This window comes from Schistocerca serialis, chromosome 6 (genome assembly GCF_023864345.2).
Source record: "Schistocerca serialis cubense isolate TAMUIC-IGC-003099 chromosome 6, iqSchSeri2.2, whole genome shotgun sequence".
Lineage (NCBI taxonomy): Eukaryota > Metazoa > Arthropoda > Insecta > Orthoptera > Acrididae > Schistocerca > Schistocerca serialis.
The window spans coordinates 101,049,575-101,570,429 of NC_064643.1; the positions used below are offsets into that span (position 1 = coordinate 101,049,575).

Consider the following 520,855-nt stretch of genomic DNA (forward strand, 5'->3'; position numbering starts at 1 on the left):
CACATGAATGGCCACCACCAAATTGCGGCCAAGAGACAGCTGGACCAAGTAGCTGCTACACACCCCATGCCATCAGGATTCTTCATGCCAACACCTACTTTTCTGAGTTTTTGCAGATGAGAACTCTCCCTGCAACATGTCCTTCATTTCTGTAATCCCCTGCCCTCAAATTTCACTAGTCCCTGTGCTTTCCTGTGCACATTACGTCGCTGCAGGACCCCACAGGCAGCAACACAGCACCTACTCTGCTATTGCTCCCGCTCCCAACCTCACACCTCTTCTGCACCACTCCCTCCCTCCCCCCCCCCCCCCCCCTCTCTCTGTGTGTGTGTGTGTGTGTGTGTGTGTGTGTGTGTGTGTGTGAGAGAGAGAGAGAGAGAGAGAGAGAGAGAGAGTTGTGCTTGCATGAAAATGTGTGTTTTTCCCTCCTGATGAAGGGCTGTCCGACGCTAAAATCTAATGTTCTACTAATAAATGTACCATGCTGTTCACAGCCTTCTTTATGTGATGAATAGCAATATATCCTACTTATTCAAATTATAATAACATGTTATTGTGTATTCATAGCATCCACAGATAATACAGCAATAAAGTATTTTATGCCAGTCACAGAGTATTTAAATAATGGACTCACTGCCACAGAATAGATGTGAGCACCACAGGGTTTTACTAGTCCAACTTGCTGGGCATTGATTTGGAATGTGTGTTTCCAGGACTTCTTAATACTTTCCTCATACTACACAACTACTTTGTTTTTGTGTATTAAAATTGTTTGTCAAGTAGTTTTTATATTAGTTGAAAATACTATTATTCTCGTTAGAAAGTACTGGAAATAGGCTTCACATACTGTTGTGATATCTTTGAAAGTGCGATTTGCAAATTTTGAGACAGTTTCAAAGCACATCAGGCTGAATTAAGTCTTCAGGAAAGTATCATTATAGCCTCTTCTATGTAAGTGATTAATGCTCATCCCCCTAAAGTTGTTTTACTGGTACTCTTCCAATGTGTCCTACATCCAATACTACTTACTTCAGATCTTCATTTTTAACAGTGTTTGATTGCATTAAAGAAGATGAGAGAGAGGTATATTATTGGTTTTTGTATGGATTTTAACTGTTTTAAGCACAATAGTCTCTAATTATTTTAATAATGGTACTGACAATTTTGGCTTTGAGTGCCCCTATGTCAAGCCATAACACTGCATAATTCTGATTAATTTTTAAACACTGTAGTGCTTTATTTTATTTGCATTGAAATCTGGTTAAGTTTAACTGTGTCAGTTAATGTTTGGAACTTGGATGGTAATAGTCTAGAAGGTCTTTTCTCCAGTGCTTGCTATGAAACTATTGTTTTTATTTGCTTAATTTAAATGTCATTTGTGTATCTAAATACTAAGTTTAATTGGACAGATCAAAAATCTCTCAGCAAGTGGTGGCAGAACACACACACAAAAGAAGATTACAATTAGGCAAGCTTTCGATGCCAGTGGCTCCTTCTTCAGGTAGAAGAGTTGAAAGGGAAGGAAGAGGGGTGAAAGAAAAGGACTGGTGAGGTCTAGGAAAAGGGGTAGATTTCAGGAAAATCACTCTGAACAGTGGGTCAGGGAATACTCCCCAGACAGGATGAGCAGCAAAGACTGATTGTTGGGGGCTCATTCGTACTTCTTTTATACCAATTAGGTTCTCACTTCAGCTTATATATCCCTGCTGTTGAAACATGTGATGTGATGTTAACCAGTTCTGCACGTACAGTTGGATGTTGTTGTCCAAGGTTAATGCCCCTCAGAGCCTTTTTAAGGGGACCAAAAATGGCATAATGACAGGGAGAGAGGTCTGCACTGTATGGAGGGTGGCTGTGAACCTCCCATTTGGATTTCTGCAGGAGTGCAGCAACTGTGTTGGCCGTATGAGGCTTTGCACTGTCATGGAGTGGAATGACCCCACGGGTGAGATTGCCTGGTCATTTTGGTTTGATGGCTTGAGGTTGCCTGGTCATTTTGGTTTGATGGCTTGGAAAAAGATGGTCAAGGTTTGCGAGTAATGCCGGGCATTCACTGCTGTCGCGTGTTGCAGGAAGTGAACCAAAAGGGGGCCATCTTGGTCAAACAAGAGAGTCAGAATAACCTTTCCTGCACTCGTGTGGATGGCCTTGGCTTTTTTGGTGGTGGTGACCCTGGGTGCTTCCACTGGAGACTTTGTTGTTTTGATCCTGGTTTGAAGTGAAAACACCATGACTCACCTCCAACCCCCACTCGTACCAGGAACACATTCCCTTTCCGAGCATAGTGCTGCAGGTGAGCAAGACAGTGGGCCATTCGACATGCTTCCTGGTGTAGTTGAAGACTGTGGGGCACCCATTGGGCACACACTTTGCATGTGTGCAGTCATTCCTTCATGATGGTGTGAACACTTCTGATGCTCAATCCAACCACGGCGGCTATGGCTTTCACTGTCACTCAGTGGTCCTGAGTAAGGAGTGCATCCATCAACTCGACGATATCATCGGTTATGCAGTGTGGTGCTCCAGACCGTGTGTCATTGGCTCACGACACCCATCCTTCCCTGAAGCGCTTGTGCCATGCCTTGACCTTTGCAAGTGGCCTACAGTGTTCGCCATACACTTGTGACATTTGTCGATGAATGACCATTCCTCCTACTCCTTCTGCTGTCAGAAAACAAACAACACCTCTTTGCTCTTCTGTTGACACCTCCATGTCACTGTTTGCAGTGCAACTGGCAGCATTGGATAATTGATGCATGCTGCTGCAAGCTCTGTATAGTCACGTGACATGCATGCGTGCCCTCTAGTGATGGGCTGTGAACTTCCATGCTCTGGTCAGAACCACACCTCGTTACACACACCACGATATTACCCTCCTGTCACCGGTTTGCACATTCCAGACTTCGGCTCATTTCTTTTTGAATGCCCCTTATATTTGTGTATCTTGATCTGCCACCACATTATTCTGCTACCAGTACTGATGACAACCAAGGCAATGGCTCTTGTGGTAGGAACATCAGCAAGCTACTTTATCTTCATGGTGGCCTACAGAAAATCCTGTGGGGTCTTATTGCAGCTGACATACGAGGGGGGACCAAAAAGAAACCAGACTCCAAGGGCACTGCCACTCGTAGACATAGTGCAGGGTTCTCACGCTAGATGGTGTTAGTAGAGACTTTCATGAAACAGCTGTGCAGATGGCGTCAGTGTAGAGCTGAATGTGCAAGTGTGATATTGTGTTTCTCTGACTGTTGGCGGGTTACCTCTGCGAAGTCGTCATAGCAACTTTAAAAGAACAAAGAGTGTGTGTGAAATTTTGTTTCCTGCTTAAAAAACTGCAACAGAGACACACCAAATGCTTCAGGAAGCTTTCAAGGAGGATGCTATGAGCCGCACACAGGTTTTCGAGTGGTTTGGGCGCTTTAAATGTGGTGAGATGTGTGTTGAAGACCAAGCTCATTCTGGACGCCCTTCAACATCGCAAAGTGAGGAGAACATTGAAAAGGTCCACCAAAAGATCAACAAGGATCATCACCAAACGATCGACCAAATTGCAGCAGAGACAGGAATCAGTTGGAGCTCGTGCCAGCAGAATTTGAGTGATGATTTGCACATGGGACGTGTTGCTGCTAAATTTGTTCCACACCTTCTCACACAGGAGCAAAAAACCATCCACATGAAAGTGTGTCAGGACTTGAAAACAGAGACTGCACGTCATCCAAACTTCTTGAACAAAGTCATTACAGGGGATGAGAGTTGGTGTTACGGGTATGACCCAGAAACGAAGCAAGCGTCAAGCCAGTGGAGGACTCCCAACTCTCCCAGACCAAAAAAAAGCAAGGCAAGTGAGGTCAAATGTGAAGACGATGATCATTGTCTTTTTTGATGTTCGTGGAATTGTGCATCAGGAATTCGTATCCCTGGCCAGACTGTTAACCAGCACTTTTACTTGGATGTTTTAAGGCATCTGCGAGAGGATGTGAGGAGGAACTGCGCGGAACTTTGGTGATCAGGGGACTGGTTTCTGCATCACGACAATGCTCCAGCACACACGGCCTTACGAGTGACCTACTATTTGGCATCTCAGAGGTGGTCTGTTGTTCCCCACACTCCATATTCGCCAGACCTAGCCCCGTGCGACTTTTTCCTATTTCCACGAATGAAAAAAACGCTAAAAGTGGAGCATTATGACGATGTGGACGTGGTAAAAACAGCTTCGCAAAGGGCACTGGACAATATCAAACTTGAAGAGTTCCAAACATGCTTCCAACAGTGGGAAAAGAGACTTACAAGTGCATTGCATGTAATGGAGAGTATTTTGAAGGTGACTGCAGTAATTTTTTAATTTTATGAAAAGGTTCATCAATAAATCTTTATGACAACAATCCGGTTTCTTTTGGGTCCCCCCTCGTAGGTGCATTGTTGTCCCTTTGTGAGAAAGTATTTCTCTTGGAGGATTTCAGTGCAAAGCATACGCAGTAGAATGGCAGGATCACCAACAATACGCGTAGCACATGAGTGCTGTAGTTGTGAGCACACACGACCCCACCTGTTTCCCCTCCGAGACTATCCACACATACCGGACATTGTGATAGTCAAGATCATCGCTCAACAGATTACAATGAATATTAGGAAAACCCTCTCACAGTGGTCGATACATATGGGGGGCGCACAGGGGGGAGTGCCCCTCCTTGTGGGGCCACCCCTGCCAGTCAGCCTGCATGCTATTCGTTCATTTCTTTCGTCAGTCGACTCGACTGAATCAAGTTGTCGAGTAGTTGTACTTTCCTATGCAGCACGCATGTCTGCATCACCGTATTTTATATGTTTCTGTCTGGTACATAGATAGCTAACGAGAAATGTCACAGCCATTCTAGTGATCTCGATATGTTATTCTGTCTGGCATTTGTTTGAGAAAAGTATAAATAAAACTTTCTTAAGCTTTGCATGTGACTTGATTATTTTTTTATTGTGGTAAAACTAAAGGTAGCTCAAGATGTCTTTGGCACCACCTTCCTGAGGTTTTTCTGTATCCGCCACTTCCCTTTCATCACACCATATGCCCACCATCTTTAGTATCACCACTGAAGCCATCCTGCAGACCAGGTGTTGGTTGCACACAAAGACAGTAGACTGGGAGGGAGGCCTACAGGGGGATATTTCTAATATCCATTATGACTGTGCCCTGTGTTTCCACCACTTCACCACTAGTGCCCTGGCTGCAGACATCATATCAATACCTCCCACCTCTATCAAGCAGCCAGTTTTCCATACAAGACCACTCCACGTACCTCCCCATCCCCCACCCCTTAATAGTCTGGCTGCCACCACAGAAAAGAACTTGGCATTCCATCAGTGGCAGATCTCCATGCAGTCCAGTCCACCACCAAGTGCCGCCTGAAAAGAGAGCGAAAGGAAATAAAGGGCACAGTAGAGGCACACAAGAATACGGAAAGGTTTGACAGTCACCTCATTATGGCATTATGGACACAAGATGGGACAGCATGCTGTACAATCAAGGGCCTGCTCCATAGATTGCAGCAATTCCCCCCCCCCCCCCCCCTTTTATGGTAGGCACAGATGTCATAGAACAGATATGAAGCCAAATGCACTCACAGATGCCTTCACCTGAAACATCCTTTCCCATCAGCTGAAGATCCTGGTGATGAAATTGAGCCAGTCACCCGCTCAGCTCTACTACCTAAACATTCAGAAAGCTGGTGGTCGGGCTCTACTGAGAAATCACAGGTTGAAGGAACTTCACCTGCACATCTGCTGATCATCTGGTAGATGCTTTCAACAACATCCTGCTCACTTTGAGTTTCCTGCAGTCTCAGAAGCACACGAAAGTAAGCACCATTCCAAAGTCCAGCAAACATCTGCGTGTAAGCGTAGGCTTCCGCGGCCGTTGTCTTCTTCAATAAAATTCTTCAGGGTATCAGACCGCATCGTCATAATTTAAAATGCGCCAACGTTTCGGCCAGTGTTGCAGCTAGCCTTCATCAGGGCCTTACGTTAACTGCTAAATGAACACACTTGGTTCCTTAAATAGCTGCACGAGAAAACCGTGTCGTTACTTGATTGGCTGTAAAAGGAGGAGGAGGAGGGGTGAAAGGTATGCTTTATTGGTGTTTCCTTTATTATCTGTCATTGGCTGAAATAGCTGTTTTCTATTGGTCTTTATATTGATCCACCCCATTGGAGGAGACGGACGAATAGTGAACAGGTGATGGCTGTGACGTCACACTATTTCCATGCTGTCCAGAAGCCGGCTGCGGCGTGCCATTGCTTTGTGTGCTCGCGACCACTACTGCGGCTCTCCGCGTGTCTGCATGGGCCGCCACGGCTCTGCCGCCGCTCCGTAGCCCTGCTATTGCAGGCAGCCAAAACCTCGGAAGCTTGTACCCGTCCTCTCTATTCATGTTGGCAGGTCTTTTGGCTATTTCTATCGCCTCTCTAATCTTTCTTTTGAAAGTGAGAGGCTGTTTCGCCAGGACGCGGGCTTCTTGAAAAAATATTGGTTTCCCGCACTCGTCTCGGTGTTCCGCCACTGCTGACTTAGTGTGTTGTTTCAGGCGGATATATCTTTCATGTTCCGAGAGCCTTGTGCTAATCGGACGTCCCGTCTCACCTATGTAGACTAATCCACACGCACAACCAATTTCATACATGCCAGCTGTGCGTAGTTTGTCAACTGCATCCTTGGTAGAACCGAGCATGTCTGATATTTTGTTTCTGCTTCGGAAAATCGGTTTGATGTCGGCTTTTCGTAGAATTTTGCCAATACGTTCGGTGACCCCTTGTACATATGGTAACACAGCAATGCTCTGTGCCTCCTTCTCCTCTTCCCTATTAGTCTTCTCCCTTGTCGACATGGTGCTGTCTATCACCTGCTTCCCATACCCATTAGTTCCGAAGATGGACCTGAGGCGTTCAAGTTCTGTCTTCAGATGTTCTTCGTCGCTTATCCTGTACGCTCTCTTCGTTAGCGTGTGCAGGGCGGACTTCTTCTGCGTGGGGCGATGGTGGGAGGAGGCGTGAAGGTACCAGTCCGTATTGGTAGGTTTCCTCTACACTTTGTGGCCAAGTTTACCATCAGGTTTTCGATAAACTTCCACGTCGAGAAAAGGCAGCACCCCATTCTTCTCTGTTTCCATTGTAAACTGAATTTTCCTATGCTGTTGGTTAAGGTGCTTGTGGAAGTTCTGCAACTCCTCTTCTCCGTGGGGCCAGATGACGAAAGTATCATCGACATAACGAAGCCAACAATTTGGACGTAATGTTGCGGACTGGACGGCTGTTTCCTCAAATGCCTCCATGAAAATTTCTGCTGCGATAGGCGATAGGGGTGAGCCCATAGCTAAACCATCAGTTTGTTCATAAAATTGACCTCTCCACTTGAAATAGGTGGTCATCAGACAGTGGCGCACAAGCTCACATATATCAGGTGCCACGCGTTCTTCTAGGATGTTCACAGTATCTGACACTGGGACATTCGTGAATAGGGATTTGACGTTGAAACTAACCATCAGATCTTGGTCCGTAACACGCATTTCCTTTAGGAGAGACACGAAGTGAGTGGAATCCTTAATGTAGGACTCGGTTTGATGCACTAGGTGTCGGAGCCTAGGTGCCAGTTCTTTCGCTAGGTAGTAGGTCGGCGAATTTATACTGTTTACTATGGGCCTTAAGGGGAAGTCGGTTTTGTGTACCTTCGGTACACCATATATCCTAGGTGCCTGTGTCACTTGCGGGATGAATCTTCTGGCCTTGTCGAAGTTGATTCTAGAGTGCTTGAGCAGTGCCTGCGTCATTTTGATTACCTTGGCCGTCGGATCTCCCTGAAGTTTCTTGTAGATAGGTTCTGCGAGAATATATTCCTTTCTTTTGTTGTAATCAGTTGTGTCCAAGACTACAGTGGTGTTGCCCTTATCTGCCTGTACCACTACTAAGTGGGGGTTGTCCCTGAGTTCCTTGATGGCATGGTATTCCTCAGCGTTGATGTTTTGCTTCGGTGGCTTTGCTTTATTCAGAAATCTGACCGTTTCCTGCCGGATCTTCTCCGCCTCGGCCTGTGGCAGATGACGTACCGAAGCCTCTACGGATTCTATATCTTCTTTTGGAACTCGCTTAGGTGCGACTGCGAAATTCATCCCCTTGGCCAGAATTGCTGTGGTTGCTTCGCTCAAGGTGTGGCTGGAGAGGTTGACCACTGTCCGTCGCCTGTCCAGCGTCAATGTTTCGTCCGTGGCTTTCTGTTGTAGTTTGTCGTTCTTTCTCATCTGGCGGTTAGTAATACTATTGCTGGTCCTTGATGCTTGCTGAAAGGTTAACCTGTCGACTTTATCCCAGTCTTCCATCTGAAGTTTTCCGAGACATATGCGGATGTGGCAGATCCTTTCCCGTAGCAATGCTTTACTGGCTTTAACACAGATATTCCTCGCCTTGTTTGTTTTTATGTGAGACGTCAACCGCAAAGAATACGGCACAACACTCGTGTCTCTGCATCTCTTCAAAAAAGCAAGGTCATTCAGCAGTTTACATCTTTTTAAACGCAGTGCTTCTAACTTCTTGATGTTTCCGTGGATTTACTGCCCATACAGGTTGGTTAAATGTAAGCGTAGGCTTCCGCGGCCGTTGTCTTCTTCAATAAAATTCTTCAGGGTATCAGACCGCATCGTCATAATTTAAAATGCGCCAACGTTTCGGCCAGCGTTACAGCTAGCCTTCATCAGGGCCTTACGTTAACTGCTAAATGAACACACTTGGTTCCTTAAATAGCTGCATGAGAAAACCGTGTCGTTACTTGATTGGCTGTAAAAGGAGGAGGAGGAGGGGTGAAAGGTATGCTTTATTGGTGTTTCCTTTATTATCTGTCATTGGCTGAAATAGCTGTTTTCTATTGGTCTTTATATTGATCCACCCCATTGGAGGAGACGGACGAATAGCGAACAGGTGATGGCTGTGACGTCACACTGTTTCCATGCTGTCCAGAAGCCGGCTGTGGCGTGCCATTGCTTTGTGTGCTCGCGACCACTACTGCGGCTCTCCGCGTGTCTGCATGGGCCGCCACGGCTCTGCCGCCGCTCCGTAGCCCTGCTATTGCAGGCAGCCAAAACCTCGGAAGCTTGTACCCGTCCTCTCTATTCATGTTGGCAGGTCTTTTGGCTATTTCTATCGCCTCTCTAATCTTTCTTTTGAAAGTGAGAGGCTGTTTCGCCAGGACGCGGGCTTCTTGAAAAAATATTGGTTTCCCGCACTCGTCTCGGTGTTCCGCCACTGCTGACTTAGTGTGTTGTTTCAGGCGGATATATCTTTCATGTTCCGAGAGCCTTGTGCTAATCGGACGTCCCGTCTCACCTATGTAGACTAATCCACACGCACAACCAATTTCATACATGCCAGCTGTGCGTAGTTTGTCAACTGCATCCTTGGTAGAACCGAGCATGTCTGATATTTTGTTTCTGCTTCGGAAAATCGGTTTGATGTCGGCTTTTCGTAGAATTTTGCCAATACGTTCGGTGACCCCTTGTACATATGGTAACACAGCAATGCTCTGTGCCTCCTTCTCCTCTTCCCTATTAGTCTTCTCCCTTGTCGACATGGTGCTGTCTATCACCTGCTTCCCATACCCATTAGTTCCGAAGATGGACCTGAGGCGTTCAAGTTCTGTCTTCAGATGTTCTTCGTCGCTTATCCTGTACGCTCTCTTCGTTAGCGTGTGCAGGGCGGACTTCTTCTGCGTGGGGCGATGGTGGGAGGAGGCGTGAAGGTACCAGTCCGTATTGGTAGGTTTCCTCTACACTTTGTGGCCAAGTTTACCATCAGGTTTTCGATAAACTTCCACGTCGAGAAAAGGCAGCACCCCATTCTTCTCTGTTTCCATTGTAAACTGAATTTTCCTATGCTGTTGGTTAAGGTGCTTGTGGAAGTTCTGCAACTCCTCTTCTCCGTGGGGCCAGATGACGAAAGTATCATCGACATAGCGAAGCCAACAATTTGGACGTAATGTTGCGGACTGGACGGCTGTTTCCTCAAATGCCTCCATGAAAATTTCTGCTGCGATAGGCGATAGGGGTGAGCCCATAGCTAAACCATCAGTTTGTTCATAAAATTGACCTCTCCACTTGAAATAGGTGGTCATCAGACAGTGGCGCACAAGCTCACATATATCAGGTGCCACGCGTTCTTCTAGGATGTTCACAGTATCTGACACTGGGACATTCGTGAATAGGGATTTGACGTTGAAACTAACCATCAGATCTTGGTCCGTAACACGCATTTCCTTTAGGAGAGACACGAAGTGAGTGGAATCCTTAATGTAGGACTCGGTTTGATGCACTAGGTGTCGGAGCCTAGGTGCCAGTTCTTTCGCTAGGTAGTAGGTCGGCGAATTTATACTGTTTACTATGGGCCTTAAGGGGAAGTCGGTTTTGTGTACCTTCGGTACACCATATATCCTAGGTGCCTGTGTCACTTGCGGGATGAATCTTCTGGCCTTGTCGAAGTTGATTCTAGAGTGCTTGAGCAGTGCCTGCGTCATTTTGATTACCTTGGCCGTCGGATCTCCCTGAAGTTTCTTGTAGATAGGTTCTGCGAGAATATATTCCTTTCTTTTGTTGTAATCAGTTGTGTCCAAGACTACAGTGGTGTTGCCCTTATCTGCCTGTACCACTACTAAGTGGGGGTTGTCCCTGAGTTCCTTGATGGCATGGTATTCCTCAGCGTTGATGTTTTGCTTCGGTGGCTTTGCTTTATTCAGAAATCTGACCGTTTCCTGCCGGATCTTCTCCGCCTCGGCCTGTGGCAGATGACGTACCGAAGCCTCTACGGATTCTATATCTTCTTTTGGAACTCGCTTAGGTGCGACTGCGAAATTCATCCCCTTGGCCAGAATTGCTGTGGTTGCTTCGCTCAAGGTGTGGCTGGAGAGGTTGACCACTGTCCGTCGCCTGTCCAGCGTCAATGTTTCGTCCGTGGCTTTCTGTTGTAGTTTGTCGTTCTTTCTCATCTGGCGGTTAGTAATACTATTGCTGGTCCTTGATGCTTGCTGAAAGGTTAACCTGTCGACTTTATCCCAGTCTTCCATCTGAAGTTTTCCGAGACATATGCGGATGTGGCAGATCCTTTCCCGTAGCAATGCTTTACTGGCTTTAACACAGATATTCCTCGCCTTGTTTGTTTTTATGTGAGACGTCAACCGCAAAGAATTCGGCACAACACTCGTGTCTCTGCATCTCTTCAAAAAAGCAAGGTCATTCAGCAGTTTACATCTTTTTAAACGCAGTGCTTCTAACTTCTTGATGTTTCCGTGGATTTACTGCCCATACAGGTTGGTTAAATGTAAGCGTAGGCTTCCGCGGCCGTTGTCTTCTTCAATAAAATTCTTCAGGGTATCAGACCGCATCGTCATAATTTAAAATGCGCCAACGTTTCGGCCAGCGTTGCAGCTAGCCTTCATCAGGGCCTTACGTTAACTGCTAAATGAACACACTTGGTTCCTTAAATAGCTGCACGAGAAAACCGTGTCGTTACTTGATTGGCTGTAAAAGGAGGAGGAGGAGGGGTGAAAGGTATGCTTTATTGGTGTTTCCTTTATTATCTGTCATTGGCTGAAATAGCTGTTTTCTATTGGTCTTTATTTTGATCCACCCCATTGGAGGAGACGGACGAATAGCGAACAGGTGATGGCTGTGACGTCACACTGTTTCCATGCTGTCCAGAAGCCGGCTGCGGCGTGCCATTGCTTTGTGTGCTCGCGACCACTACTGCGGCTCTCCGCGTGTCTGCATGGGCCGCCACGGCTCTGCCGCCGCTCCGTAGCCCTACTATTGCAGGCAGCCAAGACCTCGGAAGCTTGTACCCGTCCTCTCTATTCATGTTGGCGGGTCTTTTGGCTATTTCTATCGCCTCTCTAATCTTTCTCTTGAAAGTGAGAGGCTGTTTCGCCAGGACGCGGGCTTCTTGAAAAAATATTGGTTTCCCGCACTCGTCTCGGTGTTCCGCCACTGCTGACTTAGTGTGTTGTTTCAGGCGAATATATCTTTCATGTTCCGAGATCCTTGTGCTAATCGGACGTCCCGTCTCACCTATGTAGACTAATCCACACGCACAACCAATTTCATACACACCAGCTGTGTGTAGTTTGTCAACTGCATCCTTGGTAGAACCGAGCATGTCTGATATTTTGTTTCTGCTTTGGAAAATCGGTTTGATGTCGGCTTTTCGTACAATTTTGCCAATACGTTCGGTGACCCCTTGTACATATGGTAACACAGCAATGCTCTGTGCCTCCTTCTCCTCTTCCCTTTTAGTCTTCTCCCTTGTCGACATGGTGCTGTCTATCATCTGCTTCCCATAGCCATTAGTTCCGAAGATGGACCTGAGGCGTTCAGGTTCTGTCTTCAGATGTTCTTCGTCGCTTATCCTGTACGCTCTCTTCGTTAGCATGTGCAGGGCGGACTTCTTCTGCATGGGGTGATGGTGGGAGGAGGCGTATTGGTAGGTTTCCTGTACACTTTGTGGCCAAGTTTACCATCAGGTTTTCGATAAACTTCCACGTCGAGAAAAGGCAGCACCCCATTCTTCTCTGTTTCCATTGTAAACTGAATTTTCCTATGCTGTTGGTTAAGGTGCTTGTGGAAGTTCTGTAACTCCTCTTCTCCGTGGGACCAGATGACGAAAGTATCATCAACATAGCGAAGCCAACAATTTGGACGTAATGGTGCGGACTGGAGGGCTGTTTCCTCAAATGCCTCCATGTGTACAGGAAACCTACCAATACGGACAGGCACCTTCACGCCTCCTCCCACCATCACCCCACGCAGAAGAAGTCCGCCCTGTACACGCTAACGAAGAGAGCATACAGGATAAGCGACGAAGAACATCTGAAGACAGAACTTGAACGCCTCAGGTCCATCTCCGGAACTAATGGCTATGGGAAGCAGATGATAGACAGCACCATGTCGACAAGGGAGAAGACTAATAGGGAAGAGGAGAAGGAGGCACAGAGCATTGCTGTGTTACCATATGTACAAGGGGTCACCGAACGTATTGGCAAAATTCTACGAAAAGCCGACATCAAACCGATTTTCCGAAGCAGTAACAAAATATCAGACATGCTCGGTTCTACCAAGGATGCAATTGACAAACTACACACAGCTGGCGTGTATGAAATTGGTTGTGCGTGTGGATTAGTCTACATAGGTGAGACGGGACGTCCAATTAGCACAAGGCTCTCGGAACATGAAAGATATATCCGCCTGAAACAACACACTAAGTCAGCACTAGTGGAACACCGAGACGAGTGCGGGAAACCAATATTTTTTCAAGAAGCACGCGTCCTGGCGAAACAGCCTCTCACTTTCAAGAGAAAGATTAGAGAGGCGATAGAAATAGCCAAAAGACCCGCCAACATGAATAGAGAGGACGGGTACAAGCTTCCGAGGTCTTGGCTGCCTGCAATAGCAGGGCTACGGAGCGGCGGCAGAGCCGTGGCGGCCCATGCAGACACGCGGAGAGCCGCAGTAGTGGTCGCGAGCACACAAAGCAATGGCACGCAGCAGTTGGCTTCTGGACAGCATGGAAACAGTGTGACGTCACAGCCATCACCTGTTCGCTATTCGTCCGTCTCCTCTAATGGGGTGGATCAATATAAAGACCAATAGAAAACAGCTATTTCAGCCAATGACCGATAATAAAGGAAACACCAATAAAGCATACCTTTCACCCCTCCTCCTCCTCCTTTTACAGCCAATCAAGTAACGACACGGTTTTCTCGTGCAGCTATTTAAGGAACCAAGTGTGTTCATTTAGCAGTTAACATAAGGCCCTGATGAAGGCTAGCTGCAACGCTGGCCGAAACGTTGGCGCATTTTAAATTATGACGATGCGGTCTGATACCCTGAAGAATTTTATTGAAGAAGACAACGGCCGCGGAAGCCTACGCTTACATTTAACCAACCTGTATGGGCAGTAAATCCACGGAAACATCAAGAAGTTAGAAGCACTGCGTTTAAAAAGATGTAAACTGCTGAATGACCTTGCTTTTTTGAAGAGATGCAGAGACACGAGTGTTGTGCCGTATTCTTTGCGGTTGACGTCTCACATAAAAACAAACAAGGCGAGGAATATCTGTGTTAAAGCCAGTAAAGCATTGCTACAGGAAAGGATCTGCCACATCCGCATACGTCTCGGAAAACTTCAGATGGAAGACTGGGATAAAGTCGACAGGTTAACCTTTCAGCAAGCATCAAGGACCAGCAATAGTACTACTAACTGCCAGATGAGAAAGTACGACAAACTACAACAGAAAGCCATGGACGAAACATTGACGCTGGACAGGCGACGGACAGTGGTCAACCTCTCCAGCCACACCTTGAGCGAAGCAACCACAGCAATTCTGGCCAAGGGGATGAATTTCGCAGTATCATAGAATCCGTAGAGGCTTCGGTACGTCATCTGCCACAGGCTGAGGCGGAGAAGATCCGGCAGGAAACGGTCAGAGTTCTGAATAAAGCAAAGCCACCGAAGCAAAACATCAACACTGAGGAATAGCATGCCATCAAGGAACTCAGGGACAACCCCCACTTAGTAGTGGTACAGGCAGATAAGGGCAACGCCACTGTAGTCTTGGACACAACTGATTACAACAAAAGAAAGGAAGATATTCTCGCAGAACCTATCTACAAGAAACTTCAGGGAGATCCGACGGCCAAGGTAATCAAAATGACGCAGGCACTGCTCAAGCACTCTAGAATCAACTTCGACAAGGCCAGAAGATTCATCCCGCAAGTGACACAGGCACCTAGGATATATGGTGTACCGAAGGTACACAAAACCGACTTCCCCTTAAGGCCCATAGTAAACAGTATAAATTCGCCGACCTACTACCTAGCGAAAGAACTGGCACCTAGGCTCCGACACCTAGTGCATCAAACCGAGTCCTACGTTAAGGATTCCACTCACTTCGTGTCTCTCCTAAAGGAAATGCGTGTTACGGACCAAGATCTGATGGTTAGTTTCAACGTCAAATCCCTATTCACGAATGTCCCAGTGTCAGATACTGTGAACATCCTAGAAGAACGCGTGGCACCTGATATATGTGAGCTTGTGCGCCACTGTCTGATGACCACCTATTTCAAGTGGAGAGGTCAATTTTATGAACAAACTGATGGTGTAGCTATGGGCTCACCCCTATCGCCTATCGCAGCAGAAATTTTCATGGAGGCATTTGAGGAAACAGCCGTCCAGTCCGCAACATTACGTCCAAATTGTTGGCTTCGTTATGTCGATGATACTTTCGTCATCTGGCCCCACGGAGAAGAGGAGTTGCAGAACTTCCACAAGCACCTTAACCAACAGCATAGGAAAATTCAGTTTACAATGGAAACAGAGAAGAATGGGGTGCTGCCTTTTCTCGACGTGGAAGTTTATCGAAAACCTGATGGTAAACTTGGCCACAAAGTGTACAGGAAACCTACCAATACGGACAGATACCTTCACGCCTCCTCCCACCATCACCCCACGCAGAAGAAGTCCGCCCTGCACACGTAACGAAGAGAGCGTACAGGATAAACAACGAAGAACATCTGAAGACAGAACTTGAACGCCTCAGGTCCATCCTCGGAACTAATGGGTATGGGAAGCAGATGATAGACAGCACAATGTCGACAAGGGAGAAGACTAATAGGGAAGAGGAGAAGGAGGCACAGAGCATTGCTGTGTTACCATATGTACAAGGGGACACCGAACGTATTGGCAAAATTCTACGAAAAGCCGACATCAAACCGATTTTCCGAAGCAGAAACAAAATATCAGACATGCTCGGTTCTACCAAGGATGCAGTTGACAAACTACCCACAGCTGGCATGTATGAAATTGGTTGTGCGTGTGGATTAGTCTACATAGGTGAGACGGGACGTCCGATTAGCACAAGGCTCTCGGAACATGAAAGATATATCCGCCTGAAACAACACACTAAGTCAGCAGTAGCGGAACACCGAGACGAGTGCGGGAAACCAATATTTTTTCAAGAAGCACGCGTCCTGGCGAAACAGCCTCTCACTTTCAAGAGAAAGATTAGAGAGGCGATAGAAATAGCCAAAAGACCCGCCAACATGAATAGAGAGGACGGGTACAAGCTTCCGAGGTCTTGGCTGCCTGCAATAGCAGGGCTACGGAGCGGCGGCAGAGCCGTGGCGGCCCATGCAGACACGCGGAGAGCCGCAGTAGTGGTCGCGAGCACACAAAGCAATGGCACGCCACAGCCGGCTTCTGGACAGCATGGAAACAGTGTGACGTCACAGCCATCACCTGTTCGCTATTCGTCCGTCTCCTCCAATGGGGTGGATCAATATAAAGACCAATAGAAAACAGCTATTTCAGCCAATGACAGATAATAAAGGAAACACCAATAAAGCATACCTTTCACCCCTCCTCCTCCTCCTTTTACAGCCAATCAAGTAACGACACGGTTTTCTCATGCAGCTATTTAAGGAACCAAGTGTGTTCATTTAGCAGTTAACGTAAGGCCCTGATGAAGGCTAGCTGTAACGCTGGCCAAAACGTTGGCGCATTTTAAATTATGACGATGCGGTCTGATACCCTGAAGAATTTTACTGAAGGAAACATCTGCGTGTTCCATCGAGCTACTGGCCAATTATCCTACCTCCTGCCATCTCCAAAAAAGTGTCCAAGACAGTCTACCTGCAGCACCTTATGTATCATATGAAGACAAGAGAACTTTTCTCAGACAAGCAATTTGGTTTTTGCAAGAAGTATGTGACTACCCACCAACTTCTTTGCCTGGTAGAGGGGGTCTTGGAACTGCTTGAATGATGGGAGCTCCATGAAGCAGTGTTCTAGACACCTCCCACACATTCAATTCCATATAGCATGACAGGCTACTATACAAGCTCTTTATGCTGGGGACCCCCATATTCCATCTATGCCTCATCAAGACATACGTGGAGGGAAGGACCTTCCGTGAGCAAGCACCCATCGCATTCTCAAGGCAGGAGTGCAGGAGTGTGGTTTCTATTTCGTGTCTTCTGAGGACTCCCTGTGTGTAGATCACTCTGTATTCAGATGATACAGCACTAGACAGATGCAGCAGAAGCCCTGAACATCTACAGTCACACCCCACTTTTCAGTCAATGATCTTGCTACAAGGACAGTGAAATGCAGGCTGCCAAGTCCCGGACATGTGCAGGTGTACCCAGCCAGTAGCACTAATGTTTGGGGTGAACCAGTGTCATGGAGCAGCACTTCAAAATATCTTTGCACGATGCTGGACCGCCACCTCTCCTGGAGGCACCACATTGGAGATGTTAGGCGGAAGACGTTGGGCAGAATTATGCCTTGTACCCACTGCTCAGTCCAATGATGACACTTCCACTGAAGATAATCATGACCTTATACAAGTTGCAGGTCTCGTCTTTGTTTGATTATACATTAGTTGTGTAGGGAATTGCTGCAGTCACACACATCCCTAGGCTGCAGCATGTTCAGAACCGAGTGTTCCAGCTTGGCCAGCATCTACCATGGGACTTCAGAACTGCTCCCCTCCACCAGCTCTCTCACATTACGCATGTGCAGGATCACTTCTCTCATGCCACAGACACCTACTAGGACAAGGCTGAGAGGTTGATGTCTAGAAAAATCGGGGTTCTGAGGACTTATGTGCACTGGCTGCAAACTGTGAGGTGGCCTGACCACCTTCGAAACCAGTATCAAGAGTGATGTGTATTGACTCATTAAACAGCTTGTTTGCTTTTTAAGTTGCAATACATCTACATCCTGCTCATATGTTTCCAATATTAACATTTACCTGCCATGCTGTCTCCCTTTTTCTAAATTGTAGTATTCTTATTATTGAGGTGTAATCTTCTCAGTACATTATTCTTTTTACACTGTATTTATGTGTTGCTCCCTTGCTAAGCTTTAATTTCCCAAATATGCCATTCCTTGTGTTGCTTGAGGCTTTCCCAACGGACGTGTTGTATATATGGTTCTCGGGCAAGATGTCGGATTACTGCTGTCATCATCCTTCGCAATGAAATGGTGTACTTAGGACATTGGTTCACAGAGCACGAGCCATATCAGACTCAGACACCTTATCCAATGAGCTACTCCATCTGCGTACCACTCTCCAACAAAATGGATACTCCGAACAGGAGATTTGCCGTGCCTTACACCTGAAGCGGGTTACCCAACGTGAGGAACTGGAAGAAGGCGAAGAACAAAGGGGAATGGTCATCTTGCCATACATTGGCAGTGTCTCTTCAAAAATAGGAAGTTAAATGCATCTTTCGTCCACCGGAAAAACTCAGAGATCTCTTGGGCTCATCTAAGGACAGCCTTGGCCTAAAAAGACCCAGTGTTTACGAGATTCCTTGTAGCTGCGGCGTGTCGTACATCGGACAAACTTGTCGCACTGTAGAAGAGAGACGTACTGAACACCGATGCTACACTTGTCTGGAGCAACCAGAAAAATGTGCGGTGGCCGAGCATTGTCTCAGTACAGGCCATTCTATGAATTATCAACATACCAAAATTCTCGCATCGACGAGTTCGTACTGGGACAGTGTTATTAAGGAAGCAGTGCAAATACGTAGTTTGACGAATCTTGTAGACAGAGACACGGGCTTTCAACTCAGTACAGCTTGGGATCCAGCAGTGGACATATTGAAGTCGCATCGAGCAGAGAGGAGTACTATTGGTCATACGACAGATGAAGATTCGCCAGCAACATAAATATTCTGTTGACAATGGGAGGATAATCACGAGCCTTCGCGGACGTGCATTTTTGCTTGCGGCTTCCAACAGAGGTCGCTGGGGCGGCCGGTGGCAGCACAGAGCAGGAGCGGCAGCCTCCATGCTTGCGGCTTCTGACAGAGGTTGCTGGGACGGCCGATGGCAGCGCAGAGCAGTGGCGGCAGCCTCCGTGCGTGTGCCAAAGTCTTTGGTTCTTCATCCTGTAGGTGGTGTTGCTGTCCTTCCAGCTATCAGTTGATATCGTTGCTATTGGCCATCAAATTTGGCGCCTCCACGCATGTGCACTTCCTGCCTATGACTGGCATAAATAGGGGGCTCTGGTCCTGCCTTAGCAGCGTGTTCATTTCACCTGAAGATGCCGACCAGTTGCGCTGATGAAATATTGTGGAGTTTTCACTATGACATCCGACGTCTCGCCCGAGAACCATATATTCCTTGTCTTTACTTTTACTTTTATTAATGATTCCATCCTCAAATGTTTTATTTCTAACTCTTTTCATGTACTTCTGTTTTAATTTCTCAAATGTGTTGTTTCTTGTCCACTACAAATAAGAACTGTCACTTGTGGCGTACTGTCCCACTCTAAGATGACTCATCTAAATTTCTACATGTTTTTCTATGCATTTCTGATGTATGTCTTTGATTTTAAAAATTGTAGCAGCCCAGTTGACAGTCAAAAACCCAGTTAACAGTCAAAAAGTGTAGTCTAAACCTATTAATGAAGCCTTGCTGGAGGCAAGGCCCAAAAGGCTGATCTCCATCAAACAGTCCTGGAGAGAACCAAAGAAGAGACTGCTTCAGCAACATCACTTCGCTTAGCCCAGAACTGAAAAGTCAAAGTAAGGTTATGAGATACCATCTGTGATACAAAAATCGAAATATTTTATCAGAATTAAGAAATCAGTAACGATAAAATTTATTAATGGGCAGATAAAAATTCCTAAAGAATGTTCTTCACAAAGTTTATTTGGTAAACTGTTGATAAATCAAAAATTAGAAAAAGGCATGCAAACCTTTCAGAATCAACATAATTTGCTAGCAAAAATATACTCATACAAATATATCAGACAATATTTATAAGCCAGTACATAGAGCCTGTACTTTTCTCCTACATTAGAGCTGACTTTTCCATTGCAAAGAAAAAATGTAGTTATTTAATGAAAACTGTCATTATTACGCTCTTATTTATGCAAGGTCCATTTCTATCTTTGTCAAAGTATTGTAAAACTGAAATAATTTTTTGCATTCAGATATCTGGTCTTTGTGAAAAAGCACTCACCAAAAGTATCCAAGTCCTCAAGGGACCTTTACAGTTTGTCATGAAAACAAAGAAAACAACTAAATAAAGGACTAAGATGACACAAAATCCACCTCTATGACAAGAACAAGAGTGGTGAGAATAGTCAACTTGCAATGTCAGCAAACAATGCCTACGTCCCTCACCTACATCAATGTCAAACTTTTCTTGCTGGGAATAGCTGACATAACATTCTATTCTGTTGACAGCTTTTGTAAATGCCACACAATTTAAAATGTCTTGGCAATGTTTTGACATTTCGTTCTGTCAAGTGAGAATCCCCCCCCCCATGAACCATGGACCTTGCCGTTGGTGGGGAGGCTTGCGTGCCTCAGCGATACAGATGGCCGTACCGTAGGTGCAACCACAACGGAGGGGTATCTGTTGAGAGGCCAGACAAACATGTGGTTCCTGAAGAGGGGCAGCAGCCTTTTCAGTAGTTGCAGGGGCAACAGTCTGGATGATTGACTGATCTGGCCTTGTAACATTAACCAAAACGCCCTTGCTGTGCTGGTACTGCGAACGGCTGAAAGCAATGGGAAACTACAGCCGTAATTTTTCCCGAGGACATGCAGCTTTACTGTATGACTAAATGATGATGGCGTCCTCTTGGGTAAAATATTCCGGAGGTAAAATAGTCCCCCATTCGGATCTCCGGGCGGGGACTACTCAAGAGGACGTCGTTATCAGGAGAAAGAAAACTGGCATTCTACGGATCGGAGCGTGGAATGTCAGATCCCTTAATCGGGCAGGTAGTTTAGAAAATTTAAAAAGGGAAATGGTAAGGTTAAAGTTAGATATAGTGGGAATTAGTGAAGTTCGGTGGCAGGAGGAACAATACTTTTGGTCAGGTGATTACAGGGTTATAAATACAAAATCAAATAGGGGTAGTGCAGGAGGAGGTTTAATAATGAATAAAAAAAATAGGAGTGTGGGTTAGCTACTACAAACAGCATAGTGAACGCATTATTGTGGCCAAGATAGACACAAAGCCCATGCCTACTACAGTAGTACAAGTTTATACGCCAACTAGCTCTGCAGATGATGAAGAAATTGATGAAATGTATGACGAGATAAAAGAAATTATTCAGGTAGTGAAGGGAGACGAAAATTTAATAGTCATGGGTGACTGGAATTCGTCAGTATCAGTAGGAAAAGGGAGAGAAGGAAACATAGTAGGTGAATATGGATTGGGGGGAAGAAATGAAAGATCAGTAGGAAAAGGGAGAGAAGGAAACATAGTAGGTGAATATGGATTGGGGGGAAGAAATGAAAGAGGAAGCCGCCTTGTAGAATTTTGCACAGAGCATAACTTAATCATAGCTAACACTTGGTTCAAGAATCATGAAAGAAGGTTGTATACCTGGAAGAATCCTGGAGATACTAAAAGGTATCAGATAGATTACATAATGGTAAGACAGAGATTTAGGAACCAGGTTTTAAATTGTAAGACATTTCCAGGGGCAGATGTGGATTCTGACCACAATCTATTGGTTATGAACTGCAGATTAAAACTGAAGAAACTGCAAAAAGGCGGGAATTTAAGGAGATGGGACTGGGATAAACTGAAAGAACCAGAGGTGGTACAGAGTTTCAGGGAGAGCATAAGGGAACAATTGACAGGAATGGGCGAAAGAAATACAGTAGAAGAAGAATGGGTAGCTCTGAGGGATGAAGTAGTGAAGGCAGCAGAGGAACAAGTAGGTAAAAAGACGAGGGCTAATAGAAATCCTTGGGTAACAGAAGAAATATTGAATTTAATTGATGAAAGGAGAAAATATAAAAATGCAGTAAATGAAGCAGGCAAAAAGGAATACAAACGTCTCAAAAATGAGATCGACAGGAAGTGCAAAATGGCTAAGCAGGGATGGCTAGAGGACAAATGTAAGGATGTAGAGGCTTGTCTCACTAGGGGTAAGATAGATAGTGCCTACAGGAAAATTAAAGAGACCTTTGGAGAGAAGAGAACCACTTGTATGAATATCAAAAGCTCAGATGGAAACCCAGTTCTAAGCAAAGAAGGGAAGGCAGAAAGGTGGAAGGACTATATAGAGGGTTTATACAAGGGCGATGTACTTGAGGACAATATTATGGAAATGGAAGAGGTTGTAGATGAAGATGAAATGGGAGATAAAATACTGCGTGAAGAGTTTGACAGAGCACTGAAAGACCTGAGTCGAAACAAGGCCCCGGGAGTAGACAACATTCCATTAGAACTACTGATGGCCTTGGGAGAGCCAGTCATGACAAAACTCTACCATCTGGTGAGCAAGATGTATGAGACAGGCGAAATACCCACAGACTTCAAGAAGAATATAATAATTCCAATCCCAAAGAAAGCAGGTGTTGACAGATGTGAAAATTACCGAACTATCAGTATAATAAGTCACAGCTGCAAAATACTAACATGAATTCTTTACAGACGAATGGAAAAACTGGTAGAAGCGGACCTCGGGGAGGATCAGTTTGGATTCCGTAGAAATGTTGGAACACGTGAGGCAATACTAACCTTACGACTTATCTTAGAAGAAAGATTAAGAAAAGGCAAACCTACGTTTCTAGCATTTGTAGACTTAGAGAAAGCTTTTGACAACGTTAACTGGAATACTCTCTTTCAAATTCTGAAGGTGGCAGGGGTAAAATACAGGGAGCGAAAGGCCATTTACAATTTGTACAGAAACCAGATGGCAGTTATAAGAGTCTAGTGGCATGAAAGGGAAGCAGTGGTTGGGAAAGGAGTGAGACAGGGTTGTAGCCTCTCCCCGATGTTATTCAATCTGTATATTGAGCAAGCAGTAAAGGAAACAAAAGAAAAATTCGGAGTAGGTATTAAAATCCATGGAGAAGAAATAAAAACTTTGAGGTTCGCCGATGACATTGTAATTCTGTTGGAGACAGCAAAGGACTTGGAAGAGCAGTTGAACGGAATGGACAGTGTCTTGAAAGGAGGATATAAGATGAACATCAACAAAAGCAAAACGAGGATAATGGAATGTAGTCAAATTAAATCGGGTGATGCTGAGGGGATTAGATTAGGAAATGAGACACTTAAAGTAGTAAAGGAGTTTTGCTATTTAGGGAGTAAAATAACTGATGATGGTCGAAGTAGAGAGGATATAAAATGTAGACTGGCAATGGCAAGGAAATCGTTTCTGAAGAAGAGAAATTTGTTAACATCGAGTATAGATTTAAGTGTCAGGAAGTCGTTTCTGAAAGTATTTGTATGGAGTGTAGCCATGTATGGAAGTGAAACATGGACGATAACCAGTTTGGACAAGAAGAGAATAGAAGCTTTCGAAATGTGGTGCTACAGAAGAATGCTGAAGATAAGGTGGGTAGATCACGTAACTAATGAGGAGGTATTGAATAGGATTGGGGAGAAGAGCAGTTTGTGGCACAACTTGACTAGAAGAAGGGATCGGTTGGTAGGACATGTTTTGAGGCATCAAGGGATCACAAATTTAGCATTGGAGGGCAGCGTGGAGGGTAAAAATCGTAGAGGGAGACCAAGAGATGAATACACTAAGCAGATTCAGAAGGATGTAGGTTGCAGTAGGTACTGGGAGATGAAGAAGCTTGCACAGGATAGAGTAGCATGGAGAGCTGCATCAGACCAGTCTCAGGACTGAAGACCACAACAACAACAACAAGTGAGAATCAAACTTAACAACCCTCATATACAGATTAATATATCAAGACCACTGCTGTCAAACAAACAAAAGCAAAATGAAACGAGTTCCATCTAGTAGCAGTTGCTGAAGGTCTTCCAGTGGTCAGAAAACTGTGGGAGGCGAGCAAACTTTTTTTTCCTTCCCCTCCCCTTGAAGGCCATACAGCCAAGGAGGTGAGCAATTTAAATGGTTTTAACTTCTTTGGTCACACCAGATGACATGGCAGTGAGCCAGCATGGTGCACTATAGGCATGTTGGTTGTTACATTGGTGGTGGAGGTAAGCATGTGCAAGTTTTCAGTATATGTAGAAACATGGTTTCAGAGTGTTGGATCTAAATACCATCACATTGCACAGAGCAAGAGGTGAATGTGGAGTGAATTTCTAAACTCCATCAGTGCTGTACATAGTGGCAGAGTATCAACAGCATTTCTGAACAGGTTGGAAGGGTGCACTATGGTGCAGCTTAGACATATGTGAATTAGCTTCAGTAGAAACGTTTGCTCAGTATAACAAATCACGTAGAAAATGTAAATAACTTTTAGAAACAGTACCCTTTTTTAATATGATAAGATTATCATCAACCATGAACATGATGAAACTGAAGATTCGTGTTCTCTAAGATGTGAAAAATTCGGGTCAAGTAAAGGTATTTTGACTTGCAACATGGAAATGATACTAGTCAGCATATTCTGAAAATTTTGCAGTGTGACCTCCAGTTTCTGAAAGATAAAAGTAAATTGATTGACGGGTTAACAACTATTTGTGAAGAATTATGTTGGACAATGATTATGATGATAACCCTGTAATTCCAAGTACAACAATGGAGCATTTTATTAATCACAAAATTATATCAGGAGGTAACAACGAAATCTTCCAACATCAGTGGCACAACTAATTTATATGATCCTGAGGAGACTAGGCTGAGACCAACAGCATCTTGAGGCAGAGGGAAAATATGGAGATTGGCCAAGTGGCCTTTCGCATTCACTCTGTGAGTGGACAGGTGACCATTCCTTCAGCAGGGCCTGAGCAAGCACAAGAATAGAGGGATTTATTAGTTATCGGGAGTGCCAATGTTAGGTGCATTATGGAGCACCTTAGGGAAATAGCATTCAGGGCTGGAAAGAAAGCCATTGTGCACTCGGATGTCTGCCAAGGGGCCTCATCCTAGATGCGGAGGCAGCCTTGCCTGCGGCAATTGAGTGCGCAGGGTGCAGTCGTCTGTAAGTTGTGGCTCACATCGGCAGCAACGGTTCCTGTTGCATGGGTTCTGAGGCAATCCTCAGTTCGAATAGGCGGCTGATAGAGATGGTTAAGACTGCTGGCTTTGTGCATAGGGTGCAAGCAGAGCTCACAGTTTGCAGCATTGTTCTCAGAGTTGATCAGGGTCCTTTGGTTTGGAGTTGAGTGAAGGGTCTCAACGAATGGCGTTATCAACTCTGTGACGGTCTTGGCTGCAGATTTCTAGTCCTGCATTATTGTGTGGGGATTCGTAGGACTCCCCTGGATAGGTCAGGGGTGCATTACACAAAGGATGTAGCTACTCAGGTAGCAGAGTACTTGTGGAGTGCACATGAGGATTCTTTAGGCTAGGCAGTAGTTTGAGGTGTTCTGATGAATCAATATGCAGCTAGGGAAGACAAACAGCATTAAGAATAAAGACACTTCAACTGTCATAATTTTACCTGTAGACTGTTGAAGTATTCATAATAAAGTTCCTGATTTAACTGCCCTGCAGGAAAGTTCTTGCGTTCAAATTATTCTTGGGACCGAAAGCTGGCTGAAACCCAAAGCGGAAAGCTCTGAGATATTTAGCGAGTAGTGGGATGTATATCGGAAAGACAGATGAGATGCCATAGTAGGGGGAGTGTTCATTGCAGTTGACAAGAATATTGTCTCTATTGAGGTCTAAGTTGAGTGTGGCAGTGAAGTTATCTGGTCACGTATAATAGGTGTAGGTGAAATCAAGTTAACTGTTAGATGTTTTTACCAGCCACCTGATTCTGCTGTGATAGTTCTAAAGTCACTCAAAGAAAGTCTACAGTCAATAGTGTGTAAATAACCAGATCATGCAGTACTATTTGGAGGTGACTTTAACCTACTGAGTATAGACTGAGATGTCTATGGATTCATTGTGGGAAGTACAGACAGACAGTCATGCAACATACTTTTCAATACGTTTCCCGAAAACTGTCTTGAGCAGCTAGCTTGGCAACCCATACACAATGTAGTGAAGGGTCTCAACCAATGGCGTTATCAATTCTGTGATGGTCTTGGCTGCAGATTTCTAGTCCTGCATTATTGTGTGGGGATTCTTAGGACTCCCCTGGATAGGCCGGACGATATTGACAATTTCAGTATAGAAATGGAGGTTAGCGATCATGATGTCATTATAGCAACTATGACTACGAAAGTTAATAAATCAGCCAAGAAGGCTAGGAGAGTGTTTCTGCTAGATAGAGCAGATAACAGTTATTAGTATCTCACTTAGACTGTGAATTGGTATCACTTAGTTCCAGTAAGATGGCTGTTGAGGAATATGGGTAAAGTTTACGCAGATTGTAAATTGTGATCTGGAAAGTAAGAGGATAAAGGATGGAAAAGACTCACCATAGTTTAATAATTAAATTGGGAGGATGCTGAGGAAGCAAGGGCTGTTGCACTCTTGGTTCAAAAGGGAATGCATAAATGATGACAAGCAAAGGTTAGTAGAGACATGTGCGTCTGTGAAAAGATTTATGTGTGAAGCAAACAACAACAACACCTTAGCAAAAGTTCTGGCAGAGATCCAAAATAAAATAAAACAAAATAGATCTTATGTAAAATCACTAACCAGGTCTAAGGCTTCCATTCAGTCCCTATTTGACCAGTCAGGTGTGGCAATTGAAGATAGCAAAATGAAAGTCAGAGTTTTAAATTTCATGTTCAAGAAATTGTTCACATAGGAGAATTGTACAAACGTACTGTCATTTGGCCATTGGACAGAGTTCCTTATGGAGAACATAGTAATAAGCATCCTTGGCATGGAGAAAAAACTTAAAGATTTGAAAACAAATAAATCACCAGGTCCAGATGGAATCCCAGTTTGATGGTACAAAGAGTACCCTACGGCATTGGCCCCCTACCTAACTTGCATTTATTGTGAATCTCTCACCCAGCACAAAGTCCCAAGCATCTGGAAAAAAGGATAGGTGACACCATTATATAAGAAGCATAAAAGAACGGACCTGCAAAATTACAGACCAATATCCCTAACTTCTGTTTGCTGCAGAATGCTTGAACATATTCTCAGTTTGTATATAACAAATTTTCTTGAGACTGAGAAGCTTATGGGCTTATGGCCATGAATCAGCTTGGTTTTAGAAAGCATTATACATGCGAAATCAGTGTGCCCTTTTCTCACATGATATACTGAAAACTATGGGTGAAGGGCAACAGGCAGATTCATGTCTAGATTTCTGGAAAGCATTTGACACAGTACCCCATTGCAGGCTGTTAACGAAGGTACGAGCATATTGAATAAGTTCACAGATATGTGAGTGGCTGGAAGAATTCTTGAATAATAGAACTCAGTATGTTGTCCTCAATGGCAAGTGCTCATCAGACACAAGGGTAACGTCAGGAGTGCCCACGGAAGTGTGATAAGATCACTGTTGTTCTCTATATACAAAAATGATTTGGTGGGCAGGATGGGCACCAATCTGCAGTTGTTTGCTCATGATGCCATGGTGTATGGTAAGGTGTCGAAGTTGAGTGACTGTAGGAAGATACAAGACAATTTACACAAAATTTGCAGTTGGTGTAATGAATGGTATCTAGCCCTAAATGTGGAAAAATTTAAGTTAATGCAGATGAGTGGGAAGATCATACCTGTAATATTCAGATACAGTATTACTAGTGTCCTGCTTGACACAGTCAACTCATTTAAATATCTGTGTGTAAAGTTGCAAAGTGATACGAGATGGAACGAGCATATGAGAACTGTGGTAGGGCAGGCAGTTTATTGGGGGAATTTTAGGAAAGAGCGGTTCACCTTTAAAGGAGTAAACTGTGCAACCTATTCTCTCGAGTGTTTGGGATTCATACTAGGTCAAATTGAAGGAAGACATTGAAGCAATTCAGATGTGGACTGCTAGATTTGTTACCAGTACATTCAAACAACATATAAGTATTACAGAGATGCTTTGGGAACTCAAATGTGAATCCCTGGAGGAAAGGCAACATTCTTTTTGAGAAAATTTAGAGAATTGGCATGTGAAGCTGACTGCCATACGATTCTACTGCCGCCAACATACGTTGCACGTAAGGGCCACGAAGGAAAGATACGAGAAATTAGGGCTCATACGGAGGAATATAGACAGTCGTTTTTGCCTTGCTCTATTTGCGAGTGGAACAGGAAAGGAAACAACTAGTAGTGGTACAGGGTACTATTTCAGAAACTTCAAGGAAGAACTAAATGGCACAACATAAAGCATACACACGATGTAGTTGCTATAACAAGACACATGTATTTTATTTTATGACACCAACCAAAGACATAGATATAGTGCGCAGCAGAGAGATTAATATAAACTTAACACATTCCAATTAATGATCTTCAATATTTAAGCCGGACATGTGGCAATGGTTTGGTGAGAATATCTGCAGCTTGCTGGTTGCCTGCTGCATGCTCAATGGCTAGCTGGCCTTCTTGAATCTTCTCACGAATGTAGTGCATGCAAACATCAATATGCTTTGACCTCTTGTGAAATTCAGGAATTTTTTCTAGTTTAATAGCACTTGCATTATCAACAAGAAGAAAAGGAACACTCTCCAGTGGCGAAATTCCTTCATAGAGGTTAGATACCCATATTCCTTCTCTTGCCCCTTCACTGGCAGCCACATGTTCTGACTCCGTTGTTGACAGTGATATGCAACGTTGCTGCCTACTAGCCCAGGTAACTGCTCCTCCACAAAATCTTGCAACCACTCCACTAACTGAGTGTCATGTTGCTGGATTGCTGGCACATTCAGCATCAGTATATATCTCCAGTCTTCTGTTTGCATGACTAGCATCATATTTTATACCCAATGACACTGAACCTTTTATATACTTTAGGATTCCTTTTACCACAGACCAGTGATTTTCTCGAGGATTCTTTAAAAATTTTGACACATAGCTCACTGCAATTGCTGTATGGGGCCTTGTACCAACAGCTAAATACACAAGACAGCCACTGCTTCTCGATATGGAGCATTAGTTTGTTTATCACTGGTTAACTCATCTGACTGCAGATACTGCTCAACTGGAGTTGACATAGGATTTGCCTCTGTCATATTAAAGCGTCGAAGAATATCTTTAGCATAACTTTCTTGATTAATCTCTATTGATCCATTATCATGACATACTATATTAATATTTAAGAAATATCCTACTGGCTCAACAGTAATTTTAAACTCATCTTGAATTTCCTTTAGGAAAACTTCAATATCCTAAGTCGTACTTGCAGATATTAATCCATCATCAACATACAGAACTACCATCAACTTGTCATTGCAGTCTTCTCGATAGAACAAACATGGATCTGCCTTACTTTCCACAAGCCCAAGATTTATTAGAAAGTCCTCAAACAATTGGTTCCAGCACCTTGGAGATTGTTTTAGTCCATATAAACTTTTATGAAGTTTGCATACCTGATCAGTTTCGTCACTAAATCCCTCGGGCTGCTCCATATATATCTCTTGTTTTAAGAAGCCATTAAAAAAGCAGATTTTACATCGAATTGTGCCAAGTGAAGTTGCTCACTAGCAGAAACAATCAAAATTGCTCTAATTGTATCGTATCTAGCAACAGGACTAAATGTTTCGTTATAGTCAATACCTATTTGTTGACAAAATTCACAAACCACTAGTCTTGCTTTATAGGGATCAATTTTACCACCAGCCATACACTTAACTCTATAAACCCAATGGTTTGAATGGGCTCAAGTCTGGTGGCAGAGGTTCCAAAGCCCGCGCAGCATTTTCTTTCAATGAAGTCATTTCTTCCTCCATTGCTCTTCTCCAGTGTTCATGGTCTACAGAATTAATAGCCTCTGTATAATGCTTTGGCTCATTTATTTCAGCCAGCATAATTTCAATAAGTCACTCTGGTTTCTTCTGTTGTTGCCTATTCCTCAATTCTCTTTCACTAGAACTTTCTTTTGTAGGTTCCTTAAACACACTTGCATCTTCATGATTCTTCAATTCTTCATTGCCTGTTTCACTTGGGAGTAACACCATTTTCCTACCAGTTTTCCCATGTTCAAAAACAACATCCTTACTCCGAATAATCCATTTTTCTGATTCAATCCACACTCGAAAGCCATCAATGCCATCAGAATAACCAACAAAGATTCCTGGTTTTCCTTTTGGATCCCATTTCTTTCGCTTTTCCTTTGGAATATGAACAAAACATTTCACCCAAAAAAATATGAAGTTTATTTAGCTGTATCGTCTTTCCACTGAATACCTCATAAGGTGTTTTGCTACCCACACGACTTGTACCAGTTCTGTTTAACACATTAACAGCCGTGTGTACTGCTCCTGCCCACAAAAACCTAGGCAGGCCCTAAGCTAGCAACATGGTTCAAGCTAGTTCCACAACTGTCCTGTAAGTGCACTCAGCACATCCATTCTGCCCTGCAGTATAAGGATTTGTGATGATGAGTTGTATGCCATTTTGCTCTGGAGTATAAGGATTTGTGATGACGAGTTGTATGCCATTTAATTTCGTCTAATCTTTAACTTCAGTATTATCAAAGTCCCATCCACTATCACATTGAAATGCTTTTGGTAGTTGACCACAAAAATTCTTCACAATGCTCACCATTTCTGCAATCTTCTCTGCTGTCTCAGACTTCTGCTTGAGAAAATATATCATGCGTAATCTTGAAAAGTCACAAGTGAAGCAAAGAAAATATTCTGCTCCTCCCAGCGATTTACACTCCATAGGTCCACACAGATCAGCAGAAATCACTTCTCCAGGTTGTGTGGCATGCTGCTCTGGTAAGTGAAAACTGCTGCGATGCTGCTTCCCCTTAACACATGCCTCACAAAATTCTTCACCGAAGTCTTCAACTTCAACACCACACTGCTTCAAGAATTGTTGGACATGACGTTTCTTTTGATGACTCAAGTGTTCATGCCAAATTTACAGAGTGTCCTTTGATGCAACATTTACCTCAGGATCACAAGGCTGAATTTGTTTTGCCACTCAACTCAACATCCTGAATAAGTTGCCGCTACGTATGCCACACGTTTTTATGCCATTGTTTCGGAACTCACACTTGTCTTTCGATGAATAAAAGTCTAATCCCGTGTCCATAGCAGATGATGATGCAGAAAAGAGATTTCTTCACCCTTCTGGGGTATACGAAACATTATCCATATGGCACAACTTCTATTTTCCATCGACAAAAGCTTCAAATTAAACAGTCCCTTTTCCTAGTGAGTTCATAGTCGAATCATTGCCCATGCATATCTGCAGTGTGTTGCGAACTTAGTAAATGATGCATACCACTCAATTTTCTTAGCCATGTGATTCATTGCTCCACAATCAGCGATCCACAAATCCTTGTCCAATTCTGCACTTATTACTTCACCAATGAAAGCCTGGTCAGGCAAATCACTTATATTTTGGTTGTGGACAGTTTTTCGTTTGTGTTTCACATTTGGACATTTTTTTTAATACGGCCAAATCCACCATAACCAAAACATTTCAGCTTCTTTTTGTTTGTACACTTTTCATATTTGTTTGACAAAGTAACATTCATCATGGTGCCGTCTGCATTTTTAATGTTTGCTTTGGTAGCGAAAAGTGCAACTACCTCTTCTCGTTTCTCCCTCCAACAAGCACGACTGTCATCAGAAGTTAACATGTCCATTAAATGTTTTTTTTGTTTTTTTGTTTTTTTTGTTTTTTTTGTTTTTTTTGTCTTCAGATCTTGCCCACCATGACTGTCGCAGACTTTCATAACTGTCAGGCAGTGTGTCAAGTAGTCGCACCATTAACAATGATTCATCAGGTTTCACATTGAGTTGCTGCATTCGGAGAACCATTTTTTCAAAACAAGAAAGATGTGTCACTATGTCATCGGCTGAACTCATGTAAAAATTGAAAAATTCTGACTGAACAGAATGTGCAGTTTGGTTTGTTTTCTGTTCAAACATGGCACGTAGCTTGCCCCACATATCTTGTGCACTCTCACATGCAACTAACAACACCATTACTTTTGCTTCTACAGTTCTAACAATAATCTGACTCGCTGCATGATCAGCTTTCTCCCATGTTTTTTGCACAGAATTAAACACATCTATTTATGCCGATGTTGCATCCTCTGGCAAAGCCACCAGTTTTTCTACGTCGCCAATATACGCTTCATATGCGCTGTCTGACGCACATAATAAATTTCTTACTGCAAACTTCCAAGTAGTCCAATTTTCAGCTCCACACAGCTTATCTATACCATGAAAATCCATTGCAGTCCCGTAAAACAATTCAGATTTTCAACCTCAAAACAGGGTGCATACGACCCGGGACAACTGGTAGATCCGGGAAAAACCCGGGAATTTTTTCATCCAGGAGAAAACCGAGAAAAACTTGGGATTTTTTTAGAATTCTGGGAACTTTTCATTGGTATAGTTTTCAGTTAATTTTTGTAATTTTGACTGGTAAGAACCGATACTCTAACAAAGGATATTACTGTATCCCGCTATTGCAAAATCATACTGCAGCATGAAAACATGAATGAGAGAAAAAAACGAAAATAAAACTGAAATTGCAAATGAAATGCGCCATATAAAATAACACAGTGCATGTACAAGCGTCTGCCAACAGCAAAATGTGTCAAAGGCTTTAGGAAGACTATGCAATGCTTCATAACAACAAATTGCCTCCAATGACCGTGACGTCACAACTGTTTACATTGGATTCATTTAAGCAGTTACGAGGGGGCTCGTGCATACAAGCAGTTGAGTCACATATGAGTAATACCTTCTCCCACTTCTGGCTACAGAAATGTGGCTGTTGGCTGTGAAAGCAGCAGTAGCTGCAACCAGCAACATGGGGTACCAGGAAAAATTTTACTGGCGCGCCCCAGCTGCCAGATTCACGCATGCGCAGCAGGCCCGGATTTTGTGTGTGTGTGTGTGTGTGTGGGGGGGGGGGGGGGGGGGGTTGAGGAAAAAAAGACCTTGTTTCACAAAGCACCTAGCATCCAGCGCACGTCAGTCTATCGATTATTCATATGATTTTGAAACGCATCCCTGCTGGTTTTTGGACATTTTTGAACACATTCTAAGTTGATTTCTGAATGAATTATGAGTTGATTTTTGGATGCATGCATATTGTATGTGATGTCCCTGCCAAGGGAATCCTCGTCGCATCTAGAAATGAACTTTGCAGAATGGGACGGGGCTATACGAGCTGAGCGAAATAATGCCAAACCGGTGAATGCCAACTGCTGCTTGTTTATTTTATTTTTTTTTATTTAACCTGATCAGATTAGGGCAATCAGGCCCTCTCTTACATCAGACCAGTCTACCACACATGCAACATTTCACACATCAGAATTACTACATGACAATAGTTTAAATAAGAAAATTAGATTACTCTAGTGACAATATGAACAAAAAGTAGTGACTAAGACCCAATAAAGTAAATGCTGGAAGTATTTTTACAACATGTGCTATACATACAAATTATGATAAAAGCAATAAAAATAACAGTAAAAAAAATCAATAATAATGATAAACATGAGAAAAATTGGCAATAGTAATGAAGATTTGTGCAGATGTACATTAATATCTTGGTGTGTAAAGTAGATGTTTACTAGTATAGCGAGTTTTTGGCGAAGAGAGATTTAAGGAGGGGGAAAGAGGGAAGTAATGAGGTTAAGTGCATTCATGTACAGAGGAAGGCATTACTGTTGCTTAAGTAGATACGTCATTAACTTTTTTTTGAAGCCGGACATGTTTTTAAGTTCTCTAACATAACAAGGGAGGTTATTCCAGAGTCGGGTTCCCGCTACTGTAAAGGACTTGGAAAAGGTGACTGAGCGATGCAGTGGAACAGAGAAGATTTTATTATGATGGGAACGTGTGTTTCTGTCATGTTGTTCCGACATAAGCATTAAGGACGAGGAGAGATATGAGGGACAGTGTACATTTGTAAGGCAGTAGATGAGACAGAGTGTATGGAAATCTCTGCGTTTGTCTGCACGCAGCCAGGACAATTTGGCATATGCTGGTGGAATGTGATCAAAAAGTTGAACGTCACAGATATATCGGATGCAGGCATTCATCACCAGTTCCAGACGTTGCGAATTTTCCTGAGAGAGGCCTTGTAGGATAATATCGCTGTAGTCAATGATTGGGAGTATAAGCGTTTGTACTAATTTCTTTTTCAGATTGAAAGGGAAGAGTCTTTTATATTTTTGTAGGACATGCAGGGATGCTGATGCTTTTTTGCACACTTTAGTTATGTGCTCTGTCCAATTTAGATTTTCATCTATTATTACTCCCAAGCTCTTTGCTGAGAGAGAGAAGTTAATATTTGTTCCATTTAGGATAAGATATGTTACGGATTCCCGATGTTTTGGGCTTATGAGCTTAGAGTGACCAACAAGTACCGCTTGGGTTTTAGATGGGTTTAGTTTTAGTCTTATGTCCTGTGCCCATTTTGATAGTGCATCGAGGTCAGTATTGAAATTTTCAATAGCTTTCTTAAGATTGCTTGGTTTCGCACTTAGATACAACTGAAGGTCATCAGCATACATATGATATTTGCAATAGGTCAGAACCGATGACACATCATTGACATACAGAGAGAAGAGTATAGAACCTAATACTGAGCCTTGCGGAATGCCTGACACTACCTGCCGCCATTGTGATTTTATATTCCCGGACAGGATGCGTTGCTGAGGAGACGTCATGTATGAGTGAAACCATTGCGTTGCACTTGGTGAGAAATTTAGACCGCTAAGTTTGGCTAGTAAGATGTGGTTGATTCAGTTTGCAAATGTTCAGCGTTGTTATAATTACTAGTGAAATCCATAGATTCAGACTACCAGAATGGAAATAAATGACTAACAGGTAAGAAAGAATACATATTATCTTCTCGGTGTATCCAAGAAAGTGAAATACTGACAGAAAGTTTTTGGCCAGATTGCTACACTAGACAGGGCCAGTTGTAGTCCCCGGCTAGCAGCCGCTTAAGTTCCATTGTGGGAGTAGCGCAGAAAACGCATTGTACGAACACGTAATAACGTCTAAATGGAGAATAATCGCTGGATAACTAAACTGGTGATTGTGGCTGGGTTAGTAAAGTTAACTGGAGATTGAGTTTTGACAGTGATAGGAATAGTTACAGAATAATTGATGACAAGATTGTTTGTTAGAACGAGGAAGGAGAAGAAATGGGAAGATCACACAAAATATGGAAGAATATGACGATTCCAAATTTATACAAAAATTTTGTTCTACTACTTTTCGATCTCGTGCATGAGAAACTGGAGCGTATGAATGAAATGTGAAACTATTTCCTAACATAAAGCTTTTTGATTGTAGTGGACCAAATAGGTATTTCGTATTGGTACTTCGTGAATTATATTGTCGTACTATAAAAATGATACTTCCTAGCAGATTAAAACTGTGTGCCCGACCGAGACTCGAACTCGGGACCTTTGCCTTTCGCGGGCAGGTGCTCTACCAACTGAGCTATCGAAGCACGACTCACACCCAGTACTCACAGCTTTACTTCTGCCAGTATCTTGTCTCCTACCTTCCAAACTTTACAGAAGCTCTCCTGGGAACCTTGCAGAACTAGGAGACGAAAAGGTAGGAGACGAGATACTGGCAGAAGTAAAGCTGTGAGTACTGGGCGTGAGTCGTGCTTCGGTAGCTCAGTTGGTAGAGCACTTGCCCGTGAAAGGCAAAGGTCCCAAGTTCGAGTCTCGGTCGGGCACACAGTTTTAATCTGCCAGGAAGTTTCATATCAGTGCACACTCCGCTGCAGAGTGAAAATCTCATTCTGGAAACATCCCCCAGGCTGTGGCTAAGCCATGTCTCCGCAATATCCTTTCTTTCAGGAGTGCTAGTTCTGCAAGGTTCGCAGGAGAGCTTCTGTAAAGTTTGGAAGGTAGGAGACGAGATACTGGCAGAAGTAAAGCTGTGAGTACTGGGCGTGAGTTGTGCTTCGGTAGCTCAGTTGGTAGAGCACTTGCCCGCGAAAGGCAAAGGTCCCGAGTTCGAGTCTTGGTCGGGCACACAGTTTTAATCTGCCAGGAAGTTTCATATCAGCGCAAAACACTCCGCTGCAGAGTGAAAATCTCATTCTATAAAAATGATCATTATTGCCAAAACAGTCTCGCTTATTTGGCGTGTGTTACAATTGCTGCGATATTGGAAAGGCCTGTTTTGTTTTATCCAGCACCCAGTGACAAAATAGACGTAATCAGATTGAGAAACCACACTAGTCTCGGGTGCTATTTGTATTAACAGCTTTTTCAGTATTAGACGATGACATTTCGATTTTTCATGTAGCAAAATGTTTGACGAACTTTGATGAGGTAATAATTATTTCGCAGAAAGGAAAGCACACCATGTAAAGCTGCAGCAAGATTAGAGAGAAAAATCGCTAGGACCTAAGGATTGAAGAAATGTGTACTGTCTTGCCAGTCTCTTGTCTTTACTGGTTTTTGGTACCCTATATTTAATTTTATGTCACACAAAAGAGCAAGTTATTAGCTAATAGGCAGCAAAGTGTCCAGATTTTCTGAAGAGTTCTTGTTCTCCCTGTTACAAATAATCTTAAACAATTAACTTTTCCTGTTGGAGGAATTTGAATTTATACTTTCGTAATATGAAAATATGCAGCGTACATGTTGCTGCATATCAAAGATCTTTCGAAAACGTGTTTTTTCCCCCCCTCAGTTTCGTTTTCTAAAGTGCTGAGAAATTATATGTTGCTGTATTAAACCATATTCATTCAAAGGACTGATAAGTTTTACAGTTCCGACGGAAAGTATACTGTCACTTAACACGGAAAAACTATGTTTTCACCCAGGAGAAAATGTATTTTTTACTGGGAGATCCAGGAAAAATCCGGGAATTTTTTTTTCCTTGTCCCCGTACTCACGCTGCAAAAATTCCACAAGAGAAACGTGCAGCAATTGTTCATGTATATACAATACAAACCTATATACAAAACGAACCATGCATAGCGCACAACACATGCTAACGCATTTCTGGCATCACGAAATGTAAAAATGCAATACCCAATTCCTTTCTTGAATCATGTACTGGGCCCATAACCTATTGCAGAAACTTCAAGAAAGAACTAAAGGGCACAACATAAAGCATACACACGTCATAGTTGCTATAACAAGACACATGTATTTTATTTTATTACACCAACCAAAGGCACAGATATAGAACACAGCAGAGATATTAATATAAACATTTCACTTCAACAGGTACCTTTCACCACACACCATATGGAGGCTTGCAGATTATCTATGTAGCTGTAGACATCTGTGGAACTTTATCCAAGAGGGGACAAGATTCGAAAATTGCCACTGTTGATATAACTGATTCGGTGAATTTGAGAATGTGTTGTGCCCTAAGAACTTAATTTGAGTGGAAGTACAAAAAGCTTTTGTATCTCAAATATTTGACAGCACCCACTCATATGTTTCTGAAGATCAGATTACTTTCATACCCAGAAGGTTAGCATATTTCAATTAGTGTATGTGAATTACATGTTTAATAATGTTATTAAATCTGAGTTATGAAATAAATATAAAAAATGTTTGTAAATTATATTTTTATTCATTCATCAGTAATGTTAAGCTGATACTGAAAATTGAATATCTGACACAGAAAATGCAACCCAATCCATTGGACATCAGAAAAATTAACCAGCAAAAGTTATCTTTGTTTGATATTCCTCTAAGTAGAAAGGGAAGAGAAAAAACACACATTCTTATTCAACTTTTTTTTACTTACAAAAAAAAAACTGCATCAGCTCATGCTACTGGATTTATTTTGTTTCTTCATGTCTTATTTTTGTAATGGTGATAATCACAAGAATAACTTAACAACACATGTATTGAAAGCTACAGTTTTGTGGGTTGTTTGGCTAAAACGTAACCCTGGGTTAGCATTCAACATGGTGTATGTGGGAAATGTTCAACATCAGTCCTCAAATTGACTGGCAGAACCAACTCTAAATAAGCTGGAATCAAACCAATGTAATTCCATCTCCTCAGTTTGACGCATTGTTGTGCATTCATGTCAAATGGACTGCATAGTTGGTAACAGGATGCTTGCATGTTGCACTAGGTTGAAAAGATTGGGGAATATATTTCAGCAATGTTCTCTAGTGGTCTGCATTTGCTATGACTGAAAAACGGCTCTGAAAACCACCACCACCACACCAAAAAAACACTGCAATTTACTATGAACATTCTGACAGCAAAACAAACCCAAGTTATGCAGTGTTTGCTAAAACCAACAGTGTTTACCATTGCACTCAGCAATGCTTAATCTATGGTTTAGTAGCATAACAGACCATCATATCTGGAAAAGGATGAATTCTATAATGAATAAGGAGTTTGTGACTCAGGTTCCAGGAGGGGTGACTCCGCACCCCCTCCCCCATCCCCCTTGCAAACACCTGTGGCTGACCGAGTGAGGTGATGCAGTGGGTAGCACACTGGACTCGCATTCGAGAGAATGACAGTTCAATCCCATATCTGGCCATCCTGATTTAGGTTTTCCGTGGTTTTCCTAAATCACTCCAGGCAAATGCCAGGATCGTACCTTTGAAAGGGCATGGCCGACTTCCTTCCCCATCTTTCCCTAACCTGATGAGACCAATGACCTCACTGTTTGGTCTCTTCCCCCCAAACAACCCGGCCCAAGCCCACACCTGTGACTGAGACATTACATCCCAGATGAGAGGAATTCAGAATCTTCTCACCAACTTAAAACCTGAAATCAAAAATTTCTTTGGCACGATCGACAATTAACTCTCTTCTAAAGGCAGGAAAGCTCTGAAAACAAGGAGAACACTTACAGAACAACAAATTAAAATTTCAGCCATGAAGGACACAAGATGATATGAATGCATGGTGTCTGCTATTTCGAACATGGCTGAAAGTACATACACCGTGCATTCATATAATTGATACACCTAGCCAGGGTGATGGATCCCCTTTCTTCAGTGCAGATGCACCAACAACTCTGACCTCCTGTGGGAATCTCAGAGTAGCAAGCAGTGAGTAAAATGGACAGGGACTGGAAAGGTGGCACTCAGTGGGAATGTGGGTCATCCATGAGGTGTGCTGAGCTAGTGTGCGGAGTTGTGATAACACTGTGTCCCAGATGGTGCTGTGGTTAATGCACCTGCCTCATAAGTAGGAGACCCGAGGTTTGAATCCCAGTCCGCTGGATCCCCATAACATCCTGCCACAGCTGACAGCAGTGATCCCTTTTTGTTTACAGAAATAAGATTTCCAGATGAGAACACCATGGGTTTTGGAAATTTCAGATTCTTTGTAAAGAAAACCAGACAAAGGAATCATAAAAAGAACACCCCATCTGAGTGTTACTTTCGCATTTTCACGAGACGTTTGTAGTTAACATAACAAGGCAAAGTCTGTGAACAACAGATAATTGACAATATTCTTAAAATATGCTAATAAAATGTACATGGTAATTAGTGCATATGCTGAACAACCAAGAAAATAAAACAATCCCAGAAAAAGTAAATAAGTAATGGGGAATGGTTGAAAATATTATTTCCAAAATTCCACAGAATCATGAAATCTCTAATGGGCAAATCCAGTAAGCAGTATTAGCAAATGAACTTGACAAAATGCAAACCTATAATTGGGAACAACTCAGACAAGTTTATGAAAACTGCCCAAAAGCAAATTCCATTACAAAAACAAAAACTCCCTTTGTGGAATGAGGATTTTGAACAGGCAGTAGAATTTTGACATAAAGCATTCAACAGATGGAATAATGCCAAATCAAAAAAATGCACATGACATGTTTCTGGTAACTAGAAAAGAAGGTTCAAAATTAAACAATGGAAACACCAGATAAAGCATTAGGGCACAGTCTTCATCAGTAAAACACACACACACACACACACACACACACACACACCATTCACATGCACAAGCAAGCACATCTCGTGCACACATGACTGCCAACTCCAGCATCTCAGGCTGGAATGCAACATTATGAAGGATGCAAGCAGCAATATGGAGGAGGCAGGGAAGGGGAAGGGATAGTAGTGTATAGGTGGGGAGAGAGACAAACACTGTCTGGTAGAGTGTGCAGGGATGAGACTACCAACAAGCTCTGTGTCAGGAAGTTGTGGGGCAGGGAAGTGGAGAAAAAAAGGAGCGAAAAGAAAGAGGAACAGGGAAAGACGAGCAGATGCATTGGTAGAGGGCTGCAAAAAAAACAAGATGGGAGATGAGAATGTAGAGGAGATGATAGGGCAGAGGGGGTGGGAACTGTTGGGTGGAAGGTGTGGGGACAGTACATAACCGTAGGTTGAGGCCAGGATAATTACAGGAACAGAGAATGTGCTGTAAGGATAATTCTCTTCTGTGGAGTTTAGAAAAACTGATGGTGGAGGAAAGGATCTAGATGGTTTGATTAGTAAGAAGCCATTGAAATCAAGTGCATTGCCCCAGGGTGGTCTACTTTGCTCTTGACCACAGTTTGGCATCCTGTTTCTCAAATGCTACCTAAACGATAGAATCCCCCTGAATGGCCTAACTATAAAGTTTCCTTTCTCTGGATCCCACCCCTCCTTTCACAATTATCTACGCCTTTTCAGATTCCACCAATCCCTAGCCCTCACAAAACTGGTACTTCAAAACATATCTCCATGGCACAGGCATCCCAGAACTGCCTCTGCTCCCTTTGCAAGATGCTACTTCTGTGTGATCCCTACACCATACATCACACCTCTGAAGTTGAATTCCCTTGTTCTCCAGCATCTGGAAGAGCCTTCTAGACACCACCTTCATTAGCTATCCAACCTGCTGATATTCTACTGTGGCCTTGGAGCGCCACTATCCAACCCCTATTGTACCCACAGTGTTCCTCCTCGTCCACCCCTCATAGTAGCTAAACCCCGCCTAGCTAACATTTTCAGCTTGCCACATCTCTCAAAACTCACTACCAACACTCTACCAAATCCAAAGGCAGAACATTCCCATAACACTGTTGTTAACCTTTCCACCAAAATCCACAGCTCCACAGAAGTTTCAGTCCTATCCAAAGGCCTGATCTTTAACTGTATACCCAGATTTAACGACGCTGAACTTGGCAGAGACTTACTCTCCTCCTATTGATCTCTACAAAAGAAGCACTCCTTTGCCATGACTGATGACCTAAGCAGTTTGGTCCCATAATATGCCGCCAATCCCCCAACCTAAACCATCCTGATTCCAGCATTGAACCTTGCCTCATGCAGTTCATACTGCCATCCAACCCTGATCCTTCTTCCCTCCCACCTAAACACCCACTGGTCACCTTCCTTACCTCCAACTTGGCCTCACTGTCCTTCCCCAGGTCTCTTCCTCAGAACACCAACCTTTCAGTACAAGTAAAAACAGTCATACACAACCTCAAAACAAATCCTGACCTAATCATCCTACCTGCAGACAAAGGTTCCACCACTGTTCTTATGAATCGCAGTGACTACCTAGCGGAAGGCCTCCACCTGTTATCTGATTCCTCCACCTATCAACTCTGTCAGAGAGATCCTATCCCAGAATTTCAACACAAACTTCCAACCCCTGCTTAAAGCCTTAAGCCCTTCCCACATCTACTCTGAATCCATTTCCCTCCTCACCCCTCTGACACTTCACACACCCACCTTCTACATGCTCTAGAAAATCCACAAACCCAACAATACTGGAAACTCCATTATGGCTGGTTATTGTGTCCCCACAGAAAGAATTTTGGCCTTCATTGACTAACACCTCCAGCCAATTGCCTGTAATTTAGTCTTCCATGCCAAAGGCACCAATCACTTCCTTCACCAGGTCTCCACCATCCCCACCCCTTTACTTCCTGCATCCCTGCTTGTCACTGTTGACGCCACCTCCCTATATACCAGCACCCTCATGCCCATGGTCTTACTGCTATTAAACACATCCTTTCCCAATTTCCTTCAGACTCCAAACTTCCTACCTCATTCCTCAAACACCTTAAAAACTTCATCCTAACCCACAACTACTTCTCATTTGAAGCAAAGATATATAAACAAATTCACGGCACAGTCATGGGTGTTCTCCTATGCCAACCTTTTTATGGGCCATCTACAGGAGACCTTCCTAGCCTCTAAGACACCAAACCCCTAGTCTGGTTCAGGTTCATTGATGATAACTTCATGATCTGGAATCACAATCAAGACACCCTATCTTCATTCCTTCACACCCTCAACACCTTCTCTTCCATCTGCTTCACATGGTCCTCGTCAACACAGTGTGAAACCTTCCTAGATGTTGACTCTTCCTCTCTGATGGCTTCACCTGCACGTCTGTCAACATTAAACACAACAAACACCAATAGTACCTGCACTTTGACAACTATCATCCCTTTCACACCAAAAAATTCCTCCCATATAGCCTGGCCACCTGAGAATGACATATCTGCAGTGCAAAAACTCCCTTGCTCAGTATGATGAGGGTCTCACCAAGGGATTCACAAACAGGCACTATCCCCCAGACAGTTCGCAAACAGATTTCCTGTGCCATTTACCCTCACACCCGCAATCCTCCCGCCACCCTCAAGAACCAGCCACAGAGGAGTGTCCCCTTCTTCACACAGTACCACCCCATCCCAACACCTCCCACCCCCACCACTTAGCCACGTGCTTCACCAGGGCTTTGATTACCTATCATCATGGCATGAAATAAGCAACATCCTACTCAACATACTTCCATCCCCTCCCAACTTCTTACTAACTGAGCCATCTGGATCCTTCCCTCCACCACCAGCTTTTGTGAACTGTGCAGATGGGAGTTATCCTTACAACATATTCTCCACTCCAGTAATCCCGACCCCAACCAATGGTATCATAATGTCCCCACAACCTCCACTCAACAGTTTCCATGTTCTCTGTCCTGTCATCTCCTCCCCAATCTCATCTTCCACCCAGTTTATTTGCAGCCCTTTGCCAATAAATCCGCCCATCTTTGCCCACCCCTCTCCCTTTTTGCTAACCTCCTGATGCAGTGCCTATTGGCAGTCTAGTCCCTGCACACTCCACCAGACAGCATTCGTCTCTCTCCCCGCCCATACACTATTATCCCTTTCCCTTCCCCACACCCTCCCAATTGCTGATTGCATCCCACATGATGTTGCATTCTGGCCCAAGATGCTGGAGGTGTGCTTGCTTGTGTGTGTGTATGAAAATGGTGTGTGTCTCTCTTTTACTGATGAAGGCTGTGGCCAAAAACTTGGTTTAATTGTCTTTTAATTGTGCCTGTCTGCTACCTGACGTGCCTTCTTTACAGTAAAGTTCAAAATTAATTAATAAAATGACAGTGTGAGAATAGTCAGCTCTATGGAATTGAATACATTTACGAGACCCAAAATCTCTTGCTTTGAGAAGGCAAATGGCCAACTGTCACAAACAACCAAGAAAACTGCAGAGAACCTTACAAATATTATAAAAAGAACTAAACTGCCTAGAGCCCAAAGAAAAATTTCTGGCAGAAATTCCCCTAAAAACAAATGTAGATGCACAAGAAACAAATGAAGATGAAATTGTTAGGGAAATTAAAAGGCTAAAAAATAACAAAGTATTTGTGAAGATCGAGTTGTTGCAGAATTCTTTAAATCAGCTGGGCCAAAATTCTTGAAGGAAATTATGTTGATCATGCAAAACATTAGGCGAACTGAGAAAAGTCTAGATGGTAGGAAAACTGCATTGATATATCCACTTCATAAGAAGGGAGACAGAATTAATGTTATTAATTATTCACTGTATAGCAGTGGTGCTGAGTCGCAGATAGGCACAACAAAAATACTGCCACAAAATAAGCTTTCAGCCAACAAAGCCTTTGTCAAAAACAGACAAACAGACACAGACACACACTCACACACACACACACACACACACACACACACACACACACATGCCCAGTCTCTGACAACTGAAGCCAGACTACGAGCAGCAGCACGACTGGAGCAACTGAATTGCATTCTCCGCCAGACTTTCAATTACCTCTCATTGTGCCCTGAAATGAGAAATGTCCTGCTCACTATCCTTCCCTACCCCCCTCTCCCACCCTCCTCTCCCCACCCCACAGTGGTATTCCGCTGTCCACTGAACCTACACTATATCATCGTCCATCCCTACACAACCCCTGTTCCTAACACCTTGCCTCATAGCTCATATCACTGTAATAGACCTAGATGCAAGACCTGTCCCATACATCCTCCCAGCATCACCTATTCCAGTCCGGTCATAAACATCACCTACCCCATCAAAGGCAGGGCTACCTGTAAAACCATTCATGTGATCTACAAGCTAAGCTACAATGACTGTGCTGCATTCTACATGGGCATGACAGGCAACAAGCTCTCTGTTCACATGAATGGCCACTGACAAACTGTGGCCATGAAACAACTGGGCCACCCTGTTGTTGAGCATGCTGCCCAACACGACATTCTTCATTTCAGTGACTACTTCACAGCCTGTGCCATATGTATCCTTCCCAGCAACACCAATTTTCTCAGTTGCGCAGGTGGGAACTCTCCCTGCAATATATCCTTCATTACTATAACCCTCCTGGCCTTAACTTTCATTAGTCATTGTCCTCACCCATCTACCCCTTTCCCTGTTCCCATTCCAGCACTATGCAACCCTCTATTCCACTAACACACCGAGTCTTTTTATTTCTCTCCTTTTCCGCTGTCCCCCTCCTCTCCCCCACCCACTGCCTAGCCTTCCGACACCGCCTAGCTGCCATATCCTCCCTCCACCTCATCCGTGCATGCTCCCCACCAGCACTTTGCTGTCCCCCAGCCCTACCTTGCTATCCCTCCCCCTCCCTACCTCACCTTCCTCCTTACCCCCATCCAGCTGCCTCTCCCATCATGCACTTCTGTTACTACTGTTCATAGTCTGGTTTCAGCTGCCAGAGACCATGGTTGTGTGTGTGTGTGTGTGTGTGTGTGTGTGTGTGTGTGTGAAAGCTTATTTTCTGACAGTCGTTTTGTTTTGCCTATCTGCAACTCAGCATCTCCGCTAATGGTGAGTAGCAACTATCCTTTTCATAATATTGTTACAGCCCACCCTAGATTTTCCATTGTTTGATTTTAGTTATTAATTATTGACAGTTTTCCCTTCTCCATGTCCTTACAAAACTGTGTCTCAAGCACAATGGCAAACTGAATGCAAAATTGGTGATTAATGAGTTAATTTCAAGTCAAATCGGTCTTCTACAGACAGGCTGTATGTTTGGCCACATTGTCTTAAAAACATGAGAAGACATGTCTCAAAAAAAGGGACCTATGCCTGTTCTTCGTTGCTAAGAATCAGCTAGCAACCAGTATTCCCAGCATATTCTTAGATGGCAACGTTCATACTGGTCCTACTGTTATTGCAGAACACTTTGAGACCCATATTATTCATCATATGCATCTGATAACTACTCCCACACTTTCAATCTGCACGAAAGGGCACTGGAAGGTAACACCCCTTTCCCTCACTACACAACAACGGGAACCAAATAAACCTAATTTCAGTGAATGTGAACTACTCAGCCACTCTAGTCCTTGCCCACAACACAATATCAGGACTCAATAGAACCCACAATCAAATGCTGCAGCATTTATCTGTGTATTAATCACAGTCTCTAATCATATCTGGTATGAAACAAGTCCCAGTCTCAAAACTGGGTGGAGGACAATGTGTGATTGACATCTATAGACCCATCAGCAACACAAGTTTTCTGTGTAACTTCCTTGAAGAATGGTGACGCTGTGGTTGTGTTGGTCTCTTGACACAAGAGGTCTTTTGTGGAACTATCAGTGCGGAATCTGAGAAAGCCAGAGCTATACTGACCACTTAATTCATCTGGAGTCTGATATTTGAATGGCTTTTGTCCATCACCATCACCTGTCTTCTATGACTTCAGAAATGCCTATGTCACTTCATGGCATTATTGCATTGTGTGTGAGAGGTGTCAGAGGTACCCTCCTGATTTTTATCTAGAATTCTTTATCACACCTGTTGTTTTGCTTCTTTTTGGTGCATCATATCTAGTGCCCTCCAAAACAGAAGCACAGAGTTCCACTGAAGTTCATGCTCTTTTATTTATTTATTTTTACATTGACCTGTTCATCAACATTAAAATAAAGTGCCAGTTGAAACTCAACACTTGCTGCAGCCTCAGACCCAGCCCTTGGTCACTCCACTTTACATATCTACAAAGTCTTCATCCTATTTCATCCGGTATATGGAAGTCTAGCTTATGGATCAACATTACAGTTACTGGACACAGAGAACCATTCCAGGATCTGACTTGAAATTGGCACCTTTCTCATGATCCCTGTTGTTGGCAGATGTTGACATTCCTCCTTTATAGGACACTATTGAATCATGCAATAGATGTTCACAACTATCCTTACCATCTGAACTTATCTTCCTTCATTTGAACCACAGTATCCTCCTTTCTAGTGGGAGATCCTTGCCCCAAAGGCGACTGAGGACTGGTGTCCCAGTAACAGGTTGCATAGAGCCTCTTCACTATGACCTCCTCCTTCCCCTGTTGAACAATCTTTCCATATGATGGTTTTCGCAACCGCTAAATGGGTGCATAGAAATGTTCATTGAAAACTTAGGAGAGCTCTTACATACAATCCTAAGCAAGAACTGTGCACTTTTACTACTAGGTGACCTAAACATAAACACATTGCAAGACACCAATGACACTAGGGAGCTCCTAAACACAATGAAAACATATGGCTTATACAATGCAATAGCTACTCCGACACATATAATTGCAAATTCCTGTACTCAAATAGATCACATCTTCACAAATTTAAGGGACTTTCAGTACAAAAGTGAAGTTACAGAAACAGCCCTGTCAGACCATGATGCAATAAAAATATGTCTAAATCATATCATCACACATGAAAACACACAAAAAATATGGGAAAAAAGAAGCTTAAATGAACAAAATTTAACTGCCCTTAGGATAAAACTTGAAAAAGAAGGATGGGAAATACTGGAAAAAGACTGTCCATCAGTGGATCATAAAATGACTCATTTTATTGACACACTTTCCTACCATCTCAATATTACGTGCCCTGTAATAAAAACTGAAGCCAAAACCACAAATAAAAACAAAAATGGATAGCAAAAGGCATTTTGGTCTCTAGGAACAAGATAAAAATGATGCACAGAATATGTAAAACTAGCATCTATGAAACCTTTAAAAAGTACTACAGAAAATATAAAAGAATGTATGCTAAAGTACTGCAAGCAGCCAAACGACTAGAAGCAAAAAAGTACATAAATAGTGCTGGTAAAAAAAGCAAGGCTTGTTAGTCTCTTATAAATACAAATCGCAAACCCTCCAACTCACAGGAACACAGCAAAATACAGTTCATGATCAGCAAAAACACTATGCCTGGACAGAATACACTCATAAATCTCTTCAGTGACTATTTTGTCACAGTAGGCCAAAAACTAAAAGAAAAAACAAATAATAAAAAACAAAATAACACCAGGAAAACATTTATTAATGCCCAGGGAAAAACAATGGCACTTTTCCCAGTGGCAGAAGAAGAAACACTAAAGATAATAAAAAACCTAAAACAAACAAAGTCATGTGGAATTGATGGACTATTAAGTATAGAAATTAAACACTGTATGCAGGAACTCAAGAAACCTCTTACACAACTAATCAATTCATCATTTTTGGAAGAAACTTTTCCAAAGTGCTTAAAGACAGCACTGATAAAACCAATACATAAAAAGGGGAATGAATACAATCCAGAAAATTATAGGCCTATAGCTCTTTTACCAGTCATATCAAAAATATTTGAACAAGCTTATGCACAGAGACTCGATGCGTTTCTGATGAAATATGAAATAATCAACAAGAATCAGTTTAACTTCCAGAAAGATAAATGCACCATAGATGCAGTAATAGATCTCATCGAAAATGTCATAACAAACTTGGACTCTAAAAATAAATGTGTAGGAGTATTTATGGATCTAACAAAGGCATTTGACTGTTTATCAGTCATATCAAAAATACCTGAACAAGCTTATGCACAGAGACTCGATGTGTTTCTGATGAAATATGAAATAATCAACAAGAACCAGTTTTGCTTCTGGAAAAATAAATGCACCCTAGATGCAGTTATAGGTCTCATCAGAAATATCATAACAAACTTGAATTCTAAAAATAAATGTGTAGGAGTATTTATGGATCAAACAAAGGCATCTGACTGTGTAGACCACAAAACTTTTGTAGAAATATTAGGAGTATATGGCATAAGAGGAAATGCAGGAGACTGTATTCTCTCATACCTGACAAACAGGAGCCAATATACTGAAATTACAAAAACTACTGGTGAAAAAATAAGATCAAAGCAAGAATTTTACACTTCCCTGTGCCACAAGGCTCCATTCTTGGCCAAATACTCTTCATTCTATACACAAATCACATCCCAAAAATGCTTAGGTATGGTAGTATAGTTACCTATGCAGATGACACAACTCTTCTGTACACAGATAAAGACACAGAAAAGCTGGAAATAAAAGCCAATGTACAAGTAAATAATGCCATCCAAAGATTTACTGAATTAAACCTGCACAACAATATTACTAAAACACTTTGTGTGAACTTCAGACTTCGAAACTTTTTCAGTGAAGTTATCAATGTACGCATAGATGAGTGCATAGCAGAGAACACCAAATATACAAAATTCTTTGGGATAATTATCGATGGAAATGTAAACTGGGATAAGCATGTAGAATATATAAGGGGGAAACGTAGTGCTAACCCATATGTGCTATACAAACTCAGCTACCTAAAAGATACAGGCATTATGAAAACAATATACTATGCATTAATTCATATGACATTAAGTTACGGCATAATTTTGTGGTGAGGTACCTCAAAAACAAATGTTAGTAACGTATTTACATTGCAAAAAAGATCCATAAGAATGAGAGCCAACCTTAAATGGAAAGATTCGTGTAAGGCACCATTTAAAGCTCTTTGCGGTGTGGGGGAGTAGCCATGTATGTGAAAAATGGCATCCCATTTGAGTCAATTGATGTTTCAAAGTACTGCACTGAAAAGGTGTTTGAATGTTGTGCAGGTGTGGTTAAATTTAATGGAACTAAACTTCTAACTGTTGTTATTTATAGATCCCCAGACTCCGATTTCACAACATTTTTGTTAAAGCTAGAGGAGGTTCTTGGTTCACTTTATAGGAAATACAAAAAGTTAGTTATATGTGGTGACTTCAATATTAATTGTATAAGTGATTGTGCAAGGAAGAGGATGCTGGTAGACCTCTTTAATTCATATAATCTTATGCAAACCGTATTCTTTCCGACGAGAGTGCAAGGGAACAGTAGAACAACCATAGACAACATTTTTGTTCATTCCTCTTTACTAGAAGGGCATACTGTTAGCAAAAAGGTGAATGGCCTTTCAGATCATGATGCACAAATTTTAACTTTAAAAGATTTTTGTGCTGCAACACGTGTTAAATATAGTCATCAGCTGTTCAGGAAACCTGATCCAGTTGCTGTAGAAACCTTTGTAAACCTTATAAAGGGACAAGAGTGGCAAGATGTTTATAGCGCTGATACAGTAGACGATAAATATAATGCTTTTCTCAAGACTTTTCTCATGCTCTTTGAAAGTTGCTTTCCGTTAGAATGTTTTAAACAGGGTACTAGCACAAACAGGCAGCCTGGGTGGCTGACTAGAGGGATAAGAATATCTTGTAGAACAAAGTGGCAATTATATCAAAACATTAGAAACAGTCAAAATCTAAATGCAGCAGCACATTACAAACAGTATTGTAAGGTGCTTAAAAATGTCATTAGGAAGGCAAAAAGTATGTGGTATGCAGATAGAATAGCTAAGTCTCAGGATAAAATTAAAACCATCTGGTCAGTCGTAAAGGAAGTTGCTGGTCTGCAGAGACAGGTCGAGGATATAGAATCAGTGCATAGTGGGAATGTCCATGTTACTGATAAGTCGCATATATGTACAGTATTTAATAATCACTTTCTGAATATAGCAGGTGAACTAAATAGAAACCTAGTCCCAACAGGGAATCATATAGTGCTCTTAGAAAAAAGTGTTCCGAGACTGTTACCTGAAATACTCCTCCATGATACTGATAAGAGGGAGGAGATTGAGTTAATAATTAAATCACTAAAGACCAAGAACTCTCATGGATATGACGGGGTATCTAGCAGAATACTGAAGTATTGTTCTATGTATGTTAGCCCAGTTCTCAGCCATATCTGTCACTTTTCCTTTAGGAGTGATCGGTTTCCTGACCGATTAAAATACTCGATAGTGAAGCCACTTTATAAAAAGGGAGACATTGATAATGCTGACAATTTTAGACCTATTTCTATGCCATCGGTGTTTGCTAAAGTTATCGAGAAGGTTGTATATACAAGGTTAATGCAGCATTTAAACTCACATATTTTGCTGTCAAATGTTCAGTTTGGTTTTAGAAATGGTTTAACAACTGAAAATGCTATATTCTCTTTTCTCTGTGAGGTTTTGGACGGATTAAATAAAAGGTTGCGAACGCTAGGTGTTTTCTTGGATTTAACGAAGGCTTTTGACTGTGTTGACCACAAAATATTACTGCAGAAGTTGGACCATTATGGAGTAAGGGGAGTAGCTTACAATTGGTTCGCCTCTTACTTTAAGAACAGAAAGCAGAGGGTAATTCTCCGCAATATTGAGAGTGGTAGTGATGTTCAGTCCCAATGGGGCACTGTTAAGTGGGGCGTTCCCCAAGGGTCGGTGCTGGGGCCACTGCTGTTTCTTATTTATATAAATGATATGCCTTCTAGTATTACAGGTGATTCAAAAACATTTCTGTTTGCTGATGACACCAGCTTGATAGTGAAGGATCTTGTGTGTAATATTGAAACAGTAACAAATAATGTACTTCATGAAATAAGTTCGTGGCTTGTGGAAAATAATTTGATGCTAAATCACAGTAAGACTCAGTTTTTACAGTTTCTAACTCACAATTCAACAAGAACCGATATTTTGATCAGACAGAATAGGCATATTATAAGCGAGACGGAACAGTTCAAGTTCCTAGGCGTTGGGACAGATAGTAAGCTGTTGTGGAAAGCCCATGTCCAAGATCTTGTTCAGAAGCTAAATGCTGCTTTATTTACCATTAAAACAGTATCTGAAATAAGTGACACTTCAACACGGAAAGAAGTCTACTTCGCATATTTTCATACGCTTATGTCGTATGGTATTATTTTTTGTGGTAATTCTTCTGATTCAAAAAGGGTATTTTTGGCTCAAAAACGGGCTGTTCGAGCTATATGTGGCGTAAGTTCGAGAACGTCTTGTCGACCCCTATTCAAAAATCTGGGAATTCTGACATTGCCCTCACAGTATATATTTTCTTTAATGTCGTTTGTTGTTAGCAATATTAGCCTATTCCCAAGAGTTAGCAGCTTTCACTCAGTTAATACTAGGCAGAAATCAAATCTGCATGTAGAATGCACTTCCTTGACTCTTGTGCAGAAAGGAGTGCAGTATTCTGCTGCATCCATTTTCAATAAGCTACCACAAGAACTCAAAAATCTTAGCAGTAGCCCAAACTCTTTTAAGTCTAAACTGAAGAGTTTCCTCATGGCTCACTCCTTCTATTCTGTCGAGGAGCTCCTGGAAGAGCTAAAAAATTAAGCAAATTCCAGTGTTACATTGTTGATTTTCTTCATTTAAACGTACGACTTGTCACCTGAATATGTTTTTTATATTTCATTTTATCTGTTTCTAATATCGTGTTGTAATTTCATGTATTGACTTGTTCCATGACCATGGAGACTTCTCCTTAATTTGGTCCCACGGAACAATAAATAAATATGAATATAATAGAGGGAAACATTCCACGTGGGACAAATATATCTAAAAACACAGATGATGTGACTTACCGAACGAAAGTGCTGGCAGGTCGATAGACACACAAACAAACACAAACATACACACGAAATTCAAGCTTTCGCAACAAACTGTTGCCTCATCAGGAAAGAGGGAAGGAGAGGGAAAGACGAAAGGATGTGGGTTTGAAGGGAGAGGGTAAGGAGTCATTCCAATCCCGGGAGCGGAAAGACTTACCTTAGGGGGAAAAAAGGACAGGTATACACTCGCACACACACACACATATCCATCCGCACATACACAGACACATGCGAATGGACAGTTTGTTGCTGGTCATTCCCACATAGAATGCGTCACAGTGTAGGCAGGTCAGTTGGTAAATCACGTGGGTGCTTTCACACGTGACTCTGCCTTTGATCGTGTACACCTTCCAGGTTACAGGACTGGAGTAGGTGGTGGTGGGAGGGTGCATGGGACAGGTTTTACACCGGTGGCAGTTACAAGGGTAGGCAGTGTTTGCTGGTAATGAGGATCACCCTGTGGCTAAACGTGCCTTGGTGCACGGCCGGCACATCTTGGCACAGTGTTACACCGTCCGGGTTATCTGGATACTTCCCACTAACACCAACCTAGCCGAGCTCCGGAGATGGGAACTTGCCCTTCAATATATCCTCTCTTCCCGTTATCCACCAGGCCTCAATCTCCACTAATTTCAAGTTGCCACCACTCATACCTCACCTGTCATTCAACATCATCTTTGCCTCTGCACTTCCGCCTCAACTGACATCTCTGCCCAAACTCTTTGCCTTTGAATATGTCTGCTTGTGCCTGTATATGTGTGGATGGGTATGTGTGTGTGTGTGTGTGTGTGTGTGTGTGTGTGTGTGTGTGTGTGTGGCGAGTGTATACCCGTCCTTTTTTCCCCCTAAGGTAAGTCTTTCCGCTCCCGGGATTGGAATGACTCATTACCCTCTCCCTTAAAACCCACATCCTTTCGTATTTCCCTCTCCTTCCCTCTTTCCTGACGAAGCAACTGTTGGTTGCAAAAGCTTGAATTTTGTGTGTATGTGAGAGGGAAAGATGAAAGGATGTGGGTTTTAAGGGAGAGCGTAAGGAGTCATTCCAATCCCGGGAGCGGAAAGACTTACCTTAGGGGGAAAAAAGGACAGGTAAGTTTTTCCGCTCCTGGGATTGGAATGACTCCTTACCCTCTCCCTTAAAACCCACATCCTTTCATCTTTCCCTCTCCTTCCCCCTTTCCTGATGAAGCAACCTTGGGTTGCGAAAGCTTGAAATTTGTGTGTGTGTTTGTGTGTTTTTTATCAACATACCAACACTTTCGTTATACGAGGGCTATCCACAAAGTACATTACGTTTTTGAATTAAAAATAAATAAAGTATTGGAAATTTTTTAAATTATATACAGATGAAAGCCACACTTAAGTACTACTTTTCTACATAGTTGCCATTTAAATTAAGGCACTTATCGTAGCGATGGACGAGCTTGGAAATTCCTTCGTCGTAAAATTCGTCCGCCTGCGCCTTCAACCACGTGGTTACCTCTTCTTGAAGCTGTGTGTCATCATCAAAACACTGCATAGCCAGCCACTTCTTCATTGCTGGGAATAAGTGGAAGTCGCTCGGTGCCAGGTCGGGACTGTACGGCGGATGAGGAAACAACTCCCACTTAAAAGATTCGAGAACTTCACGAGTGGCCTTTGCCATGTGGGCCCGGGCATTGTCGTGAATCAGCAAGCTCTTTGAGCCCAACTTTCCCCTGCGCTTGTTTTGTATTGCTCTTCTGAGGTTGTGCAGAGTTTGGCAATACCTTTGAGAGTTTATTGTAGTGCCTCTTTCCAGGAAATCCACAAAAATCACACCTTGTCTGTCCCAAAAGAAGAGGTAACCAAGTGGTTGAAGGCCCAGGCGGCCGAATTTTATGATGAAGGAAGTTCCAAGCTTGTCCATCACTACGATAAGTGCCTTAATTTAAATAGCAACTATGTAGAAAAGAAGTATTTAAGTGTGGCTTTCATCTGTATATAATTTTTAAAAAAAATTCCAATACTTTATTTATTTTTAATTCCAAAACGTAATGTACTTTGTGGATAGCCCTCGTATATAAAATAGAAAGAAACATTCCACATGGGAAAAATATATTAAAAACAAAGATTCCATGACTAACCAAACGGGAAAGCGCTGGTAGATAGACACAATAAAGAAACACGCAAACACACACACAAAATTTCAAGCTTTAACAACCAACAGTTGCTTCGTCGGGAAAGAGGGAAGGGGAGGGAAAGACGAAAGGATGTGGGTTTTAAGGTAGAGGGTAAGGAGTCATTCCAATCCCGGGAGTGGAAAGACTTACCTTAGGGGGAAAAAAGGACAGGTATACACTCGCACACACACACATATCCATCCACACATATACAGACACAAGCAGACATATTTAAAGGCCAAAAACATGTCTGCTTGTGTCTGTATGTGTGTGGATGGATATGTGTGTGTGCGAGTGTATACCTGTCCTTTTTTTCCCCTAATGTAAGTCTTTCCGCTCCCGGGATGTGTGTGTGTGTGTGTGTGTGTGTGTGTGTGTAGGGGGTGGGGGATGGTCCTTATCCTACACAATTCAGATGCTGCTTTTATCTTATAGTTCAAAAAGCATTTGTTTAACTTTACACAGACTACTACCAGTAGTGTATTTACTGGCAGTCAATACCTACGCAATACAGGTTATCAGAATTACATGGTAATTACATTCTTGAGTCCAAGTATTCAGGTAAATTGTAGGAGTGGCTTATAACAGGGAAATTCTGGTCAGACAGAAACTGAAATTGAGAGCACCAAAGCAAAAGCTGAAATGCTTAACTCCATTTTCAAATGTTACTTTACAAAGGAAAAACCAGGAGAACTGGCTCGATTTAATCCTTGTACCACTGAAAAGATGAATGAAATAAGTAAATTAGTGTCAGTGGTGTTGAGAAACAGCTAAAATCATTAAAACTAGCAAAACTCTAGGGCCCAATGGAATTCCTACCAGATTCTATGCTGAATTTGTGGCTGAGTCTGCTTCTCTTCTAACTATAATCTGACATATAGATCCCTCAAACAAAAAACTGTGCCCAGTTATTGGAAAAAGCAAGGGTCACACCTATCTACAAGTAGGGTAGTAGAGGTGACCCACCATTCAATATTCTTGACACTGGTTTGTTGTAGAATCTTAGAACAAATTCTGACCTCAAACATAATGATGTATTTTGTGCAGAATGACCTCCTCAACACCAACCAGCATAGATTTCAAAATCAATGATCATGTGAAACCCAACTTGCACTTTTCTCACATGACATACTGAATGCTGTGGATCAAGGCAGCGAGGCAGATACAGTACATCTTCATTTCCGAAAAGTATTTGATTAGGTACCACATCTAAGTTTATTATCAAAAGTACTGTCTTATGGGGTGTTAAGTGAAATTTGTGACTGAGCTGAGGACGTTTTGGTAGGGAGGATGCAGCATGTTATCTTGGATGGAGAGTCATTATCAGATGTGGAAGTAACTCCAGGTGTGCCCCACAGAAGTGTGTTGGGATCCTTGCTGTTCTTGTTTTATATTAATGACCTTGCAGCCAACATTAATAGTAATCTCAGACTTCTTGCAGATGATGCAGTTATCTATGATGAAGCACTGTATAAGTATTCAGACAGATCTTGATAGGATTTCAAAGTGGTTCAAAGTTTGGCAACTTGCTTTAAATGTTCAGAAATGTAAAACTGTTCACTTAACAAAATGAAAAAACTTAGAATCCTATGACTATAATGTTAATGAGCCACAGCTGGAATCAATGAACTCATATAAGTGCCTGGGTGTAACACATTGTAGGGATATGAAATGGAATGATCAACTAGGCTCAGTTGTGGGTAAAGCAGGTGGTAGACTTCAATTTATTGGTAGAATAATGGGGAAGTGCAATCAGTCTACAAAGGAGATTGCCTGCAAATCACTTGCTTGACCGGTTCCAGAATATTGTTCAAGGGTATGGGACTCATACCAAATAGGACTAACAGGGGATATTGAATGTATACAGAGAAGGGCAGCATGAATGGTCACAGGTTTGTTTGATCCATGGGAAAGTATCACAAAGATACTGAAGGAACTGAACTGGAAGACTTGAAGATAAACATAAACTATCCCGAGAAAGTCTATTAACAAAGTTTCAAGAACATGCTTTAAATGATAACTCTAGGAATATACTACAACCCCCTACGTATCGCTCACATAGGGATCGTGAGGATAAGATCAGAAAAATTACTGCATGCAAAGAGGCATTCAAACAGTCATTCTTCCTGTGTTCCATACATGAATGGAACGGGAAGATACCCTAATAACTGGTGCAATGGGATGCACCTCCTGCCATGCACCTCACGGTGATTTGCAGAATATAGCTGTAGATGTAGATGTAAAAGTGCAATTACCATGTTGGTGGCTTTTGTGTTGTTTGATGTCAGTAACTATTTGTTCGGTGAATTTGTTCGGTCAGTAACTATTTGTTCGGTGTTGGGGAGTGAACATGACAAATCATCAGTTAGATGATTAGACAAGATAGCAGAATAAATGAGAAAATAGCATTCGGTAAACATAGTCCTAATGTGGAATGTATGAAACAATGTGATGGCATAATGACACATATAGTTCAAAATGTTGTCATGTAAAACACAATTGTTGTTGTTGTTGTTGTGGTCTTCAGTCCTGAGACTGGTTTGATGCAGCTCTCCATGCTACTCTATCCTGTGCAAGCTTCTTCATCTCCCAGTACCTACTGCAACCTACATCCTTCTGAATCTGCTTAGTGTATTGATCTCTTGGTCTCCCTCTACGATTTTTACCCTCCACGCTGCCCTCCAATGCTAAATTTGAGATCCCTTGATGCCTCAGAACATGTCTTACCAACCGATCCCTTCTTCTAGTCAAGTTGTGCCACAAACTTCTCTTCTCCCCAATCCTATTCAATACCTCCTCATTAGTTACGTGATCTACCCACCTTATCTTCAGCATTCTTCTGTAGCACCACATTTCGAAAGCTTCTATTCTCTTCTTGTCCAAACTGGTTATTGTCCATGTTTCACTTCCATACATGGCTACACTCCATACAAATACTTTCAGAAACGACTTCCTGACACTTAAATCTATACTCGATGTTAACAAATTTCTCTTCTTCAGAAACGATTTCCTTGCCATTGCCAGTCTACATTTTATATCCTCTCTACTTCGACCATCATCAGTTATTTTACTCCCTAAATAGCAAAACTCCTTTACTACTTTAAGTGTCTCATTTCCTAATCTAATCCCCTCAGCATCACCCGATCACAATATTCTATAAAATTCAAAATCTACTCTTAGGTTCCTCCATTACCACAATCTGAGAAACAAGGAAATTCAAAAATACCCAACAAAGTTTTTTGAAACAATTATCAGGCTACACTACAGATCAGATTTCCTCTAGTCACATTTGTTGGCTCCACCAATTCATAGCCAAACCGCCAAATTGTAAAATTCAAACTGACCCATATCTTGGGCTATGCTACAGATCAGTCCATCATCACAACTAGTTTTCTTCCAGTCACATTTGTTGGCATTTTACCCTAAACTAGACACTGGGCTACGCTGCTGATTAGTCTGCTACCACAGCCAGTTTTCCCCCAATACCATTCATTGGCTTTGCCAATTCACAACCAAATTAGAACATTGGAATACGAAACAATATGCCTAGAAAACCTATCATATTCTGAGAAACATGCGAGAAATTCATATGAAACCCAGACACCAACTTTATAATCCACAATAGCCAGATCAATAATGGTCAATTTCATACTATCCATGCCAAAAACAAAACCAACAAACTCGTATCTTCTACCAAAACCAGCAATTGGCTACAATCAATGAAAACTATCTGTCAACAGCAGCACACAGTGAAAGAACTGATGACACCTTAAATGCACTGTAACCTTAATAGCATATTCTTTTACTGTGTATGTAAATAATTAGGGATTTTCAATTTTCTGGCTTATGTTCAATGGCAATACATTACAAACTTTTATTCCAGAACATAAAATACTATTCTGGAAACTAGAGAGGGAGGCATTGTCTATCAGAAAATCATTTCTATTCCTAATATTGTGGTTGTCAGTTCCTAAATTTATCCTGGGTTCATTCCTATTATTAACCATAAACAGCACTAGAGAATATATGTATTGGCATGTAAGTGTGAGAATTCCCAGGTCCCTGAAGAGGCTTCTGTGAGACATTCAGTTATCAACCTTATACAGTGTTTTTATTGCACATTTCTGCAGAATAAATATTTTTTCACCTTGGCTGCAATGCCCCCGAATAATATACCGCAAGACAGAACTGAGTGAAATTGTGATAGCAATTTTGTCTGAGTTCAACAATGTGAGAGAGATTTCTCAGAGCACAGCAGGCAGATTTTTTTTTTAATAGCATCATATGAGCATCTACGTACCATATAGGCCTAGCGGTGATGCTGAGTTGCAGACACGCAAAAAAAAAAAAAAAAAAATAGGCCCATCAACAAGTAAGCTTTCGGCCTTAGCAGCCAGAGACTGTGGTCATGTAGGCCTATATGTGTCTTTTTTTTTCTATTTCTGATGAAGAGCTTTTTGGCTCAAAGCTTACCTGCTGACAGTCTTTTTGTTGTGCTTATCTGCGACTCAGGACTCAGCATCTCCACTATATGGTGAGGAGTAACAACCATCCTTTTCATAACATTGACATTATTCAGTCCTTGATTTTCCATTATTTGATGTATCTGTAAGATTAAGGATTAAGCTGTTGGCTGTGAACCAGTTGTAAGCTCGTTCCACCATACCTCGGCTGTGTCTAATATGTTTGTGTTTAGGACCCTTTAATGATGTATTTGTGCTGTCAGCAAACATTGCAGTTTTTGAAGAGGCCTCCAATGTTCAAGATAAAGCATTCACATAGACTAAGAAGAGGATAGAGGACAAGCACTGAACATTAGACCATGCCACATTTAAAGTTTCCTCACTCAGAATTTAATTTTAATCTTGTTACATGATTTGCTAATGTGACCTTTTTTTATTGTTAATATATGACTCCATCCAAGTAAGGGTTGGACCTTTAATGCCATACCATTTGTTTCCCAAGCAGACTTTTATACTCCACACAATCGAAGAGCCTTGCCAAGATTGTAGTAAACGCCAACAGAGAAAGTTTTAATGTTAAGTTCTACTAGAACTGTGTTTGTTAGGTTGTATAGTGCATTCTTGGTAGAGAAGTCTTTATAAAAGCAAAATGAACTGTAGTTAAATGGTTACTCTCAGAAACAGGGTTCAGTATTCTGTTGTGTGAGCTACTTTGTCAAAATTTCTTAAAAACACGGAAAGAAGGGAGTTTGGTCTATAAACAGAGGTCTGTTGCCCCTCTCTGCTTCTGCATATTGGTGTTAACTAGTGCACGATTTAGTCTTGCAGGAAATACACCTTGATTTGTCAAATGGTTATAAAACTAACACAAGGGTAGCGTTACCACGTCACCACAAGATTTCAGTACTTCCGTTGAGGCACCATTATCGCCAGAACAGCTGCTACTTTTCAGTGATGATTTCTCTAACAGATTAGTTAACACAGCCAATGTCTGGAAGAGGAGTATGGACTGCCTGTCTAATTAAGTTTATCTGATCCTTTTGGTGTACAGTTTTTTGTTCCCATGTATTCTGCTAGTGTTTGGAAATATTCACGAAATTTAGTTGCCAATGATTAGAATTTCAAAGGATCTATTTCATAATGGAATTACGAAATGTGATTAAATGGGTTGCATATGGCTGGAATTCGCAGAATATGATGTGTGGTTAAATGGGTTGCATATGGCTGTTTAACAAAAGCACTTTTTAATAAAGTATTCAAAATGAGTTTGTGACATCTGCACAGCTTGATTCAGTCTATGTCCTTGAAGGTTCTCCATCATTGTAAGATCTACAGAACTCAATAAATAAATTAATTAATGACAAACACAAAATGTTTCGAGTACGGAACGCTACTTGTTGATACTTACAATAACTTTTAAATTTCTGTGCGCAACATACCAATTGCCTTGATCTGGGTTATCTTTTGCAGATGTCAACTGAACATTCCTGCTACAATTCCTGCATGTTTTACGACACTTTTCTTATTTTGTATTTACTATAGTTCTTCCGTATGTCCCTTAATTAGTATTTTTACTTCTATCTTTTTGTGATCCAGTTCATTAATAACCATGTTTCTTGATATTTAAATATTTAGTTACTGTGTCCTCACAGTTTTGTTCGGATTATACGCTGCGTTTATTTGGGTAAATTTGGACTTACATGCTACATTGCACTGAGGTGATTTGCTAACATACTATACATCTGCAACGAAAAACAAAATTTAAAACTTCGCAATGGTACATAAACAACAAATTAAATAATTTTACAGAATTTATGTCATTTAAATGAATAGTAATACAATTAGTAAAGTGATTACAGTAATTGTCGAACAAAATTAAAGCATAAATTCTTTATGTTTTAATTAATTGTTAATTTATTTAGACCGTCCTTTACACGATTCATTACTTTGGGTCACCTCAGACTTGCGCATCGAATTTACTATAGCTACGAAATAATGGGAAGGGTTTGCGTTACATTAGGAGTGATCTGACTGTTACTGAAATAGTATTATTTTCCCCTTGAGTAGCTGTTACGACCATTTGGCTACTACACTACAGTCAATTTCTTATATATATCAGACCTATTTGTGACTGGTACACCACTGACAAACCTTAATAGAGTAAAAGATTTCTCTGAATGAGCTGCAAACGTCACTAAAGGTTATAGTGATTTGATTTCACTTAAACTGCACTAAAATATTATTGTTATGTTCTTTTTTCTTCACATACTCCGATGTAAATATTACACAATGCAATACGAAAGTTCCGAGGACGCCATAATTATAATATAGCGCTCCGCATATCGTATTTGTCGGCCATTGAAAGAACACGATATCGGACATTCGTATAATTGACAGGTTGTCAGCAGACGTTACCAATAATAGGCGGAAGAACTTTTTCTGTAGCAGTGGTCGGCAACAATAATTTATTGTTACTGTTGCGAAATACCAGAATGAATAACAAGCGCTCGTTTATTTGTATAAGTGCGCTCTTGGCTCGTGAGTTTTGTCGGAATTGCTTGTTAAATGAATAAAATGTTCGGTTCGATTTGCGAAAGACAGTTGAAAGAATATGTAAATTAGCCTCTTGTCAGTACGTCTGTTAGTGTTTAATGGAACATGACATAAGTGGAGTTATTTAAAAATACCGCTTCTTTATGATTCAGGCGGACTCTATCAGTAGCGCTTGCATCGCCGCTGGATTTAACGGATCGAATTCGTACACAAGTCAAGTTTCAAAGAGTAAGAAAACGCTGTATATAGCTACGAAAGCCTGGCGAGGCTTGTAAATGCCCGGTTACCGTGCTAGATAGATTATTTGCACTCATGAAGGCGATATCACCGTCTTGAAGAAAACCGTGTATGAAGGGTGTTGTTGGGCCGCACTCACTGCGCTGAGTTATTAATGAAAATGACGGAATATAAGTTGGTTGTTGTGGGAGGTAAGTTTTTGTAAGTGTTCATTAGTCAGTTAAGTATATTTGGTGTGCAGTTATGAAGAACATACAACGTATGTCCAAATTATCGAAAGAAATGTGCAAAAGTGCTGATCTTCTAATTTGTTAATCAGCAGTGTTTCGTTTCTGAAGTCAGATGTTGCTGTTAGGCCGATACTTTGTGTCATACATATGATTGATGTGACAAATTTAATTAATACTCGTGATTAAGAGTATCATACTTTCTCCAAAAAAGCCCAATAATTTCATTAATTTTTGAGATACCTTTGTTTATGAAACTATTTTCTCAACAGACTGTATCAGTAATGTAAGTAAGAAATCTAGGTAATTATAAGTAGATATAAGTCAAATGTCACCAAGGTACATTTAGTACCTTGGTTAGCCGTTGGATTACACACAAGAGGTATTCTGCTATATGAAAGCTTTTTAGAATCATTAAATGGATCTGTGGTGCAGCAGTGTGTGTTTAATTTCCTAGACATAATTAAACAATGAATGGTTTCATGATCTCTATGTGGAGCACTGAATACATTGTGTGTCTAAAAGACATGTTACAGCACATAATTCGTATTTTGAGGTAGGGCTATACACATAGCAGCAAATAATTTTTTTTAGGGTACGGAAATAAAAGTTGTTGCTTCTTCAAACAAAGATACCATCTTTGCAAGCATTTTCTAAAGGACAATAGGCCTATAAGACTTTACTTCCTGTTTAGAGTTTACAGCAGTAAAAAAATTCTTGCCTAAGCTGTAATAAGTTTTTTTTGCTAATTGTATTAAATTTGTGTTATTTATGTGTGTTTTCACATTTAAATCGTTTAAAAATTATAGCTGTCATAAATTCTGTACTGTATTGGAGAAGGAACCAGAAACTGTATTGGAGAAGGAACAAGAAGCCTTTTATTGTTTTTTTTTTTTTTTTATTATTATTTTATTATTATTATTTTTTTTTATATAGTGACTGTGTTGGTGGGATATATAGGCCTAATTGTCATTTTAATCTCTTACTACTTGTGCTGCAGGGAGATGGTATCTGTCTGGCAGGAGTCTTCCTTTTTTCTTCCTTTAAATTTTCATTTTTAGATAATGTACATTTGAAACATTTATAGTTGAACATTTTCAGTTCCTCATTTATAGACCAACTACAGTGATCAAAATACCGCCCCATCTTCACCTGTATGACATACCTCTAAGGCCACTTTTCAGCTTGTAGTTTATTTAATGGATAATGGTATTTCAAAAAAGACTTCATTCTGTATCAGATTTATAATATAGTGTATAATAATTATCCTCTCCGTGTTAACAGCATTACATTGTAGCAGAATAAACAAGGTAAATGAGTTACACGTATTTCCATACTTCTGATAGCCTCTAATTTCTCTTTCCACACTGATATAGTCGATTAGCTCCAGTTCTCCTCTCTGCATGCTGGGACATTCCATGCCAGATGGTGTAGAGTTTCCTGCTGGACTAAGATGTGTTTAGATGCAGCTGAGTGAAGTTTTATGCTCACCAATTCAGTGATTGCAGCTTCCATCTGTTTATCCCTGAGTGTTCTGTGACTTTAAGGCAGAATATCTCTGGCAATATTCTCTTGAAAGAAACAAAACTAGGCCACCTAATATAGCATTTTGTGCTTACCTAAGTGAAATAATAAAGTTTTTTTTTATATTGGTAATTTGAAGCGAATTTGGACCAAAAAAATAGAGCTTGAAAGTTTAGCTTTTTATGTCAGTGGAAGTAATTGTGGCATAAAACCTGAAACTTCCCATATAATAACCTACCAATGCGAGGTGTTAGAGTTTACAATGTCATTCTGCTACTGCTTTCAAATAGTTTACAAACTGTGGGCAGAGTTCTCATTTTTTTTGTAAAAAAGCCAAAAATGGGTATTTCTAGCCCATTTTTACAAACCATAGTATCCTGCAAACACTTTTAAGCCATTATCATTAGATAAGCTGTGTTCTAAACGACCTAAAAACTAGACTTTGTTTTGCAATGTAAGCATAAAAGGCTCCATAAACAATCTGAAAATATGTTCATATTCCTCAAGTACTCATATTAAATCTGACCTATTTTATTATGTTCTATAATTGTTTAGTTGTCTTTGGGTCAGGTATTACTGTAAGTCCTGATGACTAGGAAGCAAAAGCGAGCCAGAAGAACTCGAAAATCTTCAAAAAGGGTGTCTTTTATGACGACTTGCCATGACATAATTCAGCCTGTTTTTCTGCTATAATAACTACAGAATCAAGCTTGTTATAAACTTCAAAATCATACCAAGGCACTGGACGTTGCAACACCAAAACTGTTGCGTAAAAACTGTGGCGCACAAGATGATTTTGAGTCTTTTTTTTTTTTTTTTTTTTTTTTTTTTGTATAATGTTATTGATTCCTGTTTAAAGTGTACAGTATTTTGTGTTCACATAGTTTGCAGTTTATGTGGAACATTAGTGTAATGATGGAAAAACTGTGTAAATGTGTAGCTCTGATCCACGCTGGTACAATAACTGTTGGTTTCTTTTAAAGTGAGAAAAGCAACATCCCTGTCACCATGCGGGCAATGCCTGAAGCTGTGCAATAGCAGCCATGGATGGGTTTCCTTACTACAGGATCTCTGTCTGTTAACAGTTTGTTCCCGCAGGGTCTCAAGCGTTGATGATGCATTCCTTTAAGATTCCCAGGCCAAAGCTAGAAGAGGTTTCTTCTAGGATCTTACACTTATGTTTACGCCAAGCTATTATAATTCTTTAGAGGTTTCATTAGTTTGCTGTTGAATATCTCAAGTGCCAGCCAGCCACTGTCCTTGAATGAGCTGGAATATCTGCAATACTATTCTATTCTGGAACCCAGCACTGTAATGTCCAATGTCCATACCCGTATGTAGACATCTCTTCTTTTGATGCTTGATTTTTTTACAGTTAATTGTTTGCTGATGAAAGAAAATTTAATACTATTAATACTTCCTCCAGTGCAGATGCAAAACTGATAGATAGGCGCAAGAATCTGTCTGTTAATGGGCCCTTATAAGCTTACTCTTGCTGCTAATAACTTCGGTGTACCTAAAAGCCCATCACATGGTGACTTCTCACATCTTGTAGAAAAAAAAAAAAAAAAAAAAAAAAAATTCAAGGTTTGTTACTTACATGTTCCATGGATCATTTTGCACACTGGATTGTGATGTGGAAAAAGTCACTACATTCATATCACAAATTAATTTGTACATACAGCTATGTTCCGAACATTCCTGAGGTGCGTGCGTGCGTCTGTCCGTCCCGTCTCCAGCATTCCAAATTCTCTTTTATGATAGCACAAGCAGAGAAAATTCCTGACATTTGTGCATTGGTTGCTGGAGCCATCACTGAAATAACAGGTGTGGGAAATCTGGGCAAAATTTATTTCATCAACTCCATGATAAAAACATGAACAATAATTGTACCATGTCAGACAGTCATTGAGAGCGCAAAAACTTGTAGAATCCACCTTCTGATTTTGTGGAAAATAGATGACACATGGATAAATTTGTGCTCAACTATTTTCCCCGTGGAAATGTTGCATTGTATTCTGAACAATGAGTGATTAATTTTCTGCAAAATCCATTAGGACAATAATCTCATCTTCCTTCAGATTAAATTTAAGGGCTTTAAGATGCAAACTTTGATGTTTGGCAGTGTAATGATGGCATAACAAGACTCCAAATTTTTGTTACTTCTTTTTAAGGAAATTTATCCATTGCCATACACTTTGTGTACATAGTGTTTCAATTGGTATGGATTCATCGCTTGTATACAGAACGTGCCATGTGAAAAACACTAGCGAATGAAGATGCTGCAGCTTCTGGTGCGGGACACTTTTCACAGTGATGTTGCGTGCATTAACTGTTAATAAGGCCGGTATTACACTATCAAATTTCTTTGTCAAAGATTTGATCAAAGATGTCATCAAATATTCTGTCAAATATATTTGACAAAGATCTTTGACGTGGCGCTAGAAGGGGTATTACACTGTTATCAAATTTTTCGTCAAAGTTCAAGATGGCTGACAACAACTTGTTATTAACCGCAGCAGTTGCACGTACCGCAATTGCATCGTGTGCACATGCGGAAAAGAAGTGAGGGAAAAAAGGAACCATACATACAAGGTAGACAGTCTTAAATTCCTGGGATTACAACTTGATAACAAATTCAGTTGGGAGGAGCACACCACAGAATTGCAGAAACGCCTTAACAAATCTGTATTTGCAATTCGAGTGTTAGCAGACATAGGCAACATAAAAATGAAAAAACTTGCATACTTTGCCTACTTTCATTCCACAAAGTCATATGGTATAATATTTTGGGGTAAATCATAAAGTCAAACAAAAGTTTTCAGAGTCCAAAAGCGTGTAATACGTATTATTTGTGGAGTAAATTCACGGATGTCCTGCAGAAACCTCTTCAAAGAACTGGGTATACTAACTACTGCCTCTCAGTATATTTACTCCTTAATGAAATGTGTCCTAAATAATATATCTCTTTTTTCAACAAAGAACTCAGTTCATACATACAATACCAGGAACAAAAATGATCTGCACAAGGACTTCAAAGCACTTACTTTAGTTCAAAAAAGGGTCCACTACTCAGGAACACTCATGTTAAATACACTCCTGGAAATGGAAAAAAGAACACATTGACACCGGTGTGTCAGACCCACCATACTTGCTCCGGACACTGCGAGAGGGCTGTACAAGCAATGATCACACACACGGCACAGCGGACACACCAGGAACCGCGGTGTTGGCCGTCGAATGGCGCTAGCTGCGCAGCATTTGTGCACCGCCGCCGTCAGTGTCAGCCAGTTTGCCGTGGCATACGGAGCTCCATCGCAGTCTTTAATACTGGTAGCATGCCACGACAGCGTGGACGTGAACCGTATGTGCAGTTGACGGACTTTGAGCGAGGGCGTATAGTGGGCATGCGGGAGGCCGGGTGGACGTACCGCCGAATTGCTCAACACGTGGGGCGTGAGGTCTCCACAGTACATCGATGTTGTCGCCAGTGGTCGGCGGAAGGTGCACGTGCCCGTCGACGTGGGACCGGACCGCAGCGACGCACGGATGCACGCCAAGACCGTAGGATCCTACGCAGTGCCGTAGGGGACCGCACCGCCACTTCCCAGCAAATTAGGGACACTGTTGCTCCTGGGGTATCGGCGAGACCATTCGGAACCGTCTCCATGAAACTGGGCTATGGTCCCGCACACCGTTAGGCCGCCTTCCGCTCACGCCCCAACATCGTGCAGCCCGCCTCCAGTGGTGTCGCGACAGGCGTGAATGGAGGGACGAATGGAGACGTGTCGTCTTCAGCGATGAGAGTCGCTTCTGCCTTGGTGCCAATGATGGTCGTATGCGTGTTTGGTGCCGTGCAGGTGAGCGCCACAATCAGGACTGGATACGACCGAGGCACACAGGGCCAACACCCGGCATCGTGGTGTGGGGAGCGATCTCCTACACTGGCCGTACACCACTGGTGATCGTCGAGGGGACACTGAATAGTGCACGGTACATCCAAACTGTCATTGAACCCATCGTTCTACCATTCCTAGACCGGCAAGGGAACTTGCTGTTCCAACAGGACAATGCACGTCCGCATGTATCCCGTGCCACCCATCGTGCTCTAGAAGGTGTAAGTCAACTACCCTGGCCAGCAAGATCTCCGGATCTGTCCCCCATTGAGCATGTTTGGGACTGGATGAAGCGTCGTCTCACGCGGTCTGCACGTCCAGCACGAACGCTGGTCCAACTGAGGCGCCAGGTGGAAATGGCATGGCAAGCCGTTCCACAGGACTACATCCAGCATCTCTACGATCGTCTCCATGGGAGAATAGCAGCCTGCATTGCTGCGAAAGGTGGATATACACTGTACTAGTGCCGACATTGTGCATGCTCTGTTGCCTGTGTCTATGTGCCTGTGGTTCTGTCAGTGTGATCATGTGATGTATCTGACCCCAGGAATGTGTCAATAAAGTTTCCCCTTCCTGGGACAATGAATTCACGGTGTTCTTATTTCAATTTCCAGGAGTGTAATTTGCCAGCAGACATAAAAATTTTAGTTACAAATAAAGATCAGTTAAAAAGAAACCTGAAAGACTTACTAGTGGCCAACTCCTTCCACTTCATTGACGAAATTTTTAATAGAAACAAATGATGTATTTATTCATACTATTAGTATTGTTATTTCAGCTTTAAAAAATTGACATGTTCCACATCCACAAGGATCTCCTGAGCACGGATCTATGGAACGAAAAAATAATCTAATCTGGTTGAAGCCGTGGGTTTTACGACGACAGGATAAAAGCATTCAACAAAACTTGTTAGGTGGGCTTACAGTGGAAGACATCAAGTTGTACATCAATTACTTAAGAATGGATGAGCATACATTTCTGTTTGTGCTCTGTGAGGTGTATCCTCATATCACAAAGCACAATATTCACTTAAGAACTGCTACATCTTCAGAAGACAGGCTCACTGTAACACTCAGATTCCTTGTTACAGAAGAGGGTTATGTTAGGTTAGGTCAGGTCAGGTCTCCAATCTTCTTAATCTATTTTTGTATTCAGGGTGCCTCACGTTGTAAAGCGCCTCATCAGCTTCATACATCTCTATTAATTTTGTAGTTGTCGGCACACACCAATTGTATTTACCGGCAATGTTTATAAGAACACCACAGACGACAGAATGCAGCGATGCTAGCGCTCCATGTGGTAACATGTCACATTGCAGTGAACAGAAGACAGGCGATTTATTTGATCAAATCTACAGCGAGGCCGTAGATTTGATCAAATATTGGACGACATCTGACAAAGTCCCTATTACACCATCAAATATCTCTGACAAAGATATTGGTCAAAGATCTTGGACAAAGAAATTTGATAGTGTAATACCGGCCTAAGTGAATATGATTGCTCATGTGCTGGCATCTGATAGAGGAACTGTACCTGTGTCAAGTTAATGTATATGGGGTACAATGCTACCATCGTCACGAGGGACTTCTTTATCACAGTAAGGCTATAAATAGCAGAATAAAACTGAACATTTACTGTTGTGTCAGAGCAACTTCAGGACCCAAAACAGTGCTTCATACTATTCCAAGAATCAAGAATTTTTATTAGTTGTTGGTAATTTTGGAATTAAACTTAACCTTATTATTGGTACATAATCAAACCTCATATTATAAGAAACATCTTAAAAATTAATTTCAGTGTTGTACATTGACCACATTAAAGCTGTATAATACGTTTTCTGAGTGCCATTTGTACAACCGTATTTTAATGGTTTTTACTAGTAACGTGGACTGAGCAGAGCGTGGAACTTGTTACAGAGTTTAGTGGGTCAGTTTCATGAGGCTTTTCTGTTCTGGATAATCTGTGCCTTGGTATAGTCAAATGAGCCTTATCTACAGTGTTAGGTTGGTGAGATTCCTACTTACAAGAAGTCTGAGTACAGAATAGCAAAACATTGATATAGGCCTATGTGGACTCATAATTGTAGGATAGACTAATGTGGAGATCTGTCTTAAACTAGTCTTTCAACTGAAGACAACCACAAGAGTCTGGCAAAAGATGACCAATGTTACATTTATGACCAGTTGTACAAGTTATGAACAGTACATTTTGTTCCTATATTTTAAAAACGAAGAGAATACAAGTGGCCACACAAATGTGGGAATGTGGGACTTGAAAGTAATGTAATCATTGAATGCTCTAATGAATAAGAAGCGTCCAAAAACAAACTCTTTCATCATTCCGTAGCCAAATTTAAAATGCAGCATTTCCTTGTAACACCTAAAATGGGTTTCCGGAAACATCTTCTCATTTTGCTTTAACTGTTTCTTCTCCTTCCTTCATCAGACAAATAGTTGACAATGCACTAGCTGAGTACAAGTTATTCTTATCTACACGATAAAGAGCATTGAAGTAGCAACTGAGCTATACCTAGAACATAAACAGCGTATTGCAAAATCTGTCTTTAATCAGTAGTAAAGTCCTATGGGTGTAACTGCTGCTAGCTCTGCATCACTCTGGAAACTAGAAAAACTCTTTTCTCTCTCTCTCTCTCTCTCTCTCTCTGTGTGTGTGTGTGTGTGTGTGTGTGTGTGTGTGTGTGTGTGTGTGTGTGTGTGTGTGTGTGTGTGTTTCTCTGTACTTAAGGGTTGGGGCCAGTACATAAGAAGGGAAATGCTGCTGAAGTAACCATAAAATTTGTGTGAAGTCAGATTTAAAGTTGACCAAACCTGCTCTCTGCCAGGCCAACATTCTGAGCCAGTGTCCATGATGAAACCCTGGATTTTCTTTTTACAGTGCTCTTGTAACAGACATATTTCATGTAGCAATCAATGCCCGCATCACGTAGCAAACAGCACTAGGCATCATTGAACAGCATTGCACACTACCTAGAAGATAGCCACACAACGTGCCATCCGAGTCATCGTGGTGGCAGGTCTGCAGGGCAACGATTTCAGTGTATTGTGACATCAAGGTAAAAGAGCTGTCAGGTTGAAGTTTTGCGACCTTTATTTGCAAATGCTGTATTCAATGTAGTTGCAGATTAAAGGGATGACAGTGCATTGCTTTTGGCTGTGAAATGCCTGTTTAATAGATGTTGCATAGAGGGCAGCACCTGTCCACACTGCGGAGACTGGTTCACCCTGTGTCAGTTTGTCATCAAGCAAGGACTCTCTTGTGTTTGTTACTGTGTGGAATGGACAGGAAAGAGAGTGCTGTTCACGGGAAGAAAGGACAGACATGCACTGTGCTTACAGCGCGGCGGATGGTAATGCTCACACTGCCCAACGTTTGGACATTCGGTGGTTTCCGAATCAAGTACCAGATCCACTCACATTTAGTGGGCCCTATGGGAGAAAGGTTCACTTGAGGTACATTTTCCACTGGAGCATTCTTGTAAGGCTGACTTCGAAACACAATGTATTCATTTTGTGTTACAGGTACGAAGGCCTGACGGATGCGGTCATCAATGCACAGCGTGTACACCAGGGCTTGAAGGAGTGGCTTTAGCACTGCTGAAAAATGCACCGTCAACAAGCTCACGGCATGTTGTATGGGAAATGGGTGTAAGCCATTCCATGATTTGGTGTGTGTGGCATGAAGATGATTTGCAACCCTACTGCCTTCAGAAGGTTCACATCCTTGATACTAATGATTTTCCCCATCAAATTGAATTCTGCCAGTGGTTTTTCTAAAGGTGTAATTGAACCAGACTTTCCGAACCATGTATGTTTCACAGGCAAGGCATCCTTTACACAAGAAAGTATGTGGAGCAGCCATAATTGACACATTTGAACATAGAAAAATCTGCACGCTGCCTTTGATCATGGTCACAAAGATCACTTCGATGTCAACGTTTGGGTCGGCTTGGTAGGCGATAATCAGGTTGGTCCATACATGTTTCCCTGGCGACTGAACACAGACAGATACTTCACCTTTTTATGAGAAACTCTGCCAGAATTGATGGAACATGTTCTACTATGTGTGACAGTGAATGTGGTACCAACATGATGGTGCACCTGCGCACATGCAGTGTGAATGATTTTGGATGAAACCTTTGGTGAGAAGTGGAGGGCCAGTGGCATTATGTGTAAATTCCCCCGACTTGACGCCCATTGATTTTTTTTTTTTTTTTTTTTTTTTTTTTTTTTTCCGGGGCACCTGAAATAGGTTGTCTATGAAACACCCATTGAGACTGATGAAGAGGTGATAGTACACATTATGGCAGCCTCCTATGCAATTTCCACTTTGCCAGGAGTGTTTGAAAGAGTGCGACAGTCACTCCAGCATCATTGTACCACAGCTTGCATTCAACCAGGAGGGCATGATTTCGAGCACTTCTTGTAACTGTTTTCAAATAAAGGTTATAAAACATTACACTGACTTCTCATTTACCTTGCTGCCACACGTACATTGAAAACATTGCCCTGTAGACTTGCTACTGTGACGGCTCGAGTAGCATGTTGTGTGCCTATACTATTGGCATTGCTGTTAAACGATGCCTAGCACCGTACACTAAAGGGTGCGAATATAGGTTGCAATGTGAAATATGCTTATTACGACCTACTCTACCAGCCCTCTTGTTTTCTGCATTCATTTCAGATACACCCTGTATATATTTGCTACTAGCGTACTCTGTTACACGCAGATGGGAGTGAGTATTTCAGACAACTTTAGGTGTGTGTGTGTGTGTGTGTGTGTGTGTGTGTGTGTGTGTGTGTGTGTGTCCGCCCGCCCGCGCACACACACACACACACACACACACACACACACAGCAAAAGAACTTTGGCTATGTTGGCATAATGCACAATGTTTGAAAAGGATGCTTTTGCATGCTTCTTATTTTCAGTAGTTAATTTGTTGTAGTCTAATAGGAAGGCCTGTGGGTCTGCAACTTTATTGTCTTTGTGTTTTTCTTGTTGTCATCATTGAGAGATGATCTTATTAGTCAATGAGAGAATAAGACCTGGATATGAAAGATAACAATAAAACAAACAGTTAGTTAAAAACACAAAAAAGCCATACCTGGAACTGGTGTGTTCTGTTAATGGAAATAAACCAGAACTGTATGTTTCCTGTCCTCTCCTATAGTGGTGCTTGGTTTGTGTCACGTGAAATTCTTTGCTCTAAGAGTTTAGTTTTCATGCTTTTACTGTATGAAGTTTTGTTGCTAGGTAACATCTTTTTAGATATTAAAGAGAGAAGATCACTATTCCTAAAAGTATTGTGTTCTTGCTATAAAAATATACCACAACTTTTCCATTTACTAGGAAATTCATGAGACTACAAGTTTTGTGGAATGGCAGACCTAACGCTTCGGTTGAGTGACGACAGTAGTCGTACAAATATTCGCAAGTTGTCAAGTGAAGTTCAGTGGAAAAAATGGATACAGCAGATTTAGCTTTGTTTAAAGGAACCTTCCTTTTATTTGATTACAGATGGTACATTTCAGTGTTCATCATTAGCGGAAGGAGATTAACCGTCCAACGCATTTCAGCACTGGCAGTGGGACAATGCTCGGGCAGTTCATATCATTGAAATGGCACTTGATGAGGAACCTGCTATTCATGTGTGAAAGAAGACTGATGCAAAAGAAATTTGGGACACCTTTACGTCAGTATATTATGCGGCTGTACACATTGTTTGTTTCTTTGAAATGTCAAAAAAATGACATCACATGTATAACAAAACACACATCACTACTTGTGAACATACCATGACTTATGCTGTGAACTGAACGAAATAAATCCAAATGCAGCTTTGCCCTTTCGCTGCTTCACCATCGTATTTTCGAAACATTAAGACCTGAATATCAGCTTTACAGGTTGACTTTGTATCATGTTCCTTAATCTGAGCAGACGACAAAGCTTCTTGTAGAGGATCTGCGTTTGATTGAGAATTCGCTAGCTACCCAGGCAGCTGGTGCTTTCCATGCCAAACCAAAATTGGATGAACAACGTCAAAAACAGAAGAAATTTGCAAGGGAGCGGAATAAGTCAAAGAAGAAAGGAAGTGTGTCTATTGTAAGAAAGCTGGACATAATATTGCAAACCGCTGAAAGTGCATATCTGCAGAAGAAGTAAAAGCAACAGCTAACAACAACAATAATTAGAGTTCCATTTTAAAAGTGAGCAGCAAACCAAATACATTTATAGCCATTCGCTTGTTTCATGTTACTTTTGGTAGTGAATATTTTTGAATTCTGGACGCTGGCATGACCCGTCATATTTCATAAAGCATTTCGCCAAGTTTGAAAAATTTCCTCTTCCACAATGTGTACATACAGCTGGCAACAAAGTTATTTTTGCACATGGGACTGGCAATATTTATATTGAAATAATGATAAACAAAAGGTGGACACCTGCTTTGCTTAAAAATGTCTGGTATGTACCTGATGTCAGACACCAACTTTTCTCTGTGCATCAAGCTGCACAACGAGGATATAATGTGACTTACGACAACAAAGATATTATCATTCAGCGACATAGTGAAATAGTCGCAACAGGAAGCCTAGTTGGTTCAGTATATATTTTGACCATACGAGTTTGTCCTCTGGATTCACAAGTAATGATTAACTTAGTAACTTGAGAAGAATAACTAAAAATGTTGGTATGAGAGACTCGATCATCAAGATAAATGTCATATATATCATTTAAGTGCCCTGATACCACATCGTTTTGTGATGGATGTGTTCTTGGCAAATTCAACTTCAAATCATTTAGCCATCACAGAGATTGTCAATAAAATGTCAGTGAGTTGTTCAATACAGATGTTAATGGACCAATATGTGTTGACTAGAAAGTCTTTTCATTACTATGTGATTTTAAAAGATGATTGATTATTCTTGTTTTGTTCAGACATATTTCATGCAAAATAAATCTTAAGTGACTGACAATTTGAAAACATTTTTGAAGCTGTGTGATGCTATTGGTCATAAGGTAAAAGTGTTTTCGTCAGTTTCGTCTTACATGTCCTGACACTCATGAGCAAAGTGGCGTTATTGAACAAACAGTTCGACATATAGTTGAATTAGCTTGCTCAGTTGACATCTAGAAAGTTACCCAAGTCGTTTTTGGCTTATGCATATGTTACAGCTGTTTCTCTACTCAGTCATACTGGGAAGTCAAATGTTGAAGTTAAAACACCTTTTGAATTGTGGATTGACAAAATGTTACAGTTTCAGCTATTTATGCATTTTTGTATCAAAATGCTGTGTTTATTTGCCAAAGAAATTTTGTTTGAAGTTTGATGACAAAGGTATATCTGGCTAATGTGAAAGACAAAGATGGGTACAAAGTGTGAAATCACACGATGTTTATTTTCAACCAGAAAAACTACGTATAACTGGAAATTCAATTGAGCTGGAATTTAATTGCATACCTGAAGAAATAGGAGAGAAAAGTGAATCTACTGTTGATCAGATTGAGACTAGTGATCAAGAATATTGGAATGAGTTACTAACTTGATGCCCAGTTCATTAAATTGAGTGATTACAAATCAGGATATCAGCCTCAAGAAGCAAATTCATTGGTTTGCCTGAGAAAAGCAGTCCATGAAGACCGTGCACCAACAAACTTCAATGACGCTATGGAAAGTAGTAATTCCAGTTAATGGTTTAATGCAATGAAAGAAGAAATGAAGGCATTTGAAGAAAATGGTACATGGGACATGTTAGAACTGCTTAAAGGAGAACTTGTTATCGATAATTGATGGGTACTTACTATGGAATATAGACCTGATGGATCGATTGATCGATACTGTGCTTGCTTGGTTGTGCACGGTATCTCTCAACATGCCAGACTTGATTATGATGAAACTTTTAGTCCAGTTGCTCGTTATGATGCTATTCGTGGTGTAATAAAGATTGCAGCAGAAGAAAATTTGAAACTTGGTCAATTCGATGTGAGAACTAGATTTTTGTATGGTTACTTGGATACAGAAATATACATGACTCAACCAGAAGGTTTCAATGACATGTCAGGTATGGAGTCAAGCAATCACTTTGTTGCTGGAATAATAAGTTTCATTCATTCATGAAAAAAATTGCTGTATTAGATCTATAGCAGATCCTTGCCTTTACATTCAAGAAATCAAAATAGAGACATTGCTGATTGCTATTTATGTTGATGATGGACCTATGAGGAACAGCTCCAAGCACAGTGAATTCCTTTTTAGATATGTTAAAGTCAGAGTTCAAAAAAACAGTGGGATCTTTACAGTCATTTTTAGACATGCAAATAGAGTAATGAGTATCTGCCTTGTTTATTTCACAGTCAGCATACACAGAGAAGATTCTAGATTGTTTTAGCATGGCTGATTTGAAACCATTGAAGACTCCCTGTGATAATGAACAATTATACATTGAATATAGCAACACTGTCGATAGCAACATTCCTTACTAAACCCAGTGCTTCTGATCGGAACACTGTTAAATGCATTTTCAGATATCTTCGTGGTACATCAGACTTGGGTCTCTTCTGTACTTCATCTGGTGGTAAACTTTGTGCCTGTGCTGATGCTGACTTTGCTGGGAACACTAAAACAAGATGATCTACAAATGGTTTTGTTTCAATGATCAGTGACACAGCTGTATCGTAGACATTTCAACTGCAGAAATCAGTTACACTGTCCACCACTGAAGCGGAGTTCATTGATGCAAGTGAAGGAGCCACGGAATTAGTATGGCTTAACAGACTTCTGTTGGAGATCAGCGAAAAAAGACACACCCCTATCATTCATTCACAATACAAGTATCATTAAAGTCTTTAAAATCAAAAATTTTTAGAGCAACATGTACCTAGATAGGACTTCATAACTAAAGTGTTTTGACATCTCATTTATTAATTAAAAGTTCTGTGCACCACAGTTTGATTTAGTGGCAAGTTTTAAAGCAGTTAAATCGGAACTGTGTGTTTCCTGTCCTCTCCTGCAGTTAGTTTTGTGTCGTGTGAAATTCTTTACTCTTAAGAATTTCTTTAGCATGCTTTTACTCTATGAAATTTTGTTGTTATGTATCATCTTTTCAACTATTAAAGAGAGAAGACCACTGTTCCTAAAAGTGTTGTGTTCTTGCTATAAAATATATCCTAAGTTCACCACAAAGTGCTCCTCTCCCCCTCCCTTCTCCCATTCTGGAGAAGATTGTTCACATCTTCATCATTGAGTAAATGCTAATGCATTCTGTGTTCCTTAGGCCATATCTCTCTCTCTCTCTCTCTCTCTCTCTCTCTCTCTCTCTCTCTCTCTCTCTCTGTGTGTGCGTGTGTGTGTGTGTGTGTGTGTGTGTGTGTGTGTGTGTGTGTTGGGCCCAGTCTTCTAAAAAGAAATACAGTAACTTTTGATTAATGAAACTAGGACAGATTTAATGATATTTAATTTATTAATTATGAATAAATGGTTGTCTTTTGATTGTTAATGGTTACCACTATTTAGGACAGATAATTTCTTTTTAAAATAGGCAGAACAAAGAAATAAAGAACAGCTAATGCATGTAGTAACAACAGTTCACCTAGCTTCATTCTCAAAATATGGCTAACCTCCTTGGGTCAAGTAACGTTAATGGGGACTGATATTCTTCAAATTCTCAGTTTTGTTTTGTTGGATGTAATCACTAACCAAAATGCAGATAAACACTCTGAAGCTGTGAGGACAGATACCTGTCAGAGTGCTTCAGTGAAGTATTGGATCAGTCAAACAAATGTATGACAAAAAAGTAGTGAATTAAAATACATGCATGTGATCTCTTGGCCAAGAAGTGAAACTGGGAGGAGGTTGGTGACGGCAGTTTAGAAATGGGCAGTGAAATAGAGTATACACACCAGCAAGGTAGTTTAACATATGGGACCACTGTGAATTTGAAGTATGATGCATAAATGACAATTATAGTCATATGAAGTCTTCACTGCAAGGCAAATACTAAGGAAATTGTTAGTAGTAGTAGTAGTAGTAGTAATTAGGTCATTCCCTGTAACATAAATCTTCTGAACAAGGAAACTATAGTCCAGTCATGACAAACAAATAAATGCTTAAGCCAATTGTAGCTGGTCTCAGAATAAAGTTGCTGTAAAAAATTTAATCTTTATCAGGGGGTGCTACGTGACAGAGGATGGCACCATTATCTACATAAAAATGTGGAAATAAAAAATATCCTGGGACACTAAGGAGATTCTTAGTTATTGGAAAACCACATTGATTCGCTCTCTGCACAAAATGTGTGCTAAAACAAGTTGGCAAATACTGTCACATCCTTCCAGATGCTTCCATATTACTCTCCAGATCAGTTCAGACTGGGTTTGTGGAACAATTGAATTACCAAGTTGGTGACTACCAAATAAGATTTAGGAAAAGAATATCTTGTATAGGTGGGATTAAGAATACCATCACAAAAAGTTTTATGAACCCCATGGATTCGAAAAGAAGCCTATGATTTTGTTTACAGGGAGAAATGTTGCTAAAAAAAATATGACGAAGTAAGGAGAAAGGGTGTCAAAAAACAGAGATAATCAAATCAAAATATGCACATGCAAAAGATAAAATTCATAAGAGTAGTTTTTTGAATAATTAGAAATTACAAGTGGGATCATACTGAGTAATTGATTGTTACTATTTTAGTTCTGTTCAAGTGAATATTGGAGCATGTAATCTGTGAATTGAAAACAAACTTAGCAGGAACGGATTGCTTGCCAAGTGTATGTTAGAGGGGCAAAGAATGGCCATGAGATTGTTTGGCGCTCATCGTTGTTTTGACTCTGCAGTAGAAAATTATAAACAGAAGAAGGTCTATGCCATATTTCATTAAAGAAATTCTTGATTATCAGCAGAATGATGCCAGCCCATATAAGGTTTTGGTAGTATTGAGAGAGATGATTACTGTAAATATCTTGGATACTTTGCTGTTGAAAACTAATGAAAGAGAAGTCAATTTCATTAAACAAGACAGCAGTTGGTCTTTGTACTGCATAAAACCCTTACATGAAGAATGTTAGTGTGTGGGAAGTTACACTACAGTACAGGTAATAAAAGAAAATCTGTAAAGAAGAGCAAAAGAATATGATCTGAAAACGAACAACTGATGAAATTAATCTGAAAATGAATGATTAACTGAGACAAGAGTAACAAAACAGGGTTTTCAAAATTCTGGATGGCAGGTGTAAGTTTCTTTCAGATGGCTTCAACAAGTTAGAACAAACTTTGGTGAGATTGTGTTACAATGAAGGCACATTTCAAACCGGTGTGTGCATGGGGCAAAGGGATAGAAGTGCTGGAATTGTGGGTAGCAAATGAGTGAACAACATATTAGTGATTTCTGTTTTGATTTCACATATTACTTCAGTGTTCTTTAACTCCATGTGTCACTTGTTTTTCATTTTAAAAATGTTATGGCTGCTGTAGATGGGGTAAACTTGCTGTTTTGCCTGTGGGCCACTCTCAAATTTTCCAAGGAAAAATATGCACGTAGTACATGGAAATACTTATTCTGTAGTGACAAGACAACCAGAACCTTTAACAGTGAATGAGCACACACAACTCATACTGTTGTATCGCACTAGCCAAGCAAAGTGGCACAATAATAAGACACTGGGCTCTCATTTAGAAGGATGGCAGTTCAACTCCTCAGCAATCCAGATTTAGTGTTTTCCCTTAGTCATTCATGGCCAATACTGGGATGGTTCTTTTCAAAAGCACGTGGCCAATTTCCTTCCCCAATCTGATCTTTGTCCCAGCCTCTAATGACCTTGTTGTCAATAAGGCATCAGAACGTAATCTTCTTTTTTCTTTTATTATGAAGGATTTTCTCTAGTGGTTTTCTTTTGAAACGCATGGTTCATTTGTATATTTCTTTGTAGTACTACTTGTGCTTGGTGTATGATTTTCTCCTCCAATATATCAATATATGCCTAACTTTACAAGTAAAAACAAAGAAAGTATTTATTTCAGGGAGAGGGGGGGGAGGAGAGAGAGAGAGAGAGAGAGAGAGAGAGAGAGAGAGAGAGAGAGAGAGAGAGAGCGAGCGGTGTGTGTGTGTGTGTGTGTGTGTGTGTGTGTGTGTGAGGGGGGAGGCGAGCGAGCGGTGTGTGTGTGTGTGTGTGTGTGTGTGTGTGTGTGTGTGTGTGTGAGGGGGGAGGCGCTCAGTTACACATCCATTTAGTCATATAATTTTTGAATGTATAAAATTATCTGTGTTGAAGCTGTACCACATTTTAATAACTCAAATTGTCACACAACTTAAATGCTGAAAACTTTATACACAAGCATGTTGCTGCAGAAAACTTCAGGGCCAAATTCTAAATCTAAAATAGATCTCTTCCATTCACAGCTGCCAAAATAAAGTGCTCCAGCAACAGATAGGTCCTCATAGAAATATAACAAATAGGGAGAGGTTTAATGGATTAACTGTTAGCTGTATTCTTCCCTTCTTTTGCCTTATTTTTATTTAATTACTGTTATTAGAGTCATTACACCTAACACTTCACTTTTACTGCTTTGGAAACTGTTATCTCCTTCTATAACTGGATGGATAAAAAATACCAAGCGGCGGCAGCAGCAGAAAATGCATACAGAAGTTAAGAACATGTACAAGCCAGTGGCTCCTTCTGGCAAAAGAACTGAAAGGGAAGGAAGAGGGATGAAGGGAAAGGACTGGTGAGGCTTAGGAAATGGTGAATGTTACAGAAAAGTTGCCCACAACCCCAGGTCAGGAGAGAGTTGCTGAGTAGATTAGGAAGAGAGATGTGGATCTGACCGCTGCTTGGCGAGTAGATAAAACTAACCAATTATATTTTCAAAAATTATTTTTGTTGACATTTTCTTCTGGTTCATTAATACATGATTAAATTTTTTGTACCTTGTATTTGTCTTCCTATTCCATTCTTAGGACGAATGCTGTGTATATACTTTTGTGTGGCTGCTGTTAATGTCTATCTTTTTATCCTGGTCCTAGTGGGAGTGTATGTAAGGGACTATGTAACTGCTTGAATCCTCACTGACAAACATTTTTTATAATTCGAATTGGTTGACTTATACACATCTTAATTAATGAAGGGAAGTTGCGGATACATTCTTTATTTAATTCCACTTAAATAAAGAATACATTAACAACTGGAGCAGGCTTTTATTGAGTATACAATTGTGCAACAATACTCTAAAACATGGAAAAACTAATAATTCCGTTTGATGTCTACCAGACATCAGCTTTTTGGTGCCACAGAATGTCTGACTTGTGAAAAGTTATACTGTCGTCATTTGAATATGCTCATAGTACACAAGCATTAGGCCATGGGTGTAGGGGAGGCACTTCTTTTTATTTTACATGGGAAGGGTAACATCTACCAAAAGAATGGCAGTATTGGTGGTTCGCGGGCATGGTATGTTGCCATCAGAATGATGATCAGTCACCAGAAAATAACAAATTGAGCTCAGAAAAATCAAATAGTTTGTTTTCCTAAAGGTTCAGCTATCACATTATGCAAGACTTGTAACTCCAAGTGTCAAAGTAGAATTAAGTGTTGGAGAAGAAAATAGGTATTAGTGTGTGGCGACTTCCTCAGTAGGTTTCAGTTTAATTTGTTACAAGTAAAGTGACTCTGAGAAAGTCTCTGCTAAGAGTTTGAAAGCTCTTGACCCTTGCTTTTCGTGAAACAACTTTTCATACAGATTCATAATTTCTGTGTAAATGGATTTATGGTTTCTATTTACACATTGAGTGGGAATGGTTTAAATGCTTGAAATTTTTTTTTATTATAGGCATTGAAATAATAATAGGTCAGCTCTTAGGATATGTGTTAAGTTTATTTATCATCACAGTGGTGATCCTTGCAACTGCTAAAGGCGTCTACCGCAGTGAGAGGCAAGCATCCTAATCATAGGTGTATTTATGTCGCATCCAAGTTTGACTGACAGCCTCAGAAGGTGATGACAACTTAAGTCAGAAAATTGTTGTGAATCATGCCTGTATCCATCCTCAGTATAGATCTCACACTTTAAAAAATAAATTTTTCTTCAACACTTAATTCTCCTATGACACTAGAGATTATGAATCTTGTAGTTTTGAAACTGAGAAAGCACACACATTCAGAAGTGTAACAACGTTGTGTAATAAGTGTTATTTAGTTACTGAGGAAGGCTGAGACTAGAATGAAACTTCCAACTACTTTTTTTAAAACTTTGGGCCACTCCATTTCAAGTGACGTAAAGATCCCTGCTCTACCCTCTCCAATTCTCATGAAATTTTTGCAGGGTTTTCATATAGGTCTTACATGAAGCCGTGCCAAATTACAGCTTGATAAGGAGTATGGTGGGACCACTAGCTGTGCCTTTGTAAAGGCCAGTTTTTCAATGTCTGAGAGGTGCAAATCATGAAGTTTACTTTACTGTTGCTCATGATCTAAGGTGGCTTCCAGGTTGAAATCTGGTGATTCTGCTTAACTTTTAGCTACAGTAGCCTAGTTGCCAAAGAAGTACTCAGTGTACACCAGATTTATCACAGTTTGCAGTCAAAGTAGCCCATAAATCCTACCACGAGAAACCAATGGATCGTGTTTTGACAGATTATGTCTTATGATAGAATGACTTTCTAATGTTCTTTTTTCCACTTATTTACAGCCATCCCGCATGTCATAAGGCAATACAAGTGGTGTCTTGGTTACTCATATAGTTATGAGGTTATCCAAAGTAAAGTCAATTCGAAAAGTTTACTCATCAGTTTTCTCTAACACTCAGAAGACTGTATCTCAGAGTGGTAATTTCGGATTTGATTTTTCTTTGCATCATTCAAAAGAGCTCATTGTTTTACAAGGAATAGTTTTTCATTTTTGAGACTATCCTGCTCAAATGTAATAAAGACTTTCAAAAACATTCTTTGGCTGCTATTATGAGTGAAGAATATGTGGACTGTTTGAATATGGATATCTGAAAATGATGTACATACATACTGGCGATAACAGACCCTGAAGATCATATGCCGACCTTGCAATGTTCCTCCATAGGTGGCAGTCTTGTGCACTTTGGACCCAGTTCTCATGGACATCCAACTGCTGAAGGTCCTTCTACAATTCATCCTCACATAGCTGTGGTCTTCCAATTGGACGAGTTCCATCTGGTTTTCCCATAAGCACAACTTCAGACTGGCACATTTCTGGTCTCCTGGAAATGTGCCCTGCCAGGCATATTCTCTGTACTTTCATTTTCTCCACGATGTTCGGCTGTTTCATTAGGTCGTACTGTTCCTGATTCTTTCTACTTCTCCATGTATTCTCTTTGCCGATTGGTCCAAAGATCATTCTCATGATTTTCCATTCTCCATATTAATCATCAGTCCAATCTTACTGGCATTCTTTGCCAAATCATGTAAGGTTTCTGCCATTTCTTCCTCTGACTCTCACCTGCATATCCCAGTAGCTGTGTTATTTAATTTAGCTTCACCCTTTTACCTTTTCTTTTCTTTTCCCAAATTACTTTCTCCAGGATCACAGTAAAAAGCAATGGTAAAATGACATCACATTGTCTTACACTAGTTCTTAAGTTGAGTTTCTTGGGTAGCTCACAGTGGTATTTCATCTTGTGGTTTTGTCTCTGCTGTGATGTAAAATCTATCAAAGCTGTTATTAGGTATCTTCATTTTTCTTGAAATAAAAATTAATTTGCTCAGCCTCCGACTTTTGGAAATGTTTATCTGATCAATTAGATTGTTTCTCTGCTATTTTGAAATTTACCACAACATGCTGCAGCATCTGCTTTTGCATATACATGAGTATTCTGCAATTTGCAATTAAGTTCCTCGTAGAAGGTTCATCAAATAACCTTCAAGCTATTTTTCTACTGTTCCACTCTTGAACAGCGCATGGGAAAAAGAGTACTCAAATATTTTCGTATGGACTTTGTTTTCTCTTGGTTTATTATTATTATTATCATTATCATTATAATTATCATTATCATTATTGTTTCTCCCTATGTAGGTGGGTGCCAATAAAATATTTTCTTATGTTGAAGAGAAGGTTGGTGATTGAAATTTTTTGAGAATAGCCTCCTGCAATGGAAAAACACATTTGCTTTCAAGGTTTGCTACTCCAGTTTGTGTATCATGTCCTTGGCTTTCTCTTCCCTATTTTGCAATAATACAAAATGATATGCCCTTCTGTGGACTTTTCCCATTGTCCTCTGTCAGTCTTATAAGATGTGTATCTCACATCACTTAGAAATTTCCACATGAAATTGGATAAGTATGGTGTAAGCAGTTTCTTTAGTGGACCTGTTGCACCTTCTAAGTGTTCTGCCAATAAATTGCAGTCTTGTGGACATTCCAGTTAAGTTATTCATAATTGTAATCCCTAAGTATTTAGTTGGCCTTTAGAAATTTAGTGAATTCCTTTTAGTACTCCTGTGGATGACTTCAGACTTTTCATTATTTAGAGTCAATTGCCACTTTTCGCATGATGCAGATATATTATCTAAATAATTTTCCAATTGATTTGGGTTGTCTGATGACTTCACAGCTTCATCTGCAAACAGTCTAAGAGGGCTGCTCAGATTGTCTCCTATGTTGTTTGTGTAGATCAGGAACAGCAGAGGGCCTAGAACACGTCCATGGGGTCTACTTCTGTTTTACTTGATGACTTTTTGTCAATTACTACAAACTGTGACTTGTCTGACAGGAAACCACCATCTATAAACACGAAATATTTTTCATATTTATTCATATCCTTTTAATATGAAAAAGCTGCCCTTTGCAGAAGCATGTGTGATGGCCGTACCATTACTATTTATATACCTGTGATTTGGCATGGCTTCTTGTAAGGCCCAGACATACATCCCGTAAAAAATTTCTTCATAATGAGATTTTCATTCTGCAGCGGAATGTGCGCTGATGTGAAACTTCCTGGCAGATTAAAACTGTGGACTGGACCGAGACTCGAACTCGGGACCTTTGCCTTTTGCGGGCAAGTGCTCTACCAACTGAGCTACCCAAGCATGACTTACGCCCCGTCCTCACAGCCTTACTTCTGCCAGTACCTCGTCTCCTATCTTCCAAACTTTACAGAAGCTCGCCTGCGGACCTTGCAGAACTAGCACTCCTGAAAGAAAGGATATTGCGGAGACATGGCTTAGCCTCAGCCTGGGGGATGTTTCCAGAATGAGATTTTCACTCTGCAGGGGAGTGTGCGCTGATGTGAAACTTCCTGGCAGATTAAAACTGTGCCGGACCGAGACTCGAACTCGGGACCTTTGCCTTTCGCGGGCAAGTGCCCAACTGAGCTACCCAAGCACGACTCACGCCCCGTCCCCACAGCCTTACTTCTTCCAGGTAGGAGACAAGGTACTGGCAGAAGTAAGGCTGTGAGGACGGGGCGTGAGTCGTGCTTGGGTAGCTCAGTTGGTAGAGCACTTGCCCGCGAAAGGCAAAGGTCCTGAGTTCGAGTCTCGGTCCGGCACACAGTTTTAATCTGACAGGAAGTTTCAATTTCTTCATAATTGAAGATGGTTGAGATGCGGCCTTGTCTGATTTAGGCCAGTTGACATGGAATGATCCTTATGTAAAAATGACTAGCATTTAAATTTAATATTGCCACAATGTTGAGGAACACAGTTTCAAATTTTGTAGCTACATTATATTAAAATTACTAATGGTCTAATACCGATCTTTTTTTCGGCAGCTGGAGGTGTTGGGAAGAGTGCCTTGACAATTCAACTTATCCAGAATCAGTAAGTACACTTTATAAGGAAGATGAGATTAGTGTATGTCCCTCCTCCTCCCCCTACCCCCCTCCCTCCCACTCACTATCTATCTATCTATCTATCTATCTATCCCCCTCCCCCACTCTTCCAGGTGGTAAAACTTCATGCTTATGATGATACTCAGTATTGGTATTGGGAAACATTGGAAATGTGAGTTGCAAAAGGTTTAAACTTTCTGTGTATACTTATGAAGGTTGCCCATAAAGTAAGGTCTCCAATGAGCTCCCATTGGGGCGGAGTGATATAGCTCAAATCTGAAAACAGCGGCATTTACCTTGCTTCCCAAACCGCTATTCTCGCCAGTCCCATCTCTCTGTGATGCTCCTTCTTGGTGTAGCAACCGTTACGCATGGGAGGAAAAATTGCCTCTCCCACCAAGTGTGAATTGCATTCTGTGATTAGATTTCTGTGGTTTAAGAGGTAAACCCCTACTGTAATCCATCGCCAGTTGATCAACGTGTATGGACGTCAAAAATATGCATAAGTGGTGTAGGGAGTTCGCAGATGGCCACACAAACATGCACAACGAGGCCGGCTGTGGGCATCCATCAGTTTCAGACGAGGCAGGGACGAAAGTTTTGCTTGTGGATTGGCGTGTGACTGTGTGAGAGATTGTCGAACTGATAAGGGTGTCTCTAAGATTACTGTGGACAAGATTTTGATGGACATTTTGAAGTATCACAAGGTGTATGCCAGGTGGTGCCGCGGATGCTCACTGAACACAAAAAGAAGTGCATCGATAGTGCCTGCAAGTTTCTGTGCCATTGCAGCACAGGGGGTGAAGAATTTCTGGATTCAGTTGTACAGAGGATGACACTTGGGTCCACTATTTCACACCAGAGACTAAGGAACAATCGGAACAATAGCGGCATTCTGGTTCTCCAAATGTCAAGAAGTTCAAACAAACGCCGTCAGTGGCAAAGGTGATGGCTTTGGTATTCTGGCATAGGAAAGACGCTGGTCAACTATCTGGAAAGAGATCTGCGAGACACTAACAAAGCTATGCCGGGCTGTAAAGAGCAAAAGTCGTCTGACAGAGGGAGTTCTTTTGCCCCATGACAATGCCCGCCCTCACGCCGCCAGCACCACGACAGGGCTCATCACCAAATTCAGGTGGGAAATCAATGACCATCCTCCATATAGCCCTGAATTGGCTCCCAGTGACTATTTGATCCTGAACTGAAGGCAACCGTCCACTCCTTCCGGCATGATTTGGCAGGGAGTAGTACAACGCGGATATGAAAAAGCTTCTGGAGCGTCTCCAAAAATGCATCAGTTGTGACAGGAATTATGTTGAAAAATAGTTAAAGGTCCAAGCTTTGAGAATCTGTATTTGGTTTTGCAATAAAATGATGTTTACTATGTGAAAAAGCATTGGAGACCTTAATTTATGGACGACCCTCATAAAGTGATATGTGATATGCATAACACCATGAAGTGCACACCATTTTGTTCAGAACATTCACTTCTGTAGTTAAAGCCCAAAAACGATAGCCTAAAACTAATTCTAGTAAGAGAAAATGGCTACCAAACTTTTAAATCACAATTGAATAAAATATGGTTTTCAAGGCTTAAAATTGCAATGGAGGAAAAAAACACCACAGCTAATTTTCTTAACACTATTAAATATGATACACAACATAACACTGACAGTGTACACGTTCAAAATAAATCTCCTTCATTTTTTTTAAAAAAATTTAAGAACATGATTTTTTAACTTTGGGGCTTATTATCTTTTGTGAGGATAAGTAAAAAAATTTTTTTCGCATATCTTCCATCTATGTGTTAGTTGTTGTTGTTGCTGTTGTTGTTGTTGTTGTGGTGGTCTTCAGTCCTGAGACTGGTTTGATGCAGCTCTCCATGCTACTCTATCCTGTGCAAGCTTCTTCATCTCCCAGTACCTACTGCAACCTACATCCTTCTGAATCTGCTTGGTGTATTCATCTCTTGGTCTCCCTCTACAATTTGTACCCTCCACGTTGCCCTCCAATACTAAATTTGTGATCCCTTGATGCCTCAGAACATGTCCTACCAACCGATCCCTCCTCCTAGTCGGGTTGTGCCACAAGCTTCTCTTCTCCCCAATCCTCTTCAACACCTCCTCATTAGTTATGTGATCTACCCATCTAATCTTCAGCATTCTTCTGTAGCACCACATTTCGAAAGCTTCTATTCTCTTCTTGTCCAAAGTGGTTATCGTCCATGTTTCACTTCCATACATGGCTACACTCCATACAAATACTTTCAGAAACGACTTCCTGACACTTAAATCTATACTCGATGTTAACAAATATCTCTTCTTCAGAAATGATTTCCTTGCGATTGCCAGTCTACATTTTATATCCTCTCTACTTCGACCATCATCAGTTATTTTACTCCCTAAATAGCAAAACTCCTTTACTACTTTAAGTGTCTCATTTCCTAATCTTATTCCCTCAGGATCACCCGATTTAATTTGACTACATTCCATTATCCTCGTTTTGCTTTTGTTGTTGTTCATCTTATATCCTCCTTTCAAGACACTGTCCATTCCGTTCAACTGCTCTTCCAAGTCCTTTGCTGTCTCTGACAGAATTACAATGTCATCGGCGAACCTCAAAGTTTTTACTTCTTCTCCATGAATTTTAATACCTACTCCGAATTTTTCTTTTGTTTCCTTTACTGCTTGCTCAATATACAGATTGAATAACATCGGGGAGAGGCTACAACCCTGTCTCACTCCTTTCCCAACCACTGCTTCCCTTTCATGCCACTAGACTCTTAAAACTGCCATCTGGTTTCTGTACAAATTGTAAATAGCCTTTCGCTCCCTGTATTTTACCCCTGCCACCTTCAGAATTTGAAAGAGAGTATCCCAGTTAACATTGTCAAAAGCTTTCTCTAAGTCTACAAATGCTAGAAACGTAGGTTTGCCTTTTCTTAATCGTTCTTCTAAGATAAGTCGTAAGGTTAATATTGCCTCACGTGTTCCAACATTTCTACGGAATCCAAACTGATCTTCCCCGAGGTCCGCTTCTACCAGTTTTTCCATTCGTCTGTAAAGAATACGCATTAGTATTTTGCAGCTGTGACTTATTAAACTGATAGTTCGGTAATTTTCACATCTGTCAACACCTGCTTTCTTTGGGATTGGAATTATTATATTCTTCTTGAAGTCTGAGGGTATTTCGCCTGTCTCATACATCTTGCTCACCAGATGGTAGAGTTTTGTCATGACTGGCTCTCCCAGGGCCATCAGTAGTTCTAATGGAATGTTATCTACTCCCGGGTCCTTGTTTCGACTCAGGTCTTTCAGTGCTCTGTCAAACTCTTCAAGTATCTTATCTCCCATTTCGTCTTCATCTACATCCTCTTCCATTTCCATAATATTGTCCTCAAGTACATCGCCCTTGTATAAACCCTCTATATACTCCTTCCACCCTTCTGCCTTCCCTTCTTTGCTTAGAACTGGGTTGCCATCTGAGCTCTTGATATTCATACATGTGGTTCTCTTCTCTCCAAAGGTCTCTTTAATTTTCCTGTAGGCAGTATCTATTTTACCCCTAGTGAGACAAGCCTCTACATCCTTACATTTGTCCTCTAGCCATCCCTGCTTAGCCATTTTGCACTTCCTGTCGATCTCATTTTTGAGACGTTTGTGTTCCTTTTTGCCTGCTTCATTTACTGCATTTTTGTATTTTCTCCTTTCATCAATTAAATTCAGTATCTCTTCTGTTACCCAAGGATTTCTATTAGCCCTCGTCTTTTTACCTACTTGATTGTCTGCTGCCTTCACTACTTCATGCCTCAAAGCTACCCATTCTTCTTCTACTGTATTTCCTTCCCCCCATTCCTGTCAATTGTTCCCTTATGCTCTCCCTGAAACTCTCTACAACCTCTGGTTCTTTCAGTTTATCCGGGTCCCATCTCCTTAAATTCCCACCTTTTTGCAGTTTCTTCAGTTGTAATCTACAGTTCATAACCAATAGATTGTGGTCAGAGTCTACATCTGCCCCTGGAAAGTCTTACAATTTAAAACCTGGTTCCTAAAGCTCTGTCTTACCATTGTATAATCTATCTGAAACCTGTCAGTATCTCCAGGCTTCTTCCATGTATACAACCTTCTTTTATGATTCTTGAACCAAGTGTTAGCTATGATTAAGTTATGCTCTGTGCAAAATTCTACCAGGCGGCTTCCTCTTTCATTTCTTACCCCCAATCCATATTCACCTACTACATTTCCTTCTCTCCCTTTTCCTACTACCGAATTCCAGTCACCCTTCACTATCTGAATAATTTCTTTTATCTCATCATACATTTCTTCAATTTCTTCGTCATCTGCAGAGCTAGTTGGCATATAAACGTGTACTACTGTAGTAGGCGTGGGCTTCATGTCTATCTTGGCCACACTAATGCGTTCACTATGCCGTTTGTAGTAGCTTACCCGCATTCCTATTTTTTCATTTATTATTAAACCCTTCTCCTGCATTACCCCTATTTGACTTTGTATTTATAACCCTGTATTCGCCTGACCAAAAGTCTTGTTCCTCCTGCCACCGAACTTCACTAATTTCCACTATATCTAACTTTAACCTACCCATTTCCCTTTTTAAATTTTCTAACCTACCTGCCCGATTAAGGGATCTGACGTTCCACGCTCCGATCCGTAGAACGCCAGTTTTCTTTCTCCTGATAACAGCGTCCTCTTGAGTAGTCCCCGCCCGGAGATCCAAATGGGGGACTATTTTACCTCCGGAATATTTTACCCAAGAGGACGCCATCATCATTAACCATACAGTAGAGCTGCATGCCCTCGGGGAAAAATTACGGCTGTAGTTTCCCCTTGCTTTCAACAGTTCGCAATACCAGCACAGCAAGGCCGTTTTGGTTAGTGTTACAAGGTCAGATCAGTGAATCATACAGACTGTTGCCCCCTGCAACTACTGAAAAGGTTGCTGCCCCTCTTCAGGAACCACATGTTTGTCTGGCCTCTCAGCAGATACCCCTCCGTTGTGGTTGCACCTACGGTACAGCTATCTGTATCGCTGAGGCACGCAAGCCTCCCCACCAATGGCAAGGTCCATGGTTCATGGGGGGGATGTGTATTAGTAAACTACACTAAACATTTCACTATTGTTGTTTGATGCTAAACCATGTTATAATTTTTGGAAAGTTACATTAATAATGGGAATCTGACCATAAAGCAACCTTGAGCACATTACATTACATTAATACTGTTTGTCACTGTAGTTAAGTTATAGCAATTATAGCCATACTTTCACAAGTCTGCCTAAAGTAGGGAGTTAATTTAATATAGTCATTAATGACAATATATTGTCTTTTTCAGTTTAAAAATTTCTATGCTGTACCTTTTTATTTTATAAGTTTTAATTGCCATTTAGGAGCAAACTTATCTCCTATGAGAGTTTTCCTGAGATATAATGTGATCTTCCTTTTGTTGTGGTAATTTTAAGAACCATTATTTTTCTTAAAATATCTGAAATAGGAATTCAAACTGTGCCACTAGCCGACTTCTTAAAAGATATGCAATGTTCTGTTGAATGGTAAAAGTACACTTGAACATTATGTTCCAAGTTTATTTGTTTTGCCTGAGCTAACCACCACTGTCCATCATAAATATATGCAACTGTGTAATTAGCTTCTAAAGTTAAGGGAACAATTTTCATTATGCAGTGATCCTCATAGTTTTCAGTTTTAGAAGTGTCTTATTGTGTTTTCTCCAACAGTGTGAAATTTGTGGGAATTTCTTGTGCCTTTCATCTTCCAACAGTTTTCAAATTTGGTTTTAATTTTCGCAGTGAGAGTAAAAAGTTCTCTTTTTCTGACAAGGAAATGTCAGTATTCAGCATTTGATCTGATGTTATTCTTTGTAAACTGGCCTTTCTTACTTCACTCTTGGTTGTGCCGGTCACTCCATCACATGCATTGCAAGAAGCAAAGAAGTACCATTTGGCCTGTAATTGAAAATTTGCGTTGTGGTTACAGACATTAGTAAAATTTTTCCTATTGTTATATTGGCTAGCACTTTCATCTGAAAAGTAAATTACCTTCTCAACTTTAGGGAAGTTTTCTTTAATATACCTGTAATTTCCATTGGGACTGAAAGGCTTGTACTAATGTTGTGTTGTGCTGTAGATAGTTACTTAACATACAGATTGAGAGACGGGTGAATTTGCAATCCTCATTCTTAAAATATAATACAAATGGATGAACAGTTGCCTGGTCATTGGCCCAATGATGTGAATTGCAGTTTGTACAATATATGTAAAATTTTCTGCAAAGTCAGCCAAGATTAGAAGTTCAGATCCAGAAAGTCTCTTTCTTTTCTCTAAAGAACTGTCCTCGAATTTTTTAAACAAAGTAATGACTTTTTAGATTTCCTAACTTTTCAACAAGTGATTCAAAATATTCTTCTTGACTTTTTGTAAGTGTGACCATTTCAGCACTGTCTATAGTGGCCCATTACTTATCTCTACACTGTCTGGAAGTTCCTCAGTTGAATTGTTTAACATTTCAAGTAGGGGTTCTTTTCCAGGATGACTTTTACATAAGCCCATCAAACAGTCATAGTTGTTAATGTCGCACACCAGCAAATCAAGTAATTCTTTATAGTTAACATTGAGTTTCGCGATCATCAACTGTGATGTTCTGATGATCTAATCAAAATGCAGCATCGAGGGCGTAGTTCACAAAATTTGGATCTATGTATTTGACATTTGGCATAAAATGTTCTAAAAGCCAAGTAAAGTTCATTTAAATTGCAAAGTACTAAGTACTTCTGTTACACTACTTTGTTTCCATCAATGACCACTACGGCCTACTGTTTTTCACCTGCACACTTACTTCTGTTTTCATCACTTTCAAAGAACTGTTTAACTTTCTCTACAGTATTTTCACTAACACCTACCCCTTTCTATTTCCCTGATGTGAACTAAATACCTTGTTCTTTCATTAAATTTCGAGTAAGTCTGATCAGGCAAACAGATCTGTTGTACAGCTTCATCCTCAGGAATGTAGCCATGATCCTGACTGTCACTATGTCATGACTTTTGCTTTTGCATTCAAAACACAGAATTTTGCCCCCCCCCCCCCCCCCCCCTATCTGGAGCTCAGCATTTGTTTATTGGGTACAGGCTTGGCAACCACAGGTTCCTGAGTTCAGGACTGGGAAGTACCTTACCTTAAACTCCAGGCATGCTTCAGCGACCACTGTGCGATGCGGCAATGGAATGTGGGTTTCGGAGAATGGGGCCTTTGGCTCCACTGCCTGGACTGCAAGAAATGTACACACCTCTATAAAAACAATCCTCAACCTCAAAGTGTGCTACATGGCTGTTGAGATAAAACAGTGTCTGGGGGTGCAACCTCTGGGGCATCTGCCACCTGAGGCATGCAGGGCTCTGCCTGGGTCGATGTTTGTTTCACTAGTGTCTCTTAGGATCCCTATGGAACGGCCTCATCAAACTACTACTCCAGGCGTGACGTGTGTACCAACAGGTAGTACCTACACCAATTCATCAAAGAAAGCTCAGTTGGTCAGCCCTACTGAGAAGAAGTGGCAGAATCATAGTAACAGGGCATTAGTGTGCCACAACACTTTCATTGTAATCAAGAGAGCAGGAGAAACCTTTGAGAAGATCTCCCATTTCTATATTCAGAAGGCATTGAAGAGTATCGCTGGGTCCCTAAAAAGTGTCAAACAACTTCATAATGGAACACTTCTAGTTGAAACTGCTAATTTGCACCAGGTATCTAAGCTTCTGGGGTGTAAGGCCGTAGGTGACTACCCAGTCAAGGCTGGGTTGCGTAACACCCTTTAACTTTTGTAAAGGTGTGGTTACCTGCTCCGATATAATGGAGATGGACCCTGTTACATGAAGAATGGAAAAATGTTGGCATCACGGAAGTGCAGAACTATATGAGGAGAGTCAATGGCATATTGGAAAAATATGCAACATTTATTTGAACATTTAACTCTCTAGAATTACCTGAACGCATCCTTGCAGGCTATGTCCAGTGTTCACCCATTTGTTTCTAACCCGTTTGTTGCTTCAAATGTCAAAGATTTGGCCATACCACTATGGGATGTAATGAGAGAGGTACATGTGGAAATTGTGGAGGCTCAGCTCATGAATCGGGCAGTTCTTGTACACTTCCTCCGCAATGTATAACTTGCGCTGGTGACCACACAGTATGGAGCAGAAAGTGTGAGGTTTACAATGAGGAAAGGAAAATTCAGGATTTGAAAGTCTCGAGGTGCATACCCTATGGTGAAGCTAAAAAATGCTTTCACAGCTATGCAACCTCCAGTTTTTGCTACTTTTTTTGCATTGGCCCTTAAGAAACTCTTCACCAAGTGTGATGCCTCCACACAAATTCAGACCATGCCTCCACACAAATTCAGACCACAGACCTTCACAAAATACACTCCTGGAAATGGAAAAAAGAACACATTGACACCGGTGTGTCAGACCCACCATACTTGCTCCGGACACTGCGAGAGGGTTGTACAAGCAATGATCACACTCACGGCACAGCGGACACACCAGGAACCGCGGTGTTGGCCGTCGAATGGCGCTAGCTGCGCAGCATTTGTGCACCGCCGCCGTCAGTGTCAGCCAGTTTGACGTGACATACGGAGCTCCATCGCAGTCTTTAACACTGGTAGCATGCCGCGACAGCGTGGACGTGAACCGTATGTGCAGTTGACGGACTTTGAGCGAGGGCGTATAGTGGGCATGCGGGAGGCGGGGTGGACGTACCGCCGAATTGCTCAACACGTGGGGCGTGAGGTCTCCACAGTACATCGATGTTGTCGCCAGTGGTCGGCGGAAGGTGCACGTGCCCGTCGACCTGGGACCGGACCGTAGCGACGCACGGATGCACGCCAAGACCGTAGGATCCTAAGCAGTGCCGTAGGGGACCGCACCGCCACTTCCCAGCAAATTAGGGACACTGTTGCTCCTGGGGTATCGGCGAGGACCATTCGCCACCGTCTCCATGAAGCTGGGCTACGGTCCCGCACACCGTTAGGCCGTCTTCTGCTCACGCCCCAACATCGTGCAGCCCGCCTCCAGTGGTGTCGCGACAGGCGTGAATGGAGGGACGAATGAAGACGTGTCGTCTTCAGCGATGAGAGTCGCTTCTGCCTTGGTGCCAATGATGCTCGTATGCGTGTTTGGCGCCGTGCAGGTGAGCGCCACAATCAGAACTGCATACGACCGAGGCACACAGGGCCAACACCCGGCATCATGGTGTGGGGAGCGATCTCCTACACTGGCCGTACACCACTGGTGATCGTCGAGGGGACACTGAATAGTGCACGGTACATCCAAACCGTCATCGAACCCATCGTTCTACCATTCCTAGACCGGCAAAGTAACTTGCTGTTCCAACAGGACAATGCACGTCCGCATGTATCCCGTGCCACCCAACGTGCTCTAGAAGGTGTAAGTCAACTACCCTGGCCAGCAAGATCTCCGGATCTGTCCCCCATTGAGCATGTTTGGGACTGGATGAAGCGTCGTCTCACGCGGTCTGCACGTCCAGCACGAACGCTGGTCCAACTGAGGCGCCAGGTGGAAATGGCATGGCAAGCCGTTCCACAGGACTACATCCAGCATCTCTACGATCGTCTCCATGGGAGAATAGCAGCCTGCATTGCTGCGAAAGGTGGATATACACTGTACTAGTGCTGACATTGTGCATGCTCTGTTGCCTGTGTCTATGTGCCTGTGGTTCTGTCAGTGTGGTCATGTGATGTATCTGACCCCAGGAATGTGTCAATAAAGTTTCGCCTTCCTGGGACAATGAATTCACGGTGTTCTTATTTCAATTTCCAGGAGTGTAGTTCCAGCAAAGAGATTTCCCAGGAATTAATTTCTCAGTGCAATTACTGATTCTCATCAAAGACAAGTGTTCAAGTTTTATATCTCTCAAATCTGTAGTGATTTTTTTTTTCTTGTGGTTTTTTGTGTGTTTGTTTTCCATGGTACTCACAGATTGAAGAGACTCCATAACTCACTCTTAAGTTAAAAAGTTGCTGTACACTATCATCAAACTCATTCAAATGTTTAAAGTCTTTAAAAATCAAACTGTAACAAGATTTATGGCACACTTCATTAACAGATTTTCCAGTAGAACATTGTAAATCCATTTTAAGAATAGGCTGCAGAATAATGTCTGTTATAGAACTAGATTATCTTAGTCATCACACCGGAGAATATTGTGTTTCACTGCATACATCTACACTGTAAGAACCTTCAACACTGACTCTGGTAATGGTTGAGATGAGGGGGTTTCCACAGTCAGAGGAATGGTCCTGTCCTGGTAAGTACTAAGCTGGTGAAACTTGAAGTCCTTTTTTGTCCCTGTAATAGTTTGAGAAATTTCAGTTTTAAGTTTTAAATTATTCTTTATCTTTAGTTTAAAAAAAAATTATTATAAAAATCAAAACCGTATAAAACAAGCTGGCCATATGAAGTGAAAAATAAAATGAGTGAAATATGCATGATAGCTAATTTCTTAAGCTGCAAATATAGCAAAAGTACAAAAAAATTATAACTTCGTTCAATGCCAAATAACATTGAAATTTTTGCTGTAGTTTACTAACACACGTTTGCAAGACGTGAAGAAAAAAAAAGTTTTTTTTATTTTAAATTATTTTAATTTTTTTTAAAAGGATGGAGGAGATTTATTTTGATTTGTTCTCTGTGTTATGCTTTGTATCATATCTAATAGTGTTAAGAAAATTAAGTGTGTTGTTTTATTCCTTCATTGAACTTTTACACCTCGGAAACTGTATTTTATTCAATTTTGATTTAAAAGTTTGGTAGCCATTTTCTCTTGCTAGGGTTAGTTTTAGACTATTAGTTTTTGGACTCGAATTATAGAAGAGAATGTTCTGGACAAAATGGTGTGTGTCTCATTCTGGGAGCTTTACCCAGTCTGAAGATATTTTATTTATTGCAGATGTCTGCAATAAATGTCTGTAAAGCCTCAAATATGCCCCCGCAGCTCAACATAAACTGCAATCTCTCTAAAACAGCTCAAGATAAACAAATTAAAAACCTGTTTTGAGCTAGTTATTTACCATATATTAACATGTAAAAAAATCATAGAAATCAAAAATGGTCAACCATCCTGTAATATTTTTTTTAGGATCATGTCATGTGGACTGACCTGTATTTGTTTTCCTATGGCTTCTCCACACTTTACAGTCAGCATTTATAAGCATGACCAAAGCTAGAGCATGAAACTGATCAATTAAGTCATTACATTCTCACAAAAAAATAAAGGGATTGATATTGTTGATGCATCACCCGCATTCTTGATTGACTTGCCAATCAAAGTTAGGCACCTTTGTGACATAAGTCAGGAAAGTAGCAAGGTACATATTTAGCTTCTTCCGTGGGTTTTTTTATGATTTAATTCTCCAGTTAGTAGTAGTAGTAGTAGTAGTAGTAGTAGTGCATATAAGGCATGTGTGCGTATGCTGTGTGCAGATGCAGGAGGAGGTGGCCACAGTTGGCGAACATCTGAAGACTGTGTTGGCTGCAATTGGCCATCTGCAGACAGCTGCCTCATGGTGTAGCAGCGGTAGAGAATCTGGCATGTCCCATATAACATGTCAGGTGTGGCTTATTTCGCCCACAGGTCCTGTTACCGAGGCATACCTGAATCAGTGATTCGCGCTCACTGCAGAGTGATTGGTGGGCTGTACGATGTTCTGCTGGTTACTTACTACGATATCTAGTGGCAAAGGAAAGCCTGATCAGCAGCTAAAACTTCCTGTTATATAAGTTTGCTCATCTTATTATTTCAGGACACTCACCAACTTCTTCTGATCAAACTTCTTTTCTCTAAGTGCTGCAGTTACTGCTGGAAGTTGAGAGTATAGATCCAAAATCAGCTCTTAAAATAAATACGTGGCTTGTTGTTAACAGTGTCTTTTATATTGTATTCTTATTTACAATAACTGTTCGTTACAAAGTTGTTGCATTATGTGGAACATCAAAAAAACATTGATTAGGACTAAGGCCAAATACATTGTGTTTTTATCTAAGTCTGAGGGTATTTCACCTGTCTCACACATTAGATGGAATAGTTTTATCATGGCTGGCTTTTCCAAGGCTGTCAGTAGTTCTGACAGAATGTTGTCTACTCCAGGTGCATTGTTTCAACTTAGCTCTCTCAGTGTTCTGTCAAATGCTTCTTGCAGTATCTTATCTCCCATATTGTCTTCTACGTCCTCTTCCCTTTTTGTAGTACACTAGACTGTCGCTAATCCAGCCCTCTGTAGTCCGGCCTCTCAGTAATCCGGCACACATCCAAAAACACATGCACAGTGAATTATCGTGCGCAACAATGCTTAGTTAAACAATGCTTTATATACTGTATTTGAAATTGTAGTTTTCTTCCCAGTTTGGAATTGTGTCTTCTAAAAGAAAACGCGTTAGTGTAGACCTCGAGCAGAAACTGGAAATTTTAGGCAAGTTAAATTGAGGTTCTTCACAGAAAGCCATTGCTGCTGAGTTCAGTGTTGGACGAGCTGCTATTTATGACATCAGAAAGAAAGAAGTATGATGATATTCAACAGTGCTCAACACAAATGGATAGAGAAATGGGATAATGGAAAGTTCTGCGAAAGAGTGAGAAAGAAGAACTGGGTGTAGCTGTTTATAGAAGGTTCATACAAAACACACAGGTGCGCGCGCGCGCGCGCACGCGCGCGCGCGCGCACACACACACACACACACACACACACACACACACACACACACACACACACTGGTCATACCGGACTCGAGAGTCCTTTACCGCAGCAACGTATTTTCGCCATCTGTCCCTGTCTTGGGCTATTTCCTTCCTTTCACCTTCAATACCTAGGTTCCTCAAATCAACCTTCACATTGTCCTCCCATCTATGCCTCGGTCTTCCAACAGGATGTTTTCCCCCTAAGTGCCCTACCAGTACTCCGCGTGCTGCCCTGCCCTCATCCATTTGAGCTACGTGACCCGCCCATCACAGCCCACATGATTTAATAATACTGATTATGCCAGGGCTTAAATACAACACCACAGTAAAGGAATTCCAGTTAGTGGCCCAATTATAAAGGAAAAGGCAGTTGCATTTAATAAACAGCTTGGCAGTAGTAACTTGTTTGCAGTGATCGAAGGTTGGCTATCAAACTGGAAAAAACGACATGGCATTTGGCAGCTGACAGTCACCGGGGAAAGTCGCTCAGCTAATGATAAGGATGCTGACGAGTTTGTAAGCAAGATAGAGAAGATAATAGAGGAAGAAAATTTAACTGCTGATGCCTTGTATAATGCTGATGAAGCAGGACTCTTTTACAATATGCTTTCTTCAAAAACATTAGCTCCCAAGAACGAGAAGGAAGCTCATGGTTACAAGCAACAGAAACAGCGTGTAACATTAATGGTGTGTTATAATGCAAATGGGAGTTATAAACTACCTTTTTTGGTGATTGGAAAATCCCAACATCCACGTTGTTTTCAGTACACTGACATAAATACTACTCTACCAGTGCAATATTGCACTCAGAAGAAAGTGTGTATGGATAGACAAATGTTTTCTTGGTGGTTCCATGAAACGTTTGTATCAGCAGTGAGAAAATTCTAAATTAGAAAAAGCTCCCACTGAAAGCTATCTTTATAATTGACAATGCTCCCAGTCATCCTTCAGGTGTTTCTCTAAAGTCCTATGGTATACAAGAACTCTTTCTCCCACCCAGTGTGACAGCCCTAATTCAGCCCATTGACCAGGGAATTTTAGAATCAATTAAACGTCATTATCGACATTCACTTCTCGTCTCCTTGCTGAACGAAAGTGAAAATGATTATCGGGACTATGCTGGAGGCTTGGAAAGCAATTAACATACGTGATGTTGTTTTCCAGCCGAAGCATGGGATAAAGTGGAGAGCACCACTATAATGAAGAAATGGAGAAAATTGTGGCCATCCATTGATTGCCGAGTTGGATCCAGTAGTGAGTGACAGCGAAGAGCCAGTTGATTCGGAATTATCAATTACTTTGTATACTGACATGTTCCACAACCTTCCAGGAGGAGAAGAAATTGATGATGATGTTACTAAGTGGCTGAATGAGGAAAACTGTGATATGGACCAAACTTCAGCAGATGAAGAAATAATCAAAAGCGTGCAAGAAAGTGATGAAGAAGAGGACGCAGGAGGAGAGAGCATGAAGATTTCTCACACTGCTGGTGCTGAAGCTGCCAAGGTCTTCCTGGCATACATTATGCAACAACCAGATACTTGCAGTTCCAATGTAATGCTTGTAAAGCAGTTTCATGATAAAGGATGCCACCGTTACATATCATCATTGGGACAGTTAAAAATTTGGGACATGTTTCATAGAGAGTGATACAATTGTATAATTATGTGCTGTATATTGTATACTCAAGGACAAAGTTTTCTTTGAAAATTAATGTATTTTTGGATTTAATAAAGTATATCCACTGTGTTTCAAAATTGTATCCTTCGGTTTAATAAAGTACAGTACACTATATCCCCTATGTTTTCAAAATAAATAAATGAATAAAATAAATTTCAGACACTCAATCATCCCACACTTCCCTGAATCCAGCACCCATATGCGCTAGCAATGGCCCGATTAGCGAGAGTCTAGTATTGAAACTTAATGTGTCATCTTTGCAAATAGCAATCTATAATTTTCTTGTATTGCTGACTCTTTTTTTGTTTGTTTTATAAATACACTGTTTGTTTACTTCTTCTTAAAATAAGATACATTATTTGTCTCTAAAAATGCTGGCAAACCTACTCATTGTTCATGTATAACCGAAAAGACTCATGTATAACCGAAAAGACTAAAGAAGTGTATAAATGAAATTAGTCAAACATTGAGACTGAGTGAAAACACCTGTCACTTTGTTATCTCACATTAAGCAAAACTATACAAACCCGGAGACTGAGTTAAAACATTCATGTAACTGACATGGCCACAGATACCAGTTTTGGTTGACTGAACAAAAAAGTGATAGATACGCCAATCAGTTGTTAAAACCATTCAGTTGTCCAATCACTATCTCCAGGTGGAGGGTCAATATTAGGACTGTCCGTCTGATCTTGCTCCTTCACCATGTGAATGAAGAAGTGGCTGCTCGTTAAGTAGATTCCAAGCGGGCATACAAGGGAAGAGGTTTAATGGTTATTGGGAGCTCCAAAATTGGGTATGTTATGAAGCCCTTAGGGAAATAGCGTCCAGTGCTGGAAAGTAGTCCACTCTTCTCTCAGTATGCCTGCTGGGGCTTCATCCAAGATGTGTGGGAGGTGCTGCCTACAGCTGTCAAGGGTGCAAGGGGCAATCATCTGCAAGCTATTACACATTCCACTTGGGTTCTGAGATGATACTCAGTTTGTACGGGCACCTAGTGGAAGTGGTGGAGCAAGCCTCATTCATGAGGTGAAAGCAGAGTTCACAATTTGCCATATAAATTCCCAGAACTTATGAGGGTCCTTTGGTGTGGGGCCGAGTTGAGGGTCTCAACCAGAGGCTTCATCGATTTTGTGACAGTCCTGATCGCAGATTTCTGGATCTGGGTTATGTAGAATTTCTGGATGCCCCTTGGTAGGTCAGGAGTGCACTACACATGAGAAATAGCTACTCAGGTAGCAAAGTGCTTGTGGAGAGGGCATTGTGGTTTCTTAGGCTAGGATATAGTTTGAGATCCTCTGAACGCTCTCCAGATGATACACAGAGGGCAAGATCGAATCGTGTACGAAGTAAAGACACTCAGTCTGACAAAATTGGTACAGTAAATTAGCAAAGCATTTGTCACATGGTTCCAGAGTTTACTGCTCTCTGGAAAGATCTCATGCTCAAATCATTCTCAGTGCTGAGAGCTGGATGAAACCCAATATAGAAAGCTCCAAAATATTTAACACGGCATGGAACATATCTCAAGGAGACAGGTTAGATGCCATAGGAGTAAGAGCGTTCATTGCAGTTGACAAAAATATTGTCTATTGAGGCTGAAATTGAGCCTGTGAAGTCACATGGGCACGAGTAACTGGCCTCTGTCAACCTAGGGTTAATCATTGTATGTTTTTTTACCACCTACCCGATAGTTTACTGTATGAGAGCTGCATCAAACCAGTCTTAGGACTGAAGACCACAACAACAACACCCGATAGTTGCAGAAAGCAGTCTATGCTTAGTAGCTCAGAAATATTCCAATTTTCCGTGTTAGTTGGAGGCAACTTCAACTACTGAGTATTAGACAGAGAAGTCTATTGCAGGGGTAAGGAAAGACAGCCTTCTGAAAACTTGACCAACTAGTTTGACAGTCCACATGCAGTGGAAATATTTTAGACGTTGTAGCTACAATCAGGTCTGCCCTTATTAGCAGTGTCAGCTCAGTACGGAGAAAGGGGTTAGTGGTCAAGATGTCACCATAATGATGGTGCCTAATAAAGTTAATAAAACCATCCAGAAGACTAGGGGCATGTTTATGCTGGAAGGAGCAGATAAGCTGTTGATCGCATCCTATTGAGATATTAAATGGACACCATTTAGTTCCAATATAATGGATGTAGAAAAATGATGGGGAAAGTTTAAACTGAGTGTAATTTGCATTCCGTAGAGGTATGTGCCAACTATGTAGATTAATATGCAAAATATTAATTCTTTTTTCCTTTCTCATTTTCAGTTTTGTGGATGAATATGATCCTACAATAGGTAAGAACAGATTACAAATATTAATTCTTACATTTTTGTAATTATGTAGTTACTGTATGTAATTTACTTTCACGCATACCTTGTCTAACACTGTGTCCATGTAGCATTGATAGTAGTAAGATTTGTTTTTACACTTTCATTCAGACGTTGATTGGAAAATATAAGTAAATTTTTATTGGAAATTAACTCTCTATACTGTACAGTGCCATGAATTGAATTTGGGGGGTGGGGGGGGGGGGGCAATTGTATTGTTGGTGACAATTACTTACATACCATTTCTTGGCTGCTATGATGCAGGATATTGTCAGATGTTCAGAACTAACTACAGTAGTTGATCCCACGATGTTTTTTTGAAATTTAACAGAGCTTTTAACTCAGTTGCTTTGTATTTGAAATAAAACTATTGCAGTCTGTTCTTTCAGGTAAAACTTTAGAGCCCTTTATTCTTGGTTGGGTGAATTAATTCTTATGTTGAAAGAAACCAAGGGCATGTCACACGCCTCCCCCCCCCTCCCCCCCCCCTCCCCAGTATCATCACTCCCAGTAAAATGCAATGGTATGAAATGTACCTTTGGATTGACAACAGCATTTTAGTGAGCTTGTAGTCAAAGTGTTGTAACATAATATGTACTTCACATCTGCAGTGTGTTATCATTATATATTTTTCTGAATAATAAGTTCTTGACTGTGAAATTGATGCGGGCAAGAAATGGACTTTCTAGCGGAGATGCACTGCCTCCCAACAGTCAGGTTTTTATTTTATTTTGATTCATGAGGTTGTGCATCATTGTCTAGAATTATGTTCATACAGGACTATCACGCCAGCAATTAGTTGTTGTCTTTAATGGTTGTATGTAATGTTGTAATAGTTTTGGTCTCGGTGTAACAGCTAATCATAGCTTTTGGCAAGTGACACTCCTAAATATTGACACCTCAACAAAGTGTAGAAACTATCGAATCATTTTACTGTAGAAGATAAAAACTTCAGATTTTTTGCTCATAAATTGAGGTAGATTTCACTGAAGTTGTAGCGTGAAATTATGGGCCAAGAGATGCTGTGCATTAAACGTGCAACATTTTATTACTCCAGCGTAAATGGTATGTCGACATACGTTTTTATGTGCTTCTGCCAGTAGCAACAAAACCCATCCTCATATAAAGGGTGATTATAATTAAAGTTAAACTTTCAAAATGCTGTAGAAATAACACCCCTGGTCAGAATGATGTCAAATTGCAACAGAACATTATCAGAGAAGGGGGAAAACGTATGGCAGAAGGAAAAGGTAGTGTGAAAATTGATCAATAGATGGCTCTGTATGTATCAAATATGTAAATGAAAACACCTGTCATGTGCACGACCCATTGAAGTTGGTATAAACACGCCGGTACACGGCTTTTGCTCCTTTCGCATCTCTGATTTTCGCCATGGGTCTGGACAAAATGATTCAGAAATTCTAAAAGACGGGTTCCTTTTGTGTGCAATCTGGTAGAGGGAAGACATGAATTGATTTGATGGCAGTGGAAGCAGTGGCCATAGCAGTGCAGGAGGAGACGAGTGGTGGTGTGCAAACATACAGTGCACAGAGAATTGTCGAACATTGGATATACCTGTGAACACGGTGTAAAATCCTAAGAAACATCCTTCTTTACAATCCATTCAAAATTAACCATGTGCACGAGGTGCTTCCTGTTGACCTGCCGGCAAGAGAGACCTTTGCTTTAGAATTTCTTGCTCACATGAAAGTGGACAATGATTGGGCGTGGAAGATTTTGTGGACAGGCGAAGCCCATTTCCATCTGACAGGATATGTCAATACACACAATTGTCAAGTATGGGCATCAGAAAATCCACACCCAAATCAAGCAGTACCACTTCATCCTGAAAAGGTCACTGTGTGTTGTGGGTTTACAGTATTATTTATCATAGGGCCATATTTTTTCGAAGAGACAGGTGCTTTTGGTCCTGCTCCCTATACCATCACTGGTAAGCTCCCTACACCGTCGCTGGTAAGCGCTACGAGTGTCTTTTGCACAACCACGTCATTTCAGCTCTCTTAACAGTGTGGATGGGATGATTTTTATGCAAGATGGCACCAATCCAGTTAAGCAGCTGCTGAAGCGCCATTTCGGAAATGCTAGAATTATCAGCTGCCATTTCCCTACAGCAAAGCCGTCCTGATCACCTGAGCTTAATCCATGTCACTTCTGGCTGTGGGGCTATCTGAAAGATGTGTTCAGTGTTCTGATTGCATTGAAGGCACGCATTGCGCAACACATTCTGAACGTGACACTGGAAACACTTCGATCAGTTGTGGAACATGCTGTTTCTCAATTTCAAGTTGTTGCAGGAAACCATGGACAGCATATTGTTGCAGGAAACCGTGGACAGCATATTGAACATCTTTTGTGCCACTCACGCGGAAATTAATAATCCGATTTGATTTTGATTCATGCTTTCTATGCGGTTTTTGGCCTCAGAACAATAAAAAACCGAAATTTCCCTTCCGATGTGATATGACCTTGCTGTGGTGGACGGTCTTACGTAACTAACAGTATCGTACCTGTACACGTGCACACTGAGTAGTACGGTTTGTTTAATGTCAAACGTACTCCTTATGCATTGTTGTATGATTCATTTATCGTTAGTAGTCGACCGTTATTAAATTGTGATGCTTACAGCACTATCTGTTGCTACATTTTGTAACTATTTATTTTTCTTCTGCCACATGTTTTCCCGTTCTCTGATAATATTCTGTTGCAATTTGACGTCATTCTGACCAGTGGCATTATTTCTACAGCAGTTGGAAAGTTTAGTTTTAATTATAATCACCCTGTATATATTGTGTGAAAACTTGAAGAGTGTGAGGTGATTTCATTGCCAGGAATGTGTGCATGTAAGGCGGGTGGGGGGGAACTCTTTGCATATGAGAAGCTTACAAATACAGAGGTACAGGGTTCATTCCTTCAGTGGTATTAGGGTTTTAATGAAGACACTTATTGCTTCATTCAGCTCTTGCAATGATTTATATATGTGCCATAAGTCAGGTTGCACCATGGTTCAGAGTCGACATGAAACTGTAGCTTCCTCTCTTAACAGAGTTGGTAAGTTGATCCAAACGTCTCTGGAAGGCGAGGGCATACAATCTTCTATAGGCTCATATGTAATATATTCCTTTGGTAATCAAACCATCATTCAGGCTGAGGACAACTTTATTTTAATCTTTGGTGTATTTGGTATTTCAGTAATCATTGACAGTCATCTCTCATCAGATCTTCAACAACAGCACGATGTGAGGTAATGCACTGGTTAATCCGGAGTGGGGTTCAAATCCTCATCCGGGCATTGGATTTAGGTATGTTTTGATGTCCTTAAAGCCTCTGAAAAGTCTGCAGTCAGTTTCCTGCCCTGTTTGTCTGACCTGAGCTTTACTATGTTTTGTAGTGACATAGGCATTGACCTGAACAGTAATTTTTCTTTCTATTAAACAACAGCCTAACTTTCGTCAGTTCTCGGTGTACTTTACAAATTCTGTCTGTAAATGGTTTTAAACTTGTATAAGGGTTTAAAGAAATTAAGAAAATTCCAAGTACCCCCAACTTGAAATAAAATTGTAATGACAGATCATTCTGTGGATAGAAGCGAAAAGACTGTTCTATAATTATTCCTCATTTGAATATAGCAGCAAGCCCCCTTTTTTTTTTTCTCGTGGAGTACATATCAACTGCAGTAGTGTAATTTGTTCTTGGTGCTATACTGATGTCGTTTCACACTTAGGTGTCTTCAACAAAAATTTTCTCAATAATTGGAGTGTATGTTGCACTCCTCATCCTACGTGACAATCAACTGCGTTACATTTATTTTTCATTATTATGCTCTATATACATTAGGAATTTCTGAGTCAATAGGTGAGTCATGGTTCTTCAGCATTCATAGATTGTAGGTTTTACATGTAGCTGTTGTTATGAAATTGTCTGTTTGGCTGGTCAGATTACAACATTGCTCAGTGTTATTGAACATTGTCATAGGAATCTCATTTCCAGAGTGGAAATATATTTGCTCTACTTCTTGTGCAATATTTTAATCTGTAGTGTGTTTATTCGTAGAAATTCCTTTTTCCTTTCTTGTAGTGCTAAAGTCCAGGATGGAATAACAACACCATTATGAAATGATAGGCTGCTACTCACCAAACAGAAGAGACAGTGAACCGCATATAAGCACAGTGAAAAGACAGCTATACATTTAAATTTTTGGCCAAAATGCCTTCTTCCAAAATGGAAAATACATGTGCACACATGCACCCTCCCTGATGCCCCCCCCCCCCCCCCACCCACCCATACACACGCGCACCACTGTGCACGCATGTCCCCCCCTGCCTGTCACTCCCTCCCCCCCACCACCACCTCCACACACACACACACACACACACACACACACACACACACACACACACACCGCTGTCTCCACCCACTGTGATTGGACTGAGGATGCAACTGTGTCTGGACAGGAGTAGCAGTCTGGCATGGCTGGTGGGGTAAGGAGGCGGCATGGGGCTGGGAGGGGGATGGATAACATGGTAGTGGTGGAAGAAGATGTAATGCTGCTTTTGGGAGAGTGCAGGGAATTGGTTAGGGACATGGCAGGGCAGCTAGATGCAGTCAGGAGGTTCGGGGGAGGGGGAGGAGAGGAGCAGGAAAGATTGTGAGTGTGTTGGTGGAATAGAAGGGGACAGTAAGTGGAGGACAGAATTAGTGAAGGTTTGAGGCCGGGGGGGGGGGGGGGGGGGGTTACAGGGATGTAGGATATATTGCAGGGAGAGTTCCCACAGGAACAATTCAGGAAAGCTGGTGTTGGTGGGAAGGATCCAGATGGCGCAGGCTCTCAAGTAATTATCCTTTTGGGCATGCTCAGCATCTGGGTGGTTCAGGTGTCTGTTGGCTACAAAAGTTTAAAGACATCTTTGCAGGAAAATGAGTCTAATGTGACAGATGTCAGTTCTAAATTTAATGTATTCATAAACGGGTTTTGACCAATCTTTAATGGTTGCTATTTAAAGGAAACTGTAAAATATGGCACTAATAAGACTTCAGAACAGCCTTGGAATACAAAGGGCATCAAAACATCAAGTATAAGGAGAAGGAAATTGATTTTAATGGCTAGGATAAATGTGAGGACTTCATTGTTAAAATAAACAGACTAATAATAAATGATAACTGTTGGGTAGAGTAGTAATCGCTTCATTGGAGTAGCTTATGAGATTGGCAATGGGCAGTTACATATAAAGCAATGGAAGAAGTGATGGCACATATGTACAGGTATATCACCATTCCTCCATGCTCTGCCAAATGCTGTCATTAATTCCTTGAAAAGAAAACACTCAGGTACTTGATAATATCTCAAGTAAAGTATTAAAGTCATGTTCATGCGTATTTGATGTATTCAGTCACATATACAATATATCACTCTCACAGGGGATTTCCAGACTAGCTGTGAAATATGCTATTGTCAGACACTTTAACAAGAAAGTCAGTAAGATAGATATTGGCTATTACCAGCCAGTCCCACTATTTACTATCTTTTTGGAGGTGTAAGTACCATAAAACACCTCTTTTAAAATATGGTATATAATCTCAGTTTCTTTTCAAGTTGAGTTCTCTTCGGAATATGCTATCTTTCAATTCATGAATCACATTTTACAAAATTTAAATGACAAAATATTGCCAAGTGGTATTTTCTGAGTTATCAGATGCATTTGATTGTACATTTGGACAGTATTCTGCTAGATAAACTAAAATCAAAGACCTTGTTGATATCTGGTTTCCATAGAATCTGATTAAAAGGTTGCAGCATGTCACATTCGGAAACTCAGGTAAGGTACACAATGAAACAGTATCACCAGAGTGGGGAATAATCACTAAAGATGTGCCACAGGGATCTGTATTGGGTCTGCTTTTGCTTTGTTGTAATAAAAGATCTAGTATCATGTATCCAAGAAAAAATAATTTTCTTTGCTTACAATGCCATTGTTGTAAACAAGCGAAATATAGGAATTTCAACACCTGAAAACAAAGAATAATATATTCTTGTAAATTAATAACTGGTTCTATGAAAGTGGGCTGCTACTGAACTATGATAAAACTCATTAGATGCAATTTTTTACTACACAAGGCGTGACTACAACATAAAACATAATGCACAAAGATAAATCAATAAGTGAAACAAAATATTCCAGTTTTTTATGTGTATTGATAAAAACCTGAACTTGAGTAATAGGCAACAGATCATCTTAAATGTCTCAAGTTCTGTAACTTTTGAATAATGAATGACATGAATGACATCATCAGTGTTTGGAGACTAAAAGTCAAAAACTTGACTTACTTTTGCTATTTTCATGTGAGGCATTCATCCACAAAAATCTTTGACCTCGTAACAGTTATGTAAAAATTTAATACATAACTTATTTCAAACACAGAATGAAATCACATGTGCTTGACAACTCCTTCTCTATAGAAGAATTTCTGAATGTGTAGTAAGCAGCAGCAGCAGCAGCAGGTGGTGGTGGTGGTGGTGGTGGTGGTGGTGGTGTTTTTGAGTGTTCGGAGTAATCCTTCCTTGAGCTAGAGTAAAATACACGCAGAAAACACTTGATGCCTTCATGATGTGGACTCAAGACTAAGATATCCTATCCTCATTCCTTCACAATCTCAACACCCTCTCTCCCATCCACATTATCTGGTCCTCCACAACATGCCACCTTCCTGGATGTAGACCTCCACCTCTCAAATTCTCCATCAATACCTGTGCCCATATTAAATCCACTAACCCACAGCAGGAGCTGCAGTTTGAGAGCTGCCATCCCATCTACACAAAAAATCCCTCCCATACAGCCTAGCCACCTTTTGACGACATACCTGCACCTTTAGATGACATACTTGCAGTAACATGAACTTCGTTGCTCAGTTTGCTGAAGGTTGCACGAAGGCCTTCACGGACAGGCATTACCCCCAAACCTAGTCCATGAACAGGTTTCCCATGTTCTATCCTCAAACACCTCCAATCATCTCATTGACCCCAAGAATCAGCTACAAAGGAGCACCCCCCTTGTCACCCAGTATCATTATGGACTGGAATAACTGAATTATATCCTTTTCAGGGGTTTGACTGTGTCTCATTGTGTCCTCAAATGAGGGACATACTACCCCAGATTCTTCCCACCCCTCCTGAAGTAGTGTTCCATCGCTCACTTAACGTATACAACATCCTAGTCCATCCGTAGGCTACTCCCATATCCTTGCAGTAGACCAATGTGCAAGACCTGTCCAGTCCACCCACCTAGCACTTCCTACTCCAGTCCTATCACAGGTTTATCCTACCCCATCAAAGGGCAGGCCACCTGTGACACCAGCCATGTCATACACCAACTCTGCTGCAAACACTGCACAGCTTTTTATCACCACCAAACTGTTCCCAAGAACAAAGTGAACCATCCAGTGGCACAACATGCAGCTGAGGATAACAAACTCTGTTTAAACGGCTGCTCCACAATGCTGGCCATCTGGATCTTTCCCTCCACCACCAACTTCTCTGAACTGTGCAGACTGTAAATATCCTTGCAACACATACTTCGCTTCTGTAATCGACCTGGCCTCAGTTTTCAACAACTCACTGTCCCCACACACTCCACCCTCCCAATACTGACTCCCATGTCACCTTCAGCATGCGCCACCAAACCCCCCCCCCCCCCCCCCCCAAAAGCCCCAACAACTGTGCGTCACATGCGTAGCCCATGTACCTGCCACACTTCCCTTCCACATTCCCAGCCGGCAAACTGGCTTTATTCCTGAAGTATTATTGTCATAAGACAGGATCATTCCACATCACAGCCAGAGGTCACAGTTATGATTAGTGGAACATCCAACTAACTTCATTCAGGTTTTTATGTCTGTGTTTTGTGAAATGAAACAAATGTTAATGAGGACAGAAAGTCAGAAGTAAGTGCACTGTAAATTAAAATGTGCTAAATATGTGTGATTGCAAGGAGAGGAAAAGAAATGGAAAACAGTATGCATCAAGGATATGTGATCTTAGGTAATTTGTTTGCAATTTACAACTAGCATGACACTGGTTTAATAGGAAAATTGAACAAATTATTCAGAGTGGTTTAAGTTGGTCGTTAGAGAATAATTTGGAACCAGATATGAAGAGGGGGAAAAGAGTATGGATACATTAAACTCTTGAAGGTAAAATTCGTATATTGTGTTACTACATGCAGTTAATTATTAATGACAACAGTTGATAATTTCACTGTTAGGAAGTGGGGAGAAGACTACTGAAAATAAAATTTAAAGACCTGTGCAAAAGTAGGGGAGCACCAGTGTTAAGAGCACATAGTAGTAGCAAAGAACAAACCCAGGAAGCATGATAATGGATTGTGATTTTCAGAAACTGACAGAATAACTTGTGCAATTTCCTGTTACCTTTACAGTTTAGTGAGTCACAAATACACTTCTGGAAATTGAAATAAGAACACCGTGAATTCATTGTCCCAGGAAGGGGAAACTTTATTGACACATTCCTGGGGTCAGATACATCACATGATCACACTGACAGAACCACAGGCACATAGACACAGGCAACAGAGCATGCACAATGTCGGCACTAGTACAGTGTATATCCAACTTTCGCAGCAATGCAGGCTGCTATTCTCCCATGGAGACGATCGTAGAGATGCTGGATGTAGTCCTGTGGAACGGCTTGCCATGCCATTTCCACCTGGCGCCTCAGTTGGACCGGCGTTCGTGCTGGACGTGCAGACCGCGTCAGACGACGCTTCATCCAGTCCCAAACATGCTCAATGGGGGACAGATCCGGAGATCTTGCTGGCCAGGGTAGTTGACTTACACCTTCTAGAGCACGTTGGGTGGCACGGGATACATGCGGACGTGCATTGTCCTGTTGGAACAGCAAGTTCCCTTGCCGGTCTAGGAATGGTAGAACGATGGGTCCGATGACGGTTTGGATGTACCGTGCACTATTCAGTGTCCCCTCGACGATCACCGGTGGTGTACGGCCAGTGTAGGAGATCGCTCCCCACGCCATGATGCCGGGTGTTGGCCCTGTGTGCCTCGGTCGTATGCAGTCCTGATTGTGGCGCTCACCTGCACGGCGCCAAACACGCATACGACCATCATTGGCACCAAGGCAGAAGCGACTCTCATCGCTGAAGACGACACGTCTCCATTCGTCCCTCCATTCACGCCTATCGCGACACCACTGGAGGCGGGCTGCACGATGTTGGGGCGTGAGCGGAAGACGGCCTAACGGTGTGCGGGACCGTAGCCCAGCTTCATGGAGACGGTTGCGAATGGTCCTCGCCGATACCCCAGGAGCAACAGTGTCCCTAATTTGCTGGGAAGTGGCGATGCGGTCCCCTACGGCACTGCGTAGGATCCTACGGTCTTGGCGTGCATCCGTGCGTCGCTGCGGTTCGGTCCCAGGTCGACGGGCACGTGCACCTTCCGCCGACCACTGGCGACAACATCGATGTACTGTGGAGACCTCACGCCCCACGTGTTGAGCAATTCGGCGGTACGTCCACCCGGCCTCCCGCATGCCCACTATACGCCCTCGCTCAAAGTCCGTCAACTGCACATACGGTTCACGTCCACGCTGTCGCGGCATGCTACCAGTGTTAAAGACTGCGATGGAGCTCCGTATGCCACGGCAAACTGGCTGACACTGACGGCGGCGGTGCACAAATGCTGCGCAGCTAGCGCCATTCGACGGCCAACACCGCGGTTCCTGGTGTGTCCGGTGTGCCGTGCGTGTGATCATTGCTTGTACAGCCCTCTCGCAGTGTCCGGAGCAAGTATGGTGGGTCTGACACACCGGTGTCAATGTGTTCTTTTTTCCATTTCCAGGAGTGTATGTAACTAGAATACTATTCTCTGTTCTGATAGTCACTAAACATACCTCTCTATAATTTGAATAACCGAAATTTGATCTTCATTGAAGTAACTTTCGGCCAAATAATAAACTAAGTAACATAATATATATTTGATGACACTTTCATGGTTAGTTTATTCTATATTACTACATACAAATTATTTACAAAGTCACTGACCCTATTTACAGTAACTTTTAAGTTAACTGTTCTGCTTTACAGAGGATTCGTACAGAAAACAAGTTGTAATTGATGGTGAAACATGTCTCTTGGATATTTTGGACACAGCTGGTCAAGAAGAATACAGGTTAGTAAGAGGTTGTTGAAATTGAGCAGCATTTTTGTATTATTTTCATTGTTGCAGCATAGTTCTAAATGACGCATTATGTTAAAAATTCCATTTTCAGCGCAATGCGAGATCAGTACATGAGAACAGGAGAAGGCTTCTTACTGGTATTTGCTGTAAATAATGCCAAGTCTTTCGAAGATATCAGTATGTACAGGGAACAGATAAAGAGGGTGAAAGATGCTGAGGAGGTACCAATGGTTTGTAAGTAATGCTGTGAACGATGATATATATATATATACACATTGTAGTTACAAAATTATTCAAATTCTGATAACTATTAGAAATTTTCTTTTGTATTATGCTTTACAGTAGTTGGAAATAAATGTGATCTCCCAACTCGGGCTGTTGATATAAGCCAAGCACAGGAGGTTGCCCGGCAGTATATGATACCATTTGTTGAAACCTCAGCCAAAACGCGACTTGGTGTTGACGACGCCTTTTATACTCTTGTCAGAGAAATCCGGAAGGATGTGAGTATCACTTTGGGATCTTTCCTTATATTTGTGCGAGTGGCTCAGTGAAATACCAGACAAGAAATAAGAAATGATTTTAGGCTAGTAGTGTGTAGTTTAGATGATGTATACGTCTATGCAAACTTCGAAAAGAGAATTTGAAATAGAATGCATTGGACATGTGTGAACTATCTGGAAAGGCAATGAAATTCCCGAGTACATAACACACTGGTAAGTAAAATTCAAATCAACTATCGGTCATGTCAATCGACGAGTGGGAGGCGGGAGAGAGAGATTTGGAGAGATTCTGAATAAGTTGAACAGGTAGTGTAAATAAACATCCTAAGTAATGTGAGTGAAGTTCTGTATTTTACCATCACTCACAAACCCTAAAATGAGGCATATAAAAATAGGACATATGTCTGTAATGTGTTTGACAAACATGCTGCTTCTACAGTCTGATTAAAGACCTAGGGCTGTTCCTATATTATAGAATAATGTAGACTTTGTGAATACTATTGTCAAAACAGCTTGTAACCCTCATGCTGTGGACAAAATAGAGAAACAGAGCTATCGAGACGACAAGTGGTCACCAACATACATACATGTTTGCAGTGGCATTTGTGTGATTAGGGTAGATATTGTGGTGTGATAGCGGTTGAATCTCTGACTTTTGGCTCTGTATAGTAGTACATTCCTGGCCATTATAATTGCAGTACTTCGAAGGGGGCATAGAGCAGACATCAGATTGGCATGAAATGTACTACATGTTTCAATGTGCAAATGATTAGCATTTCAATGCAACTACACAAAATAGGTAGGACTAATATCATCTGCAATGTGTATACAGGGTGCTACAAAAAGGTACGGCCAAACTTTCAGGAAACATTCCTCACACACAAATAAAGAAACAATGTTATGTGGACATGTGTCCGGAAACGCTTAGTTTCCATGTTAGAGCTCATTTTAGTTTCGTCAGTATGTACTGTACTTCCTCGATTCACCGCCAGTTGGCCCAATTGAAGGAAGGTAATGTTGACTTCGGTGCTTGTGTTGACATGCGACTCATTGCTCTACAGTACTAGCATCAAGCACATCAGTACGTAGCATCAACAGGTTAGTGTTCATCACAAACATGGTTTTGCAGTCAGTGCAATGTTTACAAATGCGGAGTTGGCAGATGCCCATTTGATGTATGGATTAGCACGGGGCAATAGCCTTGGCGCGGTACGTTTGTATCCGTGGCGCAGTACACTTGTATCGAGACAGATTTCCAGAACGAAGGTGTCCCGACAGGAAGACATTCGAAGCAATTGATCAGCGTCTTAGGAAGCACGGAACATTGCAGCCTATGACTCGCGACTGGGGAAGACCTAGAATGACGAGGACATCTGCAATGGACGAGGCAATTCTTCGTGCAGTTGACGATAACCGTAATGTCAGCATCAAAGAAGTTGCTGCTGTACAAGGTAATGTTGACCACGTCACTGTATGGAGTGTGCTATGGGAGACCCAGTTGTTTCCGTACCATGCAGGCACTATCAGCAGCTGATTGGCTTCCACGGGTACACTTCTGCGAATGGTTCATCCAACAATGTATCAATCCTCATTTCAGTGCAAATGTTCTCTTTACGGATGAGGCTTCATTCCAACGTGGTCAAATTGTAAATTTTCACAATCGACATGTGTGGGCTGACGAGAATCCGCTCGCAATTGTGCAATCACATCGTCAACACAGAGTTTCTGTGAACGTTTGGGCAGGCATTGTTGGTGATGTCTTGATTGGGCCCCATGTTCTTCCACCTACGCTCAATGGAGCACGTTGTTATGATTTCATACGGGATACTCTACCTGTGCTGCTAGAACATGTGCCTTTACAAGTACGACACAAGTGTGGTTCATGCACGATGGAGCTCCTGCACATTTCAGTCGAAGTGTTCGTACGCTTCTCAACAACAGATTCAGTGACCGATGGATTGGTAGAGGCATCCACACTTTCCTGACCTCAACCCTCTTGACTTTCATTTATGGGGGCATTTGAAAGCTCTTGTCTACGCAACCCCGGTACCAAATGTAGAGACTCTTAGTGCTCGTATTGTGGACGGCTGTGATACAGTACGCCATTCTTCAGGGCTGCATCAGCGCATCAGGGATTCCATGCGACGGAGGGTGGATGCATGTATCCTCGCTAACGGAGGACATTTTGAACATTTCCTGTAACAAAGTGTTTGAAGTCACGCTGGTACGTTCTGATGCTGTGTGTTTCCATTCCATGATTAATGTGATTTGAAGAGAAGTAATAAAATGAGCTATAACATGGAAAGTAAGCGTTTCCGGACACACGTCCACAACATATTTTCTTTCTGTGTGTGTGAGGAATGTTTCCTGAAAGTTTGGCCGTACCTTTTTGTAACACCCTGTATAAGAGAAATGTCGACCAGCCTTTGGTGGGATTCAGCTGCAACTGGATGGTGACCTATCAAGACAGTGGTTTATAATTTCACAATATTGTTGCTTGTGTTAGTCAAAATCTCAAGACTAATTTGAACATGGAATTTACGAGTTCAGGAGCACCATATCCAGCGCCATGAAGCATCTCTCTGCCCCTATGTAACTAGTGTCTAAGAGGACAGATATGTGGCTCACTTGGACGTACAAGATTGTACAGCCAGAACACATATCTTGAGTCATGAAATGGGCTTGTTAGCAGCAAGACAAGTGTCCATACAGATAGTGCAATTATGTCTGGAGCACTATGGACTATCAACGAAGTGACAGTTGTTGTGGCTTCCCTAGATGCAGCAGCAGAGAGGTGCACTGACTGTGGTGCACAAAACACTGGATCCTGCAGTGGCACCTACCATGTTATCTTTTCAGACGTATCATTGTGCAACACACAGCATCATGATGGACATATGGATGTGTGGAGGCTCCAAGTAGAACAATCATTGTCAACTGCATTTGTCATTGTCATACTTGCCCATTACCAGGTGGTGATTTGGACAACAAGCATCAAATTTTTGATATGGCCAATGCCTGTGCTATATCTTAAGTCGCTGTTATGTTCTTTTGCCAACAAAATAACACAAGACCTCATGTTTCCTTGCCATCCAGACCTACCTTGTTCCACTGCTACATGGGGTATCACATTCCCCATATCATTTACTCATAAAAAACCTGCATCATCATCGGTTGCTGAAAGAGACTGGCATGCCACAACTCAGGCAGACTTGAATCAGCATGGAATAATGTACCCATAACTTCTTGTGGTGAATTTTGTTTTCTGGACATCAGGACACAAATACAGACCATGAAAGCATATACTGTATGTACCCGTAACTGCCATCCTAAGATCGGTTAAAACTCAATGTCCAGCTGGGTTAGAGCAATTTTGTCATTAGAGGGTGCAGATCTGTGTAGTAAATTTTGCACCTTACCCCCAAATCACTTACCAGATAAACTGAGTTTATTCATACTGTACTGTATATATTTGCTGTACTTCCTGGTGTAGCAATTTGAATGACCAGAAGTATATCTCGTGGACTTTGGTAATATTTATGAATCACTATCTAGAATGAAACAGAAAACTACACAGTTTCCTAAAAAATAAAGAAGGAAAGATTTTACGACTGTGTCAAGACTACAGAGAGAACCTCAGCAGCTACTGCCCAAAATATTCACATCGCTGAAAAAAGTGGTGAGCATAGAGTAGAACTCCAATTATCCAGTGACTCAGACCAGAACTGATCTGGGTAATGAAATATCCAGATAGTTTGATAAATCGTTAAAGCAGGTCATTTCTTTCTTTTTTAAAGCTAAATTTGTGGATACATACTAAGATAATATTAATTTTAATGTTTTCAAAGCAATGTTGTTTAGATTTTGTACAATACTGCACTTACATACAGTTTCAGTTCTTGAACAAATCGTTCAGATTCAGTTGTTTTGCTGTCTTCAATCGTTTTCATGTAGCCAAATCTCACATCTGCTTGATGGTGAGCAGCAGCAGTATGTATGGTAACACTAAGGCTGCTGCACCATGCGTGTTAGCACAGTGTCAAGATATGCAAATGCCTCACCAGCTGACGATCCTGTGTCTGGTTACACTTGAATGATTTCATTGTCGCTGAGAATTTGGAATCCAGGGTTTGAAGAATCACAAGCAAGCCACTTGAATTTCTTCTGCTCTGCAGTCAGAATGTCAAGGAATTTTCAAAATGATCTCTCTTATGTCTCAAGTGATATTTCATCCTATGCTGTATTTATTTCTCCCCCTTTTCACACTTGTTGTTTCCATCTTTGTCTTTCTGTACCTCATCTTTGGTTGGAAACCCTTTCAATTTATATCAAGCTCTTTCTGATGTGGTTGTCTTCACCAAATTCCATTCTTCCCCCACCATGTAGGAGCAGCCTTTTAAATTCAATATCTGCTGATTAGCCGCAATGCCTTCTTCATTTCTATTTTTATCAAAAGCTTCCTCAATACCTGTCTTCTGTAATGTTGTTACATAATTTCAATAACAGATTGGTCCATTTTCTGCAGCAAACCAGTTACATTTGGCAGCAGGAAGTGTTTTGAAACATCCAACTTCTCTGTCAAGAAGGCTTTTGGTGGGTGGGTGCATTGCCCAGGATTAAATTTACCTTAATGCCTTCTTTCCCTATAATCTTTTGGTATTTTTTTACTTTTAGGTGTGAAAATTCAATTGTACCACTTGTAAAACTAAGTAGCAATCGTTTTCTCATAGAATTTCCACAGTTCACCATGGTAACATCTTTGCTAACCTTATGGCCAGGAGCACTTGTTCCCCCTTCAGAAGCTTTAGTTGGTTCAGGCCAAACCTTCCAAATAAAGCCTGTCCCATCTGTGCTGTATAAAAATTCAGTGTCCTAGGATTATGCTTCAATTTTCAACAAAATTTTCTGCTGCTTTTGGATCTGCTGCTTATTTTAAACCACTTAAGTCAAATTTGCAAATAACATGCCTTGCCTTGAAATTCTGTAGCAAGCCATTACTGGCTTTAAATGAAGACAAACTGTAAATTTTTCTCGGCAAAAAGTTTTGATTTTTCACAAACAGTTGACCCTGAAAGAGGGTTCCCTAATGTTCACTGCTGAAAAAACAGCTAGAATACTACCTCTTTAAGCTCTTTGTTTTCTGCTGCTTTCATTGCTTTTCTTGATGAACTCGCATCTTCATTTTTAAGGACAGACAAAGTTCAAAACAAAGGACTTTCTTAATGCCTGAAATAATTGTTGTTCTCTCGGCTAACTGTTTACCACTCATACCTTTGTCCAGTAGTTCAAGGATTTTTATTTTGTCTGCAAAAAATAATTCACATTACCTTTTGGAATACATATGCCACATAGTAAATTAAAACACAAGCACAGAAGCAATGTTAACCTTAAGGTCATGACACAGTTTGATGTAGACTGCACTGAATGGCGGGGACCAGAAACTCAGCAATGTGGATATTGTGTTAATTGTTTATGGGAAGATTTCATGTTTTATTATATTCGCTGTGGATTGATATTAGAGTGATAAAGCAATTTACAGTATACTATAGTAACTATTGAACACCACCAACCATTTTAGCCATACACTACAAATTTCATTTTCCTCAAAGCGATCTGTATAATTGCAGTCTGCATAATTGGAGTTCTTATGTAATTCTGCACTGTTACGTGCGATACCCAACTCGCCACTAACATGTTAAAAACTGGACAAGATGCAGCAGGTGTCTTGCCTGGATATTCCCAGTGTTTAAGCCAGCAAGACTTACTATGCACCTGTTCATTGCACTTACAAATTCTCCTTTTCACTGACACCTTATATGAATATTAATTTATCCATAGAGAACATCTTTGGAATGACTTATCAGAAAGTCTTGTGCATTTCACTCTTAACAGATTGCCTAAAGTATAAATCAGGTACTTTTCTGTATTGTGTACTTTTGATGCAGTTGATGGATAACATCAGTGTAGAAGCCACAAATGATAACGATTGGACACATCTCGCGTTATTAATTTTTTAAAATGTTGTCTGGTTACTTTTACCTGTCACAATGGTCCTCTCTTGCAACCATTTCAAATTTTCATAGTCTCCCAAATATAATCTATTAACTTCATGATGGATGTCTAGCAAATCACAGAAATTAAATTGCAATTTTTTCCTTGCCCAGTTTGACTGCAAAGCTACCTTTTCCAATTTCCAGTTACTTTCTTGAGGAAAATTGAGCACTTCTCATCTCTTGGCTTTACCTTCAAGCTTTGTGCTTAAGTTACCTTTCATACTTGTGTTCACAAAAATGAATGTTTTAAATATGTGACTTTCGTTGTGTGTTATGCTTCATCTTCCACTGTTGTTTGCAAATTTCCAGAAATCAGCATCACTTAATAGCATAGGTGCTAGAAACCAGTTACGTATTACACACCGTGAGAGCGTAAAATAAATAAAATGTACAAAATTTGGTAGAATTTGCTGTTATATTACAGGAAAAAAAGTGTGATATTTTTAGGAGAATTTCTCACTGCCATCTGATGCTAGGCGTAGGCCCAGACTAATCGTGGTGAAGTAAATCATTCATTCAAAAAGTCTGAATGGTTGCAGTTTTATTTGTCAGTTACATATATATCCTGAAAAGAAAAACAAAGAGGTGGTTTTGTCAAGCCATTGTGAATAAAATAATGTAAACAGGTTGAAATTTTAAGAAACAATTCTCAGAACACATTGGCTGCTTCATCCTGTAAAAAACACTAAAGCAGCAATACATAACGAAAACAAACTTTTAATGCACAAGAGTATTATTTCAAGCATGCAACTAGAACATCATTAGTTCTTCCAATATTTCAATCTGATGGCTTCAAGCTATTATGGTGACTGAGGAATTCTGATCATAACACAATGATACAGGTGACACAATAGTGAAAAAGTTGCCGGCAATAAATGCATCCTAACCAGGGGGGAGGGCGGGACAGGTCCCAAACTGTGTAAGAGGAGGTAGATGACCCTTCCAAGTTCCTAGAGTATCTAACCTGAGTGGGCTGGAGGAAAAAAAAAAAGAAAACCGTGTCTAAAGATTTACTGTAGAGTAGAAGGGTACAGTCAAGAAGTTACAAGAATAATATAAGAATGCTGTCACTTGTTGCTCCATTTCAGGGAAATTAACACAATAGCTTTGTGCAAAATTCTAGGAAACATCATTAAAACCATATGTTGCAAACAACAATTCAGTTGGTGTATTCGTGGAGTGCCAAGCAGATATCTGATTGTATGTATGATGAGACATTCACCAATGAGGAAGGTGAAGTAATGGTAACATGTGGTATGAAGATCATTCCACTCAAATCTACAACTCTTGCTCAACAGCGTGATGTGTATTTCTATTGTCAAGTCAGTAATCTAATTAAAAGACTACAAAGTGCTCCTGTAACAGTAACAGTAAGAATTTTCAAGAGAAGATCCAATTAAAGTACATTTGACCATGCATCAGCAATTCAATGCTCTTAATGTATGTTGTGAACAACATTTACATTTCAAATTTTTCTTTGATAATTTATCACCCTAAAAATGTAATGTAACTTCTAATCTATACTACTATGTAAAGACAAGTTGTAGTTAAACATTGTTACCAGAGACCTCAAGAAGCACTTGACTCATTTACTTCAAATTTTTACTCAGTACTCTAATAATAGTCGGACACAGAGTACACCCATTTTAGATGCACACTGGGATACCTCCTTTTGCCCAGCATAGTGCAGTAACTCGACACCACGGCATGAACTCAGCAAGTCGTCGGAAGTCCCCTGCAGAAATATTGAGCCATTCATAATTGTGAAAGTGTTGATGGTGCAAGATTTTGTGCAACATACTGACCTCTTCATTATGTTCAGTGGGATTCATATTGGGCGATCTGGGTGGCCAAACCGTTTGCTCTAATTGTCTCGAGTGTTCTTCAAATCAATCGTGAACAATTGTAGCCCGGGACTCATCTTACCAGGCCATGGTTTCCAGTCATCTAGGATCCAACTGATACAGTCATTAGCCCAGGGACCCTATTCTGTATCTTTCAGCCAATCGGATCGATAGGTGAGCGCACCGAGCGACGTTTTCGAAGCAGAGCCCCCACATTATTCTGTAAGCATTTTGGAAGCAGTGCTGTACGTTTCTAGCATACCAAGACGATGTTGTCAGTTCTCCTTATTCCAACCAATCAAAAGCAGTCTGCCGCAGATCAGCATGAATCTGAAGTTGTAGCAGCCGACACAGGCATGCTATTCTTTGCAGTACCAAAACGTTTGTTTAGAGTATGTAATACTGTTCAAATTTCACTGGCCATTTGTTTCCAAGCATGCTTAATAACAATAGGATCTTTGGACTATATTCTGGAAACTGTCCTAAATGATTTTACATTCCGGAATGGTGTGTCGTACCACATTGTACAAATACATCTACACTGGTGTCCAAAATTAAAGCAACAAACTGTCATTTCCCCATCCCATGTCTAATTCACAATATAATCATATAGATTGTCAACCAGTTGTGTGTACGATCTTGTTCTGCATGGAAGATGACATTCCGGTCAATGGGCAACCTGCCAACGATGATGTTAGGGTACCTGTAAAATGAAGTGGGTAGTCCCACACCCACGATTGCTGTGTACACCATCACAGACTGTAGTATTGCCCAGAGAAGATGCCTGTCAGGCTTTCTGCGGTGGAGGGCCACAGAAAGAATGGAAGCTTGACAGTGGCAAACTGATGTGGTCCAGTAGCTTAGTGTGATTCATTCTGTTGTTTCTTGGATGTGGCGACAGTTTATAGAGACCGAAACTGTGTACGAAAGTCCAGGGGAGGGCCATCATTTGGCTATAAGGGCACGACAGTATCGCCTTAGTACTGCATGATGACTGGTACGCGAGTTCGCAGCATTCGATGGATGTGTTGTATAGAGGCAAGTGGAGTGCAGAAGGCTTCGGCAGATATCTGCTGTCTGTGTACTTCCGACACATCTTAACTGAAGGGAATGTCTATAGTGGAGTTATCAACATGCCACTTGTATGGTCAAACAGTGGGCTAGTATTGTTTTAACAGATGAGTCCCAATTTAGTCTGAAGAGTGATTATCAAATGATTTGCATCAAATGGTGTGGGCAGGGATTATGTTTACCACTTGAACCCCTATTCATGAAATTGTACGGGTGAATCGGCAAGGTTTAACTGCTGCAGGTATTGTGACTAGATCTTGGGACCTCATTCACGGTTTTTGCGCGATGCTGTGGACCCAGACTTCACATTGATGGATGATAATGCTCGATCAGAGCATGGGTGGTTGATGTTTGCTTGGAAATGAAAGATACTGCACGCTCGCTCTCCTGATTTGAATCCTGTAGAGCATGCTTGGGATGCACTGGAGAGATGGCTTCCATCAAGTCAGCATCCACGAGCAGCTCTGCAGGAAGAATTGGTGTTATTGCCTTGACATGCGACTGATGACATCATACACAGCACGCCCTATTGTGGTCAGGCTTGTATTACTGCCAGAGGGGGGCACACTCGATACTGAACACATTAACGAGTTGTCGGAATGTGTGTACAAAACCATCAAACTGGAAAAAAATGAAGAACATTTTTGTCTAACATTATGCATGCTGCATTTGTTTAAGTTTTGAATATTTTGCATTGTTTCTACTTTACTATCACCTGATTATACTGTTTTGTGGTAAAATAAAAGCAACCTTGCAGGATTTCTGTTTGTTGCTTTAATTTTGGACACCAGTGTATGAAAACACTGAAAAAAAATACTCATTTTTTTTTCTGTTGTCCATCATTCATTACTGTTTAAAAATTCATGGAGGTACGTTCTGTCTGTGCAAGTAGTTGAAGGCAGTTTGTTTATTACCATACGCATTTCACTTCTTTTATTTGTGAAGATGCTTCACCAATATATAAAGCGAATGTGTATGGCCTTCAATTAGTTGCATTGAAGGAATACAGCTCCATGAACCCGAAAAATTGTTTATGAGTGTGTCAAAGAATAAGAAGGTGCACAGAATATGGTTGTAATTTTGCTCCTAAAATCCAAACAATGAAGTATACTGCTTCCCTGTATGATTTCATATATGGTGGTATAGTGCAAAAATATTATGGTGGGGGTCTTTTGTATCTGTCAACTCCTGTTAAGGATTCAATCACAGATAAATACTTGTGGCAAGAAAGAGTGTAAAAATGATTGCTTCTAGTTTCATTTGCAGTAATTTATGTAGCTACACACTTTTACACACACACACACACACACTTCTGTTTGAAGGCAAGTCATAGTTTCAAAAATCTCAATTCTTTGTTGACTTACTTCAGATTTTGTGCACAATACTCTGAATGTTTATTAGACAGACTTAGGCTACAACTTTTCATAGACAGTTATGTACAAGTTTGTGTGTGTGTTTTATGGTCAGGAGATCACAAGCACAAGATTTTCTGACCACCAATATTTGCCAGTTCATCTAGTGTTACCGAGGATGCATGTGTAGTCTTCTGCTTTACACCCATCACAGATGACAGCCGCTCATGATCATCATGGTAGACCAGAAGACTTTCTGTAGGCAATTCCAAAGTGGATGGATTACATAAATGTTCTAGATGTTTGTTTATAAAATTTTATACTGTAAAATTGTGATCTACACTATGTATCTTTGTGTGTCAAAAATCCATACGATAAATAAATAAACAAATACCTCCTTTTTCCAGTGAGGTTTGTTTTCAAATTTATGTATTTATGCCCATACAGTCTGTGCATGGGAGACCCGCCAGAGTAGCCGAGAGCGCTAATGCGTTGCTTCATGTTGGGTAGGCGTGCCAGCCCTGGATCGAATCCACCTGGCAGATTAACGATGGGGCCGGTATGTCGTCCAGCCTAGATGTGGTTTTCCACATCCTGCTATGTGAATACCAGGCTGGTCCCCATGTTCTGCCTCAGTTACACAGCTCACAGAAATTTGAAAATGTTTGCACTATTTCATGGCTTACACTATACACCGACAGCTACTTACACTACTTACGTCCCGGGGCGGCGGCAGGAAGGGCATCTGGCCACCCTCTACAACTAACACTGCCGAATCCATAACACAGCTGACCCCGCTTTGAAGTGGGACAAAGGCCCAAAGAAAGAAAGTAAGCAAGTCTGTGCATGGGAATACTCAGTTTCTCATATACTAATCCCATGCACGTAGTGCTGTATTGCTTCCAATCTTGCCATTCTCTCCTTAAAACTGCCTGCATTGCTGTCAATTTGTTGCATACGACTACTTCACTTGTCCTCATCACTATTTCTTCATGCAGAATAGTCCAATGTTCAGTACGGAATGTAACATGGTTACAGAGGGACAAGAAGCTCTTACAATTGTTTCAGTAAATACTACTTCAGTCTTATTCGTTTAGCAGTCTGTTTAAATATTGTTAGAATCCAGTGCAGCCTTCTAAGATGGACCGTTCTCTTTATCTTTCTTACCTGGATGTAAATTTTAGGACACTGACTGTACTCATTTTAGTTACAAATTGAGAAAGATGAACCACCAAAACAATTGCATAGGCATTTTAGTACTCAGCATTTCAATATTAGTGAGATCTGCTTCCTAACAGTTACTAAATGAGGTAGCACAGTGGTAAGATACAGGACTCTTACTTGGGAGGACTGCAGTTCCAGTTCTTGTTCAACCATCCTGATCTAGGTTTTCCATTACTTCCCTAAATGCCATGGTGGTTTCTTTGAATGAGCACAGTCTAATTCCTTTCACAAAGCAAGCTTGTGCTCCATCTCTAATGAATCCGTCATCAGTGAGACATTAAGCCCTAATTTTCTTTGCAAACAGTGGTTGCATTTCTATTTCTGACCTTAAATCACGATATTGAAGCAAAGAATTTATGTTCAGATCATTGTGTGTTTAAAGGTAATTTTCAAATTTCTAGTTCATTAATCCTGTTTCAAATGCTGTATAATGTATTACAATCGGTAATTTTCAAATTTCTAGTTCATTAATCCTGTTTCAAATGCTGTATAATGTATTACAATCAAGGAATCTCTCACTGTTCAAAAACTGAGGAGGAGAGCTCTCATGTCTACCAGAACTCGTCTTTATCTTACTCAGACATTCCATAGATAATTCCATGTGGATTCTTCTTTATTGACAACTATGACTGTGCATGGTTTGACTGCCCACTACTTTGTTTTCCAGGAAGGATGTGTGGAAAAAATAATTCACCAAATTTGTTTATCCCAAGATATACGTCATTATGAACTGCAACTGTACCCACATTTTCTTTTGATTCTTTAAGGAAGAGTCACATATAACCGTGGTAAAGAGTGTTGGGGGAAAGAAATCCCAGTAAAAATTTAAAAAAGTGTATGTAGAATCAGTAATACACAAATTTAGCCCAACATAAAGAGTTTACTATCTTTAATAAACAAGTACGTTTATCTTTCATAACTATACATATTTGAAGTCACATGGAAATGGAAGAAATAGTAAATTATATTTAACTTCAGCTGTTACTTTTACCCTATGTTGATGTGTAAGCCATAATTAAACTTTCTGGCAACTTGACACTGTCAGGACCAAGACACTAACCTGAATCCTTGCATCCAGTGGGGAATGTTATACCAGTTCAGAATTCAGAGCCCACACACAGACTGTTGCATGGCTTCGGTTCATCAATCTCTCTAACCTACTTTTCTAACTGTGCAGTCATTCTGCTATGTACCCTGTTGTATTTATCATCCTGGGAAAAACTGCAGCTCCAAGACGATTCGGTACACGAACCTTCACTTTACTGTAATCACATTTCTTGGCAGGTTAACACTGTGTGAAGACCTGGGACTCAAGACCAAATTTGTGCTTGTTGTGTGAAATGCGTTACAATTTGTAGAATATTTCCTATGACACACAGATCTAGGTTTGAGCCCTGCACCAGCTTAAAGTTTTAAGCTGTCATAATGTAAATGATCATGATTTTCATATAATATTCATCATCAAGTTCTAATGTTTGACTGACAGCTCCATATAGCCACATGCAAAAGCTGAATACTCACTCTGTGGAATATAGGAAACATACAGCAATCCAGGACTGAAAAACACTCTTTACAAAAATAGATGCTGATATTGTTAATTTGTTACAAGATCCTCACACCACTACAATCAAAATGTACAGTATGGTTTAAGTTGTAAATATAATTTAAAATTGTGTATGCACAAAGATTTTCATAGTGTTTCTCTTCTTGTTGCAGAAAGAGCATAGAGGGAAAGACAAAAGAAAAAGAGTGCGAATAAGTTACAGGAGGAGACAATGTTGTTTACTATAATGTACCATACAAAATGTGAGAATAGATTTCTCAATCAGTGTTGAATGAGTGGTTCACAAATAGCACCATAGTACAAGAAGTTGACAGCAATTCAATTTGAATTATAAGGTGCATGGAAAGAGTGGACGATACCTGCAGTTCAATTCCACATTCCATTTTGGTACATATGTAACAACAGAGAGTGCCAGTGGAAAACAAACAGTATTCTTCCTTGCAAGTATCGCACAAAAGATTTTATTTTTATTTAGTGTTGCAAGTTTGGAGGCTATATGTACGTGAAATACTTCGTTGAACAGTGGCACATTGAGTGTTTTCACTCAGTATTTGTAATAATGTTGAAAGTAAGTTTGTTATTTTTTAAATAAATTTTATCTATTAAAATGAAAAAATTAGAAGAGGTTTTTCATATATCAAAGAACTTAACTCGCATGATTGTGCTTCAGGAACTTAATTCACACATGTACAGTCCCGAGTGCTGACAAAACAGTATTCCTTGAAGCATTTATTTCATACAGGTTTATTATAGTAATGTCTCTCTAACTTGATCAGATCTAAGACTAAAGCATTTCATCACTGAATATAAAAAAGCTGCTGTATTTAAATTTTCTGTCTCAGACACCAAAGTAGTAAGATTCCTTATAAGCAGTCTTGTCACTGAATTTATATTAAACATTTAGGCTAATGCTCAAATTCAGTATTTAGACACAATTCAGTGTCTTTAAAGTTCTCTATTTTTAGGGGTAAGTTACCCACTTGAAATTGCCTGTGTCATTTGAGCAAAAAGTGTGGCATCTTGTAAGCCATGATCTGTTTAAATATTTAAATAATTTGCAATATTTTTCACATATCTTTATCATAAATCTCTTCATGTATGCCTTACGTGTATCGTAAATTTTATGGAATATCTTTTGATGGTTTTTGAAATGAGTATGAAAGTGTATGTACATTATAAAGTGTTGTTGATAAAATTTCTGCAGAAGTACCTCAAAATGAAATAAAGTTTTTATTTTACTGATACTTAATTTACTCATTCAACAATGGAATGTTATCCAATACCAATGTTCGTTACATTCATTTCAGATAACAAGAACAGTATGACTTCAACTCAACAGCTAAACAAGTTTGATGCAAAGAAAAATTTGCTTAGTACTATCAAATGAAAGTTAATTTAACAATAATTATTTACACATTGCATACTGTAATTTTCCACATATTATTCTGCTGAAAATAGGATAATCAAATCCCAGTGTGCCGTAAGCCACATTTGATTTTTTTATAAATCACGAAACAAAATTAAAGAATGACATGCACAACTTTTCATTAAAACTGGTAAAAATCAACTGCTTATTACTGTACGTTTTACACTCTACTTGCCAGTCTACTTGAGTGTAACAAGAGTTTATGTAGGAATTTTTCCTGTAAAAAAAAAATGAGTTTACTCAGAAGCCGGTAATTAATCATGTCAGGTATTTATGACAAATAACAAAAGGACAGCATAAACCACTTATTGAATAGTAAAAATATACTGTTGAAGAATGGCTTGACAGCAGCAAATGCACAACCAGTGGCATAGACAAAACATCTGAAATATGGCAAATTATACACATAAATCAACAAATAATTTGCTAAATCACATGAAGAGATCAATAGTGTTTTCGCCCCCATACTTGAACTTATGTTTACTTACAAACATGTATTTCATTTGTGCTAATTCCCTGAACCACTCACTAACCCTTACACAAACATGAATGACATACACACGCAGACACAAATGTAGTCTGGCCCTTTGTTATAATTCCTCATGTGCGTGTGCATGATGTTCACTGAGCTGGCAAATCGATGGTGTTACAAATTCAAATACGTATTCACATCTGTTAGGTTCACTGACAGACCTGATGGAATTTTCTGTGCCACATATTAATTTCACCTGAAAAATCACAAAATAATAATATTCAGAATGGTATAGCCTGCTTAATTAAGTTTTTGCTTATGGCATCTAAATGTCTCCTTATATTACCATCTTATTTTATTGTACAAAGAAACAAGTAGTCACAATATTATTTAACACTAACAAAGAGGCAAATGCTGAGCATGAGTGCAAACTGCTTAATAATTGGAAATTGACACTGGCTATTTCAAAGGAACCACAGTTGCACCATAATTTAGGGAAACCGCAAAAAATTAAATATTAATGGCCACATGGGAAACCATACCTTTCAATACATATGACTCAAAACTACGTGTTTGTTATTTCATGATTGAGGTGTAAGTACAAGATACAGCAACTTACACTTCATGGTGATGCACAACTTAGTGAAAGTAGCAGTTATTTTCAGCTTAAAAATAATAATAATAATAATAATAATAATCATATGCAAATGTCACGTGCCTAGGACCTCCTGTCGGGTAGACCTTTCGCAGGGTGCAAGTCTTTCAATTTGACGCCACTTCGGCGACTTGCGTGTTGATGGGGATGAAATGATGATGAATAGGACAACACAACACCCAGTTCCTGACTGGAGAAAATCTCTGACCAAACCGGGAATCGAACCCGGACCCTTAGGATAGACATTATGTTGTGCTGACGACTCGGCTAGCTTGGTGAGGTTTCTAAAATGACTGATAGCTGTATAGGTTGTACAGAGCTACTCACAATAGTTCAATGCATGGTTTTACTGGTTGTACGTGCAATAAATACTATGCAAAATGCACTAAATACCCTTCAGGCTTTCCTCATCCACTGCAGATGTTGAATTTAAGTGACCTGCTATGGCCAGTATTTATTGTAGTTATCATTGGCTAGGATTACCTTAATTCTATGCATTGCATCAATATGAAAGTCACATCTTAAAGCACGCAAATACAAATAAATTAGACAGCACATCAGAAGACCTGGGTAGCCATACAAACACAGGTAGTTGGTGATGGCTATTGTCTAAGAAACACCCAACACTAAGGTTCTCAATTTAGGAGGAGGAGGGGAGGGGGACTTTCTCAAAACAAAAGAAAATATTTTTTTTAACTGAAATTGACTGCTTCGACAGCTAGGTGTAAACAAGCTTCCCGTTAAAGAAAGCGAGCATTCTTTTAGACTCAGGACCATGACAGCGCTGTGTTGAATCCCACTCGAACTGCACAAAGCATAGGCAATTCCACGTCTTTTTTTCTTATATTGTTACTGTTATTTTTCTAAATGCACAAAATATTTGTTGATCATCGCATTTATGCCAGAGCCTGTGTCTTCTCATTTTTTTTTCCTCTCTCCATATTTTAATTTAATATTGCAGTCGGCAGCAATAATCTTCAGTGTTTACGTGTTGCACATATATTTATAGAATCTTTAAGGGTTACTCAAAGTTTAGAGTTGGCAGCTTGCTGTGGGTGCCAGACTGACCCAAGGTGACATAGTCATGACAAAATTGGGTTGACATTCAGGAGGAGGGGGGTTAAACATCACAGTCCTGCCATCTTAATTTAGGTTTCCCTTGTTTTACCTAAATACAAGGGTAAATGCTGCAACACTTAAAAACCACTTCTCCCATTTGAGCTTGAACTCTTCCATCTTTAATGCTCCTTGTTGCCACAGAATGCAAACACCAATCTTCCTCCTGCTGTGATTGCTGACAGCACACAAACATCAAACCACACCGTGTTTCATGACAACACGATGAATAGACTCATATGAAAATATCATATAGAAAAATGTAAGGTTAAAAAAATATACATTACTGTAGAGTGTGAGAATTTATTGGGGCTTCAGAGTGCAAAGGTCACAAGTACCCAAATCATGGCCTAAATAAAATAAACTGTTTTGTGATTCTTGAAGTTAGTTGACACATATGAGCCTAAAAGGCATTAGTAGTTGAATAAAACCAGAATTAATACTGACAGCAGCTCTAGAACATTAGTCAAAAATTTAAAAAAATATAGTGAAAAGATAAAATGAACAATTTGTTAAGAGCCCATTAGGTAAGACTTCCTAGAACAACCAGTGCCTGTGGATCAAAACTTCAATCTTCACCATTCTGCTACTACAAGTAAAGCATAGAAAGCATTTTACAGTCAGTGTTGTGTCTGCTAAAACCTCGGATTGCTTAGAAGACAAATGCGGTTCATTAGTTACAGCAAAATGGTGCAGGGTCATCACTACACAGATGACGGTTGGAAAGGCAGTGCCCTATACAAAGTCCACTAAGATTATCTTCTCATGGCAAGATGCATGAGAGGAAGAATCACAAGTCAAAGGGAGGGGTTTATTCTCCCTGAGCTTGTTTCTACAGGCAGATGACCAATGCTTGTGCCAGAAAGATAGGGTGCTCCTACATACAGCTACACCCTCACCATTCTATGGTACAGAACTGTTAAAAGACCTGGGTAAAAGAGTTATAGCCTTGGTGGCAGCATTACTTGACCCATTCCTGGACATGTCTAGGAAGAATGACACGTTGGTGTTGACATCAGTGAACGAGTGAACGCATTCCTGGATTCCTTGTATAGTCTGCCGGTAAACTGAAGAGAGAGCGAGCGAGTCCCCACTCTGCCAACCCAGCTACATCACATGGCACTTCTACAGGCTGTTTCACAACGTAGTACCGACCCTGCCGCGGCGCGCACTTCAAATCTGTGGTGAAGCCATGTACAGATACGTCTCGGCTGTGGTTTTTTTTTTTTTTTTTTTTTTTTTTTTTTTTTTTTTTTTTTTTTTTTTTTTAGACAAATGTATGAAGACCATAGGGAATACAAAAAACTATAGCGTCTTCCTAAACACAACATTATAGAGTAAATAATATAAGATAAGAATGGAAGTCAGGATTATACTACAAACATAAAACCAAATGCCTGTTCATGTGAATGTATGTTCCTCTATTGTTATTTGTAAAACGAACCCCATATAATGCAATCAGTCTCTAGAATTTAAGGCCTGCTCTTATTATGTGTTTCTCCAAAAAGGTATAAGTTTTATTTGAAGTACTGCATTGAAACTTAACAATTCTTGCAACACAAAGTGTGTTTAAATAGTAAGCAGAAATTTATAATTTTGTGTGTTGTATTAGTCCGATCTGCACTACTTTTTTGTCACTGTCTACATAAATAAGCCTCAAAAGTATGTGTTCAATGTTATGCATATTGGGTATTTACTCTGTTGTCAGCTGTCAGAAAGGTTACATGTGTTTTGCTAGCGTCAGCGATTATTTGTTTGTATAAAAATAAATTAGAAAATCCGTATTAAATTTTGTTATAAGAATGGAATAAAATGTATGAAATTTTTAGAAATGGTAAATATTGCTTTTGGTGAGCCTGTTATGAGTAAACCAAGGGCAGACAAGTGGTATAAACATTTCAAAGCAGGCCTTAAAGGACAGCGGTTTTACAAGCATGGATGAGATTAAAAATGCACAGTTAAGACCCATAAACAATCCCGAAGAAACAGTTCCTAAAGTGTTTTGGGAACAAGAAAAAGCACTGGCATAAGTTTATAGTATGTAATGGGGAATATTTTGAAGAGGATAACATTGCTGTAGATTAACAAATAAAGTTATTACCAAAAAATAAAAATTAATATGTGAACGCACTTCACATGTCAAGCTTTTTGCTTAGAAGTCCAGAATCGGTGTACATGTTTCGAAGGAAATTTCAGCAGTGTTTAGAATAGCATTGCGGACATGTTTTAAGCAATATGTCTTAGAATCATGTGAATAGTGACCGAGATAGAGATTTAGTGTTCCACAAGCATCAAAGGTTATACGTGATTTTGAAACTGTCTATAACGATGGGTTTCCTCCCAAAATTATTAGTTTTCCTTTGTGGCGATTCCAGTAAACCATGCGGCTTTTTTTTCCATTCCTTACTTATGAGTCCTATTAGGTGAGGCGGACATTTGCATAAATTGCAGCCCTTTGATTGGGATTGGTAATATTAGCCCACAGTTAATTTTGGGTCGCCTCTTTAATCCAGACCGTAATAACATTAGAGACGATCAAACACTTGTTACTCCCCAAATACCTCCTCTTCTTCATATTCTGCACATTTTCTTGCAATGCTAGGCGATTATCCAGTACATCAGTAAGTATACAAAGTTAACTGACTGACACTGGCAACTAAGATCCCACGAACAGAAACGACGTATATCACTGCATGCTGATGTACACTGCTAGACAGATAACAGGCAAACAGATTTTGGGTGCCCCTGTAGGCCGGTGGCAGCATTCTTCCGGGAAAGGCCACTTCCCCCACCAAAAGCGCTGCTCGCTCTTGAGCTTACAGACAGACTATACTAAAGGGCGGCATGTGTACGACATGTAAAGGCTCTACAGAGCACCTTGGGAATCTGAGCATATGACAAGAGATTCCTGATCGGCAGATGTACAAGGCATCCTAATAAAGGGCAAAAAGCTCTGCAATGAAAATCAAGCATTAGTAAAAAGACAATATATAAAAACGTTCAAATGGTTCAAATGGCTCTGAGCACTATGGGACTCAACTGCTGAGGTCATTAGTCCCCTAGAACTTAGAACTAGTTAAACCTAACTAACCTAAGGACATCGCAAACATCCATGCCCGAGGCAGGATTCGAACCTGCGACTGTAGCGGTCTTGCGGTTCCAGACTGCAGCGCCTTTAACCGCACGACCACTTCGGCCGGCTTATAAAAACGTCTTTGCCGACAAAGAGGGCACTTTTATTTTTTTTTTTCCAAGGTCATCCTTAGAACCATCAGTGTACATGAAGGTCCCCAAGCTCCATGCGTGAAGCTCTAATTAATTCACTGAAATAAATTTCGATGGCATAAGCATGAATAGCATTAAGCCATATAGTGATATGAAACATTCTGGCAGATCAAAAATGTAAGCTGGACCGGAATTCGTACATAAGACCTCTGCCTTTCGTAGGCAAGTGCTCTACAAACTGATCCACCCAAGCTTGATTCTTAACCCATTCTCACAACTTTACTTATTCCAGCAGCTCATCTCCTACCTTCCAAACTATTTCATTATGGAAATATATTGACAGTTTGTTATTAAATCAGGATACGGATTAAGTCTCTCCGATGCCTTTGCTTTTCTTACTGTATAGCTTGACTTGTTCCAGAAGGTTTTCCTTCTTGACGCGCTCTATGGAACACAATCAACAATAATGGAAATTCCTGGATGGAACAATATGTAAAATATGGGAAAGGCAACCACTCATCTATAGCAGACTGATGATGTCAGCAGTCCCTTGTTCCTGGTAAAATAATTACACAAGGGAAAGAAGAAAAGAAAGGAGACTTACAGCACAATGATATGAGAAAGGAAGAACCAGAAGAACGACAGGACAACCAACGCTACTCTGGACAAAACAGGAAAAGAAAACTACAGAGAGAAGCAAGAAACAGGTAGAAGGGGTAAGAAAAAAGAGAGCAGATGGCTATATATCGTGATCTTGAGCACATCCGTAGCTGGCCAACCAAGAGAATAAAAAGGAAAAGCCAGCTATTCTGTGACACATTAAAACATCCACCCTAAAAGCATTAGAGTGGAGAACACAAAGGCACAAAGGACATGCGCAAAAATTTACATAGAATGATAAAACCCATGGTCACATATAAAATGTAAAACTAAATTAGCCAATGAGGCATCGTCAGTTAAAATTAACGGCAACGAGTCCGGTAACTGAAGAGTCCATCGCAGGGCAGACAAAGGACAGCTCACCACTGTCAGCCGGGCACCGGACCGACACTGAGTTGGGTCATCAAGGTGCAGGAGGTAGCCATGTGTCACTTAAGCATGGCCAATGCGCAGCCGGCAGAGAACCACAGAGTCCCTGCGAGAGGCCCACATGGAGGACTGCCACCATTCATAGTCTCCTTAATGGAACGCAGTTTGTTGTGCGTGCTGAGGTTATGCCATTTCGTCTTCCAAAGAAGCAAAACTTTGCGGCGTAGTACTGAACGCAGGTCAGTTGCAGAGAAGCCGATCTCCATAAGCGGTTTCCGCGTAGCCTGTTTGGCCAGCCTGTTGGCAAGTTTGTTGCCTGGGATTCCAACATGACCTGGGATCCAGACAAACACAACAGAACGACCGGACCATTCCAGGGCATAGATGGACTCCTGGATGGTCGCTACCAAAGGATGATGGCGGTAGCACTGGTCAATAGCTTATAGGCTGCTCAAGGGGTCAGTACACAGAAGAAACGACTCCCCAGGGCATGAATGGATGTGCTCACGAGTACGAGATATAGCCACCAGTTCGGCAGTGAAAACACTGCAGCCACTGGGCAAGGAATGCTGTTCAATACGTCCTCCATGGACATATGCGAAGCCGACGCGACCATCAGCCATCGAGCAGCCAGTGTAAACTACTTTGTGGCTTTGGTACATATCAAGTATCAAGAGGAAGTAGCAGCCGAGAGCCGCGGGGTTAACTGAGTGCTTAGGGCCATGTGAAAGGTCCAGGCGAAGCTGTGGCCTAGGTGTACACCATGGAGGTGTACGTGATTGGACCTTAAGTATAGGCGGTAAAGGCAAGGACTCCAGTTCAGAAAGAAGTGATCGGACATTAGCTGCAATTGGAAGCCCTGACCTGGGCCACCAATGCAGGAGATAAACTGTCGTCGGTGGGAAAAGGAGACGGTGATTCAGATGTGGAGGAGAACTACTAACGTATGCAACATAACTGGCCAGCAGTTGTGCACGCCTAACCTGCAATGGAGGGACTCGCCTCCACCAGGACGCTGGTCACTGGACTCGTCCTAAAAGCTCCTGTCGCTAGGCGAACACCACAGTGGTGCCCTGATTTGAGTAAAAGCAACGCTGAGGGCACCACCGAACCATAAACCACACTCCCATAGTCAAGGCGGGATTGAACAAGGCCTCTGTAGAGTTGCAGCAGTGTAGAGCGATCTGGACCCCAGTTGGTGTTGCTCAGGCAGCGGAGGGCATTGAGGTGCTGCCAGCACTTCTGCATAAGCTGACTAAGGTGAGGAAGCCAAGTCAATCGGACGTTGAAAACCAGTCCTAAGAATCGATATGTCTCCACTACAATGAGTGGATCATCATTAAGGTAAAGTTCTGGTTCCGGATGAACGGTAGGACACCGACAGAAGAGCCTAACACAAGACATTGCAGCCGAAAACTGGAAACCATGGGCTAGAGCCCAGGACTGTGCCTTGTGGATGGCTCCTTGTAGGCACCACCCATGGGCGTACCCAGCGAGGGGCAGAAGATATTCGCAGTTTTTCACTATTTTACTATTTTATTTAGAAATGGGGTTTTACAGGATTTACTGTGGCATGTAGTGAACGAGAGGACTTTCCCTTCCAGCCGCCGTTTGAGAATGCGAAAGGCTGGGGGTAATTCTCCAATGTAGAGGCTCCAATATAGTGCTCAGCAATCGCATTTGCCTGGGTAGATAACATGACATTTATGTTAACACCGGGAACATCTGTTGGGGTGTGGCACCCGAAAACACGTTTGATCTTTTTCCAGACTTGGAAAGGTGAGATATAGCACCCAATGGTCAAGACATATCTCTCCCAACACTCCTGCTTCTGTCGTTTGATAAGTTGGTGAACGCGGGCATGGAGCCGTTTAAAGGCTATGAGGTGCTCCAGGGAAGGGTGCCGCTTATGCTGCTGTAGAGCTCACCGACGCTCCTTAACTGCTCCAGTGACTTCCGGCGACCACCAAGGGACTGCCTTACGCCGGGGCACCCTAAAGAGTGAGGGATCGTGTTTTCTGCCACAGAAGCGATTGCCATAGTCACCTTCTCACCCGTCACATCGATGTTACTGTGTGGGGGAGATGCAACGGTGACAGCAGAGGTTAAAGTTCCCCGCCTGCCTTGTTTAAAGCCCATCTAGGCAGGCAGGCATCGATGGACTTGACGCCGGGACAGTGACAGGAAGATGGGGAAATGGTCACTACCACACATGACGTCATGTGCTCTCCAGTGGATAGATGGAAGAAGTCATGGCCTGCAAATTGATAAATCAATGGCCGAGTAACCACTATGAGCCACACTGAAATGTGTGGCAGCCCAGTATTTAAGAGGCAGAGGTCGAACTGAGACAGTAAAGTTTCGACATCTCTGCCTTGGCCAGTACGCTCGGTGCCACCCCACAAGGTGTTATGGGCGTTAAAATCTCCTGAAAGGAGGAAACGCTTAGGGAGCTGGTCAATCAGTGCAGTTAATATATTCAGGGATACTGCACCACCTGGAGGAAGATACACATTGCAGACAGTTATTTCCTGTGGCATCCTTATTCTGACAGCCACAGCTTCAAGAGGGGTTTGAAGGGGGCTCAGGTTCACTACAGACCGAGTTTAGGACATAAACGCAGTCTCCGCCTGACACCCCACTCATATTATAGTCACTACGGTTCCTGTAGTATCCCTTATAGCCACAGAGGGCAGGGATCTGCATTGCCAGGAACCAGGTTTCCTGGAGGTCAATGCAGAAAGCAGGTGTAAAGTTTAACAGTTGCCATAGCTCAATCAGGCGGTGGAAAAAAAAAAGAAAGAAAATCGCTTCAATTCCACTGGAGGATGACATCATCGTGAGACTGCGAAGGCATGGAACATTCAATGAGGCAGCTTATGCTTCAGGGTCACCTGCTGCCACCTTCTTTTTGCCTGAGCAGTCTATATCCATTGTGTCTGAGCAACCGGCGAGATCTAGATCCTCAGCGAACGGCAGAATCTCCACCTCATCCACAGACACAGAGCTTGTAGGCAGTGGTGGTGAAGGTGCCACCGCAATTCCCTTTGTATTGGAGATCTTCTTTTTGGATTTCTCTCGCTGCTCCTTGGGTTTCCCTGGCTGGGAGGACTTCACTGATCCATGCGATTGCTGTCTTTCTCTGTGTATTCCAATGATGGATTCTTCTCAGGTTATCAGATGAGTGGTGGAGTTGTCTTGTCGCAACATTTCGATGTGTACAAAACTCATCGAAACTTTGCAACAAGACGATGTCATCACTCGGCTGAGTACCCGAGAAGAATTCGTCATTCACTGATTCAGTCTCTGGGACTGAGGATGAGTGGAGCCCTACAACCAGCTGCTTTTGGGCTCTTCAAACTTAATGCTTCTCCGGCTGAGAAGTGGGGACTGATATCCCCGATGGTTGAGGGGGTGTTGCTCCTGGAAGTAGGTGGTGCGGGAACAACAGTGGGGAAGTGCTGCCCCACCGTCAAGGGAGCAGGTGTAGTCTTCTGGTTCTGAGAGGCAATAGGAATGCGAGGAACTGATGAGGCGACAACTGTTCTCGTAGCAGCAACGTAAGAGGAGGTCATAGCCACAGGATGTAGTCGCTCAAATTTTCTCTTAGCCTCAGTGTATGTCAGTTGGTCCAGGGTCTTATATTCCATTATTTTCCTCTCTTTCTGTAATATTCTGCACTCTGGCGAGCAAGGTGAATGATGCTATCCACTTTGACACAGATGGGGTGCGGGGCATATGGAGTACTGGGATGTGATGACGTCCACGATCTCGACATGTGGTGCTGGAAGTACAGCGGAAAGATATATGGCCTAACTTCCAGCACTTAAAGCACTGCATTGGGGAAGGGATATATGGCTTGACGTCACAGTGGTTGTCCATCACCTTGACCTTCTTGGGCAATGTGTCACCCTCGAAGGCGAAGATGAAGGCACCCGGTGACAACCTAATTATCCCTCAGACCCCGATGGACGCACCAGATGAAATGAACACTCGCCGCTCTGAATTGGCGTGCAGCTCATCGTCAAACTGCAGAAGAAGGTCCATGTGGGATATAATACCCTGGGACCATATTTAAGCTCTTATGGGGCGTGACTGATTATTGGTGACTGATTATTAAAAGTGGTTGCCTTGGCTGGTGGAGTTGGGGAGGGGGTGAGAAATGGTGCAATGAGGGAGGAGCAGAAAGGAGGCAGGTCTTTTGGCAGATGACTCGGTGGTTGCACAACAGTATAAACGGAGTACAGAGGGTAGAGTATAAAGGAGGTACAGAAAGGGTGACAGGAGTCTCCTCTCCCTTATGCTCTATCCTCCGTACTCCTTCCATCTTGCTGGTCACTGAGTCATGTCAAAAGACCTGTCTCTTTCACAATACCCCTTCCTTGCATCCTTCCCTATCCTCTCCCCACCTCCATCAGACTAGGCAATTGCTTTCAATAATCATTCATCAACAATCAGTGTCACCGTGGCTACGGGAGGGTGCGTTTGGGTGTGAACATTGTGCTTGAGAAAGTAAGAGTGAAAACGTAAGTGCATTGTACATAAGAGGTGGGAGAGGGTGGGGGGTAATGAAAAATAGACGGGTAAAACAATGAAAGATGTAGAAAACTAAAATGGAGTGAGGCAAAGAGTAGCTACTGTGAAGAAATGCTGAGACAGAAGAAATTAATGTAAATTAAGGCCAGGTGGGTGGCGAGAAACAAGGACATGATGTAATGCTAGTTCTCACCTGCAGAGTTTTGAGAAACTCATGTCTGGGGGAAGAATCCAGATGGCACATGTGGTGAAACAGGTACCGAGGTCACAATTGTCATGTTGTAGAGCATGCTCTGCAACAGGATATTGTGAGTTGCCAGTGTACACCCTTTGCTTTTGCCCATACATTCTAATTGACAATTTGGTGGTAATAATACCGATGTAGAAGGCCGAACAGTGTTTATGTATTGGCTAGTATATGACGTGTGTCATTTCGCATGTGGCTCTCCCTTTGATAGTATATGTTTTGCCAATTATAGAGCTACTATCGGTGGTCATAGCAGCGTGCATAGGGGAAGTCTTGCAGCGAGGATGGTCACAGGGGTATGAGCCATACGGTAGGGAGATGGGTGCAAAAGGAACATAGGCTCTGACAAGAATATTATGGAGATTGGGAGGGCGACCGAAAGCTATTCTAGATGTGGTGAGGAAAATTTCAGACAGAATGGATCTCATTTCAGGGCAGGGCATGATTTTAGGAAGTCATAGCCCTGTTGAAGTAGCTGATTAACATATAACCAGGATAATAGTGAGTCACCAATGGCATGCTCTGAAGTTGTTTTCTGGAGGGATCAGCAGCACAAGGATTGGATGTGATGGCCCAGTAAATCTGTTTTTAACTAGGCTGGTGGGTAATTATGTGCAGTGAAGGCTAAGGTGGAAACACTAGTGTATTGCTGTAGAGACTCTGCATCTGAACAAATGTGTTTACCTCAGATGCCAAGCCTGTATGGGAGGAAACATTTGACATGGAAAGGACGGCAACTGTCAAAATGTAAGTACTGTTGTTTGTTAGATTTAATTTGGACAGAAGAGAGTAGCTGGCCTTCTGTGGTTACAAGATCGACATCAAGGAAAGTGGCATAGGATTCGAAATAGCACCATGTGAAATTTATTTGGGATAAGGTATTCAGAGATTCCAGGTATTTTACCAGGTCAGCCCCACCATGAGTCCACATGGTAAAAATGACATCAGTGTATGTAAACCAAACCAGGGAAGACTTATGGATCCCAGGAAAGTGCCCTCTAAGTGACTCATGGAAAGGTTTCCAGAGGAAGGAGCCATCCTGGTTCCCATGGTTGTACCTTTCATCTACCAGACCCTACGCTCCTTCTGCACCCATCTCCCTACCCTGTGGCTTGTACCCCTGTGACCATCCCTCCTACAAGACTTATCCTATGTGCCCTCCTACTATCACCCATAGCATCCTTGTAACTGGCAAACATGTACTATCAAAGAGAGAGCCACATGTGAAATGACACACGTCATATACCAGCTGTTACGTAAACACTGTTTGGCCTTCTAGATTGGCATGACTACCACCAAATTATCAATTAAGATGAATGGGCATGGGCTGAGGGGGTATACTGACAACTCGCAATATCCTGTTTTTTTTTTTTTGTGGTTTTAGGGCGCACAACTTCAATGGCCATTAGCGCCCTGACTACTCTAAGAATGCACCGCGAGGCACAAGTTGACCACAACAACTAAAAGGGAAAACACGATAAAAGACAGACTGACAGGCATAGGATTAAAAAACAGCATCATCAAATGTCCTTAGCGAGGTGTGTCAAATTGATAAAACGAAGAACACGAGCAGCTGCTCGTGGGTCATCCGCTAAAATGGCATCGAAAGTATTTGGCAGGTTAAGATCGAGGCGCAGTGTGTTAAGATCTGGACAGGACATTAAAATGTGTCTAACCGTCAGCAAGCGCCCACATGGGCAGAACGGCGCCGGCGCAGCCGTCAGCAGATGGCGATGGCTGAACCGGCAGTGTCCAATTCTTAACCGGGCTAAAACGACCTCCTCCCGCCGAGAAGGGCGTGAGGAGGACGTCCAAGCCACGGGAAGAGGTTTTAAGGCCCGAAGCTTGTTGTCGGTAAGTGCAGCCCAATCGGCATGCCACAGAGATAAGATGCGCCGACAAATCACCCTGCTAAAATCGGACGAAGGGACGCAACAAGAAGCTGTTCGAGGCTGGAGGACCACAGCCTTGGCCGCGGCATCTGCAGCTTCGTTCCCAGGGATACCGACATGGCCCGGAACCCACATAAAGCTAACTGGAGAACCGACGTCCACCAGCTGCTGAAGAGAGCGTTGGATTCGGTGTACGAAAGGGTGAACCGGGTACGGATCACTGAGGCTCTGGATGGCGCTCAGGGAATCTGAGCAGATGACATAAGCAGAATGTCGGTGGCGGCAGATGTAAAGAACAGCCTGGTAGAGGGCAAAGAGCTCAGCTGTGAAGACCGAACAATGGCCATGGAGACGGTATTTGAAACTTTGTGCCCCGACAATAAAGGAACACCCGACCCCGTCATTGGTCTTAGAGCCATCTGTATAAATGAAAGTCATGTCGATGAACTTCGAACGAAGTTCCAAAAAACGGGAGTGGTAGACCGAACCGGGGGTGACCTCTTTTGGGAGCGAGCTGAGGTCAAGGTGAACGCGGACCTGAGCCTGGAGCCAAGGTGGCGTGCGGCTCTCGCCCACTCGAAAGGTTGCAGGGAGGGAAAAAGGAAGGTGTTGAAGGAGGCGACGAAAGCGAACGCCAGGGGGTAGCAGGGCAGAGACATACAACCCGTATTGACGGTCAAGAGAGTCGTCAAAAAAGGAACGATAAGACGGATGGTCGGGCATTGACAGTAGCCGACAGGCATACCGACAAAGCAGTATATCGCGCCGGTAGGTGAGTGGCAATTCGCCAGCGTCAGCATGAAGACTCTCTACGGGACTGGTATAAAATGCTCCGATCGCAAGTCGTAAACCCCGATGTTGTATGGAGTTGAGGCGGCGTAAGATGGATGGCCGTGCAGAGGAGTATACGAAGCTCCCATAATCCAGCTTGGAGCGGACGATCGACCGATATAGACGAAGTAGGACGGTTCGATCCGCTCCCCACGACAGACCACTGAGAACACGGAGGACATTTAAAGAACGGGTACAACGGGCGGCCAAATATGACACATGTGGAGACCAGCTAAGTTTCCTGTCAAATGTAAGGCCTAAAAATTTGGTTGTCTCCACGATTGGGAGAGCAACGGGACCGAGTCTTAAGGACGGTGGGAGAAACTCTTTGTATCGCCAGAAGTTAATACAGACCGTCTTCTCGGCAGAAAAACGGAAGCCATTGGCGACACTCCAGGAGTAAAGACGGTCAAGAGAACGCTGAAGACAGCGCTCCAGGACACGTATACACTGCGCGCTGCAATAGATGGTAAAATCGTCCACGAAAAGGGAGCCTGATACATCAGCTGGGAGGCAATCCATTATTGGATTGATCGCGATGGCGAAGAGAGCGACGCTCAAAACTGAGCCCTGTGGCACCCCATTCTCCTGGCGAAAGGTGTCGGACAGGACAGAACCCACACGTACCCTGAACTGTCGATCCATTAAAAAGGAACGAATAAAAAGAGGTAGGCGACCGCGAAGGCCCCATGTATGCATGGTGCGGAGGATGCCCGCCTTCCAACAGGTGTCGTAAGCCTTCTCCAAATCAAAGAAGACAGCCGCGGTCGGGCGCTTCCGCAAGAAGTTATTCATAATGAAGGTCGACAAGGTAACCAGATGGGCAACAGCAGAGCGGCGCCTACGAAATCCACATTGTACATTGGTAAGTAGGCGTCGAGACTCGAGCAGCCAAACCAATCGAGAGTTAACCATTCGCTCCATCACTTTACAGACACAGCTGGTAAGCGAGATAGGTCGATAACTGGAAGGCAAGTGCTTGTCCTTCCCCGGCTTAGGAATCGGGACAACAATAGACTCGCGCCAGCATGCGGGAACATGTCCCTCAATCCAGATGCGATTGTATGTACGAAGAAGAAAACCTTTACCCGCAGGAGAAAGGTTCTTCAGCATCTGAATATGAATAGAATCTGGCCCTGGAGCAGAGGACCGTGATCGGCCAAGTGCGTTTTCGAGTTCCCGCATGGTGAATGGGGCATTATAACTTTCACAATTCGAGGAGCGGAAGTTAGGTGGCCTAGCCTCCTCTGCCTGTTTGCGGGGGAGGAAGGCAGGGTGGTAATGAGCGGAGCTCGAAACCTCTGCGAAAAAGCGGCCGAAGGCATTGGAGACAGCCTCAGGGGCCACAAGGACGTCATTCGCGACCTTCAAGCCAGAAACTGGTGAGTGGACCTTAGTGCCAGATAGCCGGCGCAGGCTACCCCAGACAACAGAAGAAGTAAAACTGTTGAAGGTGCTTGTGAAAGCAGCCCAGCTGGCTTTCTTGCTTTCTTTGATAATACGACGACACTGAGCACGTAATCGTTTATAATTGATACAATTCGCCACTGTAGGGTGGCGTTTAAAAGTGCGTAAAGCACGTCGACGAGCACATAAAGCGTCTCTACATGCTGCGGTCCACCAGGGGACCGGTACGCGACGTGGAGAAGAAGGAGGGTGAGGGATGGAATATTCAGCAGCAGCGAGAATGACTTCCGTGAGGTGTGCGACCTGACGATCGCAGCTTGTAAAGGTTTGATCCTGAAAGGTCGCCCTGGAAGAGAAGAGCCCCCAGTCTGCCTTGGAGATGGTCCAATTAGAGAAGCACGGAGAGGGGGTATGCTGCAGGAGATGGATAACACACGGGAAGTGGTCGCTCGAATATGTATCAGAAAGTGCATACCACTCAAACCGGCGTGCAAGTTGGGGAGTACATATAGAGAGGTCTAAATGGGAATAGGTGTGAGATGTGTCCGAAAGAAAAGTAGGGGCGCCAGTATTGAGGCAGACAAGATCGAGCTGGTTGAAAAGGTCTGCTAACAAGGAGCCCCTCGGGCAGGATGCTGGAGAGCCCCAAAGGGGATGGTGGGCATTGAAGTCTCCAGTTAACAAAAATGGTGCAGGTAGCTGAGCAATAAGTTGCATCACGTCTGCCCTGGTAACGGCAGATGACGATGGAGTGTAAACGGTACAAAAGGAAAACGTAAAAGTGGGGAGAGTAATGCGGATGGCAACTGCCTGCAGGCCGGTGTGCAACGTGATGGGATCGTAGTAAATATCATCCCGGACCAGCAACATAACCCCTCCATGAGCTGGGATACCTACCACAGGGGGTAGGTCAAAACGCACAGAGGTGTAGTGTGCCAAGGCAATTTGATCGCATGGGCGTAGCTTCGTTTCCTGGAGGGCTACGACAAGCGGACGGTGCAAGTGGAGCAGCAACTTCAAGTCCTCTCGGTTGGAGCGAATGCTGCGAATATTCCAGTGAATAAGTGCCATCGTAAGAAAAGAAAGATGAGAGAAGTGGTCACCTCGAAGGCCGCTTAGGGCCTGGCTTCGAGCGAGCACTGCCGCCGCTATCAGTAGGCGGACAGTCATCGTCCATTGGGTCTATAGGGTCATCGGCCATCTCGGGAGGATGGCCGGGAGGGGGAGCTTCCTCCGCCAGTGAACGGCCAGATGTACGGCGACCAGCGGTGCGGCCAGGCGAAACGGATGACGGCCTGGGGCGGCAGCCGCTGGGTGGCGCAAGAGAAGAAATGCGCCGTGGCGGGGAAGGAGAACTGTGCTTCCTATGCACCTTTTTGGAAGGACGTGTAGTGGAAGTACCGGTCGAAGGCTGGGAGGTCGAGCTACGGAGGAAGTCTGCACGGGATGGTTCCTTCTTGAAGGCCCGTGCATCTGACTTCGGTGTCTTCGTCTTAGCAGAAGCTGAAGAAGGTGCTCGTGTCTGTGGGGTGATGGGAGGAAGAGGAGACGTCGACCGCGCGATCTTAGCACTGGCCGAACGGACGACCGTGGTGCTGAAGGTCAGATTGCATGTCTGGGTTGCTACCTCCCGGGTAGTCCGAGGAGAGGCGAGGACAGTACTGTATTTCCCCGCTGGGAGCAGCGTGGGCTTCCTACTAGCCAATAGCTCGCGAGCAGCCGAGGTGGACACTTTCTCTTTGACCCGAATTTCCTGGATACAGCGTTCTTCCTTATAGACAGGACAGTCGCGGGAGGATGCGGCATGGTCACCCTGACAGTTCATACAACGAGGAGACGGAGGTGGACAGTCACCCTCATGGGCATCCCTGCCACAGGTGACACATTTAGCCGCATTGGAACAAGACTGTCGAGTGTGATTGAAACGCTGACACTGGTAGCAGCGCGTAGGTGTCAGGATATAGGGGCGAACAGAAATAACCTCGTAGCCCGCCTTGATGCGCGATGGCAGCTTAACACTATCGAAGGTCAAGAAAATGGTCCGGGTCGGTACAAGGTCATTGTTGACCTTTTTCATGACCCTATGGACAGCCGTCACGCCCTGCTCAGCGAGGAATGATTGAAGCTCCTCGTCAGTCAATCCGTCGAGGGAGCCAGTATAGACCACACCACGAGACGAATTCAAAGTTCGGTGGGCCTCCACCCGGACAGGGAACGTGTACAGGAGGGTGGCCCGAAGCAGTTTTTGTGCCTGAAAGGCATTCTCAGTTTCTAGTAATAAGGTGCCGTTACGCAACCTGGTACAGGATTTGACAGATCCGGCTATGGCATCTACGCCCTTCTGAATAACGAAAGGGTTGACAGAGGAAAAATCCTTTCCGCCCTCAGTTCGAGAAACTACGAGGAACTGTGGGGCAGGCGGTAGTACTTTTGTCACTGTTGGCTGGTCACGTTTCCGTTTTTGGGTCGAAGTCGAAAGAGATGGAGTAGAATCCATTGCGGAGGAATCCCCCATGATTGCCAGCGTCTCCGATGGCGCGCTCCTTCCTTGTGGGGACCCTCTCAGAGGGCACTCCCGCCTTAGGTGAATGTTTACACCTCAGGTCACACCTCCCGAGAAACAGACGGAGGGACCAATCGGCATGGTCAGAAGGTATCAGCTCAGGCAATCACCCCTCCCCGGGCCTGGCCTTTACCAGGGGGTACGCGCGTGCCTTACATGTCTACCCAGGGCGGGGACTTACGCGTTACCCCGTCACCGGCTACGCGTGCGAACGCGTGGGTCGGCCTTCAGGCACGCACAGGGAGGAAGGAAGAAGAGGAAAAAGAAGAGAGAGAGGGAGAGGGAGAAAGAGGACAGACTGTCTCAAACGCCGAGGCGGAGACCAGAGAAGGCAAGGAGAAGAAGGCAATGAGAAAGCAAGGGGAAGAAGGCAATGAGAAGGCAAGGAGAAAAAGGCAATGAGAAGGCAAGGAGAAAAAGGCAATGAGAAGGCAAGGAGAAGGCAAGGGAAAGAGTAAGGAAGACAGTGAGGTGGAGAAGAGCAAAGAAAGGAACCAACAAAAGGAAGGAAGAAACGAGAAGTGAAAAAACCAAAAGGACCACGATGATAGGTCGTGGAACCGTCCGTCTCCGGACGCAGGCGCGAACTACCCCCGTGAGGGGGATGGACTCCTTTTAGTCGCCTCTTACGACAGGCAGGAATACCGCGGGCCTATTCTAATCCCCGGACCCGCAGGGGGGGCAATATCCTGTTGCAGGGCATACTCTACAACATGACAATTGCGACCTTGTGTCTGTTACACCACACGTGCCATGTGGATTCTTCCCCCAGACACCAGTTTCTCAGAACTCCGCAGGTGGGAACTAGCACTACAACATGCCCTTGGTTCTCGTCACCCACCTGGCCTTAATTTACGTTAATTTCTTCCGTCTCAGAATTTCTTCACAGTAACTACTCTTTGCCACGCACTGTTTTAGTTTCCTACATCTTTCATTGTCTTACCCGTCTATTTTTCATCGCCACCTCCCACCTCTGCTATGTACAATGATCTTAGCTTTTCACTCTTATTAACTCATGCATGATGTTTAAGCATGGATCACTGTCTGCATATTACCCTGTCTTCCACCTTTAAGCTTTAAGGTTTTCAAATTTCATCCAATGCAGTCACCAACTATCAGTCTTTCCTTCTCATCCTGTGTGGTAAGTCTCCTTTGACCCACAGTTCTGGATGACTTTCCAGAAATCTGCCCCTTTTCCTTCACCCCTTTTCCTTCCCCTTCAACCCATCTGCTTGAAGAAGGAGCCACTGGCTCTGAAAGCTTTCCAATTATAACTGTCTCTTATGTGTGTGTTCTGCCACTGCTTGGTGAGTAGATTTTTTATCTATCCAATTAAATTATTTTGACATAACACTGAGATTGTGTTCGCTCCTTTGGAGGAAGGCCGTACAATATTGGAGTGAAGTGCGGAAGGTCAAAGTAGTCTTGAGATTGTGTTTTCATCTCTTGCAGACATATAACAGCTGAGGATTGCGACTGTTGTAACCACTGCAATTCTGCACTATGCAATGTGATATCAGATATATTCCACTGAAGGACATCCATATTTAAGAATGAGAGATGGCAGTTGCATAGGTGCTGATAACCTTAGCAGCTTTCAAGCTTCTGGTTTCATATGCATATGTACTACAGGGTTCAGATGCAGGAAGATTCTGCTCTGCTATTTCTTTAAAGGTAGAGGTTTCCTCACTGAACTGATCAGCTCTCTAAGGTCGGTTGATGAATCATGCCAATGAAGTGGGCTTTGGCTGAGTGATGTTACACAGTGTTGCCGTTGAGGAGAATCTCTGAGTCCACGAAGGGGGAAATGCAATTTTCTTTGTCTTCTTAGTTCCTCTGCATTTTTCATGTGTTGCTCCTGACCAGAGGTAAGAAGAAAATCATCTTGGGAATATTCCCTCTCAAATTTACAATCTTCTGTATGGGTCACAAGAGACAATTGCCAGATGATGGTGTGGAAGACTTTCAAATGTCAAGTATTTTCCAAGCAACTGGAAGAAACCTTTCCCTTGCCCAGATCTCCCGTACAACCTGTCCATCAAGGTACTGATTTCATAGGAAGAAGCAACATGGATTCTTCCGCAGCTAATGCAGGGTGGGGAAGAGAGTGTGCACTCTCCATCTACAACTACATCTACTGTCATGGCATAAAATCAGCATTGGCACGCCAGTTAGGAATGATAGGGAAGAGAAGGCTACAAGAAGAAGTCAGCCAATCACACGCTGATTGACCTCCCTTTCATGACAACAATGTGAAGGAGCAGTGGCTCCTAGGTGAGCGCCGCTCCCGACATGGTGGCCCACTTCGATAGCAGCATCAACATTAGCTACTCTGTTAAGAATCTCTATGAAGCACAGACTTGTATTTGTCTATTCTGAAGAAGACTGTTTATTTTGTATGTTACCCTTGCTTGTGATTGAATTGTCTTATTGTAATAAAATGCATTAATACGAGTTATTTTATTGTCTAGTGAACTGAGTATGCAGGCATCCTAGTCACAACATGTCCGTGAGGTGCATGGCAGAGGGTATGTCCCATTGTGCCAGTTATTTCAGTTTCACCACCTTCCATTGACTTAGGGAGACTGGAAGAATGAGTGTTTGATTGCCTCTGTGCCTGCTGTAATTATTCTCATCTTATCCTCCTGATCCTTATGTGAGCGATATGGAGGGAGTTGTAGTATATTCCTATAATCATTGTTCAAAGGCGGTTCTTAAAACTTTGTTAGTAGTAGACTTTCTCAGGATAGTTTATGTCTATCTTAAAGAGTGTGCGCCTCTTCAGTATCTCTGTGACACTCTCCCATGGATCAAACATACCTATGGCCATTCATGCTGCCCTTTCCTGTATACGTTCAATATCCCTGTTAGTCCTAAATGATATGGGTCCTATACACTTGGGCAATATTCTAGAACCATTCACATGAGTTATCTGTAAGCAAGCTCCTTTGTAGACTGATTGCACTTCCTCAGTATTCTGTCAATAAACCAAAGTCCAACACCCGCTTTACCCACGAGTGAGCCTATGTGATCACTCCATTTCACATCCCTACAAAGTGTTACACATCTGTGCGAGTTGGCCGATTCCAATTTAACACTAGAAGCAAGTTGCCAGTCTCTGCACCACTTTCAAATTTTATCAAGATCTGACTGACTGTGCACCTCTGCCACAATTTACACATTTGGCTGCATTTCCACAGGACATGTGAGTGTGACTTAAATGTAGACACTGGTAGCAACACATTGGTTTTGGTACATAGGGTCTTATGTTGATGACCTCATAACTTGCCTTCATATTTGACGGGAGCTCCACTCAATTGAATGTAAGGAATAGGGTGCGGATAGCCTCTAATTCACTGTCTTTTCTGTTCATAACTCAATGGACTCCTCCCATGCTTGACACTACTAAGTAGTAAGGTGCAGAACACAACATTTTTGGGATGAATGTTCACAATTTGTTTTTATGGAATGGGCATACAAAGATAAACAACTCACTTACTCAAAGGTACTAGTAAGAAAGAGATCTTCATATTTTTATTTTTGAAACTGGAGCAACTAATTCAAACAGCATCTCAACCATCTTCACTGAATGAGACATTCCTGTTCTCCCACTAATGTAAATCTCTTGGCTGTCTTGGGGATTAAAAAGGTATCTTTTGTGCTGAGTAGCAAGCTGACTAAAAAGTCATGTAAAATAGGAAAGGGAGAGAGGAAAAATGGGGTCATCAGAAACAGAGCACAAGCCTCGAATTAGCCAAGGGTGAGGGGGAAAGTCAGTCATTTCCTTTTAACCATCCTGGCATTTCTCTGTAGACAAACCATAGAAAGCCTCAATCTGGATGGTCAGACAAGGATTTGAAATGCCTTCTTCTCAATTACAAGTGTAGCATCCGAAGCAAGGCTCCACCCCACTTGGTCACATGAAATATTTTGTGGCTTTAATAGTGTGATCCAACTACAGCCACTAGTGTATTATTAACAGCAGATACATTTAAAGGGCTTCTAAACCATGTTGCATATTGTTATTACCTTGTTAAAAATGCCTGTGTGTTTCCATCAAACAAACTATCCAGATTAAGAAAGATTAAATTCAAATTCATCATGAAAATTTTCATGCAAAACCACATCACTTTGGAACATAACATACCAAAATAACAAATACCATCTATAGTTATTTTTGCAACATTAAAATAAAATGTAAGTAGGTACATCCAGAATTAATTTTTTTTTTTTGACAATGCAATGTGTAAGGTATCTATGTGCATACCAGAGCAGATCGTTGAGGTCCATTCCAACATGATTGTCCTCGGTCATATAACATGCTTTTATATTTATTTTCTTCTGGACCTGACCACTGATTCCATTGTCCCAATCTTGTTTCAGAACCTCCAGATTTTGAACGCTGAGTAGCCTAAAAAAGATAAATAGGAGTAAAAGTTAACAATAAATTGAACACTTCAATGAATATTAGAGCTACATATGGAGCTTTCTTCTTTGAGGAAAATTGTAAGTATCCGCACACAACATTACAGATCCGGAGAATTCCCACCATTTATTGAGAATTTCCACCATTTATTGAGAATTCAAACCATTTATTAGAATCTGGTACAAAATAATGAAGACACCTTAAGGAAAAGAAAATCTTTTGATAACAAATGAAATACAGCAATTAACTGACGAAAGGAGAAAATATAAAAATGCAGCAAATTAACAAAGCAAAAATACAATAAAAACACCTAAAAATGAGGTGTAAAATGGGAAGCAGGAATGGCTATCAGAGAAATGCACTGCTGTAGAGACATGTACAATTATGTGGAAGATAGCTGCTCTCTTTCAAATTCTAAAGGTGGCAGGAGTAAAATACAGGGAGCGAAAGGCTATTTACAATTTGTACAGAAACCAGGTGGCAGTTATAAGAGTCGAGGGGCATGAAATGGAAGCAGTGGTTGGGAAGGGAGTGAGACAGGGTTGTAGCCTGTCCCCGATGTTATTCAATCTGTATATTGAGCAAGCAGTAAAGGAAACAAAAGAAAAATTTGGAGTAGGTATTAAAATCCAGGGAGAAGAAATAAAAACTTTGAGGTTCGCCGATGAGATTGTAATTCTGTCAGAGACAGCAAAGGACTTGGAAGAGCAGTTGAACGGAATGGACAGTGACTTGAAAGGAGGGTATAAGATGAACATCAACAAAAGCAAAACGAGGATAAGGGAATGTAGGCGAATTAAGTCGGGTGATGCTGAGGCAATTAGATTAGGAAATGAGACACTTAAAGTAGTAAAGGGGTTTTGCTATTTGGGGAGCAAAATAACTGATGATGGTCGACGTAGAGAGGATATAAAATATAGACTGACAATGGCAAGGAAAGCGTTTCTGAAGAAGAGAAATTTGTTAACATCGAGTATAGATTTAGGTGTCAGGAAGTCGTTCTTGAAAGTATTTGTATGGAGTGTAGCCATGTATGGAAGTGAAACATGGACAATAAATAGTTTGGACAAGAAGAGAATAGAAGCTTTTGAAATGTGGTGCTACAGAAGAATGTTGAAGATTAGGTGGGTAGGTCATGTAACTAATGAGGAGGTATTGAATAGGATTGGGGAGCAGAGAAGTTTGTGGCACAATTTGACTAGAAGAAGGAATCGGTTGGTAGGACATGTCCTGAGGCATCAAGGGACCACCAATTTAGTATTGGAGGGAAGCGTGGAGGGTACAAATCGTAGAGGGAGACCAAGAGATGAATACACTAAGCAGATTCAGAAGGATGTAGGTTGCAGTAGGTACTGGGAGATGAAGAAGCTTGCACAGGATAGATTAGCATGGAGAGCTGCATCAAACCAGTCTCAGGACTGAAGACCGCAACAACAACAGCTGCCACTTACACAAAAAATAAATACACTTCTGGAGACACGAAACCAGTTTTATGAATATTAAGTGCTCAGATGACAAACCAGTTGTAAGCAACAAATGGAAAGCTGAATGTTGGAAGGAATATACAGAAGGGCTCTACACAGGAAACAAAGCTGAAGACAATATATGGTAATGAAAGAGGAAGTAGATGAGGAAAAGGTAGGAAGAGATATGATGCTACGAGAAGAATCTGACACACCGCTGAAAGGCCTCAGTAGAAACAAGGTGTATTGTGGCAGGACCAACAATGACAAAACTATTCCACCTAGTATGAAAGATCAGGTATTAATATTACTGACCCTTCAGTTTACTAAGTCATGGTTGCAAAATAACTAACTGGAATTAATTATACAGGAATTGAAAGACTGGTAAAATCTGACCTCAGGTAAGATAAATGGCCAAAAAAATATGTCAATAGAGAACCTACAATTCATTTTAGAAGATAGGCTGAAGAAAGGCAAACCTATGTTTATAGCATTTGTTGATTTGGAGACAGTTTGTGACAGTGTTGACTGGAATAAACTCTTTGGAATTCTTAAGGTAGTAGGAATGAAATACACCAAGTGAGAGATTACAGAAACCATACTTCAATCAGGAAAGTCGAGGGACATGAAAGGAAGGCAATAGTTGAGAACAGTGTGAGACAGAGTTGTAGCCTATCCCCATGTTATTTAATGCTTACATTGAGTAAGCAGTAAAAGAGAAATTTGAAAAGGAAATTACAGATCTAGAAGAAGAAATAAAAACTGAGGTTTGCCAATGGCATTCTAATTCTGTGGCATGTGACAAAGGACTTGGAAGCTATATGAACGGGATGGATAGTGTCTTGAAAAGACATTATAATAAATACGAAAATAAACTATGAATGTAAGGGAGTGTAATTTAATTAAATCAGGCAATTCTGAAGTAATCAGAGTAAGGAGACATTTTGAAGACCACAGTGCTTTACTATGCCTAGTCCTGTTGGAGGTGCTATGGCCTTGTCTTCCTCCAGCCTGTGACATGATGACTGTTATTATAACCATCTAATTTTGTTTATAATATCCTCTGTCAGATTCCTGATGGTGCACCAGTCTCAAGCACAAGTGAATAACGAACGACACTGATCAACATTTTTGATACAAAGAATGTGAATGTTGAAACTTCCTTGCAGATTAAATCTTTGTGCCAGATCTGGATTCAAACCCAGGGCCTTTGCCTTTTGTGGGCAAGTGCTCTATCAAATGAGCTACCCAAGCACAACTCATAACCATCCTCACAGCTAAACTTCCACCATAACTCACTGCCTGTCTCTGGTGAAGGTCCAGGTTTTAGTTCCAGTCTGCCAGGAAGTTTCATATCACTGCACACACCACTGTAGAGTGAAACTTCATTCTGGAAATGTAAGTGCTGTTCTTTGTTAAGTTACTGGTGGTGAATTTGAACATGAACTCATTTTTTGTCTTATAGGGCTACTTTTTTTCTTTTTTGCAGCATGCTACCCTCCATCCATGGAAAACCTTGAAAATGCTGTGGGTTAACTAAAACACTCTACAGATTCAAAATATGTACATGCACTTATCACACGAGCCTCAGTCAAAAATCTATTTCCAGATAATGAGGGTGGTTTTGTCAGCAATCCCAACAAGCATGCTCAAACTCACATACTTATGTTGCATTTGTTGCCATTTGCATCTCACATTTGAGAATTCTGGCAACTGTCAGAGTGAGTGCTTGCTGTTCTACATCTGAGAAGGTTTGTGTTAATCAGGAAGGAGAAGGGCCTCAAACCTGTGTAAATAACGCAATTTTTTTTGTTATATATGTGTAGAATTAACTCCAAAATTGCAAACATGGAAACTTATCGTCCTGTAAAGACATGCTAATAACTTTATTTTGGGTGTAAACTTGGTGACTAGAAGAAAAATTGGACCCCCCCCCCCCCCCCCCTCCAAACTACATACGTCACTCATCATGTATTTTATTCCTGACAAGCTAGTTCAAATAATCAACAATGGACTTATTTTTGTCTGACAAATATTGTATTGAATCACCTTGAAAACTAGGAAAAACTGTGCACTATCATAATTTGCCATCCATGATATGGTCTGCATGCCACAGTGAAGAACTGCCGACACCAGTGCCTTCTGAGAATGTGACAAGGAGTCGAGGCAGATACAGTGGCAAACATTGTGTGTTTTGCAGATGATACAACATTGCGCAATACACACCATGACAACAGAACTGCATCAGGCAACATAGGAAAAACTAGAACTAGTAATGGATTGGTTTTCTTCTAATGAACTCCTGTGTAATCCTGATAAAACACAAGAACTAATTCTGGGTTTAACTACAGCTGTTGAAAGCAAATAAATAAAATTGTTAGGATTCCACATTGATCCAAAATTAAACTGGGAGGAACACATTAGCCATATCTGCAAGAGAATAGCAAGAGTGTGTTATCTCATCTGGAGACTGACAGTTGTAGTCACTGATGAGTATCTAAAGGTGGTATATTTTGGCCTCTTTCAGTCACACATTTCCAACGGCATATTGTTATGGGGACATTCTTGCTTTGTCAGTGAAATTCTGAAAATTCAAAAAAAAAGTAATCAGAATAATGAGCAAAGTTAAGCCCAAGGAACACTGCCGCCCCCTCTTTATCAAGCACATGATATTAACTGTTGTGAATCTGTACATCTACACCGCACTGCTTTATGTCAAAACCAACTTAAATGAGTTCGAGAGCAGAGAGAACATACATCCCCACAACACCAGAGGCAAAATGGACTTCGACATACCAAGACACAGACTCACAAAGACTGCAAACTCACACAAAATAATGAGTTTAAAACTCTTCAATAAACTTCCAGCATCTGCTTGGTCACTGACCAGTAATATTTTCAAACGTAAGGTTTATGACTGGTTACTCAAACACCCATTTTATAAGGTAAAAGAATATTTTGAAATAATTATTGACATTAATATAATGGAAGGAAACATTCCACGTGGGAAAAATTATGTCTGCTTGTGTCTGTATGTGTGGATGGATATGTGCGTGTGTGCGAGTGTATACCTGTCCTTTTTTCCCCCTAAGGTAAGTCTTTCCGCTCCCGGGATTGGAATGACTCCTTACCCTCTCCTTTAAAACTCACTTCCTTTCGTCTTCCCCTCTCCTTCCCTCTTTCCTGATGAGGCAACAGTTTGTTGCGAAAGCTTGAATTTTGTGTGTATGTTTGTGTTTGTTTGTGTGTCTATCGACCTGCCAGCGCTTTTGTTCGGTAAGTCACCTCATCTTTGTTTTTATATATAATTATTGACATTAGTATACAAGAATATTCCAAAAAGAAAAGGAGTTAAATTGTAAAAACTTTACTGTAAAGTTATTGTTAATTGTATATTTAATGTTCAGACACCTATTCAGCTGTAAGTGGTCAATGGTGAATAAACTGAATACTGAATACAGGAGGCAGTGAAGGAGATACGTAAGCCAACCCATCATTTCAAGGACACTGTGGATCAGATGAACCACCCTTTTTGTCTCAAGGGGATCTCAACACATTTGTTCATTATTTGAATTGTCAAGGCAGCAGGCTCAGCTACCAGCTTTGCATCTGAAAGGACAGAATCTTATTTATCATGACCATGTCATGCAGTCTTTCCTGAATATTTCTCCAAGGAAGGTGAAATGTTTTCTTGTAATGATATTGAGTATATTATGGAAGCTTTTGGCCATGATCTGAGAGTAAATGAGTGGCATCTGGTTCACAGATTCCAACAAATTTCCTTCTGTTCAGGCTGTTTGTGCAATTAATCTGAAAAACACATATGAGAACTTCAAACTGCTACTCACACTTGTCCCATATGGAAAATAGAAATGGTGTATATGTGGAAATTTCAATTCTTCTAAGCATGCAACTTAGGTATACACAGCACAACTGGTGTCTATCCAAGTGAGACAGCAGAGATGGGAAAAATCTCTGTTATGGAGAAAAAAATGGCTTGCTTTAAACAAGCCACTGCCTGGACACAAGACAATGGAGAACACTCCTGATGTTGAAAAATTTATGAAACCAATGGACAAAACTTATGTAGACTCATGTTCTTAATGAGAGAATTTTCCACAGATCAGTGAAGTAATGATAGAAGAAGGAAATTTTGTAGACGCACGAATTAGGGGTTAATGTCGGATTAATAATTCCTTGATTTGTTGAAAGAATGGCATTGCTGTCTTTCAGAAGCGCAAGAAGTTTTTAGGCAACCATAACACATAGAACTAATGTGATATTGTACAAGAACTACTGAAATCGTACTGTCTTATGGTATGCAACATGTCACATAAACTACATCACTTGATGATTAGTCTGAGTTTATCCTTGATAACCTTGGAGCATTAAGAGAGAAACATGGAGAACAGTTCCACCAGGACATTTCTTTAACAGAAAATCATTATCAAGGCAAATGGAGTACTGCAGTGTTGTAAGATTACTGCTGGTCCTTACGAAGTAATGTTTCTGTGACCAAGTACTGCTGAAAATATGGGAAAAAGTAGTTACTCATTTCTTTGCTTTGTTTGTATACTGACAGATTTTGTTTGCTGTTTGAAATTGGAAGTCTTGTTGGAAGAGTTTGTCATTTTGCAATATAAATCTAATACATAAGCTACCAAAGTAATTACAAAAACCATTATTACATGAAACCTGGGGGCTGCAGAGAAAGTCTGAAATTAAATCTGGATTCATCGTCTAATCATCTCCTAGAAACAATGTTTATTAATGCTGTAATGAGGAAAAGATGTTTTTTGCTGACCAGCAAAAATATTGTTTATCAAGCATATGAAGCAGTGAAGTGTCTTACATCCACAATGTTCATATTCTACTGCTACTTTAGTGACACAGCAATGAAATCTTGCTATGTGATGAACGTTAAAAGTAATTTATAAATATGTTCCACACAATACTGATTCAGTACAAATCATATTAAAAAAGAATTATAAAATGTAAAATAATAAACTTACATGATCAAATGGACACAGTTTATAAACATATTCAGAATCTGTAAATTCAAAACATTCTCCATCCAATGGAGCGAACTCATCCTCTTCACCATAATCTTTCTCCATGGATTCTTGCAACTGCTTTATTTCACGCTGCACATCCCTTAGGTTACGATCGGCTTCTTCAAACTCTGACCGAGCCCTTGTAGCTTCTACGAACACACACGAAGAAACAACCAACCACTTTAACAACAGCAGTAACAGTTCCAATTATTACATTACATCTACCTGAATAAGAGGGAGAAAATCTCATACTTACAGCACAACTGTTTGCAAATTTAAGAATGTGGACAAACAACACTTACTATACTGATAGCAGAAACAATGGTAACTCCAAGAGACATGTGCTTCATCCCTCAATGGATGCCAAATATTTCTCCAAATAACCAAACAATGGGAAATCCATTATGAAAAGGATAGTTGCTACTCACCATATAGCAAAGATGCTGAGTTGCAGTGAGACACAACAAAAAGACTGTCACACAATAAGCTTTCTGCCAACTAGGCCTTTGTCAAAAATGGATTATATATACACACACACGAGCGTGCGCGAATACAACTCGCACACACGAGCACAGTCTCCGGCAGCTGATGCGAGACTACGAACAGCAATGCATGATGGGATAGGCAACCGGGTGGGGGTAAGGAAGAGGCTGGGATGGTGAGGGCTGGCAGGATAAGAGTGGGGGACAGTAAAGTGCTGCTGCAGGAGCATGCAGGGACGAGGTGGAGAGAGGGTGGGGCAGCTAGGTGCAGTCGGGAGGTTAGACGGAGGGGGTAAGGGGAAGGGGATAAGTGGGAGGGGGGGGGGGGGGAGGTTAGTGGAACAGGAGAGAAGTAGAAAGACTGGAAGCATTGGTGGAATAGAGGGCTGTGTAGTGCTTGAATGTGAACAGGGAAGGAGCTAGACAGGTACGGACAATGACTAACGTAGGTTGAGCCAGAAGGGTTACAGGAATGTAGGATATATTGCAGGGAGAGTTGTAAGGGCAACGACTAATGAAGGTTGAGGCCAGGAGGGTTACAGGATGTAGGACATATTGCAAAACTCTACCTGCAACACATCCTATGGATATTTTGACGGGAGAGTTCTGCAATATATCCTACGTTCCCATGAACCTCCTGGCCTCAACCTTCATTTGTCATTGTCCTCACCCATCTAGTTCCTTCCCTGTTCCCATTCCAGCACTACGCAGCCCTCTGTTCCACCAACACTTCCAGTCTCTCTCCTTCTTCGCTACCCCCGACCCCCACTCCATCTAACATCCCGACTACACCTATTTGCTCCACCCTCTCTCCACCTCGTCCCTGCATGCTCCTGCAGCAGCACTTTACCGTCCCCCACTCTTATCCTGCTACCCCTCACCGCCCCAGCCTCTTCCTAACCCCCACCCGGTTGCCTATCCAATCATGCACTACTGTTTGTAGTCTGGCTTCAGCTGCCAGAGACTATGGTTTTGTGTGTGTGTGTGTGTGTGTGTGTGTGTGTGTGTGTGTGTGTAAAAAAGAATGTGGCTCTGCCAGTAAATACACAACAGGTATCACACTATGTCCCCCTCACCTTGTTGGGAGGGTTATTGTGACAACCACTTTGAAGGTGAACAATGACTACACATACATACCATCAGTTCCAGTAGACAATAATTTAAATTTTACAGTTTTGAACAAACTTTACCCAATAACTCTCCAACTTGTTACATAAAATCTTATTTATATTTCTTCAACCTCTCAGTCCACATTTAAGTTGTGCGCTGTTGGTTGCTTATTGCACTGGTAGAATTACAGCATTGTCTGTTTACAAGGGCATGCTGAAAAATAATGTCTCCAAACTTAATGGCTCCAAAACGAAATTATTAACATTCTACATCTTTATCCTTTACGTCTACATATTTGCAGCCTTCTGCCACTAGAGGGCTGCAAATTGTAGTGTGTAACAAGGCAGTGTGTATGTAACTATGTCGGTGCATGAGAAGCAGTGAGGTGTAATTGAGTTACAAATGCGAACAGTTTGTTCACACATGGAGCACCCTCTCCTTCAGCACAATTCCACACCACATATGGTGCTACAACAATTTGACAAATTGGGTTCACTGGCTTCGATCATCCTCCATAAAGTTCCGACTTAGCACAATGCGATTTTCACTTGTTCCCAAAACTTACAGAATACTTTCAAGAACTTCACTTTGATAGTGATGATGTGGTGCAAGCAGGGTGAGGCTGTCGTTCTGTCTGAAAAGTCAAACATTCTATACTGACAGTTTCAACAAACTTGTCTCTTGTTGGGAGAAATTTGTTTGTCACCAGGGTGATGGCTCAAATGGCTCTGAGCACCATGGGACTTAACATCTATGGTCATCAGTCCCCTAGAACTTAGAACTACTTAAACCTAACTAACCTAAGGACATCACACAACACCCAGTCATCACGAGGCAGAGAAAATCCCTGACTCCGCCGGGAATCGAACCCGGGAACCCGGGCGCAGGAAGCGAGAACCAGGGTGACTACAATGATAAATAAATATGGAGACATCAAGAATAAAGATGTAGAATGTCAAACAGTAGAACATCCTGGCTGGAATATCTACAATTATGAAAAGGATAGATCGCTACTCACCGTAAAGATGACACTGACACACTGAGTTGCAGACAGGCACAGAGGAAACACTGTTACACACTGTGCTTTTGGCCAAAGCCTTCTTCAGAAAAGAAAGAAGAACATTCACACAAGCAAGCATACTTCATGTACACATGACCACTACCTCCAGCTGCTCTGGCTGGACTGCAACTGTTGTTCTGAATGAAAGAACCAGTCCTAAGGGGCAGTGAAAGGGGGAGGCATAGGGTACGGGTGAAGGGAGACAAGTGGAGTGTGGACTGAACAGAAGGCAGCAGAACAAGGCTGTCAGACGCAGTGTTGGGCGGCTCTGTGGTGAGTGGGGCACATGAAACAGAAAAGAAGAGGAGCAGAGAATGGAAAAAGATCAGTGTGTACATACGCAGAGAACAGTGTACAATCAGTGTGAGGGGACATGAACCGGGAGGAGGTAATAAGACGAAAGGGGCAGAAACTGTTGATGGAGGGTGTAGGGGCCGTGGGTTATCGTAGGTTGAGGCCAGGATATTTTCAGGAGTGGAGAATGTATTGTACGGACAAAGCCCATCTGCGCAGTTCAGAAAAGCTGGTGGAAGAGTGAAGGATCCAGTTGCTCCAGGTAATGAAGCACACATTGAAGTCAAGCATGTTATATTCAGCTGCATGTTGTGCCACAGGATGGTCCACTTTGCTCTTGGCCACAGTTTGAATGTGGCCATTCACCCTGGTGGACAAGTGGTTTGTAGGCATACTAATACAAAAAGCCGTGCAATTACTGCAGCAGAGCTGGTATATGACATGACTGGTTTTACACGGGGCCTGTTCTCTGATGGGGCAGCATAAGCCTGTGATAGTTCTGGAATAGGAAGTACTAGAGGTGTGGATGGGCAGGTCTTGCACCTAGATCTTCCATAAGGATATGATCCCTCTGCACTAGGTGCTGGGATTGTGAGTGACATAGGGATGGGCAAGAATGCTGTGGAGGTTGGATGGACGATCACTTTAAACCTTCTTCACTTGGGACGAGGCAGCTAATGTTGATGTGGATGGGGACACGACATCCAACCTCATAAAAGGCTGGGCTGTTGGCACACAGGAAGTGCTGGTTAACATGATTGTGCTCTCCAGCAACTGTTGTCAGCTTTATTTGGCCTACATAGATTTCAAGATCGAGATATATTTCTTAATTTCATCTGAATGAAAGAGGAGATATTTTTGAAGCTGCACAGCATCAATGAAAAAGATTTTTACTGCCAAGATACAAACATGAGACAGGCGATAAACTCAGAGATGAGTACACATATGCTACAAAAAATTTCATAATAGCAAAAACTTCCAGTGTGTAACATACATTTATCTTCAGACATAAACTGGCAGCCAAGTTAAGATTTTTAGGCACTGGGGAAACATTCCAGTCCTTGGCCTTTGCAACAAGAATTGCCAAAAATTAATTATTTATAATAAATAACATTGATTATTGAGATGGAATGTAACATTCTTAGCGTGAACTCACTTAAGATGAACTCTTGGTTAATAAAAAAATAAATAAATAGAAAATTTAAACTGGCCCCAGCAGCAATACGTTAGTTCTTATTAGAAGTTATATCTGTTAATACAAATTTCAGTTAAGGTAGATTATAAACTCTTTTTCAGTCCCTAGCATAATTGAATTTCATTCCAACACAAACTTCTGCTGTTACACTATTTTAAAGTGTTATTATTTTCCGAAATGAATGCAAGAACTGTAACTACAAAGCTAACTACCCACTGTTGACTCATTTCTGACGTATTGTAGGTCTGCAGCCATGAGTATAACCTCAACAATCAGCACGTACGATTCATTTAAGTAAATTCAATAATGTGTGCATTGACATTTACAAATATATTCGATGCCAGGTGTTCTTTTAGTCATAGCCACACTGAGTTAGCATACTGAATAAAAATCTACAAACAGTAGCACGGGAAACACGGCATGAGGAAACAGGCAACTCTAAATGTACAGGTAAAGCCTAATATTCTTGCTGAAGTGGCCCATGGTACAAAGAAAACAGCAATTACAGAGCAGTTTGGAATTCCAAAATAATTAAGAATTCTGCACCAGGTCCCAGAAACAAATCTAAAATGACTTTGATACATTACTGCTAGAATGGTTCAATCATACTCATGCATTTAACATAGCTTTAAGTGACCCTATGAAGCAAATGAGATTGCCAAAAAAAAAAAAGGGAATTCAAGAGTTCAGTTGGTCTGCTGGTTGGCGGTATTAGTTCCAAAAGAGACTTTCAATTTCATCTGTACACATTCTGGTGAAACAAATGAATTTGATGAAGACAGTGCAAACAGCTGGTTACATAAATCAAACTGAGTGAGTGAAAAAGTATGCCTCGTACGATGTGTTCAATATGGATGAAACTGGACTTTTCTACAGGCTTTTTCCAAATCACACCATGAGGATAAAAGGTAATGGTGTCATTGTGGAGCATGAAGCAAACGTGTAACTGTTGCTCTTGTATGTAATGCAGTCAGCAGTGAAGAGTTACATACCTGAGTTATCGGTAAATCCGAGAAACTGGATTGTTTTATAACCATAAATATGGACACTTTACTTCTCATCTACTCTCGCCATTACAAAGCTTGGATTAACGGCACATCATTTCACAAGTGGCTTCTTCATTTCAACAGTTGATTGGTTATTCCAAAACAGACACATTCTTCATAAATGGGACAGATGTACTGCCCACAACATACTGGATCTGCACATAACCAACAAAAAGGTTCAGTTTTTTCCACCAAACATGACAAGGCATCATGGACCAAGGCATCATTTCTCTCATGAAGGGAGCTTATCACAAGCGATTGTATGAACTGCAATTCGTGCAGCTGAAAACAGTACTGCAACCCCAAATTGGAATCTGCTTGGTGCAACAAAAGCCATCGCAGCAGCCTAGAACTACATGTCACCACATCATATGCAGAAGTGCATTAATAGAGGCTAGAGAAATAGCAACATTGAAGATGTCCACGAGTTAGACGATGCCAGTTCACCTGATGAATGGACAGTTCTGCAAAACACTGCAAATCCTGGGATTAGTTTAGAGGAATTCTCTAGTGCAGACAAAGGCATTGGCATATGTGCTTCTGTGCAATCCGATGTGCCAAAAGCTGTGGCTAGGGTCATAAGAAGAAAGTGAGGTGGGAGAGAATACAGAAGCCATTCCATCTGCTATCAGGAGATGTTTACACCCTTGGACAGTTTAGAATGATTTGCTTCAACATCAGATGTCACTGCTGGGTTTACAGAAACTACTGTAACAACTAGTTGTGAAATTAAAAGATATTTTCATTCCCATGAACATCAGCGAATCAGGTTTGAATTTTTTCCAAGAAAATAGTGTAATCTGTGAGTACTTGTACTTTTACAGTCACTTTATAGTGTTACAGGTGTACAGTAATGTATACATATTAAAATCTGTGTTCACTTACTATAAGTTCTTGATTTTTTGGTCCCTTTGGATTCATGTTAATGAGATTATACTGTAGTACTTGTATTAAATGAATAAGAATGACCCGGAATCTTACAGAAAATGTAATGTTAAAAAAACTTAAAAGGGACGGATGCGAACCTGCTACCTTCTTCGTCACAACTCACGAGCCCAAGACACTATGAACTGTGATACAGCTTCGACACAGCAACCTAGCTTCCGTATATGGCATACACCGCCTAAAGACTGTATCTACATATGTCATTATTTGATATTAAATATGCAAACTGTATTTTGATCTAAATAAACGTTGTGTTGTAGCACTGAAATGGTATACTTCCATAGCACACAAGTTATAACACTAGAAACATCAACTATACCTATCAAGACTTTACCTACCGATACGTTGTTTCCTATCTTTAATTGTAATAAACCATAGCTAAAATGATGCATTTTAGAGAGATCAATTTTCTGATGCTCTGAAACATTTTAGATTCATACCACATACTCTACGAGGGAGAAAACCCACCAAGTATGTTGTTTAATGCCATACAATATGGTGGCTGCTATGTTCTGCGTGCAACGTACAATAATGTCGCATCTCATTGATTACATTCCTCTCCACGAGGCAAAAATCTTGGGTGGTGGTAGGAGGATTGAAGGTGTGTGATGTGAGGGACAGGAAATCTGTCTGTGGACTAGGTCGGGGGACAGTGCCTGTCTGTGAAGGCCTTTGTGAGATCCTGAGCATGAGACTTCTTGTCACTGCAGATATGCTGTACCCGGGTGATGAGGCTGTATGGGAGGGAGTTTATGATATGGAAGGGATGGCAGGTGCCAAAATGCAGGTACTGTTGGTGCTTGATGTGTTTAATGTGGACAGAGGTGTGGATGGTAGGTGGTCAACGTCCAGGAAGGAAGTACACTGGCTTGAGGAGGACCAGGTGAAGCAATTGGGAGAGAAGGTGTTGAGATTGTGAAGGAATGAAGATAGTCCAGGTCATGGTGATACCATCAATGAATCTGTAGGGATGTTTCTCTACCTAACTTACAAGTTTCACTATGAAATAGTGAAACAAGGTACGGCAGGTGCAGCACAAAGTACAATGTCCACAATCAGTTAAGAAATACTTTTATTTAACAACTACACTATGACAAAAAAACATGAAATAGTTTGAAAATTTACAGATGCTGAAGAAATTTTTTCACCGATGAGGTAGCACTTGACAAAGGAATGGCAAGGTAGGAAGAGTGGACAATGAGCAAAGTCACAACCTTGTCCCTACATATCACCAGTATGACACAGATATTTTCGGAATTAGTTTTATCTGGCAGAAGACATGATGCAAAACACATATTTACATGCTCCGCTACATAGCAGGCATAAGATGGCATGGTGTAGGTGTGTCATTGAACACCACAGTAAGAGTCCCAGTAAAAAATACATCACCACGTGGAATGACCATTGCAGCATGTGCACAGAGCAGAAGCTAATGTTAATGCTGTGTTGAGAAGGCGATGATAGGGTGTGAGGCTAAATGGGTGGAAGCCAAGGAACAGAGCTATTGTCATGTACCAGTACTCTGTGACTGTAGTAAATCTGTTGCCTTAGCAAGCTAAGGACTTTTGGACTTGCTAATACAGATGGCCGAGGGGGCGAGGGTGTGTTGGAAGCCTGGTGGCTCCTTTTGACAGCTGAAAGTGCAAGCACCGGGCATTGTGAGTGTGAACCACTGGTGCCTCTTGTGAGAACAGATTGTGTAGCTCCTGGGTGTGGTACTGGAAATGCTTTAAATAATGCTGTTGAGGAAGTGCATGGGGCGAGATACCCAGCTGTTGACAGTGGCTGAGGCGAAATAGCTGCATTGGACATAGGCTGCAGGAGAGCTAATGGGGCAGGGGCATGAGCATCCTGCACACTGGGGATGCTGCTGCCTGTGTTGTTGACGGATGGTGGATCAAGAGTAGTGTTGGCATAGAATGGTGGGTTTCCCATCGTGTCCTAAGCTGAAGTGAGGCATGTCAGCATCTCAGAGGCTTCGTGGCGGGATTACTTGGCTCAGTGTCGGCAGTGGTGGCACTGTCAGAGGTGCTGGTACTGCCATGAATCTATGGCGTTTTTATGAGGATGGTAATCTGGCTGGGTTGTATGGGATTGAGAAGAGTGTAGGTGGGCTTCAAACCATCAATCAAAATGCTGATACCGATGGGGTGGAAATATAAGGCAGATGTCTCCGAGTCCTGCTTCAGGACCACCATGGTGCTGGTGAGAGGTTGGCCACATGCAAGTTATGCAGTCCTGCAAGCTGGTGATGAACTCAGAGATCACGTCGTGAAATCGCCCGGCGTGGTGAGTGGGTGACCATAAACAAGTTCAGCAGCCAAAATACCAAGATCGCCCATGCAAGTGACGTGGAGGCCGAGACGTACCAGTGACATGGCTGTGGTCCAACTGTTAAGGCAGAGGAGGGTGGCCTTCAAGGTACAGTGGATCCATTACACCACGCCACTGGCAGCTCCCTGGTAGCTTGATGTCAACTGCAGCTCAGTCCTGCAGAGATCTGTCAGCTCGCGAAGAAGGGCAGATGTAAATAAGTGCCATGATATGTAGTGACGTGGCACCAGCAGCCAAAATAGGAATCCACGTGGAGATGAAGGCGGTGGCTACTGTGATGTCAGTGATGTTGGGTATTAGGATTGCAACCAGTCCACTATGGTGAGGAGGTAGTGACACCCATCAGAGGAAAGTAGAGAGCAGACACCCATCAGAGGAAAGTAGAGAGCAGACAATGTCCTCATGAATATCAGTGAACTGTTGCCTGGCGACAGGTGTGCTGACAGAGGAGACAGGGGTCAGTTCCTCTGAATACCTGGCCACATGAAATGTTGCATCACCAGAGCAGCGGACATGTGCACAGGGTGCACTGAGCCAGTGGAAATGTTGCACCGGATACTGCTGTCTGAGCCAGGAGCCAACGTGCTTTAAAGATGGAGTGTGGAAGTGATGTACACGCAGACACGGGCGAGTTTCAGGTGATGCTGCTGGATGGTGCTAAATGCCTCATAGTCCAGGGACAAGGCAACAACACAGGTGCGGCTGAGGTAATCGGCGACAGCGTTGCCCATTCTTGCGATGTGATAGACGGCAGTAGTAAATTCAGAAATTAATGACATCTGCCAGAAGTGATATAGGGAGAACTGCTCAATGTCTTTTGCAAGGTCACATGCTATAAGCTTGTGGTTGGCGAAGACAGTGAAGTGACGGGCCTCCACCAACGCTAGAACGTATTTGATACCCTGTAGATGAAGAGGAGCCCTGTATCATGTGTGCTTCAGTGCCACTGAGTGGCGTTAGCTGGAAAAGAAAGCGAGCACCTGCCAGATGTTGCCAACATGCTGCTGCAGCACAGCACTGAAGGCCATTTGGCTGGGATCGACCACAATGGCAAACAGGGCACTGGGGCGTGGGTGGGTGAGAAAGGTAGCACCCCCAAGTCGCACTTGGCAGCAGAGACCCTGTCTTGTATTTACACCATCCACAGCACCGGTTTGTTACCCTCCGTTTTGGTGCCACGAAGGGCAGCAGAGAGCATCTCTTGCATAGCAGCAGCAGTCCTCAGATGGCACGAGTGGGCAGCAGAGATTGCATGGCCCAGGAATATCACCTCACTGGCACTGAGAATGCACTCTGCTGAGTTGTTGTTGTAGTTGTTGTTGTTGTTGGCGTTCTAGAGACACTCAAACATACTGCAGAGGTTCTTGCGGTGTTTGTGGGCATTGTGGAAAGAATTAGCATGCCATCCAAGTAGGTGAAACAGCATGGCAAGCCTTGCAAGGTGCCGTCCCAGAAACACTGCCATCATTACACAGCATTACAGAGGCCATAGGTCATGAATGCGCTCTCGTAGAGCGCAAATAGTGTGATGACGGCAGTCTTCTGGATATCCTTTGGTGTGACCAGAATCTAGGTGAAAGGTTTGGCATGGCTGATCATGCTAAAAATTGTAGATCCAACCAGCACATTGCTGTAGCTGCGTAGGAGTGGCACTGGATACCAGTCAGGGATGGTACGGGTGTTTTAACTTCCGGTAATCGACGTTTGGGCACCAGGAGCCATCTTTCTTCTTGGCATGTTGAAGGACAGACGCCCACGGGGTCTGTGAAGGATGCAGCATGCCGGCAGCAAGCAGCCCTTCAAACTTGGCCTTGGCAATCTTGAGTTTGTGCGGTCATAGGGGCCATGGCTGGTAGAAGACAGATGGTTGATGGGTGGTGTTGATGTAGTGGACAGTTGAATGGCGGACCTTCTGAGGTGTGCTGGATGGATGTGTGAGAATAGAAAACTGCGCCAAGGCAGTGCATTGGCCGGAATATGCCATCTCCTTCACGTAGAAGAAAACAGGGAAATGAGTGGTGCAACTCTTTGATCTCCCGATAGTGCTGTCAATGAGGCACCAGCTGGCAATGTCAGGAGCAGGCAGTAGTAACTGATGAAGTCGGAAGACACAAATCGCAGAACTGGTGTCAATGAGGAATGGCATGGCAGAGCTAACATCATAGACGAACAGGCACTGGGAGAGCAAGCAACAGCCAGATGCACCTAATCCACTCGGCTGTTGGGATTTGTGTGCTAAGAACAGTGCTCCCTGCAATTTGCAGCGTACAGGCCAAAGCGCACGTGGTACCAGAAGAGGCTGGCTGGATCATGGGAGGGATTGGCGGGTGGCTAGAGCTGGTCCGGTGGTAGCTGTTGTTGGGCCACTGGCTGGGGCTGCGCAGATTCAGTGGTCAGAACTGAGGTGGTCCAGTGTTTTCTGTAGTGCTGCCATGTCAGCAATGAGTCAGATGAGGATGTAATACACTCCCTGGCTACTGTCTACTATGATGTGGGCTGGTTGGGTGGGGAGTGGCTAGTGATGTCATTCGTGGTTCATTGAGTGGCAAGGGGGAGCTCATGGCAGGGTGGCTAGCAGAATGACGACCAGCTGACTGCACCAGGTAGAGGTAGGGCTGGCAAGTGGCAGTTGCACAAAAGGAAGCCAGCATCTTGTTCACCCTATAAGTGAGGCCAGCGGTGCTGGTGGAGAGAGATCAGTGTGCGACAGCACAGATTCCTGTATTGGGGCTGGGACATGAGCCAGTCAGATGTTGTGTAAGAAATTGTCAGAAATTATACGTGGCTATGTCAAGCTTTGGAGATCGTTCAGGAATCGTGAGGGTTGCCAGTCTCAACACTACTCAAAGGAAAGGAAGACTCTGACATGCTACATTTCTGACAATTTGAGTTGCGTCACAAAATGGCAGCGGAGAATCTTCTAACAGTCTGTGGCCAGGGGCCATCTGATGACATCGTGGACCTCCATTGCATATGTCAGCTCCAGCTGGCTGACCACAACAGCAAATCCGACAGCATCCTGGTGATGCCGCAGCCAGCGAAGATGGTATCCACTGAAGAAAACCACATGTGTGGGTTCCGCAGCAGGTGAGCTGCTATATGGCCATGTGGAATAGTGCTGGCATGTGAGGGATTGTGCATCAGTTTGTTGACACTGGGAGGGATGGTTGCAGCGATGGTAGAAGCAGGGGCCAGGGCGGGCATCGGTATGGAGTCTGGCGGTGGGCTGACAGTCGATGGGGGCACTGTGAGTTGTGCGTGTAGGATAATGTGCAGCATTCCAGCTCTGCAAGGAGCATGGTCAGCTTGCCGATGATGTGTTTGGTTGACACAGCAGCCATGTTCAGTGAGATGTCTGTTGAGCTGGTGTGGAAGCCATGGTCACTAGGTTGCACAAGAGATGATGAAACTTACACATGAAAAACAGCTCGTGATTAGAAGCACTCTATTGTTAGTAACATGGAAACAAAAGTTGCTGATGGGTTGTGCATGTGTGCAGGAGTCTAAACAATTGCTAACGGGATGAGGTGGTCAACAACATGATGTAACAGAAAATTAGGTCAACTGAGGTTATTGTCGGGTCACCAGTGTAGCAACGTTTCTCTACTTAACTTACGAGTTTGATTATGAAAGAGAGAAACAGAGCATGGTAGGCACTGCACAAAGAAAAATGTTCAACTAACCTACTACAAAAAAACCGGAAATAGTCTCAAAATTTACATAAGCTGAAGAAAGTTACTTGCCAGTCTCAAAATTTACAGAAGCTGAAGAAAGTTACTTGCCAATGTGGGTGGTACTAGACACAAGTGCAGCATGACAGAAATAGCATACTCTGAGCAAAGTCATAATTTTGTCCCCTAATATCACTATTACCAATATTTTTTTACACAGGGTGCGAAAATAATCATCTCCAATGGAAGATGCATTAAAAACCTGTTTATATGGCTCGCTGCATAGCAGGTGTATAGTCGGTGTAGCATGGTTATGTCTTTACACTTCATGGTACATGTGTCTGTACTACACGCACTGCCACCTGGCATCACCATTACGTTGCAGAACAGAAGCTGATGTTGATGCTGCGAGGAGAAGAAAAGACTCAAAGTGAGGCTAGGTCACTGGAAGCTTCGCTAGGCACTGAGCTATTGTTTTGTACTGGTGGCCAGGAAGCACAGTATGCAGACATCCAATCACACAGCAGGATCAACAGCTTGGGACAAATGTAAAAGTGGAAAAGAAGAAACTGGCTGCCTTAGCAGATGGCCATAATAAGCAAGGGATGTAAGGAAGTGTTAAGAGATAGATGTCTGGTGAAATGCTACCACAAACATGAATCAGATCAGGGGTTTGGGGTTTAGGTAAGCTACGAAGGTTTCCTTTAGAAGGCCCATAAACAGGTTGGCACAGGTGGATTCCATGTGGATGCCCGTGGCTGTGCTGTGTATTTGTTTGCATATCTTCCTTTCAAAAGAGAAGTAGTTGTATGTTAGGATTGAGTTGGTAACATGTATGAGGAATGACGTAGTGAGTCTGGAGTCTGAAGGACATTGAGAGAGGTAGTGTTCAAAAGCAACAAGACCATGAGCATTAGGAACGTTGGTGTCTAGGGAAGTGGCATCAATAGTGATGAGTAGGGATACACGAGGTAAAGGGGTGTGGATGGTGGTGAGTCAGTGTATGAAGTGGTTGGTATCTGATGTGGGAGGCTTGATTTGAGTTGCTGATTGGAGATGTTGGTCAATGAGGGCTCAAATTCTTTCAGTGGTAGCACAATAACTAGCTAGAATGGGGTGTCCAGGATTGCTGTGTTTGTGAATTTTGGAGAGCATGTAGAAGGTGAGTGTGCAGGTTGTCATAGGGCTGAGGAGGGAAATGGATTCAGGGGAGAGGTTCAGGGTAAAGCTTAAGGCTTTATCTGAGATTGAAGGTTGTGGTCGACTTCTGGGATAGGATCACTCTGGCAGAGATTAAAGGTGAAGGAGTCAAACAATTGGCAGAGACCTTCCCCCAGATAGTCACTGCAGTTCATAATGACAGCAGTAGAACCTTTGTCCACAAGTAGGATGATTAGATGATGATCTGTTTTGAAGCTATGTGTGTATGTCTTTTGTTGTGCTGAAAGAGTGGTGTTCTCAGGAAGGGACTTGGGAAAGGACAGTGTGGCCAAGTTGGATGTAAGAAATTCCTTAAAGGTGACCAGGCAGGAGGCCTCTGCCACTTGTCTGTCATCTCCTGGATTCTGCCAGAGTGATCCAGTCCCAGAAGACCAACATAACCTTCAATCCCTGATTAAAGCATTAGGCCCTTCACAGAATCTCTCTCCTGAATCCATTTCCTCCTCACCCCTGTGACACCGTGCACACCCACCTTCTACATGCTCCCCAAAATCCACAAACCCAACAATCCTCTATGCCCCAATGAAGCTAGTTCATATGCCCTTACTGAAAGAATTTCAGCTCTCACTGAACAACATGTCCAACCAATTGACCAAATAAACTCATGTCAATGATACCAACCATTTCCTTCACAGACTCTCCACCATCTCCATCCCTTTACCTAGCATCCTTCATGCCCAAGGCCTTGCTGCTATTGAAGATTACCTCTCCCAACCTCCTTCAGACTCGAAATCCACTACCTCATTCCTCACACACCTTCCTAACAATCTTAACACACAACTACATCATCTTTGAAGGGGAGGTATACAAACAGATCAATGGCACCCATATGGGACCCACCTATGCCATCCTATTTGTGGGCCATCTATAAGAACCATTCATAGCCTATCAAAACCCCAAACACCTGGTCTAGTTCAGCTTCACTGATGATATCTTCACAATATGGACTCAGGGCCACGACATCCTATCCTCATTTCTTCACAACCTCGACACCTTTTCTCCCATCGGTTTTGCGTGATACTCCTCAATCCAGCTTGCTACCTTTCAGTCCACATTAAACCCACCAACCACAAAGAGTACCTGCATTTCAACTGCTGCTATCCCTTCCACACCAAAAAATCTCTCCCATTGAGCCTGGCCATCCAGTGACCTCTGATAAGAACTGTCTTGTCCAGTATGATGAAGGTGTCACAGTATCTCCACTCTCCCCTCCTCCCTCCCCAAATCCTCCCACCACATCGTTACCAGCTGCAAAGGAGCACCCCCTATGTCCCCCAATACCACCCTGGACTGCAGAATTGGATCACATCCTTTATCTGGGCTTTAATAATCTATCATCATGACCTGAAATGAGGGACATTGTACCCAATTTTGATGAGGATTGTGGATTTAAAGGGACTAAACTACTGGGTCATCAGTCCCTCCATTTCATGAGAGAAATACGTAAAAAGGCAGAAACCACAGAAAGTGGGAACTTGGCTGCTCACCTATATAAACAAGTCAAGAGTTGAAAAAGGGCATAACAGTAGTTGTAACAGGATAGGTAAAAGGAAATAGAGATAACCCAGGCAGCATCTGGCACAAGAGGGTCTAAAGGCACAAAAAGGTGAGAGGGGAAGAAAGTAACCTGCAATCACATGGGGGATACCTGCTGCAGGGGGATACCTCCCACAACCACCCCTAAAACTGACAGTGTGGGAGTGTTATATTTTAGTGCGAAATCTGCCCTCTCTCAGGAAATGCAACATTTTGGTAGTGGCTGTCACATCATATGCAAGCATCTGAGGTACTGAGGTAGACATGTTGAGAGCGTGCTGCAGATCAGCCAGCATGGCACACTCAACAAGAACATGCACTGTCGTCCGTAGACTACCTCAACTGCAGAGAGGAGGATCCTCCTGACGCAGAAGGAACTTGTGGGTGAGTCTTGTATCGCCAATGCATAGTCAGCACAACACAATGGCACCTTTGTGACAAGCCTGGAAAGATGGATGCCACGCCTTAGTGGATCCCTTAATTGCTCTTAACTTGTGTCGAGTTGTTCTAAGTCTGTGCCTGGTATTCTGATGTCTTTAAGTTGATCTCCTGTAGTTGCATCTTTAGCTAGATGATCGGCAATTTAATTTCCTGGAAGGCCTATGTGGCTCAATGTCCAGAGCAGCAGAGGTCAACCAGTAGGTCCTGTATTAAGCAGCCAAAAGATTTTTGGAACAACACAAGGATATGACTTTTAAGCAACTCACGGAATTGCTACAGATCAGAAAGTTCATCATGGCCAGCCAGAGATTTGGCATACAGCAAAGCCTGCAGTACAGAAACCAACTCTGCAATGTATACACTGCAGGCACTGTATGTTCAAAAGCGTGACCAACCCTGTCATTTACTTTTGATCCATCCGTGAAGATGCATACCATATTAGAATAATCAAGGAGGATCGAATGAAACAGTTGTAAGAGAAGGGTAAGATCAGCATTTTTATTGGGGTCAGAAAAGAGGTCCATCCATATCACAGGACAGAGTACAGACCACAGGAGGTATTGAGAGGGAGCCCTAGGAACAAAGACTAAGGGGTGCTGTTGGAGGTCCTTCAGTAGAGTATTGAGTTGGATCCCAGCTGGTCTACCCAATTTTGGACAGCACACAAACAATCTGAACTGCTGGTTGTAGAACAGAGTTGAGTGACATGGGTGAGTAGGTATCTGACACACAGTGAGTGTGTAATTAGCAACAAGCTGCTGTCATCTAACCTGCAGCAGTGAGTCACTGGCTTTCGTCAGGAGGCTGTCAACAGTGCTCGTACGGCAAGCCCCTGTTGCCAACCACATGCCAGTTTGGTGAACAGAGTCCAGCAAGGTCAGTACAGATGGTGCTGCCAACCACAGGCAATGCGTCCATAGTCTAAGCGGGATAAAAACAGCGCTTTATAACATCTCGGAAAAACTATGTGGTCCCCTAGCTTATTGTCAAATAAGATACCTAAGAATTTTAAAGTTTTAATTACTTCAAGTAACTGGCCAACAAAAATTTCTGGGTGTGGGTGCACAGCCTCGAGTCTACAAAAACGCATATCTTGTGATTTTGCAGGAGTAAATTGAGAGCCATGATTCAGGGCACAGTCATGGACTCTCCAGACAGCCTCCTGATGTTGGCACTCAGCAATGTGCAGAGACATAGGGGCATAGCACAGGCAAAGATCATCCACATAGAGTGACCGAAAGACTGTGGGGCCCACTGCATTTACAATACCTTTGATTGGGACAGCAAACAGCATCATGATTGGAGAAGATCCCTGAGGGACTCCAGTTTCCTGTATATATTGGTTGCTGAGAGTCGAACCTATCTGCACCTGAAAAAGTCAGAGACATAGGAAATTCCGCATAAAAATGGGCACGCTGCCCCAGAAACCCCACTAATGCAATGTAGAGAGGACGTGATGTCACCAGGTCGTATTGTATGCCTTCTGTAGGTCAAAGAACACAGCAATGAGATGTTGGCAATGCACGAAAGCATTGTACACTGCAGATTCCAGACAAACCAGATGATCTGTGGTGGACTGGAAATCCCGAAAGCCACTTTGGAATTGTGATATATGCCCTCCAGCTTCAAGGCAGCAACAAAGACTGCGGTTGACCATTTGTTCGAATCACTTACACAACCCATTCATCAGGGAGATTGGCTGGTAGGTAGTTAAAATATGTGATCCTTTCCCAGTTTCATTAACAGCAATGATAGTACCTTCCCACCATTGAGAGGGGAATTCTCCTTCCCACAAAATCCGATTAAAAAGTCTGAGGATATACTTCATGTTGTCAGCATGAAGATGTGTGAGCCTTTGGTTTGGGATTTTTTCAGGTCTAGGGGGCCATGTCTCTAAACTCTGCAAAAACGCTGCGAAACTCCCATTTGCTAAAAGGGACACTGTATGATACAGAGCTAAGTGCACGGAAGGATAGTGGGGTCATTCAATCAGGTGTTTCGGGGTCAGGAAATTACTGCAAATGGATACTTCAGTGAAGTGTGCCGCTAAACATTCGGCAAATACCATGGGATCAGTGCAGATGTTACCACTGCAAGGATGCAGGCATCAGCATGGGTGGAGGATGGCCGCAAATGCAGCGGAGTTTAGTCCATACTTAGGACAATGGGGTGTGGGATCGAAAAGATTACACATACAGGGTTATTACAAATGATTGAAGCTATTTCACAGCTCTACTATAACTTTATTATTTGAGATATTTTCACAATGCACACACATACAAAAACTCAAAATGTTTTTTAAGGCATTCACAAATGTTCGATATGTGCCCCTTTAGTGATTCGGCAGACATCAAGCCGATAATCAAGTTCCTCCCACACTCGGCGCAGCATGTCCCCATCAATGAGTTCGAAAGCATTGTTGATGCGAGCTCGCAGTTCTGGCACGTTTCTTGGTAGAGGAGGTTTAAGCACTGAATCTTTCACATCACTATGCGTAAAACTTGCCTGCACGCGTTCAACCGTTTCTTCGCTCACTGCAGGCCGACCCGTTGATTTCCCCTTACAGAGGCATCCAGAAGCTTTAAACTGCGCATACCATCGCCGAATGGAATTAGCAGTTGGTGGATCTTTGTTGAACTTCGTCCTGAAGTGTCGTTGCACTGTTATGACTGACTGATGTGAGTGCATTTCAAGCACGACATACGCTTTCTCGGCTCCTGTCGCCATTTTGTCTCACTGCACTCTGGCGGCAGAAACCTGAAGTGCGGCTTCAGCCGAACAAAACTTTATGAGTTTTTCTACGTATCTGTAGTGTGTCGGGACCATATGTCAATGGGGTTGGGTTGGGTTGTTTTGGGGAAGGAGACCAGACAGCGTGGTCATCAGTCTCATCGGATTAGGGAAGGATGGGGAAGGAAGTCGGCCGTGCCCTTTCAAAGGAACCATCCCGGCATTTGCCAGGAGCGATTTAGGGAAATCACGGAAAACCTACATATGTCAATGAATGGAGCTACAGTGAATTTATGAAATCGCTTCAATCATTTGTAATAGCCCTGTATATTGCTCACAAACTGCTGCTTCCTTTTCATTATTAAAAACCGCACTTTCGCCTGGAGTCTCTTGAATGCTATTATATTACCTATAGAGGGATGGCACTTGCACTTTTGACGTGCCCTGTGGTGTTCCCTGATAGCTGTGGCTCTATTTTCAGAGCACCGTGGCACCAGCGGTCTTCGAGATTAGCCTGAGGAGTAGGGTATCATTGCTGCTGCTGCATGAATAATAATATCAATAATACCGTTAACTACTTGGTTGATACCCATCACACGACTGGCTGCAAAAGTGGCTGTAGAGGACAAAGCCTGCCAGTCACTTTTCTGAAGCAACAAACGTGAAGCATTATCCATATGTCTACGAGGGAGGGAATGATAGGAAAATGGCCGCAGTCACAAAGGTCGCCATGGACCCGCCATTGAATCAGGTGTAAGACACTCGGGCTGCAAACTGTGAGATCAACAGCTGAGTATGTCCTGCAGGCTGCACTGAAATATGTTGCAGCTCCAGTGTTGAGGAGGCAGACGTCCAATTCTGAAAGGAGGTGTTCTAGTACATGGCCTTTGCGAGATGTAATGTCAACACCCTACAGAGGATTATGGGCATTTAAGTCCCCCAATAAGAGGAAGGGGTAGATAGCTCTTCCACTAACTCTAACAGTTTGTGATAATCCATCTTGGGGGTAGATAAACATTACAGACTGTCATTCTAACTGAAAGGTAGAAACTAACAGCCATGGCCTCTAGTGCAGTGGTAAGGACACCTGTTCACTGAAAATATCTGAACATATGAGGGTACAGGCTCCACCAGATGCTCTCTTGACACTAACGTGACTGGTACAGTAGACTTTGTAGTTTTTCAGAGAGAAATAAAACATCCCTTGTTTTACATTCTTTTTTCGATACCCGAATGAAATACTCTCTGAACAGGCAATTCATTGAAAGTTTCGTAATTCCAATTGTATCTAATAAGTGATTTAGTGTAATACATTAAATTTCATAAAATTTATTATTGCATTTGTTTACTTGTATGTAAGTTTGTCCAATATATGCCAGCATTATTTTGCATTCACTAATTAAGCCATAATTAAGAAAAATTAGGTTAGCATTGTTGTTTTTCACTATTTTGTATAATGTGATGTGCATCTTATGTAAAAAATCTTTTATACTGTATATGCCAGTTTGGGCATAAAATACAAAAGGTTTTGTGTATAGTTATTCATAATAACTATGAACCCTTAATTATTAATTTTATAAATTTGCATTATTGTTTTGCTAACTTCATTGTTAAGAACATATAATAGGGAGAGCAGAAGGCCCAGAAAAAGATCAGTTCGAGAAAGTACACAGATATGACCACTGTGTCACACGTCAGTGTAATAATCTAATTGTTGTACTACGGTTTTTTGACCATGCAGCCTGTTATGTGGAGTGGGCTCCCACCAACAAGAAGTGGTACAGCGTGTCATTAATAAACCACTATAAAACGACTTGATACCTGGATTATTTCATGGAATTCACGTAACTAGATCCAGTTAGCAGATGAAATGGATCGGGACGACGACTTCAGCAGCAGCGGCAGGAAGCAGATTACTCCGAGTTACACCAACTAAGATAGATATAAGCAATGAACTAAACTTTATATGTCACTGCAGAACTAATTACAAAAGTCTAAAGTTTGGAAACTGTTCTAGCAGTAAACATATGAATTTGTCTCAAGGTTGTCTTTGAGTTGGTGGATGCCAGAGTGATCAATAAGATACCCCATCATCAAACATTCTTGATGTCTTTGGAACAGAAGTATAACAACAAACTTTTCAAATTCTGTGTTTAATCAAATAGTCTTCCAATAATTATTTTCGCCACAATTCCACTCTCTCTGCACAAAAACAAAAAATTTCATTATAGGAGCAGGGAGGCGTGTTGCCATAAGCCGTGTTTCCTGAAGTGCTATGCCAATCACGGAATGAACAGCCAGTAAATGATGAAGTTTAGTAAAATGGTGATAGTAGCCATTATAGTTCCCTTGAAGGAGCATTGGTGTCAGGTCCAAGAATGTGGCAAATGGAAAAGATGGGTTTGATTACTTCACTACCAGGTTGCAGTCTGCCAGTTAATGAGATCCGTCATCACAGTGCATAGGCTCGACCTTTGTAGGGGTGGGGAGCGAAACATCTGAAGCCTCAGAAAGTAGTTTATCTTTGAGCTTATCCTGCTTATCTTTACGAGACTTTGATTTCTGTGAAGACTTCCCCTTTTTATCTGCCAGGAGCAAGGAGGACCATATTTTCCCTCATCTCTGATGTCACTGAAGGATGACTAGGCATCTGTGGCTGCACGAATAGTGTGGGGACCACCGGTGCTACAGGGGTAGGGGGCAAAGGAGGTGACATTTCCTCCCCCCAACTACGGGGCAGGCCCTGGAATACTGTATTTACTCGAATCTAAGCCGCACCTGCGAAATGAGACTCGAAATCAAGGAAAAAAAATTTTCCCAAATCTAAGCCGCACCTGAAATTCGAGACTCGAAATTCCAAGGGAGAGAAGAGTTTTAGGCCGCACATCCAAATCGAAACAAAGTTGGTCCATTGTAATACAATTTAGGTCGAATGAATGACGATACAGCTACAGTAGTTTGGTTCGAGTTTTAAGCTTAGCAGTTAAGCTTTACCATGTAGCCATTGCTATGCGTCAGGTGCTCCGTCCGTATTTATACAGGTACCATTCCTTTACCACGTGCTTCGTCTGGTTTGAATTGATTGCTTATTTTTCTTTGATATGGCAAGTGCCGTTCTCTTTGTTATAGGTGTTCACGTCATTCTAAGCTGAAAATGAATTACTGTACTGTGTCATGCATTGTTTGTCGCATTCTGATAATGAGTGTTTACGACCTGCCGCCGCTCGCGGCATGACTTGCTTTTGTGCGCGCAACTGCCGCTTTTAAAAAAAAAAAACCCTTGCTATTTGCTGTTACTTACACTGGTGCTTTCTTTGATAATGATCAACAAGAACCAAATAATAGACTGCGTATGATAGAAGATGTTCTGAACGAGAGTTTAGCGAAAATTTTTCTCCGGTTGAAAATCTTTGCAGACGCCTCTGTAGTACATTACATTCTGTACAGAAATTAGTCATCATAGATTTAAAAATCTTGTCAATTGTCGTGCTTCATTTCTGACTGTATTACTATTAGGCATAAGAATAATACAAATATAAACATGACATGATATGTATATTATTCCGCGTTAGCTGTTGTCTCACTCTAGTTTCGTAGTTTATTAGGCAGACAGGATTTAAATGAGATAGCAGCAAACACGAAAGAATAAATGGCAAAATGTTTATATTCGTATTATTCTTATGGTGAAGAGAATACTGCATATGATTCACAATTCATAAAAGTTCTTATTAGCAATGGTCTCTCGTCCCAGGTAGGAAAAAATTCAGACAAACAATCTTGCCAGTCGGATTTTCGTAGTACGCTGAAATGCTGCTACATTCGAAGATGAACAATACGGAATTTGTATTTACTTCGTTGGATAATGTATGAAAATGCAGTGGTCGAAACTCGGGGCGGTGAAAAAAAGCTCGTCTTCCACCATTTTTTTTTTTTTTAAATTTACTGACGCAGGGGTTTTGTCGCCAGTATTTATCTTTGTGCCTGCAAAGCATACCTGTGTAGCGCTACATAATTCGATGGAAGAAGTTAGTTGTGGCGGCACCTACCAACATTTTTCAGAAGTGCCGCTTACTTTGCACTCGATTCTAAGCCGCAGGCGGGTTTCTGGATTACAAAAACTGGAAAAAAAGTGCGGCTTAGATTCGAGTAAATACGGTATGACCAGGGCAGGAAGTGTTGTGCGAGACCTTGCCATCATGTGAGGTCTTGACTGTGATATGGTCTCAAATTTTGAGAGTTTTGTGTCAGTCAGATGAGGCCGTTTAACAAACTTTTTCTTTGCATCTTGATAAGACAGGCAGTCAAGCATTTTATACTTTTGAATTTGCTCTTAAACACTGAGCACTGTGGTGAGTGAGGAGGATGCGGTTCTGCACAGTTGACACATTGAGGAGATTGGTCACAAGGGGTGCCCTCATGGGATGCCTGTCCACATGCCCGACAGATAGCCTCATTAGAACAGCAGGAGGTCATGTGTCCAAACCTCTGGCACTTAAATCATCTCATCAGAGGAAGAAAATAAGGCCTGACACCACACCTATAAACAATGACCTTACCCTTCTCAGATAAAATGTTACCGTTGAAGGCTAAGGATAAAAGCTCCAGTGTCCATTCTATTAGCCTTGGCCCCCTTCTGGATGCAGTGAACAAAATGGACTTCCACGCCATCCCAGATTAGTACTGAACTCTAGCGTTAGGTCCTGATGGAAGGTAACACCTTGAATTCTATTGAGCTTGTTATGAGGAGAAATGGTTACTGGTATACCGCCTTGCTTGACACAGGCCTGAGGTGCTAGTGATTTGTTGGCATTTGATGTTTTGATCAGTAAAGATCCATTTATCATCGTCTCTATTGCAGAAACCTTCCCAAATTGATCTTTAATATTTTCAACAAAAAACAGTAGCTTCGTTGTAGTGAAAGATCTGCTGTCAGTTTCGGAAAAAACCAAGAACTAGGCAAAATGTCCACTCCCATTTCTCCTTACCTGGCTCTCATCTTGAGGCACTGTCAAAGACTGAAATGCCGAAGGACTGTAAACCTCTGCATTAAAATCACTGTTCCTGACTGTTGAGACAGCCGTGTTGGCATAGCCACTGTTAAGTTTGTTCCTTCTAATTGCAGATCATTCACCACGATGCCACTCATTCCGATCAGAGTCTCTCCCTGTGGGTGCCACCCCGCCAAGGCAAAGGCCACCTGGCACAGTAGCCGTTCCTGGTACCCTGAAGTGGATAGGCACCTACTTCTTGGCTGACGTGAAGGTTTCAGCTCAGACATTGGCACTGCAATCCCTACATTGCCAAGGGTCTACTGCCTAGAGAGTACATGACCACCCCACAATAATGGAGTGGCTACTGCTCTGGATGTTGGGTGCAGAGGCAGGATGATACTACTGATCAGTAGGTGCAAAAAATAACAGTACACAGCGAAGAGTTAATGTACCACAGTAAGGCATTCTTTCCCAAATGACTCATACTTTTGTAAAATTTGGAAAGTTGAGGTCAAACTCAAAAGAGAGACCACAATTTAAAAAGCCAAAAAAAGGTGGAGGAAAAAGTGTTAAAAAGGTGGAAAAAAAGCAAAAGCTTTCAGAAGTCCACAGAATAGTCAAAATATCACGGTAAAAACATGACCAAATAAAAAGACTGATATTAGTCGCCTCTTACGGCAGGACAAGGAAGGGCCGTGGGTCTATTCTAGCCCCCCGATACCACAGTAGGAACTACCCAAGATCCTTCCCACCACTACTGAAGTGGTGTTCCATTGCCCACCCAACCTCCACAATACCTTAGTCCATCCCTATGCTATTAAGAAACCCAACCCCTTGTTACAGGGATCATATCCCTGTGGAAGACCCAGGAGCAAGACCTGCCCAATCTACGCACCAAGCACTTCCTATTCCAGTTCTGTCAAAGTCTTATCCTACCTGCATCAGAGGCAGTGACACGCGTGCAACCAGCCATGTCATATACCAGCTCTGCTGAAATATCTGCACAGCTTTTTGTATTGGTATGACCACCAACCAGCTGTCCACCAGGATGAATGGCCACCACTAAAAAGTGGCAGAGAACAGAGTGGGCCCACCCTGTGGCACAACATGCAGCTCAAAATAACTTGCTTGGGTTCAATGGCTGCTTCACAACCTGGACCATCTGGATTCTACCCTCCACCACATGTTTTTCTGAACTGCACAGATGGGAGTTATCCTTATAACACATTCTCCACTCCTGAGAGTATCCTGGACTCAACCTATGATAACCTACTGTTCCCTCGCCCTTCATCCAACAGTCTCTCTCCCCTCTGTTCTATCACCTCCTCCTGGTTCACGTCCCCTCGCACTCACTGTGCACCGCTCTCTGTCTACATACCTACTAACCTTTTTCCATTCTCTGCTCTCTTCCTCACAGTCTCCTACCTGGCAGGCTTGTCCTGCTGCCTTCTATTCCCTCCATGCTCCACCAGACAGTGTTGTCACTCCCCCACCTACATCCTATCCCTCCCCCTTTCACTGTTCCACGCAGGATTGCTGCATTCATTCAACATAAAAGTTGCAGTCCAGCCAGAGTAGCTGGGGATAGCAGACATGTGTGCATGAGATGTACCTGCTTGTGTGAATGTGTGTGGGTGTTTTCCTTCCTTTTCTGAAGAAGGCTTTGGCTGAAAGCTTATTGTGTAATAGTCTTTTGATTGTGCCTCTCTGCAACTCAATATCTCACCTTTACAGCGAGTAGCAATCTATCCTTTTTATAATTGTTGAAAATGAATGTTAATAATATTTGTTCTATTTTAAAAAGCTCTAAGATTTTTCACATGATAAATTCGGAGACGTTACTTTTCAACATACACTTGTACAAATGCAGTTGGCACTCACATTGTTCTTTATGCAAAACTCATTGATATTTGAGGCCTGAGACATCTGACATATATGTTCACTATTCTAGCAATATTTACTCAAATATGCAATTTTGTCATATGATGACATGATGGAGACTGTGGCTGTTGTTTGAAGACAAATGTTGATGGTGTTAGGACGCACCATATGTCATAAAAACACACCACATGTCATAAAGAAAGCATGTAAACCGTCTGAGGATGAATCACAACGATTCGAAACTGGTAACGGCACCCTTTGAATACAGGAACTGAAAGTAAATTTGTGGCTGGTTTCTGTCCTAACACCATCAACATTTACTCACATAACCTTACTAAAATTTTTGCTTACTAGTAGGGTATTGTGACAATTTGCAAAGTAAAGGCATCATATCTTTTCCTGACTGTGAGGGTGTGAGAGTATTCAAAATGTTTTCAATTGGACCTTTTATTTGATATGTCACTGACATTTTTAAAATAAGTTGTCACATGCTTACCATCCACTAATCTTTGGGTGTCTTCATCATATTTTGGGCTATCTTCAGATTTTCCATCATGCTCTTCATCTAAAGTTGCACTATCCTCCTGCACACAAAGAAAAATTAAGATCTTTCATACATCAAACCAATCACCAATACTCAACTGCATGTATATACATACATCAATAGCATCTCCATCATGTTCATATAATTCATGTTCCGGATTCTTATTGGCCTCATCGTCACCATCATCATCTTCCTCATCATCTGTATTACGAGTTTCATCCTCTTCATTTGCATCTAATGGTAATTCTTCAGCAGAACCCTGGAAGTTGCACACTTCATTAAAAGCACAAAAAGCACACACAAATGTCACAAGTTAAAAAGCAACAATAGCACATTTTGGTTAATGTAAGGGCCTGCCACAAGTCTGTCCTTTTGTCCTACAAATTTTGTAGCCAAGCAAAATGCAGCCTGAGGAATGATGGTCACTGGACATGTGGGGAATGAAAGTGGAACACCACAAATGAAGAGGAACACCACTGTGAAGGTAGTCAAATTTTTGTAGGTGACATGTAGATGTCATTGCAATCAATAATTGACTTGATGATTTATATCATCCAATGAAGCATTTGAACATATAATTCATGAATTTTACTCTGAGTCAGAAGTTCAATTGTTTAATATGAGGCGAATAATATATTCAAGTTTAGAGACAAGTTGAATGAGGGCTATAGAGTGCTGTGGCTGGAAATGAAGAAGGTGTAGATGTAGTTAGAGTTCTTCTTCGAGAGGTGCTTCCAAGGTTAGGCCCATGAAGATTTCAGGAAATGACAAGGAGGTACAAAGGAATCACATTAATGATTGAAGCTCTGAAACATCATGTGCATATTTGGAGAAGTAGCACACATCATGTGCTACAGGAATTATTATTATTATAGGAATCAAATGGTAATCAACCAGCAGCAGACACTGGCACTGACATAAGGTAATACAATTACTTTTTTTGAAAGCAGAGGTTCTTAAACATCACTTAAACAGAAAGGGTTGGATGAAATAAAGCCATTCAACACACCCAACATTTGGCCTCTCAATTGACTTTTCTTCCTCCAACATACAGAGTAACTTTCTAACTTATCTCTGAATAATAATGTATAGAAAGTTCTGGTTGAGAATAACAAATTATTTGGGAATATAGAGACAACTCACTGAAAGGCAGAAGCATTGTGTTGTTGACAAAGACACAAACAAAAGCTATAGAACATTGTTTTGCTTTGGTAGTTTTCGGAATGAAATTCCTTTCTCAAGCTGTAGGAGAAACATTCACACAAACACATAGACACCTACTCAGCCACATGCACATGCCTGTCTCCCTACGTTGTGCTCATTTGACTGCTAGTTCTTTCCTGGCCCACGGTGAGTGTACTCGGGTGGGGTGGGGTGGGGTGGGGTGGGGTGGGGTGGGGTGGGGTGGGGTGGGGTGGGGTGGGGTGGGGTGGGGTGAGGGATGGAGAGAGGCAGGATGCAGGGAGGAGGTTGTGGGGAAGCATCTAGGTTCTCATGGGAGAGGGGAGAGCCCATCCGTGGGCTAGCTAGGGGACCAGGTAGAGGGGCCAGGTGGCAGATGGCTGAGCACGCGATTTCCTGTGAAATCCTGGGGCATTTTGCAGTACGTAACTAGCTGACACGCTGACACATACTGGGAAGGTGTAATGAGAAAGGGATAGGGTGTACACACACACACACACACACACACACACACACACACACACACAATTGGGTGGGAGCTGGGGGTAAAGAGAGTTCCCTTAGGTTTAGGCCAGGGAGCAGATAGGTTACGAGAGCAAAGGATGTGCTGTAAGGATAGCTCCCATCTGTGCGCTCAGAAAAGCTGGTTGTGATGGGGAGGATCCAGATGGCATGGGTTGTGAAGCAGCTATTGAAATCTCGTATGTTGTGCTCTGCTGCATATTGTGCCACTGGATGGTCCACCTCGTTTTCAGCAACAGTTTGACAGTGGACATTCATTCTGGTTGACAGCTGGGTGGTTGTCATACTTATGTGAAATGCTGTGCAGTGGTTGCAGTGGAGCTGGTTTGTAACGTTGCTGCTTTCAGAGGTGGCCCGATCTCTGATGGGGTAGGATGAGCCTATGATGCGACTGAAGTAAGAGGTGCTGGGTGGGTCAGCATCCATACAACACATCCCCCCCCCCTCCCACCCAATTTCATTTGTGTGTGTGTGTGTGTGTGTGTGTGTGTGTGTGTGTGTACAAGGGGTGTTTGAAAAGTCCGTGCCAAGTCCGAGAGATGGCACCACCATTGCTTATCGAGGTCATGTTTAGTTAGTAGCATATTTGGAAAGAACGCACACCAAGTTTCAGCCATATTGGTCTATTTCTTTGTGTTTGGCATTTGTGTGAATCAAGGAAGTCGGGTGATTGTCAAAAAATGGACGAAAAAGAATTTCGTGTCGTGATTAAACATTACTTTATGAAAGGCAAAATGCCTCAGAAGACTAAAGAGAAGCTTGATAAACATTACAGTGACTCTGGACCTTCAATTGGCACAGTTTATAAGTGGTTTCAAAATTTCCGGAGTGGCCATATGGGCATAAGTGACACTGAATGTTCTGGACGCCCTGTGAAGGTTACGACTCCAGAAATCATTGATAAAATCCATGATATGGTGATGGATGATGGAAGAGTTAAGGTGTGTGAGATTGTTAGTGCTTAGTGCTGTGGGTATCTCAAATGAATGGGTACATAATATTTTGCATAAACATTTAGACATGAGAAAGCTATCCACAAGATGGGTTCCGCGATTGCTCACGCTTGACGAAAAACGGAATCGTGTGAAGTGTTGTTTTGTCACTGTGGATGAAATATGGATACATTACTATACTCCTGAGACCAAACAAAGATTTAAACAATGGGTTACCAAGGGAGAACCTGCACCAAAAAAGGCGAAGACCATTCCTTCAGCTGGAAAGGTTATGGTGACTGTCTTTTGGGATTCGCAAGGGATAATCCTCATTGATTATCTGGAAAAGGGTAAAACTATTACAGGTGCATATTATCCATCGTTATTGGACCGTTTGAAAACCAAATTGCAAGGAAAACGTCGGCGATTGGACCGCAAAAAAGTCTTTTTCCATCACAACAATGCACCAGCACACACCTCAGCAGTTGTGGTCGCAAAATTATTGGAAATAGGATTCCAACTCATTTCACATCCCCCTTTTCTCCACACTTGGCTCCCTCGGACTAATATTTGTTTCCCAATTTGAAGAAATGGCTGGTGGGACAAAGATTTTATTCAAATGAGGAGGTGATTGCAGCAACTAATAGCTATTTTGCAGACTTAGACAATTCCTATTATTTGGAAGGGATCAACAAATTAGAACAGCGTTGGACAAAACATGTAAGTCTAAAAGGAGACTATGTCAAAAAATAAAAAAAAATAAAGGTTTACCTTAAACACGTAAGTAGTTTTTATTTTTGCACGGAATTTTGAAACGCCCCTCGTATACACCATCCCTTTCCCATTACCCCCACCAAATACATGCCAGCTATTTGTGTGATGCCATCTCACACCCTAGTCTGTGAAATCACATGCTCAGCCGTCTGCCACCTGCCCACTTTACCTGCACCCCTAGCTAGACCACGGGCAACTCCTCACTCTTCCAAGAGCCACTAGAAACTTTCCCCAATCCCCACTCTGCCTTGCACCTCTCTGCATCCCTCATCACACCCCACCTTAACCGAGCGGGGTGGCGCAGTGGTTAGACACTGGACTCGCATTCGGGAGGACGACGGTTCAATCCCGCGTCCGGCCATCCTGATTTAGGTTTTCCGTGATTTACCTAAATCACTCCAGGCAAATGCCGGGATGGTTCCTCTGAAAGGGCACGGCCGACTTCCTTCCCAATCCTTCCCTAATCCGATGAGACCGATGACCACGCTGTCTGGTCTCCTTCCCCAAACCAACCAACCAACCCCACCTTGCTCCCCCACCTCACTCCAGTACATTCATTATCTACATCTACATCTACATCTACATTGATACTCCGCAAGCCACCCAACGGTGTGTGGCGGAGGGCACTTTACGTGCCACTGTCATTACCTCCCTTTCCTGTTCCAGTCGCGTATGGTTCGCGGGAAGAACGACTGTCTGAAAGCCTCCGTGCGCGCTCTAATCTCTCTAATTTTACATTCGTGATCTCCTCGGGAAGTATAAGTAGGGGGAAGCAATATATTCGATACCTCATCCAGAAACGCACCCTCTCGAAACCTGGCGAGCAAGCTACACCGCGATGCAGAGCGCCTCTCTTGCAGAGTCTGCCACTTGAGTTTGTTAAACATCTCCGTAACGCTATCACGGTTACCAAATAACCCAGTGACGAAACGCGCCGCTCTTCTTTGGATCTTCTCTATCTCCTCCGTCAACTCGACCTGGTACGGATCCCACACTGATGAGCAATACTCAAGTATAGGTCGAACGAGTGTTTTGTAAGCCACCTCCTTTGTTGATGGACTACATTTTCTAAGCACTCTCCCAATGAATCTCAACCTGGTACCCGCCTTACCAACAATTAGTTTTATATGATCATTCCACTTCAAATCGTTCCGTACGCATACTCCCAGATATTTTACAGAAGTAACTGCTACCAGTGTTTGTTCCGCTATCATATAATCATACAATAAAGGATCCTTCTTTCTATGTATTCGCAATACATTACATTTGTCTATGTTAAGGGTCAGTTGCCACTCCCTGCACCAAGTGCCTATCCGCTGCAGATCTTCCTGTATTTCGCTACAATTTTCTAATGCAGCAACTTCTCTGTATACTACAGCATCATCCGCGAAAAGCCGCATGGAACTTCCGACACTATCTACTAAGTCATTTATATATATTGTGAAAAGCAATGGTCCCATAACACTCCCCTGTGGCACGCCAGAGGTTACTTTAACGTCTGTAGACGTCTCTCCATTGATAACAACATGCTGTGTTCTGCTGTGGGCCAGCAAAGAACTGTGCATGTTCTCCTACAGCTTGAGAAAGAATTTCATTCCACAACCTAGTGAAGCAAAGCCCTGACCTTTTGTCTGTGTGTCTTTCAGTGAGTCATCTCTTTACTCCCATATAATTTGTTATCCCTGAATAATTTCATTTGTTTGAACACACTCACTCCCTTCACTACTGTGTAAAGGAACATCTGCTTCTAAAACCAGTGAGTCACTTTTCGTCAGTTCCTACACCCAGCGATACATTGTAAGTAGAGACTTTTTCACTACATGTCTGTGTAATTTCTAAAGCACAGGAGATTTTCTTGCGAAGTTCTAGCATCAAATCATTAGGGAAGTATAGAGATTCATTTAAAAATGACTGTTCTGTAACATTTACAAAGTAGTGTAGAATATTAAATTCTTTTTACTTAGCTCCTGCATATTCTACTAAGGGTGTATACGTGGACGAGGAAAAAAATTCCCAGATTTTTCCCAGAATTCCCGGTTAAAAGTACATTTCCTCCCGGATGAAAATACACTTCTTCCGCGTTAAGTGAGAGTATACTTTTCCTCAGAACTGTAAAACTTATCAGTCTTTTGAATGGTTATGGTTTTATACACGGGCATAGAATTTCCCGGCACTTTAGAAAACGAAACTCAGGGAACCAAAAACATTTTCGGAAGATGTCTGATGTGCAGCAACAGGTACACTGCACATTTTCATATTACGAAAGTATAAATTCTAATTCCACCAAACACCACATGTTACTTTCCGAAGCATTGAAATCGTGATTGCAATGCGCTTTTGCAAGCCAGTCTTAGCTCACGTCATGTGATCTCGCCAGCCGATGACAGCGGATATTCAGAACATAGGACACGCGATGTAGTCGGTCAAAAGCAACATCACTGTTACGTAATGCGAACACACCATACGGAAAGTTAATGGTTTAAATTAATATACGTAGTGTTGCTACAAGAAAAGAAAAGCTTCCACATATAATGTTGCCCCTTTTTTGTGCGTGTTACACTTTAAGATACATCACACAAATGTGCCAGTAAAATGTCTAAGAACGACATAAATGTTAGATCTTTTGGGCTCGAAGTTATTCTAAATCATCGTACTCAAAGAGTTGATTTTTAAACGAAGAGTCAAAAGCTCTGGGATTTATGAAATTCATCGTACATTCTCGCACATAGTTCATCTTGCATAAAAGGAAATTTACTTTGAAAGTAACGCTTTTCAAACCACCAGTGACCTGTTGGAAATAGATTCATTTCAGCACTTGCCAGAGGGCGCCTGATAACAAGCGTCTTACATAATGCCATAAAAGAAACAAGACAGGGGACACTCGAAGAGCACGGGTATTTCATGAACCATACTAAAATACATAATTCGGCTTAAAGTGCACATTCGTATGTCCAGATTCAAATGTAAATATTCTTGGAGTACCATACTGTATTATCTCATGTTTAGTTCTTTATTATGGCATAATGCCATACGTTCTAGAAGATGAAAACATGCACCTGAAATGCAGCGAACAGTTGAAACTAGCCAATAGTGTGGATTTATACACTCCGTTTCAAATAAATTGGCTGGTTCAGCGGAAAAGATTAATAAAAACCAAATTTCTGTAGCAAATCGACAGAAATAACTTCATTGTTCTACAATGAATGCAATGAATGCTTCGCCTTCCGTAATTATGTAATTCACTTGATAGCTCCCGGTCACAGAATTCAGTTTTGTTTTCATTTGACGTAAGAGCAATAAACGAAAAGGAAACAGTAAAATCACCAAACACGGGTCACGTGAGACTACCCACTTCCCCATTACAACGTAAGACTGCTCTGTAGATCTGCACCGGACCTACAATATTTCCAAACCGGGGCAATACTAGATAGTGGCACCCCCCCCCCCCCCCCCCCTTAAGCATTTGAGGTAGGACACCAAAAATTAAAAAATCGACTTTTCAAAAAATGTCCATTTTGTAGCGCACATCTTTCTGAAGAGCCTGATACATAAAATATATGTGTTTGAGGAAATTTAAGACATTGTTTGTTCTTAAATGGGACAAAGTGCAGTCCCACGCCTCTTCACACAGCATTCTATCACACGTCACTGTATTTCGTTCTGTGGAACTCAAGCATGTAACATTTTGTAATGGGTGCCATCAAATTCTATTCAGGACAGTGGAAATTAAATTTCTTGAGGTGCCTCTCCTGCTCCCAATCGGCCAGTTTGACAACCTTTGTAACTGAGAGAACAGTAACTCTTCAGAAAATTTGCACTCTTTATTGCCTGTTACCTAATAACTTTATGTTTTGTGTGACATAAAATTAAATATAGGATACATAAAACCAGTAAAGACAATAGACAAGCAAGACAGCACACATTTCTTCAATCCTTAAGTCCTTGCATTGTTTTTCTCACTAACCTTAGTACAGCTTTACATGGCGTACTTTCCTTTTGGGTAAGAATCTATTAGCTCAACAAAGTTCGTCAAATGTTTTGCTACATGAAAAAACCAAATGTTGTCTAATACTGAAAATGCTATTAATACGAATAGAACCCAAGACTGACATGGTTTCTTGATCTGATTACGTGTATTTTGTCACGAAATAGGTCTGCCTGTTTTGGCACAAATGGTCATTTTTATAAAACAACAGAATATAATCAATGCCTATTTGCCCTACTACAAGCAAAAAAGTTTCGTATTAAGAAATAGTTTCACATTTCATTCATACGCTCTAGCTTAGGAAGCAGTAGAACGGAATTTTTATATAAATTTGGAATCGTCATATTCTTCCATAATTTGTGTGATGTCCCCGTTTTTTCTCCTTCCTCGTTCTAACAATCTTGTCATCACTAATTCTGTGAATATTCCTGCCAGGGTTAAAACTTATTCTCCGGTTAACTTGACTAAACCTGCCACAATCACCATTTATTTATCCCGCGTTTTTTCTCTGGTTAGGTGTTATTACGTGTTCGTACAACGCGTTTTCCGCGCTGCTCCCACAATAGAACTTTAGCTGCTGCAAGCCGGGGACTGTACAACTGGCCCTTACCAGTGTAGCATTCTGGCAAAAAAGAGGGAGAAGGTACTACTCATACGCGACTCAACTACGCATGCGCATGAGCTCGCTAGCAACTGCTCAAATGAATTTACTGTAAGCAGTTGTGAAGTCACGCTAATCAGTGGCAATTTGCTGTTATGAAAAACTGCATAGTCTTCCTAAAGCCGCTGATACATTTTGCTGTTGGCAGACGCTTATGCAAGCACTGTGTTTTGTTGCTGTTTATGGCGCATTTCCTTGGCAACTCTGTTTTATTTTCGTTTTTTTCTCTCTTTCAAGTTTTATTGCTGCAGTATTATTCTGCAGTAACGAAATACAGTAATATCCTTTCTTAGAGTATTGGTTCTTACCGGTCAATGTTACAAAAATTAAGCTGAAAACTAACACAATGAAAAATTTCCGGAATTCTAAAAAAATCCCGGGTTTTTCCCGGTTTTCTCCCGGATGAAAAAATTCCCGGGTTTTTCCCGGATCCCCCGGTTGTCCCGGGTCGTATACACCCTGTACTACATGTAAAATGGAACAACTTAAAAATACCTTCTTGTAATATGGTTCCACAGCTTCCATAAATTTTTAAAATTATATTATCTTGCTTCCAGCTGTTCTAACTTAACAGAAGATAACTCCAATTAAAAAATAATTGACCTTAAGTCATAGATGTTTGGAATAACACACTTGTGCAACAGTTCAGTGCAGTATCATATATAAGTGGTGGTGGTTAGTGTTTAACGTCCCGTCGACAACGAGGTCATTAGAGACGGAGCGCAAGCTCGGGTTAGGGAAGGATTGGGAAGGAAATCGGCCGTGCCCTTTCAAAGGAACCATCCCGGCATTTGCCTGAAACGATTTAGGGAAATCACGGAAAACCTAAATCAGGATGGCCGGAGACGGGATTGAACCGTCGTCCTCCCGAATGCGAGTCCAGTGTGCTAATATCATATATAAGTCTCAGAGTTCTTGAATAACAGAAAATTCGTTGGTCCCACATCACTTATAGGACATGTGCACCATAATAGATACACATCCCTCCGCCAAACAAAAACTATAACAAATTTTAAAAAGCTGGAATATATCACAATGTCACAGTTGCAAAAGCCACTACCTAAGACAAGACTGCTGCAAAGCTGAAGCAAACACAAACTGCACTAAAGAAGCATGAGATATGAAAGAAGTCTTTCAATGTATGCAGAACAGGACATCTAATACAGGAAAATCACATAATTACATACATAAAAATGATCAGAAGGAACATTGACAACAGCATCCTAATTTCGTAAGAAGGTTAATACAATGGAAAAAAAAAAGTGCAGGAGAGAAACCTTCAATAAGTGACTAAATAAACACTAGCAACAATCAGTTCTAATACTAATGTTGGTAACAACAGAATATATAATAATGTTGCTATTCGTACAAACAGACGTCAAAACTTGGATTTCACTGTATAAGAGTGTATCAACATGTGGACAAAGGAAACCAAATTGTGAGTTTTTATGAAGTACAAGGACACACTCACAGTAGTACATGTCTGAAAAATTTTAAGTCCTACCAAAAGCTACCAGACAGTTTTGCACCACTAATGATATTTTAGAGAGTAAAAAGTGAACCAAATGTTAACAAATTTAATTTACAAAATAAAGGTTGTAGATTGTGATGAGACTTATTGGTAAATTTAAGAATGCCTATTCGGTTGTGGGCTGTAAATCCAAAGAGCATTCTCATGTTAGTCACCCAGTGGAAAACATCACCATAAAACATTGCAGGCCCAGTGAAGCCCATTTGCCAAAATCTTCAACAATTGGTAATTCCTGGAACCCCAATGAATTCTGAAAGAAGATCTGCAGCTTTGGGCCTACAAAACTAAACTGACACAAGAACTGAAGCCTAATGACCACAAAAAGCACAGAGCATTTGCCCATTAGGTGCTTGCAAAACAAATAGCAAACAATTTCATCAAGAAAATTATGTTCACCGATGAGGCACATTTTCTGTTGAATGGCTCCATGAACAAGAAAAATTGCCGCATTTGGGATGCACTAAATCCTCGAGCAATTATGGAGAAGACATTATACCTATGAGTGACTATGTGGTGTGGCATTTGGGGGTGAGGACGTAACTGGGCCATACTTCTTCAAAGATGGCACCGGAAACGCATTAACATTGGACAGCAAACAATCCACAAGATGTTCTGAAAGTTTTTGAGGTCTGAACTGTTTTGTGTGAATGCTGGAGAGGTTTCAATGAGATTGCACAACTTGTCACACAATGACTGCAACAATGGTCTCGTTACGGGAGATGTTCCCTGGCAGGGTGATTTACTGCAACAAAGACATGAATTGGTCATTCAGATCATGTGAACTGATACCATCTTATTTCTTTCTGTGGGCATATTCGATATCTACATCTACATAAGTCGCATGCCACCATAGACTGTGTAGCAGAGGGTACTGTTACCACAACTAGTCATATGCCTTCCTGTTCCACCTGAAAATAGAGCAAGGGATAAACGACTGTCTATATGCCTCCATATGAGCCCCAATTTCTCTTATGTTCCTTGTCCTTACAAGAAATGTACATTCACGGCAGTAGGATTGTTCCGTAGACAGCTTCAAACACTGGTCTCTAAATTTTCTCAATAGTATTCCTCAAAAATAATGTTGCATTCCCTTGAGGGATTCCCATTTGAGTTCAGAAGCATCTCCACAATACTTGCATGTTGATCGAACCTATCAGTAACAAATCTAGCAGCCCACCTCAGAACTGCATCAATGTTTTTCTTTAACCCGGGACCCACTGGGGATCCCAAATACTTTAGCAGTACTCAGGAACGTGTCACATTAATGTGCTATATGTGGTCTCCTTTACAAATGAACTGCTCTTTCCTAAAACTCTCCCAATGAACCAAAGTCTTGCATTTGCCTCCCCACCACAATCCTTACGTGCTTGTTGCATTTCGTACCATTTTGCAATGTTGCACAAAGATATTTAATCAACCTGACTGTGTCAAGTAGAAAACTACTAATACTGTATTCAAATAGTACAGGATTATTTTTTCTACTCATCTGCATTAACTATATTTTTCTACATTTAGAGCTAGCTCTACATTAAATTTTGTTTAAGTCATCTTGTACCTTCCTACAGTCACTCAATGATGACACCTTCCTGTATACCACAGCATCATCAGCAAATAACCACAGATTGCTGCTCACCCTGTCACTCAGATCGTTTACGTATATAGAGAATAATAGTGGCCCTATAACACTTTCATGGGACACTTCTGGCGATATCCTTATCCGTGATGGACACTCGCCATCAAGGACTACATACTGGGTGCTATTACTTACAAAGTCCTTGAGCACCTCAAATATCTAGGATCCTATTCTGTATCATCATACCTTCATAAACAGCCTGCAGTCCTTTTTAGAAATCTAGGAATGCGGAGTCTGCCTGCTGCCCTTCATTCATAGTTTGCCAAATATTGTGAGAAAAAGACAAGCTGCCCACATGAGTGGTCCTTCTTAAAACCGTGCTGACTTGTGGACAGAATCCTCTCTGTCCAAGAAATTTTATTATATTCGAATGGAGAATGTGTTCAAGAATTCTGTTAAGGACATTGGTTTGTAATTTTGTGGGTCAGTTTTTCATCCTTCTTATACACACGAGTCACTTGCACTTTTTCCAGTTGCTTGGGACTTTGTACTTGGAAGAGAGACTCACAAATGCAAGCTATGGGGCCAATGCTGTAGCATACTCTTTGGAAAAGCGAATTGGGATTCCATCTGGCCCTTGCAACTTATTTGTTTTCAACTCTTTCAGTTGCTTCTTTACACCAGTGATGCCTATTACTGTGTTCCATAAGGGAGTCTGTGCATGTTTGCTTGATTCTCCTGCATGAATTATTTCTTAAACGTGAAATTTAAAACTTCAGCTTTCCTTTTGCTATCTTCTTATGCCACACCACATTAGTCAATGATTGACAAGATAGAAGCCTTCGATCCACTTAGCAATTTTGAATAGGACCAGAATTTTCTTGGGTTCTCGGCTATGTGCTTTGCTACGGTATAATGGTGCTAGTTTCATGCTCCATTCTTCAATCTTTTTAAAGAGCAGCGTGGCTACTCAAACTTAAAAAATGTTTCCCTGAGAATTCCAGGTATGTGGAAGCAAGATGACGTCATAAGAAGCTTCTAATAATTAATGATAAGCATGGGAAGGGGGGAAATATCATAGCCTACAATCGTAACTTTTCTTTCCTCATGGCTAGACAGTAGTTTGACTGCAGTTTTTAAATATCAGTCATTTATATGGAATGACATTCATGTATAATTAATATACTTTGAAATACTTAGCATTTTAAAAATTGTGATTTATAAAACTCAATAAAGAATCACTAAATTTTGCCTGTTATCAATTGCCCATTCCCTTTTGAACTGTCAGTGCAACCATCTTTCCTTCCTCATCATTTTCCTAATTTCATTATTAAACAACGGTAGGTATCTTCAGTCTTTAACCCATATATTCAGCACACAAATGTCCAGAATGCGATTTACAAAAGATTTAAGCTTTTCTCATAATTCATCTACTTCCATCATACTGGAACTAAATGATGCCCATTCACTAAGTGGGGTACTAGCAAATGTTTATAAGCTCTTTCTAGCAAAAATACTGTCATACTCTTCTTGACTGATTTGTTAGCTTTAATAACCACTGTCACTGTGATGACATCATGATCACTAATCACTGTCTCTATACTGATGCCATCGATAAAGTCATGCCTGTTTGTACCTACAACGTCTACAATATTTCCATTGGGTGCTGGCTGACAAACTAGCTGCTCAAAACTGTTTTCAGAAAACATGTTCAGAAGTACTTCGCAAGACTGCCTGTCCGTGTGTATCTCAACCTTTCAGAGTTGAAGGCCAAGTTTCAGTGTGTAACTTCAGAACTAAAGCTGCAAGAAAGCAAAAAATTATCGAAAATTTCTCTGAAGGAATGAGTGTACTTGCACTCACGGAGGGACGTCCGTTACTACTACCAGAAGCAAACCAGGGGTGTGTGTCGCTAAACATGGTGCCTGTTCAAGGCCATCTTTTAAAGACTGGAAAGCTTGCTGACAGCAAAGTGACCATTCAAAACATGAACTTTGATGCTGTAGCTGATGCAATGGGTATGAGAGTTCTGTTATGTTTGCAATGAACTAACCATAACAATTGAGTTTACCCAGAAATACTTTTAAGTCTTCAACATTCATGAGAGCTGCATTTTGTCGATCGGTGTACCATAATCCATTTGCTGAGAGTAAACTTTACAAATGTCTAGAAAGACTGCATAAAAAAATACTTGTGCATGATATTTTGGAATGCCTTCTTGTGGTTAATCTATAAAACAATGAAATATGGAAAGGCTGAAGAGATTCTGAAAAATAACCATTTATAATGGTGAATGCTGTACACCATCTTTAGTACTAGATAAGTTTTTGATGCTCAGTCCAGTCGGATTTGAGAATATACTTCCACAGTATCAATTCTACTCAACAAAGTGCTACGACTTCATTTTTTCAAAGAGTTCATTCAGAATCAGTAGAGAATAAGTTTCCACTTCGATTGGTGCATTGAAATTGCGACAGTCTAAAAAAGCCGATGTGTTTGCATACTGTTTTAAGGGGAGTGGACCATTGACTATGGGGAATAGGTGTCAGCGTGTCTTCAGAAGTGAGCCTATCCAGCTCTGTTTTCAGGGTGCCCTTATAAGCGAAGGGCATTGGACGGGCTCTGAAAAAAATGCAGGGCACTGTAGCATTAACAGTGATGTGAGCTTTGTAATCGGATGCCTTCCCTAGTCCAGGTGAGAACATTTTGGCCTATTCATCACATGGAGAATTTAAGGTGGCGCAAGACCCTTTAGATTGCATGGCATGCACTGATTCATGAACTGTAAGTCCAAAAACTGAGGAAAGAGACTGTCCCAACACTGCCTCCAGAAAATTTACTGAAAGAGTGGCACAATTACAATTAAGTAAATCTGGAAGCTTTCTTAGCAAAGCCACACAATGATGTCCGTAAGCCCCAAGATTAGTGTCAGCTGCCTACAATGGTGGCAACACTAAACTTAAGTGAGCAGATTGGTTTACCAAGTTTGTTGATGAACACATGTAAGTACATTTTCTGGACTGCATTTTGAGAAGTTGACATTTCTGTAGATTGCTCACTCAGTTGGTTTACCTCCACAGGTTGGGATATATCCATATTAGAACTGTTACAACATATCCCTTCCAAAATTGTCCTTGTTTCTGCAACTACACCATGTTTTGTGCTAACAGGGGCATATGCTGCTTGCATGATGGATGAAACAATGTTTACAACTGGGCAATAGCACTGCAGCTGATGCAGCCCTTCACTACTGTGCAGTTGTTTATGAGGTCACATGGGCTCATTAAACCCATGACAGTTAGTTGATTGCTAAAAAATGTCTTCTTCCATTAGAAATAAACTCTGGGTTGCATGGGCCATTTTTGTGCGCTTATGTAATTTATATAACTTCAATTTGAGGGAGATCTGATTTTCTCAAGATGTGATTCCTCACTTCAGAGTTGGGCAAAAGCTACACTTCGACATCCCTGATTAGACTGTCTGCATAGTCCTGTCCACACAAACATTTACAATTCCTATTTCACCCCAGTAGTTCGGCACCACAACCCACGAATGACTGACTGAGGCTCTTTTCCCGGTGCCACAATTCTAAACAAGCTGCAATTATACGTTCCTTCACTGAAAAGTGTTGTTGCAATACATAAAACATTCCTGGCAACTCATGTTCTGCAGAATTCATTAATGGCTCTAGTTTTTTGTATTAGTTTATACAGCTCAGGATTTTCTGACAAGAATATGGCCTTTCATCCTTCCAAGCTGGAAATCTGACAAGCCAATAAATATAACAGCAATCATCAGCAGTAAGCATCCCACTCTTCATATTATTCATTAAATGGTTGAAAGGCACAACCATTGGTGGCATGGGAGATGTTCCTGCTACATTTTCTAACAGCTGCACTGCCTGTGATATTGCTGTAGTTACCTCCCAATAACAACATACAGTTTGCATTATGAGTTGTGGTAGAAGTTCCATCGTTGAAAAGCTGCACTCTTGCCTAATTAAAAAAAAATATTCAAAGTCAGATCTGCATGCATCAGAATTCCTACCTTTGTTGCCAGGTAATTTAAAGCCTCAATCGCACATGGTGTCTCTCTTAAGAGCTGTCAGGGTCAATTTCTCTGGAATTTCAGAAGATATGCATGGCTGCAATCAGCCCAAACAAACACAGCTCATCACTACTTTCATGCGAAGCCCAGTGTCAATGGAAAACATCGGTTTGTTTCTAGTTACAAACAAAATTATTTTTTAAGTTGAATTTTACATGCCATTCGATAGAGTGGTCCCACATTAGTCTACTGCAATATTCATTTTAGTGATATGCATTAACAGGGACAGTAAAACGAAGTACTAGAAGTATTCCAGCAGCAACTGATCAGTGCTGAGCAGCCTGGTGGCAGCAGTCAGTGTGGGACTGCACAGTGTTGCTGCTGGGGGGAAAATTAATTCTTCATGTTTCATTGTCCCTTTTAATACATATCAATACAACAAATATCATACTAGACTCATGTGGGACCAATCTATCAAATTTTGAAGCCACACAAATCCCACTTTATATATAATTTTGTTTGTTATGGGAAACAGACGCTTTCTGTCAACACTAGGTGTTGCTCCAAGTACGAAGTGCAAATATGAAATTGCCAATATCTGAAAAAACAGCAGAGAAAATTTACATCTTAGAATAGACAAACATCTGCTGACACCTAGTAAATTGTGGTACCAAAAACATGATTCCTTGAAGACATTTTACATTCAGATCAGCCAACCATCTTCTTCCCCACAATCCAATCCAATAAAACCACCTCAGACCAGGTACTGGGTCATTTTTCCTATGACTTTTTCAATATTCTTAAGACTGTATGCAATATGTTATGCAACTCAGTGCTAAGTTGTATTATAAAGTAATGTAACATGGCCATTAATTCCATGGATGGACACTGGGTCTCATGGAGTGAACTAGCAAGTACTTTGCAGATCAAGAGGTATTGCAATATCTGAATTAGCAGGACTGGAAATATATCACTATGACCATAAGTGTACAAACAGAAATACCAGGATTATTGTGCTTTAATGTGAAAACAAATTTATATTTTTTTGGACACACTACTCAAACATCTCACTGTTATGTACACCCAACAGTATGCCACTTCTTGCAGAGCTACACAATGTGATCAAAAGTATCCAGACACATCAAAAAAATATGTTTTTCATATTAGGTGCATTGTGCTGCCCCCTACTACCAGGTACTCTATATCAGCGACCTCAGTAGTCATTAGACATCGTGAGAGAGCAGAATGGGGTGCTCCGCGGAACTCATGGACTTCGAACATGGTCAGGTGATTGGGTGTCACTTGTGTCACATGTCTGTACGTGAGATTTCCACACTCTTAAACATTCGTAAGACCACTGTTTCCAATGTGACAGTGAAATGGTAATGTGAAGGGACATGTACAGCACAAAAGTGTACAGGCCGACCTTGTCTGTTGACTGACAAAAGACCGCAGACAGTTAAAGAGGGTCATAATGAGTAATAGGCAGACATCTATCCATACCATCACACAGGAATTCCAAACTGCATCAGGCTCCACTGCAAGTTTTACGACAGTTAGGCGGGAGGTGAAACAACTTGGATTTCGTGGTCAAGCAGCTGCTCATAAACCACAAATCACGCCAGTAAATGCCAAACGACACCTCGCTTGGTGTAAGGAGCGTAAACATTGGACAATTAAATAGTGAAAAACGTTGCGTGGAGTGACGAATCAAGGTGCACAATGTGGCGATCCGATGGCAGGGTGTAGGTATTGCGAATGCCCGGAGAATGTCATCTGTCAGCGTGTGTAGTGCCAACAGTAAAATTCGGAGGTGGTGGTGTTATGGCGTGATCATGTTTGTCATGGAGGGGGCTTGCACCCCTTGTTGTTTTGCTTGGCACTATCACAGCACAGGCCTACATTGACGTTTTAAGCACCTTCTTGCTTCCGACTTTTGAAGAGCAATTCGGGGATGGCGACTGCATCTTTCAACATGATCGAGCACTTGTTCACAATTCACAGCCTGAGGCGGAGTGGTTACATGACAATAACATCCCTGTAATGGATTGGCCTGTACAGAGTCCTGACCTGAATCCATTCCATGAAGAATGGGCTGCCATTCCCCAAGAAACCTTACAGCACTTGATTGAACGTATGCCTGCGAGAGAGGGAGCTGTCATCAAGGCTAAAGGTGGGGAAACACCTTATTGAATTCCAGCAATACCGATGGAGGGCACCACGAACTTATAAGTCATTTTCAGCCAGATGTCTGGATACTTTTGATCACATAGTGTATGTTCAGGATGGATGTACATAACCTCTGCCTCACATACAAACTACTCTTGCAAAGCAAACAACACATGTAAGGAAATGCTGAAAAGCACGGCCTGGTAGACACTTGAAAATAGATGCCAATTATCCCGTAACAGCCTACTTATGAAATTTCAAGAACCAGTACTAAGTAAGGAATCCAGGAACACACTATTATTGAAATATGAACTGTGAAGATAATATTACATTAATTATGACATGCGCATAAGCATTTCAGCAGTCATTCTTCCCAGGATCCATACGCAACTGGAGTTGGAAGAAATGTGATCAGTGGTACAACGGAGAGTACCCCATCACATACTTCACACTGGTTTGGAAAGAACTGATGTTGACTTAGGTATAGATGTAGATATAAAAGAGAAAAAAATTTATGTTATCTGTGTTCTGCACTTTTACAAATGCAGAAGTTACACTCATAGGTTACAATTACTGGAATGTTTCATATAATCAAAACTGAAATCTTATTGCTAAAAATTACAACAAATACTGTTATCAACACTACCACAGGCAGTAATTGTTTGCTACCAAAGATTCATACTAACCCCATACCAACTTCTACCAATCACTCTGCTCACTACAGCCTGCACAAGATGCGAAAAGTTCCATAATGAATTCTCACTCTGCAGCAGAGTGTGGATTGATTTGAAATTTTCTGTCTGGCAGATCGGAGACATTTTCCCCTCACAGGCAAGTCCTCTACTAATTGGCTAGACAAGCGTAGTTCAAATCCGCCTTCACAACAAAGGTCATCGGCTTGATTCACAGCCCAACACATACTTTAAAATACTTTCAATGTACCAGGAAGTTTCATGTGAAAAGTTATAGTGCACACATTGTGTAAATTACTATGGGAAGAATTAAATATATGGAAGGTTTTCAAGGGACTGAATGGAATGATTATTAGTCCCTTTATCCACATAATCAACAAGCTAGGAGGAGTTTTCCAACTCAAAGATACAATTCGATCAACAGCTGTGACACTGTCACAAGAAATTACTTACAAAGAACAGTGATTAGATTAGATTAGTTTTTCGTTCCATAGATCTGTGCTGAGGAAATCCTCATGGATGTGGAACATGGTTTTTTAAGCCGAAGTAACAATACTAATAGTATGAGTGTATACAACACATCATTTTTTTTTCTTTAAGCTGAAATAACAATACTAATAGTATGAGTATATACATCATTTTTCTCTATTAAAAAATTCATCAATGGAGTAGTAGTAGTTTGCCACTAGTAAGTCTTTCAGGCTCCTTTTAAACTGATCTTTATTTGTAACTAAATTTTTTACGTTTGCTGGCAAATTATTGAAGATGAGTGTTCCTGAGTAGTGGACCTCTTTTTGAACTAAAGTAAGTGCTTTTAAGTCCTTGTGCAGATCATTTTTGTTCCTGGTATTGTATGTATGAACTGAGCTGCTTGTTGGAAAAAGAGATATATTATTTAGGACAAATTTCATTAAGGAGTAAATATACTGAGAGGCAGTACTTAGTATACACAGTTCTTTGAAAAGGCTTCTACAGGACATCAGTGAATTTACTCCACAAATAAAATGTGTTACATGCTTTTGGACTCTGAAAACTTTTGTTTGACTTGAAGAGTTACCCCCAAAATATTATACCATATGACATTTTGGAATGAAAGTAGGCAAAGTATGCAAGCTTTTTCGTTTTTATGTCGCCTATATCTGCTAACACTCGAATTGCAAATACAGGTTTGTTAAGGCGTTTCAGCAGTTCTGTGGTGTGCTCCTCCCAACTGCCCAACTGAATTTATTATCAAGTTGTAATTCCCGGAATTTAAGACTGTCAACCTCTTCTATCTGCTCTTCTTCATACTTTATGCATATGCTGGGTGGAAACCTCTTACGGGTTCTGAATTGCATATAGTGAGTATTTTTGAAGTTTAATGCCAGTGAGTTGGCTTTAAACCATTTATTAATATCCATGAAAACATCATTAGCAGATATTTCTAGAACTACATTCAACATACTATTTATTGCAATACTTGTGACACCTGCAAACAAAACGAACTCTGCTTCTGGCAGTGTAACTGATGAGAGATCTTTAATGTACACCAGAAAAAGCAATGGCCCTAAGATGGATCCTTGTGGGACACTACATGTAATTTCTCCCATTCTGATAATGACTGATGACTTAATTCACTAGTCCCTTGCACTGACACCTTTTGTTTCCTGTTAGCAAGGTATGACTTGAACCATTTTGCAGCACTGCCCGTGACACCATTGAATTCTAATTTATTTAAAAGGATGTTGAGGTTCACACAATCAAATGCCTTCGACAAATCACAGAAAATACCTGCTGCTTGCAATTTGTTATTTAATGAATTAAGTACATTTTCACTGTAGGTGCAGCCTTCTCGATATCAGAACCCTTCAGAAATCCAAACTGTGTTCTTGATAATAGGTTATTTGTGGTTAGATGGTTGAGAAGCTGCCTGTACATTACTTTTTCTAAAATTTTTGATAATGCTGGCAAAAGTGAAATCGGTCTGTAGTTTGATGGTATCTCTCTATCCCCTTTCTTGAATAGAGGCTTAACATCCGCATATTTTAGCCAGTCAGGAAATGTCCCAGTTATAATTGACTGGTTACACAAGTAACTTAGAATTGTACTAAACTCACAAGAACATGCCTTGATTAACTTTGCTGATATTTCACCGTAACCACTAGAATGCTTTGTTTGTAAAGTTTTTATTAAAGACGTTATTTCGTTTGGTGAAATGAGTGACATATTCACGTACCTGAAGCTATTTGTAAAGGCTAGTTTCAGATATTCAAGGGCATTATTTACTGATCCTGACAATCCCATTCTATCAGTAACGGATATAAAGTACTTGTTGAACAGTTTTGCCACACTATGCCCATCGGTTACTAATGTGTCATCTACCCTTAATGCTACTTGCTCCTGTTCCTTTCTGGTTCTAACCAGTCTCCTCTTTCACTATTTCCCATATTGTTTTTATTTTGTTCCCTGACATTGCTATCTTCTTCTCTTAGTGCATTTGTTTAGATGTCTGAATTACTTTTTTTAATGAATGGGGACCTTTTTTTTTTAAATATTTTACAGTATTCCTTGTATTTAGCTAAATCATCAGCATTGGAGCTATTCTTGGTTGACAGAAACATTTTCCTTTTTGTCTTACAGGAAATCTTTATTCCTTGTGTAATCCATGGTTTTATTATAGACTTCTGTTTAATTTGAGTAACTTTTAGAGGAAAACAGTTTTCAAACATGGTACTAACATTGTTCATGAATGTGTTATACATTTCATTCATGTCATGAGCACTATAAACATCTTTCCAGTTCATATCTTTGAGCAGTTTTCTAAAACACTCAATTTTTGGTTGATTGACTGCTCTCCTGTACTCAGATTTAGCAGTCTTGATAATCTGCTTAGAATTTACATCTAAAACAAGGAGCTGCATGTCATGATCTGATAGTCCATTTAGTACAGGTTTTATTCCTTTGATTTGTCTATAAGAACGTTATCAATGGCTGTCCTTGAGGATTTAGTGATCCTAGTTGGAAAGTTTATAGTGAGAGTTAGATTGAAAGACAACATTACTAACTGCTGTAAATGTTTACTGGAAGATTGCATTAGAAAATCTGTATTAAAGTCACCAGCAATCAAAATTTCTTTGTTTCTTCCTGTTAAATAACCCAAAGAGCTTCTAGATGATTTATAAATAGATTATAATTTCTTGCAGGTGCTCAGTAAATAGTTACTATTATATAGGATCTGTTATGGAACTCAACTTCTGTTGCACATGCTTCCAGATGCTGCTCTAAACAGAATTTATTAATGTCAATGTTCCTGAATTTATGGAAGTTTTTAATAAATGTGGCAACTCCTCCTCCATCCATATCTACTCTGCAGAAGTAGGAAGCTAGCTTAAATCCTGAAATGTCTAACATATCTATACCAGTAGTCACTTGATGTTCAGAGAGGCAGATTATGCCAATTTGGTTAGATGAATTCATTTTATGAATACAAATGAGTAGTTCATCAACTTTATTTCTGAGTCCCGGAATGTTCTGGTGTAATAAAGATAACAGTGAACTGAACATATCAATAAAAGAAGATGCAGGACGAGCACAGCTGAAGGAAGTGCAGAGGGATGAAGTTTGTAGGTAATGATTCCCTCAACATGTGAGCTGGGGTAGATGCACTCTGCGAACCCCCCCCCCCCCCCCCCCCCCCCCCCTCCTTGTAGGAAGAATTTGAAGGAAAAAAAAAAAAAAAAAAAGCATTAAATGTGGAATTTGAAATGCTCAAACAGCCTTCATATGGTGAAAGTAAAGCAATCAAGAAATCATTACGCAGGTTCACTGAGCATTACTGTTGTGAAGAAATGTACATTTCATGCTCAAATAATAGCTACAATGTCTCTGGTACTACTCACATAATATCTTATGAGGCATATTCACAAAGTAAGGACTATTTTCTTATATTTAAATGATGTTGCATTTCTGCTCAAGCTAGAGAGTGTTCTTGATTCACTTTATAGAAGGTACCAGAAATTAGTTATATGTGGTGACTTCAATATTACTTTTGTATATGATGGTGCAAGAAAAAGGATGTTGGTAGATCTTTTAAATCCATATGATCTGAAGCAGATTATGTTTTTACCAACTAGGGTGCAGGGGAACAATAGCAGAACCATAGGCAATATTTTTATTCATTCTTCATTACTAAATGGCCATTCTGTTAGAAAAAGGGTAAATGGCCTTTCAGATCATGATGCACAAATTTTAACGCTAAAAGGCTTTTGTACAAATGTCACATATAATTACAAACTTCATAGCAAAGCTAATCCAACAGCAATAGTGTGTGGCAATGTACTTATAGTGCCAATAACATAGATGACAAATATAATGGTTTCCTTAACACACATCTCATGCTCTTTGAGAGTTGCTTTCCCCATTAGAACATTCTAAACAGAGTACTAACACTAAAATACAGCCTGGGTGGCTAACTAGTGGCTTAAGGATATCATGTAGAACAAAGTGGGAATTATATCAAAATGTTAGAAGTAGTCACAAACTACAGTAGCCCATTATAAACAGTACTGTAAGGTGCTTAAAAATGTTATTAGGAAGGCAAGAAGAGTGTGGTATGCAAATAGAATAGCTAATTCACAGGATAAAATTGAAAAGATACGGTCAGTTGTGAAGGAAGTGTCTGGTCAGCAGTACAAGGTCAACGATATAAAGTCAGTTCGTAGTAAAAATATTTCTCTTACTGATAAATCAGATATATGTACACCACTTAACAATAATTTTCTGACCACTGCTGGCAAATTAAAAGCTCATTATTGACGGTGTTGAGAATGGCTGTGATGTGGGGTTTGAGTGGGGTACGGTCAAATGGGGGGTTCCCCAGGGAACAGTGTTGGGGCCATTCCTGTTCCTTATTTATATAAATGATGTGCCCTCTAGTATTACAGGTAACTCCAAAACCCCTGTTCACGAGCCTGGGTATTTTGACATTGGCCTCTAAAATATTTCTGTTTGCTGATGACACTAGCTTGGTAATAAAGGATGTTGTGTGCAACATTGGGTTGGTTTCAAATAGTGCAATTCATGACATAAGTTCGTGGCTTGTAGAAAATAAACTAACACTAAATCACAGTAAGACTCAGTTTTTACAGTTTCTAACACAAAATTCAACAAAACCTGACATTTTAACTTCACGGAATGGGCATATGATTAGTAAAACTGAACAGTTCAAATTTCTAGGTGTTCAGATAAAGAGTAAACTGTCATGGACAGCCCGTGTTCAGGATCTTGTTCAAAGACTTAATGCTGCCATTTTTACTATTCAAATGGGTCTGATGTAAGTGATCGTCCAACACGAAAATTAGTCTACTTTGCTTATTTTCATTCCTTTATGTCGTATGGTATTATATTTTGTGGTAACTCTTCCCATTCTAAAAAGATGTTTTTGGCTCAGAAATAGGCAGTTCGGGCAATAAGTGGTGAAGTTCACGAACCTCTTGTCAACCCCTGTTCACGAGTCTGGGTATTCTGACATTGGCCTCTCAATATACATATTCCTTGCTATCATTTCTTGTTAACAATATTAGCTTATTCCCAAGAATAAGCAACTTTCACTCAGTCAATAATAGGCAGAAATCAAACCTGCATTTGGACCGGACATTCTTAACTCTTGCGCAGAAAGATGTGCAGTATACTGCTGCATCCATTTTCAATAAGCTACCACAAGAATCAAAAAATCTTAGCAGTAATCCACATTCTTTCAAATTGAAGTTGAAGAGTTTCCTCATAGGTCACTCCCTCTATTCTGTCGCACAGTTCCTTGAAAAATTAAGCTGAGTCTTGTATTTTAATTGTGTTTACTTAAACTTATGGCTTGACTTTTTTTGGGTTCATCAGGGTGTCTACATGGACAAGGAAAAATAATTCTCGGATTTTTCCCGGATTTCCCAGTTGAAAATACACTTTCTCCCAGGTGAAAATACACTTTTTTCCGTGTTAAGTGACAGTACACTTTTTCTCGGCACTTATCAATCCTTTTATGGTTTACGGTTTTATACACCGGCGTAGAATTTCCCGGCACTTTAGAAAATGAAACTCAGGGGAAAAAACACGTTTTGGAAAGCTCTTTGATGTGCAGCAACATATACACTGCATAGTTCCGTGTTACGAAGGTATAAATTCGAATTCCACCAAACACCGCATGTTACTTTCTGAAGCATTAAAATCGAGATTGTGACGCGCTTTTGTAAGTCAGTCACAGCTCATGTCACCTGATCTCGCCAGCTGATGACAGCATTTGACACGTGATGTAGTCAGCCAACAGCAAGATCACTCTTAAGTAGCGTGAACACACAAATAAGAAAAATTGCTGGCTTAAATTAATGTACAATTGTTGCTACAAGAAAAGCAAAGCTATCAAATATAATATTGGTCTCTAAGATTAATAAGCTGCAAGAGAAGCTAAGCTTCCACATACATTGTTGATCTTTTTTGCGCGTCATACATCACATAAATGTGCCAGTAAATTTTTTTAATAACGACGTAAATGTCTGATCTTCTGGGCTCGAAATTTTTCATATGGTCGTACCCAAAGAGCTGATTTTTAAATGAGAGTCAAACGCTCTGTGGTTTAAGAAAATCGTCGTACACTCTCTCACATAGTTTATCTTACATAAAAGGAAATTTACTTTGACAGTAACGCTTTTCAAAGCAATATTCACAATATTTTTCCGTGACCTATTTGAAAGGTACGTTTCAGCAGTTGTCCGAGAGCACCAGATAACAGGCGTCACTGCACTTGCACAGCTACGATGACGCAGGAAGCCCGCATGTTTGTCCGTGTGAAACATTAAAAGATCTTGCATTAAAACGAATCTAATGTAAAAAAAAAAACTGTCACGTCACGCTCACTGGAGGCAATTTGTTGTTAAGAAGCACTGCACAGTCTTCCTGAAGGCTTTGACACAGTTTGCTGTTGGCAGACGCTTGTATGAGCACTGTGCTTTGTTGTTGTACATGGCGCATTTTCTTTGCGACTTAAGTTTTATTTTCGTTTTTTTTTCTCTCGTTCATGTTTTGTTGCTGCAGTATTATTCTGCAGAAGCAGAATACAGTAAATTTTTTTGTTAGAGTATTTGTTCTTACCAGTCAAAATCACAAAAATCTAACTGAAAACTAAAACAATGAAAAATTCCTGGAACTCAAAAAGATTTCCAGGTTTTTCCCGGTTTTCTCCAGGATGAAAAAATTCCCGGGTTTTTCCCGGATCTCCCGGTTGCCCCGGGTCGTAGACACCCTGGTCCATAAACATTTATTTTTATCTGTTATTCCTTTTAAGTTGTGACTTCATGTACTGACACGTTCCATGACCTTTGAGATTTGCCCCTCAATTTGGTCCTACAGAACTTGACGTGTAAAAAAATAAAGAAAGAAAGAGATAAATACATATATAAAAGAGCAGAGACGTTTACTGATTGCTTATGCAGCCATAAAAGTTATCGTTTTGATTCAGTAGTTTGACTGTAGATGAAAGTGAACAATGGCTTTGAAAGCCATGTGCAGTACCCAGGTCAGCGTATTTGTTCAACAAGTGGGCCAAAAACTGAGTTTTCATTCATAATTCATCACTGGTGCTCTGGCAATTTCCTCATGTTTAACACATTGCTCTCTACACAACTCTTACACAAAACCTCAGGTATTGCAAATTGTATGCAATAGAGGTACCAAATATAGTTAGTGCGCAAAACAAAAAGCAAAGAATGTCAAGCAGATAAGCATTTTTAAACCCCTGTCGACAAGATGGGGAGGATTTTTTTCCCACTTTCTCACAGGTGAAGAGATGAAACATCCTATATCAATGTGGAATCAAAATAACAGCTGGCAATGAGAGTGAGTGAGAGAGAGATAGATAGATAGAGAGAGAGAGAGAGAGAGAGAGAGAGAGAGAGAGAGAGAGTAACCTCCTTACTTGTCAAACTATGATGGCTACCACGGAAGTTTTCAACTACCCATTCTACAGTCATCACGCACGACCCGTCACTGAAAACACTGGCTTGGCTGACAATGGCTTGAAGGGTGACAAGAAACTCAAGACCGTTGTTGTCAACTGATTCAGTTCCTAGGCAGGACTTCGCAATATTACAAAAAATGCAAAAAATGGTTCAAATGGCTCTGAGCACTATGGGACTTAACATCCGTGGTCATCAGTCCCCCTTGAACTTAGAAATACTTAAACCTAACTAACCTAAAGACATCACACACATCCACACCTGCCGGCACGAAAAATACATAGAAAAGCAAACAGTGATCATATGGAAAAGCAAAGTAGGTTTGTAGGAAACTAAATCCACCAACAAAAGTTTTTTCTCCTGTGCATATATCCTGCAAGCATACAGCAACTGCAATAAAATAAATAAAGACTATTACAATTCAAGAGAGTTAAACCTTTCAAGCTACTACAGGAGTGATTTATTATTCTGCAACGAAATACGCTTTAAGGAAGTGGCTGAAAGACGTTTACATGTGGTTACAACTGATAAAAGTCACAACAGCTGAGTATTACTATCGGCAAACCAGTTGGTTGGTTGGTTGGTTTAAAAGAGGGGGGGGGGGGGGGGGGGGGGGGGGGGGAAACTGCGAGGTCATTGGTCCCTTGTTCCTGGTAAAACAATTACACAAAGGAAAGAAGAAAAGAAAGGAGACGTACAGCACAATGACAGGAGAAAGGAAGAACCAGAAGAACGACAAAAGGACAACCAACACTACTATGGACAAAGCAGGAAAAGAAAACCACAGAGAGAAGCAAGAAACAGATAGAAGGGGTAAAAACAGGAGAGCAGACGAGCGTGGCTGGCCGACCACAAGAATAAAAAGGAAAAGCCAGACACTCTGTGACACATTTAAAAAATCCACCCTAAAAGCATTAGAGTGGAGAACACAAAGGGACAGAGGATGTGTGCTAAAACTTACATAGAATGATGAAACCCACGGTCAAGTATAAAATGTAAAACTAAATTAGCCGATGAGGCATTGTCAGCTAAAATTCATGGCAACGAGTCCGGTAACTGAAGAGTCCATCGCAGCGCAGCCAAAGAAGGACAATTCGCCAAGATAGGGGTCACTGTCAGATAGGGGCCACTATCAGCCGGGTGCCGGACTGACACTGAGTTGGGTCATCACGGCGCAGGAGATAGCCGTGTGTCACCCAAGGGAGGCAAATGTGGAGCGGGCAGAGAACCACAGAGTCCTATCAGGCAAGCAATGCTGTTCAGTATGTCCTACATGGACATACATCAAGCTGACGTGACCATCAGCCATCGAGCCGTCGGTGTAAACCACTTCATGGCCATGGTGCAGGTCAAGAATCGAGAGGAAGTGGCAGCGGAGAGCTGAGGGGTTAACTGAGTCCTCAGGGCCAAGTGAAAGGTCCAGGTGAAGCCGCAGCCTAGGTATACACGAAGGAGGTGTACGTGAATGGACCCCAAGAATAGGTGGTAAAGGCAAGGACTCTAGTTCAGAAAGAAGGGATTAGACACGAAGTGCAATTGGAAACCCTGACCTAGGCCGTCGATGTGGCAGATGAACTGCCGTGGGTGGGAAATGAAGACAGTGATTCAGATGTGCAGGAGAACTACGAATGTGCGCAACATAACTGGCCAGCAGTTGTGCTCACCTAACCTCCACCAGGACACTGGTCACCGGATTCGTCCTAAAAGCTCCTGTCGCTAGGCGAATGCCACAGTGGTGCACTGGGTCGAGTAATCGCAACACTGAGGGCGCCGCCAAACCATAAACCAGGCTCCCATAGTCAAGGCAGGATTGAACAAGGGCTCTGTAGAGATGCAGCAGCGTAGAGCGATCTGCACCCCAGTTGGTGTTGCTCAGGCAGCAGAGGGCTTTGAGGTGTTGCCAGCAATTCTGCTTAAGCTGATGAAGGTAAGTCCTAAGAATTGATATGTCTCCACTACAATGACTGGATCATCATTAAGGTAAAGTTCCGGTTCCGGATGAACGGTAGGACACCAACAGAAGTGCATAAGACATGACTTTGCAGCCAAAAACTGGAAACCGTGGGCTAGAGCCCACGGCTGTGCCTTATGGATGGCTCCCTGTAGGTGCCACTCAGCAACACCAGTACTGGTGAAGCAGTACAAAATGCAGAAGTCGTCTGCAAACAGAGAAGGTGAGATGGATGGCCCTACAGCTGCTGCTAGACCATTAATGGCCACTAAAAATAGAGAGACACTCAATACAGAGCCCTGCGGGACCTCGTTCTGCAGGATATCGGCGGGAAATATGGGAGGCACCAACTTGGGCATAGGAAGTACAAAGCAACAGGAAATTTTGAATAAAAATCGGGAGCGGGCCTCGGAGACCTCATTCGTATAATGTGGCAAGGATATCATGTCGTCAGGTCGTGTCATACGCTTTTCGTAAATCAAACAAGACAGAAACCAGGTGATGGTGTCTGGAAAAGTCTGTTCAGATGGCAGACATGAGGGACACATGATTATCAGTGATAGAGCGACCCCGGCGAAAGCCATCCTGACATATAGCTAGTAGACCACATGACTCCAGGACCCACCCCAACTGCCGACACACCATACATTACAGCAGCTTACAAAAAATGTTGGTGAGGTTGATGGGCCGATAGCTATCCACATTAAGCGAGTTTTTACTGGGTTTGAGCGCCAGAATGATGGTGCTCTCCCATCATTGCGATGGAAAAATGCCATTGCACCAGATCCGGTTGAAGATTACAAGGAGATGTCGCTTGACATCACATGAGAGATGTTTAATCATCTGACTGTGGATCCGATCTGGTCCAGGACCTGTGTCGGGGCAATGGGCAAGGGCACTGAGGAGCTTCCACTCTGTAAAGGGAGCGTTATAGGATTCACTGTGGCATGTAGTGAACAAGAGGACTTTCCCTTCCAGCCGCCACTTGAGAGTGCATAAAGCTGGAGGCTAATTCTCCAATGCAGAGGCTTGAGCATAGTGCACAGCGAAGTGCTCAGCAATCGCATTTGCATCAGTAGATAACACGACATTTATGTTAACACTGGGAACATCTGTTGGGATATGGTACCCGAAAACACGTTTGATCTTTACCCTGACTTGGGTAGGTGACGCACGGCATACAATGGTCAAGACATATTTCTCCCAACACTCCTGCTTCCGTTGTTTGACAAGTTGGCGAACATGGGCACGGAACCATTTAAAGGCTACGAGGTGCTCCAGGGAAGGGTGCCACTTATGCTGCTGTAGAGCTCACTGACACTCCTTAACTGCTCCAGTGACTTCCGGTGACCACCAAGGAACTGCCTTTCGCCGGGGGCACCCTAAAGAGCAAGGGAGAGTGTTTTCTGCCACAGAAACAATAGTTGTAGTCACCTGCTCAATCATCATATCGATGTTACTGTGTGGGGGAGATTCAACAGTGACAGCAGAGTGAAAGTTCCCCAGCCTGGTTTAAAGCCCATCTAGGCAGGCATCCATGGACCTGACGCTGGGGCAGTGACAGGAAGATGGGGAAGTGGTCACTACCACACAGGTCGTCATGTGCTCTCCAGTGGATAGATGTGAGAAGTCATGGTCTGCAAATTGATAAATCAATGGCTGAGTAACTACCATGAGCCACACTGAAATGTGTGGCAGTCCCAGTATTTAAGAGACAAAAGGTCAAACTAAGACAGTTAAGTTATAAGATGTGGGCCTCAGCCAGTAAGCATGGGGCCACCCCACAAGGGGGATATGAGCGTTAAAATCTCCCAAAAGTAAGGGAGTTGATCAATCAGTGCAGGTAATACATTCAGGGATGCACCATCTGGAGGAAGATATACATTGCAGACAGTTATTTCCTGTGGCATCCTTATTCTGACAGCCACAGCCTCAAGAGGAGTTTGAAGGGGCACAGTTTCACTACAGACTGAGTTTAGGATATAAACGCAAACTCCACCTGACACACAATTATAGTCACTATGGTTCCTGTACTATCCCTTATAGTCACAGAGGGCAGGGGTCCACATAGCCAGGAACCAGGTTTCCTGGAGGGCAATGCAGAAAGCAGATGTGTAAAGCTTAACAGTTGCCATAGCTCACACAGGCAGCGGAAAAAACCGCCGCAATTCCACTGGACGATGTCATCGTGAGACTGGGAAGGCATGGCACATTTAATGAGACAGTTTACGCCTCAGTGTCACCTGCTGCCACTGACTTTTTGCATCAGCAGTCTATCTATATCCATTGTGTCTGAGCAACCGGCGAGATACAGGTCCTCAGCGGACGCCAGAATCTTTACCTCATCCGCAGACGCAGAGCTTGTAGGTAGTGGTGTTGTGGGTGCCAATGCAATTCCCTTGGTATTGGGGACCTACTTTTTTGATTTCTCCTGCTTCTCCTTTGGTTTCCTGGCTGGGAAGACTTAACTGATTCAGTGTCCGAGACTAAGGATGAGCATAAAGCCCTATGACTGGCTGCTTTCGGGCTCTTTAACCACTGGCAGGTGTCATCTTTCCCACTAGCAGAAACCTGGGAAGGGAGTGACCTCTTCCTAGCAAGAGGAGCCGAAGAAGAGTTACGCTTCTCCGGCTGAGAAGTGGGGACTGATATCCCTGATGGTTGAGGGGGTGTTGCTCCTTAAGTAGGTGGTGCAAGAGTAACAGAGAGGGAAGTACCCCCCGCCTTCCCCCCCCCCCCCACCCGCCCCGCTCCTCCCCCCCCCCCCCCCCAATCAAGGGATCAGGTGTAGTCTTCTGCTTCTGAGAGGTGACAGGGATGCATGGAACTGATGGGGCGACTACTATTCTCGTAGGGCGGTGTAAGAGGAGGTCATAGCCAAAGGATGTAGGTGCTCAAATTTCCTCTTAGTCTCAGTGTAGGTCAGTCGGTCCAGGGTCTTCTATTCCACGAGTTTCCTCTTTTTCCATAAAATCCTACAGTCTGGCAAGCAAGGTGAATGATGCTCTCTGCAGTTGACACAGATGGGAGGTGGGGCACATGGAGTATTGGGATGTGATGGTCGTCCACAATCTTGACATGTGATGCTGGAAGTACAGCGAGAAAACAAATGGCCAAACTTCCAGCACTCTAAGCACCGCATAGGGGGAGGTATATATGGCTTGACATCACAGCGGTAGACCATCACCTTGACCTTCTTGGGCAATGTGTCGCCCTTGAAGGCGAAGATGAAGGCACTTGGTGACAACCTAATTATCCCTCAGACCCTGACGGATGTGCTGGATGAAACGAATACCTCGGCGCTCTAAATTGGCATGCCACTCATTGTCAGACTGCAAAAGAAGGTCCCTGTGGAATATGATACTCTGGACCATATTGAAGCTCTTATGGGGTGTGATGGTAACAGAAACATCCCCCAACTTGTCACAAGCGAGTAATGCCCGTGACAGGGCAGAGGATGCTGTTTTTATCAAGAGTAACCCAGAGCACATTTTGGATAAGCCCTCCATCTCCCCAAACTTGTCCTCCAAATGCTCCACAAAAAACTGAGGTTTCATGGACATGAAAGATTCCCTATCAATTCTTGTAGGGCGAATAAGCTTCTCTGCCATCCTTACCTTGGCATTCCTCAAAATGTGTGGCCAGGGAGGGGAACGATTTGGGGTCAGATTTCTTCGTACTGAAGTTAGACTTTTCCTGCTTCGAGACTGCTGGCGGCGGACCACCAACAAGAGAAGACGTACTACGCTTCATGGCATGTCATCCGCCCTGATGCCATCCACTTTGACCAGGGGCTCTCCCCACAGGCGCCACCCAGCCTCAGCAAGGGCCACCTAGCAGGATGGCCATTGCCGGGGTCCAAATGTTCCAGGGTGATGGGCATCTACTCCATGGCATACATGGGAAGTTAACGGTGCATACATCAGCAGAGCAATCCCTGTGTTGTCAGGGGGCTACAACCAACAGGGTACATGGCGGCCCCACCCCAACGGACTGGCTACCGTGCTGGACATGAGATGCAAAGAATTCCGTGGTCATCGTCAGTGCAAAAAGCGAAACTGCATTGTGCATGGTGGCAAACGCACCCAGGAAGGTGTCCTCACCCAAGAGATGGAGAATGAGCAGGACTGCAATGTGATGACAAGAAAGTGGGCTAAAAATCTCAATGCGCAAAGGTGCCCTTCCCCAACAGGATTGCTCTTCAGGAAAATTTAGAAAGATGGAGGTCAAACCTGACAGAAGACCACCATGTAAAAGCCGAAACATGTGAGACTCATTTTAGTCGCCTCTTACGACACGCAGGAGTACCTTGGGCCTATTCTACCCTCCTTCCCCCTCCCTGTACCCACAGTGGGTGCAAACCAGTCTACTCTTCTCAGGCTGTCAACAAGAAAGGTCTATTCATCACCAGGCAAATACAATGATAAATTTGACACTATTACATTCCTAAAATCCAAGAAAAGTAAAAATGAATGTGATTGTTGGTAATTTATGAAAATCTGTATTTCTTCTCCAGAAGCCATCATACAGTTTGTGGCGAAGGGTATGTTGTTATTTTCTAATTTCTATTGTATTCACAGATGGTTCATGGGAAGAATTCTGTAAGCACTCCTCCAAATAGGACCAAAGTTCTCTAGTATAATGGCAAGAGTCATTAAGCAACAAGTGTGTGGGAGGAAGTAACACTGACTCATCTTGAAACATCAACACTTGGAACTTTTACTCCAACTTTTTCATGATGATTTACGTTTCCATAGTATCTCCAACTGAAGCTACTGAAGAAAATATTATAAATAGCAACAATAAATCATTTCAGACATATAATAATGTACAAAGAATTTTGCTGTATTTGCCTACCTGTGATAAAGTTTCTATTTCTTCATGTGTGTCAGATGAATCTGGTGATTCTGCTGTTGGTGGCTTGAACATACCGCTGTTCATTAGCAACAATGGTCTCATTCTAGGCCAACCAGTTGCAAGGAACTCATCCCAATCCATTTCTTGCTGGGTGTCAAAGAACAACTAAAACAAATGATTTTAATAAAGTAAAGGTTTTAAAATATTATTGCTTTTAAATTTATTACAATTCTGACAAATTTATTATTTACAACATCTGTATGTAGGTGCATAGCTATTCTAATTCTGTATATTCCTTAAATTTCTTGCTTAACTAATTTCTTCTTTTGGCATTGTAGTTTATCAACATCTTGTGTTTCAAGAACACATTTCCCACACCAGTTAACCACTACAAACATCTTCTCAAACTTTTTCTTTTTTTTTCATTTTTTTCATGCAGATATGATAACTACATCGACATCTATACTCAGCAAACCACTATGATGCTCATGGCAGAGGGTATGTCTCATTGTACCGATTATTAGGGTTTCTTCCCGTTCCATTTATATATTAAGTGCTGGAAGAATGATTGCTTAAACGCCTCTTCATGTGCTCTAATTAATCTCACCCTATTATCATGATCCCTATGTGAGTGATAAGTAGGTGGTGGTTGTATATTCGTAGGATCATCATTCAAAGCCGGTTCTTGAAACTTTTTAAGTAGGCCTTCTTAGGATAGTTTATCTTCAAGAGTCTGCCAGTTCAGTTTCTTCAACATCTCTGAGACTCCCTTCCAAGGCTCAAACAAACCTATAACCATTCACACTTCTCTTCTCTGTATACATTCAGTCTTACTGTTCGTCCTATCTGGTACAGGTTCCTCACACTGTAACAATGTATCAGAATTGGTCATACAAGTGATTTGTAAGCAATCTGCTTTGTTGACTGATTGCATTTATCCAATAAACTGGAGTCTACCTCTGGCTTTAGCCACAACTGAGCCTATGTGTTCATTCCATTTCATATCCCTACAAAGTGTTACACCCAGGTATCTGTATTAGCTGGCCAATTCCAGCTGCGACTCACTGATATTATAATCATTGAATATTATGTTTTTTCATTTTGTGAAGAGCTCAGTTTTACATTTCTGAACATTTAAAGCAAGATGCCAATCTTCACGCCACTTTGAAATCTTATAAACACCTGATTAAATATATGTGGTGCTTCTTTGAGATAGTACTTCCCTACACATAACTGTGTAATCTGAAAAAAGTTGCTATCAACATTATCTGCAAGATCATTAATATACATGAACAGTAAGGGTATCAACACACTTCCCTGTGGTACACCTGAAGATACTTATACATCTGACAATGACTCTCCATCCAAGATAACATGTTGCGTCCTCCCTACCAAAAAGTCCTCAATCCAGTTACAAATATCACCTGATACCTCATATGATCATACTTATGACAATAAGTGTAGGTGTGGTACTGAGTCAAATTATTTTCAGCAACCAACACATACTCCATCTACCTGAAAGCCCTGATCCAAAGCTTTCAGTGTGTCATGTGAGAAAAGTGCGAGTTGGGTTTCACGTGATCGATGTTTTCTAAATCCAAGGTAACTGGCCTTGAGGAGGTCATTCTGTTCAAGATACCCCATTGTGTTTGAACTCATAATATTTCTAAGATTCTACAGCAAAGCAATGTCAAGGATCCCGAATGAGATTTTCACTCTGCAGCGTCAAGGATATTGGACAGTAGTTTTGGGGATCACTTGTACTACCCTTCTTGTAGACGAGTGTTACCTGTGCTTTTTTCCAAGAACTGAGCATAGTTTTTCGATCAAGGGATCTACGATAGATTATAGTTAGAAGAGGGACTAACTCAGCCTTATATTCAGCAGAGAATCTGATAGGAATTCCATCAGCCGCTGGAGCTTTGTTCAATTTTAATTATTTCATCTGTTTCTCAACACCGGTGACACCAATACTTATTTCACTCATCTTTTCATTGGTAAGAGGATTAAATTGTGGCAATTCTCCTGGTTTTTTCCTTTGTAAAGGAACATTTGAAAACTGAGTTACGCACTTCAGCTTTTGCTTTGCTACCCTCCCTTTCAGTTCCTGTCTTATTCACTACGGACTGGACAGTAACTATTGATGCCACTAACAACCTTTATATATGACCAGAATTTCTTTGGGTTTTCTGAAAGATCATTTGACAATATTCTGCTTTGGTAGTAATTGAAAGCTTCAGGCATTGCTCGCTTTAGGGTGAACAAGGATTGTTTAAAAAGAGAAAAGGGCAGATAATATAGTTGCAGGGCGCCCAAAAGTATTAGTGTCAAGTGCAAGGTAATGGTCCTCATAGATGAAACAGAAAAAAATCCTGGTGACCAACTCCCAAAGCATTAACGAAACAGTTCCAGAGTTTGATGATGATGATGATTCATGTTTTAGGGACACTAAACAGCAATTTCATCAGTGCTCTCTATTGAAAAATGACAAATTTTAAAACCAAATTGCATCTTCACACAAATACTGAAAATACACCCACGACATTGAGAGATTCATAAAGGACCAACTACAACAGAATGACAAAACAAAGTAGAATAACTATACAAAATCAAGGATAGGATAACAATATAGACATAGTTACATTTAAAAAGGAGGCAAATGACTATGGCTGGGTGACTAATAAGAAATATTTGGTGACCAAGCCACTCCGCAACACATTAAAATCTTACACCCAACATTCTGTGAATAAGTCCTGGCCTCCCACAAAATCTTAAAACACAAATCACAGTTGCCTCATTATCAGCTGAAATAGAGGGCAGGTACTGTGGGAGACCCAGATCTGCACTCATGTCATCATATAAAACACATTCAATTAAAACACACAATGTCAACAGCTGTATTTCCACACCTGTGACACACTGGGGGCTCCTCGCGACTTAAGACAAAGTCATGTGTCAATGGGCAATGTTCCTCTGTTAAGACTTATAAGGACGACTACTTTGGCACATCATTGTTGGAATGAGGTAAGACAATGTCACACTGAATGCAGCTCATTATTATTCACTTCCATCCACTGAGCCTCCCACCAACAATGGAGATGGATGCTGGCGATTAGGAAAAGAAAAAGCCACATATGTTTGGTGTACCATGAGGAGAATATGTTGAACATACGCTCACAAGTCTTGGACACAAGCTAGCAACTGGACTCGTGCAACACATCCTTGATGACAGCCTAATGCCCCTGCAGTAAATCACATTGAGCATTTTGAGGTACAAAGGGCTTGCTGATCCATCAACTGGCATCCGTGTTGCATGAAGGCTTTATAGCGTTGGAGCAGACAGGTAATGTTGGCCCCTCAAAACCTGACTGATGCATTTAAAGACGGTTAAAGTCTTGAGGCATCCCATTATTATTGTTTGTTTTCTCATAGGGCACAAAAAAACAACTAGGGTCATACACGTCCATGTCAGAATTGTAGAACACGGAGACATGGAGAGGAGTTAAGAGCAACTACAAGCTAATCTCAATGGACAGAAGAGAAGACAGCTAAAAACACGGACGTGGAGACATGTCTATAAAACATGCCATAGAGAAATGGATGTCCTGAGCTAAAAATTAAATGTCCTTCACCATCCTGCCATGATGGACAAAAAGTAAAACGTGGTCAACAGTCCGCACATTGTTCACAAAAATGGCTGATAACTCAGACGGCAAACAAACAAGAACATAAATGGTTAAAAATAGGGCATTCTGTCAGGAAATGGCGGACCATCAGAGGTTGAATGCAATGAGCACAAAATGGTGGGGGAGTGGCACTTAAAAAACAAATGGCTAAAAAGACAGTGCACAAAATGCAACCTAGCGATATTGGTCTCCTCATGGTGAGAGAGCTGAGAGGAACTTGTCTGAGCTGCTGGGAGAGGCTTAATTAACTGGCGATTGTTCAGACAAAGGGAGGACCAGTATAGATGCCAAAGTTACACCATATGCTGACAGACGGCAACACAGAGATCATCAGAGGGAATGTAAGAACTAGGGCGCTGAGGTATGAGGATTGCAGCCTTGGCAGCAGTGTCAGCAGCCTCGTTTCCTGTCAGACCAACATGCTCAGGAATCCACATAAACATCACAGTGGCTCCATCAAAAGAGGTCAGGTTACAGCTTTCCTAGACCCATTGCACTAAGGAATGGACTGTGTACAGCACACAGAGGCTTTAAAAGGCAATGAGAGAGTCAGAGAAGATGATGCAATTGAAGAGCCTGTGTCGCCGGATGTACTGTGTGGCCTGGTACAGGGCAAAGAGCTTTGCTGCAAATACTGAGCAGTGTTCCAGAAGCTGATATGGAAAAACGTTGGTGCCAATGATAAAGACACACCTGACACCATGCTGAAACTGAGAGCATCAGTGTACACAAGAGTACTATCACGAAGTTCCATGCGAAGGTCATGAAACTGAAGGCGACAGAGCGAGGCTGGAGTAGTGGCCTTACAAAGAGAATGAAGGCCAAGGTGGACACGTACCACCAGACAAAGCCAAGGTGGTAAAGGGTTCACATGAATTGGGAAAGTGGCAGGTAGCTGCCAGAGCAAGAGTCGAAAGCGAACTCCAGGTGGCAAAAGAAAAGATGATGCACCCTATACTTATGATCAAAGGAGTCATTGAAGAAGGACACATAAGATGTGTGGCCATACATGGCACACAAATCGCATGCACATCTGCTGAGGAGAAAGTCATGGCGGTACGACAGCAGTAATTCGGCAGCTTCTGCATACAGACTCTCAACCAGGCTAGTGTAAAGGGCGCCAGTCGCCAAACAGACACCACAATGGTGGATAGTATTGAGATGGCGTAAGAGGGATGGACATCGTAATGTGTAAACTAAACATCAATAGTCCAGTTTCAAATGGACAACGGACCAGTACAAACGAAGGAGAGTGGTTCGATCTGTTCCCTAGGAAGTACCGCTGAGAACACACAGGACATTGAGGGACTGTGTACAGGGGGCTACCAGGTAAGACGTGGGAAGACCAAGAGAGTTTCCTATCAAGCATGAGCCTCAGGAATTTTGTAGTTTCAATGAATGGAAGAGCAACCGGCCCATGATGTAATGATGGTGGAAGAAACAAATTGTGCCAACAGAAATTCATACAAACAGTTTTTGTCAGTGGAAAAACAAAAGCCACTGTCGATGCTCCATGGGTAAAGACGATCAAGACATCGCTGAAGATGTTGCTCATTCACACAAGTCTCTGGAGAACTGCAACAGATGGCAAAATCATCAATGGTAAGGGAGCCGGAGATGCCCAGCGAGAGACCTGGCATTATAGGGTTAATGGGGATAGCAAAGAGGATGATGCGCAGGACGGAACCCTGACACACATTTTTCCTGGATAAATGTGTCCTACAAGGCATGGTCTTTTAAAAATTCCTGAAGGAAACCGGCCATGCGGTCACAGAAGGCTCATGTGTAGAGAGTACGGAGGATACCAGTCCTCCAGCAGGTGTTGTAGGCCTTCTCCAAACCGAAAAACATGTCCACAGTCTGGGATTTCCGCACAAAACCATTCATGACATGGGTGGACAAAGTGACGAGATGGTCAACTGCAGAATGGCACACTCGAAATCCACACTGTGCAATGGTTAGTAAATTGCGAGACTCCAGCTGTCATACCGGCTGGGCAAGAATCATACGTTCCATTGCCTTGCAAACACAGCTGGTGAGAGAAATTGGGTGATAGCTAGAAGGAAGGTGTTTGTCCTTACCAGCCTTAGGTGTGGGTATGACAGTGGATTCACACCAGCATCTGGGAAATTTTCCCTCTACCCTGATGAGATCACACATATGAGGCAAAAAGTGCTTGCCCACAAGAGAAAGGTGCCGCAGCATCTTAATGCGAACATAGTCTAGTCCTGGGGCATAGGACCGAGATGAAGCAAGAGCATGATCTATCTCCCTCATAGTAAAGGTGGCATTGTAGCACTCGTGATTCTGAGAAGAGAATGGTATTACCTGAGCCTCCTCCGGTTGTTTCTGATGGAGGAAGGCAGGGTGATAGTAGGAAGAGCTCAAAACTTCCACAAAATGGCAGCCCAAGGTGTTGTAGATAACATTAGGGTCCACGACGACACCGTCTGCTATTGTCAGGCCAGATGGCCAGAGAGCCATCAGAGGTTGGCCACACAACAGAGGAAGGAACGGAACTGTTAGAAGAACTAGTGAATGAAATCTACCTATCTCTTTTGCTATCCCAAAGAACACGACGACACTTTGCACGCATCTGTTTATAACGAATACAGTTTGCCATCATAGGGTGGTGGTTAAAAACGCAGGGAGCATGTCTCCATTGCGAACTGCGTCACTGGATGCCTTGGTGGCAAGGGACTGGGACACGATGTGGTAAAGAGGAAATGCAAGGAATGGAATGTTCTGCAGCAGTAAGGATAACATTTGTGAGATATTCCACCTGGTCATCACAACTGGGGAAATCTTGTTCTTCGAAGGTCGCCAAGGAGGAGTAAAGCTGCCAGTTAGCCTTAGTAAGTTGCCATGTGGACGTGCACACAGATGGGGTAGGAATCAGCAAACAGATAGCATACAGGAAACGGTCGCTCGAGTAGGTGTCAGAAAGAATGGACCACTCAAGACGATGAGCAAACTGGGCAGTGCAGAAGGATATGTCCAATTGGGAATAGGTGTGTGTGGAGTCGGAAAGGAACGTGGGTGGTCCAGTGTTAAGACAGAATAGGTGAAGTCGGTTAAGAATGTCAGCCAAGAGGGCACCTCTCTGACAGGTCCTGGGAGAATTACAAAGGGGACGATGTGCATTAAAGTCAAAGAGTAGCAAAAAATGGGGGAGGTAGCTCCCAATAAGTTGAAGGAAGTCTGCCCTGGTGACAGCGAATGAGGAAGGGACATATATGCGTAGTACAGAGGAGAAAAGTCAGGTGGGGAAGAAAAAGGCGAACTGCAACAGCTTGAAGATTGGTAGTCAGGGAGATGGGTTGGCTATGAATGTCATCCCATATGAGCAGCATGATGCCCCCATGAGATGGAATGTCAACCTCAGGGGTAAAGTCAAAACGAATCGGTAAGAAATGTGAAAGCTCAAAACTCATGCTGGCGCAATTTCGTTTCCTGAAGGCAGAGTACAAGAGGACGCCATGGTGCTAAAAGCAACCGTAAATCCTCTTTGTGGGACTGAAGGCCAAGAACATTCCACTGGAGGTGAATCACGGTGAGGAAGAGATGTAGGGGTGTCACCTCGGCAGCGGCCGAGTGACAACCAGTGAAGAGTCACTAATACAGGGCACTGAAGCAGGATCCTGCTCCATGCGGTCCACAGTTGTGTCGGCTTGCTTGTGTGGTGGTCGTTGGTGGTGCGCACCAGTGACACAGAGGCCGGCCGGGCTAAGGTACTATGTGGCAACAACTTGAAGAGGATCTTCGCGTTGGCAAAGGAGAAGACCGTTTGCCTTTGGTGGACTTCTTCGAGCCTTGTTGGTTAGAGGAAGACTTGAGTATTGTTTGGCTGCAGGGATGGAGGAAGTCTTCACAGGAGTACTACTTCCGACCTTTCTGGCCTACTGCTTGCGTAGCTAGTGGCTTCGCCCCTTGAGGTGAGAGTTTGACTGCTTGCTGCACAGCTGGACAGGGGGATGGCGATGTTACCTTGACACTGGGCGATTTAACAACCTCAGAGCTGAATTGGAGGTCATGTCTGCGTGGACCTGTCCTTCATGGAGCAAGGGGTAACACGAACAGAACTATAGGTGCCAGACAGGAGAATGTAGGGTCTGCTACAAGCCAGTAACTCGCGAGCAATCGGGAAAGGCACTTTGTCCTTTAATTGGATCTCTTGGACAGCCCGCTCATCAAAATACATTGGGCACTTACAAGCGGAGGTGGCATGGACGCCGTTGCAGTTGATACAGAGGGGAGGAAGCGGCAGACAATTGCCCTCATATGCATCCCTACCACAGGTTGACAAGACATTTTAGTGTGGTTGAAACGATGACGCCGGAAGCAGCGCATCGGGTTCAGACTGTACGGCTGGACTGTGATCGCGTCATGACCTACTTTGATCTTGGATGGAAGAACTACCCTATCAAAGGTGAGAAAAGGAGTGCGGGTAGGCACTAAGGAGGAATCTACCTTATTCATTACACAGTGGACGGCAACGATACTCTGATCAGAGAGTAAGATTGGATTTCAGCCTGTGTTAGACCATCAAGCAGCCTGGTGTAAATTATACCATGGGAAAAATTCACAGTTTTATGGGCATCGACATGAACAGGGTAGCCATGGAGAAGCGAGAAAGCAAGCAGTTGTGCTCGAGAATCAGAAGTAGTCTCCAAAAGACAAGTGCCATACTGTAAAGGAGAGCAGGATTTCACGGGGCCGGCAACTGCATAAACACATTTCTGAATAATAAATGGATCTACCATGGTGAAGGCCTGACTGTCTTCAGAACATGAGACCACAAAGAACCGTGGTACAGTGGGAAGGGTCTTTGAATCATTAGCCTCGTTATGTTTATGTTTTGTAGACTTTGATTGTGAAGATGTTCTACTCATTGCGAGGAAATCCCCCATGATTGCCAGTGTCTTCAATGGCACGCTCCTTCCAACTGGGGGCCTCCTTCACAAGGAGGCACACTCGCCTTAGGTAATTGTTCACACCTCCCAAACACCTGACAGGGGGAACAATCGGCAATTTGGGAAGGTTGTAGCTCAGGCAATCACCCCTCCCTGCGCCAGGCCTGTACCAGGGGGTATGTGTGAACCCTACCTGTCGACCTGGGGCTGGGAAATATGCATTACCAAGTTGTATGGGCCGGCCTCCAGTAGCATACAGGGAGGAAGAAGAAAAAGAGGAACATCAAACACCGAAGTGGAGGAATGAGAGCAGAAGGGAAAAAAAGAAAGGAGAAGGGAGTGAAAAACAATGGTGAGACTGTTCCTACATCAGCGACCGACAATGCAGAACACCCCCAATAACACCCCAGACATGTTCCCCAAGGGAGGGGAAAAGGAATAGCAAGAGGATAGACATGCAGCACAGGAGGGAAAAGATGCTGCAAAGGCTGGGGCCCCATGGTAGCCAAGCACGAACTCACCAAAGAGTGGTGAGCCCCCGGAGGAGGGGGGGGGGGGGGGGGGGGAGGCATGATACAAAGGTCGGCTGAACGAGGATATCACACGGCGACATGTCGAAGAAGACCTTCGAGTAGACTAAGGAAAACACCATTAACCCTTTTTTTTTACTTCTTGGACCCTTTCCAGTTAGCAGTGGAAGACTCAGGTGTTGGCTGGCTGGAGGGACGTAGGAAGTCTTCACAGGAGTGCTCCTTGTGTCCTTTCCGACCTGCCGGTTGTGTAGTAGGTGGCTTCGCTCTTTGAGGCGAGAGTTTGATGGCTTGTTGCACATTCACAACCACAGCGCTAAATTTGAGGTTGAATATCTGTGTGCCCATGTTCTTCATGGAGTGAGACAAGAACAGAACTATAAATGACAGACTGTTGAATGCAGGGTTTTTGTCTAGCAAACAACTTGCGAGTGACTGGGTAAGGAACTTTTTCCTTCACTCAGATCTCCTGGACAGCCTGCTCATTGAGATATACGGGATAATCACAGGAGGAGGTTGCATGGTCGCCAATGCAGTTGATGCAGTGCGGAGAAGAAGGTGGACAATTGCCCTTGTGAGCATCCCTACCACAGGTTACACATTTGGCTGGGTGCCGACACGATTCTGGAGTGTACTTGTAATGATGACTCTGGTAACAGCGCATCGGGGTTGCAATACATGGTCTGACTGTGATAACTTCATCACCTGCTTTGATCTTTGACGGAAGAACCACTATCAAAAGTGAGAAAGACAGTGCATGTGGTCACTAAGGGGACACTTACTTTTTACATCACCCACTGGACTGCAATGACACCCTGATCAGGGAGGTACATTTGGATTTCTGCCTCGGTCAGACCACCGAGCAGTCTAGTGTAAATAACACCACAGGAAGACTTCAGCGTTTGATGGGCCTCCACAGCAAAAGGATAGCCATGGAGGAGTTAAGCTGCAAGCAATAGTTGTGCTTGAGAATCAGAAGTAGTCTCCAAAACCAAAGTGCCATTGCATAAACAAGAGAAGAATTTCACAGAGCCAGCAACTGCAACCACATCTTTCTGTATAATAAACAGATTTATCATACTGAAGGACTGACAGCCTTCAGTATGTGAAACCGTGAGGAACTGCAGCGCAGCTGGTAGGGTCTTTGAATTTTTACCCTCATTCCATTTATGTTTTATAGACATTGAGTGCGAAGATGATTGGCTTATTGAGAAAAAATTCCCCACAATTGTCAGTTTCTCCGATGGCGCACTCCTTCCAACTAAGATCACACCTCCTGAACAGCTGACAGAGGGACCAACTGGCAATTTGGGAAGGTAGCAGCTCAGGCAATCACCCTTCCCTGTGCCTGGCCTGTACCAGCGGGTACATGCGAACCCTACCTGTCAAATTGGGGTTGGGAATTAAGCATTACCCAATCACCTTTTACACTTCAGATGCATGGGCTGGCCTTCAGGAGTGCACAGGGAAGAAGAAGAAGAAGAAGAAGAAGAAGAAGAAGAAAGAGGGACCACATATGCCAAAGTGGAGGAAGGACAGTAGAAGAAAAATCAAGAAAGAAAAAATGAATGAGGAACAGTGGTGAGACTGTTTCGATGTTTGCCACTGAAAATGCAGAACATATTTCCAAAAATCATCCGACACATGCTCCCCAAGGGAGGGGAAATAGATCAGCAAGAGGATAGACATGCAGCATGGAAAGGAATCTATGCAGCAAAGGCTGGGGCCCCATGGTAGTCCAGCATGAACCTCCCAAAGAGGGTGGGGTGGGGTGGGGGGGGTATCTCATTATTAGCTCTTTAACGTGTGGCAGCCATGTTAACCTTTCATCAAAAGTGAGGCCCCACCTGTTTCACTTTCTCCTTAAAAGTAAGAACAGTAACACCCCCCTGACGTTTTAAAACAGGTAAATTCAAAGGAGACTAGTTTTCTTCAACCATCCGATCGTTAAATGCCGTTGCTGAGAAGCTGCAGCAATGTTGGAGGATGCAAAGACGACGGAGAAGTTGACCACAAACAAGGAAACTATAGGGGACTCTATGAGTGATGTATTGCTGTTGACCGCTATGGTGAACACTACTACTGCTGATTGCTATGGTGAACACCGTTACATTTAAGATGTTCCATTGAGGAACGCCGTCCTCCTGCTTAAAATGACCAGACAGGGCATCCCAACATTTTATCTAAAATGTATGAAAGACTGTATGAAAGCGAGGAGATGCCCACAAAACCCTCACTCACAGGGCTGCAAGAAAATACTATCTACTGCACGAGGACCAAACTTGGTAGAATTAATGTCAAGGACATGGGGAAGAAAAATAATGCAGAATCAATTCAAATTTAACACTTTTAATGTGCTGCTACGGTACATCATGCCATTACATGCCAGTATGATTACTTCGATAAAAGGGGCTCAATATGGCAACCATCAGTGTCCAGAAGAATCTGAAAGTGCAGGATTGCATTCTGCACAGCAGAATGAAGCATGTCCATAGGTATGCTGGCTATCTCTCTTGATATGCTGTGCTTCAGATCAGAACCTGTGTGAATGATCCCCTGGTAAACCCTGTCCTTCAGGTAGCCCTACAACCAGAAATCACAAGGAGTGAGATCAGATGACTGTGCCGGCCAATCATTTGGAAACCATCAGCTGATAATTTGATCACTTGCAAGTGTGTTTCGGAGAAGCAGGTGAACTTCACAAGCGATGTGTGATGGGGCCCCACCTTGCATGAAAACTGTCGAGTTCAATGCATCTCCCTCCTGTAGTGCAGGTATGACATGCTGACAAAGCATATCACAGTAACTCTGACCAGTCACACAACACATCTTTGGTCCTTGAGCGCCAACCTGCTCAAAAAAGAATGGGCCAATGATGAATGTAGCCATGAAGCCACACCACACGGTGACATGTTCGCTGTACAGAGGAACTTCATGCATAGTGACTTGAGGTGAAGATCCCCACACTCAAAATTCTGTGTGTTCACCTCACCTGTCAGAGAAAAATGAGCTTCGACTGTCCATAGGATGGTCCAGGGCCAGCCGTCATCAACTTCAATTCTTGTGAGAAAGTGGAGAGCAAAGTCACCATGTCGTCGTGTGTCCTGTGGTGCAAGTTGCTGTACAGTATGGATCTTGTACGCATAAAGTTTGAGATGGTTCAAAGCACATTCCATACAGTTGACCATGGGATGTTCAACTGTCACAACCCAGCACGCGCACTCCAGTTTATTTGAACTCCTTCATCATACTCCACACAGCAGGTGAGAAAGAGAACCCATCCGTAACCCTTGCAGGCGGCAATATTCTTGAAATGCAGCTGCAGCATTACGGTTGTTTTGATAATAGAGCTGCACCAATAATGCCCTGATCATTTTGTTGAAGTTCATGTCAATAAGTCAACAAGTGCACTGTGACAGGTCAGGTGTCAGACTATGAATCACGATGACTGATCACGGTACCCGGTGGCCATAGTTGGAACTGCATGGTGGCACTGTGGCACAAGGAAATCATGCACTCCATATTCTGGACATTAATGCTCGCAAGTTTGGTACTCATGTGGTAATTAGTTTCCATGTTATAATGTGTTAAATAAGGAAAGTTTAATTATAATCACCCAGTATTATGCCTCCAGGTAGTATCGTAGGCTTTTCCAAATTAAAGAATACACTGGCAAAGTGTTGCTTACATGGGGAAGCTGGTTGAGTTGCTATTTTGACCAGGGTCACATTATGAAATGTGGAAGCAACATCACCTGAACCTGCACTGCGAGTGACTGAGTAGTGACCTTGTTTCAAGAACCAATACAAATTGCCGGTTGACAATATGCACCAGTGTCAATTCTATACAGCTCGTAAGACTTACGCTATGATAACAACCAAGGTTATTCCGACCCAACCCTGGATTTAAAATCAGGATTGAAATAGATTCCTTCCACAATGTGGGAACTATTCCTGTTACCCAAATTTCATTAAAGAGCTGGACGAGGACCTCCTTCAACTGCCATGTCAACTGTTCCAATGAGCTGTACATTATCTGGCCATGACCAATCGTAGTACTGGGCTACTGACAAATACAGCAGCTACTGGCAGATACAGAATCGAGCTCCCAAAGAATGAAAGCCTGGTTGCATTCCTCCACATTGTAACAGAAATGAAAACCAATCCTCTCCTTTGTCATCTGATAATGATGGAAAGCTAGATCCTGGCTATAATCAGTCATAACGGTGTTTTAGGATTCAACCATTGTCTTAGCAATGCCTGTCAATGGATGTCAGGAGGTGCCCCTGGGTCTCTTACAGCTGTTATTTGCACTTGTGAGCTCTGACTGGAAATGCTGCTACTAACTTCCCGTATTTTGCTTGTGGGTGTGGACCTATTGTCAAGAGTTCCTGAACTCCACAAGACCTGTGCTTACTCTCTTGAATTTTTCTCCTCACCTTTGCCATCACTATTCGAAATGTTGCAAGATTCGCATCTATCGGGCAACAACTGAATCATTGCGTAGCTCCCCTCCTGTCCCTGACTGCAGAATGATATTCACCATTCACGAAGGGACAGGCAGTCTCCTATGCATTCATGTTGACGTCAGGATGGATGCATCAGTGACTTGGTGAATCACAGCTGTAATGTGACCCCACCAGTCGTGTGCACATTTACACTGTTCAAAACCAGCTAACTGCCTGTAAAGCAGTCTATTAGCCTTTCTGAACACCCATCTCAGCTGCTTCCTTTCATAATCTGCTCCATCTGGCATATGGATCCAGATAGTGTAGTGATTGCTGCCATGAAGGTTGCCATCCACTTCCCACTGAGCAGTCTCCACAATGGCAGGCAAGCAGAAGGAGAGGTCTATGGCTGTATAAAAACCCATAGCATTGCTGAAATGCGTAGGTTGACAATGTTCAGCTGCACACGGCTTATGTGAGATCCTCATTTATCCGATCCATGGGGCAAGTGGTGTTGGATTCCCATAGTGAACTGTGGGCATTAGAAGTCTCCTAAAAGAGACAGGGATGGGGGAGTTCAGCAACAATCTGTGTGAGGATCTTGCTGTCAATGGGCTCATGGGGCAATAGGCACACAGAGCACACTGAGTCATTAGCATGAACCATTATCCTAAAAGTGGCTGCTTGTAGCATTGTGATTCAGGGCACAGGGGAAGAGTGGAATGTGTTCTGGATGAACACCGCTACTCCACCCTTCACACTACCACCAGTGGTAAGGTCATCTTTCCTGTGAAGGTAATAGCCTGCAAGTGCAGATGTGTCAGTCTGTTAGAAATGAATCTCTTGGAGACAGAGGCAAAAATGTGTGTCATGTATGAGGAGTGTCAATCCTCCAAATGGGCCTTGCATCCTTTCATATTTCACTGGAGTGTCTGTCTCCATAGCACAGTAGTAGCATTACCGCCTACCACGCAAGGGGACCGGGTTTGATTCCTGGCAGGGGACTCGGTGTTTTGTGTCCTTCATTACCATTTTCATCATCACTGACACGTAAGTTGGCAAAATGGCATCAACTAAACAGATTTGCAATACAGTGGCCGAACCATGAAGGGGATATCCCAGCCAATAAACGCCATAGGATCATTTCATCTTTTCACTGGAGTGTGGGAGCCATTTCAGTGGTGCAGATTTAATGTAGCCCTATCTTTGTGTCAGGGTGGTGATACACTTGTTGAGCTATGGGGAGTAGAGGAGCTATCTAGGTCTGGTGATGAGGCATATAACTCCATGGTGATGTCCTCCTCATCCATCAAACCTGCCAATTGACAACTGCTGATGCACGGAACAGCTTCTGACTCAAATGTTGTGACCCTTTCCCTGCCCCCTGCCCTTTTCCCCTTGAGGATGATGGGGAAAGGGGGAGTTGAGAGGTACCCTGCTGTTTCTGTGATGCCTTCTCTATGCTATTATGGAAGTGCTGCCTTTCTCTCATGTCAAGACTTTGTGGATCACTATATCTTCTTTCTCTTTGTTTTTGTACGTACAGGAGCAAGTACATTTGCTGTTGGTGGACAATGATTTGCTTGATGTCATCTGCATCAAAGTGTCTTTTTTCATCAAAGAAGCAGAAGAAGTGGCAAAGACGGGGGGAGATTCGTTGTCTTATACTCTTTTTTAACTTCCCTCTGCAAAAACTAGGCAGTCTTGGTTCCAGACTGGATGGCTTCCAGAGAAGTTGATGCATACTGCTGAAGATGTGCAGTTGCTGTGAGATCCCTGGGCTGCTTTTCCACATATCCACAAGTTGTTTCACCTCTGCAACTCAGCACTGTGTGACCAAATTGCTGCACTTGCAACACCTCATTGGGTTAGGTATACAGGATGTCCCCGGAGGAATGGTCAATATTCAGGTATATGACAGAAACATTCATTTGAAGCATAAAACTCCATATGGACATATGCCTTATTCTGAATGGTTTCTGAGATAGAAAACAATTAATGTACATTTGTTTCTGGGCTAGTGACAAGGATATATGTGCGTCTTACACACCCAACCTCTCTGATGTTTTATTCTAGCCCTACCTACCTCACTGCTTTCATCCTCTTCACTCCAGATCTCTTTCTGCCATTACATTAGCCTGCTGAATGTGCAGTTGTCCAAGGTATATTGTGAGTGAAGTAATGCAATGGGTTGAAAATATATCAGAAAGAAGCTTTGGTTAACAGTTTGTAGACACACTCGCTAAAATGTCATACATTTTACAAACGAAAAATATGCAGAACGATGTCTGTAAATATGCAGAATGATGTCTGTTTACAGCATTTGTAATGATAGTGCTCCTGCTGAGTCTAAGAATACCATCAGCACTTTCCAAAACATCAAATTTCTGATCATAGACTGTTTATCCAACATTTTGTGTGAAATATGTATTCTGACAAGTTCTCATTTTCTTTTCTCTGAATTCATAGTTCAACAAACTGTGCAGGAACAGCAACACGTTGTTGAAATGGTGCAATGGTGACCTGCTACCAGCACTGTAACTTTCTGCATGTATCAAAGTCCCATGAACAAATGTATGGCGGACACTACTTGCACAAAACTTGTACCCATTCCACATACATCACGTTCACAAACTTCACACTGGCTACAATGCCACATGAGTTCAACTTTGACACTGATTAAATTAAAATCATCATTTACTTCCATTAATACTATTCACTGATTAAGCTACATATACCCTGTTCCAAATCAATAAAACACGTAATAATCATCATTGGTTGAAGGAAATCTGCACACTAAAGTGGAAACCAATTTCCAAGTCCATCTTTTGATCAATTTTTGGTGCAGTATAGTCAGTAAAATGCTGATAGGTCCATTCATTTTAGAAGAGTGAATGTTAGAATAGAATTACTTCCATTTTTGGAAAATTCATTTGTTGTACACCTTGATGACATTCCTTTGGTCATGTGGACTGCAATGTACTTCCAGCATGATGGAGCCCCTCCACATTTTACCACATGTGTGAGGGAACATCTCAACTGCATTTACCCTAATGCTGGATTGGTCATGGCAGTATGATTAACTGGCCACCAAGTTTATCCCACATTATGTCACATTTTTGTTTACAGGGTTAGATGAAGTCTGAATTGTACAAAAAAAAGTTGAATAACCAAGATGAACTACTTGGTTGCATCATGGACATTGCTCCCCTCATTAGGCAACAGGCAGAGGCACTCATACAGGCAACACGACATGTTCTCCGAAGAGTGCACAAATGCACCGAAGTTAACAGTGGGTATTCCAACATTTATTATAAGCTGTACAACAGCTGTAATTGTCATACACAATAATGCTTAGAGGTGATTATGTTAAAAAGACATATTTTTCAACTGATACTTCTTAAAATGCATATTTTAATCTTTACTACCTGTTGTACATATGTCAACCTGACAATCTATTAAACAATACAGAAAATATACAGGGTGTTACAGAAAGGTACGGCCAAACTTTCAGGAAACATTCCTCACACACAAAGAAAGAAAATATGTTATGTGGACATGTGTCCGGAAACGCTTACTTTCCATGTTAGAGCTCATTTTATTACTTCTCTTCAAATCACATTAATCATCGAATGGAAACACACAGCAACAGAACGTACCAGCGTGACTACAAACCCTTTGTTACAGGAAATGTTCAAAATTTCCTCCGTTAGCGAGGATACATGCATCCACCCTCCGTCGCATGGAATCCCTGATGCGCTGATGCAGCCCTGGAGAATGGCATATTGTATCACAGCCGTCCACAATACGAGCACGAAGAGTCTCTACATTTGGTACTGGGGTTGCGTAGACAAGAGCTTTCAAATGCCCCCATAAATGAAAGTCAAGAGGGTTGAGGTCAGGAGAGCGTGGATGCCATGGAATTGGTCCGCCTCTACCAATCCATCAGTCACCGAATCTGTTGTTGAGAAGCGTATGAACACTTCCTACTGAAATGTGCAGGAGCTCCATCGTGCATGAACCACATGTTGTGACATACTTGTAAAGGCACATGTTCTAGCAGCACAGGTAGAGTATCCCGTACGAAATCATGATAACGTGCTCCACTGAGCGTAGGTGGAAGAACATGCGGCCCACTCAAGACATCACCAACAATGCCTGCCCAAACATTCACAGAAAATCTGTGTTGATGACGTGATTGCACAATTGCATGCGGATTCTCGTCAGCCCACACATGTTGATTGTGAAAATTTACAATTTGATCACTTTGGAATGAAACCTCACCCGTAAAGAGAACATTTGCACTGAAATGAGGATTGACACATTGTTGGATGAACCATTCGCAGAAGTGTACCCGTGGAGGCCAATCAGCTGCTGATAGTGCCTGCACACGCTGTACATGGTACGGAAACAATTGGTTCTCCCGTAGCACTCTCCATACAGTGACACGGTCAACGTTACCTTGTACAGTAGCAACTTCTCTGACGCTGACATTAGGGTTATCGTCAACTGCACGAAGAATTTCCTCATCCATTGCAGGTGTCCTCGTAGTTCTAGGTCTTCCCCAGTCGCAAGTCATAGGCTGGAATGTTCCGTGCTCCCTAAGACGCCGATCAATTGCTTCGAACGTCTTCCTGTCGGGACACCTTTGTTCTGGAAATCTGTCTCGATACAAATGTACCGCGCCACGGCTATTGCCCCGTGCTAATCCATACATCAAATGGGCATCTGCCAACTCCACATTTGTAAACATTGCACTGACTGCAAAACCACGTTCATGATGAACAGTAACCTGTTGATGCTACGTACTGATGTGCTTGATCCTAGTACTGTAGAGCAATGAGTCGCATGTCAACACAAGTACATAAGTCAACATTACCTTCCTTCAATTGGGCCAACTGGCGGTGAATCGAGGAAGTACAGTACATACTGATGAAACTAAAATGAGCTGCAACATGGAAATTAAGCATTTCCGGACACATGTCCACATAACATCTTTTCTTTATTTGTGTGTGAGGAATGTTTCCTGAAAGTTTGGCCGTACCTTTTTGTAACACCCTGTATAAGAACGTACATCAAATGTGTTCTACCTCAGGAAACATTCATAAGGGGGCAGTATGAGTCTGTGTGTGCTTCAAATGATCATTTCTGTTATATTCCTGAATACTGACCATTCCTCCTGGGACACCCTCTATAAGACCTAATCCTACACTGGAGGAACCTCACCGTGATTTGTTCAGGTGTCATTGGAGAACTGAAGGTCACAATGAAGGCGATGATCTTCTCAGTCTCTCCATTATTCCTTTGCATCCTTTGTTACACATCAGCTGTCCCCAGAGACAATCACTCTTGGTTAAATTCTAGATGTCTGTGTCCATAACATAATGGCATGTGGCCACACCCTTGCTCGAGTTGTGCATCTCAACAACTATGTCATAGCAAACCAGTTTTTGTGACTTCCTAAGAAGTTCCAATTGGTGTGACCTGTTAGTTTCAACAAACAACGAATCATTCTGCAGCTGCTCAATAGATTTTAAGGTACCTGTAAGCCCTTCTAATCCTTTATGAATATAGAAAGGGAACACTTTTTCAAATGTTCCCTCCTTTCTCTTGACCACCGGGAACACATACATATTTATGCCTCCTTGAGCCCCATTAGTAAAGACAATGTAATTATCAAGAGGAATAGCTCCCTCATTCATTTGGGTGAGGAGGGTGCGAGTACCCCCGGACAGTAAACCCATCACAATGGGCGTGGTGAGATTGATTTGATTTGCCATGATATCCCCATGAGCAGTTAGGGACATAGGTCAATCCAGACAGATTCCTACTTGCCTGCTAAGTCCTACACCAGAGGATGCCCACTGATAACTGTTCTGCCTCGACAGCCATGCATTCACCAGGCACAGCACACCTTGAGACTGAGGTTTTTTTAAGAGGTTTCTTCCATCCCCGCATTCTAGGTGATTAAGCCAAGATCCCCTTTCCTAGTGACACACAGTGTTCCACTTCCGTCCTGCACAATGGTCACTGAAGCATATTCAGAGCTTACATTTACAGCGGACTAGCAGTGCTCTCCAGTTCCAGTTCAGGAAATGAGGGTTTGCCAAGCTCATACCTAGCAAACGAATGCTGAGCTCCCCGAAGTGCTCCCATTTAGCATGAACCGGGGGGCATGTATGGCTTACCAAATGCCACAGATGAGGCACACAGTACCCCCACCCCCACATCCCAATAGTATGAGCCAGTCCTAAAAAGCAGTGGAGATTGTGTAATACAAGGTACAGAAAGTTGGCTGAAATCCAAAGCGGACAACAATAAGATTTTTGGGATAAATCTTAGTGTGTATCAAAAAGGATAGGCTGATGTTATCTTAAGGTGATGTATTTGTTGCAGTAAACAAGAAACTCAAATCCACATAGATAAAAATTGAAGATGCATGTGACTGTTTGGCAAGACTCACTATCAAGGCTGTGCATAAACATGTAACTGTATCATCCTAACAACCAATACACTCAATCCCAAATCCAGCCAAAACCTTAAAGAAAATCACTGTTCACTAGTGGCTAAGTTACCCAATCATGTGATCTTTAGAAGAGACTTTAATGACACTACAACTGATTGGCGATAATTACAGTTTTGCAAATAGTGGGTGTGACAAGATATCCTGTGAAACATTGCTAATGCCTTTCCTGAAAACTATCTAGAAAGGGTAGTTCAGAAGCCCACTCACAATGGAAATAAATTATGCCTAATGGAAACAAACAAACCCGTACTCTTTGTGGTTGTCCATACTGCATACAGTATCAGTGATCGCCTGTAGCAACAATGATGACAAAAGTACAAACAGGAAGCAAAGCAAGTTAGAAGATTTGTATGTTCAGTAATCTAGATAAAGAAACCGTTGTGTCGCATTGCTGCAAAGGTGAGTGACATAAATATATGCATCAGTGGCACTAAGAAACAGCTAAAATCGTTGAAAGGAAACAGGGTTCCACAGCCCAATGGAATCCCTGTCAGATTCCATATGTAATCTTCAGAGCACTTAGCTCCAATTTTCACGATAATATACCTCAGATCCCTTGAACAAAAAATAGGAGCAATGTACAGATCACACCTGTGATCAAATATGATAACAGAAGTGATCCTTAAAACTAATGTCTTAGCTCAATGATGTCCATCTCCTGTAGAATCCAAGAACATATTTTGAGCTCGAACACCATGAGGTTTCTTTGACAGAACGATCTCTTCCATGCCAACCCAGTGTGGATTTCAAAAACATCCATCATGTGAAACCCAACTAGTGGTTCTCTCTCATAACATCCCAAACGCCATGGATCCATATAATCAAGAGGACGCTACATTTCTTGACTTCCAAAAAGCATTTGACTAGGTAATGCATCAATGTTTAGTAGGTAGACTGTATTGACAGTGGCATCAGACTTTTCAGAGATGATGCAGGTATCAAGAAACAAGTATTGTCTAAAAGGAGATGCTGCACAGATCTTGATGATGTTTCAAAGTGTGGCAAAGATTGGTAACTACTTCTAAATGTACTTCACAAAGGCAAAAACATGATACCCTATCATTAGAGCTACATGAAATTAGCAAATAAACTTTACAAATTTAGCACTTTGAAATTCGAATTTGGCTTATAGTTTACTTGCTAGTTTCACATAACTCTAATCACGGGGTACCACATAACTTTAAAAATTGATCTTCTTCACTATTCAGAGAGTCACAAATTAATAAAACATTCCACTGTAAACATTAGTTAAGAATGTGCAATCCCAGTGATACAATATCTCCCTGGTGAAGATATTTACACACAAATAAATAAATATTTGTTTAATTTCTATTTTAGAAAATCTTGTCCAATAATTATGAAAAATAAAGATAAAGCAGTCAGCAGACAAAAGGAAAAAAATATCCATTCCAAAATTCAAGCAATTGATGTACATTTGCTGCTTTCCTAATAAACATTTCTGTGTTTAGTGCAAAGATGCTGTATTTATATCTAGATAGGGAATGAAGAAAAAAGGTTAGGCAAAAAACTGATATACACCAAACTCAAAAATTCTACACTACTATACATTCACATGCAACAAAGCAAGAACGTTATCTAGTAAAGTTCTGTAAGCTGCAGATGGTGATTTTCTACTATGTATCTCTACTTCTATGCTTGTTTCTTGCCTCACTTTTATTTGTTCATTATTCTATCACAATATAAATAAAACATCCTTGGTTTACTTTGCGTAAATGTGTGTGTTGGACTGGTTAGCAGAATGTCGTACCTAGCATGTATGTAGTTATTCAACATGTATTTGTTTACAATCCTAAGTTTTGCTCTTTTGTTATCTTTATGTGGTGATTTCATACATAACTGAAGATATATTTGAAATAGTACAAACCTTGTGACTGTATATTCAGACGTTTTAGCACTTAAGTAATAAATTTTGCAAAAAAATACTAATTTTAATAAATTTTGTTGAAATACACCAATTTCACATTTGTTGTCCTTTGAAATTGACTGAAAATATGACATATTATACTCAGGAATCAGTGGAGTAATCATTTTTTTACACTTTCAAAACGTTTCACATTTATAGCATACACAACTTTCACATAGTTCTACCTGTGATGACAATATCAGCATTTCATAATTACAATACACAAACTCACGAGTGTAAGAATTGCTAGGGACATGAAATGGTATACTGCTGAAGGATATGGTACCCAGTCCTATTAGGTCTGGCAGGGGATATTTAACATATGTAAATAAGGGCACAATCTGTAAACTCATGAGTGTAACAATTGCTAGGGATATAAGATGGAATACTGCTAAAGCGTATGGTACCCAGTCCTGTTAGGTCTGGCAGGGTATATTTAACATATGTAAATCATACGTAAATAACGGCACAATGAATGGTCACAGGTTTGTTTGACTCATGAGAGAGTGTCAAATAAATACTGAAGAAACTGAGTTGCTCATCACTTGAAGACAGATGCAAAGTATCCCACGAAAGTTTGTTTACCAAGAGTCACAAAACAGTATTGTGTGACCATGAAAAGATATTCTTCTGCCCCCTAAATACTGCTCCTGTAGGGAGCATGAAGAAAAATTAGTCTAACCACAGTATGCACAGTGACATTTAAGCAGCCAATTCTCCTTGCATTCCATATCGGATTGGAATAGGAAGAAACCCTAATATGTGGTACTACGATCCTCTGTTATGCACTTCAGAGTGGTTTGCAAGAATGTAAATGTAGATGTATAAATAGTCCCACAAGCTCTGCAAGCACTTGTTTGACATCCAATTTTACCTCCAACAAGCAACTATCTGACCCTGTATAAAGTTTTCAATTAGTAATTCTATCAATAGTAAGGGATTCTAAAATCCAGGAGGAGGCAACGTAATGAGAAAGAGGGGGAGGAGGGAGTGTGTAGGAAGAAGAGAGGGTGGAAGGGATAAGAGAAGAGTTGACTTCTAGCTCTAAGCATCTGCCAATTCAGGTGTTTCATCTCTGTGATGCTCTCCCGTAAGGACGAAAAAAATCTGTTGCCCTTTTTTATGTATGTCTGTCTGGGGGGCCTCATCTGAGATGTGGAGGAGGCCCTACCTGCAGCCAGCACCATGTGGTTGTGGTTGTGGTTGTGGTTTTGTGTGTGTGTGTGTGTGTGTGTGTGTGTGTGTGTGTGTGTGTTTTACTCTAGCTCTCAAAGGATAACTCTGAAAACTAGCAAGTTTTCTTTCTTTTGTAGGTGTATATCAACAATTTTGTGTGTCTCTATCGACAATTCAACACTTCCGCTTTTCGGTGAGTAATCTCCTTTAATCCTAAAGTATTATCATTATATTTCATATCCCAAGAAATAGTCACACCCATATACTTGTATGCATTAACTGATTCCAAGTGTTGCGCCTTCATCTTGCGTTCTTACGAAACTACATGGTTTTCCTTTTGTTTTATGAAGTACACAGTTTTAATTTTCAAAGTAAGTTGTCAGTCTCCACTTTCAAATCTTATCAAGATTTAATTGAATATTTATGGAGCTTTTCTTAGAGGGCAGGCTACTTCATTATAGATTATTGCATCATCTACAAAAAGTCTTAAGTTACTATTAATATTATCTGCCATGTCTTTTACATATAATGCAAACAGAAAGAGTTCCAACTCACTTCCCTCAGACACAGCTTCAAGTTGCCTCCATATTTGTTGTTGACTCTGCAGTCCATAACACATCGTGTCCTTCCTACCAAAAAATTCCTTTATTTTGTTACAAAATTTCATTTGATACGAAACACCAAAGTACTTTCATTCATAAGTACAGGTTGGGTACTGAATCAAATGCTTTTCGGAAATCAGGATAAGCAACATCATGCTGGCTGCCTTAACCCAAGGTTTCTAGGATGTCGTGTGAGGAAAGTGTGAGCTGAGTTTTACATAACGGATGTTGTCAGAATCCATGCTGATTTGTTGGCAAGGTAGGTGCCATTATGTTCAAGATACCTAATTATGTTTGGCCTCAGAATATTTGCTAAGATTCTACAACAAGTGAATGTCAAGGGTTTTGGACAGCAGTTTTGTGGCTCACTTCTACTCCCTTCTTGTTGAAAGAACAATTACTAGGCTTCAGTCTCAGTTATATCTTCACAGCCCCAACCTTTTTTTCATTAGCTCTTGTTACTGCTGGTATTCGTCTTTCACAACATTATATTTTACAACATTCTTAGTTTGCATTCTTGTTTCTCCCAATAGTTTTCAGTTATTTTGCTCTTATTACAATACACATTTTTCAAGCACTTTTTTGAATATACATTTTCTAAAAAGTCCTAAATCTTTGCCACTCAACAGCCATCAGAATTTAGAAATATCTACATCTACATCTACATCCATACTCCGCAAGCCACCTGACGGTGTGTGGCGGAGGGTACCCAGAGTACCTCGATCGGTTCTCCTTTCTATTCCAGTCTCGTATTGTTCGTGGAAAGAAGGATTGTCAGTATGCCTCCGTGTGGGCTCTAATCTCTCTGATTTTATCCTCATGGTCTCTTCGCGAGATATAAGTAGGAGGGAGCAATATACTGCTTGACTCTTCGGTGAAGGTATGTTCTCGAAACTTTAACAAAAGCCCGTACCGAGCTACTGAGCGTCTCTCTTGCAGAGTCTTCCACTGGAGTTTACCCATCATCTCCGTAATGCTTTCGCGATTACTAAATGATCCTGTAACAAAGCGCGCTGCTCTCCGTTGGATCTTCTCTATCTCTTCTATCAACCCTATCTGGTATGGATCCCACACTGCTGAGCAGTATTCAAGCAGTGGGCGAACAAGGGTACTGTAACCTACTTCCTTTGTGTTCGGATTGCATTTCCTTAGGATTCTTCCAATGAATCTCAGTCTGGCATCTGCTTTACCGACGATCAACTTTATATGATCATTCCATTTTAAATCACTCCTAATGCGTACTCCCAGATAATTTATGGAATTAACTGCTCCCAGTTGCTGACCTGCTATTTTGTAGCTAAATGATAAGGGATCTATCTTTCTATGTATTCACAGCACATTACACTCGTCTACATTGAGATTCAATTGCCATTCCCTGCACCATGCGTCAATTCGCTGCAGATCCTCCTGCATTTCAGTACAATTTTCCACTGTTACAACCTCTCGATACAACACAGCATCATCTGCAAAAAGCCTCAGTGAACTTCCGATGTCATCCACAAGGTCATTTATGTATATTGTGAATAGCAACGGTCCTATGACACTCCCCTGCGGCACACATGAAATCACTCTTACTTCGGAAGACTTCTCTCCATTGAAAATGACATGCTGCGTTTTGTTATCTAGGAACTCTTCAATCCAATCACACAATTGGTCTGATAGTCCATATGCTCTTACTTTGTTCATTAAACGACTGTGGGGAACTGTATCAAACGCCTTGCGGAAGTCAAGAAACACGCCATCTACCTGTGAACCCGTGTCTATGGCCCTCTGAGTCTCGTGGACAAATAGCGCGAGCTGGATTTCACATGACCGTCTTTTTCGAAACCCATGCTGATTCCTACAGACTAGACTTCTAGTCTCCATAAAAGTCATTATACTCTAACATAATACGTGTTCCAAAATTCTACAACCGTTCGCCGTTAGAGATATAGGTCTATAGTTCTGCACATCTGTTCGACGTCCCTTCTTGAAAACGGTGATGACCTGTGCCCTTTTCCAATCCTTTGGAACGCTACGCTCTTCTAGAGACCTACAGTACACTGCTGCAAGAAGGGGGGCAAGTTCCTTCACGTACTCTGTGTAAAATCGAACTGGTATCCCATCAGGTCCAGCGGCCTTTCCTCTTTTGAGCGATTTTAATTGTTTCTCTATCCCTCTGTCGTCTATTTCGATATCTACCATTTTGCCATCTGTACGACAATCTAGAGAAAGAACTAGAGTGCAGTCTTCCTCTGTGAAACAGCTTTGGAAAAAGACATTTAGTATTTCGGCCTTTAGTCTGTCATCCTCTGTTTCCGTACCATTTTGGTCACAGAGTGTCTGGACATTTTGTTTTGATCCACCTACTGTTTTGACATAAGACCAAAATTTCTTAGGATTTTCTGCCAAGTCAGTACACAGAACTTTACTTTCGAATTCATTGAACGCCTCTCGCATAGCCCTCCTCACACTACATTTCGCTTCGCGTAATTTTTGTTTGTCTGCAAGGCTTTGGCTATGTTTATGCTTGCTGTGAAGTTCCCTTTGCTTCCGCAGCAGTTTTCTAACTCGGTTGATGTACCACAGTGGCTCTTTTCCATCTCTTACGATCTTACTTGGCACATACTCATCTAACGCATATTGTACGATGGTTTTGAACTTTGTACAGTGATCCTCAACACTATCTGTACTTGAGACAAAACTTTTGTGTTGAGCCGTCAGGCACTCTGTGATCTGCTTTTGTCACTTTTGCTAAACAAAAAATCTTCCTACCTTTTTTAATATTTCTATTTACGGCTGAAATCATCGATGCCGTAACCGTTTTATGATCGCTAATTCCCTGTTCTGCGTTAATTGTTTCAAATAGTGCGGGTCTGTTTGTCACCAGAAGGTCTAATATGTTACAGAGACTGCACGATTTTACTCCCTCTCAGAGCATGATGTTCCTTGTTTATTTACTTGGTTATCTGATCTGCATGCTGGTGTCTGCATTACTTTGTGTGTTTCCTTTTTGGTCCTCTCCTATAGCTCATCAATCTTGCCGGTGCTGAGAATTCAGTTGATTTATACTGTTACCTATTTTATTACACCTGTTTCTCTTATTTGCCTTCCTCCGATTTCTAATGAATGAAAGGTACTCTAATCTGAAAACTTAGAGTCATGAACTTCATTTTTTAAGGTAATCAAGCATGACTAACTTTCTCTAATTTCTGTATTTATAAATAGTATTTTTGCACCTCTAATTACAATGCTAAGTTCAATATTTTCATCATTAATTCTAATTCATCAGCATAAGATCCAATTCAATTAGTTATTCCTCAGTATTTCATAAAATACGGCAAAAGAAATATTTCATCCTACCTCTAACAAGTGATTAATATTGTACTGTAAAACACATAGTTTCCAAAATTTTATTTCACTTACAGTAACTTCATCATCGGATACCACACCATCTTTGTTTTGGTCAAACGTCTGTTGTGTTTGTATTTCTGATTTCTGCAACCTGGAGGATTACAAGAAAACCATTAAATCCTACAAAAAACTAGCAAGTCCTATGCAGTAGTGCACAAAACAAATGAGAATAGACTAAATGTTTACTTCAGTAACTCACTTCCCATCTTGATTTGCATCTAGCCTATGGAAATGTTCAAATGCTTCCTGTTCTCTTGCTTTCTGTTCTTCTTCCTGCTTCACTTTTTTCTCCTCCTCTTCTTGCTGCCTATACTTCTCTAAAGCCTTATTCTCCAACTCTTCTGCTGCCAACTTCAACGCTTCTTTTTCTTTCTTTAGACTTTCTGCTTCTTCTTTATCTTTTTCAAGTTGAACCAATCTCTCCTGCAATCACATAATGTCAGCAAATTAAGACACTTTAATTTCAAAGGGACCAGGTGAAATACCGCATGTCTGACAATTTATAAGTCAAGAGAAAGTCCTCACAAAGCAAAACTGTTTTCAAAACTTGTCACAAAAGCTATCCAGAATGCAAACAGGTATCTTACCTGCTTTTCCTGGCGCAACTGCTTTCCTTTTCTGCTTAGTGCTGCTCTCATTTCACTGCCAATCTTAGCAACTTCTGCAAGTTTTTGTGCTTCCATTCGAGCTGCTTTCCCCAGATCATTGCAGTTATTAACACAATTTGCATGACTCTCATACTCATCTGAAGTATCGCAACAATCTATACCAACAGAAGACTGTTATTTAGTACTGAGTGGATTTATCATGGAAAGCAACAACATAAGAAATGACATCCTGTTCATTCCTTAACAGGTATCAATGGATTTTATCTTAAAAACAATGGAATTCAAAAATGAAAGTAATATACAGTAGGGAAAAAAGATCTTTCACCTGATGAAACTTTTTTCAGTAAGCAGCACTGCCACTTGTCCCCTCAATATTTCATAATCAGTAGTAAGATCAAAGAGTATTTATTAACTGTAAAGAGTATTCACAACAAACCATCTTCAGATCCTATCACTCCTTCCAGTTCAACAATAATATGTATATTCATTGAGCATGTTGTATGGCACATTACATAAACCGAAACATTAATTTGGATTGTTATCCGGATAGTAAATCAATTTTCTGTTGAAATAAGGAGTGGTTATAGGTACTACAAAACACAATGTCTTTTCTACTTAATGTAGTCTAAAAGAACATTTATTCCCAGTTTAAAGCAGTTTTAGAAACTACTTGTATCCTACAGACTAGATCTTTTCAAACAGAAGAAGACACTGAAACTTCCTGGCAGATTAAAACTGTGTACCGGACTGAGACTAACTCGGGATCTTTGCCTTACCAACTGAGCTACCCAAGTACGACTCAAGACCCGTCCTCACAGCTTTAATTCCGCCAGTACCTCGTCTCCTACCTTCCAAACTTCACAGATGCTCTTCTGCATACCTTGCAGAATTAGCACTCCTGGAAGAAAGGATATTGCAGGGACATGGCTTAGCCACAGCCTGGGGGATGTTTTGAGAATGAAATTTTCCCTCTGCAGCAGAGTGTGCACTGGTATGAAACTTCCTGCAGAGTGAAAATTTCATTCTGGAAACATCCCCCAGGCTGTGGTTAAGCCATGTCTCTGCAAAATCCTTTCTTCCAGGAGTGCCAGTTCTGCAAGGTATGCAGAAGAGCTCCTGTGGAGTTTGGAAGGTAGGAGACGAGATACTGGCGGAGTTAAAGCTGTGAGGACGGCTCGTGAGTCATGCTTGGGTAGCTCAGTTGGTAGAGCACTTGCCTGCACAGTTTTAATCTGCCAGGAAGTTTCATAACAGTGCACACTCTGCTGCAGAGTGAAAATTTCATTCTAGAACAAGACACTCCTCTATTCTACATTATCATTTTAATAGTCAGTTTCATTTCCATTGCGTGTTGGTAATGGTATTTCACAACAGTATAAATGGTCTCTCTCTGACACACACACACACACACACACACACACACACACACACACACAGTGCCAGACTGGAACTCAATTCTGGGATATTTATCTTGCACATTCGAGTCCCAGTCCACGAAACTGCGTAGCAATAGTCGTTGACCAGGACTTCCGTAACAATGTCAATAGTGTCAACAGGGTGTCCGAAACCCTTATGTCCAAGATTGATTCAACAGCTATCACTGCCCACACTGTAGCTTGCTATGCACCCCAAACTGGATGCACTGAGGATGAGAAGGACAAGTTTTGGAACAGTCTGGATGCCCTCCTTTGAGCAATTCCCCAGGATGAGTCCATCATTGTTGGAGTAGATTTAAACGGACATGTTGGGGCCCACAAAGAAGGATATACGCGATGCCATGGAGAACATGGGTTCGGTGTGCAGAATGATGATGGATGTCTGATACTTGATTTTGCAGAAACTCATGATCTCATTGTGACCAACACATACTTTAAAAAGAGGCCAACACATCTGGCTACTTATACAAATGGAGGTCATGCTACTCAGATTGATTATTGGCTACTTTGTCAACAAGACATGAAGCTGGTAATGGATACCAAAGTAATTCCACATGACTGCATCGCCCCTCAACACCGACTGCTTGTCCTCGATATTCGCAAGTGTGTTATACAACCCAAACCTAAACCTAAGACTGGGCATGAATGAATCAAGTGGTGGCGAACGAATACCCAGCGAAACAAGTTGATGGCAGCCTTTGCAAACTTTTCCGTGAAGACCGACGATCAGTCAGTTGAAGATATGTGGAAAGATGCGGTGGAACAAATACATCATGCAGCGACAAAAACGCTGGGAAAAAACCATACCTGGAAGAAAATACATTGACAAATGAACTTGGTCGTGGACAGAAGAAGTCAAGCAAGCAATCAAGGAGAAAAAGATGGTATACAAGACTTGGCAGAACTCACAACTTGACACTGATCTCCAGAAATATCGCAACCTGAAATCAGCAGCAAAAAGAGCAGTAGCTGCAGCAAAAGACCAGTATTACCAGACACTGTATGCCCAGCTTGACACACCATCAGAAGAAAACAACATCTACCATCTTGCTAAGTCACGTCACCATTCAACTCAAAGACACTGGACATGTCATGCACTACAAGGGAGGCGATGCCAAACCACTAAGAGATAAACAATCTATTCTCCAGCGTTGGACAGACTACTTTCATAACATCAGCAACAAAGAGTTTACGCATCCACCAATTACTATTCCTGATCCTATCTTAGAATCCGTCCCCTCAATTACACCTGAGGAAGTAATGCTTTCCATCAGCAAGATGAAAAATGGAAAAGCAACTGGCCCAGATGACCTACCAGCGGAACTCTGGAAAATGTTCAGAAAGCCTGCTTCAGAATTCCTCGCCTCACTCTTCTACTGAATCATCGCTGAAAAACAACTTCCACAAGCACAGACAACTAACATAACAATTCCAATCTGGAAGGGAAAAGGGGTCGTGAACAACTGCTTGACTTATCACCCTATTCGACTCCTCTGTCATACTTTAAAGATCTTTGAACAGGTACTTGAAAGCAGACTCTTAAGTATTGTCTATGTAACACCAAACCAGTGTGGATTTGTTGAGGGATGCAGAACCATCGACGCTATACATACCAAGCGCCTTTTCATTGAAAAACACTGAGATAGACAGAAGAGTGCACACATGGCATTTCTAGACCAAGAAAAGGCTTTCGATCGTATCCCATACGATCTTATTTGGCGAGCTCTTTGCTGCCACAGTGTCCCTGAAGAGTATGTAAGCTGGGTGCAATTTTTGTACCGTAATTCCACTAGTGTTGTTCAGAGTCCTGCCAGAATTTCTCCGCCCTTCGATACACTGTGGGTGTTCATCAGGGTTCTGCCCTTTCACCATTGTTATTCATCTTTTGCACGGATACGGCAACAGCTGACATACAGACTTCACATCCCCGGACCCTTCTTTATGCAGACGATGTGATACTTGCCGACCAAGCCCGCCGTGAACTCCAGCACCAGGTTCAAACGTGGAAGGACAGACTGGCTGAAAATGGACTGCATCTCAATGTCCAAAAGATAGAGTACCAAGGATGCGGCTCCCAAACCAGAGGCACCGTAAGTACAGCAAAGAAGACTTGCAGAAGACCGTGCATTTTAAGTACCTAGGGTTTGTCGTCACCTCAGACTGGGACTCTTGATACTCAGATGAGGGTGAATGCAGCTTGGCTCAAGTGAAGACAGGTCACTGGAGTCCTCTGCAATAAAAAGATGCCTCAGTATCTAAAAGTCAAAAGCATATAGGACCATTGTATGCCTAGCAGCAATGTATGGGACTGAGTGTCACTCTATGAAAAACAACAGGAGCAAATGTTACACACCTTGGAGATGATGCTTCAATGGTCCACGAGACTGACACGATGTGACCACATAAAAAATACAGACGTCCGGCAAAGGTTTGGTGTCACGCTGATCACCGATAAAGTGAGAGAAGCCCATCCCCGCTGGTACAGCCACGTCATGAGAAAGCAAGACAACTCAGTCGCAAAAACAGCACTCCACATCAACCCAGGAGGAACAAGACCACAAGGAAGAAAACCAAACAGATTGATTGACAACCTCAGGGGAGACATGCACTTTGTTGGCTTAAAACTAGAAGATGTCAACGACAGGGAGAAATAGGGGAGATGTAGCTAAACAACAGACCTGCAAGTCGGGATTAATGCTTGGGGAGGGGGAGAGAGATATTCGAGTCCCAGCACACAGTTTTAATCTGCCAGGAAGTATTAACCAGTGCACACTTCACTAGAGAATAAAAAATTATTCTGCAAACAAGGCCTAAGGCTTTGGCTAAGCCATTTCTGCATTATATCCTTTCTTCCAGGAGTGCTAATCATATGAGGTATGCAGGAGAACTTCTGTGTAGTTTAGAAGGTGGGAGATTAGTTACTGGCAGAAGTAAAGCTGTGAGAGAGGGTCATGAGTCAAACTTGGATAGCTCAGTCAGTAGAGCACTTTCCTGTGAAACTCAAATAGTCCTAAGTCTGAGTCTGGGTCCAGCACGCAGTTTTAATCTCCCAGGAAATTTTATATTCTAGCTGCTTAATTGAAACCAACAATTTTATTGTTCTCCTGCGTGGCAACTGTGGTGCTCTACTTTGAGGTTCTTGTGAAGTCAACCCAAGCTACATCACAATTTTCTGCAGAAAATTGACTACTTTGTTGTTGTTGTTGTTGTTGTTGTTTCCAATCCAAAGTCTGGTCTGATAAAGCTCTCTACTCCACCTGTGCAAGCCTCTTCATCTCTACATCACTGCAGCCTACATCCATTTAACCTCATTATTATACTTCTAGGAACCTTCTCATTAATTATACCTGCAATCTTAACCATTCTTCTGTAACACCATATTTCAAAACCATAAATCGCATACATACCAATTCTCTACAGGATTTCACTTCAGATAAGACTTCTGCACATTTAAATTTGTATTCAATGTCAACATATTTCTCTTTCTCAAAAACACTTTTATTGCTGTTGCAAGTCAGCATTTTATGTCCTTTTTGCTTTGGTACCAGCAAGTTATTTTGCTGCCCAAATCCCAAATTCGTGAACTGCTTTAAATGCATCATTTCTTAACCTAATTCCCACAGTATCACCTGTTTCGATTGTACATTTCATTACCCTGGTTACAGTTTTGCTGCCTTTCATTCTATAACCTCTTTGAAAGACAATAACCATTCCATTCCATACAACTGATGTTCTAAGTCCTTTGCCATCTCTGATACAATGACAATGTTGTCAGAAAACCTCAGGACTTTTATCTCATCTGCATCAACTGTATTTCCCCTACTAAATTTCTCCTTGGTTTCCTCTACGCAGTGTGCAGATTGAATAACATCAGAGTAGCTCACAACCCTACCTCACTCCCTTCTCAACTCTTAACAACTGCAGTCTTGTTTCTCAACACACTGTAGATAGCCTTTCATTTCTTGTATTTTATTCTTGACATCTTCAGAATTTTCAAGAAAGTATACCAACAAACACTGTCGAAAGCTTTATCTAAATCTGTAAGTGTTAAAAATATAGATTTCTACAACAAGTTGTAGGGTCAGTATTGCTTTGTGTATTCCTACCAAACTGATCTTCCCCCAGGGCCACTTTCTGCCAGTCTTTCCATTCTTCTGTAAATAATCCCGTTAGTTATTTTTAGTCGTTTCTGAAAGTATTTGTATGGAGTGTAGCCATGTATGGAAGTGAAACATGGACGATAACCAGTTTGGACAAGAAGAGAATAGAAGCTTACGAAATGTGGTGCTACAGAAGAATGCTGAAGATAAGGTGGGTAGATCACGTAACTAATGAGGAGGTATTGAATAGCATTGGGGAGAAGAGAAGTTTGTGGCACAACTTGACTAGAAGAAGGGATCGGTTGGTAGGACATGTTTTGAGGCATCAAGGGATCACAAATTTAGCATTGGAGGGCAGCGTGGAGGGTAAAAATCGTAGAGGGAGACCAAGAGATGAATACACCAAGCAGATTCAGAAGGATGTAGGTCGCAGTGGGTACTGGGAGATGAAGAAGCTTGCACAGGATAGAGTGGCATGGAGAGCTGCATCAAACCAGTCTCAGGACTGAAGATCACAACAACAACAAAACAACAGTTATTTTCTAACCATGACTTATTAAATTGATGGTTTGAAAATATTCATATCAGTCAGCAGCTGTCTTCTTTGGAATAAGAATTTTTACATTATCCTTGAAGTCTCAGTGCATTTCACCTGTCTCATATCATACACAATGTTATCATAATTGGTTCTTCCACACATCTCAATAATTCTGAGGAAATGTCTTCTACTCCAGTTGCCTCATTTCATCTTTGTTCTCCAAGTATCTGTCAAATTACTTATGGAGTATCATGTCTCTTCTCTCATTTGTACCTATTTCCTCTATCCATTCTACATTGTTTTGAAGTTCATTATGTCAGTTTCCTTCCACCTTTCACCCTAACTTTTCTGCTTAATACTGGCTTGCCAGCTCAGCAACTTCTCTTTTTTTAAGGTTTCATTAATTTTCCTCAGGTAGCATCTCTCCCATAGTCATCCGTGCTTCCACAGTTTTGCATTTCTACTCTAGCCATTCCCACTTTGGCATTTTGCATTTCTCTTTTTTTGACATCTGTATTCTGTTTTGCCTGCTTTGTTTGCTGCAGTTGTATATTTTCTCCTTCTCACAATTAAATTCAATACCTCATGTGCTACCCAGGATTTCTATTGAGCCTTATCTTTTTATCTATTTGATCCTCTGCTTCTGAGTCGTGTATCGACTCGTGCTACACCTTGTGTTTAGATTGCATTGGTTTTCCTTTTCTTCCCCTGACATGTTTGTTTGATATGTTGCCTGTCATTAAGTGGCTGCTTGGTTGTCTTATCCCTCTGCTATCGATATCTGCATTTTTGCTTCCGGGAAACTGCTATGGAGGATCTGAGATCTTTGACCGGTTGTAACCTCGTGTCGGAGCTGGCAGCGCGTTTACGGTCTGCACTTTCATCTCCGGTGGTCATCATGCCGGATTGGTGAGTGTAAGGCAGCAGCAAAATTCTTGGGTGAGGCGATTGACCATCTCAAAGAGATACTATATCCTTCTTAGAGGATGCTCAGCCTAGTGGTAGGCAATTAGATAGGGTGCGGGCGCAGTTAGCTCACTTCAGTAATTGGGTACGTGATTTAGGGTCAGTTGAATTAAGTAGCTCAGATAAGCAGTCGTGGGTGGGGTTGCAGGAGAGAATAAGTGCATTGCAACTTGATCTTGCGTGCTTGTTTGGAACTAAGAAAGGGACTCCCTGAGTGAAGAGAGGAATTAGAGTCCCGCAATGGGATGAGTCGTGAGGGTGGTTGTGACTCTGTGAGTGCCGGGCAGGCAGGGTATTCCAAGTTACCTAATCCGATCATGTGTTTGTTTAAGGATATCAGGGAGTTACGTATAGATCATCTTGAAAAAAGTAGAAGATTTGTTGTGGTTGTTGCTTCGGCTCGAACAGCATGCACAAGCATTTAGAGTTTCTCATCAGCTGATCTTGGGGCTCTTGCATCTGTTAGCGGGAGATGAGTTAAGGCAATTTATCTCACAAGCAATGGAAGGAGGTTTGTCTTCAACTCAGTTAAGGCAGCAGGTCATTGATAAAAAATTAACCAGATGACTCCGGCAACAGCTGGAGTGTAATTATATTTGGAGTATGCAACTGAAGGACGAGGGGTTGTGACAGTATGTGGATAGAGTCAGGTTAGCATCATCGGCGACGTTAGTAGGGCTCCTGGAAGACGAACTGGTTTCGATAATTTTAAGAGGCATGCGAGCGGTGGACAAATCTGATTTAGTCTTCAGGCAGCATCCTGTCAATTGGCAGGAGTTGGATAAGGCAGTGGGTAGCATCTCAGCATTGCCTGTTGAGAACCGGCTGCCCGATGAGGGTAGGAAGCAGTTATCTCAAACTGATCTACAGGTTAAGGAGAGACGGGGAATTTCCAGTGATGTGAATAAGCAGGAGGATCGATGATGTTTCAGATGTGGAAGCGTGGGGCATTTTGTTAGGGAATGTCGTGCTCCTCGAACGCCGAGAACTACAGATGACGCCAGGTTGTTGGTAAAAGAGGAACTCGGAGTTATCGAGCCAGGTGTGCCCAGGTGATTGCTGCCCCGACCTCCTCGTTGCCATATATTTGCTGTAGTGTGGGAGGTGAACCTGTCTGTGGGATGTTGGATTCTGGAAGTTCTATTTCCTTGTTGAATTTAGATCGGTACTTGGAGTTTGCACATATTACTCACCTTAGATTGATTCCATCCATGGTTCAGAGACGATGTTTGGCTGATGGGCAGCTGTTGCCTCTGCAAGGATGGGTTCGTGGGGGTTTGTCTGTGGGAGAATTTTCTTGGCCCATATGTTTTGCCTTGGTGAAAGGATTGTCGGCTAACTTGATTCTTGGGTGTGACTTTATTAATAAAACGTGTTTGGTTTTGGATTGTGCGGGGCATACCTTTTTCTTTAAGTTTAAGCCTAAACTGAAGTTTGGTTCTTGTGAATGTACGCAGCGGGTGCAATGTGTGGGTCCTAAAGCTTTGGCGGTCGAAGCAGGCAAGATTGATCTGAGGCATATCTCGGTGGATCAGGCTTCTCGTCTTGGTAGGTTGTTAGCTGGTTTTCCCCAGCTTCTCTGTGATCGACTAAGAGTTACCAAAGTTCTTCACTATAAGATTCGCCTTAGTGACCCGATTCCCGTTAGTCAGTCTCCTTATCATTTGTCACCACCTAAGGTCAAGGTTTTGAGGTCTAAAATGCTCGAAGAGGGAGTCATTAGACCCTCGACTTCATCCTACGCATCTCCGGTGTTCCTCGTGCCCAAGGATCAAGGGCGGGACTTCAGGGTGGTGGTTGATTATCGTCGCCTGAATAACAAGGTGGATATGAAGTCGGTTCCTCTTCCCGACCTTCATAATTCGTTCACTTGGTTTGCGGGTGCAAATTGGTTCCTGGTCCTTGATCTTAATCAGGCGTACTACCAAGCATGTTACCGCCTTTTGCACAGATTGGAATCTGTTCGAATTTAATAGGGTTCCCTTTGGTCTTGCTACCGGGGCAGCTGTATTGACGCGATTGTTGGACAATGTCTTAGGTGATTTGAAGTTGGTTTGTGTGTATAACTATTTAGACGACTTGGTCATCTATTGTAAGTCATTTGAAGAACAGCTTGAGCATATCCGGCAGGTATTCATTAGGCTGCAGAGTGCCGGTTTGACAGTCAGACCCGAAAAGGTCAGCTTCGCTCGTCCGCAGGTCTCGTTTTTGGGACACCTGGTATCGGGCCGAAGTATACGTATTGACCAGGACCGTACAAAGGCCTTAAGAACAGTACTGCCCTCTAGCGATAAAAGGGGAATTGCCAAATTTATTGGCATGGCTAATTATTTTAGGCGCTTTGTCCCCCGCTTCGCTCAATTGGCGGCACCCCTTAATGAACTTCGTTGCAAGGGAGTTAAGTTTGAGTGGGGAACCGCACAGCAGGCGGCCTTCGACCAGATCAAAGAAGCGATTGCCAATCCTCTGGTATTGGGCGTTCCTGATTTTAGTAAGAGGTTTATTGTGCAAACTGACACTTCTAACTCCAGGGTTTCTGCGGTTCTTCTCCACGAAGGGGACGGGAAGAGGCAGCCACTAGCGTATGTGTCGCACCAGTTAACGAATGCCGAACTCAAGTATTCAGTGTACGAGTGCAAGGCGTTGGCAGTCCTCTTTGCTTTAGAAAAGTATCGATTCTACTTGGAGCATCAGCCCTTTGATCTTGAAACTGATAATCAGGCCCTGAGCTGGAGTTTGGCTCGCCCATGTAAAACAGGGAGAATCGCGAGGTGGGCTGTACGAATTTCCGCCTTTCAATTTACTGTTAAACATATCAGGGGAACTGACAATGTCGTGGCCAACGTGCTAAGTCGGATGTTTGATAGTTCACCCAGCGCTGATCACAATCAGAAGAGCGGGGAAGAGGATTTTAGTTGTATGGTGTTGGGAGAGATTCCCCAGCTTTTCGTCGATCTATGTACGCAACAGGTACAGGACCCTAACCTCGGTGATATTAGGAGAAGGCTGAAAGCGGGCGAGGAAGTAGGCCCCTAAGTTGTGAACAAAGGAGTTCTGTGTAAAAAAGGGGGAGACGGCCGGAAACTTAGAATTTGTTTACCAGCAACCTTAGTATGACCAGTGGTTCAGTATTTTCGTCAATCTGTTCTCAGGGGACATTTAGGCACCTCTAAGACATTTCAGAAAGTGAAGGAATTTCTCTCTTGGCCTTGTATGGAGCGAGATATAAGACAGATGGTAGCACAGTGTCGGGAATGCTGTATTGCTAAGTCCAGTAATGCATTGGGGCAAGGGTTGCTCAGTTCGGAGCGTGAGGCTTACCCTACGGACAAATTGTACATCGATTATGTGGGTCCGTTACCCCGGACTAAGCAGAGTAATCAATATCTTCTGGTAGTGATCGATGCCTTTTCTAGGTTTACTTGGCTTATACCAAGTCGAAATGTAAATGCTGTCACTACCACTGCTCATTTACTCAACATCTTCAGTGTATTCGGACCACCTAAACAATTGGCTGTGTGATAACGCTCCCGCTTTTTGTTCGGCTCAGTTTAGAGAGTTTACCTTCAAGAACGGAATAAAGCATATTACCACAACTCCATATTATCCTCAGAGATCTTTTGCGGAAAGAGTGAACCGCAATTTGAAATCCGCTCTTATTATTTACCATCAGGATTCTCCTAGGAAGTGGAATTCAAATCTCTGATGGATTAGTTTTGCCTTTAACACCGCATGTCATGAATCCATCAAGGCAACTTCTGCTTCTCTGATGTTTACTTTTCCTGTTAATTCTCCCCTTACTAATTTGCGGAAGATTCAAGACCTAATTCCAGCAGTTATTACTCCCCAGCTTATTAAAGAAAACTGGGTACGGCCAGGCATAATCTCGCTGCTCATAACAGACAAGCCGTTCGTTATAACCGGGGTCGGCGTCAGTTTCAGGGCAAGTTTATATTCGTAATTACCTGGGGAGAGACGCACAAGTCGACAGGCTGGGAAAATTGACTCCTCGTTTTATTGGACCGTGTAACATTGAGAGACGATTGGGTCCAGTGAACCTCTTAGTTCGGGACAATCAAGCGGGAAAGCAGTATCGAGTTCATCTGAGTCAGGTTAAGTTGAGGTGAACATTTCTCTTGTAGGGTTCGAGAAGCTATGCTTCCAGTTTAAGAGGGGGAGGTTGAGCCATGTATCGACTCTTGTTACACCTTGTGTTTAGATTACATTGGTTTTCCTTTTCTTCCCCTGACATGTTTGTTTGATATGTTGCCTGTCATTAAGTGGCTGCTTGGTTGCCTTTTCCCTCTGCTATCGATATCTGCATTTTTGCTTCCGGGAAACTGCTGTGGAGGAAGTGAGGTCTTTGACCGGTTGTAACCTCGTGTGGTGGCGCGGAAGTAGGGGCATTGCGCAAAGAGAGAGTGGTGGACACGGGAGGGCAGTGTGGCTCTCCAGCGCGAAGCAGGCGTGGTCGGTTGTACCGAGCTACCACGTGATGTATGTCGGTTGTGTGTAACGAGTGGGTCGAGTTGACGGAACAGCTCTCCGCATGTTGGTTGTATACAGAATCGTCCCACAAGTAGTTGCTGTTCATTTTGCCTCGGCGGGACGTTAACAAGCTTCTTTAAATCCTCTGTTTCAACACTGGAGTTTAAAAGGAGACACCTAATATGAATGAGTGGTCACTACCCGTCAACGCTGCAGAGAAGACGTGAACTCCGCTGACAGAGCGTGTTGTCGTATGACCGTGGCGTGTTGGGTACGCTGGCGACGCGTGTGCGGTCGGATGTGTGGATCCTTGCCATCGGAGGTTGTGTACTGCCTGTTTGAGCATAATTGCAAGTTCAGTTTGTGGTAGGTTTAATCATTAAGTAATAATTTTGTGTAACCACTGTCTCTTCTGCCTTGTGGCCTCTGGCAACCGGGTTTCCTGTCCCTGGCACCGGTGTAATTGAAGACAGTGATCTTTCCTCCTCCTCTCGTTACTGTCCGATGGGGGGTGTAGTTTTGGCAGTTTAATTGTTTAGCTATTCTGTCGTGGGTTATATGTAAATTCATGCTTCTTGTTGGTTGATCATGTGGTCGCTCATTCAGGACTGTGTGGTGTAATGTTTCCTTGCACAAGGTTAGCTCTAATTCTGTCAGCAAGTTAAGCCATCTTATAACAAGTTTTCACTGGGTAAAAGTCGGTGCAGCGACCAGCCTGAGAGTGGCAATTGTGTTTACAGGAGTATTTAAATTGGTCAGTATTCTGTCTAGCCTGAGCATCCCTGAGTGGGTGATTTGTGGCTGCCTTACATGGGTCCGTCATATCTGTTGTGTTCTAATGATATTCCAGGACACTTTTGTTTAAATTTTTTTTTAAATTCCTCCAAGTTTGTAAATTCCTTTTATTGCCTTTAATCGTGTGTTTGCTGAGACCTGTTAAATTTTTTTTTAATGGCGGTAGCTTCACTACCTCACCGTACTTTATTAACAAGTTCTGTATTTACTTTAGTAGCCTGTTTACTAATGTTCTTTAAATTTTTTTAAATTGTTGTATTGCTATAAATTACTTTGATAGGCGTTAGCAGCATGTTTTAAAAGGTAGTTTATTGCCGTACTGCTAGCTTCTGTGTTTTTTTTTTTTTTAAATTTAAAACTGTTGTTTTGCTATAAATTACTTGATTGCCGTTAGCGGCGTGTTTAAAAGGCTGTTTATTGCTGTACTGCTAATTTCTATAAGATATGAATAAAATATTTGTGAAAATCTCAACTCTACAGTAAACAACTAGAAATTCTATTTTTATTCTTGTAGTATTCCTGTTTTAGTTAACTATTAGTAAATGCTGTGTTTGAAACATTACATAACCAGTGGTTCTTTCAGTTTATCCAGGTTCCATTTTATTAACTTCCTACATTTCTGCAATGTTTTCAGTTTTAATTAACAGGTCATAATCAGTAAATTATGGTCAGAATCTGCCCTTGGGAATGTTTTGTAGTTTAAAATCTCATTTCAAAATCTTTATCTTATCATTATATAACATTCCTGAAATCTTCCAGTGTACTCACATCTCTTCCATGTAAACAATATTCTTCCATGAAGTGCCAGCAATGATTCAATCATTCTGCATTCAAAATTCTAATATGTTGCTACCCCTCTTTCATTCCTTCCCTCCAGTCAATGTTCTACTATTCTCCTTTCTATCATATGCTAGTTCCCCATCACAATTAAGTTTTCGTGTCTCTTAAGATTCTGAATACTTTCTTTTGCCTCATCAAACATTATTTCAATTTCTACATCATTTGCACAGCTAATAGGCATATAAAATTTTACTGCCGCAGTAGGTTGGCTTTACATACATGGACTTCAATTCATTGCAATCCTTAGTTTCTTAACACATACTTGCTATCCTGCTGTTGGTTTTAAGTTCTCCCCTAGATAAACACAAATGAGAAAAAAATCACAACACCAAAGAATACTAAATGTAGAGCAATGAAATTTTGGGAACACATTTGTCTAGGTCACATATTTAAATGATTAACATTGCAAGATCACAGGTTAATGTAGGAACAAGATATGTGACTAAAAATGTAAAATGCTGGTACATTAATAACCAGTGTAAGTGCCAGATGTTGGCTGCAAGCATCATGCAAATGTGACATGCACTGTATTATACAGGTGCCAGATGTCAGTCTACGGGATGGAGTTCCATGCCAATCCACGTAAATACAGGGACACGTAATGCTGTTTGTAGATGATGCAGGAGTTGTTGTCTCATGATGTTCTGTATGTGCTCAATTGGAGAGAGATCTGGTGATCCAGCAGGCCAACGTACCACATCAACACTCTGTAGAGCATGCTGGGTTATAACAGCAGTATGTGGGTGAGAGTCACTCTGTCTGAAATCACCACTTGAATGCTGTTTGTGAATGAGAGGACAACCGGTCAAATCACCAGACTGAGGTACAAATTTGCAGTCAGGCACGATGGATAACCATGACAGTGTTCTTACTGTCATACGAAATCACACCGCAGACCACAACTTCAGGTTGCAAGCCCGTAACTGGCGGCCTCATAACCAAATTAAGGCAACCACTGGCACTGAGGTAGAACCAGCTTTCATCAGAAAACACAACAGACCTTCATCCTGCCCTTCAATGAGCTATTGCTTGACACCACTGAAGTCGCAAATGGTGATGGTTTGGGGGCAGTGGAATGCACGCTACAGAGTGTCTGACTTCGGGCTGTCCTTGAAATAAATGATTCGTAACAGTTCACTGTGGCACTGTGGTGCCAACTGCTGCTAAAATTGCTGTTGCAGATGCAGTATGGTGTGCCAGAGTAACACACTGAACATGATGTTCTCTCCTCTGTGTAGTACCACGTGGCCATCCACAGCCCTGTCCTCTTGCGACAGCACGTTCTTGTGACTACCGCTGCCGGCAGTCACGTACAGGGGCTACATTTCTGTAAAGTCTTTCGGCAAATTTGCAGAAGGAGCATTCAACTTCTTGTAGCCTATTAACATTACCTCATTCAAACTCAGTAATGTGTTGATAATGGTGTCTGTCACCTTAGAGGCATTCTTGACTAACATCAACTCATAACACCCAGTCTCAAAGGTAACTAATGCTCACGACTGTTACGGTATGTATTTAAAGCAAACCTGATTTGTATTCCATAGTCGCACAACTAGCACCACTCCTATTTGACTGGCATGAAATGTGAATAGATATCATCTTTCTGATTCCTACCAACTTGCATTTATGTCGCACAACTCTTCTTGGTGTTGCCATTTTTCTTCTGTCAGTGTATTTCTATCAAGACTGGCTAATACGTGTGTTTCGTCCCGGGTAAGCAATTGTAACAAATTCACAATACTAGTCATTTTATTGATTATATGTATCTCATATGTGTTTCCCTCTTCCATGTACCTATACCACTAATGTGTACCTTCTTCTCATAGTCTCTTTCAACCCTCCCTCAGGATCTCCTATATCATCCTGGAAAGTTTTGGCCTCATTAATAACTATTCAACTTCAAGGAACAGGAACTTTAAACACAGATACAGCCACAACAATAGCATCCTCTCTCATTCAAAGGTATCCACTAATCAGCATGAGGTAGCTTTTCTACAAGTTTCTGAATAACTAACAACAGGGACAGTTCAAAGTCACTGACCACCAACCTTGTCTGCAATCACAATGACCCAAAATAATATAGTGTGTTTCAATACCTCAATTCCTTTTGGTTCACTGAATTCAGATAATTTTTCTTCATGTTCTCTGATACATGGGTCCACATTCCACAGACATGTTTATTCACAGTCCACCAACCAACAAGCAACAGTTGTGTTGTTTTTATTGATGTGTTGGCAAATGTGCCAACACCTTGTAGATAGAGGCGGCCTAAATGCACGCTATCTAACGCAGACGGGCGTGAATTCTGGAACAGGATAAGTAGTGAATTCTAATAAGAAAAGTATGCAGCTCCTCGAATACTTAACTTTATTCGATCCTTGTGGTACATCGCTCTTGATAATACAAATAAGACTATCTTCAGATACGGTTAATGGCGCCTTGCTAGGTCATAGCCACGGACTTAGCTGAAGGCTATTCTAACTGTCTCTCGGCAAATGAGAGAAAGGCTTCGTCAGTGTAGTCGCTAGCAAAGTCGTCGTACAACTGGGGCGAGTGCTATCCCGTATCTCGAGACCTGCCTTGTGGTGGCGCTCGGTCTGCGATCACACAGTGGCGACACGCGGGTCCGACATGTACTAAATGGACCGCGGCCGATTTAAGCTACCACCTAGCAAGTGTGGTGTCTGGCGGTGACACCACATTTATAACCTAAACCTCTTCCAAACATTTTTACCACAACATACGTCAAAATCATTTCTTCAGGTGCAGACTAACTGTAGTTACACAACCAGTGCTATAAATGTATTCATTTTCTTATAAGTTTTCCTGTCAGTCTGGTGTGAAAACAGATTCCTTATTGCATCATACAGAAATAAAGTCGGTGCAAACATATAACACATACAGGTTTTATTACGCAAATACAGATTTTGGCTACTGTCTAGCCATTATCAGTGCAACATTTTCTAATCTTGATGCATGTTAGTTTCCTGGCGTTCGGGCGTCAGTCGCAGTTCTTTGAATACTCTTTCCCAATGGAAGGTAACCTAATACAACATACACACTCAACTGGCAGACTGCTATCCTACACTACAATCTACTACCAAATTTCAAATTCTGGGTTATAAGCCTCTCAATGTTTGTCTGATATAAAATTCATAATGCTTAAAATTCTATGTACGCCTCCAAGAGTATCTTTCTATCACCCAACCACCTTTGGGTTTACGGGATTAATGAATCTACTCTGTAGCTTTTCTTTTCATTGTCTTTTTCGTTATTACACAAGTAAATTGGAGTTTCTTTAGAGCTTACAGACACTGTAATACCACTTGATAATCTTAACATAGATAAAGTATACTCCAGAATGGAGGAGTTAAATGAAACTTCACTTTTCACAACTCCATCTGCCTGTTTGGTGTAATATGGCTGCTCCAGAATTCATATACAACATAATTCCGAAGATGCTACCCAAGAAACTATTCTCACCACAAAGATGTAAGTAGTACTATTTGTTTCATTTATTATGATTACTTCTATACCAGTCTATTACTTCTACATCTACATCGATGCTTCACAAGCCACTGCACAGAGCATGGTGGACGGTACCCAGCACCATTATTAGTCATTTCCTTTCTTTTCCAACTATGAGCCTTAATTTCTCAAATCTTATCTTTGTGGTCCTTACACACAATTTATATTGGTGACAGTAGAATTGTTCGTTCAAATTCCATTTCTCTAAATTATCTCAGTGTTTCTTGAAAAGAATTTCACCTTCCCTCTAGGGATTCACATTTGACTTCCTGAAGCATCTCTGTGACAGTTATGTGTTGTTTCAACTACTGGTACATTGTTAGTTCAGCTCCAGTAAGACCATGTTTCAAATATATGAATTAACTTCAGGATTTGCTTTTTTTATCATAAGTTTTTATGCGTGGTTGATGGTTATTAGATTATCATTGGGGCTGACGGAGAAATGAATAAGACTATCACCCCCTCCCTCCTCTGAAAACTGAATACTAAGGGGTTTCACAAGGGGAAAAGATTGGACAGTCAATTTTATTTTTTGCAATATCACCTAAGAAACAGAATCAGGTAAGATATGAGGTAAGATAAAACAGCTATAGAGAAGTAATAAAATGCAGTATGGTGGGATGGGGCAGGGAAAAGCAGCCTGCACTGATCAGAAGGGGCTCAGAGCAGACTGTAATTCACTGGTAGAATATTTGGGGAAATCAGTCTATGATGGAGATTGCATGCAAAACATCTAGAATCTAGAATACTGCTCAAGCGTGCAGGATCCACGCCAAATATGACTAACAGGGGATACTGAATCGTTATATAGATGACTTTTGAAGACAGACGTAAGCTATCCCAAGGAAGTCTATTAACAAAGTCTCAAGAACTGGCTTTAAATGATTACTCTAGGTATATACTACAACCTTCTACTTATCACTCACGTAGGGATTGTGAGAATAAGATTGGAGTAATTACTGCATGCACAGAGGCATTCAATCAATCATTCTTCCCATGCTCCATATGTGAATAAAACAGAAAGAAACCCTTATAACTGGTACAATGGGACATGACCTCTGCTGTGCCCCTCACGGTGGTTTGCAGAGCATAGATATAGATGCAGAGGCAGAATGATAGCATGAACAGACGCTCCATGGGAGAGTGTCACAAAGATGCTGAAAGAACTGAACTGACAGATGCTTGAAGACAGACACAATCAATCACATGACAGAGTACTCAGAAAGTTTCCAGAACTAATTTTAAGTGATGACTCTAGGAATAGACTACAGTCTCCCATCTACTGCTCCCCTATGGATCACGAAGATAAGATCAGAATAATTACAGCAGCCATACAGGAAGGAGCATTTAAGCAATCATTGTTCCCCTGCTCCATCCATTAATGGAACAAGAGCCCTAATAATTGGTACAATGGAACCTTATTGGTTTGTGGCACACTGCTCCATTCTTTCTTCTATGCCACAGCGAGTCGGTGAAATAATATCATCTGCATGTCAGATCAAGGTACCTGTACTTACAGTAACCTCCTTCGCAACACGATCCAAGAGTTTAGTAACCCTCTGAGTTTCAACTACCTCTCGTCGCACCCTTAAATGAGCAATATCCTAATCAATATCATGCGAACACCTCTTACATTGAAACTTCCTGACACATTAAAACTGTGTGCCGGACCAAGACTCGAACTCGGGACCTCATTCTGGAAACATCCCCCAGGCTGTGGTTAAGCCATGTCTCCACAATATCCTTTCTTCCAGGAGCACTAGTTCTGCAGGATTCGCAGAAGAGCTTCTGTGAAGTTTGGAAGGTAGGAGATGAGGTACTGGCAGAACTGAAGGTGTGAGGAAGGTTCGTGAGTTGTGCTTGAGTAGCTCAGATGGTAGAGCAGTTGCTCGCAAAAGGCAAAGGTCCCGAGTTTGAGTCTCAGTCCAGCACACAGTTTTAATCTGCCAGGAAGTTTCATATCAGTGCACACTCTGCTGCAGAGTGAAAATCTCATTCTGGAAACCTCTTACAGTGATATTCGACTGCCCACCGAACTTACACAATATCCTTGTCCATCACTACCCCACCTCTGCTTCCAAACCCTTGCCTCATGGTTCATATCTCTGTAATTGACCTAAATGCATGGCCTGTCACATACATCCTCCCACCACCACCTACTCCAGTCTGGTCACAAGCATCTCCTATCCCATCAAAGACAGGGATATGTGTGAAAGCAGTTCTGTGAACTACAAGCTCAGTTGCAACCACTATGCTGCATTCTACACGGGCATGACAACCAAAAAGCTGTCTGTCCGCATGAATAGCCACCAACAAACTGCGGCAAAGAAACAGCTGGACGACCTATTTGCTGAACATGCTGCCCAACACAATGTTCTTCACTTGACTGCTCCATAACCTGTGCCATCTGGATTCGTTATACCAACACCAGGTTTTTTGAATTGTGCAGCTGGGAACTCTCCCTGCAATATATCCTATTTCCGTAATGGCCCTGGCCTCAGCCTTTGTTAGTCACTGTCCTTCACCCACCTATCCCCTTCCCTGTTCCCACTACAGCACTACATAGAATTCTACTGCACCAAAACACCCATAATCTTTCTATTTCTTTCCTGCATTTCTTTTTAGGAGATGGTTATTATGAATGGTTATTTATTTTAAACATTTACCATGCTGTATTTAGCTTTTGTAAACAAGTAGTGGTAGCCAAGCAAACAACTGCAAATCAATTAGCAGAACAACAAACCCTGATTATGTTTGTTTCTGACTTGTTTGTTGAGAGTCTAGTTAAAATTAAAAGCGATAATTAAGTTTTACATGTCTACCTATGACTGATTGATGTGTGTCTAGTAGGAGTGAGCTAATATAAAATTTTAGACATATTAAGTAAGACAGAGTTCAATAATTACAATAATATCAGTGATGAAGATTATAAAGTGTATGCAGATTATTTTTGGAAAGATCTTTAAGCAGTGACTAATCAAGTGAAAACGAATACCTGCCTGAACGAGAAGTATCAGTTAACCTTTCAGAAACTTCTTTGATAAAAAACATTCCAAATGTGGATTAACTTTCAGTAAGTAACTTTGAGAATCTTGTTAATACTGATGATCATGTAACTGAAATAGAAGAAAGTCATGATGTCCAGAAGGTAATTGATGAGAATGATGGTGGGATGAACCTAATTGCAAATGATAACTATGTTGATTTAGTTAATTTTGATGTTGATAACAGTAATAGCCTTGTGGTGCTTTTTCTAGAAACTGGCTGTGGATGTAAAGGAAATTGTTGTCACTTACACTGAACTGACAAAAGTCATGGGATACCTCCTAATGTGTGCTGGAACTCTTTTTTCCCCAGCAAAGTGCAGCAATTCATTGTGGCATGGATTCAACAAGTCACTGGAAGTCTCCTGCGAAAATACCGAACCATGCTGCCTCTATAGCCATCCATAACTGCGAAAGTGTTGCTGGTGGAAGATTTACCATTACATAGCTACCACCAGCTTGCACAGTACCTCGTTGACAACTTGGGTCCATAACTTCATGGGCTCTGTGTTACACTCAAACCCTCCCATCAGCTCTTACCAATTGAAATTGGGACTCATCTGATCAGGTTACAGTTTTCCAATCATCTAGGGCCCAACTGATATGGTCATGAGCCCCTAGAGGCACTGCAGGCAATGTCATGCTGTTAGCAAAGGCACTCTCGTCAGTTGTCTGCTGCCATATCCCATTAATGCCAAATTTCACCACACTGTCCTAATGGATATGTTCATTGTACATCCCACATTGGTTTATGTGGTTATTTCATGCAGTGTTTTTGACAGTTAGTACTGACAACTCTCCAAATGTCACTGCTCTTAGCCACTAAGCGAAGGCCGTCGGCCATTACGTTGTCCGTGGTGAGAGGTAATGCCTGAAATTTGATATTGTCAGCACACTCTCGACACTGTAGATCTCAGAATACTGAGTCCCCAAACAATTCCTGAAGTGGATTGTCCCATGCATTTAGCTTCAACTACCATTCCAAGTTCAATGTCTGTTAATTCAGAAATCTTTTCACATGTATTACCTGTGTACAATGACAGCTTTGCCAATATGGTCCCCTTTATACCTTGCATATGGGATACTATCACCATCTGTACATGAACACATTGTAATCCAATGTCTTTTGTCACCTCTGTGTAAGACTGTCAAACTGAAGAGCTGTGAAACACATTTCATACTATTTAAAAGACAATATTTAAAGCTGTGTTTTGATATTAAAGTAATTTCTTAAATGTAAAATATAGATGTTCTGAGTTAATTTGAACTTTTGAGTGCATTTTCCTCAAAAGAACATTTACATTTAACAAACTTTCAATGTCTCTAAGACAAACATATGATAAAGTCATGTTTGTTGGGCAAATTACTCAGAATTTAATGCTTGCTTTGAAAATAGTACTAGCTCAAAATTGAAAATTCCTGACAAGTGGGCCCTTCTCACTTTCCGCCTCAGATGTTGTCACTACAACATCCTCTATTTTCCACTGTTTGATACTGCTACGTTTGTCACAGCTTAACAATGTGCATGACTGAGTGGGAAAGGCTATTTTCATCAATACAGATCCATTCCTTATTTTGTTTTTTGAAATGACTTCACCATAGTTCATCTTTGATTTCCCCTATAGAAAAGTAATGTCTTAGTATTTAAGAAATCACTATCAGTCCTTTAAAGACCAGGAATTGAAGAACGTATTTCTGTCCATGTTTGACAGATTTGTTTTCATCTCAACTAGTACCTAATTAGGGATATGTATTGGGGTTATATAAACCTGTTTTAAAGTAAGTCAATCACTCTGATGAGGCTCCTACTCCGAGGAGATGAATCAGTCAAATCTAAACGCAATCAATTCAACTAAACACCTAGGAATTACAATTACAAACAACTTAAATTGGAAAGAACACAAGGAAAATGATGTGGGGAAGGCAAAACAATGACTGTGTTTTACTGGCAGAACACTTAGGAAATGTAACAGATCTACTAAAGAGACTGCCTACACTAAGCTTGTCCATCCTCTTTTGGAGTACTGCTGCATGGTGTGGGATTCTTAGTAGATAGGATTAAGGGAGTGCATCGAGAAAGTTCAAAGAAGGGCAGCACATTTTATATTATTGCAAAATAGGGGAGAGAGTGTCACTGACCCAATACAGGATTTTGGGGTGGACATCATTAAAACAAAGGCATTTTTCACTGTGGCAGAATCTCGTCACGAAATTTTAATCACCAACCTTCTCCTCCAAATGCGAAAATATTTTGTTGACACTGACGTACATAGGGAGAAACGATCATCATAATAAAATAAGGGAAATTAGAGCTCGTACAGAAAGATGTAGGTGTTCATTTTTTCCACGCTCTGTTCAAGATCGAAATAATAGAGAATTATTGTGACGTTGGTTTGATGAACCCTCTGCCAGGCACAAAGTGTGATCTGCAGAGAATCCATGTAGATGCAGGTACAGACCACTGACTCTCTTCATGCACTCATTAAATGTTAAGTAGAAGGGCAAAACTAGTCAGGGAACAGCACTGTGACAGAGAAAGAAAAGGAATGGCACACTGGCTTTGGGGATGTAGAAAAACTATCTCTCAGGCCGATATCTTCTTCAGGTGCAGGTAGATAGCTAATTCAATCTTTAGTGGTTTCACCTTGGCTGTAAAAGATGGTAAGAAGAAACTGGTGGAACAACCATAAAAAGTAACAAAGTACAGCGAGTTGATAGAAGTGCCGATATAGCAAGAATCTCCCTGGGTTTATCTTGCAGCAGGAAGTCAGCTTCTGTATCTGATCAGCAGTTCCTCCTCTCTGTAGAACACTGGCAGTGTATTCACATCACCCAATGATAAGAACAGGTGTTGAAATTGTATGGATGAAAATCTCTCTAATAAAATGTATAACCAGTGCCCTGCTTGGACACTGTCACCTAGCAATGAAGGCAATGAACCGCAAGCTTCAGTGGTCACCACAAAGCAGCCAAGTTGGGGCAGCAACATGATATGGGTCACCAATAGAGGGCCATTACAATGATAATAGAGTGGGTCCTCTCACCTCAGGATGTGACCATTGGTCAGTCAGATGTGACACATATAGAGGCAGCAAGGAGTAAGGATTCCCTTTGGAAACTTCCATGTGCAGTAGACCCTCATTTCTCAATACTTATTCAAGTGATCACAGCATACCGTTCACTGTTCCAAGCCCCCAAAAACTGAAGATGCAACATCAAACTCAAGTTGCATCCTGACATCCACTTCTTCAAGTTCACCTCAGCAGCCTCCTCTGACAACTGATCAGAAAGCTTGTTACCTGAATTTACAATGTGGTGAAGTCCAGAGAAATAAAATGAAGCTCCCAGTATCATGGAGGTCAGAAAGATTATTCCCCAAGATCCCACTGACTCTGAAGATTAGAGGAATACTACCGTCTTGCCATTGTCTTGGAGGTGTAAGAAGAGATTTTATAAATGTTTTACCAACAGATGCTGGGAATAACAGTGGATTATAGCCTGCCGGGCTGCTAATGGAGTCACTGCAGATTAAGAAAGACTGACATGATTAGTTGTGCCTGTAGTGAAGGGCATGCCCAATGGCCACCAACCCCACTATAAAGAGAATGCATCCACTAGGCAACAAATGTTGCTAGTTTCCCCTGATGCAGGTAAAGGCATACCCTGCCTTGTCTTCAACTTATGAGTCATCTGTATAAATGACACCTGAAGTGGGGTACTCTTAAGTACTGATGCCGTTTGGAGGAATTCCGGGCACATAATGCAGTAATAAAAGTACATAAGCAGAGCAGGCACTGACGGGTGATCACCCTAGTGAAGATAAGAGCTTCAAATTGGGAAACCCACTGAGATATGCAACTTCGACAAAGAGTAGATTATCATTACGCAGAGCCTGTGAATATGTATCTACAGAAAGAAGCAGAAGAAAGTGAAACTACCACTAGGCACTAAATGGTTAGATGTCCACGACTATTCACAGAATGTGTAGTTTGGAACCTTGTCTGCTCTGTAAAGTAGTAAGTTGGTGATTTGTGACATCTCTGCCAAAAGAGCACAATGCTGGTGCACACACAAGTGTTTTGGAGTAAACCATTTATCATACATTGCTGAACATGGAGCTCCGCACCCTAGTGTTCACATGTTGGCCCACCAACATAATCAATTATGACTGCAGTGGGCACAAGATAATTGGGATTCCATGTCTCGAAGCCAGAACAGAGCTACAGTAGTTTGAGGAGCATTATAGTGAACTCAAGTTGATATCTTGGCAAATAAATATGCCTGATGTAAATCCTATTGAACCCAACTGGGTCACTATCAGGCACCATCACTGCTAATGCAAATCAGTGGCCCATTGTTTACGTGAATTACATGACCTGTGCGTAAATATTTAATGCCACATACCTCCACAAATGTACGAACAAGCTATTGGATCCCTGATATGCAGAATCACTGATGTATTTCGTTCCAAAGATGGACAAACAAGCTATTAAGCAGGTGGTCATAACATTTTGGCTCATCAATGTATCGTTTCCTTCGTGCCCTGGAAAAGATCCAGGCAATTTTGTGGATAAGATATGCACCATGAGGGGCTCTACCAGGAAACCGGAAGCTCAGTGCTCAATATCACACTTTCTTTCTAGCACTCTCCAGTTGTTGTTTGGTGACCCTCAAGATGGAAGGACTATAGTAGATGTAGAATGCGTCAACATATATAAAGTTTGTTTTGTTTCAGTGTGCAAAAACAACTGGGTTCATATGCGCCCAAGTCAAAACTATAGAACACAAAGGCAGAGAAGAGTTAAAAATGACTAAACGTCAACCCCAATCAACATAAGAGAAACAGCTAAAAACAGTACATGGAAAAAAGGGCCATAAAATACACCATAGAGAAATGGAGGTCCAGAACTAAAAATTAAATGGCCTTCACTATATTGTTATGATGGAAAAAAAGGTAAAATGCTGTTGACAGGCCGTGAGTCATTGCTAAAACGGCCGACAGCTCAGACCAAACCCATTTGGGAACATTAACAGTTAAAAAAAATGGGCATTCGGTCAGGATAAGGCGGACAGTTAAAAATTGGGTGCAATGTGCACAAAGTGGTGGGTGAATGCCACTTAACAAATGGTGATGGCTAAAAAGACAGTGCCCTATACACAACCTAGTTAAAATGACCTCCTCTTTGGGAGGGAGGGAGGGGGGGGGGGGGGTGCGAGTGCTGAAGGGAGGACCAATAGCAATGCCAAAATGACACCACCTCCTGACAGACAGCAACACAGAGATCATCAGAGGGAATATAGGAACTAGTGGGCTGAGATACGAGGACTGCAGCCCTGGCAGCAGCGGCAGCAGCCTCGTTTCCTGGTAGACTGACACGACCAGGAACCCACATAAACATCTCTGTAGCTCCATCAAGCCTGAGCAATGACAGTTTTCCTGGATCCATTGCACTAAGGGATGGGCGGTGTACAGTGCACAGAGACTTTGAAGGGCGCTGAGAGTGTCTGAGTATAGGACACAACTAAAAAGCCGGTGTTGCCAGATGTACTTCGTTGCCCGATACAGGGCGAAGAGCTCGGCCATAAATACTGAGCAGTATGCCGCAAGGCGATACCAATAAACATCAGTGCCAATGACGAATGCACACCCAACACCACGGTCAGTCCGAGAGCTATCAGTGTACACAAAGGTACTATCACGAAGTTCCATGCAAAGGTTAAGAAACGGAAGACAACAGAGCGAGGCTGAAGTAGTGTCCTTAGGAAGAAAATGAAGACCAAGGTGAACACAGGCCGCCGCACAAAGCCAAGATGGTGAAAGGTTCACACCCATTGGGAAAGTTGCAGGTTGTGTGAAGTTAAGTCACCATAGCAAGTGCAGGAAGCGAACTCCAGGAGGTAACAGAAGAATGGCATGCCCCATACTGGCGATCAAAGTAGTCATAAAAGAAGGAGGCGTAGGATAGGGGGCCACACATGACAGACAAATGGCAAGCGTACCTACTGAGGAGAAAGTCACAGCGGTAGGACAGTGGTAGTTCAGCAGCTTCGGCGTAGAGACTCTCAACCGAGCTAGTGCAAAAGGCGCCAGTGGCCAAACAGATGCTAAGATAGTGGAAAGTATCGAGATGGCTTAAGGGGATGGACGTCCAGATGCATAAGCAAAGCACCCATAGTCTAGATTCAAACAGACAAGGGACCAGTACAAATGGAGGAGGGTGGTTCGATCTGCAACCAGGAAGTACCATTGAGAACATGTAGAACACTGAGGGACTGTGTACGGCGTGCTGCCATGTAAGCCACATGGCGACAGCAATAAGAGATTGACGCTCGGAACGGAACCCTGCAGTGTACCATTTTCCTGGATAAAGGTGTCCGACAAGGCAGAACCCACATGCACCTTGAAAACTCGGTCTTTTAAAAACTCCACAAGGAAATGGTGTAGGTGGCCACGAAAGCCCCATGTGTAGAGAGTACAGAGGTGTCACAGGCCTTCTCCAAATCGAAAAACACGGCCACAGGATGGGATTTCCGCAGAAAACCATTCACGACATGGGTGGACAAAGTGATCAAATGGTCAACTGCAGAAAGGCACTCTTGACATCCACACTGTGCAGTGGTTAGTAAACCGAGAGACTCAGCCCACCCAGCCGGGCATGAATCATATGTTCCATCAGCTTGCAAAAACTACTGGTGAGGGAGATGGGGCGGTAGCTATCGAGATTTGGTATGGGTATGACTGCAGCTCCATGCCGGCATCCAGGAAACGTGCCCTCTACCCAGATGCGGTTGTACATATTAACCCAAATCATCGCCGCGCAAGCATTGTCATTTCTGCGAATCGGTGCTACACGCTTATTGCATCACAGATAATTGCATCGGAATTTCATTTTTGGAAACTCAAGCAGGCATCTGGTAAAAGCTTGGGTCAGTTGTTACTTTGCCATCAGCGAGAGAAGACTTGGAAAGTCAGCACAATGTCGGAGAAAGATATACGACAAGGTAAAAGTTACTTTTGAATTATTTACTTATTCCATGCAGTAATGATACCTATAGGAGATTCTTGTTGAAATACATATTGTTATTTTAGTATTGTTGTTTTCAAAAAAAAATGTATTTTGAAAGTAGTTTTATGGTATATTTTATTTCTGTTGCCATATGGCAATGCTAGGTCATACAGCAATTTTCCCTATTGCTGACATTTTTGGTATGCTATAATATTACATATTGTATGGCGTTTTGAATAGTTTTATGTAGAACTGAAGCTCAATTACAATAGATGGGTAACTTTCTCCGTTTTCACATTATTTTGGGACCATTTCACTGAAAGAAATCCTTGATTGCTTAGAGGAAATAATGGATGAAGATGACGAGCCAACACCATTGTATTTACAACCCCTTGAAACCGAAGATGGAGCTGTTAGCGGAGAAGATGACGAGAAAGATGAAGAAGGTGGGTTACCAGATAATGTGTGCCGTGGACAGTTAAAAGGTAATTGTGAAATACTAATTAAAAGTGGCAGCTGTACTGAGACTATTGAACAAATGAAATCACAACAAAATGTAGAAGCAGAAACTGGAATAGATGACAAAATTTTGGCTGAAGTTTTAGAATGTTCTCAACAAACTGTGAGTACTAATAATGAAGATATTATGAACAAACACTCTTGCAAGCCTTTGATGAAATTACAACATGTTCAGTCAACGAGGTTTACATGTACAATTCCATCATTCAACAAGAACACAGATTTCAAATAGGTGGAGGATGAATCTGAACCAATTACTGCAGTACTTCCTTCTGCTAATTACCAGGATTGTTTTGGTATGCCACCAATAAACAATTTGAGAAATTTTTGATGATGCTCTATTACAACGTATTTGTGATGAGTCAGGAAAATACACTATATTTCTTGGGAAGCCTAATCCAAACATTACTGTGGAAGAGTTGAAAGCCTTTATTGGCATTTTACTTGTAACTGGATACAACTATCACCCACGTGTACAATCATTTTGGAGCAATTATGGTGATCTAAAGAATGAAATGGTCTCAAACGCTATGCAAAGAAACCGCTTTCAACAGATACTGCAGTTTCTTCACTTTGAGGACAGTAAAAAAAAAAAGGGAAGTGAGGGGGATAAAATGCGGATATTATGTCCCATTACAGACCATCTGAAAGCAAATATGCTAAAACATTTCCATTTTGAGCAGAATCTTTCATAAAATCTACATTATGATGCACTTAACCATTGGCCAGTTCCATTTAAGAAGAAAATGAGATGTGCTGGTGAAAACTGCTCCACAATCGGTCAAACTGCATGCTCAAAGTGTGAAACTGGACTACGCATAAAATGTTTTCAAAATTACCATTTAAAATGTTAAAAAAGGTACTAAACACATGTAAAATATTATTGTATGATCAGATTTCATGCAAATAATGAAATTTCTCATGTCTGTACACAATAAAAGCCAGTATGGAATGAAAAATGTGTTGGAGTATTATTTTCCTCTGTATGACCCAGCGTTGCCACATGGCAACGCATTTTTGGGAGAAAGTGATAAGTGTGGAAAGAAAAGTATTGATAGTTTTTAGTTACAGGCATATCTCTAGTTACGGTTATGAACATTGTTGTGTTTTTTTTATTATTATTAATTGGGGACATAATGGGTTAAGCAAAATGTGCTTGCTTGCAAGAGAAAGGTGCTGCAACATTTGAATGTGGACAGTGTCTGGTCCTGGGGCGGAGGATCGGGATGAAGTGAGACCACGATCTAGGTCCCTCATAGTAGGTGCAGCATTGTAGCATTCACAATTCTGAGAAGTGAAGGGTATCGCCTGAGCCTCCTCCACTCATTTCTGTTGGAGTGAGAAGAGCTCGAAATTGCCACAAAATGACAGCCTAAGGTGTTGAAGATAGCAATAGGGTCCATGTTGACATCCTCAAGCTGGAAATTGGAAAATGGATCTTGGTCCCAGACAGCCATCAGAGGTTGGCCCACACGACTGAGGAAGGGGTGGAACTGTTAAAAGAACTAGTGAATGAAATCCAGCTAGATCTTTTGCTATCCCAAAGAATACGATGACACTGTGCACGTATCTATTTATAATTACTGGAGCTTGCCATCGTAAGATGATGGTTAAAAACACGGAGAGCACATCTCTGTGCACAAAATGCATTGCGACATGCATCAGTTCACCAAGGGACTGGGACACAGCATGGTAAGTAGGAAGTGCAAAGAATGGAACGTTCTGCAGCAGTAAGGATAATGTTTGTAAGATATTCTACCTGGTCATCACAACTGGGGAAATACTGTTCTTCAAAGGTCATCAGGGAGGAGGAAATCGGCCAGTCAGCCTTAGTAAGATGCCATTTGGGTGTGCATGCAGATGGGGTAGGAGTCAGCAAACGAATAACTTAACTCCGTCCGAACAGGCCTTGGAAGGCCCAATGGTACCGACTGGCTGCCGTGTCATCCTTAGCCCACAGGCATCATTGGATGAGGATATAGAGGGGCACGTGATCAGCACTCTCCCAGCCATATGTCAGTTTACGGAGTCGCTATTTCTCAATCAAGTAACTCCTCAGTTTGCCTCACATAGGCTGAGTGCACCCTGCTTGCCAACGGCGCTCAGCACACCGGATGGTCACCCATCCAAGAACTAGCCCAGCCTGATTGCACTTAACTTCGGTAAACTGACGGGGACCGGCGTTACCCCTGTGACAAGTCCACTGGCCAGCAACGAGATAGCACATGGGAAATGGTCGCTCCAGAGTGTGTGTCAGAAAAAATGGACCACCCGAGAAGATGGGCAAGTTCAGCAGTGCAGAAGGATAGGTCCAAATCGGAATACATGTGCGAGGGGTCGTAAACAATCACGGGAGTACTCCTTCTGTCCTGTGTAAAGGCAGAAGATGTTAAGTTGATTAAGAAGGTCAGCCAAGAGGCACCTCTCTGACAGGTTCAGGGAGAACCCCAAAGTGGATGATGTGCATTAAAGTAACCCGAGTAGCAAAAATGGGTGAGGTAGCTGCCCAGTAAGATGGAGGAAGATTGCCCTGGTGACATCGAACAATGGAGGGAAATAAGTGGTACAAGGGAAAAAGTCAGGTGATGAAGGAAGAGGCAAACTGTAACAGTTTGAAGTTGGGTAGCCAGGGAGATGGGTTGACTATGAACGTCATCCTGTATGAACAGCATGACTCCCCCCCAAGAGATGGAATGCCAACCCAAGGGGGGAGGTCAAAACGGACCAGAAAGAAATGCAAAAGTTCACGAGGACACAATTTCCTTTCCTGAAGGCAGAGTTCAAGGGGGCGCAGAGATTCTAAAAGCAGCCATAAATCCTCTTTGTGGGATCAAAGACCATGAACGTTCCACTGGAGGAGAGTCATGACGAGGAAAAAATGAAGACATGTCACCTTGGTGGCTTCCAACTGCCAGCCAGCAAAGACTCGCTGCTACAGGGATCCTGCTCCATGAGGTCCACAGAAGCATCGGTTTTCTTGTGCTGTCAGTCTGTGGAGTCCAACACATAAAAAGGGTTGGGGGTGCGCACCGGCGACACAGAGGCCGGCCGGGCGAAGGTATCATGTGGTGACACCATCAAAGAAGATCTTCAAGTCAGTGAAGGAGAAGATCGTTTGCCTTTGTTGGACTTTTTCGAGCCTTTCCGGTTAGCAGTGAAAACTCAGGTGTTGACGGGCTGGAGGGAAGTGGGAAGTCTTCATGAGAGTACTCCTCCTGTCCTTTCCGGCCTACCGGTTGTGTAGCAGGTGGCTTCGCCCTTCGAGGCAAGAGTTTTGGCTTCGCCCTTCGAGGCAAGAGTTTGACTGCTTGTTGCACAGCTGGACGACAGGAAGGCGATGATGCTACTTTGACACTGGGTGACTTCACAATCTCAGAGCTGAATTTGAGGTCGCATGTCTGGGTGGCCATGTCCTTCATGGAGGGAGAAAAGAACAGAACTATAAGTGCCAGACTGTAGAACGCGGGGTTTGCGACTAGCCAATAACTTGCAAGTGACCGGGTAAGGCACCTTTTCCTTTACCCGGATCTCCTGGACAGGCCACTCATCAAGATACGTGGGCCAATCTTGAGAGGAGGTGGCATGGCCGCCATTGCAGTTGATACAGTGGGGAGAAGGAGGCAGACAATCGCCCTCATGCGCATCCCTACTACAGATTACACATTTGGCCGTGTGTTGACAAGACATTCCAGTGTGGTTGAAACAATGACTTTGCTAGCAGCGCACCAGGTTCCGAATGTGCGGTTGAACAGTGATAATTTCATAGCCTGCTTTGATATTGGGCAGAAGCACCACTCTATGAAAGGTAAGAAAAAGAATGCGTGTGGGCACTGCGGAGGAATCTACCTTTTTTTTTTTTTTTTTTTTTTTTTTTTTTTTTTTCACCCGATGGGCTTGATCATAGAGATATGATTGGATTTAGGCTTCAGTCAGACCTTTGAGTAACCTAGTGTAAATAACACCATGGGAAGAATTCAAAGTTCTATGGGTCTTGATACAAACAGGATAGCCATGGACAAGCAAGGTGGCAAGCAGTTGTTGTGCTTGAGAAGCAGAAGTAATTTCTAAAAGCAAAGTACCATTCCATAAATGAGAGCAGGATTTCACAGGGCCGGCAATTGCATCAACACCTTTCTGAAAAAGAAACGGATTTACTGTCGCGATGGACTGACCATCTTTGGTATGTGAAACCATTAGAAACCGTGGTGCGGCTGGAAGGGTCTTTGAAAAGGTAGCCTCATTCTGTTTATGTTTTGTAGACGTTGATTGTGAAGATGATTGGATCATTTGAGAAAATACCCTATGGCTGCCAGCGTCTCCAATGGCGCCCTCCTTCCAACTGGGGGCCCCCTTCGCAAGAACGCACCCCTGCCTTAGGTGATTGTTCACATCACAGATCACACCTCCCGGACACCTGACAGGGGGCCTAATAGGCGATTTGGAAAGGTAACAGCTCAGGCAATCACCCCTCCCTGGGCCTGGCTATACCAGGGATGCATGCAAACCCCACCTGTCAACCTGGGATTGGGAATTACGCATTACCCAGTCACCTCTTATGCATCAGATGAGTTGGCCGGTCCTCAGGAGCACACAGGGAGGAAGAAGAAGAAAAGAAGAGCCTCAAACGCCGAAGCAGAGGAGGAATAGAAGGAAAACAAAGAAAGGAAAAGGGAACAAAAAACAGTGATGAGCCTTTTCTTATGTCAGTGACAGACAATGTGGAACATTCCCAATAAATCCCCAGAAATGTTCCCCAAGGGAGGGGAAAAAGAATAGGAAGAGGGGAGACATGCAGCACAGGAGGGAATAGATGCTGCAAAGGCTGGGGCCCCGTGGTAGCCAAGCATGAACCCTTCAAAGAGTGGCGAGTCCCCTGGGGGGTTGTCAGCATATAAAGATGATGGTAAGACTATGGCTATCATAGCCTCTGTAAATCCAATGATACTCAGAAGAGTGTTACACTCAGGACACAGCCTTTTCCATTTTCCTGTATGTGGTAGCATTTTAGCATTACTGACGTAACTGTCAAGGAATGCTGAGACAGAACATTTTGGTTGGAGATCGGGAGAAAGCCATAGACGCCCCACTTAAGTAAGGCAGTGAGGAAATGTTGACACCTTTATGCTGTAGGCTTTATGCAGGACTAAGAAGATAGCTATGAAAGTGCCCACAAGACAGATTCAGTTAAAAATAGCAATGATATGATACATTTATTTTATGCGTAGATGGTTTACCATTTGATTAGGTATTCAGTCAGGATCTGGAGCTGTATTTCAGCACACAGTAAGTGCACTGAAGAGACTCAACACAGAGAAAGAGTTGTTCTAGGGTTCCAAGTGTTGTGTGTTGTGTACTGAAAGACAGGGTGACTGTTTTTGTCTACCTTTTGTGAAAATGGGAGGTGGGAGGGTATTTATCAGATACTGATGCTCTCGTTCTCTGCAAAAAGAAATTCAGTAACGGCCCTCTGCTTGGAACGCACCTCCTTTACAGACACCATTTTGAAGGGTACATCTAGCGCCGCCACAAACCAGAACTTCATGAAACTATAGGGGCTGAAGCAGGAATATTCCACTATGTCTCACAATGAGTTCTGCATATTTTCAACAAAAATTGACCAAGAAACAAAATGTGTTGCATTACTTATTGACCACCCCTCCTACAACAACAAAGTACAACATGCAAAAAATTGCAAAGTACAAAAATATTTTAAAAGTACACTCACCAAAAAGTTTACAATTTGCAGAATGAGGTTCAGTATCAGTATTAAACACTAAGCTTAACTCAGGTTTCAACTAACTGCCGACGAAAAAAATTGTACAAATGTGTAAGTTTCAGCCGCCAGGTGGTGCTGTATGGTGAATGTAGCCTTCAAATTTTATTAATAATATTTTTTTCTCTCGCCGTACTAATAAATATACATAGTTTTTAAAATATAAACATACAAAGTCAGATTATAAAACACAAAGTAGCATTCTTACAAATTAGTTTTTCAGATGGCACCAATTAGCCCATTTAGCTTTCACTCTAAAAACAAGTATTCATTGATTCTGCTACACAGTAATAACTATATAACAGCTGCATGAACTGTGACATAAAGTCAATTTTGCATTGACAAGATGTCAAAACTATAAAAATAGAACTTGCTGTTATAATTATGCTTGTCTTAAATAAAATACTGTGCCCTGCAAACCAAAAGATAGCCACCAAGTACATTAAAATGTATTTACTTGTAAAAACAAAAAAATTAGATTATTAAATTAAGCAAGAACCAGCAACTTCTTCCACAAGGTAGGTCATTTGACAGACACCAGCGGGAGCTCCACTGGCCCAGCAGACACAATGTGAGGCATAGCCCAGGCTACATCAGGAGAGCTGCCACAGTCAGCATGCATCACACTAGAAGTTCTCAGGAAAACAGAATGTTAGGGCTGAACTCACTCTGTTCATTCCAAATTGTTTGTGGAGCTCTGTTCTTCTGGATGAAAATTTCTAGGTCTTCCAGAATGTTTAAGGCATGTCCCTTTGGTGCTCTGTGCAGTACTTCCATAACTTCACTTACCTGGCCTAAATTACGCTTCTACATTTTTAACTGTGTCATCAATGTGCTACCATTCCCATCCTAGGAGTATTCTCAAAATCTTGTCATTAATTTCCTTCCAGTTTATCCTATATAAAACTATTCACAATTGTTGCAGCTTATTTTACACACTCCGAAGTCACTGTATCTGTCACGTCTATTTCCAATTCTATGGCGTAACCTATTTCCCAGGCTCCTTTCGGTTTTAAAGCTTATACTAACATTAGCTTATACTAACATTTGCTTTCCCAAAGTTGTGAACAATGCTCTCTGCATGTCTTATCCTGTGATGCCTCCCTAGTCGAGTACTTTTTCTGTCTTTAATTTTCACCTACATTTCATTATTTCTGCGTCGATCTGTATGACCCATTTGCATTACTATTTGAAGCTCTTTCTCAATTTCATCTTCATACAATGGTAACCTCAAAATTCTGTGTATTATAGATCTGAAGAAAGCTTACTTATGTATTTGGGAATGACATCATTTTGCATTTATGATTTCCAACTTTGTGCCTCTCGTTATTGTTAGTAATTACAAGTTCCGGAAAGGTTATGCTTTTACCTTTTTCTATCTTGATTGCAAAGTTAATTTTTGAGTGCAGCTCCCTGTTTTTCCATCAACATTACCTCTGTATCATAAAGTAATGTCATCGACATATCTCTTATAATATATTGCTTTGTTGAAAGAATCTGTTCTCTAGGTTGTTTATAACAATCTCTGCTACTGTTCCAGATAAAATATTGCCCATTGCTAACCTATATATCAGCTGTTACACATGGTCATTAAACTTAAAGGAGTTAAAAGAAAGCACTAATTCCAGAGGTTCTTTTAATTCAACACATTTCCCTCTACTAATCTTCTGGTATTTTAATAAATTTTCTGAAATTATTTGAACAGACTGATTATTGGCTGTATTTGTATAAAGGTTTAGGATATCAAACATTGCCAGTTTTGCCCTTTTGGGATTTCAATTTAGTTTACAAATGCCACAAAGTCATAACAGTGCTTAACACTAGAAATGATTTTTGGAAAATATATGCCACTTTGATTTTCTTATTGCACTACCTACTAACTAAAAAGTTTGGAGAAGATCTATTTTTCCATATGGGTCATATTTATGCAAGACGATCTGTGAATGCAATTCTGATCAAGATGGATTTGTCACATTCCATTGTCAAATAAGAAGTTGGATTCCTCAATTTTCTTTTTTATTTCGTCCTGAAATGAATTCAGAATTGATTAAGAGCACAAATGTAGAAGTTAAAGCACACATGTGACTTGGCTAAGTTTAATAAAAGTACAGATATAGAGATATGTGCAAACCTCAATAGGGTCTTATCTTAGTGACAGCAGCTAGCTCCAAAGGATGGGAGGAACTTAGGCATAATCAACAAATTGAAGAAGCAGCTCAAACAGGAGAGAGCAATTATCACCATGGCAGATAAAGAAGATATGGTTGTGATCATGTATGATGTTGATTACATCCACATCAGTAAAGAAATTTTCAGGGATAATAAAATCACAGAAATAAAAAGGAACCTGGCTGACTAATTTCAAGCTGAAATAAAAAAGACTGAGGCATCTAACTTCTTATCAGAGGTTGACAGTGTTAAAAAATGGAAAACGATGAATCCATGTTTACTGGAATTGCATTCATAGATCAAGTTGCCCAAGAATGGCCACCCAGTTAGGCCTCTATTGAACAACAGCCCTTCTCCAAATTTTACAACTAGGAGGGAGTGCAATAAGAAAATCAAAGTGGCATACACCTTCCAAAAATCTTTTAGGGTTAAGAATTTTTATAACTTTGTGGCATTTGTAAATGAAACTGAAATACCAGAAGGTGCAATGTTGGCACTGTTTGATAGTGTAAATCATTATACACATACACCCATTATCCATTTGAATAATTAGATTGAATTAGCCTTAGGTGGTTTAAAGGAACCAAACCATGAGGTCATCGGTCCGTCTCTACTACACTCCTGGAAATGGAAAAAAGAACACATTGACACCGGTGTGTCAGACCCACCATACTTGCTCCGGACACTGCGAGAGGGCTGTACAAGCAATGATCACACGCACGGCACAGCGGACACACCAGGAACCGCGGTGTTGGCCGTCGAATGGCGCTAGCTGCGCAGCATTTGTGCACCGCCGCCGTCAGTGTCAGCCAGTTTGCCGTTGCATACGGAGCTCCATCGCTGGTAGCATGCCGCGACAGCGTGGACGTGAACCGTATGTGCAGTTGACGGACTTTGAGCGAGGGCGTATAGTGGGCATGCGGGAGGCCGGGTGGACGTACCGCCGAATTGCTCAACACGTGGGGCGTGAGGTCTCCACAGTACATCGATGTTGTCGCCAGTGGTCGGCAGAAGGTGCACGTGCCCGTCGACCTGGGACCGGACCGCAGCGATGCACGGATGCACGCCAAGACCGTAGGATCCTACGCAGTGCCGTAGGGGACCGCACCGCCACTTCCCAGCAAATTAGGGACACTGTTGCTCCTGCGGTATCGGCGAGGACCATTCGCAACCGTCTCCATGAAGCTGGGCTACGGTCCCGCACACCGTTAGGCCGTCTTCCGCTCACGCCCCAACATCGTGCAGCCCGCCTCCAGTGGTGTCGCGACAGGCGTGAATGGAGGGACGAATGGAGACGTGTCGTCTTCAGCGATGAGAGTCGCTTCTGCCTTGGTGCCAATGATGGTCGTATGCGTGTTTGGCACCGTGCAGGTGAGCACCACAATCAGGACTGCATACGACCGAGGCACACAGGGCCAACACCCGGCATCATGGTGTGGGGAGCGATCTCCTACACTGGCCGTACACCACTGGTGATCGTCGAGGGGACACTGAATAGTGCACGGTACATCCAAACCGTCATCGAACCCATCGTTCTACCATTCCTAGACCGGCAAGGGAACTTGCTGTTCCAACAGGACAATGCACTTCCGCATGTATCCCGTGCCACCCAACGTGCTCTAGAAGGTGTAAGTCAACTACCCTGGCCAGCAAGATCTCCGGATCTGTCCCCCATTGAGCATGTTTGGGACTGGATGAAGCGTCGTCTCACGCGGTCTGCACGTCCAGCACGAACGCTGGTCCAACTGAGGCGCCAGGTGGAAATGGCATGGCAAGCCGTTCCACAGGACTACATCCAGCATCTCTACGATCGTCTCCATGGGAGAATAGCAGCCTGCATTGCTGCGAAAGGTGGATATACACTGTACTAGTGCCGACATTGTGCATGCTCTGTTGCCTGTGTCTATGTGCCTGTGGTTCTGTCAGTGTGATCATGTGATGTATCTGACCCCAGGAATGTGTCAATAAAGTTTCCCCTTCCCGGGACAATGAATTCACGGTGTTCTTATTTCAATTTCCTGATGAACCCAATTGTAACCAAGAAATGGAAGCAAGTAGAAGTGAGAGAGGGGTATGAAGATGAAGGAGGGTGACTTGCTCTGCCCAGAAACCAGTGGAGGCCCCCGGGACACGTTATGCAATTGGAGATGCACCCTCTTCATCTGAACAGTGTTCCCTCATGCTCCATTACTACAAGAAAACTAACAGCACTGCCAAGTTGATAAAATCTCCGGAAAAAGAACAATGATGATGAGACAGTAATCGACAACATATGTAAAAAAAATACAAAGAATTAATAGGGTGGGAAGGGAAGGAGCCAGACTGGACTGCCGAACAAGGGCAGCCATGCATCCCTGGGTCGGAGCAGGTATGGGGCACCCCTCTAATCCCTTGAGCAGCCAATGTGGCCAATGTGCCCCAGCTTGGAGTAGAAATCACCTTCATGGGTAAAACGTAAAAAGCACCAGAGGCCGTGTGTCAGAACCTTAAAGGTTTTGCGGTAAGGTGGGCAAACTTGGACAGTCCAGTAGGATGTGGGCCACTATTAGGAGGGCACCAGTCCAACAATATGGCAGATACTTGCACCACAGGATGAAGCCGTGGGTCAGCCAAGTGTGGCCAATGTGAGGATGACACGAGAACGGTAGATTCTCTGCAAAAAGCATCAAGGGAAGACTGCCACATGGTTGTGGTCCTGTTTATTGCTTGCAGTTTGTTTAGAGAAACCAGGGCACACCAACTGGTGTTCCATGCCTCCAACAATTGACAGCACAGAGTTGACCAAAGGTATGGGTCAAGTACCCCCATCTCCTGGTAGCCATCTAGGCCAACCAGTCAGCATGTTCATTCCCTGCGATTCCAACGTGAGCTGGGGCCCATAAGAAGATTATCCACATTGATGAAGGGCAGAAACAAGACCCTCGATAGTCACAAGTAATGGGTGTCAATGTCAATAGCCTGAAGACCACGTAGGGAGTCACTGCCAATTAAGAATATCTCACCAGTGCATGAATGAATGGACTGAGGGCTCGAACAATGGCCATCAATCCTGTAGTGAATACACTGCATTCGGTAGGCAGGCAGCTTAGATCACTGTACCTCACGTGACTGTAGGCAAAATCAGTTTGTTCATTGAATGCAGAGCCGTCAGTGTATACCACTTCCAAACCTATAAATGTTAGAAACAGGCAACAAAACACTACGAGGTTAAGAGAGTCTTTTGTTCCAAAGGATAGGTTGAGGTAGGTCTGGGTATGGAGTACACATCATGTGGATATGTGACTGCTCCATGACAACACGACAGGAGTTGACAGTGGAGGAAACTGGAGTTCTGAGCAAAGATATTGTATGTGAACTGCGATCACGACAACAGTCCTCGGCCACTGTTGTCAGGGGAGAAGCGAATGTGTGTCAAGATAGTTGAGCAGAAGTTGTTGGTTGCTGATCTATTGTGAGGGACCCCAGATTCTGCAGGCAGTCTGTTCGCAGGGCTTATCCAAAAGGCACCTATCTGAAGTTGGAATCCGCAATGGTGTAATTGGTCCAGCATCCGCACTGCTGAAGGTGATGCTAAGCCATATTCCAGGCTCCCACAATCAAAACAGTAGAGGGTCAGGACTTTGTAAAGCTATAAAAGTGTAGAGTTGTCTGACCACAAGTTGGTGTTACTGAGGCAATGAAGAGTATTAAGGTGTGACCACTGTGTTTCCTAAGTTGGCAAAGACAGGGAAACCACATCAACCTGGCATTGAAGACCAATCCCAAAAAGCATAACACTCTACCACACAGAGCAGTTGGTCATTTATGTAGAATTCCGGTTGTGAATGGACAGTACGATGATGGTAGAAGTACACAACACACATCTTGGTGGCTGTAAACTGGAAGCTGTAAGTGAGAGCCCAGGATTGTGCCTTTCGTATGGCACCTTGGTGCTGGCATTCAGCAACACACACACACTGGAGGACCGATATGCAAGAATCATCAGCATATAGGGAGTGAGACACTGTATACCCCACAGCTGCAGCTAGGCCATTGGTAGCCACTAGAAAAAGAGATACACTCAATACAGGGCCCTGTGAGACCACACTGTCTTGCATACGAGGGGGGGGGGGGTACTGTAGAAAGCATCAGCTTTAATACTGAAAGTACGGTGTGACAAAAAGTTCCAGACAAAAATAAAGAGTGGGCCCCAGAGAACCCATTCATGTAGTGTAACAAGAATATGATGATGCCATGTGGTGGTGTCATATGCCTTTTTCACATCGAAGGTGTTGATGCTCGGCAAAAGCTGACTACATAGCACCCTCCTGGCTGACCAAATCGTCAGCATCAGAACAGCACTGGCAAAAACTGCCCTGTGACAGAATCAAAAGACCCCAATACTCAAGGTACTAACAAGGCGTCAGCTCACCGTAAGTTCAAGCATATTTCAGAGAACATTAGTGAAACTAATTGGGTGATAGCTGTCCATCTTGAGGGTGTTTACCCAGTTCCAGTACTGGAATTATCACACTTTCTCACAATGAGATGGGAACTCACTCTTACTCCAAATAGGTTAAAAATGAAACACTGAAGTACATAGGGGAACGAGCATTCATGAGACATACACTGAGCTCTGCGAGCAAAGTTTCGATACTTTTACTATAGCCAGTGGTCTTAGTTCCACTGCACAAAGGGCTGCAGGATTTGAAGTCATCCAAAATGAGGAAGGTTGGGGGGAGTTGAGAAATCAGTGCAGACAACGCATTCTGAGACACTTCACTATCAATTTGGAGATACATAATACAGATTGTAAAATCAAGAGGCATTCTCACATGAAAAGCCACTGCCTCCCAAGTTGTGTCAAGTGGCACACGTTCACTGCAGACAGAGTCCAGACAAACACGCAAACTCTGCCCGATGCTCTGTCACAGTCAGCACGAACCTTGCAATAGCCCTGATAACTGCAGAGGGTAGGGGTTTGCAATTCTGGGAACCAAGTTTCCTGGAGGGGAATGTAGAAAGCGTGGGTACATATAAGAGAAGTCACAGCTCAGCCAGGTGGTGGTAAAAACTGCCATGGCGTGCACAGCAACTCAAACACAACGGTCAGCTACTGCGGCAGAGTTAAGCTGTGCTGGCAATGTAGTATCGGCGTGTTCTGCCAGCCGGCACTAGAGGCATTCCTGCCAAACATTCAATCAGCCGTGAACTACGCACGCGCATGAGCCTTTTTCTGGTGTGGATGGTCACACGATGATATCACCATCCGCCCATCAGGGACCGCCAACGGCCGCCAATCATCACTCCAGCATCAGCAGAGGACGACTGGTGCCGCCGGGTTAAACAGCCGGAAGGAAGGAAAGCAGGCGTCTTTCGACCCGCTGCGGACTGCTGACTGGAAGAGACTTCAACGCAGGCGGAACGTCCAGGTGTCACGTCTTCGCTACGCCGGCCAACAACCCCGGACTCTGTGCCTGTCTACTTCCTCAGCATCCGCCGGAGAGCGTCGAGAGAAAACCAGACAAAGGAACGTAAATTCAGTTCAGTTGCCAATATTTCAATTCGATAAGGCGGCATAATTCTTTGGTTTGTTATAAAATTTTGGCAGGAAAAGAAGCTTTTTGTTTTCAAAGGAAGTTTATCTTTTTTTGGTAAAATTAAGCGGTGGCCTTGCTCCACCTAATAAAAATTTGTTGTTCGCAAATGTGTGTTAATCTGTGGATATTACGAAAACTGCTACAGTTCCACTGGAGGATAACATTCTCGGGGGTGAGAAATGAACAAGGTCACCTGCTGTAAGGATATGGCATCAACACACATCAGCTCTGAAGCATTTTGTGTGTGTGTGGGGGGGGGGGGGGGGGGAGGACCATTCTAATGTATTGTTTGGCTTGTTTTGGTTTGTAGGGCACAGTTTCTTATTTATCAGTCAAGTGTAATTACAGCAGCAAATTCTGTTTTTACAATGACAACAGATTATCAATGCAAAATGTATTTAACACTGAAGTCTGTGCAGGTGTTATATAGATATTATTATGACTCAGATCCAGTTCACACTTCATGGGCTAACTGGCTCCATCTGGAAAGTTAATTTGATAAGTGTGCAACTACACTCATTGAAATTTGGTTTTATATATTTTAAGACCAAGTCTCTCACACTAGCCACCTGATGGTTAGAACTTACATCTTTGTACCAATTTTTGAGCTATCATCTGTTGATGCCCCCATAAGGCAAAGGTTTTAGTACTGACAGTGAACCTTGTTTTGCAAACTGTAACCTTTTTGGTGAGCGCACTTTTTAAAAGATGTTTTCACTTCTTAATTTTTCATGTTTCGTACTTGCTGTCCTATAACAAATGACTGCCTGTCACACTTTACATTTCTCTAATCTTAACCCTCTGCTGTCCAGCGACACCACAGTGGTGTCGTGCGCGAAATAGCAGTCAATGGCCGGCGACACCACAGTGGTGTCATGAGCATAGTATTGCACAGTGGCCGGCGACAGCACTTTAGTATCTTTTGTATTCTGTTGATATTTTGTTTAGGTAACAATAAGTTACACATGTCAACAAGTTTTTTGTTTTATAAGTACTTGTACCATTTCATCATGGCAGACGAAAGAGACGATATAATTATTTATGATGAATGCACGGATGTCTTGTCTGACTTCACACGACTTGGCCGATTGGGAAGAAGACATTGAATATTGAAAAAAATGAAAGTGAAGCAGAAGCATCGGAAGATAGTGAAACACGTCCAAGAAGAATTCGGCTAACACTACGGTTGCCAACTGATCCGGATGAATCAGGCAAAGAAGACAGTGCACAGTGGTCAGACTTCGATTTACCGAGGACCAATAATAAATCTGAAGTATCTCCAGTCCAAACATACTTCCCAAAGATACACAGAGCGTCAAGGATATTGTCAAATTATATATTGGGCATGACCTATTTGAATATATTAGCAACAAAACCAACAAGTACTACAGTCAAATTGCGCTAGAAGAAAACTGGATTTACAAAATTCCAAATTTGTCGACATTACGGGACCCGAACTTAGAAAATGGTTTGGGCTTGCTATCCTGATGGGAATTGTAAAAAAAGGCAAGGATTGATGATTATTGGTTAGCGAATCTGTTGATAGACACACCGATATTTCGCAAAACAATGTCCCGCAACCAATTCAGACAAATACAATAATTTTTACATTTTTCCGACAACAACAATATACCAGATAATGCCAACCAGCTTTTCAAAGTGCAATTCGTAACTGATTACTTTTCCAAAAAGTTTAAATAAACAAATATTGTATTCATTTACATATGTATATCTTCGAAATTCCACAAAAGTAGGGGAACAGGGTTGAGAACTTATGAGAACTAATGATGAGATTGGTAACACTTAACAATCTATAATCTCCCAATAACGTCAAGAACGGCTGGCAACAAGCCAAGTAATCCAAATTAACACTGCCGGTGCCAGGTGAATCAATTTGTATGAGACGTGCAGACAGCAAAGTGTTAACTGAAGATATCTAATGATGGCAGTAGCTGAAATGGTGTTATAAAAAAATAAATAAATAAAATTTTAATAGTCTTCTGGATGCTTCTATCTGTAAAATATTCACAATAATTGTGGGCTCATACAGGAAATTCTTTTACTTTATTAATAAGCTAGAGGGCATCACTTTACACTCAACTTGGATGCACTATCCACTGCAACTATTTCACCCTTTTATTAAATCTAAAAATAATTTTATTTTTTATTGGTAAAACATACAATTTGGAATTTTTTAATATGTCATGACATAAATTCTCTTATAGCTAAAGCATGCTTATACTTTAATGAAATGAACTGTACAGTTTTTATAATTGTGACATGCCCATTTTTCTCACTGTGTCATTGGGCACATAACTTTTTAAATCCACCTGACTTGTACGTTCTTATCGTATGACACTGTTTCTCTACAGCACAAAGTAAGTTTTATCCTCCACCTGTCCTTGTCTTGTTCATATGTACACCCTGTTTTTTCATCTCCTATCATATATGATATTTATATATAAATTATATTTTTGACAGTTTTCTGAAGCACTTGAAAATGGCTACTGTAAAGGCTGAAACTGGTAGTGGACTCAATAACATTCTCAATGACATCTGCAGTAGTTTTCATTAATTACTATGTTTTATTGTCACACTAAAATGAGTATGGGTGCCACTTGGCAAAAAACATGTGAGGTCCAGTCACATTAATGTGAATACGACCTATGTTCAATGTCAACATGCAATAACCACTCGCAGATGGCAGGTAGCAGCACTAGCGGGGACAGATATGTAAAGCATGTTGGGGATGAGGGAAACAGTGCAGTAATTTTCATAATGTGAAAACGAAGTGATTTATCTGACATCGAAAATGGCGCGATGATTCGTTTTCGGGCTAAGGGTGGAAGCATTTCTGAAACGGCTAAGTTTTTAAATTGTCTGTGGGCTGCCATGGCTTAAAGTAAACCGTGCATGGGAAAATGGTGCTATTCAAAACAGCAATTATGGTACACTACACCCCATAGACTATTATGGGGTGAACAACAGCTGCGGAGATGTGTATGGGTAAATAGACTTGCAACTGTTGAGCAACTGACTGCCCACACGAACCAAGGTGCTACCAACAATGTCTCCTCAATGATCATTCAACAAACATTGCTGCATAAGGGTCTCTGCAGCAGGTGCCTGGTTCATGCACCCATGCTGACTGCAGTTCATTGGCGACAAAGGCTGGATTTGCATGCCAATACGGCAACTAGATGTCCACCGAGTGCCGACAGGTGGACTTCTCAGAAGCATCACATTTTATGCTCCATTGCTCCATCAGGCACATAGCTGCTGGTGGGTACAGCACTGCAACAATCATGAGAAGGGTCAAGGCGTGAGGGGGGGGAGTGATAAAACTGAGAAATATTTTTGCGGCATTTCCTGGGTGATCTCATCATTCTGAAAAGCACAATAGATCAATGCAAGTGTGCATCTAACTTCGTGTACCATGTCCAACCCTAGATGCAGCATGTTTTTTCTTTGGCACAATGGCACCTACCACTAGGACAATGCAACACCTCACAAATCTTGTAGTGTATGTGCACAGTTTGAAGAGCACCAGGATGAGTTTACTGTACTCCCCCAGTCACCAAACACCTCGAATTTAAACCCAATTGAGAATTTGTGGAACCACTTCAATCAGGTTGTTCATGTCGTAGATCCTCAACTGAGAAACCTAGCATAGCTGGCCACTGGAGTCGGCATGGCTCCACATCCCTGCCAGTACCTTCTAGAACCTCACTGACACACTTTCAGCACATCTGTACTTAAAAAGGTGGTTACTCAGATATCTGACAGGTGGTTACATTAATGTTGACTGGACCACGTGGTTCAAGACCACCAGCACCATTAGACTGCCTCTTTACAATGTTATAACACTGCTCCTCAGTGGGTTGTGTACACTGAAATCATCCAGCACAAAAATGTGTGATTAGATGACAGATTAAGTTAACTATCTCTTGAAATGACAGAGAGAGAGAGAGAGAGAGAGAGAGAGAGAGAGAGAGAGAACATATGTATTCAGATGACCACAGGGGCCCAACATTTGGAGAGCTGTGGGTGTCTTCATCCTTGCTATAGGTGACAACTTAGTCACTTAGTTTACAGTGTCTACTGTCATTTGATCTAGATGTAGGCATTCATATTTTTCTCTCCTTCTTTAAATCAGAGCAATTCAAAGACCTAAGGGAATGCTGCTTTCCACAGTTGATACATATTGGCTGTTGGCTGCACTGAGTGTTTTTATGCACCAGCCATCTGCAGTCTCCACACATGGATTCTTTTGGGCAGGTGAAGACATGTGCTCAAAAATGCAAATCATTAAAGGTACCACGTGATAGGGAAATGTACAAGTTGCAGTGGAATACCATTGCCTTTACTTTTTTGGGTAACACATCTACTCTGAAAGCCAGTTACCTTTTAGTTACTGCAGGATACAGCAGATAAATTGGACACCCCATTGTTCAACGTTTGCACACAATTCTTCACCTCCTTCAGTGTGAAGTGGCAATAGAAAATTACACCATGGACCCATGTTAAGGCTCTTGTAAGGGGTGATGGTGGTGGGGATGTCACCAAGCTTCTGACAGCAGAGCAATGCCTGTGACTGAGTAGAGGCTGCTGTTTTAATCAGGAATTGCTTTACATTCTTCTAACCGCTCAACAGGAAACAATGGTTTTATAGTAAATATTTTAATGCCTGTTGAAGATGATGATGCAGGTGGGGTTATTTCTGAAATGTGTTAACACAAATAAACCACAAAACGAATTTCCAAAGTTTATGGTTTGCATAACTGAAGAAATTATTCATCCAAATGATTAATGGAAAATCTCATATAAAGATGTGAAACAAATACTAACAAAGAGATAGAGGGGCTGGCCAGTACTTACCTGAGCTCAGTACAGCCGACAGATACACAAAACAGAACAGAAAATTTACGTCCCTATCTTTCGGAACTTTGTTCCTTCATCAGGGAGGAGAGAGGGGAAAGAAATGGAAGAAGGGAAAGTGGATTCAGTTACTCACAACCCATGTTATGAAGCAACAGGGAAAGGAAAGCAGGGAGGGTAGCAAGGATGGAGGCATGGTCGTCAGAGGGAAGCCAAAGATATTCTACTGTAAGTACTGTGCCAGCTTCAAACCAAAGAGGATGCACACAGAAGTAAAGAGGTATATAGTATAAAGATAAACACAACTATGTAGCATGAAAAGATGTGTGAATGGCTAAAGACGAAAGGGAGAGAGGAGAAGACTGAAGAGTAAATGGGAGTGAGGTTGTTTAACGTAGGTTCAGTCCAGGGGGATGGCGGGATGAAAGGATGTGTTGGAGTGCAAGTTCCCATCTCCGCGGTTCCGAGGGACTGGTGTTGGGTGGGACAAGCCAAATGGCACATACGGTGTAACAGGTTCCTAGGTCCCTAGAATTATGCTGGAGGGCATGCTCTACTACTGGGTATTGGACATCCCCTAGGCGGGCAGTTCGTCTGTGTCCGTTCATGCGCCCAGCCAGTTTAGTTGTTGTCATACCGATGTAAAAGGCTGTGCAGTGCAGGCATGTCAGCTGATAAATGACATGTGTCGTTTCACATGTGGCCCTGCCTTGAATTGTGTATGTTTTACAAGTAGCGGGGCTGGAGTAGGTGGTTGTGGGGGGATGCATGGGGCAGGTTTTGCAGCCAGGTTGGTTACAGGGGTAGGAACCGCTGGGTAGAGAAGGTAGTCTGGGAATATTGTAGGGTTTGAAAAGGATGTTACGGAGGTTAGGGGGGTGACGAAAGGCAACTCTGGGTGGTGTGGGGAGAATTTTGTCGAGGGATGATCTCATTTCAGGGCTTGTCTTGAGAAAGTCATATCCATGGCGGAGTAATTTGTTGATGTATTCGAGGCCAGGATAATATTGGGTGGCAAGGGGGATGCTTTTGTGTGGTCAGGGGGTAGGGACATTGTTGTTGGACGGGGAGGAATGTATTGCTCGGGAGATCTGTTTGTGGACAAGGTTTGCAGGATGGTTGCGGGAGAGGAAAGCACTGGTCAGGTTATTGGTGTAATTGTTGAGGTATTCGTCACTGGAGCAGATACGTTTGCCACGAATACCTAGGACGTAGGGAAGGGAGCGTTTGATGTGGAATGGATGGCAGCTATCAAAGTTAAGGTATTGTTGTTTGTGGGTTTGATATGGACAGTGGTGTGGATGTGAGCTTCAACAAGATGAAGGTCAACATCCAGGAAGGCGGCTTGGGTTTTGGAGAAGGAGCAGGTGAAATTCAGATTCGAAAAGGAGTTGAGGTTATGGAGGAAATTGAGGAGTGTTTCTTCACCATGAATCCAGATCAGAAAGATGTCATCTGTAAACCTATTCCAGGCCAGCGGGAGCAGCTGTTGGGTCTTCAGGAAAGCCTCCTCCATGCGGCCCATGCAGAGGTTGGCATAGGACGTAGCCATCCCGGTTCCCATGGCCGTTCCCCTGATTTGTTTGTAGGTCTGGCCTTTGAAAGTCAAGTAATTATGGGTGAGGATGAAGTTGGTAAGTGTGATAAGGAACGAGGTTTTTGGAAGATCTTCAGGTGGGCGTTGGGAGAGGTAGTGCTCAAGGGCAGAGAGATCATGGGTATGTGGGATGTTTGTGTAAAGGGATGTAGCATCTATGATGGCAAGAAAGGTTTCTGGTGGGAGAGAAGTGGGAATGGATTTGAGGTGTTCTAGGAAATGGTTTGTGTCTTTGATGTAGGATGGGAGTCTGCGGGTGATAGGTTGGAGGTCTAGGTCTACCAGAGCTGAGATGCGTTCTGTTGGGGCTTTGAAGACTGCTACAATGGGACGGCCAGGATGGTTCTCTTTGTGGATTTTGGGTAATAGGTAGAAGGTAGGGGTATGTGGCTCAGGTGGAGTGAGTAGGTCTATGGAAGCCGTTGTGAGGCCTTGTGAGGGACCTTGGATTTTTAGGATTTTCTGCAGCTCAGTCCGGATGGAGGGAATGGGATCCTGGGTAACAGCTTTGTAGGTTGAGGTGTCGGAGAGTTGACGCAGTCCTTCTGCCACATACTCCACACGGCAAGTACCACAGTTGTGGAGCCTTTATCCACCAGGAGGATGACAATAGAGCGGTCTGTTCTCAGCTCCTTAATGGCACAGGATTCAGCTGGGGTGATATTGGGGGTTGTTGGGATGATCTTCAAGAAGGACTGGGAGACAACACTGGATGTGAGGAATTCCTGAAATGTCTGCAAGGGATGGTTTTGGGGGAGGGGGGGAGGATCCCTTTGAGAAGGCAGTCGGAACTGTTCTAGACAGGGTACAACACTGGGTCTAGTATTTGGGGGCTGTGTTTGGGTAGTGAAGTGATATCTCCAGTTGAGGTTCCGGGTGAATGAGAGGAGATGTTTAACCAGGGCAGTGTGGCTGAATTTAGGCATGGGGCTAAAGGTTAAGCATTTTGATAGAACTGATGTCTCTGGAGGAGAGAGGGTTCTGGATGAGAGGTTTAGAACTGAATTGGGACTGGTGATATGTGGCATTTGACTGTGGTTATAGCTGAGATTTGGCTGTGTGGGGTATGTGCTGGGATTGGGTAATTGAGTAGAATGGCTAGGCTAGGTTTGTTGGCTATGAGGGGGATTTGTTGAAGGTTCTGTTGTGGTTGGTGTTTGTGAGGGATAGGGAGAGGGACCCCACTTCTTAGGTGTTGCACTAGCACTGTGGATAGTTTTTTCAGATCCCTTAATTTCCTCCATAATCTCAACTACTTTTTGAATCTGAATTTCACCTGGTCCTTCTCCAAAACCCAAGCCACCTTCGTGGATGTTGACCTTCATGTTGAAGCTCACATCCACACCTCTGTCCATATCAAACCCACAAACAAACAACAGTACCTTCACTTTGATAGCTGCCATTCATTCCACATCAAACGCTCCCTTCCCTACAGCCTAGGTATTCGTGGCAAACGTATCTGCTCCAGTGATGAATCCCTCAATAATTACACCAATAACCTGACCCGTGCTTTCCTCTCTCGCAACCATCCTGCAGACCTTGTCCACAAACAGATCTCCTGAGCAATACATTCCTCCCCATCCAACAACAATGTCCCTACCCCCTGACCACACAGAAGCATCCCCCTTGTCACCCAATATTATCCTGGCCTCGAATACATCAACAAATTACTCCGCCATGGATATGACTTTCTCAAGACAAGCCCTGAAATGAGATCATCCCTCGACAAAATTCTCCCCACACCACCCAGAGTTGCCTTTCGTCGCCCCCCTAACCTCCGTAACATCCTTGTCAAACCCTACAATATTCCCAGACTACCTTCTCTACCCAGCGGTTCCTACCCCTGTAACCGACCCCACTGCAAAACCTGCCCCATGCATCACCCCACAACCACCTACTCCAGCCCCGCTACTGGTAAAACATACACAATTCAAGCCAGGGCCACATGTGAAACGACACATGTCATTTATCAGCTGAAATGCCTGCACTGCACAGCCTTTTACATCGGTATGACAACAACTAAACTGGCTGAGTGCATGAACGGACACAGACGAACTGCCCGCCTAGGGGATGTCCAATACCCAGTAGCGGAGCATGCCCTCCAGCATAATTCTAGGGACCTAGGAACCTGTTACACCGTATGTGCCATTTGGCTTGTCCCACCCAACACCAGTCCCTCGGAACCGCGGAGATGGGAACTTGCACTCCAACACATCCTTTCATCCCGCCATCCCCCTGGACTGAACCTACGTTAAACAACCTCACTCCCATTTACTCTTCAGTCTTCTCCTCTCTCCCTTTCGTCTTTAGCCATTCACACATCTTTTCATGCTACATAGTTGTGTTTATCTTTATACTATATACCTCTTTACTTCTGTATGCATCCTCTTTGGTTTGAAGCTGGCACAGTACTTACAGTAGAACATCTTTGGCTTCCCTCTGACAACCATGCCTCCATCCTTGCTATCCTCCCTGTTTTCCTTTCCCTGTTGCTTCATAACATGGGTTGTGAGTAACTGAATCCACTTTCCCTTCTTCCATTTCTTTCCTCTCTCTCCTCCCTGATGAAGGAACAAAGTTCCGAAAGCTAGGAATGTAAATTTTCTGTTCTGTTTTGTGTATCTATCAGCTGTACTGAATTATTCATCCAGTATCATGAACGAAATGGAAGGTGGGAGTGGGGGAGTGGAAGAAGTGCAGAAAACAAGAGAAGGAGAGCACACCAAATCAGTCAACGTGAAGCTACATATAATGTGTTTTTGCAGAACTGACAAGTTCCTGAGAAACAATAATCACAGTATTGCTGACAATCAAGTGTATAATAGTGGCTGAATATAGCAAACTAATGGAAAGGATCAAATAAAACACCAAGGAAAAATTATATAGGAAGGAATAGCCACAACTGTTTCAAACAAATATACCAATGCTTGAGCACTTGAGACAAATATGCTCATTGCAAAACAACAGCTAATACCAATGTAAGTGGAAAGTTGTTAGGCGTTGGTGAAGCAAAGAAGATAGGCAGCAACAAATCTCTGCACTGATGTATGCAGTTTCACTATTTTCTCTCAAATTTTACTAATAACAATTTTGCCAACATTTATCATTCAGCAAAACCTCTGGATGTATCTTTGAACAGGAAAACATCTTTTATTCTATGACATTAATAACAGAGCATAAGGAAAATCTTACCACAAATTCCATCATTAACCCGTGAAGAAGGAATGTTCTGTGGTTTATGGCCAGCATTAGTGCAGTGGAATGTGCCATTTGGACATGCAGGTGTCCCTGGTTCATCACTTCCATCTTCACAGTCACAATAATCATCATTCACATAAGCAAATGGAATTGTCAGACTGCCATCAAAGCATGTGAAGTCTTTGTCAGGGACATACAGAGATGCCTCTAAAACAGAAGAAAATTACTTTTTATTCCAGCATTCTTCTACATTAGCATGATCATAATACAATTAGGATGATATTTATACCAAACACGAGCTCTAAACTTCTAACCATTTTAACATTCAGTAACATCTCAGTTTAGTTAATATTTAATTTTTCACCCTGTTTATTATACAATTAATATCACTTGGTATAAAAGTACCGCGGCAATAACAAACTTTAAAAATTTCAAAAACACACACACACACACACACACACACACACACACACACACACACACACACGTGTCTTAATTTGCATTCTGTTTGAGATGGTGTGTTGTTCCCTTCTTCTGATCTTCAAACCGATTTAGCCAGCCCTTAGGGGACCTACAGTTTAACATGAACACTGAATCCTTGTGCAACTGTCATTTCACACATTAACAAATCACTGCCAGAAGTGAAAGTGACAGAAAAAAATCCTTGGACCAACCAGAGACTGAACAAGGCAATTTGGATTTGTAAATTGACACTTACCATACCTCAGTTTCCAGATCACCATACCCATTAACTTTGAACGACAAATTCACTTCATGTTCCTTGAAGGATTATTAATTTGGTCTGTTGCATTCTCACAGACCCCTCTATTTTGCAGTATGAGGCAACTGTGTATTTATTTAGTATTTTGCAGCTTCCTTTAAATTCAAAGGGCAATGTGGCAGTTTTACACCATTTAGACACCAAATGGATAAGTAATAACCTGTTTCTGTGTAAGTGACCACACATGTAGTGTAGCAAAGAGGCTCTTATTACTTTTGTTGCAGTTACTAATCATTTTCTCATGAGATGTGAATGGTTCACTGCTTTGAAGAATTGCATCAATTGTCTGGAATACACTGGCAACATCTTTATATAATTTTTATATCATTCGCAGAGTTATTTCAGCCATGACAATTCTCACCAGAAATGTTGAAATAGTTTACAAAATGACGAAGGACATGTATTCACAGCACAGAAACGAGCAGAAAAGACCAATGTCTATCATGTACCTGACAACGGAACTCTTGACCATGTCTAGATCTAAAAATTCTCTCTGCAAGCCAACTTATTGTCTGTGATAGATGGTACTTCTAGTGCCACTACATTTTCCCCCAGTCTTCATTCCATTCTCAAATGACATGTCTCCATAAAGCTCCTGTACCTACTAATGATACTGTGATTCAATGTGCTGCTCTCTGCTAGACCTACTTGCCTACCTACCTACCTCCCTCCCTCTACTGTTAATACATCTTGGTAAGGGTCCCAGGCCAATGAGTAATATCCAAGAATCTGTCGAACAAGTGTTTCATAAGCAAATTCTTTCATGGCTGAATGACATTTTCATAAGGTTCTCACAATGGTTCTCAGCCTGACATCTGTTTTTCCTACTATTTGTTTTATGTGGTCATTTAACTTTGGGTCCCTCTATAAGGTTGTTTCTATGTATTTCCTAGGCCTTACTGTTTTCAATTATTTCTCACCAACAGTGTTATAAAACAGTAAAGGATCAATTCACTTATTTATGTGCAATACGTTACACAAATTTATGTTAAATCGCCAGTCCCCACATTCAACTATCAATCCTCTGGACATCTTCCTGTATTCCACTACAGCCTTCCAAATCTAGAACCTCCCTACAGACAACAGCATTGTGTGGGAATGGTCTCTCAGAGACCTCAAAGTTACCCAATATCTCATTCATATTAACTGTAGACAGTAATGGTCCTATACCACTCCCTTGGCATATTCCCAAGATCATCTGTCAATTTTATTTCATTAAGAGTGACATATTTAATTCCATCAGCAAGGGATTCCAGAATACAAGATCTTTCAAATAATTTTTATAGATTATAAGTGGTATCTCATTCAATCCAGAAGCCTTTCCACTGTGAAGCAATTTTAGTTGATTCTTTTTTATGCTGCAATCACTTTTCCAATATCTGCCATTTTGGTACTCTGGTGATGATAGTAATTTCCTGCACTGGAACAATTTTGGAAGACTCAGTTTAGTATTTCAGCTTTCTCTTCGTCACCTTCCATTTCAGTATCAGCACACACACACACACACACACACACACACACACACACACACAGAGAGAGAGAGAGAGAGAGAGAGAGAGAGAGAGAGACTTACGTCATGTTTATTGACTTTATGTAAACCTAACATTTTTGTATTTTTAGTTCAACAGTTTAGCAAAATTTTACTTCCGAGTTCACTGAGTGCTTCTCGCATTGCTCTCCTTACATTCATTTCGGTTTCATTCAGTTCTTATTTGTCACCTAGGCTTTGACTTAATTTAAATCAGAGATGGAGCTATCTTTGCTTTGTTGTGACTTCTTTTTTAATGTGGGTAGTGAACCAAAGTGGATATTTTCGATCCCTTACAACGTTACTCCACACATATTTGTCTAAGGCATATTGTACAATGCTTCTGAGGTGTTCTCTCTCTCTCTCTCTCTCTCTCTCTCTCTCTCTCTCTCTCTCTCTCTCTCTCTCTTTTTAAATCCACAGTTTCATCCTTGGAGCTGAATATATGATTTGACTACTCAGATACTCTGCAAATTGTTTTCTGTATGCTTGCTGAGCAAAAGTATTTTCCTATATTTCTTAACATGCCTCGTAAACCCACAATTTCCTTACGTACTGACTTATCACTTCACAAGGCAATTTACTCCTTGCATGAGACAATAGATGTTTCTGATTAAAAACCGCACCCAATGGATGTGTTTTGTGATTCCACAAATACTTTTGACTGTTTAGACCATATTACATCACTGATAAAATTAGGTTATGTTACCACAATTTCTATGTAAACTCTGAAAATAAAGCACTTTATATAAAACAAAGATGATGTAACTTACCAAATGAAAGCATTGGTATGTTGATAGACACACACACACACACACACACAAAATTCAAGCTTTCACAACCCACGGTTGCTTCATCAGGAAAGAGGGAAGGAGAGGGAAAGATGAAAGGATGTGAGTTTAAAGGGAGAGGGTAAGGAGTCATTCCAATCCCGGGAGCAGAAAGACTTACCTTAGGGGGAAAGTGTGAGTGTATACCTGTCCCTTTTTCCCCCTAAGGTAACTCTTTCTGCTCCCGGGATTGGAATGACTCCTTACCCTCTCCCTTTAAACCCACATCCTTTCATCTTTCCCTCTCCTTCCCTCTTTCCTGATGAAGCAACCGTGGATTGTGAAAGCTTGAACTTTGTGTGTGTGTTTGTTAGTGTCTCTATCAACATTCAACATACCAACACTTTTGTTTGGTAGGTATCAGTTCTTTTGGACATGTCTGAAAGAACAAATACCATCGGTGACCCTGCAGCTCGTTAGAATGAAGTTACAATGAAATGAAAACCCTTAGCTGCTTACAGGCGCTTACATACGTCAACGGGTCGGGGCACACATTTTCATCTGTCCCCGTTGACATATGTCAGCGCCTGTAACCAGCTAAGGGTTTTCATTTCACTGTAACTTATTTATATATTTGCAGGATGTAGAGCCCAATTCCTTTACATCTTCTGAGGCAATGATGTCAGTCAATGAACCATCCAGTGAATGGGGAAAATGATTTGTGCTACCAACAGCAGCACTTGCATTGTTACTGCACTATTAATAGTCTTCTGCCTACAGGGAATACATTCACTGTCGCAAAATTCTAGATCATGTTTTCCTTGCATTAAATATACTCCTTCATAAAATAAACAGCATTTAAATATTATAAATGGTTCTAATATTATGAGAAAAAGTTGCTACTCACCATATAGTGAAGATGCTTAGTCGCAGATAGGGACAACAAAAAGACTCCCGTGCTCGCACGCAAGCGCAACATCCACACACCACAGACAACTGCACTCTCAGGCAACTGGAACCACATAGCAGGCAGCAGCAGTGCATGATGGGAGTGGTGACTGGGTGGGGGTAAGGAGGCTGGGGCGGAGAGGGATAGTATTGGGGGGGGGGGGGGGGAGGTAGCAGACAGTGAAGTGCTGCAGGTTAGACAGAAAGAAGGGGAGAGGTGGAGTGGGGGAGGGGGGAGGAAGTAACGGAAAAGGAGAGAAACAAAAAGACTGGGTGTGGTGGTTGAATGATGGCTGCGTAGTACTGGAACAAGGAGGGGGTTGGATGGGCGAGGGCAGTGAAGGTTGAGGCCAGGTGGGTTACGGGAACATAGGATGAATTGCAGGGAAAGTTCCCACCTGCGCAATTCAGAAAACCTTGTGTTGATGGGAAGGATCCATATAGCACAGTCACTGATTTGAAGGATAGATATAGATATAATGTTCAGCAGCGTGTTCAGCAACAGGGTGGCCCACTTGTTTCTTGGCCACAGTTTGGTGGTGGCCATTCATGTGGACCGACAGCTTCTTGGTTACCATACATACATAGAATGCAGCACAGTGGTTGCAGCTTAGCTCGTAGACCACTTCATTGGTTTCACAGGTAGTCCTGCCTTTGATGGGATAGGTGATGTTAGTGACCGGATTAGAGTAGGTGGTGGTGGGAGGATGTATGGGACAGGTCTTGTATCTAGGACTATTACAGGGGTATGAGCCATGAGTTGAGGGATTGGGAGCAGGGGTTATGTAAGGATGGATGAGTATATTGTGAAGGTTCGGTGGATGGTGGAACACCACTGTGGGAGTGGTGGGAAGGATAGTGGGCAAGGCACTTCCCATTTTAGGGCACAACGAGAGGTAATTGAAACCCTGGTGGAGAATGTAATTCAGTTGCTACAGTCCTGGGTGGTACTGAGTTACGGGGGAATGCTCCTCTGTCGCCAGACGGTGGGACTTTGGGAGGTGGTGGGCGACTGGAAAGACAAGGCACGGGAGCTTCGATTTTGTACAAGGTTGGTAGGATAATTACAGTCAGCGAAGGCTTCAGTGAGACCCTCGGTATATGTTGAGAGGGACTGCTCATCATTGCAGATGCGATGATCATGGGTGGCTAGGCTGTACGGAAGGGACTTCTTTGTACGGAACAAGTGGCAGCTCTCGAAGTGGAGGGACTGCTGGTGGTTAGTACGTTTGATATGGATGGAGGTACTGATGCAGCCATCTTTGAGGTGGAGGTCAACATCTAGGAAGGTGGCTTGTTGGGACCAGATGAAGCAAATGCCACTCCCATCATGCACTGCTGCTGCTGCTGCTCGCAGTGTGGTTTCAGTTGCCTGAGATCGCAGTTTTTTTGTGTGTGTGTGTGTGTGTGTGTGTGTGTGTGTGTGTGTGTGTGTGTGTGCACGCACGTGCACATGTGTTTGTCTATTGTTAATGAAGGCCTTAATGCCCAAAAGCTTTAATTGTGTGAGTCTTTTTGTTGTGTCTATCAGCAACTCAGCATATCTGCTATATAGTGAGTAGCAACTTTCCTTCTCATAATATTGTTAAATTCCATCCTGAATTTTCCACTGTTTGTTATAAATGGTTCTCCTATACTCAATTTTGTTTTGATATGTCTTATGCTTCAATGTAATGGCTGTATATCAGAGGTGAATCCATTACTGTAATAATAATAAAAGTAAAAGTTAAAACAAAATAAATGAAAGAGGAAGCCGCCTGGTAGAATTTTGCACAGAGCACAACTTAATCATAGCTAACACTTGGTTCAAGAATCATGAAAGAAGGTTGTATACATGGAAGAAGCCTGGAGATACTGACAGATTTCAGATATATTATATAATGGTAAGACAGAGATTTAGGAACCAGATTTTAAATTGTAAGACATTTCCAGGGGCAGATGTGGACTCTGACCACAATCTATTGCTTATGAACTGTAGATTAAAACTGAAGAAACTGCAAAAAGGTGGGAATTTAAGGAGATGGGACCTGGATAAACTGACTAAACCAGAGGTTGTACAGAGTTTCAGGGAGAGCGTAAGGGAACAAATGACAGGAATGGGGGAAAGAAATACAGTAGAAGAAGAATGGGTAGCTTTGAGGGATGAAGTAGTGAAGCCAGCAGAGGATCAAGTAGGTAAAAATATGAGGACTAGTAGAAATCCTTGGGCAACAGAAGAAATATTGAATTTAATTGATGAAAGGAGAAAATATAAAAATGCAGTAAATGAAGCAGGAAGCAGGCAAAAAGGAATGCAAACGTCTGAAAAATGAGATCGACAGGAAGTGCAAAATGGCTAAGCAGAGATGGCTAGAGGATAAATGTAAGGATGTAGAGGCTTATCTAGGGGCAAGATGGATACTGCCTACAGGAAAATTAGAGAGACCTTTGGAGAAAAGAGAACCACTTGTATGAATATTAAGAGCTCAGATGGAAACCCAGTTCTAAGCAAAGAAGGGAAAGCAGAAAGGTGGAAGAAGTATATAGAGGGTCTATACAAAGGCGATGTACTTGAGGACAATATTATGGAAATGGAAGAGGATGTAGACGAAGATGAAATGGGAGATATGATACTGCGTGAAGAGTTTGACAGAGCACTGAAAGACCTGAGTCGAAACAAGGTGCCGGGAGTAGACAACATTCCATTAGAACTACTGATGGCCTTGGGAGAGCCAGTCCTGACAAAACTCTACCATCTGGTGGGCAAGATGTATGAGACAGGCAAAATACCCTCAGACGTCAAGAAGAATATAATAATTCCAATCCCAAAGAAAGCAGGTGTTGACAGATGTGAAAATTACAGAACTATCAGTTTAATAAGTCACGGCTGCAAAATACTAACGCGAATTCTTTACAGACGAATGGAAAAACTAGTAGAAGCTGACCTAGGGGAAGATCAGTTTGGATTCCGTACAAATATTGGAACACATGAGGCAATGCTGACCCTACGACTTATCTTAGAAGCTAGATTAAGGAAAGGCAAACCTACGTTTCTAGCATTTGTAGACTTAGAGAAAGCTTTTGACAATGTTGACTGGAATACTCTCTTTCAAATTCTGAAGGTGGCAGGGGTAAAATACAGGGAGCGAAAGGCTATTTACAATTTGTATAGAAACCAAATGGCAGTTACAACAGTTGAGGGGCATGAAAGGGAAGCAGTGGTTGGGAAGGGAGTGAGACAGGGTTGTAGTCTCTCCCCGATGTTATTCAATCTGTATATTGAGCAAGCAGTGAAGGAAACAAAAGAAAAATTCAGAGTAGGTATTAAAATCCATGGGGAAGAAATAAAAACTTTGAGGTTTGCCGATGACATTGTAATTCTGTCAGAGACAGCAAAGGACTTTGAAGAGCAGTTGAATGGAATGGATAGTGTCTTGAAAGGAGGATATAAGATGAACATCAACAAAAGCAAAACGAGGATAATGAAATGTAGTCGAATTAAATCGGGTGATGCTGAGGGTATTAGATTAGTAAAGGAGTTTTGCTATTTAGGGAGTAAAATAACTGATGATGGTCGAAGTAGAGAGGATATAAAATGTAGACTGGCAATCGCAAGGAAATCATTTCTGAAGAAGAGATATTTGTTAACATCGAGTATAGATTTAAGTGTCAGGAAGTCGTTTCTGAAAGTATTTGTATGGAGTGTAGCCATGTATGGAAGTGAAACATGGACGATAAATAGTTTAGACAAGAAGAGAATAGAAGCTTTCGAAATGTGGTGCTACAGAAGAATGCTGAAGATTAGATGGGTAGAGCACATAACTAATGAGGAGGTGTTGAAGAGGATTGGGGAGAAGAGAAGCTTGTGGCACAACTTGACTAGAAGAAGGGATCGGTTGGTAGGACATGTTCTGAGGCATCAAGGGATCACAAATTTAGTATTGGAGGGCAGTGTGGAGGGTAAAAATCGTAGAGGGAGACCAAGAGATGAATACACCAAGCAAATTCAGAAGGATGAAGGTTGCAGTAGGTACTGGGAGATGAAGAAGCTTGCACAGGATAGAGTAGCATGGAGAGCTGCATCAAACCAGTCTCAGGACTGAAGACCACAACAACAACAACAATAAAAGTAAAGCCAGTGATCACTATCAGGACTAACCTGAACCCAAGCCTCCAAAATCTTGTAGTTTGGCTCCTTCACCAATCACCTATCAGATAATTTCACCAACTTAAGGGAGGCAGAAAGCATATTTTTTTCCGAAAACTATAGAGTACCATGTTGAAAGCCAAAACAAGTGACAATTTTTCAATGACAGCAATCTCAGCAACATTTAACCTAAGTTTATGATCTAAATTTGTCTTATCCCTTAGGCAGTCATGTGACATTTCAATTTCACGACAAACAATATGACAGCCTCAATTCCTGTCACTTCAGTTATCCATCTTACTGTATCTTTTGACATGTTTCTTTCCATTGGTGACTGGAAAACTCAATTCTTTGAGTGTTTGCATCTTTCAGTCCATGTGTCCTGGCTACAATTTAGAACTGGCAGAATGTACTGGTTACAGACCTTCCACTCTAGTTACACTAAAAAATCTCCTGTTTAATATCGTATTCCACATCTAAGTCATCTCCAAGCCATTTATTCTGGTGTTTCCTCCTTTCAGTCCATTCACTAGCTGTATTTAATGATTTGAAAAATGTCTTATTACTGCCCTGAGCTAATAAAATTCTTTATTTACGCAACCTGTTTCAGTCATCTGACACCATCAGCTTCATAAAAGTATTAGTAGCAATCATTTTACGTGAAATATAAAATTGTTGCCAACTGACGATAAAACCATGAATTATACACTGTTATGATGTTGACATATAAATTATATTGTCAATCTATAAAAGCTGTGTTAGGTAGTGTACTGCAGCAGTTAGCTCTATGTGCAACAAACCTATTCACAGCATTAACCCCAATTACAGTTACAACACGAATGAGTACGCTAACTAGCACAGCTTTTACAGATTGACAATGTAATTTACAAACGATAACAGTGTATAATTCATGGTTTTATCATGTAATGATGATTTTACATTTCACGTAATATGATGCTATGAATACTTCTATGAAACTGATGATGGTTAGATGACTGAAACAGGTTGTATAAATAAAGAATTTTACTAGCTGCTCGGGCAGCAATACAACATTTTTCGAACATATCAGAGCTGTGGGGCACCAACTCGTGAAAATATACTGTATTTAATGACTCTGTAGACTGGGTCATTTCAACCATAATTAATTTTCACTGATTTTCCTTTTATTACAGTCATAATATACCCACCTTAAAAATGCAGTTCAGTGATTCAGAAACCTCTTCCAGGGCAGCAAACAGAAGAGAGACATAATGGTCGCCTAGTCTACTCTCTTTTCTGTTTCACATTTCATGCACAGTTGATGTAAGATACACTAACATTTTTAAAAGCTGCTACCAGAAAAAATGGACTAAATAAAGCCAACTCCTTGTATGATGAATTGAGCGGGAGCATCATAAGTGATTATGGCTGAATCATCAGCAAAATGCCACAGTTTCTGTATTTTAGTTCAAATAGACAGAATGGTCAGCATCTCAGATAAGAATCCATCCTACCACGAAATTTTAGTTCATACAAGATGTGTTGCACATGTGGAACCGGCACAGGAATAAGCCACACAAATTAGTGACTGGATATTGAATGAAGTAATATGACCACAGTGTGGTGTGATTGCCATTCTGTTAAAGGTCATAAAGGACAGTACAGCTCTGTCTACACTGAGGGATTCAACAGTGTGGTCCTTCATCTTTGTAAGCAATGAGCCAACAGAAGAGTTTTATGAATAATATGGACAGAGCTCAGCCAAGAGCTGTGACCCTGTCACAAGTAATGACTTATGAAGGACAGTGAACTGAGAATGTTGATAACAGAAGATGTAGAACAAGCACAGGTGAAAGAAGAGCAGTGGGAGGAACAGTAAAGAAAATGGTTCCACCAAAATAAGAGTTCTGCATTGTTACCAGGAGAGGAAAAGGAAGACTCATTCACAGTATTATAGTTGATAAGGGCAAATACACAAATATATTTCAGTTATAGGGAGACAGTAATTTGAGTTTACATCCGGACTGGGCTGGAGCTGGGCTGGTATCTCCCCCCTCTCCCCCCCCCCCTTTCTGTGGCAAGATAAATGGTAGGATGGCCACTTTGCAACTCCACCCCAGAAGTAAACTACCAAAATTAGTGCTTTAAATCAAGTGGTAATATGTTCTTTCCTTCAGGAAGATTAAAACAATAGCTGCTTTCATTCCATTGTTAGCTAGGTTTGGTGGCAACAATTTGTCACGGCATAATTTATGCCATAGGTCAAGTGAGTCTGGACTTGCTTCCAGGATTCGTGAACTGTCAAGAGTCACTCCGAAGATGCACTGAGAGGATTCTCTAGGTGTAGTATGTAGCCTTGTGTGAGGTAAGTATGATAAACATATGGATGTAACATAAGACTGCAACTTTTCTTCGAAAGATGTGAAGCAATGTTATCCACTTCTTGGCGGAGCCTGCAGTCCTTCAATCTGTTGGATCAGATGCTGGTTATCCACTCTTCTTCCCATTTTTGTAAAATATGATTCCGAGCTGTACCCTTATGTCAACTTATGGGATTTTAATTGGCAGCAGGAATATCACACAGGCTTGCTTAACTAATGTACAGAGGTATACTGTATGGGGTGGCCGTGAACAAAAGTGCGGCAGGACCGAACGGGAGCGGCCCGCGAACAAATAAGACGGACGAACGGAAAAGGATGGACAGGCACAACGACAGACGACCAAGCAAGACACCAAGAACAACAACACGCAAGAAGCAATGGGGTCGCAAGTGAAAACCTCACAAAGTCAACAACGTCCACTAGTACATGGAAATAAACAAAGTAAACACAATATCTGTAAGCGAGACATTGAGAGACTCGCGTGAATATCAGACTGCCTCGCTGAGTGAGAGGCAGGTGCTTAAATACATGATAGGGTACATCGCTATTGGCCGCTGGGACCACATGCTCCACAGTGGCGTCCTCACATTATACGCAGGCCAGGAGCGCACGCAGCCATGGCTTATGGCATGACGGCTGCAGAGACCTCTAGTGGTAATCGAGGTCCATGCCATTTGGCATGAATTCGAAACCCGTGGCGCTTGGTACCAGATTTACCTTTATCATTGAAGTCGTATAAAAGAACGGAATGGTGGAGACGTAACAGCAACTAATTTTCAATCGCCTTCAAACTACTCAGGGAGTCACTGCACAGATGAATACTTCTGGCGAGTTGAGGTTATACGTTTGTGTGTGTGAGCTTTGTGTCCTGCTATTAATTCTACCATGTAGATGCCACATAGAGTCAGATGGGAGTGTTATTCAGAAACATTTTTGTCAATAAATATATAGCCATCTTTTTCATTGTCCTTAGAGCCATCACTATGTTTCAGACTAAGGTTGCATTGTTGTGGAGGACCAAACAGAACCTGTGGCAATGAATATTTGGGCCTGTGTGAACTTTGATGCCATCTGTACTACAGGTCCAGCAATACACCATGGGGAAGCCCCTTATTTGGGGTAGGTGACTAAGTTATCACATGGGAAGAGGACCTATAATGCATGTCCTTTAGTCAAAATGATTTGAAGCAGGCTGAACTGTTGCAGCTGTTACTGCATAAGGTTTCCCTGCCCAAAAACTACTAACACCTAGCCTGCAGACAGCATTGCTAGTATGATGTGAGGAAAATTTTAGTCATTTCAGATGAGTCCCACTTCAACCTGACCGGCCTGTAATGGCTGCATATATTTTACATGGTACTGTGATGAAAATTGGGCAGCCTTCATTTTTGGGCGGCACAGCAGACAAAAGCCAAGTGTAACACACAATCTCATCACCTGCATACTGAAACCAATTTCACTGCAAAGAGATTGAGAGCCCTATTTATTCCTTTAAGGCATATCCATTTACCATACTTCTGCATCGTGATGTTTGTCTCCCTGTGACAAGGAATATTCAAATCATTTTCAACCAGCAACGAGGGTTCATTTCTTCCCTACCAGGCACATTTATATTACCATGAAACTACTTTGAATTCATCTGGAATATGGTCCGTAAATAATTTGTCAATGTCCTCCAGCAGTCACTTAATACACTGTGGACTTTCACACAAACCACGTGGAAGGAAATTCCATAGAAAATATCTACATGGTTTGCACTATATGGAACGATATTTAGAGGCGATGACTGCAGCACATCGGAGCTTGATATTATTCTCAAAGTCTGATGTCATGTAAAATTCTATAACACTTTGTGCATAGTTAAGTATCTAACATATGGTATAAATATCATTTGCAGTATGTGTGTAATCCTCAGAATTTATATTATATATAAAAACAAAGATGAGGTGACTTACCGAACAAAAGCGCTGGCAGGTCGATAGACACACAAACAAACACAAACACACACACAAAATTCAAGCTTTCGCAACAAACTGTTGCCTCATCAGGAAAGAGGGAAGGAGAGGGGAAGACGAAAGGAAGTGGGTTTTAAGGGAGAGGGTAAGGAGTCATTCCAATCCCGGGAGCGGAAAGACTTACCTTAGGGGGAAAAAAGGACAGGTATACACTCGCACACACGCACATATCCATCCACACATGGATGGATGGATGGATGGATGGATGGATGGATGGATATGTGCGTGTGTGCGAGTGTATACCTGTCCTTTTTTCCCCCTAAGGTAAGTCTTTCCGCTCCCGGGATTGGAATGACTCCTTACCCTCTCCCTTAAAACCCACTTCCTTTCGTCTTCCCCTCTCCTTCCCTCTTTCCTGATGAGGCAACAGTTTGTTGCGAAAGCTTGAATTTTGTGTGTGTGTTTGTGTTTGTTTGTGTGTCTATCGACCTGCCAGCGCTTTTGTTCGGTAAGTCACCTCATCTTTGTTTTTATATATAATTTTTCCCACGTGGAATGTTTCCTTCCATTATATTGATATCAGAATTTATATTTTGACAAATATTAATGTAACTGAAGTTGTAGCATATCTGTACAGTGTATGATAAATGGGTATTTGTTGATTTGATTCCTTGTACCAAACAGATTTTGGCAAAACATATTCAAGTACATTTCTTATATCTATAAAGTCCTGTGCCATTGGTAACACATTCATAAACTTTTTCTATGACATCACCTCCAGAGAGCAAATTTTGCTTGCACCCACATCTAATACCATATTTTTTACCATTCAAATTGTGTATCAGGCAGAGTTTGTACATACGTGCTGGACACTCTACACAGTGACTGTGTGCCTCTTGATTCTCAATTGGAGGCCAAGGCTGTTGGGGTAAGGGCACTTCAGGATTTTACCATCTGTAATGTTTATCTCCCTCCCCTCCACTCAGCGATGCAAAATTTCATAAGTCAAAATCCTTATCCTACCAGTATGCTGTAGTCTTTTTAACAGCACGATGTGGCCACGGCAACCTTGCAATAAGTGACAGCCTTGTGATAATGGAGTTTATTTACACTGGTTACATAATCGCTCTGTGCAGAGCCAAATGAGAAGTGTGCTTAATTTATAATGAGTACACTTTATTTATGTACTGCCTACATTACTCTCTCAGCTTCCTCCACGATTCCTAGTCTTGGGCGACTTCAACATCCATAACTCTTTGTGGGGTGAAACAATGATCACTGCTCATGATAAAGACTGGAAACTTTACCAGCACAAGTTGATCTTTGCCTCTTGAACTGTGGGGACATGAAGCAACCGGGTGGAGGGGGGGAGGGGGGGGGGGGACGTTCGCCTGCTTTATTTCTTCATTGATAGTCCTTAGTATCGCCGTACTGCGTTCTTACACTGGCTGAAAAATTGGGCGGTGGAGGGGTGGAAGTTCAACACTGACTACTGTAAATAATGTAGCTAACAGTTGCATTTCCATTTCTTTGCTTTCACTGTCCACAATCCCCAATATTACACTGTTAATACGGCCAGTTTACTATTGGTTAACCTTTGATAAGCCTCATTAATAGTTTGCAGGCAAGTATCAGCGTACTGCTACAATAGTTTACCGTTGAACATCTATGAGCAGTAAAAACCTAACGACACAGTTCTTGCTGAATAATACGGTATGTGTGGCACTATTGAACAGCATAGTCTTATATTAACACATGGCCTATTTGTGTTACACTTATTTCACAGTTAAGTCGATGCATCGTTGTTGACCTAACCAATACAGGTTTCTCGTCTGAAAATTGGCTGTGGACTGACTGTCTCAGGACCAAACATCCTGACAATAATAGGCACTGAAACTATACATTTTTCGATGTTTAATTTACAGAAATTACAATTAAAACATAGCGCATTCAATTAACTGAATATATAGAAAAATTCCTCCTTTTTAACAGTTTCTTCTACTACACAGGTTAGGCCAAATTATTTGTTTAAATGACGAAATTAACAGATATAGTTAAACAAACAATACTTCAGTATGCAGGTGATGAGATGCTTTTGACAAAACTGGTAATATATTTGGAATTAAATAAGGGCTGCCTTTGCTAACACATTTTCGAATAGGGCCAAATAAATATTTTAAGAATGCTAGTGGTTCATCTTCCAAATGTTTATAATTAGTACAGAACTTATATTTGTTTATAAGTCAACAATAGAAGCTGAGTCATGAAACAATTACCGATTTCACCCTACAACAAAAAATATTAACCAGGAATAATCAAAATAAATCAGGAAATTAATTACATACATAAAACTAAGAACAAAATTAGACCTGGTGCTACATTCTTTAGGACTGAGGGCCAACCTTTCTCTTTTATGAAAATGCAGCTTATACTTATGTATGTTAATGGTAATTAGTAAAAAATTAAAAAAACCAATTTAAGGAGGCAGATGGCAACACAAGAGAGGAAGTAAAGAGATCCCGGCTTGCTTCGTCACGGGGACGTATGGAGGGGGCAGGGGGGCAAGTTTTGACCCAGGGTCATGTACTGCCACTGGTTGAGACATCAGGAGATCCACTGACATAGGTTTGGTGGCACAATGTCTGGGGATATCTGGTGCCTCAGGGACCACCAGGATCTCCACCTTTCGCACAGGAGTATATGCAGATTAGAGTTGTGTGGGGGCTTCCTTGAACCGGTTTCATGTACAGAGGAGGTACAAGAAGTCCAACATCCGGCAGCCTGTGGTTCCTTCAGTCACTGGGACTGGCATCTGACTGTTAACCATCATGGACAATGGAAGAAAGAGTCCCAACGGACGTCTTCCTAGCTAGAGAAGCCAGAGGAGGATGAGGTGCCTCCAGCTGGGAGATTCGGACCAGTGTCCCTGGCAGGTGGAGGGCCAACGCTCCCAAAGTGGGTGTGGTGGAAGCACCAGAAGGGCCTGCAGCCGCCTGGGGGCAGGTATCAGTGAGTAGCTCTGAGGGGGCACTTTACGCAGCAGAGGAAGGCACCGGTGACAGAGAAGGCCACGACAGAGAAGCTGTAGCATAAGATTGCGTCATTTGTCTGGGGGTTTACATGCTCATACTTTTTTCTAGCCTCTTGATATGTGAGCTTGTCCAGAGTCTTATACTCTTGGATTTTCTTCTCATGCTTAAAAACTTAACAGTTTGCTGAGCAGGGAGAGTGGATCTCGCCACAGTTTACACAGATGGAGGAAGGGGCACAAGGAATGTTCACGTGCAGTGAATGTCCACAATCCCTGCTGACAGGAGTAGCAGTGCAATGGAAAGACGTGTCCGAACTTCATTACCTGAAGCAAGTTTCATGTCACACTGGTAGACCATCACCTTGACATTCTCAGGGATTGTCTCATCCTCAAAAGCTAAGCTGAAGCCCCCGGTAGCAACTCCATTTTCCCTTGGTCTCTATGAAAACACTGGATGAAGTGCACACCTTGTTGGTCTAAGTTGGCCTGCAGCTCATTGTCAGACTGCAGAAGAAGATCACAGTGACATGATATCCTGGACTATACTGAGACACTTGTGGGGAGTGACATACACGGGAATGTCACCTAACTTTCCACAGTGCCTGTGACTGGACAGGAGATGACACTTTAATGAGGAGGGAACCGCTCTTCATTTTAGAGATGGCTGCAACTTCCCCATATTTGTCCTCTATGCTTTCCACAAAAAATAAAGGCTTTGTGGCCAGAAAGGCATCCCCACTAGTACTGGTATTGGGGGGAGGAATTTGCTCCTTGTCACTTCGTCCTGCATTCCACTTAGACTTTGGCATGGGAGGGGAACACATTGGAATCATACTCTGTTGCATTGTACGAGGCGTTTCCACACGAAGAGACTGCTGGGGCCATGTGACTATCAGCAAGAGACAGTTTAAGTCCCTTCATGTGCAAACTATCCGCCGTGGTGCCACCCACGGGGACTCCCCCCCACGGGTGCCACCCAACTACAGCAATGGTCAGAATGCACAATGGGCACAAATGGATGCAGGCAGGGCAATGCAACACCCCACACATCCAGAATTGCTACAGAGTGGCTCCAGGAACACACTTCTGAGTTTAAACACTTCTGCTGGCCATCAAACTTCCCAGACATGAACATTATTGAGCATATCTGGATGCCTTCCAATATGCTGTTGAGAAGAGATCTCCACCCCCTTGAACTCTTACAGATTTATGGACAGCCCTCCAGGATTCATGGCGTCACTTCCCTCCAGCACTAAATCAGAAATTAGTAGAGTCCATGCCATGTCGTGTTGTGGCACTTCTGCATGCTCATGGGGGACCTACATGATATTAGGTAGGTGTACAAGTTTCTTTGACTCTTCAGTGTAAAATAAAATCTGCTTCATTATCAATACCTAGCGCACCTTCTACAATAATGTGACCATCAGTAGGTACTAATGAATTTGATGGGTGAATCAGCAGTTTATTTCTCTGCCATATACGTGATTGCTGATGATTCCTCCATTCTCTTATGTTTATGGATGCAGGTGATCAGGCAGGATGCTTACATATGTGTCACCTGTGAGAGTCATATCTAGATGTATCAGGGGTCCCATATCACTCCAACTGCACACGCCCCATACCATTACAGAGCCTCCACCAGCTTGAACAGTCGCCTGCTGACATGCAGGGTCCACAGATTCATGAGGTTGTCTCCATACCCATACACACCCATCCACTTGATACAATACGAAACGAGACTCGTCCGACCAAGCAACATGTATCCAGTCATCAACAGTCTAACGTCGGTGTTGACAGGCCCAGGCAACGCAGAAAGCTTTGTGTCATGTAGTCATTAAGGGTACACGAGTTGACCTTCGGTTCCAAAAGCCCTTATCATTGAAGTTTCATTGAATGATTCGCTTGCTGACACTTACTGATGGCCCAGCACTGAAATCTGCAGCAATTTGTGGAAGGGTTGCACTTCTGTCATACTGAACAATTCTCTTCATTTGCCATTGGTCCCGATCTTACAGGTTCTATTTCCGGCTGCAGTGATCTCGGGGATTTGATGTTTTACTGGATTCCTGATATTCACGGTACACTCGTGAAATGGTCATATGGAAAAATACCCACTTCACCGCTACCTCGAAGATGCTGTGTCCCATTTCTTGTGTGCTGACTATAACAAGATGTTCAAACTCACTCAAATCTTGACAACCTGGCATTGTAGCGCAGTAACCAATCTAACAACTTCACCAAACACTTGTCTCATATAGGCATTGCTGACCGCAGCGCTGTATTCTGCCTGTTTACATACCTCTGTATTTGAATACTCATGCCCATACCAGTTTCTTTAGCACTTCAGGGTGTATTTTAGTACTGTAAGTATCTCAACATACAATAAAACATACTTCACTGTTATTTACAAAACTGAAATGTCTTTGCATTATCCTTCACAAACTGCAGGAGCTATCTGAGATATAGCTGTCTTTGAATTATAGAATACAAATTCATGGCTGTGAAAGGACTCTCCTAATGTCACAAGCCAAAGACTAATAGCGAGTCTAAGTTTCACAAGTAGTGTTTATTTATGAAATGTGTCATTTTTTGAAATGAGCAACTCTATAAAATTGATTACAATTTTAAAATCAATTGACAACAGTGACTTCTTATGCATTCAGCTCACACAGCCTACCATTATTCCTGACACACCTGAAGCAATGTTTGTGAGTACTGCGGATGGAAGGTTGCAATTAGAAACAGGTTTTCAAACTCCGTGTACACATAGCTTTAACTAAAAAGTTGCACTTCTTCGGAAAAAGAGACTAAATGCTGATTTTTTTACAAGCGTAGCCATTTATGTATGCCACTTATATTTATTGAGTAATGGTCTGCCCCCATATAGTATTATACACTCCTGGAAATTGAAATAAGAACACCGTGAATTCATTGTCCCAGGAAGGGGAAACTTTATTGACACATTCCTGGGGTCAGATACATCACATGATCACACTGACAGAACCACAGGCACATAGACACAGGCAACAGAGCATGCACAATGTCGGCACTAGTACAGTGTATATCCACCTTTCGCAGCAATGCAGGCTGCTATTCTCCCATGGAGACGATCGTAGAGATGCTGAATGTAGTCCTGTGGAACGGTTTGCCATGCCATTTCCACCTGGCGCCTCAGTTGGACCAGCGTTCTGCTGGACATGCAGACCGCGTGAGACGACGCTTCATCCAGTCCCAAACATGCTCAATGGGGGACAGATCCGGAGATCTTGCTGGCCAGGGTAGTCGACTTACACCTTCTAGAGCACGTTGGGTGGCACGGGATACATGCGGAAGTGCATTGTCCTGTTGGAACAGCAAGTTCCCTTGCCGGTCTAGGAATGGTAGAACGATGGGTTCGATGACGGTTTGGATGTACCGTGCACTATTCAGTGTCCCCTCGACGATCACCAGTGGTGTACGGCCAGTGTAGGAGATCGCTCCCCACACCATGATGCCGGGTGTTGGCCCTGCGTGCCTCGGTCGTATGCAGTCCTGATTGTGGCGCTCACCTGCACGGCGCCAAACACGCATACGACCATCATTTGCACCAAGGCAGAAGCGACTCTCATCGCTGAAGACGACACGTCTCCATTCGTCCCTCCATTCACGCTTGTCGCGACACCACTGGAGGCGGGCTGCACGATGTTGGGGCGTGAGCGGAAAACGGCCTAACGGTGTGCGGGACCGTAGCCCAGCTTCATGGAGACGGTTGCGAATGGTCCTCGCCGATACCCCAGGAGCAACAGTGTCCCTAATCTGCTGGGAAGTGGCGGTGCGGTCCCCTACGGCACTGCGTAGGATCCTACGGTCTTGGCGTGCATCCGTGCGTCGCTGCGGTCCGGTCCCAGGTCGACGGGCACGTGCACCTTCCGCCGACCACTGGCGACAACATCGATGTAATGTGGAGACCTCACGCCCCACGTGTTGAGCAATTCGGCGGTACGTCCACCCGGCCTCCCGCATGCCCACTATACGCCCTCGCTCAAAGTCCGTCAACTGCACATACGGTTCACGTCCACGCTGTCGCGGCATGCTACCAGTGTTAAAGACTGCGATGGAGCTCCGTATGCCACGGCAAACTGGCTGACACTGACGGCGGCGGTGCACAAATGCTGCGCAGCTAGCGCCATTCGACGGCCAACACCGCGGTTCCTGGTGTGTCCGCTGTGCCGTGCGTGTGATCATTGCTTGTACAGCCCTCTCGCAGTGTCCGGAGCAAGTATGGTGGGTCTGACACACCGGTGTCAATGTGTTCTTTTTTCCATTTCCAGGAGTGTATTTTGTCTTGGAGAACTGCAGCTCACAAGCTTCATCTGTTTTGCTTTGTAAGGGTTGTAAGTGGCTGTACTGTTCAAGCCCACTTGAGAGGAGAAATTAAAAAAAGTCAATCCCATCAGACAAACTGTAAATTTTCTCACATTTAAAAAAAAAAAAAAAAATATTCATTGTGAGTAGCAACAACATTTTGTGGTATGGTGTCCCATCGGATAAGGGAAGTATGGGGAAGGAAGTGGTTGAGCTGGGGTAGGAGACCAAACAGTGAGGACATTGGTCTTACGGGATTAGAGAAGGATTGGGAAGGAAGTTGATCACGTCCTTTCAAAGGAACCATCCTGGCATTTGTGGAGGAGGAGGAGGAGATTAGTGCTTTAACGTCCTGCCAACAACAAGGTCATTAGAGACGGAGCATAAGCTAAGATTACGGAAGGATGGGAGAGGATATTCGCCATGCCCTTTCAAAGCAACCATTCCAGCATTTGCCTGGAGTGATTTAGGGAAATCACAGAAAAACCTAAATTAGGATGGCCGGATGCAGGTTTGAACCATCGTCCCACAAATACGAGTCCAGTGTGCTAATCACTGGACCATCTCACTCGGTCCTGGAATTTGCCTGAAGCAATTTAGGGAAATCATGGAAAACCTAAATCAGGACCATCGGATGTGGGTTTGAACCCTTGTCCTTCTGAATGGAGTCCAGTTTACTAACACTACACAACCTCGCTCTGTGGGTGTGGCTTGTTTCTCACTAATGATGCCTGTCATCTGGATTCAGAGGAGATCTTTTGATAGCTGGCTGAAGTGTCAAAGACATGCCTATGAGAAGAATGTACAGCTCACAATTTATAGAAACATTCCCAGAACCAATCGTGGGCTTCTGTTTTGGAGCCTCGTACAAGGATTACACAAAACAGTCCGTGAATTCTGTGATCACCTCTGTTGTAGATTTCACGTGCAGCGCTATCTGGTGGAGAACTGTATGCCCCCTCCCTGCTGCCATAACTAGGTCAGGTGTGCGCTACACTCGAGATGTAGAGTCCACTTCTGTAGCAATATATGTGTATCTTAGGTTAGAGAAACCCTGTGCAAGATTGATAAACAGGTATGTGAGTACTCAAAAGAGCAGTGAGCTAACTGTATTTGTTATAGAAGCAATTACACGTTCTTGCACTTCAGATAAAAACAAAAAAATTAATATTAGAGAACAACTGGATCATTATGTGTAAGGCCCCACGAATAAATAGCAGTAAGACATAAAATTCCTAATGGATTACATACTAAAAAACCAAAGGCGGGACACCAACATTAGTGGCATATCTGTTGCTGAGAATGACTAAGAAATCCCTAATGAGATTCATGCAGACACATAATGTGAAACAACCTAGTTGAAAATAAGCATCAAAGGTAGCTTACAATAGTCAGAAATATTTCTATCACCCTTCCACATCAAGTATTGAGTGGTGGAACACTTCACTTCAAAGAAAGATAAAAATACAAGTGTACAAATTTCCCAACCAACACATTTTCATAAGCGAACATTTGTATCGGTCAGCATTTGGAAGAAACAAGCGCAAAGGTTCCAGTAAAATTGTTACAAATATTTACCATTAGATTACAATTAGCTGTAGATTAAACTACTCACCAGCAAAGCAAAATGTATTGCTAAAATGCAGTTAAGGTGTACAAGTCTGTTCTATAATTTCAGTGAATGTGGAAATATGGATAAGAGCCCATGAGGCTATTATAGCACCACAGATCAGTAACAAAGTCCCTGAAGTTACTGACCCCTCCCCCTTTCCCCCAGGAAGGCGTCACCTTCAAATTATACTCAGAACTGAGAGCTGGGCGAAACCTGAGGTAGAAGGCTCCAAAATGTTTAATGGAACATTTTACAAAGTGCCAGATTAGGCTTCGTAGAAGGGGGGGGGGGGGGGGGGGGGGGAGATATTCACTACAAATAACAAAAATTTTACTTCTTTGGAGGTCAAAATTGCGTCTAACTGAGAAGTCATCTCGATGCAAATAACCAGTATAGGTGAACTAAATATGTGTTTCTATTAGCCATCTAATTCTGCTGTAACAGTTGCAGATTCTTTCAAGAAATATCAATGCTCATCAGTGGGGAAGTATCCTGATCATGCAGTATCAGTAGGAGGCGAGTTTAACCAACCGCGTGTAAACTGGGACTCCTGCAAACAGGAGTTATGAGCAAAGTTTTAACTGTTAGAAATTGTTTCTGGAGAAATGTGCATCGAGTAACTAGATAAAGGATTGAGAAGACCCACCCAGGTTTAATAACAGTATCCGAAAATTGCTGAAATAACAGATTATTGTACTCTCGATTCAAAAGTTATGCTTGACAGCCAACAGGCAACAGTTAGCAGAAAATCTTATAGTTACAAAAAGGTCAATGCACAAAGCGTTCACTTTCCAGTTATACGTTCATAAAAGATGTTGCTGGGAATCCTAGAAAATTCTAATCCCACATAAAAGAAGTTATTGGGTTCAAGGCTTTTATTCAGCCACTCTTAAACCAGTCTGTGTGTGTCAACAGAAAACAGCAAAAGGAGAGCTGAAGGTTTACATTCACACAGGAGGATTGTTTGACTGCCACAAAAACTCCCACACAGAGGACACACAAATCTGAATCCATGCCACTGACACGCAACTGAATCAGTTGAACAAGTCAGACACCAGATGCAGATGGAACCCCAAACTGGTTTACAGAACATACTTTTCTGCACTGGCCCCTTACTTACTTCGAATTAATATGAATATCTTACCCAAAGGAAATATCCAAGCGAGTAGAAAAAGTGCAAGTGGCTCCTGTGCATATCAAATATAAAGGCACTACACACAAATTTGCAGACCAGTATTGGTCTTCTGCTGAATTCTTTAACACATTCAAAGTTTGAGTATAATAAATTTCCCTGAGAGAGAAAATCTTCTATCCACAAATCAACATGGATTTAGAAAGTATTACTCCTGCAAAAGTTAACTAGTTCTTTTCTCACATGATATCCTGCAAACCACGGCTGAAGAGCTAGAGCCAGGTGCCATATTCCTATACTCATATGATGTGTTCAACACAGTGTCACACAGCAGTCTGTTAACAAAGGTTTATGCAAATGAAATAGGTTCTTGATATGCGAGTGCCTCAAAAACTTTTTACATAATAGAACCCAATATGTTGTCATGGATGGGGAGTGTTTATAAGAGAAAGATCTTGGTATAAATGGCCCAACAAAGTGCAATAGGACTGCTCACGTTCTCTGCATACATGAACGATCTGACTGACAGGGTGAGCAGCAATCTTTGGCTGTTTACTGATTATGTTGGAGTGTACAGGAAAGGGTCACTATACAGGATGACTTGGACAGTATTTCTGTCTGGTGTGATAAATGGCAACTTGCTTTAAATGTGGAAAAAAGTAATTTAACATAAATGACTAGGAAAAACAATCCTGTGATGTTTAAATAAGGTATTAGTGGTGTGCTGCTTGACAGCCATGCTGATTAAATATCTGTGCATAACACTGCAAAGTAACATGAAGTGAATCAAGCACGTAAGATTTATTGTAAGGAAGGTGAATGGGCAACATTGATTTATTGGGCGAATTCTAGGAAACTGTAGTTTAATATATTTTACAACAATTTGCAGCAATGTAGGCCTTTTTTACTGAAGATAAAAGTATATTGCACAGCTTCATAATGATGTAATTTCAACAATCCATACAAATGCATACACAAATCAGGTCGACAGAAGCGTCCGATCCAACGCGTCGGCTTTGACCTGTGACGTAAGGGTGTTGTCGTGTGTGACGTCACGACGGCGCGGAGTTTGGTTTGAGTGTGGCTGTCTCCAGTTCCGTTTTATCTTATTTTATTTACTTTTCTGATCTGTTCGTTCTATCTCGTGAGATTTTTTTTTTTAAATTTAAAAACACTTATTACTTATTTTAATTATGTTTCCTCGAATATCTGTTTTAGTTTATTATATTTATCTTTCTGATCTGTTCGTTCTATCCCATGAGATTTTTTTTTAAAAAGACAAATAACACTAATCAGCTACTGAAGCATCTTTACCTTCTATGGGTTGCAGGGGTTACGACCCCTGGGGAGGTGGGTGGGTATTCATGCATGGCTGTCTTCACTTACACGTTGTAGCTACGCAAGGCGTCTAAATTTGTTTATATTTAGTTTGCCCCCCACCCAAAACACCCCATTTCCCACGCTTGTCCCGTTAGTGTCATTAGGCTTCTTGTGGAAAGTGTGTGTGTTTGTTTTTGTATCCGCCATATTCGTGACGTCATGGGTCAAAGCAGACAGGTGGGATCGGACGCTTCCGTGTTTCCCACAAATCTATGTTTCTATGCAAATAATTCTTGTTATTCTTCACTGTGTCAACACATGCCTTCAGAGAAGGTTGCTACAGAGTTGAGATGAATGAATTCATAAGTGTTAGGAAGCTGTACGTCATTACATGCTTTCTTTGGCCTGAATAATAGTTAATGTCATGTAATTCTTAGTTCTTGATCTTTCTCAACAAAGGCTGCACATAGCCTACAACAAAGCAGATGATGTTATCAGCAAGTTAAACTGAGAAGTAAAACACTATGTTGGGTCTATGTGAAGCCTGTGCACAATACAACATTATTGTGAACACAAATCAGTTGCACCTGAAACAGTGTATAGTATTGACTACATCTGGGCTGACTTTCAAGTAATTTGGACCAGTATTAATGTATTTTGGTAATTCTGGTATATTACTGATGAGTGTAAAGGCAGCCTTCTCTTAATGCTCATCATCTTACAATTCCAACTGCAGTTATTTTGTATATAGACAGATCAACAATAAATGTAAATTCTATTACTTCTTATACATACAATGTGGGAAACTCTAATATGCATATTCAGATCTTTTTTTTTTTAAAAAAAAAAAATGTATCTGATGTCGTGAACTAACTACTGTTAATGCAATAAGTAAACATGTATTAGCTGAAGTAACTGACCACTGTAAACATTTTTCAGAAAAAAGTTTTAATTTTTTTGTGTCCACCTTAAGAATAATATAAGAGTTAATACAGTAACAAGTTGTAAACACATCTTCGAATATAGGCAACTGCTTTATTATAGCTTCAAGTAGATACATATGTTCTACACTGAACATTGCTGTTAATAATGTACCACAAATCAACAGAGAAAAGTTGGATTTTGCTCAAAATGGGGCTAAATACTTAAGCGGGAAAAAATTGCAATGGACACTTCAGTGATCGAAAATGGCTAACACATTATCACTCGGTTTAATAACAAAGTGGATAAACTGTACGTCTTGTCCAGGAAAAACTGCAACAGACTTCAGCACAACGCTTCGGTCTATACCTACAGAAGTAAACATTTCTCCCTATGGATTGTATTTTGCCAACATTCAGGTGCTTTACAATTACTCAGCGATGTAGGATCTACTACGTATGTCAGAAATGAATTCCACCAATAAACAACAGCGATCTCATGTAAACAAGAGTGGCTCATGATGATACACTTTGTATTTCTTAACAACTCACGAAGTTCCAAAAAATACAGTTATGCTGGTTCATAAATGCTACAAGACCGTCGTTTCTATTACAATACAGACATTAAATGATACTAAAATATGTAACCCGCGGATTACTAGGCACGTACAAGACCTGCGTGATGGATGTCATGGATGTAAACATTGATGCGCTCCATGGTATGAATATGAAACGCACAAACACCATAAACGGATTTTTCAACAGCACTTTACTTGGTCATTGTCAACATCTTGTCTACACAGAAAATACGCTAAAGTTGCATTCTCAAAACTCACTCGATAGAGCGACTCCTCGAGGCCGAAGTATTTCTGACGTTCCAGTGGACTGGAAAAACAACGCAAATACAGACAATGACAGACGAAAAATCATTTCTTTCTTTATTTTCTTTCGCGCCGGCTTCTTCTTAACCTACAAACCACTTTGCTGCGCTGAGTTTCAAGTTATCACAGATAACATAAACCTACACGTCAATCGTTCGTTTACTTATTTCTATGCCATGCCTTGTCTGTCAAAGATAGTAGGGCTATCAGAGAGACTACCGAGGGTGTTAGAAAGGACTACGCAGAAATATACACGAGACTGTAGCCCCGTCCAAAACCGTAGCCTTCTCTTTATTGGATAATCAAGTGATTATAAATTAATTATTAGGAAAAAATTTCGAAATTTAATTTGAATATCACATTTATTCCTTGATTTTTACTGTCACTCTGTGGTTTTACGTTCATAAACTTGTAGGTGTAGTGATTGTAGAGCACGTACTGCTTTTCTCATTTAACAAAACATTAATCTTTCACGCTGTCTTCATTAAAAATGTACAACAAAAAGATTAACAGGCCACGGGTGGAAGTAACGTTTTGAAAATGTAAAAAACAGAAGTCATGCGTGGAAATCCGGAGTTGGTTCGTAAGTAAATTACGGGTCTGCCGATCCTTTCTTTTATTATCGCCAATGGATCATTCACGTGTGCAGACTGCTGTTTATTTTTTTCATTTAGACCTAAAAATGCCTCATCTGGACTTTCGATATTTGAAAAGTTGATAAATTTTCCATGAAGGCTTAGTCCATGACGAACTGTGGGATATAGTAGGAAACTGTCCCTCTGATCCGACGAAATCGGATTTCCGGTTTATATTCTTCGCGGACAACGCAAATTGTTCCCTTTTAAGGACGCGATCACAGTAGTGGAAGCCTGGAAGAACTTGGAAACAGCATTTGAAGGTTTTGGGCTCACATATAGAGTGGTATTGCACAGAATTTTAATTATAACCAAATTATATAACTACTAGACGGCAGAAGAGTACTGTGACCGCATTTAAGATAAATGAGATGAAGTTCCAAGTGAGTGGAGAATGAATAAGAACTTTGCTCCTGGCTGGATTACTGGATCAAAAACAACCTATGTCTATGGCACTTGAAGACAGGGGCACACATATCACCAGAGATTCTATTGAATTAAAGTTACTTCAAGACATGAAATCTGAAGAAGCAAATGGAAATGAAGATTAACTTTATTTCTAAATAAACAAGATCATACAAAACGCATTACCAAATGCTAGAAGTACAATAGATCAAATCACCCTGCTAAATATTATTCCAGCAAGGGTGTAAAAGAAGGAAGCCCCTCAAAATATAACAATAAAGGAAATGTAGAAACAGTCATAACAAAAGAAAGAAAGGGAGATGATGTATATAGATTGTTGTGCCTCAAATGTATCACCAACGATAGATGGAAGCTTCATAATGCCAGGCCATGTAAAGGGCTCAGCAGCCAGCGTGAGAGATGATAGCTCAGTACGAGAAACTTCTAGAAATGTTAATCAGACCTAATACCATATACTTGTGATAAAAAGAGTACATGCAGATACATCTGACGTCATTCAGATACCAAACTCAGCCATGAATATGGTGTCAGATAATTTGTAAGCAGAGGAACTAAAGAGATCCTTAACAAACGTAGTGGCTTTATCTGCGATGCAGAAGTTGAACTGACTGCCAAAACATGACCTACAAATGGCATATATTGTCTGAATACAGCCGGAATAAAACAATGCTTCTATATAAAAAGTAGTGGGTTCCTATGGCATCTCATGCTGGAAAAGTATGCTGAAGTTGGCAAAAGTTCCAATGGAACTAAATGGAGATATTGTGATCAAGGATCGCTGTGAGTTGTGCTTCATGAGAAAACAATAACTTTTCTGCTCAAAACTAGGAAAAGATGTTCAATAAAACACCTTCGACTTGGAGTATATTCCGATCTGCGTGGAGACAGTGTCTATTGCTGGAAATCTTTATTCTCTCACTTTTACTGGTATTTTTTCAAACACGAGTCTGCCTATGTTTTGAAAAAAAAGTATCTGAGGGTACACAGGCATTTAAAAATTTTAGATCCATTGTGGAAAATCAAACAGGGATAAATCTTAAGAAGTTGTATTCTGGCAATAGAAACGAATATGTCAATGATGAAATACAACGATTCCTGAGGTCTAAATGTAGTAGCCACCAACTTACAATATGATAGCTGGCTGGGGTGACCGAGCGGTTCTAGGCGCTACAGTCTGGAACAGCGTGACCGCTATGGTCGCAGGTTCAAATCCTGCCTCGGGCATGGATGTGTGTGATGTACTTAGGTTAGTTAGGTTTAAGTAGTTCTAAGTTCTAGGGGACTGATGACCTCAGAAGTTAAGCCCCATGGTGCTCAGAGCCATTTGAACCATTTGAACAATATGATACAGTCCACAGAAAACGTTGTTGCTGACAGAGCTAATAGAACATTGGTTGAAAAAGCCAGGACCATGATGTTCGATGCTAATTTACACAAGGAGTATTGCGCTGAAGCGATGTCTACAGCTGCATAACTATCGAATCGTTCTTCATTCAGCACACTGGGACATAAAAAGGTCATATGAACTTCAATACAAGAAAATCCTTCTTTATCATACTTGATTTCTGGCTACAAAGCAGTTGTTCACATTCAGTTCTCGTTGCAAGAAGTAGGATGAGTAGTCACAGAAGTTGACATTCATAGGTTACCGTCAGGCATCCAAAGGCTATCGATTCAGAGATAGGGGAAATCGCTGATAACTGTCAGCAGGTATGTAAATTTTCTGGAGGGCGGTAATTTTCCAAGTTCAAAGATAGAGGAACCTAAGATCACCAATGCCTTCAGATTGAAACAAAATCCATTTTCATGACATCAGTACTTCACATACTGAAGAAGAAATTTAATTAGTAAACAGTGATAGTGAACTCTTTTATGGGTTTGATAGTGATCCAATGGAAATTAAAGACCAATACAAGGAACATGAAATCCAAAACTGGATCTTATAGTTTGACACTGGGGTTACACCTCAAATGTCAAACAGAGAACTGAAACCAAAGGAATGGCCTGAACATTTTACTCGTTTCTTACAAAACGGACTTCCTAACGATGACATCGATGTCAAATAGACCTTGGAAGGAACAAATAAGAAAGAACAGAAAAAAGCACTGAAAAAGAATTCTCTTCTCAAGTTCATAATGACACAGTTAAAGGGGCAGAGAGGTCCAGAAGAGACAGACCTCTCAAGGTTAAGTGGGTATTAAAAATAAAGCCTGGGACTGACAGTACATGAGAGACATTTACAGGACATTAAAGGTAAAAGGGCGCTCTCAAGTTCAAGATGTTAATCATCAGTAAGCCTTTACACCAGGGGTAAAGCATGCATGTGTTAGATATCTCTTATCTGGTGTAGCTCAAGAGAACATGCAGATGGATTACGTCGATATTACTGCAGCTTATCTCTGTAGAGACCTAAATGAAGAAATTGGTATCACATTACCATAATATTTTGTAGTTATTGAGAAAGTATGGAGGCTGAAGACAGTTGTTTGTGGATTTAAACAGGCTGGTCGGAATTGCAATCAAATAACCGATGCAGTGTTAAGAAAACTGAAACTGACAAGTTCAAATACTGATTCATGTATCTACTTTCACAAGCTAGTCACCATAACGTTATATGTTGATCATATGCTATTATTTCCAAATTACAGAACGACCTGCCCTGACAGCTGTGTGTGTTAAAGCCCCACTTCCAGGATGGAGAGGTGTGCTGATGCTAGATTGAATCTGTCTGGTGAATTAACAGCGATGATTGGTGTGCCAGCCAGCATGGATGTGGTTTTTAGGTGGTAACCCACATCCCAGTAGGTGAATACAGGATTGGTAGCCACGTCAGACCTCAGTCTCACGATTCACAAACATTTCGAAAAACTTTTGTTCACTTTCACAGCAACAACACTACAGGCAGACAGGTGGGGTACACACATTCCATTCCAGGGGGTAACGGGACGGTGACAAGAAGGGCATCTGCTCTCCATTTAAATTAACCATATCAAATCCATCAATAAACTTGTCGACCCTGTACCAGTGTGGGACAAAGCCACCAGAAAAACAAGATTCTCAAATGGCAGAAATGTTTTCAATCATATCAAAAATTCTTTAAAAAGATTTTTAGATATATATAGAAGAGTCTGGACCGGTGAGCGGATGCCATGGTATGGAAATTACACAAAACCATGAACAAGAAAAAAGCAGATCTCTCAGTAATCGTAAGCAAGAAAAACTCTGGAGAAATTTGGAATGAGTTGGTGTCAACTCCACTCAAACTTGGATTGGACTTCAGAGCAGTTGAATCAACTAACTTCAATGCCCCTTATCAGGAGGCAGTAGGAAGTCTTCTATACTTAAGCCAAATCCCCGTATCTGACATATGTTTTCCTGCCTATCTTCTTAGCAGATATAATAATAAAAGGTCGATTAGTTGTCAGTAGAAGGAGTGTTTATTGTTTAAAGGAAATCACAGGCTATAGCCTGGAATTTTCTAGAGATGACTGTAGAGAAATATAGTCTTCAGTGGTACAGGCTGGGGAAATGAAATCAATGGCAGATACTCTATAACTGTTTCATCCATAAACACCCAAAATTCTTTGATTTCGTGGACTAGTAGCAAATAAAAAACTATAGTAATTCCTACTTGTAAAGCTGAGTACAAGCATAAATTGCTCAATTAATTCCTCTGTTTAAGACAATGTATGCCTGCAGTAGAACTGAGTCACTTAAAATATATTTGGTAACAAAGGAGCCATTCAGTTAACCAAGGATCCAGGGACAAAATCTAGATCGAAGCATATAGATATGAAAAATTTGTCAAAAATGTGCTGAATCAGATGCTACTGACACTGAACATCTGCCATCCAAAGTAAAACCACTAAGTAATACTAGACATGAAAAGTGTAAGAAACTATGGACTTGTGAAATAACTGTAGGAATCACTGGTCATTTTGAACTTCACATGGTGTGTCGATATCAGTTTAATAGTATGTGTTGGAATACGTAAATTAATATTGACAGTTTTCAGTTTACTCTTTGATTTTTACTGTTACACTCCTATTGTTGTGAGTTCAAATATGTGTACAGCTTTTTTATGTAATAGAATGTTAAGTTATTATAAAGGTTTCACGTTAATTACAGTAAATATGCTCAACAGATACGTACATCAGAGATCACAGGAAATGCATAGAGATTATGACTTATTTGGGAATGAAGGCAATTTCGGTGAATTCTACTAAAGAAATCTTTCTGTGTTATCAGCCAAGTGACTGCTTAATATCATGACTCACTCCTTTTCAAGTTGACATAAAACAATTCATGATATGTTAAGATTGTAGGCTGGCCATGTAATGGCAATTAAAGCTGCAATACTGCAATACATTATCAGAACGGTGAATGTATCTTTCATCTTGCTGTAAGTATAAAGTACACACAAAAAAGCAGCATTAAACAGTTGCAAGCCTATTAGACTCTAAAGCTGGATTTCTATTACTGACTTCAATTAAACATGGACTGAAATGTATTAAATACACAAAAAGTATTACCACAAAGCAAAGAGTTCACTACATGAAACAGCATCTTGTCATTAAACATCTGTGACTGGTCAGTTTAGAGCTTATACTTCCTATGACATAATTTTTCATAAAAATGTGCTATGTCAATGTGCACACATTGCATATCAACATTTATATATACACATTCCTGATGGGCATACCTGATACTTTAGAGTTGTGAACACAGAAATCTTCTGAATATGTAATCAGACATGGGACATCTAATGAGATGGAAGTCTTAATCTATGTCCATCCTTACATACATAAAACAAGATGCATGTATGATTGTCTGTATGTATGTGTGTATGTTCAGCACTGCCTTCGAAACCACTCAATCGATTTCAACCAAATATGTTACTTGAGAATCAGCACTGCGAGAACTGGAATCTCGTACCTCCCACAGGAGCTGTGATATAGGTAAAAAAGTGTTTTGCCACCCCTGACATGTAGGCTGCCCTGTACAAGAGGTATGTTGTGTGAGTAGTATTTGCATTACTTGCAGGGGCTACACATGAAGATAGGTGCAGCTGAACACAGAGAGAAGGACAAGATATATAGTGAGAGAAGGGAAGCAAGGGGTGAACACAGAAAGGAGGGGGAGGGGATGGACAAAGAGGGAGTAAGAGATGATGAACAGAGAGTGGGAGAGGAGAGGATGAACAAAGAGAGTGAGATGTGCAGAGAGAGATGTGTAGTGACCCTGCTAAATTTTGGGCACTACTGTAGATATAACAGCTGTGTTACAGCTGTTGAAAACTGTAGGCAGCTGAGAGGACTGAGGCAATGGTATGCCAGTTTCATTAACAGCCCTGTTTACGTACCATTAGGTGGGCCAAATTGAGCGTTGCGATCCTGTTGATGTGGCAGAAGTGCAGTGCAACTATAAGGCGAGTCAAGTGGTTTCTACATCGCTGAGCGCCAGGGATGTTGATTTGTAGGTGGTTAGAAGACATGCTTGGGCATAACAAACATGTCATAAACCAATATAAAGTATACTAGTTGATTTTAGCTGAGGTAGGCGCAGTCTGCAAACATTCACCGTGAAGTGGGGGCCACACCCGTCACCACCAGGTAAAGGATCAACAAGCAGCGAATCCCAGATAGGGGCCATCACCTCCGCAAGACCAGTTCTGAATCCTACATCTGCCACCAATGGACTTAGTGCTGCGTGACAGATGATCTGCTCTCAGGCTGTCTACAGCAGTAGCAAGACTTCTTCCTTGGGGATCAGTGATTCATGTCTACATCTACATGACTACTCTGCAATTCACATTTAAGTGCTTGGCAGAGGGTTCATCGAACCACAATCATACTATCTCTCTACCATTCCACTCCAGAACAGTGCGCGGGAAAAACGAACACCTAAACCTTTCTGTTCGAGCTCTGATTTATCTTATTTTATTTTGATGATCATTCCTACCTATGTAGGTTGGGCTCAACAAAATATTTTCGCATTCGGAAGAGAAAGTTGGTGACTGAAATTTCGTAAATAGATCTCGCTGCGACGAAAAACGTCTTTGCTTTAATGACTTCCATCCCAACTCGCGTACCATATCTGCCACACTCCCTCCCCTATTACGTGATAATACAAAACGAGCTGCCCTTTTTTGCACCCTTTCGATGTCCTCCGTCAATCCCACCTGGTAAGGATCCCATACAGCGCAGCAATATTCTAACAGAGGACGAACGAGTGTAGCGTAAGCTGTCTCTTTAGTGGACTTGTTGCATCTTCTAAGTGTCCTGCTAATGAAACGCAACCTTTGGCTCACCTTCCCCACAATATTATCTATGTGGTCTTTCCAACTGAAGTTGTTCGTAATTTTAACACGCAGGTACTTAGTTGAATTGACAGCCTTGAGAATTGTGCTATTTATCGAGTAATCGAATTCCAACGGATTTCTTTTGGAACTCATATGGATCACCTCACACTTTTCGTTATTTAGCGTCAACTGCCACCTGCCACACCATACAGCAATCTTTTCTAAATCTCTTTGCAACTGATACTGGTCTTCGGATGACCTCACTAGACGGTAAATTACAGCATCTGCGAACAACCTAAGAGATCTGCTCAGATTGTCACCCAGGTCATTTATATAGATCAGGAACAGCAGAGGTCCCAGGACGCTTCCCTGGGGAACACCTGATATCACTTCAGTTTTACTCGATGATTTGCCGTCTATTACTATGAACTGCGACCTTCCTGACAGGAAATCACGAATCCAGTCGCACAACTGAGACGATACCCCAGCTTGATTAGAAGTCGCTTGTGAGGAACAGTGTCAAAAGCTTTCCGGAAATCCAGAAATATGGAATCAACCTGAGATCCCCTGTCGATAGCGGCCATTACTTCGTGCGAATAAAGAGCTAGCTGCGTTGCACAAGAACGATGTTTTCAAAAACCATGCTGATTACGTATCAATAGATCGTTCCCTTCGAGGTGATTCATAATGTTTGAATACAGTATATGTTCCAAAACCCTACTGCAAACCGACGTCAATGATATAGGTCTGTAGTTCGATGGATTACTCCTACTACCCTTCTTAAACACTGGTGCGACCTGCGCAATTTTCCAGTCTGTAAGTACAGATCCATCGGTGAGCGAGCGGTTGTGTATGATTGCTAAGTAGGGAGCCATTGTATCAGCGTAATCTGAAAGGAACCTAATCGGTATACAATCTGGACCTGAAGACTTGCCCATATCAAGCGATTTGAGTTGCTTCGCAACCCCTAAGGTATCTACCTCTAAGAAACTCATGCTAGTAGCTGTTCGTGTTTCAAATTCTGGAATATTCCATTTGTCTTCCCTGGTGAAGGAATTTTGGAACACTGCGTTCAATAACTCCGCTTTAGCGGCACAGTCGTCGGTAACAGTACCATCGGCACTGCGCAGCGAAGGTATTGACTGCGTCTTGCCGCTTGTGTAGTTCACATATGACCAGAATTTCTTCGGGTTTTCTACCAAATTTCGAGACAATGTTTCGTTGTGGAACCTATTAAAGGCATCTCGCATTGAAGTCCGTGCCAAATTTCGCGCGTCTGTAAATTTTAGCCAATCTTCGGGATTTCGCGTTCTTCTGAACTTTGCATGCTTTTTCCGTTGCCTCTGCAACAGCGCTCGGACCTGTTTTGTGTACCATGGGGGATCAGTTCCATCTCTCACCAATTTATGAGGTATGAATCTCTCAATTGCTGTTGCTACTATATCTTTGAATTTGAGCCACATCTCGTCTACGTTTGCATAGTCAGTTCGGAAGGAATGGAGATTGTCTCTTAGGAAGGCTTCTAGTGACACTTTATCCGCTTTTTTAAATAAAATTATTTTGCGTTTGTTTCTGGTGGATTTGGAAGAAACGGTATTGAGCCTAGCTACAACGGCCTTGTGATCACTAATCCCTGTATTAGTCATGGTGCTCTCTATCAGCTCTGGATTGTTTGTGGCTAAGAGGTCAAGTGTGTTTTCGCAACTATTTACAATTCGCGTGGGTTCGTGGACTAACTGCTCGAAATAATTTTCGGAGAAAGCATTTAGGACAATCTCGGAAGATGTTTTCTGCCTACCACCGGTTTTGAACAAATATTTTTGCCAACATATCGAGGGAAGGTTGAAGTCCCCACCAACTATAACCATATGAGTGGGGTATTTATTTGTTACAAGACTCAAATTTTCTCTGAACTGTTCAGCAACTATATCATTGGAGTCTGGGGGTCGGTAGAAGGAGCCAATTATTAACTTAGTTCGGCTGTTAAGTATAACCTCCACGCACAACAATTCGCACAGAGTATCTACTTCGACTTCACTACAAGATAAACCACTACTGACAGACACAAACACTCCACCACCAATTCTGCCTAATCTATCTTTCCTGGACACCGTCTGAGACTTCGTAAAAATTTCTGCAGAACTTATTTCAGGCTTTAGCCAGCTTTCTGTACCTATAACGATTTCAGCTTCTGTGCTTTCTATTAGCGCTTGAAGCTCAGGGACTTTCCCAGCACAACTACAACAATTTACAACTACAATTCCGACTGTTCCTTGATCCAAGAATGTCCTGTATTTGCCATGCACCCTTTGAGATTGCAGCCCACCCTGTACTTCCCCGTACTCCGTGGTGGAATGGTCCTTAGTCTTCACCACTTGGGTGAATGGTCCTGTCGCCTGCAGGGGCAAGCTGCAAGCTCTACTTCCGGGTTCTGACATCTGCATCAGAATTCTGGTAGATGGCTGTTCCACTGGCACTTTCAGCATGCTGCCACGCTGTGGAAATTGGGCACACCTTACCGAGAGGGCAAAATAAGTGTCGGCATCACAGTGGGACACATTACAGACAATCGGTTTCCTCAATGATCAGCAGCGCCTCCACGTTGTATATCCAAAGACGCGTGAGAGTGGCATCTCTGCACCACCATCTCCATCTCCAATTGCACGTAAACCTCTACACCATAGAGTTCTTCACCACCAAGCCTCTACAGTTTGGTGTCAGAAGTCCTTGACCAGTCAGCTGGTGCCAGCAGAGTCAACCTCCACAGACAGTGTGATGAGTCAACAGACTATTAATTTTTTGGTTGTGTTCCTGTTTTCGTGTGTAGAGAATGTGGGGTCTAAGTGAGATTCACTTGGAATTGAGGGTAACTTAAGCGCCACCATCAGAACTGACTGGTTGTTCTCAGTTCCACAGTAATACTATGGAACAATATTTGCAATCTGTGTGGTGTAGTCAGTGTAATTTGCTTGATCATTCTGCATTGTATGAGTAATTTGTTTTAATTATCATAGGTATGTTCAAGCCACTAGAAAATACATGTGGTCGAGATAGATCATGGTGAGACATAGGTTGTAACTGATGTAGTGTATAAGCTAGTTTTGATTGTTTTTGTGCATCAACCCTTTTGATTGGAGGTTTGAGGCACTTCGGCCGTTCACTTATGTAATAAAATTGAACACCTACAGCTGTCCTTATGATGTTATTTAGTATATGCCTACCATTTTGGGTGCTTCAGTGCACCATCTTCAAGCCTTAACTGACGCTGTGGTGGTTAACTCCAATCGTATACATGATTCATCAACGGCCATCGTCTATGAACTGCTTTTTGCAGACTACCTGTAACAATGGTCTTTGTCTCCAAGCATCAACTACAGTAGTCAAGCCTTAATACTCTTGATATTGTGACACAGGGCATTGGGAAGTTGCTTTGGTTAAGTGTGGAATCAGAGTGGCCTGCTAATAGGTTGTGTGTGGTGTCAGGTGCATATCCAATCTCAGATATCACTAAGACTGTCGACAACTTGGGACTGTGCAAGTATTTCTCTACTGTGGATCTAAGATGTTGGTACCACTAGCTGGAGGTATTCCCTGAGGACCGATCGAAGACGGCATGGTAGGTCTCCTGAGGACACTTTCAGAATATCAAAGGATGCCATTTGGGTTAAAAAAAATGCACCAACTACTTTTCAGTGGTTGTTGGGTGGGCTATTAATAGGCATAAAACCTCGGCAATGTATGGTATAACTTACGAGATAATTGTTTTCGCGAAGGATATGACAGAAGCAATACAATGGATACGAGGGGTTTTTAAAAAGTTTCGTGCAGCACATTTCACCTTATGTACTGAGAAGCATCATTTTGCTTTGGAGGAAGTTGTGTAATCGGTGCATGTAATTAGTAGTGAAGGGCTTAAGACAGATCTAAGGATTTTGTAGGCACTGAAAGATTTTCCAGTTTCTAAGAATAATAAAGGTTTACAGTCATTTTTGAGTTTAGCGAATTATTATAGAAAACCAGTTTTGGATTTACCAAATTATTATAGAAAATTCGTAAAAGGCTTTGTTGAGGTGCCAAGACAGCTTACAAACTCGTTGAGGAAAGGCAGCTCGAGTAGGCAAAGAATGCCAGGATGCATTTAAGGAATTGAAAAGGGCATTAAAGTTGAGTTTGGTTTTAGTTATTTCAAAGAGTTTGTGCTTTGATGTGACGCTTCCAACCAGGTTTTAGGGGCATTTGGAGACAGGTGATAGAGACAAAGAAACCCTGTAGCATACACTTCTGAACAGTTGAATAGATGGAAAACGATGGAAAATTAAATTGTCCGCGCGATAAATGAGATTACATATTTTCAGTATTATTTATGCTGGAAGAAATTGAAGGTGGTAACTGGCCATGCTGCTCTTAAATGCTTAGTGGAGCTAAAGGGTCCTTCTAGTAGGCCCACAACGTGGGTACTAAGACTGAGTGAGTTTGTACATGACGCTGTACATAAACCCACTAACAAAAATTGGAATACAGATGTCAAAGCAGAAAGGTAGCAGTAATACAGATGTTGGGTCACTGTCTTGTACAACAACAACTGGCACAAGATGCTGATGCTGACTGCAAACTGTAGACAACACATCCACAGTTTGTTGTATATGATGACCTGTTATGTAACACAACAAGGTTTATTTGCTGTTTGGTAGTGACAGCTAAGCGGAGCGAAGAAGTTTCGAAGGAGGCACATGATCATCTGCTGTCTGGGCGTGGAAGGTGTAGAACAACAAATAAAATAGTGGTGGAATACTATTGGTGGAAAACTAGGTGAGATGTCGACCAGTACACAAGCAAATATATATAATAAAAACCAGATATCAGCCATAAGCTAGTACCATTGCAAAGACTGACAGAAGCGTTTAAACTTTTTTGAATGATTGTAATGGATAATTTGGGACCATTTAACAGACTCCTGCAGGGGACCATATTGTATTAACCTTTATTGATCACTTTTCTTGTTACATAGACTCGACCGCCATTCCTAACCAGCAAACAGTGACAGTGACACAAGCAACGGTCAACAGCTGGTTGCTAAATTTTGGCGTGATAGAAACTACAATCATGGACCACGGAATGAACTTTATGTCTGATTTGATAAAACAGTTGTCATTTGCTATGGGTATAAAAATTAAAAACTAGTCCTCTGCAACCACAAATTAATGGTAGGATAGGCCGCTGAGTCATTATGTTAACTCACATCATAATAATATTTATCATTTTTGTTGTGGCCACATATAATTGGAAAGTCCATCCTAGTATTGGGTTATGAGGTGGTCCATGGAGGGAGATGCCTTTGGTGTTTGACTTGGACAGCCTAAAACTGGAAAGGACAGTGAGTCTGATAAGCATTTTGGCAAAACATTGAGAGAGGCATGGTGGCATGTTCAGTGAACAAACACCAAAGCTCTGGAACACCACGAACAGGTAGGAAATTGCATAGAGAAATTATCAGAGTATAGGTTATGGCAATGGCTTATATTATAGAGCCCTTACATATCGAAAGGCGTGACTGAAAAATTTGTTATCAGGGACTGGACGAGGTAATTGAAACAAGTTTGCGAGTTAACATCACACTTCAGTACTGATTTGTACAACATTAGTTGATGTTTGACACCTGCAACTATTTCAAGATGCTCCAGATGCACTGGTGCAAGTATTGCCATCCACTAGGGAGAGGATGAGGAGTAGAAGGAAGAAGAGTGATTACCAGAATCTTGCGCGGCATTCATATGAAATCTCAAATGGATTGAAGTCTAGGAGATAGGTAAGGATATTAAGTGTTTCGTACTATGTTGCGTACAATCAAGGGATTAAGCTGAATCGTAATATTATTGGGTTGATACTGTGTGTCAGGAAGGTGATATATGGTTGATAACAGGATTTGAGTGTGAAAATTTTGCTGTCTTGGATGTCAGGTCATTCCAAAGAGGGAGGAGGAATGACTGCATGTCCCTGGCAACAGTTTGCCGAATGCCAGAGGTAGAGATGAGTAAATCCTAGTCGTTGTGGTGCTTCACCTCTTCACCAAGAATGGAATGGGATACTGTGTAAGTTGGATAGCGGAGTGCTTTTCGTTAGACAAGAGGCTGTGGTTCTCATGAGTCATCATTGGATGCTGGAAGTAATTTTAAATGCGAGCTATTTGCGTAAAAAAGGTGAAGATGTTGGAAGATGTATTTATGGGCTATGGCAGGAGGCAGAAAGCAAGATGTTTAAAGAGATGTGGGGTGAGTACAGTATGTTGCGTATGTCCTATGAGCAATATTAGGCGCTGATGCAGCAGATAGTGGAAGTTGTGCCACATACCTTCCATCAGCGCGAGAGAATTTGGTTGGATGCTGGATGGAGGATATTAAAAATGATGTTTGGGACTGAAAACGTTTATGATGTCCAGGAGCTAAAGAGTACGAATGTAAAAATAAAAGAACAGCTTGGAATGACACAACACAGCATTCCAGTTTGACGCAAGGAATATTGAACACAACAATTACAGTACAAGAGGTGACTATATAGGTGGCACAGTTTGTAAAGAGAACGGTGGATGGTGTGATCTGGGACTCGGTGGTTATGAAGGGCTGGATGGATACGTTGGACACGAAGTCATACAGTCATTAACCAATAGTGTATGGGATGCTCCAGTAGTTAGCATCGGGTCAATTTCTTTTAGGCTTACAGAAAGTACAGAGGGAGATACTACTATAGTTTGAACTCACTGACCAAGCAGAATCTACTCTTATTTTAGCGTACAGCAACAGTTGAGGATAAGATGGACAGGGCTTAAAGGCTTCACCATTCACTCTTGCCCATAAGTTTACCTTAGGGAAGCTCATAGAGCTTAAAACACAGGAAGTATTGCTGATCTCTTATGATGGAGATATGCATGCAGTGACATCGTTGGGAGAACTTAAGCACTGTTAGAGGGAAAGGGTTACAACCTCCCCAACTTGGTTAATTCATACTAGCACAATACATGCAAAATTAAGTTTTGATTAGGTAAGACGAACAACCAAGGTTTTCCATGTGACATCCTAGAGCTGTGACCCTACTTCCAATGAGCAGGTCTCCACTGGCTTTAATTCATGAACAATACTGTAGTCGTGGTAGCTAACTGTTACAAGTAGGAAGACCTCGCAAGAGCTAAGCGATTGGAACTGAACAGCAGTGGCTTAATAATTAATGTAACACACTGTGGAGTTACATGGCCGACACTTCGCGCACCAGCTCCTGTTGCAGGAGAGATCAAGTTAAACATTGTTCTAGCCAGATAACCTACTAGAGGTGCTTTCAGTACAAAATTTGACCTACTTGAGTGAAACATTTCATTCTGACCTAATTCTTTCCTTGAATCGGCTAACAGACATGCAAGACAGATGAATTTCGGCAAAGGGGATGTTTCAACTTGTGAAGCAATACTGGAAGGAGCAACAACGCATAGGCATGACTATCGGTATCACAATAATGGGCTTAGTGGAAGTTTTGACTCTGTTTTGTGCAGCCTTCATCTACATTAGGCGAAAGCTGCTCATCAGTGTTACCCTCCAGTGTACTGAATGCCAATAGACTGAGTGACTATTCCTACAAAAACTAGAGGGGTAGAGTTCAAGAAGTGCGAGCCAAGTGTAAATGTAATCATAAGGGTTGTGTATTCTAGTATTAAAACATATGAAATACAGAGGAAATAAGACACTGGATACATTGCTGAAACGAGAACTGTTGGTTGCTCGAATGGAAAAGAATTGTGATGGCACAGTGACTGACAAACGATCTTAGTAGTTGTTGTGATAATGGATAATGCACATTGTGTTGTTATCAACAAAATGGGAAGTTCGATATCATGACATATGAAAGGATGAATGAGTATGGATGTGCTACAGCCAAACAGCCAGTGAGCTAGAACTGTAGAGTGAATTTACAGCCTCTGAACCTTGTAGTTCAAGTCGCGTGATTTTAAGAAGGCAAATGTAAATATGGCGTTCATGTACATGGAGTCTTTTGTTTCATATCAGTCATAGATCAAGACTCAGGGATCAGGGGAAAGGTGTGCTAAATTTTGGGCACTACCATGGATACAGAAGCTCTGCTATGACTGTGTTGAAAACTAAGGGCAACTGACGAGTGCTGAGGCAACAGTATGCCGATTTCACTCAACAGGACTGTTCACTTACGATGAGGTGGTCATAGCCGTGCTTTGCAGTCATGGTGACGTAGCAGAAGTGCTGCAAACCTGTGGGACAGGCCAGGGGGTTTCTATATTGTTGAGCCACAGGGGTATTGATTCGTACATGATTGGAAACTGTATCTCGGCGTAACAAACATGTCATTAACCATTATAAACATTCGTTAATTTTGTCTGATACTCGTTGATATTGTTTGAGGTATGTGCAGTCTGCCAGCACTCACTACTAAGAGAGGGCCATGCCACTCACCACCAGGTTATGGTCAACAAACAGCCAATGCTGTATCGGGCTGCCACCTCTGCCAGATCAGCTCTAAGTGCTAATTCTGTCACCTGTGCACTTGATGCCATGTGATGGATGAGCAACTGCTAGGCTCTCTACAGCAGCAGCCGAACTTCTGCCTTAGAGGGCAGCAGTTCGTCTCCAGAGATGAGTGGTCCTCCGCAGTCTGCCACCTGCATGATCGTTCCAGCGCCCTCTGTAATTGCCCTTATTTTCAATAAGTTACCAGCAACCATTAAAAGTTTAGTTTCAGATAAGACACAATTTAAACATAATTTAAAAGAATTTTTGCTGGTCAACTTCTTCTATTCCATCCATGATTTCTCAACAAGTGCAGTAGACCACTTTAATGAAAATTTATTATACTTCAATTTTTGACAATACTTGATTGTAGAAGCCAAGTAACTACCTACTGTGTGAATGATGGATGTATGGAAAGCAGATGTAAGTCTTAAGTCTGTAAATAATGGACGTTTAATTTTAAATCTTGTACATAATTTGACTGTTCTTAACTGAGGATCACTGAAATGAATAATTTACTTTTATTTTTGACAATACTTGATTGTAATAGCCAAGTAACTAGCTACTGTGTGAATGATGGATTTAATGAAATCAGATGTAAGTATTAAACCTGTAAATATTAGAAGTTTAATTTTAATTCATGAACATAATTTTACTGTTTATTGACTGAGGATAATTAAAATTAATGAAACTCAAGTTTTTCTAATTACATTTTTGTAGTGTGTTTATCTGACATGTTCCACACCCAGGAGGATCCCCTCTTTTGTGGGTCTATGGAATGAATAATTAATCTAATCTGATCTAAACATGAGCGAGTTATTTTTATGGATCGTGGTGTCTCCATGACAATTGTGGTAGACAACTGCAAAGTTGGAACTTACAGCATGCCAATTTATTGTTCAAACTGAGGTACAAGTCGTTGAGTGGGCAAAAAAAGTGTCAGCAATGCTGAGCACAGACATCACAGATAGACACACTGGAAGCAGCTGGCTTCCACTGTGGTCAGCAGGACCTCCATGCCACAAGCCCACGGGAGTGTGATTGTGTCATCACTACACTACGAATTTTGTAGCACAAGTTGAACAAACCCTATACTTGTGTTTTCTTTGCCACTACCAGCCAGTACCACCCTCTCCACCTCTCACCACCCCTCAAACTCTACACCATAATGGCCTCTAACCCCCAGGTGATACAAGAGGGTGGTGAGTAGGGGATAGTCAAAGAGAGGGGAAGGAAGAGATAGACAGAGAGAGGGGGAGGAGGGGGATATGTAGGAGGCAGGTGGAAGGTGTAGAGAGCTGGTGGGCAAGTGAAAAAAGGAAAGGGGAAGTTGAGATAGACAGAGAGAGTGGGAGGAGAACGTGGACAGAGGAATGGGAATAGAATATATGGTCAGACTGAGGGTGCTGAGGCTATGGACAAAGAGAGGAGGGTGGAGGATATGAGAAGCCAGAAAGAACTGGGAGGAAAAGATGGACAGAGGTGGGAGGATGAGATGGATAGAAAAGTGAGGAAGAAGAGGGGGACATGGAGAGGGTGGAAGAGGAGATAGGTGCAGTACATGTGTTGAATGCAGACAAGAGTGAAGCTGCTGGGATAAAGCCAGTATATATATACTGCTCTTATCCCACATATACACACACACACGCTGATATACTGCTCTTCGCCCAGCAGCTTCTCTCTTGTCTGTATTCAACACATGTACTGCACCCATCTCCTCCTCCACCCTCTCTTTGTCCACCTCTTCTTCCCCACTTTTCTGTCCACCTCATCCTCCCACCTCTATCTGTACATTTCTTCCGCCCCATTCGTTCTGACTTCGCATACACTCCACCCTCCTCTCAGCCCCCTCAGTCTGACCATATCTTCCTTCCCATCCCTCTGTCCATATCCTACTCCCCCTCTCTCTGTCTATCTTAGCCTCCCCTATTCTTTTTCACTTGCCCACTACTTCTCTAGTTCCCAAGGGATTGGAATATGGGCAAAAAACTTTTTTTGTCCTTGACATCTAAGCTGCCCTGATCGACAGACAGTTTATGTGGGCAGTATCAGCATGGCTTGCAGGGGCTACACCTGCAGATTGACACAGCTGAGCAGTGAGGGGGCGGGGGTTATGGGAGGCAGAGGAGAGGGATAGTGAGAGAAGAGGAAGAATGAGATGGACAGAGAAAGGGGCAGAAGATAATGGAAAGATGGAAGCAGGAGGAGAAAGGAGGAAGTAGGGGATGGACAGAGAGGGGGGAGAATGAGATCGACAGACACAATGGAGAGGAGGTGGTAGACAGACAGAGAAGGGGGGAGGTGCTGGACAGAGAGGGGGAAGAATGGATGGGCTGAGAGGGAGAGGACGTGAGGAGATGGACAGAGAAATAGGGAAGAAGAAGATTGATAGAGAGAATGCAGAGGAGGAGATGGACAAAGAGGCAGGGGAGGAGTGCTGAGAGAAGGGGAAGGAGGAGATGGTCAATTTTTTGACCTTGACTGAAAGTGAACAACACACTTTAATTGACATTCCACTGGTTCTGATGAACACTTATGCCACTGAACACTGAACATGAATAACAGGGACAGTGGCAACCTCACATGTGTCATTGCTTGACAACAAGAAAATAAGATTCACTGCTTGGCAAGTCCAGCTGTAAGATTTACACAGGATACCACCAATGGGAAGTTCTCCAGAGCCTGTATTCGATAACAGGAATAGGATGTTTCTCACAGTGTCTGTAACTGCTGAGACCGAATGAAGCAATGGTCAGCAATGAGTGGTGGCTGCTCCTGGTGATGCCTGGGCCACTTGAAGAATATGAGGGAGGCAGTGTCCAGCTAGGCCATGGCTGAAAGCTAACGGCAGCTGCACACAGCAATGTAGTGTACCAAGAAGTTGAATCCAACGAGGCTATGGTCTGTGACAAGCAGCGACCATAAGAGACGACAGTGAGACAGCTCAGGAAGCATGGTGCAGGCAGAGTCATTTGAGTCTGTGGTCAATGGTGCTATGGCTGTGTCCAGTGAAGGCTTGACTACTCAGAGATATGGTTGACGTTCAGGACTGGAGCTCATATGTAACAGGCCGGCTATGAGTCAGGTAGCTGGTTACCTAAATGCCTGATGATAGGTAGCTTATTCAACTGATTTCCAGGCGGCACATAGCCAATGCAGGAATATAGATCGGTGATAGTGGCGCAACCTGGAGCAGTATTGATGCCTCAGTGTTGTGCAGAGCTTTCTGTAAGCCAATAAGTACATTTAAGTTTACCAGAAGGGAATGTGGAGTCTTCGTTGATCCAGCGTTTATTACTGTTGGTAGAGTTGCAGAGAGACAGTCACTGGCCATCTGATTGTATCACAGTTCTACCTACTTTCCAGAGGGTATCGCATACAGATACAATATCTGTAAGGAAACAGACAGTTGCACCGTCGCAGATCGCTTAAACACATCTGAAAAACATGCTCGCGTCTCGACAGCCGCACAGGCTGGCCCAGTCGCGCAACCCCCTGGCCACGCAACATCGGCGAGAGCCTGAGAAGCGAGAAGCGGCTGTGTGCTCGGGCATGCACTAATCCTAGCACACTTCCCGCCGGCGTCCACAGCCATCTCAAGTGGTCTGTATGGATGACGCAACCTGACGGATACCGGCGCACGAGAGAAATGCCTTCCTTCCAAAGCAAATGACTGACTGGGAATCGATACGGAAATACCACTGAAGTTAATAAATAATTAATTCCCAGTCGCATGATCAAGATGGAGTGGATATAAGACAGATGCGGCAGATATTTCACACACACGAATTTGACGATGTCACAAAGCTAGTAGCAGGCTGACTCAAAATACACTTTAAAAAAAGATCGTTGCATACAAAGAGAGAGCTGTAGTTTGCTTTGCAGATGGCATAGGAACTAGCGTGAGATATTTCATTTTGCCATGGGCCCTAATCTTCCCCAGTCTATTTCGTGCACTTTTCTTGTGTTGCATTTCACGAACTGCTTCACGAGTTATTGAGTCTGATGCAGAATAACACATATTGAAGATGTCACAATGGTGCTTGAGAAGACGCGCCACAGGATATATTAATTAAATCGTTAATATAGCGTTTAAGCAATTTGCTTCACACGGTTTAAAGCTCCTCGAACTAGAAAAAGATCGGCACTTCACAGTAGTGTGCGTGCATATACAACAGTGTCATATTTTCGACGAGAAATTTCATTAAATAATCCAAACCCATTATTATTTGATGTTATGTTTGGCTGCTGATAGATAAAATGTTAGTTGGAATTTCGTATTTCAACGTGAATTTATGCTGTCGCGGTTATACAGTTCCCGACCACTACAGCTCTGCTAAGTGTATTTTCTTTTTTAAAAGTACTATAGAATTCCTAAGTCGACTGGTCTCTCAGCTACACCAGTATGGAGGGAGGAAAGGGTCCACCGCGTGATAGAATAGTAACAATAAATACCACTGCGATGTATTGCGAAACACGATCAATTCACGGCTAGATGACTGAGATCGTTCAGAACACTCTTAATCCCACGTACTCACCTTCCAGGCGTCCACACGCACTGTGCCGCAGTATGGTGCCAACAGAGGAAACAACTGCCGTATGCCCACACTCACACCAGCTATGGGTCTCGATTCTTTTCAGTTCTAGGAAATTGTTGTGGATTGGCAAGAGAGCCAACCCACTATGAGAGGAAGCCGAAAGGCAGGCGTTTTAGCTCACGCAGGCTGGCGTGAGGTCTGGAACAGGTCAAGGAAATTAGACTAGCAAAAAAACGTACGTAGTTGCTGGAATACTTAACTTTAATCCATAAATGGTGAACATCGTTCTTGACGGTACATGTTTTACAGCATCAATAGTAACTGGTAATGGCGCCTTGCTAGGTCGTAGCAAATGACGTAGCTGAAGGCTATGCTAACTATCGTCTCGGCAAATGAGAGCGTATTTTGTCAGTGAACCATCGCTAGCAAAGTCGGCTGTACAACTGGGGCAAGTGCTAGGAAGTCTCTCTAGACCTGCCGTGTGGCGGCGCTCGGTCTGCAATCACTGATCGTGGCGACACGCGGGTCCGACGTATACTAACGGACCGCGGCCGATTTAAAGGCTACCACCTAGCAAGTGTGGTGTCTGGCGGTGACACCACAGAAATTATTTGACGTTTAAGTCTTCCACTCAGTCCTGCCAAGACTCTCTCAAACAAGTGCTATAAAAGCACAGAGGTGCGGTACTATGTGATAATCAACAGCGCACCCGTGGACGAAAGGGTTCGAAAGACATCACCGATGCGCTTTGATGTGCTGCAGTCTACGTCGGAGTCGATAGTGCAACAAAGAAAACGTGAGTATCTGCTAAGGGGAGCCGATGAGAGGACTTTCTGTGTATCCATTTTGTTATAGCCATGTTGCCCGTCCTGTTTGTACACTATAGCAGATGCAGTTGAACCCTCGCATTGCTATATTGTGCAACTGCTTACGAAATGAATCTATACCCCTTACGTTCGGATATACTCCTCCGTGCGCCGAAATCATAATTCACCACGTTAAAAGTATCCTTTCCTTACGACTAGACACACGCATTTTTTTTATCTTTTACTTTCCACAAACGTTTGGTGATGTCTCGGTCTCGGAACACAAGCCACAGTACCTTTACGTTCAAGCAGCAGCATAACATTTCTGACTATCAATTGTAGGTGTATAAAAAAATTATGATATGTCCACACTGGCACTAGCTGAGTGTCGTTTTCACACTGCAAAATAGCCTCCCGCTATCACATATTTGTCTATGAATAACGGGTGTAATTTCAATTTAAGAAAGCCCTAGCGTCTGTTTTTATTTTATCGATTTCATCTCTCCCATGAAATCGTTTCTTAATTTTTGATGCTTGTAAACCCAACCAACGCACAGTGGCGTCTTTTATATATTCAGGCCGTCAAGTCGATGTTTGTGTCAGTGCACTCCATGCATAGCTACCGTAGACCTGCCTACCACCACTCAGTTCATACAAATTTCCCCTGGATAAGAAATTATTGCGAGTGCAATATATATCAGAGTTCGTCCTTTCAGAGTTTTTTTTCCGTGGCCTATCACTTTTTTAAGTTCCTGTTGCTGAGCACTGTACCTGTTTAACACTTGGGAGCAGGAAGAGGATCACCGTGAGTCGGAGCTGTTGTTACAGCTCGCAAAATTGTGTTTGTTACGAAAAAAGTGGCTGTTATAGCGTCATACAAAGACTTTGTTACATGTGCGAGAGACGGTGATGTTTAGTTCCTATAACATGTGTGTGCGGCAGCTGAATTTTCAAAAAGGAATAGCATGTTATATAGAAAACTCCTACAGGTTTGAATGCAAAGAATACTTTATTCCAAGTGTGCAATAGACTTCTGTTTTTCGTTTCAGGGTGCCAGCTTTATGTAACTGTATAATCACTATGAATTCATCTTCCTTCAGTTATTCAACCACAAGTGTGTACGGGATGTCTGTGAATAAGGTAATGCCGGAATTCTGATAGTGATTCGAGGAGTGGTAGTGATTGTATTGTGCAAAGTATGGTCATACTTTGCACAATTAAAGGGGGATAGTGACAGCATAACTCTGCTTGTTCAAGAAAGAGCTTGTAATGTCCCCACAGAAAATACCCTCTACCACGCACCAATTAATCATTGTCAATCAAACCATCCACATTCATTCACTTTGGAAAAGTATCTGATCTGATTTTCTCGTAACATATGCGACGACAGCTAGACGACGCCAAAGTATTTTCTAGCGCGTTTATTCTTTGAAATAACAGAGATGCATATATGCATTCTCCATGGTTGTTAGAGTGGTAACTAGGACAGTTTCTGGAGCAGGGATTGAGGGATTGACGTATTTCTGAGAATTACATATTCTGATTTTCTTCTCGCTAAATCGAGCGAATTAACTTTTGTGCCACTAGCGGTTTGTTTGAATAGAAAGAGAGTGTAAACGGAAAATAATTAAGACGTGGAATCATCGGAGATCTGGACATGTAACGGAGATGGATTTAATACACAATTTCCTTGATAAATAAGGTTAGTGACTTTTTGTTCCGGAGTGAATGAACGAATGAGTTTTTTCTGAACCAATTGATGATTACGTTGGCCCTGTAATTAGTGGGGAAGTTTCAGCTGTGTCGAAGAGAGCCTGCAATCACTGAGTCTGTGTTAAATCGTCAAAAAAGGCTTCGTACACATCTGGAATTCGCAATCTTTCGTAAAAGGAACAAATTGTCCACACGATTGATTCTCCCGACTGAATACAGTGTTTAACAGCAATAATAAATGTAAAGATCTCTTACAGCAAGCCAGCCGCTGATTACCAAGACGAAGGACTCCACTAAAGATCCTATTTGGCTAATTTCACGTAATGAAATATTATATTAAAAACTGTACATAGATAAAGGAGAGAAAGAGAGAGAGCGAATGAAAAATAGAGATAATACTAATAATCCTCCATTAGTCTAACCTTTCGCCTGTCTTATCACGGATCAGCCAAGACACGGGAGGCCCTTACATTACTGTATAGATTTATGTGTGAAGGGAAAAGAGTCTTAAAGGCAACAGATACACGTCTATACAGACAAGACATTACACAAAGTTAGCGGCTAGCTGCATTCATCATCTATTCATAGAGAAGGAAGAGACAACTTATTATTATATTGTTAATAGCTGTAGTCGCACATTAGGAAAAAAAATCTGTAGCTCCTACTTTCTCAATATGTTTCCACAATTAGCCATGAGGATTACGGATTCTCTGGGAAAAGAGAATGTTGCTGCTAACACGGCTTTGAGCGGGTGAAGTCAAGAGTAATGTGCTCTCGGATATTTATATGAAACTGATTAATAATCGTCGCCACGTCAACGCTTTTGTTTACCACTAGTTCCTTATACAACTTGTACCATCACTATGTGATACATATTTTATTTGCTACCTGACATATTTAAAAGTGATAAGCCCTGCTTTAAGCACTAGGACTTGAATGGATGTTGCTACATTGACGGACCACCATCAATTAAGATGTATTGTATTGGGTGTATAACTGAAAAGGGCAATAATAATAATGTCTGTTCCGTAACCAAGCAAGATGCTACTACTTTTTTAATCACCTACTTATTTACTTCATGGTTTCTATGATGACGAGCGTAGACAGTTCATATTTAAAGATATGGCATACACAGAAGATGCCGGAATAATAAAGACATTCTCTGCAAACATTGCATCACCGAGGTCTTTCAGAGATGTGAAGTGTGCTAAAACACGAAAGAGTGCAAAGTCGTTAACACATTTCTACCATGTAATTCACTGGTATGAACCTGGTATACCATATGAAGATATAGTGACGTCGCTTCCACTACTCGACGGTCATCTAAGTGAAGAGGAAGGAGAAAATCTCGTGGATGCATCGAATCTTCAGGTTTGCTGCTATTCAAGACCTGGAATTCTACAGGTGTCATGGTCTCCATCAACTCAAGAAGAATAAGAAGAAGATGTGAGAAAACAGTGTTTCTGTTGTACCTCCTTATGAAAACGTAAAATTACTTTGAGAAAACCGAGTCCTTAGCATACCGGACTCGCATTCGGGAAGACGACGGTTCAAACCCGCATCCGGCCATCCCGATTTAGGTTTTCCATATTTTCCCTAAATAGCTTCCTCCCCATCATTCCCGTGACCGATGACCTCGCTGTTTGGTTACCTTCCCCCAAATCAACCAACCAACTTTGAGAAATAAATGAACTTTTGCCTCATCATATGCGTATGATTTCTCTTCACCCTATTCCCACTTTTATAGTATGTAGTTTCGTCCAGACTCTATGTTTGTGCATTACCTAGATATAATTTTAGACTTGTTTGCTATGTGTATTATGAAGCAGACGCGATGACACTTCTCCTTCTCCCAAAACCCAATACGTGCTGCACAATATGCGTAATTCCGTGCAACCATTCTGTATGTTTTGCTATTCTCTGTCTTAAACTTCACCTCTTCAACAGCACTCATCTTCAGAAAAACTAATGTCATTTGTGTCCTGCACAGTCTTTATACACACATCAAAAAAAATTTTGCATCATCTCTGTTCCGAGAGTTCTGGAACCTGTATAGAAATTTGGAACAGAGATCAACATAAACATCATTTCCGCCCTTTTTATTGCTCATGAAAACCACACATTGCACCACACAACGAGACCTTCAGAGATGGTAGTCCAGGTTGCTGTACACATCGGTACCTCTAATGTCCAGTTGCACGTCCTCTTGCATTGATGCATACCTGTATTCGTCGTGATGTACTATCCAAAAATTCATAAAGTCACTGTTGGTCCAGATTGTCCCACTCCTCAACGGCGATTCGGCGTATTTCGATCAGAGTGATTGGTGGGTCAGATCGTCCATAAACAGCCCTTTTCTACCTATCCCAGGCATGTGCGATAGGGTTCATGTCTGGAAAACATGCAGGCCACTCAAGTCGAGTGATGTCGTTATCCTAAAGGAAGTCATTCACAAGATGTAGATTAGATTAGAGTAGATTAATACTTGTTCCATTGATCATGAATACCACACTTCGTAATGATGTGGAACGTGTCAGGTTAATAAAAGATGTCTGTACAAGATATTACATTACACAAAATATTGCATGACACTAATGTTTAAGTTGGTTTTTTTCCCCTCCCTTAATTTATATCTAAAAATTCAGCCAATGAGTAGAAGGCGTTGTCATCTAGAAATTCTTTTAATTTATTTTTAAATGTTGGTTGGCTCTCTGTCAGGCTTTTGATGCTGTTTGGTAGGTGACCAAAGACTTTTGTGGCAGCATAATTTACTCCTTTCTGTGCCAAAGGCAGATTTAACCCTGCATAGTGAAGATCATCCTTTCTCCTGGTGTTATAGCTATGCACACTGCTATTACTTTTGAACTGGGTTGGACTATTAACAACAAATTTCATAAGTGAATATATATACTGTGAGGTTACTGTGAGGATCCCTAGATCCTTAAATAGATGTCTGCAGGATGACCGAGGGCAGGCACCACCAATTATTCTGATTACACGTTTTTGAGCAATGAATACTTTTCTACTCAACGATGAATTACCCCAGAATATGATGCCATATGAAAGCAGTGAATGAAAGTAGGCATAGTAAGCTAATTTACTGAGATTCTTATCACTAAAATTTGCAATAACCCTAATAGCATACGTAGCTGAACTCAGACCTTTCAGCAGACCATTAATGTGTTGCTTCCAGTTTAACCTCTCATCAATGGACACACCTAAAATTTTTGAAAATTCTACCTTAGCTACAGACTTCTGTTCAAAGTCTATATTTATTACTGGAGTTGTGCCATTTACTGTACGGAACTGTGTATACAGTGTTTTATCAAAATTTAAAGAGAGTCCATTTGCTGAGAACCACTTAATAATTTTGTGAAAAACGTCATTTACAATTACATCACTTAGTTCTTGGTTTTTGGATGTTATTACTATACTTGTATCACCAGCAAAAAGAACTAACTTTGCATCTTCATCAATGTGGAATGGTAAGTCATTAATGTATATCAAGAACAGTAAAGGACCTAAGACCGAACCCTGATAGCCCCCCCAGTTTGAGGAATCAGCTGTTGTTTTAACATTACATGAACCACTTATTTCAACTTTCTGCATTCTTCCAGTTAAGTATGAATTAAACCATTTGTGCACTGCCCCCCTCAAACCATAATGATGTAGCTTATCTAAAAGAATTCCATGATTTACACAATCAAAGGCCTTTGAGAGATCACAAAAAATACCAATGGGTGATGTCCGGTTATTCAGAGCATTTAATATTTGATCAGTGAAAGCGTATATAGCATTTTCTGTTGAATAGTCTTTCTGAAAACCAAACTGACATTTTGTTAGTACTTTATTTTTACAAATATGGGAGGCTACTCTTGAATACATTACTTTCTCAAAAATTTTTGATAGAGCTGTCAGAAGAGAGATTGGGCGGTAGTTGTTGACATCCAACGTATCCCCCTTTTTATGCAATGGTTTTACAATGGCATATTTCAGTCTATTGGGGAAAACACCCTGCTCCAAAGAGCTATCACATACGTGGCTGAGAATCCTACTTATCTGTTGGGAACAAGATTTAAGTACCTTGCTGGAAACGCCATCAATTCCGTAAGAGCTTTTACTTTTCAGTGAGTTTATTATTTTCCTGATTTCAGAGGGAGAGGTTGGTGGAAATAAAGTTGTTTCAAACTACACAGGTACGGCCTCTTCTATTAGTAGCCTTGCCTCTTCTAGTGAAGATCTAGATCCTATTTTCTCCACAACATTTAAAAAATGATTAATGAAAATATTTTCAATTTCTGATTGTTGATTGTTTGTTAGTACACTTGTCATTCAGTTTTATGGCACTAAAGTCTTCCTGTGCTCTTGGTTGCCCTGTTTCCCTTTCAATAATATTCCAAATTGCTTTAATTTTACTATCAAAGTTACTGATCTCAGACACGATACACATGCTTCTGGACTTTTTAATAACTTTTCTTAGTACCGCACGATAGTTTTTATAATATTGAACAATTTCGGGGTCAGTACTCCCTCTTGCTGTTAGATACAGTCCTCTTTTACGGTTGCAAGATATTATTATTCCTTTAGTTAGCCAAGGTTTTTTATGTTTTCTTGGAATTATGTTTAACTATTTTCTTGGGAAAACAATTTTCAAATACCCTTAAAAATGTATCGTGAAATAAGTTATATTTCAAGTTTGCATCGGGTTCCTTATACACTTCATCCCAGTCTAGCTGCTGTAGGCTTTCCCTAAAGTTTGCAATATTTATATTGTTAATTGAACGCACTGCTTTGAAATTCTGATTTGATATACTGCATGGAGCTATGTCATGTACTGTAACTACCTGTGCACCATGATCTGAAAGACCATTCTCAACAGGATAAGTATTTATGTCCTTAAACTTATCTTGGTCTATAAAAAAGTTATCTATCAATGTCCTGCTGTTCTTTGTTATCCGAGTAGGAAAATCAATGACGGAGCTCAAATTGAAAGAACTGAGTAATACTACAAGGTCATTCTTCCTGTGGACGATGGCGGAACGAATTGTCGTCGTTGAAGACGAATGCCTCGCCAATATGCTGCCGATATTGTTGCACTATCGGTCGGAGGATGGCATTCACGTATTGTACAGCCGTTACGGCGCCTTCCATGACCACCAGCGACATACGTCGGTCCCACATAATGCCACCCCAAAACAGCGAGGAACCTCCACCTTGCTCCACTTGCTAGAAAGTGTGTCTAAGGGGTTCAGCCTGATTGAGTTGCCTCCAAACACGTCTCTGACGATTGTCTGGTTGAAGGCATATGTGACACTCATCGGTGGGATAGAACATGATGCCAATCCTGAGCGGTCCATTCAGCATGTGTTGGGCCCATCTGTACAGCGCTGCATGGTGTGGTGGTTGCAAAGATGGACTTCGCCATGGACGTCGGGAATGAAGTTGCAAATCTTGCAGCCAATTGCGCACAGTTTGAGTCGTAACACGACGTCCTGTGGCTGCACAAAAAGCATTATTCAACATTGTGACATTGCTGTCAGGGTTCCTCCGGGCCACAATCCGTAGATAGAGGTCATCCACTGCAGTAGTAGCCTTTGGGCGGCCTGAGTGAGGCATGTCATAGACAGTTCCTGTCTCTCTGTATCTTCTCCGTGTCCCAACAAGATCGCTTTGGTTCACTCAGAGACACCTGGACACTTCCCTTGTAGAGAGCCCTTCCTGGCACAAAGTAACAATGCGGACGCGATCGAACCTCGGTACTGACCGTCTAGACATTGTTGAACTACAGACAACACGAGCCGTGTACCTCATTCCTAGTGGAATGACTGGAACTGATCAGCTGCCTGAGCCCCTCCGTCTAATAGGCGCTGCTCATGCATGATTGTTTTCATCTTTCTACAGCCAACGTCTATCTTCAGGAGTTCTGGGAACCGGGGTGATGCAAAACTTTTTTTGATGTGTGTATATAAACTGAACCTCCAAAGAAAACAGTATATTCATGCATATTCAAATAAAGAGATATGAAAACGGGCAGAATACGGCGCTGCGATCGGCAACGCCTATATAAGACAACAAGTGTCTGGTGCAGTTGTTAAATCGGTTACTGCTGCTACAATGGCAGGTTATCAAGATTTAAGTGAGTTTGAACGTGGTGTTACAGTCGGCGCACGAGCGATGGGTCACAGCATCTCCGAGGTAGCGATGAAGCGGGAATTTTCCCGTATTACCATTTCACGAGTGTACTGTGAATATCAGGAATCCGGTAAAACATCGAATCTCCGATATCGCTGCGACCGGAAAAAGAAACTGCAAGAAAGGAGCCTACGACGACTGAAGAGCATCCTTCAACGTGACAGAAGTGCAACCCTTCCGCAAATTGCTGCAGACTTAAATGCTGGACTATCAACAAGTGTCAGAATGCGAACCATTCAACGAAATGGGCTTCTGGAGCCGAAGGCCCGCTTGTGTACCCTTGATGACTGCATGACACAAAGCTTTACGCCTCGCCTGGGCCCGTCAACACCGACATTAGACTGTTGATGACATGAAACATGTTGCCTGGTCGGACGAATCTCGTTTCAAATTGTATCGAGCGGATGGACACGTACGGGTATGGAGACAACCTCATGAATCGATGGAGCCTGCATGTCAGTAGGGGACTGTTTAAGCTGGTGAAGGCTCTGTAATGATGTGGGGTGTATGCAGTTGGAGTGATGTAGGACTCCAGATATGTCTAGATACGACGCTGACAGGTGACACATACGTAAGTATCCTGTCTTATCACCTACATCCATTCGTGTCCGTTGTGAATTCCAAAGAGCATGGGCAATTCCAGCAGGACAATGTGACACCCCACACGTCCAGATTTTCTACAGCGTCGTTCAAGAAACAATCTTCAGAGTTTAAGCACTTCTGGTGGCTACCAAACTCCCCAGGCATGATTATTATTGAGCATATCTGGAATGCCTTGCAACGTGCTGTTCAGGAAAGATCTCCACCCTCTCGTACTCGTACGGATTTATGGACGGCCCTGCAGGATTCGTGGTGTCAGTTCCCTCCAGCACTACTTCAGACATTAGATGAGTCCATGCCATGTCCTGTTGCAGCACTTCTGCGTGTTCGTGGGGATCCTACACGATATTAGGCAGGTGTACCAGTTTCTTTGGCTCTTCAGTGTACATATATAACGCAACAGGCGACAGGCATTTTTGTAAATAACAACAAAGACATATGGTACCGAATTTTTTTCCATGTATTCAATTCTTGAGATTAATATCCAGTTCTTGAGACTGCAGTTCAGTTCTTATAATAAAATTCTTGAGGTACAATATTGTTCTTGAGGTACAATTTGACTCTCATATTACAATGCAGAGATACTTTTCACTTACACGTTATAACAATAACACTAATCGAGATTTTTTTTACAATTTTTTTTATTCCCTGTAACACTGGAGGAGAATGTTTACAGTTTTTATAAATCTACACTAAAAACTAATGCGGAAATACTTTCACTACAACTAAATTCCACAGTCCCAGCAGCATAGCTTTTACAATAATTCTATCAGGCATATATATTTTATGCTCTTTTTAAACTTTTTCTTTCACACACATGGTGTGCATATATACACATTTTTTCCTTGTTTTTTATCTTTTTTCTACATATGGTCTATGTGTGTGTATAGACAGGTGTACATAGTACACCAAATATTTACAACAAATACACACACACACACACACAACATTACTTAACACTATGAAGAAAAGATCATACTACTACTCTGCAGACTCTCCCCCCCCCTCTCTCTATCTCTCTCTCTCTCTCTCTCATTCTCTCTCTCAATCAATGAGAGCCCCCCCCCCCCCCCATCACTTCTCTCGCTACAAGTGAGTAGCGTCAGTATGAGAGAGGTTCAATCCTGTCATCACAAATGACACTTTTATCTTCATGAGGCGACAGGCTGATTTTAGACTGCAGCACAGTGTACGCCTCATGTCCTCCTGACTGAATTGTAGTTTGCCGCATCATATGTGATGGCTGCAGTGCAGCACCACAAACACTGCTGTACAGGTACCGCAAATAGTCTTTGATAGAGAGAGCTCTCGATGCCATACGACGCACATCCTTAGTCCGCCTATGGGTGGCACCTTCAAACGTGCGATATGCATACATTTTTGATCGCAGACCTGCAATCTCCACAATCGGTAATTCATTAACCTCGTCTTTCATAAGGTAGTTAACCTTGTTGTTCTGTGGAACGATACAGTAAGGATTATCAGCGATGTGTGAGGACGTGTCCAATTCATTACCTGGTACCTCATTACTTCATATGGATCACAGTTCTTCTCCCAATAGATGAAGATATCTGTATTCATATAAAATTATTTCGGATCTGCGAAATGAGTTTTCACAAACTCATTATGAAAGCAGTGCATGCAGAGTTTGGATAGGTCCAAATGTACATCCCCACATAAATAGGTTTCATAAACTCTACTGCAGTGTGCACCATCTCAACAGCAACAAATTTATTATTGAATACGGTGACCTGCTTTAAATTTGGTCTGGCAATGAATTTTATGACGTCATAACGCCCACCCCATTCGGTTCTAATCAAAATTTCACGTTGTTCGCCCAAATTCTCCATCGTTTTGCTGAAAATTTAATTATTCATTAATTTATAAAAATCTTTCTCAAAATCACACATCACAGAAGCTCTCTGTCTCATATTCAAATCAATTTACTCCTTCAATCAGGGAGACGGTTTGAAGGAGATAGCCCGGGTGACTCTAACCAGCTCGATTCCCAAGCTGAGGTACTGCTCGAGATTATGATAATAAATAACATATCTCTGGTTATTCCCCAGCGTTGTCATCGGTTTTGGGGTGGGGCCTCCTCGAGGAACTATTTGCTCTGGGCACAGCGGCAAATCGGTGTGTGCATCGTGCAAACTAATAGGGTACGCGAGTTCAGCCTCCACCACATACTCTACATCAGAATCAGTTGCAAAACTCCCCTGATTTTTCCACCTAATCCCTTGCACCCATCAAAACTCACCAATCGGCAGTGATTGTTTTATGGTGTGCCCATATAAGTACATGATGTAACTCGAATCAAGGGATGCGTTGAACCTGTCAAACATCTGTGGGTTATTTGCCTTCGCATGCTTATGGACACATTAACAAAGTGTCCCGCAGATACCTCGCTCAAAGAAAAGAAGCATGTCAGTATCGGTCAATAATTCGATGCTGCACTTTGTTTTTTGGAGCATTTCGTCCCAAGACAACCAAGGTGCTGTGTAATAAAAGGCGGGATCCAGATAATATGTGGTCATGCATATACTCCGGAATTCCTCGAAAACGTCCGCAAGCAATCTCACGTCTGTGTTCATGTAAGGCCGTGTATACTCTGCTAAAGTGGAGATGTTGAATTCTCCCCAGACATTCACAGCATGCTCATACCCTACATCTCTTTGCCATCGCCTGTAAGGCTGCTGGAGAATGCAGTTACGTCGGTAGCCTGGTTTCTTTGAATTTCGCCATGCTATCCACATACTTGTATGAGAAAACCCTCTTCCTATTCACAAGTTGAAACTTTTCCTCGTCGGGAAATGCAGCTCGAGTGATACGCATATTCCCCCGAGGTCGAGTTTCAACGAGTTTCTCGAGTGGCGCCTGCATAAAACGTAGCGTATCAAGGAACTGGTGCGTAATTCTTGACGTCGTTCGTTTGTAGAATGAAATTTAGTTCTCGACGCTCTGAGGTAGGACGCTGGCCTGATTTTTCTTCCAACCGAAGTCATCCAAGTGCTCAATTAGAAAGTGAGCATCATACCCGCTTAAATTACGAAAGAAAACGGGTATGTGCCTTGGTATCTGGTACTTCAAATTGCACGCATTGTGAGCTGCACATCGGAACTACCCTGTAAGATGACAGTGGTCCCTACAAGGAGTTTCCGCTTTTCTGTCTAACGGCAGCACACAAATATGACACTCAACCACGTTATAGTACAAATCTTCATTCTCCTTTGATTTGGTCATGGGAACGTTGTCTCTGTAAAGCTTATCAACCTCACATGAAAATTTTTCGAGTTCAGTGAGCAGCCAAACCATAGGATTATCCCCGATATAAGATTTGTAGCTGTTAAGACTGAAATCAAATGACGATACAATTTGGTACTGTGCCACATATGGTACGTGTTTTTCTATAAAGGTGGTATGTGAGGCTGTAGGCTCACCTTCACAGCGGGTCACAAGAACGAGCAGGCATTCAAAGTCGGTGTACGCTGCCAACGGACATCGCTCCTGCTGGTGAGCACTCCTAAACTTTATGAATTGGTTTTCCTCAGTAGGCATAATAACACGTACCAGATCCTTGGAAGCGCGGTCTATTAGATGTGCTGCTAGAAACATGTCTGAGCAAAAATAATTCAGGCATCTTAAGCAAAGATGTTTTTTATGTTGTTTTTTCGACAACTGGCTGTAAAATAGTTGGGAAATGGTTTTGATCCAAACATAATGATAATTCCATTTCTCCTTATTTTTCTCATTGGAGAATAAGAGCACGTTTGCATGCATCTTACGTTCATTGGCAAATTTTGAGAAATGGAAGGGGCCAAAGTCAATATGCTTATCCTGCTCGTCTGGCTTGCATTTCTTCTCCAGGCCATAAACATGAACAAATATTCTGGTATTCTACGCTTCAAATTTAGGTATGTCCTGGATCTTGACGGAAATTCGATACCATCAAAGCTATACCCTCCAGGGTTAGTAACCTTGGGTATATTGTATTTACCCGTACGCTGCGGATTTTTCACGTAATTTCTCTTGCAAGCCATGATTGACCATGCAAGACAAGCTTGATGCTTTCTATTTTCGACATTAATGCATGTCCTCTTACTAGCTATATCTTTAGCTAGCTCTGTCTAGCTAGACCCTCCATTCACCGGATCACAGACCTGTATATGAATGTCAAGGGGTGCTATTCACTTGAATACTTTAGCTGACCACGTAACTGAAAACCGGTCCATTACAGCACTCAAGGTGGATTTACGAAATTCTTAGTGAGACGAAAAAAGAAGTAACTTTTACCGATTTTGATCCTCGAAATTGTCTACAGCGGTAATGACACACTGCGTAAACGATGAAACTTTTTAGAAAGAAACTACGTATATTTTGTATCCCTCCAGGAAGGTGGCTTGTGGGTCTGCTCCTGAAAACTGAAAGGTTAGCCGAATCAAGGAAGCGAGTAGGAGCAGGTGAGGTAAAACTTTCGGCACTGCAGTGTGAACTAAAATCACCTTTACTTAACTGTGCGTACAAGTAGTGGTTTGCCCACTGTGCAATAGAAACAATGTTGCTAGGTCGTCTCCCCAGAATCAAATAGGCTGAATCTGGAGCGGAGCTCGTAGAGCTGCACAGCGCCGGCTAGAGGGCGCTGTCGTCGGTGTCTGTTGTAGTGCCAACTTATGAACTTGCACCTACACCGTGGCATTGTAGCTATCGATACCACATCCCTCCACCCTGAAACGACGCACCGTCGTTGAGTAGGGCTTCAGATGGCGGCTGGAGGGACCCAGGGGCGGCGCAGTTGAGGGGGGCGGACCGCGGAACTGCCGGGGCGCGCCGTTCCCTTGCAACACCGAAGGAAAACGCCCCGTGGAAAACCTGCACAGGCCGCGCACCACCATTCAGTGTCCATCGGTTCCGGCACCGCAGAGGAACACGGCGGCGGCGACGGCCGGAGGTGGGACCGTGATGGCGGAGAGAGACGTCCGTCCAGTGCAAGCGACCGGACCGGCAGCGGCGGCGACGATGGCAGGCGCGCACGTGGCAGAGGCGCGAGCGCCGGAGTCGTGGGCTGAGGCGGCGGAAACCGCCAAGCCTCCAATTCTGCCGGAAAACAACCAGCGGCAGAAAGTCGAGGACGGCACGGACGAATTTAATACCCACTAATCATCGCCTGGCGGCCATCCGCCTACGGCCCTCGGCTGCTTGCGGCCGATGTGGTGACGTAGACACCAGAGAGCATCGTCTCTTATGCCCTCACGTCACAGAAGTGTGGGACCTTGCACGTGTGCCATTAGCGCTGATCAGTGGGACCACACCGGACAATGTGTCAATCGACTGGTTCCTCACCCCTGACATTCAGACCAACCCCCGAACACGACGTAACGCAATGGTGTAGCTCTTGGGCCACACCATTTTCACGATCTATGACCTTTGCCTCACCGATGCTGTCTCTTTCATGGACTACCTTTGGAGCCAGCATCGCCTGGCGGAATCTCACCGGAAATATACTATTACTTTTGCAAGATTTCTTAAAGTGGCAATGGTCCATGGTTATCAAAAGCTGTTCCGGGCTGACTAACGCACCTCGTACAAGAATTGCTTGAGTGTACCTCTGGATCTTTGTCACTCGGACTTTCACACTACCCTTGACTTGCCTATACCCCAGATTTGACATTGGCCTTCTGGGCGTCACTAGAGTAGACTGTTTTATGATACTGATAATATGGAAATTGATCACATGGAAATTGTGTGAGCCTTGTATGAAAAATATTGGAAAATTGGAAAACTCGTCATCTATCTTAGAGGATTATTACTTCGTTAATTCTACGGGCGATGGGATTATCTCGCCAGTTTCGTTTTCATTTGAGTGTGCTGCCGTCCCTGTTTTTATTTTGCCTTCATTTCTGTCTTTATTTATGTCTTTCTTTTTAGTTTCTAAAATCACCACTTGCTTCACACCTGCAGAGGGAGGTGTGTTTCTGAGAAGTGTTTCGTCGCCCCCTGAGGCAGAGCAGAGTATGCCTCCGCTTTTAACTTTGGTTTATGGCAATAAGTCTTGCTACTAACAGCACCCTGCTTTACGTGCTGCGTCGACACTAGAGGATGGCGGCATTTTTGGAGAGGAAAAGGTAGGGCTATAGGGGAAGTAGGAGGCCCATAAAAAAAAAAAAAAAAAAAAAAATAACCTGCTTCCTGTGTCACTTGACAGTGCCGGAGGGGCCAGAAATGACAAATAAGGCGCGGTCAAGCTGGCGCAGATGCGCCCCTGCTCCCAGCGCTGTCTGTCAGAGACAACACGATAGAAATCATGTGGCGCCCAGCCAGAACGAGGCGAAGCAGCGAGAGCGCGCGGCGGCGGGTGCAATAGCTGCAGGAGCGACCGATGGGCGCGGCCATGTGGCAATTCTGCTGGGGAACGGGTGCCGCGCGGCTGAGAGCGATGTGAATCAAGGGAAGTCCTGAGCGCGTGCTCGCGAGAGTGCGTGGCGCGCAACTTCCTCATCTGCGACTTAAGCGTACACACAAAGCGTTCAACCTCACCATTCGATTGGGGGTGGAACAGGGCTGAGGTCACATGGCGAATGCCATTAGCAGTACAGAACGCTTCAAACTCTGAGGACACGAATTGGTGGCCATTGTCGGAGACAATAACTTCAGGAAGGCCCTCAAGGCAAAAAATAGGCGTCAAAGTCCGAATAGTACTGGCAGATGTAGTAGAAGACATAGGTACAACAAAACGAAAGTTGCTGTACGCATCAATAGCTATCAACCAGGGAGTGTCCCAAAAAGGACCTGCAAAATCAATATGAAAGTGCTGTCAAGGCGCAGTAGGAGTTGGCCATGCAAAGAAGTGCTGGCGGGGAGCAGATTGATGCTCCACGCAAGATCGACAGTTACCAATCAAATTCACAATTTGTTTATCAGTGCCGACCCAAGTGCAGTGATGACGCACTAATTGCTTCGTCCGCACTATACCACAATGACCAGTGTGCAGCAATCGGAGGATTTCCGACTGCAACGAGCGAGGTACAACCACACGAGACTGATCATTGTCAGTTCGTAACAAGATAACACTGTACTGTACAGACAAGTAGTGACGTTGTGCAAAGTAACGTCGAACAAGTGGATCACGAACTTGCGTAGCAGATGGAGGCCATTGAGTACGAATATACTGCAAAAGAATCTGCAAAGAAGCGTCGGCAGCTGTCGCGGAAGCAATGCGATGAAAATCCACCGGAAAACCATCAGCTAAGTCCTTATCTTGCGGATCAATAAACATGCAGGACAATTCGGAAGAATCAAACACTTCGTCAGGATCCATAGGTAGACGAGACAAGACATCAGCATTGCCATGCTGGGCCGTAGGCCGAAACAAAATGTCGTAATTGTAGTTAGACAAAAACAAGGACCAACGTTGAAACTTTTGTGCAGTACGGGCCGGAACTGACTTTGACGGGTGGAACAACGACGTCAAAGGCTTATGGTCAGTGACCAAATAGAACTTTCGACCGTACAAAAAATCACGAAACTTTGTCACTCCGCATACAATAGCTAAAGCTTCTTTCTCGATTTGAGAATAGTTTTGGTGGGCAGAATTGAGCAACTTAGACGCAAAAGCGATCGGGCGATCGACAGAAATCATGCGGTGCGAGATGCCATGCCGTGAGAAGATGCATCGACAGCCAAAACAACTGGTTTGGAATGATCGATAGGAATCAAACAGCGATCACTTAACAAAGCAGATTTGAGCTTGTGGAAAGCAGCGTCACATTCCGAAGACCAAACAAAAGGAACGTTATTACGCCGAAGGCGATGTAAAGGCGCTGCAGTTTGCGCTGCATTTGGTATAAACCAAATATATAAGTGATTTTGCCCAACACACACTGAAGTTCTTTCAGGTTCCTGGGTGCTGGCAAGTCTCTAATCGCACTGAGATGTGACGGCGAGGGGTGGATACCCTGTCCATTAATCATATGTCCTAAATACTGAATCTCAGTTTGAAAAAATTTACACTTGTCTCTGTTACACTTAAGTCCTGCCTGCAAAAATAGAGTAAATAAGGCACACAAATTCTGCAAATGTTCGTCAGGGGTGCGACCTGATACAACTATATCGTCCAGATAATTGGCACAACCTCTGACAGTGGCACACAACTGCTGCAAATAAGACTGAAAAATAGCAGGAGCCGAAGCACAACCGAACGGGAGGCGGCGAAACTTGAACAAGCCAAGGTGGTGTTGAGCACAAAATAGCGCTGCGACTGTTCGTCAGGCGGAATCTGAAAGTATGCGTCCCGCAAGTCAATCGTGGAACAGAATTTTCCCGCACCAAGCTTATCAAAAATGTCCTCAGGACGCAGTAAGGGAAACGAATCCACCACTGTCTGGGGATTTACTGTAGACTTAAAGTCAGCACAAATACGGAGACGACCGTTTGGTTTCTTCGCACACACTATAGTCGAAGCCCATGGCGAAGCAGAAACAGGTTCAGTGACACCACTGTCTTGCAAATGCGTAAGTTCAGCAGCTATGGCCTCGCGCAGCCGGCCGGAGTGGCCGTGCGGTTCTAGGCGCTGCAGTCTGGAACCGAGCGACCGCTATGGTCGCAGGTTCGAATCCTGCCTCGGGCATGGATGTGTGTGATGTCCTTAGGTTAGTTAGGTGTAAGTAGTTCTAAGTTCTAGGGGACTGATGACCTCAGAAGTTAAGTCGCATAGTGCTCAGAGCCATTTTGAGCCTCGCGCAGTGCGTGTGGTACCTGGTATGCGCGCCGGAAAATTGGCATGGCATTGTCTTTAACTACAACATGCGCTGCAAAGTCTGTGGCACAACCAAGGCCCTCAGAAAAGAGTTCATCAAAATCATCGCATAGTGCAGCAACATCGTCTGCATGATCACTAGCGTTGATGCAAAGAACATTGTCCTCAATGGCGAGGCCAGAAAGCTCAAATGCGTCCATGCCAAAAATGTTCGTAGCATCATTAGAACGGAGCACATGGAAAGACACTGTACGGCTCGTTACACCATACGTGGCTTGCAAACTACACACGCCGAGCACTGAGATTTCCTGTCCAGTAAAAGCAGTCAGCGTGGAATGCGAACGGCGAAGCGGGGGCAAACCAAGCAAGTCCTACGTACATTTGTTCAGTAAAGAAACTGACGCACCAGTGTCCAGCTGCATGCGAACAGATCGTCCACAAATGTTCAAATTCACAAAAAGTTTCCTCGCATCGCGCTGAATGCGAAAGGAAGTGTCTGGCAGAAGTTGATTCACACGACGAGCTTTCGCAGCACGTGAAGCAGAAGGCTTTGAAAAAATGGCATTAACGTCCATAGGCACACACCGTTGGGTGGCTTGCGGAGTATAAATGTAGATGTAGATGAAGCCTGATTATGGAGGTTGCCGTTGCGGTGACGCCCACGCGAGTCACGCGAATGGGAGACCAGTTGTGAATTAGGGTTTCTCTTACTACACACAGCTTGCACATGTCCTTTCTTATTACAAAAATAGCACTGTGTTTGACGGGATGGGCAACTATCCCGTGGGTGGGCACGAAAGCAATTCGGACGTGATTTCAGTTTCTGAGTGGTCCTTCGTTTGAAACGTGTTTATGTGCGCGCGAGTGGCGAGGCGTGGCTGGGCTAGGATCGGGTGGGAGGACACATGTTGTGCCGCGCTAACAGTACACACACCCGGGGTCACGTCGAACGCGGAAGTAGCCATGTCTAATGTATCTTGTCTGTCTAGCAAGTCCACTACTTCCTGCAAAGACGGGTTTTTAAATTTGACGATTTGCTCGTGGATGCGGTGATCCGCCACATGCCGCATAATGGCGTCTCTAATCATTATATCCGCATATGAGTTTCCACATGAGCAGTTAAAGTCACAATCAGATGTGAGTCCCTGAAGGTCCGCTAACGAAGCTTTATTGGACTGAGTAGGGCCACGCCAGAGGCGAAAGAATTTGTAGCTTGCAGCTACCACATTTACACTGTCACGGAAGTGGGAGTTCAAAACATCAATCACTTCATCGTAAGTTTTAGTTTCTGGGTGGGTGGTGGGCAAGAAATTGACGAGCACACGGTGCAACACAACACCCGCGTTGGCAATGAAAAAGGTAAGCCGCTCTGTGCCTGGTATGTTGTATGCTGCGAAGTGTGCCTCGACCTCTGCGATGTATTCTGGCCAGCGTTCGATGTCAGGATTGAAGGCACGAAATGGCGGCGCCGCCGGCGACGGCTTCGGTACAGGCGGTGGCGTCGGAGGTGCCGAAATAGCTGCAGTTTTTAGTGTGCCCAGTCCATTTGTAGCAGCAAGCAGCTGCGTCATTTGCTGAGCCTGAAAACGTACAAGATCGGACAGCGAAGTCTGTTCCTGTGGCGAAGCCATGGTTTACACGAATGAAAGTCTTATAGCGACTGCAGGAAGCAGTCATACACTCACACGGTCACACGGGGATATCACAAAAAAGCTAAAGCAGGACCGAGCAAAAAAGGAAATGATAGGAGAGGAAAAAAAATAAAAATCTCGTCGCCACTTTTTGTATCCCGCCTGGAAGGCGGCACGTGGGTCTGCTCCTGAAAACTGAAAGGTTAGCCGAATAAAGGAAGCGAGTAGGAGTAGGTGAGGTAAAACTTTCGGCACTGCAGTGTGAACTAAAATCACCTTTACTTAATTTTGCGTACAAGTAGTGGTTCGCCCACTGTGCAATAGAAAAAATGTTGCTAGGTCGTCTCCCCAGAATCAAATAGGCTGAATCTGGAGTGGAGCTCGTAGAGTGTGCTGTCGTCGGTGTCTGTTGTAGTGCCAACTTATGAACTTGCACCTACGCCGTGGCATCGTAGCTATCGATACTACAGTATACAAGACATTTACTGCAACAATACGAAATTCTTAGTGAAAAAGTAACATTTATCGATTCTGGTCCCTCTAAATCATCTACGACAACCACAGATTCGTTGATCGCAACATATTACGTATTCGAGAGAAAATATACAGGGTGAAGCGAAATTCACGCACTCGGGCTTTGCACCGCGATTCTTCACATGCCAGCGACAAAAAATGTCTGCCACAAAATTTCTTGCGGCCAGTACATCCGACAGAAAAAGGACGTTAAAGAGTGACAATCTGGCAACACTGCAACCACATGTATGGTAACTACCTCTGTCAGCCCGCCACAAATAGGTTAGCACGCAGGAGGTCGAGGATTCGACCCATATTTGGGGCGCATTTTTTTATTAGCTACTTTCATTCTGACATTTCATATTGTAATATACACAGTTTCTTAGGTCACATGTATCCTAAATTTACAACATTTTGTAATGAACATAACAAGTATGTGGTTAGACAAACAAGAAATACAGTAGAAACAAATGACCTGCCATAGGACAAAGAAACGGAGTAAATGGCTCTGAGCAGTATGCGACTTAACTTCTGAGGTCATCATTCACCTAGAACTTAGAACTAATTAAACCTAACTAACCTAAGGACATCACACACATCCATGCCCGAGGCAGGATTCGAACCTGCGACCGTAGCAGTCGCTCGGCTCCAGACTGTAGCGCCTAGAACCGCACGGCCACTCTGGCCGGCTGTCATAGGACAGAATAACTACAAAAACAATATCAGTTTCGAGATGCTAAAGATGATAGCACAGTACAATAACACAACATCTGCTTGTCATTTATATTACATGTAACATGAGCTCTCAGATGTCGCACAGTAGTAACCAGTGACAATAATAACGTCCATAATAATGACTGCATGACCTTCACAACAGAATACGTTGTCCGCAGAACAACAGGTGCTCCAAGCGACATCACTGCACGTCCAAACATTGCCCAACCCGCCGGATGATACAGCCCTGGACCCTTCGCAGCAAAGCTGCGTCTGCAGTAACAATAGCAGCATGAACACGTGCTCAGGCAACATGTAGTAGCCCAAACACCACATGTTGATACCAAAGCGAACTTCATATCCACAGTCGCGAGGACGTGACCAATTGTGCATATTGAAGACACCCTCACGAGTGAATGCTGTTTCATCTGACCATATTAAGGTGTTCACCAAGTCATCGTTGGCTTCCTGTTGTTGTTGGAACCATTCACTGAACTGCATCTGCTGATGGCGAACTGCAGGATGCAGATGTCGTATGAGAGTGGAGCAGCCCCCGCTCAACGCGGCACGTTAACGACCGTGCGTTGCGAGACACACAGCTGCCTTCTACATGTACTTCGCTGAGGTTCTTGGCGTATGACCTCCAGAATAGCTTACTCAGTAGCTGGAGTACGGTGAGTCCGTGAACGACCTCTGTCACGTGATAGTGGAAGGAGACAATCTGACTCCCGGAAGGTGCAGGTCCAGACAATGAAACACATTTTTATCTGGATGGCGTCGACGAGGATAACTAGCAGCATATTCAAGAGTGGCAACACCAGCCCGGTTATCAGATGCACCAAGAACCAAAAGCATATCCACGTATTCATCGCTTATGTATGCCATACATTTGACACACTGATTTAGAGGTTTACAAAGAGAAAGTTCGGTATTTGTACGCACGTACATAGGAGTCTGTCATGGGGTCGTTACTCCGCTCGCTACGAGTCCCTGTCTGGTGGACACTGCATACAGTGTAAACACACCATCAGTCGTGCCCACTGTTCCACCAAACTCGCAATACCCCTCTGAGAGATATTGTTCTGCATTACTCATCCCGATACTGCTAATTGTGAAATGTTAGGTTTCGAATTACACTGTTTCCCTAATGGTAATAGCAGTGATGTTTCCACAATCCCACGACAGAATAATAACAATAACAATAATAATGTTGAAAGGCATAATTAGTGGGACCATGGTGATAACTAGGCCACGGATTTTTAGGTCGTAAAAAGGTGTGTTTTAGGCACCTAAAATAGGCTCTTTCAGTAGTTCATTTAGGCTATATAAAACCTGAAATAGGCTCTAATAAAAATGATGCAGAGAAAATAAAAATAAATTAAAATACACAGTGTCCACAGTATGAACATCTTTTTAGTCATTAAAACAAGGAGAATGAATATTTACACCGTTACAGAGCACAGCAATCTACAACATTAATGTTGAACATAACTCCAAATTTTTTGAGTTCCTGCAAGATAAATATCTCCGTAAAAAAGATGTGGCAATGGTTTAATTAATAAATTTGTTGTTTCACACATTCTGACCACAGTTGGCTTCACAATAAATAACCAAAATCTTTTCTAGGTTTTCTAGTGAAAAACTGTGGCGCTTGACAGTCAGCATCTATTTATACGCTGAAAAAGAACGTTCTGCATCAACAGGTGTGACAGGGGCGTACTTCATTTTCGGCACATGTTGGACAGGAATGCTGCAGTCAGGAGTGCTGGATTTTCCACTAAGTATGTCGGCAGCTGCACACAACTCCTTCAGGCGAGTGTTCTTCTGCAAAACCGTTTGCATTTTTACCCGTACTTTTTCCCCTACTTCACCTGGCGCTTCATTAATTTTCATTTTGACTTCTTCAAGCAAAGAAATATTGTCGTAGATAGGTCTCCCTGAGCCTTCGAAGTGTGAAATTATTCTTGCCATAAATGTGTAGTGGGCCCTAACGTAAGATAAGTCACGTTTTAAAGAAGAATCTTTGAGTAACTCCATTGCCCTTCCGGTATATTTTCAACCGCCTTCTGGACAGTTGAGAGATGCGTACTATAGTATTCTGCTGCTATCAGCCACGTGCCCCAGCGGGTGACAACAGGCTCTGGCGGCATGTGGACATCTGGAAGCTGTTCTTTGAATGCCTGTATTCTTGATAGTGCCTTATCAAAAAGTTTCTTCACCATAGATATTACTTTATTTACTTTAGGAAATTGTAGCCTTACTTGCTCTGCTATGCGGTTGATCCCATGCACTACACAAGTTACGTGCAGCATCAATGGGTAGAATACTTTTAATAGTTGAAACGCTTCTATCATATATGCAGCAGCATCAGTGACGGCCAGAAGCACCTTATTCTCATCCACTCCGTTTGGGCATAGCACCTTAAGCGCATTGTTCACAAACTGTGCTATTGTTTGTTGGTTAGTTTTTGCAAGCTGTTTTGAGTAATCAAATGAGTCCTGGATGGAGCATCTGGATCTAGCTTGCCAATAATCAGGTTTGCATTGTAACGGCCAAGACTGTCAGTAGTTCATCCACAGAAATCCATATACAAGATTATCCAACATCTTCTCGGATTCTGTGCAATGCAGCATTGTAAGCTGAATCCACATAATTCTTACGTAAAGTTGACTCTGCAGGAATATACTGATGGCAGTACTTCTCAAGAAAGCCTCTGAAAATAGGGTTTTCTCGTTTCCGAAAGGGGATGTTTGCTGCCGCAAGTGCATGACACAAAGCACTGTAGAACTTGTTTTTTTCTGAGGATTTACCAGAGTTATTGGTTAAAAGAGTTTGCTTCAATTTTGACTTTCGCTCAACATTAGCTTTATGTGCGATTCCATCTGCATGCTGAGTTAATTGAGATTTCTTAACACTCGAAACCTAATACGAGAGAAAAGGGAAATGCAATTTAGAATCGCATATAAAGATTATTTCGTATTACTAAAGGATAGCGATAAAAAAGAATCCTAAGTGACAGGAAAATAAGAAGTCTAGAAAAACATCAGCTAACCTTCTAGTTGCATGCTTGGCAGAAAATAATTTTCCCATTTGTTGTATAATGCGGAAAATCTTGCAGCCACTGCCTTATATAAGTAGACTTTGAACTAGCTCTTTTCGGCATGGCGTAGTATTCTCACACAGAAACTAGAATTTATTTTGCACTTAGAACGTCAGTAACACTTAACACGTCGGTCGCTACACAATGTATTGATTTGTTTTCGCTGGGAAAAAGTGAACGATGACTTTCTTTTTTTTCCTTTTACTGCGTTGCATGAAAGCGGAAGGGAAGTACCGTACTGGTTGCTGGACATTGGTACCTGACAGATGGCCGCCCCTTCTGAACAAGCGAATGGAATCTACCGGTGCTTTGCTCACTACTGTCAAATTATTTTTGGAACCGGGAAATTCACGTACAATACCTTTCACGAAACAGAGTAGTTTGATAGGACTACCTGTAGGTAGCAGCGAGAAAATGCGCGAAGGGCAGTAATTTAGCTATAGAGGGCGTCTACGATTAACATTGTGATTTTTTAATCCGTGCTCAGCTTAAGGCCTATGAAACCGTTTCTTTGCAAAAATACACAGCTGGCCAGAATCCTACGAACGAAATATTTTCAAATATAACATTTAGTACTCTCACCTTCGATTCCAATGTGTAACTCAAATCTTTGACCGGTTCCCATTCGCTCACCGAAGTTAAGCACTGTTGCGCTCGGCGCGTACTTGGATGGATACCATTCAACCGTGCCGAGTGCTGTTGGCAGTAAGGCAAGCATAGGAATTGTAAACAGTCTCTAACGGCCTTCGACGAAACGTAAAGCCCAAAGTTTACTTCCTTCTTCTAATCTTCTAAAACACAAGAACTCTATGTCAGATTAACGAAATAGGTACTTTTTAGGATTTTGGTGCCGAAATAGGCAAAATTAGGCGTCAACGTCGAAATACGCAATTTTGGATCCTATAGAACTAACGGTATTCAGTTTAGTTGGTCACGAAACGGTTAAGTAACAACTTATATGCAAATTGGAGCTTAGGGAAAAAAATAGGTTTTAACCTAAAGATTCGTGATCTATTTTTTACATATGAATAATAAAACACCTATAAAGAGTATTTGGTATTAACAGGGATAGCGATGTACAAAAATAAAAAAGGACCGAAGTGTTAGGCAAATACGAAGCATGAGCGCATATCAACTAGCCTCCTTGCTGCACGCTGGGCAGAAAATATTTTTTCCATCTGTCGTATAGTGTGGAAAAACTTGGAGCCACTGTCTTATATGATGAAATAGGCACTTTTTAGGATATTAAAGCCGAAATAGGCAAAAATAGGTTTTTTTAGGTCCTATAGAATTAACGCTATTAAGTGTAAATAGTCATGAAACGCATAAGTACAAATTTTTATGCAAATAGGAACTCAGGAACAAAATAGGTTTTTACCTAAAATACGCGGTCTAGTGATAACACATACAAATAGTAACCGAGTTTGGACATTACTCGCAAACCACATTGCTAGTAGGTAAAGTAGGGCCCTCACGAAATGTAATGGACCTGAACGAGGCAAGAAAAACAGTTGGTACTAATCTATGGGGCCATTGAAGGAGGGTACAAAGAAAACGGGTTTTGCATCTAGTAAATGAAGTGGTGCGAATAAATTCATGCCCATGACGTGGAAAGGGCTTTTTTCAAAGCTGACTAATCTTCCATTTCTACGATTGTAGCATGTAAGTGCAAATGTTTTGTAGAGGATCTGCTGCAATCGCTGTTGACGGTTAAGATGCCAGATACCGTACCACCTGGAATAGATTTACCAAATGAAAAGCATATGCCTCCACCCAGGATCGAACCATCGACCTCCTGCATGCTAATGCAAAACCCTATCCACTGCACCAACTGTACAGCACAAGTATTATGAGCCAACAGAGATAGTTACAATACATGTGGTTACATTGTTGCCGGATTGCCACTCTTTAATGTCCTTTTTCTGCTAGATGTACTCGCGGGACGAAATTTTGTGAGACATTTTTTTATCGCTGGCATGTGAGGAGTCGTGCTGTGAAGCCCGAGCGCGCGGATTTCGCTTCACCCTGTATATACTACTTACACTGATATTGCTGCTACTGCTGTTCTGCAGCTGCTGCTGCTTTTGGGCAGCTGCATCCACTGTTGTTGCTGTTGCTGTAGTCGATGCCACTGCTGTTGCTGTTGATGCAGCCGTAGCCTCTTGGCCTCTTCAATTACCTGCTGGATATATGATGAAACAATTAAACATGTGTTCAATACGAAATTCTTACTGAAAAAAAACTGTTACAGACATGGATTTTGATCCCTCGAAATCATCTACAGACTCGCTTCACGCACCAGTACTACAAAAATGGAATATATACTTACACTTACAACGCTGATGCAGCAGTTGCTGCCACTGTCTCAACTGTTGCAGCACAAGTTTCATTTCATCCACGCTTTGGTGTCGGTGGATATGCGCTGAACTACTAAGAAGAAGAAATGCATTCACTACTATTAAATTCTTTGTGGAAGAGAAAAGTTATAGTTACTGCTTTGAATCTGTACACACCAGGTAATTCCCCATCATGCTCTAACGGTCTCTACCGTTTTTCGCCACTGGCACTATCGACGGTGCTTGATGCTGCTGCTGAATGTTTCATATTTTTCACCTAAACTGGTAACATGCACGCAAGAAAGGAGCAAACTGACGTGCACGAGCGAGAGCAAGACGATCGACCTCACACTATGGTGGCTGACGACAGAACGAGGGCGACTGGGGATGGAGTGGCCTTTATATACTCTCTGCCCCTCCACCCACCACTTCCCTCATGGAGCCAACAGCAACGCAGCATTCTACCCCACCAGCAGGTGAATATGGGTCTGAGCGCGCTGGACGGGTCGGTGCCTGTCTGACCACGCCAGACAAGTCTGCGTCAGTCTGCGGACACTGCCTGTGTCCAGCTGGTTGTAGGATTTTCGCTATTTGACAAAACCGAACGTAAGATTAAATGTAGGTAATGCTAGCCCTCATTTCGCGACAACTCTACGTTCACCTATCTGCGTATCTAGGTTGTCACAACTTCTGTCTGACAAACTAGAACATTTCTCTCAAGTCGACCAAAGATGGAGGCGCTAACAATTATTTTACAGTTGCTTTTGATTTCGTTATGCCCAAAGTTACATTTTTTGTGGCTCCAGAAACATTAAACAGTTTAGAGCTTAGTGTGAAAGTATAGTTCACTGATTTCAAAGACATATGATGTTTAACGGTATGACAGCAAATTGTAATTTCCTTGCTGTTAATAACTGCCTCTTTTTGAATGAATTTGATACACAGTAACTGTCCATTTCTTTAATTGCTTTCAGAGTGCACGTTTGATATGTCCTTTACGTCACCTAAATTATCCTTAATATCTGTTCTTCCCCCATCCACATTCTGCACCCTTCATAGTCACGCCTCCCTCGTTCAGTGAAGAACCATTCTGAATATTTTTCTCGAAATGAACGCCTCCTTTTCGGCATTTTGAGTTCACTTGAAGCAATCAAACACCATAATAACAAATTAACCGCAATACAACTCAGAGAAGCAGAGAATCACGTTGCAGTAAAGATTAAACTAAAGTGATATAAGGGACACTGATAGTGGTCGATCAATGTAGCATTGTGCATTCAAGTCATCGTGCTTAAAACTGGGCTCATCCCTTTTAAATACGTCAGGTAGTAAATAAAATATATATCACATAATAATGGTACAACAAAATCTTTGTATGACGCTCTAACAGTCTCTTTTTCTCGTAACAAACTCAATTTTGCTACCTGCAACAACAGATCCGACTACATTGCTGCTCCAAAGTGTTGAACAGGTACGGTGCTTAGCAACAGGAACTTAAAAATGTGCTTAGACTCAATGCAGAATAATTTTGCGGGTTCACCACCCATCTGCTAGGGTCCAGAAAATTACCTCTGAAAGGACGAACTCAAGTATAAACGGTTCAAATGGCTCTGAGCACTATGGGACCTAACATCTGAGGTCATCAGTCCCCTAGAACTTGGAACTACCTAAACCTAACTAACCTAAGGACAGCACACACGTCCATGCCCGAGGCAGGATTCGACCCTGCGACCGTAGCAGTCGCGCGGTTCCAGACTGAAGCGCCTAGAACCGCTCGGCCACCGCACCGGCGAACTCAAATATATATTGCACTCGCAATGATTTCTCAGTCAGGGGAAATTAGTATGATCTGTGTAGTGGTACATAGGTCTACGGTAGCTATGCATGGAACGCACTGACACAAACACGGACTTGGCCACTTGTAACCTCCCCACAGAAATATTTAAATTAAAATATGACCCAAGTGTAAACTCCCCACGGAAATAATAATTAAATGAATTTTAAATATTGTAACCTCTGAACAAAATTGGTTCCCATTTATAGTCTCCATGCAGAAATGCATTCACATTTAATGTAACCACAAAACTCTTTTCTCATTAAATGTTAAGTTCGAAACAGAAAGATTCCGAAACCACAAAATAATAAAAAATTCAGTAACCTGGTAAGTTTTATGGCGACAGCAGCGCTGCGCCACGGCCCTGTATTCTGAATAAAAAAGCAAAAATTCTTACCTCAATAAAAACTCCAAATATATCTACTCTTACATAAAAAATTTTCAGCACAGCTCCGTGCAATGCTGGCCTATGCTTTGTGATTCATGAAAGGAAATATAATCCATTGAATAAAATCTTTAAATTGAAATGAATGCTTTTTTTAAAAAAAAACTACTTTATATTATAAAAATTATTATTGGGGCATTTTTTTAAAGAAATTGATGACAGTTAACATACATTACTATATATGCACAAGGCTGCTTCTTTACCTTCTACAATAGTACTCATCCTCCAGAGTCCCGACCAGAGCAGACTGCACACAAGCGCAGACACGCACCGACTACAGAAGACTACTGCCGACTACTGAAGACTAATGCCGACTAGCGACAAGCAACAACTAACTACATACTGCTCTCTGGCCAGAGACTCTCCTATGTCTTGCCTATTGCAGGCAGCATATAGATCGCATACCTCTTACATAACCCTCCACTGGGGGGGGGGGCAAAAATTTGGCAGCGATGGTGAGTCAATTGGACTTGCCATGAGCAACAAATTTTTCCTAATTAACTAAGTTTACAATCACAGAATATATACATATATATAAGTGCAGAACATGAAATAAAATATAGTGCACATGCACTGAGTACAGAACATGTCAAACAATGACAAAATGTATACACAATGAGTACAAAACATTTTAACAAATGACAAAAAGTGCACACACACTGTAGTACAGAACATATCAGCAAATCACAAAATGTATACGCAATGAATACAAATCGTATTTACAAATGACAAAAAGCGCACATGCACTGTAGTTTTTTTTTTTACTATTTTACATGAACTAGGATAGGAAAGGGAAGGATTGCATCATGGTTGTAGCACATTAGGTTGCAGGAAGCTGCACTGAAAGTCCATATCTTTCTGCAGAAGCACAACACCAAGTGAGACAATCTGAAGTTCTTTTCCCTGAAGTATTAATCAGTGTAGTCAAGACACTGAAATGTCATATTAATATTCCATGTTATCATTTTGGTAGTACATTAGGTACACCAAACAGCGGGACCATAATAACATCTCCATCGCTCAAGGTGGTGAACAGCATGTCGTGTCAACACCACGTTCTTGTAAGGTACACCAACGTAGAATTAGTGCATAAACCAAATATAGTGCTCCATGAGCATGAGGATAGGCAGTACAAACGGATATTACAGCAATTTCTGGTAATTAGATCAGAAGGTGAAGGACATTAAGTCTTATGCCAGTCATCATTGATAATTACTAGTCTATCAACTGATTTGATTAATTGGAGGCACTCATCACCCAGTTACTGAACATTTCTGTACCATGTATGAAGTATTACAGAATAATGTTCTTAAGTTATCTATTTACAGAGAACATTGGCACTCATTGACCAGTTACAAACCATCAGAAGTCATCAATCAAAACAGGAGCTAATGAGTGTAGCATCAAGCTATTGGTATTCATATATATAGCATGTAAGTGACATAATATAAATTTAAAATATAAGAAACAGTGGCATTCGTTGGCTCGCAAGTATTGAATATTACAAAACATTTTTCATCATTCAAGTGACATATGACATATTTAAAAATAATTATTGGCTCTCATTGGTCAGTTACAAATCATCAGAAGTCATCAGTCAAAACAGTAGTTAAAGAGTGTAGCATCAAGCTACTGGTATTCATATATATTGCATGAAAGTGACATTATACAAATTTAAAATATAAGAAACATTGGTATTCATTGGTCAGCAAGTATTGAATATTACAAAACATTTTTCATCATTCAAGTGACATATGACATATTTAAAAATAATTATTGGCACTCATTGGCCAGTTACAAATCATCGGAAGTCATCAGTCAAAACAGGAGTTAAAGAGTGTAGAGCATGCATGCATTATTACAAAATATCATTCACTATTACTCAGAACTCATCCTTCAAGTGACATAAGACATATTTAAAATGTAACACACTGTAACTATTACTCAAAGTCTGTGATTAGAAAACATCATTCAGTATTACTCATAACTCTCTTAAATTGGTATTATTATTTGGGACTGGTAATACATTTTTTTGTGCTAGCAATGCATTGCGTTGGGATCGATAATTAATTGCTGGGGCATAATAATATTTGCATTTGACTTATTGCTGCAAATGAAGATGTGTAACGTCATTCGTCATGAGTCAGCTGTAGCAAGGTTATGAAACAATTAGAGTATATGTGATTACATTCACGAATGACACAGGTTTAATGACCAACTGCTTATAGCACATTAATTTCATGAATAATTTCTCCTGCAAAAAATACAAAATGGATTATTAAGCTGAAAGAAGAAACGCATATTATGCTGAAAAGTAGTGAACTTCGAATTAACAGGTAATGAAATGTGTATTAAATATATATGTTCTCTAGCTGTCCTTTCCAAAACCTTCAGTCATCATACCATGTGACGTAAGACATACTGTCAAAACGAACTGCAACAAATACTTAAATAACTACATAGCATAAATACATAAACTTCAACATTATCCTCATCTGCAAAGAAAAACTTCATTATCATTACTATCATCACCCGCAAAGAAAAACTTCATTATTCATATCACCATAATTCCATTATTATCATCACCTATAAAGAAAAACTTCATTATCCATATTAGCATATTCTGCATCATTATTCATCACCATTCATTATCATCTGCAAAAAAGTCACTTCATTGTTCATTACACAACTATTCATAGTATAGAGTTCCTTATTTCTAGCATATTTCATCACTAAAACTAAGATGTGTAGTTCTGTCTGACAGCCTGCATCAAATGGCTCTGAGCACTATGGGACTGAACATCTATGGTCATCAGTCCCCTAGAACGTAGAACTACTTAAACCTAACTAACCTAAGGACAGCACACAACACCCAGCCATCACGAGGCAGAGAAAATCCCTGGCCCCGCCGGGAATCGAACCCGGGAACCCGGGCGTGGGAAGCGAGAACGCTATCGCACGACCACGAGATGCGGGCCAGCCTGCATCAATCGCCTCGTATTCTGAAAGAAAAAATTAGTTAAGACTGCTATCATACGATGTGTATAGTATATTCTTGTTGATGCTTATTAATTCTGATCCATTTACTCTCCGTGACGAGGTATTGCATCTTCTTTCGTTCATTGCGAAGGTGAAATTCCCATTTCTGTTTATTTCTTTTACACGTTATTTCTTTCTGTAAATGATGAACAATGATTAATGTCTTGCATTTAAATCATATACCCAGTAAATAAAAGCTGGTTTTTAGTGATATAATTAAGCATACAGCATAGCATGACAGAAAACGTAATATGTCAAAAACATAGACAGTGTTCAGATGCAAAAATGTACACAGAGTATCACAATGTAGCAGCAAAAAAAAAAAAAAATGTAAAATAGTCACGATGTTGAGATATCATAGGGCAAAATGTCAAAGTCAACTGGTGTTTGTTATATCTTAAATATTTCATAGTGCATACAAACAAAACAGTAAAACAATCATACATACATGAAAAATGTGCACGGTCTGATGTGTAACAACAAGAAATGCCTCTCTTTATTCAGCTTGTATGTTGTGTAGTTGATAGAGGCGAGAGTTGAAGATTTTAATGGAGAAACAATTTGATAAAATTAATATGTCACTAGATAGGATCGCATAATTGGTCATAAAATATGTAAGTTTATCTGGAAAAATGTGCATGGTCTGATGTGTAACGACAACAAAAGCGACCTGCTAACCTTACATTGCCGGGCACTTGCCAAGAAAAACTACGATAATCATAAGTAAGTGTTCATGTGAATATAATTGCATAAGTGGTCACAAAAAAGAAAAATCAGGAAATGGCATTACAGTGTGATAAATCATAAAGTACGTTCATTCAATAAAGGGTTTGATGTTGGAGATTTGGTGATTCCCTTTGGTTTTTCTGGTTCTCAAAGTTTCGACGTGTACTACATTGGGGTGAGGAATACTGCGAATTCGATATGGACCTGCATATAGAAGCTCAAATTTACCACATCTACTTTTTCCTCTATTAGATAAATAATGTGTGTGTACTAATATCTTCTGTCCAATGTGAAAGTCACGGCATGTACAAACCTGTTTTTGCTCTCTTCTCCAGCGCTCTGCGGCACGTTTGATGTTGTTCAGCGCAATGTCAATTATTTCATGGTATCGTAGTCGACGAGATGTAGGAAAGGTTACTAATTCTTTAATTTTGTTAGGTGGTTCAACATTTTTCAGTATAACAGACGGAGAAAGCGTAGTAGATTCATTTGGTATGGAATTAATTGCATCCTGGAATGAGAGTATGTGTGTGTCCCAATCAATATGTTTTTTATGGCAGTATATTCTGCACAGTTTACCAATTTCTTTCATTAATCGTTCACAAGGGTTCGAAGAAGCATGGTACCTGGATATATAGATAGGAGAAATGTTTCTAGCTCGTAACATATGTGTCCATATAGCAGATCGAAACTGTGGTCCATTGTCGGAAATTACTTTCAACACATGCCCTACATGAAACAGAAAATGTTTTAAAAATGCTTTCGAAACAGTTTTAGCAGTAGCTTTGCGTAACGGAGTGAAGGTAACAAATTTTGAAGTGAGTTCAACAGCGACAAAGATGTAGCAAAAACCTCTATTAGTTCTGGGAATCGGACCAAAAATGTCTACAGCGGATATGTTTCTCAATTTAACAGGTACAATGGGATGTAATGGAGGAATATGTGAAGTCGTATCTGACTTAGCTATCTGGCAGATTTTACATGACGCTAAAACTCGTCGAATACGTTTCTCCATGTTGGTAAAATAACAGTTCTCTCTCAGTATAAGAAAACATTTTCTGGCTCTGTGTTTGGGAGGATGCTGTAGCATTTCCACTATTTGTACTGTTCTGTTATTTCTTCCTGACGTATTACGTTCGGGATGATATCTACTGTCTGGTTCATTCATGATAATCTGTTGTTGCGGATGATTCTGTTGCTGATAAGACCGACTGTTATTAAACGTACGCTGAAAATTGTGCTCATTACTTTTACGTCTGTCATGATAGTCATTTCTATACGGTGCATTACGATAGGAATTGAAATAGTGTGTTTTCTGTACGTACTGATTCCCTTGTTGCTGTGTGTTACTATTTGTTGGAGCTGACGCCATACGTGTAGGCGGCGAAACATTAAAGCTTGGTTGACCTTGTACATTACATTGTCGGTTAGGTATGCTAACCGGTTGGCTTTCATGCTGTTGCGGTGAAAAACGTCTATTGTTACCAAAATGTGGTTCCTGTTGCTGATAATTTTGACAATACTGATAATTAAAATTTTGTCTGTTATTAAAGTTCTGGTGGTTGTCGTTTCTGAAGCGTCTATTACCTTTGCTATTGAAATTGCGTGGCTGATCGTAATTGCTGTATGTTTGTTGACCTTGGTTATTATATGAAAAATTTTGATTATAAGGGAATAATCCGATTGCTGCACTTCCAAAAGCTGTAACAGATCTCTGAATGCCGAAATATTTTCTTTCTGCTGACCCGTTAAAAGTGACACTCTTAATGATCGTGGTAATTTAGAAATGCATAATTGAATAAGTGCAGATTCACTATATGGTTCACTTAAATACTGGTTTTGTTGGACCATGTGTTCAAAAAATTGCGTGACAGTGGAAAAATTTGAGTTCTCATAATTCGGTAAACTAATTAATTGATCCTTGATTCCGCGCTGTGTCGTCTTCGACCAATACGCTGACAGAAAACCATTCTGAAATTCTTCTACCGAGCAGCATTGTTTCGCGATCGGTCTCATACGAGTTGCCGGTTCGCCTTACAAAAAACTGCAAACACATTCAAGTTTATGTGTTACGGGCCAAGCCGGTGGAAAAGCATAGCTAAATTGTTGTATCCAATCCAATGGGTGAATCTGTGTTCTGTCATTTTTAAATAATTTAAATTTTCTCACTGATAGAAAATGTTTATAATCAAAATTATCGTCTCTGTACGTCTGAACAGGTTCAGGACTGTATGAGAATCTATTTGTCTGTGATTGTTTGGAATCTAAGTCACGTACTCTCTGTAAATTACCTAAATTATACTGGCTGTGTGAGTGTGACAAATGTTCGGAATGTGCGTATGCTGTGACGTGTTATTGACCGAAATATTTTTTATCTCTGTCATCTCTTGCTGTAAAGTCGACAATTTTCTACGTAATGTATTATTAGACGAATCTATCTCACTGATCGTCTGCTGTAAATTTTGGAATTCAGGTGTTTGATTAAACAAAATCGGTGAAGTATCATCTGATTTGCTGTCATTGTTACTTTCGATAAAATCAATACAACTGGCCAATTCATCATATTTTTCAGTCAGTATTTTTACCTGATCATCATTTTTAGTGTCACAAGCGTTAATTTGTTTTTGTATTTTACGTGTGGTTTCGTTCAATTTTTTAACGTCTGCTTTGATGACATCGGAATCCTGTATTAGTTCTAATTGTTCGAGTCTGTCGGTCACTGTCTGAAAGTCTACTATGTGTGTATCTGTTTTTGATTTAAGATCGGAAATTTCATCACGCAATTCGGTGTTCAATTGTTTGATAGTATTAATTTCGTCTGATACTGTAGCGATATTGTTCTCTACGTATGTTTTTGCTTTCGTAAACAATTTACGCTTATCCTCCTGTCTCTGTGCGGTAATTGTTTCCATGACTTGTCGCTTTACTTTATTCTGTTCCTGTATGAATTTACGGTAACGCGTTTCACTGTTTTGTAGGTGGTGATTAAAACGTTCATCAATTTGACTGTTCTGTTGGTCAAATTTCGCGTCTACTTTTGCATCCAGTGTGTGTGAAAGTTCTGCTGACATTAATTTAAACTCGTCGCGTAACTGTGTTGCGTTTTCAGAGCATTGTTTACCGACTGCACTAATTTCGTCTCTAAGTTATTCTGTTGTAGCTGTTTGCATATTCCTTAATTCTTGAGCAACAGATCTAATTTCTTCACTACTTTTCCTAGCACAAGCCTTAATTTCCTCACGTAATTGTTCCTTAGTATCATGACATTGCGCGGCAATGGCTGTAATCTGTTCACTAAGTTGTTTGTTGTGTTCATTAAGTTGTTTGAAATTTTCACTAAGTTGTTTGTTCTGTTCACTAAGTTGTTTGAAATTTTCATTAAGGTTGTCTTCCAGAATGAGATTTTCACTCTGCAGCGGAGTGTGCGCTGATATGAAACTTCCTGGCAGATTAAAACTGTGTGCCCGACCGAGACTCGAACTCGGGACCTTTGCCTTTCGCGGGCAAGTGCTCTACCATCTGAGCTACCGAAGCACGACTCACGCCCGGATACTGGCAGAAGTAGAGCTGTGAGTACCAGGCGTGAGTCGTGCTTCGGTAGCTCAGATGGTAGAGCACTTGCCCGCGAAACGCAAAGGTCCCGAGTTCGAGTCTCGGTCGGGCACACAGTTTTAATCTGCCAGGAAGTTTCATATCAGCGCACACTCCGCTGCAGAGTGAAAATCTCATTCTGGAAACATCCCCCAGGCTGTGGCTAAGCCATGTCTCCGCTATATCCTTTCTTTCAGGAGTGCTAGTTCTGCAAGGTTCGCAGGAGAGCTTCTGTAAAGTTTGGAAGGTAGGAGACGAGATACTGGCAGAAGTAGAGCTGTGAGTACCGGGCGTGAGTCGTGCTTCGGTAGCTCAGATGGTAGAGCACTTGCCCGCGAAAGGCAAAGGTCCCGAGTTCGAGTCTCGGTCGGGCACACAGTTTTAATCTGCCAGGAAGTTTCATATCAGCGCACACTCCGCTGCAGAGTGAAAATCTCATTCTGGAAACATCCCCCAGGCTGTGGCTAAGCCATGTCTCCGCTATATCCTTTCTTTCAGGAGTGCTAGTTCTGCAAGGTTCGCAGGAGAGCTTCTGGAAAGTTTGGAAGGTAGGAGACGAGATACTGGCAGAAGTAGAGCTGTGAGTACCGGGCGTGAGTCGTGCTTCTGTAGCTCAGATGGTAGAGCACTTGCCCGCGAAAGGCAAAGGTCCCGAGTTCGAGTCTCGGTCGGGCACACAGTTTTAATCTGCCAGGAAGTTTCATATCAGCGCACACTCCGCTGCAGAGTGAAAATCTCATTCTGGAAACATCCCCCAGGCTGTGGCTAAGCCATGTCTCCGCTATATCCTTTCTTTCAGGAGTGCTAGTTCTGCAAGGTTCGCAGGAGAGCTTCTGTAAAGTTTGGAAGGTAGGAGACGAGATACTGGCAGAAGTAGAGCTGTGAGTACCGGGCGTGAGTCGTGCTTCGGTAGCTCAGATGGTAGAGCACTTGCCCGCGAAAGGCAAAGGTCCCGAGTTCGAGTCTCGGTCGGGCACACAGTTTTAATCTGCCAGGAAGTTTCATATCAGCGCACACTCCGCTACAGAGTGAAAATCTCATTCTGGAAACATACCCCAGGCTGTGGCTAAGCCATGTCTCCGCTATATCCTTTCTTTCAGGAGTGCTAGTTCTGCAAGGTTCGCAGGAGAGCTTCTGTAAAGTTTGGAAGGTAGGAGACGAGATACTGGCAGAAGTAGAGCTGTGAGTACCGGGCGTGAGTCGTGCTTCGGTAGCTCAGATGGTAGAGCACTTGCCCGCGAAAGGCAAAGGTCCCGAGTTCGAGTCTCGGTCGGGCACACAGTTTTAATCTGCCAGGAAGTTTCAAGGTTGTCTTGTTTTTCATTCAACTGTTTGTAATTGTTGTCTAGTTTTTCATTAAGTTGTTGTTTGAGATTTTCATTATTTTCATTAAGTTGTTTGTGATTGTTGTCATGTTCTTTCTTAAACTGTAGCAATATTGCCATAATTTGATCCAAGCCAAAATTAGCGACTCTATTCTCTGTGCTGTGTGTTGGTTTATCTGTATTTGTCACGTTTTCTGTAACCATTTGGTCAGTCTGTAATTCTAGAAAATGTTTCCCAATCGGATGTGCAATGTTAGTCACTACCTCGGAATCAAATAAATCTGTCGTATTTTGAGTACACTGTTCATTTTCATTAGAAAAATTTACCTGTTCACAATTCAAATTTTGCAAATCGGGTGTGTTAAACTTGGCAGCGTTCATTGTAACAGAACGTCCCGTGTCATCAATTGTCGTTAAATTTACAGACGACACAATTGAATTTGTTTGCTCATCACTAGGATCAAAATCGATATTAGTGGTCGGTACGTACTGATTGTCTGTAAGTGGAGGATTATCATTATTATTACACAGAGTGTCACAAGTATTATCGGTCAAATTATAAGAGTCGGCTATTTCATTCATTACACATCGCGAAGTACTGTTAACAGTTTTTCGCGACATTTTTAACAAATCAAAATTAAGCAAAAATGAAACAAGGACAATGCAAAAATGCAACAAACACAATTACAACAAAGAGCAACAAATTGCCGATGATCTGTGAAAGTAAGAGTGACAGATTAGTAAATGCGTTGCGCCAGATGCAAACTACGTTTAAGTAAATAAGAGCAGATATATGACTACTTCTCAGAGATTCACCAAGAAATACGATCCTGGCCAGATGTCGCCAAGTGTAACCTCCCCACAGAGATATTTAAATTAAAATATGAGCCAAGTGTAAACTCCCCACGGAAATAATAATTAAATGAATTTTAAATATTGTAACCTCTGAACAAAATTGGTTCCCATTTATAGTCTCTGTGCAGAAATGCATTCACATTTAATGTAACCACAAAATTCTTTTCTCATTAAATGTTAAGTTCGAAACAGAAAAATTCCGAAACCACAAAATAATAAAAAATTCTGTAACCTGGTAAATTTTATGACGACAGCAGCGCTGCGCCACGGCCCTGTATTCTGAATAAAAAAGCAAAAATTCTTACCTCAATAAAAACTCCGAATATATCTGCTCTTACATAAAAAATTTTCGGCACAGCTCCGTGCAATGCTGGCCTATGCTTTGTGATTCATGAAAGGAAAGATAATCCATTGAATAAAATCTTTAAATTGAAATTACTGCTTTTTTTAAAAAAATTACTTTATATTATAAAAATTATTATTGGGGCATTTTTAAAGAAATTGATGACAGTTAACATACATTACTAGATATGCGCAAGGCTGCTTCTTTACCTTCTACAATAACACTCATCCTCCAGAGTCCCGACCAGAGCAGACTGCACACAAGCGCAGACACGCGCCGACTACAGAAGACTACTGCCGACTACTGAAGACTAATGCCGACTAGCGACAAGCAACAACTAACTACATACTGCTCTCTGGCCAGAGACTCTCCTATGCCTTGCCTATTGCAGGCAGCGCATACATCGCATACCTCTTACACGCCTGCGTATATAAAAGACGCCACTGTGTGTTGACTAGATTTACAGGTATCAAAAATTACGAAAAGATTTCGTGGAAGTTCTGAAATCAATAAAACAGAAAAAGGCGCTAGGGCTTTCTTAAATTGAAATTACACCCGTTATTCATAGACAAATATGTGATAGCGGGAGGCTTTTTTGCAGTGTGAAAACGACACTCAGCTAGTGCCAGTGTGGACATTTCATAATTTTTTTATACACCTGCAATTGACTGTCAGAAATGTTATGCTGCTGCTTGAACGTAAAGGTATTGTGGCTTGTGTTCCGAGACATCACCAGACGTTTGTGGAAAGTCAAAAAAAAAAAAAGCTTGTGTCTAGTCGTAAGGGAAGGATACATTTGACTTGGTAAATTATGATTTCAACGGACTGAGGAGTATATCCGAACGTAAAGGGTATAGATTCATTTTTTAAGCAGTTGCTGTAACGAAATGGATACACAGAGCGTCCCCTCATCGGCTGCACTTAGCAGATCGTCACGTTTCTTTGTTGCACCATTGACTCCGACGTAGATTGCAGTACATGAAAGCGTATCAGTGATGTCTTTAGAACCCTTTCGTCCACGGGTGCGCTGTTGATTATCACATAGTACCGGACGCCTGTGCTTTTATAGCACTTGTTTGAGAGAGTCTTGGCAGGGCTGAGTGGAAGACTTAAACGTCAAATAATTTCCTAGAACTAAAAAGAATCGAGAGCCATAGCTGGTTGACTGTGGGCATACCATGTTTTTTTAGGGTGCTGTGCAGATATAAACGATAACTGCACTGCTTGTGTGAAATGTGTATACATTGCAGCATAAATTTACTGTTGCTCATGTTCCGGCATGTCCAGAGAAAATGACTCTGCGTCCTATCGTGAGGGAGGTATAGATTCAGCACATCGATAGCTGTAACCACATAAGAGAACTTTTATGTGGCAAATTATGTGTGCTATAGACACTGAAATTTCCACTTGAGTTTCATTCCAGAACCACAGCTGTCAACAGAAGACATTTCCTGTACATCGATCGGTGTCAGACTACAGCAGCAATGGTGGCACTTAATTGTAGTTGCACTGATATACACTCCTGGAAATGGAAAAAAGAACACATTGACACCGGTGTGTCAGACCCACCATACTTGCTTCGGACACTGCGAGAGGGCTGTACAAGCAATGATCACACGCACGGCACAGCGGACACACCAGGAACCGCGGTGTTGGCCGTCGAATGGCGCTAGCTGCGCAGCATTTGTGCACCGCCGCCGTCAGTGTCAGCCAGTTTGCCGTGGCATACGGAGCTCCATCGCAGTCTTTAACACTGGTAGCACGCCGCGACAGCGTGGACGTGAACCGTATGTGCAGTTGACGGACTTTGAGCGAGGGCGTATAGTTGGCATGCGGGAGGCCGGGTGGACGTACCGCCGAATTGCTCAACACGTGGGGCGTGAGGTCTCCACAGTACATCGATGTTGTCGCCAGTGGTCGGCGGAAGGTGCACGTGCCCGTCGACCTGGGACCGGACCGCAGCGACGCACGGATGCACGCCAAGACCGTAGGATCCTACGCAGTGCCGTAGGGGACCGCACCGCCACTTCCCAGCAAATTGGGGACACTGTTGCTCCTGGGGTATCGGCGAGGACCATTCGCAACCGTCTCCATGAAGCTGGGCTACGGTCCCGCACACCGTTAGGCCGTCTTCCGCTCACGCCCCAACATCGTGCAGCCCGCCTCCAGTGGTGTCGCGACAGACGTGAATGGAGGGACGAATGGAGACGTGTCGTCTTCAGCGATGAGAGTCGCTTCTGCCTTGGTGCCAATAATGGTCGTATGCGTGTTTGGCGCCGTGCAGGTGAGCGCCACAATCAGGACTGCATACGACCGAGGCACACAGGGCCAACACCCGGCATCATGGTGTGGGGAGCGATCTCCTACACTGGCCGTACACCACTGGTGATAGTCGAGGGGACACTGAATAGTGCACGGTACATCCAAACCGTCATCGAACCCATCGTTCTACCATTCCTAGACCGGCAAGGGAACTTGCTGTTCCAACAGGACAATGCACGTCCGCATGTATCCCGTGCCACCCAACGTGCTCTAGAAGGTGTAAGTCAACTACCCTGGCCAGCAAGATCTCCGGATCTGTCCCCCATTGAGCATGTTTGGGACTGGATGAAGCGTCGGCTCACGCGGTCTGCACGTCCAGCACGAACGCTGGTCCAACTGAGGCGCCAGGTGGAAATGGCATGGCAAGCCGTTCCACAGGACTACATCCAGCATCTCTACGATCGTCTCCATGGGAGAATAGCAGCCTGCATTGCTGCGAAAGGTGGATATACACTGTACTAGTGCCGACATTGTGCATGCTCTGTTGCCTGTGTCTATGTGCCTGTGGTTCTGTCAGTGTGATCATGTGATGTATCTGACCCCAGGAATGTGTCAATAAAGTTTCCCCTTCCTGGGACAATGAATTCACGGTGTTCTTATTTCAATTTCCAGGAGTGTACAATATACCCAAGGTTACTAACCCTGGAGGGTATAGCTTTGATGGTATCGAATTTCCGTCAAGATCCAGGACATACCTAAATTTGAAGCGTAGAATACCAGAATATTTGTTCATGTATATGGCCTGGAGAAGAAATGCAAGCCAGACGAGCAGGATAAGCATATTGACTTTGGCCCCTTCCATTTCTCAAAATTTGCCAGTGAACGTAAGGTGCATGCAAACGTGCTCTTATACTCCAATGAGAAAAATAAGGAGAAATGGAATTATCATTATGTTTGGATCAAAACCATTTCCCAACTATTTTACAGCCAGTTGTCGAAAAAACAACATAAAAAACATCTTTGCTTAAGATGCCTGAATTATTTTTGCTCAGACATGTTTCTAGCAGCACATCTAATAGACCGCGCTTCCAAGGATCTGGTACGTGTTATTATGCCTACTGAGGAAAACCAATTCATAAAGTTTAGGAGTGCTCACCAGCAGGAGCGATGTCCGTTGGCAGCGTACACCGACTTTGAATGCCTGCTCGTTCTTGTGACCCGCTGTGAAGGTGAGCCTACAGCCTCACATACCACCTTTATAGAAAAACACGTACCATATGTGGCACAGTACCAAATTGTATCGTCATATGATTCCAGTCTTAACAGCTACAAATCTTATATCGGGGATAATCCTATGGTTTGGCTGCTCACTGAACTCGAAAAATTTTCATGTGAGGTTGATAAGCTTTACAGAGACAACGTTCCCATGACCAAATCAAAGGAGAATGAAGATTTGTACTATAACGTGGTTGAGTGTCATATTTGTGTGCTGCCGTTAGACAGAAAAGCGGAAACTCCTTGTAGGGACCACTGTCATCTTACAGGGTAGTTCCGATGTGCAGCTCACAATGCGTGCAATTTGAAGTACCAGATACCAAGGCACATACCCGTTTTCTTTCGTAATTTAAGCGGGTATGATGCTTACTTTCTAATTGAGCACTTGGATGACTTCGGTTGGAAGTAAAATCAGGCCAGCGTCCTACCTCAGAGCGTCGAGAACTAAATTTCATTCTACAAACGAACGACATCAAGAATTACGCACCAGTTCCTTGATACGCTACGTTTTATGCAGGCGCCACTCGAGAAACTCGTTGAAACTCGACCTCGGGGGAATATGCGTATCACTCGAGCTGCATTTCCCGACGAGGAAAAGTTTCAACTTGTGAATAGGAAGAGGGTTTTCTCATACAAGTATGTGGATAGTATGGCGAAATTCAAAGAAACCAGGCTACCGACGTAACTGCATTCTCCAGCAGCCTTACAGGCGATGGCAAAGAGATGTAGGGTATGAGCATGCTGTGAATGTCTGGGGAGAATTCAACATCTCCACTTTAGCAGAGTATACACGGCCTTACACGAACACAGACGTGAGATTGCTTGCGGACGTTTTCGAGGAATTCCGGAGTATATGCATGACCACATATTATCTGGATCCCGCCTTTTATTACACAGCACCTTGGTTGTCTTGGGACGAAATGCTCAAAAAAACAAAGTGCAGCATCGAATTATTGACCGATACTGACATGCTTCTTTTCTTTGAGCGAGGGATCTGCGGGACACTTTGTTAATGTGTCCATAAGCACGCGAAGGCAAATAACCCACAGATGTTTGACAGGTTCAACGCATCCCTTGATTCGAGTTACATCATGTACTTATATGGGCACACCATAAAACAATCACTGCCGATTGGTGAGTTTTGATGGGTGCAAGGGGTTAGGTGGAAAAATCAGGGGAGTTTTGCAACTGATTCTGATGTAGAGTATGTGGTGGAGGCTGAACTCGCGTACCCTATTAGTTTGCACGATGCACACACCGATTTGCCGCTGTGCCCAGAGCAAATAGTTCCTCGAGGAGGCTCCACCCCAAAACCGATGACAACGCTGGGGAATAACCAGAGATATGTTATTTATTATCATAATCTCGAGCAGTACCTCAGCTTGGGGATCGAGCTGGTTAGAGTCACCCGGGCTATCTCCTTCAAGCCGTCTCCCTGATTGAAGGAGTAAATTGATTTGAATATGAGGCAGAGAGGTTCTGTGATGTGTGATTTTGAGAAAGATTTTTATAAATTAATGAATAATTAAATTTTCAGCAAAACGATGGAGAATTTGAGCGAACAACGTGAAATTTTGATTAGAACCGAATGGGGTGGGCGTTATGACGTCATAAAATTCATTGCCAGACCAAATTTTAAGCAGGTCACCGTATTCAATAATAAATTTGTTGCTGTGGAGATGGTGCACACTGCAGTAGAGTTTATGAAACCTGTTTATGTGGGAATGTACATTTGGACCTATCCAAACTCTGCATGCACTGCTTTCGTAATGAGTTTGTGAAAACTCATTTCGCAGATCCGAAATAACTTTATATGAATACAGATAGCTTCATCTACTGGGAGAAGAACTATGATCCATATGAAGTAATGAGGTACCAGGTAATGAATTGGACACGTCCTCATACATGGCTGATAATCCTTACTGTATCGTTCCACAGAACAACAAGGTTAACTACCTTATGAAAGACGAGGTTAATGAATTACCGATTGTGGAGATTGCAGGTCTGCGATCAAAAATGTATGCATATCGCACGTTTGAAGGTGCCACCCATAGGCGGACTAAGGATGTGCGTCGTATGGCATCGAGAGCTCTCTCTGTCAAAGACTATTTGCGGTAGCTGTACAGCAGTGTTTGTGGTGCTGCACTGCAGCCATCACATATGATGCGGCAAACTACAATTCAGTCAGGAGGACATGAGGCGTACACTGTGCTGCAGTCTAAAATCAGCCTGTCGCCTCATGAAGATAAAAGTGTCATTTGTGATGACAGGATTGAATCTCTCTCATACTGACACTACTCACTTGTAGCGAGAGAAGGGATGGGGGGGGGGGGGGGCTCTCATTGATTGAGAGAGAGAATGAGAGAGAGAGAGAGAGAGATAGAGAGAGGGGGAGAGTCTGCAGAGTAGTAGTATGATCTATTCTTCATAGTGTTAAGTAATGTTGTGTGTGTGTGTGTGTGTGTGTATTTGTTGTAAATATTTGGTGTACTATGTACACCTGTCTATACACACACATAGACCATATGTAGAAAAAAGATAGAAAACAAGGAAAAAATGTGTATATATGCACACCATGTGTATAAAAGAAAAAGTTTAAAAAGAGCATAAAATATATATGCCTGATAGAATTATTGTAAAAGCTATGCTGCTGGGACTGTGGAATTTAGTTGTAGTGAAAGTATTTCCGCATTAGTTTTTAGTGTAGATTTATAAAAACTGTAAACATTCTCCTCCAGTGTTACAGGGAATAAAAAAAATTGTAAAAAAATTCTCGATTAGTGTTATTGTTATAACGTGTAAGTGAAAAGTATCTCTGCATTGTAATATAAGAGTCAAATTGTACCTCAAGAACAATATTGTACCTCAAGAATTTTATTATAAGAACTGAACTGCAGTCTCAAGAACTGGATATTAATCTCAAGAATTGAATACATGGAAAAAAATTCGGTACCATATGTCTTCGTTGTTATTTACAAAAATGCCTGTCGCCTGTTGCGTTATATATGTACACTGAAGAGCCAAAGAAACTGGTACAGCCGGCCGAAGTGGCCGTGCGGTTAAAGGCGCTGCAGTCTGGAACCGCAAGACCGCTACGGTCGCAGGTTCGAATCCCGCCTCGGGCATGGATGTTTGTGATGCCCTTAGGTTAGTTCGGTTTAACTAGTTCTAAGTTCTAGGGGACTAATGACCTCAGAAGTTGAGTCCCATAGTGCTCAGAGCCATTTGAACCATTTGAAACTGGTACACCTGCCTAATATCGTGTAGGACCCCCACGAACACGCAGAAGTGCTGCAACAGGACATGGCATGGACTCATCTAATGTCTGAAGTAGTGCTGGAGGAAACTGACACCACGAATCCTGCAGGGCCGTCCATAAATCCGTACGAGTACGAGAGGGTGGAGATCTTTCCTGAACAGCACGTTGCAAGGCATTCCAGATGTGCTCAATAATAATCATGCCTGGGGAGTTTGGTAGCCACCAGAAGTGCTTAAACTCTGAAGATTGTTTCTTGAACGACGCTGTAGAAAATCTGGACGTGTGGGGTGTCACATTGTCCTGCTGGAATTGCCCATGCTCTTTGGAATTCACAACGGACACGAATGGATGCAGGTGATAAGACAGGATACTTACGTATGTGTCACCTGTCAGCGTCGTATCTAGACATATCTGGAGTCCTACATCACTCCAACTGCATACACCCCACATCATTACAGAGCCTTCACCAGCTTAAACAGTCCCCTGCTGACATGCAGGCTCCATCGATTCATGAGGTTGTCTCCATACCCGTACATGTCCATCCGCTCGATACAATTCGAAACGAGATTCGTCCGACCAGGCAACATGTTTGATGTCATCAACAGTCTAATGTTGGTGTTGACGGGCCCAGGCGAGGCGTAAAGCTTTGTGTCATGCAGTCATCAAGGGTACACAAGTGGGCCTTCGGCTCCAGAAGCCCATTTCGTTGAATGGTTCGCATTCTGACACTTGTTGATAGTCCAGCATTTAAGTCTGCAGCAATTTGCGGAAGGGTTGCACTTCTGTCACGTTGAAGGATGCTCTTCAGTCGTCGAAGGCCCCTTTCTTGCAGTTTCTTTTTCCGGTCGCAGCGATATCGGAAATTCGATGTTTTACCGGATTCCTGATATTCACAGTACACTCGTGAAATGGTAATACGGGAAAATTCCCACTTCATCGCTACCTCGGAGATGCTGTGACCCATCGCTCGTGCGCCGACTGCAACACCACGTTCAAACTCACTTAAATCTTGATAACATGCCATTGTAGCGGCAGTAACCGATTTAACAACTGCGCCAGACACTTGTTGTCTTATATAGGTGTTGCCGATCGCAGCGCCGTATTCTGCCCGTTTTCATATCTCTTTATTTGAATATGCATGAATATACTGTTTTCTTTGGAGGTTCAGTTTATATACACACATCAAAAAATGTTTTGCATCACCCCGGTTCCCAGAACTCCCGAAGACAGACGTTGGCTGTAGACATTGTATCACAGACACAGGTCTCTTCGACTGTTCAGAGATATCACTAAACCCGTCCAAAGATGAAAACAATCATGCATGAGCAGCGCCTATTAGACGGAGGGGCTCAGACAGCTGATCAGTTCCAGTCATTCCACTAGGAATGAGGTACACGGCTCGTGTTGTCTGTAGTTCAACAATGTCTAGACGGTCAGTACCGAGGTTCGATCGCGTCCGCATTGTTACTTTGTGCCAGGAAGGGCTCTCTACAAGGGAAGTGTCCAGGCGTCTCTGAGTGAACCAAAGCGATCTTGTTGGGACACGGAGAAGATACAGAGAGACAGGAACTGTCGATGACATGCCTCACTCAGGCCGCCCAAAGGCTACTACTGCAGTGGATGACCTCTATCTACGGATTGTGGCCCGGAGGAACCCTGACAGCAATGTCATCATGTTGAATAATGCTTTTTGTGCAGACACAGGACGTCGTGTTACGACTCAAACTGTGCGCAATTGGCTGCAAGATGCGCAACTTCATTCCCGACGTCCACGGCGAGGTCCATCTTTGCAATCACCACACCAAGCAGCACTGTACAGATAGGCCCAACACATGCTGAATGGACCGCTCAGGATTGGCATCATGTTCTATCCCACCGATGAGTGGCGCATATGCCTTCAACCAGACAATCGTCAGAGACGTGTTTGGAGGCAACACAGTCAGGCTGAACCCCTTAGACACACTGTCTAGCAAGTGGAGCAAGGTGGAGGTTCCCTGCTGTTTTGGGATGGCATTATGTGGGACCGACGTATGCCGCTGGTGGTCATGGAAGGCGCCGTAACGGCTGTACAATACGTGAATGCCATCCTCGCAACAATATTGGTGAGGCATTCGTCTTCAACGACGACAATTCGTGCCGACATCGTCCACAGGAAGAATGACCTTGTAGTATTACTCAGTTCTTTCAATTTGAGCTCCGTCATTGATTTTACTACTCGTATAACAAAGAACAGCAGGACATTGATAGATAACTTTTTTATAGACCAAGGTAAGTTTAAGGACATAAATGCTTATCCTGTTGAGAATGGTCTTTCAGATCATGGTGCACAGCTAGTTACAGTACATGACATAGCTCCATGCAGTATATCAAATCAGAATTTCAAAGCAGTGCGTTCAATTAACAATATAAATATTGCAAACTTTAGGGAAAGCCTACAGCAGCTAGACTGGGATGAAGTGTATAAGGAACCCGATGCAAACTTGAAATATAACTTATTTCACGATACATTTTTAAGGGTATTTGAAAATTGATTTCCCAAGAAAATAGTTAAACATAATTCCAAGAAAACATATAAAAAACCTTGGCTAACTAAAGGAATAAGAATATCTTGCAACCGTAAAAGAGAACTGTATCTAACAGCAAGAGGGAGTATTGACCCCGAAATTGTTCAATATTATAAAAACTATTGTGCGGTACTAAGAAAAGTTATTAAAAAGTCCAGAAGCATGTGTATCATGTCTGAGATCAGTAACTCTGATGATAAAATTAAAGCAATTTGGAATATTATTGAAAGGGAAACAGGGCAACCAAGAGCACAGGAAGACTTTGGTGCCATAAAACTGAATGACAAGTGTACTAACAAACAATCAGACATTGAAAATATTTTCAATAATCATTTTTTAAATGTTGTGGAGAAAATAGGAACTAGATCTTCACTAGAAGAGGCAAGGCTACTAATAGAAGAGGCCATACCTGTGCAGTTTGAAACAACAGTATTTCCACCAACCTCTCCCTCTGAAATCAGTAAAATAATAAACTCACTGAAAAGTAAAAGCTCTTACGGAATTGATGGCATTTCCAGCAAGGTACTTAAAGCTTGTTCCCAACAGATAAGTAGGATTCTCAGCCACGTATGTAATAGCTCTTTGGAGCAGGGTGTTTTCCCCAATAGACTGAAATATGCCATTGTAAAACCATTGCATAAAAAGGGGGATACGTTGGATGTCAACAACTACCACCCAATCTCTCTTCTGACAGCTCTATCAAAAATTTTTGAGAAAGTAATGTACTCAAGAGTAGCCTCCCATATTTGTAAAAATAAAGTACTAACAAAATGTCAGTTTGGTTTTCAGAAAGACTTTTCAACAGAAAATGCTATATACGCTTTCACTGATCAAATATTAAATGCTCTGAATAACTGGACATCACCCATTGGTATTTTTTGTGATCTCTCAAAGGCCTTTGATTGTGTAAATCATGGAATTCTTTTAGCTAAGTTACATCATTATGGTTTGAGGGGGGCAGTGCACAAATGGTTTAATTCATACTTAACTGGAAGAATACAGAAAGTTGAAATAAGTGGTTCATGTAATGTTAAAACAACAGCTGATTCCTCAAACTGGGGGGCTATCAGGGTTCGGTCTTAGGTCCTTTACTGTTCTTGATATACATTAATGACTTACCATTCCACATTGATGAAGATGCAAAGTTAGTTCTTTTTGCTGATGATACAAGTATAGTAATAACATCCAAAAACCAAGAACTAAGTGATGTAATTGTAAATGATGTTTTTCACAAAATTATTAAGTGGTTCTCAGCAAATGGACTCTCTTTAAATTTTGATAAAACACAGTATATACAGTTCCGTACAGTAAATGGCACAACTCCAGTAATAAATATAGACTTTGAACAGAAGTCTGTAGCTAAGGTAGAATTTTCAAAAATTTTAGGGGTGTCCATTGATGAGAGGTTAAACTGGAAGCAACACATTGATGGTCTGCTGAAAGGTCTGAGTTCAGCTACGTATTCTATTAGGGTTATTGCAAATTTTAGTGATAAGAATCTCAGTAAATTAGCTCACTATGCCTACTGTCATTCACTGCTTTCGCATGGCATCATATTCTGGAGTAATTCATCGTTGAGTAGAAAAGTATTCATTGCTCAAAAACGTGTAATCAGAATAATTGCTGGTGCCTGCCCTCGGTCATCCTGCAGACATCTATTTAAGGATCTAGGGATCCTCACAGTAACCTCACAGTATATATATTCACTTATGAAATTTGTTGTTAATAATCCAACCCAGTTCAAAAGTAATAGCAGTGTGCATAGCTATAACACCAGGAGAAAGGATGATCTTCACTATGCAGGGTTAAATATGACTTTGGCACAGAAAGGGGTAAATTATGCTGCCACAAAAGTCTTTGGTCACCTACCAAACAGCATCAAAAGCCTGACAGAGAGCCAACCAACATTTAAAAATAAATTAAAAGAATTTCTAGATGACAACTCCTTCCTCTGTAGTAGCATCTTGCTTGGTTACGGAACAGACATTATTATTATTGCCCTTTTCAGTTATACACCCAATACAATACATCTTAATTGATGGTGGTCCATCAATGTAGCAACATCCATTGAAGTCCTAGTGCTTAAAGCAGGGCTTATCACTTTTAAATATGTCAGGTAGCAAATAAAATATATATCACATAGTGATGGTACAAGTTGTATAAGGAACTAGTGGTAAACAAAAGCGCTGACGTGGCGACGGTTATTAATCAGTTTCATATAAATATCCGAGAGCACATTACACACATTTCTTGACTTCACCCGCTCAGAGCCGTGTTAGCAGCAACATTCTCTTTTCCCAGAGAATCCGTAATCCTCATGGCTAATTGTGGAAACATATTGAGAAAGTAGGAGCTCTAGATTTTTTTTCCTAATGTGCGACTACAGCTCTTTCTTGAACAAGCAGAGTTATGCAGTCACTATCCCCCTTTAATTGCGATAATTAAAATGTGACCATACTTTGCACAATACAATCGCTACCACTCCTCGAATCACTATCAGAATTTCGGCATTACCTTATTCACAGACATCCCGTACACACTTGTGGTTGAATAACTGAATGAAGATGAATTCATAGTGATTATACAGTTACATAAAGCTGGCACCCTGAAACGAAAAACAGAAGTCTATTGCACACTTGGAATAAAGTATTCTTTGCATTCAAACCTGTAGGAGTTTTCTATATAACATGCTATTCCTTTTTGAAAATTCAGCTGCCGCACACACATGTTATAGGAACTAAACATCACCGTCTCTCGCACATGTAACAAAGTCTTTGTATGACGCTATAACAGCCACTTTTTTCGTAACAAACTCAGTTTTGCTAGCTGTAACAACAGATCCGACTCACGGTGATCCTCTTCCTGCTCCCAAGTGTTAAACAGGTACAGTGCTTAGCAACAGGAACTTAAAAATGTGATAGGCCACGGAAAAAAAACTCTGAAAGGACGAACTCTGATATAGTATATGTGCCTCGTTCCCAGTATTCTTGTGAGTCTGGAGACGGTCACAGGAAGCTTAAGAGCAAGCAAGCATATCTGGGCCGGGAACAGTATCTCAGCAGACTCCTTTATTCCGTGCTTTGTACACCGGTTCAGAGAGTCCGAGAGAGCTTCCGGCTTATGACGATTTGGCTCACGGCTCCCTCTGGGCCAATTTTTTTAGAGCCGCCGTCGGGACCCCGTGTGTCTCGTGTACACTCCGTGGAATTTTGAGAAGATTTAATACGACGAGTGTTTGCGTTGGGAGTATTGATAGCATTCAAACTCCCACGACACAGGTCCTCCTGTAGCGGAAACCCTCCACGGCCAGCGGGCCCCTCTCTGCCCGACGCGCGCTTCCGCGGCTGTGGTCCTGGGCCGCGTTTACGGCAGTTGTTTCCTGTGTTGGCGCCATACTGCGGCACAGTGCGTGTGGGCGCCTGGAAGGTGAGTACTTGGGATTAAGAGTGTTCTGAACGATGTCAGTCATCTAGCCGTGAATGGATCGTGTTTCGCAATACATTGCAGTGGTATTTTTTGTTACTATTCTATCACGCGGTGGACCCTTTCCTCCCTCCATACTGGTGTAGCTGAGAGACCAGTCGACTCAGGAATTCTATAGCACTTTTAAAAAACAAAACACACTTAGCAGAGCTGTAGTGGTCGGGAACTCTATAACCGTGACAGCATAAACTCACGTTGAAATACGAAATTCCAACTAACATTTTATATATCAGCATACGATCATGACATCACATAATAATGGGTTTTTAATGAAATTTCTCATTGAGAATATGACACTGTTGTTTATGCACGCGAAGTACTGTGCAGTGCCAATCTTTATTATTTTGAGTAGTTTTAAACTATGTGAAGCAAATTGTTTAAACGCTTTATTAACGATTTAATTGAAATTTTCCATGGCATGTCTTCTGAAGCACCTTTTATGACATCTTCAAGATGTGATATTCCGCCTTCAGATACAATAATTCCTGATGCAGTTCGTGAAATACAGCACAAAAAAAAAAAGGCTGGGGTAGCTTAGAGCCCGTGGTGGAATGAAATATCTCACGCTAGTTCCTGTGTCATCTGCAAAGCAAACTACAGCTCTCTCTTTGTATGCAACGATCTTTTTTTAGAGTGTATTTTGAGTCAGCCTGCTACTAGCTTTGTGACATCGTCAATTCGTGTGTGTGAAATATCTGTCGCATCCGCCTGATATCCGCTCCATGATGATCATGTGACTGGGAATTAATTATTTATTAACCGCAGCAATATTTCCGGATCGATTCCCAGTCAGTCATTTGCTTTGGAAGGAAGACATTTCTCTCGTGCGCCAGTATCCGTCAGGTTGCGTCATCCATACAGACCACTTGAGATGGCTGTGCACGCCGGCGGGAAGTGTGCTAGGATTAGTGCGTGCCCGAGCACACAGCCGCTTCTCGCTTCTCAGGCCCTCGCCGATGTTGCGCGGCCAGGGGGTTGCGCGACTGGGGCAGCCTGTGCGGCTGTCGAGACGCGAGCAAGTTTTTCAGATATGCTTAAGCGATCTGCGACGGTGCAACTACCTGTTTCCTTACGCGGTAAATACAAAAAGAGCAGCAATTGTTTAAATATTCCACACACTGCAATCGATTTCCTGACAAATTCTTTAAATACAGTCCATACACCACCTTGCATCCCTTTAATTTTTTTTAATAAACAGCATTTCACACATTGTCTAAATTGTTTAAGCTATATTCCGTAAAATACAATCGATCAATCAGTATTTCCAGAAGGGGGAGGGAGGAAATGATAACTGAGGGATATCGATTTAATTAATCATTTTATTAGTCAATCAAATTGATACATTGTTACAGGGGCAGTGGGGGCTATTCGAATAACCTCGAGCAGCTTGTGAATACCGAAAGTGACACAACTGAGCTATTCCTCGCCAGTTTTTTAATCAGTTTAAGTAATTAGTCAATTAATTTGATATCGGAAGTGGTGTTATGTTTCCAAGAGGGTGGGAGAGATAGGGGTGACATGGAAAACCATGTAACCAAACAATAAGAAAAGCACCTGTCAATGAAAAGGATTGATTATTGCCTGGGGGTCTTAATCCTCTTAGGGTTGAAAACCTGTCGATCAAAAGAGAATAGCATGTTTGCCCCTGAATGTATACTTGCCCCTGATGTAGGCAACCCGCAATGTGTGATGATGCCACCGTGGTCCCACCACTATCAAACGCGTTGGTTCTTAATTGCAAAAACAGGTAAACTTGATATTTGCCGATAACACCACCATCTGCCATGAATGGAAAACAATAGTTTGCCTAAATCGTATGTATTTTATGGCATAGAATCCGAATATGCAGTAAAAATGGGGTGTGGCGGTGGTGGTTCCCATTTGAAAAAACAAAATTGGCCCTATCCAAGCAGAAGGGGTAGTTAGCTGGCCAGTTGTAGGACAGGCAGATATACCCTTTACTCTTGTTAACTTTTCACCTGGAAATTTCTTTTTGTACAATGCATCATATTCGAGCTATTCAGTTGCCTTAAGTAAAACCAATCATCCTATTCATATACAAGGTGTCCATAATTAAAGTTTCCATTTCAAAACGCTGTAGAAAGAGAACAACTGCTCAGAATGAAGTAAAACTTTAACAGCAAATTATTGAAGAGCTGGCGGCGGGGCGGGGGGGGGGGGGGGGGGTTGGCTAGGGAAAGGGGGAGCGGGAGGAGGCGGAAGGGTAACATCATGGACCAAAACAACTTTTAGGGAAAATTTTAGCAGTAGATGACATTGTAAGCGTCTTAACGAAAATGGGGTCAGCTACATATAACAGATGAATTGCTGTACAACAGCTGTTGTTTGAGTTGCTCATTAAACAGCCCATGTTATGTTATGTTATGTTAATCGGGGACCTAGAAACGACGGAGAGGCTCCGTCCCCGCTGCAGCCGCAGTGGTCCGCAACCCCACGACGACTACCGCAATCCACTTCACCCCTCCGCCGCCCCACACCGAACTCAGGGTAATTCTGCGGTTCAGCCCCCGGTGGACCCTCCCAGGGAACGTCCCACACCAGACGAGTGTAACCCCTCCCAGGGAACGTCCCACACCAGACGAGTGTAACCCCTATGTTTGCGTGGCAGAGTAATGGTTGTGTACGCGTACGTGGATAACTTGTTTGCGCAGCAATCGCCGACATAGTGTAGCTGAGGCGAAATGCGGGGAACAAGCCCGCATTTGCCGAGGCAAATGGAAAACCGCCTAAAAAACATCCACAGACTGGCCGGCTCACCGGCGCTCCTTCCCGCCCGGAAACCCGTGCGTTAGACTGCACGGCCAACCGGGCAGGCAAACAGCCCATACTGTTCAGGGTACAACTTAAGAGGTCAGCAGAGCAAGGCTGTACCACATGGGATGATAAAAATCGGTTTTTAACTGTCCTGGGGTCAGTAACTGCATAAAAAGCAAAATGATATGGGTTTTTACTTGTCCTGGGGCCGAAAAGCACGTACGTTGGTTTCCAATTACCGTGAGACTGGTGAAAAGTATGTTTGGGAATACTGTACACCGTCTTCTGCCACAAGCTGAAATCGAGAGACAGTATGTTCCCCAACATAGCTGAGTGTCTTGGGGGTCAAGTTCTGAATGCATTGCACAATGCATGTCTTAAGTTCAGCTACATTCGTAACTGAAGGACTGAACACATATTTCAGATACCTCACAGCAAGAAGTCTCACGGATTAAGATCAGGTGATTTAGACGACCTGATTGTAAGGAAATGACGGCCTGATAATTATAGAATCTCCGAAATGCTTCTGGAACGACCTCTTCACTCGCTATGCAACGTGTGGAGGAGCACTGTCTTGTGTAAAAATGATCCTACCCACACAGACATGCTGTTGAAGGGTTGGAATGACTTTGGTGTGAACAAGACTCTCGTAGCATTTACCAGTGATGGTACGGGTTACAGGACCGGCGGAACTCATCTCCTCGAAAAAATTCGATCCTATGATAAACAATGCCTTCAATCTGCACCACAAAAACATCTTTGCAGAATGAAGCGGTACCAGCTGATGCCTGTGTGCCGATTTTCCGTTCCCATATTCTGCAATTCTGCATATTGCCATCTCCGTGGAGATGGGAATGGGCTTCATCTGCCCACAGTATGTTCCATGGACATTCATTGACCACTTCCATGTGAGCAAGAAATTCCAGGATGAACGTGTGCCTTGCTGGCAAGTCAGCAGCAAGTAACTCTTGTGCATGGGTGAATTTGTGTGGATAGCAGTGCAGGATGTTTCATACGATTTTATGCACCTTTCTGGCAGGCATGTCCAACGCTGAGACAAATCGCCATGTTCTGCACACCAACGCTCAACCCCTACTGCAATTCTGTGGCCACATCTTCGACAGATGTTGAATAAACTGCCGACAGCCCTCTGACAAATTCCACTACCAAAGAACCTGTCTTTCCAAATACTGTTATCATTTTCTCCAGACCCTTAGCAGACACTGGACCATTGCCTTTTTTCATTCCCTTGAGTGTCCAGAACTTCTACGTGGCTACTGGCGCACAGTCCCCATTCTTGTAAAAGAGCTTTACCAGCAGTGTGCGGTCCTTCATTTTGTTAAAACATTTCGTCGTCCTAAGCAGTGGTTCTCTTTCTGTAGCTTTTTGAAACTGGAGCTTTAATTACAGAGACTCTGTGTATATAAAGCAGAGTGTACATATTCATGATGTCCAGGATTTCCTTCCAAATCCCTGGATAGATTTCAACCACAACTGCCATAGAAACAGCTGACCTCCTGAATATCAGCATTGTGCGGCTTATAACCTCCTAGTTCCAACAGGAGAGGAGATAGGCAAACATGAGTTTTTTCCAGCCCCTGTCTTTTGGCTCTTCTCCATAACAGGCACATTCTGTGGGAGCAGAAGCAGCCTATAAAATCAATCTTCTTTGTAAGACAGCCTGCATCTCATCGGCAAGAAATGTTTTCCTGGTCGCCGATATGTAGGCTGCTCTGCTGGCAGGAGCATTGGAGAAACGGTTTTCTAGGGCCCTGTCACGTAGACTGCCCTGGTAATAGGATGAGATGGATAGAGTTTGGGATGGACAGAGTTAGGGAAGGAGGAAATGGACCGAGAGGGGGAGGATGGGGAGGTGCATCAGACAGGCAGAAGGTGTAGAATGATAGTGGACAAGGGGCAAAGGCATAGAAGAAGAGAGAAAAGGGGAGACAGAAAGAGAAAGGACGTAGTCTGAGGGAGAGGAGGGGCAGAAATGGTCAGAGTGAGGAGGTAGAAGAAATGGACACAGAGAGGGGAAAGCAGGAGATGGAGAGACAGGGAGAGTGGGGAGGAGAGAGAGATGGGAGGACAAGGTGGACAGAGAGATGAAAGAAGAGATGGACACAAAAAGGGGGAGGATGAGCTGTGCTCAGTATACGTGCAAATGTATATAAAGGCAAAGCCATAGGGAAAAGGCTAGTCTATATCTAAAATACAATGCATGTATTTGTGTATGTCCAATAGCCCCTCTAAACCAATAGAACGATTTCAGTCACAATTGGTGCACATGCTACTTGTTATATGACAATCAGCACTGTTGGAGTTAGAAACTCTTAATTCCTATAGGAGTGGCGATATAGGGTAAAGGATTTTTCTACTTCTGACATCTAGGCCGCCCTGCACGACAAGTATGTTGTGTGGGTAGTATCTACATCCTTTGCAGGGGCTACATGTGCAGATAGGCACAGCTGAGCAAAGAGAGAAGGGAGGAGGAAATGGGCAGAGAGAGGGAACAGGATGAAATGGATAGAGAGGGAGAGAGAGAGGAGAAGAGGACACAGACAGACAGATGTGAAAGCCACAGATGGACATAAACAGGTAGAAGGAGGTGGACTGCCTGAGAGAGCTGGAGGTAGGAGCAGAAAAGGGGAGGAGGAGATGGATAGTGAGAGTGGGAAAGTTCAATGGATAGGCAAAGGGGAGGATGAGATGGACAGAGAAAGAGGGAAGAGGAGATGAACAAATAGAAGTGGGACTATGAGATGGACAGAGAAGAAGTTTGTAGGAGAGGATGGCAGACAGAGAGTGGGTGATGATAAGATGGTCATAGAAAGAGAAAGTATGAAATGGACAGAGATAGGGTAGGTGTACACAGAGAAGTGAGGAGAAGGATACAGACAGAGCCCCAGTGGGGGGTGAGAAGGACAGAGATATGCTGTGGAGGAGATGGACATACTCGTACACGAAATACACATATTAAATGGGTCATGGATAGATATAACACAGCGACAAGACAGCCCAATAGTCGGTAAAAGGCAAGGGAAGTCCTCACAGTTGGGAACAGCTAGGACAGCTTTCAGCTGCGAAGTTCTATCGACTACAAAATCAAAACAATAGCTGTCAACATAGCATCCCTGCATCAGTACAAAAGTCGTTCATACCTGACAGCTGTGCACATTGTACATATCACTGAACCACCAAGCACAAGCAACAACATACAGAAACCATTGGCCATCGACTTAGCTCCAGCAACACCAAGGCTTTGCCACAGAGATGGGCACAAATTCGCATCTCTTAACTGGCGGAGTGAGGCGTGAGCAAAAGCAGTGTCACACAGAGTGGAATAAATACATTCTACTCTTTTCCTGCACTAAGAGATAGGGGGAGGAAGAAGTGGGCAGAGACAAGGGGAGGACGAGACGAGCGTAATATATGTGTCGAATGTGCAAGGATATGAAACCATGGGAGAAGACTAGTATATACGTTACAGGCAAACTGTGAAATTCGGTATTTTTGGGATACGTAGGAATATAAATACAATACCAAAAATCATTAGGCTGGGTATGAAATGAATCTTATTTAATACTTTGCCTGAGCATTTAATAGAATTTTGGTTAGATTTAAGGCAAAGTGTAAAAGAAACAAATTCAAATATTCTGACAGTTACAAGACCCACAGAGATCATTGTTGTAACAGTTTTAGTCCAGTCTGGTTGGATTTCAGTTGTTTCAGGGTGTCACTTTCGCTAAAATGGAGGCTACATGCGATTATTATGGAAGTGCTGTGGTTGATGATTGTGCAAATGCAACGAAACAAAGATTTTATAGGGAGTTACAGATAATGAGGACTAATTCTTCAAGAAACGGCTATGACCATGAAGAAGAGGTAACCTCATCATTATTGGTAATGAAGAAGTACAGTGTGATCAATGTCCAAGAAACACAGGAACCAACACAAGCACTGAATGAAATATATGGTGCAATCAAATTTTACACACCAGACAGTAAGTTCTACAACATACTTTATGAGACCTATTCTTCTGTTGGCTATAGTGGGTGAAATAGAATGATGACGGAGTTCACAGATTTGTACGGAAAGCTCTATATCACGGCAAGTTAAATTAACATACCTAATAGACAACTCCTTTATCATCCTGTCTCGCCACCATGCGCAGTAGAAGAGTTAGTATCATGAAGTATGTTAAACAACTTGCCATTTGGTAAGTAAAATATGATTTCATTCAACAGTTGTAACCATTTCCATGTTCTCTGGACGTTCATTACACTATATTTCTTCATTAACCAATAATGACCAGGTTGCTTCTTTTGCACAGTCTTACCTTTATTCATTAAACATATATGTTTCTAGTTTTAACATGTTATTACGACGTGATTTTATACTTTACCTGTGTCCTTTTTGCGTTTTGTAAAATGAAGGTATTATATTAAACACCTTGCCAAAAATTTCTAGGCATTCTATACCTTGCCTAGGCATTCTGTACTATGCCTTGCTTTGACACTTTGCTAGTATATAATGAGATGTAGGTTTATGTGTATGCCAAGCAGCGTCTTCTCCTAAACCACTGGAGCAATTTCAACCAACTTCGATAGACGTACCATTTGATATATGAAAATCAGCACTGTGAAATTTAGAACCTCCTGGCTCCCATAAGATCAGAGGTATAGGCAAAAAAGTGGTTTCTACCCCTGACATCTAGGCTGCCCTGTACAACAGTCCTGTTGTATGGGTAGGGTCAACTAACATTGCAGGTGCTACACATATGGATTGGCACAGCTGAGCAAAGAGACATGGCAGGAGGAGATAGTGAAAGTAGAGACGATGTGGTGGACAGAGAAATGTGTAGTGGGGATGGGCAGTCTGAAGTAGGGGAGGAGGATGTGAACACAAAGAAAGGGGGAGGAGGAGGTCGAGAGACAAAGTGAGTGTGGAGAAGGAGATGCATAGATAGAAGTGGGAGGATGAAGTGGACAGAGAGAGATAGAGAGAAGGATTGGACAGAGAGAGATGGGGCAGATGAGATGGACAGAAAGAGAGGGCAGAGGAGGTGGTGGACAGATGGGGATTGGGTAAGAATAGATGGCCAAGGGGAGGAGATGGACAGTGAGAGGGGAAGTGGGAGTTGGTCTCAGAGATTGGGGGGGACCAAATTGGTAGACAGATTGGAGCAGATGAGATTGACAGACAGAAGTGGATGGCATAAAATAGGAGTTATACGGGGGTGCAGAAGGTGGAAGATGGAGAAGGGTAGTGAGCAGGTGGTACAGGAAGAGGGTGGGAGGAGACGGACTGCGAGAGGGGGAGGATGATTTGGACAAAGACAGGGGGCATAGAAGATGAGGATCACGTAACTGCCCACGATGAGCTGATTTGGCCACATTTAAATGCAGAGGTGTTGATATCATGGTAAGGTTGGTATTTGTGGGTCATGTCAAACTTTCTGGAATGGGGCGATGACACTGTTGTCAAGCTGTAAGGCTGCTCCGACTTCATCACATGCTGCTGTTGTCACAGACAAAGTTGTGAAGCTACTGACCAAACAGTCCACTGGCCAGCGACCGACTTTTGTCTGTGACTTGATTTCATCCAGGTGCTATGCTGCTGGTTCTACACCTCATTTATAACTGTATCCTTTACATATAATAATATGTAATATGTAGACTAAATATTTTAAGACATTACATTACGTTCTCTTGTCGTGTATTGCAAATCATGCTCTGAAAACATACTGTAATCAAGTGGGACCAAAAAAAGTCAAATCATATCAGTCAAGTCCAGAAGTTCTAATCATCTGTGCCATCAGATTGCCTTACTTCAGTTCCATCAACAGCATCCAGTAATAAGCACAAAAGAGAATTTCCATTTGCTATACCCATAACCGAAAATTACCCTTGGCTAATTTCTAGACACTGGTAAACTTTATTCAATCCATCCTTTACCTTCTTACTTTTCAAGTCAAAGCCGTTGATGTGATTAAACCCTCTTCAAAGATTTGTTGATGAGAATAAAATAAGACATTATCCTAGTTAATAAACGTTTTTCACTGGGCCCATAGCCCATAGGACAGATTGTAATCAAGTTATTATAGTTTGGCATGACTAAGTTTTATTACTTGACAAGAGAGGAAGGCATTTCAGACACAAGACACAGAAAAGAATCATTAACAATGACAACAAGACAAAAAGTGTGCAAAATAGTAAAAGACTGTGTGTCAGTGAGAAAGAGTAAAGATATAAAAACATCAAATGCACTGATAAGACTATCCACCTGGACACAAGTATCACAAGATAATCAACACAACAAGCCATATTATGTAACAGAAACCGCGATAAAATTCTGTAGATGCGGTCTCTGATGATTATGACTGAAAAGAGAGTAACTGAGGAGCAATTTTTCAAAAGTCGATAAATACTCAATTGTTTAAAGTTTAGATTTTTGTAGTTAAAAATCAAGCTTATTGCCATCTATGATGGGTTGAATCGGTTTTGTCAAAAGCTGATAATTGCTGTTGTTATAGGGTGTCGTAAATGATGAGTTTCAGCAGAACTCGATATTTGCTCTCAGCTGGTTAAAGCAAAAGTCGATAAACATAATATGTGTCTTGGTTCTGGGAGACAGGAAGGGACAATAACAATGGAGGACATCATTTTCAATGGTAGTGTGAAAGAGCTTTATGCAGAAAAAAGAACATAAACTGTAGGTGTGCACTTGCCACCAGAACCAACAATAGATATAAATTAGTGGTTTGCACAACAACATTAACTTCTTATTCTTGTTTAGTTCGAGCCAGCTTTGTCAAGGAGGAGAACCATCAAGAAAAAACCAAAAATGAGTACTGTTTCGACACAGCACAGCATATGGAGAAAGATTGATACACAGTACCAGCACAAGCCACAATATTTCAAGCAACACCAGGCATGTCCAAAGACAGGCTCTCAAAAGCAACAAGATCTGCAAAAAAAACAACTAATAACAGATGGCAGGTAGCACAAACTTCATGCAAAAAAGTTATATGCAGTAATGGAGAAAAATCCAAATGTGGTTAAATAATTTTTGATATACAGCAGAATCAGCTCATACCAAAACTCTCCATACATGAAGTATTCAATTCAAGACAGGTTTTGCTATACAATTTGTGCATTATGATACATTTCCAAGTGTATACAAAGGTAAGTATTGCTTTTTATACTTGACTTGAAAAGAAGTTTCGAAAGGGTGCAACCAAGTAGCCTCTGCTCTATTGCATTTTCTCAGAAACCTTGAGGCACCCCAGCAAAAAAATCGTCCAGATTAATACAATTTATTTTCTGACTGCTGTACCAGTCAAATTAAAAATACATGAGTGATGTGTACACTAATGGCCTTCACAGAAGAAAGCAGAAAATTTAATATAGTACAGTATTTCCATATTTGTGGACACAGCTATAATACTGGCAGAGTATTTGGTAGAATGGATAAAGATTGCCAGAAAGAGGAAGATTTTCTTTCACCTATTGAATACTATGATGTGCTCAAACAACGTGGTATTGTCAAGATTCTAAATAGAGATTGGGAAGCAAAGGATCTCAAACCATATAAGATGCCTTTCAAAATAACTGCTCAGTGAGAGATGGCCTATCAAAAGCTCAGAAAGAAAGTATTGTTATCAGTATCAGGCACTTGTAATGCATAATCTGCGGTATGGAAATACAGAAAAGTGACGAAATCAGCCACCTTGGAAAAGATGAACATGATCAGGAAGGAAAAGAGAAAGTGTGTCTTTAAAACAATTTTGCACTACTGATTATCAAACATGTAGGAAAAGTATGATAGTAAATTCTTATAATGTAGTATGTTTGTGTATGTCTATGTATGCCTCATTAAGATAAAAGATAAAATAATTTCAGTATGTACTTACACAATACTTTTAATTTTCATTTTTGCATTTATCGACTATTGAAAAAATTGCAAACTTTGTATCTGTTCAGAAATAAACAACAAAAATTTCAGAAAAGTCAAACACACAATCTGAATCATGCCTACAAAAGATTTGTAAATGTAAAATTATCTCGTTTATGTGATTATTATGTTGGTAAGATAGTTAATATTCCCCAAAAATATACTTTTTGTTTTTTAAAGTATTTCATCTTGCTTTCATCTGATAGAATTTTAATTTGCAATTGCAGTTTTGGCATTAAGCCATTGTCCAGGAAAATATTTTGACACTTAGGCAGGGGTAACAACATGTTGTTGTTGTTGTGGTCTTCAGTCCTGAGACTGGTTTGATGCAGCTCTCCATGCCATACAGTAAAGCTGCATGCCCTTGGGAAAAATTATGGCTGTAGTTTCCCCTTGCTTTCAGTTGTTCGCTGTACCAGCACAGCAAGGCCATTTGGTTAGTGTTACAAGGCCAGATCAGTCAATCATCCAGACTGTTGCCCCTGCAACTACTGAAACGGCTGCTGCCCCTCTTCAGGAACCACACGTTAGGTCGGCCTCTCAACAGATACCTCTCTGTTGTGGTTGCACCTACAGTACAGCCATCTGTAAAGTTGAGGCACGCAAGTCTCCCCACCAACGGCAAGGTCCATGGTTCATGGGGGGGAGGAGTAACAACATAACATGCCAAAACTGTAATTCTAAAATAAAATCCTAATATCTGAAAGCAAGATGACATCCTTTTAAAAAATTTATAGAAATGGTGTACACATTTTAAAAGAAAATAATTTTTTGTGTTTATCGAGTTTTGTGAAAAGGCCCCTCAATTACTATCTCCACACAGCTGCTCATCAAAATTTGGCTACATCAACTGGAATTAAATGATTTTTGGATACTGCAGTTACAGAGCATAAACATATATGGTTGAAAATCATGAAAAGGTTGCCAAAGCTAATTAAAATTAAAGTTGTTAAGTCTGGAACATTTCTATGTGCTAAATGTGTTGAAACTGAGGTTATAAGTTGCGTAAATGGCAAGAAAATACCTCCTTTGATTACAGATATACTGTCAGTTTCAGGCCTCAGCTTTAACTTGCTGTCAGTACATACCTAAACTGCAATCAAAATATTTGTGAGTAGTTTTTGAGAACTGTAAAGGTATTATTCAGAAATAAGACGTGACTCTTCCTGGTACACAGAGAAATGAGTCAAACATGTACATACCAGTACTAAATTTTATATGTAAGGAATTTCAGTGTCATGTAGCCTCACCAATAGAGACGACTGAATTAGGCAGTAAACGTTGACTCTCCCGGCTTACCTGAGTTACAGTAACATTCATAAGTTGTGGATACAAGTTGATGGAATGAGCCTCAGATCTAACCAGTCAGATTATGACATTTGTCATACATGAGTTGAAGAGAAACAGAAGTCACAGTAAAAGGAACGTTTTAATATTTTATTGATGACTTTAATCATTTTCCTTGTGTATATTTTCTGGAAACAAAGTCGAAAGTGCTATAGTTTTTAAAATTTTTGAAGCAATGTCTACAACTCATTTTAATTTGAAAATAAATCGCCCTAGTTGTGATAATGGGCGAGAGAATATATCGTATCGAATGTGCATTGTACACTGCAGCAGAGTGAGGTCGCCGAATGTATAAATAGGGCTGTTTTGGATAAAGCGCATTGTCTGACTCTCAGATCACAACTTGTTTAGAGTTTTCTGATAGAACCAGCAATGGTCGCAATCTATATCATAAATTGGAGTGAAATTACAAACAAATACCAGCAGCTGTATAGTACAGAAGAAAACGCAGCTTGGAGAAGATGAAGGCTTTTGGTTGTGTAGGCTTTTTAAAAATTCCAAAGGAACCTGTAGTTAGAAAGTTTGATTAGCGTTCACTTAAAATCGATTTTATTGGATGTTGTCCAAATGGATACAGATTTTGGTGCCTCTAACTGAAGAAAGTAATTTAAGTGAAGGATGCAGTTTTTGATGAAATGAAATTCAATTTCGATGAGACAACTAGTGATCAGTGACTTTCAGGAGAAGCAGAAAACACGACAGAGGAATACAATACAGTTGAAAGGAAGACAGGAGAAAAAAGACAGAAAATTCAAGAGAATCAGTCAAGATGCCTGAAAAGGGATGGGGAACAAATGATGCCTGCAACGGATATCTGCACCATTTGACAGTTATGCAGTATTGGTCTTGCATTCTGATGTTCCTGAATACTATGAAAATACACAAGTGGGACATGATGAACATTAATGGAGGGAAGTGAAAACAACAAAATAAAATCATTCAAGCTTAATGATAGATAGGAGATGGCTGAGTGCTGTCCAGAGAAGGAGCCAACTGACAGAAAATGGGTCTTCAAAATTGAACGTAATCAACTTGGAAAAATTGGAGGTTATAAGGTGAGACTTGTAATCGAAGGCTGTGCACAGAGGAAAGGTTATGATTGTTATTAAATGTCTGCTTGTGTTGCACATTGGGCTATGATGAGAACACTGATGTCAATCACCATTCAAGAGAATCTATATAACTGCTAAACAGATGCCAAAGCTGGTTTTCTACATGTGGAACTGCATGAAGACAGCTACATAAAGATCCCTCAAGGTGTCACAGGCAAAAAACATCAAATCTCCAAATTAAAAAGGGTCTTGCCTGGATTGGAACAGGCTCTTTGTACATGGAATGCAACATTAGATAGTTCTAGCAAAAGTATTGGACTTAGGCAAATGCTTACAGATGTTTGTATTGATGGATTTGGAAAGTAGTACAGCATATCTTGTATTTTATATGAATGATATTGTAATTGCTGCAGGCAATTTTGATGACATCAATAGGAGTAAAAGGAACCTGCAAAATTAATTTGTCATGCAAGACATGGGAGAGTACAAATCATTTCTTGGCAGGGAATGGAATGCTTATGAATCAACGTATACCAGTATACTTTTAAGAATTACTGGAATGCTTTGACATGTATATCTCTAATCTGGTGAAAAAACCCATGGAAAATAACGAAAAACAAATGAGAGTTCAATAATGATTAAGATTACATAGGAGAATCCAAATCTTTTTGTTAACTGACAGGTTGTTTGATGCATACTGTGCTTACAGCAAGACCCAACATGAGTGTGGCAGTAAATTATTTCATTAGATACCAAAGAGGAACTTAAAACAGTATGAAGCAAGTTACAAGAAAGGAATGTAGGATTTTGTTTTGTATCGTGGAAGAGGAGGAGCATATATGGTTATCTGCTGTGCAGATGCAAATTTTGGCAGTGGGGAAAATAGGAAGTCTACATCAGGATTCTGTTGCAAGTGTACAGAAATACTGTTTGTTGGCCACAAAGCGTCAGCGATGTGTTTCTTCATCTTCAACTGAAGCTGAACATGTAGTTTTAACTGATCACAATGTTAATTCAACTGCTGTCCGATGAAGGTCTCAAAGTTAAACACCCAGCAAGGATTCTTGAAGAATACAGTTATTTCGCTTGAAAAGTGGTAGCAATGAAGAACAAAGCACATTGATATTAAATACAATTTTGTCAGAGGCTATGTGAGAATGATGATGTTTGTTATACAAATATGAAGGACCTGTTAACTAAGCCCCAAATGAACAATTAAAAAGCCACGAGCTTGTTTGAATGTTACCATTGAGGGAGTGTTGAGGTTTGCAATTCAAATGTCTCAGCTTATTTTTTGAGCATGTTCTTTTCCTTTTCGATGGCATCTCTGCAATATATATTTTTTGTGGCTATACAGGATTCAGTGGCACGTAAACTCTGTAAAATATGTGTATACACACTGGAGAAATTAGTCTTTCGTTTATCTCTGTTCATCGTTTCCATCGCAACTGTTATTAAGAAGTTATATGTGCAGTCTTGGTAGTTCCACTTGTGTGGTGAGAAATACAGGGTGCTCTGAAATTCCCTTTACAAATTTCAGGGACTTGAAGAGGAGAGTGGGTACCTAATATTTTGAATAGGAACCCATGTCCGAAAACGTACCGTTTTATATGTTATACAGTATATATATATATATATATATATATTATATATATATTATATATATATATTACCAGCATGTTTTCAAACGTGGTCGCATTACCAACATGTTCTCAAATACTAGTTGCAGCACGGAAACGGTACGTTTCCGAGCATGGGTTCCAATTCAAAATATTATCTACTCACTCCCCTCTAGAAGTCCTAGATATTTGTAACAGGTATGTCCTAACGCCCTGTAGATAGTTATTTGTACTAGAAACCACAACTGTCGACACCGACGTAATATTGAGTACACAAGAATAACTTTTTCATTGTTTCAGTTTTACTGTGGCAGATTAAATACGTTTTTTAATGACACACATAATCTAACGACGCTGGTATGCAAATATCACGTGTGACAGTGAAAATACCACCTTCCTGGAGAAAAAAGTAAAGATATGGATTTTGCACTCTACATCTACATGCATACTCCGCTAATCACACTTAAATGCCTGGTGGGGGCTTCAACGTACCACCTTCACAATAATTCTCTATTATTCGAATCTTGAACAGCGCTGCGAAAAAACGAACACCTATAGCTTTCCGTGCGAGCTATGATTTCCCTTATTTTATTACGATGATCGTTTCTCCCTATGTAGATCGGCGTCAACAAAATATTTCCACATTCGGAGGAGAAAGTTGATGATTGAAATTTCGTGAGAAGATTTCACTGCAACGAAGAACGCTTTTGTTTTAATGATGACCACCACAAATCCTGTATTATGTCAATGATACTCTCTCTCATATTTTGCGATAATACAAAACGTGCTGCTCTTCTTTGAACTTCCTCGATTTTGTACTCCATTAATCCAAACTGGTAAGGATCCCAGACTGTGTAGCAGTACTCCAAAAGAGGACAGACAAGCGTAGTGTAGGCAGTCTCTTTCATAGATCTGTTACATTTTCTAAGTGTTCTGTCGGTAAAACACAGTCTTTGATTTGCCTTCTCCACAACATTTTCTATTTGTTCTTTCCAATTTAGGTTGCACATAATTGTAATTCCTAGGTACTTAGTTGTATTTACGGCCGTTAGATTTGACAGATTTATCGTGTAATCGAAGTTTATCGTATTCCTTTTAGCTCTCATGTGGATGACCTCTCATTTGTCGTTATTTAGGTTCAATTGGCAGTTTTTGCACCATGTAGATATCTTTCCTAAATCGTTTTGCAACTTCTTTTGATCTTATAATGACTTTATTAGACGATAAATGACAGCATCATCTGCAATCAACCTAAGACGGCTGCTGAGATTTTCTCCTAAATCATTTCTATAGATAAGGAACAGCAGACGAGCTATAACACTATCTCAGGGAACGCCAGAAATCACTTCTGTTTTACTCGATGGCTTTCCGTCAATTACTACAAACTATGACTTCTCTGACGGGAAATGTCCGCATCTCGTGGTCTAGTGGGTAGCATTTCTGCCTCTGGATCATGGGATCCCAGGTTCGATTCCCGGCTGGATTGGGGATTTCCTCTGCCTGGGGATTGGGTGTTCGTGTTGTCCTTATCATTTCATCTTCACCATCATTCGTGACAGTGGCTGTATTGGACTGTGTAAAAATTGGACTGTGTAAAAATTGGGACTTTGTACGAGTGCTGATGACCGCGCAGTTGAGCGCCCCACAAAACCAAACATCCTCATCATCACCTGACAGGAAATCATGATTTCAACCACATAACTGATACGATATTCCATGAGGAAGCAATTTGACTAGAAACCACTTGTGTGGTACATTGTCAAAAGCCTTTTGGAAATCTAGACATACGGAATCAATTTGAAATCCCATGTCAACACCACTCAACACTTCGTATGTGTAAAGAGCTAGTTGTGTTTCAAACGAACGATGTTTTTCTAAATCCGTGTCAACTGCATGTCAATAGACCATTCCTTTCGAGGTAATTCATAATGTTCGAACACAATATATGATCCAAATCTTGCTGCAAATCGATGTTAATGATATGGACATGTAATTTAGTGGATTACTCCTACTACCTTCCTCAAATATTGGTGTGGCATGTGCAACTTTCCAGTGTTTGGGCACAGATCTTTCGTTGAGCGAGTGGTTGTATATGATTTTTAAGTATAGAGCTATTACATCAGCATACTATGAAAGGAACCTAATTGGTATACAGTGGGGACTGGAAGATTTGCTTTTATTAAGTGATTTAAGTTGTTCACTACTCCAAGGACATCTACTTCTAAGTTGCTTATGTCGGCAGCTGTTCTTAATTCGAATTCTAGCTTATTTACTTCGTCTTCTCTGGTGAAGGAATTTCGGAGTGCCAATTCATTACTGCAAATATTAGCAACGAGATGACAAACTGTCATTGCGCTTTGAGATCGCTTGATTGTGAAGTTGCTGAGCTGATTTCAGATTTCATGTCCAAACCACTATCAATTATAAACACATTTTACTATAGAACTTGAAGATTTATCAGAATGCGAATAACCTATGATTTTTAAGAGCTATATTTCTTCAACGACTGTCATATAATGCGCGATCTATACTGGCAGCTAATCAAGATGCAAATCTCTAAGCAATGACTTCTATGGCAGACAAAATACAGTACCAGAGATTATGACGCCAAACCAGATCGTATATAGTATGGACTGATTCGTCTCCGTCTCAAGATGACAGACTTTCCCATCTGGAAAGACAGCTTTTGGGACTAACGAACCAGATTCAGAAACTACGAACTGAATCACGATCGAGTAGTAGATAGAAATCACTGCCGTGTGCACAGAAACATTCCGTGTGCTGGTATCATTATAAATCCAAATAGAACGCGAAGAAAACACGCCCCCATGTTCATTTATTTCTCAACAGTGTGCGAACGCTCAGACGGAAAACTAGTGCGCTTGGCACACCACAAATTGAAGAGGCTAAGCCATCTTTCCGCCTGTTCATAACAGATCGCAACAGACATTTTCAACTTCTGGTCGATTCTGGAGCAGACGTCTCTGTATTGCCTGCAACAGTATTAGATCACAAAAACATTCATAAACGGCAGCTATGCTACATACGTTCCCATAATATGTAGGTATGGAGAAATAGGCCTTCAGTGAAGATTTCCATGGCCACTTCTTCTTGAAAACTGCTGAAAGCAAGAGGAAACTACAGCCGTAATTTTTCCCGAGGGTATGCAGCTTTACTGTATGGTTAAATGATGATGGCGTCCTCTTGGGTAAAATATTCCTGAGGTAAAATAGTCCCCCATTCGAATCTCTGCAGGGGACTACTCAAGAGGATGTCGTTATCAGGAGAAAGAAAACTGGCGTTCTGCGGATCAGAGCGTGGAATGTCAGATCCCTTAATCAGGCAGGTAGATTAGAAAACTTAAAAAGGGAAATGGATAGGTTAAAGTTAGATATAGTGGGAATTAGTGAAGTTCGGGGGCAGGAGGAACAAGACTTTTGGTCAGGTGAATACAGGGTTATAAATACAAAATCAAATAGGGGTAATGCAGGAGTTGGTTTAATTTTTTTTTTGATCATCAGTCTACTGACTGGTTTGATGCGGCCCGCCACGAATTCCTTTCCTGTGCTAACCTCTTCATCTCAGAGTAGCACTTGCAACCTACGTCCTCAATTATTTGCTTGACGTATTCCAATCTCTGTCTTCCTCTACAGTTTTTGCCCTCTACAGCTCCCTCTAGTACCATTATAAGTCATTCCCTCATGTCTTAGCAGGTGTCCTATCATCCTGTCCCTTCTCCTTATCAGTGTTTTCCACATATTCCTTTCCTCTCCGATTCTGCGTAGAACCTCCTCATTCCTTACCCTATCAGTCCACCTAATTTTCAACATTCGTCTGTAGCACCACATCTCAAATGCTTCGATTCTCTTCTGTTCCGGTTTTCCCACAGTCCATGTCTCACTACCATACAATGCTGTACTCCAGACGCACATCCTCAGAAATTTCTTCCTCAAATTAAGGCCGGTATTTGATATTAGTAGACTTCTCTTGGCCAGAAATGCCTTTTTTGCCATAGCGAGTCTGCTTTTGATGTCCTCTTTGCTCCGTCCATCATTGGTTATTTTACTGCCTAGGTAGCAGAATTCCTTAACTTCATTGACTTCGTGACCATCAATCCTGATGTTAAGTTTCTCGTTGTTCTCATTTCTACTACTTCTCATTACCTTCGTCTTTCTCCAATTTACTCTCAAACCATACTGTGTACTCATTAGACTGTTCATTCCGTTCAGCAGATCATTTAATTCTTCTTCACTTTCACTCAGGATAGCAATGTCATCAGCGAATCGTTTCACTGATATCCTTTCACCTTGTATTTTAATTCCACTCCTGAACCTTTCTTTTATTTCCATCATTGCTTCCTCGGTGTACAGATTAAAGAGCAGGGGCGAAAGGCTATAGCCTTGTCTTACACCATTCTTAATACGATCACTTTGTTCTTGATCGTCCACTCTTATTATTCCTTCTTGGTTGTTGTACATATTGTATATGACCCGTCTCTCCCTATAGCTTACCCCTACTTTTTTCAGAATCTCGAACAGCTTGCACCATTTTATATTGTCGAACGCTTTTTCCAGGTCGACAAATCCTATGAAAGTGTCTTGATTTTTCTTTAGCCTTGCTTCCATTATTAGCCGTAACGTCAGAATTGCCTCTCTCGTCCCTTTACTTTTCCTAAAGCCAACCTGATCGTCACCTAGCGCATTCTCAATTTTCTTTTCCATTCTTCTGAATATTATTCGTGTAAGCAGCTTCAATGCATGAGCTGTTAAGCTGATTGTGCAATAGTTCTCGCACTTGTCAGCTCTTGCTGTCTTCGGAATTGTGTGGATGATGCTTTTCCGAAAGTCAAATGGTATATCGCCAGACTCATATATTCTACACACCAACGTGAATAGTCGTTTTGTTGCCACTTCCCCCAATGATTTTAGAAATTCTGATGGAATGTTATCTATCCCTTCTGCCTTATTTGACCATAAGTCCTCCAAAGCTCTTTTAAATTCCGATTCTAATACTGGATCCCCTATCTCTTCTAAATCGACTCCTGTTTCTTCTTCTATCACATCAGACAAATCTTCACCCTCATAGAGGCTTTCAATGTATTCTTTCCACCTATCTGCTCTCTCCTCTGCATTTAACAGTGGAATTCCCGTTGCACTCTTAATGTTACCACCGTTGCTTTTAATGTCACCAAAGGTTGTTTTGATTTTCCTGTATGCTGAGTCTCCCCTTCCGACAGTCATATCTGTTTCGATGTCTTCACATTTTTCCTGCAGTCATTTCGTCTTAGCTTCCCTGCACTTCCTATTTATTTCATTCCTCAGCGACTTGTATTTCTGTATTCCTGATTTTCCTGGAACATGTTTGTACTTCCTCCTTTCATCAATCAACTGAAGTATTTCTTCTGTTACCCATGGTTTCTTCGCAGCTACCTTCTTTGTACCTATGTTTTCCTTCCCAACTTCTGTGATGGCCCTTTTTAGAGATGTCCATTCCTCTTCAACTGTACTGCCTACTGTGCTTTTCCTTATTGCTGTATCTATAGCGTTAGAGAACTTCAAACGTATCTCGTCATTCCTTAGTACTTCCGTATCACACTTCTTTGCGTATTGATTCTTCCTGACTAATGTCTTGAACTTCAGCCTACTCTTCATCACTACTATATTGTGATCTGAGTCTGTATCTGCTCCTGGGTATGCCTTACAATCCAGTATCTGATTTCGGGATCTCTGTCTGACCATGATGTAATCTAATTGAAATCTTCCCGTATCTCCCAGCCTTTAACAAGAATACCTCTTCCTCTTGTGTTTCTTGAACAGGGTATTCGCTATTACTAGCTGAAACTTGTTACAGAACTCAATTAGTCTTTCTCCTCTCTCATTCCTTGTCCCAAGCCCATATTCTCCTGTAACCTTTTCTTCTACTCCTTCCCCTACAACTGCATTCCAGTCGCCCATGACTATTAGATTTTTGTCCCCCTTTACATACAGCATTACCCTTTCAATATGAATAAAAAAAATGGAAGTGCGGGTAAGCTACTACAAACAGCATAGTGAATGCATTATTGTGGCCAAGATAGACACGAAGCCCACACTTACTACAGTAGTACAAGTTAACATGCCAACTAGCTCTGCAGATGATGAAGAAATTGATGAAATGTATGATGAGATAATAGAAATTATTCAGTTAGTGAAGGGAGACGGAAATTTAATAGTCATGGGTGACTGGAATTCGAGAGTAGGAAAAGGGAGAGAAGGAAACATAGTAGGTGAATATGGTTTGGGGGAAAGAAATGAAAGAGGAAGATGTCTGGTAGAATTTTGCACAGAGTATAACTTAATCATAGCTAACACTTGGTTCAAGAATCATAAAAGAAGGTTGTACACATGGAAGAATCCTGGGAATACTAGAAGTTATCAGATAGATTATATAATAGTAAGACAGAGATTTAGGAACTAGGTATTAAATTGTAAGACATTTCCAGGGGCAGATGTGGACTCTGACCACAATCTATTGGTTATTTACTGTAGATTAAAACTGAAGAAACTGCTAAAAGGTGGGAATTTAAGGAGATGGGACCTGGACAAACTGATTAAACCAGAGGTTATACAGAGTTTCAGGGAGAGCGTAAGGGAACAATTGACAGGAATGGGGGAAAGAAATACATTAGAAGAAGAATGGGTAGCTTTGAGGGATGAAATAGTGAAGGCAGCAGAGGATCAAGTAGGTAAAAAGACGAGTGCTAGTAGAAATCCTTGGGTAACAGAAGAAATATTGAATTTAATTGATGAAAGGCGAAAATATAAAAATGCAGTCAATGAAGCAGGCAAAAAGGAATACAAACGTCTCAAAAATGAGATCGACAGGAAGTGCAAAATGGCTAAGCCGGGATGGCTAGAGGACAAATGTAAGGATGTAGAAGCTTCTCTCACTAGGGGTAAGATAGATACTGCCTACAGGAAAATTAGAGAGACCTTTGGAGAAAAGAGAATCACTTGTATGAATATCAAGAGCTGAGATGGAAATCCAGTTCTAAGCAAAGAAGGGAAAGCAGAAAGGTGGAAGGAGTATATAGAGGGTTTATATAAGGGCGACGACCTTGAGTACAATATTCTGAAAATGGAAGAGAATGCAGATGAAGACGAAATGGGAGATACAATACAGCGTGAAGAGTTTGACAGAGCACTGAAAGACCTGAGTCGAAACAAGGCCCCAGGAATAGACAACATTCCATTAGAACTACTGACGGCCTTGGGAGAGTCGGTGCTGACAAAACTCTGCCATCTGGTGAGCAAGATGTATGAGACAGGCGAAATACCCTCAGACATCATGAGGACTACAATAATTCCAATCCCAAAGAAAGCAGGTGTTGACAGATGTGAAGATTACCGAACTATCAGTTTAATAACCCACAGCTGCAAAATACTAACGCGAATTCTTTACAGACGAATGGAAAAACTAGTAGAAGCCGATCTTGGGGAATATCAGTTTGGATTCCATAGAAATATTGGAACACGTGAGGCAATACTGACCTTACAACTTATCTTAGAAGAAAGATTAAGGAAAGACAAACCTACGTTTCTAGTATTTGTAGACTTAGAGAAAGCATTTGACAATGTTCACTGGAATACTCTCTTTCAAATTCTAAAGGTGGCAGGGATAAAATACAGGGAGCGAAAGGCTATTTATAATTTGTACCGAAACCAGATGGCAGTTATAAGAGTTGAGGGACATGAGAGGGAAGCAGTGGTTGGGAAGGGAGTGAGACAGGGTTGTAGCCTCTCCCCGATGTTACTCAATCTGTATATTGAGCAACCAGTAAAGGAAACAAAAGACAAATTCGGAGTAGGTATTAAAATCTATCGAGAAGAAATAAAGACTTCGATGTTCACCGATGACATTGTAATTCTGTCAGAGATAGCAAAGGACTTGGAATAGCAGTTGAACAGAATGGAAAGTGCCTTGAAAGGAGGACATAAGATGAACATCAACAAAAGAAAAACGAGGATAATGGAATGTAGTCGAATTAAGTGTGCAAAAAAGAACAAAAAGCGTTCATTTTTGCCGATAATTATGGACGTTAGATAGCAGAAAAGGTAGCAGATACCCAAATTAACGTAAGTGTCCAAGCCTTTGTCAAACCAGGAGCAGGAATTGCAGAAGTGACAAAAACAGTGGTAAAATCGTGTGAAAACATTAACCCAAAAGACTATGTTGTAATTTTGTGCAGGTGCAAATGTCGTTGCCAGAGATAAAGGTAGTGAACTCATCACTGTTCTTGAAAGTGTGCTACCCAAATTAGGCAACACAAATGTAGCTGATGTAATTCAACCACACAGACATGACCTACCTCCCTGGTCATGTGTTAATAAATTAATAGAAAGAGTAAACAAAGAGACAGATTCTGTATGCAAAAAGTTTCTGTATGTGAACTTAATAAATGTAAGCACATTAGACAGGTCCATGCACACCAGCCATGGCCTTCATTTAAATCACAGTGGGAAAGAATTTTTGGTTGAAGAAATCTATCATCTAGCCAATTTGAGTCACAATAGGAATAATATAGAAGCAGTCCAAAGTACTTTGGACAAATGGGTCATAAAGAAAGATGTGACGTCTTATAAAAATGGTGAAAGACAGTTTTTAGGGAAGTAGACTGTATCATAAAAATATTTGATGCAGAATTCAATTGCAAATACACACTGAAGATTGTACACAAGGAATGTACAGTCATAAACAAACAAAGTTGATGAAATAAATATATTTCTCAATAGTGAATGGAATGATGTTTCAGTGTTATGTTTTTGTGAGTTTTGGTTACAAAATGAGTATTTCCAGCACTTAAAAATACTGCATTTTAACCTTGCAAACTGCTTTTGTAGAATGGAATCAAAACATGGGGGAACTCGTATATATGTAAGAGAAAATGTAGATTATAAGAGTATAGCATCTGTTTGCAAACCTGATTGTGAAAGAGACTTTAAAATCTCAGCTGTTGAGTTAATGTCTGAAAAACTATTATTTTATGTGTGTATAGATCTCCTGTTAGCAACATAATTTTTTTTTTCAAAAAATTGGAACTTGCTTTATTCAAACTTAAGACAACTGGGAAAACAGTGGTACTATGTGGTGATTTTAATATTGACTTTCTGAGCCATAGCCCTCACGGGGAAACGTTTTTAAATATTATAAAAGCCTACAATCTTTATCTGGCTGTTAGCTCCCCAACACATGTAACAAAAACTAGTATCACTTCCATGATCACATATGTGTAAATATGGACAAGTGTACATCAGAAAACTTTAATACCTATTATAGTGGCCACCTTTCGCAATTACTGACCATACTTGTAAATCACATTTCGACCAGTATAGAAAATGTCATCCATAAAAGAATTTATAGTAGGAAAAATACTGAATACTTCCAGTACTTAATCAGCGAACAATCTGGGAGATAAGTATATGATACCTCTATTATCAATGAAAATATGGAAACTTTTTTGAACATTTTCAAGCATAACTTTGACATAGCTTTCCCACAAAGGAAAGTGATTTCCAAAAGCACAGAAAGATTCGAAAACTGGATTACATCAGGCATTAGAGTATCTTGTAAAAGGAACTTTTTCTGCAGCCAAAAGATACAGCAGTCCAGGATTTATTAATTATTTCAAAAAATAAAAGTTAGTTTTGAAACAGGTCATAAAAGAGGCAAAAATGAAGGAAAATGACAAATATATTATGAAGTCATCCAGTAAAACTAAGTCCATGTGGAAATGTCTGCAGAATCTTACGGGGAAGAAGACAACTCACAAACATTTGTGATATCACATGAGGGCAGTTGCAAACAGTTTAAATTCTTATTATGCAACTGTTGCTGGAAAATTAGTGAAGGAAAAATTTGGAAATCCACCTAATACAACATGGAAAGAAATTTCATCCATCGAAATAAATAATATATTTATGTTCCTCACTCCAGTGAGCCCAACAGAGCTCCTAAATACCATTAATTCATTGAAGAGTAAGTATTCAACTGGTATTGATGATATTTCAGATTATGTTATAAAAATAACAGCAAGACCAATACTTTCGCCTTTATTGGACACATGCAATTCATCCTTATCATGTGGTGTCTTCCCTCAGCAACTGAAACTGACAAAAGTAATACCCCTATATAAAAAATGTATGGGTAACTATAGGCCTGTGTCTCTTTTGTCACGGTTTTCGGAAATTATTGAAAAAGTGTTCCTTTCAAAACTAATTACATTCTTCGACAAGAATAATATTATTTCTGGATGTCAACATGGCTTCAGACCACAGTGATCAATTGGAACAGCGACTCTCAATCTGATAAACCATGTCGTAAATGCAGTGGACAACCACAGAAATATCTCAGGTTTATTCTTGGACCTAACAAAAGCTTTTGATGTGATTGATCATTCTATACTCCTGAGGAAGCTTGCATGGTATGGTGTAAGAGGTGTGCCAAATTAGTGGATTAAATCATACTTGGAATATCGCTCCCAGGTAATTGAAATTAAGTACATGGAAGGAAATGAACTCCAGGTACACCTTCCAGAACCATGTGGACTAAATCATGGTGTTCCACTAGGCTCCATTTTAAGCCCCTTTCTTTTTTTGGTCTACATTAATGATTTCCCATCACACATTAGGTATTCTGAACCAGTACTGTTTGCAGATGACACCAGTCTATTGATTGAAGGGAATAAAGAAGAAAATCTTACTGTATCTGCAAAAGATATTACAAAAAGAGCGTCTGAATGGTTTACCAGAAATAGGCTAGTAGTTAATCCCCAAAAACGGTACTCATGAATTTCCACACTGATCAAAATAAAAATCCGGCACAACCTGTAATATGTATAGATAACCAAAACATTAGTGCTGTCAATGAAACTAAATTTCTTGGGTTCCATATCCAGGAGAATCTTAAATGGAACACTTTAATCAGACCACTGAATTCAAAACTAGCAAAAATGAGCTGTGTAGTAAGAATTCTCTGCAACAATACTAGTGTAGAAACAGTTAGGGCTATATACTTTGCTCGTGTACATTCAATACTGAAGTATGGTATCATTTTCTGGGGAAATGTACACCAGGCCATAACAGTTTTCAGGAAACAAAAGGCTATTAAAAGAATAATGAAACGAGTGTGCAGCAGAAAACCATGCAAACCTTTCTTTAAAGATCTAAAGATCCTACCCCTTCCCTGCATTTATATACTGGAAGTAGTCATGCATGTCAAAAAATGCATACTGAGAAAAGAAAACCTTTTTCCTCAAAACAAAACTGTCCATGATTACAATGCCAGGTCAGACAGTGACATACATGTTAATCGTTGTAACACCACATTATGCCAAAAAGGTGTATGTCATGCAGGAACAAAACTTTACTACAGATTACCAAGACATATAAAATATCTTCCTGAACTATAAAGCTTTAAAAAGTTTGTGCCAGCCTACCTTCTGAAAAACTACTTCTATTCAATCTCACCGTATCTTATGCAGGAAAAAATATAATTTGTATCTTTAACTGTAGAAATAAGTTACAAATGCACAGTATTTCAGAAATTTGTAATTATTAACTGTATAGATCCAATTTGTCACAAAAATTTTAATAATGTATGTTTGACGTTTGAAAAATCAATAGCTAAAAAGGTTTTCTGTCCAATATCCTGTGTTCAATACAGGGTGGTCCATTGATAGCGACTGGGCCAAATATCTCACGAAATAAAAGTCAAACGAAAAAACTACAAAGAACGAAACTTGCCTAGCTTGAAGGGGCAAACCAGATGGCGCTATGGTTGGCCTGTTAGATGGCGCTGCCATAGGTCAAATGGATATCAACTGCGTTTTTTTAAAATAGGAACCCCCATTTTTATTACATGTTCGTGTAGTACATAAAGAAATCCGTAAGCAAGAATAAAATGAAATAACTGGCACCAAACGTAGAGCCAGAACCAATTAATAAGGAAATATACTTAGATATATAAATGCGTTTATATATATATGTTGTGTACTAATTACAACAAAATTCTTCTTTCATACTCAAACTTCATTGACAACAAAAATCGATAATAATTGAAGAACTGAATAAATTACATTGAGGTGAGAATGAGAGAGACGAAATATTTTACAGAGAAATATGAATAAAGGAAAGCATAAGGTAAGGTCATCTGCACATAGGCTCTTCTTTTCGAAGGAATTTTTCCAGGCACAGTACAGTAGACGAGTTGTGGTGTGCAGTAATATTTCAAAGTAATTTTGCACTGAAAGTAATAAGTAATTAAGTAAATAGTTCAATATTTTTTGCAAACATACAAGTGCATATCTAATGTTGAATTTTTGGGTTACTGGTCATTGATGCTATTTCATGTTAATGACTTGCAAGTGATTATATGTACGTAATTACACCATAATTTTTGATCAGTTGTGGTTAAGGTTGGGTGGAATATGGATTCACAGTCTAGCTCAGATTTAGTCACGCATAAAATATCCAAGAAAAAAGACATGTAGGAAACGAAAGTGTAGTCGCTACTGCAGCTATTACCATATTCCAGTCTACGGACGACTATCCGGGATGTAAATCAAATAGGTCAGCCTATACATTCACCAACGAGTAGCAGGCAGCAGGTAGACAGCACAACAGTGGCACAGGTGTGTTCACCACTGCCAGATCCTTCTCCCAAATTTTTGTGAAAGCTTGAAGAAAGATATAGACTACTAGAACAAAAATTAGCAGATAGAGAAGAATAGAGAACCATTAGGGAGAAGGAAAGAGACAGCTTATTCTGACAAAAATTAGCAGTGAGAGAAAAAGGAAGAGCTGAGACAGAAAAGGAAGGAGAGGAATAGAAAGAACGGCGACAACCCGAAAGAGATAAGGAAGTTGCCGAACAGATTAACAATCAGTTTGAAAAATTTCAGTCAGAGATATCTGAAATGAAAAAAGCGTATAGTGTGTTACCGAATTTGGTCAGTAATCTTATGAGTGATGTACAAAATCTGCAGACTGCCCATACAGTTTTTAAAGACGACGTGGGGACGTTGACTAATCTTTTGGAAAATCTAGAACTTGTGCAGAAGGAAACCATTGAACAGCACCTTACCGAACAAGCAAAGAAGGTAGAAAAGTAATTTAAAATTTGGTCAGTGGCAAAAGATAACGAAATTAAGGAACAGATTGTCAATAAGCTATAGGATGCTATCCACCAATAAGTAATAATAGAGCTTTCAGTAACAACAATGAAGCTGAAGGGAGCAAAACCGATATAGGGCACACTAAAGACAAACTAAAGGATGAGCTACCACACTAGCAACGAGAAGTTTCCGATTTGGAACGCTAAAGCTCACTTAACAAGAAACCTGAAAGAAGCACTGCACATGGTAGTAATACCTACTGCAGTGCACAAGCATTTCTGACATTGAAAAACCGCCATATGAATATACACTGAAGCGCCATAGAAACTGGTATAGGCATGCGTACTCAAATACAGAGATATGTAGACAAGCAGAATACAGTGCTGTGGTCGGCAACACCTATATATGACAACAAGTGTCTGACGCAGATGTTAGATCGATTACTGCTGCTACAATGGCAGGTTATCAAGATTTAAGTGAGTTTGAATGCGGTATTCTAGTCGGCGCACAGGCGATGGAACACAGCATCTCTGAGGTAGCGATGATGTGGGGTTTTCCCGTACGACCATTTCACGAGTGTACCGTGAATATCAGGAATCCAGTAACGCATCAAATCTCCAACATCGCTGAGTCCAGAAAAGGATCCTGCCAGAACGGAACCAATGACGGCTGAAGAGAATCTTTCATTGTGACAGAAGTGCAACCCTTCCGCAAATTGCTGCAGATTTCAATGCTGCGCCATCAGCAAATGTCAGCATGCGAACCATTCAACGAAACATCATCGATATGGGCTTTCGGAGCCACTCATGTACCTTTGATGACTGCACAACACAAAGCTTTACACCTCACATGGACCCATCAACACTGACATTGGAATGTTTATGACTGGAAACTTGTTGCCTGGTCGGACTCGGTTTCAAATTGTATCGAGTGGATGGACATGTACGGGTATGGAGACAACCTCATGAATCCATGGATCCTGCATGTCAGCAGGGACTGTTCAAGCTAGTGGAGGCTCTGTAGTGATGTGGTGCATGTGTAGTTGGAGTGATATAGGGACCCTGATACATCTAGATACGACTCTGACAGATGATACATCCGTAAGCATCCTGTCTAATCACCTGCATCCATTTGTGTCCATGGTCCATTCCGACGGACTTGGGCAATTCCAGCAAGACAATGCGACACCCCACATGTCCAGAATTGCTACAGTCTCACTCCAGAAACACTCTTCTGAGTTTAAACACTTCCGCTGGCCACCAAACATCCCAGACATGAACATTATTAAGCATTTCTGGAACGCCTTGCAACGTGCTGTTCAGAAGAGATCTCCACCTCCTCGTATTCTTATGGATTTATGGACAGCCCTGCACGATTCATGGTGTCAGTTCCCTCTAGCACTACTTCAGACATTAGTTGCGTCCATGCCACGTCGTGTTGCTTAATTTCTGCGTGCTCATGGGGGCCCTACACAATATTAGCTAGGTGTACCAGTTTCTTTGGCTCTTCAGTGTAATACAGGGAGTTTTAGCTTACAAAGAGAACCGCAGGTAGCTGTTACGGGGGCAGCTCCATCTGTATCTATGATGATGATAGAAGAAAGCCTTATCATGCATAGACAATTTCCAATGCTCAATGCAGAAAAGAAGTCTGTCCATCCTGTTACATTTATCAAAGGGTTTAGTAATATACCAGCTAACGCTTGGCTAGAGAAAGAAAAAATCCAGTTCATTGTTTCCCACATAGAAGGAGATCCCACACTGTGGGGAAAACGAGATAATAGATGGATGTCACACTGCTGACCAATTGGAAAGATCATCTTTAGTGAAGTACTGGTCGCCTTCAATACAAAACGACTAAGAATTGAAGTCTATAGCCTTGAGACATATAATCCAAGAGGGAACTTTGAGAAATATATAAATAAGACCAGGTACTGGGACGAACCAATTTCGAATCGAGATGTGATTAGGATATTGAAATTAAGACTACTGACTCGCATCAGAGATAAATTAATAAATGTATCAGAAGATGATCTAGAAAAGTATCATTCTGTGTTAGACGGCACTGAGCTGGCACAAAGAAAAAAGGTTCAAATAGCTCTGAGCACTATGTGACTTAACTTCTGAGGTCATAAGTCGCCTCGAACTTAGAACTAATTAAACCTAACCAACCTAAGGACATCACACACATCCATGCCTGAGGTAGGATTCGAACCTGCGACCGTAGCGGTCGCTCGGACCTGGCACAGGAAGACACAAAAGCAAGCAGAGAGCACGGGAATAATCTATAGTCTCAGTGCAAACTTGAGAACCAAAATGCTCATTCAAACCAAGGAAATCGAAATGGGAGTTAGCATGAAAAATGACAAGGTAATGGTGGATGGTAAAATGGAAATGTTCATGCGCAGTTTACCAGAAAACGCCGCTATAATGATATATTTTATCCAGGTTATAACAACAACAATAGTACTCAGTGGAGGAGGGATAACAGAAATCAGTGGAATATTAATAACAACAATAATTGTAATTATCCAGTACAGTGGATCCAGAGCACAGGACCATATCCTGCATATCGAAATTACTGTAGGAATTCAGGAGAGAAGGTAATCTTCAGCTAACAACCCTGGCCTGATCCTAATTATAAGAACTGTCGAGGTGATGAATGAGAACTGTTCGGACCCCTTGCTACCGTCGAACTACAATCGACTACAGTAAGCTCCCCAATGCTGGACGACGGGCGGAGAGGGGGCATACCTCTTGACAATAACGCGAACATACAAATGCTGAGGTACAATGATGGTATCGATGTGCAGAAAGATCCACTAATGGAACCACGTGGGTGCAAGAGCACTGGAGCTGAGATAGTACAAGCGATAGTCATAGCACGTATAGGTAGCGTATCTGTGGACGCATATATCGACAGAAGAGCAAACAGCCAGTGTGCTGAGCTATGATTTGGTTAAAGCTGTACGTAATGCACAGAAGCTGCCTGCATAACCAGTATAGAACTGTAAGGTACCTGGAGCCATTGGTGCGCAGGCACAGGCTATTGAATACCAGCTCAGATAGATATTTTCATAGGAGAAGAAGCCGTGAAATGCTCTTTTCTTGTGATTAAAGAATTAACGGTAGCCTGTATCCTGGAGTGTGGTCTCTTACATGAGAGAACGGAGACTCCAGCACAGCGAATGGAGGGAGGAGAATTGTTCTGGATTTAGTGTGAACCAAGGAGATACATTGCGAATACTGCTGGCGTACCCAAGTAAAGTGCTGGGGGCTGCAAATACTACAGATTAGCAGCGACTAAACAGGCCAGGAGTTTTATTATTCGGCAACTATGTAAGATGATAGTTAGGACAAATTTGATTTATTCCAAAAGTGCAGGAGTCGGATTATTTGGATTTGGAAGAACAAAAGCAATTGACTCAACTATTAAATGGCTTATTTAGATGGTTTTTCTGAGAAACCAGCTATAATTCAAGATTATGTTTACAATATTGAAGTGGTATCTCACAAAAAAATTTGTGATGCAAGTTATTCTGTCCCATGGACGAAAAAAAGATGCAGTTTCCAAAGAAATAACAAAAATTATACAATGGGTGTAATAGAACTGTCTTTATCCCCATATAGCAGTCCGTTAGTTATTGTGACGAAGTTGGCAGGAGCACTTGCGTTGGCGTTGAACGCCAGTGACATTAACAAAATTAAATTGTATGTATGCCACACAACTGTAGCTATGTGCTAACAAATATGGAGACAGGCAACATAAAGGGCTTGTATCCGTTTAAGGATCTTAAAATATATATACAATGAATTTTGTACACTAGATGTAGACAGTTCTCCTCTTTTTATGTGTTAATATATAAGTGTTTATCACAAACTGTTTAGTACAAGTTGCCTAGTGTATTTGTGCAGACAAGTTTGCAATGCGCAACTGGGCATCAGCCCTAATCATTTTTGAAGAGTTAATTGCGTATTACCTTGAAGAGTAGTAGTTATTACTGAGGATTAAGAAATCTCTGAGTAAAAGGCACCTTATATTTGTACTGAAATTTCTTTGCTTATTATTTCCATTTCAAATATAATTCTTGTTCTTTGAAATGGATATAGAAGCTACATCAGATTTTCATTACTCATAGTTGTAAGTATTTTTATTGCCATCATGCTAACGAAAACAGAAAGAGACTTTCATGAAATCAGCAGAGGAAATGATTATGTGCATAATGCAGTGAAAATAGTAAACACCATGAATCATCTATGATGCTATGGTAGTAAAACATGTAGGATCATCCGTTTTAGTTATGTCATGCCATTTGAGTACAAGTATTTACTAAGTTTTGGCCTGCGATCTAAATTTAACTTTACAATAGGATCCACAGCTAGCTACATGAGTGCAAAGCAAGAACATGCTTGGTGGTACTATAAATATAAACGTAATTATAAAGTACAAATACTGTAAAGTCAGGTCAGAGTCTTGTTACCAGTCTTAATGATCGATTGATCACAAAACCTTGACATGGGGTGCTATACATAATAACAAGGAAATACAAATAAATATGCATCAAAATGTTCACGCACAAGAGGTTCAAAAGATGTGAGCTGTGGCATATAAAAGAACATAAGGTTGCAAAGCCATTGCAACCAAACCTGCTAAGCTGACATGAACTTTAAAACAAAAGATGTTGATGAAATGCAATTAAAAGTGAACATTTGTTGTAACAATGACTGTGAATTAAATATGGTTAGTGACAAGAGCAGAGTGACAAGAGCAGTCGTGGACAGCTGGTGGGGAGTAGGCGCTGGCGTGATGAATTATCCCTGTTTTTTCTTCTCTTACTGTCAAAATATATTCATCAGGAATCAGCAACATTAATGGGCATGGGTCCCTTTGGAGTAAAATATTCCGGAGGTAAACTAGGTTCCCATTTGGATCTCCGGGCGGAACCTACTTCGAAGAGATTCAGGCCGAAAGGAACTTTCAGGTTGGGAACATGGAACTTTAAAAGTTTGAACAGACCAGGAACGTTCCAGACATTATTAGATAGATACGATGTAGACATTACAGCTGTTCAAGAAACTCCGTGGCAGGGGGAGGATAGCATAAAGAGGGGTAACTGTACATTTTTCTATGGAGGTGAGGAAGCTCACAGTTTCAAAACAGGTTTCGCAGTACAGAGAAAAGTGCTTCATGCAATCAGAGATATAAGGTTCATTAGTGACCGACTATCAGTTATAGTGTCATCCAGCAGGTGGAATACATGCACCAACTGAGGACACTGAAGAGGTTGTTAAAGATGGCTTTTATGAAGCACTAGATCAACTGTGGGATGAGTTCTCCTCGTACAATACAAAATTAATCATAGGTGATTTTAATGCAAAGATAGGGAAGGAGGAAGCATTCTGGCCTACAATTGGGAAAGAAAGTTTGCATAACATTTCGAATGATAATGGCACAAGGGTGGTTAATTTTGCTGTTTCAAAAGACATGATTGTTGAGAGCACATATTTCAAAAGGAAGGACATTCATAAAGCAACTTGGGTCACTCCAGATGGACACACCCGAAACCAAATTGATCATGTTCTTGTAGATCGGAGATGGCACACTATTATAGAAAATGTCAGGACTTTCAGGGGAGCAGACTGTGATTTTGATCATTTCCTTGTAGTTGCCAAAGTTCACCAACTGCTATCTACAGCAACATCAAGGTGTCACAATGCAGAACTTGTTAGGTTCGACACTGACAAGCTAAATGATGAAACCTTTAGAAGAAGGTAAATGACAGAAATTTCAAATAGGTTTAATGCTCTCAGGACACACGAAGATCAAGACGAGGATGTAAATAAACAGTGGATCACTGTGAGGAATAATATCAAAGAGGCATCGAAGGTCACAATAGGTACAATAGGTACAATTAAGAACAGGAGGAAACCGTGGTTTGATGAGAAATGCAAGAAATTGGTGGAGGAAAGGAGAAAAGCGCGATTAGATTGGGATAGAATGGGAGACGGAAAACGAGAGAAGTTCTTGAACATGAGAAGGGAAGTTGTTCGTAGCCTACGGGCAAAGAAGAGGGATTATTTGAACAATCAAATTTTTAAAAAATGGAAACAAACAGTAAACAAAAAACATTAGGGAACTTTACCTAGACATAAATGGGTATAGCAAGGCGTTCAAGGCTAGGACAAATGCACTTCAAGGGGATGCCGGGGGAATACTGACAGACCCCAGTGCTAAATTAAGTAAGTGGAGATAGTATTTTGAACATCTATTAAATGTGCACCAGGAAGCAGGAAATGAGCAGGCATATGAAATACATACAGCAGAACCCCAGATACCTGAGCCAATGTTAAAGGAAGTCAGAGATGCAATCAAAAAAATTGAAAAACCATAAAGCACCAGGATCAGATTGCATAACTGCAGAATTAGTTAAAAATGGGGGACATAAATTGGTGGAAGTAGTTCACAAAGTGATAACTAGAGTATGGAACTCAGAGATGATACCTGAAGAGTGGCAGGAGTCGATTCTGATCCCAATTTATAAGAAGGGCGACAAAATGGATTGTAGTAATTATAGAGGGATATCGCTATTACCGGTATGTTCCAAAATTTTCTCGAATATTCTGCTAAGCAGGCTTACACCATATGCAGATGAAATTGTGGGGGATTACCAAGCTGGCTTTCGGAGGAACAGATCAACTATAGACCAAATTTTCACCCTGCGTCAAATTTTGGAAAGGAAATGAGAACACAATAATCCAGTTCATAATCTTTTCATAGATTTTACAAAAGCATATGATTCAGTATTGCAATCAAAATTGTACAGAATTCTTTTGGAACTTGGAATACCAAAGAAGTATGTTAGACTTATAGAAGAGAGTTTGAGAAACACAAAAGATAGAGTAAGCATGGGGAAATTGGAGTCAGAAGAATTTGTAATGAAGAACGGACTTAAGCAGGGAGATGCCCTGTCTCCGCTACTTTTTAATTTAGTCCTAGAATATATTGCATGAATGGCAGCAGATAATTCAGAGGGAATATGGAAATATTAAGATATTAGGGTATGCAGGTGATCTAAACATCATTAGCGATAGGAAAGAATCTGTAATAGCAAATGCAAATGCGTTAATCAAGGCTAGTGAAGATGTAGGTCTAAGGATAAGTGAAGACAAAACTAAATACCTGGTTGCTACTAGAATGCCAACAGCAATATATCAGGAAATGTTAAGAGTTGGAGACATGCAGTTTGAAAAAGTGAACACATTTAAGTATCTAGGCGTGGACATCACTTCGAGAAATAAGATTGAATCCGAACTGAAGAAGAGATTATGGGCGGGAAACGCATGCTACTTCTCGCTGAATAGATTACTTTCATCACGGATATTGTCTAGGAATTTAAAGATTAGAGTATATAAAACTATTATTCTACCAGTTATGCTGTATGGCTGTGCGACTTGGTCTCTCACTATGCAAAATGAAAAGTCGTTTTGAGTATTTGAAAATAAAATTTTGAGGACAATTTTCGGAGCAAAAAGGGATGACATTAGCAGAGAGTGGCGAAAACTGCATAACGAAGAGGTTCACGAACTCTATTCAAGCCCTGACATGATCAGTATCATTAAATCATGTATGCTGCGACGGGCGGGTCACGTAGCTCGAATGGATGAGGACAGGGCAGCGTGCAGAGTACTGGTAGGACACTTAGAGGGAAAACGTCCTGTGGGGAGACTGAGGTGCAGATGGGAGGACAATATGAAGGATGATTTGAGGAGCCTAGGTATTGAAGGTGAATGGAAGGAAATAGCCCAAGACAGGGACAGATGGCGAAAATACGTTGCTGCGGTAATGGACTCTCAAGTCCGGTATGACCAGTGAGTGAGTGAGTGAGTGAGTAGTGACAAGAGAGTGTAATATTGAGCACTAGCTGTACTATGTACAAACTGTGGCAAGAGATCAGTAGCACAAAAGAATGTGAGATGTTAAGAAAGTGATAAGACTGTAGAACAAAAACACTGAAGTCAATGTGTTTGGAATGGACACTAGTTGCAGCGCATCAACAACGTAAATTTCTGTTCCTCTGCGGACTCTAGCTGAAATGAACGGCGAGGGGGTGTGTGTGGTAATGTTTGTGGAACCGTGCATAGGATGCAAACTGTCAGTGTAGTGGACCGCTTATTAAGTACCTACGTAGTGACATGCATCATAATTTCACAAACCCAACTGTTTTACAAACTATTTGTGAACCATTTGCGAACTAACTTATTTCATACGAATTATAGCAACCTGTTTTGAAAAATTAAGACACTAAATGCTCACGCAAGTGTAGTGTAGTAGACAGTGGTAGAAATTCGGCATGTATGGAAAGATAAATAGTAGATCAATCAAATTCTATCCTACAGCAAAATAAAGTCTGCGTGTAGTCAGATGTTTAAATGTATTTTCACGAACCCAGTCGTGCTGAATCGACCTGTCTTGCTGAGCATAAGAGCGGAAGGTGTTGGCCTAAACATCACCAGTGATGTTACAGACCAGCAGCAGCATGTCTTAGGGTTCTGACTATGAGACCTGAATGTGTGCTCTGGCTGGCAATGACTTCACTGGCAACATCGGTTTTCAGCTGATGGACCGCCACACCAGTCAGCAACACTTATGACGATGTACAACGACTACGGCGATGCATAAATACAATGGCATTCAAGAAAACATGTAAATACACCACTGGGCAGATGCTCATAGAGAAAATTAGAGACTTTCAACATATATGGAATTTTCGAAACAAATAATAATCAAAAACCTTTAATTAGTAAATATAGTGATCAATTTTGTGCCTGCAATAATAAATTTTGAATAAACTGACAACACAAAACAAAAACTGAAACCTAGAAAAATTAAATCTTCACACTCTAATCTGAAAATCTTTTGTCCTGTGCCATGTAATGTCATGATATGTAGAGATGATATCTTTTGCATTATTCTTTGTAGTATTTCCCACGCCGTTTCTGTAAAACTGTTTTAATTTCGCCTTGATGTATGGCAAACAAAAGCATAAAATGAAAGACATGAGTGGTATAGTCTGTCTTCTCTGCTGGGATCTTCTGGGGTTTTCCTGTCAGCCCTTATCCAAATGGAGGGGCATCCAACAAAAATTAATCCCCAGCATACAGTAATCTGCAGACTAGACTCAACTGAACAAATAACTATATAGAAATATATGAAGTTTTTGTTAAATGCGACTGTGTAACACCAATGAAACCAAATCTAGGTTCAAAGACGCTAAGAGCTCATCTATGTTTCAAAAAGTGTTTACGAACATTGTATTGTACCCAAATATTTGAACTTGTAGAAACAAGATTCATATTATTTGTATAATAAAGTAACACTGAACACTTATGTGGCATGTCACACACAAAATGAGCAAAAGTACTCCTGGTATTCCAGGGGGTGATACATAACATCTCCAAATTCGGACATGAAAGACTATGTGATTTTTGCAACTTATTACTAAAATGTCTGAAGTGTACAGTAATTATTTTTCGTGAGAGACATAGTGTGAACGATATAGCTACCATCCCTGACAACTGCAATAATAGATAATATCTTTCTTCTTCTATAAAAGAAGCGGTCTTTATAGACACTACATCTTCTGTCTGCCTTACTTTTGTTTTCACTGTTCTTGGAGAAAGAGTCATTTACATTAAGGAGGTGCGTAAATTGTAATTGTTATTATATGTATGCAATGTTGGCCATGTTATTATTGAAAGTAATCTTCTGATCCCTCATGTCAATATTTTGAACATTTAAACAATTTCTAGCAATTATAACTGCCGCACCACCAGGAAACAGAGTATTGCTGAATGCAACAATCAGCCGCAATTAAGCGGCAATTTCAGATATTACAGAATGTTTCATGTCTTGTTTCCACGGCAGTAGCCACAAAGCAGTTTAAACCATTTCATGTAACAGTGTCAGTATTTACAGTACTTTAGATCCAAGTTAGATACAGCATCTTTGGCCTTGACTACGAATGGAAGAAAATTAATATATACACATTTTTTAGGCGCCTTGTATGATAAAAATGAGTACACCAACAACAAGTAAATGCAAAGCACATATTTTATACTCTTTACATATTCTTATTTCATTGGTTTGCCTACGAAAGTCTGATAGGCTGGCATGGCGTCAAAATATCGATTAACGGACCTGTAAGCAAGAAGAAAATGAAATACTCGCATAAATATCGGCGGACGAGACCAAACACAGCTATGTGGTTGCAGTGCTCGTGGAGGATCTAGCAGCAGAAGTCCAGGATATTCAAGCCACACCACTGGGTACCGAACAGTATGCGTCGATTAAAAACGCGTTGATCACACACCTGTCACAATCAGAAGCAAAGCAGATAGAGAAGCTTTCGCGCACTGAGGGGTTCGGAGATCACATTCTGTCACAACCTCTAAGACGGTTATGCACATTGGCAAGTAACACTGCAAGTGATGATGTTCTGTGCATTATATGGTTGTCTCAACTGCTGGTAGACGCCCAAAAAGTTCTCACAGTGTGTGTGGGAAATTTAAAAGCACTGACGCAAATGGCTGACAGGATAGTTGAAATGCATCCTGCATCAAGTGTCTCAGCATTGAGGCCGCAACAAGAAAATGTGCCTACTGTCACACTATCCACCCTGCAGTCGCAATTGGCAGAACTGACCACACAGGTTCCTGCATTACAAATAACACATAACCCTCGACGGCCACGCCGCTGACAGTCATGAGGTCGTAAACGATCGCCGTCTGCACAGAACATCTGTTGATACCACAGGAAGTTTGGTAATGATGCGCGGAAGTGTACACCACCGTGTAAGTGGAAGCATGAATCACACACCGTAAGAGCGACAGCAACTTCTACTGCAAACAGGCCATGACTTTTTGTGACGGACCGCGATACAAAACTATAATACTTAGTTGATACAGGGCCACTATTGTCGATATACCCAGCAAAACTGCCTTCAGCGCTGGAGCTGTGACGATTGCTGTTTATTCGCCACTAGTGACTCCAAGATTAGAATGTATGGTCGAGTAACACTATTCTTTAACCATTAATCTACATACCCCAGGAAAAGCCTATTGTGCGGTTCACACAGTCACAGACGATACACCATACGTAGGGCTACTGAAAGGATGCCCTGTGATGACTCAGCAGTCGCCTACTCTCCCACAGGTCAAGCACACGACCGTTCACCACGTTTTGACCTGCCGGCTGATGTGGCCGAGCAGTTCTAGGCGCTACAGTCTAGAACTGCACGACCCATATGGTCGCAGGTTCGAAACCTGCCTCGAGCATGGATGTGTGTGATGTCCTTAGGTTAGCTAGGTTTAAGTAGTTCTAAGTTCTAGGGGACGATGACCTCAGCAGTTAAGTCCCATAGTACTCAGAGCCATTTGAGCCATTTGAACCAACATTTTGACTACGCCAGGACCGACGGCTCACGCTCGACCTAGATGTTTGATGCCTGAAAAGCTAAAGGTGGTAAAACAGGAATTTCGCAGCATATTATCACAAGGTATCTGCAGAGTTTCTAGTAGCAGTTGGGGAGTTCCAATTCACGACGTACCTAACAAGAAGAATGAATGGCGCCCTGCAGTGACTACCGCCAACTCAATGCAAGGACCACCCCCAACTGGTATCTGCTCCCACATATAGAAGACTTTTCTGCAAATGTTCACTGTAAGACAACATTTCTTACGTTGACATAATCCAAGCATGCTATCAGATCCCTGTACTTACGGAAGACATTCCCAAAACAGCAGTAATGATGTCATTTGGTCTGTTTGACAGCACCAGGATGCCATTCGGACTGCGGTAACACAACTCAGACCTTCCATCACTTTATGGACAAGTTGCCAATAGATTTAAATTTCTGCTGTGTGTACATAGATGAAATGGTTTGAATGGCTCTGGTCACTATGGGACTTAACTTCTGAGGTCATCAGTCACCTAGAACTTAGAACTACTTAAACCTAACTAACCTAAGGACATCACACACATCCATGCCCAAGGCAGGATTCGAACCTGCGACCGTTGCGGTCGCTCGGTTCCAGACTGTAGCGCCTAGAACCGCTCGGCCACCCCAGCCGGCTGTACATAGAAGATTTGTTGGTGATGCCCTCATCAGAAGTGAAGTACTTACAGCATTTGATACAAGTGTTCGACTTGCTACACACAGAGGGACTAGTAATTAATCCTGCCAAGCGTTTTGGGGAGAAAGAGGTACACTTTCTAGGATATTTGGTGAACACGCAAGGTATTCGACCACCACACAAAAAAGTTGAGGCCATAAACAGATAGCCCCAGGCTATCACAATTAGGGACCTATGGCAGTTCCTAGGAGTAGTAAATATCTACCAGAGGTTCGTTTGCAATCATGCACTGACAAGTACATCACTGAACGGACTACCTATGGGCACATTGAAGCCTAACTACAGGGTGCATTGGACTAGGTAGACATCGCGTTTCAGGCTGTGAAAACAGGTATAGCAGAGGCCGCCCTATTAGCATACCTAGTTGTGTACATCCCACTACTGTTGGCGCTGCACATCAGCGACAGATTTATCAGTGTTTCCAGCCCATTGCATTCTATAGTCATAAGTTGTCGCCATCTCAGCAACGTCGGGCGCTACTTACGTTGCAGTCAATGAATCCAGACACGCATTAGAAGGACGACAGTCCATCATCTACACAGATATAAGCCACTTACCTACACTTTTAAATTACAGCTGGAGAGAGCACTGCCTAGACAGCTGTGACACTTAGATTGTATCAGCCAGTTCGCGAGCAACACTGTGTATATGGAACAGAAGCTAAATGTTCCAGCGGACGCACTTTCGTGTGTAGAAACAATGAACACAGTAGCAGACGACACCACACGTGTGGAAATAGTGACAAATGCCTTCGAGCATGTGCAACAAAGTGATAGTTACGTGATTTATTACAACAATCAAAAGGATCAAGCTTACAACTGGTGACATCGCCTGAAGCAAACGTAGAGTTATATTGAGAAGTCGCAGGAGGAAAGACACGGCCATTTTTGCCACAGCAATTCAGAGCACAAGCAACACTATCAATGCACAATCTGGCACACCCGGCAGTAAGGAGCACTGTCAGATTAGTCAAACAGAACTTTATATGGACAGGTATGCAGACAGACTGCAGAACTATTGTAAAGTGATGCATGGCACGCCGGACAAATAAAATCGAGCCGCATGTGAGAGCACCGTTAGACCCATTTCTTCCGCCAAATCAGAGTTTTGAGCATGTGGACGCTGGCGTCTTAGGGCCACTCACATCTTCAGAAGACTACAGTTATTGCTCACGGTGGTAGACAGGTTCACCAGGTGACTTGAGGCATTTCGAAACCACTGACAGCCATTTGAAGCCTACATCATCAGAGCATTGACCACATTATTAGGCACCAAGTGCATATGCATCACAGCATACCACCCCACATCAAACTGTATAGTTGAGAGTTTTCATTGGCAATTAAAAGCAGCATTGAGATGTCACGCAATGCCGAAATGGAGAGAGACACCACCTGTCGTCCTTTTAGGTCTACAAACGTCATTTAAGAGTGATCTGAAGAGTACACCAGCGGAACTGGTATGTGGACAAAGGTTACACCTACTTCGAGTCTTTGCACATGATAGATCACACAGACACCACCTCAGATTTCACCACCCAATTAAGAGAACATGTATGCCAGCTGAGATTTACAATGCATAGAAACTAGTTGGAAAGATACTCGTTCAGTTTTGCAGAGCTAGACAAGTGTACACATGTGTTATTATGCAACAATGCAGAGCATAAGCCATTGCAGCCACCATATGATGGACCATATTCGGTCAGTGGGGGCAGCAATACTTTCTGCATAATGATCAATGGTAAATCCATCACAGTCGCATTGCATTAGATCAAGCCAGCGTTTCTGGATGCAGATATTACAACCACCACCGAATGGAAATGGGAGTAGACACAATAATCAGCAACAAGAGGTGTTCTATACCCCACAAGCACCGCAGTGGACCAGACAATGAGACATCAAGATCGACGTCGAGGATTGCTATCTCACTCCTGTTAGAACCAATGACTCACGAGATTCACTGCCTGGTTTCAAGAAAGGAGTAATTACGACGGTTGGACGGAATGTGAATTCAGTCTGCACTGTCGGTAGCACTAAAGATGCATTTACACCTGTGCAATTTTCCTTGCGCAATTGGAAAAAGAGGCAAGGAGGTGTATGCACCGGTGCATACTCGCGCAAGATTCTGACTTGTTGCACATGGGGGTAGAGTCTCCTCATACCTGACTTGGAGACACGTGTCTGTACTTGCGTGTCGGGCAAGCGCAGCGGCACGGCGACTAGCCGCAAGGCACACAGGTGTAAACACACCTTAAAGGGGGAGTCATGTAGGGACCTTTTCTGACGTTTTGTTCTCACAAATGTACAGTGACGCACAAACGTTCCGTGCCGTGGCAGTTTTAAGCTGTTTGATATAGCTGAGCTTTGGTTTACTTTTCTGTTATTCCATGCTTTATATTGTGCAAGCATTCATGTTTGTACAACTGGAAGCTGTTATCAAGTATATGTGGGACTAAATATCTTATTTTCTCCCTTACCCACAGCTGTGTAGACACAAGTAATGGATAATAAACTCTGTAAAATTCGTGGATACACACTGAAATAATTGGTATTTTGTTTATCTCTGTTTATCGGCCACAGTGCAAATGTTATTAAAAAGTTATAAGTGCTCTGTTGGTAGTTTTATTTGCGTAGTGTGAAACAGATAATTATTTTTATTAGAAATCACCTTTTTATTCTGTCTGTTGATATGTGGTTGCCGCGTGACTGTTATTGGATTTTCAGAAGTTACTGTGACTTATAAATTATATGCTTGAGGAATGCCCGCAAGTCTCTAAATTTATCAACTTTAAAGTCTCGTTCTGTCACGTTATACTCGTCGTGTACAGCAAAGCTGAAGTTCTTTGCCTTGTGTCACCATGTTATGTTACTTGCCGTTGGGGACAGCTCGGCTCGAAACGAGACCAACCAATAGAATTTCAAGGTGGCTAGAGCCAATAGGATTGCTTCGCTTTGGATGAACCTGGCGTGAACAACTTTATCTTTGGTGTTTACATGTCATCTTCAATAACATGGACTGCATACGCGCCAATCTTTTGAGATAGTTATTCGTTTTCTCATTTATAGCTGAAATTTGGCATTAATTTTAACAATAAATAGTCTTGTCATGTTGCCTTTTCACATGTAGATGGACAGTTAACACAGTTACTGCGAAATTCCTTATGTTAGTACGATAGTTACCGTTTTTACATGCGGCCAAGTGAAACGTGTTGACAACTCTTTTTACCAGCAACAAAATTACGCATCATCAGTAAATACCTGTTTTCCTTGCACTGACAGTCTTTTAGTGGTACGATTACTTAGGAGAGGAAGACAAAATACCTGTTTGGCAACAGCTTTTTGACGATTTTTCAACTATACTAGTGAAATGTTTCGTTACTTTTTTATAAGAAGTGCAATGGTGTATTTTGTCACTGCTGTTATTTTTGTGAAAAAAGGGAGGTAAACATAACGTGGTTCATATTGTCAATGTTGTTGTGGTCTTCAGTCCTGAGATTGGTTTGATGCAGCTCTCCACGCTAATCTATCCTGTGCAAGCTCCTTCATCTCCCAGTACCTACTGCAACCTACATCCTTCTGAATCTGCTTAGCGTATTCATCTCTTGGTCTCCCTCTACGATTTTTACCCTCCAATGCTAAATTTGTGATCCGTTGATGCCTCAGGACATGTCCTACCAACCGATCCCTTCTTCTAGTCAAGTTGTGCCACAAACTTCTCCCCAATCCTATTCAATACCTCCTCATTAGTTACGCGATCCACCCACCTAATCTTCAACATTCTTCTGTTAATATGCGTGTGCTTATTGTGCTGGAACATTCACGTATTGTTTAGATCCACTGATATTTTTGTAACTTGTAGCACTTAGTTTAATGAATATCTGTCTTGACGAACTTTGTTGCTTGCTACAATTATGTGTTTATTTTGTTATTAAATGATCATTTATCTTATAACAAAAAAATGGCAGTGTATATGCCGCGAAAAAATCACATAAAGCTGGTAGAAAAATAATTTGTAACATTGCAATGTAAAATTCCTTTGAACGTTTCAGTTTAGTTTCATGTGGATTTATTCAAAGCCATCCACTTCTGCAACTTTTTCGATATCCCTCTAGATTGGTAATAAAGTTATTTCTGTGACAAACTTAACTCATTATGTTGTATGCAGTGTCAGCACGTATCACAAGAAACAATTTTGTACACAACAGAGAATGGACTTTGAGATTAAGGTGTTCGACTCTGGTTTGTTCCGTAATTTTCGCACTTTAGACATGTTTTAATTCTCATTATATTTGGGCCTAGTGAAAGTGGTTAAGATTTTACACGTAAAGGGTGTAAAGCAAAGTTGTCCCGTTCCCTAACTGTAGCGTCACACACATGTACTGCATGTAATATTTAGTGGCTTTTGTTCTGTAAGTGTTACAATTAGTGCAGCAAACTGACTGGGATATGGCATGTTCCATGGTAGGTTAACATAAGTAGGGTCGAGGCACCACTGACGGCCCGATTAAGGACAATTGCTGTACAAATTGGTTTACAGATTACTTCAGTAATTCTATAGTTTCAAATTCTGTGGGGAGCGAGTGTTCTAAATTATGTAACAAAAGCAAACGAAAATATTGAAAATGAAATGGCACATTTCCCCAATTTTTGCCATGTTAAACCTCACTATGGCCAGACATTTCCTTGCTTTTGGCCGCTACCTATTATAATGAAACTGAGGCTTTACATAATTTCAGAATCTATTTGCAGAAAAGTAATTTATTCTTTGTACAAACATCAGGGTGGCCACCAAATTTGAATTTTCAAATTCAATGTTGTCATGTATTATATTTACTGTATGGGTTTAGGCATACATACTACACTGGAAAGAACAAATTGTTTGTTTTAAAATTATATGATGTCCGATATGAACCATGTCAAGATGCACACCACATACAGCATGACTGACCAAGTGGAGTGATCATCTGAAGGATAGTGCACATCAAAATGTCACATGGCTGCATTTATGCAACACTGTCTGTTAGTTTAAGCCAGACATATTAGGGTCAACTGAAGGGTTAAATGGCCAGTACATGAAAATAGTGACACAGAACAGAGAGATTAAAATCCACAGTCACATCTCATGGATTAATGATGGTAGAATGTTACAGTTAATCTTGAAAGAAAACTTGAAGTTTCTCATTGAATTTTGTTAAGGTATTCATAATCTTACATTGATTTGTTTACAAAAAAAATTCCTTTTGCAGCAAATTGTCATTACACCTACACTATGCAATATGAAGTTACACAACTGTGTATTAGCTATATTTGAATAAACTGTGGCGACTCATCAATGATTACTTGGTGATGTGACAGTTTGAATGTTTGTCAGGAAAGCTGATTTTTCATCCCATCAAGCCTGTTGAGACAAGTGATAAAGTGTGTGTAACAGGTACAACATACACCCTGCATATCCCTGCCCATCTGCATTAGCTTCCCTGCATGTTTGACTTTGACCGACCATTCTGTAGCACACTTACCAATGTATACTTTCTCAAACATCAATTTCTGACATAATTTTAGGTGCTTCAGCTGACACTTTTGTTTTCAGGGATTGTAACACATTAATTTTAGATTTCATTCCTTTTCTGGATAATTTTTGTCCTTGTTGTTTTTCAGTTTCACTTAGTTGCTTCTTTTGTCATCTATGTACAAGCAACTTGGATTACACATAGACAGAGTTAAACTTCTGTTGATTTTAAAATTGTCAACACTGTGCAAGCATTATGAGCAAGAATACTTTTCACTCTAACTCTCAACAATACACTCAGAAACTTCCTGACAGATTAAAACTGTGTGCCAGACCAAGACTCGAACTCGAGCAAGTGCTCTCTTATCTGAACTACCCGTGTACAACTCAAACCCCAACCTCATTTCTGCCAGTACATCACTGCCTACTCAAGTTTGAGTCTAGCTCTGGCACACATTCTCAATCTGACAGGAAGTTTCATATCAGCGCACACGCTGCTACAGAGTGAGCATCAATTCTGGAAATACATTCAGTTTATTGAAAAACCTCTTTCTACAACAGCATTTCCAGGCAAAGTACTGACATTTTAAGAAATTCTACAAAATTACAACATTCTTTTGTGGCAATGTAATGAGGTTCATCCAACCAAGTTTCACTTATTTTGAAAAATGCCAATTTTTTTTCTTTTTGAATATGAGCATCGTTACAAATATTGACAAATTGTTGTTTGACACAAACACAAATTTTCACCAGAAAGAGAATTTAAAGTCATAATGTCAATCTTTATACAGCTGTTTCTTGATTTAATGCTGCTGATAGGTCCAAACATGAAATTGCATGAGTAGGTTTATATTTCAGTGGTTCGCCTTCAAGTAGCTTTTGTATTATACCAATAATACAGGAATACATTTCTTCTTTTAGCCTCAAGATGTCAGTCAGTCAAGTCCTTAACTTTCTTTTGGTACCTTTGCAGTGAAATCCAAAATACACGAAGCATTGTGCAGTGATCAGATTCTTAACATTCTTCATGTCAGCCTACACGAGGGATTTTCCGATTATGCAAAATGTCTGAACTGACAACTTGCTGCATTGATCAGGTGGTACAAGTGAACAACTCATTACACAAAAAATAAGCCATAGGTACATCAGTTAGAAAATCACAAAATTTTTTGAAAGGATGTGCTGTCAGTGAAAAAAAAAGCCAATTTTTGACCTAAGAATTTGTCTCCAACTGTTAAGATAGAGTTTTCAAACACTCTGAATCAGGTAAGAGTTTAATTCTAAGCCAATTGAGAAATATAAGTTCTTAGATGTGGGAGAATTTAAAAGCTAGTTGGGCCACATTTACAATCCATTTTGTGCCACAGAATTGCAAAGGAAAACCTGAAGACACTATATATTCTGTATATTGACACCTTCGCGTAGGCAAATTGTGAAACACACAATACAAGGCTCTGAAAATAGTGGTCTTTCCTAATTTGTTTGTGACACTCCAGTTTTAAAAGTGCAATGAACTATATGCATGTTACAACCACCTAACTGAATTTATTTTGCTTCATTATTCAAAAACTTCCAAGCTGGAAAATTTAAGAAATATTCTGCAAATTAAAAGGTCCTTTCAAAGCATAGGCTCTTTGATTCTGTCTTTATTCAATACCAAAGTATCAGGTCGAGATCAGCAACTTATTTCAAATCCCAAAAACTAACATGGATGTCCATTCATTTGTTGTTTTATTTTTGTATGACGTCGGTGCTGTATACAGTCTGACATAAGTAATGTGTGGCTGTTGGCCACATAATTTTATGAAGCTGCTCACGTTTGTTGAATGAAACTACTCAAAATAAAGAAAAATTATATGGAACTTGTGGCTGGTCTACAATTTCAATATCCAACAGTCGCTGGTTCCCTGCAGATGATGCTTGCTTTTGCTAACATGAAATTGCGTTCACAGCTTACACTACCAATGCAGTCACTCATACGAATTGTCTCTCATTATTACCTGTTACTTGGCACACTTAAACATTGCAACACGTAAGATACACCAGGGTCATCAGGACACATTTACATTTTGAGTATGTTATGGGAAAAAATTAAACAGTTGATTGGAATTTAAATATTAAATTTTTAATTATGATTTATTAATACAATTTTAAGACTACATTCATAATTTGTCATCATATCTTATAGACTTTATGAAGTAATACAGTGACGTACAAAACATACAGAACGTGAAAAAAAAGTTTTCAAATATTCTACACATCAGCTACAAATATTAAGATACACAATTGAAACTTCATATATAAACAGAAAATAGATTTTAAATCAAAATTATAAACCAAAAGAAAAGATTAAATTCAGTACAAAAGTTTCTGCAGGCATAACTTACAAGAAAATTTTACTGTAACTTTTAGCTGAATGTACAGCAATTATAAAAATATTTCACAGTATCATGAATTGCAATAAAATCTTAGTTTTTGAAAATTAAGTTTCTTTCCAGTCAGTTTCAGAAACTTGATTCATCCAAACTTCCAAAACTGTTCGCACACAGAACAATGGAACTTCCAAACACAATGGTGCTCGACATCTGGCACATGATTTAGTTTATCTGTGAGTTTCCTGGCATCACAGGTTGCTGAAACATCAAATCGAGGGCAAAATAATAGACATTTCAAGGGTATAGTTGCTCCAAAATTCAGTCTACCAGTGCCGTTTATAGCATACAACCAATCCAGTTCTTAACACACTTATCTAAAAGCCCCCCAAAAATAACAAAAACCAACAATTATCTTGATTTACGTATTGTCAGTTACTTTTGAGACAGAATTTTGCTTTACTTATCTGGCAATGATGTAGTCTTTTTTCAATGGTTCCGAGTACTATCTCTGAAATAATTTCATTGTTGAAAAGCAGTTCCCAAAATGAAAGTGTCCTTTTGTTTAGCTGTATGCAATGTCAAAAGGCTACATAGTAGGCAACATAGTGTTAAGTACTTGAACAAGGTGAAACAGATCAATATAGAGAATTTGCCCTCTTAGCATATTGTAGTACAAAAATAGTATCTAGAAATAACGGTGTGCAAATATTTTATCTGTTGCTAATTTGACATGTCCTGACCTCTTCTATAAAGCTTTTAAGTATACCAACATTTCCATTCAGACAATGGATCCAAATCACACCATATCTCTTCTGCCAGGTATTATTTCCAATCCACAGCATCACAAAGAGGTAAAATAAAAATTAGCATAGTGTAGAATACATTGTTTGTGCAGTTCTATTTCTTTCTCAGTGAAAACAAACAAATTGTGCTTAATTTTGAATGATACATCCTTAAATAATATGCTTGAACATGTTGCTGAATATAACTGATTTATTTAGTATGTGCTTAAACATTACTACTATTAACTATTTACTTCTATGGGACACAGCAGGTGACAATTTTTGTAAAGTCATACAATGTAGACTTTCATGGCCAACATTTTCTTGAGTCAAAATTTCCAGGTTAAAAGGCCATGGTTGATGTATAAAATTACTTCTTCCTGACGTTTCATCTCTAACTGCGGGAGACATCTTCCGAGGTAGAATGGAAGCCACAATTGTACCTCTGAAGATGTCTCCCGCACTTGGAGTAGTAGTTTTATACACTGACCACAGCCTTTCAACCCATAAACTATACCTCAAGAATTCTTGTAAGGTTAGTATTATCTGATGGAAACTATAAATAAGTTGTTACCATGAACAGTGCAGTGAGCTTATTCAGTTTCAAAAGTTACCTGTCTAAGAGAAATCAGCATAAGACATAAGACTCATTGCACCTCAAATGTAGAGAAAACCATAATTTAAATACTGATCATCCTGATCTGGAAATGTAATACTGTCAAGTATAACCTTTGGATGTTTGTTAACTTTGCAGGTGAGACTAACACAGGGGATGGGATGATAGTTTACACTATATGTTGCGAAGGAAAAAAAAGACACCATTTTATCCAACTGTCAACATCCCACAGCAATCAGTCGAGCAATGGAAGTTTGTCAGTTCCAGATGTGTTAATCTCAGTTTTTACTTTGGTGATTTATTTGTTTTTAAAGATCACATTTATTGACATATTTTTGGCAGTAAATAAAATACTTAAAAGTCACTGCCCAGTTTGGTGCTCTCCTGACATGCACTGGGCACAGACACACAATGGTAGCTCTAGTACCTTATGTGTATTGAAAGTGTAATCAAGTATATTTCACAAGCCAGTGGTGAAAACTGCAAACAGTTTGGAACTAGTAAGGAATGTTGGGCTAAGACTTTATTAATTTTAGACACAATTAACGATTAGTAAAGATTATTGTGGCACAATGTGTAACGTCACATGACATTTACAAGCCAAATGTAACTAATCCTATTACAAAACAGTAGTTATGCTTCAATATGGAACAGTAAGTGGGCAGTGGATAATATGTGTTCAAAACAATGAACAATTTGTGAGTTCCTTCTCAAGTACTGGAAATACCATAAGAAATTGTGTGAAAAGATAATCTTAGACTACAGGATTCAAGAGCAACCACATTAATGGACCTTTGGATTAGAAATTTAGGTAATACAGTTGCTCTGAAAATCACAGTAGAGATGAGATGCACAGAAGCCTCAACGTAACCAATACTAAGAACAAAAAGTTAGGCCCAAATACAATCAAGTGTGCACACTATCAAATAATTATTTGTAGGACATACTGAGAATCTGTCAACTTGACACACTCATCTTCACGAATACTACAGTGTCTATTGGTGGCCACTGTCGTACCAGGAAGCTTGGTGTAATCTTATGGCACTTTAATTCTCCGACTCGTCACAGGACAAGTAACTTATTAACTTATTGCTGCGCATTAGCTGGTGCACTCATGAGGAAACAAGAAGATATCACATTTATATGGGTTAAACTTTACTTACGGCTTAGGCGCCCTCGTGTGGTGATGTTGGCAACGACCGTGCAGTGCTGGAAATTATTCTCTAATATTTCATTTCTTGTAAGCACTTTTTCTAAATGTTCGCTTTACTAAGATAATTAATTTACTGAGCAGACGCGGGTACATGCAAGAACACGTCAACCATAGAGTAGGAACAGGATTAATTATTTATTTCATGGTTGGTCGCTGTTGACATCAGCACAGCGCGCCACCTGAACCGCAAGTAAAATTTTACCATTATATGTAACTGAAAGGGTGAAACGGCTAACAACGAAACAGGCATCCAAAGTTAGGAGGAAAAATCCCTAAATTCTCAAAAGAAGCATTCTGGCTATTAGTCTGGAGGGAGTTTCAAAAATAGTGAAAAAATGAACCTGTGTTGTTAGATTAGGAATTGACTGTCACACCAACGAATGGAAGTCTAGTATGTTAAGAACTGCACATCCACACTCTCATTGGAAAACTTTTAGTCTCATCACATACAGTACGAGCCTGTTACACTCCTGAACACAGAACAAAGAGATAATCAGTGCATAAAGTAACTACCATATCCCCCAACAATCAATCCTCATGTAAGGTCTACTAATAGCATTTAAAGAGTTCACTGCATACCTTTGCAGCTAGCAGAACTAAACTTTGATTATTTTGGCTAAAAATATCTTGGCTAACTGTGTTGAAATAATTTTTTTTTAAACCTTTCCAAACAGCAAAAATGTTGCGAGCACATATCAGGTGCTGAAAAGTAGTGTGAAGGGGAAAAAAATTTCAAAAACTAATGTTTATAATTTGTGAGGGCAGTAGGAAGCCATTAAACTAGCATTATGTCATTTAGCTACTCACAAGTTTCAAATATTAGCAATTAACACATTCGCTGTTGGCTTATGCATGTGCTATTAACTTGTTATAAGTGTCAATTGCAGAATATGTTAAGCATTGAATCAAGAGTAAACAGAATATTGTGTTGCTGGTCACTGCTTCAACTTACAGAGACAGTCTTCACAAAGAGTACATTTTTAGACATCTGAGCGGCATGGGAGAGAATTATGGAGAAAAACACTCATACAAAGTGAGTTCACAATCTTGCCTATATACCGTATGGCACATTCCATCTATCACAGCCATGCTGTCTCACAACCAACCTGTGTTTTAAAAATCTATTTATAGTGAGTCATAACTTGAATGAAAATTATAAAAATGTTGGGTATTTTCTATGTTGACAACTTCATTTACTTCAAGCTAAAAAGATTGTTCAACTAATCAAACTTTTGAAATTATGCTCTAAAGGCTGAAGATGTCAATATCTAGTGGTGGTTATATCATACTGAGTGCTGACTACCACACTGCATTGTCTTATTTAGCCTTTTCATTTGGTGTTCACTGCATCTGACACTTTCTCCTCAGTGAGCAAGGTAAGATTCTCTGAATTTAAGTTTAGTGAGGAGTAAAATAAAGTGTGTATGATATTATTATAAGGAAGACTATGGAGTGAAATTTAGCCTCATTTAAAAACTATTGCTAAATATAATTCTTGGTGTAACTTGCATGTAATGCCCATTAAGGATGTAAACTGTAGTGTTTCTTATGGATTAAGGTGAAAGAGTTTACGTCCTATCTGCAGTGATTCAAAAGTTACAGCATTTTTTAATTTTCCTAGTGAAGTGTACTTCATGTGCGAGGTGTACTGGGACACGGGAACAAATCGCCAGTGCAGACAACATGATTCACAACAAGGATGTATGTGATCCTGATACAGTTTAATTCGTAACCAAGACAATTGCCTATGCCTGTAATGTGAAATATTGGCCATAACATCATCAATACAGAAAGAATGTATCACACTATTATATAGCTATATTTGTACTAATATATTTTGTGATGAAAAACCTGTCCGACAAGTGGTAAAAAAATTTCAATTAAACAAAAGGACACTTGTCTTTGGTATAAATCAGAAATGAAATGTCATAAGGAAGGTTGTAGTTGACAAGCAAAATTTCAGATCAGAAAGGATCCACAAATACTGCCTGAATTTATAATACCATTCCATAGCCGTGTTGCAGAACATGCGCTGTAGTAAGGGAAGGCACTGATACCATCTTATCCTGCCCTGTCACTGGTTTATATGTGGGAGAACAGCACCTGCAATCAGCATTTAAAACCAAATTGCTATAAATAACTTACAAGGGACTAGCATAAAGCTGGAATAACATTTTATAATAAAGAGATGCACTAATGCCTGAATTCATAGAAAATCACCATTTGTTGAGCTGTGTAGCAACACACGCACTGTACCGATGGATGGATGTGGTACCACCACAGCCTGTTTTGGTATTGGTTGAATTGTGGAAGTTGAGCCTGCAGGCAGAAATGCAAACTAAGTTACAGTAAGTAATTTATAAGGAGCTGTGACAAAAATAAACAATGGCATAACACAGAGGTGCACTAATATCTTGATTCATAGTACTCACTATTCCTCGGGCTGTGTTTCAGCACATACGATGTAGCGAGAGACGGACTAGATACCACCTCAGCCTGTTTTGCTATTGGCTGAATCATGGGGGTTGAGCCTGCAAGCAGAATTGCAAACCGGATTGCTGTAACTTACAAGGAACTATGGCATAAAACTAGAATGATATTTTATAACAAAAAGGTACATTAATACCTGGATTTATAATACTCACGATTCGTCGGGCTGTGCTGTAGGGCACATGCTGTAATGGGGAATGGACCTGCTACACCCTCTGTATTTTTTATTGTTGGTTGCTTTTTAACAGCTGAACCTGCAAACAGTATATTATATTAGATTGCTGACATTAACAGATAATAGAGCACTGGTTAAGTTTTACTTATAGCTCAGGCGGCGTGGTGCTGTGATACTGGCAATGACCGTTTATTTATTCTGTATATTTTGTTTCTTGTAAATACTTGTTCTAAATGTTTGCTTTACAAGGATAATTAAATTACTGAGCAAACAAGGGTACATACGAGAACCTGACAACTAGAGAACAGGAACACCATTAATTATTTACTTCATAATTGATCATTGCCATCAGCAGCACACTATGCCACTTGAGTCATACGTAGAATTTTACCAGACTGCTTCATTACAAGCATTTTTTGCTGCAGGGATGTACGTTGTTGGGAGGGGAAGGGGGCGGGGGCACTAGTAACATACCTTTTCCCACAAGTGCATCTTCTTTGTCTGCCAGTAGAGATAATTTGATCAAACTGGATTCTTCTGAATTTGGTAGCACCAGGGATGCATTATTACTCCTTTTGTTTTTCTTTGTAGAGTACAGTCTACGTTGAGGTAAAATCTTTTGTGATTGTTTCCTTTCTATCTGCAGCGGTGCCTGTTTTTGCTGCAACATTCCGACAGCTACAGTTGCCTTTAGTGACGATAACATTTTTTTAGCAGTTTCTAAGTCATTTGAGGTCAGCTCAGATACAATACCAGAAAACTCTGCGATAAGTTCCCTTCTTTGGACTGACAAAGGTACAGAATCATTAACACTTTTTTTCGTTACCTCCGCTAGTATTTCTGTTTTCTCGTCTACAACAGAAATATCTTCACTCTCAGTAAGTGTAACTTCACTATTTCTTAGGTGTTCAGAAGGTTGCTGCTTTAACTGAATCTGGCAAACACTATGTATGTGCTTACACATATTCCATTTGATGGTATAGTCAATACATGTACAAGAATACCTATGAATGCAAGCCCTGCATTTAATGCACATCAATCTGCAGTTGCACTGAAAGTCATTATCATATACAAAATAATCTGTTGACCTTCTTGAAGAAGAACGCACTTTCCAACCAGAAAACTCCATAGTAATGAAATCCTCCTTAATATTATTCCCTGATTTATGCCGAAGCCGAATGTCCTTAAGTTTACTCGTCAGTTTACCTTTATTTAGCACAATAAGCCTGTCAAACAGCTTGTGCTTCACAAATGACATCAATGCAAAAATAGCTTTGTCCAAACGCTTGACACATTTACTACCTAGATATATATATTTAATAGTGCGATGCATTCTTTCTATATGCATGTTGGTATTGATTCCAGCATTCAATCTATGGCAATATGCCCAAGAATTTGCATTCCCAACATAGTTGTCTCGGAAGTATGTGGCAAATTGAACTGTATCAGGATCACATTCCAATCTCTCTAGCACAATATTTAACATCTCATCAAATGAATCTACATCCTGCTCATGCATCAAAGTTCTGATTTGCTTGTATACTTCACCTTGTTTTTCTACACCTTGAATCTTACATTTGATATTCTTCCTCCAACATCTATCAACATGCCATGTACAATAAAGTCGCATAGATGGAGCTGCCATGACATCATTCCATGCAATAAAGAAAGACTCGGCCAAATCCGACATAAAAACATTTGGCGAAATTGATCCAACCTGCCTCTTTATGTGCTGGAAAAATATGGACAGCATCTGGGAGTCATTCCTGTTAGATATTAGAAACGCGCATGGAAACCCTTGTCTTAGATCGTCTAGCACTAGTAGAGTTATAAGTTCAAAATTATATCCATTAAGACCATGTGTCCCATCAACACAAACGCAGTCGTTCCCATATTTCTTTAATATCTCGCCTTGAGCATTGTTCAAAATTATCAATGCAAAATCAGAGCGCTTTAATTGTGGGTACGAATCAAGGACTACATCCTGTGGTTTATAGAAAAGCACACAAGGACTGTCTCCACCATTTACTTCATTTACCCATGCTTCTACACTTATTGCATCATTATGGTGTCTTATTGACTTGAAGGACAAATTATAAGACTGATCTATATTATGTAGATCCTGTCTCGTAATCAAATGTATCCTTTCCAAGTTCGAATCTACAACTGTATCTCGAATTTTGTCTAATATGACAGAGAATGGTATGCCACTTGCTATATCTGCAGCAATACTTTCCCTTTCTCTTTTTGTTAGTTGCAGATGGCATAACTCGGATTTGTGGCCAACATGGGTTGAAACATATTTCACACAGCAGGTTCCATTCTTTTTCATATCTACTCTCATCTTAGCAGGGCACAGTGCATCAATCTTACTACTACCTTGCAATTTAAGACATCGCACGTTTTTTCCTCTAGACACAAACTTACCAGACCGGTGACAAATATAAGAAACAACTTCTGAATCAACCTTAGCATGGGAACCACGACGTTTGACGAACTTTGAGAGCGTTGTCTGCTCAGTTTCCTCCTTCCACTTCTGAAATTCATCAGCGGTGCTGAAATGTAATATTTCACATTTCACTTCTACCTCATGTGCCGACCGCAAATGTTCAAACAGGCACTTTTCAGAAGTACTTCTTTCATTACACAGGGCGCACACAAACAATTTTTTCTGCTCTATTTGCAGTCCATGAACCTCTAACAGGTGTCTATTCAAATTTCCTTTTTTAGGATAGACTTTATCGCACACATGACACTGAAAAATCATGTTGGACACAAAAATTTCACTGCTTACACGGACAACTCCACAGCACAAAGTAACAGGGCAAAATACACTTATTCCATACGTATCTGCTGACAAAACCGCACGTGTGTGTAACTTTCGAATGAGAAAAATGTCTGCGCCACGGCTCTTTCGAAACGAGCAATCCTATTGGATATCGCTACCCTGAAATGCTATTGGTTATTTTCGTTTCGAGCCGAGCTCTCCCTAAAGGTTTCTTGTTATGTTTCCGTCGTTTTTTGTAGTCAAGGAGAAGGAAAGGAAGCAGGCAATCACCTGGTAGGAAGTCGTCAGAAGGACCAAGGACGGTTGTGGAGCTGTCATTTTGAAAATGGCTGTTGTGCATCGGGAAACTATACAAAAACAAATACAGCAAGATTGGGCAAATCGTGAATATATCGAAGTAATCACCGGAAGCATAAAAAAAATTACTGATTTCTTGAACTCCTTCGGTACGCATTTGTACTAAAACTTACGTGAAAACTTATTTTATGTAGAGGAATTGTCTTGGTAGCTTAATAATAAGTTTAATGTTATTTTTGAATGATAAAAATGTTAATTGGGGAATAATTCAGAAGAACCTTTAGAGCTGGTCACAGTAAAAGTGACATCGTCGTTTCTAAGACGAATAAATGATTTGAAAACTACGAAGTAACAATTTTCTCATATTACTATGTGAACTACGTAGCTTCTATTTTCGTCAGCTACCACCTATTGCAACAGAAAGCAAGCTTAGTCTCTCAGCCTTACTTTTTAGAAATGCGTGACTAAATAAAGTACATAGAGTGAGTCAATTGAAATTAGCCTACCTTTTTTTAAGTCATATTCTGTTTGTACTTTCTTTCGATCAGTCACGTGTGTTAGAAATTTTCAGTGTTGTTGGATGTAATAAATTGTAATGTATTTGTTTGCTAATATTTTCAGCCACCAAACCAAAAATCCTTTAAAACTTAGTGCACACCAAACTTACAATTCTAGTGAAAAAAGTTGCTCCTATCAACTATCAGTATATATTGGGATGAACAAACCGTACTTTCTGATACTGCTTATATTGAATATAACTGCTCCATACGGTTTGCTTTAATATTGTATCTGTGATACCTTCATTACAGAGGAGCAAATAAAGCTTGGAAATGGAACCATGCAGTATATAGTAGTAAGTTACACTAATCCTTCTGGAAGAAAGAGGTCTGGGTGGGTGTTTATTCATTTGTTTCATCAAGGATAATCTCACAATGATAAGAATAAGAGTTGTCACATTAATACAGTAAAAATTAGTAGCTCTAAATATATACTGTGAATTCTTAAGTATGCACTATAAGGATATGACAGGTGGTCACCCATGGCGTTGATTAAGGAAGTGCCCTGGCATTTGCCTGAAGTGATCCAGGAAAATCCAAATCAGGATGGCCAGACAAAGCACCCCCCCCCCCCCCCCCCCCCCCCCCGCTCGAATATGAGATCAGTGCCTGGACAACTGCATCGCCTCATTTAGTTGCTCCATATTATACAGTGTAATTTGGGAAGTGTTAAAAAGTTACCAAGAACCCTGGCCTCATTTTTGTTGTCCTTCATGTTAATGTGTGAATTTTATTGCAGTATTTGTGTATAGTCTAGCATTGTATGATCTATTAGTGTTTTGCTTGTCAAGAAACATTCTCGTGTTTGCAGTATAAAATATATATCTGGGGACATACATTGTGACTTGCAAGATCATCTGCGTCTGATTATTCTAATTCACTGTTCTACATGAGTACAGAAAGCACAGAAACAAGAAGAATAGAATCCAATAAAACTGAGTATGTACTGTGTTGAGGGAATACAAAAATGCTAGTCAGTTTTGTATGTTATTGGGTCTGAGGATTTAAGCATTCAGTTTAATTATTTTTTGCTATTGTAGCCCACACATCTATAATGTTGTTTATTTCTTATAATATACCTCTCTGCAGCTTGTCTTTAAAAGTAGAAAAAATTGACAACATTCAAATCTCAACTCAAATGTTTTGCAGTTGTTTCTATTCTCTCGACTGTTTAGATTACATGTGTATTTTACACATAATATTTATGACTGTATTTGTATCATTCTTACAATTGGGTATTAACAAACTGCGTTCTACACGAGCTAAAATACCTTGACTGTGTATCGAAACGATATGTGATTCACAGTTAATACTAATTTAATTTAGTTCCAATCTAACTATAATACTTAAGTGCTTGTTTCAGTATCAGAACTTCTACTGTCTTTGACTTTCAAGCATTTTTGTTGGGACTGAGACCTTCAGCCTGTATTAACATTACAGGCCTGTTCATTATGAACTGTTAGCCCTTTTCTATCTATTAAACTGTACTAGCCTGACAGTTCAAAAACTCTTAGCCAACTTTTGATTAACAACTGTGATCACTCTGCTTGCATTATTTTGCTTTTACATTTCATCTCTAAATGCCTTGTACCAGTGGTGTCATATCATTGCAATTCTGTCTGTATTTACTCCTCTTTACCATATTTGTTATGTCCAGTAGTTTTCATCATCTTACTTCATGTGTGTTTGAAAGCAGTACAAGATTCAGACTTATGAATATCCTGCTACATAATCTTGCAAAAGCATCTTGATTGTTGGATACTGATGGGATAAAGATATTCTACAGCAGCTAATAATGTTCCAATAGCTTATTATTCCTATTTCATTAATCACCTTCATTTTTGGTTTGGTCACCATTGTGGGTTTTGCTTGTTATAAAATTATCTTTCATATTTAAATTTTCAAGACTGGAAGGAAAACATAATAGGTGCAAAATCTTTCTGCACTGTGCAACTGGGGAAACATGCATACGTCCCCCCCCCCCCCCCCCCCCCCGGCCCCTTTCCAGAAACACTTATACAGGGAGAGCGAAAGAGAAAAAGATTTAGATTGAAGTCTTCCCTGATTGGAGATTTTGCTGTGTGTAAAAATTTAGAAATCTATGGAGCATTTCAGATTTAGTCATATGGTCACCTGGATGTAAAAAAAAAAAAAAAAAAAAAAAAAAAAAAGGTGAGGTGAAAATCAGTTTTAAGTAAAGCAACTGACTTACATTGATTCATTGGTAGGGTACTGGGAAAATACACTCAATCTATGTAGGAGATCAGTTATAGAACACTCGTGACAACCATGTAGGCATAACTTGGTGAGCAGTTATGCACTTTTGAAGTCATTTCCCTGTGTGCAGTATACTTCTTTGTTACCAATAGTCATTTTTCTGTTGCTCCCCTCTCATTAACTTTTGTATCTTCTCTACTTTTCATTTGATAGTGAGTGGTATTATCTAATGTTTTAAAGTGTTGATGTCTGTAATGTTTTCTCTCCGTGTACAGCCAAACCAAGCTTGAGTTCCAAAAGACCTCAAGTGTTACATATTTTGTATATGTCTGTATTCCCTTTCCTCCAGCAAGTAGAATTTTGTAATTGTATTTGGTTGAAACTTGATTTCGGACAGCTCTCTTGTAAATATGTTATTGTAATGGCAAACATTTTGAAGTCCTTTGTACATCAGTTTTTTATTCTTATTATTTTCCTATTGCAGACATGTCATGTAGGTCACGATTAGCAACCTTAAATGAAAAACTTACAACACTGGAGAGGAGAGTGGAATACCTCGAGGCAAGAGTAAGTAACTTCCATGATTTTTATCTATATAAATATATAAAAACAAAGATGATGAGACTTACCAAACAAAAGCGCTGGCGGTCGATAGACACACAAACATACACACAATATTCAAACTTTCGCAACAAACGGTTGCTTCATCAGGAAAGAGGGAAGGAGAGGGAAAGACGAAAGGATGTGGGTTTTAAGGGAGAGGGTAAGGAGTCATTCCAATCCCGGGAGCGGAAAGACTTACTTAGGGGGGGAAAAAAGGACAGGTATACGCTCGCAAACACACACACATCCATCCGCACATACACAGACACACACGACTCCTTACCCTCTCCCTTAAAACCCACATCCTTTCGTCTTCCCCTCTCCTTCCCTCTTTCCTGATGAAGCAACCGTTTGTTGCGAAAGCTTGAATTTTGTGTGTGTGTTTGTGTTTGTTTGTGTGTCTATCGACCTGCCAGCGCTTTGTTTGGTAAGTCTCATCATCTTTGTTTTTAGATATATTTTTCCCACGTGGAATGTTTCCCTCTATTATATATATATATATATATTTTTTAGTTGTAATATGCAGAAAAAGGGATAAACTCTTTTCTGTTTCAGGTTACTAAAGGAGAAACATTAACATGAGAGAAGAAGTGTAAATTGGTCAACCAGTTAAATGACTTATATTTCCCTATTTTTAAGACAGAAGTATTTAATCTCACATTATTTATCATTATGTAAGACAGACGTACCATGCAGGAAGTGGGAGAACTTTGCTTTTTCAAAATGACTTCTTCAAGATTATATTGTTACTTCAGAATGCTTTATTTATATGAGCATATTGTATACTTTAGTCAAAAAAATATCATTTTGTACATTTCAAACCTTTGGTTTATCAGTTCCCTGTATAACCTTGAAATAGTGCAGTTGTGTGTAGAATGTTATTTTTTCAGTGAGCAATGTGTATGAAAGTATATATTTGACTGTGTGCACGATTGTCTGTAAATATTGCTGAAGTGGAATTTTTCTCTGTCACTGTATCAGTCAGTGTTAACAGTTGCATGAAAATTAGGGAAATTTTGGAAGTTCATTGCATATGTGACAAAAAAAGACAATGACTTTGAGGGAATATACCCAAGGTGTGGTAAGTAATGGTGTCAGTTGGATTCAATCATCATGGTCCATAGAGCCTATTAATAGGACGAATCCCTTCAGGGATGCGGACCAAGTTAGGGTGTATATTAACAAAAAATAAGCAAATCATAGGAACTTGCTCTGTACACTCTATTAACAATTCACGATTGCTATGCAGGTTGGTGCTATTCATGATTATGCCTGCTAAATTTAACCAAATATATGAGGAAGAAAGCTGCATCTATGAGAAAAGTAGCTTTAAATAGCTGCTGTTTATCTCGTATTTGCTTTATTTTAGGTGGGAATATGTTTAATACTTCTGCTTCAGTGTAGATAACTCCACATTGATCCTACACAGGGAGGCAAAGACTACGTGGAAATCATTTTTGTGGCTTGTATCATAATTGTGCTAGTCAGTCACCTGATACTGATTTTTATTGTCAAAAAATAAAAAAAGAAGTATTAAGGGTATATGAACTGGGTAGTGGATGTGAGAATCCTTAAAAAGGTCTCTACAAGAAGTGTGGCTGTCTACTATCTACAGTGTTTTTATTGCTAATTTCTGCTGAGTAAATATCATATTTTATTTTAAATAAAATAAGGGAGAGGCACTCGCTGTTAGTGGATTGATGTGCAGTGAATACACACACGTACCAGAAAACAATATTCCACTAACTTCCATTTTTGATATTTTCTACCAAAAATACACATTCACATACATCCACACAGACACCCAAATGCACACTCCTGTTACTGTGATGATGAGACTGATAATTGATTATAGATTGTTAACAGCAGTTGTCTGAGCTGATGGAGTTGGGTAAGGGGTAGGGGAGGACACATGAGGCAAAGAGGGGGTAGCAGGATAGTACGAGGCAGATTTTTTGACAGATGACTTGGTGGTTGCACAACAAGACAAAAGGAGTCAGAGGGTAGAGCATGTAAAAGATAGAGAGTAGGAGGGGGAAATGAAAGGAAGGTGGCGATGGGGGGGGGGGGGGGAGTTGTGAGGTTGTGTTGTGGGAGAAGGCAGTACACAGTCTGGATGGGAGATGAATGGTGTGGACAGAAGAGGGAAGGGAAAAGGTAAGTTGAAGCATGAGGGCATTGAAATAATTCCAGCAGGGTTGCCACAGGTTCTGGAAACTGGGGAATTTCAAACATGTCAGGGAAATTTGAAGGGAAAAAAAAATCTCATTTTTGTCTCAATAAATGAAACGGTTTGTTTACTGAGGTGTCATGCATCATTGTTGGGTGGGCATAGCTGAGTACATGTGCTGCTTCCCTACTCCCCCATTCCTACTGCTTCCCCCCTTCCTATCACTCCCCTCAGCTTGCTGTCAGTGCTGCCACCACATCTTGTGGCTAGCCTAGCGGCTGCCAATGAGACAGGGAGGCATCAGGAGTGGTTTGTTTGAATCTGATTCTCAGAGACTAGAGGAAACGGCTGGAGACAGTGGTCATGTGTGCCTGAGTATTGTGTGAATGTGTACATGCTCTCACTTTCTGAGAAAAGCTATGGCTGAACATTTAGTTGTAAGTGTGTGATTGTCTTTTCTATGTCCTGTCTAGGACTCGGCAACCATCTTTATGGTGAGTTGCTACCTATCCTCATTATTATGGACTGTCAGAGTATTTGAACAAGTTATCTGTTGAATGGATTGACCACTGTGGTCTCATTTCATCAACACGCTGTCTGTGGCTCATGAATAACTGCCCACATGAATGGATTTCTGCGACGGGCCAAAACTGGAAGTTGTTTCTGCAGGTATCTGTAATGGGTCGGACCTGCTGATCTGAAGCCATTTGGTTCCCACTAATGTGCAGGCCCTGCCCATTGGATCTAGTCTCACCGATCTGCCCACAGGCTGGGTAATGTGGCGTAATGCAGTGGATTGTCATGGTTTATCCATGGACCCATGACTGCAGTGCTCCTCAGCAGGTCTCCCAGGGGGCTCACGGTTCTTTTGTGAGTTTGTTAGTGGCCCACACAGGGCCCCAGGCTTCCCTGGCCACACTTCCTTCACCCTGCCCTCCCCCCTTATCCTCACTCCTTCCCAGTTGCCCCTTCCTTCCCCTCTTTTGGTGTTCTGTTTATATTGACCCGGCTATTCACGTGGCTCCCTGTATTGGTTAAGATGTTCCTTCTGTCTGTTCTGCACACAGTGTGCAGAAGGGATGCAAGGACAACTGCACCGGTACCAGTGCCTTCGTACTGGCTTTTGAGGGGATACTCTCCCAGAGAAGTTCAAGGTTATGTGCTACAGGTGTGACGTGAAGCTGTACGTCCCAACACACATGAGGTGCTTTTGGTGCTTGCATTTTGGGCATAGGTCTTCCTGCTGTACAGTGGACCCTCCGTGTTGTGACTGTGGACACCCATTCCATGAGGAAAGCCTGTGTGTTCCACCACCGTTGTGTATCAGTTGTTATGACCGCCACTCTCCTTGCTTGTCTGACTGCCCGGATTACAAGAGAGAAAAGAAGATATGAGAGTACAAGCCCTGGATCACATGTCTTGTGCTCAGGATTGCCAAAAGTATGAGAGACTCCATCCAGTGTCACTATCTTCAACTTTTGCCTCTTAATTCCTTTCCCTCTCCTTTCTTTCCCTTACTCCAGCCCCATCCCCCGCTATTCTCCCCCTCTCCTACAGTTCCCACGTCCTCCCATCTGGAAGCGACTCTCCGTCCCCTGCTGAAGTAGTTCTTCACTTTCTTCGGCACTTGCTGGTGACTGGGCTTTCCCCTGGGACCCCTCTCTCTGGCTCAGGCTGGAAGCCTCCTACCACCACTCGGCCATGTGACGCACTATCTGTGCACCCCAATGTCACCTGCGCTCTTTTGGTTCCAGATCTTGCAGACGCTTGTACTCCCTCTGTGCCCTGCTCTCCTCCACCTTTGAAAGAGAAGAGAAAAATAAGGACAATAAGTGTCAAGATAAGCCCCTCCCCCCCCCCCCCCCCCTGCCTCCCTGACTGTTTACTTAGAGAAGCAGATATTTACCCCCTACCCCCAAATTCCCTTTCATGGTTATAGCTGTGGATATGCAGATCTATCTTTCCCTAAAAGTGGAATGATATCTAGTGCGCTACTGCTCATAATAATAAACTCCGCACAATGAAGGAGTCCTTCTGCTCCCCTTGGAAAGAGTCCACTGTTTTATGCCGTCCATGCATTGGTTATACCAGGCTCACCCATTGTTTCCTCCTGCATAACGAACCACCCAACAATGTGGCTGTGGAGCCACTGACGGTGTCCCACATATTGGTGGAATGTCCCCTTCTTTTGGCCCTTTGTGCTAACTATAGTCTTCCCAATTCCTTAATTTTGATATTAGCACACAATTCATGGGTGGTTGAACTGGACCTCAGTTTCCTCCATGAAAGTGGTTTTTGTTTCCAGATACAAGGTTCTGCTTTACTCTTGGAGCAGGGGCAGGGTGTTTGTATTTGGGACCTCTCTGCATGTCTTCTCAGTCTGGAACCCTATGACCACTCCCCCATGGAAAGACCGCCCTTTTTTCCAGTTTTTAGATTTGGTCTCACCTTTATGCATTTTACTGTTTTTGTTTTAACTTCATTATTTTATAATTTGACTTCCCTGATTGGATCTGTCCACTTTTTTAGAAGACACACTTTCTTCTGTGAGTAACTGAGGAATTGCGGGACTGATGACCTCACCATTTGGTCCCGTAAACCCTCTCAATCAATCAAACCTCAGCAGGGCAGGGTCCATATACTTCAGGAATTGTGACTGTCTCACTGCAAGTACATTTTGCAGTCTGGCATTTTATGGACATTTTATTTGTTCTAGTACATTTTGACTGTTAGAAAGTATTAACGATAAGAAGAAAATTGTCAGTCACTGGCAGTTTGTATGCTATTTACTCATGTATTTCTTGAAAGAAAAATCACACAATACCTGTAAAATAATAGATATAGTGCAGTAGGTAATAACCTACAATAATGAACATAGTAGAACCAACAGTTCATTGGCAATCACCTACAATGTTGATTTACAGTTCATCCCTGCCTTATGCACTTTTCAAGAGGCGTACTTTTTTCTGAGGTTATTTCTGAAATCAGTGAAGGTATTTTAAATCTGTCTTGCAACTCCAAGGAAATGCGTATTTTTGTCATACAAGTGCTTCTTTTTATTGAATTAAAATAACATCAGTGGTCTTAATGAAACACATTGGCTTGCTTTCTCCATCTAAAAACAGTTCATTACAAAAGATGTTGACGTTAGTTCTCAAGATTTTTGCTCACATAAGGGGACGCCATCTGCTTGCAAGTTTTTCTCAGATATTGCCTCATTTGCACTGTTGTTTCTTGTACTGTAGCTGCAAAGACAGTCAACTTACGTCTTAACTTACCTTTGAGATCTCTAAATTTGTCAGGGGAAAATGCTAAAACTTATCTGGAAATCAGGGAATTTCACTTGGGGAAACTTGTGGCAACCCTGAATTCCATGGACTTGAACCCTCATGTAACAGAACATCAGTAATTCTCTTTCATTTGTATATACTGCCATAGAATCATGACTGTGTAGTATTTGTCCTTTCATATATGTCCAAAAGAACACACCACACATATAATAGTAATATCTATGCCTTGACGGCATTTCATGATATCTTCACTGTTGATGCATCCTAGGTCTGACATCTGCTCTGAGCAATGAGTAAAATGGACAGAGGGTGCTACAGAACTAGTGTGTGACAAATTGGGGATTTGGTTAGATGGGAAGTGTGCAGTTAAGGTGGCCATCACATAAAACAGGAAATCAGGGTTTGAGCCCAACCTGGCAAAAATTTTCACTTGTTGCCATTTAATTATTTCACTGGCGTCTGTGGGTGACATTGGTATTTCTCTTTCACCATTTATATAAATGGCCATGGAATGATGACTGTGTGGTGTCTGTTCTTTTGGACATATCTGAAAGAACAGACACCACACACATAATATCGAACTGTGGTATGTTCTCTACTATTTTTTCTTTGCCACCTTAGATTAAAATACATATTGTCACAGGAAATTAACAGGAATTTGTAATTTTGTATGGAATGTGAGACCATCATATAAAATGTTTTATTTTCTACTGCAACAAAAATTAATCCATTGTGTAAAATGGTATATCAGGCAGGAACTTCTTTAACTTAGTTTTGGACAAAGGTATATTACTTCTTGTGCCTTTGATATTATTTGGCAGCCAATCAAAAATTAACACACTTTATCCATCTTTGTATGAGTACTGAACACTTCAGCTCAGAGCAGAGATTGTATTTCCTTTTAGTGTTATGCTCTCAGTGTTCGTAGTTTTTTTTAATACAGAGTAAGGTTATTTATTACAAATGACAGTGGCTTCATGGAGTTGTTTCAGACCTCTCTACCTCAGAAAAAATCTGAAGTGTTATCAGAAATCAAACCTGGTTCCTTCTGTATTGAAGGGAATGATGTCTGGTATGTCATACATGCAGTAGGCTATAATATCAGCATAGAAACTCCTCATGAATTGCTCTAGTTAACATTGATGCATCCAGATATTGTTGATTAGTACACGAGATCATGTGACAAGCATCTTCCCCTAAAAATTGCCATATATTAGATTTGTCCATACAGTTGTTTGGGCTGAAGATTTTTTGTTGTTATTTTTTAGTGCTGGCAATTTCTATGGAATATTATGTTGTTAACATATTAATGAATGAAAATAACCAAAATTGTTGACTTTGAGTCACTGCAGTTACCAAAATAGGAGACCACTCTTAGAAAAAATGTTGGCGATGACAACCATTTTAGTGTCTGGAGTACATGATATTCCTTGTTCAGTCTGCTATGTACATGGATGTCAAGAAATTCTGCAGTCTAGTTGCTTTATTACCCAGTCATTAAGCTCAGTAGCTATTTCTTCTGGTTTCTTGCATTTGCAAAAGGGGGGAATGAAACTAGTCTTTCTTACATTAATTGAACGGGAGCTGATTTTGAACCAGTCTAAAACATCCTGAAGTACAAGTATGCCATTGATATCAGACTCGAGTTTAGTAAGTAATGTGTTATCAGTCAAAATGTTTGTGTCATCGGCAAAGATTGTGATCTTTTTTTACTGACATCTGACATAAGCAGATCATTTACATATACAGGGGATCAAAGGCAGAATGGTCAGTATTCAGGGATATGACAGGAACTCTCATTTGAAGGAAAGAGCTTTGTATGGACTCATGCCTTATTGTGAATGGTTCCCAAGATGGAACATATTTAATGTACATTTGTTTTTGGGGTAGTGCCACACTTACTGTAATCACTGGATTTGTCATGGTAGTGCAATTAACTGGCAACCAATATCACCAGACCTTACATCACTAGGTTTTTGTGTATAGTTTTGGATGAAGCTTGACATACAAAGGAAAGGTAAATATGAGAGATGAACAGCTTGATTGCATTATGGAAGCTGCTGCCCTTATTAAGGAATGTGCAGAGGCACTCAGATAAGCAACACATGCTCCCAATAGCACGCAAATACATTGAAGTTGATTGTGGGATATTCTATAATTTAGAACTGTACAACAACTATAATATTACATGTATGATAATGCTTGGAAGCGTTAAAAATTCATATTTTTCTATTGATACTTAGTAAAATACATGTTGTAATGTTTATAATCTGTTGTGCATGTTTATATATTACATAAACCTGACAGTGTATTAAATAATGCTGAAATTAAATCAGAACGTGCACATACGTGTTCCATCTCAGAAACTGTTCGGAACAGGGCATACACTATGTGATCAAAAGTATCCGAACACCCCCAAAAACATATGTTTTTCATATTAGGTGCATTGTGCTGCCACCTACTGCCAGGTGCTCCATATCAGTGACCTCAGTAGTCATTAGACATCATGAGAGAGCAGAATGGGGTGCTCTGTGGAACTCACGGACTTCGAACATGGTCAGATGATTGGGTGTCACTTGTGTCATACGTCTGTACGTGAGATTTCCACACTCCTAAGCATCCCTAGGTCCACTGTTTCCGACGTGATAGTGAAGTGGAAACATGAAGGGACACGTACAGCACAAAAGTGTACAGGCCGACCTCGTCTGTTGACTGACAGACTGCCGACAGTTGAAGAGGGTTGTAATGTGTAATACGCAGACATCTATCCAGACCATCATGCAGGAATTCCAAAATACATCAGGATCCACTGCAAGTACTATGACAGTAAGGCGGAAGGTGAGAAAACTTGGATTTCATGATCGAGCGGCTGTTCCTAAGCCACACGTCATGCCGGTAAATGCCAAACAGCGCCTCGCTTGGTGTAAGGAGTGTAAACATTGGACGACTCAACAGTGGAAAAACATTGTGTGGAGTGACGAATCATGGTACACATGTGGTGATCCGATTGCAAGGTGTGGGTATGGCGAATGCCTGGTGAATGTCATTTTCCAGCATGTATAGTGCCAACAGTAAAATTTGGAAGTGGTAGTGTTATGATGTGGTAGTGTTTTTCGTGGAGGGGGCTTGCACCCCTTGTTGTTTTGTGTGACACTATACAGCACCAGGCCTACATTGATATTTTAAGCACTTTCTTGCTTCCCACTGTTGGAAGAGTAATTCAAACACGATCGAGCATCTGTTCATAATGCACGGCTTGTGGCCTAGTGGTTACATGTCAATAACATCCCTGTAATGGACTGGCCTGCACAGAGTCCTGACCTGAATCCTGTAGAACACCATTGGGATGTTTTGGAACGCTGACTTCATGCCAGGCCTCACCAACCGACTTCGACACCTCTCCTCAGTGCAGCACTCCATGAAGAATGGGCTGCCGTTCCCCAATAAACCTTCCAGCACCTGATTGAACATATACTTGCGAGAGTGGAAGCTGTCATCAAGGCTAAGGGTGGGTCAACACCATATTGAATTCCAGCGTTACCGATGGAGGGTACCGCAAACTTGTAAGTTATTTTCAGCCAGGTGTCTGGATACTTTTGATCACATATTGTAAATCAATGTCAGGTTTTTTGCTTCAAATGATCATCCTGTCATACACTGAGGTGACAAGTCATAGGATAGCAACATGCACATATACAGGTGGTGGTAGTATCACATACACAAGGCAAAAAAGGGCAGTGCATTGGCGGAGCTGTCATTTGTCCTTGGGTGATTCATGTGAAAAGGTTTCTGACATGTATGTGGCCGCACAATGGGAATTAACAGTCCTTGAACACAGAATAGTGGTTGGAACTAGTCATGTGGGACATTCAATTTTGGAAATTATTATGGAATTAAATATCCACAGTGTCAAGAGTGTGCTGAGAACATCAAATTTTGGGCATTACCTCTCACCACTGGCAATGCAGTGGCCAATGGCTTTCACTTAACTACCGAGAACAGCAGCATTTGCGTAGAATTGTCAGTGCTAACAAACAAGCAACACAGCATGAAATAATCACAGAAATCAATGTGGGACATACAACGAATGTATCTGTCAAGGCAGTGCAGCAAATTTTGGCATTGGTGGGCTATGGCAGCAGACAACTGACGCGAAGGCCTTTGCTAACAGCACATCATCACCTGCAATGCCCCTCCTGGTTTCATGACCACATCAGTTGGACTCTTAAACAACTGGAATACTGTGGCCTTGTCAGATGAGTCCCAGTTTCAGTTGTTGAGAGCTGATGGTAGGGATTGAGTATGGTGCAGACCCCACAAAGCCATGGACCCAAGTTGTCAACAAGGCTCTGTAGAAGTGTGTGGTGGCTCCATAATGGTGTGGGCTGTGTTTACATAGAATTGATTGGGTCATTTGGGCCAATTGAACAGATCATATTTGGCTACTTGGAGACAATTTGTAGTCATTCATGGAATCCATTTGTAGTCATTCATGGGATCCATGTTTGCGATTGGTTTGAATAACATTTGTGACAATTTGAGTGAATAATTTGCCAGCCCACATCATCTGACATGAATTCCATCAAACTTTATGGGACATATTCGAGAGACAAGTACATGGACAAAATCCTACACTGGCAACACTTTCACGATTATGGACAGCTATAGAGGCAATGTGGCTCGATATTTCTGCAGAGATCTTCCAATTATGTGTTGAGTCCATGCCACATATAGTTATTGCACTACGAGAAGGTCCGACACAATTTTATGAGGAATCCAATGACTTTGTTACCTCAGTGTATACTTAAATATTGACCACACCTCTTGGGACAGCCTGTATTACAGTGGCTCACAACCTTTTTTACCTGCTGCACCCCTTTGCAACCTGAAAATATCTGATGCTCCTGCATGTTTATTTATTTTACTTATTTATTTATTTATTTATTGATTCTTCTGACTTTTTCAAAAAACTTTATCTGGCAATAAGCTGCAATCCACACTTCAGTGAAAGATGTTATCAAATACAGAGTAACACTTGTGCAGAGCACAACAGGTGCAGTATCAAGTTAAGAATGCAGAGCACAGACTAAAGATTTAGTTGTGTCAGTAACTACTTGGAGATGCGCTAAACAAAGCTGATGTTGCCAACTCAACAAAAAAAATGCACTCGCTAACTGAAATAGGAATATAAAATTTTTACATGTCTGACCACATGTGTCTGCTTTCTTCTCAGCTGTCTACGAACCCCCTATAAACCTCTCATGTCTTCCCCCCCCCCTCCCCCCCCCTCCCCCCAGTCTCCTCCCAGGGGGTCACTCTGTCCCACCATTGCTGTATAAGAAACAGCAAGGGCCCAGAAAAGGGTTTGTTTGGTGCAATAATACTAAACAAATGAAAATACAAATTTACGGTCAACACAGAAATAAATTCAGTGAACCTAGAAAGATGTTCAAGAAGTTTCCATGTTATTCTGAGGAAACATTGTATCTTTTCAACACAGATTTTCAAATTTTGTCACAAATCATCTGGGATTGTAGCTTTTCAAATTCTTATCAGATTTGTTCCTTAAAATGCGCAACATCATGAATCTTGAGGGAATGAACCTCACTTTTTAGCAAATCCTATACAGAAAAATCCATGGGTGTGATATCTGAGGATTGTGGAGGCCGTTCAATAGCACCCCATCTGCAAATTCATTCATCAAAGTCATTATTTAGAAAGTCTCTCACAATAGCTCCACAGTGTAGGGTTGCTCCATCTTGGCACCATATCAACTTTTCCTTAGCTGGCTGCAGATGTTGAAAAAGAGAAATTCCACTTCTAACCACACTTCTTGACTCATATCTAGGTAATTTACAGAACTGACAGAAGCCCAATTATCCCACTGCTCAAAATCATTGCTCATACACTTACACCAGGAGGGTTTAACTCTGTCTCCATTCCTGCATGCCACATTTGCATCTATTCAGTCTGCAAAGTAAAACTTAGCATCAAACTTTCGTCAGATTGTCCACAACTTGTAGAAATCCATATGGCTATCCGTGTCATCTTGATTTAGGCCTTGAAGTAAACAAGACCTATGTGGCCCCAGTTTCAGCTTTTTCTAAGTCCTTTGTAGGCTTGTTCTTGCTATTCAATGCTCCTTGGATGCTTTTCTTTGAGGTTTAGTAGATGACTGCTCAAAATGTTGTGGGACAACATTAAGATTATCTTCTATAGTAAGAGGCTTTGCTGTATCTCAATGAGCAAGCTCTGCTATTGACCCACTACCTTCAGATCTTTAATTTGTGAAGGCCTTGTGATGGAACTGAGGATTTGATAAAAGTTCCACAACCATCACTATAATTATAATCATATTCCCACAACTCTTGCAAAACAAATATACACTCTTCTGTACTTAACTTTCTATTAATTATTTCTCAGATAACAACAGATAGTGTAACCTCAAACTGCTACGGTTACTACATACTAGTGAAGTTCACAGCTGACTACCACTACGCTAGGCAAAACTAAGAATTGGTAGTGACAACTGACTTATGGCCCACCCTGTATATATTTTCCCAGATTTTACGTTTTCCCACCATTTACATTATCTTCTGTTGGTCTTGTTCTAACTCCTTTTCTGGCAATAAACTGTTTTCTTGCCATTAAAAATTGTATGGGCTCATAAAACCAAATTTTAGTGTTTATTTAGAATAATATTCTTTGTTTGTGCAATGAGACAATTGGTTTTAAATTAACAGTTAAGAAAAAAACAGGTCATTAAATTCAGTTCTGTAAAACTGGTAACAGATGGTGGACCCTAGTTTATTGAGAGAATTTTAGGAAAGTGTACCTCATCTATAAAGAGGACTGTGTATAGAACACTAGTGTGACCCATTCCTGAGTGCAGCTTGAGTGTTTGGGATCCCCACCAGTTCCGATTAAAGCAAGACATCTGTTGTAACTCAAAACATAAGAAACACAAGACATCACCTCCATAACTTTAATTATCTCACAATACAATAATTCATACAGATACAACATATGGCATAGCCACATAGCAAGGCAGGTATAATGCAGTTCCAGCTATCATAGTAATTAGCACAGTGAGCGAGAGTGATCATCAGGTGCTGCTTTCATACGTAGATGGCATTATTCTGGGGGGTGGGGGGTGTCTGCACAGCTGTTGTGGTTGCTTGGCCACGTCGTATCCCCTGGGGACCACGCTTTGCAGTAGTGGATACAGAGTGACTGTTGTGTCTTATGTGCCAGTCGTGCAATGACGGCTGATCCAAGATGATGGATGGTACGTGACGTGTAGATGGTAGCCCAGTGGGTTACCACATTACTTCTTCTATGGAGAAGGGGTGAGCTGTGTCTCAGTGAGTTGACCCCAGCCCAGCCGGCTGCCTGGGCAGCACTCGAAACCAGACCAGTGTCTGCAAAAGTGTTGGATGGCCTCTTCGATTTTACCAGTTCCCAGTCAGTGTGGACAGGAGCATACGGCTTAAAGGTCCCCACCACTGACACAGTCAAAGTCTTGGTGGCTCTGATGCTGGTAGTAGAGGGCCCTCCATGTCACATTGGGTCCAGGCACGGAAGGGAACTGCAGTGGTGGGGCCAGTGCTGGAAGAGCCAGTACTGTAGCCTGATTTTCTGACATTTGGTCTCTCTCGGTTGCCCTATAAATAGAAGGAGATGAGGACGAAGCTGGGATTGGTGAACAGGACTGAGAACCAGAGAGAAGGAACAGTTTGCGAGCAAGAAGGGAGATAGTGGAGGGTCCAGCAGGAGAGAAATGAAAGGTGGTGGTGTTGTGATGCATTTCCACTGTAGGGCACGGACACGGCAGCAGCTGGGTCTCCCGTCTGCAGGCGGAACTGTTTTGTCCTCCATGGCCAGGGTGAACATACAGTGTCTGCAACTGTCAGATGACCACTGCAATCCACTTGTCTTCCGAAGTACCACGCTCACACATACACTATGTGATCAAAAGTATTCGGACACCCCCAAAAACGTGCAGTTTTCATGTTAGGTGCATTGTGCTGCCACATACTGCCAGATACTCCATATCAGCAACCGTAGTCACTAGACATCGTGAGAGGGCAGAATGGGGTGCTCCGCAGAACTCACAGACTTTGAACATGGTCAGGTGAATGGGTGTCACTTGTATCATACGTCTGTACGTGAGATTTCCACAATCCTAAATATCCCTAGGTCCACTGTTTGCAGTGTGATAGTGAAGTGGAAAAATGAAAGGACACATACAGCACAAAAGCGTACAGGCTGACCTCGTCTCTTGACTGACAGAGACCATCACACAGGAATTCCAAACTGCATCAGGATCCACTGCAAGTACTATGACAGTTAGGCAGAAGGTGATAAAACTTGGATTTCATGGTTGAACAGTAAATGCCAAATGACACCTTGCTTGGCATAAGGAGCATAAACATTAGACAATTGAACAGTGGAAAAACGTTGTATGGAGTGATGAATCACAGCACACAGTGTGAGATTCCGATGGCAGGGTGTCGGTATGGCGAATGCCCGGTGAACATCATGTGCCAGCGTATGTAGTGCCAATGGTAAAATTTGGAGGAGGTGGTGCTATGATGTGGTCGTGTTTTTCATGGAGGGGGTTTGCACGCCTTATTGTTTTGCATGCCACTATCACAGCTCAGGCCTACATTGTGGTTTTAAGCACCTTCTTGCTTCCCACTGTCGAAGAGCAATTCAGGGATGGTAATTGCATCTTTCAACACAATCAAGCACCTGTTCATAATGCACAGCCTGTGGCCTAGTGGTTACATGACAATAACATCCCTGCAATGGACTGGCCTGCACAGAGTCCTGACCTGAATCTTATAGAACACCTTTGATATGTTTTGGAACACCAACTTCATGCTAGGCCTCACCGACCGACATCGATACCACTCCTCAGTGCCGCATTCCGTGAAGAATGGGCTGCCATTCTCCAAAAAACATTCCTGCACGTGACTGAATGTATGCCTGCGAGAGTGGAACCTGTCACCAAGGCTAAGGGTGGGCCAACACCATATTGAATTCCAGCATTACAGATGGAGGACACCACGAACTTGTAAGTCATTTTCTGCCAGGTGTCCGGATACTTTTGATCACATAGTGTAGGAGTCTGGCTGGAAGTGTGGAGACTCAGCCATCAATAGCCCCACAGGTGTTGGCGGCATGAAATAGAGAAGTGTGCAGGGCTGATGGACATGGAGGAGTGCTGCCGGACTCTTCTCCCCTTTCGGCATCAACCTGTAGGGAAAAAACTAATAGTGCCTCATCCTTACGAGCATTCACCATATATTTCTTCATCTGTGTTTTAAGAATTTACACAAATCTTTTGGCCTCATTATGAGGGTGGAAAGGCAGAGACAGCAGGTTTTCAATGCCAATCCTACGATAGATCTTGCCAAAACATGAGAGCGAAATTGTGGTCCATCGTCCGAGACCAGTGGGAGAGGAAGTGCTTCAGTAGTGAAAATTCTTCTGAGTACTGCAACTGTATCTTCCATACTCGTGGACCAACAGTTGACCAACACATTTAGTACACACTGAGGACAATCAGCCAGGTAGTATCCAGGAAGGGGTCTCTGAAATCATCATGAACCTGCTCCCAAGTCTGTGAGAGTTTCAGCCAGAGAGAGAATGTTTGCCGGAGAGCCACTTTCTGATGTTCACACTGATGACAGTTCTGGACAAGATGTTCGACCTGATGGTCTATACCTGGCCAGTGCACATGGCTCCAGGCGAGCTGTGTAATTTGCGAGATGCCCTAGTGACCTTGGTGCAAGAGCCATGAGACTATTGGACCCATAGGTTCAAGCAGGACTGCACGGATAGACTGTTGATCTTTGTTAGTAGGATAACTCCATCCACCAGGGTTAGCTGGTGGCGGAGGTTGAAGTAATGCTGCAATGGGTTGGCATCCTGTCCAGGAATGCGGTCCAGTGAGCCCTATTGTATGTACTTCCATACCTGCTGTAAAATGGTGTCCTCGACCACGGCCGTAGCCACACAGCCCCCAGTGATAGTGTTGTGGCTTGGCAAGACAACCAAGCCACTATGAGGAAGCTGAAAGGCACGCGTTTAAGCTCACGCAGGCTGGCGTGAGGTCTGGAACAGGACAAGGTAATTAATATAGCCAATAACGTACGTAGCTGCTGGAATACTTAACTTTAATCCACAATTGGTGAACATCGCTCGTGACAGTACATGTTTTACAGCATCAATAGTGACTGGTAACGGCGCCTTGCTAGGTCGTAGCAAATGACGTAGCTGAAGGCTATGCCAACTATCGTCTCGGCAAATGAGAGCGTAATTTGTCAGTGAACCATCGCTAGCAAAGTCGGCTGTACAACTGGGGCGAGTGCTAGGAAGTCTCTCTAGACCTGCCGTGTGGCGGCGCTCGATCTGCAATCACTGACAGTGGCGACACGCGGGTCCGACGTATACTAACGGACCGCGGCCGATTTAAAGGCTACCACCTAGCAAGTTTGGTGTCTGGCGGTGACACCACATTCCTCCCCCGCAAATCGGCAGACGGTTGTGGCATAAGGCTTCCGCCCACCGTGGGGAGGACCCCATGTTGGCGTATGCGACGAGGTGGGGAGCCTAACAACAGGCGAGGCTGTGCCACCCGCACCCTGCCATTCGGACCGAGGGGAGCGAGGAAACGCCTGAAAACCTGCGTCAGGGTGCACGCCAACATGCGGTGTATGCGCCCGTAGAGAGACAGGAGGGGCCGAAGGGTCGACCCCCATCGTGTCGGGGCACCCGACGGGCGAAGACGACATATGGTCCGGAGCGGGCAAGAGTTCCATGGCGGAGGACAACTGGTCATGGGAAGCGACCGGCAGCGCGTGACCCAGGGAGGCGCCCGGCGGTTGCAGCGACGCGTCCGCTGCGGGCGTCGCCGGCGGGAGAACAGGCGGCGGCGGCACGTCGCCATGGGGCAAAATGGACGGCAGCGTCGGTAACACCTGGGGCTGAGGCAAGCCAGTAGATGGGTCCCCAGGGTGCTGACCCGACGGCACCATCACTGAAAGCAGACGGGGAGCGGCAGAGCCCGTGCGATGACAGAGGCGTAGCTGATGGAGATGCCGACGCACCTCACCAGAAGCCCCCAAAACCAGATACATAGCGCGGCCAAGGCAGCGAAGAATCCGCCCTTCGAGCCAACGCTGTGAACCTTGATAGTTGCGATAGTAGACAACGTCGCCTGGAGCAAAAGTAGGTGTCTGCCGCTGCACAGGAACCTGATGCGGCGGATGTAGCAAAGACATCAAGGTGCGATGAGGGCGACCGTGCAGCAACTCAGCCAGCGAGCGACCATCTCGGGGCTGAGAGCGATACGAGGACAAAAAGAGCAATAACGCGTCCTCCCGAGAATGCAACTCTGTCAACTTCAACAGCTGTGACTTGAAAGTCCTGACCAATCATTCAGCGGCACCGTTTGACTGTGGCGAAAACGGCGCGGACGTCAGATGTTGAATACCATTGGCCTTGCAGAATGACTGAAATTCTGCGGACATGAATTGTGGGCCATTGTCGGAAACAATAGTCTGTGGAAGACCTTCAATGCAAAAGATAGCGGATAACGCTTGGATGGTGGCAGATGACGTCATGGAAGACATCCGGACAACAAAAGGAAAATTACTGAATGAATCTACCACAACCAACCATGGAGCATTCCAGAATGGACCAGCAAAATCTATGCGTAAGCATTGCCAAGGGGAAGTGGTTTTGACCATGCAAAGAATTTCCGCGGTGGTGCGGATTGTTGTTCGGCACGCGCCATACAGGAAGAGCACATAAGCGTAATCACAGCATCGATTCCAAACCAAGTACAGTGTTGACGAGCAAGTTGTTTCGTTTGCACTATACCCCAATGTCCTTGGTGGAGAAGCCGTAAGACAGAAGACTGTAACGAACGTGGGACCACGACCCTGGACTGATCATTATCAGAACGCAACAGCAAAACACCACGTCATACAAAAAGTCTCTCCTTGCGAGCAAAAAATCGGTGAACCAACGGATCCCCGATCCATGACTTTGACAAGGGCCATTGAGTAGCAACAAAATGTAGAATGGTAGCAAGGACAGGGTCGGCAGCTGTGGCTGTAGCTACACGACGAAAATCAATCAGAAACGATGCGACCACGTCACTGGTTTCCGAATCAATGAACATGCAAGCAAGTTTGGAGGAATCGAATGCTCTATCCTCAGCAACAGGCCAACGGGACAACGCATCGGCGTTGCCGCGCTTAGCAGTGGACCGATACAAGATATCGTAACGGTACTGCGAGAGGAAAATAGACCAGCAAATGAATTTCTGCACTGTACGTGGAGGTACAGGCTTGGTCGGATGAAAAAGCGATGTCAAAGGTTTGTGGTCTGTGATGATGGTAAAGTGACGACCATACAAGAAATCATGAAACTTTGTAACACCAAATACGAGAGCCAAAGCTTCTTTCTCGGTCTGTGAATAATTTCTTTGCGCAGACGAGAGCAATTTGGACGCAAAGGCAATAGGGCGATCGTGCGAACCACCTTTGTGCGCAAGCACAGCACCGATCCCGAAATCCGATGCATCCACCATCAACAAAAGGGGCTTCCGGGGATCGAATGGCGTAAGGCAAGTATTGGAAAGCAACACCGATTTCAACTGGCGAGAGGCGCGTTCGCATTACGTCGTCCAGACGAACGGAACACCTTTACGGCGTAAGTAATGAAGCGGAGCTGAAATGGAAGAGGCATGTGGCACATATCTGTTATAGTAATTTATTTTTCCCAGCAAACTCTGTAGCTGCTTCAAATTCTGCGGCAAAGGCAAGTCTTGTATGGCACAGAGGTGCTCTGGACTGGGATGTATGCCTTGGGCATTGAGTACATGGGCCAGGTAGGGTAAGTCCTGAGCAAAAAACACACTTTTGTCCTTCCACAAGCGAAGACCATTTTGTCGCAAGACCTGAAATAATGTTCTGAGATTGGCTAAATGTTCTTCTTCCATCTTTCCAGAGATCACAATATCGTCCAGATAGTTTGCTGCAGTAGGGACCGACGCACAAACAGTTTGTAGATATTGCTGAAACAATGCAGGGACGGATGCACACCCGAATGGCAGTCATTTGAATTGATACAAACCAAGATGCGTGTTAACCACCAAGACACACTGGGATTCTTCGTCCACCGGTATTTGCAAGTACGCATCTGCTAGGTCCAACTTCGAAAAATATTTACCCGGGTGCAGTTTGTCAAAAGATCTTCCGGGCGGGGTAAAGGAAAAGTTGCAGTCACTAGTTGGGGATTCACTGTTGCCTTGAAGTCCACGCAAAGTCTCAATTTTCCGGAAGGCTTTTGCAAAATTACTAAGGGTGATGCCCAGAGCGAAGCCTGCACACATTCAATTACACCTTGTGATTCCAAATCGTGTAATGTTTTTGCGACCTCATCACGCAATGCGTGGGGAACATTGCACGCTCTGAAAAATTTCGGTTGCGCGTTTACTTTCAGTTCCAAATGTGCTTTATAGTTCTTAGTGCAACCAAGGCCTGGTGCAAAAATGTCTGCAAACTCTTCACATAGACGAGAAACACTGTCTGAAGGCACAGTCTGGTTCACTGATAGGACCTGATTGACTACAGACGAGTTAAACAACTGAAACAAATCGAAACCAAACAAGTTCACTGCAGAAGAAGAATGAAGGACGTACAATGACACAAGTTTTGTTTGTCCCTTGTATGTTGCAAGAAGGCTGCACTGTCCTAACACAGGGAGCCCGTGACCTGAATATGTAGTTAGCTTAACATTTGCGGCACGCAACGGAGGTGTGCCCAGCTGTTTGTACATGTCTTGATTGATCAGTGAAACTGCAGCTCCGGTATCGAGCTGGAACGGTATCACCTTGCCATTAATGTCCAAGTCTACAAAAAGTTTATTGTCCTGCTGACGACAAGAGCGACTGTCTTGTGCAACGTGAACTGACACTGATACAGAATCACTTGCGACTGGACTTGATTTCCGGCAATATTGACGCACACTATTTGTGGGACGAACAGTCACCGTTAGAGAGTGTGGCACTGGGCGGACTGGAATGAACTACATGAATTTCCATGGGAGAAGGTTCACGAGCCTGAGTATTCTGGGTTCGATTCCGATTCCGGCGTGAAGCAAAGGGCCTGGAATGGTTTTGAGCTTCCGATCGAAGCTTTGTCTGGCAAACACTTTGAACATGCCCTTTTTTATTACAGAAAAAGCAAATAGCCTGGCATGACAGGCAATTCTCACGCGAATGTCTAGTAGCACACCGTGGGCATGATTTCACTGCATTTGCTTGCTGGCGCGGTACACGTGGCTGAGAGTCAGGCGGCTTTGGCGCGGCTGGGCGCGAGGACTGTTTACTGTTCCGTGCAGCTCGCCCAGCGGGCCGGTGAACCTGACACACGGGTGGCGAAGTTTCAAATGATGCCTGAGCAAAGTCAAGTGTGTCCTGCCGATCCAATATATCCATCACTTGTTTATGGGAGGGATTGACTAGTTTCAAAATGTGTTCCCATATACAAACATCAGAAACGTTCTGTGCAATAGCATCACGTACCATAGTATCTGAATAAGGGAGTCCACATTGACACTCAAAAGCACAATCCCTAGTAAGGCCTTGCATGGTTGCGACCCACTCCCGATTAGTTTGACCGGCCGTACGTTTTGTACGAAAGAACGTATTCCGTTTGGCAACTACATTGACTGATTCTTTGAAATATGCATCTAATGCAGACAAAATTTCTTCGTAGGACAGAGTTGCTACGTCGCATCGGGGAAATAATTTGACTATCACACGGTACGTTTGGACGCCGACGGATGCCAACAAAAAAGGCTGCCGCTCGTTACCTTGAATTCTGTAGGCTGCGAGATCGAATCCAAATTGGCGTGACCACTCCGTCCAGCTTTCCAGTGCAGCATCAAAAGGACGAAAAGGTGGTGCAACTGCGTGGTGTGGCTGCGTGAGCGGTGGAGCGGCGGCTGCCGCATTGTGTTGCACTGCACGTTGACCCTGGACAAGCTGTCCAAGGGCATCCAGTAAGGCCTGCGTCTGCTGATTCTGTAAGCGATAAAATTTGGTCAGTACATCTGGAGATGGTGGCGAAGCCATTACACAAGTAAATCAGGGCAGCATTGGTACGAACCCGAATTGGCTCGTCACCAAACTGTTGTGGCTTGGCAAGACAACCAAGCCACTATGAGGAAGCCGAAAGGCACGCGTTTAAGCTCATGCAGGCTGGCGTGAGGTCTGGAACAGGACAAGGTAATTAATATAGCCAATAACGTACGTAGCTGCTGGAATACTTAACTTTAATCCACTATTGGTGAACATCGCTCGTGATGGTACATGTTTTACAGAATCAATAGTGACTGGTAATGGCGCCTTGCTAGGTCGTAGCAAATGACGTAGCTGAAGGCTATGCTAACTATCGTCTCGGCAAATGAGAGCGTAATTTGTCAGTGAACCATCGCTAGCAAAGTTGGCTGTACAACTGGGACGAGTGCTAGGAAGTCTCTCTAGACCTGCCGTGTGGCGGCGCCCGGTCTGTAATCACTGATAGTGGCGACACGCGGGTCTGACGTATACTAACGGACCGCGGCCGATTTAAAGGCTACCACCTAGCAAGTGTGGTGTCTGGTGGTGACACCACAGATAGAGAAAGCATCCATCACCAGGACTGAAGAGGGAAATAAATGGCTTATGATCCATAATGAGATGAAAATTGTGCTACATAGAAATACATGGAATTTCTTCAGTGAAAACTGATTGCGAGTGCCTGTTTTTTGATTTCCAAATATCTCTTCTGTGTGGCATCCAGTGTTTTCAATGGAAATGTGATTAGATGTTCAGAGCCGTCCCCATCTCTTTGTGCCAGGATGCCCCCAGGTCCTGTTCAGAGATGTCTGCCTCTACCACTGACTGTTCACTCAGTTGAAATGTGGCGAGATATGGCGCCAATAAAAGGGCCTGTTTCAGGGTCTTGAATGCCTGTTCACATGCCTCTGACCATACAAAAGGTATGCCCTTTGTATCCAGGTTGTTGAGTGAGTGCGCAGTCGATGCCACACAGCCAGGACAAATTTTTTATAATGCATTGTTTTTCCCAAGGAGGACTGGAGCTCCTTTAAATTTGTGGGGCAAGAAAGTGCAATGATGGCCTCAATAAGCTTTTGTATGGGCATAATACCTTCGCGAGAGACAATGTGTCCTAGGTATTCCACTGACATTGAAAGAAAGAGAGCAAGCGATTGAGGTTGCATATGACGTCTGTAGACTGGAGGGTGTGAAACAGCTATTGCAAGTTTCCTTTTTTTTTTCTCTCTCTCTCTGTTGTGACCACCATCACCACAGTGTCATGTAGATAATGAACATCTTACTGCGTTTGCTTGAGGAACCTTTGAAAGATTGCTGGGGCACTGGCCACCCCAACTGTGATTCCTCATCCAGTGGTATTTGTAAGCTTTGGAGAGATCACCATTAGAAAAATAATGGCTTTCTGCAATGACAAAGAAAAGCTCATCTGACTTCATAATGGAAAATGCATCAATCTCCCACTGGGAAGTGACTGGAACATTACAAGTTCCCATGCATGTGCAGTTTCCTGAGCAGGTTTTCACAATAACCAAAAGTGTTGCCCACTCACTTGCAGGCATTGGTTCTATGACATCCAAGGCTATCAGTCTACCTATACCATTCTTGACAGCATCCCAAAATGTAAGAGGCACAGGCCATGCAGTGAAGAAGCAAGGGTGCACCAATTTCTTTACTGTAATGTGCACCTCCCTCCAGAAAAATAGTCAGCGTACTCCATAATGAGGTTTTTCAATTCCGAAATAGTACTTGATACCAGGTGGAACAAGTCATGGACAAAAAATCCAAAAGTGGAAAGAGCATCAAGGCTGAATAGATCCTCTGTATTCATGCTGTGAACCACAAAGAAGGTGAGATGCCTTATGACATTTTTGAATGTAGCCGTGATTGTGAGTTGCCCTTTGAGTGGAATGAGTTGTCTGTTATATGTCACCAAGCAGTGAACAGAACTTGTTTATTGTATAAAGTGAGTATGATGAACAGTTTCTTAGGTGACACCACTGTGGTGTGCAACTTTGACAATATTGCATTAATGTCCATTTGGTCCTGCTGAGCTAAGTGTTTTTTGTCCAGAGTGCAGCAGACAGGCATGAGATGTCCTTCCTTCCTTCCTTCCTTCAAGCATCGCTCTGTGCCCACTTGCTGGGGCAGTCTTCTCTGACAGTCCAGGCAGAACAGAAACAAGTGCTGGTTGGGAGGCTGAGACTTAATTACTCATTTATGAGAAGGAGCTACATGCGGCAGTGTTTGTACTGGATTGTTGTTGCATATATTGTATCAACAAAGTTGGATCCCTGTGATGGGTCTGACACAATGGCTGCTTCCTCACCTCAGAATTCTAATTTATGGCCCACAATTTGGGAAACTTCGAAGGATTGGGTCCATTTTAAAACATTCTCCAAAGTTTGGTCCTCAAACTGTAAAGCTTTCTGATGCACCACCTTTTCCAGAGCCACCTGAATGATCGCATCCTTAATCATCACCTCTGCATACAATTCCTTATTTACCAGAGTCACAAAATGGCATTTCCTACCAAGTCCCTGCAGTTCAGCTGTCTGCATGCAATGTGACTGATTTGGCTGTTTATAACACTGGTAAAATTTTATGTGGGATGCAGTGACATGGCAGTGTTGATAAAAGTAGGTAGTTAGCAGAGCACATATTTCCTCAAAAGTTAGGTGTGCCAGTTTCATGAATGGGGCCAGTTTGCACAAAAGCTGGTATACACAAGGCACTAGGTGAGACCCACAACAGATGTGTTACCTGGAATGCAGCAAAGTGCTTCCCACTTTCGCCAGCTCATCATAAGGCAAGAACAGTGGCAGATTTGTAGCTGATGGCTGGGAGAGCAGTGCAGACAACAAGGCTTCCAGACAGTTCTGCCACTGTAACTGCTGTTTCAGAAATTGCTGTAGCACAACTTCCATTGCATGTCTGGTAAGGTAGCCTGTTGCTCATGGTCCATGGGTATGTAACAAGCTCAAAAAATGATGACGATCATCATTAGTTTTGTCAATTACTTTGTTATTCGCAAGATAAAAAATGAAGCAGTGCCTCCAGAACAAGTATATTTAACGATTTCACAGATACAGTGTATGATGTAACCATGTGATAAGACAGGTACAGTTCAGTTCTAGCTAGTGGGATGAGGAAGAGCAGACTGAGAGCGATCACCAGGTGACGATTGCATACATAGATGGCACGCCACAGATGGTGCTGGGAGGCACCTGCTCATCTGCTGTAGATGTAGGAGATATTTGCTGGTGCCCGACACTTATGTGGTAGCCTGGTGAGTTACCATAACATCAAATCAATTCAGAGGCGTGTTTCTAGATTTGTTACAGGTAGGTTCGATCAACATGCAAGTTTCACAGAGATGCTTGGGAACCCAAATGAGAACCCCTGGAGGGAAGGCAATGCTCTGTTTGAGGAACTCCATTGAGAAAATTTAAATAACCAGCATTTTTTCCCCTGCTCTGTTTGCAAGCAGAACAGGAAAGGAAATGATTCACAGCAGTCAAACTACCCTCCACCATGACCATATGCTAGCTTGCAGAGTATGTACTCAGCTGTGTATGCAGCAAGATACTGAAACATGGTAGGTATGTGTGTTAATTACCACACTCACAAACTATGCTGAAAATAATAATAGTTGCACTTTCTGTCACTAGATGAAAATACAGTGATGTAAGCAGTCACAATGTAAAATGTTTCATGTTTTGACGTCAGTGTGCCATTTGTTGCTTGGTGACGTGTTGAATTCTTTTGTGAAGTGACTGTTGGTATAAAGGGTCCAGAAGTATAAGTTTTCCATATGAAATGCAGTGGCTATTAAGAAGAAAGATTTTGCATTGCTGGTAAGGTGGTTTTATCAGAATGGCAGCAGTAGCAGCATTGGTTTGTGGAAATATTGCCAACAAAAACAGCTGTGAAGAGGACCATGTCAATAAATGAGCTAAAGAATATGATCAAAAAATCTGAAGAAACAGGTTAATTAGATAGTGCAACAGGGAGGGGGAGGTGGCTCATTCCTGTGGCAACTGCTGATGAAGTTGCTGTAGCTATAGCTGACCATACTGCAATTTCTGCAGCCAGTCTCAAGCTGTGCCATGGGAATTGTCTCTTCCCTACTCAACAGTTCAAAAGATTTTGTGACACATTTTACACAGTTATCCTTACAAGATTCAGAATGTGCACAAAATGAAGCCCTAATGTAGGCTACAATGCTGTGACTTCGCCCTTCATTCTTTGGCTTTCATGGAAATAGATTATACAATATATGGCCATGGAATATTCTTTGGATGGATGAGACATGGTTTTCTCTGCACGGTGCCATGAACACTTGGAGCTTTTGTGTATGGGGTTCTACTCCCCATATTTTGAGCAAAATGTTCACTGAACTTAGCTTATGTGACTGTGTGGTATGGTTTCACAAGCTGCTCCATTCTCAGTTCACTTTTCTTTGAAGAGATGATGCTTCGTAAGCCTGTTAGGTGTACGGTGACATCTGCACATTATAAGGACATCCTTGTGCAATACAATTCCAGTTTTGCAAGAAAGCGAGTGTGGCCAAACTACTATTTTCATGCAAGATGGAGCAACACCACATGTTGCTTGCCAGGTGAAAGACTTGATTTGAGAAACCTACGGTAATGATCACATCGTCTCTAGACACTTGCAAGATGTGTGCCCTTCCAGACTCCTTACCTAAATCCATGTGACATCTTGATTGTGAGGATACCTGAAAGATTAGGTGTATCAGGGATGTATCCAGACTCTCTGATCTTAAGGATATTATGTAACAACATATCACTTCGATTAAACCAGATATGCTGTGACCAACCGTCGACCATGCCATGTTATGGATGCAGCATGTAGCTGAGTCAGGAGACCGTATGGAACATAAGTTGTAACTTGTGACCATATCGTAATAAACATGCCAGAACCACTGTTATCATGTGTCTGATGATTCCTCCCCTTTTCCTGCACCCACACCACATTCTCACTGCTTACAGCACCAAATTTTCACCTGTTAGCAGAAAGTGGAACTATTATTTATTTCAGTGTACTCTTCAAGTGCACTGATTAATGAACATACTTACGATGTTTCAGCATCTTGCAATGTCTACATCCTGCTCTGTGGTACTCAGAACACCAACAGTTTAAATATAGCCACCTGGTAGATGTAGGTATTTAATTTCATTACGGTGAAAGCTTTGTTGAGTGCACCTAACAATAGTGTCCTACAGTTACATTGTATAGAAACTGTGAGTGATTGTTTCAGTTGATATCCCCCCATGTGGAGTATTTGTGTTGCAAGTGGGCCTATGCTGCTTCAGGCAAGGTACAGAAGTTACAAGTGCTATAAAACATAGCCTTGTGGCGAACATTACTTCATTAGGTATGTCATGTTGCATGTGATGTCTGCATTCCACCCTACCACCAGTTATACAGGTCACTGGCAGCCAATTTTTATCTTTCCTGTTGTACTTCTCAGTACTGGCACACCTGTAATCTCAGGATCTGTGACATGAATGAAACCTTAAACACTGGTGGCTCTTCTGGCTGCTAAGGGATTGAGACTACTCATTTTCAAGTCATTATCATTTCAACACATTGCATCCAAGCCACTCTCATTATCTCATTAATCATCAATCACTAGTCATTTACCATTGTGCCATGTCAATCAATGGCATGAAGATGTGTGCAAGGTAGTGACATGAGATCTCGAGAGGGGGGGGGGTGACTTTTTTGTCCCCTAGGAAGGCAGTATTTCCCAGAAAGAGCTCTCACCATGGCTTTCTTCCTTAATGGGACCACATACACGTGTAGTAGTTTTCGCATTCAATTGTTCAGTGGCTTCATTTCATTATTTTATAGCAATGCCTGGCGTTTATTGAAATGTGATCTTTCTTTCCATTATGAACTTTGCATTGATCCCAAGTACTAAAATCCCAAATTTTCTGGCTGTAGAAATGTCAACTTAATTTTGCATTTTTCATCATGTTATTGTTGTTGTTGTGGTCTTCAGTCCTGAGACTGGTTTGATGCAGCTCTCCATGCTACTCTATCCTGTGCAAGCTTCTTCATCTCCCGGACTGATGACCACAGATGTTAAGTCCCATAGTGCTCAGAGCCATTTTCTTCATCTCCCAGTACCTACTGCAGCCTACATCCTTCTGAATCTGCTTAGTGTATTCATCTCTTGGTCTCCCTCTATGATTTTTACCCTCCACGCTGCCCTCCAGTACTAAATTGGTGATCGCTTGATGCCTCAGAACATGTCGTACCAACCGATCCCTTCTTCTAGTCAAGTTGTGCCACAAACTCCTCTTCTCCCCAATTCTATTCAATACCTCCTCATTAGTTATGTGATCTACCCATCTAATCTTCAGCGTTCTTCTGTAGCACCACATTTCGAAAGCTTCTATTCTCTTCTTGTCCAAACTATTTATCGTCCATGTTTCACTTCCATACATGGCTACACTCCATATAAATACTTTCAGAAACGACTTCCTGACACTTAAATCTATACTCAATGTTAACAAATTTCTCTTCTTCAGAAACGCTTTCCTTGCCATTGCCAGTCTACATTTTATATCCTCTCTACTTCAACCATCATCAGTTATTTTGCTCCCCAGGTAGCAAAACTTTACTACTTTAAGTGTCTCATTTCCGAATCTAATTCCCTCAGCATCACCCGACTTAATTCGACTACATTCCATTATCCTCATTTTGCTTTTGTTGATGTTCATTTTGTACCCTCCCTTCAAGATACTGTTCATTCCGTTCAACTGCTCTTGCAAGTCCTTTGCTATCTCTGCCAGAATTACAATGTCATCGGCAAACCTCAAAGTTTTTATTTCTTCTCCATGGATTTTAATACCTACTCCGAACACTTCTTTTGTTTCCTTTAATGCTTGCTCAATATACAGATTGAATAGCATCGGGGAGAGGCTACAACCCTGTCTCACTCCCTTCCCAACCACTGCTTCCCTTTCATGTCCCTCGACTCTTATAGCTGCCATCTGCTTTCTGTGCAAATTGTAAATAGCCTTTTGCTCCCTGTATTTTACCCCTGCCACCTTCAGAATTTGAATGTGAGTATTCCAGTCAACATTGTCAAAAGCTTTCTTTAAGTTTACAAATGCTAGAAATGTAGGTTTGCCTTTCCTTAATCTTTCTTCTAAGATAAGTTGTAGGGTCAGTATTGCCTCACGTGTTCCCACATTTCTACGGAATCCAAACTGATCTTCCCCGAGGTTGGCTTCTATGTTTTTCCATTCGTCTGTAAAGAATTCACGTTAGTATTTTGCAGCTGTGACTTATTAAACTAATAGTTCGGTAATTTTCACATCTGTCAACAGCTGCTTTCTTTGGGATTGGAATTATTATATTCTTCTTGAAGTCTTAGTGTATTTCACATGTCTCATGCTCACCAGATGGTAGAGTTTTGTCATGACTGGCTCTCCTAACGCTGTCAGTAGTTCTAATGGAATGTTGTCTACTCCCGGGGCCTTCTTTCGACTCAGGTCTTTCAGTGCTCTGTCAAACTCTTCACACAGTATCATATCTCCCATTTCATCTTCATCTACATCCTCTTCCATTTCCATAATATTGTCCTCAAGAACATCACCCCTGTTTAGACCCTCTATATACTCCTTCCACCTTTCTGCTTTCCCTTCTTTGCTTAGAACTGGGTTTCCATCTGAGCTCTTGATATTCATGCAAGTGGTTCGCTTTTCTCCAAAGGTCTCTTTAATTTTCCTGTAGGCAGTATCTATCTTACCTCTAATGATATACGCCTCTACATCCTTACATTTATCCTCTAGCCATGCCTGCTTAGCCATTTTGCACTTCCTGTCGATCTCATTTTTGAGACATTTGTATTCCTTTTTGCCTGCTTCATTTTCTGCATTTTTGTATTTTCTCCTTTCATCAATTAAATTCAGTATCTCTTCTGTTACCCAAGGATTTCTACTAGCCCTCGTCTTTTTACCTACTTGATCCTCTGCTGCCTTCACTACTTCATCCCTCAAAGCTGCCCATTCTTCTTCTAATGTATTTCTTTCCCCCATTCCTTTCAATTATTTTCTTATGCTCTCCCTAAAACTCTGTTTAACCTCTGGTTCTTTCAGTTCATCCAGGTCCCATCTCTTTAAATTCCCACCTTTTTGCAGTTTCTTCAGTTTTAATCTACAGTTCATAACCAATAGATTGTGGTCAGAGTCCACATCTGCCCCTGGAAATGTCTTACAATTTAAAACCTGGTTCCTAAATCTCTGTCTTACCATTATATAATCTATCTGAAACCTTCTAGTATCTCCAGGGTTCTTCCATGTATACAACCTTCTTTCATCATTCTTGAACCAAGTGTTAGCTATGATTAAGTTATGCTCTGTGCAAAATTCTACCAGGTGGCTTCCTCTTTCATTTCTTAGCCCTAATCCATATTCTCCTACTACATTTCCTTCTCTTCCTTTTTCTACTGTTGAATTCCAGTCATCCATGACTATTAAATTTTTGTCTCCCTTCACTACCTGAATAATTTCTTTTATCTCATCATACATTTCATCAATTTCTTCATCTGCAGAGCTAGTTGGCATATAAACTTGTACTACTGTAGTAGGTGTGGGCTTCATGTCTATCTTGGCCACAATAATGTGTTCACTATGCTGTTTGCAGTAGCTTACCCGCACTCCTACGTTTTATTCATTATTAAACCTACTCCTGCATTACCCCTATTTGATTTTGTATTTATAACCCTGTATTCACCTGACCAAAAGTCTTGTTCCTCCTGCCACTGAACTTCACTAATTCCCACTATATCTAACTTTAACCTATCCATTTACCTTTTTAAATTTTCTAACCTACCTGCCCGATTAAGGGATTTGACATTCCATGCTCCGATCCGTAGAACGCCAGTTTTCTTTCTCCTGGTAATGATGTCCTCTTGAGTAGTCCCTGCCCGGAGATCCGAATGGGGTACTATTTTACCTCCGGAATATTTTACCCAAGAGGATGCCATCATCATTTAATCATACAGTAAAGCTGCATGCCCTCGGGAAAAATTACAGGTGTAGTTTCCCCTCGGTTTCAGCTGTTCGCAGTACCACAACAGCAAGGCCGTTTTGGTTAGTGTTACAAGGCCAGATCAGTCAATCATCCAGACTGTTGCCCGTGCAACTACTGAAAAGGCTGCTGCCCCTCTTCAGGAACCACATGTTTGTCTGGCCTCTCCAACAGATACCCCTCCATTGTGGTTGCACCTACAGTACGGCTATCTGTATCGTTGAGGCACGCAAGCCTCCCCACCAACGGCAAGGTCCGTGGTTCATGGGGGTGGGGAGGGGGGGGGGGGGTTCATAATATAGAAGCCATACTGATCTTAATTTTTTGAAAGTATTTTTAAGACTTTACTTTGTTTTTTACATTGTTTGTGTTTAACAGTCTTTCATGACACAGTATTTCATTCTTATAATGTTGGCAAGAATAAAGTCATGTGTCACTAGGAAAAAAATGTAACAATGTTGCTCACAAATGTATTCGTAAATGAAAATGAATTGGTTGTTCATTTGCGTATTACCATTGTCTCATTCCTTTCTACTGTTAAGATGTGCTCCTCACTGAGGTGACATGATATGCAATATGACCCTCCTCCTGCTCCCCTACCCCTCACCCCTCCGTGTGCAACTGGACTCTCACTCCAATATGTAATCGTGGAGAAATGCTGGAGGGTGAAGAGGTCTACCATGACGGGAGCATGAGGGGTCATCAGCGATGCTTGGAATAGGGGAATGCATGTCAAAACCTGCTGTTGATGTGGTAGTATTGGTGCGAAGTTCCATGTCAATGGAACTGGAAGTGAAACAACTATGTGAAGGTTGTGAAGGTGACTGTCATCCTCCCAGTCTGCCAGCACCCAAGTTGGCTTTAGGCATGGACTGATACCATTGAAGGGTATGCAATATATGGAAAAGTCTGTCCCCCCCTAATTGGAGAACCTTGTAGGGTCTGGAATCTGATCGTTGAAGTGCAGTATGAACTATGTAATCTCATAGCGCGATGTGAAGAAAAACCTGATATTAACTGTTGGCTTGAGGTGAGTTGTGAGTATGTGTGCTATGTCACACTGGATCTTGTGCACCAACAATGGTAATTCTATTTCTACAGCCTCTGTAATGTGATGTACGTAGAAATTAATCATGCCTAAGAATCATCTACATTCTTTGCAAGTTGTGGGCCTAAGTGTCAGCTGAATTAATTCCGCTGTGTCCTTTATGAGCCTAATCCCCTCAGACAGTATGGAATGACCCAAAAAGCCTAACATCTAACTGTTCCAGAGTATGAAAGACCTGCTGGAGCTATTCTTTGTGCTCTTGTCATGAAGTTAAAATGAGCACACTGTCCAGATATAGAAAACAAAATGGGAGCTTGCACAGAGTGAAATCCATGAATCTTTGCCATGTCTGTGCTGTATTTTTCAATCCAAATGGCATGTGTAAAAAGTCATTAATCTGAAGGGGGTTAGTAATAGCAGTTTTAGGAATTTCCTCAGTTGCCTTTGGTATTTACAGGTAAGCCTTCCAACAGACTATAATGCTGAAGACCAAAGCACTGGTACTGTCTTTTTTTGGAACTAAATGAATCTGCAATACCCATGCATTGTTTGAAAGGCATAGAATGAACTTGGTTAACAAGTCATCTACAGCCACTTTCACAAAATGTAGTGCTTCAGTGGAAAGACATTGTGTCTCTTACAAGAGATGGTCTGTCCCTCTGTAGTATCAGTCCTAAGCATTGTATCACCAGTAATGCTGTGGTGGGTCAGGGGCTGGGAAACACTAAATGCACACACATGGGATTCACTGTCTCTGGTTGCACTGTCACTAATCTGTACAGGTAATGATGTCTGCAAAGATTATAGCTGACTGATACACTGCTCAATGGTGTCAACAGTTTTTCCGCGGCAGTGGCATGTGTGAATGTCACCTGCAGTGTCCACAGAGTCCAAAGCCAGGAACGTCTGGGTCAGTAACTTGTCGAGGTATCTATATTCGTTGTCTTTCTCAACATTGTTAATGAAGTTCCATACTCTGATTCATAGGTCCTCTACTTTACAACAGATATTCATGAAGATGAAGTCCTCTGATGGAAGGTCCTCAGTGGTGGCGATATGTGAAGGTTGTAATGACAAAAGCTCAAGTTTGGCCTCCACCAACTGGTTGTGTCACTCATGCTGTAACTTCTGTAGTAAAAAATTTTCGTCTTGCAGAGTGAGGACATTCCTTTCTGCTGTCACTGTATAATTTATTGGTTGGTGCCAGTTGATCCTCGAGGTAGGAAAGTAAGAATGTAACTGTTGAAGCCTGTACACAGGGGTTTTGGAGGTGTGTGTGTGTGTGTGTGTGTGTGTGTGTGTGTGTGTGTGTGTGTGTGTGTGAAGCCTATACACAGGGGTTTTGGAGGTGTGTGTGTGTGTGTGTGTGTGTGTGTGTGTGTGTGTTGTGGAGCAGCCAGTGTCAAAGGTCTTCCAATCTCACCATGAATTCTAACACAAGATGTTCTACACCAGTGCATTCCCCTTCACAAACGGAGGTGGTGTAGAAAACAAGATAGCTGCTGCCACTCTGTCTGTAGTGCATCAGAAAGCCTCGGGCACAGTTGGTACTGCACAGTAGTTGTTTATCACTTTGATGCACACCATGGCTGCCAACTACATGTAGTGCTGGTGATTGCTGGATAGTGAGGGCAACCCTAAATGTAATTTAACCTCTTGTGGCAGTCCTTCATTACATATTAAAAATACTTGAATTTCTTGAGGCAGTTTGCTTGCCAGTATGGCTCATGGTGAAGAGTCAGGCATTAATATAGGACTCACTAAAATTTGTAGGTGACACTACAACTATGAGGATGTCCATTCATTTACTTGTTATGAAAAAATAGCCCAATGAATTTGCTGCTTGGGTGATTTGCATAGTCTTTGAAGTAATGCTGCCTTGGCCGCCTCAAACTTGTGGAAAGGAGGTGGAGGTAGACTATCATCACTGTTGCATCATGTTAACCTTTATGACACAAAGTGTGTTAATACTATATCTAATACAGATATGAATTACTAATAATGCTAACACAAGAAACACATACGGACAGAATCTATGTAAATCTCTGCACACTGTTCTACAATTCTATAGGCGAAACTGATTCTTAGCCATTCTGTACAGCAGCTGTAGCATTCCTCTGCGAAAGACAACTTCCACCACCATGAGTGCAGCTTGCTTTTCAGCTGACAGACAAATTATACTTCCCCAGCACTTCCTGTCCAGTTCTCTCATGTGAGTAGACAAAGTAATTTCTCTGAGCTTGTGTTTAAATAATGGAATTACTTTCAGTTTAGTGAGTGAGTATTTATTTACAGTTGTTAACGAGCTATTGTATAAAAAAGCTCAACAACTGGAGCTGTCAACTGTCTACCACACTAAAGAGCTTGTCCCAAGTGTAAAATGCTATCAGTACTTATTCGAAAGTGTTGATTTCATTGTTTCCATTATCAATGACTGGAATACTTTTCACAGCTTGAGATTATCAACTGTATCACTCCAGCTTCAGCTCTCCCAACATCTGAAGAAGCCCACAGCTTAAATTGTCTCCCATTGCAACAGAAGGGAACTTCAGATATTTCAGAAGTCAAGCAATGCATTACATCCCATTTCTGTTCTAGGTTTAAACATGATCAGTCCTATTCGAACAGACATATTGACACTTAATTTGCAAAGTATGCTGTGGATGTGTTGTAAGTGACAATGGAGTCCACTCTACAAGTTCCAGTGGTTCCTGAATGAAAGAGATTTATGCAGTCTACCAGTAACACAAATTAATGACAAGAGAACTGCAATAACTTTCTGCTCATTCATTATTTCACCGCCAAGTGACAACAAAACAATCACATGGCTTTACAGCATGCTGTCAATGACAAACAGCAGCAAGAGCCCAAATTTACCAATCCAAACCCTTTTCCACCAACACTACATAGGTCATTGTAAATATCACACAAATTAAGCACTTCTCAGCCATTGTTTATGGGAATGTATTTTATATAAAAGCTCACTTAAGAACTGCAGATAAGTACCCAATAAACTGAAAATAAAAACTCCACTACATAAATACAAGCTCAGTGAAATTATTTTGTCTACTTACATAAGAGAACGGGATAGGAAATGCTGAGAAGATACAGTCTGCCTGTAAACTGTAAAGTGAGTAGTGCTCATGGTGGAGGAAGTTGCCATTCCTGGAAGAATGCTACATCTGCTGTAAAGGGTGACTATGAATCAGTTCCCCCTCTAGCAGTGCAGGCAGTGAGCAGAGATTTACATAAACTGTGTTCGTACGCATCTTTGTATTTGTATTATTAGCAACTCATAACTGTTTTCAGTGTCATATTCACTCACTTCGTGGAAAATAAACCAACCACCTGCCCCCACTGCCCCCTCCCTACAATTGGCGGGACAGTGTTCTGCCAGTGGTTAGGGAATACCAGCTTGCTCCCTGTTTTGCAGATCTATGAAGGAGGGAACTGCATGACTACAATTCGACAACCTTCCTTTGCTCATACTCCTTCCCTACCCTTGGCTTTCCGCCCAGTTACACCCCAGAACACAATTTATTCCTTAATATGGTTCTAGGCACTTAAATGTGGTACCAATATTTGTTCTTAACCCATTTGTTCATACTAGAAGCTGCAGTTTTCGAGTTATTTAAGCAAAACCTTACAAAAGTGATCTTTACAAACCCCCCCCCCCCCCCCCCCCCCCCCACGCTCCCATCACACCACTCAGGATTTTTAGTTGGTAATTCATTACACTTCCCTCTACCGCTGTTCAAAAATTTTCTGACTACTGGAACTTCTTCCCCCAGATGACATTTTATGCTCTTCATTGACTGGGCTATAAGTAGCCATTGTGAAGCTTGTGTTGATTTGTGTGTGATGTTGTGTGTACTGACCATTAATATTATTTACAAAAAGGAATGAAGGAGATGTATGTGGTCCTCCAAGCAACTCACTAATATTAACCCTCGTTTCACTTTTATGATGCATTAATCCATTGTATGTTTGTTTCTCTTATAAGCTATAAGCATACTGCTCTGGGAGAGTGAAGCGGGCCTTCTCAGCAGCCTCTGTGCTATGAGCAGATCACAACCTTTCATTTCCCACATTCTCTGTTCAGGGGCCTAATTAAAGAGTGTGATCTTTATAACGTCATCCTGTTTTTATTTTACCTACAGCAGTAGAAACGTTTTGTTTATTTTGACAATGCCACAAATAATTTTTTTCACATAAGATCTTTGACTGAAGAGACACTTGTGTAATAGCTATCCACAAGTAATACATGGCCCGCCAATAACAATCCATTTACTAACCTCATTACGACATTACATGAATGTTTTTTCTCAGTTGTATTTTTTCTGGCAGAAATGTCAATATTATGAGTAATGTTTAGGAAGTCTCAGTTTATACTGCACCCTTTTTTATCACACTTACAGCAGCACTTGCTTGGAATATAATGGCGAAAACTGAAGACATTCCGTCAATGCAACTACACTTTCAACAATAACAATGTTTTTAACTTAACAAACACTGTTTTTTGCCTTGTTTCACAAATTTTATTATTAATGTTACTGCACAACCTAGGTTTTGGGTGGTAAACCCATTTTGTTGTGCAGTAACATTAATAATAAAATTTGTGAAATAAGACAAAAAACAGTGTTTGTTTAGTTAATTTACAATGTGTCACCAAGAACCCACCTCAGTTTTAGCTTTGGTATTGTTTGAAAAATGTAAAATGCCAATTTGGATTAAAAATGATCATGTTTGAAGGCATTTTTATGTGAGTGTTTGTATACATTTTCTTTTTTGACTGATACAGTCTAATTTCCAGTAGTCACTCTATACCCTTGGTAAGCAGCAGGCCAATAAAGGTATTCATTTTGCCTCTCATAACAAGCTGCCAGGTCTGTTGGTGTCTTATGCTGCTAGGCAAAGGATGTAGGCATTATACAGCATATTTATTTGTTTCTTCAACTGTCATTTCTAATACATAAACTGTGAGGAATAATTTGAATAATTCGTGTAAAGAAACTGGATCATTGCAATCAATGTTTTTCATTAAAAATTACACTTCTTGCAAATATTCATTTACTATTGATCTTCTGTTTCTTATTTGCTGCCATTCCCTGTCTTCATCTTCATCTTCCTCTGACAATGAATCAGACTTGGAATTATCTTCCCCCGTGGTAGATTTGTTCACTTCAATCCAAATATGAACAATATTGTCATTTGAAGAGGTTGAAAGTATTCTTGGTCTTTTATTTTGACTGCTTCTATTTATAGATTCATCACACAAATGATTTATTTCCATATCCATGTTATCGATTATTTATAAGGCCAAAAATTAAAAATGGCAACATGCTAACCCCATTTCTAGTCACAGTTACTGTACAAATGTATGGTTCGGATGAACAAACACCATGTGTTTTGTATAGCTTCCAACACAAAGCTGTAACAGTGAATACTCTGCTGGAGACGGAAGAGGGGGAGAATTATACATCTGGAAAGATGATGTTGATTTTGATCCGATGACGCCATACATCGCCTGGGGACAGTAAATGTACTGATAATAGTTTCAACATCGTACGCCAACAGATCGTATTGTCATGTAGCTATCAGAGCACCATCTATTTCTACCCTTTAATAGAGAATGCCCACAGCCAGAAGACTCAGTGTGGTTCAAATGCGTGAAGTAAGCAGGCAACCATGCCACAGAGATACACCCATGCTTCCTCCAGCCACTGAATGAGTTTGTAAGGGGTCACCGGAGAATTTCCACACACATTCAATGCGCTGCATCAGTTGTGCTATGATGCTGGTATCAGTGGTCATATGAATATTCTCACAACCATAGATGAGGTTCTGGGCATCCACACAGCACAGACACCCACCAGGACTGTTGTTAAGGGCAGCAGCAGTGGCAAATCACACAGCTACCACAGCACAGATAAGAGGGCTTGGGAGCCCAGACATATCAACATGAACTGTTGCGAACTGGTCATTAGCAGTGGGACTACAGGCACATGCATCTCTAACTTGTCTTCCATTCATGCCACAGCATCAATGTGCACGGCTTTACTGGTACTGTTAGAGGATCACTCGGTAGATGGAATGGCATGCCATGGTCTTCAGCAAAGAAAGCAGATTCTGCCTGCACATAACTGATGACAGTTCGTGCATATGACGTAGACCTGGTGAGGGCTGTCTCATAGAGTTTATTCATCCAAGACACATGAGCCACACCTCAGGGGTGTGCGATAAACTAGAGCTCTTGTTCATCTTTGATGTTTCTGGAGGGGACACTAACCAGTCCCCAGTAAGCACAGAATGTTGTTAGACTTGTTCTTTTGCAACAGGATAACGCTTCCACATTTGCTGCCTATGAAACTCAATGAGCTCTGCAAGATGTGCAGAAACTTCCCTGGTCAGAATGATCTCCAGACTTGTCCCCTATCAAGAAATTGTGGGATATGATGGGGTGAGAAATGACTCATGTGATTTGTCAACCAACAATTCTTACAGAACTATGTGAACAGCTTGAGCAGGCATGGCATAACTTATCCGAGGACAGTATTCACCATCAGTATGATCGAATGGATGCCTGAGTCAGCACCTGCATTGCTGCCTGTGGAGACTGCACCACATACAAATATGGATGTTTCAGCATGAGTCGATACCTGGTGATCTGTAAATGTAATCATTTCATGTACTTCATATGCACCATTACAAAGTAAGTCTTGAGTCAACTGGAAACCTCTAAAAGGGTGTACTAATTTTTTTTCCAGTGTGTGGATAATTGAAATTGAGCCTAGTGGAAGTCAAAAATAGTCCAGTATATAACTCAACAAGTACTGTATTTTACCGACTACAAGACACAATTTTTTCTTCAAAAAATTCAGGTGTGTCTTGTACTTGAAATTAATATAAAAATGCCCAGCATTTGATTTCAAATTCCCACCAGTCTTAAACGTGGCCATATATTCGATGCTGTGGAGATCTCTGTCTATCTGGCAACATTGGATTCAACTGGCAGCAGCAGTGCACAGATGCAACAAACCTGAGTTGTACAGATTCACAAGCTTACCAACACTGTTTCCCCCACTGCCCTACCATCACAAACCCAGAACACTGTCTAGCCTATGATGCATCATCGCAATCTATGGTGTTGTGGCGATTCCTTCCCTAGTCTCCATATCAAATGTAGCAGCAGATGACAGGCTGCGTAGACTAGAAATCAGCTGTCCCCCCTCCCCCCCCCCCCCCAAACACACACTGGTCACTTCTGCTGGAGGGGGAACTTAGATGGCTATGCTTTCTGGAAGCTAGGCATTCCAAACCATCACTCGATCAGTCTCTTGTTCCACTATGACAAGGCAACATTCCCGGCAGCTCACCCGCTCAACTGCACGTGGCTCGTGTCATATTTTGCCGGGGTATGCGCCAATCGCAGAATTCTCATCCCATGCTCATCACTGTCCTGTTGCAGTCCATTTAATAAGAGGAGTGCTACCACATTTTTTCCATGCTGCTTTCCTGAGCTGCATCTTCTTGAGGTACTTCTACTGACTTAAGGAGTACAAAGCCTGATGCTGGACACCCGGTTCGTCCTCCCGATATCAGCAATTTGGATACTGTGTGCACTGTAGTGCAAATAGTGCAGTGACATGGAGTGTGCACCAGGACTACCAGGCTGATTTATTACTATTCTCTGTCTGGCCATTTTGGCACCACTTTGCCCCATAGAGGTGGTTTTCCCATGCTGCCGAACAAAAGTTGTAAGCCACCAATGGTCTGCCCAGTCCAGACCCTCCTCGATTAAGAGGAGTCCCTGAGCTGACAGACGTGTGCCCAGACAATCCACAGTGTAACCATGCGGCATAGTGAACACCCCTTCCCACAACAACACATGCGGAGAATGTATTGCATGATCCATGCCATGCATGACCTGCCTACCTTCTTCTCCACAACATTGCTTGCCAGCACCCTCCCTCATACCTCGAAATGCTGCCTGCGTGGTTAAATTGCTATGCCTCTGCCACACGTTCCTACCCCTATGGGGGTTACGCCTGATGGGTTCTTTAGTCAGCAGCCACCTGTTACTCCTCCCGCCCCAGCACCTACAAGCACTTCGGAGTTGTCGGAACTCCTCACGCAACTTTCAGCACTACAGAATTGCTTGACTCAGCTGGCCAACAGGGCAGTGTGCCCAGCACAAGCCGACTCTGCAGACCCTCTCTCAAGTCATGTTGCTGCTCATTTGCTTCCCTTCAACTCATGCCTGTGGTTTGCTTCCATGGAGACACGTTTCACAGGTTGCTCCATCAAGAGAGACACAATGAAATTCACGATTCTTGTCAGCCACCTCAACGTGATCACTACTGACCAAGTCTGGGGACATCATTTCACACCCAACCCCCTCTTGTAGCTACAGTGAACTAAAAGAATGCAGCATCTCCAGCTTCGCGCCCTCAGAGCTGCAAATGGTTGGCTCTGAGCACTATGGGACTTAACCTCAGAGCTGCAAATGGGCACGTAATTTGTTGTCATCCAAACAGTGTGACAACATGTACTTGTCCCTGTTGCTGGATCACATCTGAGCATTTGCCAAACCACACATCCTCCCTAAAGGCCTGCTCTTAAACTGCTGGCTCATGATCCTTCCCACCCCCATTCGGGCGGGCTGCATTGGTTTTGCACACCCACTTATTGTTGGGCGATGCAACTGTCTTGGCCGACAAACTGTTCAAAACCCTGAACTTCTTCCACACTGTGGCTGCAGTGCAGAACGCCAGCTTCTGTGCTGCGGCTCTAGCCGCCAATTCACACAGCCCTCCCTCCCCACCTCGAGCTATGATGTGCATGATGTCACTCGCACCACCTGTTGCTAACAACACTCCAGCACACAGGCCTCTGACCTCTACCAAATTCTGGCACATCTGAGCTCTGAGATGGCAGCACTTAACACCAGCATTGCCTGCCTACACCTCATGCAGATGCCGCTAGGTGCTGACCACCCTCACACATGGGGCCATCCCAAGTGAAAAGAGCCACCCCGCATGCACGGTTCTAACTGCTGACAGCCGAAGCCACCACAAACTAGGCACAGTTTTCTGGTACCATTAGAGGTTTGGTGAGAATGTGGCCAACTGCAGACCTCCTTGCTCCTGGTCCCCAAACCCCAGGCCACTAGCAGTAGGTGTGCCCAGTTGCTGTGCCACTTCACAGTGCCCATTCATACGGGATTTGAATGACACTAATCCCCCTGCCAATTACATTGTCAACACTAGCTCAGAGTTATCCATTTTCAACCACAAACTATTCCTAAGTCCCAGCACCTTATCCCCGTCGCCAACAACACGGCCATCCCTACTTATGGGAGGAACACCGGCTTGGTCAACCTAGATTTCCAGTGTGAACTCCTGCGGGCCTTGACGGTCATGGACATTATCAGCACCATTCTGGGTGCTGACTTCCTTGGTCCTTACAGCCTACTGTCCGTTGTAGCAAAGCACCATTTGGTTGATAGCACCTCCAGCAGGACTGTCTGCTGCAGCTTCCACCCTACCACATACTTCACTGTGAAACAACTGGCAGCTTCAGGCCCATATGCTCAGCTCCTTGCAGAATTCCCACTCCTCATCCAGCCATCCAGTGCCGCCCCCATAATGTTCAGCATGGGACTATGGGACTGTGCATTACATTGCCACTACCTCTGCCCTCTGCCCCCCTCCAGTTTTCTGCTGTGCCCGCTCCCTACTCCCCCACAAGCGCGCAAAATCGCACAAAGGAGTTCAAAGGGCTGGTCACCGCCAGCTTACTTCACCCTTTCAAAAGCTCCTGGGCTTCAACTCTTCACCTCACCCCAAGAAGCATAGTTCCTGGCACCCTTCACAACTAGCATAAACTCAATGCCCGCACCCCCTTGACCATTGTCCAGGCCCACTCTGCCGCACCTACAGTGATACCATCTCAGGAGCTGCTGTCTTCAGCAAGGTAGATTGCACTAAAGCCTACACACAAATCCCAGTTGCCCCAGAGGACATTGAGAAAACATCCATAACTGCACGTCTCGGACCATTGGAGAGTGCATTCATGATATTTGGACTTTGCAATGCCACACAAACAAGGCACTAGGGTGTTTCGCCTACGTATTTGATATAGTCATTTACTCCACAGATCCTACTGAGCATCATGGACACCTACGCAAAATTTTTTCCCACCTACAGGAAGCTGGATTGGTTCTCAGCTTGGCAATATGCATTTGGGGGGTGAGCGAAGTCGAATTCCTCAGCCACGTAGTGTCTGCCGCTGGCTCCTGCCCCCTTCCTGAAACAGTACAGGAACTAATGGACTTCTCACATCCTACTAACTTCAAAGGCCCCTGGCATTTCATTGGCATGGTCAACTTTTGCTGTCACCATCTTAAGGACGCCGCTCCAGCCAAGTGCCCCTTATTACAGCACTCTGTGGTTATAAAAACAAATGGAACAAGCTAGTCCCTAGGGCCCCGGCCATGATCGAGAACTTCAAGAAAACAACAGAAGCTAGCCAATGCAGTCCTCCAGGCCCATCCCCACCCCCATGCCCCCTCACAGTAGTGGCAGATGTGAGCCAGACAGCTATCAGAGCCATCCTGCAACAATACGTGGACAATGTCTGACAACTGCTCACTTTCTTTTTGTCCAAGCTCCCCAGTACATGCCACTGTGGCACATATGACCGTGAACTTCTAGCAGTCGATGAAGCTGTCCGCTGTTTACGATCTTTAGTCGAGGGACATGTCTTTACGATCTTCTCAGACCACTGCCCTGTCATCTCTGGTTTTTGCAGGAAAGACATAGACGATCTTGCCTTGACAGTTTTGGCTACAGGAGTATATTGCACAACTCACCAATGACATTTGCCTTTACAAATGTCTGCTTGTGTCTGTGTATGTGCGGATGGATATGTGTGTGTGTGTGTGTGTGTGTGTGTGTGTGTGTGTGTGTGTGTGCGAGTGTATACCTGTCCCTTTTTCCCCCTAAGGTAAGTCTTTCCGCTCCCGGGATTGGAATGACTCCTTATCCTCTCCCTTGAACCCCACATCCTTTCGTCTTTCTCTCTCCTTCCCTCTTTCCTGACGAAGCAACCGTTGGTTGCGAAAGCTTGAATTTTGTGTGTATGTTTGTGTTTGTTTGTGTGTCTATTGACTTGCCAGCACTTTCGTTTGGTAAGTCACATCATCTTTGTTTTTAGATATATTTTTCCCACGTGGAATGTTTCCCTCTATTATATTCATAACTATGAAATAAGAGTTACGTAATTAGGCCGTGTGTCAAAACAATGATAGTGTCTGCTCCATACATACCTTTCTATTGAAATATGGCTTCCTGGCTATTACACAAGTTGAAAATATGGTCACTATTTTTTTTTATAAACTTAAATTTGCCATATTTCATGACAGTACCTTTTCCATTAGACGTTTGCAAGCAAATATAAGTCTTGGCTTCAGTTGTCTAAGTATGATTCCACAATGCATCGTTGTCGGCTGCAGAAAATGACGTGGTTCAGCGTGTTTCTCTCATTTTGGTGTTTCAAATACAGTTTCTTCCAATGTAGTTTCTTCTTTTCAGATAATACAAAAATGATAGTAACATAATTCAAAGTTATTTATGACTGCGACCTTCACATTGTTCTTCCGTCAACACATACCAAGAGTTAGCTTCCGACTCGGACTGACTATAGTCAAAGACTACTCCAACGTCAAAGATATTTTACACAATCAGTTTCTTTGCTATTCTTCGATACATTTTCTAATAGTAATCAATATGCTTTTACTCTCAAAAACAGAAGTAAATTAACATATAATAAGACAAATTATAATAAATTCTGACAAAAATATAAGAAAACATTTTCAATTCAGTATCGACAAATACGGGAAAAAAGTAACATCTCCCAGATCCATTACACTATTCTTCAAGAACTATGAATTTGGTGGTTAAGTTTTTACTGCTATTAGATGTTCAATAGTATACTATTGTAGCAGTATGAGGAGGTTTGCCTGCAAACTTTTATTGAGGCTTATGGAAAGTTAAAACAATAGTGCACTGGCCATATATAACTGTATTATTGGTGGGTTGTGAACAGTGAAAGTAAACTACTGTGAAACACAACTGTGTACCTGTTGGCTACATTATTTAAAGTAGTCAGTGTTGTACTTCCACACCCCATTTTTCAGCCAGTACCACAACTCCTTATCTTGATACCGAGGACAAAAAATGAAGAACCCAAAAGAAGACACCCAGCCATCAGTGGTTCTACCACTCTCATGAAACAATGCTTTGTTGGGCTAAGCATCCAATGTGACTGGAGCAACTGGACCTGGTCTTGTGTTCCTTGCCAGCGTGCCAAGGTTGGATGGCATGTTCAGTCCCCTGCAGCCATCTTTATCCCCACACAACACTGGTTCATGCACGTTCACCTCGACATTGTTGGTCCACTACCCTCCACCAACAGGTATTGATATCTGCTGACAATTATTGACAGATTTACTTGCTGGCTGGAGGCCTCCCCTATACCAGACATTTCAGTCAAAACTGTGACTGCAGCCTTTGTTTGGACCTGGGCTTCCTGCTTCGGTTGCCCATGCAACATCAGTACAGATTACAGGTGCTAGTTACCCCCGGCCCTCTTCCAATCTTTGGCAGCCACCTGCAACTCAAATTTCCACCATACTGCCAGCTACCTCCTTGCAGCTAATGGCAGAGCTAATGACTGAGTGGAGTGGTTCTACTGCACTCTTAATGCTGCCCTCACGTGTTATTCTTTTGAATGGTCTGCTGCCCTACCCCTGGTACTTCTCAGCTTGTGGATTGATACAAAACAGAACTGGGAACTTTAGCTGCCAAGCTGGTATAAGGACAGCCACACGCCATTTCTGGTGGTTTTTCAGAAGTGACACTGCTCCCTCCTGACAGCACCATCCCAGGTTTCATGCAGCAGCTCCAGAGCTACATGGCCCAACTGTGACCAACGTCTCTGCAACGGCACGGTGTGCACCGTACCTTCATCCACTGCTACCTCACAGCTTCCACACACATCATTCTTCGAGTGGATGCATACCAACTGCCACTCTGCTCTCAGTGTTGGGGCCTGCACCTGGTGTTGCGACATGGGGATAAGACATTCTCCATTCGTCTGATTGGGGTCGCAACAACCATCTCCGTAGATAGGTTTCAGCCGGCCTACGTCCTAGAGCCCCCTCCAGCCAAAGAGCACAGCACCATCAAGGTAGAGTTGCCCCCACCTACCACCAGATCCAGCCAAAGCACCACCGCAACCTCCAGCTGCCATAGACAGCAGCACACCCCCACAGGTGCCCAGCACTCTCAACAGAGTGTTGTCACCACTGCAGCTAGCTCTTGCACCATTGAAGCAGCGACACTACTTCACATGCTCCCAGCACCACACGCAGGAGCTGTCCATGCACCACCAGAAACCACAGCACGAGCATAGCAGCAACAATCTGTGGATGCCCCGCAGCAAGCGTCATCACTCAGCTTCAAACACCCCTCTGTGCAGTTGACAATGGCGTTTTAGTCTCAAGAGGGAGGGACTGTGTGGTGACTCCTTCCCCAGTCTCCACTTGTAGAAGCAGAAAAACAGGCTGTGAAGACCAGAAACCAGCCCCCCAACACCCTTGCTGGACACTTCTGCCCAAGGGGGAACTTAGATGACCAGACTTTCTGGATGTTAGGCAAACCGAACTGCCGTTCGACCAGTCTCTGGTTCTGCTCTGATGACACAACATCCCTGGCTGTGTTCTTGGCAGCTTGCTTGCGCAATTTCATGTGGCCCGTGTCTTTGTACACTGCATTTTGCTGGGGTATGTGTGAACCGTAGAATTATTATGCTGCGCTCGTAATATTGTGCTGTCGCAAACCGTTTAATAAGAGGAGTACTACCGCATTTCTTCCGTGCTGCCTTCCCAAGATGCATCTTCTCAAGGTACTTCTTCTGACTGCTGGAGTACAAAGGCTCATGCCAGATGCCTGGTTCATCCTCCCAGTATCAGCAATTAGGGTACTGTGCGCAGTGTAGTGCAAATAGTGCAATGAATAGCAATGCACACCAGGGCAAACAGACTGATTTATTGCTATTCTATCCCCGGCCATTTTGAGACCCCTTTGGCATCAAGTGCGCCATTGAAGCGATTTTCCCACTCTGCTGGATGACACCAAACAAAGGTTATAAGCCACCCATGGTCTTCCCGGTCCAGGTCCTTCTCGATTAAGAGGTATTAGTTCATTTCGAAAGTTACTGTAGACATTAGCTTTTGGATTAATATGCTAGAACAGCTCTTCCAGTAAGCCCCATCATGTATTGCCATTTTCTTAACTAGCACACTGCTTAGGCATGTGCATCCTTTAGATGTATAGAAGGTAAAGTAAACCGTTCCTTCAGTGTCAGACAACTTGAACTGAAAGTGATTTGCATTATCGGTAACAATACAATACATTTGTTAATAATTAGTTTCCTAATGGAAAAAATAAAAGGTATTCATATAATGTGGGCTGTAAATTGAAAGTAATAGCATATGCAGAAGAACATGGAAACAGAGCAACTGAGCGGCATTTCTGCTCTACATGAACAGAGAAAACCATTCACGACTGGCAGGCTAGTAAATAAGAAATGAAAAAAATGAGGAAGACTAAATGTGCAGATACAAGACTTGAAATGTTCTCTTGTTGGTTTAGGGTATTATGTTGCTGTTGGCTTGTTCCTCTCGTAGTTGAATCTGAGTCAGAACACTCCATGAGATGTCACGCGATGTAATATCGAAAATATTTAAGGGTTTTTTTTTTTTTTTTTTTTTTTTTTTTAAAAGTGCAGTTCCTGCTATGAATAGCCTCTGAAATCCAGTGTGTAGCTGAGGAAAGGCTTCTTAACTTCTTCATGTTCTGCAGCTGTTATTGGAGCAAAAGAAGATAACTTCCAGTCATACCACGAAAAAGCATGTACACTAATTTCCTTTTACAAACACATCTTCCTCTGAATGGGTGTACAAATCATTAGTGTGACTCATGAATTAGAGTAGAACACATCTTTCCATTTGACATACACCTCAAAGGTTCAACGAGACATCAAAGTTTACAATATATTTTTATTTGTCACTGAATCATCTTGTCTTTCATTTTGGTTCTTGGAGAGTGTGGTTGCCCCTTGGCGGTCAAGTCTCCACCAAGCTGCTATGTCAAAATGTAAAAGGCCCCACCCAAAGCATGTGAAGCTGTTTACTTGTTTTCACACCCTGTCATTTTCTCATATGCCACATCTCCGGTTTAATGTCAGCACACACAAAAACAAACACCCGCACACAGTATATGTTCTGCAACATACTCCCTACTATTCTGTCAGCATCATCTTTCCTTGTACTACACAAGGAGTGTGAAATGTCATTTGCCTAAATGGCATGTAACACTTCATATTCCCCTACCTAAGGGAAAGATGTTGGGTCCTCTCACAAAAAAAAAAAAAACAAAGATGTAGTGACTTACCAAATGAAAGTGCTGGCAGGTCGACAGGCACACAAACAAACACAAACATACACACAAAATTCAAGCTTTTGCAGTGCTGGCAGGTCGACAGGTACACAAACAAACACAAACATACACACAAAATTCAAGCTTTCGCAACAAACTGTTGCCTCATCAGGAAAGAGGGAAGGAGAGGGAAAGACGAAAGGATGTGGGTTTTAAGGGAGAGGGTAAGGAGTCATTCCAATCCCGGGAGTGGAAAGACTTACCTTAAGGGGAAAAAAGGACGGGTATACACTCGCACACACACACACATATCCATCCATACATATACAGACACAAGCAGACATATTTAAAGACAAAGAGTACTCTTTGTCTTTAAATATGTCTGCTTGTGTCTGTATATGTGTGGATGGATATGTGTGTGTGTGCGTGTGCGAGTGTATACCCGTCCTTTTTTCCCCCTAAGGTAAGTCTTTCCGCTCCCGGGATTGGAATGACTCCTTACCCTCTCCCTTAAAACCCACATCCTTTCGTCTTTCCCTCTCCTTCCCTCTTTCCTGATGAGGCAACAGTTTGTTGCGAAAGCTTGAATTTTGTGTGTATGTTTGTGTTTGTTTGTGTGCCTGTCGACCTGCCAGCACTTTCATTTGGTAAGTCACTACATCTTTGTTTTTAGATATATTTTTCCTACGTGGAATGTTTCCCTCTATTTTTTTATATATATATATATATATATATATATATATATATATATATATATATATATATATATATAATGGAAGGAAACATTCCACGTGGGAAAAATTTTATATATATATATATATATAAAAAAAAATTGATTTCTCATTAACATACAACTACAAACAACCTAATTACCTAAAAACACTTCGTATGTTCTGCTTCTTTAAAAAGGAATAAAACTTCATTTTGAATAACAAGTCTTTTCAATTTTGTTGTTTCATTGTACGTAAGTTGTGCTAAACAATGTTAGTCTACTTGTATAACTCCATCTCATTTACTTCACATCCCAGGTGATGCTGGAAATGTCCTGCAATTGCCAGTCTTTCTATGTAGAAAGATATCACTATAATATGTGTGTGTATTGTGATCCAACTTAAATACACTTCTTCAACTTACTTACGGTTTTTAAAGGGTGACAGTTATTGAATTATATGAAATAAAATTGTCGTAACTTCTGAACGGTTTGCGTTAGGATGTTCAAACTGCACAGCTGGTGGCGAGGCATGATGGGAATTAGTATGTGCATGCACACACGCCTTGTTGTTGTTACTCACTTTCAGTTGGGTGGGTTCATCAATAAGCAAAATCGGTGCATTTGGGGGCCTGAGAATCTGCATTTCGCTATCAAGAAGTCTCTTCACTCTCAATGGGTGACTGTGGGGGGTGCAATGCCCAGTCACGGAGTAATCAGTGCAATATTCATTGATGACACGGTGACTACCAAATGGTACATGAAGATTTTAGATGATTTCATCCGCATTATCAAAACTGATCCCGATTTCAACAAGATGTGGTTCATACAAGACAGAGCTCAACTCCATCGAAGCAGGAGTGTGTTCGATGTCCTAGAGGTGCACTTTGGTGACACCATTCTGGCTCTGGTGTATCCAGAGGCCACTGGCATGGGCCCCAATTGGCCGCCATATTCTCCGAATCTGAACACATGCAACTCATTTTTGTGGGGCTCTATTAAAGACAAGGTGTAGAACAATAACCCCAAAGCTGTGGCTGAGCTGAAAACAGCCATTCAGGAAGTTATTGACATAATAATAATAATAATAATAATAAAGATTTTATTGTCTTTAGGCCATTACAGCAATTGACAACGTCAAATGAAGTTACAATTTATAATATAGTGTGATAAGGTATTGACTACTGAAATATTTTAGCTTATATTACAATAAATGTACAGTGGGTCATCTGTTGGATTACTGCATTTTACAGTTGAAGAATTCATTGATATCATAGAACGGGTGGGCAATAAACCATTCATGCAGTCTTTCTTTGAATGTATGTTCAGGAAGATCCTGTATAGCATGTGGCAGCTTATTAAATAGTTTGTGCCCTGTGACTTCATAGCTATTTATTGGTTTTGATAGTCTGTGGTAAGGCGTGTACATGTGTTTGATGCTTCTTATGTTGTAACAATGTACATTTTCTCTACGTTTCACATCTTGTAGGTTCTTCTTCGTAAAGATTAAGACATTGTATATATAGAGGTTTATTACTGTCATAATTTTTTGTTTAGTAAATAAGGGTTTGCAGTGAGCCTTATGTGAAGAATTTGTAATTACCCTAATAGCTTTCTTCTGCAATAATAGGATGTCATGTATATGACTACAGTTGCCCCAAAAGATAATGCCATAGGATATTATTATACTTTGGAAAAATGCAAAATAAGATGATCTGATGTATGTTTCAGGTACACAATTTCTGAGTTGTCTTAATAAATAAATTACTCTAGATAGCTTACTACTAATATAGTTTACATGTTGCCCCCAGGATAACTTTCCATCTAAATAAACTCCCAGGAATTTAACAGAACTAGGGTCATCAGATAGTGGCTTGTCTCTTAGAATGAAGATTATCTACTGAGTTTTATTTTCATTTAGCAGGAAACCATTTGCTCTGAACTAATATGCTGCATGAGTTAGTGTATTTTCAGCACAGGTTTTAAGATCATTAAGATTGTTACTGCTATGAAGAAAAGTCGTATCATCTGCATACAATACAGTGGTGGATCTAATAAACGAGGGGAGGTCATTGATCATTATCAGAAACAGGAAGGGCCCCAGTACAGATCCCTGAGGCACACCTACTTTAACATTTTCTATGTTTGACATTTCCTTACCAACACAAACTACTTGTTTACGGTTGTTAAGATAAGCTTTTAATAGTCTGAGACTGTTTCCTTTGATGCCTTAAAATTCTAGTTTCTCTAGTAGTGGTGTGTGCTCAACACAGTCGAAGGCCTTGCTTAGGTCACAGAATGAGACCTGAGCAAAGCCTTTGTTCTCAAAAACTTTGAGGATGTAACTGACTACCGTGTTGATTGCATCAATGGTCGACAGATTCTTCCTAAACCCGTATTGTGTAGCATTAATTATTCCTAGATTCTCAAAGTGAGATGATAATTGTCGGTACATGATGCATCCTATTACCTTGGAGAATGAGGGTACTATTGAAACAGGCCTGTAACTAGATGGAGAGTCTTTATCTCCCTTTTTGTATACTGGGACGATCCTAGACAGTTTTAACTCATCAGGAAAATATCGCTCAAGTATGCACTTGTTTATGCAATGGGTTAAAGGGTACGGAATGCAATCACACACTTTTTTTAGCAGGTTGCATGATATGCCACATATATCTAAGCTATCAGATGATTTCAGTTGTTTTATGACCTCTTGTAGATATCTAGGCGATACTTCGGAGAAGGTTAGCATGCTTGTATTTAGTGACTGTCTACCCCAATTTTGGGAGAGTAACTCTGATGGACTAATGTCTGGTTTGATAATTGCATCTCCTATTTCTTTCATTGAATTAATAAAAAAACTCATTGAGTGTTTGTGGTGGGATATTAATTTTGTCTTTTTTAGTATCTGTGGCAGCACTGTTAATTACTTTCCAAGTGGTTTTGCATTTATTGGTGGAATTATGTATGCTGTTGGCATTGTAGGTTTTTGTGGCTTGCAGGATGGCTTTTTTGTATTCATTCCTGCATTCCACATAGGCTGATTTGGCACAGTCAGACTTCATACTATTGTATATGTTGTACAGTAACAAAACTTGTGTCTTTAGATCTGTCAGCTGCTTAGTGTACCATATATTTTGTCTGTTTTGAGATCTGGATTTGTGGCTGCTGTCCATTATTTTGATTTTCTTTATGTGAATACTATGGTTAAATAGGGTCAAGAATGCATTAAAAAATCTATCAAATATTATTTTGGCTGGCAGGTCATTACTTGATGTGTAATGCCCATCAACACTACAATGGCCAAACCAGTCTCTGTCAGCAGGGGAATTACGAAACGTGTTAATTTTATCCTCAGTTACGGGTCTGGTAATCACAACTGTTGGGACAGGTCTGTTTGCATTGCTCCTATTGAGGGGAATTTTACTTGCATAATTTAGAGATACGGAGTCATGGTCAGAGAATGGGAACACTACAACTTCGCATCTGTTTTCAGTGGTCTTGAAGTTTACAAAGATGTTATCTACACATGCTTTGTTTCTTGTGGGCCTGTTATTAACATGATGTAAATTGTATTGTCTTAGTAAGTTTTCCAGATATGCAACACTACCCTTACATTTAGTAACATCAAAATCAGCATTCAAATCACCTCCTATTGCAATATCATAGTGTAGCCATTTAATATTACTTAATTCACTCAATAGCATGTCCATTTTTTCTAAAAATATGTTAATGCTTCCCTTTGGTGATCTGTACATGGATACTACTATTAGCTTATGACTATTAATGATTATACCCGTAACTTCAAAGTGCTGTTCATCACACAAGGAATTTAGGTCTAGTTTGGTTATTGTACAATTGAGTGACTGGTTGGAATAAATTGCCACACCACCTCTAATGTGCTCTTTCCTACAGTAGCTATTTACTGTACTAAAATTGTCAAATTTGGCAACTGCAAGTTCATTCTCATTAGCCCAGTATTCACTCAGACAAAAAATATCAAACTGGTTATCAAGACCAAACTCATTAATGATAAGTTCTTTATCTTTCAGTTCTTGAAGGTAAAGGTAACATATTTTAAGATCCATGCTCTTATTGCTTACACACTGAACACTATGGTGATTGGTTTTCAAACTTTTTTCAGGGCTTATCTTTGGATTTCTGCCTCTTGTTGCCTTTTACTAAAAAATTGTTCACTTGGAGTGGTAGCACATCTACTGTTGTATGCCTACTCTTCCCTCCTTGTGATGATACCGTAGATGAGGCTGCTACTACAGGAATTGATGGAACTGCTGTTATGGTGTGTGGAGGCACTGTTGTGTCATCTGGTGACTGAGGAGATAAGATGGTTGCTTCTTCTTCTGCTGCTGTTGATACATCGATGTTCCAACACTTCAGCAGGTCATGCAGAATTTCACTATCCATCTGTGTCACATCATTGCCAATGATGGCAGGCATATTGAACAGTCATAACCTAAATCCGAATATTTGTAGTGTTATTTCCATGTTGAATAAACTGTGTGAACATCATAGTTTGTAATTAATTTATATTTTTTTCGCATAGTTCAATAATTTTCACCCTTTACATTCATTAATTTGTTTAACATTGCATTGCCATCAAGCCAGTATACTCGAGAGTTTCATGTTTACTTTTTGTATATTTACCTAGTTAGTTACCTTTTACTCTTTCTCACATTATTATTGCCTGAGGAGCTGCTTGTCGATGTATGCGTACTATTCGGTTTCCAGAGTCAAATCTGAGTACAGACTCTAGTCAATGAGTGTGGAACATTCCTGCTCCAGCCATATACTATCAGGTAAGTCTATTTGCTTATAGAACTAGTGGAGAAAACTTTCATATCATGACCAACATTTGTTATATAGTTTCGTACTTCTGTATTCACGGCACTTACACACCTTCTAGGGTAGTCACTGTGTCAAACCTCTATACCATTATAGATGTGGGATGGCCCAGATTATTCTCTCAACAGATTCACCTGACCAAGGTATGGAACATCCCTTCTGTGGGTCCATCTAGCCTTACCTCTCTCTCCTACCTATATTAAATGGCACAAGTCATTCCTCCCACAGATTCAACTGACCAAGGTACAGGCCATTCCTCCTACAGATTCACCTACCCTTTACTTCTCCTACAACTCATCTGCTATTTGGATATGCCCCATCTTAACTTCATCAGTAAACACTGTTACTAGCCCCCTTTCACCATCTTTTCTCACTCTAAAAGATAAGTTTCTCTCATAATTGCTTTCTGCTGACATTACCTGATTGCTGACTCTCTAAATATCCTAACTCCTCTCTTCTAACTTTTTCTTCCTTACTCTTATTTATAACACATACACCATCTGATACATACAGCTCATCCTTTACATTCCTATAATAATAGATTTAGACAATACAAAGGATTTTATTCCAGGTATTTCTTGAGAAGACACTAGGATAATGTTGGCACTTTGTCTCCTGTGATTAAAATTCATTCCTCATGGACCTACTCCTTGTTGAATACTAGTTATCAAACCTTCTGCTTCTCTTGTTAACTGTTAAGATCTTGCTTCTTATTCAGCTACACATGTTAGCACGCCATCAGTTGGTCTTGCCTCTCATCTCCTATCTGGACTCTTCTCCCCTACAACATGTGGCATGACTAACATATGTCACTTACTTAACCCTTAAAAAAATTCTGTTAGTCTATTGTCATCGTCATATGTGAAATACACAACAATGCAATCTTGCTGTTTTAGATTGCAAATTACACTACATAGACTGTAAAAAGAAGAGAGTCCGCAATAGCAACTTTGAATATGGACAGGGGGAACATAGATTTGGTACTCCTAATGCAGGATTAAGAAAAGGAAATAGAGAGACCTGTACTTTAGGATCAAAGAAGGAAAGAAGACAGTACCCCATAGATGGATGCCCTTACCAACCCCGACCACAGGGATCCCATCTGCTAAGGTACCTCACTGTAACGCTGGTGGAAGTTGTCCAACAACCCCTACAGAATGAACTTGCCATGGTTTCATCATCATAGACACTCTGAAAATTGCTCCTAATGAACTCCTATGAAATACAATGAAATAGGCAAGTATATTCGAGAAAGTCATCGTCAATAGATCACCTCGATAGAAGTGATATCACTACCCATGATTAACCTCCCCTTAAAAAGTCAAATTGTAACCCAACATTCTGTTCTTCATTCTTTATGTTTAAAAAATGTACAAAACCAATAACTTCTTATTCTAAATTCCAGAATATTTAGCTTATGCAAAGACCTCATGAGTTAAAGCATTTCTCTGCAAGTGTCATCATGCTAAGAACTTCTTCCACTTTTTATTACTATCACATGATAATAGAGTTAAAATCATTATTATTCTTGGCATTTTGTGTACTATGTGTACATCATACATCTTCAAAATTTTCCTTTAAATGTTAATTTATAGGTAAGTTTATTAACAAAATTCATGGCTTTCTTCGTAAATATACCGATGCAATTATTATTGAATAAACACTAGATGCTATGCATACAGGTGTTGGGGTCATATTTTTCATAGTTATATTTCTGGAAGAAGTGGTAGTAGAAGGTATAACATTAATACATCTACATCTACATCTATACTCCGCGAGCCACCTTACGGTGTGTGGCGGAGGGTACTTATTGTACCACTATCTGATCCCCCCTTCCCTGTTCCATTCACGAATTGTGCGTGGGAAGAACGACTGCTTGTAAGTCTCCGTATTTGCTCTAATTTCTCGGATCTTTTCGTTGTGATCATTACGCGAGATATATGTGGGCGGTAGTAATATGTTGCCCATCTCTTCCCGGAATGTGCTCTCTCGTAATTTCGATAATAAACCTCTCCGTATTGCGTAACGCCTTTCTTGAAGTGTCCGCCACTGGAGCTTGTTCAGCATCTCCGTAACGCTCTCGCGCTGACTAAATGTCCCCATGACGAATCGCGCTGCTTTTCGCTGGATCATGTCTATCTCTTCTATTAATCCAACCTGGTAAGGGTCCCATACTGATGAGCAATACTCAAGAATCGGACGAACAAGCGTTTTGTAAGCTACTTCTTTCGTCGATGAGTCACATTTTCTTAGAATTCTTCCTATGAATCTCAACCTGGCGCCTGCTTTTCCCACTATTTGTTTTATGTGATCATTCCACTTCAGATCGCTCCGGATAGTAACTCCTAAGTATTTTACGGTCGTTACCGCTTCCAATGATTTACCACCTATGGCATAATCGTACTGGAATGGATTTCTGCCCCTATGTATGCGCATTATATTACATTTATCTACGTTTAGGGAAAGCTGCCAGCTGTCGCACCATGCATTAATCCTCTGCAGGTCCTCCTGGAGTACGTACGAGTCTTCTGATGTTGCTACTTTCTTGTAGACAACCGTGTCATCTGCAAATAGCCTCACGGAGCTACCGATGTTGTCAACTAAGTCATTTATGTATATTGTGAACAATAGAGGTCCTATCACGCTTCCCTGCGGTACTCCCGAAATTACCTCTACATCTGCAGATTTTGAACCGTTAAGAATGACATGTTGTGTTCTTTCTTCTAGGAAATCCTGAATCCAATCACAAACCTGGTCCGATATTCCGTAAGCTCGTATTTTTTTCACTAAACGTAAGTGCGGGACCGTATCAAATGCCTTCCTGAAGTCCAGGAATACGGCATCAATCTGCTCGCCAGTGTCTACGGCACTGTGAATTTCTTGGGCAAATAGGGCGAGCTGAGTTTCACATGATCTCTGTTTGCGGAATCCATGTTGGTTATGATGAAGGAGATTTGTATTATCTAAGAACGTCATAATACGAGAACACAAAACATGTTCCATTATTCTACAACAGATTGACGTAAGCGAAATAGGCCTATAATTATTCGCATCTGATTTATGACCCTTCTTGAAAATGGGAACGACCTGCGCTTTCTTCCAGTCGCTAGGTACTTTACGTTCTTCCAGCGATCTACGATAAATTGCTGATAGAAAGGGGGCAAGTTCTTTAGCATAATCACTGTAGAATCTTAAGGGTATCTCGTCTGGTCCGGATGCTTTTCCGCTACTAAGTGATAGCAGTTGTTTTTCAATTCCGATATCGTTTATTTCAATATTTTCCATTTTGGCGTCCGTGCGACGGCTGAAGTCAGGGACCGTGTTACGATTTTCCGCAGTGAAACAGTTTCGGAACACTGAATTCAGTATTTCTGCCTTTCTTCGGTCGTCCTCTGTTTCGGTGCCATCGTGGTCAACGAGTGACTGAATAGGGGATTTAGATCCGCTTACCGATTTTACATATGACCAAAACTTTTTAGGGTTCTTGTTTAGATTGTTTGCCAATGTTTTATGTTCGAATTCGTTGAATGCTTCTCTCATTGCTCTCTTTACGCTCTTTTTCGCTTCGTTCAGCTTTTCCTTATCAGCTATGATTCGACTACTCTTAAACCTATGATGAAGCTTTCTTTGTTTCCGTAGTACCTTTCGTACATGATTGTTATACCACGGTGGATCTTTCCCCTCGCTTTGGACCTTAGTCGGTACGAACTTATCTAAGGCGTACTGGACGATGTTTCTGAATTTTTTCCATTTTTGTTCCACATCCTCTTCCTCAGAAATGAACGTTTGATGGTGGTCACTCAGATATTCTGCGATTTGTGATAATAGAACAGTCAAAAAAGACAGAAATTGACCTCAAGAAAACTAAAATAGAAATATCTCTATTGATCCATTATGAACTGGTTAAGTAACTGTCAATGTCAATAAAATTCACCAACAGCCGTGTAACTTAAGATGTTATTTTATTTTGAAGGCTACCAGTTTCAGCATTTCATTATGCTATCTTCAGCCCCATATGCATCTCTCCAAATAAACAAAAATGTCATATACGGCTGGATGTCATGAATTCAATCATTACACTAGTGCTTCATTCAAAGACTTGATGGCAATAGAAATATGGAAAAAATTTCACTTGGACGACCAGTGGTCATCGATCCACCGAATTTGCAAAGGGTGTGAGCTCTCCTGGGGCCTTAAATCTTTTACTCATATCTACATTGTATAATCCTTTATCTCGCCCTCTATCAGGGTCTGTTAGATACACTGCTTTTGGATGTGGTATATTCTGAACTTTATAAGCTCCACTGTAATGTTGAAAAAATTTGCTTATTTCCTTCTTTAAATATAAGCTATGATGAAAATCACATACTAATACCAAATAATTTACTTGAAAGCTCGGCACAACAGCCTCATCATTAAAAGTTCTAACTCATTTTTGCACCTGTGTAATCAGAGTCTCTTGTACCTTCTCCTGCAACTTTTTCAAGATAATTGCCAGTGAATTCGTCCACGTAACTAATTTTAACAAGGGTTCTCCTATAAAGGTTTCATTCATAATTTCCAGAGGAGCTAATCCTGTTGGCATATATGGAATTCATGAAGGGTTACATGAAATTTTGGCACTAGTTGTGCGAGGGTAGTGTGCCTCGTAGAACAATACATTTTACACAGACATCCTAATTCCTTCATAACACCTTCAGAAGGACTAGTTTGCGGACTATATCTGCATATAGTTATGTGTCTTACCATTTCCCAAGCCAAGAATTTCTTAAAATTATGCATAATAAATTGTGGAGCATTATCCGTTTATAGACATTGTGATTTACCCACATCTTGTAGATAACCTTATAAACAATCCATTACTGTCTTTCTCTTCTAATAACCATTTTCTTGTAGGTATCTTATGGGTAAAGGGAACTACCTTTTCTATGTATATCCCTAACAGCTGTTCCAGTATGTTCTCTGTTTTTCATAACTATTATAAGGTAATGCGTTTCAATCCCTGTATTCTCTGTTCCTCTTTGATTTCCCCATGTTCTGTTGTTCTCACTACAAAAATAAGGCAAAAATACTTGTGAAGGTATATTGGTGTTTTGAAACTCTTTATTGTGTTGAGTGTAGGAAATGTTTCCCCCCACCCCCTTGTAGGAGTATGCCTGTTTTTGTTTTCTCTTCATACTTGGCAAAGAATGGTATTTTGTTCTTGATGAACTTGTTTGGTAATCATTTATTATCCATGCTATTACTTCCCCTTTTATATTCTGGCATATGTTCATTCCTTTCTTTGTTCAGTGTATCTGATCCCTAAACAAAACTTAACAAGTCATTAACTGTTGTCCAGCCTTTATACCACACTTCCTTTCATACATAATATGGTAACCTTCGTACCAATATTTTGACTAAATGGGACTTCTCTGTTGGCATATCTAAATATTTAGAACAATTAGGTGCCATTCTGTATACTTCTAAAAACATCCCCAAGAGTTAATGTCATATTTTAGGTGTAATAACTCTAATGTCAATTTCTCTTGTGTGCTAGTAGACCTAAATTTCTGCTTAAAATCCTCAGAATGAGCAGTAACCCATTCTGCTGCATCAACTGTCAAATAACTCAAGGCAAAATCTATCTTTTTCTGGTCCTCCGAGGTTTTTGGTACAGATCTAGAAAATACTCTCAAAAAATGGGTGGGGTTAACTTCATCATCAGGTTTGAATTTCGGAAATTCCTTTGATAAATTCATATTTCTTCCCAATTGTAACTTCTCTAATAAACTACTCAATAAGCCACTGTTATTTATGTCTGCATTTTTAAGGATTTCCTGCTTAGTACTCTCAATAGGTTAAAGTTAGATATAGTGGGAATTAGTGAAGTTCAGTAACAGGAGGAACAGGACTTCTGGTCAGATGAATGCAGGTAATAAACACAAAATCAAATAGGGGTAATGCAGGAGTAGGTTTAATAATGAGTAAAAAGTAGGAACGCAGGTAAGCTACTGTGAACAGCATAGTGAACTCATTATTGTAGCCAAGATAGACACGAAGCCCACACCACCACAGTAGTACAAGTTTATATGCCTACTAGCTCCACAGATGAGGAGGAGATTGAGGAAATGTATGAAGAGATAAAACAAATTATTCAGATAGTTAAGGAAGCAGAAAATTTAATATTTATGTGAGACTGGAATTTGATAGTAGCAAAAGGAAGTGAACGAAAGTAGGTCAATGTGGACTGGGGGAAAGGAAAGAAAGAGGAAGCTGCTTGGTAGAATTTTGCACGAAGCATAATTCATTAATAACTGACACTTGGGTAACGAGTCATGAGAGAAGGTTGTATATGTGGAAGAGACCTGGAGACACCAGACGGTTCCAAATTGATTATATAATGCTTAGACAGAGATATAGGAACCAAATTTTAAATTGTAAGATATTTCCAGGAACAGATGTGGACTCTGACCACAATTTATTGGCTATGAACTGCAGATTAAGGCTGAAGAAACAGCAAAAAGGCAGGACTTTAAGGAGATGGGACTGGATAAACTGAAAGAACCAGAGGATGTAGAGGGTTTCAGAGGGAGCATTAGGGAATGATTGACAAGAACGGGTAAAATGAATACAGTAGAAGAAGAATGGGTAGCTTTGGATCAAGTAGGTAAAAAGATAAGGGTAATCCTTGGGTAACACAAGGGATTTTTAATTTAATTGATGAAAGGAGAAAATATAAGAAAAATAATAAATGCAGCAGGCGAAAAGGAATACAAACATCTAAAAAAATGAGATTGACAGGAAGTGCAAAATGGCTAAGTAGGAGTGGCTAGAGGACAAATGTAAGTATGCAGAAACATATATCACTAGGGGTAAGATAGATACTGCCTACAGGAAAATTAAAGAGACCTTTGGAGAAAAGAGAACCAACCACCTGTATGAATATGTACAGACTTGACAGAAAATCCTAGGAAGTTCTGGTCTTACATTAAATCAGTAAGTGGCTCGAAACAGCATATCCAGACACTCCGGGATGATGATGGCATTGAAACAGAGGATGACACGCGTAAAGCTGAAATACTAAACACCTTTTTCCAAAGCTGTTTCACTGAGGAAGACCGCACTGCAGTTCCTCCTCTAAATCCTCGCACAAACGAAAAAATGGCTGACATCGAAATAAGTGTCCAAGGAATAGAAAAGCAACTGGAATCACTCAACAGAGGAAACTCCACTGGACCTGACGGGATACCAATTCGATTCTACACAGAGTACGCGAAAGAACTTGCCCCCTTTCTAACAGCCGTGTACCGCAAGTCTCTAGAGGAACGGAAGGTTCCAAATGATTGGAAAAGAGCACAGGTAGTCCCAGTCTTCAAGAAGGGTCGTCGAGCAGATGTGCAAAACTATAGACCTATATCTCTGACGTCGATCTGTTGTAGAATTTTAGAACATGTTTTTTGCTCGAGTATCATGTCGTTTTTGGAATCCCAGAATCTACTATGTAGGAATCAACATGGATTCCGGAAACAGCGATCGTGTGAGACCCAACTCGCTTTATTTGTTCATGAGACCCAGAAAATATTAGATACAGGCTCCCAGGTAGATGCTATTTTTCTTGACTTGCGGAAGGCGTTCGATACAGTTCCGCACTGTCACCTGATAAACAAAATAAGAGCCTACGGAATATCAGACCAGCTGTGTGGCTGGATTGAAGAGTTTTTAGCAAACAGAACACAGCGTGTTGTTATCAATGGAGAGACGTCTACAGACGTTAAAGTAACCTCTGGCGTGCCACAGGGGAGTGTTATGGGACCATTGCTTTTCACAATATATATAAATGACCTAGTAGATAGTGTCGGAAGTCCCATGCGGCTTTTCGCGGATGATGCTGTAGTATACAGAGAAGTTGCAGCATTAGAAAATTGTAGCGAAATTCAGGAAGATCTGCAGCGGATAGGCACTTGGTGCAGGGAGTGGCAACTGACCCTTAACATAGACAAATGTAATGTATTGCAAATACATAGAAAGAAGGATCCTTTATTGTATGATTACATGATAGCGGAACAAACACTGGTAGCAGTTACTTCTGTAAAATATCTGGGAGTATGCGTGCGGAACGATTTGAAGTGGAATGATCATATAAAATTAATTGTTGGTAAGGCGGGTACCAGGTCGAGATTCATTGGGAGAGTCCTTAGAAAATGTAGTCCATCAACAAAGGAGGTGGCTTACAAAACACTCGTTCGACCTATACTTGAGTATTGCTCATCAGTGTGGGATCCGTACCAGATCGGGTTGACGGAGGAGATAGAGAAGATCCAAAGAAGAGCGGCGCGTTTCGTCACAGGGTTATTTGGTAAGCGTGATAGCGTTACGGAGATGTTTAGCAAACTCAAGTGGCAGACTCTGCAAGAGAGGTGCTCTGCATCAAGGTGTAGCTTGCTCGCCAGGTTTTGAGAGGGTGCATTTCTGGATGAGGTATCGAATATATTGCTTCCCCCTACTTATACCTCCCGAGGAGATCACGAATGTAAAGAGAGATTAGAGCGCGCACGGAGGCTTTCAGACAGTCGTTCTTCCCGCGAACCATACGCGACTAGAACAGGAAAGGGAGGTAATGACAGTGGCACGTAAAGTGCCCTCCACCACACACCGTTAGGTGGCTTGCAGAGTATAAATGTAGATGTAGAAGTGCAAAATGGCTAAGCAGGAGTGGCTAGAGGACAAATGTAAGTATGCAGAGACATATATCACTAGGGGTAAGATAGATACTGCCTACAGGAAAATTAAAGAGACCTTTGGAGAAAAGAGAACCAACCACCTGTATGAATATCAAGATCTCAGATGGAAAACCAGTCCTAAGCAAAGAAGGGAAAGCAGAAAGATGGAAGGAGTGTATAGAGGGTATATACAAGGGAGATATACTTGAGAGCAATATTATAGAAATGGAAGAGGATGAAGAGGAATATGAGAAGGGAAATATAATACTGTGAGAAGAATTTGACAAAGCACTGAAATACTTACATCGAAACAAGGCCCCGGGGCAGACAACATTATGTCAGAGCTACTGATAGCCTTGGGAGAGCCAGCCATGACAAAACTCTTCCATCTAGTGAGCAAGATGTATGAGACAGGTGAAATACCCTCAGATTTCAAAAAGAATATAATAATCCCAATTCCAAAGAAAGTAGGTGCTAACAGGTGTAAAAATTACTGAACTATCAGCTTAATAAGTCACGGCTGCAAAATAGTACCATGAATCCTTTACATCAGAATGGAAAAACTTTAGAAGGAGACCTCGGAAAAGATCAGTTTAGATTCTGGAGAAATGTAGGAACACAAGGCAATACTGATCCTATAACTTATCTTAGAAGATAGATTAAGGAAAGGCAAATCTACATTTTTGCATTTGTAGACTTAGAGAAAGCTTTTGACAATGTTGACTGGAATGCTCTCTGTCAAATTCTGAAGGTGGCAGGGGTAAAATACAGGGAGCGAAACGCTATTTACAATTTGTGCAGAAACCAGATGGCAGTTATAAGAGTCGAGGGCCATGAAAAGGAAGCAGTGGTTGGGATGGGAGTGAGACAGGGTTGCAGCTTATCCCCCATGTTATTCAATCTCTATATTGAACAAGCAGTAAAGGAAACAAAAGAAAAATTCAGAGTAGGAATTAAAATCCATGGAGAAGAAATAAAGACTTTGAGATTCGCCGATGACATTGTACTTCTGTCAGAGACAGCAAAGGACCTGGAAGAACGCAATGGACAGTGTCTTGAAAGGATATAAGAAGAACATCAACAAAAGCAAAATGAGGATACTGAAATGCAGAAGGGTTGGGTTGTTGTGGGGGAGGAGACCAGACAGCGAGGTAATTCGTCACATCAGATTAGGGAAGGACGAGGAAGGAAGTCGGCTGTTCAAAGGAACCATCCCGGCATTTGCCTGGAGCGATTTAGGGAAATCACAGAAAACCTAAATCACGATGGCTGGACGCAGGATTGAACCGTCGTCCTCCCAAATGCGAGTCCAGTGTGCTAACCACTGCACCATCCCGCTTGAGATGCAGACAAATTAAATCAGATGATGCTGAGGGAATTAGATCGGGAAATGAGACAAAGTAGTGAATGAGGTTTGCTATTTGGGAAGCAAAATAACTGATGATGGTCGAAGTAGGAAGGATATAAAATGCAGACTGGCAATGGCAAGAAAAGCATTTCTGAAGAAGAGATATTTTAACACCAAGTACAGATTTAAGTGTCAGGAAGTCCTTTCTGAAAGTACTTGTACGGGGTGTAGCCATGTTTGGAAGTGAAGCATGGATGATAAATGATTTCGACAAGAAGAAAATAGGAGCTTTTGAAATTTGGTGCTACAGAATAACGCTTAAGATTTGATGGGAAGATCATGTAACTAATGAGGAGGTACTGAATACAATTGGGGAAAAGAGAAATTTATGGCACAACCTGACTAAAAGAAGAGATCGGTTGATAGGACACATTCTGAGGCATCAAGGCATCACCAGTTTACTACTGGATGGAAATGTGGAAGATAAAAATTGTAGAGGGAGACCAAGATACGAATACAGTAAGCAGATTCAGAGGGATGTAGGTTGTAGTAGTTACTCAGAGATGAAGTAATCTCATTATTTCTTTTTTTGTGTTCTTCACCACCTTCCTTAGAAAGAGTGTTAGTATTACGTGATTCTGCTTCCTCTTATATGGTACAATTTACAAATTTATGTACTCTTTCCCCCAAATTGGACAGTGTATCAGGTGTGTTATCCATTTCTCTAAATTCTTTTCATTCTTATAAAACTGTTGTACGTTCTTTTGCCTCTGAGATTTGCTGTTTAACCTAGCTGAACTCTCTAATGTCAAACTGACCTACTTTGTTAATTTTACCATCTAATACTCTGAACTGCTCTTTTACTCCCTCGTGAACTAAATTGGTTATTGATCTCATCCTTCAACTCCTCAGGCAACTGGGTCAAAGTATTTGCAATGTTAGTTAATTTAGCCTCCATTTCCAGTCTGATGTGTTCTGTTATCTCCAATTTTAATTCTTCTTTCATATTTTCTACCTTGACAGACAACTCATTACTTTTAGACTCTACTTTGTCAGATAGTTCCTTAGTATTAGAATCTATGTTATCAGATAATTTCTTAAAATTAGAATTCATTTCATCACACTTTTTTTGTAATAAACCTTGAAACCATTCTGGAGCCTCTGCGGCTAGTTTTCTTGTAATGACAGGCATACAACGCATATATCATCTAATGTATACCCTCCGTTACGCTAATAAATGGATATTGCACAGTTTTCTTAAACATGATAACACTGAAGCAATGTGTCACTGTCTAAATAAAAATAAGGTTTTCAAAGTGTATTTCTTTATTTTCGGAACAGCTTGTGTTTTCTAATGAAATGAACTCTCTCGTCCCATAGGCGATTCAACAGCATGTACGGGGGGATGTGACACGATGATTTACACTGCCCAGTGCAGCCAATGTCTCAAACACAGTGATAGGTGGACTGCATTGTGTTGTACAGCAGCACCCATGCAGCGCTGGTCAGGAACTACTGTGCCCCCCGGTGATGTCAGGATTTGAAACTTTCTTCTCTGAATCCACCGAGAAATTCTTCACCTCCAAACCCGCCGAGAAGTTACTCTGTTGTAGTTAAAACAGTCTTTTATTCATGTGTTGACATTGTTTACTTGACACATAAATTTAATTGAAGCTGCCGTAATACTTGTCTTACAACTGTATCAGTGTGGTTTGTCTTCAGCTTCATGAAATGTTCTGATATTTTATTTTGCTTTCTTCATAACAGATTGTTACTGAGTTTAGACAATATAATTATGTCCATTCACTTGTAGTTTCTCCTTTTGTTTTATCCTTGTTGCTCTTAGAAATGCCATAATTTATCACTCATTGAATTAAAAAATTTTGTAAATTTTTAGTTCTTCATTTTCTTCCCTTTGCTCCAGTGCTCCATGTCTTGAACAATGGGAGCCGCATGAAGTGTTTTTCTTGTTGGTTTAGGGTTTTATGTAGCTTGCAGCTGCTGGCTCACTCTTTGTAATTGAAGCTGAGTCAGATCACTTCTCGAGATATGTCACCTAATGTCCCAATGTAATATCTGACATATTTACTTTTTTTTTAAAATCTAGACACTATAGTTGATTCTCTTGAAGTACAGGTCCTGCTAATCAGTGCAGCTGAAATCCTGTGAGTTGCCGAGGAAAGGCTTGACTTATTCATGTTCTGCAGCTGTTATTGGAGCAAACGAAGATAATTTCTTCTCATATAACGAAAAAGCATGTTCACTATTTTCCTTTTACAAACACGTATTTCCTTGAGTGGATGTACAGATCATTAGAATGACTCATGAATTAGAGTAGAACACAACTTTTCATACGACATACGCCTCGGAGGCTCTACATGACATCCGAGATCAGAATACAAGTATATTTTCTTTGTACAAAACCATCATGTCTCTTGTCTTCATTCTTGGAGAGTGTGGGTGCTTCTTGAGAGTCAAGCCATTACCAAGCCACAATGCCAAAACGAAAGAGGCCCCACCCACAGCAGGTGAAGCTGTTCACTTGCTGTCACACCTTTTCTCATCCTGTTTAATGTCTTGCACATATGAAATCAAACACATTCACACAGTATTATATTCTGTGACTTACTCCCTACTGAATATTATTATGTCACAATCACCTTTCCTTATACTACACAAGGAAGAAGGAAGGTGAAATGTCATTTGGCTAAATGGCATGTAATACTTCAGACTGAATTCAAAATGACCAAAACTAGAAGATGACATATTGAAATGGATTCAAGGACACCGTCAAAATGGGATTGGAATTAATACAAAAATGATTCAAATACACACTTGTAAGCTAGCGCTACAGTGGAACTTAACAGACTTTAAGGGTGGAGTTGGTTGGTGCTACAGGTTTATGAAACGTCACAGACTTAGCATGTGAACCAAAACCAAAATATCTCAGAAAATGCCACAAGATTATGAAGAGAAAATATTATCTTTCCATCACTTTATTACTCAACTTCAAAAGAAAAATAGTATGGAACTAAGCCAAATAGTGAATATGGATGGAACTCCTCTGACATTTGATGTGCCTAGTAACAGAACTGTTGCCGTGAAAGGTGTTAAAACTGCAAATACAAAAACAAGTGGACATGAAAAAATGCACTATACTGTTATCCTTATATGTTGTGTTGATGATACTAAACTTATTCCAGTGATCAGTTTCAAGTGCAAAACAATGTCAAAATCTTCTGAAATACCATCTAGTGTTTTTGTACACGTACATGACAAGGGTTGGTTGGATGAGGCTGGTATGAAATTATAGATTAACAGAGTGTAAGAGAGGGAATGGTGCTTTATTGAAGAGGATTTCTCTGCTTGTGCTAGATCATTTTAACAGTCACTTGAAAAATTCTGTGAAAGAGAAACTGAGACAGGGAAATATAGAGCCTGCTGTTAACCTGGGAGGACTTACTTCACAATTGCAACCTCTTGATGAATCAACAAATAAACCATTTAAAGAGTATATGAGAGAGAAATGGAGCAAATGGATGATGGATGAAGCCCAACATAAATTCACACCGATAGAGCTTTAAAACGACCTTCAATCAAACAAGCGTGTCAGTGGATAAAACAGTCATTGTCCAGAGTGAGAGAAAACATTACTGTTAAATCTTAAAAGGAGTGTGGTATAAGTAATGCTCTCGATGGCAGTGAAGACCATTTTATATATGAAGAGTACAACAATGACAATGAAGAGGAAGAAGAAGAAGAAGAAGAAGAAGAAGAAGAAAGTTCAGATGATTTGCAGGGATTTTAAAGATGAGTTTGATTTTACAAACTAAGAAATTAGGTCTGCAGTCTACTAATAAAAATGATATTTAAAAAAAAATGTTTAAATATTAAGGTGCATCTTATAGTCCATAGCGTCGTATAGTCCGTAAAATGTGGTACCTGCAAACATGCTAAAATACAACTGGTTTTGACATTCCATTAAAATGTCCATTCATTAACACTATCTCTGGCAACACTTCGCACTGGTGGTTTTGAATACTAATACACTTGGACCAATAATGTGACTCCCCAGGTAGCGATTACACATACCAGCAAACTCACAGCATCTGAAGAAGATGACTGGGTCAGTCGTTGAGATACTGTGCACAAAATGGAGACAACCTGGCAGAACTCCCTTAAGCACAGTATTAATCAATTGTACTGAGAAAAATTTAGGGGTTACTTACATTGAACCATTTATTTTCAAAGTGGTGTAAGACTAAAAATAGTCTGTGGCTGTGCTATGATGATGATGTTGGTTGGGGGGGGGGGGGTACTCAACATCGTGGTCATCAACACCCATACAGTTTCCAATCTTTTCATTACTAGTCTCACCACTACCCGAATGATGATGAGGGCAACACAAACACTCAGTCCCTGGGTGGATAAAATCCCTGACCTGGCTGGGATGCGAACCTGGGACCCCATGATCCAGAGGCAACACTAGTCACTAGACCATGAGTTGCAGACATGGCCTTGCTGTCCTTAACATGATTCTTCATGAACAGTAAATGAAATTGAGTGGACAGTTGTCCAGACTTCATTGTCTCCCTATAATGCCACCAGCAGTGCGCTAATATATAATGTATTACCTACAAGCCAGAGGCAAAAAACAGTTGTCAATACAATTTTGTGTGTCACTTCAATGGGACAACTTTCTGAACGAATGAGGTATCACATAATTTGTGTTTAATTTAATGCAAACTTTTTATTTCACTAAATATCTCATCTTTAAAAATGGACTAACACCACTTTCAAAATAAAAGGGCAATGTATTGAAGTAGTAGCCTACGGCATTTGATATGAGCACAGCCCCATGGCGAGAAGCAGCAAAAGCAGCATCACCAAATGAAATAAAGCATGAATAAACACACCACTCCATGATGAGGAACACAATTCTCAGTTACAATGTGAATGTGTTAAACATTTATCTGGCAGTGAACTTGTCCCATTCTCACTGGAAGTAACAGTTCTCCCATTTTATCTTAGTACCTTGGCTAAGGAGCACACTTCCTAGCATAGCACAGAAACATGGCCTTTATCATGAGGCCAAAAACAACCTTCCAAAGTGCTGAAATTAGTCCTGTATAACATTTTTCAAATCGTACTTGCAAAGTTTGTGCATCTAATATTTGGAGACAAGCACGATATAATGAAAGTTATTTGGCATATAATCCAGATACAAAGTACAATTTCAACTAGAGGAAGGAACAGTTAAAGAACTTCAGCAACAAACAAATTATGGTTCTTAAAAGGCAAGCTTCATAACATTCTTTGACAGCCAAGCCATTCTGCGTCAAGATGATATATCACAAGGATGCCCTGTGGATAAGGACTACTACACAGTTTATGATGTTGAGACAGCAACCAGCCACAAATTTATTTGCAGTTCCTTTCTAACACGTGGTGCATATTAGAAATCTATTCTGTGACAAATCTAAAGTGTTCAGTGAGAAAAATGTATGTGTGCAACGATAAGAATGCAGTGGGAATGTATTCACATCTGTTGGACGAAAACTATGAAAACAAACACTCCAAACCGACATTTCATGACAATTAATCTGTAAACAAATGCACCACACGTTCTGATGAAAGCATGAAAACCGTCTGAAGATGAATCATAATGATTCGAAACCGGTAACGGTACCTTTTGAATAAAGAAACTGAAAATAAATTTGTGGCTGGTTGCTGTCTCAACACCATCAACATTTGTCTTCAAATAACAGCCACGGTCTCCAACCAAGTCATCATATGACAAAATTGCATACTACAGGGTTGTTTAGAATGCCAGATTACCTGTTACCATCATATTTTCTGAACTTAATACCTGTATTATTTTTCTTCTATAAGTCAGTTCACCAGTGTGCTACATAGCAATGAATGGTCAATTTATGTTTCAGAAACAAAACAGTGTTACATGTCTCTCCTCTGTCATGAGAATTATCTTCTATGGATTAGTGCTTCTCCCCAAAAGTAAGATTACATTCTGGAGATGCAAAGTTTTATGTAACTGGTAAAAAGTGAACCAGGGTTTTGCACATATCTGGTGAAATGGGCTCTGCTTGAAACCAAATATAATAAATAAATAAAAACAATTTTTGCACAACACTCGTCTGCAACAAGAAGATATAAACACTAGCTAAATAGAGTACTGCCTCAATTAAATTATATTTTAAGCAAATAAATTGGAAGAAGGATCTTTTCTTTCTTCCTAGAAACTCTGTTCCTATTGTATAGACTACTGCATCTGATGTACTTTGAGACTTATGAAAACTTTTAGCAACAGGTGCAGGTCATTGCTCATATACGAATTTCACTATTTTGTGACTTTACTGGTTCAAACATTGTTCTCTTTGGTGATGACATCTTGACAAAATTATTTAAATTTCCTCACTTGCAACTTCACAAGATGGTGGTCTGACTATAAAGTACTGATATGTGAAAGAAATTTATGACAGTTTTCATATCCTTCGTTATCCTCCAGCATTCTTTACCTCCTCCTCCTCCTCCTCCTCCTCCTCCTCCTCTGTAAGGCATTTTATCATTGAGTTCTATCATACAGCATATTACCGTATAACCTCTTCCTTACAGCAAATTTCTGTTAATTTCTTTAAACAAGCTACAAATTTAATCACCTTGCCCTAAAAAACTGACTATATTGCATAACTAATTCACAAATGCAAGTGAAACATGGACGATAACCAGTTTGGACAAGAAGAGAATAGAAGCTTTCGAAATGTGGTGCTACAGAAGAATGCTGAAGATAAGGTGGGTAGATCACGTAACTAATGAGGAGGTATTGAATAGGATTGGGGAGAAGAGAAGTTTGTGGCACAACTTGACTAGAAGAAGGGATCGGTTGGTAGGACATGTTTTGAGGCATCAAGGGATCACAAAATTAGCATTGGAGGGCAGCGTGGAGGGCAAAAATCGTAGAGGGAGACCAAGAGATCAATACAATAAGCAGATTCAGAAGGATGTAGGTTGCAGTAGGTACTGGGAGATGAAGAAGCTTGCGCAGGATAGAGTAGCATGGAGAGCTGCATCAAACCAGTCTCAGGACTGAAGACCACAACAACAACAACAAATGCAATTAAATATCTCAGTATTTACCAACTGTTCTGAGATGGCTAATTGCACAGACATTTTGAGTGGGTAATAGTGGTGAGCAGTTTGGGCGCGTATGCTGAAGATGATGTGATGATGTTTGGTCTGTGGGGCGTTCAACTGTGCGGTCATCAGCACCCTTACAAAGTCACAATTCTTACACAGTCCAATTTTTTACACAGTCCAATCTAGCCCCTGTCACGAATGATGACGATGATGATGAAATGATTAGGACAACACAAACACCCCATCCTCAGGCAGAGAAAATCCCCAACATATGTTGAAGTTACTAATTAATCAATATTTGAATTATCCCATCTGCGACTCAGTTAAGCAGTGTTCTTTAACCCTGTTCTTCTGTAGCTCATGTTCAGTTTTTGTTAGTGTTCATTGCTATCTAACAGACTGCATGCATCATTTTAGTATTCTGCACTTTGTATTTTGCAGAGTAGCATCGTGAGGAAGTAGCAGCCTAGTTGTGTAATCTGAACATTGCAAATCTTAAAAAGAAAGAAAGATAATTTTCAGATTTCCTATCGTAGATGTCTTGCTATAGTTCTTAAATCCACCTCCAACTGGTCAGTTTAGAACTTTTTTGTTTACATTAGTTATAAAATGGGAGTCTGATATACATGCACAAACTCTGAAGAGAGGTTGCTTACACCAAGATAAGTACATCTGTTAAACTTATAAGCCATGAAAATGGTCTCCCCCTACCATGTGTTGTAGGGTACAATGGAGCAGGTCAAGGTCATTTTAAAAATTTAGAGTAATTGACAACTACAACTAAATATATCACTATTTAGCACTTACATTGTAAAATCTATAGCACTGTTGTTATATCATATTTATATACTTTGCTGGTAAACTAGACGTTTCTGATACATTTGTATAAAATTCCTTAGTTTTTCCGGTGTGAGCAACTTTCCCTCAAAATTTGCAAGAACTTTTCAATCTCACCTATCAGTTACTTTTAACCTTACCTTTACAGAGTAAGGCAGTCACATGGTGACTCTGTGCACTCTTATTTAAATCACTGCCACCTGGGTGGCGACCACGCCACAGAGAATCTCTTTGTGAAAACAATGAGGTCACTGACCAACAAGTAGGGTATACATTAAAACAAAAAGTGCCCTTTCATTCAAATATATTCCCAAAAACTTTCAGTACAAAGGTTTTCAATGTCTGAAATTTTTTGAAACACTCATCAGGCTGGAGAACTGGGTTCTGTGTGCATGTTTCGCAGTAATACACATTTTGACGCCGGCCATTTTTCTTTTTTCCTGTCTGAACACTTTGTACAATCTTTATGCTTGTTCCCAGCAAGCTTATTGATAATGTGCAACTGTCCATTCAAGCATTCCTCGTTATCAGAAGTTGAATGATGTCCTCGTTTCTGCCCTGGATTTCTTTCTTCACTAACTAAGTCTCTCATAACACTTGCATGGAAAACGTTGTGAGACAGTTTTGTATGTGGTTTTTGTCACATGATTCATGTATAGCAAATAACTGTTTACAAGTCCTACCTCCAACAACTTGAAATACTGTTTTTGCCACCACTTCGGACTTTTCATTAGAAAACCATAACTGGAAATAAAGTGGTCAGATTTATCAACTCTACCCACTTTCAAAGTATAATCAATAATCACACTTGGTTTTGTTATTTCTTCCCTTCCCTTTCTTGCCTCAACCTCCGCTAATTTCAATTTGCCGCCGCTCATACCTCACCGGTCTTTCAACAACATCTTTGCCTCTGTACTTCCGCCTCGACTGACATCTCTGCCCAAACTCTTTGCCTTTACAAATGTCTGCTTGTGTCTGTATATGTGTGGATGGATATGTGTGTGTGTGCGAGTGTATACCCGTCCTTTTTTCCCCCTAAGGTAAGTCTTTCCGCTCCCGGGATTGGAATGACTCCTTACCCTCTCCCTTAAAACCCACATCCTTTCGTCTTTCCCTCTCCTTCCTTCTTTCCTGATGAGGCAACAGTTTGTTGCGAAAGCTTGAATTTTGTGTGTATGTTTGTGTGTCTGTCGACCTGCCAGCACTTTCATTTGGTAAGTCACATCATCTTTGTTTTTAGATATATTTTTCCTACGTGGAATGTTTCCCTCTATTATAACCATATTATGAGCTTGAGATAATTATGACATTGTTAAGTGAATTTCAAAGCAAAGTCTTATTCACTGAACTGATGCAAAAAGGTATTCGTCTTACATTATGTCTGCCA

At 41.7% G+C, this 520,855-nt stretch overlaps 4 protein-coding genes across 8 annotated transcripts; 2 read left to right on the forward strand and 2 right to left on the reverse strand.

Moving 5' to 3' along the window:
- The first annotated feature begins 60,952 nt into the window (after positions 1–60,952).
- On the forward strand, positions 60,953–126,739 carry LOC126485100 (GTPase HRas). 2 transcript variants are annotated; one of them, XM_050108720.1, is made up of 8 exons: positions 60,953–61,602; positions 70,598–70,723; positions 84,806–84,854; positions 101,599–101,627; positions 111,791–111,875; positions 111,976–112,118; positions 112,227–112,387; positions 125,648–126,739. In XM_050108720.1, exons 2-8 carry the CDS (start codon positions 70,711–70,713, stop codon positions 125,720–125,722), a joined length of 555 nt encoding a protein of 184 aa, XP_049964677.1. In that variant the 5' UTR covers positions 60,953–61,602; positions 70,598–70,710; the 3' UTR covers positions 125,723–126,739. The 2 variants fall into 2 exon arrangements, with proteins under 2 accessions (XP_049964677.1, XP_049964676.1); XM_050108719.1 differs by lacking the exon at positions 70,598–70,723 and having other exon boundaries at positions 60,955–61,602.
- A 487-nt stretch (positions 126,740–127,226) lies between these two features.
- On the reverse strand, positions 127,227–318,324 carry LOC126485098 (glucosidase 2 subunit beta). The gene is made up of 11 exons (XM_050108718.1): positions 318,100–318,324; positions 292,431–292,643; positions 241,961–242,136; positions 241,573–241,796; positions 241,386–241,464; positions 214,177–214,341; positions 181,434–181,577; positions 181,271–181,358; positions 155,796–155,986; positions 149,162–149,305; positions 127,227–127,649 (listed from the first exon to the last, which is right to left on the reverse strand). The coding sequence occupies exons 1-11, from the start codon at positions 318,191–318,193 to the stop codon at positions 127,512–127,514; spliced, it is 1,656 nt and encodes a 551-aa protein (XP_049964675.1). The 5' UTR covers positions 318,194–318,324; the 3' UTR covers positions 127,227–127,511.
- A 119,413-nt stretch (positions 318,325–437,737) lies between these two features.
- LOC126483909 (uncharacterized) lies at positions 437,738–446,075 on the reverse strand. 4 transcript variants are annotated; one of them, XM_050107182.1, is made up of 7 exons: positions 445,598–446,075; positions 443,645–443,831; positions 443,151–443,249; positions 442,938–443,036; positions 442,726–442,824; positions 442,509–442,608; positions 437,745–438,152 (listed from the first exon to the last, which is right to left on the reverse strand). In XM_050107182.1, exons 1-6 carry the CDS (start codon positions 445,715–445,717, stop codon positions 442,580–442,582), a joined length of 633 nt encoding a protein of 210 aa, XP_049963139.1. In that variant the 5' UTR covers positions 445,718–446,075; the 3' UTR covers positions 437,745–438,152; positions 442,509–442,579. The 4 variants fall into 4 exon arrangements, 3 of the variants coding, with proteins under 3 accessions (XP_049963137.1, XP_049963139.1, XP_049963136.1); XR_007587787.1 differs by having other exon boundaries at positions 437,746–438,152; positions 445,965–446,075; XM_050107180.1 differs by lacking the exon at positions 443,645–443,831 and having other exon boundaries at positions 437,738–438,152.
- A 94-nt stretch (positions 446,076–446,169) lies between these two features.
- On the forward strand, positions 446,170–450,453 carry LOC126483910 (probable protein BRICK1-B). Its single transcript, XM_050107183.1, has 3 exons — positions 446,170–446,404; positions 449,514–449,596; positions 450,188–450,453. The coding sequence occupies exons 1-3, from the start codon at positions 446,284–446,286 to the stop codon at positions 450,212–450,214; spliced, it is 231 nt and encodes a 76-aa protein (XP_049963140.1). The 5' UTR covers positions 446,170–446,283; the 3' UTR covers positions 450,215–450,453.
- The last annotated feature ends 70,402 nt before the right edge of the window (positions 450,454–520,855 follow it).

Excerpts from the sequence above, each read along its gene's own strand:
- LOC126485098 (XM_050108718.1), bottom strand. The coding sequence starts at position 318,193 with ATGATTTTTCGTCTGTCATTGTCTGTATTTGCGTTGTTTTTCCAGTCC. Across the intron at positions 214,342-241,385 it reads TATCCGATGATGAAGTTACT|TTGTTCTTTGACACCCAGCA; the intron begins GTAAGTGAAATA and ends CATTTGTTTTAG. Across the intron at positions 181,578-214,176 it reads AAATAGAAACTTTATCACAG|GGTTCTGCTGAAGAATTACC; the intron begins GTAGGCAAATAC and ends TGCAACTTCCAG.
- LOC126483909 (XM_050107179.1), bottom strand. The coding sequence starts at position 445,937 with ATGATTTTTCAGTGTCATGTGTGCGATAAAGTCTATCCTAAAAAAGGA. Across the intron at positions 443,250-443,644 it reads AGATGCACTTGTGGGAAAAG|GTTCAGCTGTTAAAAAGCAA; the intron begins GTATGTTACTAG and ends TACTGTTTGCAG. Across the intron at positions 443,037-443,150 it reads ACAGCACAGCCCGACGAATC|GCTCAACCCCCATGATTCAG; the intron begins GTGAGTATTATA and ends TTCTGCTTGCAG.
- LOC126485100 (XM_050108719.1), top strand. The coding sequence starts at position 61,566 with ATGAAAATGACGGAATATAAGTTGGTTGTTGTGGGAG. Across the intron at positions 61,603-84,805 it reads TAAGTTGGTTGTTGTGGGAG|CTGGAGGTGTTGGGAAGAGT; the intron begins GTAAGTTTTTGT and ends TTTTTTCGGCAG. Across the intron at positions 101,628-111,790 it reads TGAATATGATCCTACAATAG|AGGATTCGTACAGAAAACAA; the intron begins GTAAGAACAGAT and ends TCTGCTTTACAG.
- LOC126483910 (XM_050107183.1), top strand. The coding sequence starts at position 446,284 with ATGGCTGTTGTGCATCGGGAAACTATACAAAAACAAATACAGCAAGAT. Across the intron at positions 446,405-449,513 it reads TGATTTCTTGAACTCCTTCG|ACATGTCATGTAGGTCACGA; the intron begins GTACGCATTTGT and ends TTCCTATTGCAG. Across the intron at positions 449,597-450,187 it reads TGGAATACCTCGAGGCAAGA|GTTACTAAAGGAGAAACATT; the intron begins GTAAGTAACTTC and ends TTTCTGTTTCAG.